The following is a 576,716-nucleotide window of genomic DNA, read 5'->3' as shown; positions in this document are numbered from 1 at the left end:
GTTCCTATGACATAGTATGGGCAGAGGTCATTCTTGGCAACCGGAATAAGATAATAACTGGATCCTTTTACCGACCTCCCAATTCAGATGATACAATTACTGAAAGAAGATGTCAAATTAAATACCTTTCAGCCGTCAATTTTCAACCTTATTTTATTGTCAACCATTTTCAGCGTTGTACTGCCCCATCTTCAGGCCCCTGCAGACGTGTTGAACACAACCGAGGTAGATTCTTACTACACGTCGGTCAATGGCCTGAAGATGGCTTAGTAAAACGCTGAAACTGGTTGCCAAATAAAATAAGGTTGAAAACTGGCGTCTGAAAGGTATTTAATTTGACATCCCCTATCGAATTGCCGAGTCCGGCAACCATTTCTAGAAAGATGGACATACAGAGAATTGCTGGAAGGTTCAAAGAAAACTTGAGTTAATTTCAAACACGTACCCAACTCATGCAATTATAGTTGGTGGTGACTTTACTTTACCCTCGACATGCTGGCGAAAATACAAGTTTAAATCCGGAGGTATGCATAAAACGTCATCTGAAATTGTGCTAAACGCATTCCCTGAAAATTATCTCGAGCAGTTATTTCATGACCCCACGCGAACAGTAAACGGTTCTGAAAGCACCCTTGACCTCATAGCAACAGATAATCCTGAGTAACAACGAGTGAAAACGGATACGTAACGAGACTGAATATTGCAACCTCCAGAAATTAACGAAAAATATACCTTTTCAAAAAAGCAGATAAAAATTCGCTTGATCCCGAGAGGCGAACTCCACTCCAACCATATTGACAGTGTAAGTGTAGGCCAGATGTGAGTTGAATTCAAAGAAATAGTATCGACAGCAATTGAGACAATTATACCAAATGAATTAACAAATGACAGAACTGACCCCTCATGATATACAAACCAGGTCAAACACTGTTGCAGAAACAACGAAAAAAGCATGCTAAATTTAAACGAAAGAAAAATCTCCGAGATCGGCGATCTTTTACAGAAGCTCGAAGTTTAGCGCGGACAGCAATGCGAGGTGCTTATAATAGTTCTCACAATGAAGCTTTATCTCGAAACCTGACAGAAAATCCAAAGAGATTCTGTTCGTATATAAAGTAAGCTAGCGGCAAAACACAGCCAATGCCTTCTCCGCGCAATAGCAGTGGAAATACTATCGATGACAGTACTGTGAAAGCAGAGTTACTAAACACAGCCTATCGAAATTCCTTCACCAAAGAAGACGAAGTAAATATTCCAGAATTCGAACCAAGAAAAGTGTGACTTAGAAGTAGATGTCCTTGGAGAAGCGAAGCAACTTAAATCACTTAACAAAAGCAAGTCTTCTAGTCCAGACTGCATACCAGTTAGGTTCCTTTCAGTGTAAGGTGATGCAGTAGCCCCATACTTAACAATCATATACAACCGCTCGCTCGAAAGATCCTTACCCATAGACTGGGAAGTTGCACAGGTCACACCAATACTCAAGAAATGTAGTAGGAGAAATCCACTAAATTAAAAACTCATATAACTAACGTCGATATGCAGCAGTTGTTGACAAGGGATACAGTGTTGTTGCCAAGGGATTTCAAATTGATTCCGTATTTCTAGATTTCCAATAGGCTTTTGACACTGTACCACATAAGCGGCTTGTAGTGAAATTGCGTGCTTATCGAATATCGTTTTAGTTATGTGACTGGATTCCTGATTTTCTGCCGGAGATGTCATAGCTTCTGGTAATTAACGGAAAGTCATCGAGTAAAGCAGAAGTGATTTCTGACGTCCCCCAAGGTAGTGTTATAGGCCTTCTGCTGTTCCTTATCTATACAAACGATTTAGGAGACATCTGAGCAGCTGTCTTAGGTTGTTTGCAGGTGATGCTGTCGTTTGTTGTCTAGTAACCTCATCAGAAAATGAAAACAAATTGGAAAACGATTTAGAAAAGATATCTGAATGGTGCGGAAATTGGCAGTTGACCATAAATAACGAAAATTGTGAAGCCATCTTCATGAGCGCTAAAAGGAATCCATTAAACTTCGGTTACACGATAAATCAGTCTAATCTAAAGATCGTAATTTCAACTAAATACCGGGGAATTACAATTGTTGTTGTTGTCTGCAGTCCTGAGACTGGTTTGATGCAGCTCTCCATGCTACTCTATCCTGTGCAAGCTTCTTCATCTACCAGTATTTACTGCAACCTACATCCTTCTGAATCTGCTTAGCGTATTGATCTGTTGGTCTCCCTCTACGATTTTTACCCTCCACGCTGCCCTCCAATGCTAAATTTGTGATCCCTTTATGCCTCAGAACTTGTCCTACCAACCGGTCCCTTCTTCTTGTCAAGTTGTGCCACAAACTCCTCTTCTCCCCAATTCTGTTCAATATCTCCTCATTAGTTATGTGATCTACCCATCTAATCTTCAGCATTCTTCTGTAGCACCACATTTCGAAAGCTTCTATTCTCTTCTTGTCTAAACTATTTATCGTCCATGTTTCACTTCCATACATGGCTACACTCCATACAAATACTTTCAGAAACGACTTCCTGACATTTAAATCTATACTCGATGTTAACAAATTTCTCTTCTTCAGAAACGCTTTCCTTGCCATTGCCAGTCTACATATTATATCCTCTCTACTTCGACCATCATCAGTTATTTTGCTCCTTTACTACTTTAAGTGTCTCATTTCCTAATCTAATTCCCTCAGCATCACCCGACGTCATTCGACTACATTCCATTATCCTCGTTTTGCTTTTGTTGATGTTCATCTTATATCCTCCTTTCAAGACACTGTCCATTCCGTTCAACTGCTCTTCCAAGTCCTTTGCTGTCTCTGACAGAATTACAATGTCATCGGCGAACCTCAAAGTTTTTATTTTTTCTCCATGGACTTTAATACCTACTCCGAATTTTTCTTTTGTTTCCTTTACGGCTTGCTCAGTATACAGATTGAATAACATCGGAGATAGGCTGCAACCCTGTCTCACTCCCTTCCCAACCGCTGCTTCCCTTTCATGCCCCTCGACTCTTATAACTGCCATCTGGTTTCCGTACAAATTGTAAATATCCTTTCGCTCCTTGTATTTTACCCCTGCCACCTTTAGAATTTGAAAGAGAGTATTCCAGTCAACATTGTCAAAAGCTTTCTCTAAGTCTAAAAATGCTAGAAATGTAGGTTTGCCTTTGCTTAATCTATTTTCTAAGATAAGTCGTAGGGTCAGTATTGCCTCACGTGTTCCAACATTTCTGCGGAATCCAAACTGATCTTCGCCGAGGTCGGCTTCTACCAGTTTTTCCATTCGTCTGTAAAGAATTCGCATTAGTATTTTGCAGCTGTGACTTACTAAACTGATAGTTCTGTAATTTTCATATCTGTCAACACCTGCTTTCTTTGGGATTGGGATTATTATATTCTTCTTGAAGTCTGAGGGTATTTCGCCTGTCTCATACATCTTGCTCACTAGATGGTAGAGTTTTGTCAGGACTGGCTCTCGAATTACAATTACGAACAACTTAAATTGGAAGGAACACATAGAAATTGTTGTGGGGAAGGCTAACCAAAGACTGCGTTTTATTTGTAGGACACTTAGAAAATGTAACAGATCTACTAAGGAGACTGCTTACACTGCGATTTTCCGTCCTCTTTTGGAGTACTACTGCGCGATCTGGGATCCTTACCAAATATCGTTAACGGAATACATCGAGAAAGTTCTGTATTATCGCGAATTAGGGGAGTGAGTGTCATGGACATGATACTGTAATTGGGATGGACACAATTAAAACAAAGGCGTTTCTTGTTGCGTCGGAATCTCTCACGAAATTTCAATCACCAGCTTTCTCCTCCGAATGTGAAAACATTTTGTTGACGAGGACCTACATAGGGAGAAACGATCATCGTAATAAAGTAAAGGAAATTAGAGTTCGCACGGAAAGATACAGGTGTTCCGTTTCCCATGCGCTGCTCGAGACTGGAATAGTAGAGAATTAGTGTGAAAGTGGTCCTATGAACCCTCTGCCAGGCACTTAAACGTGATTTGCAGAGTATCCGTGTAGATGTAGATGTAGACATGCAGATAGATATTATTCCTGTGGGTGTTTTTTTGATGTCTTTGGTATGTTTTGTTCCTGGTCTGCTGTAAGAGATAGCCTTCAGGTCCTTCTCTGCTTTGGGCTAAATAAGCAATACATGAATAAATAATAAAAATTACTTTGGACAGAATGTAGTGTACGAGTACGGGAGAGTGGAGATCTACTCTGAACAGCACGTTGCAAGGCAGCCCAGATATGCTGAAACGGGAGTGCTTAAACAGAATAGTGTACCTGAAGACACTCTGTATCAGTTCTGGATGTGTGGGGTGTCAAATTGTGTCCTTCCGAGTGGCGGGATGCTTCTCTCGCAAAATTGCGACGCAAGTTGGACGTGCTGCTCCAGTTGTGCAACGATATTCCTATCTGTGGCCATGTGAACATTCTCACACCTGTACACGAGGTTCTGGACGTCCACGCACCACAGACGCCCGCCAGGATCGTCGTACTGTAAGCGCAGCAGTGGCAGATCGTCCAGCCAGCACAGCATAGATAAGAGAGCATGTGAGCCCAGACGTGTCAACACGAGCTGTTGCGAACCGGTTATTAGCAGTGGGACTACGAGCACGCACACAGCTAGCCCGTCTTCGCTATGGTGAGCGCTGTCTCGTGGAGTGCATTCGTCCAAGGCACACGGGCTCCAACCCAGGTCTCATGGTCCGGGGTGCGATAACTACAAACACTCGTTTCTGGAGGGGAGGCTAATCGGCGCTCGAAACGTGCAGAATGTTGTTAGAACAGTTCTTTTGCCGTTCTTGCAACAGGAAAGTGATGTGTTGTTCCAATAAGATAACGCTCGTCCACACACTGCCCGTGAAAATCAACGTGCAGTATGTCCGGTAGCTTCCCCGGCCAGTACGATCTCCGGACTTGTCTACAACCGAGCACGTGTGGGACGAGATACTAAGAGACTCGTCAAACAAGAACTCTTACAGAACTACGAGAACAGATCCACTAGTCAGCGCCTGCATTGTCGCCCGTGGAGGCTACACCGCGCGCGTATAATGGTGTTTCACTATGGGTCGATACCCGGTACCTCAGAACCGCTTATGCTATTGATCTGAAAATGTAATCATTTCATGTACCCCAATGCACTGTTGCAATAATAACTGTTGAGTGTATTGAAAACGTCTAAAAGATTGTTCTAATTTTTCCGGCAGTGCATTTAGGAGTACGTGTTGGTTGATTGGTTGGTTTGCGGGAGGGGACCGAAGACCGAGATTATCGGTCCCTTCGGATTAGGGAAGGATGGGAAAGAAAGTCGGACGTGCCCTTTCAAAGGAACCATCCCGGTATTTGCGCGAAGCGATTTAGAGAAATCACGAAAAAGCTAAATCACGATGGCCGGGCGCGGTATTGAACCGACGTCCTCCCGAGTATGAGTCCAGTGTGCTAACCACTGCGCCACCTCGCTCCGTAAGAAGGCGCCCGGAGCGAGTTGTATAACGGAAGGACTACATAAAATTAATCGCGGGTAAAGCAGGTGCCATACTGAGATTCATTTGAAATGTCCTCAGGAAGTGCAGTCCATAAACGAAGGAAGAAGCTTACCGTTCGACTAATACTTGAATATTGCTCATGGGTCTGGTATCCGTACCAGATAGGTCGGATAGAGGTAGTATAACAGATATCAAGCAGAGCAGCGCGTTTCTTTACGAGTTCATTTAGTACGTGCTGAAGCGCCACGGAGATCCTCAGTCAATTCGTGTGGTATGGGCTGAGAGACAGGCGTCCTACATCACGGTATGGTCTCCGTCAAAATTTCGAAAGCGTACGTTCCTAAAAGAGTCAAAAAAATGGTTCAAATGGCTCTGAGCACTATGGGACTCAACTGCTGTGGTCATCAGTCCCCTATAACTTAGAACTACTTAAACCTAACTAACCTAAGGACATCACACACATCCATGCCCGAGGCAGGATTCGAACCTGCGACCGTAGCAGCCGCACGGTTCCGGACTGCGCGCCTAGAACCGCGAGACCACCGCGGCCGGCTCCTAAAAGAGTCAACCTACATACTACTTCCCTCCACGTATATCTCGAGGATGGACCGTGAAGATAAAATTAGAGAGATTCCAGCTCATACCGAAGCTTACCAGCAATCGTTCTTCTCCCGGACCATTCGTGAGGGAAACAGGAAAACGGGGAAGCCACCGTAAGGGGTACGGATGTAGTAACGGGAACTTTTCTACGGAAGACTCCCGTCAAGGTTGTCTTTAGGCCAGACAGCAACGTCTCTGCAGCGCTCTTCGCTGTTTTATCTTAAATGGGAAACACTGGGAGTTCTCGCCGTACTCGCGGCAGCGCCTTCAGACCAGTCATCCCTGGTAGTTATCTGCAGCGCAGATAAAGCCTTATCAGCAAGGCAGCCCAAGGCCGCGTTCCTCGCTGCTCCCAGGCGTCTCAAGGACCCCTCAATATTTTACGTTCCTCACTGGGAAAGAGTCATTTTAAAATATATAAAAGCACACATTCTCACAGGACTTTTTTGTCCAGTAGTTAATGCCTGCTATTCGCTGTAGCTTCCCATTATATAACTCGTATAAAAGGTTTGTGTCGATATGTTGTAGACATCTCAACAATATGATACAGCTGGGGGGGGGGGGGGGGATGGAGGAAGGAGGGCCGTCGTAGGGGGTGGGGGTGAGGGGGGGGGGGCGATCTAGACATGAATTTAAAGCAGCATTGCGACGTGAAAATATGTGGCTTTGTTTCTTGTTCAGTAGAGAAAAATTTATGTTATCACCGTTCAGTTGCCTTACTACTGAAAAAATGGTTCAAATGGCTCTGAGCACTATGGGACTCAACTGCTGTGGTCATCAGTCCCCTAGAACTTAGAACTACTTAAACCTAACTAACCTAAGGACATTACACACATCCATGCCCGAGGCAGGATTCGAACCTGCGACCGTAGCAGTCGCACGGTTCCGGACTGCGCGCCTAGAACCGCGAGACCACCGCGGCCGGCTACTACTACTGAAAAGATGAGTAATACAAACATCAACGATAGAAGTTTTTAAAAGCAGTTGAAATAATCAAAATTACTCGACTCCTTAACAAAGGCTGGTAGCGTTTGACTCAGAGGTAGCCGGTTCGAATACTGCTGATCGAAAACATTTTTACCATCTGCATTTGGTCGGCAAGGGAAAGAGAAGCAATTGCTGAAAGTTAACAATCACCACACATTGCGCCAATGTCCGGGAATAAATTCCTGCCGGTCGTGGTGGCCGAGCGATTCTAGGCGCTACATTCTGGAACCGCGCGACCGCTACGGTCGCAGGTTCGAATCCTGCCTCGGGCATGGATGGGTGTGATGTCCTTCGGTTAGTTAGGTTTAAGTAGTTCTAAGTTCTAGGGGACTGATGACCTTAGAAGTTAAGTCCCATAGTGCTCAGAGCCATTTGCACCATTTGAATATTTTCCTAATTCTTCAGCAGTGTCTCATGGAGTGAAGACATGTGACACTGTTGATAATGATTCGTCCGTCGAATAGGGACGTTAAGCCCTTCGCCCATTGGTGCCGTTCGAGAGGGGTAGAATATTTCCAACACCGGGTTTCAGACTCTCCCTACTCTCATCATCATACAACAGAAACATGAAGTCACACAATGCATACATGCATTACAGCCACCTATACTCAACACACACACACACTAAAGATACAACTTTCTCACACCGTAAGGAAGAAGCCAAAGGATTTCCGATTAGGCGATTCAGCCTACCTCCCATGATATCCCAGCCAACAGTACCATACGATGCTTACTAACTAATCGCCAGCACTCAGTAATTCCAGTATGCTCGAAAGAGGTACGTTCTCGAAACATACGAATACATTTATTTGACTTCTAGCTTACATGATCCTTAGTAATCAAAATTCACGAATTTCTACCAACATGGTAATGTAACAGTTATTCATCTTGATACGAGTACATCAGGGCGTAATATCAAATTTACTTAGTGTAGTACGTAAATCTAAGGAACTGATGTACTGTCACATCTATTACACACTTAAATAAAAACAAAACTATTAATCCAAAATATGATTCCTAAATCAATTACCCGCTTGAAACTGTTATAGAAATACAATTTTAGTAACAGACATGCGAGATGATTTCAGAAAGTAGCTATTATTGAATGCTGCAATACACTACAAACTGACACAGGTGCAAGACACTATTTTTAAACATAGTAACCAAAGCCTCTCTAAACAAGAGTCGGAACGTTATACCAATACTTCATTTCCTCGATGACAGAAAATCGCTTCTTGGTTAGGGAGCCATTCGAGAAACTCTGTGCGGAAGTCCTGATGTCAATGCAAAATCTCTTTACCCGAGTGTTCATCCGGCGTACCGAAAAGATGGAAATCGATCGCATGGCGCAACGTCTGGACTGGCGGATGCTTACAGACGTCACATCGAAACCGCTAAAGCAAAGCTTACGCTGTGCCCACTGTGTGGAGTGTTGTACTGCCGTGCAGGAGAACAATGCTTTGCTTAATCCTCCACGCCTCTTGTCCTTCGTGGCGTTGCGCAGCGATGTTAGCGTTGCACAGTACGAGTCGGCATTAACGGCTGTGCCCTTTGACACAAACCATTTCTACATAACTCCCTCACAGTCGAAGAAATCGGTGACATGACCAACCCTGCTGATGACGCAACTTTGCATTTCTTCCGGAGTGGTGTGTCTCCATACCGCAGACTCTCTCTTTGTTGCAGGTGTGAAGTGTTGGCCCCATCTCTCATCGGCCGTAATGACGCTGCTTAGGAAATTATTGCCTTCCACGGAGTAACACACGAGAAAGACCAGAGAGAGCACGCAATTAACCTCGCGCCTTTTGTGTGCAGGTAACAGAGATCACGGAAACAAATGTGAACATAATTTCCGATACTGCGGGCGGTATAGGAAGAGATGCTTATTGAGATGCGCATCAGCAGAGTCTTTCTGCGATTGCTTAGAATCTGTTTCTCGATTACTTGACACTGTCGTCTGTAGTCGATGTCAATGGCCTTCCTTCCCAACAATATCACCCACGTCTTTGCGGCCCTGGTCAAACTTGTGGCACCATTTCATCTACATCTACATAGATACTCCGCAAGCCACCATCCGGTGCGTGGCGGAGGGTACCCTTTACCCTTAATAGTCATTTTCTTTCCTGTTCCACTCGCAAATAGACGAGGGGAATAGGGCTGTCTATATGCCTCCGTTGTTGTTGTTGTTGTGGTCTTCAGTCCTGAGACTGGTTTGATGCAGCTCTCCATGCTACTCTATCCTGTGCAAGCTTCTTCATCTCCCAGTACCTACTGCAACCTACATCCTTCTGAATCTGCTTAGTGTATTGATCTCTTGGTCTACCTCTACGATTTTTACCCTCCACGCTGCCCTCCAATGCTAAATTTGTGATCCCTTGACGCCTCAGAACATGCCCTACCAACCGATCCCTTCTTCTGGTCAAGCTGTGCCACAAACTTCTCTTCTCCCCAATCCTATTCAATACCTCCTCATTAGTTACGTGATCTACCCATCTAATCTTCAGCATTCTTCTGTAGCACCACATTTCGAAAGCTTCTATTCTCTTCTTGTCTAAACTATTTATCGTCCATGTTTCACTTCCATACATGGCTACACTCCATAAAAATACTTTCAGAAACGACTTCCTGACACTTAAATCTATACTAGATGTTAACAAATTTCTCTTCTTCAGAAACGCTTTCCTTGCCATTGCCAGCCTACATTTTATATCCTCTCTACTTCGACCATCATCAGTTATTTTACTCCCTAAATAGCAAAACTCCTTTACTACTTTAAGTGTCTCATTTCCTAATCTAATCCCCTCAGCATCACCCGATTTAATTTGACTACATTCCATTATCCTCGTTTTGCTTTTGTTGATGTTCATCTTATATCCTCCTTTCAAGACACTGTCCATTCCGTTCAACTGCTCTTCCAAGTCCTTTGCTGTCTCTGACACAATTACAATGTCATCGGCGAACCTCAAAGCCTTTACTTCTTCTCCATGAATGTTAATACCTACTCCGAACTTTTCTTTTGTTTCCTGTACTGCTTGCTTAATATACAGATTGAATAGCATCGGGGAGAGGCTACAACCCTGTCTCACTCCCTTCCCAAACACTGCTTCTCTTTAATGCTCCCCGACTGTTATAACTGCCATCTGGTTTCTGTACAAATTGTAAATAGCCCTTCGCTCCTTGTATTTTACCCCTGCCACCTTCAGAATTTGAAAGAGAGTATTCCAGTTAACGTTGTCAAAAGCTTTCTCTAAGTCTACAAATGCTAGAAACGTAGGTTTGCCTTTTCTTAATCTTTCTTCTAAGATAAGTCGTAAGGTTAGTATTGCCTCACGTGTTCCAACATTTCTACGGAATCCAAACTGATCTTCCCCGAGGTCCGCTTCTACCAGTTTTTCCATTCGTCTGTAAAGAATTCGCGTTAGTATTTTGCAGCTGTGACTTATTAAACTGATAGTTCGGTAATTTTCACATCTGTCAACACCTGCTTTCTTTGGGATTGTCCTCAAGTACATCGCCCTTGTATAGACTCTCTATATACTCCTTCCACCTTTCTGCCTTCCCTTCTTTGCTTAGAAGTGGGTTTCCATCCGAGCTCTTGATATTCATACAAGTGGTTCTCTTCTCTCCAAAGGTCTTTTTAATTTTCCTGTAGGCAGTATCTATCTTACCCCTAGTGAGACAAGCCACTACATCCTTACATTTGTCCTCTAGCCATCCCTGCTTAGCCATTTTGCACTTCCTGTCGATTTCATTTTTGAGATGTTTGTATTCCTTTTTGCCTGCTTCATTTACTGCATTTTTATATTTTCTCCTTTCATCAATTAAATTCAATATTTCTTCTGTTACCCAAGGATTTCTATTAGCCCTCGTCTTTTTACCTACTTGATCGTCTGCTGCCTTCACTACTTCATCCCTCAGAGCTACCCATTCTTCTTCTACTGTATTTCTTTCCCCCATTCCTGTCAATTGTTCCCTTATACTCTCCCTGAAACTCTCTACAACCTCTGGTTCTTTCAGTTTATCCAGGTTCCATCTCCTTAAATTCCCACCTTTTTGCAGTTTCTTCAGTTTCAATCTGCAGTTCATAACCAATAGATTGTGGTCAGAATCCACATCTGCCCCTGGAAATGTCTTACAATTTAAAACCTGGTTCCTAAATCTCTGTCTTACCATTTTATAATCTATCTGATACCTTTTAGTATCTCCAGGATTCTTCCAGGTATACAACCTTCTTTTATGATTCTTGAACCAAGTGTTAGCTATGATTAAGTTATGCTCTGTGCAAAATTCTACAAGGCGGCTTCCTCTTTCATTTCTTCCCCCCAATCCATAGTCACCTACTATGTTTCCTTCTCTCCCTTTTCCTACTGACGAATTCCAGTCACCCATGACTATTAAATTTTCGTCTCCCTTCACTACCTGAATAATTTCTTTTATCTCGTCATACATTTCATCAATTTCTTCATCATCTGCAGAGCTAGTTGGCATATAAACTTGTACTACTGTAGTAGGCTTGGGCTTTGTGTCTATCTTGGCCTCAATAATGCGTTCACTATGCTGTTTGTAGTAGCTAACCAGCACTCCTATTTTTTTATTCATTATTAAACCTACTCCTGCATTACCCCCATTTGACTTTGTATTTATAACCCTGTAATCACCTGACCAAAAGTCTTGTTCCTCCTGCCACCGAACTTCACTAATTCCCACTATATATAACTTTAACCTATCCATTTCCCTTTTTAAATTTTCTAACCTACCTGCCCGATTAAGGGATCTGACATTCCACGCTCCGATCCGTAGAATGCCAGTTTTCTTTCTCCTGATAACGACGTCCTCTTGAGTAGTCCCCGCCCGGAGATCCGAATAGGGGACTATTTTACCTCCGGAATATTTTACCCAAGAGGACGCCATCACCATTTAATCATACAGTAAAGCTGCATGTCATCGGGAAAAATTACGGCTGTAGTTTCCCCTTGCTTTCAGCCGTTCGCAGTACCAGCACAGCAAGGCCGTTTTGGTTAATGTTACAAGGCCAGATCAGTCAATCATCCAGACTGTTGCCCCTGCAACTACTGAAAAGGCTGCTGCCCCTCTTCAGGAACCACGCGTTTGTCTGGCCTCTCAACAGATACCCCTCCGTTGTGGTTGCACCTACGGTACGGCCATCTGTATCGCTGAGACACGCAAGCCTCCCCACCAACGGCAAGGTCCATGGTTCATGGGGGAAGATGCCTCCGTATGAGCATTAATTTCTCGTATCTTCTCTCCATGGTCCGTACGCACAATGTACACTACTGGCCATCAAATATGCTACACCAAGAAGAAATGCAGATGATAAACGGGTATTCATTGGACAAATATCTTATACTAGAACTGACATGTGATTACATTTTCACGCAATTTGGGTGCATAGATCCTGAGAATCAGTACCCAGAACAACCACCTCTGGCCGTAATAACGGCCTTGATACGCCTGGGCATTGAGTCAAACAGAGCTTGGATGGCGTGTACAGGTACAGCTGCCCATGCAGCTTCAACACAATACCACAGTTCATCAAGAGTAGTAACTGGCGTATTGTGACGAGCCAGTGGCTCGGCCACTATTGAGCAGACGTTTTCAATTGGTGAGAGATCTGGAGAATCTGCTGGCCAGGGCAGCAGTCCAACATCTTCTGTATCCAGAAAGGGCAGTACAGGACCTGAAACATGCGGTCGTGCATTATCTTGCTGAAATATAGGGTTTCGCAGATATCGAATGAAGGGGTCGTAACACATCTGAAATGTAACTAACGTCCATTGTTCAAAGTGCTGTCAGTGCGAACAAGAGGTGACCGAGACGTGTAACCAGTGGCACCCCATACCATCACGCCGGGCGATACGCCAGTATGGCGATGACGAATACACGCTTCCAATGTGCGTTCACTGCGATGACGCTAAACACGGATGCGGCCACCATGATGCTGTAAACAGAACCTGGATCCATCCGAAAAAATAACGTTTTGTCATTCGTGCACCAAGATTCGTCGTTGAGTACACCATCTCAGGCGCTCCTGTCCGTGATGCAGCGTCAAGGATAACCGCAGCCATGGTCTCCTAACTGATAGTCCATGCTGCTGCAAACGTCGTCGAACTGTTCGTGCAGATGGTTGTTGTCTTGCACACGTCCCCATCTGTTGACTCAGAGATCGAGACGTGGCTGCACGATCCGTTACAGCCATACAGATAGGATGCCTGTCATCTCGACTGCTAGTGATACGAGGCCGTTGGGATCCAGCACGGCGTTCCGTATTACCCTCCTGAACCCACCGATTCCATATTCTGCTAACAGTCATTGGATCTCGACCAACGCGAGCAGCAGTGTCGCGATACGATAAACTGTAATTACGATAGGCTACAATCCGACCTTTATCAAAGTCGGAAACGGGATGGTACGCATTTCTCCTCCTTACACGAGGCATCACAACAACGTTTCTAGGCGCTACAGTCTGGAACCGCGCGACCGCTACGGTCGCAGGTTCGAATCCTGCCTCGGGCATGGATGTGTGTGATGTCCTTAGGTTAGTTAGGTTTAAGTAGTTCTAAGTTCTAGGGGACTGATGACCTCAGCAGTTATGTCCCATAGTGCTCAGAGCCATTTGAACCATTTTTTTTTTTTTCCTCTCATGCTCGTTCCATTTCGTTATGGCTTTCCAACGTTACGCCCACATATTTAAACGATGTGACTGTGTGAAGCAGGACAATACTAATGCTGCATCCGAACATTAGGCCGTTTCTTTTTTGTACTCGCCTGCATTAACTTAGGTTATTCTACGTTTAGAGCTAACTGCCATACATCACACCAACTAGAAATTTTGTCTAAGTCGTCTTGTATCTTCCTATAGTACTCAACTTCGACGCCTTACCGTACACCACAGCATAATCAGCAAACAACCGCAGATTGCTGCCCACCCTGTCTGCCAAATCATCTATGTACAGGGTGTTTCAAAAATGACCGGTATATTTGAAACGGCAATAAAAACTAAACGAGCAGCGATAGAAATACACTGTTTGTTGCAATATGCTTGGGACAACAGTACATTTTCAGGCAGACAAACTTTCGAAATTACAGTAGTTACAATTTTCAACAACAGATGGCGCTGCGGTCTGGGAAACTCTATAGTACGATATTTTCCACATATCCACCATGCGTAGCAATAATATGGCGTAGTCTCTGAATGAAATTACCCGAAACCTTTGACAACGTGTCTGGCGGAATGGCTTCACATGCAGATGAGATGTACTGCTTCAGCTGTTCAATTGTTTCTGGATTCTGGCGTTGCACCTGGTCTTTCAAGTGTCCCCGCAGAAAGAAGTCACAGGGGTTCATGTCTGGCGAATAGGGAGGCCAATCCACGCCGCCTCCTGTATGTTTCGGATAGCCCAAAGCAATCACACGATCATCGGAATATTCATTCAGGAAATTAAAGACGTCGGCCGTGCGATGTGGCCGAGCACCATTTTGCATAAACCACGAGGTGTTCGCAGTGTCGTCTAAGGCAGTTTGTACTGCCACAAATTCACGAAGAATGTCCAGATAGCGTGATGCAGTAATCGTTTCGGATCTGAAAAATGGGCCAATGATTCCTTTGGAAGAAATGGCGGCCCAGACCAGTACTTCTTGAGGATGCAGGGACGATGGGACTGCAACATGGGTCTTTTCGGTTCCCCATATGCGCCAGTTCTGTTTATTGACGAAGCCGTCCAGGTAAAAATAAGCTTCGTCAGTAAACCAAATGCTGCCCACATGCATATCGCCGTCATCAATCCTGTGCACTATATCGTTAGCGAATGTCTCTCGTGCAGCAATGGTAGCGGCGCTGAGGGGTTGCCGCGTTTGAATTTTGTATGGATGGAGGTGTAAACTCTGGCGCATGAGACGATACGTGGACGTTGGCGTCATTTGGACCGCAGCTGCAACACGGCGAACGGAAACCCGAGGCCGCTGTTGGATCACCTGCTGCACTAGCTGCGCGTTGCCCTCTGTGGTTGCCGTACGCGGTCGCCCTACCTTTCCAGCACGTTCATCCGTCACGTTCCCAGTCCGTTGAAATTTTTCAAACAGATCCTTTATTGTATCGCTTTTCGGTCCTTTGGTTACATTAAACCTCCGTTGAAAACTTCGTCTTGTTGCAACAACACTGTGTTCTAGGCGGTGGAATTCCAACACCAGAAAAATCCTCTGTTCTAAGGAATAAACCATGTTGTCTACAGCACACTTGCACGTTGTGAACAGCACACGCTTACAGCAGAAAGACGACGTACAGAATAGCGCACCCACAGACTGCGTTGTCTTCTATATCTTTCACATCACTTGCAGCGCCATCTGTTGTTCAAAATTGTAATTACTGTAATTTCGAAAGTTTGTCCGCCTGAAAATGTACTGTTGTCCCAAGCATATTGCAACAAACGGTGTATTTCTAGCGCTGCTCGTTTAGTTTTTATTGCCGTTTCAAATATACCGGTCATTTTTGAAACACCCTGTATATACAGAACTACAGCGGTCCTATTACAGTTCCCTGGGGCAGACCTGATGATACCCTTGTTTCTGATGAACACTCGCTGTCGAGGACAACATACTGGATTCTGTTACTTAAGAAGTCTTCGAACCACTCACATATCTGTGAACTCATTCCGTACGCTCGCACCTTCGTTAACAGCCTGCAATGGGGCACCGTGTCAAATGCTTTCTGGAAATCTAAAAGTATGAAATCTGCCTTTTAGCTTTCATCCATAGTTCACAGTATATTGTGTGAGGAAAGGGCAACCTGAGTTTCGCATGAGCTATGCTTTCTAAAACGATGCTGATTCGTGGTCGCTTCGCGGTTTCAAGAAAGTTTAATATATTGGAGCTGAGAATACGTTCAAGGATTCTGCAGCATACCAAGATTAGGGTTATTGGTCAGTAGCTTTGCGTGTCCGATCTTCTACCCTTCTTATACACTAGAGTCCCATGCGCTTTTTTTCTAGTCGCTTTGTACTTTGTGCTGGGCGAGAGATTCACGATAAATGCAGGCTAGGTAAGGGGCCAATGCCGCAGAGTACTCTTTGTGAAACGGAATTGGGATTCCATCCGGACCTGGTGATTTATTTGCTTTCATATCTTTCAGTTGTTGTCTCTCTATGCCAGGAGTGCTTATTTTCTTGAGATAGTTTTCTCACCAGTTGAAAGAAACAGTTAAAATGTAATTAAAACACCTCTCCGTGGAGCTGCTAGTACATCTGTGTTCTTTTAGTCGTCAATACAGCAATCTAACATAACGGTGTAAGTGGGTATAAACAAAGAAGCGTTGATGGCAAATTTTGTCTTGAATAATACACCATTCAGCCATCTCAAAAGCATCGACAAATGAAAATCGCTCATTGCCCCTTTTCCGCTAATGACGTTGCTAAGTAACGACTATGCGCAAAACTGAGATGACGTGTTTGTGAACGGATGGAAAACTGTTGATAAAGCTGATGTTTTAGAGTACGAACCTACTGAAGCCAAGTTACATTATTTGAAATGTAGCAGCATTAGAGGACACATGGTCAGGTAAAGTACTAGTAACCTGTCTGATGCAGCCGGGTATTAAACTTACTGTATTTTATTGGTGTAGCAAAAGGATTGCTTTAGACTGCGCTGAAATTCATTGTGTATCTAGTGATTTCCAAGAAGCATTGCCTATCGAAGGTGCAGGCTCCGACCGACACATACCGACTGCGTGACTCTCGGGCCGGCAGATATGGATTAGAAAAGGACGAACTTTTTCTAAGTTAACATTAATGACCAAAAAACTAGTAATTTCAGTTACTTTACTCGTCAGCCTAGTCTTCGGAGACTGTTCCGGAAGTAATCCTTGTTCCCCGTAACCCTGGTGCACTTTAGATGTATCTCTGAGGAATATCGGGAGCGTCTCAGAAGGTTGAATTTTCCCGCGTAACAGCCAATTGTGGAGGTAAAGGTACAGGAAGACGTACAGTTCGCCCCTGTCTCCCGGTCGGCCGTCGCTGTTAATCGACAATTTGAATGATTTCCACAAGCACTCTATATTCTGTGTGTGGACAGATGGATCGTCCAAAGAGACAAAATCCACAGTGTGATTTAGAAATTCGTGTTGGAAACATTCTTTCTTCAAGGTATTCTAGGACTTAAAAGCCGTCTCTTATAACTTTGGTCCCTAACAAGGTGAAATGTTTTGTGAGAGACACCAAAGTTTTCTTGCTCCTCAAATATACTCGAACTATGTAGTCGAATTAAACCGGATGATGCTGAGGGAGTTAGATTATGAAATGAGACACTTAAAGTAATAAATGAGTTTTGTTGTCTGGAGAGCAAAACAAGTGATGATGGCCGAAGTAGAGAGGATATAAAATGTAGACTGGCAATGGCAAGAAAAGCGTTACTGAAGAAGATAAATTTGTTAACATCAAGTATAGAATTAAGCATCAGGAATTCGTTTCTGAAAGTATTTGTATGGAGTAGCGGTCGCGCGGTTCCAGACTGTAGCGCCTAGAACCGCTCGGCCACCCCAGCCGGCTGTATGGAGTGTCGCCATGTATGTAAGTGAAACGTGGACGATAAATAGTTTAGACAAGAAGAGAATTGAAGCTTTCGAAATGTGGTGCTACAGAAGAATGCAGAAGATTAGATGGATAGATAGCATAACTAATGAGGAGGTGTTGAATAGAATTTGGGAGAAGAGAAATTTGTGGCACATGTTAAACAGAAGAAGGGATCGGTTGGTAGGACATATTCTGAGGCATCAAGGGCTCACCAATTTAGTACTGGAGGGAAGCGTGGAGGGTAAAAACCGTAGATGGAGACCAAGAGATGAATACACAAAGCAGATTCAGAAGGATGTAGGTTGCAGTAGGTACTGGGAGATGAAGAAGCTTGCACAGGATAGAGTAGCATGGAGAGCTGCATCAAACCAGTCTCTGGACTGAAGACCACTACAACAACATGAAGCACTTCCGAGATTCCCTTTCAGTGCCTCCGAAGATCCATAAGTGTTCAATTTCGCTTCTAGTGGTCGTCTTTTCTTGTATTTCCGAGTGGATATATGCGATTTTTCTATTTCAACTGTTTTATTTTGTTCACCGATTGGAACATTGTCTTTCGTGACTGTCACATACCAGACTTCTCGACAAAATCCGTAGTTATCACATACGGTGGTTGTTGATAGTTCGTTTCGGAAGCGGTCGCTTGTAGCCAACAAAATGCTCTATCCCAGCATCAGCTTACAATTGTCGTATCATGCATTTTTCCTTATCGACAGCCGTTTCCGACTCGTGCGCAGTACAATTAAAATGGGAATTGGGTATTTGATTGCTTTGTAGAAATGGTCTTAAATGATTAATTATGTCATTTTATGCTCCTAACATGCTTTCTTTCCCTCTTGAATTTCAGTATTGTTTAAAAAAAAACGGAAATTGAATTCAAATAATTTGAAAGCCCGCTAAAACGCTCCATTCGAGTCATGTGATGGCTGTGACTTCCCTTGCTAGCTCGCTACTCCCACTGTCGTGATGCTAATTCACACTGATGTCTTGTTTTGGAATTTACGTTTCAGAAAATGGGTTACAAATGCTGTGTGGTACCATACTGTATAAATACATCTATAAAAATTCCTGAAAGTTCTTTCTGAGTATTCCAGAGAATGAGAATATGCGTAAAATGTGGTTGCACCGAACACCAAATTGCCATCACGTCAACGCGCAGGTTCACTAACTTAATTAAAATGTGTTGCACTGTGAGTTAAACATTAACTTGCCTCCGAGATATGCTCTCCCATTGTTACAGCGAAGGATAGTGTCATTCAACGAAATTAAACTCCTAGCGAAGATTGTCGTTTTACCCAACTACACCTGAATTATTGAGTAGCTCAGTTGTTACAATGGTAGACCTTCGAATTTTATAAAAAAAAATGTCCATAGATCGGTGGTTCGAATCTAACGCGAAATAACATTTTAACTTATTTCTAAAACGACTCGACAATCCTGTCACATGAAAACCAAATCACAATTACAAAACTTCATCACAGCGATCAGAAACAGATTACAGTTGCTTTCCTTGCTGTTTACATGCGTTTACATTTGCAATCGCTGTTCACACACGTCACGCCCAAAAAGATATTTTCACTTTTTACTCTATTAGAAACAATGTTTTTTCTTCTTACTGTCCAGCTAGAATCCTTCTTGTTTAAACTTTTGCAGTTTCGTCATCTTTCGTAAAGATGAGTACCTAAAGATGAAATATCTCTTCGTATAATCTCATTGTCGTACACCTTGTTGTACCTCGGGCCCATGGTGATACCTTAACTACTACCAATGCTTTCCAAAAAAGTGAACTGTTTGTTCGCAAAGTAAACACATTTATCCACTGTTGTCTATTTCTGAGACTAAGACTAATGTGAAGCCATATATTAGACATCACATCGAAACAACTGCTACAATCAGTTCTCGCTAATGCTATTTTCGCATTTCGTGTAAAACTTTTAACAGATGTGTGATCCTTACAGGATCCGAACATGTAACCTCTCAGTCTGCACTCAGCCGTTGCGCCACTAAACCCCTGTTGGCACTGCAGGACCTGTACTGAGTGTTTTCTACTAAGGAGGTCAGCACTAAGTTTTACCAATGACAGTTTTATTGTGTTTTGGTCGCAGCTCAGGACTGGCAGTCGACAACCTAGTTACAATACATGCACCCATTTGCAAAAGTTCTTCAGTTACTTAGTTTTGAGCGAGTTAAATGACGTTTCAGGGAGCAGGGAAATGAATGTCCGTCGTTGCACATATCGCTGCTCTAAATAGGTGGAGCATAAACACTTAAGCTCTCGCAAGGCTTCCACTACCACCGTTCATAAAATTTCTTGCTATTGTTACTTAAAAGTTGTAACTGCCTTTTCCATCACTAAATAGCGAAACTGTTTGCATAAAAGTGTGTAAAAACACAGACTCCTAGTCTGTGAGGTCAACAGAGCATCAGCCAATAACAGAGCGTTTTAGACTACGTGACCGGACCTTGATATTTAATGATTTTTAAGCTTTAATGACATATAAATAGCAGATATTTTGTGAGAATATTGGCCGTAAGTGCTATATAAATGTTACAATTAATCAGAGTAACAACAAACCGAACCATATTTTTTAACATAGAAAAGTAATCTTCTCATCATCAGCGCCTTTCTTAAGAAGTTTCACTTATCTGTCACCGTGACAGTTCGCACAATTCCTCAAATCGTCGTTTGATAGCAATCCATATTCCCAACAGAAATCGAAACAAGATTGCACACTACACAGTCGAGGAATTAAGTTTCGTCAGGTAGGAGTATCGGGACTCGGGACTACAATGGCTTCACACACTCCTCTTCACAACGCTAAATGTTGGTTCCTTGACAACGCACTAACACTTTCCGTACGTCCCACCACGAAAGCCGTGCATTCGACGTATTTCGTCGTTCGATATGTCGTCCGGAGCCTGCGCGTTCAATAGGCAACCCTTCTCGGAAATCACCAGTTTACCTCTTTGCGATTTATTTTAGTAGAGACTCGTGTAATCGATTCAATACCTATAAATATAATCCCTCGATAAGTTGTAAACTAAAAGAAATGTGTAATATCTAGGCAATAAAAATTTGTATGTGCTTTAAGTAAAATCTTATACAGAGTGACACCTTTGTGCGTACACGTTAAAAATGGTAAAATTTGGAACAAAGCTCAAATGAGCTACGGAACAAACATGAGTAAGATTAGGAAGAATTATGTGTCTCTCTTCTCACATTCTATTTGCTTATTCTCTGGTTAGTTGTCGTGGGGCCTGCGAGGAGCTATCTGAAAATGTAGACAGCTTAGTGACTTACGACCAGAATTACTGTAAAATTCAGTTATGGTCAGTTGGCTCTGTTAAAAATTTAATTTGCGATTTCCGTTATAAGGTGGTTACAATGTCTGCAGAAATGTATTCATTTATTTCAGTATACAGCTGATAAATAAATAACTAATAAGCTTTATAAGTGCTATTATTGTACTGGGTGTTTTCACCCCCATAATCTGAAAGAGCTTGGTTCCTTCCCACTCGCCAGCAGCATTCCTTCATTCAGTGAGAAAGTTGTGTCTTAGGCGTAACCGTTCGGTGCAGGTGACGACGTGCTAGGTAAATGTGGATTGTAGTTCTGTGTTTATAATGAGGGAAGAGAGCGGAACTCAGAGACAGCACACAGTCCACTAGACTTAGTGACGACAAGCGGAATCGAGCTTATGATTCCGAAAATAATTAACAGCGCCACGTACACTTGAAATGATTTCTCTATTGGTTGTGTGCGAGCTCGATATGCTGGAGCTCAGCAGTGGAGTGTGCGTACTTGTATGTTTTCAACACAGGAACGTTACACAAGGTAGTGCACACATTGTACAACATTAAATCAATATACTGATAATTACAGTAATTGAAATTCTCTGTGCTGTGGTAAGTACGAATGGGAGCCATTGTTAATAATCATTTGTAATGCAAATGAAGTACATTTCCTACCACATAAATAATTATGTTCCTACTGGGACGACTGCCTGCTTTTACAATGGAACGCAGCTACACTGAGAGCACAATTCAGTTATGCAAAATAAATTGAAACAAGAATAACATCCGAAACTGTAGTTTAGTTTTTGGTTTATTTTCTGAAATTTGTATCACATCACAGTTAAATGATTGGCAATTTGTTGTTTGAACAAAAAGTGAATATCTATTCACGTATTTATATCTCAAATGACTGCCTGCTTGAAGTATAAGGAAAATTATAAGACCTCTAAATGAGTGTAACGAATTTAGTTTCGCAGCGGAATATGGGTTTATGTCAACAAAAGTACAATAAACGATTGCTTGAGTGAAGCTCATGCCAGACGAAAATGTATTGTAAATCAATTGGCTGATACCATATTGAAGACTGCTACAGATCTATGGCTGGCTTTACAAATCTGTGAAGTTGGCAAACGCAAATTAAAAGAAGATGGAATATCCAAATAAGTGAAATCAGTGAAGAAGCAACTCAAGTTGCGGAATTTTTCGTCAAACCACCCAATGCAAGATAAGAAGGCATTTTCCAATTTTGCTATCAATCGGGTGCTCAAAATTTCGTTGTGAAAAGACGAACATGATGATGAAAAGGCCATAATAAGGCACATCGCAAAAGTGGATAACTATCCACATGACTTTGGAGATAATATATACTACAAAAAAGTAGCTAATAAATACAAAAAATAAGATGATTCCTTACAATAACATGGCTTCTAAAGAAAACATTAAGTTTGTTAGTTTACGTTACTATGAAAAAATGAGTATAAGGATTGCAACTGTCTTTAGACAGTACACTGTGACAATGTCTTTTGAAGCCATAATAACCTAGGATGTATTTTGAAACATACTGTAGATACAAAGAACCTGTTTCATGCTTCTGGAGTTTATAAAATTGATTGCCCAGACTTTGGGGCCTGTCACATTGGCCAAACGGGAAGGAGGGTGGAAACTAGGTTGGACAAAATAGATGCCCCGAAGAAATCCAGTATGGCTGCTCATTTACTTCCAACAAAGCCGGCCGGAGTGGCCGAGCGGACCTAAGCGCATCAGTCTGGAGCCGCGCGACCGCTACGGTCGCAGGCTCGAATCCTGCCCAGGGCATGGATGTGTGTGATGTCCTTAGGTTAGTTAGGTTTAAGTAGTTCTAAGTTCTAGGGGACTGATGACCACAGATGTTAAGTCCCACAGTGCTCAGAGCCATTTGAACCATTTGAACTTCCAACAAAACAAGTTGCCGACTTTGCCATATAATGTGAGGTTTGTGCATAAGTGTGGAAAGGGGAGGTTCATTGACTTTCTAGAAGAGCTGGAGGTCTGCAACCTGATCATTCGCCCAATTTTTGGAATTGTTTGAAAACTGATTGATAGGAAGCAGTGAAGGATATGGACCAGGAGATACGAAATAGTTCCTGCCGTTTTGTCGATATGCAGCAGCCATTAACATAATACTGTACGAGTACGATGGATATAATATTGAAGCTACAGAAGTTTTTCCATGTTATCTTGGTTTAGATGCACGTGCATTGTTAATAACAGCAATTCAGTATATTGGTTTTATTGTAATTAAAATCTGTTTGAAGTGGCACAGAGATTAGTACTCTCTACACCCGTAATGTAACGGGCTGGCCACACCAACTACCCATTTTGCTGACATTTGGCGCTATCTATGAACTATTCAGTAAATAGGAAGAGCAACGTACAAGGTGACAATTATTGAACTATATGAAAAACCCGTCAATTAGTTACAAACTACGGTGGGCACACACTTTATTCAACATGTAAACGTCATTGCAGATATTCGGATTTAGATTATGACATGTTCGATATGTTTGTCATTATTGGCGATGATGTGCTGAAGAAGAATAGCGAAATTCTGCATGACCCACTTGAGTGTCGGAACATCGATGCTGTCGATGACCTCGTTAATGGCAGTTCTCGGCTCAGCAATCATTTTGGGATTATTGCTGTACACCATCTCTTTAATATAGCCCCACACAAAAGGAGTCGGATGTGTTCACATCCTGAGAATATGGCGGCCAATCGATGCCCATGCCAGTGGCCTCTGGGTACACCAGAGCCAGAATGCGGTCCCCAAAGTGCTCCTCCAGGACATCAAACACTCTCCTGCTTCGATGAGGTCGACCTCCGTCTTCCATGAACCACATCTTGTCGAAATCAAGGTCACTATGGATATGGGGGATGAATTCATTTTCCAAAACTTCCACACACCGTTCGGTAGTCATCGTGCCATCAAAGAATATCGCACCGATTATTCCGAGACTGGACATTGCACACCACACAGTCATCCGTTCAGGGTGAAGAGACTTTTCGATCGTGAAATGCTGATTCTCAGTCCAGCAAATGCGCCAGTTTTGCTCGTGACCAACTCATCCAAATGAAAGTGGGCTATTCACATCAAAGCCCTGTTCGTCAATTCTGTGGACAATAGTGGTCGCGAAACACAACCGCTGTTCCATTGCCCTAGGGCTTAATGGCTGACGGGTTTGAATTTTGTTTGAGGAGAGATGCAAGTCTTCAACAACAATTTGTCGCAGTGTCTCTCTGTTGAGACCCACCTATGGCTCAGCTCGTCTTATCGATTTCCTGGGGCTGGCTTGAAACACAGCGCGTGTCTTCTGGCTGTTTTCAGCCGGCCGTCGTGGCCATGCGGTTCTAGGCGCAGGTTCGAATCCTGCCTCGGCCATGGATGTGTGTGATGTCCTTAGGTTAGTTAGGTTTAAGTAGTTCTAAGTTCTAGGGGACTGATGACCACAGATGTTAAGTCCCATAGTGCTAAGAGCCATTTGAAGCATTTTTTGTCGCTGTTTTCAGGCGTCTTCACCCTTTTTAGGCCATCGACATACCAACACTATAATCACGAACACTACCCGTTCTCCCAAACTTGCGAATCAAATTCTTGATTGTTAGCACACACTTGAATTGGTTGTCTTCACCTTGAACTCGGTCGCAAACTTCCTCTGAACCGCAGTTGAGCTGTTATTGCTCGCATAGTAGGCCTCCACAAGCGCTATACGCTCAGGCACATTTTCATGTACAAATGGCCGACAACAACGTGTGCATACTAATTCCTATCATGCCCCGCGGCCAACCATGCAGTTTGAAAGTCCTAATGCAAATTGTTCAGAAGTCATGACGGTTTTATTTCATATAGTTCAATAGTTGTCATCCTGTACCTCGTCGCTATGACTAAGTAAAGAGAAAAATGTTACAAAAGATAAAATATTTAAATCAAATCAGTTCTAATAGTCACAGCATACATCACGTACCTCCTAGTGTTTTGTAATTTCACGTAAATTTTTACCAATCTGTCGATGTGTTTTAAAGAATAACAGTAAAACTGGCTCACAAGGAATGAACCTGGCATTTTTTACGCTTTCTATGTTTACTGTTAAATGTGGCAGTAAGTCAGACAACAACGTAAATAATTTTACTTGTATTTATTTTGTGATATCCCTATGCAAATTTTAAGTTTTTAGTAGAGACCATAACTGCATTTCTATGAATGTTACGTATTACGTAGTTCATATAGAGGACCCCATAGAACCAACCGATGGATTCTCCGAAAAGGACAGCCGCTGTGACCGAGCGGTTCTAGGCGCTTCAGTCCGGAACCGCGCTGCTGCTACGGTCGCAGGTTCGAATCCTGCCTCGGACATGGATGTGTGTGATGTCCTTAGATTAGTTAGGTTTAAGTAGTTTTAAGTGTAGGGGACTGATGACCTCAGATATTAAGTTCCATAGTGCTTAGAACCATCTGAACCATTTTTTGGTTCACCGCAAAAAAAAAAAATGGGTCAAATGGTTCTGAGCACTATGGGACTTAACATCTGAGGTCATCAGTCGCCTAGAACTTAGAACTACTTAAACCTCACTAACCTAAGGACATCACACACATCCATGCCCGAGGCAGGATTCGAACCTGCGACCGTAGCAGCCGCGCTGTTCCGGACTTTGGTTCTCCGCAAAGCCTACCTTTATTAGGCAGTACCTTTGAACGAATTGTGATATAAGTCCGAACAATAGGGGTCTGACGTACCAGGAAATGTACTGAAATTATGAAATAGTGGTGTGTAATCTAATGTATAAGCGAGATAGGTTATGACACTATCGTCTGACTATGTACTTCTTGTATTTTTTAGGAACTGATAATGGCTAGGCAATAGCCGAAATCTAGATTTGCTTTAATAAAGTCTGAAAGGAAAGGACGATTGATTGCTGTGCTCCATCATTTTGAAAGACTTACTCAAAGTCTGCAGAACTGCAACAGGTGCGAACGGGCATCTTCGTTTCAAATGGCTCAAATGGCTCTGAGCTCTATGGGACTTAACATCTGAGGTCATCAGTGCCCTATGACTTAGAACTACTTAAACCTAACTAACCTAAGGACATCACACACATCCATGCCCGAGGCAAGATTCGAACCTGCGACCGTAGCGGTCGCGCGGTTCCGGACTGAAGCGCCTAGAACCGCTCGGCCATTGCGGCCATCTCCGTTTCGATGTGACCTTTCACCCAGGTGTCTGCACACCTTCTCCGGTCTTCTGTGCGTCCGTCTTCGATCCCAGAAACCGACGGCTTCGAGGGGAGGATTCACAGCTTTCGCCACAGTGATAAACGAGCAAGAATTTCTATGAATACGCCAAAATGCAGGGGAAGCCTGCTAAAACCTCTGCACCATCACTGCCTGTATGTCCATTAACTGACCAGAGGTTGGTACACTGCATTTGCTGTGTTGCGACATTCACCTGATCGGCCAACAACATCTGGAATCTAAGATTCTGAATTTTTCTACACTGGAGACGGTAAAATGGCGGTTTCATGTGTTTGCTTCTGTCTACAGGATACCCAGATCTTCATGCCAGCAATATTCAGGGGACCTGCGCTCGCTACGCTGTAATTTCAAAGGCCGATGCCGACTTGCGGACAACGGAAACTGGCCAGTTTGCGGGCGAACAGTTCTGCGAGCAGGTAGCTCGTTAGGGAGTTGTGAACTGTTGCGTATTCGAAGCGTCAAGACCACGAAAGCTTTTGACAGGACTCCACTCGCCTGTCTCGGGGAAGAGAAACTCGAGAATCTTACTCCAGAAACCACTAGCTATGCACTTCCCTCCTGCAAAGTTAAGAAAATACAGTATAATTTTCTTAATGTCGCAAGGAGATATTTGACTGTCTGTCACATGTTCTGTTCTTGAGACACTCTCGAGGAGTTTCGCATATAGTCCAAAACATTGGCACAAAGTCTCCTGACGAGAAACTTTAAACGATATCTTGTTCCCTTGCGGACCGAACGCTGGTGATGAGCATTTTACGCACCACTAGCATTCGAATCAGAAAACTTAGGGTCGGGCAGAACCGTGCTAGTGTACATTTAGCATCATATACTGACGATCCAATATGCTATGGCCACCCGCTGTGTAGCATATTGGTACACCTTCGGTAAGCAATAAAACAGTGCTTCTACGTGGCATGGATTCGACATATCGTCAGTAGGTTCCTGGAGCTATGCAGCACGAGATTGCTACGCAATCGTACGCGATTGGTGTAAATTTGAAAAGGTTTCCAGATACCGCTACCAGTCACAAAATTTTTTGACTACAAAGTTATTTATTTAGCGGCATGTTTCGAGGTGGAAGTTCATCAGGCTATATTGGCATACAAAAACCTTTAACTTAAGTGTATGCAGATATTAAAGTTCATTCACATGACTGTTGTGAACATCCTGTACAGAGAGAAAGAGAGAGAGAAGGATAACCTAGTGTGAGTCGATGTCACTTCCTGTATTGTGCTGTTGTTCACTCAAAAATATTTATAAAACAATCACTTGCTTTTTTTCTTGTGGTGTGTCATTCTTCTTGTGATGTGCTGAGGTATCGCTGTTTCCATGGCTGTCTTGGATTTCTTCACCATCGTCCACAAACATCGCAATGGTGATTTTATAACACGTTAACACAAAACAGCCAGCCGCTATGGACGAGCGGTTCTAGGCGCTTCAGTCCGGAACCGCCCTGCTGCTACGGTCACAGATTCGAATCCTGCCTCGGGCATGGATGTGTGTGATGTCCTTAGGTTAGATAGATTTAAGTAGTTCTAGGGGACTGATGACCTAAGATGGTAAGTCCCATAGTGCTCAGAGCCATTTGAACCATTTTTTGAATACAAAACAAGTCAGCAATGTGCAGAAAACAAGATAGCGATCAAAATAAGACTACTTTCGATTTGATTATCGATATATCGATACTGGTGTTGTCAGTATCGATGTCTTCTGCATGGTGTAATACTACCCCCACCGGCCTGCGTCGGTGGCGTGATGCATGTTTCTAGCAGCCGTTCCACCAGAATGGCGGCGAATCGGCTCACGACCGTCTATCTGGTGTAACAAGAAGTGCGATTCATCCGACGAGCCAACACATTTCCATCTATCCATAGTGATAACAGCTCCGTTTAGCGCCCGTTAACCAGACCATGCCATTGCCATTGTTCCACAGCGGCGTCAACATGGGAAGACGCAACGGCCGTGTGCCGAGCAGCTCCGTGTTCAGCAATGTGCCCTGAACGATGTGCTCTCGAAAACTTGCGCCTCTATGAGCACTGTATTCTATCGTCAGATCTGCCACACATCGCCAGCTGTCCTGCTTTACAGAGCGGTCAAGCTCTCTACCTCCACATTTTAGGGTTCCCTACCACAGTCGGTAAACGCTTATAGGTACGATTATAGGACAACTTTATTATCTGTCTGTCCCTCTTTTAAGACCTCTTTATCTCCTGTAAGGGGAAAAGTATGAAGTAGAAATTCGTGTCAGGTACTGAGGCCTACGTTCCCTTGCTAGTGAAAAAATTTAAGCTTCTAAGTAGTACGAGGCGTGTTTTTTAAGTAAGGTCCGTTTTGTTGTAGACACTAGTAGTTCGCGCGCATACCGCAACGAGCGAGTGCGTCTTGTACCGGCATGCCTCGGGAACAACTGTGCTCAGTATCAGCTCTGTAGATAAAGAGTACGGTTCTATTCTGTGCTTTCAAAATGTTTAAGACTATCAAGCCGCCCGCCGCGTGTGAGGTACGCTCAGTGATACGGTTTTTGTCAGCAAGGAACCTGTCTGCTGCAGAAATTCATCGACAGATTTGCGAAGTGTGCGGTGATACTCTTATGAGTGAACGAAAAGTGCGTAAGTGGCTACGAGAATTCAAAGATGGCCGTGACAACGTCCAAGATGAGGACCGCTCTGGTGGCCCTTCTTTGATTACGGACGATTTGGTGGCTTCAGTTGAAGCGAAGATTCGTGAGAACAGGCGCTTCACAATAACAGGTATCTCCAACGAATTTCCTGACGTGTGTAGATCAGTGCTTTACAACATTGTTTCTGAACACCTACAGTGTAAGATGCGGGGGGCGCGTGGGTGGGACTGGCAACAAGAAGGCTGAAAAGGAGGAACCGCCTTTGCTGCATCAGATCACATTCAAATTTCATCGAATGGTTTTGAACGGTTCCTAGTGGGTCCGCCCAGAATACTAGAGCAAAAGTTACTGTCGCATTACACTCCAAAGGTGTTTGATGACTTTCAGTGCGGTTGCAGGATCATGATGTCCTTAGAGAAGGGTTGAATCGTCCTGTTGCTCATCATAATGCGAACTGCCGTTTTTGACCGTGAAATGTGTGCGGATCAACGCCCTCAGATAAGGGGTGTTTTCATTGACGTCATTGATGCACCCCTTAAGGCCATTTCGTGTCAATACTGAGCGGCGGTGTGTCAGAAATGTCTTACTCGGCTACCCACAAGAAAACCGTTTGATTTCAACGCTGGTCTTCGCGTATCTGAAATATGGGTAAGAGGAGTGTGATGAAGTTCTCATCGTGTGATACGTCCACGACAGCACTGTGGAGAACTCTAGGGAAATTTCCTGCCAAAGCGACATCACTGACCCACCTTACACCTGACATGAACTTCTGAGTTTTGGCCTTTTTTCGCATGTTTCGACACGTTGTTTGAAGCCTCTCCAAACCCTGAGCCCAGGGTAACGTCGCAGGGGACCATGCGTTTGCACCATTACAGAGGAATGTCAAATCAAACTCCTTTCAGTCGTCTAAATTTTCAAACTGATATTTTATTGGGTTACCAGCTTCTGCGATATATTACGCCATCTTCAGACCCCCTGACCGACGTGAAGGACGATTCCAACCTCGGTTCCGGTCAAAATAGGGACCAGCATTCAAAGACTGGTACCTGTAGATTTTTGAGACAGCGGTCACTTCAAACATCACCTGCCCACCTGGGAGGCATCGAGACGGAGGGATGGAAGCAGGGGAGCTGAAAAGCAGAAACAGCCTTTGCTGCATCAGATCTTGCAACTCCATTGAACGTGTTCTCTCACCTTTAGAGTATAATGCGAAAGTAATTTTTGCTCTAGTATTCTGGGCCGACCCACTAGGGACAGTTCAAAACCATTCGATGTTTGAAATAAACGCTGTCTCAAAAATCTGCAGATGAATGCTGGTCCCTATTGTGACCGGAAACGAGGTTGGAATCTTCCTACACGTTGTCAGAGGGACTGAAGATGGTGTAATATGTTGGCGAAACTGGTAGCTCAGTAAAATAGCAATTTTTAAATTTAGACGGCTGAAAGGTGTTTCATTTGACATTCTGTACTGCACAGTCGAGGTCCCAACCATCTCTGAAAAGATGGACATACAGAGATTACAGAGTAGGGTTGTAGGCACCTTTGAGCCAGATTTCAAATTTCTGCTTCTCGGTGGATTACAGATACGGGTTTTCGGAAAAGTAGTCCTTTAATTGTGTTGCGCAGTGTAGATGCCGCTTGTAAGCAGTTAGTTTATCTCTGGTGTGCAGTAGCACCAATTCGCCGAACGGTGAAGCATTCACCGATATCAGTCTCTCTATTAACTCTGTCTCTGCGCGGCATCTGCAGTTGCAGTTGCTCTTTGAACCACGCTGATGTTTTCATCTCATCTGACGATAAGCCAGCACAGTACAAACACGGTGTGCTTGGTGGAAGGTATTTGCGCTCTGAGAAGACACTATTCACTCATTTACGTCTGCAGGAGACACCTTTCAGTACAACATTCACAGAGTACGTTTCTCGAGGTATTGCTTTAGTAAATAGCCAATAACCGAACTCCCATGTCCGAGGGCCTTTCAGCAATTAAAAAGACAGATTTGTCTGGAGAAAAAAACGTTTATTTTTACAAAACAATACTTTTTCTACATTTCAACATAATCCCCTCGAACATTTATGGACTTGTTCCAACGGGCTACAAGCTTTTTTATCCGGCTGCAAAGAACTTTTTATTTTGATGTTTGTACCAATTTCCCACAAACTTTTTCACGTCCTCTTTCTGCTGGAACCTCTTCCCACGTAGTGACTCCTTCAGTGCACCAAACAAATGGAAATCACTAGGTGCTAAATCAGGACTCTAAGGGGGGATGAGACAATACATCCCAGTCCATTTTATCGATGGTCTGACGGTTTAGTTGAACAATATGAGGACTTGCGTTGTATTGCTGGAGAATCACACTTCTCCTCTGAGTTCCACGACGTATCTCTCTCATGGCTGCCTTCACCTTGTTTAAAAGCAAATCCAAGTAGTATTGGCTGTTCATCGTATTGCTTTTCTATATAATCACAAAAAATTGGACCTTTAGCATCCCAAAACACCGTCAACATGACTTTTGCTGCTGATTCTCGGGTTTTTAATTTTTCCTTGACAGGTGAGTTGGTGTGCTTCCACTCCATACTTTGTCTTTTTAATTCTTGCTCATAATAGTGAACCCAAGTTTCATCACAAGTTAAAATTTTTATTGAGGAAGTGCTCACCTTCTCTTTCATAACGTTCCTTTAGCTCTGTGCACATTCTCAACCTTGTTTCCTTGTGTAGCCGCGTCAACTCCTTTGGGATCCATCTTCCACATGTTTTGCGGTACTTCAGCTCGTTACAGACAATGTTATGAATTTTACCTGGACTAACTTGAACCTTATCAACTGACATTTCCACAGTCACGCGACAGTCGGCACAAATAATGTCATCAATTCGACTTTAAAGTGAGGGAGTTGATAGGCCAGAACGGTGTTCGTCAGTCACTGAGTTGCGACCATTTTTGAACTGCTCTACCCACTTGTAAAAATTTGCACTATTCATACAACCTTCACCATAAACTTTAGACATTCTGCAGTATATATTCAGTGGTTTCTCACCTTCAGCTAGTAAGAAACGAATAATAGAACGTTGTTCAACTAATGTGGTCGTTTCAAGCGGACTCGCCATACTGAATTGTATTTTTGAGGTTATAAACAAAAAAATGTTGATACATCAGCTGATCAGGGCTCATCTCAGTGACGCCAACTTAAAGCCATAAAAGTACTAAATTTGCCCTACTAAAATTTTTTCCCCCAGACCAGTTTGTCCCTGTAATTATTGAAGGATCCGAGTATAAACCAGCTAGTTCTATGACATATCTCCTGAACTGTCCGTCGTACAGTGATGTGGTCTTGCAGGTACATTCAGTGAGTTATGTGGAATGTGTCTGCTGAATGTGCTACGAGTAAAATTAGCAGTAAAGAGTTAATAAATTAAGGCGTCATGCCTGATTGTGGCGTTTCACTGCATGAACAGCGAAAATGTGGTGAGCAATGAACTTCTTATGTTTCGTTATTTTATGGGGATTGTCAACGAGAAAAACTTTCGAAAGGGCTTACAATTATGTGTTCATTTTCTCGAAAGTCGCTAAGTGCTCTGATTCTCAGATACTGGATGAATATAGTCTGAATAATTTGCGCGTATTGGGTTACGCTGCCTCAAGACTCATTCACGATTTCTGACTTTAATGTTTGTTCTGTGGTGTTAAACCTTTAACGTCAGATCATATCTCTCAATGAGTAGTTTATGCACGGCATCCACATTTTTAAATTCAGTCAATAATTACATGAAGTATTTTAAATCAAATTTTTGCTGTCCATGGAAGCCATTAGAGGAGCAACTTGCAGTTGGTATCGGGTTCCATGTCCACTCCTGGTAGCTGAGTGGTCAGATTGACGGAATGTCATACCTAACGGCCCGGGTACGATTTCCGGCTGGGTCAGAGATTTTCTCCGCTCAGGGACTGGGTGTTGTATTGTCCTTATCATCATCTTCATCATCTCATACCCATCGACACGCAGGTCGCCGAAGTGGCGTCAACTCGAAAGACTCGCACCAGGCGAACGGTCTACCCGACGGGAGGCCCTAGCCACACTGCATTTCATATCGGGTTCCGTGACGGTCGTTTAGTAAAGTAGATGCGATGTACAAGCGCGTTCTTAAAAATTCATACCGGGTGGAAAGGCTGAGGTTCTAAAATGCAACGCATAACATACTTCTTATGCATATAGACTAAGACGCAATGATAGAGGGACCTATCTTCCTTTCTCGCTGAATTTCACTCAGTAATCAAAATAAAAACGCAAATATTTCACCCGCAGTGGTTAACGCTTTAGACTCGCACTCGGAAGGAGCCGTCCAGGTTTGGATTTTCCTTGGTTTTCTTAAATCTGCTAACGGAATTCCTCCATTCCAGAAATGCCGTCTCTCCCTCACAGCAGCTGTACAGGGGTTGAACAAAAAATTGGGAACACCGCGAGAAATGCATGCATGAATATAAATGCAGAAGCTAACCATGCCTGCAGGCTGCGTGTTGGATTTTAACACGAACGGCACCTATGCAGTGTGCTCACTAAGCTGCAAGTGTCATTAGTGGTCAGAATAGTACTCTGTGGAGATGTCAGTGCATGATTCTTAAGTGTATTACCCGTTTGAAACTGTTGTAGAAATACAAAAAAAAAATGGTTGAAATGGCTCTGAGCACTATGGGACTTAACTTCTGAGGTCATCAGTCCCCTAGAACTTAGAGCTACCTAAACCTAACGAACCTAAGGACATCACACACACCCATGCCCGAGGCAGAATTCGAACCTGCGACCGTAGCGGTCGCGCGGTTCCAGACTGTATCGCCTAGAACCGCTCGACCACCCCGGCCAGCGCGGGCAAATTGTTGGTGCTCGTATAGTGGGTGCTTCAGTAACCAATGTGGCCGAAGTGTTAAAAGAAGCATCGTATCGAAGTTTTATAACGTATACAGGGAAAGCAGAAAAACATCATTCGCTAAATCACAACGTGGATGGAAATATGTGTTGAGTTATCGTGATGGTTGGTCATTGGTGAACATTGTGACGAAGACTAAGAGGACAACAACTGCAAAAGTTAGTGCAGAACAAAACTTCATAATCGCAAATCCTGTCAACACAAAAACACCTCTAAGGGAGCTCCGTAAACGAGAAAGTGTTCAGCGAGCTGGAATTCCAAAACCAGTCATTAGTGATGCAAATGCACGTAATAGGAAAACGTGGCGCCAAATCTATAAAACCTGGTTCAAATGGCCCTAAGCACTATGGGACTTAACATCTGAGGTAATCACTCCCCTAACTAACCCAAGGACACCACACACATCCATGCCCGATACAGGATTCGAACCTGCGATCGTAGCAGCAGCGCGGTTCCGGACTGAAGCGCATAGAACCGCTCGGCCACAGCGGCCGGCATAAAACCTGGACTATGGCGCAATGGAAGGAAGTCATTTGGTCGGATGTGTCTTGTATCACACTGTTTTCAACATCAGCGCACATCCAAGAGTGAAACACGGTGTGGATTCGGTGATGATTTGGCATAGGTCCCATGGTTACTCTGCAAAATCGCATTACTGGGAAGAATTATGCGACCATTTTGGCTGATCTCGTCCATCCCATGGTACGGTGTTTGGTCCCCAATTTTTACACTGTGTTCAAAGATGACAGTGCCCCTGTTCACACAGCTGGTTTGTGGGCACGAGGATGAACTGTCGTAGCTCCCCTGACTACCATAGTCAAAGTTCTCTATACTATTGAGCCTCTGTGCTCTACTTTGGAGAGAAGAGTGCGTGATCGCTGTTCACCTCCATTATCGTTGCCTATTTTCCAGGAAAATTGTTATACGAGTACCTTGAAAACAGTGCTGCACCCGAACATTCCTGGCAGAATAACAATGCGTGCCAGACCGGGACTCGAATTCGGGAGCTTTGCCTTTCGCGGACAAGTGCTCTACCCACTGAGCTACCCAAACACGACTCATTAGCCGTCGTCGCAGCTTTACTTCTGCCAGTACCTCATCTCCTACCATCCATACTCCACAGAAGCTCTCCTGCGAAACTTGCAATACTAGCCCTCTTGGAAGAAAGGATCTACCGGAATCACGGCTTAGCCACATCCTGGGGAAATGTTTCCAGATTGAAATTTTCACTCTGCAACGGAGTGTGCGCTGATGTGAAACATCCTGGCAGAACCCTAGTAGTATGCGACTATGGCGGCGACCTTGGCAATGGTATCATTGTTGCATCATTTTAGAGAGACATAGTGATGCTGCTCCTGGCGTCACTGTGTGCGGAGACCTCTGATATGACTTTGTAGGTAACGGCTGGTTGTGACAGAGAGAACTCTGATGTCCCATCAGTACATCACTGACATCCTGTCTCCTCAAGTGTTACCTGTGACTCGATAGTATCGTGGTGCCATTTATCGATCGGACAATGCTTGTCCACGCGTAGCACATGCCTCTGTGAACTAATGCTGAGGTGGCCCCCGTGTCCATCAAGATCCACAGATCTCCCCCCCGACAGAACATGTGTGGGACCAACACGGACGTCAAACCAGCTCCAGTGTCCAGTATCTAGGATATCAATATATCAAGAACCAGCTGCAACAGTTGTGAAGCACCTTGCCTCACGAGAGGTTAGAATGACTTTAGGTAACCCGTCCCAACCGAATCAAGGCATATTTCCAGCCCAGTGTGCAACGTTGAACTAAAAAAAAAAATGCAAATGTCGTGTGACTAGGGCCTCCCGTCGGGTGCGAGTCTTTCGAGCTCACGCCACTTCGGCGACTTGCACGTCGGTGGGGATGAAATGATGATGAGGACAACACAACACTCAGCCCCAGCTACTGGGGGCGGACAACGGCGAAATGATTATTGGGCTCACACTACCAAGTTCTTTGTAAATTTGACTCTATGTTGTAATCACTGAAGTAACACTATACACTCTTCCAACCATTGAAGTTTCATTCGATTTCCTCCTCCCGTTGTGGGTGCTTTACTTTTTTTTCTGACTATAATTTGATGAAGAGACATTAAAACACATACAATACGTAGCTGCAAACGCTCATATGACATATGACTTTTCTGTTTTTCTTTAATATCAACGATGTATCCTGTTATAATTAAAGCTGCAATGTTTTTTAGCTTTTTTGTAGACAAAAGGTATGAGTTTCTTTAAGAAACATTCTATGATAACAGTTTTTTGTTTAAGGGTTAGGTAAAATAATAATTGTGTAATTAAAAGAGAAATTATCATCTGTCATTAATGTATTCAGCTGCAGATAGCAGCCATATCAGGGCAGCTGACAGCGCATTGGGAATGATCTAAGCGCGCGAAACAGGTAGCGGTCTGGTGCGAACTGTCTGACCGGGAGGACGCGGAAGGCATAACCTTGAACGCCGCAGCTTTATGCAGACGTGTAATGAAGTCCACTCAGGCATTGGAAGGGCTAGTAATTGGGACAAAAACGGCTCTGTGGACGAACTGGTAACGTTCGTTCGCCGGAAATATTAAGCCAAATACACTCCTGGAAATGGAAAAAAGAACACATTGACACCGGTGTGTCAGACCCACCATACTTGCTCCGGACACTGCGAGAGGGCTGTACAAGCAATGATCACACGCACGGCACAGCGGACACACCAGGAACCGCGGTGTTGGCCGTCGAATGGCGCTAGCTGCGCAGCATTTGTGCACCGCCGCCGTCAGTGTCAGCCAGTTTGCCGTGGCATACGGAGCTCCATCGCAGTCTTTAACACTGATAGCATGCCGCGACAGCGTGGACGTGAACCGTATGTGCAGTTGACGGACTTTGAGCGAGGGCGTATAGTGGGCATGCGGGAGGCCGGGTGGACGTACCGCCGAATTGCTCAACACGTGAGGCGTGAGGTCTCCACAGTACATCGATGTTGTCGCCAGTGGTCGGCGGAAGGTGCACGTGCCCGTCGACCTGGGACCGGACCGCAGCGACGCACGGATGCACGCCAAGACCGTAGGATCCTACGCAGTGCCGTAGGGGACCGCACCGCCACTTCCCAGCAAATTAGGGACACTGTTGCTCCTGGGGTATCGGCGAGGACCATTCGCAACCGTCTCCATGAAGCTGGGCTACGGTCCCGCACACCGTTAGGCCGTCTTCCGCTCACGCCCCAACATCGTGCAGCCCGCCTCCAGTGATGTCGCGACAGGCGTGAATGGAGGTACGAATGGAGACGTGTCGTCTTCAGCGATGAGAGTCGCTTCTGCCTTGGTGCCAATGATGGTCGTATGCGTGTTTGGCGCCGTGCAGGTGAGCGCCACAATCAGGACTGCATACGACCGAGGCACACAGGGCCAACACCCGGCATCATGGTGTGGGGAGCGATCTCCTACACTGGCCGTACACCACTGGTGATCGTCGAGGGGACACTGAATAGTGCACGGTACATCCAAACCGTCATATAACCCATCGTTCTACCATTCCTAGACCGGCAAGGGAACTTGCTGTTCCAACAGGACAATGCACGTCCGCATGTATCCCGTGCCACCCAACGTGCTCTAGAAGGTGTACGTCAACTACCCTGGCCAGCAAGATCTCCGGATCTGTCCCCCATTGAGCATGTTTGGGACTGGATGAAGCGTCGTCTCACGCGGTCTGCACGTCCAGCACGAACGTTAGTCCAACTGAGGCGCCAGGTGGAAATGGCATGGCAAGCCGTTCCACAGGACTACATCCAGCATCTCTACGATCGTCTCCATGGGAGAATAGCAGCCTGCATTGCTGCTAAAGGTGGATATACACTGTACTAGTGCCGACATTGTGCATGCTCTGTTGCCTGTGTCTATGTGCCTGTGGTTCTGTCAGTGTGATCATGTGATGTATCTGACCCCAGGAATGTGTCAATAAAGTTTCCCCTTCCTGGGACAATGAATTCACGGTGTTCTTATTTCAATTTCCAGGAGTGTACTATAATGCATAAGCTTTTTATGAAATAACACGTGGGTAACAGTACCGGCACAAACTCATAACTGCCTACAGTTTGTTTTCGTCACATAAACGTAATATATATGCTTCCATCAGAACTGCCTTTAGACACTGAGCAGTAAATACAATCCGCACACCCCAATCTAAGGAGGAATTGGCTACAAGATGTCATGAGAGGCGGTCCCGCCTGTATGAAAAGAGGCGGGGAATATTGTGATGTCAGTAAAGCAGCAGTAACAACAGAATATGCTGATCAGGAAAAGTCACTGACTTCGATCTTGCACTAGTAATTGGATGTCACATGAGTAACATATCCATCAGGGACATAGCAACCCTTCTAAAGATGCTCAGGGTGAGTGCTGGAGATGTGATCGTAAAGTGGAGATGCGAGTGAACAACCACAGATAAAGGAGGGCCTCAAGTACTGAAGGACAGAACCGTCTAGCATTACGAAAGTGCTTATAAGAAATCTCATGAAACCAACATAAGAAATCACTCGTGAGTTCCACGGCGCTACCAGCAAGCCAGCTAGCACAATGACTCTGCATAAAGAGTTAAAAAGAATGGGGTTCAATGTTCGAGCAGCTCTTCATGAGCCACACATTTCCGTAGTCAGTGGGAAGTGACGCTTCAGACGGAGTAACAGACTGGACTGGATGACTGGAAACGATTGATTTGGAGTAATGAACTACGCTCTACCACGTGCCAATCCACTGGCAGAGTTTGGGTCTGTCGAACGTCTGGAGAGCGTTACCAGACATCATATATAGGACCAATAGCAAATACGGAGGAGGTGACGTTAGGCTACGGGGATGTTTTTCGTGGTTAAGATATGGTCGCCCTACAGCGCTTAGGAAAACGTACAGTATAGGAACAGTTCGGAGGTGATCATTGTATCAGCGTAAAAATGCACTCTGCCATAAAGCAAGATCTGTCAGGCAATCGTCTGCGGACAATAACATTCTTCAAATGGACTGGTCTGCCCATGGACCCTGCTGGAACCCACTGGAAACACTAGTGATGAGTTAGAACGACGATATCACTCCAGACCCCAGCGTGCTTTTATGTTTTCGGCTCTTGGGAAAGAATGGGTGGTCATTCATCTGCAGACACTGGACATCACATTGAAAGTGTTCCCAGAGAAGGTGCAGCCATCTCAAAGGCGAAGGGTGGGCACATCCCACGTTAATGTTCACTAACAGGGGTTCACATGCTTTTCATTAGGTTATGTATGTTGAAGAGTGAATCCTGCAACTCTTCACTGACGCAGAATCACTATAATTTTTTGCATATTGCATCTGCCCTATTAAGTAATGATGCTGCACCATCAAATTATCTAACACACTAAATTTCAATTCGAAGTTTTCAATAGCTCCCAGAAAGACAGTTTGCAAAACCTAATCTCATTTTGTAATCTTTCAGTAATGTATTTAATTTCATTTGGATGATATTTGCTATACAGTTGGGGTACGCTAGTGTTTTTACTAGCCCGTCCACAAATTTGTGTCCTTTACTTTGATTCGGCATGGCAGTGTTGCTTTTTTGATACTACAAGAGAAATAGAAATAACACTGTTTCTGAAGTGCCATGTCGGGTTGACCGTTAATAAGAACAAAGACAGGCAGTGTTTAGCACGAACGATACATCCTGGCGCAAAGTCAGAGACAGTCACAGAGACATACCGAACATAATGACAGGAGCATGGATAGTTTTAATGCCGACGTTCGTATAGATTTTAGTAAGAGCAAAAATATTCTCAGTCTGTGCTACATAATTTCACTCACAAGGGGTAGACAGTACGAAGAGAGGTTTCACTGGCACTAATGACCAAAATCCACTTTTCTCTGTACATCATCATCATGAGAGGGAACGAAATCTGGTACTACTGTTTGAATTCAGATAAGGGAAGGTAATCGCCACAGTCGAAGCACGCAACTGCCTGCATCACATTCAAACGGGCATCCAAGTCGTATTGCATCCGTACTTCAATAGAGCCCAAAGTAATCTTCCACTCCATTGATATTTCTCAGTACCTTTATAGTCGTCATCATCAGAAGTTGACAGAAGTGAACTGTCGTGTCTGTGTGGTATTTTCGTATGTAGTATGCCAAATTATTTCGTGGAGATGTCACGAAGTCAAGGAACGTCCATGTGCTAACAGAGATTACGTCGTCGTCTGTGACGGAGGAACAATAGTAGCGATTTTGATTCCGTTAGGCAGTAGATACTTGGTTTATTTCTCTATATCTCGTTTCCATGCACCACTAACGACATACCTGCTGTGCCAGTTAAGTTGTTGTTACACATTCTCCTCTCTGTGTCTTCTTTGATGACAGAATCCCAGCAGGCTGATGCATGGCATACGATTTCCTCTTTATCAAAGATAATCGTATGGTTTTTTGTGAGGCTGTGTTCGGTAACAGAAGTTTTGTCAAATTCGTGATACTTTATGTGGCGTGTAGAAATGACCTATGTAAATCCTATCGCATTCACAAGGAATTTTATACGATCCTGGAACACTGAAACTATCTCTTACAGGATGTAGTATCTCTTTAATTTTTTTGAATGGTCGAAAAATGGAATGAATACTCTTTCTGCGCAAATAAAACAGGAGTCCTGCGCAAACGAAAATCGTATCCCATGCATTTACCTACGCTTTAACCGACACAGGGGCTAGTATGGCGCAGTATGGAAACTGGCGCTCGAAGCTGGAAGGCTGCAGAGAGATAACCTGTGTTATTTACGATATAACTGGAGCAGCTTGTTGCTCCATCACAGACATCGACATAATCTCTTGTAGCACGTGGAAGTTCCTCGACTTGTGACATCTCCATCACATAATTCGGCCAACTGCATACGAAAGCACCATATGGCTTAAAAGTACGACGTTTCACTCTTGCTGATGACGATAGAAGATGCCTTTTAAAAGCATGCGTATTCAAACAAATCTGATGCGGCAATAAAGTTGACAAACACTCGTCCAAGAACGTCGCCGCGACAAAAATACGTTCTCATATCTTCATAAATGTCGTCAGTAGATCTACGTGACCAACGCACATTACTTTGAAGGCTAGCGAAGGCATCTTATATCTTGAGTTTACTTTGGTTTTTGGTAGTATCGTTTATTATTATCCTTCGCCAGTCTGTATGCCTACGGTCTCTTTTTTGGCAATGGCGCAACAGAAAACATTTCCTCTGAACCTGACGAATGATGTTATTAAATCAGTGCTGTTCTCTTTTCGTCATATGTCGTTTCAGTTTACCACAACTACTGTAAAGACGTATACACTGCCTGGCAAAAAAAGGAAAGCAGCCAGAAGCTAAGGAGGAAGATAATGAGGGAGATAATCTGATGTTATTTCAGTGGTTACACACTTAAGTCAAATTTACAAACAACTTTGCAGTACGAGACCAGTTATCAGATGTTGCACCTGCTTTGGCTTGGCTGCATGCACTTATTCGGTTGGAAACAGTGTCATAAAGCGTTATATCGTATTCTGACGCAATCTGGCCCACAAATGTTGTCTTTGGTCCCTGATATCCTGGTTACTGCCACTGGGAGTGGGATGATGTCCGAGCTGGTACCACTCATGTGCTGTTGGTGACAGATCTCACGATCTTTTTGGCCATGAAAACACCTCAGTATGATGCAGACAGTTGATAGATCCACGTCCCATGTGTGGACGAGCATTGTCCTGTTGAAAAATGGCATCGTTATAATGTAGCATCAGAGGTAACACATGAGGACGTTCGTGGTGTACCATTGTACCGTAACAGTTTCCTCCAACACTACCAGCCGTGACCTGAAGTCATACTCGTTGGCTCCCTCGCCATGACGCCTTTCCGCTGAGCATTTTCAAAATGTTGGAAGAATGGGACCCTCCCCTCACGTCACCGCCATTCTCTCCGACGGTGATCATCTGGAGTACATCAGAACCATGATTCATCACTGAACACGATAAGGCGCCATTCATCAGCAGTCCAAGTTTCCCCGTCGCGGCACCACATCAGACCTGGCAGCCGTCTGCGTTGTGGTGTTAACGGCAGTATACGCTTGAGACAACTGTACCTTAGCCCGGTTGCTGCTCGACTCCGACCAATGATGCGAGATGACGAAGAATGCTGCAGGGAGTCCATTACTTTCTTGGATGGCAGGCACTGACGTGAAGGGGTTACGATGTGCTTGGGGCACAATAGGGCGATTCTCCCGTGGGGTAGGGGGGGGGGGGGGGAGGGGAGAATCAGACGTGGTAGAATGGAAGCTTTACATTGAATGCCTGCCCTCTCCTCACACTCCTATGCAGTCTAGAATCTGGACACAGACTCAGTCGAATGCCGCAGAGATCTGGATAATGCACGATTTGACCATCTGGCCAATGAACCACAATGAGGTTCCTTTCAAACTGTGTCAGGTGCTGAGAACGCTGTCTCACACGAGAACACGGCATGTCCGTGTGCTTCACAATGACCACTCAACATCTGACATTGATCAGGCTCTTTATATACCCTACCAGACCAGGTAACAGCACTAAACACGACCACCACTAGTACATTCCGGTGTCCATTCTACCTGCCACAGAGAACTGCAGCTCTAACCATTCAGATACCCGCCAATAGTGGGTACGTGTACGAAGTAACATTGACATCCGACCATATCTTCAGGGTGTTCCACTTTTTTTGCCAGGCAGTGTATATTTTCTCATTCCGCTTTGTATGCAATATGTTAGTGATTGCTTATCTGCTATAACGGCCACAAAAGTATGTCAGGACAATAAAAAAAAAATCCGGCGTGCACAGTAATCTTGCAGTTTAATATATAGCGACAAGCCAGGAAGCTGCATGTCGTCGGCAATATTTACACGCGCTGCAGTCAGGGGTTGCGTAGGCACGTTGTTCCCAGCGACAGGGCGCTACACCCCTCGGGTGCTGGTTTTAGCGAAGTGGGTGGGGATCGAAGCGATGGGGCGGCAGGCGGGAGGCGGCTACCTGCGCCTGCACAGAATCCATACCACGGAGGGGTGGCCTTCCGGCGGCCGCCCCTGCTTGCCGATTTCATACAGCGCTGCCGGGTGGAGGCGAAAGGAAGAGCATTTCATCATTTCACCGCCGTTCACCTCTCCTGCTTTGGAGCAATATTTTCGTGCGCTGAAGTGGTAATTAAAACAGTTACAGTACTTTCTTTTATTTTCTTCAGACGTGGGTTGCAGGCGTAATTCGAAATGTAGTAACCGGTTTCGACTAGCCAGTGGTCGTTGTCAGACTGTCTTATAGACTAAAAAAAACTGGACGGCCCTTTGAACTCAGCCGGCCGCGGTGGTCTCGCGGTTCTAGGCGCGCAGTCCGGACCCGCGCGACTGCTACGGTCACAGGTTCGAATCCTGCCTCGGGAATGGATGTGTGTAATGTCCTTAGGTTAGTTAGGTTTAACTAGTTCTAAGTTCTAGGGGACTGATGACCTAAGATGTTAAGTCCCATAGTGCTCAGAGCCATTTTTTGAACCTTTGAACTCACCCAAAATTTGACATTATCTCACACTGTCGAAAAACTACTCATGCACACTATCTGATACAATGTATTCGAATTCCCTTATGTAATGCGAAACTGGCCACTGGAACTACGTCTACATCTACATCCGCACAGATACTCCGCAAGCCACCGTACGATGCGTGGTGGAGTCCTTCCTCGAGCATGGATGTGTGTGTTGTCCTTAGTTTAAGTTACATTAAGTAGTATGTAAGCCTAGGGACCGATGACCTCAGCAGTTTGCTCCACGGATCCTCAGTTGATAAACCTAGCGCAGATGGCCACGGCACAACCTCACTGAGTCTGTTCCTGCATGTCTAAAGCGTTATGCGCTGTAAGAGGCAGTTATACGGGCTTTTGACCGATGGTCACGTTAATGTGTTTGGACGGTGTATATTCTTCCATGTAACAGTTACAATCTTGTGGAAACGAGTGAATCTTTTTGAAACGCGTTGTGTTATTATATGGTTAGTTTTGTTGTACGGGCTTTAGGCCTTGAACCAAGACATATTTCCCTTCCTAACGTTTCTACTTTCAGTGCTGGAGACGTCATCAGAGGCTATAACGACTCAAAAAGCATTTACAGTCTCAGGCTCAGCAAGCTGTTTACACGTATCCACACAACAGTCGTTTCGTGATGTCCTCAGACCGCTAGCTAAGAACCCAGAGTAGCGCCGACATGAGCGATGGAGATTGTAGTGGGGACGAGCGGGCGCTGTCTGCGTGAAGACATATAAACAGTTTCACGTGCTGAGCTTGTTTGAGATGGTAACTGCTTTTTGAGTCGTTATAGCCTCTAATGATATCTCCAGCACTGTAGGGCAAAACGTTACACAGAGAAATAGCCAGCCGGTGTGGCCGAGCGATTCTAGGCGCGTCAGTCTGGACCCGCGCGATCGCTACGGTCGCAGGTTCGAATCCTGCCTCGGGGATGGATGTGTGTGATGTCCTTAGGTTAGTTAGGTTTAAGTAGTTCTAAGTTGTAGGGGACTGATGACCTCAGAAGCTAAGTCCCGTAGTGCTCAGAGGCATTTGCATGGGATAACCACGAGGGTGCTCTTGTTGTCATACGAAGCAGCACCCCAGACTATAAGTCCAGGTGTAGGTCCCGTGTGTTTAGCACGCAGACTGCTTGCGGGCCCTCAGCAGGTCTCCTCCTAACACGTGGCCATAACTGGCACCGAGGCAGAACCCGCTTTCATCAAAAAACCGCAACAGACTGCCGTGCTGCCCTCCAATGAGCTCCTGATTGACACCACTGAAGTCGGGAATGGCGGTGGTTTGGAGCCAGCGGAATGCACACTACAGGGCGTCTTGTGACCGTACGTTTTCGTGACCACCGTTGCCAGTAATCACGTACAGTGGCTACTACCTGCCAAGTCTTTCTGCAGTACTTCAGAAGGAACATCCAGCTTCTCGTAGCCCTATTACACGTCCTCGTTCAAGCTCACTGAGATGTTGATAAGTGCGTCTTTGTCGCCTTAAAGGCATCCTTGATTAAAACCAATTCACGGCGACCAGTTTCAAAGATAACTAAAGTTCACGATCTTTACATCAGGTATTTCAAGCAAACATGACTTGCATCCTCATAGTGGCGCTACTAGAGATATTCTTATGCGACTGTTGCAAAATTTGGTTCAAATGGCTCTGAGCACTGTGGGACTTAACTTCTGAGGTCATCAGTCCCCTATAACTTAGAACTACTTAAACCTAACTAACCTAAGGACATCACACACATCCATGCCCGAGGCAGGATTCGAACCTGCGACCGTAGCGGTCGCGCGGTTCCAGCCTGTAGGCCCTAGAACCGCTCGACCACCCCGGCCGGCTGCAAAATTTGAATAGGCATCATCTTCCAGATGTAGAAACACGCCTGCCAGTTTTCGTTTATGTCGCACAGCTCCTTCTTGGTGCTGCAAGTTTTCTCCGTCAGTAATAGGAACTTCTTTCGTCCCTATGTCTGCTATTGGTCTGCTTGTAAAATCAGAGTAAAGGAAGAAGAGGAAGAAGGACTAAAAATAGCTTAGGCTTTATGCTTTATCGTTCCTTCGACGACGTCCTCATTACATACGCAGTATTACCAAATCGATAGGGAATACGTGAAGGAATCGGTCCTACATTGAGTGGGAACTATTTAGAGAAACCGAGGATGATATACCACTGGATGAGCGCAAAAGGATTTGATACCGCTTCTCCTGAATGCGAGTCCAAAATAATTACCACTATGCCATCTCGGTTGGGTAATTAAAGCGAGAATCGTGGGACATTGACCGTAAATTTACCTTGAACCCTTACGTACGATGTTCACTCAGACAACAGTGTTAGTTATTCCAGATTATCAGCGTAAAATCGCTGATAATCTAAAATGATTGTATTTAATGAATCAGTGGAAAATCTCTGGTGGATATAAGTTTTTTTCAAGCAGACGGTGTTGACATGGTGAAGTTACATACCGTTACGCTTACTTTGTCAGAAAATAAGCACGCTAATTTTGCAGTCAGAACAAGGACGGAACTCTATCTTGAGAGACCGTAATTGCTGAAGGCGACGGTGATATAGTAAGCTGGTTGCTATCAAAGCATTTCCTCGAACCTCTCGTTCTTAAAATGGTCTTACCGATAATTCTGTGATGATTGTGTATATCTCTTACTTAGCAACAAGTACATGTCACACCAAGTCGCACCGCGTTGAAATATATGTCCTTCTGTAACCAACTGGATAACACAGTTCAAAGGCTGGAGGAAGGCAATGACATACCATTTCCATTAGAATCATGTACAGCAAATCACCATTATTTTCGGAGAAACCTTCAGGTGGATGGCTGCTTTATCTTTTAAGAAAATAACATTTCTATTGCAAACCAATTCACACCCTAAAAATCATATCCAGATGACAAACAAATAGCGAAGATGAGAAGTGCGTTGGAACAGCTATTGCTAGATTTCATCGTTATCACCATATGAAACGCAGTTCTCGTCTTTGTTTGATTTTTTGAAAACTGTCTTCTTTACATCATTGGTAACTACCACAAATAAATCACACATTAGAAGTCTCTAGACGTGCGAGATTATCAAAACGTATCCAACCGAGGAGACGTACAGCACTTGTTAGCAAGTTGTACTTCGATTTCTCAATCATTGTGAGACATGTAGTCTCTGCTACATATGTTGAATACTTATTGCAAAAGATATGACCCCTGTGAACTACCGTCAAAGCCGACATGCAGAGTATCCGTGGATTCTGTTCATTAGATAGTTATATTGTACGTAGATAATTTGTAGTTCTCGTGGAATTGGTAGGTAAACCGACAATTGAACAGTTATTGGCTTGCCACCATTTGTAGCTCAAATGATGAACTATTCTTTTATTATTCATGTGTCTATCAAAAATTCCCGATTTTTACAATTTACGAAAAGCACTTGGATCAATAACAACTCCATTATCTGTCGATATTCCTCATTCTACCGTTCCCCGAGTCCCAAGGCACAGCGCTCAATTCGTGTGTAGTTCCACTTTACGACCACGTGATGGCTGGAAATGCTATCTCGTTCACGCACTTACGTACGTTTTCGGTTTCTGTTATCTTACTTCTGTCTGACGACATGCGCGCAATACCATTTGCGTTTCCTTCGAAGAACGGTTAAGTGAATATTTCTTTTCGCGTCCGTACTTAATACCTTTTGGTGTGCTTTGTGTATTCTGAAACTGACAATATATTTTTCTTTTAATTTGAATCTTCTTTCGAGGAATTAATTTGCTTAAAGCCTAAAGAGCTTCTATCCTTACCTGCGTTCCTATCTCGATACAACGTTTATGATATAAGAATGAATACGCCTGCAAGTAAGAAATGAAGTATGAAGCTAGGAGCAGAATTTTCTTGCACTTTACACATAAATGGAACAGAGTAGTCAACCACCTATTTGTAACTCAGCTCCAAAAGGAGAACGCCGAAGGAAGACGCCCCTCCTCCCACCCCCACCCCCAACAGTACAATGACGAACTATAGTTCAATTCTTTTATCTTGGCGGCTCGCGCATGCCCGCCTAGACGCGGGAGATTGCTGCGTTGCCAGTTGCACACGACGCACGCGCCAAGAGAAGCAGCGCCATAGTATAGCATAGTTCGCAAGCTAACGTTTAGGGGGGAGCGCGCAGTTCATGAAGTAAAGCCACCACGGCCGCATTAACCCTTTCGCTGCTACAAAGACGTGCTCCCTGCATTCCGCGCTGTGGGCGATTTTGTCACTGCGCTGCTCGCCTGTGCAGACACATTGTGTTCCGACTGCTTTGACACTCTTTTATCATTCGAGTCCACAAAAACTATTTGGCTCAAAAATTTGATTTTTACCTATCTTCTTGACTGATACCTTCCCCCCATAAATGACTTAATTTTGTTTCGATGTTCAACGCAGTTATTATGCAGCATTAAATATAGTAAACCATTGCACGAAATTTTGAAGAGTTTGCATAGGTAAAATCCATAGAGTATACTTTCCGGATGGTCGATTTTAGTTGCCACAATGTTGAGAATGAAATGTGGAAAAGATACCTATATACTTCATTTAATTTAAGTACCACATAAGTGTTGTATGTAATATTGAGAAATATTCCACCTTTTGCGACTGTAACAAAAGTTTTACTTACACTGGGCACGTTTGGCTTTATTTTAAAGCACTTCAATCAATCAAAAGGAAGTAGAGGAAATACATTAAACAAAACTGTGGACTTACAAAAACATTAGGACTTGAATATACCGTCTGTCAGTGAAGTGCTCAGAGCTATGTCAAATATAATTTTGTGTGTGGCACACGCAAACAGCATTTATTTGCTAAAACACTGATGAGCCAACACAAACGTTGGATATTGTGCTACCGCAGCACAAAACTACGAAAGGTGACTTGGCAATGGAGGACACAAAATACAGTCCTCTTATGATGCTTCAAAAGAGAGAAACGCGTCTTGTCTAAATAAGTCGCTTATTACAGTTGCAGAAGAGGGATATATTTCAATACCATTGGTAAAACTGCGACTGTGGAACAAAAACGAGAAATAGAACATGTATACCATTGTGTATGTGCCATACCTTTCACCGATGGAAGTGCTTTAAAATAAAGCCAAACGCGCCCTGTGTAAATAAAACTTTTATTACAGTCGCGAAAGACGGAACATTTCTCAATATTACATACGACACCTATGTGGTACTTGAATTAAATGAGATATTGTTATACAGTAAATATTATATGAAATTTAGGTATCTTGTCCACATTTCATTCTCAACATTGTGGCAACTAAAATCGACCATACGGAAAGTATACGCTATGGACTTTTACCTCTGCAAACTCTTCAAAATTTTTTGCAGTGGTTTACTACATTTAATACTGCACATCAAAACAAAATTAAGTCATTTATGGGGGGAAGGTATCAGTCAAGAAAACGTGTAAAAATCTGATTTTTTGGCCAAATAGTTTTTGTGAAATCGAATGATAAGTGTGTCAAAGCAGTGGGAACACCATGTGTCTGCACAGGCGAGAAGTGCAGTGATGACAAAATCACGCACAGCGCGGAATGCGGGGAGCACGTGTCTGCAGCAGTGAAAAAGTTAATGAAGAGGCAAAGCACTAGAAATTTCATTCAAACGAATAAAATTCGTGAAGTAAGGCACTCCAATATTGTTTTTAAATAAAGAAAATATGAAGCACCACACAAGGTTTGAACTCATAACCTTTCACTTGGCAGCCCAACACCTCAACCATTCCGCTACCTCAACTCATCGAACCGTGTAACTCCATAAGGACTCTTAACACTGACGCAACTACTTATAAACACTGTTGGTATGACTATGAATTACTCACGCTTCGTCGAAGTACAATAGGAAATAAACAATTACCGCTGTTCTTTATTGCGAAAAAGCAGTTCGTGAGATTGAAACAAACACCTTTCCTTGCTATCGCCTGAATTAGGAGTCTTATTGCTTGTTTGGTTTAATTAATTAATAGAATATGAAGCAATTGGTATAAAGAATGCTTTTTCCAAACTTTCTATAAAAGAAAGTCTGCTATCAAGACATTGCTTTTGTTCTATTACTTTCTTTATGACTGAACGTTCTAAAACTGAAGACACTCGTCCGTGCTCTGCACTGCAGTCGAGATCCGGCAACGTCATTCTCTGTTCATTGGCTGACTGTGTTTTGTGACGTCAGATGCGCAGAACGAACCTAAACTCGGCCGCCAAGATATATGACGCGCACTTTAGTTAAATTGAAGCTCCACAGTCTACCAAACGTCCAGTTGCATACAAGGTACTCTCCAAAGTCCTGCTAGGAAGCGTTGAAAAACAGTCTCACTACTTCAGTGGAGAATATCAGGCTGGTTTCCGAAAAGGCAGGTCATGTAAGGAACGGATATACAACCTCGAGAGCATTCTGGAAAAAAAAAAAACTGCAGGAAGAAGCCAGAACAAAGTAAGAAATTTTGTCGAGTTCAGAAGAGTTTACGACTCAATTTAGAGGAAATCGAAATTTATAGAAAAACGAGGGAAACTGTAAAATAAACCCTAACACACACCATTTCGTAACCTAAGTTTCCTGAGTACTGCCGGCCGGAGTGGTCGAACGGTTCTAGGCGCTACAGTCTGGAACCGCGCGACAGCTCCGGTCGCAGGTTCGAATCCTGGCTCGGGCATGGATGTGTGTGATGTCCTTAGGTTAGTTCAGTGTAAGTAGTTCTAAGTTCTAGGGGACTGGTGACCTCAGAAGTTAAGTCCCATAGTGCTCAGAGCCATTTGAACCAAGTTTCCTGAGTACTCCTTGAGTCCTTTGAAACGGAGACAAGGGCCAGGCATGGAGTTGCATTATGCCAAATTCTCTTCAGTACTGTCGTGAATAAAATAATGGAAACATGAAAGAAGCTCTGAAGCTGGAAGAGATCAATGGAATACACATGGGGAAGTAAGGAAACAACTTAGAAATCAGGTGTTTAGTTTTTGCTGATGATCTTGGCCACTTAGCCAGAAACTGAAAGTGAGCACGGAGAATGCTGGAGATCTCGCATGAATTCGCTGGAAACATGGGTCTCTAAGTCTCATGTGGAAAGAAGGAATATATGGCACACAGACACCAGGGGATGAAATAACTGGAGATAAAATATGGGAATATTAAAAGGAGAGATAAATCCAAATATTTAGGAGACTGGATCCAACCCAGTGGACTGGATAATGAAGCAATAAAAGGAAGGGTCAGAAATCTAGAACTTACTTACAAACTAACGAAGAACAGGTACGACAAGCGAGCAATATCTTACAAGGTCAAATCAGGCACCATAATTCCGTTATGAATTCAGAAGCCGGCCGGAGTGGCCGAGCGGTTAAAGGCGCTACAGTCTGGAACCGCAGGACCGCTACGGTTGCGGGTTCGAATCCTGCCTCGGGCATGGATGTGTGTGATGTCCTTAGGTTAGTTAGGTTTAAGTAGTTCTAAGTTCTAGGGGACTTATGACCACAGCTGTTGAGTCCCATAGTGCTCAGAGCCATTTGAACCATTTTTTTGAATTCAGAAGGACTCCTTACAGTGTTGTGACAAAAGTCATAGGACACCTCCTAAATTTGTATCAAACCTACTTTTGCCTGGCGTAGTGCAGCAGATGGAAGTGGTATGGACTCGACAAGTGGGAAGTCCGCTGCAGAAATCTTGAGGCACGCTGCGACTACAACCGTCCGTAACTGTAGAAGTGTTGCTGGTACAGGGTTTTGTGCACCAACTGATCTCTCGGTTATGTTCCATAAATATTCGATGGGATTCATGTCGGGCGAGATGGGTGGCCAGATCATTCGCTCGAAGTGTCCAGAACGTTCTTCAAACCAAACGCGGATAGCTGTAACCCTGTGACGTGACACATTGTCATCCTTGAAATTCGATCGTTGTTTGGGAACATGAAGTTCATGAATGGCTGCAATTGGCCTCCAAGTAGCCGAACATAATCATTTCTAGTAAATGATCCAGAAGATCCAACCCATTCTTTGTAAACACAGTTCACACCATTACGGACTCATCACCAGTTTGCACAGTGCCTTGTTGATAGCTTGAGTCTACAGCTGCGTGGTGTCTGCACCAAGCTCAAACCCTACCAGCAGTTCCCACCAAACGAAATCGGTACTCATCTGACCAGGCCGCGGTCTTCTAGTTGGCTAGGGTCCAACCGAGACGGTCACTAGCCCAGAAGAGGCGCCGCTGGCGACGTCGTGGTGTTAGCAGAGGCACTCGCGTCGGTCGTCTATTGCCATAGCCGATTAACGCCACATTTCGCCGCACTATCCTAACGGATAAGTTCGTCGTACGCCCCACATTGATTTCAAAAATGGCTCTGAGTACTATGGGACTTAACATCTGAGGTCATCAGTCCCCTAGAACCTAGAACACATTGATTTCTGTGGGTGTTTCACGCAGTGTTACTTGTCTGTTAGCAATGACAAAGCTACGCAAATGCTGTTGCTCTCGATCGTTAAGTGAAGGCCGGTAGCCACTGCGTTGTCCGTGGTGAGAGGTAATGCTTGAAATGTGGTATTCTCGGCACACTCTTGGCACTGTGGATCTCGAAATGCTGAATTCCCAGTTATTTCTGAAATGGAATGACCGGAGCATCTATCTCAAAAGCACCATTTCGCGTTCAAAGTCTGTTAATTAATTCCCGTCGTGCGGACATTATCACGGCGTAAACCTTTTCACATGAATCACTTAGCACAAAAGACAGCTCCGCCAATGCCCTGCCCTTTTTATACCTTCCGTGCGCGATGCTTCCGCCATCTGTGTATGGGCATATCGTTATCCAGTGACTTTGTCGTCTCAGTATACCTCATCGCATCTTATTTTAAGTTAAAAGGAACAACTGTAATAACTTGAAAAGAAGGAAAGGAAGATACCCAGGAAATTTCTGTGACCTCAGAAAATTACTAATGTAACTTAAAACAATAGGAAAAACGAGGCGCTCTAAAACTACAACGAAAAAATCAACAACACAGTGCGGAAACAAGTGTTGAAATTTTGAGGACACTTAGCAACAATTGGCGAAAATTGAGTGAGTTAAAAGCTCTTCAGTTACATAACACCATTAAAGTCCACCTCTAAGTGGATAGAAGATGTCAAAAGAGACTCACAAGCTACTGTTATTACACTAGAGATTATCCAAAACAGGGAACAAGAAAAAGGAAGGAAGGTTAGTGTTCAACGTCCCGTCCAGAAAGCGTTCAGTAACGCCAGAGCACAAGCTAAAATTAAGGAAGGATGAGGGAGGAAATCAACCTAGCCCTTTCAAAGGAACCATCCCGACATTTGGTTTGAACGATTTAGGGAAAAACCAAATCACAATGGACGGATGTACATTTGAACCGTCGTGCTCCCGAATGAGAGTGCAGTTGTTGAGCATTACGCCACCTCGAACGATACTAATTCAGAACCGAACTCAACAACATAAAATCATTTGGAGAAACCATTTAAAAGGAGGATCTTACGTTGCATTTCCGAGGAGGAAAGAAACAAATGAAGTGAAAGAAGGAAAGGGATCTGGGAAGACATGAAAAGAAAGACCAAGAAGCTGCTACGAAATCCATAGTTGACCAAAATCGGAAGAAAAAAAAGAAAAGAAAAAAATGTGGCAACAATATTACAGAATTTGATTTTATAAGCGTTCTGGACGCCTACTTACATATGTAGTCCTCAGTTCCTTCCGCACGAAAAGCGGGTATCAACGAACAAATGTGTATAGTTTTGACGGTGGAATAATGAATTTTATCATCAAATGGAACTTCCAATTTCGCTCTGAAATGTTTTAAGACGAGAGGAGGAAGTATGCCAGCAGTATTGGGGGCGGGAGTCCCGAATAGTTTCCAGATATGGGTTTCCCTAAATCTCTTTAGGGGAATGCCGGGATTGTTTCTGTAAGTAGAAGATTGACGATTTCCATACGCAAATGGGTTAGGGCTCCACCCCTAATTACACTAATGTGGGCGATACGTTAAACTGTAACCTTCTTTCTTTCCGAATAACTGCAACAGTTTCTCTGTGCCACGTGTACTGTGCGAACGTCCGATATCGTCAGCAAAGGCCTTTATCGGTCAGCGTACCACCTGTCTTGTTTTAAGTAGCCCGACAAAGCAGACCAAAAGTCATGTTATCGTCGAGAATATCTTAAATTAAAAAGATTATTCTTTTCAATTCCAAAAAATTTTACGTCATCCTTCTCTCTAGTTAGGTCTTGAACCTATATGCTTGGTGGTAAGAGTGTGTGTAGGGTCCTACCACTGACTGCCATTTATCCTGCCACTGATGAGCTCCTAAAGTCGTCAACTTCCGATAAGTAGACTATTGTCCTGTCTCTTACGTATTTCGCACTTGGCACGTTTTGGAATTGACGTGGCCTTACTGAACTAACTTGTTCGAACATAGTATTGTCACAAATAATAGAGCAAACGGCAATCCATCCAAGAGGGAAACAGTTCCACGCATGTGCCAACTAAAAACGCGAAGAATTGTAAGTAACCTAAAAATAACACGAATCAAAACAAAACTGTATCATTCTAGATCCTACTGATGATGCCTTAAAATGCAAAAAGGCGAAACCCGTCTGTGAAATATAAAATACAGTGCAGCAAGATAAGGCGTTTTTATTTTACAAAACAAATATTCCTGTGCTTGCTGCGAAGGATGGCCATGCAGACAAACTAGTTAGTACTACAATTCTTCCATGTTTATTAGATATTCCAGGTAATCCATGAAACTGGACTGAGAAAGTGTTATCAGTGCTCACAAGGGAACCTCCCCATCGCACCCCCCTCAGATTTAGTTATAAGTTGGCACAGTGGATAGGCCTTGAAAAACTGAACACAGATCGATCGAGAAAACATGAAGTAGTTGTGTGGAACTATGAAAAAATTAGCAAAATATACAAACTGCGTAGTCCATGTGCAAGATAGGCAACATTAAGTACACTGTGGGCTCAGTAGCGCCGTGGTCCCGTGGTTAGCGTGAGGAACTGCGGAGGGAAAGGTCCTCGGTTCAAATCGTCCTGCAACTGAAAATTTTTCCTTCCTTTATTTTCGCCAAATTATGATCTGTCCGTTCGTTCATTGACATCTCTGTTCACTGTAATAAGTTTAGTGTCCGTATTTTGCGACCGCACCGCAAAACCGTGCGATTAGTAGACGAAAGGACGTGCCTCTCCAATGGGAACCGAAAACATTTGATCGCAAGGTCATAGGTCAACCGATTCCTCCACAGGAAAACACCTCTGGTATATTCTATACGACACTGGTGACGGCATGTGCGTCACATGACAGGAATACGTTGTCGAGCCACCTAACCTGTACACTTGGCGAATGGGTGAAAAGATTCTTCTACCTTGCCCGACTTAGGTTTTTTTGTGGATGTCATAATCACTCCCAAACAAGTGATGAAAACATAAGAGTTTGTCACATAAACTGCAAAAAATAAATGCAACAGTTTTACAGTCGCTCAGTTTTCCCTGTGCTCTGTCAAAACATTTGTTTTTAACGTTTTCAAATTCTTCCCTGTGTAGACCGTCAAATCCTGCATATGTCCAAGCAAATCTGAACATGTCCTGGAATTTTGGAGAGCGAAGTTGATTATGTGTGAGTACCTGAACTTTGATAATTGTCTCAAAATAAAAAAATTAAACTTTTCACTCGAGGGAAGACTTGAACCAAGGACCTTTCGTTCCGCAGCTGCTCAGGCTAACCACGGGACCACGGCACTACTGAGCTCAGGATATCCTTGATGTTGCATATCTTGCTCATGGACTATTCAGTTTGTATATTTTGCTTATTTTTTTCATAGTTCCACACAACTTCTTCCTGTTTTCTCGATTGATCAGTGTTAAGTTTTTCAAGGCCTATCCACTGTGCCAACTTATAACTAAATCTGAGGGGGGTGCGATGGGGAGGTTCCCTTGTCAGTAACAAGAGGTGCTGATACCTACGTCGTGATGGGTTCCTGTCTCACCCTACTAAAAGAGTGAGCGGGTTTGCCTGGTTCGAAACTGCCCTTTCCATTCTCTAATCAGCATATGAGCATATTATTATAAATAGTGACACTAACATAACTTTTCTATATTACAGTCTGTCCAGTGTGAAATATAAGCGGACGATTTCTTCTTCAAACGTTTCGCTACTTCAGCTTGCTCCTACCCTTCATACGAACAGTAGTTACACTGTCATAGACATATTTGCAACGAAATCCCCAAAACAGAGTAATTCTTACATCTCAAATATCTGTTCAAATGGTTCAAATGGCTCTGAGCACTATGGGACTCAACTTCTGAGGTCATAAGTCCCCTAGAACTTAGAACTACTTAAACCTAACTAACCTAAGGACAACACACACATCCATGCCCGTGGCAGGATTCGAACCTGCGACCGTAGCGGTCCCGCGGTTCCAGACTGTAGCGCCAGAACCGCTCGGCCACCAGCGGCCGGCTCAAACATCTGTACCTGGCAAGTCCGCCCATGACATAATCTTCATGATATAGTCGCTAGAATGTCCTGGAAAGAAATCGCAACTCACTACATACTGAGGCTTCAACAGCATTAATTTATCTGAACTTGCAACTGAGGCGCAGTAAGTAGGGTGGGCGTTATCATCTATTCCATTCTCTGACGATTTCTCGCATGCATGTTTCAACAACTAAGGTACAATATTGCTAAAAGCTATTTCTTCGTGCCCGCTAATCACACACATCGCAGTGATACACAGGCAGAACATCTAACATTCAATACAAATAAACAGAATTTTAAGTTTTGTGTGGGATAATATGAAATATTGATTCGGAAATAAATGAAATTAGTCCAAAACCCTCGATTCCAACCAAGGTTCTTGGAGTGTTCCCTTGGTTGACAGGCCAATCCCGAAACGAGTAAAACTGTCCCGTCAATTCCCAGTTGGGAAATCTTCTGCCTTATTAAGGGATCGCTGATAATTTGCCGGAGAGCATCGCGACCCTACAATGCGTTGATCTAAAACAGCCCACTCTACTCTTTGGAGTGGAACAAAAATTTCTCCTTCGTCTCCTGAAATACCAAGCTAATGAAGACTACAACAGCGATCAGCTTCAACAAAAGATGTAAGACTTGCACCACGCCCCCTTCTTTGGTTATTTATTTCATATTGGTACCATTGTTGTCTGTACACAGGGCCTGAATATGGCGTAGTAAAACGTTGAAACTGGTTTCCGAATAAAATAAGATTGGAAGGTCCACCCATGAAGAAATGTTAGGAAAACTGAGGTCGGGACAGGCTAACAACCTAATCCTGGCAGAGGCTGTAAATATTTATACCAATATGCGTATCTGGCTATCGCTCGTGTTCAGTTGGCGTGATAGATATTTAAATCTTCAGTCAGCACGTCTCTGAAGATGGTGAAAGCTTGGAACGCGTATTGGTGTAAATAAAAATATATGAGAAAGGTCAGTGGTTATTGTAATTCTTAAAGAAGTAAAATGGTTATTTTTTGTTGTTATGAATGAAAATACAAATATTTAGGGATCTTGTGCCGCCGATGTGCACGACACATTTCACTGATCGACACTCACTCCTGTTTACTCTCTTTACGTAAGCAAGATTGTGCCGAGTGGTTATAATTAAAGTGCAGCTACTCACGTAGGTCCATTGTGGGCTGTAATTATCGTATGGCAGCGAAACTTGGTAGATATGCGTTAAGGTGGAACCAGTTTACGTCGAATAAAAATTGGCTCTGTGAATGCAAGAAGGACGTATATAAATGTTTCCATGCGTAATGGATAGGAATGGGATGTGGGCAGAAAAGGTCAAACAAGTGAGAAAGGCATAATGTCGATTTTATTATTGACCACCGTTTACACAGTTTCTTCAATATGAGTACCAGAGACGTCGACGAGATGCTGACAGCGCCAGATATACACCTGGTGGCAATCGGAACTAACTTTTTCCAGCTAAGTCGGTTCCGCAGTAACTCATTAGCTTACCTACTGCGTTTTGCTGCCATACAATAATTACAGCCCACACTGCACATACACTCCTGGAAATGGAAAAAAGAACACATTGACACCGGTGTGTCAGACCCACCATACTTGCTCCGGACACTGCGAGAGGGCTGTACAAGCAATGATCACACGCACGGCACAGCGGACACACCAGGAACCGCGGTGTTGGCCGTCGAATGGCGCTAGCTGCGCAGCATTTGTGCACCGCCGCCGTCAGTGTCAGCCAGTTTGCCGTGGCATACGGAGCTCCATCGCAGTCTTTAACACTGGTAGCATGCCGCGACAGCGTGGACGTGAACCGTATGTGCAGTTGACGGACTTTGAGCGAGGGCGTATAGTGGGCATGCGGGAGGCCGGGTGGACGTACCGCCGAATTGCTCAACACGTGGGGCGTGAGGTCTCCACAGTACATCGATGTTGTCGCCAGTGGTCGGCGGAAGGTGCACGTGCCCGTCGACCTGGGACCGGACCGCAGCGACGCACGGATGCACGCCAAGACCGTAGGATCCTACGCAGTGCCGTAGGGGACCGCACCGCCACTTCCCAGCAAATTAGGGACACTGTTGCTCCTGGGGTATCGGCGAGGACCATTCGCAACCGTCTCCATGAAGCTGGGCTACGGTCCCGCACACCGTTAGGCCGTCTTCCGCTCACGCCCCAACATCGTGCAGCCCGCCTCCAGTGCTGTCGCGACAGGCGTGAATGGAGGGACGAATGGAGACGTGTCGTCTTCAGCGATGAGAGTCGCTTCTGCCTTGGTGCCAATGATGGTCGTATGCGTGTTTGGCGCCGTGCAGGTGAGCGCCACAATCAGGACTGCATACGACCGAGGCACACAGGGCCAACACCCGGCATCATGGTGTGGGGAGCGATCTCCTACACTGGCCGTACACCACTGGTGATCGTCGAGGGGACACTGAATAGTGCACGGTACATCCAAACCGTCATCGAACCCATCGTTCTACCATTCCTAGACCGGCAAGGGAACTTGCTGTTCCAACAGGACAATGCACGTCCGCATGTATCCCGTGCCACCCAACGTGCTCTAGAAGGTGTAAGTCAACTACCCTGGCCAGCAAGATCTCCGGATCTGTCCCCCATTGAGCATGTTTGGGACTGGATGAAGCGTCGTCTCACGCGGTCTGCACGTCCAGCACGAACGCTGGTCCAACTGAGGCGCCAGGTGGAAATGGCATGGCAAGCCGTTCCACAGGACTACATCCAGCATCTCTACGATCGTCTCCATGGGAGAATAGCAGCCTGCATTGCTGCGAAAGGTGGATATACACTGTACTAGTGCCGACATTGTGCATGCTCTGTTGCCTGTGTCTATGTGCCTGTGGTTCTGTCAGTGTGATCATGTGATGTATCTGACCCCAGGAATGTGTCAATAAAGGTTCCCCTTCCTGGGACAATGAATTCACGGTGTTCTTATTTCAATTTCCAGGAGTGTATGTGAGTAGCTGCACCTTAATTATAACCTTATAACCACCCGGTCTTATCCTGCCCGACGCAGATGACTGGTCAGAGCATACGGTGTGCATGTTTTCATACAATTGCGACACTATGTGTCTGCTAGTTCATTCCCACTCTGGGTTGATTGTTCACGTTTCTTTTTGACGATACAACGTCTCTTTCTGACGATATATCTGATCTGACAGTTCTTATTATAGACAGGTTCCAGTGCTTGCTTTGTTTGGTTGTAGCGTTGATACCTCGATACTATAGTTGCCTTCTGTCGTTTTTGTCCTTAGGTTTCAGAGCAGATCCACTAGCAGTCCGAGCCACATTTCCACTTGCGGATTACAGACCCATTTGAATGTGTGCTGGAGCGAGAGAGCGTCACCGGGTGTCCTCTTTCCGAATATTCCTATAGCGTAAGACGCGAGGGACGGACGTCACGGTTCACTTTCGCCGTCGTTATGCTTTATACGTACTAACACAGTAAAATGTCCCTTGACACGCCATGAAAGGCGAAGTGATGTAATTTTAGTGTAATTTTTTCCGTGTTGTACCGATTGATTATTTAAATGCCTAGCAGTGAAGTTTCTCCGATTGCTCTCCTGCGTATGACACTTTCGTTCTGACAAAACGAAACCATCATGAACCGTGCAGCTGTTGTTTCAACCTTGTCTGTCTCATCTGTCCGTACGTGACCACAGTAACGTGAAAAGGAACAGGTTTTCGGAGTGAACGAGAATCTGCACAGCACCCTTGCCGTCTAGAGAACACACATTTACTGAATATGAATAAATGATTCTTGCCACGTCATATTTGTCAGTTCGAACTTTCGACTTACTCCGTCGTCAACGCCGTCGAAAGCTCGGGATACAAATCTAACGAGGAAAGAACTCTGTGAAACATTTATTCGGCAATGACGCAGCGAAAAAGTCCGTGGTTATATACTAATACGTTATGGCAATAGAATATTTGTGCCAGACTGGATTTCTAGTTTTTCACCTCATCAATTACGTTAGCTGAGTATGGACCCAGGCCTCACTCAAACTTTGATCACCGCGAGGGATTAGCCGAGCGGTCTAAGGCGCTGCCGGCCGGTGTGACCGAGCGGTTCTAGGCGCTTCAGTCTGGAACCGCGCGACCGCTACGGTCGCAGGTTCGAATCCTGTCTCGGGCATGGATGTGTGTGATGTCCTTAGGTTAGTTAGGTTTAAGTACTTCTAAGTTCTAGGGGACTGATGATCTCAGATGTTAAGTCCCATAGTGCTCAGAGCCATTTGAACCATTTTTTTCTAAGGCGCTGCAGTCATGGACTGTGCGGCTAGTCCCGGCGGAGGTTCGAGTCCTCCCTCGGGCATGGGTGTGTGTGTTTGTCCTTAGGATAATTTAGGTTAAGTAGTGTGTAAGCTCAGGGACTGATGACCTTAGTAGTTAAGTCACATAAGATTTCACACACATTTGAACATTTTTTTAAACTTTGATCACCGCTGGTACAGTATCTCGTCAGAGGTATCCGGACACATCTATATAACGAGGAATTGGTTATAAGACGTCATGAGAGGCAGACCCGCCGGTTTGAAAGGAGTCGGGAAGTACTGTGTTGCCAGTAGAAAAGCAGCAACTGCAGATTGGGTCGGTCAGGAGTGCTGTGTGACATCGATAGTGGACTCGTCACTGTGTGTGACGTCAGAAACAAATGCCCCACGGACATTTCAATCCTTTTAAAGCTGCACAAGTCGACTGTTGATGACGTGACTGCAAAGTGGGAACGTGAGGTAACAACCACAGCTAAAAGAAGTCCAGGCTGACCTCATCTACTGACTGACAGGGGCCGTTGAGCATTTCGATGGGTGTCTGTAAATAACCGTATGAAATCGACGAAAGGGGTGATTCGTGAGTTGACACAATGTGCATAGGGAGTTAAAAAATAATGAGATACGTTTGTCGAGTAGCTCCTCAGAGGCTTCATACCGGGTGATCAGAAAGTCAGTATAAATTTGAAAACTTAATAAACCACGGAATAATGTAGATAGAGAGGTAAAAATTGACACACATGCTTGGAATGACATGGGGTTTTATGAGAACAAAAAAAACAAAGTTCACAAAATGTCCGACAGATGGCGCTGGACAGCAAAACGTCAGTGACTGCGCATGACAATCGTGTATAAAAGGAACTGTAATGAGAGAGAGAATCAGATGCGCCAGCAATCGCAGCATGTTGACGTTACCTCAAAAGGCGCTTTTAGTGAACCTGTATTATCAGAATGGGGAATGTGCTAGTTCAGCGTTACGATCCTATCGCCATAGGAAGGGGATTCGAACGTTGACAAATGCAGCTGTGGCGAGAATGATTTCGAAGTTCGAAGCCACGAGTTGTTTAGACGATAGACCCCGTAGTGGCCGACCGAGCACAAGGCGTAATGTTGCTGAGACAGTTCAGGAAGAAATGGAGACTGTAGCGGGTTCGTCTATGCACGGGTAAGTCAGCACTCGTGCAGTCGCACGTCGCACCAGCATTCCATACACTACTGTTTGGTTGGCACTTAGGCGTACCCTCCGATGCTATCCGTACAAAATCCGTGGGCATCATGAACTGTTACTTGGCGATTTAGTGAAGCGGAGGGCATTTGCGGTGTGGGCGTTTCAAAAGATGGCGGAAGATGACGATTGGTTGAGTAACGTGTTTTGGACCGATGAAGCTCATTTCACGCTCCGAGGGTCTGTCAACGGCCACAACTGCAGAATTTGGGCTACCGAAAATCCTAGAACTGTCGTGGAAACTCCATTGCACGACGAGAAAGTCACGGTATGGGTTGGATTTACCACATCTACCGTTAGCGGGCCTTTTTTCTTCGAGGAAATGCGCGATTCTGGTTTTGTAACTGCTACCGTGACGGGTGAGAGGTACGCCGATATGTTACAGAATCGCATCATCCCCAGCCTGGCTGATAAACACCTGCTGGAGCGTACGATGTTTATGCAGGATGGCGCTGCACCCCATGTTGCTAGACGCGTGAAAGATCTCTTGGGCGCGTCGTTTGGTGATGATCGTGTGCTCAGCCGCCACTTCCGTCATGCTTGGCTTCCCAGGTCCCCAGATCTCAGTCCGTGCGATTATTGGCTTTGGGGTTACCTGAAGTCGCAAGTGTATCCTGATCGACCGTTATCCCTAGGGATGCTGAAAGACAACATCCGACGCCAATGCCTCACCATAACTCCGGACGCGCTTTACAGTGCTGTTCACATCATTATTCCTCGATTACAGCTATTGTTGAGGAATGATGGTTGACATATTGAGCATTTCCTGTAAAGAACATCATCTTTGCTTTGTCTTACTTTGTTATGCTAATTATTGGTATTCTGATTATATGAAGCGCCATTTGTCGGACATTTTTTGAACTTTTGTATTTGTTTGGTTCTAATAAAACGCCATGTCATTCCAAGCATGTGTGTCAATTTGTATCTCTCTATCTACATTATTCCGTGATTTATTCAGTTTTCAAATTTATACTGACTTTTTGATCACCCGGAATTTCTGTAGTCAGGCTAAGCGACGCTTGAGGTGGTATCTAGAGTGGCGGCACTGGCGGATGACTGCAAAGGAGTGTGTTCGACTGATGGACCACGTTGTACCCTCTGACAGTCCTATGGAAGAGTTTGGGTTTGGCGAATACCTGCCATCATGTATCGTGCCTACGGTGGACTACGGAGGAAGTGGTGATAACAGTACGGGAATGTTATTTGTGGTTATGGTGTGGTCTCCTTATTGCGCATAAGAAACCGCTACATGTGGAAATATGTAAACACATAGTACAGCATTGTGTCCGACGTACGGGAAAAGTTCGGAGACGATGATTGACTGCATCAGCATGTCACAAAGCAGAATCTGTGAGGCAGTGTTCTGCGGACAATAACATTCCTGAATGGACTGGCCTGTCCAGAGTCCCGACCTGAACGCAATGGAATACCTTTGGGATGAGTCAGAACTTCGACTTCGCTCGAGACCCCAGCGTTCTACAGCATCACCTTATCTGGTTTAGCTCTCAGTTGTAATGGGCTGCCATCCCTCCACAGACATTTAGATCTCTCACTGAAAACGGCCCTAGCAAAACCGCAGCCGTCATAAAGGCGAAGGGTGGACTCACTTCATATTAATATCCACTAACGTGACTTTATACACTTTTAATCACGTAGTATATTTCCACCTAATACCACATAATATCTTTTCATCCCAATGCTTCTTCATTGATTTTATCTGCATTGACCCCATATATATTCCATTCCAGAACACTTCACCCGGCAGTGGTGTGTAGAGGTATGGAACATCCTATATGACGAATTTCTGTAATTAATTGCTAGATGGCATGTCACGTTGCTTTGTGGTTCCAGGTAGTTGCTACGAGATGTCAATAGAGTGGTGCAAGGGTGTTTTTCTAGCTTTTGGTGTGAATAGTACTTCCTGAGATGCTGTTAGAACAAGTGTGAGCATGCTGGGGTTTGTGAAACACCTACACACCTCTCTCGTCCCATAAGAAGAAAAAGTCAAGATGGCTATTTCATTGTATTTTTGTGCGTATTTTGTATAAGGCGTGACATTTGACCGTGTAATTAATAGCACATATTGTTATATATGGATTGTTATGGGTCAGAAGGGGAGAAACTGCAACGATTTATTGATAGTGCTCTTGATGAGGGGACAATTAATTCCAATGATGAAGACGAAGAAGATAATGTTATTGTCAGCGATCACTACGCATCATCAGAGTAGAAAAAGTTGAAAACGATGAAGATGAGATGAGTGATACTTATTATCTGGAAAAAGGTGGAAAAAAGAATTTCCACGACCTCATGTTAGTACAACGTCGCACAATATTATTACCCAACTTCCTGGCATCGTCGGTTCAAAAACGGACCTCAGCACTATGGGACTTCACATCTGAGGTCATCAGTCCCCTAGAACTTAAAATTACTTAAACCTAACCAACCTAAGGACATCACACACATCCATGCCTCAGGCAGGATTCGAACCTGCGACCGTAGCGGCCGCGCGGTTCCAGACTGAAGCGCCTAGAGCCACTAGGCCACACCGGACGGCGCATCGTCGGTGATACCATGTGATGCACCATTAGAGTTTTCCAATCTCTTTATATTTCCTGATATTAATGAACAAAACCGATTGGTTTACAAATAAATGCACAGAGAGTCAGAGAGAGAGAGAGAGAGAGAGAGAGAAGTATTCACAAGGAAACGTACTAAAACCTGCAACGAAGCACGAAATGATGGCAATGGACTGCTGTATTTATCAGAAACCTACAAGGCAAGCAGACAGAATTTGGAAGATCTTTGGGCAACTGATGGAAGTGGAATAAAGATTTTTTGGGCTACTACGTTCCTCTAAGGATTCAGATTATCCTCGCGCGTCCTGGTTTTGATGACCAAGACATTCCAGCAGCCAGGAAGGAAGTAGAAACATTACCTCGAATTAGAGATGTTCTTCACCAGTTTCTGACAAACTGTAAGTGTGTGGCCTCAGTTGCCTGAGACTGCAGTCATGTGTGTGTGAGTTGCATTTGCGTGAGGGTGTATGTGTGTGTTTGCCGTCTAATTCTGACGAAGGCCATACTGGAGAAAGCTATACTTGAGACAGTCTTTTTGTTGAGCCTATCTGCGACTCAGCATCTCCTCCATATGGTGAGTGGCAACGTTCCTTTTCACAATATTGTAACTGTAAGAAACATTTTCCTGTCACTGAATATTTTACACTGGATGAGAAATTAGAAGCGTATGACTCAAAATTTGTAGCTGGTATGTGACTAATAATTAATAAATGAAATTCCTATTTATTACTATCACCTTATTTTAATAATATACAACAATATTAATCCACGGTAATAGCTTGCAGTTGATTAAATCACTAATTTCGTTGTTAATATATTCAAAATACTTATAAAAACTGCATGGGATGTACTACATCACACACGCCACTAGTGTCAGAATTCCAGGCACACCACTGCAGGGTTAAATTTAGTCACATTGTCCCTTGTGACAGGGTACTCCATGGCCTTCGACCAATTCTGTTTTCCCAGTGGTTCTATTTGGACATCATAGGAGGATACATAAGCTACTACGAAAGTATGACGAAGGTCTGGAAGTGTGCTCAGATAGCCTAATTCTTCCGTAGAGGATATAAAGTTCTTGAGTCGAGATAATCCGTTTGCTGGTGTCCTGTTCTTTTAAAAACTCATGCTTATAAAAAATACAAAATTGATATGAACATCTTTCATTTATTTTCAAATGTCAAGGCGCAAAGTCACAAGAAAATAGGCTCGCATAACAATTCATTTGTAAGTTACGTTTTTCACAGTGCGCCGGCCGGGGTGGCCGAGCGGTTCTAGGCACTGCAGTCTGGAACCGCGCGACCGCTGCGGTCGCAGGTTCGAATCCTGCCTCGGGCATGGATGTGTGTGATGTCCTTAGGTTAGTTAGGTTTAAGTAGTTCTAAGTTGTAGGGCACTGATGACCTCAGTTGTTAAGTCCCATAGTGCTCAGAGCCATTTTTTCACAGTGCAGCACTGCACGCCTTAAGTCACGCAAGCCATCTTGGACCGACTTTCGGTCATAGACGTTTTCGATGTCACTAAGAAGTGTAAAGAACGCTGGAATGAACATCCACCCCAGAGCGGCCACCAAAGCCAGTTTCCGATCTTCCCCGTCGCGAATGGTCAAAACTCAACCGCATCCGAACGGATCAAGGGAGATGTTGCCACATGTAGAAGAAGTGGGGTTACTGTCAAAGTGCTGTGGGCTGCGGTGTGGGCGACCAGACAGTAGGGCATATTGCGGAGAATTACCAGATCCACTCTGTAAAGGTTGTCTGAAAGATATGCGTGTAGCGACATACTGTGGAGAGCTACCCTACACACTCTTGCAAAGGTGGTCTGAAAGACTTGCATGCAGAGACACCGAGTGCTGCTGGGATCAGGCTGTCCGATTTAAGCTTGAACTTGTAAATTCATCATTGTCTGGAAACTAATAGTTCCCCGATAGGACCTATTACGGCTGTACATGGACAACTTATAACGGAGTTCCCCGGCGTCCAAACTCTAGATACGCACTTGAGGGCAAACACATTGCAACTAGTGTTCCACATAGCCACCCCTCATGTGAAGGCACTCCTCAGTACGTCTCTTTATCGGTGCCCACACAAGTTCAAAATCCCTGGCGGTTCCCGAATGCGTTGAGCACGATCTACAATGCATTTGCAGAGTTCAACGACACTATCGATAGATCTGGAACACACATAATATTTTCAAATACCCCCAAATACATTAAAAAAAAAACAGCTAGTGGACACGTTGGGGGAAACTGGAAGGACACGTGGCTGTCGATACGGCATTCGCCAGTACTTAAGTATTCAGAATGATGATAAAATCAAATGAGGTCAGTTTGTCACTTCGTAATTTACGCCTCAGTTGCTGTATTTCGGAATAAAGTAACCTTAGACGTTAACAGTCGTGTAACATTGGTAGGACTGCACTTCGAGCATACGCCGTTTCGGAGGAACCACTGATTTCCGGACCTATGTTTGTTGAGGTTTCAGTATTTGCATCTTTTATTGCCTTCTGCTCACCCCTCTCGTTTGTACTTCTAACAGACAAACATATGTATATGGTATGCGGAAATTCCCGCCACAGTCTTCTAGGGCGTGTAGAGGGGAGTCAGTTCATAATATTTTGAATAAGAACTCATGTCCGGAAACGTACCGTTACCGTTCTACAACGGTTTCAGTTCAGACGTGTAACGCGTCCCCGTCTGGTGAGGGAACGAGGAAAGTCTCAGAGTCCCTTGTCCTGGCATGCAATAGGGTATACAGGATTGCGTGCACTACGTCAGACGGTTACTTGACTCACTTAAAGTCTGCAAAGTTTAATTTACGAGACTCCTTTAGAGAAAGAGGCTCCTGCTCTAGAAACAAGACATACCATGTGGGATGGAGAGTGTGTACCACAACATGCTTCGCAGGTACAATGTCTGTAACAACGTTGGCGGTTGCAATATCGAGCAACTGTTGTAATGCATCAGTACTGTTCTGTACAGATAGTATGCTGGGTTCTTTTTCGTTTTGGAATAATGTAAACACGTAATGCTTAAGTGTTCATACAAATACATGTGTTTAAGTGATAAATCGATGTTTTGTTATGTTTCCTTTCGAAATGTTACCTAATAACGGTACCGCGTCACGCCTAATTTAATTCCTCAAACAGAAATGAATTGAAACAGTCGTAGAACGGAAACGGTGCGTCTCCAGACATGGATTCCTCTTTAAAATATCATGCACGCATTGCCCTCTACAAGTCCTAGAAGTTTGTGACGGGAATTTACGAACGTGTGTGTGTGTGTGTGTGTGTGTGTGTGTGTGTGCGTGCGTGCTGTGTTACCCCATTGGATGCTACTATCAATAAGTGGACGGTGAAACGATGTATAGCATTTCTATAGCCAGAAACATAAAAAATGTTTCAAAGAAAAACGAAGAGGGTTAACGCGACTGTTCGCAAAAAGCAGGATATACGAAGTCGAGTCTCTTTCAGTTCTCACAGCATATTCACTACGCTGCAAGTTCAGTATTTCTGATCGGCTTTCGGTGGTAGCTCATCATGCTTCATCTTCACTGACATTGTCACACCGATTCCACATTAACTCCATTTCAGTGAGCTTCATGCAATTCAGACTTTTTACTCATTGTAGATTTCTCACGCAGTTCTGAAATTTCTGTGACTGTATTAAACCACAGGTTTAGTGTTTCAAGCGCTATGGAAAATACTGTGCTTTTAGCAGTCACAGCATGCTTTGGGCTTGCTTCGTTGTCAGGCTATTCAAGGGGAATTTTGCGGTTCCTTTGGTGCGGCAGCGGTTTCTGCTCTGTCCTTCACTCAAAACGAGCGCAGACGTTGGCAGAACAGCGCCAAAGTCCAGTCTCCGATGTTTGTCGCTTCGTCATACACGTCCTTATCTGGTAGCAGAGATTAACCGCTCCAACAACGCGCCGAGCGGGACCCGTCGGCAGTTTCCAAGACACCCTCCTCCCCGTTCGTCCGCACAACAAAAGGGTGGCTGGCAGTGAACCTACCTGGCACTCCTTCCCAGCTCCTAGAAGGACGCGCACAGCTTAATAGCCTTTTGTCCGTACACAAACCAGACCTTTGTGTGCCTGCTACGACTAAATGAAGTCCACGATAGAGCACTTACGGAAATCCCGAAGCACATGGCCATTTTATACTGTAGCCGTGCTTTCTACAGGAATCGTTAGCGCTAGAATTTCACCCGGAACAAGTCCCGCCCACTCACCCCAAGTTTTCCCCGTCTTTGTTCGGCGCCTGGGCATCGTTGCAGTTGACCCACGTGGTTTACCGCGTTGAGCTGCACTTGGAGTGAATGTTAAATTAATATCTTGCTACGTTTTAAATTTTGGCAGGTAGTTAAAAGACACGTTACAAAAAACGTGCACAATTGGCCTCAGCTGTGCCAGGTACTTCCACAGCAAACATAAGAGAAAACAATTTAGCACTGAATTCTTTAAACACGAGAACTCAGTATTCAGATGAACAGCCTATGAAGAAACATACTTCTATGTGAGAAAAAGCACCCAAAGTTAAAACAGGAGAAACCAACCCTCAAAGAATAGTTTGCTTGGAGGAAGAGGAACCACAGTATACTTGACAATTAAGTTTCAGAACTCAGACAGTATATGTTCACTGTACTTCCAATGGGCATCAAAATTACTTTGTTCTTGCTAGATCGATCCAAGCTATTTTTGGGTGTGATTAACTAAATAGTTTTGCTGAAAAGTTTTAGGGGTGGAAGAAGAGCTAGCACAGCATGAAGGGCGTTTTACAGCCGTGAAACACTGCAGCATTTATTTCCTCCATAACTGCTCTGTTACAAACATACACATCATCATTATTATTTTTAAAAAATGGGTTGAATGATATTTACGAAATTAATAAATATTTTGGTTATAAAAACAAAGAATAACGACAGATTATTTCCTTGAGACGTTTGCAACAACACTAATCACACAGAAACAGCCACAGTTCTTTGTAACCTCGTTTATAATGCGCAGGTATGGCATTGGAAGAATTTACAAGTTAAAATTCACCCATACTAACAAAATGTGCCATATAAGCAAATATCTTACTGCTTTCATTAGGCATTTCTACTTTATGGCATTCTTATATTCTTTAATTTCCGTGAGCTGCTATGAGGGCCTACATAAACAAAATGACTTTGACTTATTTCTATATAACGTTGAGTTTAGACAACAGAGTTATTCGACTGCATCCGTGGCTTTACTACCGACATGACAGATCCAAGACCATTGTTTTCGCAGTGTATGTTTGCTCTGCTGTTCCCCTCAAATATACGTATTACAATAAGTGAATTAGTTAATGAAAATTTGTCCTTATTGCCCTTAAATAACATCACGTTATTTTTTGTTTTCTATTGCTGGCGATGCTCTCAATTCTCTATAAATATTTTTATTTCTTTAATAATGCACAGTCATATTACTATCCAGAAGAACTTAAATTTCTTATCATAACTGAATTTCATCACAGTGTAACATGTGTTGGACTGTGACGATAACAACTTTGATGTACGTTGATGGTGTTGGGACAGCTACCAGCCACAAATTTACTTTCAGTTCCTTTATTCAAAGGGTACCGTTACCGGTTTCGAATCGTTGTGATTCATCTTGAGACGGTTCACACGCTTTCCTTATGACATGTGGTGTGTTTTTTACAGATTAATTGTAGTGAAATGTCGGTTTGGAGTGTTTGTTTGCATAACATTCGTCCAACAGAAGTGAATACATTCCCACTGCATTCTTATTGTTGCACACGTAATTTTTTCTCACTGGACACTATAGATTTGTCACTGAGAAGAGTTCTACCACGCACCGCATGTCTGCCCATTACACATTACGACCCTCTTCAGCTGTCAGCGGTCTCTGTCAGTCAACAGACGAGGCCGGTCTGTACTCTTTCGTGCTGTACGTGTCCCTTTATGTTTGCACTTCACTATCACATCGGAATCAGTGGACCTACGGATGTTTAGGAGTGTGGAAATCTCGCGTACAGACGTATGACACAAGTGACACCCAATTACCTGACCACGTTCGAACTCCGTTGAGTTCCACGGAGCACCCCATTCTGCTCTTTTACCATGCCTAATAGCCACTGAGGTCGCTGATATGGAGTACCTGGCAGTAGGTGGCAGCACAATGCACCTAATATGAAAAACGTATGTGTACGTGAAAACAGTGAAACGCATTAATTGATATGACCACATGTGATTCATTGTAAGGGACGTTGCCGTTAAGTTAACTTTTTTCAAATTTAATTTCTGTCTCCCCACTTCTGAGTAGTTCTAGTCAATAGTAATTACTAATTCATTATTTTTGTTAGCATTCAACAGAATTTCCTCACTTGTTCCCATTCTATCCATTACTTTTTTCATTAGTTTTCAATGTGAACTTCGTAGTTGTAGCTATTTCACGTTGCAAGATTAAGCGTTACCCGCTCTCACGTCTAACCAAGCTTTCGTAGTGAGTCAACATTTCAGTGTTATAGTGCATGAACTGTATAATATGATGGTATAAACAATAACAAAAACAATAATAGTTGACACAGTAATGAATATGTAGTAACACAGTGGTATCAGACTTATTAACATACGGTTAGGTAAAACGTATAGCGTAATTTTTGAGTGGGTGAAACGCTTGGCAGCAGTCCGTAGGGGAACAAATATGTAGAAGAGGAATTTTTTTCTTTATACCCTACCTTACAGATATATTGCTCGACAAGTGCATGAAAAAGGTGTAATCAATGTATAATAATAAAATCATGCTTAGCTTTTACGTATCAAAGTAATAACTGAAAAATGAGTGAATAACAGACAGTAATTTGGTATACTACAGTTCAGGTTCTGAGGAGAATTCTCCAAAAACTTTTAGATGAAAACAGAATTGGGGCAGGCGGATGAACTGTCACATCCGCCTTTTAACTGCGCCAGGTAGAAGGAGATTAGAGAGTGGAGAAAATTTGATACAAAAGGCATCAAATTCGGAAACCAAAAAGAACCATCTGAACTGCTTGGTACTCACAGGTGAAATTGTCTTGATAGCAGACACACGAGAAAATGCAAAAATACAGTTAGAAGACCTAACCGTTCAAGAAGGAAAAATCGGTTTACAAATTTGTTTCCCAAAGACAGAATTTAAAAATTGCCCTACAAATTACTCATAAATGAAAATAAAATCAAGAAAGGCACTTCATTCCAACATCTAGGCAGGTGGTTAAGCATGAACAACAACGAGGACAGTCTGCAGATAAGAGAAGATAATATGTACATTACATTTCGAAACACCAGAAACATATTCGAGAAGAAGACTTTATCATGACACACCTAAATTAAACAATGTAGTACCGTAGTGAGAACTGATATTCTATATAACGCCGAAACACTTAAACTAGTGCGAAAAGGCGACATAAAGCATTTTAAAAGTAGAAAGATGACTAGTTACAAGCATACTTGGTACAAGAAAGACAGAAACATAATACACAAACAGAATAGGTCGCGAACTAACAAAGAAATCTCTGAACATGTAGAGAAAGTGATACCCATAATGTTCAAAAGAAAAATGGCGTCCTTCGGACACTTGGCTAGAATGGGTTATGATAGACTGACGAAGCAAACATTTATTAAAATTATTAAGTTGAAAGGGCACAAACATCAACATATTGTTGTTGTTGTGGTCTTCAGTTCAGAGACTGGTTTGATGCAGCTCTCCATGCTACTCTATCCTGTGCAAGCTTCTTCATCTCCAAGTACCTACTGCAACCTACATCCTTCTGAATCTGCTTAGTGTATTCATCTCTTGGTCTCCCTCTACGAGTTTTATCCTCCACGCTTCCCTCCAGTACTAAATTGGTGATCCCTTGATGCCTCAGAATGTGTCTTACCGACCGATCCCTTCCTCTAGTCAGGTTGTGCCACAAATTCCTCTTCTCCCCAGTTCTATTCAGTACCCCCTCATTAGTTACGTGATCTACCCATCTAATCTTCAGCATTATTCTGTAGCATCACATTTCGAAAGCTTCAATTCTCTTCCTGTCTGAATTATTTATCGTCCAAGTTTCACTTGCATACATTGCTATGCTCCATACAAATACTTTCCGAAAGGACTTCCTGACACTTAAATATAAACTCGATGTTAATAAATTTCCCTTCTTCAGAAACGCTTTCCTTGCCATTGCCAGTCTACATTTTATATCCTGTCTATTTCGACCATCATCACTTATTTTGCTCCCCAAATAGCAAAACTCCTTTACTACTTTAAGTGTCTCATTTCCTAATCTAATTCCTTCAGCCTCACCAGATTTAATTAGACTACATTCCATTATCCTCGTTTTGCTTTTGTTGATTTTCATCTTATATTCTCCTTTCAAGACACTGTCCATTCCGTTCAACTGCTCTTCCAGGTCCTTTGGTGTCTCAGACAGAATAACAATGTCGTCGGCAAACATCGAGGTTTTTATCTCTTCTCCATGGACTATAATTCCTACTCCAAATATTTCTTTTCTTTCCTTTACTGCTTGCTCAGTATACAAATCGAGTAACATCGGGGATATGTTACTACTCAGTCTCACTCTCTTCTCAATCACGGCTTCCCTTTCGTGCCTCTCGACTCTTATAACTGTCATCTGATTCCTGTACAAATAATAAATAGCCTTTCGCTCTCTGTATTTTACCCCTGCCAGCTTCAGAATTTGAAAGTAAGTCTACAAATGCTAGAAATGTAGGTTTGCCTTTCCTTAACCTATCTTTTAAGATAAGCCGTAAGATCAGTATTGCCTCGCATGTTCCAACGTTTCTAAGGAATCCAAACTACCAGTTTTTCTTCATTCGTCAGTAAGGAATTCGTGTTAGTGTTTTGCAATCATGACGTATTAAACTGACGGTTCGGTGATTTTGAGACTATCATCAACATAATGAACACATACAACATGAATTTATTTATGAACGAAATTTAGAAAGTGGTCTGCAGGGGCGAGCAAGAAAGGAAAAGGAAACAACCTCATAACTTCGAACAGCTCTGGACGCAGAGATCAGAACTTATGAGATGAGTGTGGGCGAAAATGTAGAAGAATGCAAGCAGAAAGAACTGAAATATTGATGTAACGTTCTGTGTAAAAGGGCTATTCGAATAAACACTAACTGGTTTTGTGCCCGCGCTGGGATATCTAATTCTATGGTGATTTTCAAACTCACCGAGTCAGCTGTAACAAGAATACCGATTTCAGAGTCAAACAACCTCCCTCTTTTGCATGAATTTCTTTGAACATCCGTGCGTCTCTCACTACTCTGTGGATTCGATACTGAAAGGAAAAGTATTATTACAACTATTCTAATATTTCGTATAGCTGAATCTCATCGTGTCGTTTGCTGCCGCAGCACTTTATTTGTGATGCCAATTTACTGAAAATAGCTCCATACACAAATCACTATGTATCTGACTTTCGCGACGGACTTGGACTTTTCGACGATGTGGGACAAAAAGTATAAATCAATATGAAAAGAAATGAGCATCAGGGTTTGACATCCCCTGAACGACAAGGTCTGTTGGGTTGGAGCACAGGATCGGACTCGTTGAAAATGATGAACAAATTGGCCGTGTCCATTTGAAAGGTACCATGCTGGTATTTGTCTTAAGCGATTTAGATAATCCACTGAAAACTTCAACCAACTTTTCGCAAAAATATCAGATAAATGAGCTAAAAATAAAAAGCAAGGTAGGCGCTCAGTCAGGAACCGCGCGACTGCTACGGTCGCAGGTTCGAATCCTGCCTCGGGCATGGATGTGTGTGTTGTCCTCAGGTTAGTTAGGTTTAAGTAGTTCTAAGTTCTAGGGGACTTATGACCACAGATGTTGAGTCCCATAGTGCTCAGAGCCATTTGAACCTTTTTTTTTTTTTTTTTTTTTTTTTTTTTTGAAAAGCAAGGCCGCCTGAATCGGTTATCGCGGTGTAAACACAGACAAGCGTGCCAGGCTCCTTCGTTATATGCATTAGGAACACAATAAGTCCTCACTACTACGATAAAACGTGCTTCCTCTTGGTCCTACTTTGTACGACATAGATACAGGATCACCTACGACTGTTGTGAATGGAACTATATGCTGACTTGTAGCTATCAGCTGGAAGATAGTGAAATTATTTTAGATATGTGCGTATCGCGTTTAAGTGAACATTTTTTGTGCAAACAAATAAGCACTCGAAAGGCCTGATACAAGGCAAGCCACACTTGAAAGCACCACCTGGCCGAGTTAACACCGCAGTAGCCGGTTCCAGCTGAGTCGCATTTCAATTATAGCACATTTAATTGGATATTTTTTTGTAAAAAGTTTCAACACCGACATTAACAAGCTCTGTATCACTGTACCCCTGTTTGTTTTCAAGGTATTTCGAATGCTGTTAAAAAGTGCAGCGCTTGCAGAAAGTTTAGGGACAGATTTAAATTTCGTTGCATCCACGTGTGAACCTAAAGTAACAGCATTTTGGTCAATGTTTCACATGATAATATTAGGAAGCTGAATTTCGTGTTTTCAACTACAGTTTCACAGCTCTAACTCAAATACGTTGGAAGAATGAATATATTTATTTTGTTAACATTGCTAAAGAATCCTTGTTTCTCCAACTGTTTATTGCCGTTTTACAACACCATACCAATCATAAAAATGACAATAAAGCCTGGGAAAAAGTTTTACTCATTTCCCCGTCTCTCAAACAAACTTTTTCCCCAGCAAATTCGGTGGCACAATCGGTTAGTTTCGTTCCGTGATAACGTCGGATTGGCAACACTTGGACTAATTCTGACTGCCCAGTTGTTTTCTCCATGTCTTGTTTGTGAAAGCTACATAGGTCCAAATGTTGCCAGTTGGGAGTTATCACGAAAAAAAACTGACCACTTTTGCCACCGAATTCAGCAGAGAAGAAAATTTTGTTTGATAGGCGAGCAAATGAGTAGAAATTTTTTCCTTGGGATGTATTATCATTTTTTATGATTTCTATACAGTAATAAAACAGCAGTAAAAATTTCATAGCCGTAAGACTAGCAATTCGGATAAAGAAAACGTTTTAGGTGAAAAAACACTGATTTTATGGCTGTGTTTACAAAATGGAAAAACATTAAATTTCAAAAAGTATTAGATCTAGAGCAAACAAAGTTTTACTGAAAACCCGTAATTCAGCCGAGTAATAACATCGTGTAAAAAACTGACTCAAATGTTGTTAATTTAGGGACACATGCGAATTGAACTAAATTTAGCCGGCCGGTGTGGCCGAGCGGTTCTAGGCGCTTCAGTCTGGAACCGCGCGACCGCTACGGTCGCAGTTTCGAATCCTGCCTCGGGCATGGATGTGTGTGATGTCCTTAGATTAGTTAGGTTTAAGTAGTTCTAAGTTCTAGGGGACTGATGACCTCCGGTGTTAAGCCCCATAGTGCTCAGAGCCATTTTTTTGAACGAAATTTAGATTTGTCCCTGAACTTCTGGAAGCATTGTATAACACACAGTAGATAAAATTAAGTGCCCCACTGCCTACTATCATTTGCCAAAAAACTCGTTTCTTTATTTTGAGTCGTTCACGGATAAACGGGTGCATTATTCCTATGTATATTGGTGCCTGGGCTGCAATGACCGAATATATCCTCCAGTGACGACAGTCTTTATACAGGGTGAGGAAAAACAATTTGACCAAAGGTGATGGACAGAAAGACAGCATGAACCAAAGGAGGTTGAGTGTAGGAACTAGCGGTCGCAGTTGCATTTTCCGGCGCTACAGGAACGTTAATTGATATCTGACATATGGACGACTTTACTCAGAATCAAGTGTAATTCACAGAAAATGTATACCATAACAAAATGTCTGGACTAACCAGTCGTTAGAAGAGAATAATAACAACTTAAAGCATCACACACAAGTGTATCATATTAGCTGACATACCATACAGCACCTCATTAAAAATGAAAGCAATTACTTGCCTATCTTTCATCCTTCAACATCTCCTAAAAAAGTCAAAGTAAATGAATAATGGGCATGATCTTGTACACAGACTTGCCTCTGCTTAATTAACATAAGTATGTCGTAGCAAATGTTCAAAGTGACGACTTTTAATACTGGCATAGCAGCGTAAATATTCGACTGCGATCTGTAGTTCCTATACTTCGTTTGATGCTGCCTTTCTGTCCTACACTATTGGTCAAATTGTTTTTCCGCACCCTGTATTAGGACTAAAATATCGATACATCGATATTTTTCAAAAAAGAATTATATTTTTTCACCGTTTTCGGTAATTTGAAGTTGTTCTTTTGAGACTGTCGTAGAACATAATTTTTCTTTCACTGCGTGAAGGAGTCTTACCATTTTTTGAGTTTTCATCACATACACTCTATCTCTCTGCCTGTGTGAAGCAAGTATGTGTGGCTCAAGTCCGATTGCACTGGAAGTGGAGGGAGGGGGGGGGGAGTTTTCAATGTGAATAGAATAACAAGATTTCCAATGTAAAGCAATAGCACAATTTTTAACGCAACTAGTGTGCTATTTCTTCATATCGGCATTCTTCAAAAACCTTTGCTGAAAATGATGAACAAAAATCTAAACGGCAAGATTGGTCTTTGCTGTGGTTAGAGTCGTGTGAGGAGAAATGACGGTAACAAAAATCTAAACGGCAAGATTGGTCTTTGCTGTGGTTAGAGTCGTGTGAGGGGAAATGACGGTAATCGGCGGTAGGCGCTACCAACAAAGACTGCAACATTTGGCTTCACCACGCAATTTTGACCCTACAGCTACTAACTAGATCGCTGGCGTTGGCAGACATGAAAAAACAGGAAGTCCACATGAAGTGTTCCACACAAATCCGATATGGGATGAAACCGAACAACGGACGTTCACACTTGGCGATAACCGCTTCGCTAACAATGGCAATGTAAGTGGCACAACAAAGTTCCACTTACATGTAGTTACCATTGTTAGCGAAGCGGTTATCGCCAAGTGTGAACATGCATCAGTTTTCTTTCAGTTCTTCCTCTAAGAGGGACAGGCAGGCTGCTAGCTAGTTGATGTACAGAGTATCTAATAATAAATCAATACTCATATATGCAGCTCTAAAAGGGGCAGTATATTTACAATATGCAGCCTATATTTTTATAGGCCAGTAGGTCGATATTTTATCCGTCGATATATCGATGCTTTTTTCCGATATATCGATGGCCGTAATGGTACTTTTTTAAAATTTCGAAATATCGGAACCCGATATTTTTAAAAATATCAGCAGTCCTACTCTGTGTATATATACGATATGAGTACAATATAATTACTGCATGTGACACTCCCTGTAAAGAAATACAGGATTTTTCTGTCTCTGTGGTATTAAGTTGCTAGTTGGATAACAGTCAGACCACAGTTGTTATCGTTTCTTCCTCTCTGGCAATTATTTTTTAAAGTGAACAACGTCGATATACTACGTTTTTCCAAGTCCATGCTAAACTGTTTATGGCTGTGTGAGTGAGTTCAAAGGTCAGAGGAAGGCAACGGTGTAGCGCCTGCAATACGACCATGTCTATAGTCCGATTAACATTACTTGAGGGTTGACGTCTGAGACATGCCGCTACAGTATGTCCACATCGGCTGCCGGTTACCGCTCGGTTATAGGTGACATAGACACAACGGGTCGCTTCACAAATGCTGTTGGTCCGCGGAGCAATGTTGGAGGTGGTTGCCGTGAGGTATGAAGAAAATGCGAATTGCTCTGTCGACAACTGATATTCAGTGACAAATGACTGAATCGCGGCAGACGACGGGTTTTGTAACCCTGAATTTAAACTCGTACCTAACCTAACCACAATTTCGTGATGGGCAATGCATCCGAGAAGACGGCAATGAACAATCTGCGGCAGGATCGCTTTGTTCACGACCATCAAAGCTAACGTCTACGAGAAAAGTCAAGACAGAAAACTTTCAGTTGCAATGTTAAAAACCAAACTGTAATTTCCGGCAATCATTCATTGGTTACCTGACACTATCCTTACACCGACTGCACGAACTACCGCGTTACGAATTGACGAGCAGTTCTGATTGGCATTCGGTTGTAGATTATAGAAGATACTGGCCGAGTCCAAATTAAAAAAAAAGAATGTTAGGAAGAAAAATAAGGTCAAATAAAAAAGTCAGTATGATGACGAAAATGACACGGTAAAATATTAATTTTTTTTAAAAAACATTAGTTTAAATCAAATAATTGAAAGAATAATAATGAAAGGCTTTTGCTTAGATTTAGAAAAATAAAATTTTTGAATATGCTTCACGAGTCTCGAACCTACGACCTTCAACACGACAGATTTATGCGCTAAGCACTGCGCTACGGCACTACATTTGTAAGTAGGCTGTTTAGGTTTTTATGTTGGTAACGCCGGTTGGAACATTGTTATTGTAGTGTTGGGCAGTTTGATGTGAACAGCGCGTAGCGTTGCGCACAGTGTTGCCAATTTAGCGACTTTGTCGCTAGAAATGGCGACTTTTGCCTTCGTCTTAGCGACAAAAAAAACTTTTTAGCGACAAAAATTATTTAGCGACTTATCTGGCGACTTTTCTAGTACTGACGACTTTTGAAGTACAAATCAAAACTATATTGGGCCAGTATTTTCATTAACAAAACCATGATTTTAACTATAAAATGGGTACTACACTGACTTTGTTCTAGATTTACTAAGTTAAGTTCTTAGCAGATCATGTAGCATTGTTCAGCTTTTAGTAAACCTGAATGTGGGAATTGCCTACAGAGTAAGAAAACCTTGACTATAGAACAATTACCCATTAGCCTGTAATCGTCAACAGCGTATCGATCTATAATTCTTCAACTTTTGAACTCCCTGTATTTTTCGAATTGACAAAGAACATGCGTAATACTAAGTATAATAAAATACATTTCTGTCCAGCAACCTCTAATTTTTCGAAATGTTAACTCGCAGTCAAATTATTACCACATGCACAGTAGTAACGCAAGAACAATTCGGTGGGGGTATCTCAGACATTACTACGTTTTAAACAATGAACAATAGCACTGACATCGAGTTACCGAGTGAGTAGATTGTTTCATGACCTCCAGTACTCCTGATTTCTAATGTATTTTCGGTGACTATAAATTGGTGACATTTATCGTCTGGTGGCTTACATAATGGATTTACCGCAGAAGAAGAAGCAGTACGCTCAAAAATATCGGGATGCGTGGGAAGCAGAAACCAGTCGTTGGAGACTTATCCACGGCAAGATGTCAAGTACGTGCAACAGAGTTTTATGCTAAATTGTGTGATATTGGAAATTATTCGAAAACTATTAAGCATAAACAAAAAATTGATTTAAAAAAAAACACCAACCACCTTACCTGTGAAAATTGTTCCGAAAACTACAGTTGTAATAGCAAGCAGAGCAGAAGGCGCCCTTTCTTTATTTATTGCTGAACATTGTTCTATTTTAGCTGTAGATCATTAAGGAATACTGTGCAAGAAGGTGTTTTCCGGTGATGAGGGCGCTAAAAACATGCAATTACATCGTACAAAGTGCACTAACATTATAACTGAAGTTTTGGCCTATATTTACACAATCATTGGTTGAAGATATAGGTAACCAAAAATACAGTGTACTAATAGATGAATCCACAGATGTATCAATATCTAAAATGCTAGGCATTGTTATACGGTACTATAGTGTAAATAACCAAACCATTAGATCAGCATTTCTCAAACTTGCTGTAGTAGAAACTGCAGATGCAAGAAATCTGGCTGCTGTTCTTGTGAATTCTTTGAAAGATCTCAAACTTCCAATCTCTAATATGGTAGGAATTGGCACAGATAATGCTTCTGCAATGGTTGGAATAAACAATGGGCTTTTCGAACAACTCAAGAGAGAATACGGTTTGAAGCATTTGATATTGATCCGTTGCATATGTCACTCTCTTCAGCTTGCAGTTTCGCACGCCTCAGTGAATACCATACCTAGAAACATAGAGTTTCTTGTATGGGAAACGTACAATTGGTTCTCCATTTCACCCAAAAGACAAGAGGAATATAAAAAGGTTTATGAGACAATAAATGGTGGAAAACAGCCACTAAAAATTTTGAAGGTCTGTGCAACACGTTGGCTTTCAATTGAACGAGCAATGCAAAAAATTCTGGAGCAGTGGGAAGAACTAAAGCTACATTTTTCACTTTCCATGGTTCAGGACAATTGTTACACTGCCTGTCTTTTGTACAAGATGTATTGTGACGACTCAAATCATCTTTACATGTTTTATCTTAAACATGCTTTAAAAGACGTACAAATAGCAATAAAAGCTTCTGTGGGAGACGACAATGACCCCACTAAATTACTAGATACACTTGTATTTCTCATGCAGTCACTCGGACAAAACATAGTTTTTCCAATTGTTGATTTGTTGACAACACCAGTTCCAATTGAATATATGTACGCAAATCCGAACCTTGGCTTTATGTTTGAACAGAAATTGTCTGAATCAAGCTTGTCTGAAGAAAATAAAGTTTATTTGAAGAAGAGATGCATTCAGTTTAGTCTGAAACTCATAAAAGAAATTCAACAAAGATTGCCAAGTAACGTTACGATCCTGAAAAAAATGTCAATGCTGAATGTTGAAGAAACACTAAAAGTGAATAAAAATAATGCTGTAACGGACGTAGCCTAAGAATTGGGTTTTAGTGGCGATTTCATAGACGGTATGCTGCAAGAATGGCATAATATCAACTTCATTAGGTGGAATAACACCACTAACACTGTTCGACTTTGGAGTGAGGTTTTGCAGTATAAAAATGCCGCAGGGGAGAATCCTTTTTCTTTGATTTCACAGGTAGCAATGACTGTTCTATGCCTACCGCATTCAAATGCAGAAGTGGAAAAAATATTCAGTTCTATAAACATTATAAAAACTAAACAACGTAACAGATTATCGTTAAAGACAATTAATGCTTTGATCATACTGAGAGACCAGCTGAAGAAACAAAACAAAGATTGTGCATCTTTTGACATACCGCCAGACGTATTGGAGCATATTGGAACGAACAGAAGTTACTCTTTTGCGACAAAACCAGTCGAACTGCAACATCATCTTTTGAACGACGTTGAACCCTCTACATCAACTACAGTTCTGTCAGAGCATGAAACAGAAGAGTTATTCGATCTTCTGAGTGACGACGATGAATAGCTCACATACCGGTATGTATATATTTTGTAGCCTAATTTGAGTTCTTCCTTTCTTTTGTTACAAATATAGTTGTATATTTCTAGTATATTTGACTACTGTGATTGAAACAACAATTTATATGTTGCGTCAATTATGAAAACATGCTTAATTAAAAGTTAGCGTATTTTATATGTATGTTGTTGGATGCGATGCGTCATTTAATTAAGACAATATAGCAATTACGTTTGAGACAATTTTTATTAATATTTTATTACCCCCCACCTCCCACCCCCCTTTGGCTTATTGCACCATTCGCAGCACGAAATTTTCAGTACACCCCTAGTAAAATCAGTTTTAGCGACTTTCTAGCGACTTTTGATATTGAATCTAGCGATTCGGGTTTTTTAGAGTTCGCAACACTGGTTGCGCAGTTGGAGGTGAGCCGCCAGCAGTGGTGGATGTGGGGAGTGAGATGGCGGAGTTTTGAGAGCGGATGATCTGGACGTGTGTCCGCCAGAAAGAGGAAATTTGTAAGACTGGATGTCATGAACTGATATATATATTATGACTTTTGAACACTATTAAGGTAAATACATTCTTTGTTCTCTATCAAAATCTTTCATTTGCTAAGTATGCCTATCCGTAGTCAGTGCCTTCAGTAGTGTTGGGCAGTTAGATGTGAACACCGCGTAGCGTTGCGCAGTTGGTGGTGAGCCGCCAGCAGTGGTGGATGTGGGGAATGAGATGGCGGAGTTTTGAGAGCGGATGATCTGGACGTGTGTCCATCAGAGACAGTAAATTTGGAAGAGTGGATGTCATGAACTGATATATACACTCCTGGAAATGGAAAAAAGAACACATTGACACCGGTGTGTCAGACCCACCATACTTGCTCCGGACACTGCGAGAGGGCTGTACAAGCAATGATCACACGCACGGCAAAGCGGACACACCAGGAACCGCGGTGTTGGCCGTCGAATGGCGCTAGCTGCGCGGCATTTGTGCACCGCCGCCGTCAGTGTCAGCCAGTTTGCCGTGGTATACGGAGCTCCATCGCAGTCTTTAACACTGGTAGCATGCCGCGACAGCGTGGACGTGAACCGTATGTGCAGTTGACGGACTTTGAGCGAGGGCGTATAGTGGGCATGCGGGAGGCCGGGTGGACGTACCGCCGAATTGCTCAACACGTGGGGCGTGAGGTCTCCACAGTACATCGATGTTGTCGCCAGTGGTCGGCGGAAGGTGCACGTGCCCGTCGACCTGGGACCGGACCGCAGCGACGCACGGATGCACGCCAAGACCGTAGGATCCTACGCAGTGCCGTAGGGGACCGCACCGCCACTTCCCAGCAAATTAGGGACACTGTTGCTCCTGGGGTATCGGCGAGGACCATTCGCAACCGTCTCCATGAAGCTGGGCTACGGTCCCGCACACCGTTAGGCCGTCTTCCGCTCACGCCCCAACATCGTGCAGCCCGCCTCCAGTGCTGTCGCGACAGGCGTGAATGGAGGGACGAATGGAGACGTGTCGTCTTCAGCGATGAGAGTCGCTTCTGCCTTGGTGCCAATGATGGTCGTATGCGTGTTTGGCGCCGTGCAGGTGAGCGCCACAATCAGGACTGCATACGACCGAGGCACACAGGGCCAACACCCGGCATCATGGTGTGGGGAGCGATCTCCTACACTGGCCGTACACCACTGGTGATCGTCGAGGGGACACTGAATAGTGCACGGTACATCCAAACCGTCATCGAACCCATCGTTCTACCATTCCTAGACCGGCAAGGGAACTTGCTGTTCCAACAGGACAATGCACGTCCGCATGTATCCCGTGCCACCCAACGTGCTCTAGAAGGTGTAAGTCAACTACCCTGGCCAGCAAGATCTCCGGATCTGTCCCCCATTGAGCATGTTTGGGACTGGATGAAGCGTCGTCTCACGCGGTCTGCACGTCCAGCACGAACGCTGGTCCAACTGAGGCGCCAGGTGGAAATGGCATGGCAAGCCGTTCCACAGGACTACATCCAGCATCTCTACGATCGTCTCCATGGGAGAATAGCAGCCTGCATTGCTGCGAAAGGTGGATATACACTGTACTAGTGCCGACATTGTGCATGCTCTGTTGCCTGTGTCTATGTGCCTGTGGTTCTGTCAGTGTGATCATGTGATGTATCTGACCCCAGGAATGTGTCAATAAAGTTTCCCCTTCCTGGGACAATGAATTCACGGTGTTCTTATTTCAATTTCCAGGAGTGTATATTATGACTATTGAACACTATTAAGGTAAATACATTCTTTGTTCTCTATCAAAATCTTTCATTTGCTAAGTATGCCTATCCGTAGTTAGTGCCTTCAGTAGCTAGAATCTTTTATTTAGCTGGCAGTACTGGCGCTCACTGTATTGCAGTAGTTCGAGTAATGAAGATTTTTGTGAGGTAAGTGATTCATGAAAGGTATAGGTTATTGTTAGTCAGGGCCATTCTTTTGTAGAGATTATTGAAAGTCAGATTGCGTTGCGCTAAAAATATTGTGTGTCAGTTTAGTGTTGGTCAGAATAAGTAAAGAGAGAAATGTCTGAGTACGTTCAGTTCTGCTCAGCTCTTTGAAAATCAAATAACGTAAGAGGTTTATCAGCGCAGTAATTCACTAATTTTTAAGGGGACGTTTCACATTGAGTAAATTTGTTGCATTTGTGACTCTGATGTACCAGTAGCAACGATGAATTGCAGCCTTCAAAAATTTGCCATCACCTAAAGTCGTACAAGACTTTCTAATGTAAGACGATCTCTGTGATTACAGTAACTGTACATGTGAAGCTGAATCGCGTCTTGTGTGCAACGATCTGGTAGTGTCTGGTTAGTGTTGTGTATGAAACTCCTGTATGTCATTAGCAACGTTGTGTGTTTGTTTGTGTGTGTGTGTCATGTGGGATAAAATACGAAATTAAAGGACCAGATCCAGGATTCGGGATCCAAACGCAACACTAAAGAAAGTCGGAGTAGGTGGGATGACCAACTGTTGTGACAGTTTGACAACGGCGAACGGTTCGGGCGTGACCTTGAGCGTTCTGAGGCGTCGGAGATTCGAGTCCTCCCTCGGGAGTGCTTTACTATAGTAAAGCACTGTGGTGTTCAAGAGAACCCTCGGATTCTGAACAGCTTTATCTTTAACATCTTTTCATCACCGAACCATTATTTGTATCCTTCTATTTGAGCTTTTAATTCTGTGTAAGAGAGTTTTCAGTTCCGCGTCTGCTGTCTATTCTGTACATCATGTGCGTACCTCAGCTGAGCAGTATTACGAGCTGATAGCGGAACGCTACCCACAAGGAGCCATTGCCAACCTGGCAGACAATGGTTGGAGATGCGCGAAACGGACACAGCAGAGCACGCGCAGCGTACGCTGCCAACGTGTGTCTGCGCAACGTCACACAGGTGTCGCCCTACGTCACCCGCCGTGACGTCACAGTGCGGAGGGGCTCGGCGGCTGGGCTGGCGGCGCTGCAGTGTTGCCAACGGTGGGTGGACTCCCAGCACGTGATACAAATTCCCCTGCACCGCTCCCTCGCAGCCAGACTCGTGAAACCTATCGGAAGTACAAAAGCACTGCGCTCTGTTGGTGAAAGATCACCTTGCGATAAGCTGGGATCTTTCTTCACGTGTCGTATTACATAATTATTTACGCATACTTACACAACTTCATGAACATAATAGTAACTTAACCTGTCTGGAGGATAAGTCGGAACTGAATACATACACCAGTCACACTGCTCTTCTTCTCGTGTTTACCGACCTAAAGATCCGACAATATCCAACAACACCATGGCCTTCGGCCTTTCTGAAATGAATGACGCGGACGAGCTACAGAGAAATTGGGAAGACACCGTTTCCCTAGAATTTAACCTTCGTCGCATCACACTTCCTTTCACGTGTTAAGGCGTCTCCAATTAGCACGCGATTTTTATTCTTTTTTTCATATTGCGACACGGCCGAGGCAATGCTTTTTGCTTCGCTGTACAAATCCGTAACTGAACAAACAGTACGAAAGAAGAATGAAGTAGAACACACGTGGAAATAGGCAAGATACTGAACAGATACTGTTGTACAACGAATTAGAATATTCAAGCATTTGTTACATATTTATTCTTTTATTTCTGTCGGCCCGTATGAGACGCAGCTACTCGGTTATGAATCACTACATAAATCACAGCGAACAGTAAAAGAAACTAAAGAGAAATTTGGCACAGGAATTAAAGTTTAAGGGGAAGAAATAAAACGTTTGAGGTTTGCCGATGACATTGTAATTCCGTCATCAACGGCAAAGGACTTGGTATATCATTGCAACTGAATGGAAAAGAGACAGAAAAGAGATTGTAAGATAAATATGGAAGTAAAACAAGAGAAATGGAATGTAGTTGAATTAAATCAGGCTAGATTAGAAAGCAATAGATAAATGTTGTTATTTGGGCAGCAAAATAACTGACGATGACCGAGGTTAAGAGAACAGAAAATGAGTATGGCAAAATCAAGAAAAGCGTTTCTCAAAAAGAGAACTTATTTAACATCGAATATAAATTTAAATTTTAGGAAGTCTTTTCTCTGCGTATTTGTTTGGAGTTTAATCTATTATTGAAAAACAGTCTTAATCGCATTTATTGTTATTATACCGCCAACCGGTTTCAACCAGACGTAGGGGTCATCTTCTGGGTGTTCACATCATTGGTCGATTGCTGGTGGTATCACTCCTGTCTACATAGTTTCCTACCGTTATGTAGACAGGAGTGACACCACCAGCAGCCGACCAATGGTGTAAACTGTAAACGCCCAGAAGATGACCCCTACGTCGGGTTGAAACCGATTGGCGGTATAATAACAATAAATACGATTAAGACTGTTTTTTAATAATTGATTAATCATACTAATCGCTGCTTCATCTCAACAGCCATGTTGTCCAAAAATCAATGTTATGAGTTTAGCCTCGTGTGGAAGTGAAACGTGAACAATAAATATTACAGGCAAGAAGAGGCTAGAAGATTTTGAAATGTGATGTTACAGAAGAATTCATAAAATGTGATGCGTAGATCGCGTAGCTTACGAAGACATAGTGAATCGAATTGGGAGAAAAGAAACTTAATGCACGTCTTGACAGACAGAAGCGATCGATATCTTGAAGCATCAATGAATCGAAAAATTTGGTAATGGTGGGATGGACTGCGTTAAAAGCATTGCAAAAAACAGAGAGATAAAAAATATGAGGAAAAGGTGTCTGCGATGGTACATTCACGTAATTTTACAGAAAAAGACTCAACTACTGCTAGGGTGGCCGGAGGGTGCAACAACGAAGCCTTTCCACTTAGATAAGGAAATCTGTGGTTCCTCACTCACATTTTTCAGCCTTATGCAAATGGTGCGCGCAGAACAGTGTACATCTTTGTGTACCAAATGTACAAGGAACAGTTTTTTTCCGCGCAATGTTCACTGATTGATGCGTTTGCATCAGAAAGCGTTCATGTTATAACTATAGTCTTAGGACAAAACATAGCGACGCACCGGAAATGAATTATCCGAATGGGACAGAAATCGGGAGATGCGATATACATGTACAGACAAACAAATTATTACTATTCTCGAGTCACAAATATACATAACACACAGTCTATACAATTGTTGACAGATCAATACAGTATATATAATATCTTTGCCCAAAATTTGGCCACTTCCAGCGCATTTTCCGTCGCCTGCTTAGGGTCATCTTCTGTGTAGGCAACTGGACACAGTCGACGTTGAAGCATATGTTGAACAGTCCGTTCTTCCCCGCAGTCGCAGTGGGTTTTGTTTTCTTCAATGTATCCCAATTTTGCCAGATTAGCCCGTGATCTGGCCACTCCTGACCTCAGCCTATTCAAGGACTTCCAGACTGGACAGTTCTCGTCATGACCAGGGGGTAAATACTCTGAAAATCTTTTCCAACCAAGAGGGTGAGATGTCTCAACCCTCCATAGTTGCAACCTAGCTTCTTTATCAGTGGTTGATAATTTCTCCGATGTTCTGAGGAAACTTTTCCTTGGCCTTAGTCGTTGTGGGTAGGATTGTTGCCCATGAATTGGATGCGTTTTTCCCTGCTCCAGTTTCGTTCTTTCCCTATTTGTTGGTATTTCTCTTCGAACACAGGTGTTACGATTCCTGCAAGGTTGTACAGCCATTCGATTGGAGTTGGCTTCAGGCAGACTGTTATAATTCTGCATGTGTCGTTTAGCGCAATATCCACCTGTTTGGCATGTGTTTACTTGTATCAGACAGGACAGGCATACAGAATGAGATTTTCACTCTGCAGCGGAGTGTGCGCTGATATGAAACTTCCTGGCAGATTAAAACTGTGTGCCCGACCGAGACTCGAACTCGGGACCTTTGCCTTTCGCGGGCAAGTGCTCTACCATCTGAGCTACCAAAGCACGACTCACGCCCGGTACTCACAGCTTTACTTCTGCCAGTATCTCGTCTCCTACCTTCCAAACTTTACAGAAGCTCTCCTGCGAAGGAGCACTTGCCCGCGAAAGGCAAAGGTCCCGAGTTCGAGTCTCGGTCGGGCACACAGTTTTAATCTGCCAGTAAGTTTCAGGAGAGGCATACTCTGTAGCGGAGTAGCATGATGCCATTGCAGAAGTTCCGATGGTTTCAGCTTGGCTGCCACTCTGTGATCCGGGCAGTTTTCTCAGTAGGTTGTTCTTGGTGGAGACTTTTGATCCGAAATTCATACAGTGTTTCTGAACGTTAGAGATCTATCGAGTGTCATTCCTAGGTATTTTAAGGTGTCACAGTGTTCTAGTTTAACCCCTGACCATTCGTGTCTTTGATGGGGTTGGTTTAAGCTGTATTATTCTGTAGTATTTTGACAGATCTTCAAGAGCACTCTTTTGGGTGATTTTAGGTTTAGACCTTGTTTAATAGTAGCTGGCGGTTGACGGTGTCGTAGCTGCCGTCAAGTCCACTAATACCATTCCTGTCACCTTACAGGCTGCAAAGCCATCTTCTCTTAACTGTGTAAGACTGCGTATTTGTCACGTGCAGGTTTTACTAGGGCGGAATCCAGCTTGCTGATGTATAAACAAGGGGTCAATAACATGTGAGAGAAAGTTTAAGATCATTCTCTCTAATAGTTTGTAAAGGTGACACAGTAGTGCGATCGATCAAAAATTCTTTGGGCTGTTTCTTTCTTTACCAGATTGCAATTACTCGGCTCTTCCGCCATATGCTTGGGATTTGACATCTGTCAGGAGAATCCATTCCGTTCTTGCTAAACCAAAGTGCTTAATTTGCTCAGTTCGTTCATCGCCCTCGCCAGCTGACTTACCAGTTTTTACTCTGTTTAATAGCCTTCTGTAATTCATCCATCGTGAACGGGAGTGAAAAGTTGGTATTGTACTCTTGCTCATTTCTTCATAGTTTTGGTTTTTTGAATTTATGGCTGTGCTTCTCATTTAGCAGTACTTGGTGTGCTATTTGCTTGGCGATGATATTTTGGTTTGTAGTGGTCTTGGTTGGATCATTGCACAGGCGTCACAGAAGTTTCCAAGCCTTATGACTGTCTCTTTTCTGATCTAGGTTTACTATTGTTTTAAACCATTTCCCCCCTTTTGACTCTCTTTAAAAGGAAAATGAGTTTCATGTTTCTATAGTTATTACACTGAAAGATCTCCTCTGACTAAATTGCTATATTCTGTAAATAAGGCTGCCCGACATGATGTGAGCCCAGGGATGTAAGATGTTCGACAGCCGCGAGGGATAGGTACATTGGGACATCTCTTTACGGCCATGGTGAAGGTGTCGTAACGTTCTGGGAAGACACTTCGGCACACAGTAAATCTGCAGGTCTCGACCAGTCAGCCTTTCTAAAGTTAAACCTCCTCCGGAATGGGATTTTTTTAGGTCCAACAGCAGCAAATACTTGGCAGATTATTGGTCTATGTTGTAAATTTGGTATTGCAAAACAAACAGAATTATACACTGTTGGCTACTGCTGTTGTTGGTGAATATGAAGTTGGGATTTATCCTCGCCTCCACCTGCCGCTGTTAAATGATTCAGGTAGTTATGTATAGTGGATTCATTTTGCCCACTCTGGTACTGCTGCCCCATTTTCGCCTTTATTATGATAGCCCCAAATGTTACTATTGGTTGAAATGGCCAATCACAATCTTCACGTGTTTATTTGGGTAATTATAATTTCAGAAAACTGGACGATTAATTGTAGAGAAATAGCTTCATAAACTGAGCACGTCCGTGACGCGTTGGTTGCCTTTGGCCCTTATGCAAGCAGTTATTGGGCATGGCATTGATTGAAATAGTTCTCGTATGTCCTCCTGAGTTATGTCGTGCCAAATTCTTTCCAAGTGGTGCGTTATATCGTCAATATCGCAAGATGCTTGGAGGGTGCTTCCCATAAAGCTCCAAATGTTCTCAATTAGAGACAGATCCAGCTACCTCACTGGCCAAGGTAGGGTTTAGCAAGCACGAAGACAAGCAGCAGAAACTCTCTCCGTGTGCGGGCGGCCATTATCTTGCTGAAATATAAAACCAGGATGGCTTGCCAAGATGGGCAGTAAAACGATGCGTAGAATATCGTCGACCTTTCGCCGTTCTGTAAGGGTGCCACTGTTGACAACGAAAGCGGTAGCACTGTCAAAAAAAAAAAAAATAATGACATGTCAGACCAGTAATCCTGATTATCAGGCAATATGACGGCGACAGTCAGTTGGTTAGGCGTTTCCAGACCGGTCTTCGCCGATCATCAGGACTCAGTTCGAACCGTCATCAGTCCCCTAGAACTTAGAACTACTTAAACCCAACCAACCTAAGGTCATCACGCACATCCATGCCCGAGGCAGGATTCGAACCTGCGATCTTAGCGGTCGCGCGATTCCAGATTGAAGCGCCTAGAATCACTCGGCCACAAATGCCTGCGACTCAGTTCGAAACGGGACTCAACACTAAAGGTAGTTTTACTCCATTCATTGTGAGGTACACCGAAGATGCCCAGGGCAGCGATGAGATAGCTACCCGTATGTCGCCTGCCGTAAGGCCGACAACCAGGAGTGATCGTCCAGTGTGCAATTTCTTTTCTTGCCAGTCCCTACGTCGGTCAGTAATACTACCGGGTCTCTCCCCAATCTGGAACGTTTGGAGCATTAGGGGCAGTGCCCTGTAACAATCTCAGGATTTTTGATGATCTAACGCGCTACTTGGACAGAATTTGGCATGATATACCTCAGGAGGACATACGAAAACTCTGTCAATGAATGTCAAGCCGAGGAACTGCTTGCATAAGGGTCAGGAGGGACCAACGCGTTATTGTCCAAAAATGTTCAAATGTGTGTGAATTCCTAAGGGACCAAACTGCTAAGGTCATAGGTCCCCAGACTTACACACTACTTAAACTAATTTACTCTAAGAACAACACACACACCCATGCCCGAGGGAGGACCCGAACCTCTGGCGGGAGGGGCACCTCAGTCCGTGACAGGACGCCTGAAACCGCGCAGCCACTCCGCGCGACTCGCGTTATTGACTTGCTAAATTTGTGCATCTCTATCTCTTGAATAAAAGACATTTCGACTGGAATCATTTGTTTCTCTGTACATGTACTTTACATCTACCGATGTCCGTCCGATTCGGGTAATTCCTTCGTGGTGCGCCGTTTTCTCTCTCAGAGTGAATAAATATCAAACTAAAGTATACGCACAGGCACATTAGAGTTATAATTCGAATAAGCTTAAACAACGGCCTGTATAATGTTAGCGAACTAACACGGCAAATTGTTCTGGGCACCCTCCTCTGGACAATATGAGTTCATACATCTGCTCAAAAATATTATGCTACCAGAGTCCTGTTACAGGACCCAATCGAAGGAAAAAAATAAGCAATTTTAACTATATTAACGGCATAATTTCAGCAATTTGCCGGCTGCTGTGGCCAAGCAGTTCTAGGCGCTTTACTCCGGAACCGTGACATTAAGAGCGTGGCGACAAAGAAATATTATCTCAACAGAAGATGCAGAAATCTCGCAGATGCTTTGAAAGGCCCTAAAAAGCGGTCTGGAGACATAAATTCCCAGGATCTTGTATTGGAATTGTTGTCTCCTACGCTTCCACAAACAGCCAGGACATGTTTTAGAAGTACTTCACTACATCTTCGAAGAGAAGTTGCAATAAGTTTTCTAAATGTGACAGTTGCGTTAGGAATATTTTTGTGCACACCAGTGTCTGTAACCTCTGTAGAACGGAAGTCTTCTAAGTTATGGATCATTAAAAACTATCTGAGATCTCCAGTGAGCAACGAGCGGCTAAGGGGTCTTACCATAACATCAGTGAAAAGGCAGACTGCACGTTCGCTCGATATGGAAGAATTGGTGAAAGTCTTCGTGGCTCAAAAAGGAAGAAAAGTGAAGATTTAGGTGGGAAATTTATAAAATTAAATTAGTACAGTTTCATAAACTTTTCTCTGTTTTACTCACCGTTAAACAGAATCTGTTTGACTGGATGTCCAATATTGCACGGTTACAGCGGAGCGTGTAGAAGTTTTTACTATCTGGCCAGCCGCGCTTACCTCAGAACCACTGCGAACTTTTACTAAAGTATGCTCAGCAGTAATAAAGGAGCATGTAAACAGAATTTGAGAATTCTTGTAGAGCTAGTTAATTTCTATGACAGCTCTCACCGGCTGCTCCTGTTGGTTGTAAAAACATGTCAACGTACCACATATTCAGGAAATCTAGCGCCGAGCCAGTCACGTTTTGCTTCTTAAAAAGAAAAAGTTACAATGAAACGCTCAACCGTTAGAGCCGTTGTAATATCTGTAGTAACCCGTGTTTCCCACAGGTTATATGAAAGACTGTAAATAAATTTTTAATGCGTTACAGAATCGACATAGTCGTCCTTTCTGTTAAATTTATGACCAAAAGAAAAATACTGGATCTAACTTTATGATTCTGGACGTACTTTTGAAGGATTATTTTGCAAGCGACATTGCAACAATGAACCTCAAACTTTGTTTTTCTTTGAAACTGTTTGAGTTAAGCAAACACACACACATTCCGATATACACACACACACGCACTTTATATGTAGATGTATGTGTATACAGGGCGAACATTAATAAAACCCACAAACTGGGGCCGGCCGCGGTGGTCTCGCGGTTCTAGGCGCGCAGTCCGGAACCGTGCGACTGCTACGGTCGCAGGTTCGAATCCTGCCTCGGGCATGGCTGTGTGTGATGTCCTTAGGTTAGTTAGGTTTCAATAGTTCTAAGTTCTAGGGGACTGATGACCACAGCCGTTGAGTCCCATAGTGCTCAGAGCCATTTTTGAACCCACAAACTGGAGGGACGGATTGCGGGTTGGAAATGGAGGGAAACAGGTCCTATGATCATGTGACCGGAAGTGCATCCTTGCCGCTGTAAATGACGCTGACGAATGAAAAAGCTCTTCTGACCATGTCTTCGGTTCCTCGTGTGTTGCAGGTTGTGTGACTGACGCAGCGTATTGTAAGCGGCAGAACGGTCTGATATTCATGTCGGGAATAAGCCGAGATTTTTGTGTGCGGCCAAGCAGAGGGAAACGATCGTGAGGCAGCACAGCTATACCGAAACAAATACCCTCACAGATACCAACCACATCACGCAACATTTCAAGTCCTTTTTGGGCGTATGTGTGATCGTGGGTCTTCTTAGACAGACGAACGTGCAGGGAGGCGGCAGACTGTGCCTACACCATATTTAGAGGACCAGGTTCTACAGAATATTGAGACGAACCCTAGCACAAGTACCACGCAAACAGCCTGCGAACATGGTGTAAACCAAAGTACGACTATGCGTATCCCGCATGAAGTATGTATGGATGCCTGCATTGCATCCCATGGCCCCCACTTTGAACATCTGTTGTGGCATGGATGTGATGCAGCTCTGTACTGTGTTCCGGGACGATTTGTTGTCGTCTCTCGCACATCGTCCACTTCCGGATACATGTTCATGGGAACTTTTTTCCTCTATTTCCAGTCAAGAATACATCCTTGTAGTTTGTCGGTTTTATTCATGTTCACTCTGTATATTACACGAAAATCATACGAAATCTAGACAAAAAATTGTACCGAAGGGGTAGCGCAGTCGTTGGTACACTGGAGTTGCATTCAGGAGGACGACGGTTTAAACCCGCGTCCGGCCAACCAGATTTAGGTTTCCCGTGATTTCCCCCGAATCGCTTCAGGCAAATGCCGGGATGGTTCCTTTGACAGGGAATGGCCAATTTCCTTCCCTAAACTTCCCTAATCCGAGATTGCGCTCCGTCTCTAGCGACCTCGTTGCCGACGGGACGTTAAACACAAATCTCCCCCTCCTCCTCCTCGAAAAAATTATATTTTTGAAAAAAGTAAGGGGCCAACAAATTACTTAAACACCAACGTATCTACGTTATGTCTACACTGAGATGACAAAAAGTTATGTTCAAATGTGTGTGAAATCTTATGGGACTTAACTGCTAAGGTCATCAGTCCCTAAGCTTACACACTACTTAACCTAAATTATCCTAAGGACAAACACGCACACACCCATGCCCGAGGGAGGACTCGAACCTCCGCCGGGGCTAGTCGCACAGTCCACGACTGCAGCGCCCAAAGACCGCTCGGCTAGTCCCGCGCGGCCACAAAAAGTTATGGGACAGCGATATGTAAGTATACAGATGGCGGTAGTATCGCGTACATGAGGTATAAAAGGGCAGTGCATTGGCTGTGCTGTCATTTGTACTCAGGTGACTCGTGTGAAAAGGTACCCGACGTCATTATGGCCGCACGACGGTAACTAAGAGACTTTGAACGCGGAATGGTAGTTGGACCTAGGCACACGGAGCATTCCATTTCGGAAATCGTTAGGGAATCCAATATTCCGAGAGCCACAGTTTCAAGAGTGTGCCAAGAATTCCAAATTCCAGACATTACCTCTCACCAGGGATAACGCAGTGGCCGACGGACTTCACGTAACGACCGAGAGCAGCGGCGTCTGCGTAGAGTTGTCAGTGCAAACAGACAAGCAACACTGCGTGAAATAACTGCAGAAATCAATCTGGGAGGTACGGCGAACGTATCCGTCAGGACAGTGCGGCGAAATTTGGCGTTAATGGGCTGTGGCAGCAGACGACTGACGCGACTGTCTTTGCTGAGAGCACGACATTGCCTGCAGCGTCGCTGCTGCGCTGGTCAGAAAGTCTGTTGGAGACTGGAAAACGGTGCCTGCTCAGATGAGTCTCGATTTGAGTTGGTAAGAGCTGATGGTGATGTTCGAGTGTGGCGTAGACCTCACCAAGCCATGGACCCAAGTTGTCAATAAGGCGGTGTGCAAACTTGTGGTGGCTCCATGGAGTGTGCTTCATTTACACGGAATGGACTGAATGCTCTGGTGCAACTGAACCGATCATTGAGTGGAAGGGGTAATGTTCGGCTACTTGGAGGCTATTTGCAGCCATTCATGGCTTCATGTTATTTTTTTTAAAAAAAAGATCGAATATCATAGACAGCAAAGCGTTATGTCATTGGGTTACAATTGTTCGCGATTGGTTTGAAGAACCTTCTGAACAGCTGGAGCCAATGATTCGGCCATCTGCGTCTGGCGGACGCGCGGTTCGAGACGCCATGTTACGGATTGCGCGGCCCCTTCCGCCGGAGGTTCGACTCCTCCCTTGGGCTTGGGTGTGTGTGTTGTTCTCAGCATAAGTTAGTTTAAGTAATTTGTTAATCTAGGGACCGATGACCGCATCAGTTTGGTCCCTTAGGAATTCACACACATTTGAACATTTTGATTGGTTCAAATGGCTCTGAGCACTATGTGACTTAGTATCTGAGGTCATCAGTCCCATAGACTTACAACTACTTAAACCTAACTAACCTAAGGACATCACACACATCCATGCCCGAGGCAGGATTCGAACCGGCTCCAGACTAAAGCGGCTAGAACCGCTCGGCGACACGGAACATTTTGATACGGCCACTCAGATCGTCCGACATGAATTCCACCTAACATTTATGGGACGTAATCGAAACGTCAGTTCGTGCACGCAATACTGCACTGCCAACACTTCCACAATTACGGACGGTTATAGAGGTAGCATGCTCAATATTTCTGCAGCGGACTTCTAACGACGTGTAGAGTTCCCGCCACGTCAAGCCGCAGCACTTCGTCGAGCAAAAGGAGGTCCGACACGATATTGGGAGGTATTCTATGACTTTCGTCACCTCATTGTATATCAGCCTCCAAATATTCTACTATGCTACGAGTTCGTCGCTCGGTCTGTTTATATTTACTGTAACTGCCAGCACTTTTCAAAGGATGCTACAGCTCGGCAGCATTTCCACTGTTCTCATGACCTTCTTCATCAGTTTGGAAAGACAAGTCTGTGTGCGGGTCCCCAGCTGATAAGGTATTTGTTTCGTAAACAGAGGTTCTAGCCGCTTCATTCTGGAACCGCGCGACCGCTACAGTCTCAGGTTCGAATCCTGCCTCGGGCATGGATGTGTGTGATGTCCTTAGGTTAGTTAGGTTTAAGTATTTATAAGTTCTAGGGGACTGATGACCTCAGAAGTTAAGACCCATAGTGCTCAGAGCCATTTGAACCATATTTTTGCTACCTAGTGCGGTTTCAGGCTGACGTGGATGCGTCCGAAAATTTTAATGTGTTTCTTTCAGCGGTTTATTCGTTATTTCTCTTTCGTTTGACATTACAAATGTTTCAACAAGCTTTCATTTTTCTACTATCGGGTGGGGGGGGGGGGGAGGAGACTGTGTTTAACGTCCGGTCGACAACGACGTCATTAATTGCGGAGCACAAGCTCGAATTAGGAAAGGAAGGAGAAGGAACGCGACCGTGCCCTTTCGAAGGAACCATCCCGGCATTTGCCTAAAACGATTTAGGAAAATCACAGAAAACCTAAACCAGGATGGCCGGGTGCGGGTTTGAACCGTCTTCCTCCCGAGAGCGAGGCCAGTGTGCTAACCACTGCGCTACCTCGCTCAGTGTCCCCCTATCACCTGTTTCTTCCAAGTAGCGAAAGTTTCATGAAAACCACTTTCTACAGCTCTCTAGCACGGTCCAGGATGTGACAGTGGAAGAATGTGTGGTCTGGAGAACTATATTCTCAGCATGTGCATTCGGGCTCCTGATCGAAGTTCATGCGGTAGCAGTGCCCCGGAAAGGGCCGCCCTGGTCGGGCAGAAAATGGACCATGCCCCGGCTGGAGTCAACATGTCTCCTTCCCATCCGCTTCCGGGTGTCGAGGAAGAAGTTGTGCACTCAGCGTGCCTTATCGCTGGGGTTCTGCTGCCTTTCTCACATATCCGTTTGTTTGCCCTCACCAGTGATTCCTGCCGCCTTGTGTTTACCCTTCTTCACCGAGTACGTCGCAGCTTTGTACTGGGTGGGGACGGCTAACGGATATATTCCGAGCATCTGGTTCAGTGCTTCCATTGACGTCGTCCCGAAAGCCCTTGATACTCCTAACCTTAGCCACTCTCTGTCCGTCGAAACGGTTGTTGGTTGGTTGGTTGGTTTTGGGGAAGGAGACCAGACAGCGAGGTCATCGGTCTCATCGGAGTAGGGGAGGATGGGGAAGGAAGTCGGCCGTGCCCTTTCAAAGGAACCATCCCGGCATTTGCCTGGAGCGATTTAGGGAAATCACGGAAAACCTAAATCAGGATGGCCGGACGCGGGATTGAACCGTCGTCCTCCCGAATGCGAGTCCAGTGTCTAACCACTGCGCCACCTCGCTCGGTGAAACGGTTGTGATGGCGCTCGAGAGAAGGAGACTGTGTCTCCTTATACTGGCCGAAAGCGTACTGTAGACTCGAAAAACACAAAGCGATACGTTTTTAATGTTTTTATAGATACACTATTGGCCACTAAATTGCTACACCGCGAAGATGACGTGCTACACACGCGAAATTTAACCGACAGGAAGAAGATACTGTGATATGCAAATGACTAGCTTTTCAGAGCATTCACACAAGGTTGGCGCCGGTGGTGACACCTACAACGTGCTGACGTGAGGAAAGTTTCCAACTGATTCCTCATACAAAAACCGCAGTTGACCGGCGTTGCCTGGTGAAACGTTCTCGTGATGCCTCGTGTAAGGAGAAGAAATGCGTACCATCACGTTTCCGACTTTGATAAAGGTCGGATTGTAGCCTATCGCGATTGCGGTTTATCGTATCGCGACATTGCTGCTCGCGTTGGTCGAGATCCAGTGACTGTTGGCAGAATATGGAATCGGTGGGTTCAGGAGGGTAATTCGGAACGCCGTGCTGTATCCCAACGGCCTCGTATCACTAGCAGTCGAGATGACAGGCATCTTATCCGCATGGCTGTAACGGATCGTGCAGCCACGTCTCGATCCCTGAGTCAATAGATGGGGACGTTTGCAAGACAACAACCATCTGCACGAACAGTTCGACGACGTTTGCAGCAGCATGGACTATCAGCTCGGAACCATGGCTGCGGGTACCCTTGACGCTGCATCACACAGGACCGCCTGAGATGGTGTACTCAACGACGAACCTGGATGCACGAATGGCAAAACGTCATTTTTTTCGGATGAATCTAGGTTCTGTTTACAGCATCATGATGGTCGCATCCGTGTTTGGCGACATCGCGGTGAACGCACATTGGAAGTGTGTTTTCGTCATCGCCATACTGGCGCATTACCCGGCGTGATGGTATGGGGTGCCATGAGTTACACGTCTCGGTCACCTCCTGTTCGCATTGACGGCACTTTGAACAGTGGACGTTACATTTCAGCTGTGTTACGACCCGTGGCTCTACCCTTCATTCGATCCCTGCGAAACCCTACATTTCAGCAGGATAATACACGACCGCATGTTGCAGGTCCTGTACGGGCCTTTCTGGATACAGAAAATGTTCGACTGCTGCCCTGGCCAGCACATTCTCCAGATCTCTCACCAACTGAAAACGTCTGGTCAATGGTGGCCGAGCAATGGCTCGTCACAATACACCAGTCACTTCTCTTGATGAACTGTGGTATCGTGTTGAAGCTGCATGGGCAGCTGTAGCTGTACCCGCCATCCAAGCTCTGTTTGACTCAATGCCCAAGCGTAGCATGGCCGTTATTGTGGCCAGAGGTGGTTGTTATGGGTATTGATTTGTCAGGATCTATGCACCCAAATTGCGTGAAAATGTAATGACATGTCAGTTCTAGTATAATATATTTGTCCAATGAATACCCGTTTATCATCTCTTCTTGGTGTAGCAATTTTAATGGCCAGTAGTGTAGTTTGTATTTTTCAGTGCTGAAGAAGTAGGTGGAAGATCTGCTAATCTGAGAAGACGCCGCCGTGGTTGCAGTACCGCAGCTTGGTACCTCTGGCAGTGATCAGTACTCTTTCGGCTTCGAACGCCCCCGCAAACCAGGTCACAGCCACTGACAGAAACGTTCTTGTGATCGTGCCGGCTGCCAGATTCCCTTCCGCAGAGTGAGGTAGCGGATGGTAAGATACTGCCGTCCAGATTTAGCTTTCTTCGGGATTTCTCTAATTCGTTAAGGCGAGTACCGGTCACGGCATATAGGGAGCGTTGATATGAGTGAGTGTCCCTTCGACGTCCAGATCTGTAGCGGTAGCGAGCTAACTTCAAATGGAGGAGGCTGGAGAAGGAATTTTGTCGTGACCTTGTTGACAGAACCATCCTAGCAAGCACGAAAAGGTACATGCGAATGATCGGACAGGCGTTTGAATCCCATTCCTACTGAATACGGAAGCTGTGTCTTAAACAATTGCGGTACACACCTTAGCAGCAAACAGAAGTGACAGATTATCGGCAGGGGAGCCCCAGTGGAAAAGTCACAAGACGGAGGCGAGGTACTGGCGGAAGTAAAGCTGTGAGCACGGGTCGTGAGTCGTGCTTTGGTAGCTCAGTCGGTAGAGCAGTTGCCCGCGAAAGGCAAAGGTTCCGAGTTCGAGTCTCGGTCCGGCACACAGTTTTAATCTGCCAGGAAGTTTCATATCAGCGCACACTCCGCTGCAGAGTGAAAATCTCATTCTGGAAGTCACAAGATGTTCATGCACAGCACTAGGCGAAATACTGCACCCTCCCCCTTTAAAACAGCATACTGATTGCTTTGCAGCGCTGTGGATAGTATGAAATTGATACCAGGCGGTCACCTGACCTTCCACTGGTGAAGTAAACCATAATATTAAAGTCGTGTGTGTACTAGTCGTTTGAATGGAATCAGTGCAGTAAGATGAGTCAGTGTGCCAAGCAAGTTAAATATCTGGGGTAACTTTCTACAGCAAATTAATTTTCGAACGTCGCATCCAGTCTAAGAGTGTGCAGTTATTACACCTCCTGCTCCAAATGTACCACCTACTAGCCAGCGTGCAAATGAACGTAAAGACAATATAAGTCAACAGTCCTACCGGCATTACTCTGTATCTGCTTAACGTGGGGGATCACTAGCACCACGAATCTCAAGCACTAAAGGTGACACAGAACAGGTGTTCAAGACTTGTCCATCGTGCCCCCATATGGGCCGAATGAAGGACTTAGTCTACACCAAGAACTCCATTTGCCACCAATCTGCGACCAAATCAGTCCCAAAGCCCAATCTCTACTGAATAAAACTGACGCGCAACTATCTACTACCAGACACATGGAATAGACAGGCTCAGTCGCTCCACAACAAGTAAAAGTGCCTCCCGCAATTGTGGGCGTGCCCCAGTAAAACTACAAACTAACTGCAAAAACCACCATTGTAGTAGGCCCTACAGAACACGATCCGAAGCTCTGCTCATACCTAAATAAATTCAAAATTGAATCATAAACTTCCCTCACCTAAGAAGTCCAGCCTCAGTGGGAGGTAGAGGTAGCACTTTGGGTCCACTCTACCCCTCTCCCCCCTCCCCAAACACACACAAAGGCAATAAGATGACTCAGCGTGAAGACGTGACACAATGACAGAAATGAGCTGTCGGTTTTGGATGTGCTGTGACCACAACATGAATGAAGTTGCCCAATTTGTTGGTGTGTCAACACAGACTGTCCAACGCGCCTAAAATGGATGGTGTGCCTCTTGCTGCCATGTAAACTGGCTTAAGAACAATGGTTGTAAAGTCTTCCTAAAAGACAAGGACCGGACGAGTGTGTCGCATCTCGCCAATGATACCTGATTTTAAATCCGACATAAATTGCTGTTGTCGGTGACTGCGAGTCCACTTAAACCAGTTTCCGAGCGAACATTGTGAAGGGAACTGCTTGCAATGGCCATTTGGAGCCAGGCACCTCGCAAAGGACAACTGCTCACAGCGGTACCATAAAGGTTCTCTTCTTCATTGCCCGAAAAACACTGAAATAGACAGGAGCTGTATGTAGGCGAGTGGTGACGATCGATAATTCGTGGTTTTGCTTGTTTGTAAATGATGCAAGGCGTCGACCACACCGACGGCTGAATAAAGTGTATAACCCACGCAGAGTGGAGGGTATAATTCAGGCCGCAGGTGGTTATGTGATGTTTTCGGAGAGTTTTACTATCATGATTCGGACCCACTCAATCAGGTTACCGTGAAAATGGGCCAATATATACATATTTCAACTTTGTCAGTCACCAAGTGTTGCCCGTTCTTCTAGAGTCTGATGGTGAGTTTGCTCCCTCCTTTCAAGATGACAACAGTTGTGACCATCGGACTGCAGCGAGTAGCAACATGAATAGATTCCTCATTTGACGAACACTTAGACAGACTATTGCACTACGAGTGACCTCTTACTGTTCTTTAATAGCACATGCTCCGTACGACCTCAATTATGTGTTCGATGTATTCCAATCTCTGTCTTTTCCTGCAATTTTTACCCTCTGGAGCTCCCTCATGTATCATGGAAGTTATTCCTTTGATCACTATATTCTGTATGTTCCTTTCTTCACCGGTTTTTCAGAGAAATTCCTCATTCTTATCAGTCACCTAACTATCAACACCCTTCACTGATCAATAGCACCACATCTCAATAGCTTCGATTTTCTTCCGGTGTTCCCACAGCCCATGATTTATTACCATACAATGTTGTCCTCCAAACGTACCTTCTCAAAAAGTTCTTCCTCAGATTGAGGTCTTTGTTACATACTAGTAGACACCTTCAACCAGGAATGGTCCATCTGCCTGAGATAATCAGTTTCTTATGTCTTCCTTCCTTCATCTGTCTTGTGGCTTTTGGTTCAAGGCAGCAGAATCCCTTACTTTCATCTGCTTGGTTATCACCAATTCTGATGTTAAGTTCCTCGCTGTTCTCATTTCTGCCGCTTCTCATTGCTTTCGTCTTTCTTTGATTTACTCTTAATCTGCAGTCTGTACTCAGACTATTCATCGCATTCAACAAATCCTGTAATTCATCCTCACTTCCATCGCTGATAGTAATATCATCAGCAAATCTTATCATTTATATTGCCTCATTTTGAATTTTAATCCCACTCTTTCCTTCCCGGCATTGCTTCTTCGATATATTGATTTAACCGTAGGGACGAGATACTACATCCCTGTCTTACATTGTTTTTAATCCGAGCACTTTGTCCTTGGTCTTCCAATCTCTTTAAGTCTTATTATTTCCCCTTGGCTGTTTGTCATACTGTACATTATCCGTCTTTCTATACAGTTTACTCAGATTTCTCTCAGAATTTCGAACATGTTGCACCGATTTACATTGTCGAACACTTTTTCCAAGTCGACACATCCTCTGAACACCTCCTGATTTTTCCTAACTCTTGCTTTCAATCTCAATTTTAAAGTTAGAACTGCCTCTCTGTTGCCTTTACCAATCCTGAAGTCAAATTGATCGTCTAACAGATCGCCAATTTTCTTTTCCGTTCTTCTGTATATTGTTATTGTCAGTATCTTTGGTAAATTAGGTTTTGAGCTGATTGTGCGGTAATATTATGCTTATCTGCCTTTGCTGTGTTCGGCATTGTGTGAATGATATTTTTTCGAAAGTCTAATACTATGTCTCCAGTGTCATAGACTACATACTAAATTGAACGCTCGTTTGGCTGTCGCTCCACCCATTGATCTTAGAAATTCATCTCTACGTTAAATGAAACAACAAGTTTACCAGTCACCGTTTTATTTATTTCCACAACGCGTTTAATGTTTAAACCTCCTTCATCGGGTGGATTTACATTAGTTAGTATGACATTTGTGTGTGTGTTATGTTATGATTTTTTGGAGGAACGTGTGGCACTGCCTAGTGGAGAAACAAGACACTATTTCAGAACATGGTACTGGATTTCTTCTGACAAAAAATTAAACTGATATCTAATGGTAAACATAAGATAAGTAAAATAGAGTACCTCCAGTGGTCACAGGTTCCTTTCACTGCCGTAACACATCACATGTATACTGTCACATTTGTAAACAAATATGGCGTCTGGAATCTGCTGGGTGCAAGGTTCGTATAGCAGAAGAGAAGACATAATCGCAAAGTACAAAGAATATACATCGTAACAACATTATTACAGAATAATTATTTAAAGGATTTGGAGGTGTTTGTTTTGAGGTGTCGAATATGTATGCGTGTACTTCAGGTGGCATATAAATCCAATTTTGACAAGTTAAAACAGCTTAACCTTCGTACTCGTTTATACAATCAGGTGAAATGTTAAAATGGCTTAATCTTCATACTTATTAATAACGATCAGGTGAAAATTAATTACATTAATCGTATTGGCTACAGCAATAGCATTATACATAGATGACAATACGTGATTGGGACTATAGACAGATGTGAGAGGCTGGAGGCAGAAGGAGAGGAAGATAGAGATTTAATGTCAATAACAGTCACGGTAAAGCCTAACCTAAAATGTTCGCATTTAAAGTTGCTCTCTACGTTATTTGATTGTAAATCTTCCAAAGCTCTGCTAAACTTTAACTGTGATGCTGCATCCTCTATGACTTTCATACGACCTCAATTTCCTTCTCAGTCACGTCAACAGACCTGTCCTGCCACTCGTAGAGACCTTCAGCGTATTCCTTCCATTTATCCCTCTTACCCACTTCTCTTAACAGTGGAGCTCCAGTTGCGCTCTTAATATACACTGAAGAGCCAAAAATACTGCCTATGCCGTGTAGGGCCCCCGCGAGCACACAGAAGTGCCGCAACACGACGTGGCATGGACTCGACTAATGTCTGAAGTAACGCTGGCAGGAATTGGCACCATGAATTCTGCAGGTCTGTCCATAAATCCGTAAGGATAGAAGCAACACTTTGCAAGGCATCCCAGATATGCTCAATACTGTTCATGTCTGGGGAGTTTGGTGGCCAACGGAAGTGTTTAAACACAGAAGAGTGTCCCTGGAGCCGCTCTGTAGCAATTCTGGGAGTGTCCTGCTGGAACTGCCCACGTCCGTCGGAACGCACAATTGACATGAATGGGTGCAGGTGATCAGACAGGACGCTTACGTACGTGTCACCGTATCTAGGCGTATCAGGGGTCCCATGTCACTCCAAATGCACACGCCCCACACCATTACAGAGCCTCCATCAGCTTGAACAGTCCCCTGCTGACATGCAAGGTCCATGGATACAAGAGATTTTCTCCATACCTGTACACCTACATTCGTTCGATACAATCTGAAACGAGACTCGCCCGACCATAAAACATGTTTCCAGTATTCAACAGTACAATGTCGGTTTTGACGGGCCCCGGCGAGGCGTAAGGCTTTGTCTCGTGCAGTCATCAAGGGTACACGAGTGAGCCTTCGGCTCCGAAAGCCCATATCGAAGATGTTTCGTTCAACGGCTCGGACACTGACACCTGTTGATGGTCCAGCATTGAGATCTGCAGCAGTTGACGGTTGCACTTCTCTCACGTTGAACGATTCTCTTTAGTCGTGGTTGGTCCCAATCTTGACGCAGAGATGTCCGAGATTTGACGTTTTACCGGATTCCTGATATTCACAGTACACTCGTGAAATGGTCGTACGGCAAAATCCGCACTTTGTTCTACCTCGAAGAAGCTGTGTCCCATCGCTCGTGCGCCGACTATAAAACCACGTTCAAATTCACTTTAATCTTGACAAGCTGCCATTGTAGCAGCAGTAACCGATCTAATAACTGCGCCAGACACTTGTTGCCTGATATAGGCGTTGCCGATCGCAGCGCCGTATTCTGCCTTTTTACTTATCTCTGTATATGACTACGCATCCCTATACCAGTTTCTTTGGAGCTTCAGTGTAAGTGCCCTTCTTTTCATTATCGCCATAGGTTTTTTTCTGTCTGCAGAATCAGCCCTTCCGACGACAAACTGTGTTACCTTTCATCCAGTCTCAAGCCCATAGAAAATGCGTGGGCATATTTGGAAGAGTGGGTGGAACGTAACAGTCTACAACTCCGTAACTTGGTAGATCGTCGGTATCGAATCAGCGACAGGCTTCAGAGTGATATAGCACATCTGAATAAAGTTGTGGATCTTCTTATTAGTTGAACAGACAGCATGTCACAGCTAGAGCGGTGCAGCTCGATGTTAGCGTAATGTTTCCTGCGGGGTGAATAATTATGTGGCCTGTGTGACTACGAACACCTAAAGGGAAAGGAAGGTCTGCCAGGAAGGCTGTGGCCGAATTTCGAAGCCCGAGAGGGAGCACCTTGCGCAAGGGAGACGAGACTGGCCGAGTCGGCGACGTTCCCACAGAAATTCCGCTAATCGGCTGTCGTAACGGGGCCTTGTGGCTCCGGTGCGACTGCGAGCGCGCGCCACTCTGCCGGCCTTGGCCAACTGTGTCGTTCACTGCCACGAGGAAGAGGCGCAAGACGCGCTAGAAACGAAACACCCCATTCCTACTTTTCCCTATATACTTTCACTGCACTTGAAAAATGCAAGTGTGTATTCAACATCACGCCTTCTCAGTAATCTTTCCCATTGCCCGAAAGAGGTGGTGCAGACTAGACTCGCATTTGGGAAGACGACGGTTGAAATCCGCGTCCTGCCATCCGGATTTACGTTTCCCTTGACTTCCCTAAATCGCTCCAGGAAAATGCTGGCATGGTTACCTTGGAAGGACACCGCCGATTTTCCTCCGTCCTTCGCACAGTCCTAGCTTGTGCTTCATCTAGATATCGACGTCGATGGGACGTCAGACCCTAATCTTTCTTTCTCTCTTCCTTTTTCCACTGCATTTTCTCTCTGAGCGTCTGACATCCATTATTAGCTTGTCCTCAGCTCTACAACATCGTTCCAAATCTTACGCGCACGTTCTGTACCATGTCACCGTCCTGTTCTGCTCCTAATTCTGTTATGCGTTGTGAAAAATGACATGGACGTAGTCTTTTCGACGGAGTCCTAGAGTGACAGCTCCTGTTTTATATTCACATTTATTAGCTAACTAATTCCCAAGAATATGGGGTTTCGTGTTTCAGGAGGCACTGCATCGAAGATTTATACCGCAAGCAGGGAAAGCGGAAAAAACATCATACTGTAAGTCATAACGTGGGAGGAAGTATGTGTTGACTGATCGTGATAGGGGGTCATTGAAGAGGACTGTGAAGAAAAATCAGAGGACGACAACTGAAAAGTCAGTGCGAAACTGAATGTAGCACTCGCGAACCATGACAGCAACACGAAGGGAGCTCCGTCAGATGGAAAATGCAGGGCTAACTCGAATTCCAAAACCACTCCTTAACAAGAAAACGTGACGCAGAAGCGATGGAAGAATGAGTCTTGCAACTTCTGACCGAGTTTACGTACCGAAAGTGAAACACGATTAGGGTTCTGTGGTGATTTGGGTAGCGATATCGTAGTTTTCCATGGGCCCCACGGTTGCTCTGCAAGGCTGCATTACTGCCAAGGATTATGTGATCATTTTGGCTGATTATGTCATCCCATGTACAACGTTTGTTTCCCAACGGTGTTGCTATGTTCCAAGACGGCAGCGCCACTTTTCACACAGCTCGGATCATCCAAGACAAGCTCTCTGAACAAGAGGATGAATTGTCGTATCTCTCTTGGTCACTAGAATCACAAGGTGTAAGTATTATTGAGCCTTGTACGGTCTACTTTGATCGCCATTGACTTCCATCGTCGTTCTCTGAACTCGCCACCTTTGCACAGAAATAATGCTAAAATGGTCCCTTGAAAAACGTACATGACCTGTCTTTGTCCATTCCGAGACGACTGTAATCTGCTTTGAATGCCAACAAGTTTTCTACGCCGTATTAGGCATGGTTATGTGTTGTAGGCCATTTTCGATGTTTCCATATTTTTTTCCACCCCTGTATATGTCCAGGTTCGGTTAAAATAGCTGGTGACCACAGCTACATTAATTTTAACATTCCAACCCGTCCAGACTCCCTCTCCTTCCGTGTGTGTTCCACAGAGTTCTTACTCCACATAGATGCAGATTCCTCCCCCCCCCCCCTCCCCCACCAACACCCCTCCCCCATCCAAGTCTAAGCTTTAGCGGCGCGTAACATATAATTACACATAATAACTCAAATTTGGTTTAAACTGCTCCACATCTTCGAGAGCTAAACTCTTTATTTCCTTCTATTTATACATTCCCCAGCGCTGTCTCGCTGGGGATGTTATTTGTATCTTATCCGGAAATTGTTTTTTTTTTCTTTCAAATGGTAAATTATCTGTGTATCTAGTTTGGTACTAATTACTTCGGGCAGTCTATAGCTACTCTGGAACAAACACATCAATTTAAGAATATGTGATGACCTTAATACAGTCTGAAACTAAGGTGAAGAATATTGGAAGTAACCTTGCCTCAAATCCATCCAAAAATTGAATCACTGTCAACGAGACAGTAATGATTGGGATTTCCAGCGTAGACTGATCAGAAAGATCTTCGGTGCAGTTCGCGGTATCTATATCTAAATCTATGTATATATCCTGGAAGCCCCTGTGCAGTGTGTGGCGGAGAGAACTTCCTAACAATATTAGCTACTACATGTCCTGTTCCATTCGGATACCGAGCGAAGGAAAATTAAGATGTGGGGATGCCTCTGTGGGCAACCTAATCTTATTTTATTCTCGAGATATTTCAACGCAATATATACGACTGTTACATCAGAACTGTCGTATAATCTTCCTTGGTACTAGTTTTCTAAATTTACCCAACTGTTCGAAAACGTTGCCTTTCTACCAGAGATTCCCATTTACGTTCCCTAAACTTCTCTCTTATATTTTCTTTTGGGCTACACCGACTTGCATGATCCGAACAGCACGTCCTTGAATTCGATGTCTATTTTCATGCCTAATTAATGAGGACTCCAGACTCTGGAACAATATTGTAGAACTGGCTGTACTAACGTCTGCCTTTAAATGCACACTGCTCTAGAACACTTTAAAAGCATGTAACTGTTCCAATCACATGCCCTAATACTGGTTTTACATGATCGTCCCTCTTCATACCGCTTCTTCTCACTACTCTTAAATATTTAAACGATGTGCCGTAGTCCATAAGTCCATACATAATCTTTTAATAGGATACTATCGGGTTCTTACTCTTAGTTATAGTCACCACGTTACATTTATCCACATTTAAGGAGAGCAGCCATTTATTACACTGATTGCCGCGGAAGATGGCCGGCCAGATTGACCGAGCGGTTCTAGGCGCTACAGTCTGGAACCGCGCGACCGCTATGGTCACAGGTTCGAATCCTGCCTCGGGCATGGATGTGTGTGATGTCCTTAGGTTAGTTAGGTTCAAGTAGTTCTAAGTTCGAGGAGACTGATGAGCTCAGAAGTTAAGTCCCATAGTGCTCAGAGCCCTTTGAACGATTTTTGAACCGGGGAGGATGGAGGAATCAGGAACTCTTCGTAAATGGTTTAAGAACTTAAGATTTTCCACAATATGAAGACGAGAAGACTTCAGTTGGCAGGACAAATGGCTCGGTGTCCGAACATCTTCGTGCCAAGACTGTGACAAACGGAAGGTCGAGGGATTTGAGGGGGTAACGGGTGAATGAAGTTTTAAAAGTACTGTTTGGATTAGATTAGATTAGTTATTCGTTCCATATATCTGTGCTGAGGAGATCCTCGTGGATGTGGAACATGTAAATTTTTTTAAGCTGAAATAACAATACTAATATGAATATATAAAATACATCCTTTGTTTCTATTAAAAAATTCGTCAGTGCAGTAGAAGGAGTTGGCCACTAGTAAGTCTTTCAGGCTCCTTTCAAACTGATCTTTATTTGTAACTAAATTTTTTATGTTTGCTGGCAAATTATTGATGATGAGTCTTCCTGAGTAGTGGACTCCTTTTTGAACTAAAGTAAGTGCTTTTAAGTCCTTGTGCAGATCATTGTTGTTCCTGGTATCGTATGAATGAACTGAGATGTTTGTTGGAAAAAGAGATATATTATTTAGGACAAATTTCATTAAGGAGTAGATATACTCAGAGGCAGTAGTTAGTATACCCAGTTCTTTGAAGAGGTTTCTACAGGACGTCCGTGAATTTACTCCACAAATAACACGTATTACACGCTTTTGGACTCTCAAAACTTTTGTTTGACTTGAAGGGTTACCCCAAAATATTATACCATATGACATTATGGAATGAAAGCCTTGGGGTCATACAGTCTAGAACCGCGCGACCGCAACGTCGCAGGTTCGAATCCTGCCTCGGGCATGGATGTGTGTGATGTCCTTAGGTTAGTTAAGTTTATGTAGTTCTAAGTCCTAGGGGATTGATGACCTCAGCCATTTGAACCATTTGAACCTTGGGGTCAAATGTAACAACAAGGAACAAGCTCAACGACACAGTTACTAGAAGCACAATGTCAGGTGACATCAGCTTCAAGACCCATAAACGCTGTAAAGTGTTCAAGTATTTAGTTACCAATATCTCGAACCTTGTCGCTTAAATCAAACTTCCAGTAATTACAGATGTTATGCAGCGTAGCGTTCATAAAATGAGTGCGTAAATGCCTGGCGTATCAGGTAGTTGCCAAGGAAAGGCACTCCCAAGGCTAATGAATATCACACATCAGCTGTAAGTGGGATTTGTGTGCGTCCAGATAACGCAGGAGACTCATGCAATCAACCATACGATATATGTTCAGAATAAGACCGACAATATTCTCTGAAAAGGAATAACCGAACTGGATAATTACAAGGGGCAGTCAAATGTGAACGAAGCAGATGGAAAAAAGTACTTAAGTAAAATGTTTGCTATTTTAAAAGTAATCTCCATAACTGTTAATACATTTATCTCGCGGTGAGACAAGATGAGCCAACATGTTGCCACGGTTGCCTCGACTACGTTGCAGACGTTTGGTCATGAAGCCCTTACATGCCCTCCACACAGACCTAATCTCTCCCCACGCGAATTCCGTATTTTCGGAACCCTGAAGAAAAACATTCGAGGCCGCCGATTTGCTTCGGACGAAGAAGTGGACGCCTGGGCACAACCGTGGTTCCGTAGGAAACCCAGAACAATTTTTCATGAAGGCACTGATCGTCTCACAGTGGGATAAATGTATTAATATTTACAGCAATTAGTAGTGAAACAATAAACATTTTACTTACTTGTTTCTCCGTCTGTCTCATATTCATTTCATACACTCTTTTATTAATTAATTTTTTTAGATTATTTTTACAAAAAGCAACTGAATGCAGTTTATCAGTGGAACTATTTGAAGACGACCAATGACATTAGTATTTTTGTAAATTTTGGAAAGTTAGTTGTTAATTGCCCATTATACGAGGGGCGTTTGAAAAGTCCTTGCAAAAATAAAAACTACTTACTTGTTTGGGGTAAACCTTTTTCATTTTTCGACATAGCCTCCTTTTAGACTTACACATTTCGTCCAACGCTGTTCTAATTTGTTGATCCTTTCCGAATAATAGGAATTGTCCAAGTCTGCAAAATAGTTATTAGTTGCTGCAATCACCTCCTCGTTTGAATAAAATCTTTATCCCACCAGCCATTTCTTCGAATTGGGGAACAAATAGTAGTCCGAGGGGGCCAAGTCTGGAGAATAGGGGGGACGTGAAACGAGTTGGAATCCTATTTCCATTAATATTGCGACCACAACTGATGAGGTGTGTGCTTGTGCATTGTCGTGATGGGAAAGGACTTTTTTGGGGTCCAATCGCCGGCGTTTTTCTTGAGCTGGGTTTTCAAACGGTCCAATAACGATGAATAATATGCACCTGTAATAATTTTAACCTTTTCCAGATAGTCGATGAGGATTATCCCTTGCGAATCCCAGAAGACAGTCGCCATAACCTTTCCGGCCGAAGGAATGGTCTTCGCCTGTTTTGGTGCAGATTCTCCCTTGGTAACCCATTGTTTAGATTGTTGTTGGGTCTCAGGAGTATAGTAATGTATCCATGTTTCTTCCACAGTGACGAAACGACGCTGAAATTCCTGCGGTTTCTTTCCGAACAGCTGCAAACCATCCTTACAACACTTCACAGGATTCCGTTTTTGGTCAAGCGTGAGCAATCGCGGAACCCATCTTGCGGATAACTTTCTCATGCTCAAATGTTTAAGCAAAATATTATGTACCCATTCATTCTAGATGCCCACAGCACTAGAAATCTCACGTACCTTAACTCTTCTGTCATCCATCACATGGATTTTATCAATGATTTTGGGAGTCCAGAACGTTCAGCATCACTTGCGCCCATATGGCCACTCTGAAAATTTTGAAACCCCTTATAAACTACTCTCATCGAAGGTGCAGAGTCACCATAATGTTTATCAAGCTTCTCTTTAGTCTCCTGGGTCGTTTTACCTTTCATAAAGTAATGTTTAATCACCACACGAAATTCTTTTTCGTCCAGTTTTTGACAGTCACTCCACTTCCTTGACTCACACGAATGCCAAACACAAAGAAATAGGCCAATATGGCTGAAACTTGATGAGCGTACTTTCCAAAGATGCTACTAACTACACATGACCTCGATACGCGCCGGTGGTGCCATCTCTCGAACTTTGCACGGACTTTTCAAACGCCCCTCGTAGAACAGAAAGTAATAGTACAACAGACTTGTAAGATTCCTAGAAATCTAGTTCCCGAAGTCTTTGTCACACCAGAAAAGTAACGCTGAGATGATGAAAGTCATGCGATAGCGATATGCATAATACGCAGATGGCGCTAGTATCGTGTACACAATGTATAAAAGGGCAGCGTACTGGCGAAGCTGTCATTTGTACACAGGTGATTCATGTGAAAAGGTTTTCGACGTGATTATGGTCGCACGGTGGGCATTAACAGACTTCGAACGTGGGATGGTAGTTGGTGCTGGACGCATGGAATATTCCATTTCGGAAATCGTTAAAGAATTCAGTATTCCGAGATTAAAAGTGTCAAGAGTGTCCCGACAATACCAAATTTCAGGCATTGCCTCTCACCATGGACAGCGCAGCGGCCGACATGCAAAACTTAACCACTGAGAGCAGCGGCGTTTGCGCAGAGTTGTGAGTGCTAAAAGAGAGGCAACGCTGCGTGAAATAACTGCAGGCATCAATGTGGGGCGTACGACGAACGTATCTGTTAGAACAGTGCGGCGAAATGTGGCGTTTATGGCGTTTATGGATGACAGCAGACGACCGACGCGAGTGCCTTTGCTAACAGCAAACAGCCTCTCCTGGGCTCTTGACCATATCAGTTGGACCCTAGACGGGCTGAAAAAAATGCGGCCTGGTCAGATGAGACCCGATTTCGGTTGGTAAGAGCTGACGGTAGGATTCGAGTATGGCGCAGATCCTAAGAATCCATGGACCCAACTTGTCAACAAGGCACTGTGCAAGCTGGTGGTGGCGCCATAATGGTGTGGGCTGCGTTTACATGGAATGGACTGAGTACTCTGGCGCAACTGAACCGATCATGGAATGGAAGTGGTTATGTTCGGCTACTTGGAGACTATTTGCAGCCATTCATGTTCCCAGACAACGATGGAATTTTTATGGATGACAATGCGCCATGGTCCTGGCGGAGGTTCGAGTCCTCCCTCGGGCATGGGTGTGTGTGTTTGTCCATAGGATAATTTAGGTTAAGTAGTGTGTAAGCTTAGGGACTGATGACCTTAGCAGTTAAGTCCCATAAGATTTCACACACATTTGAACATTTTTGAACAATGCGCCATGTCACGGGGCCACAGTTCCTCGCAATTGCTTGGTGGAACATTCTGGACAATTCGAGGGACTGATCTGGTCAACTATCGAACATTTATGAGACATAATCTAGATGTAGCACTGAAAGACCTAAGTCGAAACAAGGCCCCGGGAGTAGACAACATTCCATTAGAACTACTGACAGCCTTGGGACAGCCAGGCCTAACAAAACTCTACCATCTGGTGAGCAAGTTGTATGAGACAGGGGAAATACCCTCAGACTTCAAGAAGAATATAATAATTCCAGTCCCAAAGAAAGCAGGTGTTGACAGATGTGAAAATTCCGAACAATCAGTTTAATAAGTCACGGATGCAAAATATTAAAGCGAATTCTTTACAGACGAATGGAAAAACTGGTAGAAGCCGACTTCGGGGAAGATCAGTTTGGATTCCGTAGAAATATTGGAACACGCGAGGCAATACTGACCCTACGACTTATCTTAGAATCTACATTAAGGAAAGGCAAACCTACGTTTCTAGCATTTGTAGACTTAGAGAAAGCTTTTGACAATGTTGACTCGAATACTCCCTTTCAAATTCTGAAGGTGGCAGGGGTAAAATACAGGGAGCGAAAGGCTATTTACAATTTATACAGAAACCAGATGGCAGTTATAAGAGTCGAGGGACATGAAAGGGAAGCAGTGGTTGGGAAGGGAGTGAGACAGGGTTGTAGCCTCTCCCCAATGTTATTCAATCTGTATATTGAGCAAGCAGTAAAGGAAACAAAAGAAAAATTCGGAGTAGGTATTAAAATCCATGGAGAAGAAATAAAAACTTTGAGATTTGCCGACGACATTATAATTCTATCAGAGACAGCAAAGGACTTGGGAAGAGCAGTAGAACGGAATGGACAGTGTCTTGAAAGGAGGATATAAGATGAACATCAACAAAGCAAAACGAGGATAATGGAATGTAGTGGAATTAAGTCAGGTGATGCTGAGGGAATTAGGTTGGGAAATGAGACACTTAAAGCAGTAAAGGAGTTTTGTTATTTGGGGAGCAAAATAACTGATGATGGTCGAAGTAGAGAGGATATAAAATGTAGACTGGCAATGGCAAGGAAATCGTTTCTGAAGAAGAGAAATTTGTTAACATCGAGTATAGATTTATTATCAGGAAGTCGTTTCTGAAAGTATTTGTATGGAGTGTAGCCATGTATGGAAGTGAAACATGGACGATAAATAGTTCGACAGGAGGAGAATAGAAGCTTTCGAAATGTGGTGCTACAGAAGAATGCTGAAGATTAGATGGGTAGATCACATAACTAATGAGGAGATATTGAATAGAACTGGGGAGAAGAGGAGTTTGTGGCACAACTTGACAAGAAGAAGGGACCGGTTGGTAGGACATGTTCTGAGGCATCAAGTGATCACAAATTTAGTACTGGAGGGCAGCGTGGAGGGTAAAAATCGTAGAGGGAGACCGAGAGAGGAATACACTAAGCAGATTCAGAAGGATGTAGATTGCAGTAGGTACTGGGAGATGAAGAAGCTTGCACAGGATAGAGTAGCACGGAGAGCTGCATCAAACCAGTCTCAGGACTGAAGGCCACAACAACAACAATCTAGATGTCTTTTCCTGCGCTAGATCCTCCACAGGCAACACTTCAACAATTATGACGGATGTAGAGGCAGCATGAATTAGTATTTTTGCAGCGGACTTCCATCGACTTGTTGAGTTCATGCCACGTCGACTTGTTACACTACGTTAGGCTAAAGGATGTCCGACACTATATTAGGAGGTATTCCATGACTTTCGTCACCTCGTTGTGTATTTTTACACGGCTGCTACGTATAACGTGCACACCTCCATTACACAGAACGCTCTGCTGGTATTTTATAGAAAGAAAATAGCTGCAGCCGCGTACCCTCACGTGTCCTCCTCACAAAATGGTTGAGTTAAAGGCTTGCCTACGATCATGTATCCATCACCAGGGAAGGATAGCGAAGTAATAAGCTACCGACTCAACAGAACACTAGTTAACTCAACAAGTAACATCCATAGTATATTTTCAGACCACGTCCACTGCACATGTAACTTCTGCATTGGTGTTCATTCTGTAGCTCAATAGTTTTACGGCTGAAGAACATGTTTGCTAGGTGTCTGCCGTACGTTTCGTTGATTTTGTACTTATCTACACGCTGACTTCTCTTAGCGAAGTATATTTATAACCAACATTGTTGTACTTAATAATGGCCTGAGGTTAAAATCATGATAGTAATGAAAAGTAAAGAAGTCTTATAGTAAAATGGTAGTGGCGCAAAAATATGAAAAAATAATTAGTTATACCTGAAATGATATGACTGCAGAGGGCTTAGGTAGCAGCCAAGCTTGTACAATACTGCACAGATTTTACGTACAGACACGTAAACCCGGCGAGTCGAGAGAGAATAGAAACAGAGAAACGACATCAAATATCAAGAACTTTGTTTCGCAGCGAAGTGGCAAAGTAATCGCACTCGAGCGTATAATTTATCATTGACGTACAAGCAGATATTTCGGCATCGACTTTACATAATTCCCCTAATTGAAACTGTAGTTTGTTCGAGCATCGCCGTACGTTACATGGCATAATCGCACTGAATGTTGTGTACTATTGTCTCCCAGTCTCACTTTGTCCGGAAGTTTCAGTATCTTAACAAGTGCGCTACCTTGCTCGTCCTTAATGTCGAGTCGACCACTGACAGGAAAATAGCTGTTCTCTAATACTGAAATGTTATAAAGAGAAACGTTTCGGTCTGTTTACTACGCTCTTAAGTACAGTGTGTTTCTAATTAAACTTTCGCTACTTGAACCATTGTACACAGAAGACTATGTACTCTATGGGTACCCAACTTCATAGGAATGATGTTCAGACTGTGCTGGTTTATTTGTGATTTCTATTCCGCATATCCTTACAAATGTTTCCACAAAGTTACATTGCCTTACATCACTCGTTTTTCATGTGGACTCTCTCAAGAAGCGAAAGTTTTATTATAACTACACTGCATCTGAGTACAAACGGTTTCTCTCCTTGGCTGGTACATGTCCAAAAGAACAGATACCATCCTCATATATGCATCCATTCATGTCCATTGTGCATTTCGACGGACTTTGGCAATTCCAGCAGGATAATGCGACACCCACACTCCCAGAATTGCTACAGAGTAGCCCCAGGAACACTCTTCTGAGTTTGAACACTTCCACCAAACTCCCCAGACAGGAAAATAAGCACATCTGGGATGCTTTGCAATGTGCTTTTCAGAAGAGATCTCCATCCCCTCCTACTCTTACGCTTTTTTAGAACAGCGCTTCAGGATTCATGGTGTCAATTCCCTCCAGCACTACTTCAGACATTACTCCAGTCAATGCAATTTCGTGTTGCGACACTTCTGCGCGCTCGCGGGGACCCTTCACGATATTAGGCAGGTGTGCCAGTTTCTTTGGCTCCTCAGTTCAAATGGTTCAAATGGCTCTGAGCACTATGGGACTTAACTTCTGAGGTCATGAGTCCCCTAGAACTTACTACTACTTAAACCTAACTAACCTAAGGACACCACACACAACGATGCCCGAGGCAAGATTCGAACCTGCGACCTTCGCGGTTGCGCGGTTCCAGACTGTAGCGCCTAGAACCGCTCGGCCACTTCGGCCGGCGGCTCTTCAGTTTCTGTCTGTCAGAGACACAGAATTCATACCGCGTAACGAGTCGGTCCACGTAATAGCTTACGCACTCACTGTAGGTTTGATCTACAAAGGCCTCCTTTCAAAATTTTTTGTTAGTTGGAGCTGTACACAAGTGCCGATTGCACGCACAAAGGCAGGAGGGCAGCTGGTGACCTTTGAGTATGAACTTTGGCTCTGAGCACTATGGGACTTAACTTCTGAGGTCATCAGTCCCATAGACCTTAGAACTACTTAAACCTAACTAACCTAAGGACATCACACACATCCATGCCCGAGGTAGGATTCGAACCTGCGACCGTAGCGGTCACGCGGTTCCAGACTGTAGAGCCTAGAACCGCTCGGCCAATCCGGCCGGCAGTATGAACTTTATTTATTTAAGCTGCTAATGTTTTTATACGAATGATTAAAATTTAAATGTGTGTGGTGGTAGTTGTGGTCACTGTTGTCACTTCATTTGATCGGCACTCTATCCATTAAGAGACTACAGCCATTTCAAACGGAAAAAAAATACGTTTTACGATTCATTGTTAGCGGAGGTAGCTCACAGAAAGACTGAAGTTATGCCATGCACAATACTTCGCAACACTCCCTCGTAAAAAGGAGATAAACAAAGTAAAATAATAATGTAGTAAAGAAGTGTCAAAACACGTCCTTCGTCTGTGACGGGAGCATTTCTTGCCCTCTCGGCCCCTGCGGTTTATTGTCGTGCGCGCAGTTTGTTAAGTCTCTGCCGCCGCCTTGTAAACATAGTGGCGGCAAACAAGTCGGCGGAAGTGGCTACCGTCGCAGACGTCGCGGTCCGCGCAGTCAAGGTACGGTCGATACGAGGTGGTGTGTCTCCTCTGATCCCATCTGCTATGCACGACAAGGAGGGCCGGGGGAGGGGGGGGGGGGCAGCCCCGGTGCTTAACCGGATATATTAAACAACGAGAAACACAATGAGGTGACAGAAGTCGTGGGACACCTCCTAATATCGTGTCGGAACCCCTTTTTCCCGTCGTAGTGTAGTCCATTCCATGTAAACGTATCCAAGTCCATTATGGAACTACCACCAGCTTGTTTACATCCTGCGTCCACGGCAAAACTCGAACCCTACCATCAGCTCTTACCTACTATAATCCGGACTCATTGCACCAGGCCACAGTTTTCCAGTCGTCTTGGGTTCAACCGATATGGTGACGAGTCCAGGAGAGGCGGTGCAGACGATACCGCGCTGTTAGCAAAGGCACTCGCATCGACCGTATGCTGCCATAGCCCATTAACGCCAGATTTCGCTACACGGTACTAACGGGTACGCTCGTTGAACGTCCCATCATGATTTCTGCGGATCTTTCACGCACTGTTGTTTATCTGTTAACACGACAACTCTATGCAAACGCCGCTGCTCTCGGTCGTTAAGTACCGGCTGTGGTGGCCGAGCGGCTCTAGGCGCTTCAGTCTGGAACCGTGCGACCGCTACGGTCGCAGGTTCGAATCCTGCCTCGGGCATGGATGCGTGTGATGTCCTTAGGTTAGTTAGGTTTAAGTAGTTCTGAGTTCTAGGGGACTGATGACCTCAGATGTTAAGTGCTATAGTGCTCAGAGCCATTTGAACCATTTCGCATGGTAATTAATAATATTACATAGGACTGAGGATTTCTTGATGATGTTGCAATGTAATAAAAGACTCCTGTAACAATGATTGGCAGATTATTTATACTGCGACAAATGATTAAGATAAAAAATGATGACATTGTTTGATCAATAAAAATACGAGTATATTTGAGTATTCCGTCTTGAGTAAACCATAATTACTTTTTATTTGTTGTTTACTAAACATAATTTAGTGCTGTCGGTTCCCCTTCTGTTTCCTCCGGCGGATACGTAATGTTGAATAAACTTGTGGAGCTATGGTCATCGTCTTCAATTTCTTTTTAAAATTTTTCTCTAAGTACAGACAAAGATGTACGCAACAAGCTATAACTGGGAGGTTAAGAAAGATTTAGAAATATCATCATCATCTTCGTTTCCCATCTATCCAACATCTATCTGGTCGGGTTGGGGTATCAATGGTCTTTCGCCACTTTACTTGATCTTCCCACGATTCTTCTTCCACAATTTGGTTCCATAGCAGGTTTCTCCTCCTTTAACTCATCTTACATCAATACATCTTGCTCTCGGTCTTCCTCTTGGTCTCTTGCCCTCAATCTTGAACTCCATCGTTCTTCTTGGTATGCTTCCCTCTCCCATCCTTTTCACATGCCCAAACCATTTTAATCTATTCTTTTCAATTTCCTCAGTCAACTTCTTCACTCCAATTTCCTTCCTAACAGCTTCATTTTTCACTCTGTCTCTCCTCGTCTTCCCTAGCATACTTCTCAGAAACTTCATTTCACTGGATTGTATCCCACTCTCCTTTCTTCTAGTCACAGTCCAAGTCTCTGAGATGTAAATTAATATGGGTGTGAAGTAAGTCTTGTATAGCATCAGCTTGCACCTCGTTAGTACTTCCCTTCCCCACACCAAGCCCCTCACACACTGGTAAAACGTACTACTCTGTTGTATTCTTTTGCTAATTTCTGTCTCCAAACGAGCATTCCCCATTAATACATTTCCCAAATATTTAAAGTTGTCCACTATTCCAATATCCCATCCCTTAATATGAATTTGTCCCTTGCCCTCGCTAACCCCTCTAGTTACCACCATGGTCTTGCTTTTCTCCACACTAAATTTCATTCCATATTTCTCGACCTTATCATTTAGGATATCTATTGGTATTTGTACCTCCTTACTGCTTGTTCCCCACACCACAATATCATCATCAAATAGTAATAGCTTCATCCCCCTTCCTCTATAGGTTTTTTCGTCTCTTTGACTATTTCATCCATCACCATTATAAATAGTAGTGGTGTTATCACACTTCCTTGTCTTAGTCCTGTAACATTCTTAAACCATTCAGTTTTTCCAACTGGTGTCTGCAGACAACTAGAGCTTTTTTCATACATTGCCTGGATGACTTCAAGTGTCTGCTTTCCAACTCCCTCTTCGAGGTTGCCCATACCTTTTCCCTGGGAACACTGTCATACGCTTTCACTAGGTCGAGAAATGTCATCACCAGATCTTTCCCATACTCCCAATGTTTTTCCATCAACTGTCTCATACTAAAGATTGGGTCCACTGTTGATCTACCATGAAGAAAGCCATACTGCTCCTCTTCTAACTGACCTTCTACTTTTTCTCTCGCTCTTCTTTCCAGTATCCTCTCCATTAGTTTTGCTACTTGGGATACGAGTGTGATCCCTTGATAGTTGTCACATACTTTCCTGTCACCCTTCTTGAAAACTGGGATTATTATTCCCTTTCCCCATTCTTCAGGTACACATTTTTGTGTCCAAATGCATCTTATTAGTCTATATAGCCACTTTAGCCCAACTGGTGCAGCTGCCTTTATCATCTCCACAATAATTTCATCTATCCCAGGTGCCTTTCCTGTTTTCATTTTTCTCAGAACTAGTTCCACTACTAACATCGTTATATCCTCCTCTTCTTCCAGACCCCTTCCCCCCTGCAGTACTTCTATTCCATCTGCATTGCCGTTCTTCACATTTAGTAATTTATCAAAGTACTGTTTCCATCTTTTCCTTATCTCCTCTGGTTGCATTAGTAGCTCTCCGCTTTCCCCTTTCACCAACTTTGTGTATGTTTTTTCCTTCATCATAGTCTTTGTAATTCCACATATCATCCTCTTACCACTAGTTAACATCTTTTCCCAACTCTCGGGTGAATTTCTCCCAGCTTTTCCTCTTTTCTTCTGCTGCCATTTCCGTACACTTATTTTTACCTTCCTGGTATTTCCTTTTACTTGTTCGGTCTCTGTTCCATTCATACCAGGCTTTCTTTTTTTCTTTTACTGCCTCCTTCACCCTCTCATTCCACCATGGTGTCTCCTTTTTCTTTACCCTTCCGGACACTCTACCACAGGGCTTCTCAGCAGAGCTTACAAAAGCTTCTTTGAACTTACCCCATTCCTCTTCCACATTGCCATACTCAGTGTTAGGGATTTTATGCTTAAGTAGGTCCCTAAACTTTTCTTGTACCATGCCATCCTTTAGTTTCCACACTTTTATTTTCCTTTCCATTTTTCCTTTATGTCTTTCAATTCATCGAATCTCATCTTTGCCACAACCACTCGATGGTCTCCATCAAAAGCCCCTCCTGGGAGTGCAGTTACATCCGTCAACTGTCAACTTGGAAATAGAAGAAGAAACATCACAATGACACTGTCGAAATTAAATTTTGTAAAAGTCTTAGAACCTGGGGTGTAATGTGGACTGATAAAAGAAAACTATAACTTTTATAATATAGATAAGATAATGAAAGAAAATAAAATGACACGAAGACCTGAAATCGATATATAGACCTAACAAGGGCGAAATAGAAAGGACTAAAATTTCATTTGAAATTTAGTTAAAGAACAGACAATCAATATCATTTCTTTCTCATGATACATCTGTCTTTCCTAAGGTTAATTATGAGGAATGGCACATGGCAGAAATGTTGTATCCATACTTTAGTAGTGTAACTTTATTTTTGTGGTCTTCAGGACGGAAACTTGTTTGATGCAACACTCTTATCTCTGCATAACTACTGTAACCTAAATCCGACTGGAAGTTTTACTATAGCCACATCTTAGCTTGTCTCCCTAGAGTTTAATTTTGACACCTCCCTCCCCCTCCCCCTCTCTCTGCCACACACACAGTTCCCTTCATTACCAAATGAACTGTTCTCGATGCCTCGGGATATGTCTTACCGACTTATTGCTTCTCTTGGTCAAGTTGTACCATAAATATCTTTTTTCCTCGATTTGATTCAGTACCCCCTCATCAAGTTATCCGACATACCCATCTAATCATAAGCATTATTCTGCAACATCACATTCGAATAGTTTCTCTTTTCCTCTTGTCTGAAAGGCATATCGTCCACATTTCACTTCCGTTTTAGGCTTCACTCCAGGTAAGTACTTTCAGAAACGTGTTTTATTAAATCATGGAATCGAGCAAAGACCTTTCTTCAGCCATCAACTATCCCTTCGTCTAGCTACATGCCGCACACACATTCATTTAATGTTTCTTACGGTCATAACTGCGTCTTCGGCTACAGTTTCTAACCCATTTATTTGTGATTTGATCCAATATAAATGGTTTTTGAAAGCTTGCGACTGTAGATACAATAGGTTTGTTTATAAATAAATAAATCTTCTGCTACCAGTCACGATTTTTTATTCTACTATTCGCACGACGCGTTTCGAGAAATAATTCCCATTTTCAAGTGCGTTTTTTTGATGTGTGTTAAGCCATTTCTTTTGATGTTGTCAGTGTGTGTGAGTCTGCTTCATTTTGTTGACTTTTACTGTAATACATAAGAAAAGCGATTTTTGGTTGGGTATCAATTCTTTCTGTGAGGTTAGTGGCTAAAGTTTGAGAACAATTTGTACTTACAGTTTTCTAATGGTCCATTTGTGTAGAGTCTCACACACACTTAACATCACACACAACTTGTACACTTTACACATCGAAAATATCTTATATAAACAAAAAAGTTACAAAGATCTTCTTACAGGTAGTTCACAGAGATAACATTATAGGTCGAAACATCTGAAGAAATTCACTGATTCACTTTCAAGTTTTTCATTTAATATTTTATCTTCATATTTTCTGTAATGTGAATATATCTCCAGTTCTTCAAGCAAATCCATTTTATGTCCTTTATTTAGTCGGTGGAGTACTTTGACATTTTGCTCTATTTTTCCAAATGGGTGTCCTGTATTATGTATGAGTGTTGCTATTGCTGATGTAGTGTGTTTGTTGTGTGTGTATGCTCTAATGTGCTCTGTGTACCTGGTGTTGATATTTCGGCCTGTTTGTCCTACGTAGAACTTGGAGCATTCCTGGCATGTCACCTTGTATATTCCAGAGTCTGAATATGGATCATGATTACACTTTATATTATGTATTAGTTTTTGGTGTAGTTTATTGGATGTAGAAAACAGAATTTTTACTCTGTGATTTTTGAAAATATTTGCAATCTTCTGTGATACATTGCCTATGTATGGAATGCTAGATATATATTTGTTTTTCTCTTTTTCTTCTGTGGTGCAGTTTGTACCTGGGTTTCTCTTCACTTTGTCTAAGATTGTGTCAACCATGGAAGCATTGTAAGCATTGGCAACTGCAATCATCTTCACTGTGTTTATTTCTTGTTGCATATTTTCCTGGTTCATTGGTATTTTTTTGTTGCCCTATGCAGCATTGACCTGTATGCTGCCTGTTTATGGATATTTGGGTGACATGAGGTTGCAGGGATTGTGGTGTCAGTCATTGTGTTTTTCCTATAAATTTTGAATGTGCATGTATTGTTGTGTCTTGTAATATTTAGTTCCAGAAAGTTGATACTTTTATTTTGCTCATGTTCCACTGTAAATTTGATTTTCTCATTTAGATTATTGAAATGATTAAGAATGTCTGTGATGTCTTTGGTATCTCCTTTCACTAACAGTAGTGTGTCATCTACATATCTCCTATAAAATTCTATTTTCCATAGGCAAGGTTCTTGGCTGTCAAATAATTTTTGTTCTAAGTGATTTATGTATATGTCAGCTATGGTACCGGATATACATGATCCCATTGCTAGGCCATCTGGTTGCTTATAAATGTTGTCATTAAAGGTAAAGTAGTTGTAACTTAGGGTTAGCTGAAGGAGTTCCATAAATTCGACAATCTCTGTGTATGAAAGTTTCTTGTGTTGCATAAGGTTCTTTTGTATTACTGTTAGAGCTTCTTGTATGGGTATGTTTGAATAAAGGTTGGTGATGTCAAGTGATATAAACTGTGCATCTTGGGGGAGCTTTCTGGTTCTTAGTTCTTTGGCTAGAATCATGCTGTTTTTTATGGAATATGTTGTTTCATATGTATAATTCAGACCGATGACAGCGTTTGTTGAGATGACCATCGACGTAGTGTGGCAAAAATGTGATTCACCCGAAGAGACGGCACGTTTCCATTGATTGACGGTCGAATCCTGCTGGTCGCATGTCCACTGCAGCCGCAACTGACGATGTCGTTGGGTTAACACGTGCACACGTAGGCGTGGTCTGCTGCGGAGCTGCGTGTTCTACAGTGTTCGATGAACTGTTTGCTTCGAAGCACTTGTGCGTGCACCGGCATTGTGCTCTTTCGGCAGAGGTGCCACGGATCACCATCTATCCTACTTTACAGAGCAGACAACCCTGCGAACCCCACGTTCTGTGAAGAGTTGTGGATGTCCAACGATTTAGCGCCGAGTGGTAGTTTCAATGTCCGTCTACCTCTTTCCGCACATACCCACAACAGTAGCACGTGAACATTCTACCATCTTTTTCATTTTCGAGATACTCGTTCACAGGCTCTGTGTAATAATAATATGCCGTCTTTCAAAGTCACTTATCTCAATAGATTTCCCCATCTGCAGCCCATATCTTCGCTAGGGTGATCCCACGTCCGTGTCGGCTCTGCTTACATACTTTTGTTACCGGGTCACGCGTCCATAACGCCACCAGAGGGTATCCAACGTCGCGGTGGGCAGTGGTTATAATGTTTTGGCTTATCAGTGTGTGTCATTAAATTTCTGTGATGAAATTGGGTTGCTGAAATGTGTGTCGAGCGAAACAGCAAGTATCAGAAAATCTTATGTGACAGCAATTGGAAAGGAGCAAGCTTCCACAACGCTTGTCTTGACTGAGCATTGGTTTTTACGAAATGTTTACTAATGCTGGCCGTTCTCTTGTTGCCCGCATCTCGTGGTCGTGCGGTAGCGTTCTCGCTTCCCACGCCCGGGTTCCCGGGTTCGATTCCCGGCGGGGTCAGGGATTTTCTCTGCCTCGTGATGGCTGGGTGTTGTGTGATGTCCTTAGGTTAGTTAGGTTTAAGTAGTTCTAAGTTCTAGGGGACTGATGACCATAGCTGTTAAGTCCCATAGTGCTCAGAGCCATTTGAACCATTTGAACCATTCTCTTGTTTTCCTTAGAGAGCAACTTTCGTGACCGTCAAGGTCAGTTCATAGCGACAAGGGATGACACCTGAGGGTGTTTGTGGTTTGCGTTCCAGACCCTCCTACAGACGGCGTGACTCATAGTATTCAGTTAGCCGTGTCATCCAGGTGAGTCACGAAAATGTTATTGCTTAACACCGCAGTGTCTACATAGTGCAGTGCTGTTGAGATCACCAAAAGCGACAAGATAAACGGCTACTTTTGGCGTTTGCCGTGTATCTGTTCACGCCAGTACTAAAGTTGAAACATGATTTAGACACGACCAACATGTCACAGATCTCCACCGCAAGAATGGATTGAAATATGTGGTGAAAAACGCAACAGTAAATAACTTTTCTTTTCCTTGTAGAAACAAAAATTTATTTCTCAACATAAACTCCGTTGTTATCCATACATGTGGTGTAACGAAATTCCTTTCCTTTTAGTCCTTTGGAAAACATAGTTGTTGCCAGCTCTGCTTAATACTCGTTTCTGACGCTGATAACATCCTCTTTCGACAAAATTTTGGGTCAACAAAATGTTTTTTTCTTTTAAATTGTGCAGTTTTTGTTTTGAGATTTATAACAGCGAATAGTCACCTTCAGTCATATTTTCAGTCATGGTAGGTGGCGGCTGATTTCGAAGTTCAGTCGCCAGTTTCGGTGACTGTACGGTGCATTACTCCGAAACTAGAGCACTACGCTTCCCATGATCTTGGTCACTTCTGCATCAACCAGTTGTGCAAACGTTGTGTTCTAGGTATTAATCAGTGTTCCACTTTCCAGTCAATCATTCATTATAGGGAGTGAACCAGAACCCTGCTGACCCTTCCGACAAACTATCTGAGTTGGTAGTATGGGCCAAAATGAAAAGAAAAAACTAGTACACATGGACTCTTAAAATGCATACCTCAAGGTCTATGGGCATATGTTCAGCTTCTCTACTGTGGTACAAATTTCTTCTTCTGATAACTCTTTGCTTTCCATATTCTGAGAGCTAGTAGCATGGGCCAAAACAAGAAAAAAAGTCTAGTAAATACTGGATCTAAAATACAAGCTTTCAGAGATATAAGCACTTCTTCATCTTCGCTGCTGTAAAACAAATCTCTTCTACTGAACATAGCTCTTAAGGCACGCACATGTTTGCTGGACATTTTCATTTTGTTTTCGTCCACAGAGCTACCTCCTCCAAAGACTTTGCAGAGGAAGAAATGTGTTTTATAGTACTGAAGATGAAGCTCATAGTTCTTCAGGTATGCATGTTAGAGCCCAGGGTTACCAGAATTTATTTTCTTGTTTTAGTTCACACCACTACCTCTGACAGTTCGTCGGTGAAGATCTGGTTCACCCTCTACAGCCTGTGAGTCACAAAATAACATTCACAGTCAATTTTCCTTTCGACGAAAGGGGTAACATTTTCGTTTCCAGTTTGTAATTTAGGATCCTCCTTTAAATTATATTAACATAAAGATACGAGAAATTCACAGTTTCCAAACACGTTTTGAAGTATCCTTCCCCGAGCAGTTTTGGTCTAGAGTAAAGAACGTGACCGCTCAGACTATACACTACCATCTCAACAGTTGTATGAATCTGTCTTCCATCAGAATGACATGAATTTTATTTGTAATTCCTTCACAACAAAACCTCTTCCAGGTGTCCGAAATTGGTAAGATCGAAAGGAATTCACCAAATAAATATATGGAGTGTCAGATAAACGATTGCCGGCCGGGGTGGCCGTGCGGTTCTAGGCGCTACAGTCTGGAACCGCGTGACCGCTACGGTCGCAGGTTCGAATCCTGCCTCGGGCATGGATGTGTGTGATCTCCTTAGGTTAGTTAGGTTTAAGTAGTTCTAAGTTCTAGGGGCTGCTGACCTTAGAAGTTAAGTCCCATAGTGCTCAGAGCCATTTGAACCATTTGAAGATAAATGATTAATGAGACTTCTCTCGCGAAATTCGTTGCAGAACTGAACAGGCAAGAAATTCTTTTTAGAAAATGAATAAAGTACTCACTAACTGTAACATAAACCTTAGACTTAGCGGTCGACTACTTCGATGTTACGTATTCAGTTTCCTACTCTATGGAGCTGAGTCATGGACATTTACCGCAGTATTTGGTGAGAAATTTGAGGTATTTGAGACGTGAGCGTATCTATCAAGGATATCACAGACATATAAAGTAATCAGTGAGGCAGTACTGCAACGTATGAACAAAGTTTTAGAAATTTTCAACATCATCAATAGAAGAAAACTCGAATACTTTGGTTACATAATGCGCAACAACAAATACCACAGGTTGCAATTAATAGGAAAGATTGATAGCAGACGTGATCTAGGATGTAGAAGCTCATCCTGGCTGTAAAACCTTTGGGTTTAGCACAGAATCACAGTTCAGAATATCAAGAGACAAACAGCGTATATTGCTACTGATTGCCAATGGTCTTGGAGGACAAGGCACCTAAGAAGAAGTAATAAACGGTCTCAAAAGCTAGTTTCAGAGTTCCCGTTTTACCTGTCTCTCAGTCGCTAGAAAAACAGTTTATCACTACACGAAAACTGCATTTATCTACTGCTTTGAAATATGGCACATAGTCACATAAGACAGTTGCCAAAAAAAGAAGATGCGCTTTCTTTTTTGGCAATCTTAGACTCACCGCTGTCGTTATGATCGCCATCGTCACCATCATCATCATCAGTCATTGGACATGGACCTGCTAGACAGAGGCATCCTCTAGAATTTTCCACGCTTCAACGTTTCTCCTATGTGTTTCTTAATGTCACAGTCCACCTTCCTTCATGTCGTGGTCTCGGCCTTGTCTTAGGTCTTACAGTCCAGTAAAGAACTTCGTCGACCAGTCTACCGTCCGTAAGCCTGGAGTCATCTGCTGCCCTTCTTCACATCATTTTTATTACAACCATAATTACGTCGTCAACTGCATTCTGTGCGTTGAACCATTCATTTATTTTTCTATTTCTCCACGTACTTTCTAACATGCATATCTCCACTGACCGCTGAGCAAATTTTGTTTTTCTCCATTATTATTGATTCGTCTCTCTCGATCCATATTGGCAGGGGACGCGCTGCCAGCGGTATAGCGTTCTGCTCCTCAGCCGACAGCTTTTAAAAATACAAAGACGAAACAAATAATACAAGTTGATAAATTTACAGGAGGTTCTATACACTTTAAAAAAGAAAGAATTGCTTTAGGTGCTTACTTACAAAATAAGAAGACTGTTGATTTTTCTATAATTAAAATGGAATGACTAAAAGATATAAAAAACAGATATGTATATATTTAAAAATACATCGCCGAAATGGTGACATTCTTTTAAAACACAGCACTGCACTTTCATTTAAAATCTGAAGGACCTGCACTGGCAGAATAGGATTTTGGGTGGGAGAAAATAAAAGGTGTACTGTAGGGTTTAGGGGTGTGAATGGAAAAAAATGTGTGAGTCCGTTTGATAGGAATTGTGGAAATGAAGGTAGATTTTAGGGTGACTGGTGAGAAGATAGATGGGGAGAAGTTGAGCGTGTGAGCGGGGCCGTGGATCAGGAGAAGAACGGATCAGGAGTGATTGAGAGGGAAAAGGAACAGGGAGACCAGACACGGAGTGAGTTAGGCGAGAAAGAGTTACAGTTGGTACAATGGATAAATAATGGGACAAATTTATTGTCTGGGAGAGTGTCGGCTGAAGTTGCGGCTGGTATGGGATATGGAGTGGGTGTAGGTGTGGGGACGATGGGATGTGTTTGTAAAGGCGCAGCAACATACGAAGGGTTGGTGGCCACAGGGAAAACAATGGGGTTACTGGAATCTAGTTTGAGGATAGAATAAGATATGCGGAGCTGTTAGATGCGGGTGAGGAGGGATGGGTATTTGATGAGGTCGTAGTGCTTCCACGTGGGAGACGGTATACGAATCCAGAAAGCAAGGCCGAGTGCATAGCGTTCAGGGATTTGGAGAGACTTCTAGAGATTTGGTGCGACAGATATCCATATAATATTTGCATAGGAGAGAATGGGACGGGCCAAGGTTTTGTAGGTGCGGAGAACAGTGGAGAGGTGCAGATAGGCCAGTCAGTTGTTTCAGTGTATTGTAGGGATTCTGTTGGATCGTTAGCAGATGAGGTTCTCGTGTTAATTGCCGATCGAGGTTTAGTTAATGGTATTTTAGTGTACTAGTTAACTGAACACGATGGTAGTAAATGGTAAGGTGAAAGTTATGGAGACGGAAGATGCGGGTGCTTCGTACAATAATTATTGTCTTGGTTTTCGAGGGTTAGAACTTGAGGAACCATTGGTTGCACCAGGAGGTTAACTGAATGAAGTGGATTTGGAGAGATCGTTGGGATTTTAGGAGTGTAGGGTAGAGAGCGAGGAAAGCGGTGTCCGTCAGCTTACTGGAGAAGGTGAACTGGTGGAGGTGGATTGTGTATACCGACAGCGGAGAGGACATAAAAGAGAGGAAAGAGGACGAAGCCTTGGTGAACATCTGCAGTGGGATGGAAGGTACGGGTATTGGTATTGTGAGCAATCGTCAGCTGTCGGAATGTTTTCACATTTATAGTCCATGGCTCATTGCTATACATCCTAACTGGTAATACACACTGACTGGAAATTCAGCCCAACTTGACCCGATTTTTAGATAAATCAGAAACTTAGTTTTCAGAACTCGTTTCAGCTTGAACAATAAGTGTGTTCCCAAAAATGTTGTTTCACAAAACTTCCTGCTATTGCGAGAAAATGTATCGTAGTTTTTAATCCAACCTGGTATAGATGTCGCTGTCCTCGCAATATTAATCAGAAACTGGTATACTGAATATGTTTTATAAACTATCTGACTCAAAATAGGAAATCCCTGTAACTTGCTTTACGTCTCTTTACTGGTACGTGAGAATTTAAGGCCCGGATCTCTTTGTTATCTCATCATAGGTTACTCCTTCCTTCCTTATTTCGATTATGGTGAACACCAGATTAAAAAGAAAGAACTGCAGATTGTTCGCAATGTCTCCTAGAAATCGGCATGCACGCCCCACTTCGTATTTTCTGAAAAGGGCGCTTTGTATAGAAGCCAATAGTTCATCAAGACTATTGTCGAAGAGGCGGCCGTACACGAACTGAGCAACATAAATGGGGTACAGTTTAGGCCTCAGTTATCCCCGCAAACGAGCTGAGCAACTTTCCCTTCAGGTAGAAGAGCGCAGACCTGGGGCTTCCCACCTAAAAGGTGCGACCAGCAGCGCCTCCCTAGACCCAGTACGCTTGTTTCTGCTGCTTTGTTCGCGTCCGCCCGTGAACAGTACGTAGTGGCGAGTTTCAGCATAAAGTTTTGTCAAACGCGTAGGAGAGTTATGCTGAATATGGAGGCAAAAGTAAAGACATTGTTTAGTGAAAGGGATCAATTCCTTGTTTACAAAAATTTCACCTTTAGACGCTGTTGTTGTTGTTGTGGTCTTCAGTCCTGAGATTGGTTTGATGCAGCTCTCCATGCTACCCTACCCTGTGCAAGTTTCTTCATCTCCCAGTACCTACTGCAATCTACGTCCTCCTGAATCTGCTTAGTGTATTCATCTCTCGGTCTCCCTCTACGATTTTTATCCTCCACGCTGCCCTCCTGTACTAAATTTGTGATCACTTGATGCCTCAGAACATGTCCTACCAACCGATCCCTTCTTCTTGTCAAGTTGTGCCACAGACTCCTCTTCTCCCCAGTTCTATTCAATATCTCCTCATCAGTTATGTGATCTACCCATCTAATCTTCAGCATTCTTCTGTAGCACCACTTTTCGAAAGCTTCTATTCTCCTCCTGTCCGAACTATTTATCGTCCATATTTCACTTCCATACATGGCTACACTCCATACAAATACTTTCAGAAACGACTTCCTGACACTTCAATCTACACTCGATGTTAACAAATTTCTCTTCTTCAGAACCTCTTTCCTTGCCATTGCCAGTCTACATTTTATACCTTCTCGACTTCGACCATCATCAGTTATTTTACTCCCCAAATAGCAAAACTCCTTTACTACTTTAAGTGTCTCATTTCCTAATCTAATTCCCTCAGCATCACCCAACTTAATTCGACTACATTCCATGATCCTCGTTTTGCTTTTGTTGATGTTCATCATATATTCTCCTTTCAAGACACTGTCCATTCCGTTCAACTGCTCTTCCAAGTCCTTTGCTGTCTCTGACAGAATTACAACGTCATCGGCGAACCTCGAAAGTTTTTATTTATTTTCCATGGATTTTAATACCTACTCCGAATTTTTCTTTTGTTTCCTTTACTGCTTGCTCAATATACAGACTGAATAACATTGGGGAGAGGCTACAACCCTGTCTCACTCCCTTCCCAACCACTGCTTCCCTTTCATGCCCCTCGACTCTTATAACTGCCATCCGGTTTCTGTACAAATTGGAAATAGCCTTTCGCTCCCTGTAATTTACCCCTGCCACCTTTAGAATTTGGAAGAGACTATTCCAGTCAACATTGTGAAAAGCTTTCTCTAAGTCTAAAAATGCTAGAAACGTAGGTTTGCCTTTCCTTAATCTAGATTCTAAGATAAGTCGTAAGGCCAGTATTGCCTCGCGTGTTCCAATATTTCTACGGAATCCAAACTGATCTTCCCCGATGTTGGCTTCTACCAGTTTTTCCATTCGTCTGTAAAGAATTCGCGTAAGTATTTTGCAGCTGTGACTTATTCAACTGATAGTTCGGTAATTTTCACATCTGTCAACACCTGCTTTCTTTGGGATTGGAATTATTATATTCTTCTTGAAGTCTAGGGAGGCGAAATCGACTGGCGAGCACGACTGGAGACGCTCTAAGAATAACTCCAATGCAAAAATTTTTACATTATTGAATGATAATGTTTTGTCGAGATGCTACGGAAATCGTAGTCACGATCCATATTTAGTGCAAAACTTAGAAAGAAAATCAGTGTCGAATTCAATAAAATCGAAAACTGCATGTGATACTGACGAGCGACAGGCAAAACTCATTAATAAGGAGGTGGAGCAGTGAAGCCATTTGGTCAACATCTTGACTCATCGAGATGTAACATACGTAAAGAAACAATGTTGTCAGTACAAGGTTTAAGTGCCATCCGAAATTGCCAAAATCAACAGAGGAGGCACACTTGGCGGTCATTTCTATTAACAAGAAGACAATAAAAGGTGAGGAATTTGTATTGAAAAATGATTCTGACTCATGTTTGATAATTTTTTCAACGGAGTCAAATCTTCGTTATTTGTGTGAAAAGGACATAGTTCTGATGGATGGCACATTTGATTATGCTCCAAAATTTTTCTTGCAATTGTTTACGATATATGAGTACAGCTGTGGGATGTATATTCCACTGGTTTTCTGTATTTTGAAAGATAAAGAGACGGCAACGTACGTCAGTGCTCTGGATTATGTTAAACAGGAATGCTTAAACAAAAGAATGTGCTTCGAACCAAAAATTTTCGTGGTTGATTTTGAGGCAGCAATCCACGGAGCTGTTAATTCAGTCTTTCCCGAGAATGAAATAGTTGGCTGCGGGTTTCATCTGTCCCAAGCTGCCGGCCATAGTGGCCGAGCGGTTATAGGCGCTACAGTCTGGAACCGCGCGACCGCTACGGTCGCAGGTTCGAATCCTGCCTCGGGCATGGATGTGTGTGATGTCCTTAGGTTAGTTAGGTTTAAGTAGTTCTAAGTTCTAGGGGACTGATGACTTCAGATGTTAAGTCCCATAGTGCTCAGAGCCATTTTTTTGACCCAAGCTTGGTAAGTTTTCTTTCTTTTTCCATCTTTTTTTTTTTAAATATTATACTAACACAGTGTAGTTTCGCTTGGGACTCTAGGCAGTGTTTACTGTTTTTCTTCCTGTAAAGACCACCGATTATTCACAGACGTTACACATAGTTGTCTACAGTGTTTTATCCAATGATTATTTAAGGATATTTACCAAATCGCAGAAAACTGAATGATTGAGTTTATTTCTTTGTTAACTGTGTACCATAGAATTGTAGCAACAAATCTGAAAAACGGGCCCATTCATCTTATTAAAAAATACTGTATAATATTGGATTTACATTCGACTTTAGTTACATGACACTAATAAAACCCATTAGTTCTGTATCTGTTTACAAATACTGATTGCCTGCGTTAGTAAATATTATAATACGCTGATTAGAAAATATTACGAGAAGTTTGTTGGTATTTATGGATGGCATTAAATACTTCATCAGTTTTCAAATGAATACCGTCTAGTGATAAATTATAACAGTTGTTTTTTTCATAAAACTTCTTTGCTCACGAAATTATGTGAATGAGTAAAAAGTTACATCTGAAATAGGCATTCATTGGTGCTAATTAGTAGCGAACCAGTTGTTAGAATTTTTTACCCCTCAGTAGTATTGAAAATTGTAGGTATTGAAATCTTTTTTCCTTCTTTCTTTAACAGGTGGCGTAAAATTCAGGCACGTGGAGTTGGCACAGTTTACAAGGATAAAGAGTGTAAAAAAGGGAAATGGCTTCACTATTGCTTCTCTTTAATGTACGTAAAACATGAAGAGTAGGAAATGCGTTTTGTGATCTTATGAGTATCATGCCAGAAGATTCATTACTGACGCAGTTCTCCGACTATCTATTAGAAGATTATATTGACGAGGATATTGCATCTTTCTCGCCTTCTATTTGGGCAGACGAATCCACTGCACTTTGGAGAACGACGAACGCGAGAGCTATCATTCTCGTTTTAATTCATTTTTTGAATTAACTCATCCTAACATTTATAATTTTGTGAGCACTTTGAGAAGAGTGCAAACAGACGCTTACGTTCGACTGAATAGTGTTGGCTGTAGTTTCTCACCAAAAACGGACAAGAGAACCTGAGAGAGACAAATATTCATCGATAGAAAAATTATGCAATCGAGAAATGGCGAAATTGACTGTTTGCACTTTTTAAAGTGTATTTCCTACAAAATTTAATTGTTTTTCTATAAGTTCAATAAAATTTCCCGAATAAAAGTATTTGCAACATGTGTATTTGTTTCCATAAGTTCAATAAATTCCCTTGCCCTGAATAAAAGTATTTGCAGAGGTACCTGCAGGTGTGCAGTTGAAAGTTGCTCAGTTCGTGTGTTGCTCAGTTCATGTATTGGCGGTCAGGACCGTTTGGGACAAGTTGCTCAATTCGTGTGTTGAGCAGGTAAAAGTTGCTCAGTTCGTGTGAGCTGGAAAAGGTGGTCTACGGTCGAACTCAGTCTCTTTCTGCAAGAATCTTATCATTACGCTACCATCCCTGTTTAACCCTTACAGACCCTCTGGCTACAGTTGTGTACATTAACTTTTACGGTGTCTTAGCTGCAACAGAAACATCTTTCCCAATGGAATCCTGAGGTACACACTTGTGAATGTTCAGCCTTTTCATCATGCGCAAGTGCTGCCAACTTTTGGCCATCACTATGAAAATATCAGAAAGTGAGCGTAGCAGTGCGCAGCAACTCGTGAGCACCAGAATACAGTCCAATGCATAGCTGAATACTGGTGTTGTTTTTGGGTAGTAATCATTGAATGATCATTTTAATATTGATTACTATAGAAAATACTTTGTAATTAGTTATTTTTGTCCATAAAATGAAACCGATTGTACAAAGTATGTTTTGATACAGGTACATATTTTTGTATAAACCTTGCATCTACAATCATTATAAAACCACCTACGAACATTATCACATGTAGAAAAATTTTCTTTCCTCCAGAAAAAAATTCAAGTCCGAAAGGGTTAAATGCAGATGCTTACAAAAGTGCCACCTACTTTTCCTCAGTCATTGTCCATTCCTCAAAAAAAATACTGTACCAGAAACATCAAGTAAATTAGTAATGAACGCAGCACGTTCTGTAAATAAATCCACAGCACTGTCGTTAGTTCTTCTTTTTCTAGTCTTACATCCGTACTTCACTTCGACTAAGTATACTGCGGCTTCCCTCTAACAGTTATGTGCATACTGACTTTCATAGCTTAGGCTGCTAAACAGTAGCCATTCGGAAGGGTAGCTACATGTTAATGTGCTGTTGTCGTCTACATCGTTAGGGACAGAACAACAGTTTTGTCGTCATGGAAAACGAAGGAATCCATCCGCAGTTTTGTTGTAGCAGCCGGCCGTAGTGGCCGAGCGGTTCTGCCGGCACAGTAGCTCAGCGTGTTCGGTCAGAGGGTTAGCTACCCTCTGTAATAAAAAAAAAATAAAAAAAAATAAAACTGAGTGAACGGATCAACGAACGACCTGAGCGGGTGTCATGAGACGTCCGCCCCGAACATATACAACGAACAAAATGAGATCTACAAAGAATTAAATTTTTTTTAAAAAAACGGTTCTAGGCGCTACAGTTTGGAGCCGCGCGACAGCTACGGTCGCAGGTTCGAATCCTGCCTCGGGCATGGATGTGTGTGATATTCTTAGGTTAGTTAGGTTTATAGTTCAAAGTTCTAGGGGACTTATGACCTCAGAAGTGGAGTCCCACAGTGCTAAGAGCCATTTGAACCTTTTTTTTTTTTTTTTGTAACAACATTTACGTCATTTACCGGAAGTGTGTTCCTTGAATACGAAATGTCTAAAGTAGGATACGTTCCGCTATGTCTCTAGATCTCACTTTTTCGGAATACGTGTCCAGTTAAAACAAGATCGAAACACACTGAGGGAAAAAAGGAATGCAATGGTTTAACGTCCCGTCGACCTCAAGGTGATTAGCTCAGGCTCTGACTGGGGATGTATATGATAGGAAAATCGCCGTGACATTTTAAAGGAACCACCCGGGATTTTCATTAAGTGAAAGCATGGGAAATGTAATATTAACAACCTTCCTCCCGAATGACCCTAGCACCTTACCCTTGCACAACCTCACTGAACAAAGTACATAGACGCAGTACAGTAAGTACTCAAACTATTTTATTTTATTTTATTATAAAAATGAGTTTTTGAAACTGTTAAGAATAAAAAGTTCATCTTTCACTTGCTTACGCCACTTGAGCAGTATTCTCAAACCGGCGTTGAAAATTAATTTTGATGTAGGTCATAGACGGCCAATTGATTTTCAGAACGGTAGCCTTTTCTTTCGTTCGTACATGCTCCTTACTAGACTAGAAATTAAAACAGAATGGAATACTCTTCCATCTACACGGCGTACTTCTGAAGTATCCAACGAGGCATTGTGCGTGCCCAATACCATCCCACCACTTAACGATGCGTGAATTATCGTAGTAGGCAGTTTTTCCAAACGTCTGCCTGCGTATTTAGATGGTTTTCCGTTATATCCATAAAGTAAAGGTGATGACTGGGATGACGAAGCTGGCTCTCGAATGAGCATTGTCGAAACATTTGGTGCCTATCTCGCACAATGAGTACAGGCAGTTTTATTGTACAGTGAAAATTTACCTGTTTAAAATTGTTACAATATAGGAGAAGAGATCAGCGTGATAAAAGGGCACGTCAGTTGCGAAACTGTTGCCCAAACAGTATGTCCAGAACGCTTTATCAAGTGAGCATTTTCAAATGGACTTGAACAATAATCTACTGCAGTTCGTCGTTACTTCCGTACTACCGCGTCGCAATATCAATATCCCCCTGTGCCAGTTGTTGTGTTATCAGAAAATTGTACCGCCCATGTGAATGACAAACAAACGAAGCGCACGAGAAATCCACAGAGTGCAGGGAAGGATTCTGATTATTTTTGCCTACAGTAACAGCTGTTAACAATACTTAAGCGGACTGAGCTGTGGATTTCCTCTACATCTTCAATTTATGTCTCTGCAGGCAGCAAATAAAAGCTGACAGAGCGTGCGCGGCAGGAGCAGACGCCACCAACTCGACTGTTATTTACACGCTAGGTTTTTGCTGCGACAAGGTTGGCGACGCTGAAGAGTCGTGGTGGGGGCAGCTATGGCGTCCGGTAGTGGGGGAGGCCGGCGCTTGCCACTGCGCATGCGCAGTGTGCCGCCCTTTCGCAAGCTGTCGTGAGCGAACAGCTGATCGAGTGCTGGACTCTGATTAGTCGCTAGCCGTCCGCTGAGACGACAACACGTGCAGCGTGAGCGCTAGCGTCCGCTACTTCCTTGTTGACAACAGCGACAGCTGTGGAGTTACAAAAGTCGTTTTACGAGTAACAAAAAGAACGCCATCTGTGCCTCTCACCTACAACGCCGTCTTGGATTACAGTGGTTTTTTTGTTCTGTTTGCAGATTGTGATTATTAGTGAAGTTTCGTTTCGTTTACGATTTTTGTTCATCGCGCTACGGAACTGCGTATCATTCTGACCTGTGTTTTTGTGTGCCACTCACAGATCGTAAGAAGTGGTTCTGTGACCTGAAAAGTGATACTTTGCAGTTAAAGAAGAAAGTTTTGGATCCAGTGGATGGGAGTTTATTTCTTGCCTCGTTAAAAAGGACAAGTGCGGAAAGGATTATTGTTTTTTGTGTGTTCCCAGGATAGTGTTCGCTTGGATATTTTCGCTTCTGTATTGAAACTGTGGTTTCAGCAGTTTTGAAGTTCTGAGATTTGATTTGTTTCGTGCGACTCCGCTGGCGGAAGTTCTTGACCTACATACTGAAGACTGATTCTCAGAGCCGGAGCGATCTGATTTTCTCCACCCGACGAGTGAGACAAAATATTTTTGCTAGTTGTGTACTGTTACACAGTCGCTTGTGGCACATTTCTCGTGCTATTGTGGAACTTCCGATGGCAGGCTGTTTGATACTTAGTGCTGTGATTTGATCTTTTTGTGTTTGTAAATCAGTGGTCGAGAGGTGCCGAACTGTGACTTGCGAAACTGTGACTTTGTGAAAGAGCTCGGCACTGGACTGTTTGACTTCGTACCGCAGTTCGTACGCTAGTGATTTCTGAGCCAGGGCAGTCCCATTAGTCAAGCTGGCCTGCGCCAAAGTACAGAGCTATGCGGGCAGTGCTCCTCGCACACATAGAGTTGACTCGCGAACTTCGCCACTTTGCGTGACTTGTGACTGCCGTCGTATGCCTGTGACGGTTGACACTGCTGCTGCGACGGCGGCGGAGAGTGGCTGTTCGTCCTCTGCCGCCATGGGTGTTCACAAGAACACAGAGCACGAGAGTGGTTACTTTGAGGACGAGGAGATAGACGACGACACGGAGGCCGCGATTCGCGAACGCATAGGCCGCTTCCTGAGTGCGACGAGGGACGAGGACGAAACGCCGCTGCCTGGGTCGCGGGCCGACGCTTCCGCCGCGGGCAACGGCGTCGGCCACACCAGGACCAACGTGTCTAACGGTAAGTTCCCGCACGTGTCCTTGCTTATCTTTACGTGCTGTTAGGAATGTGTCTGCACGCCTATTGCACAACCGTCGGTGTGACTCTTGAGCCTGCTCGCTAGACAAGCGACTGCGTAGATAGTGTCCGCGTGGCGCAGTGATTAAAATTACTGAACTCTTTACGTACAATGAGTACGGTTCGCAGCCTCTTCCGATGCCCCGGTCTACTGACTGGTACATGGAGTTGCTATAGGTTAATTCTGGGAGTTACGGATGGTGTGCTCCATGTGGTTCCCAACTTGTGCAGCCACCGTGAACAATAAAATTACCAAACAAGCAGCAACCAGTCGCAAAATCATGTGTTGTTTATTCCCTTTTGCAAATCGATTTCAACTAACAGCAATCACTGGTGCTTTCAACAAATATGTGCCCTGAGTAGTAAAACTCCCTTAAGCAGAGGTCAAGACAGTTTTCCTACTCGGGGCACATATTCGTTGAAAGCACCGATGATGGCTGTTACTCAGTTGAAATCGATTTGCAAAAGTGAGTAAACAAAACGTGATTTTGGGACTGGTTGCTGCTTATTTGGTAATTTTAATTCTGGGAGTGTTCCTACAAGGAAGCAAAGACACATTGCTCCATTTTGGCTAGGGTCTGATATACTGCTTGGGGAGGTGTAGGTTGATGACCAATGAATGTGAATTCCAAGTAACTGTTGTGTAGTAACAGTATGATGTGCAGCGTGGCGTAAAGTTTACGTGCATGTCGTGTGTCGCACTGTTCCCGATTAAATCTGCAAAGAAAATTCACAAAACTTGTATAACGGACAAGTTTTGGACAAGACTTTTTATGCTCATTATGTGCATATATTGCATACAAGCTACAAGAAAATCATGATTTTTTTTTTAGGGAGGGGAGTGGAGTTGACTTTCACCTTTCCTTTCCTTCCCTTCCCTTCCCTTCATGTGGTTACCGCAGTCGTGGAAAGTTCGTGAAATGGTGGCATTTTTAAATTTTGTACCGATATAAGTGAGACAATTATCATAACCTTATTTTGTCTGCGAATTGGAAAGAGCGTTCAATGGTAATTTTCGTCGACAGGCTTAAATCACTTACTTTATTCCTCTATAGATTTCGAATCGCGGTTTCTTAATGGGTTTGGCCCCCACATGGCGATGGGAACGTGTACTTGTAAATGCCGAAGTGAGGTAATAAGAAACAGCACAGCATTAGATACACATTGATATCGTAATGGATTTCCCGTGTCGACGCTGCAGATGTAACTGCTCTTCCAAATGTATCGTACCGGAATTTACAGTTTACTTTTCGTTTTGACTCTCGTGCTTTGTTATAATAATGTTGTATGCGGCCATATTTTGTCGAATACTAAAGTGTGGACATTAAGTCTGTTTGTGTCCGGTACCAAAACGACTATCACTTTCCGTAGACAACCGACAGCAAATCCTTTGCTTTTGGCTTGAGAATGTCACGTGTTACCTTTTGGTAGCATTTTAGTATCGCCTGTGCTGAGACGTGAGTCTCGTTACATAAAATTTCACTCGTAGTAATATTTTTATTTGTATCTCGTTGTGCTGTATTTGGCACAACGCAATCGTTCTTCCATTTTGACATTTTAGGGTGGGCTAGTTTTTTTTTTTTTTTTTTTTTTTTTTTTCTTCCGGAGATTGCGTGACTGATAACCAGCAAGTTCTTACGTGTGAAACTGTGTGCAGTGCACAGATTCTGGGGGCAGGACTTGACCATACGATAAATCATATATCATTAAGATTTGAAGCCGATAGTCTGAGCTATTTAATAAGTTAGAATCGGGGCCCGGGTCTTTAAAATAAGACGTCCAGGATTTAACTCAAGCGTGAATGTTCGATGCGTCTCGCAACGTATGTACGCCTGCGCGTGACTGAAAGACCATTGTAAAACCGTGGTATAAATTGTGTACCGTTGTATTTTGAGTGTAGATTCTCCGAATCATACCTTTCATTTGCTGTGAGGAAAGATTGCTTTTGCCACCCTACAGTACAGCTGTTCAGGCGTTATGCATTAGTGATCCCTAACCACAACTATAATAGGCGAGGCGATTAGGCATTTCACTCAAATTCGCTGTGTCGGCTACAACTAATTTGTCCATCCGCCCTGTCCTCTGTTTACAGTTCGGGCTGCTCCACCTTCCATAGTTACAGCATTCTTCTTATAAACTTGATAGAGAGAGATGAGGGGTTAGTGACATCTACATTCCAGTTAGGTAGTAAGTGTTTGGTTCCTCTTTCACCTGCTGCTTGTTTGCCTCCGTTAATCAGCGCCTCGGGAGAATTTTGTGTGTTCTGTGCTATCCAAGTAGTTCGCCACGTTATATCAGATTTATGAACCGCTTTTTCTTTCCAATTTCGTTTATAGGCTGTCCGTTGCACCCAAGCGACAAGGCCTTAATAGTAGTGGCGAACTTTTAGCTTGTCGCTGAGAATGAGCAAGGAACGAGAAACCGATCGATGTGCTGCTGCTCTGTGGGATTTCCTGGCTTTTGTTATTGTCGAAAATTTTTCTGAAGCTTCAGTTGACACCCATATCTGGTCATTACATAACATTGCCTCCATGTTCTATTTTGTGGGCCCATCGTTCTGTGCGTATATCAGTGTCAGTGTGACAATTTCGTAACTCAGATATTTCGCTGGGTGTTTCAAAGTAAAATGAAGTTCCGACTCAGCATTTAGTTCTGCAAGCATGGAAGTTAAAATCAGGAGGAAAGCTACGTCTGCGTTGTAATTTGTTCACCCTCTTGTTCTGTTTTACTATTTTGGGTTCAAGTCCCATATTAAAAGTGGGAAAGGGTGCAGGATTCTCCATCTGTAGAGGTGGTTTTACGATAAGATAGTATAATTAGAGTCCAAGCTTTTATGTTCTAAAGTTTTTCTTTTTTAACGCAATATTAGCTAATTTATCTTGTTTGGTAGATTCCTTGACAATGACCCGGTAACAACACCCCCCCCCCTCCCCTCGAAAGTATAGAAACTCGACTGTTGTGCTAAAAATATGATTTGTCATTACTCATTTAGCGTATCGAAGTTAATTTCAGTTTCTGTGTGGAATGAATAAGTTAGCACTATGATTTTTTTGATTTGATCCATTATTATGATTTTTAAATAAATTGTCGCGTAAATGTTGCTACTTCCAACCAAACAGGTGTGAAGGGCACTCATGCTGACGTGTGTAATCTGTGTTGCACTTAACTGGACTACAGTAGCAATCATCGTGAGAGCGCTGTTACATAAATTTAAATGTGTGTGTGTGTGGGGGGGGGGGGGGGGAGTCGTTCACACGTTAAACCACGCAGCGCCGACCTTCCCGATGTTGTCGAGCACGTCGCTCCTCTGAAACCACGTTTGCCTGTTGCGCGTCGTGCGTCAGCTGCGATACGACGAGGAGCAAAGCATCAAGACAAAGTGGTCCGCGAAATAAAAAAGAAAGGGTGGGGGGACGTGAAGAGGCAAGCCTTCTACGTTCCGTTTCCTCAGAGTGCGTGAGAAGCCAGCGGCTCGAGTGTCCTCTATAGTATTGTTATCGCGTGGGCAACATGCCCTCGGTTCGTCTGGGCTGCGGCCTTAGGTCAGCCAACACACAGTTGTGCTGGGTAATAGATTAACAGGGCGACAACTGCTCGGAACTAATTTGCTGCATGGGTATTGATTGCACGCTAACCGGCGCGTAGCACGTTTCGCCCTGTGTCAGCAGGCGCTGGCGTAATGACAGGGGTGCCCCTCGCCATGGGAGTCCGATGGCATTACACTTCCCACTTAGTCCTCCCCTCCCACCTCACCGCTCCTCTCTCTCTCTGCTTTACGATCTCAAAACTATTACGTTAGTCGTATTCCATGCATCCCAGGAGAGTGGTCTTTGCGATGTGTCTATTAAGTGCAGTACAGTGCTAATTCCAATTATTCTTTAACGTAAAACATTAAATTTACTAGTTACCTTGAAGATACTCTGAGAAGTTGCCTAATAGAAAGCTCTTTAATTTAAACTCCACTACGTTATGTACGTACCATTTAATGAGCCCTGGTGGCTTGTTGAATACCTGCGCACCCATGTCTCTGACTCCATTCTGTACCTTGCGGACTTTCTAGAGGTTGCTTTTGGTCCTAGATTGACATTAATTCTTTTCGTTAGCTTTCACTGCTTTTTTGTGAAGAGAGAATTATTGAATACGACAAAGGGCATTAATGGATATTCTGAAGTTGTCGCCAAATATCATTGATGTTAGAACATATTACGCGAATGCTATCTCCGTAACATGAATTCTCCCAGAAAACGGTTCTGTACCCCATGAGTGAACAGAAATATTCAGGATGAACTAGTTTCTTTATTTTTACTTTGCCAATGGCAATAATCATACTTACTGTAATCATAGCTATATTAAAGTTCTTCATTAACTGTAGACAGTGGGTTTGAGTTGAGATGTACCTGTAATCTCGAAGATTTACCTAACACATTCTACTTCCTGTATTTCATTGTTTGAGGAACTTATTTTTGGAGATTTTGAGTTAAGTGGGAAGCGCGGAACTGTGTGTACTGAATCTTGCCAGATTCCATGATGATCCACTTCCCGTGAGATGTCCGCTTTCGAATATTTCATTTCGTGCCTTTTCAATAAGAGGACGGGTGCTCTTTTTTTCTTTTTTTTTAATTCCTAAACCGTGTTAACGGAAGCGTCCAATTCCACCCTATGCTTTGACTAATGACGTCACTAATATGGCGGAAACGACCATTCACAACTACTACCATATCGCGATTATGACGTCAGGACGTATACATGGCAACAAAACACAAAAATAGATCGAAAAACCATCAAACACACATTCTTCCAATAATATAATGAAACTAACGGCACAAACGGGGGAACTTGGCAGTTTTTGGGTGGGGACAAACTAAAAATAAACAGACGCCACTAAACCAGACGACAAAAATGATAAAACGACCACAACTTTCCCAAAATCAACCAAAAACAATATCCACTGTAATCGAACATTTCCCTTGATCTGTATAGGTCTACACAAACTACCGATACCAAATCATCAGATACAAGACGGCTCGAAATGGAACCTTGATGGCATGACAATCTGATTGGAACCTCCTGGCCGCAGGGTGAAAATTTCATTGTGGCAAAACACTGATTGCTTCCAATTGTTAGTGCCTATCGTTATTCATTTGACATGGAACTGATACACATTGCTTTCTGCAATTCACATAAGATAAAAATCATAAACCTGGTGGATTTTGCCCACTGTTCCTTAATGCTTTAACTTTTGCAGTAGGATACCCTGAGTTCAAATGGTTCAAATGGCTCTGAGCACTATGGGACTCAACTGCTGTGGTCATAAGTCCCCTAGAACTTAGAACTACTTAAACCTAACTAACCTAAGGACAGCACACAACACCCAGCCATCACGAGGCAGAGAAAATCCCTGACCCCGCCGGGAATCGAACCCGGGAACCCGGGCGTGGGAAGCGAGAACGCTACCGCACGACCACGGAAACCCTGAGTCATACAGTCAAAAGTCTTGGGCAAGTGGAAGCAATCAGCATATCAAAGGGTGCCATCGAGACGTCTGTAAAATGAATAAAAGACATACGATACGTCGGACGTGGTTCCTCAACAGTCAGCAACTGGAACCACCAAAAAAGGGGTACAGGACAAGATCAAGGGTCATGTCGCTACTTCCAATTAGTCCGTTTCGTGTCTAAGAGAGCAGTGTGCGCTAATCACGCTGTGATGGGGAAGCATGTTTAAAATGCAACTCCTCGGTGTGGATGATTGGGAAAACTAGGAGTATAAGGAATAGGCCTTACTGCACCATTTCCTTAGTACTGTGGTGCTGAAATCTCAAAGTAGATAACTTTATCTGTGAGGAAGCACATTTTGTTTCGCAGCAGTGGTCCGCAGCTCGTGGTCGTGCGGTAGCGTTCTCGCTTCCGGCCCCCGGGTTCGATTCCCGGCGGGGTCAGGAATTTTCTCTGCCTCGTGATGACTGGGTGTTGTGTGATGTCCTTAGGTTAGTTAGGTTTAAGTAGTTCTAAGTTCTAGGGGACTGATGACCATCGATGTTAAGTCCCATAGTGCTCAGAGCCATTTGAACCATTTTTTCGGAGCAGTGTGATGGTATCGTGGCGCATTTAAGCCTTATAGGTTGTCATGTTCGTAAGCAAAATATAGCTACGTGATTTCTCACGTTTGTGTGCAGAAACAAGTCGTGTAATAACTTCTGTTGTTGATTGTGGACCTGCCATGGAACGGTCGTATTTGACAGTGTGTCCCCGATGAGCGTGACTTGATTTTTTTTAGGCAGAAACAGTACGACCACCTTGTAGCTTGAGTCGAAATATCACAGTTCGAACTTGAAAATTACCGAGATCTCTTAGTTCATATATTATATCTGTGTGTATGTAAGCATTGGATTCCGATTTTCCGCAATTAATTGTTGTCGACGCCGGCTCATTCGCACAAATTGATTGGATCAAGTCTTCGCTTGTGCGGTTTGTTGTGCTGTGGCAACAGTGTCTCAAACTGGACAGCAATGTTTTTGGATGTGTAGCGCAACTGAACATCGCATGTCTGGACTTACTGAACGAACGTTGCTACGAACGACCTGTATCTCAATAGACGTAACTCGCCGACAATAGCATCGACGTAAACGAACAGCGGGCACAACTTTGATTGGTACGCCGGCAAATACCGATGTGAATTTAAGTCAGATGCTGTTTTTTCCTCGGTGTATTTACTTCGTTTCTTCGTCGAGCACTCTGACAAAATGCATTAGTAGTATTTAACAGGAGTTTCTGTGACATTTCTCCCCTCCGGTTAGTTTTAACAGTTTTATTCTCTTTGCGGTGATTTTAAAATGGTACTTTCCGCTGAATCAAACGCTTCGCCAACCTCAGTGTGTCGGCGATATTGTCTAACTACTGGTTCCATAGCCAATCACTGGCCCATTGATTAGTTTACTCTTCGTGCTGCGAATAGTAATTAGGTGATTGTCAGCGTCCATTATCATGAACCCCTATGTAGTTAGCGGCCCAATACATGTAACCAGCGAGTTGCGGGGCAAAATCACCCGACTGATTTCAGAAGTATTTGATCGCTTATTTACATCTGTCAACGTTGGATCTGTTCGTCCACGCAGTTTCTTGAGGTGCTCTACCGAAAGCAGGCGACACATTTTACATACTAGAGTTCTGGCTTCAGAAACTTTCAAGAAATTCTTAGGGATAGATTTCTGGTACCATAGAACCAAATGACTAACCTGACGTTTAATGAAACAAGATTAACAAGAGTGGCCCTTTGAAAGTCATCTGCTAGAGCCTGCTTGTCTCTTACACAATAGACAATTATTACCTCCCTTGGTAGTCTGGAGTATTTATAAGCGTTTTGCGACGACTTTTTCCACGATCGTACTAATCCTCAATGATCTGGGCTGTTTTATTGTCTTTGTGACAGTGATTGGACTGTGCTCTATGACAGCAACCTTGGCCTCCGTTTGTGAAGCTTCCCCCTACAAGCTCTGCCTGGCCTTGTCTTCGTAAATTATTTTCAGGAGCTCTCAGTTTTAAATATGTGAATGTGTATCGTCCTCACAGCAAAACACTTACTTAAGGCAGTAGAAGAGACTAGCGGATGTACTCGGGAGGAAGTCAACAGTATAACAAAAGTAATTTAGAGTTCATCTGGGAATTTAAATTGTAAACTGAAAAGTAAACAAGCATAGAATTGTCTTGTACTGCCAGTTCTGGTCTGTAATAGTGAGTAACTGTCTGTACACGCTCAATGTACCTATAGTTTTAGTTATATGTTCACCTGAACATACGGCTTTTAGTGCCACGAAACCGGTAGTGATCTAAAAAGCACAGGACTAAATAAAGCTACAGCGTTTTAGTTGTGCCCAAGATGTTAACTCAAAGCTGTGGTCGCCCTACTTAAAAATTTGTATGCAGTCAGACGGGAATCGCTGAAGAGAAGACAGTCTTTTAGCGAGGGACTACAGCGGAAGTTTAGAAAACCGGCATTTGAGGGTGACTGCAGATCTATTCTACTGCCGCCAACGTTTATTTCGCGCAAAGAACACGAACATAAGATGAAGGAAATAAGGGCCAGTACAGAGGATTGCAAGCGGACTGTCGTTTTTTCCTCGCTGTGTTCGTCAATGGAACAGGAAAGGAAATGACTAGTAGTGGTACGCGATACCCTACATCATTCACCATACGGTGGCTTGCGGAGTACGTGTGTAGATCCAGAATGAGACTTTCACTCTGCAGCGGAGTGTGCGCTGATATGAAACTTTCCTGGCAGATTAAAACTGTGTGCCCGACCGAGACTCGAACTCGGGACCTTTGCCTTTCGTGTGAGTACCGGGCGTGAGTCGTGCTTCGGTAGCTCAGTTGGTAGAGCACTTGCCCGCGGAAGGCAAAGGTCCCGAGTTCGAGTCTCGGTCGGGCACACAGTTTTAATCTGCCAGGAAAGTTACGTGTGTAGATGTTCACGTACACTGAAGCTCCAAAGAAACTGGTATAGACATGCGTGTTCAAATACAGTGGTATGTAAACAGGCAGAATACGGTGTTGCGGTCGGGCCTATATAAGAAAACAAATGTCCGGCGCAGTTGTTATATCGGTTACTGCTGCTACAATGCCAGGTTATCAAGATTTAAGTGAGTTTCAACGTAGTGTTATAGTCAGCGCGCGAGCGATTCGGACACAGCATCTCCGTGGTAGCGATGAAGAAGGGATTTTCACGATTGTTCAGTGAATGTCAGGAATCCGGTAAAATATCATGTCTCCGACATCGCTGCGGCCGGAAAACGAACCTGCAAGAACGGGACCAACGAGTCCAGAAGAGAATCGCTGAACGTCAAACAAATGCAGCTCTTTCTCAAATTTCCGCAGATTTCGATGCTGGGCCATCAACATGTCAGAGTACGAACCATTCAACTAAACATCATCGATATGGGCTTTCAGAGCCGAAGGCACACTCGTGTACCCTTGTGTACAGAAAGCTTTACGCCTCATCTGGGCCCATAGACAATGGACTCTTGACGACTGGAAACATACTGACTGGTCGGACGAATCTCGTTTCAAATTGTATTGAGCGGATGGACGTGTACGGGTATGGACACAACCTCATGAATCCATGTACGCTGCATGTCACCAGGAGACTGTTCAAGCAGGTGGGGTGTGTGTGTGCAGTTGGAGTGGTATGGCACCCTTGATTTGTCTAGATATGACTCTGACAGGTGACACGTACGTAAGCATCACTGTCAGATCACCTGCATCAATTCATGTCCACTGTTCATTCCGACCGACTTGGGCAATTCCATCTGGTCAGTGCGACACCCCACACGCCCAGAATTGCTACAGAAGGGCTCCAGGAACGCTATTCTCAGCTGAAATACTTCCGCTGGCCACCAGACTCGGCGGACATGTACATTCTCAGTATATCTGGGATGCATTGCAACGTGCTGTTCAGAAGAGATCTCCACTCCATCGTACTCTTACGGTTTTGTGGATAGCCCTGCAGGATTCATGGTGTCAATTCCCTCAAGCACTACTTAAGAGCCGGCCGTTGTGACCTAGTGGTTCCAGGCGCTTCGGTCCGGAACGGCGCGATCGCTACGCAGCTGTAAGATGCTGCCTCCGCTTACAATGAATCGCAAAACATATTTTTTTCCGTTTGAAATGGCTGTAGTCTCTTAACGAATAGAATGCCGATCAAATGAAGTGACAACGGTGACCACAACTACCACGACACACATTTAAATTTTAAGCATTCGTATAAAAACATTAGCAGCTCAAATAAATAAAGTTCATACTGCCGGCCGGAGTGGCCGAGGGGTTCTAGGCGCTACAGTCTGAACCGCGCGACCGCTACTGTCGCAGTTTCGAATCCTGCCTCGGGCATGGATGTGTATGATGTCCTTAGGTTAGTTATGTTTAAGTAGTTCTAAGTTCTAGGGGACTGATGACCTCAGATTCTAAGTCTCATAGTGCTCAGAGCCATTTGAACTACTTCAGACATTAGTCGAGTGCATGTCACGTTGTGTTGCGGCACTTACGCACGCCTGCGGGGACGCGACACGATATTAGGCAAGTGTACCACTCTGTTTGGCTCTTCAGTGTAGATCTCTCAAATGGCTCTTTTGCCGAACCGTGTTTACTGGAAACGTTTTTGCTTCTCCTATATTGTACATTCACTTGCGTCAGTTTCCGCTGTTGGCATACTCTCTGTAGAGCAGCATAGGGAAGGCACCGGACGACTTTTATGACGCGCTGGAGACTACGCTTCACCTTTTCCCCCGTAACGACGCGCGGGTGAAGCAAAACAGTGTTCCGAAAACACTGCGCTGTGGAACAAGCGGCAGCCGGCCGCCAGCTGGCGGCATGTCAGTGTCGGACGCGTCTCCCAGGAATAGCAGGATAGCATTGGCGTCCGCTGCGGACAGTCTCGAGACCGCCGCCGCCCCGCCCGTATCTCGCGTCGCCGCCGCCGCCCCCGACCGGCCGCGTATCAATGGGGGGCGTGACCCCGCCCCACCTGCAGAAGCCGGCACCCGCCCCCGCTGTGCGTACACGGCGCTTCAACCCCGCTATGGCTAGAAGCCGGATGATCCACGCAATGCGCCGCCTTACTTCGCTGCCGCTCTAGTGACTGCTGCATGACACTTCAGACGCACTGCAGTGAAGGTAACTGCCTGCTGCTAGTTACTGCGTGTTTCGTCGTCAAGAAATAGTCCGCCTCCACTATGTTGTTGTTGTTGTTGTGGTCTTCAGTCCTGAGACTGGTTTGATGCAGCTTTCCATGCTACTCTATCCTGTGCAAGTTTCTTCATCTCCCAGTACTTACTGCAACCTACAGCCTTCTGAATCTGCTTAGTGTATTCATCTCTTGGTCTCCCTCTACGATTTTTACCCTCCACGCTGCCCTCCAATACTAAACTGGTGATCCCTTGATGCCTCAAAACATGTCCTACCAACCGATCCCTTCTTCTAGTCAAGTTGTGCCACAAACTTCTATTCTCCCCAATCCTATTCAATACCTCCTCATTAGTTACGTGATCTACCCACCTTATCTTCAGCATTCTTCTGTAGCACCACATTTCGAAAGCTTCTATTCTCTTCTTGTCCAAACTATTTATCGCCCATGGTTTCACTTCCATACATGGCTACACTCCATACAAATACTTTCAGAAACGACTTCCTGACACTTAAAATCTATACTCGATGTTAACAAATTTCTCTTCCTAAGAAACGCTTTCCTTTCCATTGCCAGTCTACATTTTATATCCTCTCTACTTCGACCATCATCAGTTATTTTGCTCCCTAAATGGCAGAACTCATTTACCACTTTAAGCGTTTCATTTCCTAATCTAATTCCCTCAGCATCACCCAACTTAATTCGACTACATTCCATTATCCTCGTTTTGCTTTTGTTGATGTTCATCATATATCCTCCTTTCAAGACACTGTCCATTCCGTTCAACTGCTCTTCCAAGTCCTTTGCTGTCTCTGACAGAATTACAACGTCATCGGCGAACCTCAAAGTTTTTATTTCTTTTCCATGGATTTTAATACCTACTCCGAACTTTTCTTTTGTTTCCTTTACTGCTTGCTTAATATACAGATTGAATAGCATCGGGGAGAGGCTACAACCCTGTCTCACTCCCTTCCCAACCACTGCTTCTCTCTCATGCCCCTCGACTCTTATAACTGCCATCTGGTTTCTGTACAAATTGTAAATAGCCTTTCGCTCCCTGTATTTTACCCCTGCCACCTTCAGAATTTGAAAGAGAGTATTCCAATCAACATTGTCAAAAGCTTTCTCTAAGTCTACAAATGCTATAAACGTAGGTTTGCCTTTCCTTAATGTTTCTTCTAAGATAAGTCGTAAGCTCAATATTGCCTCACCTGTTCCAACATTTCTACGGAATCCAAACTGATCTTGCCCGAGGTCGGCTTCTACTAGTTTTTCCATTCGTCTATAATGAATTCGCATTAGTATTTTGCAGATGTGACTTATTAAACTGATAGTTCGGTAATTTTCACGTCTGCTTTCTTTGGGATTGGAATTCTTATATTCTTATATTCTTCTTGAAGTCTGAGGTTATTTCGCCTGTCTCATACATCTTGCCCACCAGATGGTAGAGTTTTGTCATGGCTGGCTCTCCCAAGGCCGTCATACATTTTTAAAATACGCTATGTTTTCGAACTGCTGTTTTTAGCGTCCAACAGGAGCGTGTACGTTATATCTGACTCGGATTGGGTGGCGCTCCCTTTTGTGTCTGTGGCCTCCCCATTCACGGACGGTAGGCATTTGGGAGAGAGGGCGAATTCTTTTTGTCCTGCCCTTTCAGTGCCACCACATTGAATGGCCCTCTATTCTGTCCGACCTTGAAAGCCACTACTGGGCGACGTGACCCAGCAGCTGTTTGCTGTGCTCGGGTCAGAGGACAGACGTATCACCACGTGTTATTTGAAGGCCTAGTCCGTGCACTCTGGTGCATCCGGTGTTCTTGCATTGAACCTGCGTAACGTAAGTAAATCACAGTTTCCAGAGGATATCTTACAGCCAGCCTCCGTAGCCGAATGCTAAAAAATAAAAAATAAAAAAAAGTGGTTAGCGTCGCTGCCTTCGGTGTGGAAGGACTCTGGTTCTATTCCGGTACACTCTGATTTTTTTCAGAGCTATGGAGGTCTCGAACGGGTCCAGTCATCCTCGTAATACCGAATAAGGAATTGTTTGAATAAGGAAGCAGCGGCCTCATTTGGATTTTCCTACTGGTAATAAACACTGTAGGGATTGGTGACATGCCCGTCACATGTCACGTGATCGTATCTCCTTGTAGGCAGCAGTCGGAACAGGCCTAACTAGTGTCAAAGGTTAGCTTTCTTCTTCCGACAGTACACGCCGTTTCACTACATTGTGGTAGTTAAATCCGTGTGTATTGCCAGGACTCGTTACTGGACATTTGACTTCCGCAAGCAGTCCTTTTGACAAGTGAGGCATCCGAAATGCCACATGGACCAAGTACATCCTTCGGTTTATCTTTCGCTCTTCACACTGTATACGGGCTCACTACTGAATGATGAACAGGAAACGGCTGACCGCAACAAGTGTGCTCCTTCCAAGCGACGCGTTGCAGTAACTATGTTCAGCTAAACCACAAAAACGAATAATTATCAAAGTGCAATAGTTGACACTCGGTGTCCACCCAACTTGCGTATCCAAGAACTTTATAAAGTGACTGATGTAAACTTTGGCTACCGCTAGTATAAGCTGCTTCCCAACTACTTGCTGCCTACTCATAAGGGACGCACTTGCTTTGTATCTCTGGTCTCCCTGTACATGTTTGGCGATATTTGGGGCAGACAACGAATTCTTGCCTAGATCTGCTGACCTTTATGGAGAAAGGAAAGGCAGTTTGGGTTGTTAATATGCGTTACCTGATGCTCTGAAGTATCCTCTCGACAAGCAGGATGGAGAGGTACGAGCGAACTGTTTCTCTGTATATTCTTTACTAATCCGTAAACTTGTCCCCTCTCCATAAAGTCGTATCACATCTACATCTGCACATGCATACATACTCCCTAACCGTATGGTGCGTGGGGCAGGGTATCCTGTACAGCTATTAGCCATATCCTTTCCTGTTCCACTCGCAAACAGGACGAAGGAAGAACCACTGTCTATATAACTCTGTACGTGGCCCCAGTCTCTCTAACCTTATCTTCATGGTCCTTATGCGAAATGTACGTTGGCGGCGGTAGAACCGTTCCGCAATCACCGTCTAAATTTTACCAGTAGGACTACTCGAAAAAAAAAGTCTCCTTCTGTCAAGGCATTCCGGAAGCTTCTCCGTAATACCCGCATGTTATTCTAACCAAACGGTAACAAATCTAGCAACCCGCCGCTGATTTGATTCGATGTCCTCCTTTAATCCGACCTGGTACGGATCCCAAATACTCGGAGTAGTACTCTAGAGTGGGTCGTACTAGGGTCCTATATGCTGTTTCCTCTACAGACGGACTTTGCTGAAATTCTCCCAATGAGTCGAAGTCGATCATTCACGTTGCCTTTTCCAATCCTTATACGCTCATTCTATAGCACTTCACTTTGCAACGTTACGCCTAGATATTCAGTCGGCGTGTCTGTCAAGCAGAACACCACTGATGCTGTACTCGAACGTAATTGGTTTTTCTTCCTCGCCTGCGTAAACCTACATTTTTCTACACTTGGAGCTAGCTGCTATGCTTCATACCACCTAGAAAATTTTTCTACGTCATCTTGTATCCTCCTATAGTCATTCAAATTCAACACATTCCCGTATACCACATCATCATGAGTGAACAGCTGCAGACTGCTGCTTCCTCTGTCTGACACATCATGCATGTTTGTTGTTGTGGTCTTCAGTCCAGAAACTGGTTTGATGCAGCTCTCCATGCTACTCTATCCTGTGCAACCTTCATCATCTCCCAGTACCTACTGCAACCTACATTCTTCTGAATCTGTTTAGTGTATTCATCTCTTGGTCTCCCTCTACGATTTTTACCCTCCACACTGCCCTCCAATACTAAACTGGTGATCCCTTGATGTCTCAGAACATGTCCTACTAACCGATCCCTTCTTCTAGTCAAGTTGTGCCACAAACTCCTCTTCTCCCCAATCCTATTCAATAACTCCTCATTAGTTATGTGACCTACCCATCTAATTTTCAGTATTCTTCTGTAGCACCACATTTCGAAAGCTTCTATTCTCTTCTTGTCTAAAATATTTATCGTCCACGTTTCACTTCCATACATGGCTACACTCCATACAAATACTTTCAGAAGCGACTTCCTGGCACTTAAATCTATACTCGATGTTAACAAATTTTTCTTCTTCAGAAACTCCTTCCTTGCCATTGCCAGTCTACATTTTATATCCTCTCTACTTCGACCATCAGTTATTTTGCTCCCCAAATAGCAAAACTCATTTACTACTTTAAGTGTCTCACTTCGTAATCTAATTCCGGCAGCATCACCCAACTTAATTCGACTACATTCCATTATCCTTGTTTCGCTTTTGTTGATGTTCATGCATGTACATGTGCTCTGGGGCACTCCCAACAGTAGCTTTGTCTCTGAACACTCGCCGCTAGGAGGACGCGAAAAAAGTGGCTCATTTCATTTTCATATCAACAGTGGACTGCATCATTCTTTTCAGATTCCTGCACTTGTTTCTGCGGAAAGAGCTTCTTAAGAATTAATACTCAGCTAATCTGTTGGAGCAACTGCCTCATAGTTTCCAATGTCCCGCCGTTCGCAAAACCAGAGGCGTACTTTGTCTCGTGTGGCGAGCAGTGTCCCAGCAGTGTTAGGAGCAACTGCCGTTTCCTTCTAGGGTGAGTACACTTGTTCGGGCTTTGGCGGTCGGAGACGCGAGCTTCACGGTCTGCGGAAGGCCCCGAGAAGCGGTGAGTTCGCAAAGCGTAGGACACTTCCTCGGCCTCCGGAATGCGCTGGCCACGCTACGCTCGCCCTACGCAACGCCGTGGCTGCGGTGTCGTCAGGGCTGCCGGCTGCCAACCCACTTTCTATTTCCGCCAGCCACGCGGGTGGCGGCCTGGCGAAATTTCTGCTCGTCCTCACTCTTGTTTTGTTTTCCGCGTTCTGCCTTTGTGTAATCGTGTGTACCCGCTTCATCTCCGCGGGACTTCGGTTACTGAGCTTCAAGGCAATAAATGAACCCGCCAATTTCCGTTGGTCTGTCATTCACTGAGGTGATCAAAAGTCAAGGGACAACGACATGCGCGTACACATATGGCTGTAGTATCGGGTAAACGAGGTACGAAAGGGCAGTGCATTAGCAAAGTTATTTGTACTAAAAATGGTTCAAATGGCTCTGAGCACTATGGGACTTAACTTCTGAGGCCATCAGTCCCCTAGAACTTAGAAATACTTAAACCTAACCAACCTAAGGACATCACGCACATCCATGCCCGAGGCAGGATTCGAACCTGCGACCGTAGCGGTCGCGCGGTTCCCGACTGTAGCGCCTAGAACCGCTCTGCCACTCCGGCCGGCTTATTTGTACTCATCCTATTCACGTGAAGAGGTTTCAGAGTGATTATGGACGCACGACAGAAGACTTTGAACGCGGAATGGTACTTGGAGCTAGACGCATGGGACATTCCATTTCGGAAATCGTTACGGAATTCAGTATTTTGGTGTCCACAGTGACAAGAGCTTGCCGAGAGCAGCAAATTGCAGACAGTACCCTGACCACGGAAAACACAGTGGTCAACGGCCTTCACTTAATGACAGAGAGCAGCGGCGTTTGCTTAGAGTTGTCAGTGCTAACACACAAGCAACACTACATGAAATAACCGCAGACATCACTCTGAGCCGTACAACCAGCGTATCTATTACGTCAGTGCAGCGAAATTTGATGTTAATGGGCTATGGCAGCAGACGACCGACGCAAGTGCCTTTGCTAACAGCACGACATCGCCTGCCGCGCATCTCCTGGACTCGTGACCATATCGGTTGGACGCTAGGCGACTGGAAAACAGTAGCCTGGTCAGATGAATCCTGATTTCAGATGGTAAGAGGGCATGGTAATATTCTAGTGGCGGGGGAGCGGGGGGAGGGCAGGTCCCACGAAGGAATGGAGCCGGATTTTGTGGTTGAACGGTTGTAGACGCTTCAGTCCGCAACCGCGCTGCTGCTTCGGCCGCAGGTTCGAATCCTGCCTCGGGCATGGATGTGTGTGATGTTCTTAGGTTAGTTAGGTTTAAGTAGTTCTAAGTTCTATGGGACTGATCACCTCAGATGTTAAGTCCCATAGCACTTAGACACACTTGAACTTGAACACTTGAAGAAATGAACCCATGTTGTCAGCAAGGCACTGTGCAAGCTTGTGGTGTCTCCATAATGGTATGGGCTGTGTTAACATGGAATGGACTGGGTCCGCTGGTCGAACAGAATCGATCACCGACTGGAGATGTTGAAGTTTAGCTACATGGAGAGCATTTGCTGCCATGCGCCGTGCCACCGGGCCACAATTGCTCGCGATTGATTTGAACGAAATACTGTACAATTCGAGCGAATGATACGGCCACCCAGATCGCCCGACATAAATCTCATCGAGCATTTATGGGACATAATCGAGAAGTCAGTTCGTGCACAGTGTCCTGCTACGGCAACACTTTCGCAATTATGGCCGGCATGGCTCAATATTTTTTCAGCTGACTTCCAGCGACTTGCTGAAACCATGCCACGTCGAGATGCTACACAGTGCCGAGCAAAATGAGGTTCAATACATTAGGAAATATCCCGTGACTTCTGTCACCTCAGTATATGGTGGTACAGCTACAAACATAAGAGTCAGTGGCATTTCATAATAGATGTTCTGCCTACACCATTAATTCGCTTGAGAGCGAGTCTTAATTATACACGAAACACAAGCCTTACATACGAAGCACGTCGGTAATCCTATTTGCTGTCATTGCTACAAAGTTGTTTTCCAGAGTATCTAGTATTATTTCAGTTGTGAATAGCAGTAGCCTTCTTTTAAAGCATCCCAAGATCTGTTATGAAAAGATAACTAGCTTCACAAATAGCCTCGTCCGACACCATAATTTTGTGAAGCTCAAGGGCCACGTGATGCAAATCCTTTCACTGGACACCACTTCAGCATCTTGTGTGTCCCTCAACAATTGGGAAAAGGGGACGTACAGTTTAACGTTGAATCCAAATAATATGTCGTTTCTGTCAAGTTTTCGCATGTTTGAGAAGGGAAGACTAGTTTTAAAACAGAATGAAAATGTTCCGTGGTCCAAACGAGATGCAGTCTCGGGACATCTCTGTTTACTTGAACACTCTTTTATCTTTCGATCTGGTTCTTCTTCGTTTTTCATAAATGGCTCTCTGCAGATGTCGCATGACATCTTTAAGATTCCTTTGATGAGAAATTGCCTCATGTTTTTTTAGTACAGTGTGTGGCCAGTCCCCAGAACGAACACACTGAGCTACCGTGCCGACGAAGGAATAAGTGAAATCGAATTCGCTACTCTGCGTTTACAGCCCTATACCAACGGGTTCAGTGCCGTATCCGCTACTGACAGGCCTTACTTCTGCCTGTAGAAGATCCAGTTTACTTGATTTAAGTGATAATAGGGTATGTATAGAAATCTGTGGAAATCAATTTTATCTCGTTACTCACCTGTATTCGGAGTAGTCTCTCTCTCTCTCTCTCTCTCTCTCTCTCTCTCTCTCTCTCTCTCTCTCTCTCTCTCTCTCTCTCTCTCTCTCTCTCTCTCTCTCTCCCCCCACCCTCCCTCCCTCCCCTTCCCTCCCTCCTTCACCTCCCTCAGGCTATGTGCCGATCTTGTACTTTCCGTGTTTGTGCTATTACACACAGGCAAGATGTGTGTGTGCGTGTGGCTGGGGGTGGGGGGGGGGGGGGGGGGGCTGTGAAGCGAGAGAACTTACTAATCACTCGGTGTCGCTGTAGGCAAGGCTGTTGCTGTAGTTCTAATCTCCTCTGCAGGAAGACTTAATTCATTGCCAAGCACTGGAGAAGATTAACATATTGGTGTGAGATATCAGTGCTAATATTCGGCATTTACACTTTGCACTTCATTCACGAGGTTGCTGTGTGTCGGGAGAGGGGCTGGAATAGCTTTACGTAATAAACTTCATCACACTAACCTTCGCCGTGTTGCACGTTACTCCACTTGTTAAATCGGGTTTTTGGCAACACCATGTATCTTCTCCTCGTACGCGGATGGAAATCGAACGCGAGTTCAGGCAGTCGTATTTTGAGAGACCTGATCGGATGTCTTCCCTTCTTAATGCATAATTTGCTTCGTTTTTCATTGGGACCTGTTTGTTAAAGGCTTATGTCGTGCAGTTGTCAGCTGTCACAATCATGGCTTCTTAAGAGAAACTGGCCACGCCTTTGACTTCACACAAGGTGTACTATACATCACATACCGATTTTTTTTACATTCCGTCATCTGAGGAAGTTCATTTAGAACGAAGCTGGTTGTGGCGCAATAAACGGACATATAACAGCAGCTGTCCTTTTTTTATTAATATTTACATTATTCAGCTGTCGAAACACAAAATGGTGCCGGCCTGGGTGGCCGAGCGGTTCTACGCGCTACAGTCTGGAACCGCGCGACCGGTACGGTCGCAGGTTCAAATCCTGCCACGGGCATGGATGTGTGTGATGTGCTTAGGTTAGTTAGGTTTAAGTAGTTCTAAGTTGTACGGGACTGATGACCTCAGAAGTTAAGTCCCATAGTGCTGAGAGCCATTTGAACCACAAAATGGTAAAGATAATTGACAGGACGTTGCTACGGGTGACCTGCATATCACTGTATGTATTTCTTCTGCAGTACTCTCGAAGCATACTAATAGCAGGAAGAGCTATGTTCGGTATGATGACAAATGTCAATATGAATTAAAAGTAGATAATGTGCATTCCTCGAAGTATTTATTTCGTTTCCTCACTCAGAACTCTGACAAAGGGTACTGACACAATTTAACAAGTATTTCTATGACATTACTAAGTGTTGATTAGTTTTAACAATTTTACTGTCTCTGCGATGATTTTAACTGAGTATTTCCCCATAATTTAAACACTTCGCTAACCTCAAGGTGTTGGCGATTATTGTAGGCCTTTCGTTGGACACGTGGTGCGCAGCGCTACCTTATTTCACAGAGGGTAGATGGTCGTAACATTGTTCCACCATAAAGTTGACAATGTGCTCGGAACAGGGCGATTGGTTTTTTACGCAGAGAACTAGATGCTTTTTGACACATTCCGAAATGAGAATGCACTTGGCATCCCGTGTTGGCCACGGTCCCATAGGCCGAAGCAGTGAAATCGACGAATGGCGGTTCGCCAGTGGCCAAGTGTGATGTGTGTTATCTGTGTCCTCGCAAGTGTTTGTTACTTCGCGTTCACATGGCCTCCTCATACCGCGCTGAACATTGCTAATGACGTTGCAGAAGTGACGACGTACGAAATGAGCAGTAACTGGCGCACATTTAGTTCGCATGTATGCAGTCAGTCTTTGAAAATTTCCACGATCAACTCATTAGCTTGGTGGCACTCCAATGCGTGCGTTAACGGCAGTGCTAATTAGTCATTTTGTAGTCGAAAATATATGAATACGTCCTGCAAGAAAGGCGTTGGTGACAGTTTAGACGAACGCGTTCAACACGCCGTATTTCAAGGAATAATAATCAGAAATAAGTCATAACTTTTTTTTGTCATGTAAATTCCTAGCGATTTGTATATTGTCGCCTAGAGAACGTGTCAGTTTAAGTAATTGTTTTTGATGCCAGCTGTTAATAAAATTTTCTTGAACGTGAATAGAGGTCAGTTTTAGTACCTTAATTTATTTCGCTTATGTTCTAGAAGCTAACCATTGTATTATAACCCCCAGCCTCTTCTACCCAATGATTTTTGTATGTAATAAAATCGAAAATCATTTCCGGTCAAAACATTATAATGCAGTGCTTAGCGTTGTTGTTCCGTTGGGTGGAAATGACAAATCATTTGCTCTGTATGATGGATAAATGTGTGTTCGTTCCTCCGGAGGCAGAACAGAAAAGTAACTTTTTTTTCTGAAAGTGGGTCGGTTTTATTCAAGATTCCAATACACCATATTAGTCCTCACTTTTTTGGCTACAAACCCCTATTTCCCAATATAATGTCCAGCCAATGAGACGGCCTTAACGCCACAATACTGGGAGGAACTGTATGCCCGCATGGCACCACTCTGCCGATCGGCGCCGGAGCCAGCGTCTCGTAGCGTCGTCAGTAACCTCCGCATCATCGTCGCACTGCTTCCCGAAGAGCGCATCCTTCATTGGGCCAAATAAACGGAGGCCGGAAGGTGGGAGTGGATAAGAATGAGGATTTTGTGTGCTCCTCTCGGGCGCGCAGACTTGGCTGAGGACTTGGATTTTTGTGGTGACGCGCACGCTGTAGTCGTTCTCCAGCTTCCTGAAGGTAGCGCAATGAAGTTCAAAGTTAATCGTTGCACCATGAGGCACGACATCAAACACAAGAATCCATTCACAGCCCCAGAATACCGTCGCTATGATTTCACCGGCTGAGGGTACGGTTTTGAACTTCGGTGCTACTCATTGTTTTGTTTCCGGTTCGAAGTGATGATACATGTTTCATCGCCTGTGACGATGTTCAGCAAAAATTTGCTCGACCAGCTCTGTAATACGCAAGCAACTCCGCACGGATGGTCTGTAAGTACCCGTAAATGGTGGACGTGTTTGTCAGCACTACCAACGGAGATGCCCAGTTGAGCAGCGAGGAGCTTGATTGTAAACCGTCTGTTACCTCGAATGAGAGTGTCCGCACGTTGGGACACTGCAGGAGACAGAGTTGCGTGCGGCCGTCCTGCACGCGGGAGACCGGACAAATTTTGCGCGATCTTGTTCGACTATGACATGCGCTTCGCCCAACGGCTCACCGTGCTGTTGTTCACCGCCAGGTCTCTGTAGATATTACCAAGGAGCCTATGAGTATCTGCGGCGCTCTGGTTTTCCGCCGAGAGAAACTCGATGACAGCTCTCTGCTTGGAATGCCTTTTGGAATGCCCTTTTGAATGCTCTCTACAGCGACGCCACCATGGAAACTTCACGAAACTATAAAGGCTGAAGCAGGAATATTCCACCATATCCCACAACAAAGTAAGCACTTTGTCAGTCGAAACTGACCTTGAAAAAACTGCTACATTACTTATTGAACGCCCCCCCCCCTTCCCCGGAAAATAGTGTTCCATGGGGTAAACACTACTACAGCTCTTGAAACGAGTGCGGAGTTAAGACATGTTAATAGTTCTCTTTCTTTCTGTGTATTTTTTCCTAGGAGGGCAGAAAAAGCGTGGGCGAAGTGAACCGGCAAAATTCAGCAAACGGAGTAGACCAAATAGACGGTAAATCTGCGCTGTGCCAGTGTGCTAGTAAATTCACTGTCACATCAGATACTCAGATATAATAATTAATAATGTACAAAGTTTACGAATGGCAATAGGTGGAATAATGGAATAAAATTTTCCCTGCGCTACATTACCCAACTCACTTCCTGAGCCGGCTGCCTATCCTGCTCTGAGTGTCTGCCTGAAACACGGCGGTGACCGGCCCGTCATTACCGTTGGCGTGCCGCTTTGGACTAAGCAGGCCATTACGGCGACTTGTTTTTCAGGCCCGCGGCGCTGTGTTACACACACAGGCTGTACGCTAAACAATAGTCTAGTAGGAAGGACCGACCTTGGGTTTAAGAATATTGAAAGGCGGCTCGGGGCAGCTGTGGGGAAGCCTTGGGGCTGCTATGTGGGCAGCAGAGAAGGCCGCCGTAGCGCGGGGGGGGGGGGGGGGGGGGGGAGGGGGAGGGGAAGTGGCAGATGGCGTGCAGGTAGCGGGCGGCCATTGTCTGCCGGCGCGTGTTCAGCTGACTGAGGACTCGGTCAGCTGAGAGGCAGACAACACCTGGCCGCCTCCGCGTGCCTTCCCCCACCCCACCAGCCAAGCTGTGGCTCTCTGCGTCAGACGCTCAACTCAAATACCGCTTTATCTCGGACCGAGCCAATGTCCTCGTCACTCACCGGAAACAAACGAAGAAACTGTTGTTGCACTCTTCAGTCCGGAGATTGCTTCAATGCTGCGCTCCAAACTAGGCTATCCTGTGCAGTATCTTCAAATAACTACGGCCACCGCCATCCATGTCAACGAGCCTCGTTCGCCCCGTACAATTACCCACAACATTTCCCTCTGTCTCTGTTTAACAGTGACTCGATCGACTTGAGGTAATTCTGGTAATTAGTTATACGGCTATCGACATCTAGTTCACTAGCCTTTTATTCTTCTCAAGTCGTAACTCGCTGAAGGTCGTTAAACGCTGCCTAAGGTTATTAACTAGCAGTTCATTAAAGACTGTTGTATTGATCCGTTAATGTACTCACAGTGAACTGCGAAAAAATACATTAAAGAAATCTTATTTGATAGCAGTTTGTGTTGGTAGGACACGCTGCTCGGTATCTTGTAGCGCTGAAAATATTAGCAAGACGGTCGGCATGGAATTCTTTACCCTCCACTCCGCTGCTACTGCTATTTCTTGTGGTGCTTCAGTGGAGCACGTCAGATAGGTTGAAGTTTACCATGCACTGTAGCTCTCTTCATGGAGAAATGATCACTGGTCTGCAAAGGAGACAATTTATATTTGGTGTAACAACTTTAACGGAGAAAATTCTTCCGTATATAAAACCGCACCGTAAGCAGGTTCGAACCAAGATCTTGCATTACGGGTTCCGTCTGTCGGTAGCGGTAATTATATCGACAGGATTTGTCGAATGAAAATATTTTACGTTATTAAATATCTTGGATTTATTCGCGGAAAACAGTCTGCTAGGTAAGTCAACACTTTTACACCTATGGAACGCCGTAGCCCAATCTGGAACACACGTAAAATCATAAGCTATTCTTCTCGTTATGTACAATGAATCAGAGACAATCGAGTAATGCAACACTCGTAAGAGTTTATATACTGCCATGGCTGTTTGCTATTAATTCAGTTAGAAAAAACTTTCATTTACAATTCTTGCGCGAAAGACGCCGCAAATCACATCTCTCTCTGGAACTCGACCTGTATTAATACTGCGTCGTGTCAGCACACTTTAACTTACGAGACAGTAATACACGCACCTCGCGTCATTATATTTGTTCCGTTATAGCCGTTTCCTTGTTGCATTACAGTGTATCACATTCGTCACTGCTATTTACAAATGTTTCCATTCTCCAGTCGTTAGACTTGCGAGCTGCTAAGGCGGAGGTACCCGGTTCGATTCTCTGTATTCACTTCAGATTTTCCTGTGGTAGGCCGATCTATAGCGGAGTCCATCAGCCCACTGAAGGTAAAATAAGAAACAGCTTGCATAAATAAGTGGCGGCACTGACACGCTATCTGAGAAATTGGTGTACAGAGGAAATGGCTTCCACTGAGCCAAATGCCATACATAATTTTTATTTTTTGTCTTTCATAGTACTGGGTTAGTGACTGTGCGCATGCTTGCCAATGCGCGGTAATCTGTTATCTTGATCCCTGCGAGAGATGCAGGCGGGTTAGTTGCAAAGTACGCAATGAATATTGGTTCTTTAAGTTCGCCCCAGAATATCCTCCCCTTCCTTTGAACGGTTTCTATTTAAAGTCCTCAGCATCGACAGTAACGAATTCGTTGCAGCGACTATATTATTCTAGTTGTGAGTCTCTTAGCTTTTTCGACTGTAGGAGAATCTGGGACAATTTTAATGTGTGCGGAAGCTGCATTTCAATGCACACTTCACTGTAAAGTAAACGATTCATTCTTGAAACAATCTCACAGCTGTGGTTAAGGTATTTCTCCAATATATCGTACAATATGTGTAAGGCAAGTATCTGAGCAAAAGTCCTGATCAAAGTATACAATTCCAACGGTTCAGGTAGTTTTATTTACCAGTCATGATTAATCTTGGTATTTGAATAAATGCCAACATGTATTGACACAGTCTTATAAATGCATTGCATACATATGGTGGCTTCACGCTATGTACGTCCTACGACTACCGTAATGCAATCACCATCGTTAATCCTGGTTATCCATAAGAGATTATAGCCTAAATGGCTTTGGCACATCTTTCACCCTTAAAAATAGCTACGTCAAGGAAATCAAGAAAAGAGTAAACACGGCCAGGAGTTCCTTCCGTAATAGGAACAATTTGCTATTGAAGCAGCACATTAGCTTCCACACTATGAAAAATATTTGTAAAGACTTTTGTGTAGAGTGTCCTGACACACACATTTGATACGCGGACGTTAGCAAAGCAGGAGAAAGTTCGCCTCGAGTTGGCGGAAATGTGTTTCTAGAGGAGAATTAAAAGAACTAGCTAGACTGACGGAAAAACGAATTAGCTGATTCTACAGGAAATACGAGAAAAGAACGAAGTACTGAAATATTATAGGCAAATGCAAAGCAAACATGTTGGACACTTAATCGGACATGATATTCTGCTACAAAACGTTTTTGAAGGCGAGATCGTAGGAAGGAAATCGAGAGATCGAACGAGAACACCTATATAAAAAAAAGTGATCAATGATATAGGGTATTCTTCATACACGGAGAATACTGCTGAAGAGAGTAAACTGTGGCTGCAGAGACAAGGCTTAGCGAAGAAGAAGAAGAAGAAGAAGAAGAAGAAGAAGAAGAAGAAGAAGAAGAAGAAGAAACCACTAATCGTGCACCGAGTAACAGCACGAAAAAATGCTAGACGGCATCATGAAGATTGGCGCTTTGTCATTCTGTATTAAAGTTTATGTTCTCTCTCCTCATAGTGTCCTCGATCAAATGGTTCTCACGCTGGAGAATACTATAACATCTAGTAAAGCACTGGCTATTCAAACCAGGCATCACTTCGCCGACTATGTAGCTTTCACAAAGTCGCATGACGACGACCGTGCAGTCGGCATGGTAGTAAGACGCCGCTGCAGTATTCGATTAGACGACCCTGAAAAGAAGGCACACAGCTACTCTTTCCTTCTGTGCTGCTAGCTGGTACTGGTAGACAAGCCTTGACTGTCATCTGTCATATTTGCTGTTTGACCTTAGATGGACTTCGTCCTCAGCGGAACTACTGACATTTTGGGTGCGTAAACAACGCTGATGGTCACCTCAGTTTTCCACATATGGCAGTGCCGTTATGAGCCGCCGACGCTCGGATACAACAGGTTCGTTACCTTCTGCAAGCGATCACTGGCGCGACCAGTCTCGGTTGCAAAATGAGCCGGACCTGCCGTGTGAGTCAACGCGCAGCTGCCGTTTCTGTTACGCCAGGCGGCGACGTAGCGTCGTTGTTTTGTTTTGGGTTCGATGCTAAATTTCAGTAAGGTCTGGGAAATCATTCGGATAATAGTTTCTAGATGCTACAGGAATTATTAATTCCTGGGTCCAGTGCATATTTATCGGTAGTCACCGCGCCATTAAGGAATATCGCACCGATTATTCTGGGACTGGACATTGCACACCACACAGTCACCAGTCCAGGGTGAAGAGATTTCTCGATCGCGGAATGCAGGTTCCCAGCCGCCCAAATGCGCTCTTGGTGATGAGAAACAGAATGATTTTCGCATCTCGGTAACAGCAAGGAGTTCGTATACATGAAACTGTAACTGGTATTTTTTATCTTGATGCTCTAGAACCGTGGTTCTACCCTCAATTGGAAGAAACTGAACCACAGAACTTCCTTTGTGAGGAAGATGGTGCGCCGCCTCACTGGCTTAACTCGGTATGCGATTGCTTGAACGATTGTTTTGCATTACCTCCACGTACACACAAGACATGACGCCAAGTACTTCTTACATTTGGAGGTTCATAAAGGACCGTGTGTACGTGACTCCACTACCAGCTGATCTATGAGACTTTAGAACCAGCACTGTTGCAACAATTACTCCCGTCACACTCAAAGGGTTTGGGAAGAACTCGCCTATCGACTCGATATGTGCCCAATGGTGCTTAAATTGAACACTTGCAAGAAAACCTGAGTTGCACTTTCAATTGAAGTATTATATTTAACTGTAAAATTTATGAACCTCCAAATGTAAAAAGTACTTGGCGTGAGGTCGTGTGTGTACGTGGACGTAATGCAAAACAAGATTTGTCATCCAGTCCCTTGCGACCAATCGTTCAAGCAATCGCGTACCGAGTTAAGCCAGTGAGGCGGCGCACCATCTTACTTGACAAACGAAGTTCTGTGGTTCAGTTTCTTCCAATTTAGGGTAAAGCCACGGTTCTAGAGCATAAAAATAAAAAATACCAATTACAGTTTCTTCACCGTAAGAGAACGATCCATAAACTTTCCGTCAGGATATGGCACAAAAAACCCTCAATTAAGGGGGTCTCGTCTTAGATCTACTATCTCAGGGGCACATAATGCGTGTTGACATTTCCACTTAGGTGAAATGCCGAGTCGTCTCTGAAGACGGCACGAACCAAAAAAAAATCTTCGTCATGCAGCAACAGTTAGTTTGCAAAGTTGGCACGTAAACCCTAGTGTGTAAACTTTAGAGCTTGTAAAATAGCAAACGGTAAGGAGGTAGTTGGTAGCGTAGACTTAAGTCTCCATGTAGACGTCACTGGAATTCCTAAAACTCACAGCCAGCCTTCTCAAGTGATTTTTTGGGGCTAAGCTTGAAAGTCTCTCACTCGTTCAACACATTTTTCAGTCATTCTTGATCGTTCCATAGTCTTGTCTTTGCGCACAGGTATACAAACCAAACTGTTTGAGTTGCGCTTTCGTTTGATGGATTATTTATAATTGTAAATTGTAAGTGATAAATATTACGAAGACTTAAAACCGGTATATTCATTTTGAAAATGACCACAGGTTCAAACTGGCCTCAAATGATGTAATGGATACTTGATGCTATAAAGGTTATCCTATATAATAGAAGTCGACAGATTGCTGAGGTTACTTATAATGGTTTTTCATTCAGCTATTGGCGTACCTTGCTTCTTTATATAAGTCCTTCGTTTTATAGTTTTAACCAGTCGTTCATTATGCGACTTGTATGTGACAAGACGTAATTTTATTAATGAGCTTTCCCGTCTTCTAATCTCTTCCTCAGGATTTCGTTGACGTTTCTACTACAGTATTAATAATGACGCATCTCTTCTTTATTCCGACATTTTGAAAGCGAGTCTATTGGATGAGGGTTTTTCGAAGCGCCCTGTTTCCTAATTATTTTTGAATTCAATAAGACAGCCTCGTTGACAGAAACAATTTAGCTGCTTCTCTCCTCTTTTAATTATCACATGGAAAAAATAAAATTACGAAATTGATTTTTTGTTCGCTTGCAGGTCCGCGTCTGCAGTACTGGTACACAACGAACTGCCCGTGCCACAGTATCAAACACATCACTATAACGCACAAGACATAATAGCGCATCCCTTCTTCAGTTTTGTCAGTGGACTGCGCTATTCTGTTTTGGATGCCGTAGCAGTGTGCTACGATACTGTATCACGGAAATTTCAGTGTGTACCAGAACTGCATACGTTGACATGCCGTCAAACAAAAATTGTCCTAATTTATTTTCTGGAGGTGCTGATAAAAACTTTTGTTACCCTCGCAGATGTTTAAGGTGTGTGATTCTTCGACGACGGCGTAATCAAACAACACCGGCTCATTGCGACTAGTTGTCATCAGCTATATTAAGGTATTTTGACAATCAGGTGCCCGTATTTGCACCAAGCGTTGGTCTTCTACAGGGCACCCAGTATTTCACAGTAATTTTCCAACTACGCTACTTTAATGTGCAGAGGTTCCTCCTGCATGAATAGCACCAGAATTGGGGACTGATGACCTCAGATGTTAAGTCGCATAGTGCTCAGAGCCAGCACCAGAACTACTAACCAGACCTTCCCAGAATGTGAAACACTTGTTTCGTCAGTTTGTCAGGATGCCTCACCTGCTCGAAGGAAACTGCAGGTAAACACCTACTCGCCAGTAATGTATTCGCGTGCTAACTTGGCACCTCTTAGGCTTGGCGGAGCACAATACATTCCGTAGACGTGTGCACTTTGCAGACCACGTCCGGCGTAGAAAGGGAGTAACCGCTTTCAGTAAGAAATAACACAGCAACCTGCATAAGGGGCGCCACAGTCCCAAACGCATTCTACTCGACCCTCGCGGCTGCGGCTGACATTCCGTTGCAAGGCAAGTGTAAACTCGGCTGTCAGTGACAGCGACGCCACGAGGGAAAGAGCGAACGCCGGCCAGCAGGTGTGGAAGCGGCGAGTGTGTCAAGGGGCGCCTAGCCTCTCTCTTAGTCGCCGCACGTCTCGGCGGAACACTTTCTCCCGCTGTGCGAGCTTCCCAGAAGCCGACCCCCATTCGCGCAGTCTAACGCAACATAGGCATCGTCGTGTCCTGTTTCCGGCACCACTACCCTTCTTCACCGTAGCAATTTGAACAAAATCATTCGCAACAACTCCAGTTTCCAAACTTTACGGAAAGATCATCGCAACAATAATCCGGGCAAGCACTGTTTTGTTCATGTATGCGGCAGGGTTAGGTCCATGCAATACTCTTTCATTTCGTCGTACATTCTTCATAAGGCTAGAAGCTGGAGCAATGGATTTAAATTTGTGCCACGGCTCGGACTTGAACGTGGGACTCCTAGTTAATAGGCAGATATGCTAACCACAGCTGCACGGACCATCTTAGTCCAGTGCCCTCGGTAACACAAACTTCAATTCACACCTTCAGCCCATTTTCCCCTTGTTAAATCGTCAGTATAATGGAGACTCTCCGGCATTGGAGGGTTCGACGGGAGTAATCCATGCAGCTATGGTAGCTTTAGTGCTTACAGTAGTGTAGTGGTTAGCTCATCTGTCTAGTAAACAGGAAACTTGGGTTCGTACCCCGACTATGGCACAAATTCAGCTTCTGTCCTTACCGATGATAAAGTTGATATTCATTTATCTCCAGGAAAATGTAATTACATTCTTCACATTCCTTCATTAAATTCATTATGACATACGGTACGTTTAGTATGAATCAAACATGTAGAAATGGTAAAGACAAGAGGTCGTAGTAGAAAAAAATTGTTTATAAAATGAGAAATAGTAAGTATGCAGGCAGCTGGGTCTCGGTTGTGGGCTGTGGTAACGACAGACGGGTGGGGAAAATAGGTCGGCAGGGAGTGGGCAATTGGGCGTAGGGCACAGAGCCAGTGAGAGAGCGGAACGTGGAGAGTAGTAGAATATAAATGATGGAGAGGGGAGAAGTAACAAAGACGGGGCTCAAAAACAGAAGACAAGAAATGGTACCTGGGAAGAGTGCGCGTCGTGTACACAGTTTGATGGATAGCAACGGCCATTTTTTGTTGAGGTGAGGGAGGGAAGGGTGGAAAGAGACTTGCGTGACACGTGGAAGGTCTTCATATTCATCTTAAATGCAAATCGTATTAAACTGTCCGTATAGTGCATAACAACCTGTTCGGGAGTTGGTCTGCAAAATGGTTCAAATGGCTCTGAGCACTATGGGACTTACAATCTGTGGTCATCAGTCCCCTAGAACTTAGGACTACTTACACCTAACTAACCTAAGGACATCCCACACATCCATGCCCGAGACAGGATTCGATCCCGCGACCGTCGCGGTCACGCGGTCCCAGACTGTAGCGCCTAAAACCCCACGGCCTCATCGGCCGGCAGTTGGTCTGCAACAGTGGTGAAGAAAGTTCTAGAATGTTTTGTTACATTGATACATACAGATACGATTGTGGAGATCTGGGGGGCGGGGGGGGGGGGGGGATGAGTTGAGGACGACGAGGAGAAACCGATTAATAACTAGCTGTAATTAGTGGCAGTCACGTAACACAGTTGTTCCATATGATGTTACCACTGTATTAAGAGATATAGGAACAACTCATTAAAATCTGCACAAGAGATGTCTTTTTAGGTTTCGGGTTTATCATCATAATCTCGACAACTATCTTCAACATGGAACAACCCAGTATATGGAGTGGCCAGCTAGATGTATCGCCCTGTGTCGTATAGAGCACGTTCGGAATCAGTCCTTTCCACACCGTTGCCGAATGAGACTTAACTTTCCCGAAGAATAGAATTAGTTCCGTACAGAGCACGCAGACACCGTGATCAACAACATGCCTGTTCGCCTAATTGAATACGGTAATTAAGGCGTGACAAATCTGATACAGAAAGAAAACAGCAATCAGGAAATGTTTTAATTTATTACACCGTCATGTCGTAACCATACTGAAGTCAAAATTCGAAAGCAGGGTATCCAACGAAGTAGAAACTTCGCACTGGAAGCATGTTTACTATGAAAACCAACGTACATCCGGCCGGAAGAGAACTGAAATCCTGGGCGGAGAGTTCAGCTATTTAACAAACGTCGAATATTCCAGAACATACAAAAATAAGGAACTTCTAGAACCTTTCAGATAAATGTAAAGTAAGAAATAATTGTTGTTGTTCCGGTTTGAATAGGCGATCCGCTGCCGCTATCTACAGACGTTAAGCGCTACGCCACCTACAGCTCAGCTTTTGGAAGTATTTTAAAAATGCTTGTTAGGAAGATTAGTGACTGTAAATACTTGCGAATGTAACGATAAATTTTTGATCTACATTGCCTCATATTGCCGGCACTGGTAGTGGCCGATATACAGACAGTAGATTCCTCCTGTCTTCCGTGCAGTCGTAGCTTGTTGCTCCGATATCGTTACTTTCTCAATACTGTCCCGAAATAACTGTCCTTTGAGGAAACCGAGGCGGTCTTCAAGAGACGGATCTTTCTGGTCCGATGCTTAGCTGTGCTGTCCCCTAACGATCGCAGAAGACGAATGGCGGCGTTACATCACAAAGCCGGCCGTCCCTGTGGAGGGCTTAAATGAGGACGTGGTCGCAGCAGGCCGGTACAGACCCGGGCGAGCCGCGGCTAATGGCGAGCTCCCACTAGAGGCCGGCCGGGGAGGGACGAGCCCGCATTACGGTCGCCGATACACCCCGCATGCGCCACGGCAGAGGAAAGCGCGTTGCACAACGCACCGTCGCTGCAGGGCCTCCACGGGCGGTCCCGTCGGTGAAACCTGCTGCTCGTGCCTGCGCGCGGCACGTACCCTCCTTCCTCCCTACGACATTCGGTCGGAGGAAACACACTACAGCAGAGTTACAGGGATGTCGTCCGTAACACACTGGGTGTGCCGCAGTACACTCCCTCCCTCCCAGGCGGCCGCGGTGGTCTAGCGGTTCTAGGCGCTCAGTCCGGAACCGCGCGACTGCTACGGTCGCAGGTTCGAATCCTGCCTCGGGCATGGATGTGTGTGATGTCCTTAGGTGAGTTAGGTTTAAGTAGTTCTAAGTTCTAGGGGACTGATGACCGCAGATGTTAAGTCCCATAGTGCTCAGAGCCATTTGAACCATTTGAACCTCCCTCCCAAAATCAGCGCTGTATAGGTACAGACCCCGATTATGGGGGTGGGGGGCAGGGGTCGCTCACACCGTTACCGTCTCTCCTCTCCTCATCCCCTTTCCCAAATACAGAGTAATTCGAAGTCCTTACATCAAATGCCTGGGGTCGGTAGATGACGTCATGTAGAGCAATTTTCCTTAGATACAAAACGTTTGCTGTCTCCAGAATGAGATTTTGACTCTGCAACGTAGTGTGCGCTGATATGAAACTTCCTGGCAGATTAAAACTGTGTGCCGGACCGACATTCGAACTCCAGACATTTGCCTTTCGCGGGCAAGTGCTCTACCAACTGAGCTACCCAAGCACGACTCACGCCCCGTCCTCACAGCTTTAGTTCTGCCAGTATATTAATTATATTACAAATCAATTACTATATTTATCTGCCAGTACTGGCAGAAGTAAAGCTGTGAGGACGGGGCGTGACTCGTGCTTGGGTAGCTCAGTTGGTAGAGCACTTGTCCGCGAAAGGCAAAGGTGTCGAGTTCGAGTCTCGGTCCGGCACACAGTTTTAATCTGCCAGGAAGTTTCATCCAACAGAATGATTTCGCCTGCCTGTCGGAAATGTTCTACACACACACACACACACACACACACACACACACACGAGGGAGGCTGTTGCCCAGCGCAGCACCTCGTTGTCGACGGGACGTTAAACATAAATCTCCTTCTCCTCCGAGTCAAGTGCTACCCCTCAGGCGTGCATTACGGACCTAGACCACGGAGACTGATTGGCAATACACCGTCTACATCTACATTTATACTCCGCAAGCCACCCAACGGTGTGTGCCGGAGGGCACTTTACGTGCCACTGTCATTACCTCCCTTTCCTGTTGCAGTCGCGTATGGTTCACGGGAAGAACGACTGCCGGAAAGCCTCCGTGCGCGCTCGAATCTCTCTAATTTTACATTCGTGATCTCCTCGGGAGGTATAAGTAGAGGGAAACAATTTATTCGAAACCTCATCCAGAAACGCACCATCTCGAAACCTGGCGAGCAAGCTACACCGCGATGCAGAGCGCCTCTCTTGCAGAGTCTGCCACTTGAGTTTCCTAAACATCTCCGTAACGCTATCACGGTAACCAAATAACCCTGTGACGAAACGAGCCGCTTTTCTTCGGATCTTCTCTACCTGGTATGGATCGCACACTGATGAGTAATACTCAAGTATAGGTCGAACGAATATTTTATAAGCCATCTCCTTTGTTGATGGACCCATTCTCTAAGGACTCTCCCAATGAATCTCAACCTGGCACCCGCGTTACCAACAATTAAGTATATATGATCATTCCACTTCAAATCGTTCCGCACGCATACTCCCAGATATTTTACAGAAGTAACTGCTACCAGTGTTTGTTCCGCTATCATATAATCATACAATAAACGATCCTTCTTTCGCAATACATTACATTTGTCTATGTTAAGGGTCAGTTACCACTCCCTGCACCAAGTACCTATCCGCTGTAGATGTTCCTGCATTTCGCTGCAATTTTCTAATGCTGCAACTTCTCTGTATACTACAGCATCATCCGCGAAAAGCCGCATGGAACTTCCGACACCATCTACTAGGTCATTTATATACAGGGTGATTCAAAAAGAATACCACAACTTTAAAAATGTGTATTTAATGAAAGAAATATAATATAACCTTCTGTTATACATCATTACAAAGAGTATTTAAAAAGGTTTTTTTCACTCAAAAACAAGTTCAGAGATGTTCAATATGGCCCCCTCCAGACACTCGAGCAATATCAACCCGATACTCCAACTCGTACCACACTCTCTGTAGCATATCAGGCGTAACAGTTTGGATAGCTGCTGTTATTTCTCGTTTCAAATCATCAATGGTGGCTGTGAGAGGTGGCCGAAACACCATATCCTTAACATACCCCCATAAGAAAAAATCGCAGGGGGTAAGATCAGGGCTTCTTGGAGGCCAGTGATGAAGTGCTCTGTCACGGGCTGCCTGGCGGACGATCCATCGCCTCGGGTAGTTGACGTTCAGGTAGTTACGGACAGATAAGTGCCAATGTGTTGGCGCTCCATCCTGCTGAAATATGAATTGTTGTGCTTCTTGTTCGAGCTGAGGGAACAGCCAATTCTCTAGCATCTCCAGATACTGTAGTGCAGTTACTGCTTGCTGGATGCGTGCTACATTTTCATCACTCGTTCTCGGCCGTCCAGAACTTTTCCCTTTGCACAAACACCCATTCTCTGTAAACTGTTTATACCAACGTTTAATACAACAGCTATCAGGAGGTTTAACACCATACTTCGTTCGAAATGCACGTTGAACAACTGTCGTCGATTCACTTCTGTCGTACTCAATAACACAAAAAGCTTTCTGTTGAGCGGTCGCCATCTTAGCATCGACTGACGCTGACGCCTAGTCAGCAGCGCCTCAAGCAAACAAATGTACAACTAAATGAAACTTTGTAGCTCCCTTAATTCGCCGACAGATAGTGCTTAGCTCTGCCTTTTGTCGTTGCAAAATTCCTAAAGTTGTGGTATTCTTTTTGAATCACCCTGTATATTGTGAAAAGCAATGGCCCCATAACATTCCCCTGTGGCACGCCAGAGGTTACTTTAACGCCTGCAGACATCTCTTCATTGATAACAACATGCTGTGTTCTGTTTGCTAAAAACTCTTCAATCCAGCCACACAGCTGGTCTGGTATTCCGTAGGCTCTTACTTTATCAGGCGACAGTACGGAACTGTATCGAACGCATTCCGGAAGTCAAGGAAAATAGCATCTACCTGGGAGCCTGTATCTAATATTTTCTGGGTCTCATGAACAAATAAAGCGAGTTGGGTCTCACACAATCGCTGTTTCCGGAATCTAAGTTGATTCCTACAGAGTAGATTCTGGGTTTCCAGAAACGACACGATACGCGAGCAAAAAACATGTTCTAAAATTCTACAACAGATCGACGTCAGAGATATAGATCTATGGTTTTGCGCATCTGCTCGACGACCCTTCTTGAAGACTGGGACTACCTGTGCTCGTTTCGAATCATTTGGAACCTTCCGTTCCTCTAGAGACTTGCGATACACGGCTGGTAGAAGGCGGTGCCGAGCAGCACTGACTGAAATGAAGTAAAGAGAAAGAAAGTGCGCGTTCTCTCTCTCTCTCTCTCTCTCTCTCTCTACAACACCCACACCCACACACACTGCCAAAACGTTACGAGAAAGGCAGGCACGCAGGTGGGCGGCGATATCGCGGGAGATTGCCGGCTGGTGCCGCAACCGCGCGTGGCAACTGGGTCACAGCCCACTTGCAAGTGGGACGGCGCGGCGTGGCGCTGGGCGCGCGTGCGGGCCCCGGCTACTCCACGCCACGCCACGGTACTCTGGCCGCCGGCCATCGATCGCAATCTGCCCGTTCGCCGCATCATTTGCGGGCACCTCTGTCCGTCGGCACCGCCAATCGCGTCGCCGTCACCAGAATTGTCAGACCAGCTCATCGTTTTCACTGAGCGACAACTAGCCAGGGCGCTCGGTTGTGAAACTGTTCCGGGTCCGCCCTGTTTCGGCAGTAGAAGGAGACCGAAATGGACTGTTATTCCAGAGAATGTTTGTTCAAACTCCGGACGACTATTCGTGCTTACGATTGCCGTTTCTGCAAAATTCATTTCAAGTGAATGCAGGGCGTCCTTAAACTTCATTCACCGGTCTTCGTTGATCCATTATCCATTGAGTCTGTGTCGTCTGGCCACCAAGAGCTGTTGCAGGACGATTGATTCACGGATCCAGTTATATGGCTCCTTCCGTGTATAGCGATTTTACGACTATGACTAGTGGGGCCTGAAGATGGCATCAATGTAATGCCGAAACTGGTAGCACATAGAAGTTCATAAAATAAAATAAACTTTTACAAGTCATACGGCTGTTGGTAAATTATTGCATCAAGAAAGTCATTCACTGGTGTCTGCACTAGGGCTGTTGCTATTTTTAAAAATATCAAGAATCTGATACCTCCATATTTAAAAGCTGCTCTCGATATATCGAAAAGTATCGATGCATCGACGAAAAAAATCCTCTTACGTGCCTATAAAAATATCGGCTGCACATTGTCATCTACTTCTCTCATTTAGATTTTTGTTCATTTTCAGCAGCTGTTTTTTAAGAAGCCCGATGTGAAGAAATAGCAGACTGGTTGCGTTAAAAATTGTTTTTCATGTAACTGGTGTGCTATTTCTTCACATCGGAAAACTTATCCTGTTCACACTGCCACCCCACAGTGCAGTCAGACAACTTCTTTTGTGCCACACATACTGGCTTCACGCAGTCAAAAACAAATATTTGACGTGATGAAAGATCAGAAAGTAATAAAACTTCTTCGTTCAATGAAAGTAAAATTATGTTCTATTACAATTTCAAAAGAACAACTTGAAATATTTACCGAGCATTGTGGATAATATAAAAACATCGTTCTCAAGTAATTATCCTGTAACACACACACACACACACACACACACACACACACACACACACACACACACACACACACACACTATCATTCATCCTTCATCATTTTAAAAATAAAAGCGATCCAAGCAAAGTCTTTCATGCCACAGTTCAGTTAGGTGCTAAAGTTGTTGTTAAAAGTGGTGGAGGAGGGAGGGGCAACAGATGGGAGGGCGGGGGAGGGGGGACGAAGTCACTACTTAATTTCTGATTGCACTCAGGAGTAATGGTCTAAGAAGGATTGGGAACCACTGGTCAAGATGTTGTTCTTCCTGAAGGTTTTGTCAGTGTGTTGCAGTTAATCCCCTGTTTGTAGTGCGTCTTTATCAATAAATATGGAGTTTTGAAATCAATCTTTTCGGAACACCCTGTTTATTGCAGGACAGGAATTGAAACCATGCTCCTGTCGAGAGTGAGCTGCTGCACTGTACTCGTAATCGGAGGGACGGGGTTGGAATTTCCGTCCTGTCAGGAATATCAAGAATTTCTGTCCTTTCCATAAATCGATTAAGGTGGATGCCAGGATGATCACCTTTGAAAAGAACTTGTCTATTGTCATTTCTTATCCTTGTGCTATCAGAGTCTGACATCCGTCTCTAATGAACTCATTATCAACAGGACGCTAAACCCTAATGTACCCGGTTTCCTGGTTAGACTGCGAATAGCCTGACTCTACGACGTCGATAGGGAGTTACATGAATATTCCAGCTCCCTCACTCCTCACCATCCACCGGAAGCTGCCGGAGGAAGAAAAATGAAAAACACGTATTGCAATCCATCGAAATATCATCGCATCATGTTTCTAAACACGGAGGCACCTATGTAATTCAAGCATTCTGCAATAACTTACTTCTGTTTGTTACAAAGGAAAGCAATCAACTTACCATATTTACGGGTGGTCGTTATGACAATAATAATTGCTTCGTGGCCAGTTTCGGTTGCCATCATTCATCGTAAGATCTGTGCAGTAATCAGCAGGTGAAACCGTACCATGTAGGCTATCCTGCCTTTTACGCGAACTACGAGATGTGCGACTGTGGGTATATGAATCATTAAGCTGTGAGACAGTTAGGTTTGTGATATATGGAAAGCTGGGGCTGTCCAGGGTGCGTGCCCGGATAGCCTAAGTGGTAAGGCGACCGCTCGCGATAAACGAGAAATCCGAATTAGTGTCTCAGCCCGGGACGAATTTTCGTATTTCATCTTACGAAGTACGCCTATACTTATTACAGTTAAGTTGAATTTCGGGAATAAGTTTGTTTTTGAAACCCAGTTCCTTAAATAAATATGACGAAAACGGTCATAAAGTTGTTATTGCGACCCAAACTATACGTAATTTGAGAATACAGTTGCAGAAAGGTACAACTTTCTTTTTGCGTTTCATAACGTTAACGTCACTCGCAGATCATGTCTTAGGCTTGGACCGGCTGCCTGTAAGGCAGTACGTGGAGCGATCTATGATCGTGGAACATGTGATCGGCGTGTCGCCAGTCCGTCCAGCCACAGTTGCAAGTAGATCAATCCTGAGAATATTGCTGCTTCTTAATTCACGCAGCTCCTCATTTGACCTCACAAGTGATGAGAGGTCTGTGTACCAGACGTTCCTACTCAGGAAAAAGTCGGAGGAAGGTGTGGAAAAGGAACCCGGCCTTCCAGATGGGCTGAAACTTGTTCATGAACCCGGGTCTTCCCGCACCGAAGGCAGCGACGATAACTATTCAGCACGGAGGCGATCTATTACATATTTTATTACACAACTTACAATTTAATTTTTTTCCAAAATTATTCTTGCTTTTGACACGAAAGATAAGATACCGGAATATTAACGATTTGATGGTAAATTTTGTTTTATAACGAATGCTAAACAAAATAGTTCCTTAAACAAACGTCTGCTCTGTATCTTCCTTTCAAATGTAAAGTTTGTGCTGGGGCAGGAGCTCGAACCTGGCCCCTTGGCCAGCGTTTTAACCAGCTTAGCTATCGGGGTATTCCTCACAGTCCGACACACAGACTTTCTGGTTGTACCACTCTCGTGCCGTCCTCCTAGTGTAGGGTCGACGCAGCAGTCCCTTTGAGACGTCTGGCCCTTTGTACTGCATTTTCGTGGGAAGAGAACGGTTCTTATGTGACGGAGAAAGGACAATTGGAGCAATCCAGCAAATAAGGGCCCTATCTTCTCAGCACCGAAGGACGACCGAAAATAATCTCCTGGTTGAAGCTACCTCCTCTTCAATAGAGCAGCCTTCGGACGGCCGACTCACACACACCCAACCTGTTTAATGCTTTCCAGATGGGCTGCAACCTGTTCATGGCCATGGGTTGCGTCATCTTCTGCAGTAATACAATGTTGCTGAGGAATTTTATTCTCCGTACTGTCACCCCTTGTATCTCACGGCTATTGACGGTGAGACCGTGGACATTAGAAAACTGTCTGGACTTCACTTTCTAAACACTTTGCGAGGGGAAGGTGGGCCTCGTCTGCTATTTTGCTGGCTAAGGATCCCTGTTTAACTCAAACCTCAGGACTGTTTGGAGAATGAAACAGCTCAAGTGAAAGCTAGATTGTACGGTTACTTTCGAAAGTAGTGTTTAAGCGGATTACTTCAGCAGCAGTGGGTCTTTTGGAAAGCTGGAAATTTCTAAACGGATGTCCTTTTCTAAAATGTAATTAGGCAAAATTTTGCCTCTTCGGGGATGCTCGTGAATTCTGTAGAAGTCGGCGAAACTCGTAGCTTTGTAGTCTCCACAGAACGATGCGACCAGTATGACCTCGGGTAGGTGCAGCGTGAGTAGTCGGATTCTTGCGAAGTGAGCTTCGCTTCGACTCGCCAACTCGTGTTGCATGGCGGATATTGCGGTCACGGCCGCTACCCAGTTCTCTGCAAAAGCGTGCCTCACCTTGGTACCACTGACACGCCGGGGGCAGTGTTTGTTCGTACAGTAAGCAACACAACACGACACTTGCTGCCGTTTCACTCTTCTGTAACATAATGAGATTTTCACTCTGCAGCGGAGTGTGCGCTGATATGAAACTTCCTGGCAGATTAAAACTGTGTGCCCGACCGAGACTCGAACTCGGGACATTTGCCTTTCGCGGGCAAGTGCTCTACCAACTGAGCTACCGAAGCTCGACCCACGCCCGGTACTCACAGCTTTACTTCTGCCAGTACCTCGTCTCCTACCTTCCAAACTTTACAGAAGCTCTCCTGCGAACCTTGCAGAACTAGCACTCCTGAAAGAAAGGAGTGCTAGTTCTGCAAGGTTCGCAGGAGAGCTTCTGTAAAGTTTGGAAGGTAGGAGACGAGGTACTGGCAGAAGTAAAGCTGTGAGTACCGGGCGTGAGTCGTGCTTCGGTAGCTCAGTTGGTAGAGCACTTGCCCGCGAAAGGCAAATGTCCCGAGTTCGAGTCTCGGTCGGGCACACAGTTTTAATCTGCCAGGAAGTTTCACTTCTGTAACATGTTTGCAACTGTGGTTGTGGCGTCACAGGAGACATTCGCCTACCTGCTCGCTGAACTTAAGGACATGCGTTTAAGGCACTCTCCGAACGTGTGTAACTGTGGTTTGCATCCGGATTTCACTTTCTTCACAAGCGTAATTGTGGTCCAGAGATGAGTTAAGGTGTCAGCCAAATAAGGCATATATGCAAGCATGGTTATTAGAGGAGGGAGAGAGAGAGAGATAGATAGATAGATAGATAGAGAGAGAGAGAGAGAGAGAGAGAGAGAGAGAGAGACGCTACTATAACTGCGTTGTCAATGCAGCATGTTACTTCCAACCAAACATACCTTTTATTACGGATCTAATACGTAATGGTTTCACGTGGCACAAAGGGTCAGTGAATGACAAATATTTTACGAATAAACGACAGCGACTAGACAGTATTTCTGTCTTGTAGGTGTTTATTTCCAGTAAATAACACGACATTCAACTTATATCGGTTTATTACGCTTTTATTTCCTATATGCGTTATGGAGCAACCGAGCGAGATGGCGCAGTGGCTAGCACACTGGACTCGCATTCGGGAGGACGACGGTTCAGCCCTGCGTCCGGCCATCCTGATTTAGGTTTTCCGTGATTTCCCTAAATCGCTTCAGGCGAATTCCGGGATGGTTCCTTTCACAGGGCACGGCCGACTTCCTTCCGCATCCTTCCATAATCCGACGACACTGATGACCTCGCTGTTTGGTCTCTTCCCCCAAATCAACGCAATCGCTTACGGAGCGAAAGCTCCACCGTCAGCGTTTTCGTGCTGCGATGGTTTTATGAAGCAGTCGGAACGTGCGAGAGATAATTCGTAAACAGAAAACACTTGTTTATTGTGAGACGTCTTAGCAGGTCATGACTGAAAATACCAGTGAATGTTGTTAACCTTGACGACGAAACTTTCGCTCCGAAACACATATCGGAAATAAAAGCGTAATAAGCAGATATAAGTGGAATGTCTCTTATTCACAAAATATATAAAAAATGTTTTCATTTAAACATACTTGCTTTGACGATATTTTACTGCATTGGCAGACAGAGCACACGATATTAACCTGCATAGATTGCAATTTGGCGTTGTGAACGACACTGCGTACGTAATATTGGCTTATGTCCATCAAATGCGGACCTTGCAAAGAGGGTTGACACCAGAAATAGCGGGAAACCTAATGTGAGCACCTATTCCGTTCTGCTGCATACTATAGCATCAGGTACATTGTGTAATATACAGGAAGAGATAAGCATATCTTTTTAAGAAGCACAACGCGCGCAAAACTTTACTGTGCAACCACCTGCCTACAGAAAGAGATGATTGTTGAACGACCTTTGTTTCTACTGTAGGTACAGTCACATCTAGGAGCCTGCAGTTATCGCAGTTACTATCGATAGAGGATCCAAAGTAGGTATTAACCTCGTTGCTGCTTGAAGGACAGCATGATCTTGGAGTAAAAATGTCTTTCCTTCCTTTCATTTTCACATTTTACAACGTATTTTAACAGACGCTTTTTTTAGCTTACACCTGAATTTTTCTTTTTGGTTATGCTACCCACGATCTTACTATTCCACTGCGTTCAGAATTGCGGTTTTTGTAGCAACGCAGTCTTTAAATGCAGTAAGCTCTGATATAAGTTCGTTTTAGCCATAGTGATGATGTTGGTTCGTGCATCGATCAATAGTGGTTAATTCGCCTCACGAATCCCATCCGGGTCTGATCCACTCTCGTCTCGCAAGCTAATGATTTACGGACTTGTCTTCTTGTACGCAAGGACTTGAAAACATCATAGAGATACACACTCCATTCCTGTTTCTAGTTTAATGGCTCAAATGAAAGGCTAGTAATTACAGTACTGCTTAACTTAGATCCGTTAAAATATTACAGGTAGATCACACTTTGGTTTCTTAACATAAAAATGAATTCTTCCTTCTGTTTCGCCACATCTGTCGCGCAAGTCACCTTGCTAATCTCTTTGTGGAAAGTACTTTTTCCAATTTAATTCTTCAGTTTGTCAATTTTGGTTTTTGGTCGTGTCATTGAATGAAGTATTTATGCATATAGGGGGCAGGTGCCGAAATGAAATGCGATGTTAGTTCTCGGAAGATGAGGCGGCAACGTTAAACTGACAAAACTGACAAAGCTACTTTCCGTGGAGCAAGAAGTGCCTTATTGTGTGTGTGTGTGTGTGTGTGTGTGTGTGTGTGTGGGGGGGGGGGGGGGAGAGAGAGAGAGAGAGAGAGAGAGAGAGAGAGAGAGAGAGACTGACTGCAGATGATTGTTTTAGACTCCATTGCCGCATTCGCCGAATCCAGATCTACCTCTTCATTTAGATATGACAGCGCAACACGAGAAAGAGTCCCCAAACTGTGAATTACGTGAGGAGGGTAGAATTCAGTTCTGTTCGTAGTAAACAAGTATGGTTCGAATGCTGGCTCTGGCGCGCAGAGAAAGCGAATTGACGTAGCTGCTTGTTTGCGGTGAGAAGTGACAACTTCATACACAAGCGGGACGGGCCAAAGATAGCCAGCGCTAAAAGTAGTGACGGGGCGGTACTCGTGCGATGAGCACTGTCGTCGCTTTCAAGGTTCGATCTGTTGTTTAGCTTGGAGACACACGTTACACTGTGTGTCTGGACCTGGAAATAACTCTGCCGGCAGGACGTTCTCATACGTGACATGATACCGATGTAGACAGGCCTTTCTTTAAATAGCTGGTGTATTCGTATTATCGCTAACGTGCTCTGGATACACGCTCGTAGGGTAGTGGCATTAAAGCGTTTGATTTACGTGTAATGGCTTTGCATTTGGGAAAGAATATTGTCACTCCGTCTTGCTATAAATGAAATTCCCGAAATACTGCTGAATATCTCCGGACATTTAGTGTTTATTCATCTTCAACAACTGTAGTTGTACATATCGAAATAATCAGCAACCAGATGCGATAAAAGAAAGTTGATTTCTTAACCGGTTTCAGGCACTTAGTGCCCTTGTTCAGGAGGTTATAACTACCGCATTACTTGAGAGTGTGAACAATAACGTACATACAGCATTTTGCTGTGGACGTGTTGTTCTTAGAGCCTGTACAAAGATGCTATAAAGAAGCCAAACGACAAGTGCGGACATCATGACAAACTGGAGCTAATCACCCACATGACCACATCAAAATGCTGCATGTACCTTATTGTTGACACTCGAAAATAATGCGATAGTTACAACCTTCTGAAGAAGGGAACCAAGTGCCTGAAACGGGTTAAGAAATCAAATTTCTTTTGACTGATCTGGTTGCTGATTTTCTTTTCTGCATCTGCTTGCCGATTATTTAAATTTCTGGATATATTGAAGGGAAAAAATATACCTCTCTGACATCTCTGATTGGCTGATGCCGACAGCTCGATGTATCACCGAAATTTTCTCGTACAATCTCATTTGCTTTCCTATGTGCTATGGGTAACAGGTGTAACAGCCTTGGAAAATGTTAAAAAGAAAAATCAGGGCAACTATACATTTACAAAATGTAGCCTATTTTGTCCTCTCTCTAACCAATGTCGACACGATACAGCTAATCTATATAGATACACCGCAAGCCACTGTACATTGCATGGCGGAGAGTAAAACTTAGAATATTGTCGATTTAAAATCCTACTCCATTTGCGATTTGAGAGAGGGAAATAATCACTGCTCGTACGCCTCAATACGACCGCTAATCCCTCACATCTTACCGTTTCGACGACCAAGGCCGCTTTTAAGTGATATGAGCGTCTTGGTGCACTCAGTTTGTATACCTTTACGAGCTAGGCTGATAATCACTGAAAATGCCTTAGTGACAACGTATTTCACATCATGCAGTGAGTAATACCATATTTAAGAAATACTGGAAGAACTTCTTGTAGCTTATTAATGTATTTCAAGCACGGAGCCACCGAGTCACTTGCATTTCTTGTATTACTGTTTTCTGAAGGAGATTAATATTGATGTTTGTCCTAACTTACTTTACCGAGCGAGGTGGCGCAGTGGTTAGCACACTGGACTCGCATTCGGGAGGACGACGGTTCAATCCCGTCTCCGGCCATCCTGATTTAGGTTTTCCGTGATTTCCCTAAATAATTTCAGGCAAATGCCGGGATGGTTCCTTTGAAAGGGCACGGCCGATTTCCTTCCCAATCCTTCCCTAACCCGAGCTTACGCTCCGTCTCTAATGACCTCGTTGTCGACGGGACGTTAAACACTAACCACCGCCACCACCACCACCACCAACAACAACAACTTACTGTGCATTACCGCGAAAACCAGAAAGTCGATTTATATTTTATGAATAATTCTCCAACGACTATGTCTTCCGATTTTTGGATTTTTATTTGCAATACGTATTTCGGAGAGAAAGTGCCATCATTTTAGTTTTTAACATTGACATGAGGCTTCCAGCCTTGAGCTGGTGAAGCAGTCGAGCCTGCATATTGTTGTGTAACAGGTTCACTCTAGGTACCTGGAGAAATTCCTGGAGTTTATTTCCCATTTATTCTGCACATACAGTCACAAACATTAATAGGAAATACTGAAATTAAACATTCTCTGCAAAAAAGCTGTTTCTTACAATTGTTAAGAATGTCATATTATTAATTAATTGTTCGACAAAAGCTGCTTTGTAGTAAAATTTCGGGCGTTACTCATTAGTGGTATCTGACATGTGATATTCTGTAGGGTATCCCATTGACAATATTTCGTAATGCTTATATATACATGCAAGTAATCTGCGTAAGTAATTTTCAACTTAATATGTGCTTCACCACTTCAAGACGGAAAGCCTCTCAAGAATGTCGAAAACTCTGACGATGGAACTTTCGCTTTAAAAATAAGAGTCGGAAATACGTATCTTAAAATCGAAACGTAGACGATGGACTGTTATTCATAAAATATATAGAGGAAAGTCCTCAAAACCGGACCCTCACTATTTGAATTTTTAAAACAGAAAATAGTACGAAATGGTTTTAGAAGCAAGTAATATTTACTTTATTATGTTATGGACCATTTACATTTTACTCTTAGAAAAGATGATTAAAAGTTATTAACACAAATATTTCAAAAACCTTACTTCACGAGACTGAAAAAAGTTGCCGGAATAGGATACCCGTGTAAAAATAATCGAATTAACTGTAATCAAAATTTTATAAAATATTAAATCAGAGAAAACATAATACAGCATCTTCTAGAAGCTCATAGAATTTCTCACTATTTCCTTTGCTGTAAGCATGAGCCCGACTGTAGGATCTCCCTGTAAGCTTGCTTTCTCGTAATTTCGTTTTTTAGCGTTTAATAATTAGCCTAACCAACTTTCCCCCACTAATGTCGTCTTTGAAAGGGTGTTGAGTGTTTTTTCATTCTGCCAGTTGCGCGGCCATTCTGCACAAGTCATTAAGAGTAACCCAAAGGAAAAGGAAAGCAAAACAGTACTCAAGCAGCTCTTAAAGATATTTACCCAAAATTTTAGATCACCCTCTGTTTCTGCTCCTTCCTCTGGTCCACCTTATTTAATGTTGGACAATCTCGTAAGTGTCGCTTTATTGTTTACTGCCCTCCTTTTACCTGTATTTCCTCAACTGCATCAATCGCGTTTGTCCTTTTAGACGAACTCCACTGTCTTCGATCGAATTTCTCCATTATCCTCCTGCAGTGTACAGGAGAATTCAAAGAGAATAAGAGCTTTCACTAACACAGGCAAGTTTCAAACATGTAAAAAGAAGGTACCCGGTTTAAGCAACTGAGTAGTTCCATTTTACACGACCAGAGTCAACGTATAGTTGTTGTTGTTGTTGTTGTTGTTGTTGCCTTCAGTCCTGAGATTGGTTTGATGCAGTTCTCCATGCTACTCTATCCTGTGCAAGCTTCTTCATCTCCCAGTACTTACTGCAACCTACAGCCTTCTGAATCTGCTTAGTGTATTCATGCCTTGGTCTCCCTTTGCGATATTTACCCTCGTATATTTACCCCAATAAATCTTTAGCCAAGAGTCTAAATGAAGCGGTTTGATCATAAACATTAACCTTAAATCTTAATATTAAAAACACATATAGGAGAAATAACGAAAAATGTAGCGCAATGTAAAACCATTTCCCATTGTCAAAGCATCCTATGGCGAACTGATAAGTAACAAGTGAAGTGGGCGGCTTCTGCACTCCGCTACACAGTACCTACAGAGCCTAAACTAATATTTGCGCTTGATACCACAGGAGTTCAGCAGAACTCAGAACTGAGCGACAAGCGGTCCAGGTTAGGGCACTTTTCATCTGTCTTTCATTGTCTTAATGCGGCCACGTGAAATCATGGATTCGTCAAAAAACGAAAGTCGATTAGAGTATCGCATTAGCTATTGCAGGCAACTTGGGCGCTGTGTGCTCCGTTGCGACCTACTTTGCGCCTGTCTGCTGTTTTCACCGTGTGATTAGGAGCGATAACTGCACGAGTGTAACTACAGTGGCTACACCAGCACCGTTAGGCAAGAGGCTGGGTGTTGTGAAAGCGCGCACGGGCGCGCGTTTGCCGGCGCCAAAATTTCGACAGCGCGCCAGCCCGGCTGGCAACAGGGCGAGAAACAGCGGCAGCGGCCTTGCTGGCTGGGTCCGCCACGGCCGGCGGTCGCGGGTTCACATCCTGCCAAGGGCGCTGCTACAGCCGCCGAGGCTCGACTAGGCCCGTGGCGGGCGCCAAGGACGCGCGGGAGCCTTGGCTACGCCCACCTGCGCCGACTGCCCGGCCTTTAAACCCGCCGTAGCGTACGCGCAGCCACCTGCCACGCTCACCTCGCTGCGTCTCCGTACACACCTGTACCCGCCAAGGCGGAGGGTGCGTTATGTATGCACGTGCGCGCGGAATGTCCCAGCAGGTGTCCGATTGGATTATGTAGTCGTCGTCGTCGTCGTTGTTGTTGTTGTTGTTGTTGTGGTGGTGGTCTTCAGTCCGGAGACTGGTTTGATGCAGCTCTCCATGCTACTCTATCCTGTGCAAGGTTCTTCATCTCCCAGTACCTAGTGCAACATACATCCTTCTGAATCTGCTTAGTGTATTCATCTCTTGGTGTCCCTCTGCGATTTTTACCCTCCACGCTGCCCTCCAATACTAAATTGGTGATCTCTTGATACCTCAGAACATGTCCTACCAACCGATCCCTTCTTCTTGTCAAGTTGTGCCACAAACTCCTCTCCAATTCTATTCAATACCTCATTAGTTATGTGATCTACCCACCTAACCTTCAGCATTCTTCTGTAGCACCACATTTCGAAAGCTTCTATTCTCTTCTTGTCCAAACTATTATCGTCCATGTTTCACTTCCATACATGGCTACACTCCATACAAATACTTTCAGAAATGACTTTCTGACACTTAAATCTATATTCGATGTTAACAAATTTCTCTTCTTCAGAAACGCTTTCCTTGCCATTGCCAGTCTACATTTTATATCCTCTCTACTTCGACCATCATCAGTTATTTTACTCCCCAAATAGCAAAACTCATTTACTGCTTTAAGCGTCTCATTTCCTAATCTAACTCCCTCAGCATCACCCGACTTAATTCGACTACATTCCATTATCCTCGTTTTGATATTGTTAATGTTCATCTTATATCCTCCATTCAAGACACTATCCATTCCGTTCAGCTACTCTTCCAGGTCCTTTGCTGTCTCTGATAGAATTACAATGTGATCGGCGAACCTCAATGTTTTTATTTCTTCATGGATTTTAATTCCTACCCCAGATTTTTCTTTTGTTTCCTTTACTGCTTGCTCAATATACAGATTGAATAACATTGGGGAGAGGCTACAACCCTGTCTCACTCCTTTCCCAACCACTGCTTCCCTTTCATACCCCTCGACTCTTATAACTGCCATCTGGTTTCTGTACAAATTGTAAATAGCCTTTCGCTCCTTGTATTTTACCCCTGCCACCTTCAGAATTTGAAAGAGAGTATTCCAGTTAACGTTGTCAAAAGCTTTCTCTAAGTCTACAAATGCTAGAAACGTACGTTTGCCTTTTCTTAATCTTTCTTCTAAGATAAGTCGTAAGGATAATATTGCCTCACGTGTTCCAACATTTCTACGGAATCCAAACTGATCTTCCCCGAGGTCCGCTTCTACCAGTTTTTCCATTAGTCTGTAAAGAATTCGCGTTAGTATTTTGCAGCTGTGACTTATTAAACTGATAGTTCGGTAATTTTCACATCTGTCAACACCTGCTTTCTTTGGGATTGTAATTATTATATTCTTCTTGTAGTCTGAGGGTATTTCGCCTGTCTCATACATCTTGCTCACCAGATGGTAGAGTTTTGTCAGGACTGGCTCTCCCAAGGCTGTCAGTAGTTCTAATGGAAAGTTGTATACTCCCGGGGCCTTGTTTCGACTTAGGTCTTTCAGTGCTCTGTCAAACTCTTCACGCAATATCATATCTCCCATTTCATCTTCATCTACATTCTCTTCCATTGATGTAATATTGTCCTTAAGAACATCCCTCTCGCATAGACCCTCTATATACTCGTTAGTTGTCCGAATTCCGTATGGCTCTCTTTGTGAGCACCACGAGTGTCTTAGTAACACTACAAATGCAATCGGCTGTTTACAGTACACAAAGGTGAAAAGAAGTGCAGATGGAATATGCTACATGATGGTTTGCCTCAAGGCACTGTTCTTGGCCCGATGTTATTAAGTCCATACATAACGCACCAGCCGAACTTGGCGTGTCGGAAATTTCAATATACACCTCGCAATTTCGTATCAGAGTGAAGATATTTATGAATATTGATAACATCAAGCAAACAGTCACTAAAATTTATGAATAGTATAAGACACGGCAAATAAACATAAGTATGCCTTTCCCACCCCCTCTAATCGTCTGACATCAGCAAAGATAGTCCACAGCTTGGTCCTCTTGGCATAGTCAAATACAACGATATGCAAAAATACCTTTGTGCTACATTAGGCAGAACGCTGACATACCATAAATACCTTTCCGACACAGATAACAAGGCACAAACACGGGTGAACGTCGTGAGAAAGCTGGCAGGTAAAGCCGCCCGGTGTGGCCGAGCGGTTCTAGGCGCTTCAGTCTGGAACCGTGCGACAGCTACGGTCACAGGTTCGAATCCTGCCTCGGGCATGGGTGTGTGTGATGTCTTAGGTTAGTTAGGTTTAAGTAGTTCTAAGTTCTAGGGGACTGATGACCTCAGATGTTAAGTCCCGTAGTGCTCAGAGCCATTTGAACCATTTTTTTGAAAACTGGCAGGTAAACCAATGTCGCAAATGCAACAGTTCTTTGCGGAGCACCGAGCGATGTGGTGCAGTGGTTAGCACACTGGACTCGCATTCGGGAGCGCGACGGTTCAATCCCGCGTCAGGCCATCCCGATATAGGTTTTCCCCGATTTCCCTAAATGGCTCAAGGCAAATGCCGGGATGGTTCCTTTGAAAGGGCACGGCCGACTTCCTTCCCCTTCCTTCCCTAATCTAATGAGCCCGTAGAGTTAGCTGTTTGGTCTCTTCCCCCAAACAACCCAAACCCTCTCTGCGGAGCCACCCTTGCCTTGGTATATTCTTCAGTAGTACACTGCGTACCGTTTCGGCTTTGCAACGCTCATGTGAAGAAGGTTGACGTCCGTGTAAATGCTGCTAAGAGAAGCATTACTGGCGGAGTCACACGGACACCTACATGCTGGCTACCACACTACCTAAGATCTGTTCTGCTAACCTTTGTCGAAAGGTGTTTCTCTAGAAACATTGCTGGACACTGTCCAAAAATTAAGTCCCTCTTCTCGTAGATGTACTCTAGCTGCCTAGAAACATCAGTTCCTAAAGACCAGCGTATGATGCAGTCCAAATGCTCTCCGCTGGGTCCTACCGGGACGCAGAGTGGCAAAGTGAGTGGCAAACCAAGGAAACCTGGAACCACGAAGGTATTCATACTCCAACGACTTAAGTTTAGGGCTTTCGCCATCTTAGGGAGGTGTGATCACTGCTCAGCATAGTCCAGACTGGGAATGGTCTGTACGAATAAAACCTGCACAAATGGGGCTTTTGCACCGGCAGTACAATTCGTGTGACTGTGGGGACATTCAGACGATTAGCCAAACTATAATTGAGTGTCCAAACAGACGTTTCCCTGTTGGTATGAAGAGTCAACATGATCTGACGAGGCGCTCCTGTGGATTGACTCTTTCGACATTTGTGTATAGTCATGGTGATTGAAGTTTTACATAGTATAAATAACTGCACGTATATACTTCGAACATTTTGGTTAAATATGATAATCTTGATACTCTGAAAATTACTGTGAAGCGGATGGCGGAGAGTACTTGCCGTTGTACCACTTACTGGGCTTCCTACCCTTGCATTCGCGGAAGAAGTGCGAGAATAATGACTATTTAAGTGTGTGTGTGTGTGTGTGTGTGTGTGTGTGTGTGTGTGTGTGTGTGTGTGTGCGCCTGCCTACTTCTGTGAAAATCCTAAGGAAACGGAAACTTAATCACAATTTTCGTGTCTTTCACACTAACAAAAGATTGCAAAATGGAAGAAAAGATGAAACGATCTGAGGATGATTTGGCTCCGGTCAGTGGCAAGATAATCACTGACGGAACGCTGGCCCTAGTGGGACAAGGATGAGGAAGTACATCGGCCGTGTTCTTTCCCAAAGCAACGAGCCTGGCTTCCGCGGTGATGTATTTAGGGAAACCAAGGGCAATCTAAATGTGGGTGGCCATGCCAGTATTGGAAACTCGCTACATCTTCCTGGCACCTTTCAAATTACTGATTTCGCTATTCCTTACATCCTTTCTTTTACGCGGTGATTTAGAACGTGACAGATGTTCGTTACTTGTCCTACTCATTAGAATTTTCCAATCTACCCTCCCTCCTCCCTCCTCCCTCCCTGCCGCTCAAAATTACCTTAACTACATGCCCCACTAACTTCTCTTGCTGCTATTTATTCAGTAAGATCATATTTCTGTGATAAAGATGTCATTCTACGAATGCACAGTATATTCAGCAAATACATTTTTGCCTTTCTTTGTAGTGGTATCAATCTGCCTTGACTCCAGTTAGTCACAGCTGCAAAATCCATGCTAGAGAATGGGTTTCTGCGTTTCTTTTATTAAGAAATCAGTTCGTTGGCGTAGCGTGCAGAGACCTGTTTGCCACTGTCTTGTTGACATTACTATGTCAGTGAAATGTATGTGTGAAATTTCTTATTAATACGTAAAAAGTGAGTGTGGCGTTCAGTGGGAAGACAGCTCCATAATTTTCGACTGCCTGTGTTGGTGTACTTAGCGACCATTCAAACGTACAGTATCCTCCGCAGTAAGCTTTCAGTGGAATGTGAAAGAGAGGCGAACCGATACAGACCAGTAACGTGAAAGCATCAGCGGACAGACCAGATGGGCGAGACTGAACAGTTAGGCCTGCGGCCGGTTCCAGTTCCGGCTGCTGGAACCGGACTGGCTGCCGACTGGACCACAATTCAGCCCGCCCTTCCCCAACGGCGCGTGTAGTGCGCCCACACTGGAGCTTCACCTCGTCTACACCGCACCGTTAGCACGGTACACCCCGAGCAGCACAACTGGCGTGCGCCTATTAAATAGAGCTCTATAATTTCTTAACGTCTTCGCAACTCCGTTTATCTACCATGCAATCGTCCTCGTCGTTCGGTTGTTTTTCTTCCTCCTTTCCCTTTGGTCTGATAAACTGTATTACGATATTTAATAAAAATAATGAAAGAGCTTCTAATTTTCTCTAGCACTGTTGCTCCTACCTCCCTCCCTCCCTCCCCCGTCCTTCTCAAAGAAGGCTGACGATTTCGCGTCGGGATTGTGAGAAACGAGAAGGCCAAACAACTGGCAAAGAATGCAGCAAAGCGTCGAAAAAAAAGAGTGATCCATTCCAGCAGTTAATTCAGTTGCCGTAGTCAGAGACATAGTCAAAAACGAAAGGAACAAGGAGTGGGAGACCGACTTTGCACTCGTCTGTACTGTCAGATTGGAATTCAATCACCACTGCTTCCGACGACACCTCCATAATACTAACGTTCAACCATCATAACGCTGTGGCTATTGCGAGACCCAGGAAGTAAATAAACACAGCTTTTGACTGCTCTAAGTACAGAAAGAAATCAGAATTGTGTGTGTGTGTGTGTGTGTGTGAGAGAGAGAGAGAGAGAGAGAGAGAGAGAGAGAGAGAGAGAGAAAGAAATTAGTGTTTTGAATTACTCAGAAAATGTGGAACAGAAAGGTTGTCTATTGTCTTCATTGGAAAGGCAGCTCTGCGAGTTTGAACAGACTATATTGGTGTTCCCAAACGCCGATTAAAAAATAGTCAACAACTGCTCCGGCTATGTTAGAGCTGATAGCAAGATTGCTACGTGTGCTCGGTGTCCAATAAATTAGCTACGACTACTATCGGAAAAAACTGTGCAAAAAGATGAAATGTGTAGACCATTTAGATGAGAGGAAATGTGTAGACTGGCATAGTTTTTACCAGAATGTCATTCTAAAACGGTAATTTATTAAGCACTACATTCTTCAAATTTATGGATGGTGTGGTGCATATTCAGGAGTCAAACTGATTTGTTCTTACCATACCGTGCACCCGATGATAGGTACAAAATTTCTGGTATTCGGTTAGGTTCATTTCCGAGTTTCTAATCCAGATAGACGTACGGAGTAAACCGACAACAGGAAAGTGAAAGAAACTCCGTATAACGTGTAACTTATTTTCCCTTTCGTAGGGAATGATCACACACTAGAAAGATAAACATTACACGTGAACCCTGAGGTACCCGCGGAGATATCCGGGCACAAACCACATTTAAGCTTCCATTTTCGACCAGAGCAATGCCCGCGAAAGCTATTGGTCTGGGTCCGAATCAGCGTCCCGCATAAAACTGTAATACGTTTGGATGTGTGGCAACATCTTACACACAACTGTAGTATGAAGAGTTAATTTTGGTTACGCGTGCTTCGCCAAAGTCCGCAGTGGTGCTTACCTGAGGAGTAGCAATGGAGGCGCAAATGGTTAACTTTCACAAACATTTGCGACATGACACTGGACTGCAAACGTCCTTGTGGCAGCGTTTCGGAATTCGTATAAGTTACTGGTTTACAACTACGCGACATATGAAACACGAAAGAATAAATGTCTTTCCTTGCGCTCATAGTTCATTGAAATTGTCGTGACATTAGTGTGTGGTTCAGAAAGTGTTCAACACACAAAATGTAATCTCTGTTCGGCACCCGACCCCACGCGTGCGGATCGTCGATAGTTTGGGAGACAGTTTGAGACTTTAACAAGCCAGTTAACGCCGGTCTCTGGTGTCAGCCCAGAGGGAGTGTTTGCGTGGTGATGAATGCTCGAAATAGCAGCTTTGCCCGAGCACTGCGCTAACGGGACCCAGGCGACTAACGGCGCGCTGGGGTGCGGTTACTCGCAGCAGGCAAGCGGGCGTTCAAACTAATAACTACGTACGTTATGTGCTGAACTTTATTCGTATCGATATGATGTTCAGAAATAACTTCAGAGGGAAAGTTCAGACTTTTTTCAGCAGTCTTAGGACTGGTTTGGCGCTGTCTCCTGATTCCCTATAATTTGTGTGCCACTCTTTATGATAATGAAATGAGAAAATTATATGATATTTGTATTCATGGCAAACCTAGGGCCAATGAAGTGCAGATGAGGTACACAAAAAAACCTGTCATCAAGCGCTTTCATAACACGTATCTGATTATTTTGCCGAATAATTTTTTTTCACACTTCCATCGACCCGTAAATACATTTTAAGTGCGCCTGAGTTTCGGAAGACTACCATAATCACAACTGTGGTTTTAGGAAGAAGCTATCGAGCCAAAGTGATCGGATATTCATTTATGTTGAATGAGACCCCAGCGTGAACTCGACACCGAGACTGAAGCGCATATCGTTTACCAAGAAAAAAAGTTAGTGTACTTCTTTACCTTCATTGTAAGCAATTTTTGGAACTCTAAAATGGTAAAGAAACGAAAGTGTGGTTGGGAGAATGTAACCCATGAAACTGAGGAGAGTGCTCAGATGCTCAAAACTATTTGTTCACCTCGCGCAACTGAACGTCGGAAGATCACGTAGTATCGTATTTTTGAAAGTATTCGGTGACTACTCTGATTCACTCTCGAAATCAACTCTCTTCGCCATTTTCGACGTATGGTGCTGCAAATACTCCCTTCCCCATCTCTGCATCAGTCCCTATTTGCAAAATCGGCCAACTGACATACGGAAACAAGCTCTAAAAATCACGTCATCAAAGTCTGATCCTGTAAACTGCAAAACAGCCCGCACTTCAATTTCGTTTCAGGGGGTGTGATCCCTGTGGATCCGAGTGAAGTCTTACAGTATGCGAAAAAATTAAGCTAACGCAGTCCACATAAACCAATTTTACCAGAGGGTCGACACCAGTGGTTCACAACCCGTAGGTAATTACACACTGAGGGGTAAAATGAAATGTTCTGAGGAGTAAAAACTAAACCATTCGATTCTATTTCAGTTGCGATACTAAATTATTTTCAAAAGAAAATTACTATTGTCACTATTTTCTAAGACTCTAATACTAATAATTGAAGTTACCAATCACTTTTTCTCAGGTAGTAGCATTATTACGGTGGAGGTTATAGGTTCCTCACATAGTCCACACACATGTTGCACTTTGTTCCGCACATTGGTGATGATAAAAGTGAGGCATATAAATAACAGATGCTAAATATCTCAAGAAAACGTCGTCTTCAAGTTGTAGATAGTACCTGCAGTAGTTCAGAAATTGCTTCATTACTCGCTTCGAAGAAGACAAATGAATTAATTGACGGCATGACTCAGCAGTAACTGCATAAGAGCCACTATAGAGCTGTACACGTTGTTGTTGTTGTTGTTGTTGTTGGAGTGGTTAGACACAGCATTAACAGTCTGAAGTCGCCCAATTTCTGGCAGTTCAGGAGTAAGGAGTGCAGGAATGAAGTGTTTTATACACAGCAAGTATAGTGTACACATCTGAACTTGTCTGATTTCTAAATGTGGTGAGTAATGCAGGGGAAGTATGTTTCGTAACGAGTGGCTACCCTCGCTGTGGATAGTTAGCTTTCTTACCCAAGAACAACTTGTGGCTAACACTTGGGGTAAACCTCGAATGGCTTCATCATTCATTCTATAAAACACACACACACACACACACACACACACACACACACACACACACACACACACACACACACACACACACACTAAATATCATTCATCTTTCACCATTTTAAAAATAAAAATGTTCCAAGAAATGTTTTTCATTCTGCAGTTCAGTTAGGTGCTAAAGTTGGATGTAGTATGGGGGGCATCAGGCAGCGGACAGGGGGGGGGGGGGGAGAGATTCCTAGCTAATGTCTAACAGTAGCACTCAGGGGTAATGGTCTAAGAAAGTTTGGGAACCACTGGTGTAGATGTAATTAGGAACGTAATAGAGAACTGAATTCCACTGCCGGTAGATGAAAACCATATTTAAGCAAATTTTTCTGCGTGCAAATGAGACATGGTTGAGAAAAATAAACCCAATATTTCATCTACTATAACAGTCAGCTTACATGACTGTGATCGCTTCTGTTGTTTCATTCCATGTGTAATACGTACGTGGCGGCCAGCCCTCCAATTACGACGTAACACTATCATATTGATTCTGTAATTAATGAATTCGGGGAAATGGGTGCCATGACGATTCTGTCACGTGGAAAACTGATAGATAGGGGTTCAGCACTGCTCACAAAATTGGGAAAGTACACCGCAAACACTACAGCGTTGAGTTCGCTTCCAGTGTTCAAATCTCTCATTTCTATTAGACATAAAGACAAGGTGATATATCCATAAGGTAGAACGTAATGTCACCATAACGTGCAGTTCTTTAATTTGGCGGAGCTGTGAGAACCTAGTTCGACATCACAACGCCAGGAAAATCCGCGACTCTTATCGATAATTGAACCGAATGCCTCCGTGTCAGTTGTTGCTGGTGCTCATCACTAGACCGGTGAGACACGTTTTTGTCACAAAACTCATTGATAAAGCTGTGTCACCCCCCTTGTTATTAAGTCAGCACCAATCTTGGACAATATGTCATGGCCAGTGAACGTTAAATGTCTTTCTTCTATCACTTCACGATCTGATTGAAAATTAAAACTCGATTTTTTCTTTGATGACCTATAAGTAAAACTTTCTGATATTCTAACAGAAATGTACGCCCCTCACCTCCGTGCCACCATTCCCACCTTCCAGTTCTGAAGGATCCGTTATATTGTCACACTAACGTAACGGTTGCCGCAACTTCTAATTCGGATCTTGCAGAGAATATTTTTCCGTGCTTTGTAGATGAGTATAAAGAATGACCTGTTTCTTGGTGTCAACTGTGACTGAGTCAGGATACTAAATTCCCGCTACGAGAAGAAATTAGAAGGAATTTGTAGCAGAGGAGTTGGATGAGCAAAGGGAAATATTTTCTTTAATTCGTGTTCACGATCGCTGTGCCACGAAATTTTGTGACAGAGTCCAGCTCGCGCGTCAGTACGTTTTCGCGATAAACGTCGCGATCGTACGATGTTTACTTCCGAGAGTTTTCGCGGTAATCAGCGGATGACGAGTCTACTGCTGCTGACACCACCACCTTCCGTAACGGTTCTCAAGATTCCTCTGAAACCGCTAGAGACTGGTGAGCCGGCCCGGGCACGCCATGTACGGCAAGCAACACCCGCTTTCTCCACCTGCATCTCATTACATTGCTAACCTATTTCCTTATACGGCACCAGCTTACACATTGAGTCTCTATTTTGGAGTGACTTGTTCAGTCACAAGTTTCCTTCCCAGATAATAGGAGCGGTTTGGCTTTGATTTTCCCTCTTAAACACCGGACAGCGATTGTTCATTCAGCGCAGTGGTCCCAACCTGGCGGTAATTACCCCCTGAAGGGCAAATGTAACTTTCTGAGGGATAAAAAAAGGATTCAGTATTGATGGGCATGTAACTAAATTTCATCACTATTACCTCTATTTCGTTATACTGTAATACAGATTACATAATTTACGGATAATTGCATTTTTGAAGTACTTTCATTGTGTTACCCTGTGGTGGATGTTACAGGTTGTGAAACAAACGTATCATCATCACATAGTCCACCTACTACACACATACTTTGTACTTTGTATTTATGACAGTATAACTGACACACACACACACACACACACACACACACACACACACACACACACACACAGCATAAAAATGCCTTCTCCAAATTGTACGTATTTCCCATACGAGAAATTGCTTCTGTTCGCTTCGAAACAATAGATGAATTAATTACAGCGCAGTAAAACAGGAACTATGTAATGGCTTCTACACTGCTGTAGGGCCCACACATTATTATTATTATTATTATTAGTAGTAGTAGTAGTAGTAGTAGTAGTAGTAGTAGAAGAAGAAGAAGAAGAAGAAGAAGAAGAAGAAATAGCAGTGGCAGCACCAATGTTCGAATACAGAGTGCTGAGAGCCTTGAAGTCTTGAAATGTCTACTAATTCAGAAGTAAGACTTCAGCAGTCAAGTGATTTACAAACAGTAAGCCTACATACAGTGAACACATTTCAATTTGGTTGGCTATAGATAGAGGTGCAGGGTGTTCGTGAAGCTATTGTACCTAGGGAGGGGAGTGTCGCAGAGGAAACACGTTTTGTATCAATGTTTCATCGTTTTATAAAACAAAGTTTTATCATCAGTACCAACTGTCTCGTTGAGTCACTATTTCATTGTTTATTAAAACACCTACGGAAACTAAATATCTTTCGTCATTCAAAAAGGTGTAATTAGAATTTTTTTTTTTCATTCTGAACTTTCGTTAGCCGCTAATGTTGATGGTGGTGGGCAATAGTGTTTATTAGCTGAAGTCTGATTGCACTCAGGGGTAATTCTCTTCAGGCAGGTTAGGAACCATTGATCTAGGGTCTAGGTTTAATACGACACTACAATAACGTTCCCAACGTACTGTAAAATAGGCGTACTCGTAAATGGATGGGATAAACAATGTGCGTTACCAATCACCGGACGATTTATTTAGTCTCTGAAATGTCTATACTTGGATCAGGATAACAAAGTTGAGCATGAGCATGAAATTAGATGATGTCGGTTCACTGTTAGGCAGAAGCGCAATATAGTTCCTGTAGCAGTAATTGCACGTTTCCATGCAGAGTACGTGCGTACGTTTCCCTTCGACCTGTACTATTGCGTTTGTTTTGCAGTATCTTAATCGTCTCATCACTTCCCTAACAAATTTCCCATTTATCTTCACGCATACCGTAAAAGAAAGATACAACACAGAGAAACGAAGCACGTAAGAACAAATGACTAAGTGGCAGATCGCAATATTGACGTGCACAGTTTGCTGGTAATCGGGCAACTGAGGCTGCAGTGTGATATGACAACTGCGTCCTGGACAGTGGACAGAGGGTGCGACGAAACTCGTGCTCTGGTTTGCTGTTGCTATGGTGTCGATCCTGTCTGTCCTGTAAACAACTAGCTGCCAGTCAACTGTTATTCTGATCCAGGTATATTCATCTAATGGCGTGTATGGCAAGAGACAGCCTGCTTACACAGTAGTAATTGTGCCTGCAGGAGAATGTAGCCACGCTGGGTTCTGCGAGTCATAAAAAACGTTCAATCGCGAACAAGTTTTGCAATCTTTCATAAGTACCTCGATAAGGCGGTTTAGGAATAAGCTTTGTTCGCCGTTATCAGGCAGCGTTCGGTACAGATAACAGCTCTCGCGTTACAGGCCCATGTGGGCCATTCATTGCCTTTTGGTAATACAGACGCCAACCTTACAGTATGTAAACCAGAGCAAGGTTAAAAATTCTAGTTATCCACATGGCGCTGATGCAGCAGCCAAAGTTCGAGAGTCACATGTTTGGCCCTAATCCCCAAACTTACCTTGACAGGCCGGCCGGAGTGGCCGAGCGGTTCCAGGCGCTACAGTCTGGAACCGCGCCTGGAACCGCGCCTGGAACCGCGCGACCGCTACGGTCGCATGTTCGAATCCTGCTTCGGGTATGGATGTGTGTGATGTCCTTAGGTGAGTTAGGTTTAAGTAGTTCTAAGTTCTAGGGGACTGATGACCTCAGAAGTCCCATAGTGCTCAGAGCCATTTTGAATATCTTGCTATCACTCTCTCTCTCTCTCTCTCTCTCTCTCTCTCTCTCTCTCTCTCTCTCTCTCTCTTACACACTGAAGCACCAAAGAAACTGGTATAGGCATGCGTTTTCAAATACAAAGATACGCAAAAAGGCGCCTACATGACAACAAGTGTGTGGCGTAGTTATTAGATCGGTTACTGCTGCTACAATCGGAGGTTATCAAGATTTAAATGAGTTTGGACGTGGTGTTACAGTGTGCGCGCGAGCGACGGGACACAGCACATCCGAGATAGCGATAAAGTGGGGATCTTCCCGTACGACCATTTTACGAGTGTACTGTGTATATCAGGAATCCAGTAAAACATCAAATCTCTGACATTGCTGCAGCAGGAAAAAGATCGTGCAAGTGACCAACGATGACTGAAGACAATCGCTCAAGGTGACATAAGTGCAACCCTTCCGCAAATTGCTGCAGATCTCAATGCTGGACCATGCCCAGTGTCAGCTTGCGAACCATTCAACAAAACATCGATATGGGCTTTCGGAGCTGATGGTCAAATCGTGTACCCTTGATGACTAAGACACAAAGCCTTACGCCTCACCGGGGCCCATCAGCACCGACATTGGACTGTTGATGAGTGGAAACATGCTGCCTGGTCGGACGAGTCTCGTTTCAAATTTTATCGAGCGTGTGGACGTGCACGAGCATGAAGATAACCTCATTAATCCATGGACCTTGCATGTCAGCAGGGGACTGTTCGAGCTGGTGGGGGCTGTGTAATGACGTGGGACGTGTGTAGTTGGAGTGGTATGGGACCCCTGATACATATGTATACGACTCTAACAGGTGAAACGTGCGTAAGCATTCTGTATGATCCCATGCATCCATTCAGGTCCATTGTGCATTCCGACGGACTTACGCAATTCCAGCAGGGTTCGTATTTCTGTATACTGGCCTTCAGATCGGGCAGAGATCGAAAGAGCCCATGGTAAACGCGTTCTTTTAGATATCTCCAGAGCCAAAAGTCACATGGATTTACATCATTGATCTTCCGGGCCATGCATCGGGAAAGCTTTGCAGATAGCACATTCGTGGATATTGCATGAAGCAGATCTCTTCTGTGCTAGCGACACGAAGCGTTGTCCCATCTTTCATGAAAACAGTTATTTCCACATAGGTGAGTTCTTCCAATGGAAGAAGCACATGTTGTACAAGGTGGTCTGATAGCGTACAGACGTCACGGTACATCTGACACACCCTTTCGATGTGTACTCTTCAAAGAAGAACGGACCGAGAATAAGGTACTTGTGACTCCATATCACAACCACATACGGCAACTGCAATGGCTCCTCGTGGACGATACGAGGTTTAACAGTATCCATAATTCGGCAGTTCTGTGTATTCACTGCATCCTGTAGTGTAAAATGTGCCTCATCACTCCATAGAATATTGCTCGGCCACCTCATGAACTTCGATCTGTGCCAGAAATGGAGGAACATATTCAGAACATTACTACGATTGATGGGGTTTCAGCTGCTGCGCCGTATGTCTTGCACGGGTACCCGTGTAATACAGACAACAAAAATTTCCATACTGTTGACCACAGGATGGACAATTCTCGTGACACCGCACGTGCTGGATGGTCAGTTACAGTAACAGCAATCTCGCCAATAACTTCCACTTCGTTTAATGACAACGGACCTGTGCTCAGACCTTCCAGTCGGCGATACTCTCAAAGCAGCACTGTATTGCTACCGTTGACCTAAAACAGTTTCACTATAACAGTGCACGATCTGTCTTACCGACAGCCATACTGTTCTCACGCTATGGCTTATCAGATGACAGTGTGGCTGTCATACTGGCATACAGACAGTGTACAGCGACAGATTTGCACCTGGTGACCACAACTGTGACTGACGTGGTACCCTCGTCGCCACTGTTGAATCTTGTGCCGTAGTAAACAAGGGAGAGGACGTTATGGGTGGCCGCTATCATCTTTCTGCAACACAAATGCACTCGTGGATTAACGGGGTTCTTCATTTACATAAACAGGAAGCTACTTACCTTGAATAGAGTCGATGTGTTGTGGTACAAGCTCTTCCGCAATAGTCCTCTTGCAGACAACGTCGGTACTCTTCCTATGGTCAAAATTTGGACGCTGTGTAGTAGCGTATCCTGTACTGAACTATGCCGCTCCGGTAGTGAATGACAGACTCCGACCTGGCGTAGTCAGTCAGTGACTAAGTGACTGACCTAGTGACTGAATAAGTTGGTGAATGAGGCCCTCCAGTCAGCGGCGGCGATCTCAGTACTTGCTGTCGAGAGGGCGTTGGCGGCGTGGTGCTCGCGAGTCTGTCTTTGGCCTCTCCTGATATTACGCCAGCACAGATTTTTTCCAACATAAATCGCTTCCACATTAGCACATCAGCGTATTTACAAAGTGTTGAGGATTGGCAGAAGAGCCAACCCGTATGAATAGAGGAAGCCTAAAGGCATGCGTTTAGCTCACGCAGGCTGGCGTGAGGTCTGGAACAGGACAAGGATATTAGAACTTAGAAAAAAAGGAGGTAACTGGTTGAATACTTAATTTTAATCCATTAATGTTGAACGTAGCTCTTGTCTGTACATTATTTACAATATCAATAGCAACTGATAATGGCGCCTTGCTAGGTCGTAGCAAATGACGTAGCTGAACGCTATGCTAACTATCGTCTCGGCAAATGAGAGCGTATTTTGTCAGTGAACCATCGCTAGCAAAGTCGGCTGTACAACTGGGGCGAGTGCTAGGAAGTGTCTCTAGACCTGCCGTGTGGCGGCGCTCGGTCTGCAATTACTGATAGTGGCGACACGCGGGTCCGACGTATACTAACGGACCGCGGCCGATTTAAAGGCTACCACCTAGCAAGTGTGGTGTCTGGCGGTGACTCCACACAAAGTTTCGTTGCCATACGATAACTGCAGCCCACTCTTGACCTCCTTGAGTAGGTGCGCTTTAATTATAACCATCCTGTAATCGTATTAAAAGATTTTGTAAGTGCTGGTGCTGTACGACGTAGCCTACTTGCTGATATATTATGAAATCACTGCGCTTTGGTTATTTTCTCTGGTATTAAGCATCTGGTGTTTCCTCACACTTTATTGTAAATGTACAGAGTAGCACTTCTTTTCTTAGCATTGCATAATAATTTGCTGTTGGTTTCTTCTTCCTGTGTTTCCAACAATAATATCAGGTTGGTTGTACACCCATGAGCTCCGTCCTTCGCTGATGTTAGATGTTGTGGCAGCGTTACACCCCTGGGAGCAGATCAAGGACTGTAGTGGCAGCGGGGGGGGGGGGGGGGGGGATGAGGAAGGGAAGAGAGGAGGGAGAGGAAAGAACAGAACAGGCTAGGGTCCCAGTGTTGGCCGGTGTGGTCCGCAGCCTTGGATGGTGATAGCAGCGGCTGTGCTGACGTGACTCGCACGTCATCAGTCGGGGCCCGGCCATCCAGCCTGTTCCCTATTTACAGCGAGTTGTGGTCTCTCCCTGCGTGGAAGTTCAGGCCACGGTGGCAGTGGCGCTCAGCCGCTATTAAAGAATTTACAAGATACTGCCCTCTATATTTCTGCCCACGTAGGACTACATTGGTAATTTGCTAAATTAGTGCTGGGACTAAAACCCATTTACTTCTGTTTGACACCATGCTTCTCACTAAAGTAATACGAAGATTGCTCACATATAAACTCAAAACTTCAGCTTGTTATTCGCCTATGTCCTTTGCTTCAATGTGCACAGAAAAACTCCCTTCATGTGATGTGCCTAATGCTGCCGAGTCAGCTTCATAACAGTTACCAATACGTAGACATAGTAAAGTACTTCTCCACACTGTTACCATTCTCTCCGAATTTACTGGTCACAGAAGCACGCGAAACACTTCAGATGAAGTAGTAGGAAGTTGGGAGTTTGAGTCAGTTGTTATATGGATGACTGTGCTGGATTCGGAGGAAGGAACAACACCAGAATGTAAGAAGCATGCCACATGTACAGGGCTATTACAAATGATTGAAGCGATTTCATAAATTCACTGTAGCTCCATTCATTGACATATGGTCACGGCACACTACAGATACGTAGAAAAATTCATAAAGTTTTGTTCAGCTGAAGCCGCACTTCAGGTTTCTGCCGCCAGAGTGCTCGAGAGCTCAGTGAGACAAAATGGGAACAGGAGCCGAGAAAGCGTATGTCGTGCTTGAAATGCACTCACATCAGTCAGTCATAACAGTGCAACGACACTTCCGGACGAAGTTCAACAAAGATCCACCAACTGCTAACTCCATTCGGCAATGGTATGCGCAGTTTAAAGCTTCTGGATGCCTCTGTAAGGGGAAATCAACGGGTCGGCCTGCAGTGAGCGAAGAAACAGTTGAACGCGTGCGGGCAAGTTTCACGCGTAGCCCGCGGAAGTCGACGAATAAAGCAAGCAGGGAGCTAAACGTACCACAGCCAACGCTTTGGAAAATCTTACGGAAAAGGCTAAAGCAGAAGCCTTACTGTTTACAATTGCTACAAGCCCTGACACCCGATGACAAAGTCAAACGCTTTGAGTTTTCGGCGCGGTGGAGATCATGATCAGCAATTCATGTCATGGCCTCCACGCTCTCCCGACTTAACCGAATGTGATTTCTTTCTGTGGGGTTATGTGGAAGATTGTGTTTAAACCTCCTCTACCAAGAAACGTGCCAGAACTGCGAGCTCGCATCAACGATGCTTTCGAACTCATTGATGGGGACATGCTGCGCCGAGTGTGGGAGGAACTTGATTATCGGCCTGATGTCTGCCGAATCACTAAAGGGGCACATATCGAACATTTGTGAATGCCTAAAAAAACTTTTTGAGTTTTTGTATGCGTGTGCAAAGCATTGAGAAAATATCTCAAATAATAAAGTTATTGTAGAGCTGTGAAATCGCTTCAATCATTTGTAATAACCCTGTAGTTCATCATATCGATAAGGCCCTCCAGGGAAACATCACCTTATCGAAGGCACTTTCAGTGCCGCGCGGGATGGTTTGCACACCACAGTAATTCTGAGCAAGGGCTAGTGGTAGGGCCATCCAAGCCAGACAGGCCTTAGCAGAGAGGGCTTCACAGACTATCTGACATGGCATGTGCTGTGGCGGAAAGGTGACATTGACACCAAAGCAGTCTGGGACGGTTGGCTGACAACCTCATCCCGTAACAACATTGTTAAATAAATTTGAATATAAAAGCAGTACGGTGAAAAGGTTCACAATATTGGGACCTGAAATGGAATTGGACGCTGTACGACAGTGGGGAGAGAAGCAACGGAAGCAGGAAAAAAGCGGGAGAGACGAAGGCAGTGGCACAAAGCCAACTCTGTTGGCGATGCTTCGTCAAAGCCCTACATTTTAACGACTAGAAATAACACATCAATAAAGTTCGATCGGTTAACAGGTTGCAGCGTATTGGGTACGGAAATTGATTCAGAGGCGGTGCTACTGAGTTGACGAATTACATAGAACAAAAGAAATTGGGTACAACACATTCTGCGAATGCGGGAGACCAGGGGTCCTTCGTAACTTCCGCTTTATAACCATTCAGAGAGAAGATCACTAGGAAGACAGAACAATGTTGTGAAACCGGGACGGCTTGATCCATCTTTAAGTCTGACAAAACCAGAAAAAAGAAAGGAAGATCACTTATCTGAAGCTAAGTTCTCTTGCAGTTTCGCATACTGTACATAACTGTTTTTGTACAGTTACTATTAAACAAATTTCATATATTATAAGCTCCCAAGAAAAGTGTTCACTTTTTGGGGGTAAAATTTAAATGTCGTGTGACTAGGGCCACCCGTCGGGTAGACCGTTCGCCGGGTGCAAGTCTAGATTTGTCGTCACTTCGGCGACTTGCGCGTCGATGGGGATGAAATGATGGTGATTAGACAACACAACACCCGGTCCCTGAGCGGAGAAAATCTCCGACCCAGCCGGGAATCGAACCCAGGCCCCGAGGATTGACATTATGCCACGCTGACCACTCAGGTTGCACCGTTTTTATTACAAGCTGCACGCAGATTTGAAAAATCGTTTCTCGAGAAGGGCCTGTTTAAGGATTAGGGAAAACTTTGTGTGTGTTAGTAGTTTGCGTAAAAACCACATGTTGTTACGTATTTTTGACGTCGCTATACACAAATCTGAAGTTGGCTTATCCAATATGGCGGACCGAAATTATGTTTTGACCAATTTTGACCAAAATTTGACAAAAAAGGTATTTTTGTTATGTTTCGTCTGCAGTTCCAGTACTGTGTATCAATCCTTTCTCTAACTCGAGTGGTTCCTGGAGAGCGATTGCCTCGTTCTTCTCGGAGAGAAACGCCGATGTGGCTGAGCTGGGTATGCTGCGCTCGGCAGCCTGCACACGTTGTTCGTCAGCTTTTTCGGCGACACAAATCATTTTACGAACGTGCGTCACGACATGACAAGTTTTCTACCTGAGCCGGGCGTCTCCGGTTCAGAGCGTACCACGCCGACGGTGACACTGTTTCGAACAATGGGCTGTACAAACTTTTGTAACGTTCGGATTAAAAAACATTTCGTCTTAACACACTACTGGACATTAAAATTGCTACACCACGAAGATGACGTTCTACGGATGCGAAATTTAACCGACAGGCAGCAGATGCTGTGAAATGATTAGCTTTTCAGACCATTCACAAGAGGTTGGCGCCGGTGGTGACACCTACAACGTGCTGACATGAGGAAAGTTTCCAACCGATTTCTCATATACAAACAGCAGTTGACCGGCGTTGCCTGGTGAAACGTTGTTGTGATGCCTCGTGTAAGGAGGAGAAGTGCGTACAATCACGTTTCCGACTTTCATAAAGGTCGGATTGTAGCCTACCGCGATTGCGGTTTATCGTATCGCGACATTGTTGCTCGCGTTGGTCGAGATCCAATGACTGTTAGCATAATATGGAATCGGTGGGTTCAGGAGGGTTATACGGAACGTCGTGCTGGATACCAACGGTCTCGTATCACTAGCAGTCGAGATGACAGGCATCTTATCCGCATTGCTGTATCGGATCGTGCAGCCACGTCTAGATACCTGTGTCACCAGATGGGGACATTTGAAAGACAACAACCATCTGCACGAACAGCTCGACGACGTTTGCAGCAGCATTGACTATCAGCTCGGAGACCATGGCTGCGGTTACCCTTGACGCTGTATCACAGACAGGAGCGCCTGTGATGGTGTACTCAACGACGAAACTGGGTTCACGAATGGCAAAGCGTCATTTTTTCGGATGAATCCAGATTCTGCTTACATAATATGATGGTCGCATCCGTGTTTGGCGACATCGCGGTGAGCGCACATTGGAAGCGTGTATTCGTCATCGCCATACTGGCGTAACACCCGGCGTGATGGTATGGGGTGCCATTGGCTACACGTCTCGGTCACCTTTTGTTCACATTGACGGCACTTTGAACAGTGGATGTTACATTTCAGATGTGTTACGACCCGTGGCTCTACCCTTCATTCGATCCCTGTGAAACCCTACATTTCAGCAGGATAACGCACGACCGCATGTTGCAAGTCCTCTACGTGCTTTTCCGGATACAGAAAATGTTCGACTGCTGCCCTGGCCAGCACATTCTCCAGATCTGTCACCAACGTCTGGTCAATGGTGGCCGAGCAACTGGCTTGTCACAATACGCCAGTCACTACTCTTGATGAACTGTGGTATCGTGTTGAAGCTGCATGGGCAGCTGTACTTGTACACGCCATCCAAGCTCTGTTTGACTCAATGCGCAGGCGTATCAAGGCCGTTATTACGGCCAGAGATAGTTGTTCTGGGTACTGATTTCTCAGGATCTATGCACCCAAATTGCGTGAAAATTTAATCACATGTCAGTTCTTGTGTAATATATTTGTCCAAAGAATACCCGTTTATCACCTGCATTTCTTCTTGGTGTAACAATTGTAATGGCCAGTAGTGTATTTTAGACACATATACCTTTCAAAAATGCGATAAAAATATTAGATTATTTTGAATGAGAACCTGGCCTTAGGAGCGCGTGTCAACAGTAGTCGCGTACACAACGAGCAGCGCCAGAAGCCATCGTCCGCGAGGCCGCCTTCGAGTTGCCGCGGAGCAGGCACCAGCGACAGGGACGATGGCTCCTGTCGCATCGATTGGACAAAAAGCGGGTCAGATCGGCTGCCGAGGGCCGTACCATGTGGTGGCGGCCAGCTCCGTCCCCTCCGCGTCATCGCGGCGGCGCCACGCCACGCGCTAGGGGCCCGGATCCCGGGTCCCGTCAGATACAGTCGGCATCCACGAGCGGGGCTCTGTGGTGGGAGGCACACCGAAGCGCCGACGCCGCTCCGGCCTGCGTCAGTTCTTCATGGTTCTCTAGCACAAAGGCATTTGGATATCAGCGTTTCGGAAATGGAAATAGCGGCCCCCTCCCCCGTAGCTGATAAAGGTATACCTTATCTTACAAGGAAAGACTCGATACAGCCACGGATTTTGGCCCTTGTCTACAAAGGAATAGACGCACACACTGATTTCTTTTAAAGTGCTTTGTTGTGAATCTTCCTGGAAAAATTGCAGCAGACACTCGAAGCTGATGCTCTGAGATAGTACTACAGTAAAGGACGTTACGCAAAGAACGCAGCTTTCGAAATGAGTCCCGCTTCTGTTCTAATAAGTTGAGAGCACTGAATGTTTCAAGATCTTCATTTGTTTGCTTTGCGGTTGGTACATCTACATCTACATTTATACTCCGCAAGCCACCCAACGGTGTGTGGCGGAGGGCACTTTACGTGCCACTGTCATTATCTCCGTTTCCTGTTCCAGTCGCGTAAGGTTCGCGGGATGAGCGACTACCGGAAAGCCTCCGTGCGCGCTCGAATCTCTCTAATTTTACTTTCGTGATCTCCTCGGGAGGTATAAGTAGAGGGAAGCAATATATTCGGTACCTCATCCAGAAACGCACCCTCTCGAAACCTGGACAGCAAGCTACACGACGATGCAGAGCGCCCCTCTTGCAGTCTGCCACTTGAGTTTGCTAAACATCTCCGTAACGCTATCACGCTTACCAATTAAACCCGTGACGAAACGCGCGCTCTTCTTTGGATCTTCTCTATCTCCTCTGTCAACCCGACCTGGTACGGATCACACAGATGAGTAATACTCAAGTATAGGTCGAACGAATATTTTATAAGCCATCTCCTTTGTTGATGGACTCATTCTCTAAGGACTCTCCCAATGAATCTCAACCTGGCACCCGCCTTACCAACAATTAAGTATATATGATCATTCCACTTCAAATCGTTCCGCACGCATACTCCCAGATATTTTACAGAAGTAACTGCTATTAGTGTTTGTTCCGCTATCATATAATCATACAATAAACGATCCTTCTTTCGCAATACATTACATTTGTCTATGTTAAGGGACAGTTACCACTCCCTGCACCAAGTGCCTATCCGCTGCAGATCTTCCTGCATTTTGCTGCAATTTTCTAATGCTGCAACTTCTCTGTATACTACAGCATCATCCGCGAAAAGCCGCATGGAACTTCCGACACTATCTACTAGATCATTTATATATTTTGTGAAAAGCAATGGTCCCATAACACTCCCCTGTGGCACGCCAGAGGTTACTTTAACGTCTGTAGACGTCTCTCCATTGATAACAACATGCTGTGTTCTGTTTGCTAAAAACTCTTCAATCCAGCCATACAGCTGGTCTGATATTCCCTAGGCTCTTACTTTATCAGGCGACAGTGCGGAACTGTATCGAACGCCTTCCGGAAGTCAAGGAAAATGGCATCTACAACGGAACAGCGGAATAGCACTTTCTTTTTTTTTTTCCACAATTCGTTGCGTGCTGCTTCTGGGAATACTCAGTTGTTGTGAACGTCGGCGAATGGATTTCACCATACTTACAGCGGCAGTATCACTCTTGATAGCCCGCCCGGTTGGCCGTGCGGCCTAACGCACGGCTTTTCGGGCGGAAAGGAGCGCCTGGTCCCCGGCACCAATCTCCCCGGCGGATCTGTGTCGAGGTCCGGTGAGCCGGCCAGTCTGTGGATGGTTTTTGGGCTGTTTTCCACCTGCCTCGGCGAATGTGGGCTGCTTCCCCTTATTCTGCCTCAGTTACACTATGTCGGCGACTGCTGCGCAAACAACTTCTCCACGTACGCGTACACCACCGTTACTGTACCACGCAGACATAGGGGTTACACTCGTCTGGTGTGAGACGTTCCCTGGGTGGTCCACCGGGGGCCGAACCGCACAATAACTCTGGGTTCGGTGTGGGGCGGCGGAGGGATGAAGTGGACAGCGGTAGTCGTCGTGGGGTTGTGGACCACTGCGGCTGCGGAGGGGACGGAGCCTCTCCGTCGTTTCTAGGTCCCGCTTAATATACGATAGAATACAATACAATCACTCTTGACAGCTATTTTTCCGGAGAATGTGTAAGATAATTCAACTGATACAATAAATGTAGCCAAAATACCGCGTAAAGCGCAGGGCATTTGCCCGTATCGTACTTGCGAAACAAAGAACGGGCAATAATTTCTTTAAGAAAATAATGTTCATTGATGAGCCGCATTTTCGTGAACAAACAAAATTTCAGGATTTGCGATATAGGAAACATTCGATAGATTAAACCCATTACCTCCACAACGAGTGACTGTGGAGTGCTGAGAGCCTAAATGGGCCGTAGTGCTTCAAAGGTAGTGTCAGAAATCTATTAATAGTGAACGGTGAAAGCTAGCGCTGTGCGTTACGGTAGTTTTGTGGTGCGAACTGGATCGTGTGAATGCTGAAGAGTTATTGTTTCAACAAGGTGCTACAGTCTGTCACATATCGATTGCAACAATGGACTTGCTACGAGAGAGAGTTTGCCTGGCGGATGATTTTTCTCAGCGCTGACGTGAATTGGCCACCTAGATCTCGTTATTCGACACCATGTGATTTTCTTTCCATGGGAGTAATTCAAATCTTGTGTGTACGCTAAGAAATCACTTCTAGAGCTCAAGGCCGAGATTCAGCGTGCAATTTGAGAACTACAGTTGCAAGTACGCCGAAAAGTCACTGAAAATGTCATTAAAAGAACGGCAATGTGCTTGCAGAGTCGTGGAGGGCATTTGAGTAATATCACGTTTCATACATAACCAGACGCAGCTATAGGGGATCTACTTACAAGGGAACCTCCCCATCGCACCCCTCTCAGATTTAGTTATAAGTTGGCCCAGTCGATAGGCCTTGAAAAACTGAACACAGATCAATCGAGAAAACAGGAAGAAGTTGTGTGGAACTATGAAAAAAATAAGCAAAATATACAAACTGAGTAGTCCATGTGCAAGATAGGCAACATCAAGGACAGTGTGAGCAAAGGAGCGCCGTGGTCCCGTGGTTAGCGTGAGCAGTTGCGGAACGAGAGGTCCTTGGTTCAAGTCTTCCCGCGAGTGAAAATTTTACCTTATTTATTTTCCCAAAGTTATGATCTGTCCGTTCGTTCATTGACGTCACTGTTCACTGTAATAAGTTTACTGTCTGTGCTCTGCGACCGCACCGCAAAAACGTGCGACCGTGCGATTAGTAGACGAAAGGACGTGCCTCTCCAATGGGAATCGAAAACATTTGATCGCAAGGTCATATGTCAACCGATTCCTCCACAGGAAAGCACGTCTCATACATTCTATACGACACTGGTGACGGCATGTGCGTCACATGACAGGAATATGTTGTCGTCCCACCTGACTTGTACACTTAGGCCGGCCGCGGTGGTCTCGCGGTTCTAGGCGCACCGTCCGGAACCGCGCGACTGATACGGTCGCAGGTTCGAATCCTGCCTCGGGCATGGATGTGTGTGATGTCCTTAGGTTAGTTAGGTTTAAATAGTTCTAAGTTATAGGGGACTGATGACCTAAGATGTTAAGTCCCATAGTGCTTAGAGCCATTTGAACCATTTGTACACTTGGCGAATGGGTAAAAAGATTCTTCTACCTTGCCCGATTTATGTTTTCTTGTGGATGTGATTATCACTCCCAAAAAGTGATGAAAACATAAGAGTTTGCCACATAAACTGAAAATGAAGAATTAAACTTTTCACTTGAGGGAAGACTTGAACCAAGGACCTCTCGTTCCGCAACTTCTCACGCTAACCACGGGACCACGGCGTTCCTTGGCTTAGCGAGTCTTTGATGTTGCCTATCATAGATATGGACTACTCAGTTTGTATATTTTGCTTATTTTTTTCATAGTTCCACACAACTTCTTCCTGTTTTCTCGGTTGATCTGTGTTCAGTTTTTCAAGGCCTATCCACTGTGCCAACTTACTCGTATAACTAAATCTGAGGGGGGGTGCGATGGGGAGGTTCCCTTCTTAGATTCACCGATAAATTTGTATGTTGTTGTGCCGCCAAAATTTCGTTCTCAGTGGGATACCCTTGACGTACCTGGCTCTGAGCAGGTTCGGGTATCCAGTGTGCTTCAGAAAGATTCATCTGATTTCAAAAGACTTTCTTCTACATGAATTAAGAAAGAAATTTGGGGTGTATTGTAATTTATGCACAGGACGAGAAAGGTTTCTTTCCGTACAGAACCATCCGATTTTGCAGTGGTATGTTTATTACATACAAGCGCAAACGACTTTGAAATAATTCTTACAACTGCGTTTAAGATGAAATTTTTCAATCACCTTTTAGAAATGTTTGTGTTTTTCACCAGCTCACGGCACTCGTCCGAACTATAATCAGTCATTTCCTACTTTTGCGAGCATGTCTGAAGTTAATGCGTTCACTTCTTGTTGCTGTGCGGCTCCACAGTTAAGTCTCGTTGGAAGCGTTTCTTAAACCCCGCCATTGGTGTAATGCGAGATCCAAACACCCCTTATGCTCAACCCATTTTTGCGGCAGCTCATAGTTACGAAATGCTCTTGCTTGTGGGTACCAGCGTGGTGATATCTTTGTCTAGCTGAAAACTGAAATGTACTTGTCTCGGCGCTCATTGGGTAATGAACGAGCAAGATAGATCCCCCAAGGAGATCCCTATCGGCAATCACGTGAAGCGGCGAGTTAAAACTGGCGTCAAGGTAAACTTTGTTTCATTCAACGTTGTAAACCGGTATGAGAATTCGGATTTTGCGACTATATAAGCCAGTGTAGCTGCTATGATTATGACGGTCGTCGGATGACGCAAAGTGAACTGCGTTAAATGTTAATTTCTATATGGTGGTGCTTTCACGTATGCATCATAGCTTCAGTGTGAACAGTGTTGCTGTCCAGTTTTGACTCTTAAAAACAAGTCGATACGGAATAACACAGGCTGTTTTTCTGTATCATCGCTAATTGTGATGTCATATTTCTGCAATATTAAACCACAACTATGTGGTTATGATCCTGAGCAAGGATAAACCATCACAGCTTTGGAATCCGTTGGTTATCACAAACAAAAAACGTCATGTGGTTCCATCTGTCGCTCGGTAATATTGCTAGAAGCGTAAATACATACATCGTTCAGAAAATGTGCAATTATTATTCAGGTCGCGAAATACGAGTACCACATTTTGATGACAATGGGAACGCGCACAGCATTTTAACCCAGGTCCGGCGACGGAGTACATTAACTGATGCTAGTGCTCCCAAAGATCAGCCCTTCATTATATACTCATTAGACTCTCGTTAGGCAACGGAATTAATGAACATCCATTGTGTACGTATATTTGTGCTCACTTCTTCCCTATAGCCTCTTCTCTCGAGATTGCTAAGGAAGCGGTCCTCTCCCGCGTTCTGCGGTCCCACGACAGGCCGGACCGTTATTTTCACTTTATAGGTGGCTCAAGAAACTTCATGAGGAAGCGACGGCCTTCTAGAATTAGCAGTAATTCAACAAGCCATCTTATCTGCTTGAATTCTCCAGACCTGTCCAGCGACTCCAAATCCCTAAGAGGCTCAGTATTTAATTTCCTCGAGCAAAAAATGGGTGGCTCCAGTCTATCCCTTTCATGACTCTGGTCTCATAAACCATACAGCAACACTAACGAAACGGCAGAATTCTAAAATGGTCTGACCGTATCAAGGGATCGAGAGCTGGTGGAAAAGTGTCGTAAGTGCTGGTAAATATCGTGTCTTAGGGAACAAGATTTTTTTATTAGTTCGTTAATAAATAGGTATTTTGATCACAGAATGAGATTTTCGCTCTGCAGCGGAGTGTGCGCTGATATAAAACTTCCTGGCAGATTACAACTGTAACTGTGTGCTTTACTGTGAGGACCGGGCGTGTGTCGTGCTTCGGTAGCTCAGATGGTAGAGCACTTCCCCGCGAAAGGCAAAGGTCCCGACTTCGAGTCTCGGTCGGGCACATAGTTTTAATCTGCCAGGAAGTTTCAGGTATTTTGATTATTGCATTCAAATGTGTAAGTTGATACTGTAGGGACTGCTACAGTTCTGGGGTAATTCAGTCGTTAGGGCAGCTACTGAAAACAGTGGCAGCTGGTATCTCGGAATGCTTTTCGGTTGCTTAAGGCAATGAGTAGTCATCATCAGTTAGTGAATTTCCCTAAACCAAAAATTGTTCTGTTTGTTGAAGAATTACAGTCTTAGTGTGGTCCTGCAGGAATGTCTGCACCATCCTAAACGCCAGAGATTTTTCGTTGACGTCAATACCAACTTTCCGTATCGTTTACGAAGCAATGATGATCCAGAAAGATCGTGGTTAGAGAAGTAACTAGGTTGTTTCACCATCGAGAAAGTTCGTTACTGAAGCAGACACCAGTCACTCTAACCGCAGTGGTTACTGGAAGAAAGGCTGCCTGTTGCACCCTTTTTGGGAAGCTCTCAGGACTCGATGGTTTGTTAGTGTCTGACATGGTAGTTTGGTAGTTAGGTCGAGCATGAAGGGCAATTGACAGTATTACGCTAGTATGATTCAAAGTAACCAGTGAATTACGGCATAATTACGAGGAGCAGGGATGCTAAGAAGGGCTTACGCGAGGTTTACCTGAAGAGTACACAACCTTACGAGAGCAACCTCCGGACGTTTGCTGTGGAAATGTGCGGAACTGTTACTTTCAGACGGCAACAGTGTAGTACATTTTCTCTCTGAAATGAAGTTGAACTCATTTGCTCTCGGGTACGGGTTCCCAAACTTTTCCTCCGATGGAACACTTTTAGAAATCTGGTACTGTGATGGAACACTTTATTTTGGTTAATAAAATTTTTTAAAAAATAGAAAAACCAATCAGGGAGTTCTAAAATTTTAAATCGTAACTAATAACACAAAAAGTATAATAAAGTTTTAAAAAAATTAGTGATGTCAGAAACATACAGATTATTAATAGTTTTTCGCGGAGCGCTTATTCACTTCCCGAAGAACACAGTTTGGGAAACACTGCTCTGGGGAACGAACACCAGTGTGTGCTAAGTGTATCTGATGATGTACGTGACTTGAACGCGACTGGAAACGGAGCCTGTGATGTTTGGTGACACTGCCATAGGTTACATCAAAGTTGCATATACAGTACGTGTGTGTTACTGACATAAATCCACCTGATGATGGACGTTAAAATCCGTGATATGTGTAGTGAGCGAAAAAGAGTACGACTTGTTACAGTAACATATGATTTCAATTTATGTTCATAGCATCACGGTAAAGCCTAAATTAAACGGCTCGCATTGAAAGTCGAACGCACTGTTGTCAGAACAATAAAAAACACAAGGAAACTCAGCAGACGGTTTAAAGTTAGGAAACAAGTGGAGAATAAAATAGCGGTCCCTAAGAGGACGCCGGATGGGCGAAACAAATTTTAAAAGTAGTCCCACTTCCTGTACGACACAGTGCGACATTAACGGACGTCACTCGTTATTAAAAAAAATGGTTCAAATGGCTCTGAGCACTATGGGACTCAACTGCTGTGGTCATAAGTCCCCTAGACTTAGAACTACTTAAACCTAACTAACCTAAGGACATCACACACATCCATGCCCGAGGCAGGATTCGAACCTGCGACCGTAGCGGCCGTGCGGTTCCACGCTGTAGCGCCTTTAACCGCGCGGCCACTCCGGCCGGCACTCGTTATTCCCCACGTAGACACACTACTTGTCTTTTACCGCTGTACATGGATATCAAAAAGACAGTTTTTCTGTAACGAACCTCTTTATCCTTAAAGCATTTCTGCACTATAATATACAGCACTTACGCTACACGAATGTAACATAAAATGAGTTTGACCAAAAATGGACCTAACCCTTTTTTACCTGCGGTCTTCATTTCTAATCACAATTGGAGAAAATATCTCTGTCGCGAATTCCTAGTACGTCAGCCAGTGTGTGTGTGTGTGTGTGTGTGTGTGTGTGTGTGTCGTAGAACTCGCAGTGTGTCAACGCGGCGGCAGGGTTTGGCGAGTGGAAGGCTCGGCTCTGTTCGGCTACGCTCGGTGCGGGCTCGTGTTCTCACACGCGGCGCGCCGGAACAATAGCTGGCGCAACATCCGGTGTGCGCAGGCGCGGCCTAGGCGCGCCCCGCTGCGGGTCGCAGGTTCGCATCGCCAACACTCCCGCCAGCCTTTGTTCCCCTGGCAACGCGTGGCATCATGACATCACTGTTAGCACAGGAACGAGCTGTAAAATAAGCAACAAAGGAAAGCTAGCCGCGCTGACTTGGGGCGTACAAAGGCTTTCTCAGTAAGGTGCGGCTAGGAAAAATGGGTAATTGACACTAGATGGGGCGAAGGTGATTACGGTGACTTCTTGCGGTGCTCGAGCTGGCTTCGGCTTGATCGTCTATTGTCTTACTCTGCACGTTCGATCGCAGGGCGGGGCTCTCCCTCTCGGGAAGACTGTCGTAGCTTACTTGGGCGCCAGAAACATTCGAATTTTCGGGCAGCCTAAGTGTGGTTTCTGAGCGGTTATTCATTTCGAGGAAAAATACATGACCAGTCGCTTTCTTCCAAGATTTATTAGGTCAACCTGTTTCGGAATTGGCGTCTGTACCACTGCACTGACATAACTACTTTCGGCTATAGCTTGATATGTATGTAGCTTAACTTTGATTTTCCGATGCACCACCTGTGAAATAAGGTGCAGTCTGCATGGTATATACGCCGAACGCCAGTAAAAATTTTTACAAAGCTCCTTCAAACTGCTGCTACTTAAGAGCAGAAATTTCACTGAAGTAAATCTCTGCGTGTGAAACCTGAAAAAGCCTGAGAAGATGAAGACTACTGATTCTAGAGCTTTCAGCAGTACCACTTCTGTATCTCGTCGGGGTAAGAAAGCGACATATCCTTCCTCTCCAACTCCGAGGTCATTAAAGACGAAGGGCAAAACATCACACGTGATCTTGCTGAATCAATCATGATTATGCGCAGAAAATTTATGAAAAGAATGATGTAGACGAATTGGAGCAATGACCCTCGGGAATGCTTGCCGAGTGGCTTTATCACACCATCGTTATTCGCTAAGCTCCACACAGTTAAAATAGCGCGCAGTAGTTTGAACTCCATGAAGTGCTAATTACGACCCTCTTCAGGATGGAATGCCATTACCTTTCTCTAACTTCATAACCTACTCACCTAGTTGTAGGAAGAACTGCATTTCCACTTTTTATCAAAAAGACATTACGACCAGACGTAATAAAACACACATTTGAACGGATTAATGTCTCACAGGACCATCCGCTGGTAGTACATCGAATGTTTCAATCTTAGTGTGCCATAAAATCGAGCAGAAAAATATTAGTTGCTTCGTAATCCGTCACTGATTTACCAAGACGGACACCAATAAAATACTTCCGGGTAGGCTTACCTTAACGAATGACGTCAGAATTCAATCGCACGTCTGATTTATTCATAGTAGCACACGCACTGCTTGCCCTTGACTGTAGGTGCACGGTAGTAGGAGAGGTGTGACGTAATCGAAATAAAATTCTGAGTTATGTGACGTGGTTACAGCTTTGAATTCTTTATTTTTTCCAAATTGTAGCCATTCAGATTTAGTATTACTGTTGCTTCTAGCACTCGATGTCAGTTTGTGCCCCGTACAGCGTTCCTAGCAAGCTAAGGCAAACTTTCTGTAAGAATACCAGGTAGCAGAGCAGGGCAGCCACCGTTGTTTGTCTGGCCTGGTGTGCAGCAGGTGACTGCGTGTGGGGGTGGGAGAGAGCACCTGGCAGCCGCAGCTGCCCGCCCTGCGAGGGTTGTTCACCGTGCGGGACTCCGCCCCCACCGCACAGTGCGCTACTGTCGGGTACCAGTTCGGAATGCCTGTGAAGCCGCCTGTAGCTGGGCGTGTGGCTACACAGAGGGGCTCTTTCTGTGTCCAAACAACGTACTGGCCTCCATTTACACGCTTCTCAATAATGATTTCACTATTGGGTTGCACAGTGATACGCAACTGGTCATTAGTTCGTTCCGTTTCCATAAGTATTCGCAGGATGTATTGACGAATAATCCTTCTCCTATGATCTGTAGAGTTCTATAACACAGGATTAATACGACGTTGGTGCCGTCACACAGAGGTAATTAACATTTAGCCGCTTGGTTACGGAGGTGAATGGGAATTAATACGGATTTCGAATAATGGGAACACTACAATGAATGCGATGAGTAAGGCACTGCATTCTGCAACTGTGGAAAAGCAAAAGAGCATATATCTATGCTCGGAATTTTCGGAATTTAACTGTCCATTTATGTGCGAAAATATCCCAGTCAGCTGGAACTTTACATCAATTTTTGCACATTGCAAGCTGAAATCTTCACACCACAGACGTCATACTGGTTCAGATTTCACTTTCGGGATAAGCTTGGTTCAAGTCCCTACTCAGCCATCCTAATTTAATTTTCCATTAGTTGCCCAAATGTACTTCGTGCGTGTTCCGCACAGTACACGTCTAACACTTTCCCATTCCTTCTCTTCCTTTCAACTGATGATACGTTTGCTCTGACTTCCTCTTCTGCCTTGTATCCACGTGCCTTCCTGGTTATGCACGTCTTCAGGGATGACGATAGCATTACTTAACTACTGTAAACCGCTTCGCACTCCCTCTCAGGGATACTTCCATGTTCGGTAATACGTCAACAACCCTAAGCGTAAAATTCCTTTGAACGCCTGCCATTCACAAGCCTGGCAACTGATTGGCTGCAAGGTAATGATGAAAGTCACATTTCTCTCCTAACCCTTTAAGTCCCAACAATGTAACTAAATTAATTTTAAAATTCTCACAAAAGTGATACTTATCATCATGGAAAATAAAGAATAGAAGAAGAAATTGGCAGAAATTAAACAATCAACTGCTTTAAAGCTGAGAGTTTACTTTGGAACCACCGGAACATACTGTTCTCACCACACTCCTTGCTCGCGATGATCGATAATTTGCTGGATTGACCGCGCCATTTGGACCTTCGCACTAAATATGCCTTCCCACATTCCTAGTCTCGGGTATTAGAGGACGACCCTCGCGTGGTTATGTCTGGCCTCGAATTTTCCTCTGGAATTTGAATTCCTCAGTGTAGGCGTTGGTTATGGAGACCTTGACCTTACCTCCACACCGGCCAGGCTCTGCCCGCCTTTTCCCTACATTTTGTCTGATCTGTTGTGCTGTTTTGTTTCCACTTCTCTTGTCTTTTCCCCCTGGCGTTGTCCCCTTTGTATCGTGATAGTGGTACGGAGTGGCTGTCGGCGTGGGTCGGTGGCGGTGCTGGTGACCCACCGTGGGTAGCGTTTCTGGGGCATCCCTGCTCTCCCCATTTCCACCCAACCCCCTGCTGTTCTTTCCTCTTCCTGCTGCCACCATCTTTTCTCTCTTTGTTTGCACGTCATCCCTTCCCCATGACTGGACTGTGCTGACTGTGCTGACTGTGCTGTCTGTGCTGTCTGTGCTGTCTGTGTTGTTCCTCCCCTGATTTCTGCCATCCTAGATCATGGGACTGCTGACCTCGCTGTTTGGTCTCCTATCGACTTGCCCCCCCCCCCCCCCCCAATAAACCAACCAATAAACGACCGGCATTTCACAAGATATATTTGAAACCAGTTTCGCATTTTCTCACACACAGTGCCCCATCTCGAAACTGAAATAAAATCGCAAAGCCTAGAACAAAAAGTCCGAAATAACATGCAAAAATGACCTCAAATATAAGAAATTTACATCAAAAGTGCGTAATGTTCGAATGGTGTCCTTTCGAAACCACTCATAACAGAAGTAATACAAACTCCAGTTAACGTTACAATAGTTTCAGAAATACTTACTTCCACTGTCAATAATATCAGCAAGGTGATCAATATAAAAAAAATCATATGTCACAGTTTCCTCAATACGCAGGTCATTATCCGTGCCGAATGTTGCTTTGAACACTGTGACTGCTAAAACGCTCTACTTTCGTAGACGTACTTCGGCTTACCACTAGATGTCTCGGTCGTGCAGTACCATCGCTGGTTTCATAGTTACTTAAATAAAAAAAAAGTTTGTTTGAGACGGAGATCAGTGTTACTCAGTGTTAAATGGTCACGATGACATTTCGTGCTTACAGGACTACTAACGGAAATCACTGAAGACGCCACTCTGAAGAAAACGTTTTATTGTATCTGAAGTACCATGGCAGCTCATCTGACAATGACAGCAAATTTTCGAAGCTTAACTGACGAGTGAAATGCACAAGGATAGAATTTGGGAAATGTAAACGAGTTGTCAGTGCACGTAAACTATTTTAATTTTTATTCGTGTGATGTAGCCCGTGGTTAAATATCCAATGCCAATTCATTTCTCATGAAGGGAACATATTTTCCTGAGACACAGCGTTTTTACAGTTATTGAGTAGTAGGCCTACCAAAAGTAGTAGTATTTGTTGTCGTTGTATAAAACGCTCTTGTAGATTCCGGAGTCTCGACATTAATTAAAAAACTGACGTTTATTTGTCTTTGCCAGTTCAGCAGTGGCCTTCAGTTTGTATGAAAAAATATTTACCCCCGAAAATAAGACCGCTGGTGAGATAAACAGTGCTTATCACCACCTCCGCGGGACCTTGTGCACTGCTTTTGCAGCCTACGCGAACTTTGGACAGTGTATGGACGCGTGGAATCGGCAAGGTCTCGGCGGTGATGCGATTACGAGGCGTCACTGCCGGTTGCCGCAGGTCAAGGACTGGGGCGCCGCTCTGCGCGAGTGTGTTTTTGTTGCCGGAGTGCCGGCGTCGAGACGTGCAGGAGTCTGCGGAAAGGCAACAAACCCGCGCGCTCGTCTCTGCAAACAAATCCCCGCCGCGGGCCGTGGGTGGCGGCCTCCGCTTACAGCAGCAGCTCTGTGTACTCGGGGCGCATCTGCAGCGAGCATTCAGCAAGTGCTACGTATTATGCGCTGAAACGTGTTGTCGTGCTGCTCGTCTCTGCTGTACGTCTGGCTCCTTGTAGGTACGAATACTCGCCCACCGATGTTAACAGAGTATGTTGTCCTCGACGACGAGTGTTCGTCAGAGGCAAGGATATCGTCAGGAGGGCCCCAGGGAAGTGTTTCAGGATCGCTCTTTTTCTCTATGTACGTAAGTGATTGGCCGGAGAGGGTGTGCAGCAATACGCGGTCGTTAGCTGATCATGCTATGGTGTACGGAAAGGTGTCTAAGATGAGGATACAGGATGACGTACACAAAATTTCTGGTTAGTGTGATGAATGGTAGCTAGCTCCAAATGTAGAAAAACAACTCGTAATGTTCGAATACAGCATCAGAAGAGTCCCACTTGGCACAGTCACGTCGTTTAAATGTCTGGGAGTAACTGTGCAAAACGATATGAAGTGCAACGAGCATGTTAGGATTGTGGTAGGGAAGGCAAATGGTAGACTTTGCTTTATGGGGAGAATTTTAGCAAAGAGTGGTTCACCTGTATAGGGGACCGCATATGCACTATGTGATCAGAAGTATCCGGACACCTAGCTGAAAATGACTTAAAAGTTCGTGGCGCCCTCCATTGGTAATGCTGGAATCAATATGGTGTTGGCCCCCCTTAGCCTTCATAACAGCTTCTGCTCTCGCAGGCATACCTTCAATCAGGTGCTGGAAGGTTTCTTGGGGAATGGCAGCGCATTCTTCAAATGGGTCAAATGGCTCTGAGCACTATGCGACTTAACTTCTGAGGTCATCAGTCGCCTTGAACTTAGAACTAATTAAACCTAACTAACCTAAGGACATCACACGCACACACATCCATGCCCGAGGCAGGATTCGAACCTGCAACCGTAGCGGTCGCTCGGCTCTAGACTGTAGCGCCTATAACCGCACGGCCACTACGGCCTGCCATTCTTCAAGGAGTGCTGCACTGAGGAGAGGTATCGACGTCATCGGTGAGGCCTGGCACGAAGTGTGCGTTCGAAACCATCCCAGAGGTGTTCTATAGTATTCAGGTCAGGACTCTGTGCTGGCCAATCCATTACAGGGATGTTATTGTCGTATAACCACTCCGCTACAGGCCGTGCATTATGAACAGGTGCTCGATCGTGTTGAAAGATGCTATCACCATCCCCGAATTGCTCTTCAACAATGAGAAGTAACAAGGTGCTTAAAACATCAATGTAGGTCTTTGCTGTGATAGTGCCACCCAAAATAACAACGGGTGCAAGCCCCTCCATGAAAAACACGACCATCTAATGAAGAACTGCTCGTAACATTTCTGGTGCGGTTCGGGGTTCTGGTGCGGTTGGGAATTATTGGAGGAAGGGTGTGATATGTAAAACGACCGATATTGATGTCGTATGAATAGCTGATTGTAACAATCCCGACAAATTGAAGTTCGGCTTTCACTTTTAGAGCGTTTGGGTAGGAAAAAAAAAGAAATTTTCATCTGGAATTACTTCGTCGCTTCAACTCAAATGACATTTGTTACTAAATTTAATATTCAATCTGAAATACTTACACCTTACGGTGTGTGATGCGAAGGGTACTATACAGTGCTACTGTATCTTCCCCTTCTCTTGTTGCAGTCGCCATTGATACGCGAGAAGGGTGGACTTTCCGCGCCGGCCGGAATGACTAGACGGTTCTAGGCGCTACAGTCTGGAACCGAGCGACCGCTATGGTGTGATGTCCTTAGGTTAGTTAGGTTTAAGTAGTTCTAAGTTCTAGGGGACTGATGACCTCAGATGTTAAGTCCCATAGTGCTCAGAGTCATTTGAACCATTTGGACTTTCCGCATGCCTGCGAGGAAGGAAGCAAAGTAGTGCTTATTCATTCTCCTGAGACCGTACACTCCGTGAGTTTTAGTGATACACACTCTTGTAGCGTCTACCGCCGGAGGTAGATGAACATATTGTGACGTCTTTGCTCATATTAAACGAACCCATTACGAAACGCGCTGCTCTTCTTTGAGTCTTCCCTGTTTCGTGTATGAATCTTAACCCCAACAAATGCTTATAAAGTAAAACGTTTATCTAGGAAAGTAGACAGTTGGGCAAGGGTAGAAGTAAACAACCACATCCTCGGACAGTAATATCTCTCGTGTTTAATCTGACCTGCTAACAACCAGGGGAAATTCGGAGCTCTTCTGTGAATGCTGCTCTGAATATAGAGATGTCATTCTTTTCTTCTGCTTTGAAAGGAGTTACATCCACTTGCTCCTACGACGGCTGGTGTGGGTCGTACATTGTGTGTTGGCGGCTGAGGGCTGATAGGAGAGGGGGGGGGGGGTGCGGCTGACGGCAAACAGTTCGCTAAAAGGTCCGTGTTTTATTGAGACGCCGGAGGCGCCGGTTGCGTACACTGGGGACAGAACTCAGGGGCTGGGAGCGTGCGTCCGCTTTTTCCCGGTTGTTCTGGGGAGGTGGCTGGCCGCCGAGTAATTATGCGCGACTGTGCGTGTCGGGGGCGGACTCGTTAATTACCGCGGGGGCGGAATGCTGCCGCTGGCCGCCCGGCGTCCATCCCACGCGTGGGACACGTGTCTGTAGGCGCTGTTCCGTCCCGAATTTTTTTTCTGATATCATCGTCACAGAGATATGTCTGAATGGGAGTGTCAGACACTCTCGCTTCACAAGTGTCTCTAGTAGACACACTGCTCCGTGGACTGTGCAGGCTTTGAAATGAAACAAGTCGTCTGTGTACATAACCGTCATTCTCAACTTTCTACCTGCTTATCTGTTTATTCAGTCTCATTGCAAGTATCACTTCGCTACTGGAATATGTAACAGAACAATTAAAATATTTTAGCCTTTGACATCTGGGCACGGGGAAAGCAATACGGCAACATTGCTGCTGTCTCGAGATCGTATGCATAGTATTAGAATGGAAGAAGTCGCAAAGAGAGCTTGTTATGTGCAGCCTTCAGGTTACTTACATGGTAGTCTGCTTTCACTTTCTCTTAATTTTTTAAATTAATACTGCCATCGATGTCACTATTGATTGCCGCCGTTGCCTCGGTTGGTCGATTGGTTGCCATCATTGCCTCGGTTGACCGATGAGTTGTTGTTGTTGTTGTTGTTGTTGTTTTTGTTGTTCTCAACTGATGGATTGAGCGCCGTCATTGCGTCAACTGGTGAACTAATTGCTGTCGTTCCCTCAAGATATCGATAGACTCTCACCGTCATTACGACTGACCGCATGTGATTGTTACGATCGATACTTAGCCTTCTTCATTAAGATACATCAGTCACCTTAGTCACGAATAGTACGATCATGGTCGCCATTGCAATCTATGGAACAACGTGTCGCCTTTAAATCGATTGATCGCTAAACCGGTTACCTTAACCTATCATTCGATTTATCGACTAAGACAAATGTAATAGTATATAGATGGATAGAAAGGTGAATCGGATTGAATGCGATTGATCCATCATAACCGTAGAAGTTACTGCAGATTGATGGGTTTCCGGCGATGCTACTATCGATCAAATTATTACCTTGGTGTCATGGTCGTTGTATATATTACAACCGTTCTCAGTACCGAACGGTAGATTGCTGTCGCTGTCACGACAGATCAATCGATTGCCACTTCTGTAGCTTATTATTGTTGCCATTATTATAATGATCGTATTCCTCATAGTTTCAATACAATTTTCCTTCGTTCCGACCACACCCTAGGAGATACGGGGCACACAGCAGTTGTTAGGGACTGCCGATAAAAATAATTCTCACCAACCCTGAAGTCCAGACGACGATGGTTAATCTGTTTTCTGGACGGAAGTAACTCCTACCAGGACACAATTTCTCCTACATAGAGAAATACCTGGTGACGGGTTCACTGAGAACTCAACTGCGAACGAAATAGGGCCCTGAACAGAACGGAAATTCCATGCCCTAGGGACTCTTTGGTCCACAAGTAGGGTCACAACAAAAAAACGACCTTTTAAATTTGAAATGCTGACATTAAGGCTCACTGGCTAGTACCCCGTTACTGTGCACAAGTTTTTAAATGTCAGTGATACGATCAATTTATTGAGATAAGTAGCTTTCCTTTGCTTGTAATTAAGATGATTCTAATTATTATTTTGGAACAATGATCTCATAAATGTAATGTGTGAAGCTAGATGCTGCTGAGCTTCCCCGCCTGGTGCAATACGACGCCTAATTTCATTTTGGTGTTTCTTTTGTTTCAGTGAACCTAACGGGCACGACAGGCCGCGTGGACATGTCGCACTTCGAGCTGCTCAAGGTGTTGGGAACGGGAGGTGAGTGCGCATTCACTTTGTCTTCACTCTGTATAGACGCCATTCCCATAGTCTTCCGTCAAAGCACTGCAAAACCTAAATAGTGTCTGGCTGCTGCAAGTCTCCTCGTCAGTGTACTACATTTCTTTTGGAGTACAGCAATTCATTTTGGGGAAAATAAGGCTTCCGAGAAGATTTCTACCACACATCATCTCGGTGACAAATCTAAAGTGTTCAGTGAGAAAAATTTACGTGTGCATCAATAAGAATGCAGTGTGGATGTATTCGCATCTGTTGGACGAATGTTATGAAAACAAACACTCCAAACCGACATTTCACGACAATTAATATATAAAAAAACGCACCACATGTACTAAGGAAAGCGCGTAAACCGTCTGAAGATGAATCACAACGATTCGAAACAAGTAACGGTACCCTTTGAATAAAGGAACTGAAAGTAAATTAGTGGCTGGTTGCTGTCCTAACGCCATCAACATATTTAATACGTTCTTTCATTTCATAAAAAATGTATGTTGTGACAGTCAAGCTGATCAAAACATTTCGTGTTTATTTTGATAGCGGTTTCAACCCGTGTGTATTTTTCAGCAGTAGTAATAATTTCAAAAGAATCTTCACGTTCTTTATTATCTAATATTCTATGAGCGTAACTGTTTTCTTTATTTTACACCCGAAGATGGAGAAGCATTGCAGAAATAAAAACAGTTCTTAGAATGCAAATGTCAGTAGACAAGTCTCCTCGGGTTATCACCTGAAAGGCAGCGTGGAACTGATGCCGCGTACTGGCAAGTTCCCTGCTTACCTTGATCAAAAGGTGTACGAAACGTGTCGAAAAATTTCAAGACAACGCTATTACTTTTTTAATAACCCAGAAAGATTTCAGTGCGACAGGTTGCTGTTCTCGAAATATCATTCATTTAGACTAAACTCACATTACACTGTAATATTAATTTTGAACAAGACAAGCTTTCGTAACAAAATGTTAGTCATCCCCTTAGGCTTTTCAGCCCAATTGGTTTGTACCGCAACCCACCATTTTACTCATATCGTTTTTAAGTATCAGTGCGTTTAGCATGAAACCATCTATGCTCTGTAAACCTTGAATCATGGCCTTCGTAGCATCGATAGTTTCATGCTTGAGGCACTGGTATTTCGAAACATAATACATAAAATGGTGGGTTGCGATAGAAACCACTGGAGCTGGAAGGGTTAAAATAGCTCTCTCGTAGCTTTCGACTACTGTAGATAGCGTAGAACTGGTTCTCATTTGACGCTCCACCGCTGGCTGATGTCAACCACGCGTATCGCATTATTTTACCTAAAATTTGCAATGTAATTTGTTTTGATGGAGTCTTCTCGGCATGTATTTCCTTCTTATCTCGCAATGAGAAAAGAACAGATTTGAAGCTTTTCGATCAAGTTCTTTACCTGACGATAAAAACAGACATCATAAGGCTGCACTAGCAAGTGCATTTGGCGGGGCGAGGGGGAATTGCTTGAATGCTACATGACGGCAATCCAGCATCTTGAAAAATCTCGCCGTATGATTGTGGATTCGTTTGTCCTCCCCACAAGTCAATTGCCGAAATAAATTTTTTGTTCTGCGTGTTGGCCTCCATCACATCGAATAAATTTTGTTTCGCGGCTCCTCCCCGTCGGAGGTTAGAGTCCTCCCTCGGGTGTGTGTGTGTGTGTGTGTGTGTGTGTGTGTGTGTGTGTGTGTGTGTGTGTGTGTGTGTGTGTTGTACTTAGGGTAAGTTAGTTTAAGTTAGATTAAGTAGTGTGTAAGCTTAGCGACCGATGACCTCAGCAGTTTCGTCCCTTAAGGTCTTTCCACAAATTTCCAAATTCTGTTTGTTTGTTCTAAATTCGCCAGATTTTGCTGAAGTAACTACATTTTTATATTTTGAATCTGTCATCCACCAAACTTTTCTTCGCTTTTCTTTTTATGCCACCTACGAAAATATTCATAAATACAACATATTGAGCATATTTTCGGTTAGCCGGCCGCTGTGGCCGAGTGGGTCTAGGGTCTTCAGTCCGGAACAACGCTGCTGTTATTGTCGCAGGTTCGAATCCTGCCTCGGGCATGGATGTATGTGATGTCCTTAAGTTAGTTAGGTTTAAGTACTTCCAAGTCTAGGGGACTGATGACCTCACATGTTAAGTGCCACAGTGCTTAGAGCCATTATTTCGGTTAATTTGCAGTGTAGGTAAGTTGAAAATAAAGTTTTCGCGTAGGAACACGATCCCACGAGACTTTGAATACCGTTCTGTTCTCCTTTCGCTGTGGAAACCGCTGTCTGGAAACCACGCTAGCACAAGATGCTCGACACACGTCAAAAATATTTTTTCTAAGCTTTTGGCCATCTGGAGCTCCGAATTCTCTCTCCCTTTTTATTTCCGGCTAAGCCCTGCATATAACATAAGTAAAATCGGTTATGAGTACGCGCGTTGTTTTAATTTTTACCTCCCCTGATACCTCATTGCACTTCACTAGCTTCGTAATGCAAGTGGTAAGCGACGAATCAAAGTACGGCAGCGGGATCGGTGCGCACTGTGTACTTTAAATCTGATGGGGCTCTGTTGGTGATGAGAGGAAGTGTCCTGGAGGCTTGTTTGTCGCGCTCGGGTCAGGGGTCGTTGACTGGATGAGATTATGGCCGTGCGACGGTCGCTGGGCGCCGCTTTCCGAACCGATACTCCGTGCTCTGCGGCGTAGCGCGGAACTTTGACCTGGCGCCGGCATTGTGTGCAAATTCCGCTAATAAGCTCGCCTCGCACTCTGAACTACCGCCGGGGCGGCGGTAACTACTGCGGTCGACCCACCAACATTATTGGACGTTCTCCTAGCGCAAAGATAGTAATCGAGCGCACGTTGAAACTCGGTGTGCGCTTGAAAAGCTTTTTCCGCTAATGCCGGCCCGTGTTAGAATCGGCAAGTCGTTTTGAACCAACTAAGGACAGCGTTTATGCGGATCATAGCATGGCGCCTGCAGCTGCTGTTGGCGTGGATGAACCAAAATTCAGCTTCAGCGTAACTTACTTTGCACGGCACTGCCTAGAAAGGCATTACCTTCCGTGTAATTGATAAGTTCGGTAAAAGATCTCCATCTGCATATATACTACTCACGCCAGCTAACGGTGGGTGGCGGAGAATATTTCTTGTACCACAGCAAATTTTGCTCGTTCCATGTTAGTCACTATTACTGCGATGGGAGAACAGCTGTACATAAACGACCATTTGATCTCTCTCTCTCTCTCTCTCTCTCTCTCTCTCTCTCTCTCTCTCTCTCGCGCGCGCGCGCTCTCTCTCTCTCTCTCTCTCTCTATTTCGCGACGCAGTCGCAACGTACGCTCTCGGAATTCAAACAGCAAATCTCTGCATGATGCACAACGCCACTTCTAGCTTCTGCTATTGGAGGTCGTTGAATATCGCAGTAACGATCTCGCGGTTGTTAAACGATCCCGTGATGGAACAAGCCGCTCTTCTTCTAATTCAGCATGATAAAGACCATCCTAGACCGATGAGTAATACTCCACCCCCAATCGAACGAGTGCTTCGTAAGCCACTTCCTACGTGCATGAAGTACAAATCCCTAAGATTCTTAGAGTGTGCATCAACATGTATACTTCTCTAGCCACCTTCCGGTGTGTGGCGGAGGGTAATTTGTGTATCAATATCACGTCATATGTTTCAGTTATGAATGGTTCGCGGGAAGTAAGATTGGTGGTAATCCTCTGTGTGGGCTCGAATCTTTCTAATTTTTTCCTACGTGGTCTTTCCGCGTGATATACGTAGGCGGAATCAATCTATTGGTTGACTCTTCGAAAAAGATACGCTCTTTGGATTTTAAAGGTAAAACTCGCAGTGATGCAGGAGCAACTCCGTGACACTGCCAGACTTACTAAATGCATATGAAACGAAACTTGATGTTCTTCTTCGAATCTTACCTATTTCTCCTACCAGTCCGATTTGGAATGGATCCCTGACTGACGAGCAGTATTCAAGGATTGGTCGACCGAATGTCTCATAAGCTAGTTCCTTTTTTGATGGACTAAATTTCCTTCTGCTTGTTCTAATTAATCTCAGTTTGATATATGTCTCAACCGCGATTAATTTTACGTTGTTGTTCCATTTCAAATCGCTCCGTACGCAAAGTACTAGGTATTTTATGGAAGTAATTGCTTCCAGTGATTGTTCTGAAATCCTGTAATAATACAGTACCCTAATTTTCTGTCTATATGTACGAAATGTCTTGCATTTATGTTGAGCGTCAGCAGTCACTCCCTGCACATTTCTGTGCTTTACTATAGTATTGTGTTGTTGCAACCTTCTTGCTGACAACAGCACCGCTGCAAATCGCCTAACAGACCATCCGACTTTATTCACCAAACCATTTATATACTATAAATAAACTGTAAGCGGCAGCGGCCCTATGACACTGTTGTGGGGGCACTCCTGGACCTAGCTTCACGTCCGTCTATTTTGTTCCGTTAAGAGCGACAGATCTGTTTCGATAATTCGAAAAGCTCATATTGTGGTCACAAAACGACAGTACGTTCTTGTATCGAATGCCTTCTGCAACCTGGGTGCCTTAAGTCTACGACACTCTGGATTTCATGGACAAACAGAGAAAACGTGTTTCGCAAGATCTCTGTGTGTTGAATTCTTTGACTTTTTATAGAGGAGATTTTTATTCTCCAGAAAAAAACAATGAAATATTGAGATGCATCCGGCAGAAGGCTAAAGTCAGAGACAAAACGTCAACAAATAGTATTTTCAGGCTATCCGCAATGACTGGCAACGACTGCGGTACAATACTGTCGGAATTATGTAAGATAATTTCGCTCTAGAGTAGAGTAAAAAAATTATATATCTTTGCTGACTACCTGCTCTCATGTCGGCAGCAGACAGGTATCATATAAGGCGTTATATCGCACAAATATGAGAATCACAGATGGTGCTTTGTGGATCGCCGTATGGACCCGATACGTTGTTTGTTTTTGAGAGCGCTAGTTATGGAATTGCGTTATAATGCTATGCGCATGCCATTTACATTCATTACCCTGTTTCCGCTTGGGCCACGCGGCTGCGGCATGCACACACATGCTTTCGCTGCACGTTGTCACTGTTCGCTGTGTCCCAACAGACATGACGATTCCTTAATAATGATCCAAACTACGGCAGGCAAAGTGCAACTTGAGGCAGCGACTGCTGTGTCGGGACCCGCAAACAATTAAAATCGCAGTTTAAAAGTATCCACGTAAAAAGTGTGACAGGTCTGCAAATTTTTTGTTTCCCACCAGTTTTCAGCACATAAACACATTTAGTTTCCGTCGCTTTCGACAGAACTACTGATTACGCTTTCTAAAATTTTTCGAGGTTTCCCACAGATTCTTCTGAGCCTTATTAGATCGTACAGGACACAAATAAAGAAGGAAACATTTATTGGGCCTTAGTGTTCCATAGTCATTTGTTCATGACGAAGGCGACAATCCCTTATTACTGTCACGGTCTGGGCCTTATCAACAGCTGTTGTAACATTGCATTTCATTCCTATAGAGATGCGAGTTGTGTAATTGTACCCTGTTGGCTATTGTGGTGCTTTTGTAGCGTTGAAAGTTTGTTTTGGAGTATCGAGTTTGGAATGAAAAGGAGGAAGGTCTTGAGGACGTCATCCTGACAATGGCTTTCGAAACGCAGAAAGAGTGTTATCGAGCGGTGTGAGTGTATATCCGACGGATACAACATGCCTCCGATCCATAAGACACACTACGGCTACTGAAATAAAACTCAGAACTCTTGCTCTCATTCTGATCAGTTGCTATATCTTCCCAGGTCTGCTCGAATCTCTGCCCATTGTGGCGGTCAGTAGGTGTTCCACACATACCATTCGAACATGTCCCTAAATGGTTGTGGGTTGCTGTAGTTACTAGAAGAGAAAGCTTGCATAGTATAGATACCGTGAACTACATAAAGTCAGGCTTCTCACTAAACACCACCACCACCACCAACAACAACAACAACAACAGCAACAACAAAGCTACAGGCTTTCATGTTCCGTACGTCACTACTTTCTGTTGGAATTACTGAAATAGATTTTGCGAAGATTTCTGCTAACGTTTCTGCAACCTTTCGAAGCCAAAGACGTTTCGCAAATAGTATTGACACATTGCACATGGTCAAAAATAAATGATACGGTTCATTTATCAAATATACATTAATTAACAATGATGTTGAATGCCATCATAATAAAACTAGCCAGAAATATCGGGAATCCCTACAATCTTTAGTGCTAAATGGGGTAAATATCATCGTCTCTCCCTCAGCAGTGTGTCCAGGAGCACGTAACTGCAGTGTCCAAGAAGGCGTCAGCATCTCCCTATGCCCTACAAAAATATAAAAAGTTCTTACGTCTTGGCCTGAAAAAGAATCTTGTACAAACACTCATACTTCGAATTATTGATTACAGCGATATTATCCTGCTAGGCCTTCCTCAGGAGTGCTCACTGTGCCTGGAGCTGGTTATGAATGTCTGTGTTTGTTACATCTGTGAAGTTCGACACTCGGCTCATACTACACCATCATATGCACAGCTACCTCGGCTGCATGCAGACAAGCGCAGAGATGATCATACCTCTTGCCTTCTGTACTGTATTACCAACGCACAGTGTCCCCTCACCTCTCTCCACGATCTTAACCCTCTCGTCTAAAAAACATGGAAGAAACACCTGTTCCCATCAGAGCAAAACCCTTTCTGCCCCACTCCATCGTTCAGCCACTTTCTCGAAATCCTTCTCAGAACCAAGATCCCGACTACGGAATAACGTCCCGCATTATATTAGAGACCTGGATAACATTTCCAGCTTCAGAAAACAGCTAATGACACATCAACTAATAACATATCTACTGAAGCAACAATAATGACTCTCATTGTCCTTGTCCGTACATTCTTCTTTCCAACCAGACCTTCCTCGTTTGCTAGTATTCGTAGCTGATGCAAACTCCTTAAATTTTCTTTCCCAGTATCCGCTACATCAGAAGACAACTATTTTGTACACTTAAAAATTATTTTTATATCGCCACTATCATGTTGTTATCATCACTGAGTGGCGGCAGCAGCAGCAGCAGCAGTAGCAGTAGTAGTAGTAGTAGTAGAAGTAGAACGAGCACCACCAGTATTATCTTAATTAGTAGATAGTCAGTGTTATTTACTCACAACGTCTGTGTACACACTCAAATCATTTTAGTACCATTTGTCAAATTGAAATTATTTCTTAGGTAACTAAGATGTAAAGAAGATACTGTGTGGGTGAAACTCTGGTCCGATGTAAGAGATAGCCTGATGCCCCATATCAGCTCAGGTTAAATACATCTAAATCTACATACATTCTCCGTAAGCTACCGTATGGTGCATGGCGGAGGGTACCATATACCAGTACTACTTGTTTCCTTTCCTGTTCCACTCGCAAATACAGGGTGAGAAAAAAGACTGCTTCCCTATGAGCCCTAATTTCTCGTATCTTATCTTCATGCTCCTTAGCGCAGTGTATGCTGCCGGCTGTAGAATGGTTTGGCAGTCAGCTTCAAATGCCGGTTCTCTAAATTTTCTCATGTTTGTCTCAAGGACGTCACCTTCCCTTCAGGAATTCCCATTTTTCACAAGCATCTCCGAAAACTTCGGTGTTGTTCGAGCCTACCGGAAACAAATCTAGCAGGCCGTCTCTGAATTGCTTCGCCGTCTTCCTTCAGTCCGATCTGGTACTGATCCCAAACACTGCAGCAGTACTCAAGGACAGGTCGCACGAGCGTCTTATATGCGGTCTCCTTTACAGGTGAACCACTCTTTCTTGAAATTGTCCCAATAAACCGAAGTGGACCGTTCGCCTTCCCTACCCCAATCCTCAAACGCTCCTTTCATTTCATATCGTTTTGCACCATTACTCCCCGATACTACAGCGACGTGACTCTGTTCAAATGGCTCTGAGCACTATGGGACTTAATTTCTGAGGTCATCAGTCCCCTAGAACTTAGAACTGCTTAAACCTAACTAACCTAAAGGCATCACACACATCCATGCCCGAGGCAGGATTTGAACCTGCGACCGTAGCGGTCGCGCGGTTCCAGACTGTAGCGCCTAGAACCGCTCGGCCACACCGGCCGGCCGTGAGTGTGCCAGGCAGGACACTACTGATGCTGTATCCGACCATTACGGGTTTGTTTTTCAGTTCTGTCTACAGTTGGAGCCAGCTGCCATTCATCACACCAACCAGAACATTAGTGTAAGTTACCTTGTATGCTCCTATAGTCACGCATCTTCGACACCTTTCCGTACATCATAGCATCATAAGCAAACGACCTCAGATTGCCGCCACCCCCCCCCCCCCCACCCCCCTCCGCAGCATCCGCCAGTTTTTGTACGTGTATAGTGAATAACAGCGGCTCTGTCGCACTTCCCTGGGGCATTCCTAACCATACCCTTGTCTACGACAGACATTCGCCTTGGAGGACAGCGTACTCTAAGGAGCTGCAGTCATGGACTGTGCGGCTGGTCCCGGCGGAGGATCGGGTCCTCCCTCGGGCATGGGTGTGTCTCTTTCTCCTTAGGATAATTTAGGTTAAGTAGTGTGTAAGCTTAGGGCTGATGATCTTAGCAGTTAAGTCACGTAAGATTTCACACACATTTGAACATTTTTTGACAGCGTACTGGTTTCTATTATCACATAACTAATGAGGAGGTACTGAATAGGATTGGGGAGAAGAGGAGTTTGTGGCACAACTTGACCAGAAGAAGGGATCGGTTGGTAGGACATACTCTGAGACATCAAGGGATCACCAATTTAGTATTGGAGGGCATCGTGGAGGGTAAAAATCGTAGGGGGAGACCAAGAGATGAATACACTAAGCAGATTCAGAAGGATGTAGGTTGCAGTAGGTACTGGGAGATGAAGCAGCTTGCACAGGATAGAGTAGCATGGAGAGCTGCATCAAACCAGTCTCCGGACTGAAGACCACAACAACAACAACAACAACAACAACAACTGGTCTATTACTGAAGAAGTCATCGAGCCACTCGCATATCTGGGAACCTATTCCATATGCTCTACCGTCGTTAACACTCGATAGAGTGGCACCGTGTCGAATGCTTCGTGGAAAAACCTATAAATATGGAATAGTTCGCAGAATATCGTGAGAAAAGGGCAACGTGAGCTGATAAATAAATTACATAACACAAATCACAGGTCTCACGCAAATATTTAGGTGTTCATTATTCGCTCCAGCTGTTCCAGAGTGAAACTGTCGAGAAATGATCTGAAAGCGGTCCTGTAAACCCTCTGCCATGCACTTGGATGTGAGCTGCAGGGTAGTGTCGCAGACGTGCCCCCTGCAGCACCGGCCTGTCGCCCGTGTTCTCGGCGTTTTTGCTTTCTATTTTCCGGCCCGCGCCGCCCCTTAACGCCGCGTCGTAATTCTGCTAGCGCGGCGGCTCAGAATTTGCCGCACCAGACGTGCCCGGATCGGGAGCGTCATAAATATCTGAGCAGGCGCTGCGCCGCGATAGCCGCCGGCCCCGGCGGACGGCATTATCTGCGCCACGGGCGCCGCTTTGCATTTTAAACGCCGCCGCCATAATTAATAAACAGCGCGCGCCGTGCGCCGGTCCCGGCTGCGGAACGCCCGGCTGGCCCCCACCGATCCTGATTGGCACTATCCGAAAGCAGGGCCGCCACCTCTGCGAGTCTACGGTACGTCCGAACTGAGACGGCCCGTCTCCAGTGCTGCTGGTACTTGAGATTGTTAACGCGACACGAGTGAACCTGAGATCTAGCGAAAACATAGGCCAAGAACCGACACCGCGTCACGAAAACGAGGCAGTGGCGAGGCGAACATAACACTGAGTCTCATGTCAGTGTGCGGTGAAACTTGAAGGATGGCTGTGGGTGCCAGATGGCTGGCGGCGGAATGGTTCAAATGGCTCTGAGCACTATGGGACTTAACTTCTATGGTCATCAGTCCCCTAGAACTTAGAACTACTTAAACCTAACTAACCTAAGGACATCACACAACACCCAGTCATCACGAGGCAGAGAAAATCCCTGACCCCGCCGGGAATCGAACCCGGGCGCGGGAAGCGAGAACGCTACCGCACGACCTCGAGCTGCGGACGGCGGAATGGTGTCTGGCGCCGCGACTGGACGATGTAGCCAAGATCCAGTTGGTGCTCCCCGGCGGGCTTCCAGAGTCGCCAGGTCGGAATACCAGAAAGCGCATCGGCACTCCTCCATACACGCGTAGTCGTCATTCAAGATAGCTGTTCCTGACCGCGCCTGTCTGCTATTGGTGGTCGTTACTGTGAACCCCAGCGCTGCTTTTCCTGTTTCAGGGGACGGGGATAATTCTTCAGCCCGGAGATAATGTTCAAAATGCTCAGATGTGTGTGAAATCTTATGGGAGTTAACTGCTAAGGGCACTAGTCCCTAAGCGTAAACACTACTTAACCTAAATTATCCTAAGGACAAACACACCCATGCCCGAGGGAGGACTCGAACCTCCGCCGGGATCAGCCGCACAGTCCATGACTGTAGCGCCCAAGACCGCTCCGCTAATCCCGCGCGGCTGGAGATAATGGGCCAGCTGTAATATTTATGGCTAGTGTTGTAAAACTACCGTAGGCTATCGCAAGCTAAGTGTAGAATACGGCAGTTTTCTTAGTAGCTTTGTCCAGTTAAGTTCGTAGCCGCGCTACGTCCACATTAGGCGTTGTATACCTATTTGTAGCTATTGAGAGCTTTGCTTCCGTGTGTGATACGTGTCTTAATAGATTCACATAAAAACAGGAAGCGGTAAGCTTCCTAGAAACTAATATGTTAAGGGCCGCGTAAGCTACGGAATATCTTTGTTCTGCGTAGTTATTCTCCAGTCTCTTACTTAAAAATAAACAATATTTATAGTTAAATTGATATTGTCATGGTTTAACTTAGATTTTATTCGAAAATCGTTGATGTGTAACTTGAAACAGGATGTTGTAGTCAAAATAAAAAAAAAAAACACAAATTTATCATGTAGCGCTAGAAAACGTAATTTTCTGAAAACGGTAAAATTAAAAAAAAAGAAAGGCAAAAACATATCAAACATCGCTTCAATACTTCTTCGAGCTTATACAAACATTTTTTTCTGTTATTCATAAACAACGTTCAGCAACCGGGCGGCCGCTACGGTCGCAGGTTCGAATCCTGCCTCGGGCATGGATGTGTGTATCTCCTTAGGTTCAAATGGTTCAAATGGCTCTGAGCACTATGGGACTCAACTGCTATGGTCATTAGTCCCCTAGAACTTAGAACTACTTAAACCTAACTAACCTAAGGACATCACACACATCCATGCCCGAGGCAGGATTCGAACCTGCGACCGTAGCAGTCGCACGGTTCCGGACTGCGCGCCTAGAACCGCGAGACCACCGCGGCCGGCATCTCCTTAGGTAAGTTAGGTTTAAGTAGTTCTAAGTTAAAGGGGACTGATGACCTCAGAACTTAAGTCCCATAGTGCTCAGAGCCATTTGAACCGTTTTGAAGTAATAACAGCAAACTTTTGCGTTTGACCATGACGAAGAACGTCATATTGAATCCAAAAAAACTGCAGTATTAATATAGATTTTTTTTGTTTTCGCGTGTAACCTGTATTTACGTCAGAAGTAATTGTTTTGATTATATAAAAAAGCAGAGATTATGCGATCAACCAATGTTTATTACTTACAAAATGCTGTGTATTTTTTAAGGATATAGAATACACAGTGGGCTAACATTGAACGATGTGCGGTTGTAATTATGTGCAAAACAAACGAAAAAGAAATAAGTCCTCGTTTCCCAGTTTCTCATACATTTTTTTTTCTATACCAATGCTACCAGTACTACCGGTAACCCTATCTCTTACTAAATCATTTATGTATCGTACCAAAACAACGGAGCATAGCTTTGGTAGAGCGCAACTCTATTTATGGTTAACTGACCTGCTGCAGCTTATAATGTATGTTGGATGGTATGTTAACCGGGGACCTAGAAACGACGGAGAGGCTCCGTCCCCGCCGCAGCCGCAGTGGTCCACAACCCCACTACGACTACCGCAGTCCACTTCACCCCTCCTCCGCCCCACACTGAACCCAGGGTTATTGTGCGGTTCGGCCCCCAGTGGTCGGATCTAAGGGTTTTTGAAAGTAGTTAGATTGCTACAAGGTGTTGCTTAGTGGTATACAAGTGGCTGTTTTAATCCTCCCTCACGGGTCAAAGCTATGCTGCCGTCCCCCCTCCACATTTAGCTTGATAGGGCTTGTGTAGCAATGCATACCGCAAAGATGGCATGGTCATTGACCGCAACCACCAGTTGGACTTCGCCCCACGCTGCGGAAGCTCTGAGAGTACAACAAGAAGGAACGTTTGAGGCACTCAAAATCGAAGTATTCTTGCTGGTGGAAAAAAAAAAATCATAAGCAGGATTTGGTCAAGTCGGACAAAGAGAGAAGTGGGGAAGCAGATTTTCTGACCACCACACTATGCGTCAAGCCCTCTGGTGAAATGCCAGACCTCTCCTACAGCGTCCTGTGGAGTCATACCGTATCGCGCTGCTGACTGGTTGTGCTCCCTTTGGCTGGAGACAATCACTACGGCTCGTGCGGAGTCATTCTGGACGAGTCACAGAGTTAGTGTCGCACACTTTTCGTGATCACATGTAACCTAGGAACGACGGGTTATCACTGTACAGATCTGTACGTTCTGACCCGCAGATATACTGCCTTGACGCTTCGCTGACGACAATAATAGCAGATCACATCCACTAGGACCTTGCCTAGAAAGCATTGCTGAAGTTGGGCCGAGAGTTCATCATTCAGTATTAGTGCTTGACTTTCGACTCGAATAATAAGACTATTATGGATGTCGAGTGGACACCGACCAATAAGGACGTGTGTATGTGCCTTGCAGTTTAGACAGTAGTGTTATGAGCGTATTGCATCTAAATGTGCTAGCTGGGCTCATAGACAAGAAGGTTGCTTGATTAGGCTCTAATTTTTAGTGCTGAGACCACCTTTAAAAAGCCTCTGCAAATCAAACCGCGACAAAGTATTTGAACGTTAGCACTCCTGCGACATGTCAGTATCGTTTCTCCGATGTCTAAATACAGTGCCACATGAAAGAGAGAATACACAGAGCAGAAAAAACCTGATTGTGTGTGCCAGCAGTATTTACGCAGCCTGTAAATACCGTGTGGACAGATCTCGCAGTATGTTGTTAAAGAAAGTACCCAAACAGGAACAGCGACTTAAAAACATAAGAAAGCTCTGCGATGAACTAGAAATCAAGTGTGGGATTAGAAGAGACTCATGTTCGACACATAAAATAACCAATGGCCGTATGTAGTTGCAGATGTTGGTTTCGTAAAAAAAAAGAAATAAAAAAAAACTCCTGTATTGTGAGTTGCATTTCACGCTCAGCTGAGAAAGTACCATACCAGCAGTAATTTTTTCAGGCTTACTCTGTGCGTGCTTCCACAAGTTGCGTAGTACATAAATCTTGACTGTGGAAGTTACAGGGAACTGAGCTTCATGCGATAACAGAACGCGTGTTTGCGATGGTGGAGTAACAGCCAACACTGTTGGTTAGCCAGTGGTGTGAAGGAGTGCGGAGAAAGTCCACGCAGAGGCGGCGACGGCGATGGCTGCTAGCTTTCTACTGCGCACTCTTTGCACCGCCACGTCGTGGATCTCCCGTTACTTTGCACAGGCAGTGCCATTCCCTAATAATGATCGCTCGCCTTGAACGAATTGTTGCAGTGGTAGGGTGACAGAGGAATGGTGATGGTGGGTAGGGGGGAGGGGAGAGAGAGAGAGAGAGAGAGAGAGAGAGAGAGAGAGAGAGAGAGAGAGGGGGGGGGGGGGGGGGTTGGCAGGGAAGAAGAATTTGAAGAAAGGTTGTTAAATTATCAGCGGAGGAAAAGAGGGAGAACGCTTCGTTGGTTGGTTGGTTGGTTGGTTGGGAGGCGAGAGAGGTTTTATTAAACTCGTGTCGGAAGCCAAATGAGATGGCATTGTTTCAAAATTGAGCCACACCTAGGCCTGTATAGTTTGCAGCCATGAGGTAGTGCGTTGTACAGATAAATTGATACAACGGCCACTGGCGCAGATGTTCCTGTTACTTGTTCTGCTCACTCGCACTTCTTATCCTCCGAAGTGGAACTCCATAGTTTAAAGGACGACCTCACCCTACCGACACCAGTTGTTGAGCGGTTTGGGGGACTCTCAAAAACACTAATTGTCGTTTTAGCCGGCCGGAAGATTTTTCTCGCTGTTCCACCCAATCTTGTACTGATTTCCATCGAAAAAGTCTCGTCTCATCTCGAGGGAATTTAAAATGTTCTGCTCTTCGAACGACACTTCCTCTTGGTCTTAGCCTAGGCTGAGTTAGTTCCTGGGCAAACAGCCGGTGAGCTTCAACGTTCTCAGCCTTCAGTTTTCATGATTGGCGGCAACTTTTCCACGAATATCTGGAGGAGGGATACCGCCAGAAAAGTAGATGTTCTCAACAGGCGTGTGTTTTAAGCACCCTGTAACCAGCCTGCAAGCATCGTTCAAAGCAAGATCTACAGTTTCGGTCCAGAGAGGTTAATAGTTACTTAAGGAAACAGTATGGGACGATGAGAGGTTGACATATATGGGGGAAAAGTATGTAGGGGTGGGGATTTTAGGGAGGTAGACAGAAGTTAGTGCAAAGGTATATGGGTTGGTAAGTAGGCGCTTAGAAGGGTGTGTAGATGAAAGTTAGGACAAACATACCAAGGTGTAGCTAACTCAGTACATAGATATAATAAAATACAGTTACATATATGATGGAGGATCTGTAAGGTCAGGTCAGGATAATAAAAGCGCTCTATTAATCGTGTAACGCTCGGCGTTTTATTTATCTTCTGTTAATGTACCTTGAATAACGGACAAAACCACACTCGATTTAGCTTCGTAATCGACGACAAAAATCACTGTTGCCACAGTTGACATAAATTACAAAAATATGAATTCTTGCGATATGTCATACCCAGAGATGATAAATAACTAGGAGAAACTGTTCAAAGCGATGACCTCTCTGAACGTGTATGACAACAGTGCATGAAACTGTGCCTATATCGCAGAGGGGTTATGTTTGCCAATAACATGGCCTTCTGAGATGCGATTCATGTTTCACACTAGGAGCTGCAGCAGTGACCTAGGAAAGGAATCGAGAGGACTGGCACCGCAAATCACACTGGCCGCTAGAGAAGGGGCTGCCTCTTGCAGTTAGACTACTACGAGAGAGGATGTTCAAAGAACGGTGACCTTCAACTGCGAAATGGCCAGCGACCGTACGCTGTACGCGTGCTCACATGTCAGCGACATGTTTTTTAATGTTTCGGCGGGAAACTTGTCAGGTACTGTTGTTCATTCTAGCGAACCGTCTGATGGTAAGATACTCAGGGGCTTAACTGAATACAGCCGACCTTTTGGGTCGGTCTAAGAAACAAGAAACCAGCTGTGATTCTTGAGTTTCTCCCGGCGTATTTGATAATCAAAATATCCACGGGTGTACTGCCGGTCTACAGTGTCCAACGGGCACAATATTTCGGCTATCATACATGTCGCCATCATCAGGTGAACTGACGGACTGAGTCCTGGGAACGTGCCGGCACGGAGATCCGTACGCTATGGCTGCTCAGAGGGAACTGCTGCTTTGCCAGAGGAACACATTACGAATCAGAACGCTGGAGCTTACGGCAGAGATTCACTCTCGCTTCCGCTAATTTTGGCTCTGAGCGCTACTCTTATTTGCGCTGTGAATTTTACCCCACCGCGTACTTTTTAATAAAAACTCTTGTATATAGTCGCTGCATAACACCAGTGTGCTCTTCGCACTGCAACCCGGCAGCTAGCTTCCGATGTGGAAATTGGAATGCTCGGAACGTAAGGTTTCAGCGCTGGGCGCAGCGAAAATCCGAGGGCCGTCCGCCGCATCGGGACGAAAAGAAGGCCGAAGGAGTGATGGGAAGGGGGGGGGGGGGGCGGCAGAGGGGGTGGGAATGCGGGGGCGTCGAGTGCAGCGGCGGCGGCGTCGGCGGCCGACTGTGGCCTGATTGTTGGCGCCGCGGCGCGGGGGCGGACTGCGGCGAGGCTGCGCCCTCCCCGCGAATCCGGGAATAATCACGGTCGCCGCCTGCGAAGAATAACAGCCCAGCGAAAATAAAGCTCACAGCGGCAGCTTCCGGGCTCATCTTGTAAGGAAGAGAGTGAACGTCTAGATTTCTGTCCTCCGCTGTGCGAAACAGCCGCGCTGGAGGAAAAGCGCACACACCACGCGCATTATTAGGATGTTATGTTCTTGCGCTTGTTGACACATTTCCAACTATTATGCTGTATTCAATGAATTTCTGTGGGAATCCAATGTTTCGTCCCCGTCTTCAAGGGCGTTTCAGCTTCTAAGAAGGTCTTATTCACATCCTACCTCGTCACTAAGCCTGTTTGTGAATCATACCTTTATAGAAGCTGAACCCCCTCTGAAGATGTTTGGAGAGGGTGTAATATCTCTTTATATTCGATGAATTATTCCTATACAACTTTACCCTTGAATGACTTTTACTAATTTTCTATCTTCATACTCGCAGAATCCATGCGCAAAGTAGTTTCATACAATAGCTATGCCATGAGCGCATAATTATTCTTTGTAGTACTCTCTCTGGTGGTTGTTAGAATAAAGCTTCCGAAATTGTCTTCTTGCCGATTAGCCTGAGCATTCTTTGAAGAATTGTAATCTGAATATTGAGATTTATGACAAAAGATAACTGATACGAAATTGTACGATTAAAAGGGATATATATAATCTCCTTCATACAAAAGGTGTGTAACAATTTACATTATTCGACATTTGGGAATTAATGATATTCATCGATATATTGCGTAGTTGTTAATCAGAAGGGAACTTCCGAAAGACTGGATACGAACCTGCATTTAATGATCCAAGAGCTCCATTACTTCTTCGGAAGGTTAAACTTCATTAAAGCGAAATATCTGCTTGATCTGAGGTTTCCCGACTGATTATACAACGCTCCCAAAAATACGAGGCATTTTATTTGTACAGATTAGCAGACTGCCGCAAAGCACGAGCCTGCAGAGAAGAAGAATCATCGCTCGATTTCATTCTAACAAGTAAAATTTCTCAATCATTTTGAGTGACTGAGTTATGACTGTGTTTCCTATTATCAATGATTGATTGCTCGAACGAATTGAGAACTATATGACTACATAATTACATAGGAGGAAAAATTACAAGGGGATGACAACGTGTTTTCTAAGAAATACAGTTGACCACGGTGAAATCACTCGTACCATTTTAACAAGTGCGACCGTTCCGGATGTCAAAAATTTGCATCTTACATAGTTTTCTTAACAGGGGTTTTGTTGCTGAAATGGAATGTTAATCTACGAAATCTGCCTCTGGCATAAGTGCATGTACTGTGATCGTTGCTACCTTAAAATGTACCCACTTCGGTGTGTGTGTGACACTTTCTGCAGGACAGTGCTCTAGCATGTACAGTGCAAGCTGTTACTGATTTGTTTGACTGATGGGGCTGCTAAGTGCTACACCACCTACTGCACTCCCTTACTTAAGCCGACGTGAGTTCAACTAGATTTCTAAACTGATGCAAACACTTCACGGCATTCGCTTCAGAACTGCAACAAATTCGTCGGGCAGTAGACCGCCCCGCTCGAACTGTCAACACAACTGGCACTGCTAAGAGTATCCTGCGACTTCCACATCGCTAGCAACGGGTTATACACAATGCTGGTGACTACTCTGAAGGTCATTAAAACTTCGAAACACGTACCTATTTTGTACGAGCTGTAAGTAAATAGTTGACACTATTAAAGTTCCAACCTTGGTACATACGTTGTGTGGAGTACATGGGCGCAGCAAAATGTCTTTGTTGAAGCGATGAAATTTCGTTCATGTCTACACGAAGTTTAAATTATATTCGCGTTTTACTTTACCGAATTTTGAACGAGAAATATTTTGCTTATCTTAGCGCACAAAAACTAATAACTACTACAGTACGGGACCGATGACCTCTGCAGTTTGGTCCCTTTAATCCTTAAACCAACCTACTACAGTACGAGGTCCCAGCAGGAAAGCAAGAAAATCTGTAAGAGGCATCTGAAGATGGATTTTTAAGAATTCCGAAACCGGTAATGGTTTGATTTCAATAAAGTTTTTAAACAGCACTAAATGCTGGATGCTGTTTATAATTAGAAGTTGCGGTTTCGGAAGGCGACTGCGCAAAAACAAGACATACAGCAAATGTACCCATACCAGTGGATAGGGCGTATCTAGAAGTTCTTAAATACGGTTACAGGTGTTCATCAGGGGCACCATTCCTGATGCGGCAAGTGTCGGCTCGTGCGTGCGGACGCAACGACAGCAGCCTGCTTTAGGTATCTGTTGATCGGGTTGCATATCCGCAGGTGGGAACTAATTGCACGAACAATATGGAGTGGGTGATTTGTCCAAGTGTTCTGAAACTCCCGTCCCGTAGTGCAACTAATCCACGGTGCATATTGCGAAACGCTGATGTGTGTGTCAGTCTTCTGAACGTATTGTAGCTTTCGCGCAGTCATCGTCTGAAACCCAGGAAGTGTTTATGCATAAACCTCTGGCCTTCCGCACACGGAGCGATTCAAAAGCAACTCGTCGCGAGGTTGGTTGCTAACGGGTCGGCAGCGAATCACTTCGTGTGTAGTTGAGTAGGGCAACGCAGACGGCGCAACTGCACAATGACTCCCCAGTGAGTTGCTTGCAACGCGTTACCGACCAGTTGCCAGCAACTCGGTGTGCGCGTTGCAGAGCGATCTGAGTTGCGTCGTGTTCTTCGACACAGCTCTGTGTCGTTTCAATTTGAAAATGAACGAGTGGGTTGTGAACATTAGCTTTGAACTGGGAGTGGAATCCATTTTATGCAACGACAACTTCCAGGCTACTGCAGCAGAGATTTGACACAGAAAAAAGGCTGTGAAGTCAGAAAAGAATTTCTTATTACGTTTATAGTGTACTGTACATATATTATTTAAAATAAAAGTACTGGTACGTCAGTGGAATAGTGCAAAAAATTGTAAATCATACCGATAGTATTCTTTTGTGTGACGGTCATTCGGTAAAATTACGTTGTCAAGTGGAAGCGAACGATGAAAACCCACAAATTTCCGGTACGTGTAAATACAGTGGTGTTCACACAGAAATAATTTAACGAGCATAAGCCACCTTCATGAAATTTCCGTATATATAAATCTTAACAAACTTGGGGTTTTGAAAATGAAAGTAACGCTGTGTTACGGAGGGAAAAAAATCAACTGCGTCGAATGACTGTACCACTGTTTAGTCATTCTATAAAAAGCTACGAATTTCGAATCTGTCTGTTCCCGATGTTCGGCTGCTACGTACAGCCTGCATTTTTTTTTATTTCTGTGGATGTACCGCTGAATTCAGAATTTTATTCGTCTGTAGTAGTAGTAGTAGTAGTAAGAAAGGATGAAGGGGGTTTATCGACATAAAAAATCTACATTATGGACAGGTAGACAATTTAAGAAAATTCTTTATAGAACGAGCAGAAACTAGCAAAATAGACAAAGCAATCACTCATATAAATACATCGGCTACACCACTGCAATTTCATAACCACTTCTACTACCCTTCAGATCACATATCATCAACAGATACGAAGAAAGTAAATTGGAAAAAGAAAACACTACATGGCAAGCACCCGTATCATCTAACACAGCCACACATCGATCAATACGCATCCAACATATGGCTAAGAAAAGGCAATATATACAGTGAGACGAAAGGATTCGTGATTGCAATACAGGATCAAACAATAAACACCAGATATTACAGCAAGCATATTATTAAAGATCCCAATACCACAACAGATAAATGCAGACTTTGCAAACAACAAGTAAAAACAGTAAATCACATCACAAGCGAATATACAATACTAGCAAATGCAGAATACACCAGAAGACATGACAATGTAGCAAAAATAATACATCAACAACTTGCCATACAACATAAACTAATAAAACAACACGTTCCCCCATGCAAGTATGCACCACAAAATGTACTGGAGAATGATGAATACAAATTATACTGGAACAGATCCATTATAACAGATAAAACACCACCACATAACAAATCTGACATCATACTCACCAATAAAAAGAAGAAACTAACACAACTAATCGAAATATCCATACCAAATACAACAAATATACGGAAGATAACAAGAGAGAAAATTGAAAAATACATCCAACTGGCTGAGGAAGTCAAGCACATGTGGCATCAGGATAAAGTTGACATTATACCAATTACACTATCAACTACAGGAGTCAAACCACACAATATCCACCAGTACATCAACGCAATACAGCTACATCCAAACGTATATACACAACTACAGAAATCCTTAATTATTGATACACGTTCAATTACCCGAAAGTTCCTAAGTGCAGTGTAATATATACCGTACAGTTAAAAGGAAGTCACGCTTGATCAAGGTCCGCGTCACTTTTCATTTTTAACCAGACAGAACGTCTGAGAAAGGAAAGAAATAATAATAATAATAATAATCATTATTACTATAAGAGAACCACATCTTCCTCTGCGCTTGAAACTGTGTTCGACGTGCCGCGTGTAACCAAAAGATGCTGGTGTGACAAATACCACTGCCTCCCTCCCCGCTCGCACACAACTGCAATTTCTCATTCCTAACTTGCCCCGTGTGCGGAATTGCGTTGCCAGCTAGTCTGAAACCAGTTGCCCATTGTAGGTCGCCCTGCGGACGATCTTACTCGAGCCACGCTTCTCGTAATGGCAATTTCGGACAAAAGAGTACTCCTGGGCACTGCTCTGTCCACTGCGACACCCGTTACAACGCCTCGCACGGTGAAGAGAACAACGGAGTCAGTGGAATGGAGGATGCCGGCGACAGCTTTCCAGCGACAGCTCTGCTCCAGTGTAGGCCCTGGAGGCGAGTGTTCACCCCGGGGGTCGCGCGGGGGCGGCGGCGCCTCGCAGGGCGAACGAACTCGCGGTCGTCGGCACCTTCACCCTCACCCTCACCCTTTAAGTCAACCTGCTGTTCGGCGCTTAAAGCGGCTAGAGGGAGGCCCCGTCTTTGCCGATCGCTGCAACTGCCGATAATTTTGCAAAGAGTTCCAGGCCCCACATCGAGTGCTAAATTATGACAGGTAACTAACTATGCGTGCGCTTCTTTACAATTCTTTCATGGTTTCCTGCATAGCTTACTCAGTGCGCAAATAGTAATCGGAGACGACCTGCAACTTTCTTACACTCCCATTTCAGTTACTGCTTCCTATTCATGTCAGACTCGTATAACTGCAGTCTTATTTCTGTACAAGCTGTAATTAACATCGCATTCCCAACATTTTATCCATCTGCTTTCAGAACTCTGAAATTCCAGTCAAAAAGCTTTCTCGAAAAATAAAGCTATATATAAGTAGTGGCACAAACTGTAATTTGTTCTAATAGTTCAGCGTAGGAGTATACTACAGGGTGATCAAAAAGTCAGTATAAATTTGAAAACTTAATAAACCACGGAATAATGTAGATAGAGAGGTAAAAATTGACACATGCTTGAAATGACATGGGGTTTTATTAGAACCAAAAAAACACCCCATATTGCTAGACGCGTGAAAGATCTGTTGCGCGCGTCGTTTGGTGATGATCGTGTGCTCAGCCGCCACTTTCGTCATGCTTGGCCTCCCAGGTCCCCAGACCTCAGCCCGTGCGATTATTGGCTTTGGGGTTACCTGAAGTCGCAAGTGTATCATGATCGACCGACATCTCTAGGGATGCTGAAAGACAACATCCGACGCCAATGCCTTTACAGTGCTGTTCACAACATTATTCCTCGACTACAGCTATTGTTGAGGAATGACTTTGGACATATTGAGCATTTCCTGTAAAGAACATAATCTTTGCTTTGTCTTAGTTGGTTATGCTAATTATTGCTATTCTGATCAGATGAAGCGCCATCTGTCGGACTTTTTTGAACGTTCGTATTTTTTTGGTTCTAATAAAATCCCATGTCATTCCAAGCATGTGTGTCAATTTGTACCTCTCTATCTACATTATTCCTTGATTTATTCAGTTTTCAAATTTATACTGACTTTTTGATCACCCGGTACTTTAACTTAAAAGATAAGGTAAGTAGTAGGGTCGATATGGCCTTGTGTTCGTATATTTCTCTGGAACGGAAACTAATCGTCCACAAGATTGATTTCTACCAATTTTTCAATTCTTCTGTAAGTAATTCTTGTCACTATTTTGCAACAGTTATTTATTAAACTTACAGTTTGGTAGAATTCACACCTGAACGTAGGTTCTCATAAAGGGTCAGGGTATTTCCTTTGTCTGATACAGCTCGTATACCCGATGGAATACTTTAATCTTGGCTAGCCCTCCTAAGAATCCCCTTAATTCTTAGGAATATTTTATACTCCATGTACGTTGTTTCTACTTATCGCAGTAGGTTAAATTAGTTATAATTACAGAAAAAATTCCTAGGACAGACGTTGTTCAGCGATGTCAAATTTTTTTGGTGATATCATACCTTCGATCTTATTTTCATCTACTTCCTCTTCTAGAATGAAATTTTCACTCTACAGCGGAGTGTGCGCTGATATGAAACTTCCTGACAGATTAAAACTGTGTACCGGACCGAGACTCGAACTCGGGGACCTTTGCCTTTCGCGGTCAAGTGCTGTACAAATCTAGACCACTTGCCCGCGAAAGGCAAAGGTCCCGAGTTCGAGTCTCGGTCCGGCACACAGTTTTAATCTGAGAGGAAGTCTTACTTTCTCTCCTGTTTCTAGAATTTTCAATCATCCCAAATTTTCCCAATTGCCCTCACTGCTTCATCCCTAAACAGCTGTGATATTTGCCTGAAAACAAAGTTCTACAAAAGAACGCCCAACAGTCGTGGGTGGGGAATAAAAGATAAGAAAAGAAAACGTCAAAACGTCATTGCCGTTTATTGAGACTGACAGGCGCCACCATAGAGTGACTGCCCCCCACCCCTCCATGGTAAACAGTTGCAGACGAGTGGACAGTTGCAACAAGTGTGGGGAAACTGCCAGGAAAGCTGTTGTTCCCACCGTTTCCGCAGCAGTAGGCCAGAGTAACGCGTGACGGCGACCAGGTTGGTTGTGATGGGGCCGCAAACAGCCAGCCAGGTATGCGCAGGTAGCTTTCAGCGCGCCACAGTTTGCAGCCCTGCTCGCCGCCTCCCCCGCTGGACATCCGGTCGGCGTTCTCTCCTCTCCTCTCTCCGCTCCCTCCCACACCTCCGCCCTTATCTCGCTCCCCTTGTTTCCACCGTGCAGTTGCGTGAGGGCGCTTTTTAACCCTTCCGACGTCTATCCGCACTCCCCCGCCTCGTGTCCGGCGTTTCCGCCGGTGCCAGAAGCTCTTCACGCCGGCCTCGACAGCTGGGGAGGTCCGCTACCGGAAGCTTGCCAACTCCCACCGACGCCACACCACGCCGGCTCCGGCCACGCGTGATACATTGTTCCAGTTTGGCGAGGGGGAACACTTCCACACTCGACGGTATCCATTTTTTAAATTGTTATGATTATATATACAGGACGTGGCACCAAATAACTGTACCTGTACAGTTTTATTCCTGTTCCCAGCCAGACACAGGGCATACAAAATCCGGAATGATCTGAATGGTCGCGAAACATTAAGGACGTGATTACAGGCGACCATGTTCATTTTTTACCCACGTATGTTTGAATATTCTGTGGCTTAGTCCGTCTCTGGGAAAAGTTTCTGTGGTTGGCTTCGTATGGGAAAGGTAAATCTGCCCGAAGATTTGTACGAACGCTGCGGTGCTTTAGTAATCGTGGTCTTCATCATGGTGGTATGCCAACTAATTTACCCAACCGTTCGTGGTGGAACCTACAGTTTAAAAGTGGGCTCCGAACCGCTCTGTAACTAACCCACATTCACAATAACAAATATTTCAGTAAGTTAAATTAGTGATAATGTCTCTACATAAAAGTTAATGTCCTAACTGACTGACCCATTATCTGGACGATGATAGAAACTTTAAATCTGGAGAAGGTGTGGATCTTACAGTTTAGGCATCGTTTAGGTAGGGATTTTTGGAGTTGCAACTCTAAGGTTGGTTTGATTTGGGGGAAGAGACCAAACTGCGAGGTAATCGGATTAGGGAAAGATGGGGAAGGAAGTCGGCCGTGCCCTTTCAAAGGAACCATCCCGGCATTTGCCTGAAGCGATTTAGGGAAATCACGGAAAACCTAAATCAGGATGGCCAGACGCGGGATTGAACCGTCGTCCTCCCGAATGCGAGTCCAGTGGGATAACCACTGTGGCAACCCTAAGGGGGTGAAATAGCATGTGAAGGTTTTTTTTTTCACTGTTAAGGCAATCTGTAAATTTAAGAAAGTTGCTGACAGATATTTTTGAACATTAGTAATTACTTCAGAGCTACTAAAGGATTTTTAAGGCTACTTGTATGACTTCTCGGTTAGCAATAAAATAAAGGACGTGTTTCAGTGTGTGTGGAAATTCAGCTCCTAAGGAAGTGCAATAGGGAAAGAAAATTTTTAACAAAATATTTCGTTAAATTACAAAAATTTATAGGTAAATTTATGAAAATTGGTATTTCACTTCTCGGTTAGATGTAAAGAAGTATTTGTTTGGGGATGAGAGTTGCTATGGAATTTTTCCACAAGAACGCAAAAGGCATGGTTGACAAAAACTTCGGACTGCAGCTACAATAATCGCATTTGGTCGGAAGTACATTCGGAAATGGCCACGTTTAGATGGCCTCAATTAGCTTGAAAAGCTTAGCAGGTTGTTCCAATTTGTGAACAACATAAAAATTCAATTAAATAAAAACAAAGAAATCTCTATGGGCAATGCAGCTTACGCGAGCGAACTGGGGGCGCTAAGATAGTGGCAGATAAAATTCTTGGGACAGACAGGCCATCGAAACGAAGACCTTAGAATCCGAAGTATGGCACTTTCCTACTGAGCTCTAGAGCCCTGAAGCAAGACATTCGTGACCGTCGATTTGTTTCGGACGAAGACGTGCACGCCGGGGTAAGATGATGGGCCCGTAGAGAATTGCAAACATTTTTGCATGAAGACATTAGCCGTCTTGTCTTACAGTGTTATAACCGGTATGGCGATTACTTTTGAAACAAACAGTTCATAGAATGAAGGCTTTCACGACCGGATGACATAGCTGCTGGTGGATGTGAGGTCGTGGTCCAAGAAACTCTACCGTTCTTGACGTTTCGTCCAGGACTGCGCTGGATATCTTCAGAGGTTGACTCGGCAAGACTCACCGGAGCAGAGTCTCTTTAGATGGGGATCGAAAGCCGCACCTGTAGATTTGTAGTGCTCCCCATTGCACCACCGAGACAGTTAACAGAATCTGAAATGTTTTCCCAGCGCTGTCGTACATGCAGTGAATAACGTTTTTGTGAGTTCATTGTGCTAATAATCACTCTATATGCTAATAGACAACTTGAGTCCAGTGCTGACATTAGAAAAGAACCAGAAGAATCGTAGTCTGTATTCTAGTATCTAAGAAATATGTATCGGGTGATCAAAAAGTCAGTATAAATTTGAAAACTGAATAAATCACGGAATAATGTAGATAGAGAGGCACAAATTGACATACGTGCTTGGAATGACATGGGATTTCATTAGAACCAAAAAAATACAAACTTTCAAAAAATGTCAGACAGATGGCGCCTCATCTGATCAGAATAGCAATAATCAGCATAACAAAGTAAGACAAATCAAAAAGATGACGTTCTTTACAGGAAATTCTCTTTATGTCCATCATCATTCCTCAACAATAGCTGCAGTCGAGGAATAATGTTGTGAACAGCACTGAAAGCACGTCCGGAGTTATGGTGAGGCATTGGCGTCGGATGTTGTCTTTCAGCATCTCTACAGATTTCGGTCGATCACGATACACTTGCGACTTCAGGTAACCCCAAAGCCAATAATCGCACGGACTGAGGTCTGGGGACCTGGGAGGCCAAGCATGACGGAAGTGGCGGCTGCGTACACGATCATCACCAAACGACGCGCGCAAGAGATCTTTCACACGTATAGCAATATGGGGTGTTTTTTTTTTTTGTTTCTAATAAAACCCCATGTCCTTCCATGCATGTGTGTTAATTTTTACCCCTCTATCCACATTATTCCGTGGTTTATAAGTTTTCAAACGTATACTGACTTTTTGATCACTCGGTATTTCGACTGATAGTCAAAAGTTTCGGTTACACCTACCTATAATACTCGCATTCAAATTCTTCCATTCGGAACGTTGTTAGTGCTTCAAACCCCACTGCCAAGAAATAAGTTGTCTAAAAGTAAATATGAATTGCCGTATATTTTTTGCAACTCCCGGACTGAAACACGCGTTATGTCCAGCGATCAATGGGGACGTCCAGGAACGGCATTCTTTCTTTCTTTCTTCCTGCCTGCCCTGATGATGCTGTGAACATCTCGAACCGAAATACCTGTTGCATCCGTGACTGCCGTTGCCTCCTCGAGACATGGGCAGCATGCTTGCGTACCCGTTACCTGCTAGTTCCCGCCCCCGCCGTAGCAGTCCTGTGGCGCGTAGCGCCCGGCCAAGACCCTAGAGGCCAGCGTACGGCTAATGTCTTATCGAATATTCATCGAATGTAGAGCGCTTTTGCGTCGTAAATTCACTAAGCGGGCAGCGTTAGCTCCGTGTTCAGTGCGTGTTAACGCCCCGGGGAAATCCGTGCCACCGGCTAACAGGTGGCCCCGTAAAACAATCTCGCGTTTATGCGTGCGGGAGTACTTAGTTGCAAACTTATCGACGTCTGCTGCCGCTCGCGTAGTGATGTTCTTCCGAAGTAGATTGTCAAAGCCTGACTTGGATCTACATCTACATCCATATCCGCAAGCTACCTGACCGTGTGTGGCGGAGGGTACCTTGAGTACCTCTATCGGTTCTCCATTCTATTCCAGTCTCGTATTGTTCGTGGAAAGAAGGATTGTCGGTATGCGTCTGTGTGGGCTCTCATCTCTCTGATTTTATCCTCATGGTCTCTTCTCGAGATATACCTAGGAGGGAGCAATATACTGCTTGACTCCTCGGTGAAGGTATGTTCTCGAAACTTCAACAGAAGCCCGTATCGAGCGTCTCTCCTGCAGAGTCTTCCACTGGAGTTTATCTATCATCTCCGTAACGCTTTCGCGATAACTAAATAATCCTGTAACGAAGCGCGCTGCTCTCCGTTGGATCTTCTCTCTCTCTCTTCTATCAACCCTATCTGGTACGGATCCCACACTGCTGAGCAGTGTTCAAGCAGTGGGCGAACAAGCATACTGTAACCTACTTCCTTTGTTTTCGGATTGCATTTCCTTAGGATTCTTCCAATGAATCTGTCTGGCATCTGCTTTACCGACGATCAACTTTATATGATCATTCCATTTTAAATCACTCCTAAGGCCTACTCCCAGATATTTTATGGAATTAACTGCTTCCAGTTGCTCACCTGCTATATTGTAGCTGAATGATAAGGTATCTTTCTATGTATTCGCATCACATTACACTTGTCTATATTGAGATTCAATTGCCATTCCCTGCATCATGTGTCAATTCGCTGCATATCCTCCTGCATTTCAGTACAATTTTCCATTGTTACAACCTATCGATATACCAGAGCATCATCCGCAAAAAGCCAGAGTGAACTTCCGATGTCGTCCACAAGGTCATTTCCCGTCACGCAAACGGCGCACACCTACGTCGCTAACAACTTGCTGTAGCAGTAAAGACGAAGAAAACGTATGAAGTGATAAATCGAACGATTTATGTGCGTTTACCATTCCGATAGTTTACCATGAGAAATTGATGATGTTCAGATACACTGAACAACCAAAGAACCTGGTACACCTGCCTATTATCGTGTAGGGCCCCCACGTGTCGCAACACCACGTAGCATGGACTCCACTAATGTTTGAAGTAGTGCTGGAGAGAAATGACACTATGAATCCGTAAGAGTAAAGAAGAGATCTCTTCTGAACAGCGCGTTGTAAGACACTTCAGATATGCTCAATAATGTTTTTGTCGGCGGAGTTGGGTTGCCAGCGCAAGTATTTAAACTCGGAAGAGAGTTCCTGGAGCCACTCTGTAGCAGTTCTGGACGTGTGTGATGTCGCACTGTCCGCTGAAATTGCCCAAGTCCGTCGGAATGCACAATGGGCATGAATGGATGCAAGTGATCAGACAGGATGCTTGCGTACGTGTCATCTGTGAGAGTCGTATCAGGACGTATCAGGGGTCCCACGTCACTCCAACTGTACATGACCCACACCATTACAGAGCCTCCACCAGTTTGAACAGTCCCCTGCTGACTTCCACGGACAAGGATTAATGAAGTTGTCTCCATCCGCTCGATACAATTTGAAACTAGACTCGTCCGAACAGGCAACATGTTTGCAGTCATCAACTGTTCAATGTTGTGGTTGATGGGCCCAGGTGAGGCGTAAAGCTTTGTGTCGTGCAGTCATAAAGGGTACACGAGTGGGCCTTCGACTCTGGAAGTCCATATCGATGATGTTTCGTTGAATGTTTTGCACACTGACACTTGTTGATGGCCCAGAATTGAAATCTGCAGCCATTTGCGGAAGGGTTGCACTTCTGTCAAGTTGAACGATTCTCTTCAGTCGTCGTTGGTCCCGTTCTTGCAGGATCTTTTCCCGGCGGCAGCGATGTCGGAGATTTGATGTTTTACCGGATTCCTGATAAGCACGGTGCACTCGCGAAATGAAATGGTCGTACGGCAAAATCCCCACTTCATCGCTACCTCGGAGATGCTGTGTCCCATCGCTTGTGCGCCGTCTTACACGATGTTCAAGCCCATTGAATCTCGCTAACTGCAGCAGCAGTAACTGATCTAAAAACTGCGCCAGACAGTTGTCTTACATAGGCGTTGCCACCGTATTCTACCTGTTCGCATATCTCTTTATTTGAAAACGACTGCCTATACCAGTTTCTTTGGCGGTTGAGTGTATATGGCAATTGTACAAATCAGAAATATAAGGATGAATTAGAAATAGCGTTTGGCACCGGAAAAATGCTTCTCCGTTATTTAAAGGAACAATACTGAATGAGACAGGACAGTTGAGAACAAGAACAACAGTTACATGGGTGAGACAGTAATGTTACATCTTCCGGTTGATATTTATTTTCCCTTCAGGTTGGAAGTAATGAGGCCGTGCAGGATATAATAAAGATAACTGACAGGTATTAGAAGCAGAAGGCGGAATTCTAACAAGGGAACCTCCCCATCGCACTCCCCTCAGATTTAGTTATAAGTTGGCACAGTGGATAGGCCTTGAAAAACTGAACACAGATCAATCGAGAAAACAGGAAGAAGTTGTGTGGAACTAAGAAAAAAATAAGCAAAATATACAAACTGAGTAGTCCATGCACAGGATATGCAACATCAAGGAGAACATCAGCACAGGAGCGCCGTGGTCCCATGGTTAGCGTGAGCAGCTGCAGAACGAGAGGTCTTTCGTTCAAGTCTTCCGTGGAGTGAAAAGTTTATTTTCAGACAATTATTATCTGTCCGCCCGTCCGTCCGATGCTATCACTTTTTTGGGAGTGATTATCACATCCACAAGAAAACCTAAATCGGGCAAGGTAGAAGAATCTTTTTACCCATTCGCCTAGTCTACAAGTTAGGTGGGTCGACAACATATTCCTGTCATGTGACGCACATGCCGTCACCAGTGTCGTATAGAACATATCAGACGTGTTTTCCTGTGGAGGAATCGGTTGACATATGACCTTGCGATCAAATGTTTTCGGTTCCGATTGGAGAGGCACGTCCTTTCGTCTACTAATCGCACGGTTTTGCGGTGCGGTCGCAAAACACAGACACTAAACTTATTACAGTGAACAGAGACGTCAATGAACAAACGGACAGATCATAACTTTGCGAAAATAAAGAAAATTAACTTTCCACTCGAGGGACGACTTGAACCAAGGACCTCTCGTTCCGCAGCTGCTCACGCTAACCACGGGACCACTACGCGTCTGTGTATACCTTTTCCTTGATGTTGCTCATCTTTCACAAGGACTATTCAGTTTGTATATTTTGCTTACTTTTTTCAAAGTTACAATTTCTTCCTGTTTTCTCGATTGATCTGTGTTCAGTTTTTCAAGGCCTACCCGCTGTGCCAACTTATAACTAAATGTGAGGGGGGTGCGATGGGGAGGTTCCCTTGTAAGGAGAACTTTAACACAGTTGAAGCCTGACTTGCGGAAACTGCACAGCTGAAGTAAAAAACCATTAGCCCACGTAAAGACAGCCTTATAGGATGTTGCAGTGCATGCATGGCCGAAAAAACATCGCATCGTTCTTCTTAACAAGAGGCATAGCAGTATCTCTTCTTTATCCCCTCGTACCAGACAGCTACTTCAATTCCCCTTGTACGGGAAACAAGTAATGTGTGTACGAGTACAGGCTGTGACTCAGGAACGACATATGGAAGTTTGGGTCTGGCCATGTGTTGTGTGCCGAGAGCCAAACCAGTTAAGGGGACCGCTCGAGGAAAGCTGGAAATCCGGGTTAGAGTTACGGCCCCGCACAAATATTCATTATCGTCATTCCCTTATACAGCCCTCGGTTATTCGTATTCGCAACCGCGAATACATTTCATAAAAGACAGCTTTCATACAGTAAGGAAGTGTATTCGTGACACTAATGTTAGACAGTAGACTTTCCGTGTTAATGTTTTGACGACAACATTGCATAGAACTGAAAACCGCACATTGTGGAAACCGAAGAAAGGGAAATAATGAGAGAAAAATGTATTGGAAAGATGTGCAGTAAACATGCAGATGGAGAAAGGAACGGTTGGCGGAGAAAATAGCAAGGAATGCAAGACACGCTAATACTGTATCGTATGGCCTAATGGAGTTCAAATGTTATAGCGCAAATATTGCAAATTACTGTGAATTGTGAGCGTAGCACATACATAGAGATGAAGCAACTGACAAGAAAGAAAAAGAAACGAACTATATCAATCACCTGCCAAAAAATCCTGAAATAGTGATGTCATTGAAAAAGTACCACTTACATTATGTGATCAAAAGTATCCGGACGCTTGGCTGAAAATGACTTAAAAGTTCGTGGCGCCTTCCATTGGTAACGCTGGAATTCAGTATGGTGTTGGCCCACCCTTAGCCTTGATGACAGCTTCCACTCTCGCAGACATACGTTCAATCAGGTGCTGGAAGGTTTCTTGGGGAATGGCAGCCCATTCTTCACGGAGTGCTGCACTGAGAAGCGGTATAGATGTCGGTCGGTGAGGCCTGGCACGAAGTGTGCGTTCCAAACCATCCCAAAGTTGTTCTATCGGATGCACGTCAGGACTCTGTGCAGACCAGTCCATTACAGGGATGTTTCTGTTGTGTAACCACTCCGCCGAAGGCCGTGCATTATGAACAGGTGCTCGATCGTGTCAAAAGATACAGTCGCCATCCACGAATTGCTCTTAAACAGTGGGAAGCAAGAAGGTGCTTAAAACATCAATGTAGGCCTGTACTGTGATAGTGTCACGCAAAATAAGTAGGGGTCAAGCCCCCTCCATGTAAAACGTGACCACACCATAACACCGTCGCTCCGAATTTTACTGTTGGCACTACAGACTCTGGCAGATGACGTTCACCGGGCATTCGCCATACCCACACCCCGCCATCGGATCGCCACATTGTATACCCTCTTTCGTCACTCTGCACAACGTTTTCTCAATGTTAAAGTGTCCAATGATTACGCTCCTTACACCAAGGGAGGCATCGTTTGGCATTTACCGGCGTGACGTGTGGCTTACGAGCAGCCGCTCGACCATGAAATCCAAGTTTTCTCACCTCCCGCCTAAGTGTTACAGTACTTGCAGTGAATCCTGATGCAGTTTGGAATTCCTGTGTGATGGTCTCCATAGATGTCTACCCTCTTCAATTGTCGGTGGTCTCTGACAGTCAACAGAAGAGGTCGGCCTGTACGCTTTTGTACTGTACGTGTCTCTTCACGTTTCCACTTCATTATCACATTGGAAACAATGGCCCTACGGACGTTTTGGAGTGTGGAAATCTCGCGTACAGACGTATGACACAAGTGACACACAATCACCTGACCACGTTCGAAGTCCGTGAGTTCCGCGGAGCGCCCCATTCTGCTCTCTCACGATGTCTAATGACTACCGGGGTCGCTGATATGGAGAACCTGGTAGTAGGTGGCAGCACAATGCACCTAATATGAAAAACTTACTTTTTTGGGGAGTCCGGATACTTTTGATTATACAGTGTACATTTATTTCTTAAGAAAATTAGTTTTTCCTTATTTTTGTTAAAGTAATATTCCAAGCATTAGTCGATAGAAATTCAGCAAAATTAACGGAAAAATCGTGTATTACGGACTAAAATTCGAAGTCCGATGTAATCAGTCGTTTATTTCGAGTCCTCTTCATCTCGGTCAGCAATAAAATGTGCTGTTCCAGAAAGCTCAGTTTCTAAACAGAAAATCACTTAAGTGGACTTTCTTATTTATTTCTATGCTATTTCAAGCTGTAGTTGCTCGCGCCCGAGAGGCGAGAGAAGCTTTCGCAACGGGGATCCGATGATAAACCCACGTCTTGCAGACACTGTGCGGTGTTTATAAAGAGGAACTGGGGCACAATATGCAGCATAGCAAGACCCGTCTCTCTCTCTCTCTCTCTCTCTCTCTCTCTCTCTCACACACACACACACACACACACACACACTATTTATTATTCCCCGCTGGCGGCGAGCCTATGTGCGCTGCTCGGTTGCAGTCAACCATTCCAGCTGGCGGTTGTTCACCTGGAATATCAATTCGGATGTCGGCGCCGGTTTAATATTTAAACCCACTCCACCGCCGCTGCTGGCTGGGCTACGTAGCAGTATTTGTACCCGCATTCTCTGACTGGCTGGCTGGTTGGCTGCGCGTGCGAAATTTGTACTCGTTTAGCCAGTAAACTCTAAGGTTTTTGCCTGCGGACCGAGTAGTAGAATTAATAATCGAAAGACTGCACTGATTATATATATATATATATATATATATATATATATATATAGTGTGTGTGTGTGTGAGAGAGAGAGAGAGAGAGAGAGAGAGAGAGAGAGAGAGAGAGAGATTGTCTTCAGGTCATACTTCTCAGAATTCCCAAGTATTTTGTACTACGTTTCCCGAAAGGAGAACATTATACTTTTATTGTCTACACGGAAGTTTGTTTTAACACCATAGTGCTTGGTTGGAAACGAACCTACTGGATGGTATGCCTCTGTCTTCCTCCGACAGTGGGACTAATTTTCGCAGGGGAGTTTTTGTAGGGACCTACAGTTTAACGTGTTGTCTTAACTATGATGCTGTTTGGCAAAAAGAACTGCTCTATAACTGCTCATTTGCACTTTGTTGTACGTATATGTTTATGTTGACATGGTTCTTGTATTTTTGGAAACCCCATTTTGACTATCTGGATGATCTGAAAATGGGTCCCGACCCAAAACTTGTCGATAAGTAAATAAGTGAAATTTGTAATTTTGGCTGGTTTTTCTTTTTATTGGATAACGCAAGCTGCTGCCTTGCAATTACTCTAGCAGGCTGGAAGTTCGTAAAATAAATAAATCAACAAACATCCTGACAGGTTTGAAACGACGCGTCGTAGTATCCTTTCCTTTGCTGTTCTCTTCATAGTAGCATCTACACCCAAAGTCCTCAATTACTTGTGGAATATGTTCTAATCTCTGTCTTCCTGTGCCACATTTACCCTGATATCTTGGCACGCCTAACGTTCAGTCTCTTCTTCTAAGAGGGAATTTCAAAAAGTAAGTTACCCGTTATGATAACAGACGAAGTAACTGCTGTACGCTTCAAAGTAACACAGACACATAACACTAGTTTCAACATAATCACCAACTCTATGTTAAGAGCAGTCGGAACGTTCCATCAGTCTTTCAATTCATCGCCGGTAAACCGGTGTGTGAATGTCCCCATCGGCGGAAAATATCCCTCCAAACGTTCTTTCAGGTTGTCGAAAAGATGGAAACAGCGTCGTGCGAGTTCTGCACTTCCCGACCACTACCACCCACATCTGTCCGGCCTTGGTCAAAGTGCTCGCAACATTTCATTACGGTTGATGGCGACATTGCATTTGGGCAACACAGTTTGACGGTGTATCTGTGAGCATTGCCCACAAGAATCGTACTATCCCGTGTACTTCAGCTCTGAAGTACTTTTCCAGTTGTCACCCGTTTCGGTCTAACAGTGCGATGCTTTATTATCTATACCGCAACGTAATTGTATTTTTTTATGTCGCTGAGCAAAAGTCATCCAATAATTTTTAAATGAACACGCCACCATCTGACCGTATTGTTGTTTATTTAATTACGACCCAGGTTTCGGCCTTTTATGCCAAACTGACACTTGAAAATGGCATAAAAGACCCAAACCTGGGTCGTAATTAAATAAACAACAGTACAATCAAATGGCGGTGTGTTCATTAAAAAGACTATTTGCAGGAAAGTCGGAACGTGTGCCCTCTTTTGACAATGCGCCGCTCTGGTTGCGCAGTGATCTTAGCGTCGGACTACAAGTGCACCTTGTTGTCTGAAGTCTTTACGGAGATACCGTTTCAAATTTTGTTCAGCAAGCTTGATGTGTGATATGTTTGAATATCCATCTAAATTGTGTTACTATTATTAGGGGTATATAGATGAAGAGGAAGAAATGCTTAAATATATTCTGTAATTTTATGTTTGTTTAATTTTTTCAACATGAAAGAAAGAACTCCACAATTTGTACACCAGATTAACTTTTTAGGCCCAAAATAACTAGATCTTGACGAGATGAACTTTCTGAAACTTCATTTATACAACTAAAGGCAGGTCTTCTCGAAATATTTCAATTTTTCCTCACGTTACTAAGTTTTCCTTAATTGCCCTTGTTACTTTCAAGCAATTAAATCTTCCTTTGCAATAATAAGCTGCCTCATTTGTCTATTTCTCATTCCTCGTTTGGTTACTAAATTTCGGACGAAAGTCCAGAGTGCAATTTCTAGGGAGCTGTTTTCTTCGTTCCGCTGAGTCATTGGACCGAAAATACCAGGATCCACTAAGGAGCTAACCAGAACTCTTACAACAGTAATAGTTCGTCACTTAGCACAGGACGCAGATCTTAATTATTTAATCATTGGGATTAGGATGAACGTTTCACTGCACACTGCAGGTGTCAAATATAGAGTTCTATTGGACGCCTGCCAATATATTTTAGTATGTTGACAACTCCTATGGATTGTGTGTCCTTTGATTCTCCGGCGGATTTTGACGATGGTTTCATCCAATCGTACGTGGAGTGTCATGTGCTGCCCGGGCTGTTCTTTTGACAGAGTTTTGGAGATGTTTTATTAATCATGCATGGTTCGGATCGGATGTCCACCAGACGTTTCATAAAAGATTTTGCTGAGCAGTGACAGGTTTTTATGCGCACTTGCACCTTGGAAGTCGTGGCACACAAAGTATAGTTTTGTGTGGCCTAAAGATATACTTCCAGGGTAGGAAACAGGTCCTCGTACGGTGAAAACACAATAAACAGCTATTGCAGATTTGAACTCTCGCTCAGTTTAATACAGACTATTTTACCATCTCTGATTTTAAATTGTTCGGCTGTCCTCCACATTATGTAGAGAGAAACGTGTGGGAAAGGCCGAGATACAGTTGCCAATGCCGGTCAGGAGTACAACTGTAATCGTCAAGGGAGATTCATTTTAGTGTAGACTTCGTAGAAACTCCTCTCGGTGAGAAAAGAGCTGCAAATGTGGGGAAATGGAGTTCCCTCAACGATACGGCTGAATGGTTTGTGCGCGGACCCACTGGGGGATGGCGGTGCGTCCCGGAGGCGAAGTATTCCTCCCCCCTCCCACAAGTACCCCATTCCCCCTACCCCCCCCCCCCCTCACCTCCATTTCCGTCGCAGCCACAGCACCAGATTTATCGTCGATCTTGGTACCCGCTCCTCAGAAGTACTCGCACTGCTCTCCGAGCTCGGGACCGCGCTGTTCTAATTTGTTTCTGCGAGATAAAGTGACGGCGCCGGAGAGGACGAACAAAAGGATCTCGGCACTGCTGGAGAAATTTCAAAAAGGAGATTAAACTGCCGTGAAGAATTCCACTCTGGGGAGATTTCTGTGGCTTTGTGCGCGCCCGGTACCATCGCCATTCACCGGCGTCCGCCTACTTAATTAGAAACGCTTCTCTCCCAAGTCCCTCTGTTGTTCTACGGCTTGCAACAGTTCGCTGCTAATGGTAATTAACAGTGAACGAGAGGTCAGCGCCGGTAAGTGAGACGTAAACGCAGCAGCTGCTTGTAGTCAGGTTCCAGATTCGAACTGCGCTGACATCACTGCTGTTTCGTGGGGTCCCGTTCTTCCAAACGTGAAGCTGTTTCCGCCGTGTACTCATTACTCATACTGTGACAGAATAACATGAGGGGAGTGGCTCGGTAAATTGGTCACACACTGAATTTAGCTTTTGGACAGGTAACTATGTTGTAGTTTCAGCTGATGCCTCAAAAATTGTAGCAGAGGAGGCGATGTTACCTGTGAAAATAATGGAGGTTTTGGCCAGTTTACGAGGTCTCATTCCGGCGAGTTACTCGCACAATCTGTGTATGTAGCTTTCCGAGTGTGTAATTGGAACATGAATTGTTGTTGGATTATATGTGATACGGCAGCAGAAGACTTTTGTTATTTGGGCAGCAGAATAACTGATGACCGAATTAGAGAGGATACAAAATGTCTACTGGGAATGGCAAAAAAAAAGTGTTTCCGAAGAAAGGAAATTTGTTAACATCGGATTTAGATTCAAATGTCAGGAACTTTCTTCTGAAAGTATTTGTATTGAATGTAACCATGCACGGAGGTGAAGCGTGGACGATGTACAGTTTAGACAAGAAGAGAATAGAAGCTTTTGAAATGTGGTGCTACAGAAGAACGCTGAAGATTAGATGGGTAAATCACCTACCTAATAAGGAAGTACTGAATAGAACAGGAAAGAAGATAAATTTGTGGCACAACCTGACTAGACGAAGGTATCGGTTGATAACATTCTGAGACATCAAGGGACCACCAATTTAGTGCTGGAGGGAAGTGTGTGTGTGTGTGGGGGGGGGGGGGAGGGTAAAACCTGTAGAGGGAGGCCAAGAGCTGAACACAACAAGCAAGTCAGGAAGATATAAGTTGCAGTAGTTATTTGGAAATGAAAGGGCTTGCGCAGGATAGAGTAGCCGGCCGTTGTGGCCGAGCGGTTCTAGACGCTTCAGTCCAGAACCGCGCTGCTGCTACGGTCTCAGGTTCGAATCCTGCCTCGGGCATGGGTGTGTGTGTGTGTGTGTGAGGTGCTTAGGTTAGTTAGGTTTAAGTTGTTCTAAGTGTGGTGGACTGATGTTAAGTCCCATAGTGCTCAGAGCAGTAAGAATGATAGGCCAATGTAATCTTCACCGGCAGTCATCTTGTAGGTATCTCTTTAAGGAGACACGACGACAACCATCACCACCGCCATGTGACAAGGCCATGTGCAGTGTAGGGATTCGAACCGGGGTTCTTGCGTTCCGCGGATAAAGCGCTAAAATTTCCCCCATCGGAACACATCTCATGAATAGACTTGAAGCTTCAACTGTTCCTCGGTTATGCAGTGAACAAAGTCGTTTGAAATGTCTGTTGGGCTTTCGCATTAGTTCCAAATGAGAGCACCAGGAATAGTGTAGAATGTGATTTTCCTTCGTAAATGTACTGTGACTGTGTTCGCTGTCACAGGAGAAAATTATTAAAAAAGAGCATATGGTTGCAGAGTTGGAAGTTATCCATCGAGAAGAGCTTGATGTTAGTTCCGTGTTGGATAAGCGACTATACCCTACAAGCGACAGCTTCTGAAACACGGATGACTACGAACAGCTTGTGCGTCTGCTAGGGATTCTGCCGAGAAGTCTGTTACGTGATAGTTACGGAGAGCATTCCAATCGGTGGCCAAAACTAGCTTGTCGAAATATACGAATAGCACATAGCTTGTAGGAAATACCAAACAGGACGACCGTTGAAAAATGAAGTTGAACATATTTGGGTATTTGGCGGCATTGAAAGAAAATCCCGTAAGTACTTTATAGTTTGACTTTATTCAAGGGGGAAGAAAACTTCAGTCTCTCTGAAAAAGTATTTTATATTGCCAGGTACCCCGGTGACAGCAGACGGCTTTGTCGTACAGCACCTTACAGAAAGAAGGCTTTGGATATGAATTTTTTTGAGCATGCTGTTGAAATGGTCGCTAGACGATGTATTTGTTCACCCACCGAACGTCGATCGCTTGTGGAAATCTCAGAATCTTAGATGAAAAGAGGTGCGTCCAGGAGATAGAGACGAACTCTTCCTCTTCCAATACCTATATTTCCACAACATGAGGTTGGTTGGAAAAATTGACCCTCCTGATATCCTTCCAATGTTCCTGACTGTCGTAGGAAGACTGTGTCCGGGTTACGGGAAAAAAGGATTGCTGCTTGCGGCTAATACAACACGAAAAACAGTGCGTGAACAAGATGTTGAAACGTCCCCTTAGAAAAATTCTTGAAATATTGTGCTGATAAACATCTTACATTATTTGATTTTCAAACAGCTGAGCAAAACTGAACGTACTCAGACATATCTCTTTACTTATTCTGATCAACGCTAAACTGATACACAATATTTTTAGCGCAATGCAATCTGACTTTCAATAATCCCTAGAAAAGAATGGCCCTGACTAACAATAACCTATACCTTTCATGAATCACTTACCTCACAAAACTCTTCGTTACTCGAATTACTGCAATACAGCGAGCGCCAATACTGCCAGCTAAATAAAATATTCAAACTACTGAAGGCACAAACTACTGCTAGGCATAGCAAATGAAAGATTTTGATAGAGAACAGACAATTTATTTACCTTAATAGTGTTCAAAAGTTTATATATATAATCAGTTCATGACATCCAGTCTTACAAATTTACTGTCTCTGATGGACACACGTCCAGATCATCCGCTCTTAAGACTCCATCTCTCCCCCCCACATCCACCACCGCTGGCGGGTCACCTCCAACTGCGCCACGCTACGCGCTGTTCACATCCAACTGCCCAACACTACCATAGCATATACTCCAACATTGCAAACCAACCACAGCCGTCACACAGCACAGTCAGCGATTTTCATATAGAGTGCTATGTGGCGTTACCAACATAAAAACCTGAACAGCCTACTTACAATGAGTCTGACGAGTAAGTTGCTACTTTAATTTGTAATTAATTGTAACTTAGTAACCGTCTTTTATCGTCGCTCTAGTGAATGCTGTAAAATTGCCCGTAACTCGCGCCACCAGAGTAGTGTGGTCGATATGGGGTCGCACATTCGGTGGATATCGTTAGCGGTCGCGCATTCAGTGGGCAATCGTTCTTGGAAACTACCCAAATCAGTTGTACGTAAAGCCATCAATTCCATAGAGCTTACGGTTCTCCGAAGAGTAAAACATTTTCTACGCAGTCAGAAGTCTTGGAAATAACACGAAGGATACGCCCCCTCCCCCCCCCCCCCCACCGCCACACCACACCACACCACACCACACGCACACAGGAGGGAGGGAGGAAGGGAGGGGAGAGAGAGAGAGAGAGAGAGAGAGAGAGAGAGAGAGAGAGACGCTCACGACTGCTAGCAGCCCTTTAGCGCAAAGAGGCGAGGCGGTTGGTGCAACAGTGTAGCTGTGGGCGGAAGTTGTTGGCAGCAATGTGGCCAGCCACTTCACACGCTCCACGCCTCCGTACGTTAGGCTGGGGCGCGCGTGCCAACTGCGGCGGCAGCTAGCTGCTAGTGGGTCCACTGACCTGCCCCCTGGGACCTAGCAGGGCGCGCTCCGATATGTACAGTGTCAAGATGTGCGGCAGCTGCACAGCGCCGCGGCGGCATCTGCTGCGGGCGCGCCGTGTGTACAGTTAGCCCACCGCTAGGCGCCTCCGACTGTGTCGGTAATTGCGCCACTTCAGTCGCCCAGCCCGTCGCCATGCAGCCTCTGCGAGGCTCCGGTGCCGCCTCTGCTGAGACACGTCGGGCCCTCGAGCTGGCTGGGATCGCCCATCGCAGCTGTTATTACAGCCGTGCCCGCAGCCTGCCGGGATCCACTTATTACTTGTTTCTGTCACGCAAAGAGTGCCCCCTCCTCGGCACGACACGGCACGCCTCCTCGGTTTCTGCCTCCGTGCAACTCCAGAGCTTCCGGGATGTCTGCTCGATGTCTCTGATACTACTGATAACTCGTGCCGCGCTCGTCAACCGCTTCCTTGTGGTACCTCATTAGCAGACTAATTTCCTGTCCAGAACTCATCCTTTCTTTGCATCACATTTTCATACCCTGGGGTGATTTAAACCCGCAAACCGCCCACCAAAGCGTAGTTTCATAATGTATCAGCATTATCCTTAATTTATGAGCATGAGTGTAGTAAGACACCGATCGCATATGCAAACAAAACGATCGAAATTAGGTAACGCCTGACAGGTATGCAACACGCTTCACATTCACGTAGTGCGGCTACTGTCTTAACTGACCAATACTACTAGGAAAACTAAATGAGTCTACGCTTACTTTAGGTAGCCTTCTGTGGCTTTACAATTCTACACCGGTGTAACAAATACACCAGAGACATTTCGACTTTATAAACCTAAGTCAACGGCTGATATGACTCGAGATGCGAAGGAACAACCACAGATAAACCAACAAAAAAAATGGCTCTGAGCACTATGGGACTCAACTGCTGAGGTCATTAGTCCCCTAGAACTTAGAACTAGTTAAACCTAACTAACCTAAGGACATCACACACATCCATGCCCGAGGCAGGATTCGAACCTGCGACCGGAGCGGTCTCGCGGTTCCAGACTGCAGCGCCAGAACCGCGCGGCCACTTCGGCCGGCGATAAACCAACACCAAGCAGGCCTAATCTCGGGAAATGCGGAGGTTGGTTGTAAAAATAATCGCAACACACAAATGGAAAAAACCACTCGTGAGTTCAAAAGTGCTACCAGCAGTCTAGATAGCAAAATAATGGGATACAATGGTGGAGCAGGTCCTCATAAGCCACACATTACTGTAGTCAGTGTTAAGCGACGCTTGGGATGACGTAAAAGGCGACGCCGTTGGGCTGTGGATGACTGAAAACGAGTTATATGGAGTAATGAATCACGCTATAGCCTGTGGCAATTCGAAAAAAGTATTTGCGTTTGGCGAATCCATCTAGAACGTAGCCTGCCATCATGCGTAGTACCAAGAGAGTTCTATGGAGAAATTGTGTTATGATACGGTAGTTTTTCCGTGGCTGGAGTGTGGTCTCCTTATTGCACTTAAGGAAAACTCTAAATGCGGGAAGATATAAACACTTTTTACAACGCTGTTTACTGCATACAACAGAGAACGCTTCAGAGCCAATGACTGCATCTGTACCATGTCATAAAGCAGCATTTTTGAGGCAATGGTGTATGGGTAGTAGCATTCCTGAAATTGGCTAGTCAGCCCATAATGCCAACATGATCCCAATGATACACCTTTGGTATGAGTTAGAACGTAGATTTCACTCCAGATCCCTAGTGTCCAATATTACTACCTCCTCTGGTTTCCGCTCTTGATGTATAATGGGCTGTCATTCTCCATACACTTTGACACCTCACGGACAATGTCCCATTTACGTTTCAAGCTGTCATACAGGCGGAGGGTGGTCACACGTTGTGTTAATGTACACTAGTAAATGTGTTCGGATACTTTCCACCTGGTAATGTACATGGCATATCCAAATTTATAACGAAAAATTGACACGGGTCAATGACTACGATAACAAAAACAAAAACTTTCCAGTTAATTTGGATACATAAGCATGCCGTTTGCGATATAATTGTGAATGTGAGGCACGGGTCAACACCACGTATTGTCTATTTAGTAAAAATGTGTTTGAGATTTAAACTTTGGGATTGTCACCATGTGTACGATAAATTTACTTTCAAATATCACCCGTTGTACATTGTTGGGTTGTGTGGTACATCGGTGATGGAGCACCGGCACATTTTGCTGCTGATTTCATATGACACGTGGTGCGCTCACATGGTCCAAAATGGACTGGTTTTCAGGGCTTGTATCTTGTACTCCAATGTGACGCGACTGCAATACACTCTATCTTTGTGACTTGGGCACCCCAAATTTGAAGTGTGGGCCACTTTGTTGGTTCGAATGAAGAACTGGAACAGTTAAAAGTTTTACGATAAGTTCCAGTAGCGTTTGAAAAAAAAATATTTAGTTCATTACAGAGACTACTGTAGAACTGCATGTGGATCGTCTCCTTTAATAAGTACGAATGTACAGTTAACCACTCAATGCGCTGAAGTACTAATGTATTCTGTGTTGAGGTTGTGCGTGGGAAAAATGAGCCAAATTAAATGGGGACGTAAGTAAAAAGTTAGCATTTCAAACACATTGGTTCTAAATCCTAGGACAGTATTTCATATTGAAGACTGTAGCGCCTCATACCCACTCTCGTAAAATCATATATTCAAGGGAAAGAGCCGGCCGCTGTGGCCGAGCGGCTCTAGGCCCTTCAGTCCGGAACCGCGCTGCTGCTACGATCGCAGGTTCGAATCCTGCCTCGGGCGTGGATGCATGTGATGTCCTTAGGATAGTTAGGTTTAAGTAGTTCTAAGTCTAGGGGACGACTAATGACCTCGGATGTTACGTCCCATAGTGCTCAGACCCATTTGAACCATCTGAAAGGAAAGAAAAGGTCGTAGTCTCCCAGCTGGTGTAAGCCCTTCCCTTTGATGACAAACATGCATTTGTTCAAGTAATAGGGGCGATTTTCCGTATCTATCAACCCGCCGTCGTTATCATACGATATAAATCATGTACGCTATTTTTGACATACACTCCTGGAAATGGAAAAAAGAACACATTGACACCGGTGTGTCAGACCCACCATACTTGCTCCGGACACTGCGAGAGGGCTGTACAAGCAATGATCACACGCACGGCACAGCGGACACACCAGGAACCGCGGTGTTGGCCGTCGAATGGCGCTAGCTGCGCAGCATTTGTGCACCGCCGCCGTCAGTGTCAGCCAGTTTGCCGTGGCATACGGAGCTCCATCGCAGTCTTTAACACTGGTAGCATGCCGCGACAGCGTGGACGTGAACCGTATGTGCAGTTGACGGACTTTGAGCGAGGGCGTATAGTGGGCATGCGGGAGGCCGGGTGGACGTACCGCCGAATTGCTCAACACGTGGGGCGTGAGGTCTCCACAGTACATCGATGTTGTCGCCAGTGGTCGGCGGAAGGTGCACGTGCCCGTCGACCTGGGACCGGACCGCAGCGACGCACGGATGCACGCCAAGACCGTAGGATCCTACGCAGTGCCGTAGGGGACCGCACCGCCACTTCCCAGCAAATTAGAGACACTGTTGCTCCTGGGGTATCGGCGAGGACCATTCGCAACCGTCTCCATGAAGCTGGGCTACGGTCCCGCACACCGTTAGGCCGTCTTCCGCTCACGCCCCAACATCGTGCAACCCGCCTCCAGTGGTGTCGCGACAGGCGTGAATGGAGGGACGAATGGAGACGTGTCGTCTTCAGCGATGAGAGTCGCTTCTGCCTTGGTGCCAATGATGGTCGTATGCGTGTTTGGCGCCGTGCAGGTGAGCGCCACAATCAGGACTGCATACGACCGAGGCACACAGGGCCAACACCCGGCATCATGGTGTGGGGAGCGATCTCCTACACTGGCCGTACACCACTGGTGATCGTCGAGGGGACACTGAATAGTGCACGGTACATCCAAACCGTCATCGAACCCATCGTTCTACCATTCCTAGACCGGCAAGGGAACTTGCTGTTCCAACAGGACAATGCACGTCCGCATGTATCCCGTGCCACCCAACGTGCTCTAGAAGGTGTAAGTCAACTACCCTGGCCAGCAAGATCTCCGGATCTGTCCCCCATTGAGCATGTTTGGGACTGGATGAAGCGTCGTCTCACGCGGTCTGCACGTCCAGCACGAACGCTGGTCCAACTGAGGCGCCAGGTGGAAATGGCATGGCAAGCCATTCCACAGGACTACATCCAGCATCTCTACGATCGTCTCCATGGGAGAATAGCAGCCTGCATTGCTGCGAAAGGTACTGTACTAGTGCCGACATTGTGCATGCTCTGTTGCCTGTGTCTATGTGCCTGTGGTTCTGTCAGTGTGATCATGTGATGTATCTGACCCCAGGAATGTGTCAATAAAGTTTCCCCTTCCTGGGACAATGAATTCACGGTGTTCTTATTTCAATTTCCAGGAGTGCAGTATAAACCGAACAGATTCCTTAACAACCTGAAGGACGTGACGGGACACAGTATTCGTGACGGGCGACTAAAACCATTCTTCCTGCTGTTCCCGTTGCATGTTCTGATAACCCTCGATACAGCATGGAATAAGATTGACTAGTTTGACTGGGATACTTGAAATTTACTGCAAATACCTCTGTGCGTCGCTCGTACTATTTTCTCTCACAGATGCTTTCGGCTATAACCGACGTCCGCCTTAACTGCTTTGCCTGGTCAACGTATCTAAGGGACGCGCGTTGGATGACGTGTGTTCAGTTTACTCAACCTTCACAAAGTTTTCCGATCATTAATGTCAGGCCGGTGAATCTGCTTAACAAGTAAACAGCCTGCGTTAGTGACGTAAGAGCACGCTACAGTATCAGGAAAGACAGCATGTAGGCGGACGTGGTCGCCACGCAGCTGTCACACGGGTACTGGGTGGCCCAGCGGGAAACGAGCACCGTGTCTGCAAATTGGGGGGGGGGGGGGGTGTTTGGAAGAGGGGCGGGCGGTGCGAGGGTGGATGCGCAGCTCGGGTTACAGACGCGTCCGCGCCACACTTGCCAACCACTACAGTGGCTCAAGCCCTTAACGACTGTCCCCTCTCCGCGAGAACCGATCACGATACGAGCTCAGCTGTTGGCGACCCTAGAAGAGTTGCTCGCCGAGTGCCCAAATTCTCAGTTCCGAAGGAGAGCGCCACAAGATCATCTTCTTTTGTTTACATAGCGGAAAGGCGCTGTGTTTCCAGTGAAAACTTAAATTATACCGAATTCCATGGGTCTGTTGTGCGTTACACATGAGCCTACCGGTCGAAGTTTCATACTGTACCTAAGGGTTCCCTGTTGGAGGGGCCCGAAGTTAATACTAGTCTCTTTTTCTACTTATTTCACGCACGCATTGCAAAATACATGCTTACATACTCACAAGGGAACCTCCCCATCGCACCCCCCTCCCCTTCCCTCAGATTTAGTTATAAGTTGGCACAGTGGATAGGCCTTGAGAAACTGACCACAGATCAATCGAGAAAACAGGAAGTTGTGTGGAACTATGAAAAAAATAAGCAAAATATACGAAGTGAGTAGACCATGTGCAAGATATGCAACATCAAGGATAGTGTAAGCTCAGGAGCGCCGTGGTCCCGTGGTTAGCGTGAGCAGCTGCGGAACGAGAGGTCCTTTGTTCAAGTCTTCCATCGAATGAAAAGTTCAATTTTTTATTTTCAGACAATTACCAAAGTTCAGGCACTCACACATAATCAGCTTCGCTCTCCAAAATTCCAGGACATGTTCAGATTTGCTTGGACATATGCAGGATTTGACGGTCTACACACGGAAAAATTTGAAAACGTTAAGAACATATGTTTTGACAGATCACAGGGAAAACTGTGCGACTGTGAAACTGTTGCATTCATTTGTTGCAGTTTATGTGACAAACTATTATGTTTTCATCACTTTTTTGGGAGTGATTATCACATCCACAAGAAAACCTAAATCGGGCAAGGTAGAAGAATCTTTTTACCCATTCGCCAAGTGTACAAGTTAGGTGGGTCGACAACATATTCCTGTCATGTGACGCACATGCCGTCAGCAGTGTTGTATAGAATATATCAGACGTGTTTTCCTGTGGAGGAATCGGTTGACCTATGACCTTACGATCAAATTTTTTCGGTTCCGATTGGAGAGGCACGTCCTTTCGTCTACTAATCGCACGGTTTTGCGGTGCGGTCGCAAAACACACACACTAAACTTATTACAGTGAACAGAGACGTCAATGAACGAACGGACAGATCATAACTTTGTGAAACTAAAGAAAGTAAACTCTTCAGTTGAGGGAAGACTTGAACCAAGGACCTCCGTTCCGCAGCTGCTCACGCTAACCACGGGACCACGGCGCTCCTAAGCTCACACTATCCTTGATGTCGCTTATGTTGCGCATGGACTACACAGTTTGTATATTCTGCTTATTTTTTCATAGTTCCACACAACTTCTTCCTGTTTTCTCGACTGATCTGTGTTCAGTTTTTCAAGGCCTATCCACTGTTCCAACTTATAACTAAATCTGAGGGGGGGGGGGGGGGTACGATATGGAGGTTCCCTTGTCAGTACGCGCTCTAAACTCCCTTCCCTAGCTCTTAAGATGCTAGCGCATGGTACACGACGCAGCTAACAAAAGCTGTCCGGAATGTGAAACTTCATGGCGGCTTAAAACTGTACGCTGTACCGGGATTCGAACCTGGGACTGTGGCTTTTCGCGGGTAAGTGCTCTGCCTGCTGTGCTTTCCGAGAACATATCACAACCGTCCTTCACAGTTTTACTTCCGCAATTGCTTCAGTCCCAGATTAGAGTCCCGCTCTGGCAGACCATTTTAATTTACCAGGAAGTTTCAAATCGACGCGAAGTCCACTGCATAGTGAATATCCATTCCAGCTAGAACGTGTTCACATATCTGCGTTGCAGTCAGTTTTGTCTTTGACATGACATCGATGTGTGTGTTTGGGGGGGGGGGGTTGTTGTTGTTGTTGTTGTTGTTGTTTTCTCAAAAGCTTCTGTGGATAAATGAGGTGCGTGTCTGGAAGGAATGCTTGTTGAAGCTCTTGCTAGGAAAGTTGCGCAACTTCGTGCATCGTATCACCAACGCTGATCTTGAAAACACAGTTCTGCATTGCTATCACAGGTAATATTCAGTCCTAGAATAGGTCACTGTTTCTAGCACTTTAGTACGCTATAACTTACTACTAAGGGCTGCTGCAAAGTGCCTACCGCGTGCATCGTACGCACTAGCGACCTTCTCTCTGACTATGAAGCAGTCTACGGAGGCGGAAAGCGAAACGTGTTGAATAAAAAATAACACCGTAAATGTTCGCTGCCTGTCTGTTCTTGGCTGACAGCGTTGTGATCACCATGGATAATAAAAGTACGCCCTAATTTCAAAACAATCCCGTTCGCTAAATGTTCTAATTTTTCTAGTAAAAAACTCTCTGAAGCGAAACGATGCCGTTAATGCGTGATGCTCCATTTGACTATGAAAAGGAAGAAGTGCAAGATATCAGCGTGAGATTTCGTAAACGGTATCCTCTTAATCTTTGCCCTAGTCTCCTGCAGTTCCAAATTTTACATTTAACTCCGCATATTTCATTAAGATTCCACTAAGTTGTGTAACTCTCACAGTGGATGTAGAAAATGTGATACTTTGCGGGCACCGCCTAAACACTAGGTAATCTAGAAAAAGGTACATGTTCCCACTGATCTTCTTTAAAACCCATAAATTGATGGAATATCATCATGAAAAAGTTTCCTACAACACACAGTTCGGGTCGTACATACATCGTTGTGCAATACTTTCTGGAAAAGTTGAAGAAGAGCATTCGATTGCTACATGTTGCACCGCTATATGTCAAAGCAGTATTTGCGTGAGGCTTGTAGTGCACCTCTTTCTCCGGGGGCCAAATATTAATAATTATCAGAAAGCTAAAAATTATCATTTTAAACCTGTGTGGTCTCCCTGGTGTGCCTATTCGACCACAAGTCCCCGTCACGCTGTTCACTCTAACAACAGAGTACATACAGGGTTGAAGACATGGAGAAAGAAAGGTATCATCACAATTTGAATTTAGAGTAATATAACTTTCCTACCTTTATTGGTCGTTGTTGCACGCTCGTGGTCCAGTGATGAATCTCGCCATCCGCTGTTTGTTAAATCAATATGAGGTCCAGGGTGTGTGTTCTGCTGCGTAAGAACTGACACGTATTTAAACTTCCAACTTTTATTTTATAAATGCTGATCGTGACGATATTCAATAATTTTCAATGTAACAGCTTTTCCTATTAACAGTTTTGTAACAAAATAATAATTCAGTTTATGTTTACTTAATTAAAGTTCACTTGCTCCTTCAAGTTGATTGACAGCACCGCACACCTCGCCAGCCGGTGGTATCGGTAGTTTCAGTAGTCCGTTACATTACAGGCTGATATATATTTCCTGAGAAATAAGTCCGCGTGCCTGTTCAGAGACTGTGCTTGTGCACGGCTTTCGTTCGTTGAATATACGATTCAGTGAAAAAGTGAAAGGGAGATGCGGTCGGAAGCTGCGCAGCAGTTTTTCGCCGCCTCGTGAAATGTTGCGAAATCACTCTCTTTCTACGAGGAGCAGGAATTTTAGAGCTCCAAATGATGGAATTTTAGAGCTCCAAATGATGGCACGGAATTTACACACAAAATGAGGTAACCTGGCGACGTGAAGCGCTCGTGTGAGCGCCACTGTAGCGTGTTTCTCGCGACGTTAGGGAGGTATTGGGAAAGTTTCCCGGCGTCAGCTGCCAGCCTTCGTGGAGGAGGGCTGGTGCGTCGTCCTCAACCCTTCCGGACCTGCTGGCAGCTTTGTTCGCGCACCCTCCGTTGGGCCCAGAATCATTCACCGCTCCACACCGCACCAGCTGCCCCCGAGGCCGTTCTTCATCGCTTCCAGCTGGCCCTCCAGGCAACGCAGGCCAGCCCGGTGGCGGTCGGAAAAAACAGTTGAAGTCTTCGGGTGCTCGCCTCTGCTTCCACACACTGCCGATTCAAAACAGTTCCACCCTTATGTGCGGCTTACACATCCTCTACCATCCGTTACGTCTTAGGCAAACTAGAACGGAGTCCTTTACACAGCGGTATTGCAAAATATTTGTTTTTCACAGTTGTATGCGGTACTTCAGACAGCGACTGTAGTTTTAAAGTTTCGTTTCACGTAAATTTCGTGATTATAGTCCGCTCTGCCGTAAAACTAAAATATCATATACAGGGTGTTCCAAAAACGTACGGTCAAACTTTCAGGAAACATTCCTCACACACAAATAAAGAAAAGATGTTATGTGGACATGTGCCCGGAAACGCTTTATTTCCATGTTAGAGCTCATTTTAGTTTCTTCCACCTACGCTCAATGGAGCACGTTATCATGATTTCATACGGGATCTGTATCGGTGCTGCTAGAACATGTGCCTTTACAAGTACGACACAACATGTGGTTCACGCACGATGGAGCTCCTGCACATTTCAGTCGAAGTGTTCGTACGTTTCTCAACAACAGATTCGGTGACCGATGGATTGGTGGGGGCGGACCAATTCCATGGCCTCCACGCTCTCCTGACCTCAACCCTCTTGACTGTCATTTATGGGGGCATTTGAAAGCTCTTGTCTACGCAACCCCGGTACCAAATGTAGAGACTCTTCGTGCTTGTATTGTGGACGGCTGTGATACAATACGCCATTCTCCAGGGCTGCATCAGCGCATCAGGGATTCCATGCGACGGAGGGTGGATGAATGTATCCTCGGTAATGGAGGACATTTTGAACATTTCCTGTAACAAAGTGTTTGAAGTCACGCTGGTACGTTCTGTTTCTGTGTGTTTCCGTTCCATGATTAATGTGATTTGAAGAGAGGTAATAAAATGAGCTCTAACAATGAAAGTAAGCGTTTCCGGACACATGTCCACATAACATATTTTCTTTCTTTGTGTTTGAGGAATGTTTCCTGAAAGTTTGGCCGTACCTTTTTGTAACACCCTATAGATCCGAACATTCTGTACGTGATGCATAAATCATAGGCACATGAAAGTCAGAATTAAAACCTCTTAACATGTAACTCGGAATAATCATTTGTTACAGGTTATAGATACTAGCTAATTCGCTGTTTACGAGGCAGAAACATAGAAAGGTACAAACCTGTAGAAAGAAGTTGCTCAGGTGCATGAAAGGAAACGGCAAGCAGGAAATTACAGAAATAGTTGAAAAAGGGGAGTAAGTGTGGAATAAAAACAGGAAGAAAACACTACAGAGCAAAATTAAATGGAAAGAATACGTTCTGCGAATGCTGGAAACTTAGAACTGGAAGCGAATCCTTCATTAGCCTGATGACGTAGATATTGGACAGTTGTAAGGAAAGGCGACTGTTTATGACAATAGAAGTTCAAATAAAACAATTACCTGCGTCAGTCACTCTTTATATTTCTTCCCATGATGCGTTTCGAGAGTTTACACTTTCATCTTCAGGTGGAATAATGATATTGTGTTACATATTTTCTAGCTGGCTGCAGCAATTCGTTTGTTGTGGTTTCATTTTGCTACAACAACGCATAACAGGCACTTGTTAGAGTTATAAGGCACTAAGTTTATAAATTTTGAACAGTGATGGTTGCTTACAATCTGCTCCAGTCCACAGAACACTACGGTTCGTCATAAATATAAGTTTGTAACTCAATTTTCGTTTATTGTGGTTGTTCCATGTATCTATGGTCCACAGTGAAAGATAGTAATGAATGATCTCTGAGGCAAGGCACTGTATTTTCACTTTGTTATAATCCTTGCTTTGTTTATGTTATTAGTTTGTGTTCTGTAAGAAATTTAGTTAAACTGTGTCTGGAACCGAGCGACCGCTACGGTCGCAGGTTCGAATCCTGCCTCGGGCATGGATGTGTGTGATGTCCTTAGGTTAGTTAGGTTTAATTAGTTATAAGTTCTAGGCGACTGATGACCTCAGAAGTTAAGTCGCATAGTGCTCAGAGCCATTTGAACCATTTGTACGCCTTTCTCGCTTACGTACAACGCGACTGCTAAAGGCCCTGTAATGTGTTCTGTAAGCTAGCAAGATAGCTTTGTACATCTTTTTATGGCTGTCGATTTTTCATTAAAACACTGGGTATTATGGGAGTGGACTAGGGATAATAAGGGACCGTCTGACTAATGTAAGGGCTCAAGCTCGACTTCCCCCACCACACACGCAACACACAAAACCTCGGTTGCACGCAAGCGACTGCCGTAAGCGTACTGAAAAACACAGATGGTAAGGTCTGAAGACTGGACCTCGTGCAGCCGATAAACCAGAGTTCTTAAAACGCCGGAAGAACAGCAGGCGCGCTACACCTCGGCCCTGTCCGATGAGTAGCAGTATCGCGACTCGATGAATCCGTTGCGCGGTATCGAGGACAGCCATCAATTACGGCAGCGGCTGAGTAACGGCGTGATCCCCGCGTCGCAGCGCCCTAAACAAGTGGTCCACGCCATGGCCGGCATGGCATTCCGGCGCACGTCCGGCCCTAGTTAAGAGGTCGGGCCCTGCCACCTCGCCATGGCTGACTCAGCCAGACCGGGCGAGAGCGAGGAACGAATGCTCTACGCGTCACCGGCAACCTCCTTTACGGGCTTCAACCAGGGTTTCACTGCTAACCCTTTATTCTAATTGTTTGGCTTGGTAAGGAAGGTATTACTGTAGTTGGAACGGTAGAAATTTTCCGAACTGAAACTGGAATTTGAGACGGAGTTTGCTAGCACTTTGTCCTCACTTTCTCGGATTACTACTTGATCACCAGCATAACGAAGGGAAGTCGCAGCTATATTCTGTAATGTACGATCATCATCTCGACTGGGATGGTCTTCGCCAACGCGATCGTGATCGTCGCTCTTCACCACAGCAATCGCGATCGTCGATTGCCGCTATTGCGACGGTGTTAATAATAGGAGCATCCATTTGACATCCACTGTTGGGAAAATGCCACCTCAGCACCCTTCCTTGCATTTCAGTCTTAATTATACGCGTCATGGTGTTTCCGAGTCTTTCCCAACGTCATTTCCCCCCGTTCCATCAGGCAGCCATCTCATTCTTTACTTATTTCTTCGAAGAGGGCAAAGAAGTTGGATAGTACGTTTGCCATCCATTTGCCTGGGTTAACTTCATGCCCTCCTGCATTAAATTTTTATTGCAGTCATTGTTACGTCTCGCATTCTGGCCTATGCCCTTACTGGTTTGTTTTCTTTCCCCTAATTTTCAGTGTGCATAGTTCTCTTGTTCGCTGGCGAATCCGCAGTTTCTGAATGACTTTTGCATTGAAAATAAGTGCCTCGTTGATGAAAGTGAAAACTGATGATAAAAATAGATTGTAATCTCTCATTACGCCGCTTAGTTCTGAAATGGCTGTTCACCGTACCGGGACAATTTAACCATTATTGTGGATAAGATTTTCGCGCTTTTGATAAGCGACTATGGCTGCTGACTGGCAGCTTGAGGTTCACTACGTGCAGAGCCCAATAACTAACTACTATTTGTCGAATTTTTGTTGATAACTGGGCCGCGAAGTTCAGAATCCGTAAACGTTGGTAGTGGTTTTAATGAATTTCACTCGTCAGTTCGTTATTCGGCTAATATTAACTAAAAACTCTGTATAGTATTGATGTAGCCATTACAGTAAACTTACAACTTCATGTTACGCTGTGCAGTTGGGTTTATATCAAAATGTGTGACGAAAAAATGTGGCGTCGTTCACGAATGTTACTCCAGACTCCTCGACAATTGTCGACATAGCTGAATACTAAATTTAACATCTTATAAGGAATTTATAGCTAAAAATAGCATCCAAAACGAACATGTCAAGAAACACGCAAGCGAATGGGTAGTGTGGCTTTCTCTTGACACCTGGCACCCTGTACGAAACGTAACACGTGTTGTTCGAGCACTGCGTGAGGAAGCGGACGCGGCCCCCCTCCCTCCCCCAGCTACCTCACCCCGCCGCCCTCGTCCTCTGCCCCTCTCCGTTTCTTCCAGTGGCAGTTAGTGTGCCATGTCGAGCTTGTTACATCCGCCATCCGCCGCAGTCCCCTCTGTGAGCGATCCAGAAGATTTTGACAAACAGTTGTTGAAGTTCAAACTCGTCGGCGACTGCCGGTAGTAAGGATGAGCTGACGAGTGCACGGCGGAAGCCTCCCCCCTGTTGACACCGCCTGTGTACTCGTGGCAACTCATTACAGCTTATCTGTCTACCTCCCTCCCTCCCTCCTGTCCGCAGCGCCAGAGCAAGCCGTGTCAGGCACGCGCGCTGCCGATACCTTCCAGCCGTCTGGCGCGCCATATTGTCTCCAGCTGAGCCGGCAGCCCGCGGGGCACTTTTTCTCCTTGCTTCCATTCTTTACTTTATTCGACTTTACCTCTTCTTTTTATGTCAGAGCCAGCCACGCCGCGCTGCCGCCTGCGTAGCCCGCATGTGCGCTCGTGATAAAAGGGGGAAGCGGTGAGGGAGGGGAAAGAAGTGGGGCGGGGAGGGGAGGGGAGAAGGCGCGTGTTGCGTGTCGCGCAGCTGCGGCAGTGCGTGCCTGGCCGCCGGACTCGGCTCTCCGTGGTCGGCTGAGTACGCACAAAAAGCTGCAGCCGGGGCTACGCGTGGAGCAGGGGTTGGAGAGGAAGGGGTTGTTGGACGGGGGGTGGGAGGGAAAGGGGGGGGGAGAGCGTGCGGAGGCGAGACCCAAACACCGCCAGGTGGCGGCTGCGCTGCGGGTCGTTGCACCGGCTTGCGCGCTCGCTCGCGACGCATGCGGGCGCCAACAAGTCTCTTCTTCTCCACAGAAATTCGTTGGAGTATGCAGTTCTGAAGAGGCGGTCACGGGACTGCCTATCTAGATTTCATTGGTCTCCGCATGAGGAGGGACTGGGTAGTTCGATCTACCGACTGACTGAGGAGGTTAGAGTCACCAGGTTTCAGACTACAGCCGGACATGACTGCCTTCTTGAGGTCGTATCCGGCCAAACATACAAAATACGATATTGCAGTTCCTGTGTTGTTCCGAATTACGATGTAAAGTTCCTTGGGACATGCATGGATGTCCGAAGGAACAGACACTGCGGCGACTAGAGCCGTTATGAAAGACTTAAACGGGAAGTCCGGGTTCGAGTCTCGTCCCAGCACAAATTTTCACTGTCATTCCGTTATACAGCTGATAGTAGTCCATATTTGCAGTTGCGAATGCGTTTCATGTCAGGCATACAAAAGTCTGGCCTCTCCGACTTTCGTTAGGCTTATCAACGATGATGTAGACAAAACACAACTAAGGGCCTTAGCAAGCTAATGACGCAAGTGCGGGGAATAAGTATGAGGAGAAGAAAGGAGATACAACCTGACAATTCATAGACATACCAACCAATGCTGTTCTAGAAAAAAAAGCATAAAATTAGCTGACAGAAAAAGTTTTGATCAGTGGTAAAGTTTCATGAACTTCACGAACAAAAAAATAGAGGACTCTGCGTTTAAGAAGGTTTTTGGCGTATGAAAAGGGGACATTTTATTTCAAATCGCATCACAATGAAGAATTTTACTTTTAATTATTGCAACTGCCAGAATATTACTTTGCAATTCCAGGCTATTATGCCAATTTCGATAGGGCCTTTTCTATCACAAACGGTCAATGGGCAGAGGAACTTACACAAATATCTTGTTGTTATTGTGTAATTTAAAAGTACACTTTCAACCGTTCGACGATATAAATTCCAAGAAAAATAACGTTCTTGATAAAGTTGGTAAAACAAGAAGTACTAATACCTCGCTAGACTTATTTTCTCATAACTGTAATTAAGACGACTAAAGTTTCTGAAACTTTTTGTTTTCTGTTGCAGAAGAATAGGTAATTGTTTTTTGTTAGTGAAGAATTTCTGGTTTATTTTGAAATCAGATCATATTAGGAAGAAGACTGAGTAATTGAGAATGAGCAGTTATTTCCTATGATAACTGCCAAATTACAAGGTTGTTTATTCATCGTTTTTTAGCTGAAGCACGTTTGAGGCAGATATCACCAAAAATTGTTACTGATTATTAATACACGACTGAAAATACCGAACTGCGTAATTCTGTTCAAAGTCTGTAGCCCAGCTTTAAGGGTAAACTGTCGAAGTAAATATAACGCTTAGTCCGGATTTTCTGTTTTTGGATCTTGCAACCCTACATCAGGCACCTCGCTTTTACAACAAGCATGCTAAGTCTAAGGGAACAAACATCCAGCTGCCTACTGGAAACCATTTGGCTACTGGAAACCACTTGATAAGACAGTTATACGAGGGTTGCCCAGAAAGTATGCACCGCATTTTTTCTTCAACAATTCTTTATTGAACATAATTAGAATTACACACATGAAAGAATGGTGTTTTATCTACACACCCATTTTTTCCACGTGATCTCCATCTCGTTTTTGTGTGGCCTTCCTCCAGCGCGAAACAAGGGCGTGTATGCCTTTTCGGTACCAGTCCTTGTCCTGGTGTTGGAGCCATTGCTTTACTGTGTGAATCACCTCATGGCCCTCAAAAGTCTTCAACGAATAGCCTCCTTTAATGGCGAATGGCAGCATCAGCTGGCTGCAACCTGTCAGGTGTGACAGCCGTGGATGGTCTCCCCCGACCGCTGCAAATCGTGGAGCTCCACCCAACCGCCTTCTGATGACCTCACCCTCCGTGCCCAGCGACTAAGTGTACTTCCGTCGACAACAGATGCTCCATAGACTTTGCACAGGCGTTTGTGAATATTCCCCACCGTTTCTTTCCTTGCACCGAGAAATTCAATGACGGCACGTTGCTTGTAACGTACCTCACCTACAGATGCCATTTTGAAACTGTCCTGCAGCTACGCTATCTGTCGGAAGTGATGGAAACTTAGCGCTCTCGCTCAAGAGATTTCAGATAACACAGACGTAACGTTTCGCATTGGTAGCATTGTTTTCGGCTCAGAAAAAAAATGATGCGCATTACTTTCTGGGCAATCCCTGTACTTTTGCTACTTCACGTAACCACTGGACGAATCTCATGTAGGCGAAACGGCCGGTTTCATTGTTACACACGCTCACTGCAGAATGTGTCACCCTCTTAAAACAGCACATTCGTCTTTTTAGAGCACAGTAGACGGTGTTTAGTTGGTATCAGGCAGTCATGTGGTTCTTCACCACTGACGTAAAGTCACGCTGTTTGAATTGGTATGTATGTGACAGTCCGTTTTATGGAATTAGCGCAGTAAGATTATTAGACGTGACAGAGCGGCAGATAGGAACTGTAGTGTTCAGACGTGCCCGTAGCCACACAGTGAATGAACTGCCCGATTTATTGGTGAATCAACGCTGACACTCCAACGTGTCTACAAGAAAGAGTCCACCATTTGCAGCCATGTAACATGGCGTAAGAACGGTGGTAAAAAGATGCTAACTGACAGCGATAGGAGACGATTGTCAGTGATAGGTTTCTAACTGGACAGCAATTTTTTTAAGTCACATGTTCGCCGTCGGCTGTATTATTTTTCACGGTTTTCGCTATTGCAATTTCTACCTTAGATCATTATCAAGTGGTCAGGTGCTGAAAACGAGCATCTGTCAAAATTAATGAGTGAAACGGATGTGAGCTTCTACGGCTCCTGTCAGCATTCGTCAGATACTCCATACTTATAAAAGATATAATACAGCAATCGTTACGAAAACGTGGCAGAAAATGAACAACGAAATATAGCACTCTTAACTAACTTCATCGGCATCTGCATACATAGTCTGCAAATCATCGTATGATACGTGGCGGAGGGTACCTTGTTCCACTACAAGCAACTTCCTTTCCTCTTCCACTCGCAAATGGATCTACGGAAGAGACACTGCCTATACGCTTCCGTACGAACCTTGATTTCTTACCTTCGTGGTCCTTTTTTCTTAAAAAAAAGAAATCTTTATTACAAACCATAATAATTATACAATGTTCGTGGTCCTTATGCAAAATCAACATTGGCGGCAGTAGAATCGTTACGCAGTTAGTAACATCAAGGAGAGCTGCATCAAACCAGTCTTCAGACACATCACAACCTAGCGTCAACATTAGTGGTGGCGTTACATTGAAATAGCATGAGGTCTGTTAACGTGACAAAATTTTTGTGCGGTCTGCTAACCGCTTAAGCGCAAAGCGATTAAAAGACACGATCATACAGTAGTGGTTTGATTAAGCCAAAATGAGTCAGGAATCGGGGTAAACGTAATTTTAATGGCCAAGGTGATGTGTACGTGAAAGCAGGTGAAGCAAGGAAATCGTGCGACAAGATTGGTTCTTCGTTGAGGAAAAGGTAACAGCGGCCGTTGTTCGAGGCAGAATATTCGTTATCACAGGTATAATGACTAACTGCTGGTCAAGCGTCAGAGTCAGCACTACCAGACCGTTTTTCGTAGTATAGAACGGTTCACTTCCTTGCTCTCGTGCGCTGAATATTATTGAACTTGTCGCGATCGGGACACAGTGTCTAACTGGGGTGATAGTATGCTTGCAAGAGTGTGTAATATGGTAGAGATAACTGCTATCAGCACCGTTGAACAGATAAGAACAGTATTAACAAAGGTCGGCGATGAAACTGCAGATAAAGCACAACATATGTCTGTTGCTGACGTCCTTCGAACACAGTGCCAGCCTCTAGAGAATTACGCGACACAGAGAAAACTGTTAAGTTCGGAACTGTTAAGTTCGGAACTGGTGGCGAAACTTCACTGCTGAATTTTTTTTCTTGAATTTCTCACAAAAATGTTAAATGTGTAGCACCACTTTCGAGAGGAATAGACATTTGCAACAGTAACTGGCATCTAGTTCCGTTTCACTAATCGGAAAGAATCTATAATTCGCCAATTTTGGCACCCATCGTGTGGAAAAGACTTGGCTGAAGCAAAAGCGTTTGGTTTATAGGATTGTGTTCAGTGCATGTGGAGTGTAGAGGCGTTTTGTATTTCTGAAGTCTTGCTCCAACACACAGCCTGCTCCTCTCCAGTAGCAATAAAGCGGGGGCGCTGACATTAATGTTCCCATAGAACAGTCTGATTGGAATCTAAATGCCTTGATTCTTCATCCATCAGACGCGACGAAGTTGTTTGGCCACTCGCTCACAAGCTAGCTGTTGGTAAATGGAAGCGACCTTCTCTCCTGCTGCTGGCCAAATTCTAATTGCAAACACTTGTTCCTATACATGGTCTTGAACGGACAGTACGCGCACTGCTTCGCGTTAGCGAACTCTCAAACGAAGTCTGGACAACATAGACACAAGTATGCTTCATGGATATCACCAATGACCGGAAACGGAAGCAGGCAGTGACATTCACGTCCCACATCAACATAAATTCTCTGTTACGATACTGTGTGACGCAGGAGACTTCATATGCGACTAAGATTTCCCATCCTTTACCGCCATGTTCAGGCGATGTATACGTGCGAGGAAGTGGTAAGTTGCTTCGTCAGTCTTCCGACGTATCTCCTCGAAATCCACCGCTAAAACTTGTCTGTGATGCACAATGCTACTCTTATCGAAGTTGCCTTTTTAGTTCGGTGAATATATCCGTGATGCTATCGTTCTTACTAAACGAGGCCGTGATGGAACTTGATGCTATACTTCAGATGATGTCTGTCTCTTGTATCAAACCAACTGGACTAGTGTCCCAGGCTGACGACCAATACTCAAAGAAGGTCGAATGAGGCTATTCCAGTCCGCGTTTCAAGGGTGAATTAAATGTCATTAGAAATTTTCCAATGAATCTCTAGCATCTCTTTCTCCTATGACTAGTTCTGTGTGATCCTTCCTATTGAAACTGTTCAGGACGCATAATCCTACATATTACCAGTGCTTCTAGTGACTCTTCGCCAATCAAGTAATAAAACAGTAACCTTGTTATATGTATTTGTAAGTGTGTTAAGTGTAAACTGCCGTTCCTTGCCCCAAGCATCATTCCCCTACAGGTACAGGTATTTAGCATTTCGCTACTTACAGTTTATAATGTAACTGTGGTATCGCTTGAAGTTGAAATATATTCAATATTCTCTGTACCGAGCGAGGTGGAACAATGGTTATGACCCTGGAATCGCTTCTGCAGGACGCTGGTCAAGATTCCCGTCCGGCCACGCGTATTTAATTTCCCCATGATTTCCTCAAATCGCCCAGGGCAAACGTCGGGTCGATTCATTCGGATAAGACACAACCAGTTCCCCTGCTCAGCCTTCGTCCCCCCCCCCCCCTTTCAGTGAGTAGTACATGACGTCATGACGATGACGACTGGCTCAAGAGGTAGGCTGGTGCGAAAAATGCTGATAGCTCTGGCTGAAATACAACAGACATCTCAAATGGACGTCACCGAAGGAAGAAGAACTGTAGCAGAGAGGTGCTACAGGACCGATGAAGTAGTGCTACGGCTACAGAACTGTGATGAGCGACTGCCCTGTTGTCTTTGGAGCCGCGAACTCTGCTGCGAAGGTCGGCCTCTTTACGTAACGGAGAGGCGTTCTCCGCGCTTATGCAACTGCCACTCGGCCCCGCCCGCTAGTGAGCTCCGGCCCCGCTTTGATCTTCTCGGCTGCTCGCTGCAGTTCCTGCGTCTATTTGCTTACCTCCGCTGCACTCGACTCGCGGCTCAACTGTGTGTATCCCCGCCCAGAAGCTGATTTACCGCCCCCTTATGACGAACTAGTTCCCTGCAATGACATGCGCTGCCAGCGTCTGCCTGGATACTTGTTCATTTGTATAGATGGCTTTGAATTTCTCTTTCCTCCTCCTCCTCCTCCTCCTTCTCCTCTTTCCTCCTCCTCCTCCTCCTCTTTCCTCCTCCTCCTCCTCTTTCCTCCTCCTCCTCCTCCTCTTTCCTCCTCCTCCTCCTCTTTCCTCATCCTCCTCCTCTTTCCTCCTCCTCCTCTTCTTCCCCCCCTCCTCCTCCTCCTCCTCCTCCTCCTCCTCCTCTTCTTCTTCTTCTTCTTCTTCTTCTTCTTCTTCCTCTTCTTCCTCCTCCTCCTCCTCTTCTTTCCTCCTCCTCCTCTTCTTTCCTCCTCCTCCTCTTCTTTCCTCCTCCTCCTCCTCTTCTTTCCTCCTCCTCCTCCTCTTCTTTCCTCCTCCTCCTCCTCTTCTTTCCTCCTCCTCCTCCTCTTCTTTCCTCCTCCTCCTCCTCTTCTTTCCTCCTCCTCCTCCTCTTCTTTCCTCCTCCTCCTCCTCTTCTTTCCTCCTCCTCCTCCTCTTCTTTCCTCCTCCTCCTCCTCTTCTTTCCTCCTCCTCCTCCTCTTCTTTCCTCCTCCTCCTCTTCTTTCCTCCTCCTCCTCCCCTTTCTCTTTCCTCCTATTTCCTGCCAAGCCAGATGATGCAGTGGTTAACATACTGAACTCACATTCGGGAGGACAGCAGTTTAAATCTGCATCTTACCATTCGAGGCGATTTAATTTCCCATACTTGAAACAATCAGAGCTTGTGATCCATTTCTAACGACATCTATCCATGGGATGTTAAGCCTTAATCTTCCTTCCTTTTTTTCCTATTCCCTCCTTTTGCTCATCTTACTCCATTGCTCATCTTACCATTTCTACTGATTTGTTTTGCATTGTGATCTTCACTTTGTGAGTTTCGATTGTATTACAGTTAGTATGCATAAGATAGTATCTAAATGGTTTACAATAATTATTATACGTTCTCGTTCAACACTGCATAAGAACAGCATATCTAAAATGTAAACTCTAAGCAGTTAAATGGATTAGCGCAGGTAAATAAGTAAATCAATAAATAAGTTACCTGGGGGAAATTTGTATATTCCCCACAACCTAGGCCCACACCTGGCTAGGCAGGCATGAGGTAAACAGTGTATATATACTGTTGGTCAGAATCAGAATACGAGATATGTCATTAGCTCGCAGTTACTGTGCCAGTTGTCTCCCTTCTTCTCCACTGTACGATATCACAGACACAGAAATAGCTGTGCGCCAGAGGAGCAAACACACAGCGTAACCTGCGTCTCGCTCGCGAAAGGCTTCCGACGCCCGCGCGTGCCGACGTTTCCCTCGCCACCTGGCGGCGCACGCTCAGTGGCTAGCCGCACCTCGGCTTCGCCGCTGCCACGGTGTCGGGCCGGCACTAAAGACGCTTTACAGCCGCCGTATTTCTCGCTCGTTACGCGGGCCAGCCTGGCTTTCTTTGGCCGTAACGAAGAAGCGAATGTGCTTGTGGGGCGATCCGATCGCCTAGGGTCGACATTGATGATCGTGAGGGGGTCGTACGTGTCTCTTAATACCGGCAACTTGTACATCTGCGTCTAATACTCTAGCAAAGACGCCGCGATGTCACAGGAACGCTAAGTCTAACCTCCCGTCGAACGTGAAGGCGTTGGGACTGTAGCAGAGGGCACGTGCGCGTTGAAAGACAGCCCCCGCGCGTGAGTGTTGTAGGCAACCCTGCAAAGCATGCGTAGCTTGCGGTCACCGAATCAGGGGGGTTCGGGGTCGCGGATGTTACCCGGCACATTTACATAGATTAAAAGTTCTAGGTTCTGTACGTTGTGATGAGGACCAAACTGACTGGCAGATGGCTATGATGTAATACTGGCATGCGCTAAGGGTAAGGAATCACTGTACAGGGAACAGGTTGCAAGGATTTTTCCCCTACCTGGAAGTGTTACCTCCTTAATGAGCCGCTACGATGTAAATAAGTAATATTTGATAGAAAAATACTTAAAGGAAGCTGATAAACAGGCTATAAATCCTCGTGCGTCAAGTACCCTTCTGGAGACGGCGCAGTTAGAATGATGCGTTGTGTATATACTCTAGATATGCATTAATGCTCATATTAACGTACCTCTCTTCATTTTTTAAATTGCGGTATGGTATTTGTATATGAAGACTCAAACTTTCTTAGATGAGAGAATCAATATGGAAAACTTGTAGGAGTATATTTGCACCTAATATAAAGTCCATAGCGTATTCGTTCTCCAAAATTAAAGTTACTCTGTCATTCTACTTTGAGTTAAAGCTTCATGTTACCTCTGTACTGTTATTATTGAACTGTTGCCGGTTGTGAGGTCATTGTTGCCTAAAGCCAAAACGTATAATGAAATAGACAACAGCAAACCATAAAATATATTATGCAGAAATATCTAAAAGGAATTATATTGGTTTATTCGTAGGATGATGAAACATGGGCACACGTACTAGATGAAATGAAGACTGCAACAAAGGAATCGACTCTTTCAGAATGAATTTTCACTCTGGAGCGGAGTGTGGGGTTATGTGAAACCTCCTGGCAGACGAAAACTTTCTGCTCACCTGGAACTCAAATCTGGGAACTTTGATTTTTCGCTGACAAGTGCTCTACCGACTGAACTATCTAAGCGCGACTCACTACCAGCCCCCACAACTCTACAATTCGCCAAGCTGTGCCTGTGCCATTTCCACGATATCCTATCCTCCAGGAGTGCTAGGCCCACACTGTGTGGGGGAGAATTTCGGTGGAGTTCGGAAGATGGGACATGAAGCACTGGCGGAAGCAGAGCTGTGAGGGCGAGTCGTCACAGTGCTGGAGCACTTCCCCGCGAAAGGCAAGGTTCTCAGGTTAGAGTCCCGAACGGCCACTCAGTTTTTGTCTGTCATCGAGTAGACACTCGACTCAAAACCTGTAATATTTACCGTTTTTTGACGTTTGCATTTTTTTACTGTGTCACCACTGAACGTTTGTGAGAGAGGCTTTTATAATCACGTACCTACCCACAAACCAAATCACATTCAATAGGCATTCTGTCTAATGGAGAAACAGTGAGCGCCTTGTTTGCACGCAGCTACAAATAGTATTTGACTCAGGGCATAAGTGTCACCTTTTGCTGTTACGCGTTGCACCTTCTCAGTCCCGTTCGTGTGACTTACGTGACCAGGAAAGTATTCTCGTTCTTAACGAGTACGCAAGGCTTCTGTAAGTTCATTTGTTCATTATTTTACTAAACAGTTACTAATGCTATAATTTTCACCATAGTTTTCCTCTGAATGGTTAGGCGCAAGATTGTTTTTATTTTATTCGATGCCACACTAAGAACGTTACAGTATGGGCTTTTGTAAATACGTTTATGATATCTGAAAGTAGCCTCAAGATCGAAACCGGTAATTAACAATTACTTTATCGGCAGCTCTTGGCACTGGTTAAATGCGACTCTTTCTTCAGTTAATTTTGTTGGTGCTCTTTGGTCCAAGAGCTTGCTTGATGCAACACTCCACGCTGATCGTGGTAGTCTCTTCCTTTCTATATAACGATCTCCACTTGAACATGCTCAGTGTGATCAAGCCTTGGTATCCGTGTAAAATTTTGAACTCTAACCAACCTACCTCCCTCCCTCCCCTCCCCCCCCCCCCGCCCCCCCCCCTCCCCACACACACACACATAGCGAGTATTAAAAATGGTTGTTTCTACTGGCAGCTGTCAAACACTTCGTTAGAGTACACTATCGAATGTTGCTAAACAAGGTGGAAGTTTCAAATACGGTTATTCTCAAGGGCATAAATAAGGTCGCTAGTCCAAAAGTTACGAGAATACGGAAGGACTTCAGGCCGTTACACGCACAAATGATCACAAAACAAGATAAAAACTACAACAGTAACTTCGTTGGATATCGGTTCTACCTTTTATACAACACGCTGGTTTTCTTGTTACCCAAACATGTTTCAGCACCTCTGTGCCATCGCCAGTGGGTTTTGTTTATTGGAAAACTTGATTTTACATTATATGGTTTTGCAGAACTGTCTGTATGGTTTTTGTATGTCCGTCCTTTAGACAGGTCGCCTTGAGAACCACAGCCGTTTACTATTGCAAGAAAATAAAACGCATACTGCCACCCTTACGATTTTATTTTATGGCTATCAGTTTCGTCGCTTCAATGCTCCGTGTTCAGGCCGTAGTTGACGCTGAAGGGGTTGACACGATCCCTGTATATTCTGCATCAGTGGCCAACATAAGTCGTTGCGGAAGCCGTGGTTTCAGCACTCCAACCATCGACTCTGTATAGTGTCTTGCATCGATAGTCCTGCAAAACCATATAATATAAAATCAAGTTGTCCAATAAACAAAACCCACTGATTATGGCACAGCGGTACTGAAACAAGTTTGGGTAACAAGAAAAACAGCGTGTTCCACAAAATGTGGAACCTATATCCAACAATTTTAACTGCAAACATGTAAGAAATAAAAGAGCTGCAAATCCAAAAGATTAATACACAACAGTAACATCTATCACGTTCGTATAGTCCCGTATGATGTTTGCCGGTGTGTATATTTTTGAGACTCCAGTGTGAAGATGATGAGCATTAGTCTAAATAGCAATCGCAGTAAATAAAAAATAAATTGCAAGTCGTAAGCGAGAAAAATTGTGTTCAAGAATTATAAGCGTGCTTCAAAAAGTATGATACAGATCATTGTTGTAGGTCAAGTAGTTTTTGTGGTATGCTGCCCACCACGTCAAAGTGATGCACATACATGACACAATTTTTGAACATAGTCACGACCTTTATAAAAAACGTTCTACCAGTCGTTAAATTTCTCGACGATATGAATCCACCCCTTAGTCACGTAGTCATTCGAAAACGGCTGTGTGAACGTCCACATCATTGGGAAAACTCTTTATCTCCCAGATGTTGTTTCAACTTGCCGAAAATATAGAGACAACATGGTGCAAGATTCGGACTTGCCGATTAGCATCACCCATGTTAGTGCACCCGTACTGTCGAATTGTTGGCACCATTCTATTACAGCTGGTCGCGACAATGCATTTAGTCCAATACTGCCAGAATTTCACGGTCTCTCTGTGCAGTTCAGACGTTTCGTCCACAAGAAACGTATTGTCTCGCGTACTTTTCCAGTTGCCGCGTCGTTTTAGTCTCACGCTGTGATGAACCTGTTACCTCTATGACAACAGCACGGTGTCTGCAGGAAACCGGGAAGAAATAGTCTCTTCTGACAAAGCGCCAAGCGCCACTGTAGTTGTTCAATGGTCTTAGCGTAGGACGAAACGTGTAACTTGTTTCTGCCCCCCCACCCCCAACATACACGTAATATCCAATTGTAAGAGAGAGACTTGAGTGATGGAGTGAAAGTAGCGGACTTCAAGGAAGCCAGTGAGGGCGAGTCATTGTACTTTAGGAGCACGCAGCATGTAAATGACCGGTGGGGCGACCAGCTTGGCGTATTGATTTCAGCAGACGGGGGAGGCATCGTATCTCTCCGGTACCCACTCCCACTTCCTGCTGGCCGCCGCCTAAGGTTTCAGCCTTCACGTTTCACTCCGCGCGTGGGGGCGCGGGCCGGACGGCGCACGCACGCAGGCAGACACGCACACGTGTGTACGCGAGTGCGGGGGAGGCGGGCCAATGACCCCTCTCCCAAGACGCCGTCTGGAGGCTGGCGGCTGGCGGCGCCACAGCTGGGCGCCGTCGTCTCTCTGACCGACGCAACAGACGAAGGTGGGCGTCACGCCGAAACGTAAACACTCCTTCGCTGGTGGTCGGTAAACGGTATTCAGGAAGGACGACGGCGGTTTCTCCGGGATGATTGGCGCGAAGTTGTACCTTTGGGGCATCCAGGCGCCAATTTTTAATTTCATGGTGCGGTAGCAGCTGAACTACTGGCTACGTATATCAGAAGTGGCTAGCGGATCATGCTGGATACATAATGTGCGCGCAGTGTGTCTAGATTGGGAGTGCAAAGATTACACTCGAGCTCTCTCTATGGTTGATGTGTACGGAGAAATCAGTTATGATGCTGCAGGTTAACATATGCATCATACTCCGCAGTTCACCCAGTGGTGTGTGGTGGATACTTCTTGTATCACTCGAGAAACCTGTTGGGTTCGGTTAAGGACGACCTTGGCCTGAGGTAACGTGGTGTGTACAAGATTCCTTGTCAATACGGGGCAGCGTATATAGGCCAGACATGCACAGTACAAGAACGCTGCGATGAACATCAGCGTCATACACGCCTTCGTCGACCGGAAAAATCGGCAATTGCGGAACACTGTCTGAATGCAGGAAAGCCGGCCGGGGTGGCCGAGCGGTTCTAGGCGCTACAGTCTAGAACCGCGCGACCGCTACGGTCGCAGGTTCGAATCCTGCCTCGGGCATGGATGTGTGTGATGTCCTTAGGTTAGTTAGGTTTAAGTAGGTCTAAGTTCTAGGGGACTGTTGACCTCAGCAGTTAAGTCCCATAGTGCTCAGAGCCAGCCTATTCAGGACATCGGATGATTTATGAAAAGACGGAAGTTTTATTCCAGGCATCATCTTTATGGACTTGCGCCATTAAGGAAGCAATACATATTCGTACAGCCGATAATCTCATCAACAAGGATACAGGATTTCAAGTGAGCACGGCCTGGAACCCCGCATTGGCTGCTATTAAATCACGACGCGAAAATCCAAATTCTTCGATACCAGGCCCGTCATAACATTGGTCTGGTACGGCCGTTGGGAGTAACGTCAGGCCGCACTGTTGGCAAACGCAGCGTACAGCGCACGCGCAGGAGAGCCGCTCTGCGATTTTCGGCAGAGGGCGTTAGAATATGGCACCATCTATCTGCAAATCATTGCGCATGCGCGATTTCCGCCCCTGCGCATTCTTCGCACGCGTGTTCTAGAAACGGTGTGTCGACGTGCGGAGACCGTCAATCGTACCTAGCCACCAGCAAGGTTGAACCACCTGAAGATGTCGGACAGTTACTCCGAGGAAATATTGTGAAATTTGCACAACGTGATCCGGCGGCAGACTCGTGAAGATTATTTACAACACATCCGCCGGGAAAGCTTGAAGAGTCACATCTGCCAATAGTGTTTGTCGAGCATCTCCGTAACGCTCTCGTGGCGACTAAACGCTCCCGTGACGAAACGTGCCAGTCTTCGTTGGATCTTACCTATCTCTTTATCAGTCCTATCTAGTAGGGATCTCAGATAAACAACACTCAAGAATGGTGTGAACAAGCACCTTACAAGCAACTTCCTTCATGAATAAGTTACATTTCGGTAAGATTCTTCCTATGAATCTGAGTCTGGCATCTGCTTTCCCTACTTTTTTTATGTGGTCACTCCACTTAAGGCCGCTCCATAAATATTTTACGGCAGATACTGTTTCCAGAGGTTTGTCATCAATATCGTAGCTTACAGTAGTAGTGTATTTCTTTTCCTATGTATGCGCAATTAATAATAACTTTGCAATCATCTAAGTACCAGATTTTATTAAAACCGTCCACCTTCGTAGCTGAGTGCTCAAAATGTCTGATAGTTGCGCGGAACACCATGATTTGATTATCAAGACTGAATTTTGGTAGGACTTGAACGGACTGCACACAGGGGTCGTGTGGACAATGGAGCACCGTGTTATTACAACGAACAATCTCCGCAAAAGTGTCTGTTGCATCCGGATTTTCTGACGTTCGTTAATTAGTAAACATCGAGATCACCCTAACACGCTTCTACACCTACCTGAGACTTCCATTGTCGTTGATGTTTCCACTCATGATTGCCGAACCGTGTACCGAACGTTTCCCCACGGAATTTAATCAGTGAGTGTAATCCAGTTCACATATGTAAATATGTAATCGTTACACAAGTAACCATAATTAATTAATGCTATCTTTTTTTGCAGGTGAGTCTCTGTACAACACGTGTAACTAGTTCTTGATCGTGGTGAGTACTGCTGCCATCTGTCCAGATATTATACAATTTTACATAATATACTTTGGAGTATAACTTCAGTGAAATGTCTTTTCCATCACTCAACTAACATTTGCAGTTACATGATTCTATGTCTTTTACATTTACATAGGAGAAATAAAAAAATAGTTATCGATAAAATGCACAATAAATTATCTTAGTTGGATACGAATCACTGTGTGTCCAAACTTACTCTGTAAATTGGTTAACAAATATATCTTGCGAAGGATATTCTTTTTTGTTTTGCAAAGTTTACTGTGAAATGTTCAGGCTAATCTTCACCTGGAGTGCTATTTGTGAGAAACTCTGCGTAAGCGGAACTCTGGCTATGGGAGAGACCTGAGCCCAGTAAATTTGTGCGGAGAAGTCGTGCTTGACAAAGCTCGACACCTTGGTATGTGTTAGCACGGTTATCTCAGGGACGTCAAATGGCTGTTAAATGGCCATAATGGAAGACGGGCCAGCGATATTTTCTTCAAGGATACGAGGACGATGAACTTCGTGGGTCCGTGTCATCCGTTCCGGAACAAACAGTCAGTACTTTCTAATGGGAGCCGAGTGCTTGTCTGCTTTGCTAGCTGAGTTTGGTTACTGCGAGTACATTGAGAGATACGTCATGGAATGTAGAAGAAATTTGTCATACTATAAAATAGGGAAAGTCAACCGGATACCAAAACACCTTCACCAGGATGCACACTTTTCCTACTGTAGATTCTTCTTATTTAAGAAGCACGCGCAGAGGTCACGTGATGATAATACATTGTCAGAATTTTTTGGAGCGATGTTCCTCTAGTGTGTTACAGGCAGGTTAGATCGGAAAGACAAGCCGTTCATCCCGTATAATCTACAGGACCTACGTAGAAGGTGATAACTAACGTAAACTGATTACAGATTTGCACGACATTGCCCAGACACCTAACAGACATACATAAGGGACATTATGAAACTTCCTGACAGATTAAAACTGTGTGCCCGACCGAGACTCGAACTCGGAACCTTTGCCTTTCTCGGGCAAGTGCTCTACCAACTGAGTTACCGAAGCACGACTCACGCCCGGCCCTCACAGCTTTACTTCTACCGGTATCTCGTCTCCTACCTTCCAAACTTTACAGAAGCTCTCCTGCGAACCTTGCTGAACTAGTACTCCTGAAAGAAAGGATACTGCGGAGACATGGCTTAGCCACAGCCTGGGGGATGTTTCCAGAATGAGACTTTCACTCTGCAGCGGAGTGTGCGCTGATATGAAACTTCCTGGCAGATGAAAACTGTGTGCCCGACCAAGACTCGAACTCGGGACCTTTGCCTTTCGCGGGCAAGTGCTCTACCGCAGTATCCTTTCTTTCAGGAGTGCTAGTTCTACAAGGTTCGCAGGAGAGCTTCTGTAAAGTTTGGAAGGTAGGAGACGAGATACTGGTAGAAGTAAAGCTGTGAGGGCCGGGCGTGAGTCGTGCTTCGGTAGCTCAGTTGGTAGAGCACTTGCCCGAGAAAGGCAAAGGTCCCGAGTTCGAGACTCGGTCGGGCACACAGTTTTCATCTGCCAGGAAGTTTCATATCAGCGCACACTCCGCTGCAGAGTGAAAATCTCATTCTGATAAGGGACATTAGCCCACGAAGGACAGGAACAAATGAACTAGATACTTTAGGAGCTATAATATGATTGTTAGATTAATTCTACAAGATTTATTACACCATTAAGATGCACTAAAATACAATGATGCACAAGGGGTCAAATTTTCGTTCTAGCATTGTTACTGAAGTCGTGAAGTGTCATGTACTGCTGCAACTAAATACTAACGGTAAGGTCAACTGAAAATACCTACAGCAAAGTTAGTATTTATTAGATTTATGTGACCGAAAACGATAATATATCACTACTTAACCCATACTACACCAGTAAAAGCAGTGCGTTCCAAAAACGTTCGCGTCGCCGCCGCGAGGAGTGGTTCCATGCAGTTGTCAGTGTTGGCATATCGCAAGTGTCCTTGTTTGCGCTTAACTATTCAAACATACATTCATTTGAACCCGCTCGCTCTAGTCAAACCTTTGTCTCCCACGATGTTTTAAATTCCCCTCCTCAACACGCTCTACATTGCCGAACGAACTGTTCCTTGATGCCTCACAGTATGACAAAACCCTCCTTTTAGTTACGTCGTGCCACAAATTTTTTTCTCCTCGGTCGGTTCGTTGCCGGATCTATCCTTGTAATCTTGAGCGTTCTGCTTCATCAAAACATTAAACTCCTTTTATGTTTTTATCTGTTATTAAAAGAAAGGTAACGCTTACATCAGCCCAAAGGCTCGTTTTAAACCACACTGCTTCAGTAGCTATAGTCGTACCGAAACTGGTATGCCATTCCCTCTCTGCGACCCTTGTACCGATTTACCCACCCGGTTGCTGGACCTTCAGTTTAACGTGGACTTCAAAACATGGCGCATCTTACGAATATTCACAGTTTAAAAACAGCACCAGAGAAGAAAGAAGTGATAACTGACAGATAACAATCCTAGACGTGATCGGGGATCGAATCATAGACGTTTGGGTCGGCAATCTGGCGCTCAGCCAGTGGACCAACTTCCATATCGTGCGATATAGCCTAGACACATTTAAAGCCACCTTTAATATCCATGTAAGACTCCACTTCAGACAAATATTATCGGAAATGTATATTTTACGTAAACATATTTCTCTTTTTGCGAAAGCTTTTCGTGCTGTTGTCTGTCTGCAGTAAGTGTATCACGCTAAGTTAACATCGTTGGGCCCTGAGGATGCAAGTACGCCGGAAACGCGTCGTTCCAACTTATTTTGGCAAATGATAAGTGAGTGGAACATGAGAAACCTGGCGAAACAAAACGCTTAAGGCAGTTCTGACTTGTTTACTTTGTACATCGAAAGAAGCGGGCCGACAGCTTGCAACACTGTTGCCAGCTATCAACTGCGAAACTCACTGTTGCTGGAGAAAACAATAGCTGCGATAACAATGAGACGCTGCGACAGCGACATTTAAGAAATCGTCATACCTGGTTGGTTGTGTGGTTATGCGCGAAGCAGCGGAGGCAAGACACTTTTGTCCCGGCCCCGCCCTTCGCCGTAATGGCAACAGTCCGATTAAAATTGCTTCCTAGTCTGTCACTTGCCGCTACAGTGTTGCCCCTTCGGCTGCCGCTCGGTTAGAGGCGACACGCAAAAACAGGCGGGTCACTGCACAAGAGCTGTTACGTGTAAGGCGGAGCAGTGTTCGAAGCGGTTGCCATCAGGTATGACCGGAACCCCACATTGCTTATCCACAGCTGATTCTAAGTGTCCAACGACTGAAGTGCAGCAAACGACATGTTTGTAGCCCTAAATCTACGCCCTTGTCCTTACCTAATCACATCCTCGTGACATGTAACGTATCCGTGAAAACGGTGGTCAACAACAATCTGCGGCAGAGCTGTTGATCACGCTCGCTTCGTTCACTGTGATTAAAACTGACCTCTACGAGCAAACTAGGAGCAAAAAAAAGTTTCAGCAATAAAAGCAAACTTTAATTTCTCACTTCGATTGGTTACCAGAAACTATCGTCACACGGGCGCTCGAGTTGACGCGATACCAACCGATGAGCAGTCCTGGTTGGCTATGGGTTACAGGTGATACAGGCTGATTCCAAAAGAAAAAAAATACGAAGAATAAAGAATAAAAATAAAAAGCATAAAATGAAACAAATCACAGTTAAACCAATTAACTGAGTAGAAATAATAATCGTTTTGATTAACATTTAAATAATAAAAATTTTCGTGAACAGTCGACATTGGAACACACGATCTTTTGCATGTGACGTCAGCTGGCCTACTTACACACTACGCTACAGCACCAATTATTGTTAGTGCTTTATATTTATTCCTCTACAGATCCAGTCGCAACGATGCTCAGCTGCCTTAAAAAAGTTCGGCCTCATGCAGATAAACTTCAATCCAATGTGGGCCGATCTCAGTGACGATTTGGTGATAATGATTTGATGATGGTGGTGGTTTGATGGTGGTGGTTTGATGGTGGTGGTGGTGGTGGTGGTGGTGGTGGTGGTGGTGGTGGTGGTGGTGGTGGTGCTTTGATGACGATGGTGATCGTTTGTATGATGTGATGGTGATCGTTTGTATGATGTGATGGTGATCGTTTGTATGATGTGATGGTGATCGTTTGTATGATGTGATGGTGATCGTTTGTATGATGTGATGGTGATCGTTTGTATGATGTGATGGTGATCGTTTGTATGATGTGATGGTGATCGTTTGTATGATGTGATGGTGATCGATTGTATGATGTGATGGTGATCGATTGTATGATGTGATGGTGATCGATTGTATGATGTGATGGTGATCGATTGTATGGTGTGATGGTGATCGATTGTATGATGTGATGGTGATCGATTGTATGATGTGATGGTGATCGATTGTATGATGTGATGGTGATTGATTGTATGATGTGATGGTGATAGTATGATGGTGATTTGAATATGATCCAGTAGTGTTTGGATAGTGCTGTGTATGAAACGTGCGTATTTCATTACCACCGTTGTTGCTTTTGGTGTGGTTTATCATGTGCGATGAAATACGGAATAAAAGGGTCAGACCCAGAATTTGGGATCCAAACAAACCAAGAAAGAAAGCCGGACAAGCAATTGGAAGAGGACTGACAATTTGTTGTGGCATTTCGGCAATGGCGAACATTTCGGGCAATACGTAAAGCGCTCTGATTGGAGGAAAAGAGCTCCAACGCGTGAAATGTTGACTGGAAAGTAATTTTAATCATACTGTAGTGTTACCGCTCCAGGAAAAGTCGCAGCAGCGAATAGGCGTACAGTTGGAGCCGACGCTACAGCAGGAAGTAAGAAAATTGGCCCACTTAAAACACTAAACAGCGAGCGTACTGGTCCTTCGCGCTAAGACTTCCCTTCTCACAATGTGCATGCGCAAAGAGCAGTTTTCATAAAACATTCCCCTCGCTCCTCTGACAGCGAACTTCTCGTGATGCGACCGTTGTACAATTTACCATCTCATCAAAAGTATCAGGAAGCCTCTGTGTAATGCGGAGTTGGCCACTAGATATCGCGAGAGTGTCATTATAAAATGAGCAGGGGAGTATTGTGATATCAACAGAGGAGCAGTGACAACCAAAAGCGTTCGTCCTCAAAGATCAGTTATTTCGGACGTGGACTAGTCATTGGATGTCATCTGAGTAACAAATTCATCAGACACATTTTACCACTTCTAATGGTGATGTGATTGTGAAGTGGAATCGTGAAGGAACAGCCACAGCTAGACCAACACCAGGCAGAGCCCATGTATTGATGGACAGGGCCCGTCGAGCGTTGTGGAAGATGGTTGTACAAAACACTCACTCATGAGCTCTAAAGTGCTAATGGCAGCACAGTTAGCACAATGGCTGTGCATAGGGAGGTAAAAAGAGAATGGATAAAATGGTGAAACAACCTATCGTAAGCCACAGATATCTGTAACAAGTGCTAAGCGACGCTTGAGGTGATGTAAAGAGCGACGCCAGTAGGCAGTGGATAATTGGAAAAGAATGGAGTTATCACTAGTTACACTAAAATCTGTGGCAGTCTGATGGAACGCCTTGGGTTTGGTGAACGCCTGGAGAACGTTATCCGAAATCGTGTGTAGTGCGAACAATGAGGTACAGAAGACGTGCTGTTACGTTATGGGTGTGTTTCTCGAGATCAGTATGATTCCTTCGTTGCGTTTAAGAAAACGCAAAGTGCGGAAGGATATGAACACATTATTTACTGTGTGCTCTAGAGCAGGAGTTCCCAACAAAATTTTCTCGAGGGCCCCTCATCGAGCATGATTGGTACCTTGACATATCACAGTATCAAGTACCTAAAAAAAAAAACCAAATGAGTCTTTTTATACCTTTTGTATTTTTGGTACTTAGAAAAAGCTTTGACATATTCATTATTGAAAAAAATATTCAGCTTAAAAGTTTTTCAGTTTAGCCATCATTGTTATTAACTATTTGCCTCTATCTAATTCTAGTTTTGCGCTAGTGTGTGCTAGTGTCGGTTGGCTCTAGGAAGACGCTAGACGCAGAAGTTAGCTCTGCTCATGCAGGAAGCGGCCAAAACAAAAAAAACATCTTATCATACGAAATATATTTAATATATTCTTTATTGCAATAGCATCTTGCGGACCCCAGGGGGTCCGCAGACCACCTGTTGGGAACTACTGCTGTAGAGGATCAGTGCGGAGACGATGGTTGTTAACGTCGATCTCGCTCCAGACGCTAGCGTCCAACATCGCTAGCTTCTGTGGTTTCGACTCTTGAGGTAGCCATTCACACGCCCCAGTGATATTGTCCGCAGCACAGGTCAGGTCGTCGTGAAGGCAGAGTGGAAACACCACAAATGGGTGTCCGAGTACCGTACCTTTGATCAGATAATGTACACTTCTGGAAATTGAAATAAGAACACCGTGAATTCATTGTCCCACGAAGGGGAAACTTTATTGACACATTCCTGGGGTCAGATACATCACATGATCACACCGACAGAACCACAGGCACATAGACACAGGCAACAGAGCATGCACAATGTCGGCACTAGTACAGTGTATATCCACCTTTCGCAGCAATGCAGGCTGCTATTCTCCCATGGAGACGATCGTGGAGATGCTGGATGTAGTCCTGTGGAATGGCTTGCCATGCCATTTCCACCTGGCGCCTCAGTTGGACCAGCGTTCCTGCTGGACGTGCAGACCGCGTGAGACGACGCTTCATCCAGTCCCAAACATGCTCAATGGGGGACAGATCCGGAGATCTTGCTGGCCAGGGTAGTTGACTTACACCTTCTAGAGCACGTTGGGTGGCACGGGATACATGCGGACGTGCATTGTCCTGTTGGAACAGCAAGTTCCCTTGCCGGTCTAGGAATGGTAGAACGATGGGTTCGATGACGGTTTGGATGTACCGTGCACTATTCAGTGTCCCCTCGACGATCACCAGTGGTGTACGGCCAGTGTAGGAGATCGCTCCCCACACCATGATGCCGGGTGTTGGCCCTGTGTGCCTCGGTCGTATGCAGTCCTGATTGTGGCGCTCACCTGCACGGCGCCAAACACGCATACGACCATCATTGGCACCAAGGCAGAAGCGACTCTCATCGCTGAAGACGACACGTCTCCATTCGTCCCTCCATTCACGCCTGTCGCGACACCACTGGAGGCGGGTTGCACGATGTTGGGGCGTGAGCGGAAGACGGCCTAACGGTGTGCGGGACCGTAGCCCAGCTTCATGGAGACGGTTGCGAATGGTCCTCGCCGATACCCCAGGAGCAACAGTGTCCCTAATTTGCTGGGAAGTGGCGGTGCGGTCCCCTACGGCACTGCGTAGGATCCTACGGTCTTGGCGTGCATCCGTGCGTCGCTGCGGTCCGGTCCCAGGTCGACGGGCACGTGCACCTTCCGCCGACCACTGGCGACAACATCGATGTACTGTGGAGACCTCACGCCCCACGTGTTGAGCAATCCGGTGGTACGTCCACCCGGCCTCCCGCATGCCCACTATACGCCCTCGCTCGAAGCCCGTCAACTGCACATACGGTTCACGTCCACGCTGTCGCGGCATGCTACCAGTGTTAAAGACTGTGATGGAGCTCCGTATGCCACGGCAAACTGGCTGACACTGACGGCGGCGGTGCACAAATGCTGCGCAGCTAGCGCCATTCGACGGCCAACACCGCGGTTCCTGGTGTGTCCGCTGTGCCGTGCGTGTGATCATTACTTGTACAGCCCTCTCGCAGTGTCCGGAGCAAGTATGGTGGGTCTGACACACCGGTGTCAATGTGTTCTTTTTTCCATTTCCAGGAGTGTATTTTAATTCCACTCATTAAAGTGAGACAGCAAAAAGAAAATTGGCTCTGAGCACTATGGGACTTAACAGCTGAGGTCATCAGTCCCCTAGAACTTAGAACTACTTAAACCTACCTAACCTAAGGACATCACGCACATCCTTGCCCGAGGCAGGATTCGAACCTGCGACCGTAGCTGTCGCACGGTTCCAGACTGTAGCGCCTAGAACGGCGGAGACAGCAAGCCGAATATTACACAGCAGTTACACGATTACGAGTACCGATATAGACCATCCGCACTTCCTCTGCTGCTTGGTAGGCAAGTCGTCTTCTTGCTACCGCTCCGTTGCGGAAGGGACCTGTGCCTGCGCGTGCCAGCGGGTGGTCAGTAAGCAGCGCGGCTGAGCCCTCCAGAGCGGGTTAATTGGCCGCTCGCCTTAGCAGCAGCAGCCTAGGCGCCTGGGAGGCGAGGCGGCTTGCAGCTGGCCGGCGTGGTGTGGCGTGGTGAGACGCGTGCCCGGGCCAGAATGGCGCCCCCCCCACCCCCTCTCCCACTCCTCCGCTCTCCTCTCGGCTAGTCTATTTTTAGCCGCAGCCTATTCGCGGCGCACCGCGGCTCAGCGAGGAATGAGAATAATTCCGAGGAGCTGAGCGGTGCCACGGCGCCGAGGCTCGGCTGCCAGGCCCGTCCTTGGCGAAGTGGGCGGGGCCAACGGCTGCTGCGCTCCTCTGGAGGCCGCAGGTGTTTCCGCGGTCGCGGCCGCAGCGCGCTGCCTCGCGCACAGCGCTACGTGAATGGCCGTTCCCACGGAGGGCAGGTAGCTTAGTTGCTACCTCAGAAGGCTACTCTGAGCGTAGTGCTTGATTCTCCCACTACGCTGCTGGTTACGGAGCAGTGGCAAAACTCGAGACACGCGATTTATACAAGATGTCTCTGGAACTGCACCTGATGATCGACTTCAGAATCCGAAACGGATGCGATAAAATCCAGTGACTTCCAATGTTGCTCTTCATGTTTCATCATAATGAATTAAGGCAATTGGCGGAATTCATCATCATCATCATCATCATCATCATCATCATCTTCCTCCTCCTCCTCCTCCTCCTCCCCCCTCCCCCTCCCCCCTCCCCCTCCTCCCCCTCTTACTACTGCAACTACTACTACTACCACTACTACTACTACTACTACTACTACTACCGCTGCTACCACCACTACTGCCACCACCTCCACCACCACCACTACTACTACTACTACTACTACTACTACTACTACTACTACCTGCTAATCTCATGCCTCACCCTCCTCCTCCCACTACTACTACTACTACTACTACTTATTTTCTCTCTCTCTCTCTATCTCTCTCCAGTAAAGAACAACGCCTTTTGATTCGTTTCGGTTCTGTAATAGAATGCTCAGTTCAAGTTTTTATGCAGGACTGCAACTGAATGCTATTCAGTGACACCTGTTCTTTGAGTTGGACATTTAAGCTCATTACACAGTTGTATTACTTAATTTAATGTTTGTGTATCGGTATTTATCCATCTGTCATATCTTAACACGCTGCAGTTTACAAATGGGATGAAACAAACAATTTTCCTTTCACACCGCAAAAAGGTTACATGAATCATACATTCGGTGTGTTGGGGAAATAAAACACATACACACAGTGCTTCGAGTCGAGGACATACGGGGTCTGTATAAAGAGCAGAACAGCGAATACCTCACCCTGTGACGGCCGAACTGTGGTTTTATGTTATCTTGTTACGGTATGATTCTGCTCTTGTTATGTCGTCGAATTTTTCTCTCAAGCATTTTCCAGTCCTACAGAAAACATCATCAGTAGTTTTCTGCTATATTATCAGATCCTTTGCATCTTCAATTCCTGCGATCCATTGCTTCCTTCTTAACTTTGCTGCATGTGTTGCTGTTCATCAAATCATCGAGGATCTGAAACTTATTCCTCCCTCGTCTCCTTTTTTCTTCCTCATTTTGCCGCGCGGGATAGCCGTGCGGTCAGGGGGCGCCTTGCCACGGTTCGCGCAGCTCCCCCCGTTGGAGGTTCGAGTCCTCCCTTGGTCAAGGGTGTGTGTGTGTGTGTGTGTGTGTGTTGTCCTTTGTGTAAGTTAGTTAGATTAAGTAGTGTGTAAGCCTAGCGACCGATGGCCTCAGCAGTTTGCTCCCATAGAACTTACCACAAATTTCCAATTTTTTTCCTCATATCCAGCTAAATTTCCAAAAAAAAAGTCATTATAGTAATTCGGCACCTACAAATGTTAAAAGCTACTTGCGTTCGCGAGGAAATTGCTGCGTGGTTCGCTATAGCTTAACGAAACTCTGACCTGTTGTGGTTTGGGCGGCCTGTCTTCTCACACACCGTGTAGTCAGTCAGTCACACCAATGATATTTTGACGTCAGATACGGCATTAATCAAGGAACCGCCATAGAAAATACTTGTGAAACGACAACGGTGCAGTGAAAGCGAAAGAATTCAGAAAATAAAAAGCTAAATGTCTCATCTGACAAACCATTGGATGTAAAAATGGGAAACTGACCATCGAAGACGCGGAGTTTGGGAGCTGAGGTACCAATCGCTTGCCGAGAGCGGTAGCAGCGATGAGTATGGGACACGAGAATGACTATTTACTACAATATTACCCCGAAATTAAGACTGCCTTCGTATGCAACGGCTATTGATAACCAGTAACTTTGTGGTAACAACTTATAGGTATCCAATAATTGCGCTTAGATTCCAGTTATTGTCTACACTGCTTTGAAAATGAAGGTGTTTGACGCATCCCCTCGCTCAACATTAAAAATTTCTGTGTGAACAAAAAAAAAATCCTGAGAAATAAAATGCCCTAGATAGTGATGGGCAACTTTCAGTTAGCTGTGTTCTATACTGGGTTACTTTTAGATTCTTACGCAACCGTTGCCAACTTCCCCACATACCAGCATATAAGCAGAATTTACCGACGAAAATTCCTCTTCCGATTTTTGTTTGGCTGACGGTGCAGTTGTTAATTAATTCGAAGTTTTTCGGCCATAAGAACGTCGGTTGAAAACCCCTTTGATTAGAACAGGTAGACATACTTAAATATTTGCAAGACGCTGTCGTGCACCAGCCTACCTGGCTCGTCTTGATAAGCCACGGTGGGTACACAGAAGATCGAGTGCGCCACATTCGGTCAACGACATTCTCCAAGTAACTCTGCCAGCCAAGCTCAGTGTTTCCAAAGATATGACCATTTGGTGTATTTTACCACCAAAGAGCATCCTTTAGGTGAAGCAGCTCCATGAAATGTTTGTAACCTGATCATTTTACGTATGAATTTTTAGGTATACGTTCTTCCGACATGTTCTGTTTCAGCTATGGAATAGTAGCGATAGCTCGGTAAATATTTTAAGCTGTTAAAAATTTTCGATCCTTTTCAGCATTAACTGCATTTATTTAAAAAGAATGGTTCAAATGGCTCTGAGCACTATGGGACTTAACTTCTGAGGTCATCAGACCCCTATACCTTAGAACTACTTAAACCTAACTAACCTAAGGACATCACACACATCCATGCCCGAGGCAGGATTCTAACCTGCGACCGTAGAGGTCACGCGGTTCCAGATTGTAGCACCTAGAACCGCATGGCCTCCCCGGCCGGCCATTTATTTCACCCTATATTTAATATAACCTGGTTGCTGTGAGGTTTCGTGTTGCACTGTCAGCTATGTCGTCTTCTAGTAGAAGTTGTTAGCGCTACTTGATTATTTCGTGAAAAGCAACCTTGAGGCACTGAAGATGCAACTTCCACTAAGTGGTATGTTTGCACATGCTGCTCACATAGGCATAGCAAAGTACACTTAATTGGCGTGGACGTCGAACTTCTTAGGCGCGGCTGTGGTCGTCTTGCTGTCGGCTCGCTGCTACCTGCAGCGCCGGTAATTGATCCGGGCAATTACCTCGCCCAATCCCCAGACCCCCGAGTAATGTACTTAGCTACAGCTTCCGCACGCGACTACGCCATCGCCGGTCCAATACTGCGGCGACTCGCGCCGCCATTAAACGAATAGGCTGAAGCTTAACCTCGGTACCGCCTCGCGGCGTCCGTGCCGTAACAGGTGGCAGAACGCATTTCAGAATTACCGACCTTTGACATAGTACAGCGTAGTATAAAGTCGTATAGTTGCTCTCTTACTTTGATGGCCCCAACAAACGCAGTTTATCTAATGCAACCATCTAGTGAGAAGCTTTCGCGGCTTGGAGAAAAGTACTACGGACCATGGGCTGGATATATAGAATGCCATGAGCGTTGAAGCGGAGATACGTATGTCTATAGCTGGCACAGTGCAACTATTTCACGAAAATCATATCAGACCATCTCCTCAGTTTCGAGAATATCTGAAGAGACGAATAATTTTATTTCCTTCTATTTTATAGATATTGTATTCTAACATTATTACACTGTCCGTCCGCGGTAGCTGAGTGGTCAGCGGGACAGAATATCAATGCTAAGGGCCCGGGGTGTTGTGTTGTCATCATCATCATCATCATCATCATCATTTCATCCCCACCGACACGCAGGTCGCCGGAGTGGCGTCAAATCGAAAGCCTTGCACCGGGTGAACGGTCTAGCCGACGGGAGGCCATCTATTATTATTATTATTATTATTATTATTATTATGCTCCTCAGTAATGCTACTAGTTTGTCCGTAATTTGTAGTTAGTGGTTAGTGTGACATATATGCTACTGCATCTCGAAGATGCCAAGGAATTGGTTTTGTTGATTGGCTAACGTTCATGACATCATAGTGCAAGTCGATACAACCACGAAATTCGATATGAGTCGGGTGCCATATTGGAATTCTTCATGTTTCGTTGTGTTTGTATTAGAAGTTGCAATGTGTGACAGCATGGTGTTTCCAGGGTATGGCGCTTTGAAGTTATATGACAAACACTTCACTCTTGGTACAATTTGTTAAAATACATACCTGTTAACGACATATAGGCGGTAAAAGCTTTCAGGACATCGTAAGAACAAAGATATTGTTTAAAGCTGCATCAGTTCACCATACCGTAGTGAATAGACGCAAAGGGTTACGGAACTGCAATACTTTTTTTCTTCATCTTCGCATTTGTAACAGTTCTGGGAATTTCTTATTACTGTAATACGAATATGTTCTGCATTATTCCATGTTATTTACACATAGGAGTGCGCTCTCTCAGGAATTAAGTTCTCCTTTCTTGTAACCTCATTTTTCTAAAAAGTCACCTTAAATGCCAGGAGAGCTCCTTACACCAAAAGACACCAGACTTTGTCTTTCTTATGGCTCCATGAACGCTAGCCAGACAGCAACCTGTTCTCTAGCACCCGCGAGAGGCAGGTCGTGTATTCTCCACCAAAAATCATAGAATGTAAAAAAAAAAAAATGCTTTGGTGTGTTATACGTAAAAGCAATCTTCAAATTTTGTCTTCAAAATTTGTATGCGCAGAATCTTTTTTTAAGTATCTTGGTACCAAGTTGAAACAGGAGATGTAAGCTGGCACGAAAGCAGAAAACAAGAGAATTACTTCAGAAAATATACCCCGACTATAAACTGTACGAACAGCGTTTTGGATTAAAGCTACTACTGGGTGAACAGCGAGGCGGGCTACTGCTCGCTAACCAAATGGAGTAAGCTAATTGAATACCGCAGAAGTTTCGCAGGAGACGTAAACACGACGTGCTCTGATGGACACATTCAATGACAGACGCTAAAGCCACAGCACCTGCAGACTCGGCAGTGCCATCAAGCAAACGAAACAGCCTTTGTCCGCCACAAATGAGAATTTCCTTTGTTCTACGGGAGGCCGGCAACTCCTGTGATAACCTTAATGGTCGTTTCCAAGTAAAGTCCGTCACTTGGCCTTGATTTGTTTCTTCACGCCCTCTGCTACGGCCCCACGGCCGTTGCTGAAAAACAGAATTAACTTGTTTATCATTGCTGTTAGTTCGATGAGGTTATGCAACCACATCTCGTTAAGAAGGGAATTTGGTGGTCTGATAAACTACTATTGGTCTACGGAACAGAAGGCTTATGTAAAACGTATAGCCTAATTTTTCCAGATACTATACGAGTGGATGTAATGGTTATCGGGATGGATTAGCAAGGATATCGAGCTCATAAAAGATAGCTTGTCGTAGGTTCATCTGACTCGCCAGCGAGCCTCAGAGATTTTGAACAACATGTAGTGCTAGACGCTAGTGCGGGGATAGAATAAAAAATGAGCAAATTGGCCTGTGTCAATCATCGTTGGCCACACTTCGCACTCATAGGTCTCTAGTCCGATACCCAGTCAGACCTAGTAATTTTATCTCGTACTTATCATTTCTTTCACCTCTGGAAATAGTATTAATGTGAATAATGCAGAATTGTACCGTGGTTCGAAGTCCACGTCCAACTTCAGGATCGTTTATAAGTAGCTGGATGGTCAATCATCTCGAAGTTCGGAATAAGGCAAAATCATGCCACTTGACATAGGGACATTTATAGAAAAGCTTTGTGGTGTACAAACCAAAATTGACGACAGTTACACTTTTTATAGTACTCCTAGTAGACAGCAACAGATATTTGCCGCACCAGCACAAACCAGGTCTCGAATAACATTTTCTACTCTGAAAAGGTTGTTGGTAGGTTAGTTGCGTTTTCATTATAATAGCAGAAAGAACGTTAATGGAAGGTGAATTAAAATGAGGATGGGAAGTGTAGATAATGAGTTCGAAGCATTAAATCAGAAGCATTAAGATACAGTTGGACAGTGAAATCACTCTTTGACGTTGTGGCTTAATCACATTTGTAACCAAAGCATCCTAAAAATAATTTAAAAAATTGGAAAAAATATCGCGTAGAAAAGAGTGTACAATTCTGTACCTGGAGTAAAGTAACTTATTCAATAAACTAGCACGTTCATTCCTCTTCCATTTTCAGATGTTCTCGGATTTTTAGTTGGATACGAAATGCGAAAGACAGGATTTCGCTGTGTCAGTCATTACTCCATCTTTATTTTTCCGCTCGGCACTGCGCTTCCATTAGGTGATTATACATTGAACTCTGTTCTCTTGCTGTCTTTTTCTGGAACCATTTGCTGCTTGCTAAATGTTATGAATGGGTACAGAAAGGGCTACCACGTGAACATAATGTAACATAATTCAGAGCCGCCTGATGGAAATGTGCAAGCGAAACTGAGTGCCCATTAGAAAGGTAAAAATGAAATAGTCAATCACGCAATAAAACATTTTGGTTCCGTATAATATGAGCCATGGACTTCAAAATCATAGTAGAGATAAAAGTTCTTTGAAATGTTTTGAAGTATGAAAGTTCATCTTCCCTTAATTTTTACAAATATTGTTGGTTTCATTACTGTGTATTTTATTAAGTATTCACGTCTTACCAGGATAAAGTTTGTTAGTGCTGCTATACACTTCAAAAATAGACAGTGCTCGGCCTTTCTCTCCCGTTAATTGAGGATGGCAACAGATGAAGACAAGAGAAATATGATCTTTTAACGTGTGTAAACAAGAAAACAGTACCGAAATTGACATCTGCGTTGCAACTTACAGAGAGAGATGATAGTTAAATTCCCAGAGGTATGGGGGACTGTAAAAGGGTGGTCAGAATTTAGGAGCAGGAGGCTCGAACTTCCTGCAGGAAACCTGTCTCGTTTAGCGACTAATTATTTTCCTTAAAGCGAAGTCGGATGTTGACTGAGCGAGGTAAATTGCTTACACGGCCTTGGCAGGGTAATTAACCCGTAGGCTTTAGCGGCACGCCGTTCACACCCTGGCCAAGAAGTCTGACAACTTTACAGTAAAGATGAAATCGGTTCCTCTGCTCTAAGCTATTTCGATTAACAGTGATTATTTACTGGTTGTCTGTGTAGCTGATACCAGCGGAGATTGCTAACGAATGCTGCAACTGGAAATTCGTGTTGTTTCCCGTCTGCTGGAAGCTAGAGAGCCGTCGAGGCTAAATCCTTGATCACGCCAGCTGTGGTCGACTTCACCGGAGTTGCCGACCTTGGCGCGACGGGATTTCTGTCCTAGAGCTGTCAAAACTGCTGAACACTGAAGAAATCAAATCTGGTAGGAACTGCGACACTTCTTCTTGGTCTTATTTTTACAGTTTGGCTACAAAGACACGGACATAACAGGATTTAGACGCCAGAATAGGGCCGAAACAGCACTAAATTCCACAGAGATGAATTTCCGTTTTATATTAGTTTATTGAAATGTTAACCGTTACATATGTTCCACCAGCGTTTTTCAGTCGCCGTGTGGCGAGACACTGGTGTGCCCTGGATGCAAGACAGGTATGCCGCGACACTTTTGTGTTCTTGCTTAAGAGTAATAAGTTTCTTTTATTGCATACCTTACGTTTATATTTATATTTTTCTATTAAAGAGTCTTACGGAATAAATTTGTAAAATTTGTGGCTCATAGTCGTTACGTTAGGGAGGTTATAAAAGTAGATGGGAAATGGCAGGAAAGGAATTGTGGGGAAGAAAAATTTGTTAGCATCAAATATAGATTTATGTTTTAGGAAGTCTTTTCTGAAGTATTTGTCTGCAGTGTAGCCATGTATGGAAGTGAAACATGGACGATAAACAGTTTAGATAAAAAGAGAATAGAAGCTTCCGAAACGGAGTGCTACAGAAGAAAGCTGAAGATTAGACAGGTTGAAACGTCACATTAGAAAAATTATACATGACTGTCCTTAAACTAACACACAGTTCTTTTAGCGCAACGCAATCTGACTTTCAATAATCCCTACAAAAGAATGGCCCTGACTAACAATAACCTATACCTTTCATGAATCACTTACCTCACAAAAATCTTCGTTACTCGAACTACTGCAATACAGCGAGCGCCATTACTGTCAGCTAAATAAAAGATTCAAACTACTGAAGGCACAAACTACTGCTAGGCATAGCAAATGAAAGATTTTGATAGAGAACAGACAATCTATTTACCTTAATAGTGTTCAAAAGTCATAATATATATATAATCAGTTCATGACATCCAGTCTTACAAATTTACTGTCTCTGATGGACACACGTCCAGATCGTCCGCTCTCAAAATTCTGCCATCTCTCTCCCCACATCCACGACTGCTGGCGGCTCACCTCCAACTGCGCAACGCTACGTGCCGTTAACATCCAGCTGCCCAACACTACAATAGCAAACAAAATGCAAACCAGCCACAGACTGCACACAGCACAGCCAGTGATTTTCATATAGAGCGCTACATGGCGTTACCAACATAAAACCTAAACAGCCTACTTACAAGGTCGATCATATAACTAATGAGGAAGTACTGAATAGAATCGGGGAGACAAGAAATTTGTGGCACAGCTTAACTAAAGGAGGGATTGATTGATAGGACACGCTCTCAGACATCAAGGGATCACCAATTTATTATTGCAGGAAACTGGGGAGTGAGGGGGGGGGGGGGGGGGATTGTAGAGCGAGACAGAGATGAATACAGTAGCCAGATTAAGAAAAATGCAGGTTGCAGTAGTTAATCAGACATTGAGACTCGCACAAGATATAGTAGCATGGAGAGCTGCATTAAACCAGTCTTCCGACTGTAAACAACAGCAACAACCGTAATAAAAATGTGTTTTATGTACTGTAAGTTTTTGCTTTCTTGCATCTAGGGAAAAAAATCATATTTGGGGGGGGGGGGGGGGGGGGTCACGAAAGTCTGAAACGTACTTTGGTGTGACTCAAAGGAAAGAAAGTTCGAGAAACGCGACGTTAAACTGGTAGAAGACTCGGGTCCAGAATGAATTTTCACTCTGCAGCGGAGTGTGCTCTGATTTGAAACTTCTGAGGTTGGAATGCTCCTTGCTACTAACTACGAAGCTATTTTCACATATTGTTAAAGACGTAAAATGGGTAGGTTTCAGAAACCGGCAGCGATATTCCTCGTGCCTCGGCCGTAGCTGGTTGCAGTGAGGCCACGCGGCGGCAGCGCCCTGCGTTGTTTTGGTGGGCGCCGCGGACTTTGAACTCTAGCCGGCGGTGCTCGGCCAACGGGACCGGCGCGGCTCGGCTCGCCACGTGGTGCGCTGCTGGCCACGCGCCACTGTGCGTCGCTTGGCCCAGGCAGCCGTAGCAGACGCGCGCTCTGCGTCCCCGCAGTTTCTTTTGGAACAGCCACGGGGTTTGTTCCACGGCACAGTTTCCTCGTTTGGCTGTCACAAGGTAGCGACGCATTGGATTACGGGGTTTGTTCCACGGCACAGTTTCCTCGTTTGGCTGTCACAAGGTAGCGACGCATTGGATTTCTAATGCTACGTTCCCACGGGGTTTTGATACGGAAGCATGCCATGATCTCGTGCTAGCTTCCGTGTAACAGTGAGTGGCCGCAGAAGTCGTGGGTCACGAGTGGTTCGGCACTCACTGAAGAACGTATGGGGAGAGGACTCAGTTGATTGCAAATAGCCGATCTTGAACGAGCACCACATATTAGGTTATTACCTGCAGTCGTCCAGAACTGCGCTGCACATCGTCAGAAGTGTTCCTGGTTTCGCTGAGTCTTCCCGGTTGAAGGATCTGACGTCGGAGAGCGACATAAAAACTGTGAAAAAGCGAAGCCACGAATTCCTCTGAAGATCTCCAGCCCATCTTTGGATGAAACGTTTAGGAACGAAAAATTTTCATGGACCATGACCATACTATCCCGAACAGCTACGACGGAAAAGAGTTTCTGATGTCGGTAGTGTTATGTGTCTGTTTTTGCTACACCACATACTCCATCTGTGATCTCAGTCTTGTCAACTAGCAACGCTGAGGTCTGGTCAACAAGGGAGCACGGTCTACAAGAGAGAGACGGGGAGGAGGGAGATTTATGTACTCGGAAAAGTGCTGCTATAATCTCTTAATATAGAGTACTTCTTATTTCTGCTTGCGCACCTCAATCTAATTCTGCCACGTAACACATCAAGAATAACACAAAACGGAAAATATATCATTCAGTACTGAAGCTGTAGCTAATGCTGCACTAGTGGTGTCTCATTGTAGAAGCCTGCAGGCACGTTCGGCACAACGCAGTGCACCGTATGTAACAGCTCAGTACGTCCTTGTTTCGCTGGCACTGGTCTACAACGATCTAACCGGATATTGTATAAACCGTTTAACAGGAAGCCATAACTCGTCCGTGTGGTGTTTACAGCACTGCAGTCTTTGTTCAGGCCTATAAATCATGGATTTTGATGAGTTTGTATCTACAAGTATGTTTTAGATGGACCTGTCCCGAGTACTTTGCTAAGGGCTTTTCATACGATGGCACCTGGTTCCCAAGCAAATTGATGTTGATGTTTGAGCCGGACCTCCGACCAGGGAGCATATCATAGAGGCTATAGCCAAAAGTTTTTTTCTTCAAATACGTATTCCTTTTGCTACGGCAGAGATTTACCTCTATTAAATCATTGACTCTGATGAGTCTTCTTTCGGCCAGCAGAAATGAATTAGGGGAAATCGTGCTCAGAGGTGTATTTGTAAGAAAGTTCAAACAGTCTTTCGGTGTCCAGAATGAAATTTTCAGTCTGTAGCTTCCTGGCAGATTAAACTGTGTGCCGGACCGAGACTCTAACTCGGGACCGTTGCCTTTCACGGACAAGTGCTCTACCATATGAGCTACCCCGTGTATCTGAATCGCGTTAGTGGTTTCGCTCTTCGACTACTACTCGCACTGCTCTACTTCTAATGTACGTTATTGTGGCTGTTCTTCAGTAGAAACACTTGCTTCTACCATTTCACTGAACTCTTTCGGCGCAAAATGCGCTGACGACGCATTGCGAAAAAACTGGTGCTGTCGGTTTATAGGGCCTGGAAATTCCTTAATGGTTCATGAGGGAGAGGGGACAAGAGGCGAGGTCACGTCTAAGAAATGCAGGAAGCGAACGTTGTCCAAATATTGGGACTAGAAACGGAATAAACATTTAAAGAAATTTTGCTGTAATGATTGATTTATTAATGAAATTGCTAAGGCGAAATGACTATTTATGAATATTTGCATGGCACGTAGTATTTAATGATTTCCTAGACGACGATGATACTGAAAAAAAAAACTAGATGGGTAGGATCTGAACACAGTCGTGGTTAGCCGCTGCACATACTCGGTGGTCCAAACATGAGTAACATGAGTAACATTACGTGTATGTATAGGAGGTACTCTTAACACCTGAACATCGACTTTGTCGGAAACGTGGGGCTGCTAGCCAGGTACTCAGGACATGTCCCTCTACAGCATGAGCAAGATCCATCAAAATCCGTGATTAACAAGTCTGAGAAGGTCGCGGTACAAAATCGTAAATAGGCGGTTTTTCGTAATTCTCCTTCATAGACTAAACGGAATGTCTGGTTGGCTGATATCAAAAGCATGCGTCAGATTTCTTTCCCCACACTTGGTCTAGAAGAGATAGTAATCCCTCATAAAGAGACCTCTTAGCCCACATCGGTCCACCAGCACGAAGGACAAATCCTGTTTGTCTTGTAAGGACTAAGGCGTTAGATTTGCGTGGCAGTAACGTCACCGCAGGTATCCGCGACGGATGTACCGGAGTATGGCTTGTACACGTTGAGAGCTCGTCAGCTGCCCGCGGCGCGCCAGGTGGAGGAGGAGCTATTTCTTGCCGCGCTGGTAGGGAGCGACGACTTGCCCCGCCTCATTGGCCGCATGCAGTCCGGCAGCCGCGATTAATCTGGGCCGTTAGCCCGCGCCACGCCGCGCCTAATTAAGTGGCCCGGCTAAACGGGACTGCGGCGGTTGCTGCTGTTGTCCCAGCCGATCATCTCCTGACGTCGCTGCACGGTCCACCAGCGTGGCCGCCCGAGGCGGTAATAGCCGCTGCAGTCTCCACGGTGCTGTAAAAGTTAACGTCTGTGCCGCTACACACAGGTCAAGTACAAACAAGCGGTCCAGCAGCCGTACAACTTCAAATGTAACCAATGGAAACGGCAAGATGCTGGATGTTTTCAGGGGCAGTGTACCTTCTCTGTGAGATAGACGGTTTACAAAGCATTTGTGTCTAGGCGCACATACACGCGCACACGCCTGCTTGGAAAGACAATGACATATTCAGAACTGCTAGATTCATGTGAGGGCCTGAAATGATATCTAAATGACAAAACAATTTTAAATGTCCGCTGTAGGCTGCCAAATCGTTCATGCAGGATTATCTTTATAGCATCACTAGCCTTGTAGCCGCAACTTCGCTCTCACAAATGTACGGCACCAATACTGCACACACGGCACTAATACTGCACACACTACCACCTCCTGTCTCCTGCTCTAGCTCCTACTTCCCGTCTATCTCCTCCTCCCACCCTCTTTCTGCTCAGCCATGCCCATCCGCACATATACGCCCCTGCAATGCATTCAGATACTACTTGCACAACATATCAGTTGTACAGGGCAGCCAAGGTGTCAGGTGTTTCCAAACTTTTTTCACCTTCTCTCCAACCCCTGTGGGAGTCAGGTGGTTCTTACCGTAATTCTATCGAGACAATGAGTAGTATGCATGTCAGATTTGGTTGAAACAGGTCCAGTGGTGAGAAGTGGAACATACATACATACATACATACATACATACATACAGATGTATTGCATTACATTATTGGCCAGTTTCTGCCTGTCACAATTTTTAAATGCCAAAAATAGCAACATCAACATAGCAAAAAAGTAAACTATTATTTGGACGTCATTACACTTTGCAGGTTACCATTTATAGCTGTGTCAGTAGTATGTTTGCAATATTTAGAAACTATTCAATGCTATGTTGCAGCGCGCGCGCGCGCGCACACACACACACACACACACACACACACACACACACACACACACACACACACACACACACACACACACACACACACCTGTAGCTCAGTGTATACAGTATTGCACATCATGCACTGCATGCAGGAACACATTTCGTAGCATATCATACAACTGAACTGCTGTTGACAAACGGCTTCTTTGCCCTTGCATCACGTACCTAGCAGCATAATGTGTACTTTCGTTTCCACGGTCGTAAACACAGTTGTTACAAACACATGGGAGCAGGCGACGCTCAAAGAATGTCGGGAAAGTGAGATTCTACACAATGTACACTAGCATAGAGACTAGCAGTCGTCTGACTACGCTATGACATTCATTAACTGTCTTGATATTATTCTTGAGGAAGGAAAAAAAATTATTCCACAGTGTAAGCTAACATTGCTAGTACAATTAGTTACGCACGTTACTGCTGTAAAAGAAACTTCGTGGATTTGTATAAAATTTATGCCAGTGGTAAAAGTGGTTTTCTCATGTTCATTAGTTCCTATAACACTTGAAATATTCGCAGTAATGTTATTAGTTTAAAAAATTACTGAGGTCATTACTACATGAAGCTAATATAGTTACGTAACATTGCCGTATGTTGTGATGGCAAAAAGCAGTCCCTGGCGTCCGTCAGTTCGTGTAATACCTAAAATATGGCTACAGTTGCTCAAAACCTATGTTACTCAAATCTGTTGAACTTGAGTACAATAATGGTACAAATACAATCAGGTATATTCCTTAATGAAGCATAAAATACAGTTTCCTTTGTGTGTGTGGGGGGGGGGGGAGGGGAACAAGTAAGTCTCTCGTCCCACCTAGTACTGTATAGTTTTAAAATGACACACACGTCACAGACATGGCTATAAGTAGTTTAACAACAATTATAATAAGCAAAGTGTGACGACGTCAGAAAGAGTAGTTTATCTTTTTACTGTGTTGGCATTGTTATTAGAGGCATTTGATAATGACCACGCGTTGGAACTGACCAGTGATCTAATGTAATTTATGATGCAATAAAGGTAATCTCGTATAAATAATTTAACTGCTCACAGTGGATATTAAAATGGTTTTATAGTTAGAAAGAGCTGCTACCATTGCTGAATGTGTAAGGTGTCCTTGTTCCTTCTATTTAGTTACACTTTCAGCTTAAAAATTTCTCTTTTATTCTTCGTGCATTTGCAATACTTTTTCAGTTTGTTTCAGTCGCTCTCTCGGTAGACAGCACTGCTCATGTAGTGACCCATGGTACAGTCAGACTTGTAAGCCGGATACTTGGCGAGCTGGGATTTCGGCAAACGGAGTTCCTATTAGCAGTAGTTCGGAGGGTATTTCCAGTACAGTCATTTATTTTGCAATCAAAGGAACCTCCCAAAAACCTTGGTCTGAAATAGAGATGGGGACACTTTAATTCTAGGGCGATATATTGCAACAAAAAATACTTAAAACTAATGTATATGCAAGTGTATTTGTAGATGTATGTAGAAAGTCGATGACGTGGTAGGCAGGTGATGTGTACCTTAGTGGTGTCAACACACTTCACCTTTCCACTCTATATGTCACAGTTCGGTATGAAGCATGCTAAAATTTGAGATAGTCATTCCGTTATTTCCCTCCTCAAATTTCATTGGATTGCGATTTCACTGGATTAATCGTCCCTCTTGGTTTTTTCCTGTGGTTCTAACATATCATCCACCCGCAAAGACGTTCGTTCCTCCTGACTAGATCTCCAACGATAGACACCTTAAGCGTTCTTTCAGATTTGGCCACAAACATCTCGCTTTCTAGAACAGTTGGTAATCCGGGCAAAGAACATCCAAAGTCCCTCATACATCAAAACACGCCAGTCGTAGAAAAAGCAATCTTGCACCCAGCAGCGGGTATATCTTCAGACCCCATTTTTCGATTCATGCACCAGATCAGCAGATTTATTTCTGTTTATTTCAGTGATGGCAAGTAGTCAAGCCGGTGCAGAGGGGTTGTTAGTTGGGTGTCCACTAAACGTTACTGAGATTAGTGGGTCAGGCATGCTGAATTGGATCATCACAAGCTACAAGCTTTCTGATAGTCTGGTTTATTGTCCCGATGTACAATCCGCACTCTGGAACCTGTTACTTCTCAGTTTAGAAAAAATGAGAGATTGTCTAGTCTGTTAATAATTTTCCAGCGACGACTTAATACTTGAAATTTTACTGTTTCGTCACTGTTACGGAATTTGTGGAATTGGAGACGATACAGTTGTACTGAATGATAGCTCGTAAGAGCAGTTAACACTTGTGGAGTTGAGATTATATGCAGCTCATCGATGGAGGATTTGAGAAGATCGGAACATTACAGTCTAGTGAACTGGAGCTTGAAGTCGGTTCATGTAACACTAGGACAACATAAGAGGGACAGAAGGCGAAGTGGAGACGGACCACAAGGCGGAAGAGACATCGGGGAGCTGGCGATAAGATAAGCGCCACGTGAGGCAAGGTGAAGTTCGTTTCCTGAACAAAGCGTTGCTGGTCCAGTCATTGCCCTTCGCACTCCGACTCGCGACGTTTACCTTCAGGAAGTACAGTCTGTGTCACATTGCTGGCTCTTACAGCCTGATTCAGCCTCGAAAGAATTCAGTGAATTTTGCATCTGGTCTTGGGGGACCACTTCCTTATTTTTAATCGTTCGGAAAGAGGAGTAATTCTCGCAGTGACATGTTTTGCTCTGGGTTCAGTTTTTCATTTGCCCTGCGTCCATGTGTGTTCCATCAGACCTACAACGTTATGCCAGAAAAAATTTGCTGCAAAACAAGCTGCCTCAAAACTTCGCGCAACCCCTTCTATTTGTTTATTTTCTTTTTTTTGCGGTATGAATTGAAAATATTAAATACTTAATTATGTGCAGTGAAGTCCCAAATGACGATAGTTAAAGGAGGAAGAAAAGCATCAGACTATCAGCTATATTGAATGAGGGTAGCTTGTCGATAGATTAAGTCAGTGTTGTTCTCCAGTAACTAAACTGAAAGTCTTGAATAATGTTCAAAACGCAAGAAATTCGTGTTGACCTACGCCAGATCGAATCGAACGCGAGGAGAATTGACGACCGCAGTTCTGGTAGACTGGCCAGCGTTTGTGTTGGTTTCTCAGGTGGTTTTCCACAGTCGTGCAGGCAAATGTTTTGTTGGTGCAAATCCAGGTATCGGTTATGGCGGAGGGAGGGGTCACGTCTTCTACTTATTCCCTCCCCTCAAATAAAACAGGTTGAGACCAGCGTCTGGCCATCAAGATTTAGGTTTCCAGTGATTTCCCTAAATCGCTCCAGGCAAATGTCGAGACGCTCCCTTTTAAAGGGCACGGCCGATTTCGTTCCCGATCCTCGACACAATCCGAGCTTGTGTTCCGTCTCTAATGACATCTGTGTCGACGGACGGGACGTAAAACCCAATCTTCCTTCCTTCAAATAAAAAATGGTTAGTACAGTGCTTCTGTTTGTTTCTTTTTTATTTTTTGTTAAAGAGAGCAGGAGTCATCATGCCCCCCGCCCCCTCAACCCTCACCCCCCCCCCTAGCTCCGCCCCGCTTATCCCCTTGGATCTGCACTTGTAATTTTTGGACTGGTCCGTAATTTCCGCCTCAGAAAATAAAACAAACAATAGTGAAAATACGTGAGACAAAGAACAAAATTTATACGATTCACAGATAGACTGTACACACGACCACCCTCCCCTGTGGTACATAAAGATTGTGGCGATACAAGGGGCATAAGGGCACGAAGTTAAACTAAAAATAACAGATTTTCCAAGTCATGAAAACATGAGCCCATACGTACGTATACAGGGTGTTGCAAAAAGGTACGGCCAAACTTTCAGGAAACATTCCTCGCACACAAAGAAAGAAAATGTTATGTGGACATGTGTCCGGAAACGCTTACTTTCCATGTTAAACTCATTTTATTACTTCTCTTCAAACCACATTAATCATAGAATGGAAACACACAGCAACAGAACGTACCAGCGTGACTTCAAACACTTTGTTACAGGAAATGTTCCAAATGTCCTCCGTTAGCGAGGATACATGCATCCACCCTCCGTCGCATGGAATCCCTGATGCGCTGATGCAGCCCTGGAGAATGGCGTATCGTATCACAGCCGTCCACAATACGAGCACGAAGAGTCTCTACATTTGGTGCCGGGGTTGCGTAGACAACAGCTTTCAAATGCCCCCATAAATGAACGTCAAGAGGGTTGAGGTCAGGAGAGGGTGGAGGCCATGGAATTGGTCCGCCTCTACCAATCCATCGGTCACCGAATCTGTTGTTGAGAAGCGTACGAACACTTAGACTGAAATGTGCAGGAGCTCGATCGTGCATTAACCACATGTTGTGTCGTACTTGTAAAGGCACATGTTCTAGCAGCACAGGTAGAGTATCCCGTATGAAATCATGATAACGTGCTCCATTGAGCGTAGGTGGAAGAACATACTGACGAAACTAAAATGAGCTCTAACATGGAAATTCAGCGTTTCCGGACACATGTCCACATAACATCTTTTCTTTATTTGTGTGTGAGGAATGTTCCCTGAAAGTTTGGCCGTACCTTTTTGTAACACCATATATATATAAAATGTGTGTGTGTGTGTGTGTGTGTGTGTGTGTGTGTGTGTGTGTGTGTGTGTGTGTGTGTGAGAGAGAGAGAGAGAGAGTAGGGGAATAAACGTTTCCGTGACGTGGAGGGCATTGGAGACTGAGCATGTCAGCTGGAGAACAAAACAACAGGAAGTATGAACCAATGTGGCCGCACGAGATCTTGAACGCAATAGCTATCAAATAGGAATCCCGTGTCCAACCTCTGAGACACTTCGCTCTGTAAAACAGCTGCAGCTAAAACTTACGCTGATTCCTTCCTAAATCAGTGTTTACTTATTTTCCCACCGTCTTTGTTTAATCAGAACTAAGGGACTCACCTAATAAGAGTATGTTCTGTCAGAAACATGATGACTAAGTCAGTGGACAGTGAAGTGTGGTGTGCGACGCTTGTCGGAGGGGCTCATTGCGCTTAAAGTTACGACTCTTTATTCACTTGCGAAGGCCTCTGGGTTTGCCAGCATGTTCGTGAAGCAGCACAGCGACTGAATGCGTGCCGCGACATGGAAATGTCCGTTTGAGAAACATGTCTGCGCGGGAGCGCCTTGCGGCTCTCTAGTCCTCGCTGTTGGGCCCCCGTGCTTCCGGTCGGTCGCTGGTTGTTCACCTCGCAGCGCCGGCGGAACGAGTTTGCCATTGGCCCTGTATCCGCCCGCACACCGTTTTCTCCAGCACTGCCAGGTACTACGAGCAGCTCTAAATTCTACGCAAACTATGGGGAGATATACCCTATAACGGGACCGCCTTTCAGAGCTGACGTCGTGGAATACCATTCTGCAAGTTGCGATACGCTAGTTGTGATTTACTTTAGCGTTATCAGCGCCTCCTATCGCTGTTAATAATATGCTGCATTCTTATATTGTTACTGATATCCAAAGTCTCACATGATAGTCCACACTCACGCTAGTTGTTTTGTGAATAAAGCCTTCTAACTTACTTCGTATACACTGAAACTGGTACAACGGTCTCATACCGTGCGGCGCCACAGCGAGCACGCAGAAGTGCCGAAACACGACGTGGCATGGACACTCCTAATGTATGAAGCAGTTATAGAGGGAACTGACACCATGAATCCTTCAGGACTGTCCATAAATCCGTAAGAGTACGAGGGAGTGGAGATCACTTCTGAACAGCACGTTGCACGGCATCCCAGATATGCTCAATAATGTTCATGTCTGAGGAGGTTGGTGGCCAGTGGAAGTGTTTAAGCTCAGAAAAATGTTCCTGGTGCTTCTTTGTAGCAATTCTGGAAGTGTGGGGTGTCGCATTGTACTGCTGGAATCGCCAAAGACCGTCAGAATACACAATGGACATTAATGGATGCAGGTGATCAGATAGGATGCTTACTTACGTGTCACTTGTCAGAATCGTATCTAGACATATCAGAGGTCTCATATCAGTTCAACTGCACACGCCCCACACCATTACAGAGTCTCCACCAGCTTGGACAGTCCACAGCTAACATGCAGGGTCTATGAATTGAATTCACGGGTCCCAGCCGAGGCGTAAAGCTTTGTGCTGTGCAGTCATCGAGGGTACACGAGAGGGCCTTCGGCTCGGAAAGCACATATCGATGATATTTCGTTGAATGGTTCGCACGCTGACACTTGTTGATGGCGCAGCATTGAAATCTGCAGTAATTTGCGAGAGGGTTGCACTTCCGTCACGTTGAACGATTCTCTTCAGTCGTCGTTAGTTCCGTTCTTGCAGGATCTTTTTGCGGCGGCAGCGATGTCGGAAATCTGATGTTTTACTGGATTCCTGATATTCATGGTGCACTCGTGAAATGGTCGTACGGGAAAACACAAGTTCATCGCTACCTCGGAGATGCTGTGTCCCATAGGTCGTGCACCGACTACAACACCACGTTCAAACTCACTTAAATCTTGATAACCTACCATTTTAGGTGCAGTAACCGATCTAATAACTGCACCAGACACTGGTCTTATATAGGCGTTGCCGACCGCAGCTCCGTATTCTGCCTGTTTAAATACCTCTGTATTTGAATACGCATGCCTGTACCAGTTTTTTTGGCGCTTCAGTGTAGCTTGCTTGATATATTTCAATATTTACAATGTAGTTTCAGCTACTGACGTCATTATATGTCTAATTAAAATTAAAGCAAGATAAGAGTGAGAGATATTGAAACATTATATATATATATATATATATCAATGAAATTCGTCACAAATAATCCATATCCATAACAAATCAAAAACAGTGATGTCCACACCTACAGCATTAGAGGAAAATGTGACCTTTATTACCCATTATTAAAGCTGTAAATGGCTCAGAAAGGACTTCGATAAACAGCAACACAAATTTTTGATAATTTGCGCAGTCGCATAAATTGTTCGACGCTTAGCTAAGTAAGTTTTCAGTCTAATCAAAAATCATTTATTCTATCCAACTCCTTCTAATCCATCGACAAATTTCTATTTAAAAGCTGGTAGCATGCAAAAAATTGTTTATAGGTGTAATTGCATGAGTAGAACTAAAAATGTGTTCATTAACATTAACCATAAATACATAAGTTGTAAACTGATTCATTCTACATCATTTACATAAAAATAATCGTTCAAATGATACAAGGACCACATAACTAACTTATTAAATGTGTTGCCAGGCTACTTAAGGTAAAAAATTTCAATGTTACTGAATTTTTAAAAAATTCAGTCACCGAAACTTGGGACTTAAACCAACGTTCACTACCAGTGTCAATAAGATCTGAACTTAAGTCGAGCATCAACTTTCAGATCGCTGCAATAAATCTTGAAAGATACAGGGGCTAGCTGTGAGGTGGTGTTGGGGGAGAAGTTGCCTCCGTCTCTCTTTTTCCCGGGTCCTACTTATAATGTGGCAGATTTTAAAATTGCATCAAAGTTAAATTAGAAACACGCTTTAAATTGATACAGTTGGACATTAATAAAATTAGCTTTACGGATGGCAGCAATAAGTTCGTGTAGCCGGCCGGAGTGGCCATGCGGTTCTAGGCGCTACAGTCTGGAGCCGAGCGAGCGCTACGGTCGCAGGTTCGAATCCTGTCTCGGGCATGGATGTGTGTGATGTCCTTAGGTTAGTTAGGTTTAATTAGTTCTAAGTTCTATGGTACTGATGACCTCAGAAGTTAAGTCGCATAGTGCTCAGAGCCAAGTTCGTGTAGAGTTAACATAAATATGTTTGCCAAACTTGGTGACGCATATCCACAATGATTGCAGGCTGTCAGGAAATTTATTTCTGTTGTTATTATCATGTTAATTGTATCCGCTTCCAGAATCTCATGATTTTACGTACTTAGGTTTTACATACAGGGTCGGGCAAATAAGTGACACAGACTAGTGGATACTGTTGGACGTGAATGTATACCTTTAATCACACCGCGTGACGCGCACACTCACAGTGGAGCAGCAGGTGTTCGGTGTGGAAAGTTATGTGACAACAAAGTCGTGGAAACGGTTTGTTGAGAAGTGTCAGCAAAGAGTGGCAGGCAACGCTTAGTCCGAAAATGGCGTCAGACAGGATCTGTTCTGAACAAGTCAAAAAACGTTCCGAACCAGGGCCCAGAAGTGCCAAGAGATGATTGGTGATCACTTTCAACATCTGCTATAGTCAGGTTAGTGCTGTATTTCCTTTCCTCTGCTGTGTTTCTTTGTACCTTGGAATTCTGTTTTTTCCTGGCTTTCGGTAATGACCCTAGGACTCTGGAATGGTTTCTGAAATAATACCGCTACCAATTTCCTTCGCTTTCATCTGTGTGGAAAATATGGACGCTTTATGTCGAAAAGATTCAACAAAGGCGAAGGATCACGAAGTAGTACAGCTATATGGATGGCTCAGATTTAAAATCTAGAATACTGGGTATGTTATACTGACTGCCATGGCTGCATTCAAATATGTCGACATCACAGAAGCTTAACATTTCAAGAATCTAGCTGAAATTACTGGCAACACCAGGAACAAAAGAGTAGCTAACACAACACGTGCAGATAAATTACACAACGCCTACACGTTTAACTGGAATATCTACAAGAAAACACTGACCATCAGAGCCAAACTTACGTCACCATCACACAGTCATTCTTACGGAAGCGCTCTACGCTGCGGAGACGTCATCAGTAATTACCAATGTAAAAGACCTCGAGAAAATGAAAACACACATACTGAGAAAAACATTTGGATCAAAATTCAAGGTGGTATCTAGACGTGCAAAAAGCTCAGAAGAACTGAAGTCACTGATAGAGCGGTTCACCTCACTTGCAGGCACATCTGGGCGATTCTCGCTTGACCAATATTTCTGCCACATTATCAACGGTACCCGACAGTCCAAAATACGTTGGCTGGTTGATACCAAAAGTGACCTCACAGAAAGTAGTATCGACCGCATTGTCAAGTACACGGACAGAAAATCAATACACATCATCACACACAAGAACCCAACAGGCAGTAATTTGAAACTCAAAAAGGCATGGACGCAAGAAAGGAGGCAAGCCAAAGTAAAAGGATGATGAAGTTTCGCGAAGATGAGAACAAGAAGAAAGCCAGTGCTAAGTAATGGCTTCACGTGCTCCTTAGAGGGCGAAACGAAATAATATTTTTCATGTGGATTACCCGCGCATAACTGCTGTATTACAATATATGACCCCTTTACTCATGTAGATATCTTTTGGGGGGGGGGGGGGGGGGGAATCGTAATTACTAGTGTAATGGATATCTAGCGTGAGCAGTCAAAATGGAAGAATGCTTTTGTTCACAACTAGCGCCAGGCAGAACTAACATGCTCAACTGGGATGAGGAAAAACGCAGAGATCATGAGGCGCAGCACGTACTGGGAAGGAGACGAGGAAGAAGATAGCGTGCCGGGAGCGCAGTTTTCCTGTTTATGCGGATGTAAACTGGCGCGCCACAGCCGTGACAGTGAATAACCTTCTCTCTCTCTCTCTCTCTCTCTCTCTCTCTCTCTCGCACACCCCCTCCCCCCCCTCTCTCTCTCTTCTTTCTTTACCACTCTGTCTCTCAGGCTACGTACGTATCTCATACTCCATCTTCCTGTTGTGTATTTGCTATTCCCCACTCACGGCAAAGTGTGTGTGTGTGTGTGTGTGTGTGTGTGTGTGTGTGTCTGTGTCTGAGAGAGAGAGAGAGAGAGAGAGAGAGAGAGAGAGAGAGAGAGAGAGAATAAAGGGATGACTGAACAATATCGGAACTGCGAATTTCAGTACAGAACAGCGTCTCTCTCGCAAAGGCGTTATCGCGACACAGTATACAGCAACTACAGATAGACTGTTTTTTCACGCTCAAGGATTCTAGAAAACCTGAGTACAGCAGCAGCTGCTACTAACACAACCAGAAATAACACACATCAGAATGAGCAGTACACAACTGAAATCAGACCGAAAGTGGCAAAAGGTTGTTCTCAGTGCAAAATACGGGAAGTCTGTGGAAAGTTTTCTTTACGAACAATGACACATCGTAGTTTCACTAAATCGATTCTCTCTCTCTCTCTCTCTCTCTCTCTCTCTCTCACACACACACACACACACACACACACACCATTGTACCTGTCATTTAATAATTACTTTTATTAGGAACGACGTAATGGCTTCAAAGCATCTTGTGCAAGTATAGTTTCTTTGCAATTTCTCGTATGTGATTATGTGAAGTAAGAGTGTATTTGGTTTTACCGTGAATGTGGTAGGAATGCCCAAGAGCAGTCATACAATGGAAGGTTCCGTAAGCCACGGCTCGTATGGCTCAAATGGCTCTGAGTACTATGGGACTTAACTTCTGAGGTCATCGGTGCCCTACGGCTCGTATGACAACAGAAGACAATAAGAATCTGTTAAGAGCTGTTACCAATAGTTATTAATCTGAAATGAAGAAAAATAGTTACTTTCGAAACGATGCAAGAAAGGGTTAGAACTTAAATTTTTGTGTATCTTGAAGCTATTTAGACATGTACTGCGACTGAAGCTGTTGGACACATTTAAATATGTTTGCTTTCGGAATTTGATGCGATACAAGCACATTCTCCTCGGGCATAAAAGTGTATCAAGGAGACGATTCTGCAATCAGTGCGGACTGGCTTCGTATGGATTACTGTCCCATATTAACCAGACCCGCTTTTTGTTGCGTAATTGGGTCTCTTGTGTCTGCTGTCTGGCGTAGAACGGGAAGTACATAGTTCACAGTACGATCTGATAATCACCGCCGTAAAGGGTTTTATTTGCTGAGGTAATTCTACCGCTGTTCCAACAACTGCTTGCACGTGTATAGTGGGACTGTGTGCCACTGTGTTTCGGGCACAACTAAGTCTGCAGTAGTTTTTGCCCTTGAGTATCTTTTTCGCTTCACGTGTGCAGCTGCCGTTCGATGGTATGGCTGTCAAAAGAACGTACTCTATGAAGATAATTTTCGCATGCCGAAGTGCATGTAGTGAAGTAATCAGTTTAGATTACACAAAGACGTTATAACGATTATTAAATTCATTATAGTAATAATGCATGTACGTAATGTTCTTCTCAGGGGAATCAAGAAGTTTCTATTTTACGAAAGAAAATGAGGTTACTTCAAAAAAACATTTATTGCGGAAGTAGAGGAGGGAAACTTTGTTGCGCTGCTGAGTTCACTGTGGAGGGGGCGGGGGGACATTAATAAGATACTTCAAAATAATGAAATCGTATATTGTTAAAGAAAAAATAGCATTGTTACTAAATTGTGTCGCATGAAATGATACACATTATGAACAATCAGAGGAAATTTTCTTAGTTTTGGTGTTCCTATATGGATTACACGTTTTTGTTGTAGCTTGTAACAGGCAACTATAAATTGTGATGATTCGATGCGAGTAAAACATGCGAGGTAAATACTACACTACGTCCATGTTCTCACACAATATAAATTTATTATATGCGCATAAGTGAGTTACAATGAAATTCAGTGTCAAAACTGTATTACAATAGAAAGTCACTAATGTGAAATTGAAATTACGTAAAATTTCAGAAATAATACACAAACAGCTCAGCTGGAACAGTATGTACCAAAAAGTATTTAGACGCACATTTAACCGATATGCTAATCAGTAAGAGTCGGTAAGTGGTATGAAGCAATAGTAAGAGACAGTTCTGCAGCCCAACTCTGTGAAGTCACAGTTTTATTTGTTCAAATCGTTATAGCAAAACGGTACTTCAGCACTTTTCAGATATTGTAATCCAGCAACCTTTAAGAACCCGCAGCAAAAAAGAGTGAATGCAATATGAACTTCAACAATCGTTAGAGAGATAAGGAAAGTTTATTTGCACTTACAATATTCACGCAAATTCAAATGTTCACTTGTAAAAACTGATCTGATTGTGGCTAAACACAAACACCCATACGTTAAAGCGTTACCAAAAATGGCTCGGAGCACTATGGGACTTAACTTCTGAGGTCATCAGTCGCCTAGAACTTAGAACTACTTAAACCTAACTAACCTAAGGACATCACACACATCCATGCCCGAGGCAGGATTCGAACCTGCGACCGTAGCAGTCGCACGGTTCCGGACTGCGCGCCTAGAACCGCGAGACCACCGCGGCCGGCAAAGCGTTACCTCATGCATCTTTCACTGGACAAGTTGGTCACTTTTGCGGAGCTATTAACCTTTGGAATCTCAATTTGTAGCGTGGGCGGTGCTACGTGAATATCATTGTGACCTTTCCTAAACTGGTAAAGGTATAGAAACAAGGCTTGTGTTCAGTGACACGACGCCTATGGGGAGACAGGATGGGTATTTTTAACGTCTTGATATACAGATCCTACTAAATTTCATTTAATGTAGTGATAGGCTTTTTCAAAAAATCGAAAATAACAGCTGTCTGAAGTTAAAATATTTACCAAAAATATTTGGTAGACGTAGTAAATGTGAGGTCAAGAACTGCCGGCACAGTGCAGTTAGACTTCGACTGCTGGTACAAACAAACGAAAAAGCGAAGCTTTTACGGACGTCGATGCTCCTTAAATGTGTAAGACGCGAATTTTTCTCCAACTGACCAAAAGACGACCTTGAGTCCTTGCTGCACGTAGGAGCCTCGTGACTGACGCAGCAGGGGGATTGAAGGAAAAGTTTGAAAAGTCTGGATAAAAATTAACGACATCAGAACGGGAACAGGACAACACAGCAATGCGATGGTACAATGTTTACGTAATGACAGCTCCTGTGTAACTATGGATGGGCCCTGATAGAGGTAAAAATTATTGGAGTCAAAGTTATTGGTTTCAATAGAGACCTGGGGGATTTGATGAGTTTGCCTTGTGCTGCTGTTGAGTGAGTGGCCGGAGAAAATCACCAGATCTGACTTTCCTCAATTACTTTAGTCAGCTACAAAAAAAAAAAGAGAGAGAGAGAGAGAGAGAGAGAGAGAGAGAGAGAGAGAGGGAGAAAAAATGATTACTACCTACTGCATGTAAGTAAACTCATTTCACACAAGTCAAGACATGCGATGCTAGAGCGATCAGGCTTCACGTCACACAAACGAAAATTATAGGATTTGCCTAGGCCAAGCCTGCGCATGTAGGTGGTCTTCAAAAGGATGACGATATAGATTAGTATACAGAAAGGAATAAAAGTTAAATTTTAACGTCTCGTCGAAAACGAGGCCATTAGGCGTGGTACGCCAGTTCAGATTGGACAAGACTGGAGATAAGATTGGGCATGTCTTTTTGAAAGGAATTATCCAATAATTGGTTTTAATCGGGTTTAGGGTAAACATTGGGAACCAAGTCCGGATGGTTGGACGGGAATTGGAACCCAGCTCCGTTCGAACTCCACTACAGTTCCTATACAAGTGTGCCATCTCACTTAGTCGCAGTAAATCGACGCAGAGACGTCATTATATCAGTTTTTATTGTCCATAGTCGTTTATAATACGTGTTATTGGAAAGGGTGCCTCATGTCGAACGAGCAAATAAAAATCCAATAGAGGATGAATTTACTTATATGCATATTTTAGTAAAAATTCTCTGGCGCACCAGTATCGTGGTAAGTGTATTAATACGTTTGGGAGAGGCAGAGCGGTTTCCGTGCGATCAGCACTCCGCTATGGTCCTTGGCGATATTACTTGCAAAGTGCCTTTTCAATTAACAAGGCGACCGCCGGCTGCCTAGACAAAGCAGCTGATCACGAGGTAGGAGCCGTTAGCTGCCGGCGAGGTCCGCAGACGGTAGTCACTCGGCGTTCCAGCGATTTTCTTGCGACACGGCCGGCCGTTCACCCGCACAGCCTTACAAGGTCCTTCCGTCCACCGGAATCGGCCGACACCGCACTCTTTCCCTGCTCTCGCGTCTCACAGAAAGAACTCTACTGTAGGGTGTTTCTTCGCCCCACTGAAGCCAGTTTGGCGTCAGAGTTATAGCACATGTATTGAGCTCGCGTCTTTGATATTCTTGGAGAGCAAACAACTCCTTTATAACAACGCGAGGGGTTGTTCTAAGGTTTTAAACATCGCCTCTAAAACATAGGTACTTAATTATTGTTTTGTTTATGGTTACAGGTTCGCAGACCTAGTGCCTACTGACATCCCCAAGCGAGATTAGCGTAGCACACCGGTGGGGGAGGGGGGGGGGGGGGAGCGCGGGGAAAAAAAATACGCAGTCCAACCATGTTGCCAGTAGGCTGTGCCATTGGGTTTTGGCTGCTGTTTTCTCGAGTAATGAACTGTAGATTTGTTAAATTGTTTGTAAGTCATTCATATTCATTCTGTTCTCAGGAGTGTGGATAATGTATCTTTGCCAAGAACAGTCACTGTGAAATTTAATAAGCTCAACTAGAATCGCTTCTTTCTACAGTATGTTACTATATTCCGGTTTCGCAGGAAAGAGTATGGTCCATCATAACGTCACTTACACCGTTCAGGTGCCTCACTGCACATCAGACTGTTCTAAAAAAAAAAAAACACACACAAAAACAGGCGCGGACATGTAAACAGAAACGACCAGTCGGAACAAGAGAATCAAAACGAAGCAACACCAACTTCACCTCAAACTTTAATGAGAAAGATGTGCGCTTGAAAGATACCAGCCCTAACAATCGACCTCCGCGAAAATTTGGGCCGTGGTTGTTGGCAGTACTTAGTTACGAGCTTCGGGAAGTCCAGCTTCTAAACTTTCGCATGCACAGGTTGTTCGTCACTCACCCCTCCCATTGCGATCGCCTAATGCCGGAGCGCGAAGTACTGTACACTGGAGAAAGAGGTTTGTGAAATACTATTTTCACACTGGTAACATGCTTTGTTCGTTGTTTCAAAGAGCGTGGTTTATCAAATGCAGCTGGTGGCAGAGACGTCTTTGCTTCGAATAGTTTTATGTTGCTGTTCACAAATGCAGTGTGAATGAATGAGACGAATTAGTAAGTCGTTAAAGAATTATTAACATTGTTGTTGCGCTTTGTTTTCTTCCGACTTCAAAGCTGGAAATCTGAAACTTCAATATATTTGCAGGATATGATGTATTGCAGTATTGTAATACGCAAATTATTAATTTCACTGCGTAGTAATTCTCAAGTTGCTTAGGTTTATTCATTTCGATTTTGAGGCATAAAGATATCAACAGAATGTTAATACAAGAATATTCATAATATTACGTTGGACGTACACACACACACACACACCTCTGAAATAAAGGAAATAATGGCCGTGCGAATGACAAACCAGGGAGGCGGCGGGGAAATTTAAATGCTGTTCTTTCAGATCATAATAACTGCGTAATGTCAGAATTATGGCCCAAATTTTCGCGCTGGTCCGATTGCTGGGGCTGGTATCGCACAAGTGTGCTGTTTTTCTTTTTTCATGTAATACGAAGTCAAGTAGGTGATGTTCGTCACCACATGACTAAAAAGTCAGGGGCAATGTAGAAGACCCACTTGCCACCACTAGTAGACTGAGGAAAGAAAGTAGTCCGTGTAAAAGAGGCTTTATGGCTGCGCGTCCGCATCGCCAAACGCAATCTCATAGCTTGGCAGTCTTGCGGAAGAGGCACTACCCAGTCCTTTTACCCAGTCGTTTTTGCGGCTGTGACTGTTCTGCAGGGGTATGCGGCGACCACGGAGGGACAGCAATTGTCAGCAGTCAGCCTCAAGCAAAGGCGAGGGGTGTGTGTGTGTGTGTGTGTGTGTGTGTGTGTGTGTGTGTGTGTGTGTGTGTGTGTGTAGAACATTCCCGGCGTGCCTTGCGGCTTGGTCAGCTGACGGTGCACCTGCGAAGCGCGGATGTAACGGAACCCGCCACGTGCAGCCGGCCTTGAACTGCGCCAGGGCTCTCGCACACAAGTATGATGCTGTGACTCACGCGCGTTGCCAATACACTGTGCCCATCTACGCCACGGGAGGGGAGCAGAGGTTAGTGGGTGGTTCTGTTAAAAGATTCAGTAGAATTGCTGGCCAGCTGCATATTGCATCTATTAGTTTCTCAGTAACGAATGTTCCACGAGACTCGAAGTACAGTTTTGTTACTGCCAGAGACGTTTAGTAGTCGCTCGTCTTCTTTCTGACATGCGTGTCGTATTCGCCTCGGGCGGAGGCGGCAGTATTCATAACGCCGATATTACACTATCGTATTTCTACACTATCACATTTCTTTGTCAAATATTCACGCCAAACAAATTTGATGGTTTAAAACGGCACTTTGTTAAATCTCGCCTGTCATCAAATAAATATGATCAAATCTAGAGCCTCGCCGTAGATTTGATAATAAAAGCCTTTCGTCTTCTGTTCACTGCAATGTGAAATGCAACCACTTGGAGCGCTGGCTTCGTTACAGCTATTTGACGTCTCTGTTGCGTGTCCATAAACTTGGCTTCAAAGTTGAACGTGTTTCGACTAGGGTTGGGGGCGGGGGGGGGGGGGGGGGTTGAGCAATGCTGCTTTTCAGCAAGCCGAAATAGAAGATTGTGGTCACACTCTAAAATAAATTCTTTCTTAGCTTTCCATTCTACTTTGTCCATTTACGAACTCCGGATGCCACAAGTTAAAAAGCGCTTCATCTGTTTCGTACTTATTAATTTTGTAGTAGCCGGACACTAATTCCATTAATTAAATTATTCAAAAATGAAAATATTTTTTTTTTTTTGCTCATACAGTGTACGAAACATTTATTTACCTTCACGTATTCAATCGTTAGTGCTCTATAAATCGCTTCACACCTTTCTGCAAATATTTTGGTTCATGTGCAGTGTTGTAAACTGTGCTGTGTTGTAAACTAGAGTAACTCTCTCATGTGTCAAGAAATCCCAGTGTAACAGTTTGCCTGTCTTCCGAACATATAGCATTTCTCAAGAGAGTATTCTGTCTTGTAATATGACCAGCCACTTAACTGAGCAAATACTGAAATACACTCTCATCCATTCGTAAGTAATTTATGTATAAGAATTGACGTTCTCCACCAGCAGCTCTCGAAACAAGTTTTGCTGAATGCTTTTACTGTCTCGACGTAATACGTATGTCTTCATCCAAGTGTGTTTCCTGTTTTCGGCCGCTTTTCTTCCAAATACGCAGTGCAATTATGGTACTAGCAAGTGCACGTTCTTCGCCATCTTGCAATTTGACGAAAATATGACGACAGTATAATACCCCTTTTTCAGCACCACATCAAAAATCTTTAGCAAAGAAATTTGATGAATATTAGATCATATTTCTGTGTCAAAGAAATATGATAGTGTAATATCGGCCTAAGTCTCAAATACCTTACTCCCAGACACATTTCGTTAGTGCTGGGAATTCAAAAGACGTGCCCGAGCAATGGAAGGCGTGAGTAACTTGTTTGTCTCTGATACCAATAATATCAATCTACCTACATTTGTTGAAGTTTTATTTTACGAGGACTCGCTGTACTATTCACATGTGCTCACTCTGACGATAGTTTAAACTCTATCGCTGAGTTGCGCAATCATCATTTACCTGAAAAGAAGCACACTGTTGGATTTTATTTTTCGGAGGAGGACCAGGAAGTGTAGCAAACTCCCATTGTGTCGAGAATCATTTTCAGTCACAGAAGTGTCCAGAACAAACTTCAAAAAACATTTCTACTCAGTGACATTCAGTAACTAAAGTACCGAGCAACTGATACTCTGTAATGGGTCTGGGTCTCGACAATACTGAAAACATACGGTACAAATATTTAGTAGTTCCTTTACGCAAGTACCGCTGATACTGATCTTAATGGTCGTGTTGAACAGTCGCAGAAACATAAATGTGAGTACTGTGTCCCCGTGGAAACAGTGTCTTGGGAGTCGTCTGTTTTTGCAGTTTCTTCATCTGTTTGAGCTGCTCGGATTAGCCGGCGCAAATAGGGGGAAGAGCTCTTAAGAGTTCTTGTTGTCTTAGTCAAGCTGATAACACACCATGATTTACGCTGAAGGAAACTAGTACAACAGTTGCGTTATCACGAGAAATTCATTCTGCCAGCAACGTTCTTGCTGTCTGGTGTACAGGAAACGTTTTCTATCTAATTATTGCATCTTTGAACCATTACAAACGGAAAGGAAAACCAGATGAAAGGATCGACAGTTCGTTGTCAGAAGCGCCCAATCAGTTAAGGTGTGAATGAGCGAAGCTGTGATTCTAAAATAGTATCTTGTTTGTCAGTCCAACATAAGCTTTGCTACCAAAGGTAGTGTTCCCACATGAGTGTTAAGCAAAAAGCTGGTTTGCCTGCTGACAAACAAGTACAACGCTTTATTTCTCCAATCTTCTATTTCCCTGCGTAACTACTACTTCTGTGATCTGATGCTGACAGACTGCAGTTTGTTAGTGTAAGATTTCTGAACGGGCAAAAACTGTCTACCTCTTGTAAAGACAGCCAGTGGACAACGTTTTAAAGGCAGCATGTTTGGAACAGTGGCATACAAACTGTATCAGAAACCAGCCAGTACCAACCAAGCCATATAGCACCATAAACACAGAAGTGTTACGTAACGAAAATATTCTCTTATGTTGTCAATCTTCTCACCACCTACAAATCTTACCAAGCTTTGGCTCAATATTTGTGTAACTTGTTTCAGATACTGCTTCATTACAGATAAATACATCATCTGCGAAACGTCTTGGGTTGTTGTTTTGCTTGCAAGGTCGTTAATATAGAAAACGGACATCAAGTGTCCCAACACATTTCTCTGTGCAGTAAAATGAAAAAAGTATCAACACCATGGTTTCCCAAACTGTGTTCAGCGGGAAGTGAAGAAGTGCTCCTCGTAAAACCAAAAAAAAAGAACATGGCGTTTTTCGACATTTCTTTTTTAATTTTATTGTGGTTTCTATGCTATTTGTTATGATTGAAAATTGGAGTAATCAGAGAATAACAAAAATTTCTGATTTTGAAAAGTTTGAATAATTGTTTTAACCTTCAAAACAAATAAGGTGTGCCATCAAAGTCCCAGGATTTTCAAAGTGCTCCGTCAGCGGAAAGATTTGGGAATCCCTGACCTATACGTTAGAACTGGTCATCGTGCCCTGTGGCCTTGTTTTTCTCATTTTGCAGAGCTAATGTGGAAATAGTTCACGGGTGAACGGCCGGATGTCTACAAAATTGTTAAGGCTTTCGTGGCCACTTGTTGACAAACTGCCTGTTGGCTTCTTTCTCGAGTTCTTCGGCCGAAATCCGTCTGATGATTTTTCTGATGATGTTTCGCCAGCACGAGTGGCTGGCATTGTTAAAGTTTCCACTATCAGCAGTGGAGAGTTAAACTTCGACAATGCCTGCCACTCGTTCTGGTGAAAGTCAGAAAATCATCAGACGAACGTCGGCCGAAGAACTCCGGGCAGAAGCGAACAGGTAGTTTGCCGGATGTCTGTGTCCAACGGGCACAAGATTTCCGCAAGCGACTACCTTCTCATCAAGTGCGTTGATGAATTGACTGCTTGCCGAAATATTACGGTCACTGGCCCCTGACATACTCGTTCGCCCGATAACTGTTTCTTCATTAATTACGCTGGGAGATGTTGAAGAATCAACTGAAGGCGCACTTTGTTACTTTATCACTGACGATTCCGTAAGTTAACCGAAACAGTTCCGATAAGAAAATTACCGGCGTTGCTTACGTAGGCGGACGCGTAACACCCACAGCATTTCAGAGACGTCTGATCGGGAAAGTTTTGGAAACGCTGCTAGTCAGAAGTTATGGGGACATCTGCATCTACATAGATACTCCGCAAGCAATCTTACGTTTACGCTGTACCACTGGCCATTTTCTATCATGTTCAACTCGCAAACAGAGCGAAAGAAAAACGATTGTCTATATGCCTCGGTATGAGCCCTAATTTCTCGTATCTTATGTTAGTGGTCCTTACTCGTAATCTATGGTGGAGGCACTAAAGTCTTTCTGCAGTCGACTTCAAATGCTGCTTCTCTAAATTTTCTCAATAGTGTTCCTCTAAAAGAACGTCGACTTCCCTCCAGGGACTCCCATTTGAGTTTCCAAAGCATCTCCGTCACACTTGCATGTTATTCGAACTCACCGGTAACAAATATCCCAGCCCGCGCCTGAATTGCTTCAGTGTCTACCTTTATCCGACCTGGTATGGATTCCAAATTTTCAAACAGTACTCAAGAATAAGTGGCACTATCGTCCTATATGGGTCTCCTTTATAAATGAACCACACTTTACCTAAATCCTCCCAATAAACCGAAGTCGACCATACGCTTTCCCTACCACATTCTTGACATGCTCGCTCCATTTCACATCGTTTTGCAGCTTTACTCCCTGATATTTAAACGACGTGACTGTGTCAAGCAGGGCACTGCTACTGCTGTATCCGAACATCACGAGTTTTTTTCCCCCTACTCATCTGCTTCAACTTATATTTTTCAACATTTAGGTCTAGCAGCAGCCTTTGGGAACACTAACTAGAAATTTTGTCAGTCGTCTTGTATCCTCCGACAGTCAATCATCTTCGACACCTTACCGTACACCACAGCATCATTAACAAAAAATCGCAGATTGCGGCCGACCGTATCAAAAAAATGTTCAAATGTGTGTGAAATCTTATGGGACTGCTAAGGTCATCAGTCCCTAAGCTTACACACTACTTAACCTAAATTATCCTAAGGACAAACACACACACCCCCATGCCCGAGGGAGAACTCGAACCTCCGCTGGGACCAGCCGCACAGTCCATGACTGCAGCGCCTAGACCGCTCGGCTAATCCCGCGCGGCCGACCGTATCCGCCAATCATTTTTGAATATAGTGAACAATAGCGGCCTTATCATACCTCTCTGCAGCCCTTCTGTCGACACCCTTGTCTCTGATGAACGATCGCAACATACTGGGTTGTCTAAATTAAGAAGTCCTCAAGCTACTCAAGTATCTGTGAACCTATTCCATACTCATTGTTCGCAGTATTTCATGTGAGATCGAGCTGAGCTGCACGGGGGATGCTTTCTACAACCATGCTGATTGGAGGACATAAGCTCCTCGGACTCAGGAAAATTTATTATATTCTAACTGAGAACACGTTAAAGGATTCTGCATGAAACCAATGTTATGGATATTGGTGTGTAATTTTGCGGGTCCGTTCTTCAGCACGTCGTATATACAGGAGCCACCTGCGCTTGCAGTGAGCCACTGGGCAGGCAGGCAGAACTGCTGCGGGCATCAGCCAGTGCCGGCTGCTCATTAGAGGTGTGACAGGCACGTGCTGCGCGCTCGGCGCGTGGCTACGGCAGCGGCGGCCGCGACCTTGAACTGGTAGCCGTCGTTCGGGCAGGACAGCGCCGCGCCACGCCACGCGGTGGCACGGCTCGTGGCGCCCCTCCCCCTTTGTGAGGGGGGCGGGGGAGGGGGAAGTAGCGGGCGGTGCCGTGGCGCTCGGCCGTCCTCGACCCGCGGCCGCTGGGGTTATCCACCCGCGGGCCGTTCACCCCGCCAAGCACAGCCAAGCCTCCTGCCGGCTGGCTGCGCAGAACCGCTCGTAACGGGATCCGCTGCGGAGCGAGCTGCGCAGCGTCGTAAGTCGTCACCCGCTGGCCCATTCATCCCGGCCGCAAGAGGCGTTTCGCCACCTCGGGGACCACACGTCATCAGGTGGCACATCGATTGGGGCGTGAAACTTGACAGCTGAGGGCGACGGCATGTGACTAAAAATATCGTGCAAGCGGTAGTGATGCTACTGGACGACCTTAAACGTGTTGCATTGTTAGCTGGGAAGTCCAATGGAATGGTAATGACATGGCCCTGGTGGCTGATGACACGACGCGACGCTGGTGGCTGATGACATGTCGATCTACGTCATACTCCACAAGCCATGTAATGTAATGGTGATGACACGATGATGATGGTTGACGACGTGATGGTCATGATAGAAGAAAGATTGCGAAACCTGGTTCCGCCAAATAGTCTACTCCTCTCGAAGAACACCAAGGGGCAGCCGAATATAACAATCTTCTTCGGGCGGATGGATCACTATCAATAGCGTCACACACCCTCGCTTCGAAATGCGGCGGAGAGTTATGGAATCTACTCCATGACACTGGTGCAAAGACAGGTAATCAGTAACTAGTAGCCCCAACTCCTCCTCCAACTACTGGCAGTTAAAATATTCCACACTCGTATTGGTACTGGCACAGGTGTGCGTTGGCGAACTAGGTTACGCAGGCGGGTGGGCGACATTAATTAGTCAAGTCACAGGACACTGGTTGAGGTATGGTGAAAGATGAATTTTATGTACGATACTTTTACTGCTCTAGAATGTAGCATCAGAGACAAGAGGAACGTCAGGACTACCTAAGAAAAGTGTGACAGCACCGTTCCTGCTGTCCTACACGTACTTCAGTCAGATGGAGTAGGCAGCAATGTGATACTAGTTACTTACGACGCTGTTTCGTACGGAAAGGGTGCCGTCCTGAAGTGCCTATCGACGGACTGGGGGAGGGGAGGAGGGGGGGGGTGAACTATGACATAATTTGGATGCGCTGCGATGAATGACATTCTTCTTTGCGCCTCCGTAGACACGGTCACTAACGATCGCCTGTGGGTGACGCTTGACTCGGCGGTAAGCCGGTTTGAAACTTTTAATCCTGGTGCTGGATGAAGTTTTTACTGCCTGTATTTAGTCGACAAGAGGAATGGAGGTGATAGCTTGTAGCTCCTGAGCACTATGACTTCCCTATCCTGCTACAAGTTGGTATTTCCCTCCCCTGCCCCCTTTTTTGTAGTATTTGAGCGAGGTGCAGTCATCTTCGTGGCCACCACTGAGTACACCGAGTTGATTTGATTCACCTGTATGAGGACTGGCTTTGTAATTCGAGAAACGTAAGTTAATTCTTCTAGAAAAGTATGCCCTCGTATCAACGAGTCTGACAAAATATAGATGTATATACATTTCTTCTCCAGCATTTTTTTTTTCTTCTGACTGGCGGACCGCGAAGTGCTGCTAAACCTGTGGCCGCAAGAAGTCACCACACCGACCCCCCCCCCTTTCAAAAAAACTAAATCAGTAGAGAGTAATCGCTGACGGTACTGTCGTACTAATTCGTGTAAGGCGTGATGACGTAGTGTGTCTATTACGAGCGCTGTGTTCGAATTCTCGACTGGAGCTAGCATGTGCCCTCACGCCTGATGCGAGTTCAGAACTACAAATTCCGTTTTGTTTGAAGAGAACAAGCATGCACAGGATACTTGTTCTCGACGATCTCGAAGAAGTCGCAAGTGCTCAGCTAGTGTCTCCAGGCTTGCAGTCTCAGCTTTGCAGTATCCTTATATAAGGCATTAAATTGCCATAAAAATAAAAGCCGGCCGTGAGTTACGGTAATCTTCATACTTCGTATAAGCTCGCTGGTTCACATGTTTTTCAGCATCATAAGAGTTGCAACGTAAGCCATAACATTGCGCAACACTGTAACATCAGCAGGGTTTACACAATTCGTGTGCCTTCTAGCGCATCTGCCAAGCCTTTCCTTTCCAGGTTGTCAGTGCTAAACACGGCACACTTGTTACAAAGTCAGTGTGACGTTTACACTGCAACCTCTTACTGCAGGTCACTAATAATCGTTTAGAATTATGTTGAGCATTAAACAGATCGAGCAAATTTTAATGCAATATATCTACTTCTTTCGTATGATCAATAGCTATAAAATTGTAACTAGGCCTCCTTGTTTTTCAACAGATAGAATAATTTGATCTTAACTGTTTTTGTTATACTCTTGGAACCAAATCACATTTTACCGTTGATTCTTCTCTGAACAGGCTGTACGTAATGTTTGTGTTCCATAAATGTAAACAAGTTATGAGGTTAGAGCAGGTAATTCTGAGAACTGTTCTAGAATTTCGCTTTAAGGTGCAAATAAGTTTTCCGGTCATTGTCGAAGTCAGTCAAGCATTAGCCACACTGAAATTGCTTCTCAGTATATTGTGATTACCCGTGTTTGACTCGCAAAGACGGTCATTATTACTGTTAGTCAGGAACCTCTATTTTTCTTTATTAATCCGCCAGAATCGACATTGAACGCTATAAAATTATGTAAGTATAAATGCCGAAGATAGTGTACTGCGACGTGTGTTCCTTGGTGCACACGTTTCATTTACTGATATTTTAACGAGTGAAATTCCAGTGAACTGCCTGATACACGACCATATTAAGAATTGCAGTATCCGATACATGTTCTAAAACGTTTTAAGGACAGTCATGGAAGATGTAGTGGGCGTCTCAAGCTTTGAGGTGAACTTTATCCGGATGTCTCAGTTAAGTTTTCTTCAACAGTTAAAAAGATAGAGGGTTCAATCCCCTGTTAAAGAAACAGACTTAATGTTACTCGATTAGAATTAATTCACCCACGTAGTACTGGCATTTAACATACAGTGTGTTCGGAAATTCCCGTAACAAAGTTAAAAAAAAAAGCTCCTGAGATCATCGGTCTCTAGACTCACACATTACTTAAGGGGCTCCGGAACGCCCTATACTTGCAATGTTAAAATAACGCTTATAAATTACATCTTTCCTCACAAAGTATTTGAGGTAGGAAGTTGAACTTTTACAGATTATTTATTGGAATATGGGCTACAACTTAACACAGGGATTTTACAAAATTTTAGTTCAGTTATTAAAAATGATTTTTTTTTCAATTGTAATGAAAATTCACATTTTTTCAATTTTTTATTTATATATTCAAAAATATACAGTTTTTTTGGAAAAAGGCTCTGTTAAATTATGCAGAAGGTACTGTGTAACATTTACTGAAAGTTTGAAACAAATATGTTTGGAAGATCCTTAGAAAACATGTAAGTAGTATGAGAAAATAAAAGTTTTGAGAATCGAGCGACAAAGATTGGATTAACTTTTTAGTGCATTCCAGGTCCATAGGATGGATTATCTTCATCCTCTGCAAACTCCTCCTCCAGCTTCCTCTTGTTCCTCCTCCTCTTTACTCTTGCTTGTATTTCTAGACTCTTTACAGCCCTGTCTGCAGCCCGAAGGCGTTCCTTGTCTAAAGCAAGCATCGCTCGTACCATGTTAGAACCTATCTTCATTCCCATATTTCTAAATACCTTTGGCTTTCCAACATTTCTCCATTTCTTAAAAGCCTTCAGAGGATTTCTAATAACTTTACTTTTACTCATTATTATACTTCAACAAAACAGAGACTCAAGAAACAGAATTAATTACGAATATTTTCGAGATAACGACAGAGTAAATAAACATGAAACAATCGACAATCACACCAGCGATATATATTGAACCATCACAGGTTAGCCACAACACATACTTTATCTCACACCACTAAAATGTACCTGATGAACACGGACGTTAATAATAACACCATTTGACAGCAGTTTAACAGCGCCACAGTGGGTCACGCCCATGTAGAACACATTTCAAAAAAAATTTAAAAATAGTTGTAGTCTTCGGAATTGAATAAATTATATATCTATTAAAAGGTAATAGTCTGCAGATTCAGAAAACGCAAAAAAGTAAAAATTGAGCTTTTCATGATTTTGAGCCTTTCCGGAGCCCCTTAAACTAATTTAAATTAAGAACAACATACACACCCATGCCCGAGGGAGGATTCGAACCTTCGGCGGGATAGGCCGCTCAATCCGTGACATGGGGCCTCAAACCGCGCGGCCACTCTGCACGGCTAACAAAGTTCTAGGACTTGCCGAGGGGAGTGAGTAGATGATGTTTTGAATTGAAACCCAATGTCCGTAAACGTACCGTTTCCGTACTACAACCATTGGAAAACATGTTGGTAAGGTGATCACTTATACAAGCAATTGATCAGGCGTGAGGCAGTACATCACTTGTTTTACAGTCCACTCATTAATAGGCAGAGAAGTTGCTTGTGTACTTTTTGACGGGTTCTCTTGCACGTGCGTCCTGCAGTTTTCGTGGGCGGCGTCTCCTTGGAGCGTCACACTCACGTCTTGTGAGGGTGGAGGTACCCTTTCTCGAAGCCGTTGCAGAATTGTGGCGAAAAGGGTTTGCGATGGTGCCGGACCTTGTGGAGAACAATATTGAAAAATACCACTAGAAGCTTTTTCATTACAGTAAGCGTCGCCATTCAGAAGGATCATATTGGTGTATTCCGCAAACGTTTACTCGACCATGTTGCTCTAAGACTCACAGACGCGCGAATGAAGTTCGAACCAGGTCAAAGAGGTAGGATAGACGTCAAATGACATCAGCAGATCCGCCGTAACCACCCCCATCATGACTACCGTGCTGCATATCTACCTAGCAAACATGTTTACAAACGGCTGTAGCAAGGAAATGCTACCTTTCCAGACTGGGTTACTATTCAAAATATTACATATTCACTCCCCTCTACGAGTCGTGGAAGGTCTCAAAGGGAATTTCCGAACACACTGTACATTGAAACTTCCTGGCAGATTAAAACTGTGTGCCGGACCGAGACTCGATCTCGGGACCTTTGCCTTTCGCGGGCAGGTGCTCTACCAACTGAGCTATCCAAGCACGACTCACGCCACGTCCTCACAGCTTTGCTTCTGCCAGTATCTCGTCTCCTACCTTCCAAACTTTACAGAAGCTGTCCTGCGAACCTTTCAGAACTAGTAAAGCTGTGAGGACGGGGCGTGAGTCGTGCTTGGGTAGCTCAGTTGGTAAAGCACTTGCCCGCGAAAGGCAAAGGTCCCGAGTTCGAGTCTCGGTCCGGCACACAGTTTTAATCTGCCAGGAAGTTTCATATCAGCGCACACTCCGCTGCAGAGTGAAAATCTCATTCTGGACATTGTAGATTGTCTCTGAAGGTAATGCACGCAGTTTGAGGCACTTTGTTCTGAAAGGGAAGCACGTAAAGGTATGCTCTCTTCTGAAAGGATTCTCTGGCACTGGTGCTTCAGCTGACAAGATCTTTCAATTTTGTGGTGTATTGTAAGACGCATTGGCAACGAATGTTAAGAAAACTCCACAGCCAAGTGTACTGTATTTTGCAGCTTTTCCAGAGAGATGTTGCGTTGCAGCTGAGCTACGTCTACATTTCTCTGTAATGTGCATACCAGCAATTTCAGAAAACTCTTGGGAACCTGTGGAAGACATAGCGTGTGTTTATATGGTGAATTTACTTCGGAACAGCCATCTTTCTTGTCCTTCCACGGTTGCGGATCTGACTTGGCTGTTTCGTTATTTATTTTGACGCTGGTGCTCTCTGCGCCGCCACAGCAGCAGAGGACTGGGTCAGGCGGCAGAGCGCAGGCGGTGACCCCGTTCCAGGGCGCTCAGCTGTGGGCCGGCCGGCCTGTGGCGCGCGGCCTTCAGCGGCCGGAATGCGGCAGTGGGGCCCGCGACCCACTTCGCCGCTCCCCCCCCCCCCCCCCCCCACGCACAACTCCAAGTGCGGCTCTCACTGCCGACGCCCACCGCACGCACCTGTGCCGCTGCTGCCGGCGCAAGTGCAAGCGACAGACTTGCCTGGCCGCCGCCACATAGGAGTAGCTTCACCTTCACGCGTACGGACGAAATCGAGTTGAACTGTGTGCCTCCGCAGTACAAGCAATCCACCGTTTCCCTCTGGACGCCTAGTCACGTCGGCGTTCCAGGTAATGGAACTGGCTGACAAACTAACCAAAGAAGCAGCGGGGACGAAAAACTCAAACTATATTCTGATTAAAATTACGTGATAATTGACGTCTGTCACTTGCAGCTACAGTGTTGCCACGTCCGCTGCTACGCGATGCGACGCACGATCATGCCGGGTCCCACAGCAAATGCTGATAATACACCACTGGCCATTAAAATTGCTACACCAAGAAGAAATGCAGATGATAAACGGGTATTCATTGGACAAATATTTTACACTAGAACTGACATGTGATTACATTTTCACGCAACTTGGGTGCGTAGATCCTGAGAAACCAGTACCCAGAACAACCACCTATGGCCTTGATACGCCTGGGCATAAGGTCAAACAGAGCTTGGATGGCGTGTACAGGTACAGCTGCCCATGCAGCTTCAACACGATACCACAGTTCATCAAGAGTAGTGACTGGCGTATTGTGACGAGCCAGTTGCTCGGCCACCATTGATCAGAAGTTTTCAATTGGTGAGAGATCTGGAGAATGTACTGACCCGGGCAGCAGACGAACATTTCCTGTATCCAGAAAGGCCCGTACAGGACCTGCAACATCCGTTCGTGCATTATCCTGCTGAAATGCGGGGTCTCGCAGGGATCGAATGAAGGGTAGAGCTACGGGTCGTAACACACCTGAAACGTAACGTTCACTGTTCAAAGTGCCGTGAATGCGAACAAGAGGTGACCGAGACGTGTAACCAATGGCACACCATACCATCACGCCGGGTGATACGCTGGTATGGCGATGACGAATACACGCTTCAAATGTGCGTTCACTGCGATGTCGACAAACACGGATGCGACCATCATGATGCTGTAAACAGAACCTGGATTCATCCATAAAATGACGTTTTGCCATTCTTACACCCAGATTCGTCGTTGAGTACACCATCGCAGGCGCTCCTGTCTGTGATGCAGCGTCAAGGGTAACCGCAGCCACGGTCTCTGAGCTGCTAGTCCCTCCTGCTGCAAACGTCGTCGAACTGTTCATGCAGATGGTTGTTGTCTTGCAAACGTCCCCATCTGTTGACTCAGGGATCGAGACGTGGTTGCACGATCCGTTACAGCGATACGGATAAGATACCTGTCATCTCGACTGCTAGTGATACGAGGCCGTTGGGATCCAGCACGGCGTTCCGTATTACCCTCCTGAACCCACCGATTCCATATTCTGCTAACAGTCACTGGATCTCGACCAACGCGAGCAGCAGTGTTGCGATACGATAAACTGCAACCACGATAGGCTACAATCCGACCTTTATCAAAGTCGAAAACGTTATGGTACGCATTTCTCCTCCTTACACGAGGCATCACAACAACGTTTCACCAGGCAACGCCGGTCAACTGCTGTTTGTATATGAGAAATCGGTTGGAAACTTCCCTCGTGTCAGCGTGTTGTAGGTGTCGCCAACGGCGCCAACCTTGTGTGAATGCTCTGAAAAGCTAATCATTTGCATATCACATCTTCTTCCTGTCGTTTAAATTTCGCATCTGTAGCACGTCATCTTCGTGGTGTAGCAGTTTATTGGCCAGTAGTGTAAGTTGCGGGGAGCAATGTTGGAAGCGGCCGCCGCAAGGCGTGACGGAAATGAGAGGGGACATACTCTGTCGACAATTGATTTTAAGTGACGAATGACTAAACTGCCGCACAACACGGGTTTTGTAGCCCTGAATTTAAGCTCATGTCCTAAGCTGATCACAACCTCGTGATGAGCAATGTATCCGAGAAAACGGCGATCAACAATTTGCGGCAGAACTAAAATCAAGATCGCTTTGTTCAGGGCGTTGAAAGCTAGCCTCTACAAATAAACTCAAGACAGAAAAATTTCGTAATACGTTTATTTGCATAGCCATCTTTCGCAGCAAATCTTCAGTTTTAGCGGTAAAAGAAAATCGTTATTTCTCGCTGTCATTGGGTACCTGAAAGTATCCTCAAATTGGCTACACGGGATGCTGCGTTACCAACCGAGGAGCAGTGCTGGCTGGCACTTGGTTGCATACATAGGCGACACTAGCATATATAAGGGAATGATGGGACGAAAAAGAGCAAAAAACTCAGCACAGTGATGAATATGACGCGGCAACGTATTAGAAACAAAAATACACATCTAATTTGAGAAATCGATTAATTTGCAAAAATAAAGGAAAATTCACTACATTTGAGGAGATGCGAGCCTTCGACCTTTTGCGCATGAGGTTTACACGCTAACGTCTATGCTACGACAATACACAGCTGAAAGCTGTTTTGTTTATGACTGGTATCCTTGTATTTATGACTCTCGTGTCCGAGTCGCAACGGTTAATTGACAGCCTTCGAAAAGTCTGCTTCACGCAATATCCTGCAAGGCTATCTAATGTAAGCCGATCTCCATGCTTATAATAACTGTATCAGTGACGCTCAATCGTGTCTTGTATGGAAGGGTCCAGTAGTGTTTAGTTAGCGGTGTCCTTAAAACCAAATCTAGGCCTCATGCTGCACCAAAAAACAGTCATTCACGACAACCAAATAACCATTTCATCTGAACACCAGCTGTACCATACTCATTTTACTGACTCATGGCAGAGATGAGTAAGGGCGAGATTCGAAGCATAGGAACTGTATGAATGTCTGTAACCTTACAAAGTGGAAATAGAATTTTTGAAATTGAATGAGTTGGTAAGTGGCTGGATAATGAGTTCACGGGTGGATGGATGAGTTCACGGGTGGATGGATGAGTTCACGGGTGGATGGCTTTATAATCCCATACTTAGGATGATACAAAGTTTTTAACATCTGGCTAGGAACAGTTGTCCTCTGACTCCGTTAAGGTACGAGGGCAGTTCAATAAGTAATGCAACGCATTTTTTTTCTCGGCCAATTTTGGTTGAAAAAACCGGAAATTTCTTGTGGAATATTTTCAAACATTCCCGCTTCGTCTCGTATAGTTTCATTGACTTCCGACAGGTGGCAGCGCTGTACGGAGCTGTTAAAATGGCGTCTGTAACGGATGTGCGTTGCAAACAACGGGCAGTGATCGAGTTTCTTTTGGCGGAAAACCAGGGCATCTCAGATATTCATAGGCGCTTGCAGAATGTCTACGGTGATCTGGCAGTGGACAAAAGCACGGTGAGTCGTTGGGCAAAGCGTGTGTCATCATCGCCGCAAGGTCAAGCAAGACTGTCTGATCTCCCGCGTGCGGGCCGGCCGTGCACAGCTGTGACTCCTGCAATGGCGGAGCGTGCGAACACACTCGTTCGAGATGATCGACGGATCACCATCAAAAAATTCAGTGCTCAACTTGACATCTCTGTTGGTAGTGCTGTCACAATTGTTCACCAGTTGGGATATTCAAAGGTTTGTTCCCGCTGGGTCCCTCGTTGTCTAACCGACCACCATAAACAGCAAAGGAGAACCATCTGTGCGGAATTGCTTGCTCGTCATGTGGCTGAGGGTGACAATTTCTTGTCAAAGATTGTTACAGGCGATGAAACATGGGTTCATCACTTCGAACCTGAAACAAAACGGCAATCAATGGAGTGGCGCCACACCCACTCCCCTACCAAGAAAAAGTTTAAAGCCATACCCTCAGCCGGTAAAGTCATGGTTACAGTCTTCTGGGACGCTGAAGGGGTTATTCTGTTTGATGTCCTTCCCCATGGTCAAACGATCAACTCTGAAGTGTATTGTGCTACTCTTCAGAAACTGAAGAAACGACTTCAGCGTGTTCGTAGGCACAAAAATCAGAACGAACTTCTCCTTCTTCATGACAACGCAAGACCTCACACAAGTCTTCGCACCCGAGAGGAGCTCACAAAACTTCAGTGGACTGTTCTTCCTCATGCACCCTACAGCCCCGATCTCGCACCGTCGGATTTCCATATGTTTGGCCCAATGAAGGACGCAATCCGTGGGACGCACTAAGCGGATGATGAAGAAGTTATTGATGCAGTACGACGTTGGCTCCGACATCGACCAGTGGAATGGTACCGTGCAGGCATACAGGCCCTCATTTCAAGGTGGCGTAAGGCCGTAGCATTGAATGGAGATTACGTTGAAAAATAGTGTTGTGTAGCTAAAAGATTGGGGAATAACCTGGTGTATTTCAATGCTGAATAAAACAACCCCTGTTTCAGAAAAAAAATGTGTTGCATTACTTATTGAACCGCCCTCGTATATTCTTAATCCATTGCAGAGTTTCGGACTTACCTAGTGGCTCTTTGTTAGAATCCCTAGCCCAACTGTTTTATGTGGAACCTGTATGCGGGCGACATACGAAGTAAAGCTACTATCGCGGTCCTCGAGTTCCTTCCCGAAGTGTGAGAGGCCGCGTAGCGTGCCGGAGCGCGGCGGTCAGCTGTTTGCGCGGCGCCGCGCGGCCGCGACTCGTAAAGCGCGTTTACTGCCCGTGGGGGCGGACGCGGGCGTTCGCGCTGACATTTACAGCCACGGGCGCTCTCTTAATGCTGCGGTAGCAGAGGCAGCGCGGCCCGGCCCAGACCGCTGCTGCGTGGGTGAAAGGTCGCCGCCACCGGGCCTAGCGCCGATCGTCGTGGCAATCTGGTCACGACTAGGTCACCTCTGACCCCTACTTGGAGCCGGAATGACGTGTGAGCGATCCGATATCGAGGGAGATGAGCGAATGTGAGGGGGGAGGAGACGTGAATAATGTGGGGAAGCTGCTTTTCTTGTGTCACTGCTCTGTATCAACGTGGGGCTAATACTTCGCTATCTCCAGTTTTGCAACGAAGGGAAAGAGGGTTAAGAGAGATTAGATTAGATTAGATTAGTTTTTCGTTCCATAGATCCGTGCTGAGGAGATCCTCGTGGATGTGGAACATGTCAATTTTTATTTTTAAGCTGAAATAACAATACTAATAGTATGAATATATACAATACGTAATTTGTCTCTATTAAAAAATTCGTCAATGGAGTAGGAGGAGTTGGCCACTAGTAAGTCTTTCAGGCTCCTTTTAAAATGATCTTTATTTGTAACAAAATTTTTTATGTTTACTGGCAAATTATTCAAGATGAGTGTTCCTGAGTAGTGGACCCCTTTTTGAACTAAAGTAAGTGCTTTTAAGTCCTTGTGCGGATCATTTTTGTTCCTGGTATTGTACGTATGAACTGAGCTGTTTGTTGGAAAAAGAGATACATTATTTAGGACAAATTTCATTAATGAGTAAATATACTGAGAGGCAGTAGTTAGTATACCCAGTTCTTTGAAGAGGTTTCTACAGGACGTCCGTGAATTTACTCCACAAATAATACGTATTACACGCTTTTGGACTCTGAAAACTTTTGTTTGACTTGAAGAGTTACCCCAAAATATTATACCATATGACATTATGGAATGAAAGTATGCAAAGTATGCAAGCGTTTTCATTTTTATGTCGCCTATGTCTGCTAACACTCGAATTGCAAATACAGATTTGTTAAGGCGTTTCTGCAGTTCTGTGGTGTGCTCTTCCCAACTGAATTTATTATCAAGTTGTAATCCCAGGAATTTAAGACTGTCAACCTCTTCTATCTGCTCTTCTTCGTATTTTATGCATATGCTGGGTGGAAACCTCTTACAGGTTCTGAATTGCATATAGTGAGTCTTATCGAAGTTTAATGTCAGTGAGTTGGCTTTAAACCATTTATTAATATCCATGAAAATATCATTAGCAGATCTTTCTAGAACTATACTTGACATACTGTTTATTGCAATACTTGTGTCATCTGCAAACAAAACTAAATCTGCTTCTGGCAGTGTAACTGATGAGAGATCATTAATGTACACAAGAAAAAGCAATGGCCCTAAGATGGATCCTTGTGGGACACCACATGTAATTTCTTCCCATTCTGATGATGACTGATGACTTAATTCACTAGTCCCTTGCACTGACACCCTTTGTTTCCTGTTAGTGAGGTATGACTTGAACCATTTTGCAGCACTGCCTATGACACCATAGAATTCTAATTTACTTAAAAGGATGTTGTGGTTCACACAATCAAATGCCTTTGACAAATCACAGAAAATACTTGCTGCTTGTAATTTGTTATTTAATGAATTAAGTACATTTTCACTATAGGTGTAAATAGCCTTCTCGATATCAGAACCCTTCAGAAATCCAAACTGTGTTCTTGATAATGTTATTTGTGGTCAGATGGTTGAGCAGCTGCCTGTACATTACTTTTTCTAAAATTTTTGAGAATGCTGGCAAAAGTGAAATCGGTCTGTAGTTTGATAGTATCTCTTTATCCCCTTTCTTGAATAGAGGCTTAACATCTGCATATTTTAGCCAGTCAGGAAGTGTCCCAGTTATAATTGACTGGTTACACAAGTAACTTAGAATTGTACTAAACTCACAAGAACATGGCTTAATTAACTTTGTTGATATTTCATCGTACCCACTAGAATGCTTTGTTTTTAAAGATTTTATTATGGAAGTTATTTCTTTTGGTGAAGTGAGTGATATATTCATGTACTTGAAGCTATTTGTGAAGGCTAGTTTCAGATATTCAAGGGCATTATTTACTGATCCTGAAATTCCCATTCTATCAGTAACGGATATAAAGTACTTTTTAAATAGATTTGCCACACTATGTCCATCAGTTACTAATGTGTCATCTACCCTTAGTGCTATTTGCTCCTGTTCCTTTCTAGTTCTACCAGTCTGCTCTTTCACTATATCCCATATTGTTTTTATTTTGTTCCCTGACATTGCTATCTTCTCGTAGTGCATTTGTTTAGACGTCTGAAATACTTTTTTAATGTTTTACAGTATTCGTTGTATTTAGCTAAATCATCAGCATTGGAGCTATTCTTGGTCGACAGATACATTTTCCTTTTTGTCTTACAGGAAATCTTTATTCCTTATGTAATCCATGGTTTTATTATAGACTTCTGTTTAATTTGAGTAACTTTTAGAGGAAAACAGTTTTCAAACATGGTACTGACATTGTTCATGAATGTGTTATATTTTTCATTCATGTCATGATCACTATAAACATCTTTCCAGTTCATATCTTTGAGCAGTTTTCTAAAACACTCTGGATTCGTATGAATTACTCGAAGAATCACTTGGGCTACAACTCTTATCGACCAAGAGATTTACTCTATCGCATCTCGAACTTCAGAATTTACTCCTCCCGTACCTGTTTAAATACACCCGTGTGGCAGTCCCCCCCCCCCCACTCCCCCCCCCCACCCCATCCCCTCCCTCAAGATTCCAAGAGTAGCAATCTTCGCGTGGAAAACACAATTGGTTAACATCTGATATAATTTCCACCATTTTTCTTCCTCTGCTCAGTCTCGATTGTGCAAGACAGACTAGAGTTCTTTAATCCCGAACATCTTCGGCCCGAAGCTTCGGCTCATTGCTAATCTAGTGACTACGTCCGATTTCACTCTGCGCTCAACTGAGAGCGTATCGTTGAAGTGTTTTATGCTATGTTGGGATCAAAGACTCTTAAGAATTCGAGTGAAAAAACTATGATTGGGAAAAATGTGTGTGTTAACACATTGTAGTTTTAAAAATAACTGGTAAATAATGCCAAATTGAAGAATAACTCTCTTGTTTGTTCAATAAGTTTCAGCGTTAATGTACTCATTTATTAAATCATTTGTTACTGTACCAAGCCATTTGTTGGCCCTTATGCCCACTACGGGCAGAATACACAGTGTGTCCCATTTCTGTTAGGACTGCTTTTGTGAAACTCCGAACTACAATGCTATCTCGTGGCCATGTGAGCCATTACGATCTTAGAAGTTTCAACGACAGCCGTATGGAAGGTCGCAGTGCAACAGGCATTCTGATCGCCAGTGTAACATTACGTGTCTGACAACTGTCGAAAACATGGCGGTGGGGCAGCTAGACGACATGAAGTGTTCCGAGTCCTCCGTCGCTTGTGGGCGAGAACTCATCGAATTCGACCTGAACATAGAAAGGCAGGTTCCTGGTCGCTCATCCACGACAGTGATCCAGCCTACAAAGGGAAGAGATATTGGGCAGCAAATGGATCACAGTCCTGGATCACTCGCAGTACTACTTGTTTCTGCTGAACCCCCCCCCCCCCCCCCACAACTGTTGACATCACATCCACCTCCCATAGTGCATTCCCTAGCCTGCTATGACTTTACCTGTCTCTGTGACTGCATATTTACAAGAAAGCTCTTCCTCATGTCGTCACTCCTAGACACTGAAAAGCGCCTAAAAAATCTCAAACTCAATAGTCGTCTCCGGTTTGAAGGTGGGAGGGAGTAAGCAAAAGTGAGTCTCAAGCGAAAATGACCGAAAACGACGAAGTGATCTGACGAGCTTCAGACGATACTTGTGCTGCAAGCAAAAAGTTTCGACTTGGTTCCTGCATGCGAGGAATTCCCTCACGTGCTGCGAACTGAAAACAACACGTAGTATTATATGAAGCGTGACATTAAGGGGACCATACCCCGCCTATCTAACCCATGTTAATTTAGGCAAGTATTTGACCCATTTCTGAAAAAACTATTTGATGCAGGACCTTAATATTTTTAATCTACTTTATCCATTTTATAGTTTTTGAGAAATACGTTTTAAATTTATTAAAAAATATTAAGTTGTTTCTGCAGAAAATAGGGGAATATTAATGAATGTAGTACCAGAGGTGGCTTTTTATGTTATGCAGAGTCTCTGAAAATTTCATTCATTTATCTATGTTGTTTCTGATATAATGGGGCATATGTACTGAAAATTTTAGTTTGCAGGAAATTGACTTTAAAGAAAAAACTTTTGAAATTTGTTACTTACAGTTAATTACAACTGTCCTGCTGCATATGATGGCCCTTCTTTGGCCTCTTGCAGGTCTTCCAGCTTCTTTTTCACCTTCCTGGATGTTTGTCTTGCTTTCTTGGCCATATTAGATGCAGCACTGTCTGCATCGGCTATCCTAATCTTATCGCAATGTTGCAGCCCAGTGATCATATTTTCACCAGGATTAATTCCCAGCTTTTGCAGTACCCAACACTTTCCAGTATTACCACAACTGAATGTAATAACAGTATCATGAACTCCTAGTTTCATTTTTGCATGCCTACAAATACAGTTTTAGGAAGGCGGTTCCAAATTATGCTGTTAAAACATTCATTTGGGTTCGGTGTCTGCCCATGGAGACATTACCTTAGAAGGTCAGGATGAGCCAAGTCTCTGAAAATAGGTTTAATTGCTGTAATAACAGCAGCAGGAAGAGAATGCTGGTGAGAATGGTTCTCCAATTGCCTGAACCCTATTGTATTTGCACCACGAATTTTCTCCTGATGGACACAATCCATGACATAGCTTATCATCAGTACAGTACTTACGGAAGAATATGGCCCAAACATCTCTCTTCATTGCCTCCAGATTTTCTTTATTTCTCCTAATTGCCTGCCCATAGTATACCTGCAAGTTTTCTGTAATAACTACTCACAATCACGCTTGAACAAAACTAACCGCATGTTTGAAAGCGTGTTGTTTATAAACAGCAGAAACAAAAGAATACCGACCGTTGCGTTCCAAGGATAGCCAACACATTCGGGAGTGAAAAAAAAAACCCCTAACGTGCAATGTAGGGGATATGAAGATCTAAAATATACGCAGTGCTCTTTAAATGCTCGAAAAAATGTTTTTCAGCGAAATCCTTTTCAGAGTACTTAAATGAAACCTTAATCTATCGAAATATGATGAAAACCGAAAATAGATTTTTTTCGACCTGAACCACGGTGTGGTCCCCTAAAGCTCACTCTGTATTATCACATGTTCTCCTCCCAGAGTACTGAGATAGTGTCGATCACCTATCCGCTTCGAAAAAGGGAGAGGAAAGCTTCGCGGTGTGAGTAGCAGCGCATACGTAAGGTCTGAGAACAGCACAGAACGTAGCGCAGCGTGGGCAGCTTGTGTGTCGTGAGGCGCTTAGCCCACTTAAGGCTTCCGGTTGGCTGCCGCTGGCGCTGCCGTGATTCACCCAGCAACACAGCCAGCGGCCGGCGTTCCACTGCGCCCTTCACCTGCCGGATGCGAGCGTTGGCAGCCACTCCTGAGGGATGTAGCTCGCACCAGGGTGGTCGACGACGGCGCTTCTCTTGTTTAATCCGTAATCGTGACAGGCTTCAGCTGAGCACGACAGGGAGTGAGGAATGGGATGTGTTTAATCAAGTAGTTCACTGCGGCTCACATGAACTCCGCAACTTGTCCAAAGCTGCCCTAACCGCCTGTATTCGAACTACCGGGTGATCAAAAAGTCAGTATAAATTTGAAAACTGGATAAATCACGGAATAATGTAGGTAGAGAGGTACAAATTGACACACATGCTTGGAATGACATGGGGTTTTATTAGAACCAATAAAATACAAACGTTCAAAAAATGTCCGACAGATGGCGCTTCATCTGATCAGAATAGCAATAATTAGCATAACGAAGTAAGACAAAGCAAAGATGATGTTCTTTAATGGAAATGCTCAATATGTCCACCATCATTCCTGAACAATAGCTGTAGTCGAGGAATAAATGTTATGAACAGCACTGTAAAGCATGTCCGGAGTTATGGTGAGGCATTGGCGTCGGATGTTGTCTTTCAGCATCCCTAGAGATGTCGGTCGATCACGATACACTTGCGACTTCAGGTAATCCCAAAGCCAATAATGGCACGGACTGAGGTCTGGGGACCTGGAAGGCCAAGCATGACGAAAGTGGCGGCTGAGCACACGATCGTCACCAAACGACGCGCGCAAGAGATCTTTCACGCGTCTAGCAATATGGGGTGTTATTTTTTGGTTCTAATAAAACCCCATGTCATTCCAAGCATGTGTGTCAATTTTTACCCCTCTATCTACATTTCTTCCGTGGTTTATTAAGTTTTCAAATTTATACTGACTTTTTGATCACCCGGTATATAAATGGTAGAAGTCCTTTGATTTTACCCCTGGCCACTTACCGCTATACGTCAGAAACGATACTGTAGGTGTGTAGAGGAGGCCAGCTAATTATCATTTTCAATTGGCTAGCTGACAGAAAGATGACGGAGAACGTTTAAAGAAAAAAAGGATACACCGTGTGTTAAAAAAGTTCTGACGCAGATGTTATCCCTGGCGTATAAGTGATATCGGTGCAGTAATTACGCTGACAGCTTGAACTAACAACAGCAAACAACATATCTGCATTCGACCGACCAGTTGGGGGCAGGCAATGTTAAGTAGTGCATGTGCGAGCGTAGTGTATCAACGTTGTTGTGTAGCAAATAGCAATGGAACAAGAGCTCTAAATCAAGGGTTCAAGACATTCTCTTTTGAAGAACAGAAAACTGTGTCCAAAGCTTGTCCCGTATACCTTGACTACCGCACAAAGACGACGACGTATGGGCGCCTGCAGCGAGTAGATTGAAATTGAGCTTGCCGTTGTGGCCAAGCGGTTCTAGACGCTTCAGTCCGGAACCGTGCGACTGCTACGGTCGCAGGTTCGAATCCTGCCTCGGCCATGGATGTGTGAGATGTCCTCAGGTTAGTTAGGTTTAAGTACTTCTAAGTTCTAGGGGACTGATGACCTCAGATGTTAAGTCCCATAGTGCTCAGGGCCATTTGAACCATTTGATTGAAATTGAAAAGTGAACAGTTCTTTTTCTGGAAAAATCTTCAGGGGCGATGAGACTGGTATTATTAATACGAACCAACCACAAAACGACGAAGTACAGAACTGGTCTGTAATGGCTCTCAAAGACCGACGAAGGTCCAAACGTGTCGCGCGAGTTAAACAACATCCCAAAGACTGACTTTCCTGAGTTTCACATGGTTGTCAAGTGCGTTGCAGTCAAGTAGAGGGACGCTATGAAGGATACCTGAAGCACGAAGACCACCATCTTCATTTTTCTGTTTTTTTCTTTATTAATCCATTCTTGAATCTTTTGTGACTGACGGGATATAACATCGAGCTTCAATTGCAGAAAATATTTTTAAACTAACGGAAAACATTTAAGCATCGTACGGAACACACTTCAATAAGTACTGTGGGCCCACTTCTTCATTTTTCCATAGCACATTTCTGTTTTGGTTTAATATGTCTGCACTGTGCTCAGTGATGGAACTTCTTCCACTTTATGTTGTTCATTAACTACTGTACAACGAAGCGACAGGGAAAAGGTCGCGTATCCTATTTCGACAATGTCCTGAAAAGTTCACATCCGCTAAGGGTGCTAAACAACGCCGAAACGGTTGACAAAGAAAACTGCAAGATTCCGCGTGAATAGCCTTGACGGCCAAACAATCTAGAATTTACGTGTTGCGGATTTCAGATCCCAGTCCACCCATTTTCATTAGGTTTTCCATGATTTCTTTAAATCAACTCAGGCGAACACAGGGATGGTTCTTGCAGAAGGAAAAAAATGGTTCAAATGGCTCTAAGCACTATGGGACTTACCATCTGAGGTCATCAGTCCCCTAGACTTAGAACTACTTAAACCTAACTAACCTAAGGACATCACACACATCCATGCCCTAGGCAGGATTCGAACCTGCGACCGTAGCAGCAGCGCGGTTCCGGACTGTAGTCTTGCAGAAGAGCATAGTCTGCTATTCAATTAGTACTCGGTTCAACGAACACACGAGCTGTCGCCATCTAGGTACTACACATCAACCTGTACGAGCAGATCATGCGCTGACGCCTGGAAATACCGAATACTAATCTCCAAAACAGATTTTTTGTCAGCGTTGAATCAGTACTACATACAATTTTACACAAAAGCTACAGAAGTTCATAAACGTGACCACAACCACAACAGGAAATGCGAGATTCAAATTACGTAAGTTGTAAAGCTTAGCGTGAAATAAATAATGGCAAGTCACCCGCCGCACAGCTGCAGGAGACATCTTAGCTCGAGTTCTGTCTCCGACAGCCTCCTAAGTCACGACGATGTGCTGGTTGTCCGCATACGAATAAGGGACTCAGCTGTTCTTATTAGCAACGCTTATGAAGTTCGCCTTTTTCTATGCAGAATCACGCCTATCGTCACATTGTTTTGGTGATGTCTCAAGTGTCTTCAAAGAATGTGTGCCGTACCACCGTTTAAGACTCACAGCCCCATGGCATCAGGGATGGCAGAAGTGTTTATTGAGCCCTCTATATCAGTTTCTTGGCTGAGACTCTTCAAGCCCATGAGGAGATCGCGTGCTACAGCTGTTGATTAGAGGTCGGACTTCCTGAGATAGCAGACAGCTGCGATAGAGATCGATAAGTGACAAAGACTGCCTCCTCGGCGTCGCTCGCAGCTTGCGTGACGAACAGATGACCCCGCCAGGTACAAAGAACCAAACACACAGAGCCGTGTCTTCCTGCGGCCGTGTCCGCCAAGGCCGGCCATGCACGACACGGGTGCTCCTTCGCAGCGCGTTTCCAGTTACGACCGCGGTTCCAGCATTGGGAACAGGAACTTCTCGCGTGTTCTCTGTGTCATGTCGGCACATCGGGTTAACTCTAGAACACACACGCTTGTCAGAAGACTGCCTGAAGATCTCGTCGAGTCACAGCAGATAACATCAAACTGAACTCCGATCTGTGCGTTATCGATGTTAGCGTGCGGATAAATCGCAATCCTTGTGTCTCTCTAAGAAGAGAAGTGGCGCAATTTCAGACTTGTGCTAGTCTTCGTTTAATGGACTCCTTAGAGATCGTGTGTGAAATAGTAAATACGTTGTGGGCTGTACGTCAGTTGTCTCTAGGAGTTAGAGGCATATTCTGTGTTGTTATGTGAGACACACAGACTAGATAGTTAACTACACAACAGCACATATTTGTTTTGCAAACACGGTGGAAACAGTATCATACTTACAGTGGTGTTCGTGATTCGTTTGTGGAACGTTTTACAAATTCCATCACAAGGTAATCGCAAATTACATTTAATATTTGAAGACACTGCGTCGGTAGCGGAGCTTCCTCAGTCATAGGTCAAAATCTGTTACTACAGAAAGGAATCCTAATGTTGTCGCCCATTTTCTTTTGTCCAATCACCCACGAAATCTCAAAGAAAAGCGTCCAAGTTGTACGGAGCACCAAGAAAAAGCCTATGAACGACAAAGCCTAAACGAAGATCATGCGGACAGACGTATGGGTTTCCGCAAGTTGCATATAACCCGACAAGAAGACAATTCAAAAGTTTGCAAAAGCATTCTCTGGGACGACGAAGCGACTTTTAGTGTGGGTAGCAGAGTGAACAGGCGTAACTGTGTGTACTGGGATTCGACGAATCCCCATGTGGCGATGGAGACAGAGTTAAACTCTACTGGCTTGAGTGTATAGGCAGGGATATTAATTGGACTAATCCGGATTTATTTTTTTAACTGTACTGTCAGCTCTGTAAACTGGGAATATATGCTGCAAGAAATGCTTTTAGGGCTGGAAAACAGTCCACTTTTTGAATATCTACAGTCGCTTAAGGGAAAGATTATACGGAAACAACGTGGAGCACCCAGGGATTATGGAGTTAAAGGATTTCGTAAATGAACCCGGGTGATTTCCGAAATAATTTGTAAATCAGTGTTGAAAAGTTGTAGTGTTTCTTAGAACAGCATGGAAACCACTTCGAGCATCTTTCATAGGTTAAGTGAACTCTACATTTAATTTTGTCTTCATAAAAAATTTATATTTTTCTTTTTTAAAATATTACAGCATCAAATCCATTTTTGACAACTGGCTTATGCCATGTACATCTTCGTGAATTCCCTCTGGTGTTGTGAAATGGATTTGGCAGTGGCCAGATGCCGAAAGATAAATGTGAAACGTGCCTGTGATGCTAAAAGAAAAGTGGCTCAAGATAGTTTACACTCCAAGAAAGATTATCTTTAACGAAAGCGTTTATTCGTGGACTTGTCATTCAGACGCACTTATAACCCCAAGCACCGAAATACATTTCAAGGACGACGACGCTACATTTTGGGTCTACTTGATGAGATACAGCATGCTTCTAGCGTCTTTGTTCCGTGACCTTTTGTTCTCTTCCCAGAGACAAGAATAACTCGACTGCAAAAGGTTTTACTCGCTGTTTTTTTTTTTTTATTTGACCCGAGTACGCGAATAGTTTCACCGATCGATCCAGAACCGCGGTTAAGTAAGTACCTAAATGTAACTGAATTCCAGATTTTTAAACTTTTGTTCACGGCATAACGGAACATCTGATCACTAAAATAAACATTACAAAAGATGGAAGGAATATTTGAGACCTTACCAAACGAAGTGCACGACGTATTTTCGTTTGGCGAAAAGACCAGCTACGAGGTTAACACCAGAATCTGCTGAGATGAATAAGCAGCTTTACTGATACTCAAGCCGCTTAGGGCTGTGAGCCACGCTGCTAGATTTATTTTCTTGCTGAGAAGCTTCCAACTTGTCCTATTTTCGGTAATTTTACCTCCCTATTGTGGAGCACAGTCTCTGAAGCGACAGCGACAAAAACCTGTAACTGATAAACGCGGTGGACTACTCAGAATAGAAATCAATCAAGCAGCTTACTTCAAAAGGCTGTCTCTCTTCTCTGAAGCCGCTTTTCTCTCCATTTCTTGATAATTGACAGTTAGTTGCATCTAACAGATATTTCACAATCTTTTGCCTCCAATACTTTCTCCTTCCGAAATATTGTCCTTGAAATATATTTGTTAAAAACTTGTTACGGCTGCTTAATTGTCCAAAATATTTTCTATGAATACTTGCTATCAATTTTCTTCACGTGTTTTTCTTTCAAAATATCTTCTCGTAAGCCATTTCTAAAAAGACTTAATCATCCGTTGCAAGCAGTTTGTTTCACCAACAGTGTTCAGGTTTCGCAGCTGTACGGGATTCAGAAGAGAGCAACAGAAACATCGTTTAGTTTTGTTACGTGAAGCTGATGAATGCCTTTTTGTATAATGGACTTCAGGTGCCGGCACATGCAATTTAGTCCACTATCAGCATTGGTCCCCTCGAATCACTTACGTGAAACGATCTCCTTGAGGACTATTGTTTGGGAGGCGGCAAGGTGCTTTCAATATCAGCAGCATCAGTTAAGTCTTCGGAACAAGTGTAGTGTGATTTAAATTAGTTGGCGTCTGCTGATTGAAGCCTGAAGTTGAGACAGTGTCGACAGAAATACTGTATACAAGCAGCCACTGAAACCCTCCGCGGTCATAGAATATCGCTTTATAGTCTACATTTTTTACAGAAACCGCATAAAAGTTCTGAAACTCACACGTCATCTATTCCTATAGTGTTTATCAGATAGCAGTCAGACAGCAGGCTCGGAGAGTTCATACCTTGTTCACCAACATCAGGCAACGGTTAGAAAATGAGACACATCGGTACCAGCGGAGGCGGTGTCCTCTCACAGACTGAACATTTCTCTTACCCACTGCATTTATATCGCAGACATGTCAGTGAACGGGAAGGACGTACTGGTGAGGGGAGATGTTCCCCAGAGCACTGCACAGTCCTTACACATGACAGACGGCTCCTGCATACATACGAGGACTCACACAGTGCTATTACAGACGGAACTGAGTAAAAAGAAATAGATAGCAGGGCAGACTAGATTTCAGACGCCATGCACTAGCAGTACATAAAAGAACAACAGAATACACTAGAGGTGAGACCGAGGAGATCACAAACGATCAACATGCCAGACATCTCAGAGCAAGACAGCGAAAGTGATCGAAACAACAATACAGATCACTATCAAAACTTCCTTGACCAAATCACCTAGTACATAAGCTGTGACAGGTTACTGTGCCGGCAGCCGAGTAAAACATGTATAGTATAAGTAGGCACAAAGATTAGTCATCACACGAGCCCACAGTGCGTTCTTGGCTCGATGTCCTTTCGATGTGTGTCGCCTCCTGTAGGACTCTGGTGATGGGAATCTACAACTCGTTTTAAATCTTCCCTATCATGTTTAAACTTCCTTCAGCTTGAATAAATTACTAAATTTCTAACTTAACATCCTCCGTTTCGGGTAGCTAATTAATTTTTATTTGTAAGTTATTATTTCGTAACTGATGTCATGTATCACAACTTTTATTTACCGGCAAACGGTTTCAGTCTAAGTTGCTGATTATCTTCAGGTGTAGGTTTGAACAAAAAGCAATAACCATTATGATTTGACGGCTCTTGGGCAGTAGAAATAACAGCGTATTACGAACTCTCATATAGCTGGCGCCACAAATTGTAGTTCGTCAACGTTGTGTGAAACTAACATAAAAACAAGGATGTGGTGGGAAAAAATTTTCGTATAGTCGCGTAACATGTCAGTCATAGATGAATACACTAAAACAGTGTAAAACTGTATCTCCATATACAAATGAAAGAATTAAGAGTAACTCAGACTTGTAGGACACGTTAATTTACTACATTTCAGGGTGAATGTTGCGCTACGTAATATCAGATTTAGAAAAAGGCAATACTGACTGAACACTGTGCACCGTACATTTTCGTTCTTGTTTGCATACTGTATTTTAAAGAACCAGTGCAAAATTACCGAACATATATACAGCTTGAAGAAATTTGCCTTGATTTTAATGAAAAACAAGGAGGACCTTCGTTGTAAGTTGAAGAAAGCGGAAGAAAAATGAACCTAGTTACGTAACTTTATAGACTCATTTTTCTTCCCGTTTTTTAAACTTACAGTAAGAGTCCTCAGTGTATTACTGTTTTAGTTCATTAAAATGGAATCAAATTTCTTAGTCTCAGATATAATTCGGTAATTTTTCACTAGCTTTTTAAAATATTTAAACAAGAACGAAAATGTAAAATTCTACCATTAGTTTTTGTCTATTACCTACTCCTTTAAATGTGAATTTTTATTACTTTTTTATTTCATTAATATAGTAAACTAGTTTTACACTGTTCTAATGTACTCATCTATGACTTACGGACATGTCACGTGGCTACACGAAACAAAATTCCGCATCACAACCTTGTTGTTTATGTTACACTTTCACACGACGTTGGCAAACTATACATCGCGGCGCCAGGAATGTGAGGGTTCGTAATATTTTGTCATTTCTCCTACCTGTGAGACAAGTGTTTGTAATATCACACGTCTGTAAAATCATTATTCTTATTGCACCTTCGCTCTAGCCTAGATCTGAAGTCGATTTGCAACGCGGATTGAAATCGGCTATCGGTAAATAAAAAGTTGTGATCCGGAAGGTGTTTTATTATTATTATTAGTAGTAGTAGTAGTACTTTGATTTTTATTGTTGAAAACTTCATTTGCGTGTGATATGGAAGAGTTTATCCTATCACATGAAAAAATTTGTAACTTTAACATCCTAGGCAAAAGGACTTTAAATTGTTCGCTAAATGAAATGAAAAAAAGTGTTACAGGATGTCAGAAATTCGTTCTTAATTTCATATAGTCGGAGTTCGGTCACCGTCTCCCCCCCCCCCCCCCCCCCCGCCCCACTCCCTTGGAGCAGACGATAATTTTGCGTATGGAAAACTTTCCTTCTGGGTAACTAGCAGGTACAGCACTTCGCACAATAAAAATGGCAACAGAGAGTAGGAACCGACAACGGCTATCTGCCATTGGTGCTCTGGTGGCGACAGCAGCCCATCCCGCTCGCTGTTAAATAATTAAGTAACTTGTAGTGCTGAGTATTAACTTTTTCTCCTAAAGATTATGAAATGGTTTTCTTATGTGTGGACTTGTACAGCTTTCTCAGTGAAATGACGGCGTTCTCTCCCTTGCGCCTGTTGCAGCGTACGGCAAAGTGTTCCTGGTGCGGAAACGCGGCGGTCCCGACGACGGCAGGTTGTACGCGATGAAGGTGCTGAAGAAGGCGACCATCATCCAGAAGAAGAAGACGACGGAGCACACGCGCACCGAGCGCCAGGTGCTGGAGGCGGTGCGCCAGTCGCCCTTCCTCGTCACGCTGCACTACGCCTTCCAGACCGAGGCCAAGCTGCACCTCATACTAGGTGAGTGCCGCTGACGCTCTCGGCCGCAGACCGTCCCTGCTTTGTCCGTCGGCTTAACGTCGATTCTACGATCTCCACTGTGGAGGTCACGTGAACAGGATACGCCTGCGAGATAACAAGGATATTTGGGACAGCATTTGTGTTCTGACAGTGTGTATGTTCTCCTGAAAGCTCATATCGGAATGTTCAACAATTGGTCGTAATTGTATTGTCGATGTTGGAAATTATACAGGGCAATCAAATGAAAAAAAGGCAGATGGAAAAGGTTCATTATTTCAAAAGTGATCGTCATAACTGTTACTGCATTTATCCCAGTGTGAGACAACACGGTCAATGCCTTCATGGAAAAATGTTTGCGGTTGCCCTACGGAACTTCGATTGTACCCAAGCGTGTACCTCTTTCTGCAAACGGCCACAAATGTCTCTCTTCAGGGGCCGGCCGGTGTACCCGAGCGGTTCTAGGCGCTTCAGTCTGGAACCGCGCGACCGCTACGGTCGCAGGTTCGAATCCTGCCTCGGGCATGGATGTGTGTGATGTCCTTAGGTTAGTTAGGTTTAAGTAGTTCTAAGTTCTAGGGGACTGATGACCTCAGAAGTGAAGTCCCATAGTGCTCAGAGCCATTTGAACCATTTTTTTGAACCTCTCTACAGGGTTCCAAAAATACGGAAATCGCATGGCCAAAGATCGCAAATGAATGGAGGATGTGTTAGGGCTTCTCAGCGGAATCGCTGCAGCTTACCAAACAATCTTTGGCAACATTTGGGAGGCCCTTACCCATCCTTCATACTGTTTCCATCCCTCTCCATGCGACTTCTATATTTTTGTAGTAGTAGTAGTAGTTGTTGTTGTTGTTGTGGTCTTCAGTCCAGAGACTGGTTTGTTGCAGCTCTCCATGCTACTCTATCCTGTCCAAGGTTCTTCATCTCCCAGTACCAACTGCAACCTACATCCTTCTGAATATGCTTAGTGTATTCATCTGTTGGTCTCCCTCTGCAATTTTTACCCCCCACGCTGCCTGCCAATACTAAATTGGTGAGCCATTGATGTCTCAGAACATGCCCTACCAACTGATCCCTTCTTCTATTCAAGTTGTGCCACAAATTTTCTCTTCTCTCCAATTCTATTCAATACCTCCTCATTAGTTATGTGATATACCCATCTAATCTTCAACATTTTTCTGTAGCACCCTAAAGCTTCTATTCTCTTCTTGTCCAAACTATTTATCGTCCATGTTTCACTTCCGTACATGTCTACACTCCATACAAATACATTCAGAAACGGCTTTCTGACACTTCAATCTATACTCGATGTTAAAAAATTTCTCTATTTCAGAAATGCTTTCCTTTCCATTGCCAGTCTACATTTTATATCCTCTCTATTTCGACCATGATCAGTTATTTTGCTCCACAAATAGCAATACTCATTTACTACTTTAAGCGTCTCATTTCCTAATCTAATTCCCACAGCATTACCCAATTTAATTCGACTATATTCCATTATTCTCGTTTTGGAGTACGTAGATTTGCTTCGGACGGGGAGGTTCGCGCCTGGGTACTATCATGGCTGCAATCGCAACCATTTTTGCATGAAGGCATTCAGCGTCTCCCCTCACAGTGCGATAAATGTATTAACAGCTATGACCATAATTTTTGAAGTGATAAACAGTATACTTTCTTGTTTCCCATCTGCCTCGTTTTCGTTTGACTGCCCTTTCGTAGTTTCCCACTTCGGGACGAAGATTTCTTAGAGTTGCCTGTAATATGATACTTTTCTCAATGAGACTGCGAATGTAAACAAACAACTATTTACCGTTTTCGACTATATAGCTGTTTTCAGGCGGACAGGTCCATCAATATATCTTTTAACACCCGAGAAACAAGCAGGCCGTCTAATCGAGGGGGATGTATCACATAGTCAGTAAACAAGTAAACATGAATCCTGCAAAACTGAGCGTAATTCGTGTGGAATTTGTCACGCTCCTCGATAACAATTAAATTACCTTGGCCTGATAGTTTCAGTAAGTTATTTCAATCTCCATATCGGTCAGTTTAAGTGAAATTATACAGGGTAAACCAGAACTGCATCGACAGATTTCCACGAGTGATAGTATGGACGAAAACAAGAGAAAAGTCTCCAACAAACAATGACTGCAAAGTGCGTACCGTAAGGGCGTATGAGCACTTGCTCAGTACAAGAGATGTTTTTCACAGTGGTGAAGATGAAAAAGTACTCAGAGCCCACAATGTATGCGTTTTATAACCCTCGTTCACTGCGTACTTTCTTTCTTTTTTCCATACTAATACCTTTGGAACTGGAGTTTTGGTTCACCTTATTTACATAAATTGTTCAGCCAAAAATAGCCGTTTCAGATAATGTAAAACTAGATAAAATATAAAAGAAACAACTACGTGGTCTTTTTACCTGAATTTTAAACCACGGTAGTTCGCGCTCTTTTTTTTATTATGAAGTAGCCGAACCGTGATTTTGTTTTAAATTTTGCATTATTAGTCACAACACTACTTCTTAAATGCCATTTTCATCACTTCAGTATTTATTTTGGAAACAAAAGTTCCTCAGATACACACCGTTTATATTTCAGATATTTAAATTTAATTTTTCGAGAGTAGTTTCCCCGTTCGCTAGTGCTGATTTATGTGTAGAGCCTAGCAGCCCAGCTGCTGAAAATGGCACTGTAACCACGAAAATAGGCGCAAAAAATAAGAATATATTAAATGTAAACAGTGTATGCAACGTCTGTTAAAGAACAAATCCTTTCTCAGCTGAAAAACCGTAATACAAATCTCCGACAAAAATAGTGGCGAAGATAAATCTTCAGTACTTACTTCTAATCTTACACGGTCTTTCTATTCCTTCGTACATCGGACGTGCATTCACGTAGACCAGATGTGCCATTGTCACAACGTAAGGGTATAGCGATCGGATGTTCGAAAATGTATGTTTTATGGTTCTTGTTTGGAAGGAGCCTATTAAGGAACTAACGACTCAACAAAGGATTGAGCGATCGAGGAGTACGGTTTAACGTTCCGTTGACGAAGGCGCCCTTACGAACAGAATATGAACTGGGACTGGAGGTTCAATGGGAAAGGGAATTCTGGTGTCCTTTCGGAAGGAACCATCCGGGAATACGTGTCAAGTGATTTAGGAAAACCACAGAAAATCTGAATTTGAATAGCCGGTAGGATTTTGAACAGCCATAATCCAGAATGTGAATAAAGTGTGTCAACCACTGTGCTACCTGGACGTACAGGACGTAAGACAGACAAAATATAGTATAATTCCACGTGGGCAAAACATTCAGCTACCCGAATATTAACGCGTGAGCGATTAATCTCTAGAGTTTGCAAATCGAATGCAGCAAAACAGCGTTCAACGCTCGACTGAGTAAGTTAATTAACGAACAGGTTACGGAACGCTAGTTCTGCCGGAAGGCAAAACACAGAAGCTGTTGAAATCGCGCCTTGTCCCCCCCAAAGAGTGACGTGATTAACGCAACAACTGTTTCAACCGCGACGGCGTCATCAGTACTGGCAAAACTGAATGCAAGCAGCATTTTCCAGGTCTCGGTCTATGATTTTATTGAGTCGCGGACAGCTTGATTTACAGCCTGGTGGCTCGATAATGCAATCTGTCGGTGCACCACGAGTTTCATGCATTTTAATCGCTTCAGACGTAAATCAAAAGCCGGGAGCTCGTTTCGGTGTCATTTCCGGCGGCAGTGTCGTCCACCGGTCCACGGTCCACGGCTCCCTTGTTTCTTTCCGTTTGTCCGGACACGGTAATTAAAAACAGCGCCGCACTGTCCCTATTGATATTCCTCTCCCACCCCCCACCCCCCTCTCATACTTTGGCCAACCCATATGAACAGAGAAGTACAAATATTTCTATCGCTGCAGTCGAGTTACTCATGGTTCTGAAAAATAATTTACCTTCCAAAGTTTCTTCGTGTTACAGCATGTTAGCTTCTACTCTTTAGAAGCGGATATTGAAGGAATGTGTACGTAGTAGTGTAGGCATACCCTTCGGCTGGCCTTACGCAACACACGATTTGTTTCTATCCTGTATCAATTTCGTCTACTCTATGCTGATTTTACATGCGGCGTAGTAAGCAATAGTCTATACATACACCAGGCTCTACGTGCCTTCATTTTTATCCACTTATTTCCTCTCTACTCAGGTTTGTTCTATCATGGATCACTCAAATTTCCGCATCTTTTCTAGTTCCACCTTAGTTTGCACATTACTTATCGAATAAGTTTTGTAATCATTGCTAGTCAACAATTTTCATGTGTTTACATTTACCAAATATGCACTGTACGTGTTCTATCTACCGCTGCGTTTTATTACTGTCCAAAGCGTATCATTCGTCATTTTTATGATGCCATCTTTTCCAAACACGTTGACAATTACACTTGTATCAGATTACTGCGAATCTGTACTAACTAAATGGTCTGAAAATAATAGCCACCAGTTTAACAGGAATTTAGTAAAAATTTATCACCGACCGTCTTGACTAGAGTTGTTACCGGGAGATTGATAACAAGTAAAAGATTTCATGAAAAACAATTGTCACAAATTTTACCAGATAATCTTAAGCCATCCTACAACACTCTCTTCAGATGTAGTTAAATAGTTGGAAGACATGCACTGGCTGCTACTGCATATATATTGTAGTGACATGTATAACTTAAGTTTTGCTGAAGCATTGTTATGGTTACCCAGTAACAACTCTGAGTAAGCCCAGAGCTCGTAGAATCCATTAGACGTCATCAGGAAGGAGCGAAGGAGGACACGTTGGTCGACTAAGTTCCCTGCCGAGAAACGTAACTACATTATGTACGGACCTTTTTGGGCTGGGCAAGGCAGATTATCTGGAACGTCTAAAGGAATCGTCGGTAAGGATCAGCAAGCACCAGACTGTTATGTCACGATAGCAGAAACGCTAGAGATCATGAAGAGTGACTTCACGTGTGAAACATACACCAGTTCAGTGGTCAACAACAGACGCTATTGATTGGGGCGTGACGCTGATAATTCGCGCCCACACTCACACACTCACACTGGGACGTGAGTGAACAACATGTACGCCGTCAGTCATGGTCAGTGATATCATCATTAGTAGAACTTCACCAATTCTCGACGACTGTAACGTTGTCATTATATGACATTAAAGTATAACGTCTCTTCAAGTAGCAAATTCTGCTCCTTGTATGTCCACGGTCATGGCCAGTTCTTCGTTCACCTAGAGGTCGTTAGACAATGCGCAACGAAAACACTCCAGCTGTAGTCTTGGCGGCCCAAGATGCCCCCTCTCTCTGTGATCTACCAGTCGCCGAATACATCTCCAGGACGTTGGCAACTAACCAGTAGGATACTCCCATCCTTGCTCCGAAACAGGGTAGTGAGTACCGAAACTAGTTTGCCTTACAATGGAACCTCCCCATCGCACCCCCCTCAGGTTTAGTTATAAGTTGGCACAGTGGATAGGCCTTGAAAAACTGAAAACAGATCAATTGAGAAAACAAGTTGTGTGGAACTGTGAAAAAATAAGCAAAATATACAAACTGAGTAGTTCATGGGAAGACAGGCAACGTCAAGGGCACTGGGAACGCAGGAGCGCTGTGGTCTCGTGGTAACGTGAGCAGCTGCGGAACGAAAGGTCCTTGGTTCAAATCTTCCATCGAGTGAAAAGTTTGATTTTTTAATTTTCAGTTTATGTGACAAACTCTTATGTATTCATCACTTTTTTGGGAGTGATTATCACATCCACAAGAAAACCTAAATCGGGCAAGGTAGAAGAATCTTTTTACCCCTTCGCCAAGTGTACAAGTTAGGTGGGTCGAGAACATATTCCTGTCATGTGACGCACATGCCGTCACCAGTGTCGTATAGAATATATCAGATGTGTTTTCCTGTCGAGGAATCGGTTGGCCTATGACCTTGCGATCAAATGTTTTCGGTTCCCATTGGAAAGGCACGTCCTTTCGTCTACTAATCGCACGGTTTTGCGATGCGGTCGTTAAACACAGACACTAAACTTATTACAGTGAACAAAGACGTCAATGAACGAACGGACAGATAATAACTGTGCAAAAATAAAGAAAATAAAATTTTCACTCGACGGACGACTTGAACCAAGGACCTCTCGTTCAGCAGCTGCTCACGCTACCACGAGACCACGACGCTCCTGAGCTCACTTTGTCCATGATGTTGCCTATGCAACCCGTGGACTACTCAGTTTGAATATTTTGCTTATTTTTTCACAGTTCCACACAACTTCTTCCTGTTTTCTCAATTGATCTGTGTTCAGTTTATCAAGGCCAACTTATAACTAAATCTGAGGGGGCTGCGATGGGGAGGTTCCCTTGTTAGAAGTTAAGGAATAGACACCCCTGTGGGGAAATACTGAGCTGACCGATACCACCCGTCAGCTTTGATCCATAGCGGCGTCACCACGGGGAACGTAACTCACGCGTAGATATGCCATAAGCGTCAAACATTCGCTATCACATGTATGTATTGTGTATTGAACTGGGCAACTAGAAACGACCGAGAGGCTTCGTCCCGCCGTAGCCCCCAGTGGTTCACAACCCCACAACAGGCCACAGCAGTTCACCCACCCCTCCGCCGCCCCACGCGCAGCCCGCATTCGCCGAGGCAGATGGAAAACCGCCTTAAAAACCATCCACAGGGGACCGGATTCGTGCCGGGGACCGGTACGCCTTCCCGCTCGGGAAGCAGCGCGTTAGACCGCGCGGCTAGCTGGGCGAGCCACTTTAACATGAATTACTTTCATGACATCACGTTCCTCGCTTTAGCGAACCCATGGATACACTGCCGCCCTTAGTCTGAAATTGATGTTACATTACGCTGTAGACGGAACATAAATATTGTTGGTGTTCGCTTCCTTGTTTACGCACGTATCACGTCATATACCAATCAGATACGTCATGAGTCAAAACGACGACCGTTATCGGCGGGCTCAATCCAACCATCGTATTTTTTCATCGTATTTAATAATGAAACCATAGTCTGAGGTTTTGCCAGGACCCTACAAATAAAAGACGAAATGGCAGCACGTAGAGTGCGTGGATAACCAAGAAGGAAGTTTGTTGACAAATACGCATGCTATAAGTGGGCCCATTACGGGAGGAGCTAGGCGATTTCGGCAAGGGAGGAATTGGTGACGAGCGTCCAGCGCGCGGCAGTGGGGCCATCTGTCGTGAGAAGGCCGGCCAACTGCGTGGGCGGAAGGCCGCTCGTTAGGGGGCGGCGGGGCGGTGGCGGTGGCGGTGGCAGCACCTGTGGCTGTTGGCGCGGTACTTCCGCCTCCGGCTTGCTGCAGACCCGCCGCCAGTCATCGCGGCAGATTAGGCCGTCATCTGGCATGGCGCGACTAGCACTCGTTGCTGTGTTCATTGTGTGTCGTTCCTCCTCTTCTTGGGCCACCTCCAGATGCGGCATCTGCTTCGCCGTGGACCCTCTGCTGATAGCATACACGCAATTCATTGTGACGTTTTATGTTAGACTGGACTTCCGGGAAAGCCCCGACACTGTTGGGCGCAATTGATCAATAAACAAAACACGCACGTACTGAATATAGGACCAGCTACACGGTTATATGACACGAACGGATAGGCGTGCGCGTTAAAACGCTCGCTTCCGGACGGGGAGGCGCGCCGGTCCTGGTTCGAATCGGCTTGGTGCATATTAACACGTTGGGCACTGCTGCTCGCCGGCGGCGTCGTAGCAGTCAACGTGTTGACGACGTAGGTGGTGCGCTGGCCAGTCTGAAAGTAGTTTTAGGCGGTTTGCCACATGCCCCTACGTGAATACCGGGCTGGTACCCACGTCCCGCCTCAGATACACGCTACGCAACGATTCAGAGAGCATTATCGCACTTGCACACATAATTTATTCCAGTCGAAGACAGATGAGGTTCGCCGTCCGCGGTGGATGAGCGGTTCTGGGCGCTTCAGTCCGGAACCGCGCGACTGCTACGCACGCAAGTTCGAATCCCGCCTCGGGCATGGATGTGTATGGAGATACCGTCAGAGGGTAAGTAATATGATGTGCGTATCAAAATAAAAGTACCATTAGGATAGTTGTCAACTGACTGCAGTTGACTGCACAGCAGCAAGGAGAGCTCCACCTACCAACCCAAGGGAGCCAATGGGTCTGATGATGGTTTTATAGAGAAAACCGAAACCGGTTACTCATTAAAACAGACATAACGTGATAAAGACTGAACTTTAATCAAAATATAACAATTAATTGATCACTGTATTCCAAAAATGTTTACCAAAATTGTACAAATATGGAACACCAATATGTAAAACAAAAATCCTAAAAACGTTCGCACTAACCTAATATATACAACTGTATGGCATGTCTCGCATATCGTTGACATTGATGATCAGTTATAAGAGACACATATTTAAAGGTATTTTTTCGGAGTGATTAAAGGTGGAACAACCGCATTTATCTCGTTACCGTGAAGGCTGATGCCACACTTAGATTCCCTGGAAGAATTTTAAGTAAGGTACTTCCACAATATCTACTCCATACACATCGTATGGTGACTTCTTACACTAATTAAACATTGCTCTGTACGCACAGTTTCGACGTAAATGGCAGTATTCCAGCGTTTCAAGGTCAAACTTAAAGACAGTATTTACATATTTTTACACTTACGGACGTTGTCGTCGTTGTTGTTGTTGTTGTTGTTGTTGTTGTCTTCAGTCCTGAGACTGGTTTGATGCAGCTCTCCATGCTACTCTATCCTGTGCAAGCTTCTTCATCTCCCAGTACCTACTGCAACCTACATCCTTCTGAATCTGCTTAGTGTATTCATCTCTTGGTTCTCCTCTACGATTTTTACCCTCCACGCTGCCCTCCAATACTAAATTGGTGATCCCTTGATGCCTCAGAACATGTCCTACCAACCGATCCCTTATTCTAGTCAAGTTGTGCCACAAACTTCTACCCAATTCTATTCAGTACTTCCTCATTGGTTATGTGATCTACCCATCTAATCTCCAGCCTCGATACCTGCTCGTAGGGAAACTAAGCGTCCAAAATTTGTGTGTAAAAAGTAGAAACTAGATTCTGCCAAAGACACATTGATAGTTTCGTGTAATAGGAGGGGTTTTAGTTTCACTGGGAAGGTTCTTACTAGAAAAACGTTCAGATTGAGGTAGAGTAAGATCGATCATAAAATGTTAGGACCGCAAAAATATTTCTGGACTACACAGTAAAGTGATGCATAGGTTTAAAAAGCTCCGAACGGTCGAGACGCTAGAAGGTAATGCCGGTGTAACAAAGAACATTTTTCTAAATTAAATATGAGAACAGTAGGAAGCTTTCAACGGTCTTGGCAGAGGAATATTAGAAATACTTCCAGAAATCGCCTATAACTACATACGTTCAGAGGGTACGGACAATTTTCGTTCCTGTGTACCATTCTCAAACTGAATAAGAAGGGGGAAGGTGATAACGTTGTACTAAGTTGCCACCACTACATAACGTGTAGTGTCCTTCATAGTACAGGTGCAGGGAAGCTGTGCCTGATCGAATTCAGCATTGCGGAACAGGAAACCAAATCCAACTCTTGTCCTGTAGGAATCCAGTAACTTAACGTATGCTTCACCTCTGTTTGTCACGGCGGTTGTATACGGAATTCAAACACCACCCGGTCATACTGTTTTCCTTAAATGACGTTATCTGAAGCCACAGATGATTAATTCAACAAAAGTACAGTGGCTTCACCACTGATGGTAATTTTGTGTATGGAAGATCCAATGAAGGAAGTAACGAACTAATGACGTAGGAGTTGCCACGGAAACAAAATGTGCGTTGTACGGTTTGTTGATGAAGTAGGAGTAGTTGCCGAAGGTGAACGACAGTTGTGGGACGGCTGGTTAATGAAATGGAGCGATTGCTAACTGAAGGCTGTAATACGCAAATAAGCAAACGGAAAACCAAGGTAATGGTTTTGTGCAGCAGGTGGACATGCTGCGCGTCTAAACTTTAAACCTGGAGTAGACTATCTTGCAGCAGTGAACGAATTTTTCACTCTCTGAAGCAGAATAGATAAAGAAAGAAGATGCAAATAAAGCTTGCTATGAGAAGAAACAGCGACTTACATTAAAAAATATAAACTTTGAGCAGGCAAAGGCTCATAAAAATCTGTACGGTTCTGTATGGGTGCAAAGCATGGACAGTGGTGAAAGACAGTAAGGAAAAGATAAAAAGTTTTTGACATGGAGGGTGTTTCAGAAGATTTCTTGTACATAAGACGCACTGATCGAATAAGAAATTAAGACGCCCTGCCCCGAGTCTACGAACGAAAATACACTGAAGCGCCAAAGAAATTGGTATAGGCATGCCCGTTCAAATACAGAGTTACGTAAACAGGCTGCGATCCGCAACACATATATAAGACAACAAGTGTCCGGCGCAGTTGTTAGATCGGTTACTGTTGCTACAATGGCAGATTATCAAGATTTAAGTGAGTTCGAACGTGGTGTTGTTGTCGGCGCACCAGCGATGGGACACAGCTTCTCCGAGGTAGCGATGAAGTGGGGATTTTCCCGTACGACCATTTCACAAGAGTACAGCGAATATCAGGAATCCGGCAAAACATTAAATCCCAGACATCACAGCGGTTGGAAAAAGATCCTGCAAGGACGGGACCAAGAGACTCGTTCAACGTGATATAAGGGCAACCCTTCAGCAAATTGCTGCATATTTGAGTGCTGGGTCATCAACAAATGTCAGCGTGCGAGCGATTCAAACAAACGTCATCAATACGAGCTTTCGGAGTCGAAGGCCCAGTCGTGCATCCTTGTTGACTACACGACACAAATCTTCACGACTCGCCTGGGCCCGTCAACACAGACATTGGACTGTTGATGGCTGGAAAAATCTTGCCTGGTCGGACGAGTCTCGTTTCAAATTGTATCGAGCGGATCGACGTGTACGGCTATGGAGACAAACTCATGCACAGCAGCAGGGGACTGTTGAAGCTAGCGGAAGTTCCGTAATGGTGTGACGCACGTGCAGTTGGAGTGATACATGTGCAGTTGGAGTGATATGTGATACGTCTACATAACTCTGACAGGTGACACGTACGTAAGCATCCTGTCTGATCACCTGCATCCATTCATGCCCATTGTGCATTCCGATGGACTTGGGCAATTAAAGCAGGATAATGCGACACCCCACACGCCGAGAATTGCTACAGAGTGGCTGCAGGAACACACTTCCGAGCTTAAACTCCTCCACTGTCCACCAAATTCCCCAGACATGAACAATATTGAGTATATGTGGGATACCTTGCAACGTCTGTTCAAAAATTTTCAAATGTGTGTGAATTCCTAAGGGAACAAACAGCGTAGGTTCAAGAAATGGGTCAAATGGCTCTGAGCACTATGGGACGTAACATCTGAGGTCCTAGTAGTTCTGAAACCTAAGTAACCTAAGGACATCACACACATGGATGCCCGAGGTAGGATTCGAACTTACGACCGTAGCAGTCGCGCGGTTGCAGACTGTAACGCCTGGAACCGCTCGGCCACCCTGGCCGGCAAACTGCGTAGGTCATCGGTCCCTAGACTTACACACTACTTAAACTAACTTGTGCTAAGAACAAAACACACACCCATGGCAGAGGGAGGACTCGAACCTCCGGTGGGAGGGGCCGCGCAATCCGTGACATAACGCCTCTGACCGCACGGTAACTCCCCGCGGCGTCTGTTCGGAAGAGATCTTCATTCCCTTGTACCCTTAGCGATTTAGGGACATCTCTGCAGGATTAATGGTGTCAATTCCCTCCAGCACTAAGCACTACTTCAGACAATAGTAGAGCCCGTGCCCCGTCGTGTTGCGGTACTTTTGCGAGCTCGCGCGGGCCATACACGATATTAGGCTGGTGTACCAGTTTCTTTGGCTTCTTTGGCTCTTCAGTGAATCTACTATAAACATGATGAAACAGAGGGGGGGGAGGGGTAGGAAGAGCGAGCTAGAGCAAGAGATAGGGGAGGGGGGGGGGGAGAGTGGAATGAGAATGGTTGGACATATATTGTGACAAGTCGTGACTGGTAACTGTAGTTGAAGGAATCAAAGAGGGAAAGAAACGCAGGAGCAGGACATGGTAAAACATGAGGCAGACAGTTGACGATGAGGGCTGCATCGGTTAGGCTGGTACAAGGATAGCTAGTAACAGACAACAGTGGACATCTGTGGGAACCCAGCCTTACGGTTGATGACCAAAACAACACAACAGCTCCATCCCAGCCAAACACAGCTAGTGCCCACCGTGTTACGAACTCCATCCAATAGACACTAAGTACTCTTGCAGCCTGATCGCTGAAGTGCGTCGACTACGCACGTATTTGATGTGACAAATACTGCGGAAGTTAGGCACTGGGGCCGTAATGGGATTTAGACCGACGCGACCCCGTCAGAGGACATTAGCGCGCGCGGTGGCTGGCGAACCGCCCCGTCGATTCCGCCAACGGCGGGGCGGTCGGGCGAAATGGCGGCCCCGGCAGCAGGGAAAGTAGATTTTCGTGTTGTTTTTGCACGCCGGCCGCGAGCGCCGCCAAGCGCCCCGCCTGGCCGCTGGCAGTCCGGGCCCAGCGGGGGGAAAGTGGGACAGCGAGAGCGGACGTAGCAGCGGCGGGCCCGTACAGCAACGGCGCCAGCGGCTGGCTGTTCCGTCGCGCAGGCGGCGACAGCGGTGGGGCTCGAGTTGCGACACGGGAGGGCGGAAACGGCGCTCAGGAACTGGGCACCACGACAGGTGATCCACAGGGCGGCGGTGTACTCAGCCGTGGTTGGCAGCACAGTCCCACCCAGTCTACATCTACATCCATAAGCCACCTGACGGTGTGTGGCGGAGGGTACCTTGAGTACCTCTATCGGTTCTCCCTTCTATTCCAGTCTCGTATTATTCGTGGAAAGAAGGATTGTCGGTATGCTTCTGTGTGGGCTCTAATCTCTCTGATTTTATCCTCATGGTCTCTTCGCGAGATATACGTAGCAGGGAGCAATATATTGCTTGACTCTTCGGTGAAGGTATGTTCTCGAAACTTTAACAAAAGCCCGTACCGAGCTACTGAGCGTCTCTCCTGCACAGTCTTCCACTGGAGTTTATCTATCATCTCCGTAACGTTTTCGCGATTACTAAATGATCCCGTAACGAAGCGCGCTGCTTTCCGTTGGATCTTCTCTCTCTCTTCTATCAACCCTATCTGGTACGGATCCCACACTGCTGAGCAGTATTCAAGCAGTGGGCGAACAAGCGTACTGTAACCTACTTCCTTTGTTTTCGGATTGCATTTCCTTAGGATTCTTCCAATGAATCTGTCTGGCATCTGCTTTACAGACGATCAACTTTATATGATCATTCCATTTTAAATCACTCCTAATGCCTACTCCCAGATAATTTATGGAATTAACTGCTTCCAGTTGCTCACCTGCTATATTGTAGCTAAGTGATATGGGATCTTTCTTTCTATGTCTTCGCAGTACATTACACATGTCTACATTGAGATTCAGTTGCCATTCCCTGCACCATGCGTCAATTCGCTGCAGATCCTCCTGAATTTCAGTACGACTTTCCACTGTTACAACCTCTCAATATACCACAGCATCATCCGCAAAAAGCCTCAGTGAACTTCCGATGTCGTCCACAAGGTCATTTATGTATATTGTGAATAGCAACGGTCCTACGACACTCCCCTGCGGCACACCTGAAATCACTCTTACTTCAGAAGACTTCTCTCCATTGAGAATGACATGCTGTGTGCTGTTATCTAGGAACTCTTCAATCCAGTCACACAACTGATCTGATAGTGCATATGCTCTTACTTTGTTCATTAAACGACTGTGGGGAACTGTATCGAACGCCTTGCGGAAGTCAAGAAACACGGCATCTACCTGTGAACCCGTGTCTATGGCCCTCTGAGTCTCGTGGACGAATAGCGCGAGCTGGGTTTCACACGACCGTCTTTTTCGAAACCCATGCTAATTCCTACAGAGTAGATTTGTAGTCTCCAGAAAAGTCATTATACTCGAACATAATACCTGTTTCAAAATTCTACAACTGATCGACTTTAGAGATATACGTCTATAGTTCTGCACATCTGTTCGACGTCCCTTCTTGAAAACGGGGATGACCTGTGCCCTTTTCCAATCCTTTGGAACGCTACGCTCTTCTAGAGACCTACGGTACACCGCTGCAAGAAGGGGGGGGGGGGGGGGCGGGCAAGTTCCTTCGCGTACTCTCTGTAAAATTGAACTGGTATCCCATCAGGTCCAGCGGCCTTTCCTCTTTTGAGCGATTTTAATTGTTTCTCTATCCCTCTGTCGTCTATTTCGACATCTTCCATTTTGTCATGTGTGCGACAATCTAGAGAAGGAACTACAGTGCAGTCTTCCTCTGTGAAACAGCTTTGGAAAACGACATTTAGTATTTCGGCCTTTAGTCTGTCATCCTCTGTTTCAGTACGATTTTGGTCACAGAGTGTCGGAACATTTTGTTTTGATCCACCTACCCCTTTGACATAAGACCAAAATTTCTTAGGATTTTCTGCCAAGTCAGTACATAGAACTTTACTTTCGAATTCATTGAACGCCTGTCGTGTTTCCCACTGAGGCGATGCGACATAGAGGCAAGAATGAGCTCATTCGTAACGCCACTGCGTTCAATTGATACACAACACTTCTCGAGTCACCAAAAGCTGTCAATAAATCCACGAAATCCAGCCTCATCTTTCTGTAAAACACTCCAACTGCTACACGAATGATAAAATGCTTACCGGTGTTCGGCCGACCATTGTTCCTCCACACTCCGTATTAGCATGTGATGCTGTCTCGATGTGAGCCAGAGCAGGACTGAGCTCGCCAGAGACAGTCTGGACATAGAAGCAACCCGCATTGGTGGAGCGCGTAGAAATATACGAGGGTTATTATGTCGGTATTACGCTGCCATATTTCTATGTCTGAGTTGATAAGTCAAATATTTTAAAAAAAAAATCTTTATTCAATCCAATAATATCATACATAACAACCCACCACCTTATACATTAGTGGGACTTGAAATCTACAATACGATTCAATGATGTTAGCAGCATTTTCTAATTCTAGTTTTAGTCTACTTACATGCTACAGGAAATGATGAGTTCGTTACTTAATGGGTAAGATCTAGTCTCTACTCTATTCTAGAAGCTTCTTCCTGCAGCGTTACAGGCGTGCCATGTTGTATAAACCTACTATGTGGCCGTGCCCACCGAGCTAATCCCAGTGGACATGCCCCTGGCACCGACCTGGCCCTTAGAAGATCGCTGCAGGTTCTACTTGGAGATGTCCTTTCTGCTTCCTACTGAGAATTATCTATCTACTACGTCGCTATCGGTGTGCAATTGTCAAGTTCGTGTGTTAGCGCACCTTCCCCCTGTTCCAGGACGTGGCGGATTCCTACCGTCACGGCGATTGGCCAATCCTCGCCCTGGCGGAATGGGATAGGTCGCATTGAGTCATGTCGTGATCAATAGTTCATGTGTTTTCCCTAAGATATTCTCGCAGGACCTTTGCCGATACCTCGCTGGCAAGGCGGTTTATGATGTCAAATGTGGTTAGGTTTTTGATTAAGTGATAGGTGTCATTGTTTGGTAGCTAGTTTCTTAGGTCGCTGGCTACGTCATCGAAGATAGGGCACTCGTAGATCACGTGATCCGGAGTACCCTGTTCGGCTCCGAAGTCACACGAGGGGGTAGCCCTTTTCCCGAACCGGCAAAGATACGGCGGGTACGGTCCATGACCTGTAAGGAAGTCCAGCAGTCCCTTACTTGGTTGGAAATTCGAGAGTTGGAGTCAAATATTTATGTCAAGGAAACGTAAGAGTGTAATAGGGAACTTTGTCAAAATCTCACCTTTCGACAAAAAAAATTATGATCAAATATAGAGCCTCGCCGTTCACTGCAGTGTGAAATGTAACCGCTTGGAGCGCTGGCATCGCTACAGCTATTTGACGTCTCTGTAGCCTGTTCGTAAACATGGCGTCAGAGTTGAGACCAGTGATGGTTAGGACTCTGTTTCAAAAAAACCTTGCCTCGACTGAGGTGGGGGAGGGGAGTTAGCAAGGGGCACAATGCATGATATTACTCCTGTGCTGATGGGCAGGTATACACACAACCGCAGCTATAGCTATCCACCGCTACATCTGGAAACAGCCAAGCAGTTTTTCAGTAAGCCGAAATAGAGGAGGTGGTCACACTTATAAATAAAAAATTCTTCTCTCTCCATTTTACTTTCTCTTTTTTTTGAAGGGTGGATGCCACAAGTTACAAAGCTTTTTATTAATTTTGTAATTGTTGGAACACTAAATCTATCAATTAAATCATTCAAAAATAAAAATTGTTCATACTGCCCATATAGTATACTAAACATTTCTTTACCGTCTCATATTCCCCTTCATTGCTTTATAAATCGCTTGACACGTTTCTGGAATTAATGTGGTTAGTGTGCAGTGTGGTATTACATTGTTACTAGAGTAACCCTCTCCCGTATCACGAAATCTTAGGGTCACTGTGAACCTGTCTTCTGCACATATAGCATTTCTCAAGTGAGTATTTTATTTTGTAATACGAGAAGCCACTTTAAGGAGCAAATACTGAAATGCACTCTCATCCATTTGTAAGTGATTTATGTAAGCTAGGAAATGTTTCCTCTACTTGGAGCTCTCGTAACAAATTTTGCTGAATGCTTTTACTATCTCTACGTAATACCCATGGCTGCACCCAAGTATCCTTCCTTTTCTCCGTCGCTTTATTCACAAATGCGCATACAATGCAATTGTGGTACAAGCAACTGCAGCGTGTAATAACAAGTATTTGTGGTCCGCCATCTTGAAATTTGACGAAAAATGTGACGACAGTAAATACTCCAAATAGCACCACGCCAGAGATCTTTGTCAAATATTTCTTCGTGAAAGAAATACGATAGTGTGTAATACCGGCCTTAGCAATGCAAAGAACGTTTCGTTTTGTCACGTGACCGGTTCCCCCGACGCACACACCCACCCAACCAATCACCAACCACAACAACCACCACCACCACAACCACAAACACCACCACCACCACCAAATTTTAAGTCTTCTTATGCGCCTAAAAAAACTGAGTTGATGTCACAAAGCTACATCCGTTTCTCTTTGTAATTTCTCACTAAAACTTTTACTTTTCGCATAAAAAATTGAAAACCATTGTTTTGAGGTTAATGCGTGCTATCTCCGTTATACAAGCCTTCACATTCGATTTTGAGAAAACACCCCAGAGGTCGCCCAATAACATCGATCGACAGCTTGGCCACAATGCGTCTCATCACGTTCGTCAATTTTTAGTAGGAAGGATGCACAACCCGCCAGGGTAGCCGAGAACGCTAAAGCGCTGCTTCCTGGACTCGGGTAGGCGCGCTGGCCGCGGATGGAACCCGCCCGGCGGATTAACGACGAAGGCCGGTGTACCAACCAGCCTTTATGTGGTTTTTAGGCGCTTTTCCACATCCCACTAGGTGAATACCGGGCTGGTCCCCACGTTGCGCCTCAGTTACACGGATCGCAGACATCTGACCACATTCGCACTATTCCATGGATTATACTAGATGCAGACAGTTGGGGTACACTAACACCTTCCTGGAGGGGGGAGGGGGGGGTACGAGGTGGCGACAGGAAGAGCATCCGGTCACCCCTTACAAATTAACATGCCACATCCGATTAACCAGCAGACCCTGCCAGTCGGGATAAATGTTTAGAAAGAGAGAGAGAGATAGATAGAGAGAGAGAGAGAGAGAGAGAGAGAGAGAGAAGGAACTATGCCATGAGTCTTAACTACGGTTTTTTATATTAAATCGACACCTCATGCATGTAAATGAGCTACATGTGGGCCTAAAAGAATGTGGAATACATAAACCCTATCGTTAGTTATTGGAAGAACCAGGCAGGTTTAACGAATATTTGAAAATAAAGAGAAAACGTTCTTCTATGTGCTCGATATGATACGTGGTGCATTGAAAAGCAGTCCTACTGCAGAAAAATTCGTTTTAGTTGAAGACAGGCTATTCGTAAATACACTGTCTTTTCTTTCTTATTAATTCTATTCAATACCTTGTTCAGAAAATTGGGGTTGCTGCACCATATCTGCTACTAACTCCAACTCTACTAAGGTAATATAATGGGGAGAATACCATTTTCTAACTAAGTGTGCTCGCAAATCCACGTTTCATATGTAAGAACGTCGCTTCCAGTCAAACTTCGTATGCCTGAGAGTTAGTGCCAGGAGATAAATAACGTGGGGATAAGGCACCCTTTAATTAGGGTTGAGGGTGAGAAAATGACATGCAGTCTTAATTCTGGAGTGCATGGAGGTATTTCAACCAACCTTGATACGATAACGACTTACTAGTTAGAAAAAAATTCTGTGGGGGTTAGGAAGTAGTAGGGTGAAAAGGAGACGCCATGTTGAAATAATTGCGCGTGTGTACATAAGCGGAGGCACTAAAGAGGGCGCCACTGTGCAGCCAGATCGACTGTTGTTGCTGTCGGGGTCAAGGAGCGGCGTAAGATAGCCTGTGAGAGTTGTTGCTTTCCACTTCGGCCTGACGAAGCGCTTCTGACCTAAACATAACAAGACGATGACCCTTTGCTGCTGAAAACCACAACCGGCTGCAACAGTGGAACGCTGTATGCTCTGAGAGAGAAATTCTGAATTCTGCGTATTTTTCACGATAAACACGTGGCGGCTTTACTACAAGTACAGGCACTATTGAACTGACGCACATATAGGACAACTTATTCTATTTACGAGAAATTTAAGGTATACTAACAGGAAAGCGATCTATAAATGCTATACGCGCAGTTTAGAAGGCATGAGACTGTCTGAAAACGCAGAACGACACTGTTGACCAATGCGTATAGAATTTCTGTTCCTTCTCTGCATCTCCCCTCATCTCCATCCGCGTTAGTACATCCACAGCCAGCACTCTTCACGACTGCGGAATTATTACACCAGTAATGTCTCTCCAGATCGCATCTGCGTGTCTGATGTTACTGTTTTCCATCGAAAATATATTGCGACTTCTCGGCCTGTAATCGCTTTGATGTTGGCAGCTAGTGCAGCTTAATCGGCGCCGGGCACTGCCAGAGGCTATATTTTCCGCGAGACGGACGTTCAGTGCACAGTAGCAACAGAACAGAACGTAGAGACGCACTCCATGTTGGGGCAGGTCCTTCAGCTGTCGCACGTACTCACCAAACGTGCGAAGGTGTGAGAACGACGCTGTCACGTAGCAGGTTAGTTCAGTGCTGAAGACGGTGAGCTGAGCTGGTGCCGGGGATGGCAGATTGGCGGCGAGGCGGTAGCGGTGCGCGAGACAGCACCCGGTGTTGGGCGCCGGCGGGGGGGGGGGGGGGGGGAGGGTTGAGTGGAGGGGAGGGGGGATCAGGGGGGGGGAGCGGCTGGAAGCTCAGCTCATCTGCGGACAGGCGCTGTCGGCCTTCCACTGTGCGCCATTAATAGCTGCCAGCCAATTGGCTGCCTCACTGACCGCCCGGACCTTCCTGTAACCGACTCCCTCTTGTCACGAGGCAGCCAGCACCCTGCTGTGACAGGCGCATCTGTGTCCGTGGCAGGAGTCGCACTGACCGACATCCACCTCAAACGTAGTCGCGGTACGTTCCCGCAGGCGCGAATCTGGATCTACAATTTGGAGGACATTAAGTTTCTTACTCTCTGCTCACCCTCAAATACAGTTTCGCATCGTCCCCACTTTTGATGTGCCACAAAGCCTGAGATTTTAATAATAATAACAATAATAAATGCAACAAAATGTTGCAATGTAATGATAAATCGAAACCTCCTGGCACATTAAAACTGTGAGGTGTAAAAGGACTCGAACATGTACACCGATACTCCGCATAGCGGAGAGTACCCTGTACCACTGCCGCGCGTAGTGGCCGCGTGGTCTTAGACGCCTTGCCACGGTTCGCGAAGCTGCCCCCGTCGGAGATTAGAGTCCTCCCTCGGACATGGGTGAGTGTATTGCCCTTAGTGTAAGTTAGTTTAAGTTAGATTGAGTAGTGTGTAAGCGTAGGGATCGAAGACTTCAGCAATTCGGTCCCATAGGAACTTACCACAACCCTGTACCGCTCGTCGTCGTTCCCTTTCCTGTTCCAATCGCAGATAGAGCGAGGGAAAGGACTGTGTATTTGCCTCCGTATGACCCCCTACTTTTTCGTATCTCATCTTCATGGCCCTTTCGCAAAACATGTGTTGGGGACAGTAGGATCGTTCTGCAGTCAGCTTCAAATGCCGGTTCTCTAAATTTTCTCAATAGTGTTCCTCGAAAAGAACGTCGCCTTCTCGCCAGGGATTTTTATTTGACTTCCCGAAGCATCTCTGAACTCTCACGTGTTGTTCGAACCTACCAGTATCGAATCTAGCAACCCGCCTCTGAACTGCTTCGATGCCTTCCTTTAATTCGAGCTGGTACGGACCCCAAACACTCGAGCAGCACTCAAGAATAGGTCGCACTGGCGTCCTGCATGCGGTCTCTTTTACAGATGAATCACGCTTTGCCACAATTCTCCCAATAAACCGAAATCGCCCATTCCACTCCATATCGCTTTGTAACTTTATGCCCAGATATTGGAAAGACGTGACTCTGTCATGCAGAACGCTACTAATGCTGAACCCGACCATTACTGGTTTATTTTTCCTAGTCATCCCCATTATCTTATATTTTTCCACTTCTAGAGCTAGCCATCATTTGTAACACCAATTAGAAATTTTGTCTTAGTCACCTTGTATCCTCTTACAGTCACTTAACTTCGATATCATACCGTACGGTCCAACATCATTGGAAATTTGTGGTAAGGACTATGGGACCAAACTGCTGAGGTCATCGGTCCCTAGGCTTTCGGCACTGCTTAATCTAACTGACGCTAAGAACAAAACACACAAACACACACACACACACACACACACACACACACACACACACACACACACACACACACACACAGCCCGAGGGTGCACTCGAACCCGAAGGGGCGGAGGGGGGGGGGGGGGGGGGGGAGACCGCGCGAACTGTGACAAGACGCCTAGACCTCACGGCTACCCCGTGCGGCACAGCATCATCAGCAAACAACCGCAGATTGCTGCCCACCCCGTCAGCCAAATCATTATATATATATATATTCATAACACGTCCACACAGCTTTATTTACTCTAGTGTCTCATCTGCGATCTTGCAAATAATGAATAGTCTAAATACAATAAAATATGCAAGGTGTTGTGAAACAATAACAATAGTTGATTCACATCTGTGTTTAGGCTGTTCAGTAAGGAATGGCCACTTTTTCTGTCATAATTTCTCGAGCTAGAATTTAATCTTGAGTACTAACAGTTTAGCTATTGGCACTCCTAGCTTCCGCCTGTGAAAGGCAGGCAAACTGAAACAAGAACCGCAGGAACGGGGCTGACGCGCGATGAACAACATACAGCCTTGCATTTCTTTTTCATCTCTACAAGTCTTCAACTGAGGCCTATGAAATGTTGCAGGAGGCCTATTGGGAGTGTGTGTTCTTCCCTACAGCAAAGCTAGAAGATAGCTAAGTTGTTTAATGAGAGGAGACATTCAGTTCCAAAAAATGCTGGACTTGGCATTCCAGTTCTTGGTCTTACGGGAGAAAAGATCAACATTGCTGTTGTCATCGTGAGAGAGGATCGAGGAGTAACCTTACGAACACTTTCTGAAATAGTCAAAATTTCATTGGGTGCCACGCACAAGTTGGTGACAGAAAATTTACACGTTAGACGTGTTTGTGTGTGATGGATTTCTCATCATACCACCAACAACAACAACAACATGATACCATAATAATAATACCATCATCATGATCCTTTTGACATTTGCTTTTTTGATATTCTTCTCTATACTTGGAGTGCACTCTTCAGAGATGACCTGCATTCTTTCTAACCTATTGCACTCCAGTTCTGTTAAGGAGTCATCTTGGTCTTCCCGTATTTCTTATAATCCAGCAAAGAGCTTCCTTTTCCCTGTTGCCAGCCATCTGCTTCCTTACGTGTTCTATACAATTATTTTTCATTTTTCTCTCTCTCTCTCTCTCTCTCTCTCTCAGCAATTCCCAACACGCATCTCTCGGGTGTTTGGTGAGCGACACTTATCTAGAAAATAAAAAGCTTCGTAAGTTATTTCCAAAGAAAAAGTTTGATGGTCAAAGTTAAATTACAGATTACTTTTTTCGTCGTCATTTAAATGGCACATTTGGCCGCTAAAGGGATGAAGTTAATCTGCTTCCTTGTTGTCATGTGAAAAGTCAGTTATTTCCCTTTATTTCGATGTTTCCATAGTTTCAGCCACGTTGAACGTGCAATAGGGAGAAAGGGCTCCAGTGCCTTCTTTTAATCCACAGCAGTTGGTGAAACATCCACAAGTAAGAGATTTGAAAGTTTTTCAGTCTCTTAAGTTAAACGAGTAATCTGTGATAAATTAAATCTTCGATGAGTGAAGCAATACAGCGTCGACAATTCAGACGGATGTCATTTCCTCGTTTTCATTCTGTAATACAATAAGTAATTCACTAAATTAATAAATCTATAGTGTATAATCTGCGAAATTGATCATCGTTGTTTCATCTTCTCACTTTTTGCTTTGTCCACTTACGTGAACTACAGTACCCCATTGAATTCATTTCCTTGCGCAGAATTTCCTGATTCTCTCAGGAACAGGTGTCGGATATGTATTCTGGTTGTTTTCGTTAGAACTCAGCACTTCTCCGTAGCCAGTGAGGTGTTACGCGGAAAGTGAACGGAGAGAACTACCCGTGGAAAATTTCTCCGTACAGCTGTGCTGGACGAGAAGGTGCAGGGGGGGAGGGGGCAGGCACGCGTTCGGCGAATGTTTGTGCCCGCGCTGCGGCCTCACTTGTTACCGCGAACTGGCGGCGCGCACTGTGTGGTTCGGCCAGCTGCCACTCCGCGGCGCCACCGTCTGCGCTCTCGCAAGACCTCTCTTCTGCTTCTGAATGGACAGCCCTGCAGCCACGTGTAAGCGATGCGACTGCGCAAAATTCGTGCCGGCCTGTCGGTTGTCGCAACTCGGCTCTTGTTTGCTTGCTCTGCTGTCTCGCCAGAGATTCCACACGAAAGCTCTTATATCAGCGTTCTACTAGGCGCGTGACCAGATACAGGCGGCTAGTGCCACTTCGTGCTTACATTATCTGCCGAGCTACCGCCAACTGCCATAGTACGTGCCAGCATTTCATTCTATAGTTTCCAGCCAGTATTTGTAATAGCTAGCATTCAACAAGTTCAGGATTTCTCGTTGAATGATGCGAGACACACAATTCTATGCAGGACACCAAAATACGAAATTGGGTTCATAAACTGAGAAATGAACTGCCAAGTGAATCCCATTGTGAGATGCGTTGAGTAAGTCGCTGCGAACCAGCAGAGGGCGGTTTGCGCAGCCTTGACTTTATTTGTGTCGCGCTGAAAGAAGTAAACAGAGGATTACGCAACATTTGTTTTGTGATGCAGAAGTTGTGGTACACTTAAGACGGAAAAGAAACAAGGACCTTTCCCAAGCGTGCATTAGAAATACTGATATTCGTGTAATTAGGTGCTGACTTGGTAAACGACATGCGTCCACTTAAAGCGTGCTATTCAACAGAACAGCCTGTAGTATTTTTCTACGCTTCAAATCTCCTTCAATTTTCTTTGCATTATATATCTGCTTAAGTTGTTTTTGATGACGCATGAAAAGTTGTGTGTAGGAAGAAAAACAGTTTTCTACAGTCATGGTTTCAAGGCAGTTTCGACAAGAAGAACGAGCACACTCCTGTTCACAGAGAAACTAACAACAACAAAGTAGTTAAAGTGCTTTTCCACTATAGTTAACCAGGTGCAGTTTTCAACTTTAAAACGGTAAACAGAGTATACAATACGGTTAATTTGATTGTTTCAGCTATCTTATGTCGTATCAGCATTATTAATTTGTCGCACGATGTAGGACACACCCAAAATAGTTGACATCGTCAAAAACTGTTCAAATGTGTGTGAAATCTTATGCGACTTACATGCGAAGGTTATCAGCCCCTAAGCTTACACACTACTTAATCTAAGTTATCCTAAGGACAAACACACCCACCCATGCCCGAGGGAGGACTCGAACCTCCGCCGGGACCAGCCGCACAGTCCATCACTGCAGCCCCTAAGACCGCTCGGCTAATCCCGCACGGCTGTCATCGTCATTCAAGTGCGAGCATCTTCTTTCACACAGTACATAGATATGCGACAACTCGCGCTTTTTTTCTGTCATTCTTGGGGTCATTTCTTCTTTTCAGTTCTTTTTGTAGTTTCTTGCCAGCCATAGGGAACAAAATTGAGGTAGACACTTTCTTTTGGGTGTTAGACATCTAAACCTCATGTACTCTGGTTGCCAGCTGACGAAGTTGCCGATATAGTTAGTTTTGTGAGGAACGTTTCAGTATATTGAAGGTTTGACAAACTGCACGGTCCAATCCCATTAATGCGACCACCGCCTATATGATGCGACGTCAAGGTGCAATAACGACTCACAAAACGACAGGTGGCACCACTAGCAGTGGAGGGCATGGAAAGCGTGTTAGGGGTGGTGGGACGCGGAAAACAGCGCAGTCGTTGTCGTAAAGTGGAAACGGAACGATTTATCTGACGTCCAAAAGGGCACGATCGTTGGCTTTCGGGCTAATGGTGGCAGCATTTCGGAAACGGCCAACTTTGTAAACTGTTGTCTTGCCGCCGTGGATAAACTGCGGTATCCTTTAACCGACAACGAGGTATCCGTGGTGGACAATGCGCCATAAATAACAGGAGCAAATTACGTCGGCGGACATGCGTACAGGCGAATAGTTAAAGTGCTGAGCAATTAGCTGCCCATAAGAACCAAAGGGATACCAAGACTGTACTCTCAACGTACGTTCAACGAACTTTGCTGCCTATGGACCTCTGCACAAGGCGCCTAAGATGTTTAAAACAGTCTTCACGTTGACAGTAGTATATCTTTTTACCTCTTACGTTTATCTTGATTTAATCTAAAAAAAACTCTGGTTATTGTTAGTTCGCGAACTCAAAATACGGTACAGGCCGTGTAGTAAGATGTCGTCAGAACGCACATATTTGACGTTATATCCTCTTTTGGAATATTTTTTAATGATCCTACGAAACGGGAGATGTATGAGTTTTAATTAAGTGTGAAACAAATGTGCGATCAAGACGCATCATATAAATTATTGCCAGTACTCGAAACGCAGAGAGCACCTCCGCTGCGCACGCGCAGTCGTTCGCTACTTGACGACAGGTAACAGTCGCTGCCCATCGCTCACGCGGGACTTCCCCCCTTCGCGTCACGTCACACCGCGCCACGCCGCTGATGCGCAACTTTCGCCGCGGCGTGGCGCGGCCGGCGCAAACACTTGGCGGATCGGCGCTGAGGCGGCTGCTCTGGCTGCTCGAGGCGCAGAGCTAACGGGCCGCGCCGTGTAGCAGACCGAGCGCCCCCGCGGCGACATGTCGCTGCTGCTGCGCCTTCGCCTAACGGCGCGGCCCATTTCCGCGCTACAGCTGCTGCCGCTGCGTAGCCCGGAGCTGCTGCTGGATTCCTGCCACGCCGGCGCAAATGCGGTCACCGCTCATCTCCACTCAACTCTGCACGGGCCGTGGGAATCGCCGCCCAGTCGCGGTTCGCACACGTGCTCGCGCGCTGCCCCAGCCACCGCTGTTGGCTGTTTTTTGACCAGTACTCAGTGGCTGTCGTCTCTCCAAGCTGCTTCAGTAACGATCGCGAAGCGCCCCATGAATTTTCTACTTGGCAGCTGCCTCAAAATGAAAGCTCCGAACCCTCGTACCAAAACACACACACACACACACACACACACACACACACACACACACACACGATATATACAAACAACTAATTTTTGTCTGAGACAATGAGACAATAGAGATTATTCTCCCATATATAAATTAAAGCAATCCATGGTCCCAAACAAGGTCTTCAGGGGGCTTCCTTTGGTTGTCATATACCGGAACTGGTAATCCCGTCGCATTTATTACGAATTGGAGACCCTCCCTGCCGCACAACCAGCTTACTTAATTACGGGCTGAAAAGAGCAGCCACGCTATACAGGGCCGGATCTGAAGCAGCCCACTCAACTCGTTAAGGCTAAGTGTAAAAAATTCTGAAACGGCAGAGTAGCAGGATTTTCAGTCAGGCCGTAACTGTGCGCCTCTCAGTTAAATGGTTGGCGCTCCAGCAGTTGGATGGACATAGTTTGTTCAATGCTTTGGACAGTACGCTTAGCAACTTTTATCTACAAAGAAGAGCTTTAGCCTATACATAATATTAATAAAAAGTTGCATAGTGCTACTTTGTTTTCTTGCTCACAGTTGGTTTTTATAGACAACAGGAATGTGGTATTCATGGCATATCAAACTGATTCAAATGGCTCTGAGCACAATGGGACTTAACTGCTGTGGTCATCAGCCCCTAGAACTTAGAACTAATTAAACCTAACTAACCTAAGGACATCACACACATCCATGCTCCAGGCAGGATTCGAACCTGCGACCGTATTGGTCGCGCGGTTCCAGACTGTAGCGCCTAGAACCGCTCGGCCATGGCATATCAGATTGTGATCACAGTACTACTACGGAATCTGAATAGTCCGAAACTTTGTAATCCTACTAGTTTGTATGGTAAAAGTGTGGGAAATATTTTAATTGAAACTACTATACTCACAAATGCTGCAGCAGGAGAGGTCTCTCACAGTCCGTATACCAGTGATCCAAAGAGATTTTCACATTTATTTCAAGCGGTTTCATTTACCAATCGATAAGGCAATAACAACATACAAGGCTGGAAGTTATATATATATATATATATATATATATATATGTGTGTGTGTGTGTGTGTGTGTGTGTGTGTGTGTGTGTGTGTGTGTGAGAGAGAGAGAGAGAGAGAGAGAGAGAGAGAGAGAGAGAGAGAGAGAGTGAGGGGAGCTATGGGACTCAGGGGTGAGTTGCGTGTTAAAACCACAGCGAATGTTTTATTTAAACATGAGCATATTCGCCTTTTTTATGCTGCGTTAGGAGAATTTTTCTGCTGGTTGTAAGTTATCCACCTTCTCTCATAGCTTGCACTTATTTTCCTAACAATTTCGAACACCGTGCACCATTCTACATTGCCGAACGCTTTTTGTAGGTCGAGAAATGCTCTGAATCCGGGGTTTTCTTAAGTCTTCCTCGTACTGTCAAGAGCTAAGTTAGGTAGCTAATGTGCTTTGATTATTGAGTGTGGAATAGAGAGAAACTTTACCCTGTCTCGCCGGTCAAGACGAGGCTGGTGATCCTTATGTAGTTTGCTTTAAATAGTGTACTGGTGCTGAGAATTAATCCGGCTCCGCTATTAAATGTTTCCGGGTAAATACGCGGAACAGTTTGTCTCGTAATTAGTCTCGCGCACCGCACGCCACTAAGGGTGCGTGGATTCTCGGGGAGGCAGCCAGGAGAGCTCAGAAGCGCAGAGTAAAGGCACGTTTCACCTGCACTGTAGAAGCTCGTGTTGTAAATCGAAACACACACAACCACAATGGGTAATGTGGAAGTGAAAGAAACTTGGTATGAGTGGAATTACGTAGGTGATGTTGATTTATTGTTTCGTCACCGTGCTCCTTTCTCAACGCGTTTGCAGCGACACGCCCTGTTAGAATTGCGACGGGGAAAAAACGTCGCCCCTCTTAGTGTTGCCATCACTCTTTCATCGCGGTTCGCCCAGTCGGAAGGCTAGCGGACGCGGCGTGATGCGGTGCGGTGCGGCGGCGCCCATGAAGCGATAACGCGCTACAGAGTCCGCTTTTAGCCGGCGATTCGCTTTTAGCGCCCGTCCGCGGCTGGGCTGCCAGGACACACACACACACACACACACACACACACACACACACACACACACACACACACACGCCTTACTTGTCGCCTTTAGTTATGCTAGGCGAATTCGTATCGTTTTTCGGTATACCTCTCCAAAGCCGTGTCGAAATTTTAACTGTTCGTCTGCAGTCCGTCGGGTATGTGTCGTTCGTTACGTCTCCGGAACAAAAAAAAAAATGGTTCAAATGGCTCTAAGCACTATGGGACTTAACATCTGAGGTCATCAGTCCCCTAGACTTAGTAGACTTAGAACTACTTAAACCTAACTAACCTAAGGACATCACACACATCAATGGCCGAGGCAGGATTCGAACCAGCGACCGTAGCAGCAGCGCGGTTCCCGATTGAAGCGCCTAGAACCACTCGGTCACAGAGGCCGGCCACCTTCGGAACATACACAGTCAAGTCACATTATTGTGACATTATTGTTCCACGACAATGAACAATAAACTCTCAGATGGCAGCACTGTTAGTGGAGGATACACGCTGAAGCGCCAAAGAAACTGGTATAGGTATACACCAGTTTCAAATACGGGGATATGTAAACAGGGAGAATACGGCGCTGCGGTCGGCATAGCCTATATGCCGCAAGACAACAAGTGTCTGGCTGCTACAATGGTAGGTTATCAAGATTTGAGTTTTAACGTGATGGTATAGGCGGCGCACGAACGATGAGGACACAGCAGTAGCGGTGAAGTGGGGATTTTCCCGCACCACCATTTCACCAGTGTACCGTGTATATCAGGAATCCGGTGAAACACCATATCCCCGACATCGTTGCGGTTGGAAAAAGATCTTGCAAGAGCGGGACCAACGACGACCGAAGAGAATCGTTTAGCGTGACAGAAGCGCAGCCCTTCCGCCAATTGCCGCAGATTTCAATGCTGGGTCATCAACAAGTGTCAGTGCGTGAACCAGTCAACGAAACATCATCGATATGTGCTGTCGGAGCCGGAGGCACACTCGTCTACCCTTGATGATAGCACGACAAAAAGCTTTACGCCTCGTGTGGGCCCTTCAACACAGACATTTGGCTGTTGATGCGTGGAAACATGTTGCCTGGTCGGACGAGTCTCGTTTCAAATTGTATATAGTGGGTGGACGTGTACAGGTATGGAGAGAACCTCATGAATCCATGGATCCTGCCTGACAGCAGAGGCTGTTCAAGCTGGTGGAGGCTCTGTCATGGTGTGGGGCGTGTAGAGTTCGAATGATGTGAGTCTCCTGATATGGCTCTGACAGGTGACACGTGCGTAAGCACCCTGTCTGATCACCTGCATTCGTTCATATCCATTGTGCATTTCGAAGTACCTCGGCAATTAGATCAGGACAGTGCGACACCCACACGTCCATAATTGCTACAGAATGGCTCCAGGAACACAGTTTCTGAGTTTCGACACTTCCACTGGCCACCAAACTCCCCAGAGATGAACATTATTGAGCATAGCTAGGATACCTTGCAACGTGCTGTTCTTAAGACATCTCCACGCCCTCGTACTCTTACGGATTTATCTAAATCTACATTTATATTCCTCAAGCCACCCAGCGGTGTGTGGCGGAGGGCACTTTACGTGCCACTGTCATTACCTCCCTTTCCTGTTCCAGTCGCGTATGGTACGCGGGAAGAACGACTGCCGGAAAGCCTCCGTGCGCGCTCGAATCACTCTAATTTTACATTCGTGATCTCCTCTGGAGGTATAAGTAGGGGGAAGCAATATATTCGATACCTCATCCAGAAACGCACCCTCTCGAAACCTGGACAGCAAGCTACACCGCGATGCAGAGCGCCTCTCTTGCAGAGTCTGCCACTTGAGTTTGCTAGACATCTCCGTAACGCTATCACGCTTACCAATTAAACCCGTGACGAAACGCGCCGCTCTTCTTTGGATCTTCTCTATCTCCTCTGTCAACCCGACCTGGTACGGATCGCACACTGATGAGTAATACTCAAGTATAGGTCGAACGAGTGTTTTGTAAGCCACCTCTGCAGCATTCATGGTGTCATTTCCCTCCGGCACAACTTCAGATATTCGTCGAGTCCTTGTCACGTCGTGTTGCGGCACTTCTGCATGCTCGGGGAGGGGGGTGGTTCTTACGCGATATTAGGCAGGCGTATCAGCTTCTTTGGCTCTTCACTGTATAAAGCATCTACGGAAGGACTCGGCAAACGCCGGCCGGTGTGGCCGTGCGGTTCTAGGCGCTTTAGTCTGGAACCGCGAGACCGCTACGGTCGCAGGTTCGAATCCTGCCTCGGGCATGGATGTGTGTGCTGTCCTTATGTTAGTTAGGTTTAAGTAGTTCTAGGGGATTGATGACCTCAGATGTTAAGTCCCATAGTGCTCAGAGCCCTTTGAACCATTTTTGAACTCGGAAAACAGTGTAGTCGTTATCGTAATGCGGTAAGGGCGCGATCAAAAGGGCATCAGCATTCGCTTCCCGGCGAAAGGCGGAAGCATTTCCGAAACGGTTAAGTTTGTAAATTGTTCGCGTGCCGCAATGTTCAAAGTACATCGCGCATGGCATAACGGCGCTAACTAAAACCGACTCTGAGGCAACTGTGGTGCATAATGAGCTACAGATTACATGGGTGAAAGACTGCTGCGGATATGCGTACGGGCAAATAGACGTGCAACTCTTTAGCAACTGACCCGTCAGATGAACCAAGAGGGCTATCAACAGTGTCTCTTCAATGCCGTTCGGGTAATTTTGAACTTACTGGCCTCCCTAGAAAGCGCGTGGTTCATTCATCCGTGCTGACCGCTGCTTGTCGGCGACGAAGGCTGGAATTGGTATGCCACTACTGCAAATGGAGGTTCACTGAGTGGCGACAGGTGTCCTTTTCAGACGCATCACTTTTTATGCTCCATCGGACAGATGGCTCTTGGTATGTACGGCCTTGGAACAATCTTCGGGAGGGTCAGGCCGGAGAATGGAGTGTTACCGTTTTGGGAATGTTTTCGTGGCATTTCCTGGGTGATAACGTCTTTCAGGAAGGCACAGTGGCCCAATGGATCGACCCAAGTATGCATCTATTCTTGGGGACATCTCGATTTGCCTGCTCGCACCATGGATCATCAACCGAGAAACTTAGCGTTTCTGGTCATAGTACAGGAGTTGGCATGACTCCACATACCTGTCGGTACATTCCAGAACCACACAGACACTCTTCCTGCGCGTCTTCCAGCGGCCCGCGCTGCAAACGGTGGTTACTAAGGCTTCTGGCAAATGATCACATTAATGTGACTGGACCGTGTACATTCTGCCTCTGTACGTAACGTTATTTTTGCAAGGTAATAATTAAAACTTTGATTTCCTCTCGGACTCATTCGTATAACACCTGAGGCTCCTAAGTTAATTTTATCGCTTAGTGTCACGAAAACTGTATTGTCTGTTTGAGGGAGGTAGGAGATGGGAGGAGGGGGGTTGGAGGTTGGGTTTACTCGTATTACTCAACCGCCCAGTCCCGTGTGTGCTTCGGCACACACTGAGTCGTGGTGAGTACTTAACGATGCTGCAGTGTCTACCGGCGCTTTTGTTAGCCGCTGTTCTCAGAACGAGGACCGTGAAAAGCCGATGGCCAAACTCGACCAACCCACAGTTACGGCTACCAGTATCCTGGCCACAGAGTCAAGTTCCGCCACGGCGGGCTGGCTTGCGCGGAAGTTGCCGTGCAGTTCCGTGTCTCCCCCGCCGTAGTTGTTGCCCTTCCCTACTCACTTACCCCTACCACCCCCACCCCCCCGCTTTCGTCTGTACCCCCACCACAGCTCATCGCCCACCCGGGGCCGCCACCTCGCTCTTTCGTGATTCAGCTCTCCGCCAGACGTAGTGCGGTCTGCATAACTGCGAGGGAAGATGGCGCCTGCCCGCCTCTCTATTAAGTCTCGGTAGTTACTACGAAGGGGGCATTGTTAGCGAGCGCGGCTTGTAGTGCTAATACCGATACCGCGACGCACTCGGACCTCGTCTATAGCTATTTGACTCAACATCCAAAATTATTCAGAACGACAGCTGCTAGTGGAAAATAGTGATATGTATAAATGTGCCGAGAAACTCAAAACGTACGGACAGTGGCAATTGGCAGCCTTCAGGAGAAGTTTCGCGTGGAATTCCGTCAAGTTTTCCCAGTTAATTAATAATTTCCTATCATGACTGCTACGAATTAGTTGAGGTTAATTAGTGCTAATTCAGATGTTGCCACTTCAACTGAGTACTCCTCAGCTCATATTTGGAGACCTTTCGATGTACTGAGTAACGCTGCTACAAATTTCAGAGAAAAAACTGAGGAAACAAAAAAAATCACTTAATATGTCGAACGAATCGTCTGGACATTAGCAGCGTGTAGGGAAATCACTCTAAACCAAAATGAAGATGCTCAGATCTGAACTTCGCTTGTACTAACTGACGTAGGAAGGTAATAACGGTGAAGCTCCTGTGGTGTCTCGCGGAAACCAACACGCTGATATCTTCTGAGCAGTGGAAGGACCGAATGTATCCAAGTGGCGACTATCACCACCTGAAGATGTGAAAACACGTCCAAACAATTTGCAGCCTCGCTATAGCTTGAACCAGAAATCGTATACATTGTCTGATGAGACTTAAAGAACCACCTGTAGCAAGCTGTTCTGCTCGTATATGGTGACTGAACTCGTGGATTTCCGTGAAACTTGTCATTTCTTAAAGGGCTCAGTCAAGTCGAAAGGAACTGCGTCCGAATTTGCAACGACTAAATAGTTTGCCAGTAATGCGAACAGTGTCATTTTGTGGTACAGTAACAGACAATTTCAATGGCCAAAATGTTAGTGTCCGCTCCACCCACCCCTCACTCTCTCTCTCTCTCTCTCTCTCTCTCTCTCTCACTCTCACTCTCACTCTCAAGCACACTTAAGACATGCTGGTCGCTTTGGAGCACTGTCGGTGGCGTAGAACCGGTACCAGCCGCTCTTGTGTTTTTCCATTACTGACTTAAGTCTTGGCAGTGGTGTGTGTGTGTGTGTGTGTGTGTGTGTGTGTGTGTGTGTGTGTGTGTGTGTGTGTGTGTGTGTGTGTGTGTGTAGGCGAGGGAGTAGAGGGGGCGCCAGTATGCTTCGAAGTGGAGACACGACAGGAAGACGGAAAGGAGCAATTGTGTTTACACGTGCCCATGACCAAACCGTGGCTGAATTGCCCCAGTTATTAGTGCACCAACATGCACGTGTATACGAGTGTATGGAGGGCTTTCTTCAGTCTCGAGGTGGTTCTGGAATGTTTGGGGGGGGGGGGGGGAAGAATTCATTTCGTACCATGAATCGGGTCCATTTACTCAGCTGGCCGTGTACATGAACCACAACGTGTACTTCAACATTATCGGTGAGCACGTGACGCCACTCCGTCTACAGCTCCATGATGAGTATGATGTCAGTACATAACAGGATTCCACTCAAACGTTCCAGGACCAACAAACACTGAGGAAGCCTATCGTACTTACACAGGTCCGCTGTATCACCCTACCCTAATCCCACTAAAAAGGACTGGAACTGTTTGGAACAGCAGGTGCAATATCTTCGCAGTTCCTTAGCTCTACGGGATATAAATATCAGTGGGTGGCTTCAGGTGCATATGAATTACCTCAATAAACTAGTGGACTCTTCCTCACCGAATTGGTACCCTTATCAAGTCTAGAGGTTTTGTTAGGCTGTGTTGACGTGTTGCATCTGGAACTCCATTTTATACCCGATGTGCTTGTAACGGAAGCGAGGACTAAAGTGTGGAGGTGACTTGATTCTTCGAGGCATGTGCTAAAAACATTTTGTAATGGGAAAAAAACCAGGGCTGAATGACATAATTGTCAGGTATTACTTGTAATATGAAGGTACTATGCCGATCATTCCTAAGCTGTTTTTAAAACTTCAATTGCATCATTTTTTCCAGTTTGTTCGGCCTCGTAGCTGAGTGGCTACGATGGCTGACTGCCATCCGGAAGAACCGGGTTCGATTCTCGTGGATTTTTTCTTTGTGGGAGTACTGGAGTGGGGTGCACTGTGCCTCGTGATGCCAACTATTTGACGACTAGTAGACTAGTAGCGGTTCCTGGTCACGAAACTGACAACGGCCGGGAGAACGCTGTGCTGACCCCACTCCTCTCCATACGGCATCCAGTGACAACATTGGCGGAGGATGACACGATGGTCGGTCGGTACCGATGGGCCCGCCAAGACCTGTGGACGGAGACTTTTTCCAGTTTACTACGTTTCCTCCATCTTAAGCTGGCGCCGTTCAGAAGCTACGCAATTAGCAATTGCCGACAGCTGTGCTCGAGTTGAAAACTCACTACTGGGAGAGGATGAGGTTCCCTTTGCTATTGATTCCTGCAGTAGCTTTCATGCTGCCCGCTGGTATGGATGGCCTTGGTGGGGACACCGGCTGCGCACCTGCTCGCCATATTTCTGGGAGCTTAGGAATGGAGTACGAGGCACTACTGTTCTCAAGGTGATCCGCCACTTCCACAAAGAGCTGTTCCCGGTAATGGGATAAGGACTCGGCCTTTTCTCCCACATTGGCGATCGGTTTGCTGAAATAAGGAGTGTTTGTTTCGCGATCTGCTCGCTTCCATCGCTGGCTGAACCCGAAAGGACACGCGCACCGCCTGCTTGATTGCCCTTTATGGCTACAACGCAGGATGTAGTACTTGTTATGTTGAAACTACCTTGATTCGCTATTCTGTCCTTAGACACTGGAGACGGTAGCGCTTAGCCCTGAAACGGTACGCAGCACCACCAGAAGAATGATCTTGAAATATCTGAGATAGATTCAAAAACACTGAGATTTTTTCAAAGTATTACTCGTTGGTTCTACCGTAGAGAGCAACAAAATTGTTACGAAATTTAAAACTTACCAAAAATCGTATTGTGCCGGCATCACCTGCATTGAAAAACCTTTGTTATTGATATCAGTGTGGAGTATCAAAAATAGTCATTAAACAAAGGAAGTTTTTCAGTAACGTTATTTGTGTACGTGCGTACTTACATTTTTCAGGTAACTGTTCGCTCATTAAGAATATTCTAATCCCATAATAGGTCGGCCAGATTGAGGTTCTGTGTCAGTTCGCGAACTTCGTGTAAGACATTATTCAGTTGGCTCGGAATTCCTGGTCTGTACGCCTAGTCCATAATTGGGTGGCTTGTTGGCAGTAGTGATTCATCCATAAGACCGCAACGTTCACCCAGTGAACGCTAGGCGGAAAAATGATATGCAGATGGGTAACAAAACTTTAAGCAATATGGAGAAAACTGTGCGCTATTCAGTAGGTTTCATTTTCAGTAGGCTCCCACCACAAGCAAGGGAAAAAAAGTGATAGACATCAGGCATTCAAATCCAAGATTACAGGGTAACTTGGGACACCCTCAATTCGTCTTGTACGGAAGGCCCTCGCAGTAGCTGAGAACGTTTCTCTGTAGTGTGTTTTTATTCGTATCCCGTATTTAGTTTTATTAACTATTTTGTTCATAAATTTTCTGCTCAGTATTCCGTGAACTAATTACTGCCTCGTTCCATGATTGAGTACCTCTGGCCCGCTTGGTCCCACAGAACTGAGAAGCAAAATAAAACTGAAGAACCTCCTGTGTCTAGTGACGATAATTTTTGATAATCCGAACTGGTATGAATAATAAAGGATTGCAATAGCACATGGTTGTGGTACAATACTATCTTAGATAAGTACGTATCTAAAAGCTGCTGTATGCTATCTACAGAAAAAGTAAACGTGATACATCTTAATGATACAGCAAAAAAGGCGTCTGAAGACGAACGACGATATTTCACATTCTTCTCCATTGTTTCAGAAGGAAAATTTAGTTTGAGTATGTAATTGATAAATTATGTTTCTGGAAATAGCAGTTCTACAGGAACATCTAATTGTTTTTGCTTCGGAATGGGGATGTACCCAAATCTAGTTGCAAAGAATGAAAATAAACAAATAAAAAAATAAAATAAAAATCAAGTATAGACAATAAAAGCTCTATTACCAGAAAAAGAGTAAAAAAAAATTTGAATCAAAAATTAGTTGCCTTATGTCGTCGTAACTTAGTTAAAATAAACGTTAGGTTACGCACTTTCCCCACTACCACGTTTTGTTCCATATGCCTGCTGTTTCCGACCTCTGCTGATGTAGATAAATATTTAATTTACTTAATAACTAGCGACCTCATCTGGCCTCTCTCGAAGTAGCACGCAGTATGTACGGCCGACTAGGGTGTCGTAGCAGTAAGTTTATTTACTGACCACTGATATTGCCATGGTTAAAATTCAAAAAACAACGTTAGGTGACTCAGCATCAACTCTTTTTCTTAACCTAAACAATTTAACAAGTGTACGACAGGAAATTTCTCGGGAGGCACAAATATTGCCTGTTACACCTTTAATTGGCGTTTGAAGTGACATCTCATGACATTGGTGGCAGCTGCGAGCTATCCTCCAAGCAGTCCCACCTGCTCGACTACAGCACCAGTGGAGCACAGCTCACCTCCATGCAATGGAGTTCGGGGACACTCCTTAAACTTTAACTCTATACCAGAAAATCTATTCTCACTAGCTTAACACCCACTACATCTTATGCCACAGGTTGTTTAAAAAGTTGGCGGTAGCTCGCGCCATCCTCCCGGTAGCGGTATCTTATGCCGGTCTGGTGCAGCAGTTGTGAGGCCAATAAGTATGGATGATTCCAAGGAATTTTGTCGTCCACCGCTAGATGTCAATGGCGTCGTTTTCGCAGCCACGGGGAACTTAAATTCATAATATTTTTGCCAACTTGCATGAACTATTTATAAATTACATATACGAATCTTCCTAGTGAATCAATCTGTTCATTAGTTTAAACAGTGTCAGAATCCCTAGAGGTAGTTTCTGAGATTACCCCAAACATACAGACACAAACGCGGTAGAGGACTTAAATTTACATATGTCTAAATAGAAAAAGATGGATTAATAGAGCGTTACAAAAATTGAATAAATAAACACGAAAGTTACTGCTCGTTCTGGTTACCTAATACAGTGGCCTATGGATGAAAGAGTGACAAAGTTAACATCAAAGGAAAAGCAAGAAACTTCCTGGCATATAAAAACTGTGTGCCAGACCTTTGCCTTTCTCGGGCAAGTGCTCTACCAACTCAGCTATCCAAGCGCGACTTTGAACCCCCCTCACAGTTCATCTTCCGCCAATACCTCGTCTCCTACCTTCCAGACTTCACAGAAGTTCTGCGAAACTTGAGGGACTAGCACTTCTGGAAGAAAGGATATTGCGGAGAAGCGGCTTAACCCTAGCGTGGTAGATGTTTCCAGAATGGATCTGCCACGAAGTTTCGTAACAGTGGACACTACACTTCAGAGTGAAAATTTCATTAAAAGAAAAGCAGTTGCAGGTAACAATGGACGACTAGGACTACCACGAGGAGGAGGAGGAGGAGGAAATTAGTGTTTTAACGTCCCGTCGACAACTAGGTTATCAGAGGCGGAGCACAAGCTCGGATTAGGGAAGGATGGGAAAGAAAATCGTTCGTGCCCTTTCAGAGGAACTAGCCCAGCATTTGCCCAAAGCGATCTAGGGAAATAATAGAAAACCTACATCGCGATGTCTGGAAAAAGAGTTTGAACAGCCATCCTCCCGAATGCGAGTCCAGTGTGCTAACCACTACCCACCCCGCTCGATAGGTTGACTCGGCACCTAGATGCTTGCATAAGGTCATGTGTCTCACAAGTTCTCATGGGAGGATACTAGTAATAGCATTGCGCAACTGCAATACAATACTAGACTGTTCGGCTACGACGACCTGCAACATCTACTTGCCAGAAGCAAAAACGAAATAAAAAAATAAGTGTGTCAAGCAAATGATGTTCACCTACCTGGGGACATCAACCAGCATGATGACTGCCTTTCTTTAGACTTTGTTCGTTATGGTTAAAATGGCTCTGAGCACTATGGGACTTAACATCTGAGTTCATCAGTCCCCTAGAACTTAGAACTACTTACACCTAACTAACCTAAGGACATCACACACATCAATACCCGAGGCAGGTGTTCGTTATGAAGATATCAACAGTAATATATCTTTAAGTAGCACTCTGTATTGCCTGTTTGGTAATCTAGTTCCTCTACTGAAGGTGGTTTCAGAAACGTACCACAGTGCACATTCACATAAACGTGGTATTAAAAACGTAACACAAAACTGAATTTAACCCTCCTGTACCAGTAGACAGAGGAAGGGCCCAGGGAAACGTAGCTCGTCTACTTGCTGGATATGACCGTAAACAAACGGAAACAAAAGGAAAATGCACGCTGGTTATTCAGTCAATGGTTTTCAGTTGAAGGTTTGAGTACAATGTATAACAACGACGAGATGACAGAAATACTGCTCATCTATGGGGAATGTAAGCAAACAGAACAGTAATTATTGTAATGTTTTCTTCTGCCGGCCGCGGTGGCCGAGCGGTTCTAGGCGCTACAGTCCGGAACCACGCGGCTGCTACGGTCACAGATTCGAATCCTGCCTCGGGCATGGACGTGCTTTATGTCTTTAAGTTAGGTTTAAGTAGTTCTAAGTTTAGGGGACTGATGACCTCAGATGTTAAGTCCTTAGAGCCATCTGAACCATTTTGTTTTCTTCTTTCTGGTACAGATCCATATAGTGACAGTCCTGTGTACAGTAAAGGCAGTCCTTGGCCACAGACGTACTGCTGTTCATATCTTCGTAACGAACAGATATACAGGAAAGGCAGTCTCGATTGCTATTGTCCCCCAGGTAGCTGAACAAAATTTGCTTGACACATTCTTTATTTTGCTTCAGGACAAAACGTTACTTAGCCTGGTCAAGTTAAATGACATCCCGTTTATGTAATGAACTAAATTTGACAATTATAGAAGACAGCAATACTGTCGACGTGAGCCGTACGTAGATGTCAGAAGCGGCCGAGTTTTGTACTTGCACTGCAGTCATTGAATTTGTTTGCGCTGAGCTCCCAAGTTGACGAAGGGCGACGCGTATGTATGTGTGTGTGTGTGTGTGTGTGTGTGTGTGTGTGTGTGTGTGTATGTGTGTGGGGGGGGGGGGGGCCGCTGGCTGGCTGATTAGCAGGGGTGGCGCGACGGCGCGGCAGGCGCCGACACAGGGGCGCCGGCGTTGCGACCCTCCCCTCCCCTCCCCTCCCCTCCCCTCCCCTCCCCTCCCCTCCTTCACCCTACCACCCTGGTAACCGTCGGTAATCAGCATGCGTCGTCACACGGGAAGCCAGCCCTCACACACAGGAGACAACGGCCACGCTAGCCTTGTTTCCCCATAAAAACCACGCAAGGCGCTCCTCGCTGCAGTTAAGACCAGCCGTTCCACACGTCTCCCCGCACTAAAGCGAAATTTATGGTCTCCGACAACAGCTCGTGACCTAATGAGCTAGTGGGAAATGACACAGCTATCGAATACTACGTTAATTTACTCTGCTATAAGCTGCAGTTCCGTCAAATTAAAGACATTTTTTCCGTTACCAATGTGGGGCATTAACTCTTAGTTAACCGTCGACATACATTTCTGGTACAAATTGAATATTGTTTCTCCTTTGTTGTTAAACTACAAAAGCAGTTCAGTTATAAAACACTAATATTCCTTTTTAAGTTTTGGTGCTCTCTAGGTACCAACCACGTCATTGAGACATTAGGTAAAGCGCTCTGACGACGACACCCAAATGCCGAAACATTTTGTAGTGATGTATGAAGATAGTAACTGTTCTCGAAAGAACAGATACCATTGATGACCGTGCAGCTTCTCTAGAATAAATGATAATTGATTGAAACCCTCAGCTGCCGACAGGTGTTGTTGATATGCCTGTGCGAATGCGCACAGGTTGCCCGAACACTCAACGGGAATCGTCACCTTAGTGTGCGCGAGAAATGAGTGGATGGGCAAATATCTGTTAGACACATTACATATGTAGACTGTGGACAGTTGGGAATGTTGGTCTCACGGGTTCAGTCCCTGCAGTCGCGCTATTCATCTGTGTCCTCGGTGGCTCACAGCCAGTACGGTAGCTCAGCGTGTTCGGTCGGAGGGCTCCGTGCCCTCTGTAATAAAACAGAGTCAAGGCATCATCGATCAACTTGAACGGATGTCTTGTGACGTCCGCCCACACCAAACGCAACGAACTATATCGAACAAAATGAAAAAAAAAGAAAAAATGGATAGAGCGTCTGCCATGTAAACAGGAGATCCCGGGTTCGAGTCCCGGTCGGGGCACACATTTTCAGCTGTCCCCATCGAGGTATATCAACAACACCTGTCGGCAACTGAGGGTTTCAATTAATTATCATTTTGTAGCGAGGCCGTAAAGCAGAAACTTGCCCCCAATTTTTTAGAATAGGTGGCTCACATTCTTATAACTATCAATCCACCTGTTTAATTTTCCTTTATTAACCACGAGACATAATTACTCGTCTTAAGAACCTGCGATGGAAGGAAAATGATCAATGTTTTGTTACACATCTACAGGAAACACGAAAAACTTTTTAAAATGGAAAAAAGATGTTCACTTCCGAGGTGTCATGAAATTGCTAATTTTTGTTTCAACGTTTTCCAGAAATCACGACAGAAATTGAACTGCACAGTCAATCAATCGGCAGATTTACAAACAAATAAAGATGAAATAGAGTTAGTTCAGTGTATGTATTTGCCATAGTCTGTATAGTTAGATCTAGATGTCTTTGACATCCATGTCTGAAGGAACACACACAGTTGACGATCTATAACGCATAGCCGTATTGAATTACGAAATGTATTCACAAACTGCGAATACGATATTACACCACCTGTATGGCTACTACAGACACATGAAAGTTTGTGCCGGACCGGTACTCGAACCTGTATTTCCTGCGTATCGGAAGCTGTCGGCTATCCGTGCACGTCTCCTTGACCGGGCTATAACATGGAAGTTAGAATCAGTCCGGGAGGCGTACACGGTTAGCCGAAGTTGTGTAAGGCGACCGACCGCGATAAGCGGGAAATCCGGGTTGAAGTACCGGTCCGACACAAATTTTGATATGTCTATAGTAAACCATAACGCTCATGTAATATCGTATTTGCAGTTTACGAATATACACTCCTGGAAATTGAAATAAGAACACCGTGAATTCATTGTCCCAGGAAGGGGAAACTTTATTGACACATTCCTGGGGTCAGATACATCACATGATCACACTGACAGAACCACAGGCACATAGACACAGGCAACAGAGCATGCACAATGTCGGCACTAGTACAGTGTATATCCACCTTTCGCAGCAATGCAGACTGCTATTCTCCCATGGAGACGATCGTAGAGATGCTGGATGTAGTCCTGTGGAACGGCTTGCCATGCCATTTCCACCTGGCGCCTCAGTTGGACCAGCGTTCGTGCTGGACGTGCAGACCGCGTGAGACGACGCTTCATCCAGTCCCAAACATGCTCAATGGGGGACAGATCCGGAGATCTTGCTGGCCAGGGTAGTTGACTTACACCTTCTAGAGCACGTTGGGTGGCACGGGATACATGCGGACGTGCATTGTCCTGTTGGAACAGCAAGTTCCCTTGCCGGTCTAGGAATGGTAGAACGATGGGTTCGATGACGGTTTGGATGTACCGTGCACTATTCAGTGTCCCCTCGACGATCACCAGTGGTGTACGGCCAGTGTAGGAGATCGCTCCCCACACCATGATGCCGGGTGTTGGCCCTGTGTGCCTCGGTCGTATGCAGTCCTGATTGTGGCGCTCACCTGCACGGCGCCAAACACGCATACGACCATCATTGGCACCAAGACAGAAGCGACTCTCATCGCTGAAGACGACAAGTCTCCATTCGTCCCTCCATTCACGCCTGCCGCGACACCACTGGAGGCGGGCTGCACGATGTTGGGGCGTGAGCGGAAGACGGCCTAACGGTGTGCGGGACCGTAGCCCAGCTTCATGGAGACGGTTGCGAATGGTCCTCGCCGATACCCCAGGAGCAGCAGTGTCCCTAATTTGCTGGGAAGTGGCGGTGCGGTCCCCTACGGCACTGCGTAGGATCCTACGGTCTTGGCGTGCATCCATGCGTCGCTGCGGTCCGGTCCCAGGTCGACGGGCACGTGCACCTTCCGCCGACCACTGGCGACAACATCGATGTACTGTGGAGACCTCCCGCCCCACGTGTTGAGCAATTCGGCGGTACGTCCACCCGGCCTCCCGCATGCCCACTATACGCCCTCGCTCAAAGTCCGTCAACTGCACATACGGTTCACGTCCACGCTGTCGCGGCATGCTACCAGTGTTAAAGACTGCGATGGAGCTCCGTATGCCACGGCAAACTGGCTGACACTGACGGCGGCGGTGCACAAATGCTGCGCAGCTAGCGCCATTCGACGGCCAACACCGCGGTTCCTGGTGTGTCCGCTGTGCCGTGCGCGTGATCATTGCTTGTACAGCCCTCTCGCAGTGTCCGGAGCAAGTATGGTGGGTCTGACACACCGGTGTCAATGTGTTCTTTTTTCCATTTCCAGGAGTGTATTTAACAAAATGTTGCTGTATCTTGCTCTTGTTATACCCAGTGAACGGCATTTTATGATAAAATAAGGTTAGTTTAAGCAGTACCGTTTGCAATTACGGAACATTTTACAACACCATTTAAATATTTGTTTACGCTTAAAGAGGAATTTATAAGATTTTTTTGGCTACGAATTGTTACAATCGACAATACAGGTAAATGTCAAAAGTTCCAACGCAGCATGTGTTTAGGTCCTGAATATTCTGCGTTTTAGACATCAGAATGTTTTCAGTATCCCAGGTAACCATTCGAGAAATAGATTAGTATTTAAACCGTTATACTTTATCACCATAACTTATCGACTCCGTTGTCCACCCCCAGATAGCTGAATGGTCAGCGTGACGGATTGTCAATCCTCTGGGTCCGGGTTCGATTCCCGGCTGGGTCGGGGAATTTTCTCCGCCCAGGGACTGGGTATTGTGCTCTCCTTACGATCATCCTATCATCCTCATCGACTGCAGGTCGCCGAAGTGGCGTCAGATTGAGAGACCAGCACCCGGCCAACGGTCTGCCCGACGGAGAGCTCTAGCCATACGATTAAATAAAAATCGACTCCGTGTTCACATACGCAGTTTAATGAACAAAATATTAAGTCTGAATAAATACATGAATCATCGCAGTGGATAATCGTAATCAGACTAACCTCGAAGATTCCACCCCAACACGGACTGTATTGCAGTCTGTATTACAATCGATGTAATAAACTGTCTTTCAGACGTATCTCTGGTTTCACAGTATCAACATTAGATTTCCGTGCACTTCAAAAATACTTCGCAGCCACATTAACCACTGCACTAAATTTTTGTTACGGTCAGTGGATGTCAAGAGTGGATCGATATACAACGGACATTCACTCAAAGCTATAATAATTATATAATTTTATTATAAGCAGCAAACAAACGACAGAAAACATAGAAACAAGTTAATTTCATACGAATTTTTCAAATAATTTGTTGTTATCCGGATGGCACTTTTTGTTTTTATCCCGATGGTTACGAGCTGGAAAGTTCTGCGTAATTCTGACAATTGATTGCCTGTAACGGTCTAAGGCGCTGCAGTCATGAACTGTACGGCTGGTCCCGGCGGAGGTTCGATCCTCCCCCGGGCGTGTGTGTGTGTGTGTGTGTGTGTGTGTGTGTGTGTGTGTGTGTGTGTGTCCTTAGGATAATTTAGGTTAAGTAGTGTGTGAGCTTAGGGATTTATGACCTTAGCAGTTAAGTCCCGTAAGATTTCACACACATTTGACTGTCTGTAAGGTTGTGACTGGAGGTGGACTGCAGTTACTAAAGGGGAAATATAGTAAATAATTATGACTTCCGGTCATAATTCGTTTATCACCTTAAAGTTATTGTACTTTCTAGATTACCTCTTCCTGTGTCTTTACACATGTTGTAACGAAACTCAGGAGCATTTCCACTCGTAAAACTAATGTAGTTTAATTCTGTTTTGTTTCAGGTAAGACACGTTCGTACTGCAACTGAGTTACCACAGCGCTGCACACAAGGTAACTTGTTCTGCTTTTCTTTCCGCCTGTCTGTTCCCATCGTAACTGATCACAGCTTGCTGAGAAAGAACGCATTACCCGCAAAGTAGACAGTGGATCGATCCGGCAATGGCAGTATCAGACAGGCCGGCTTCCTGCGGCCCTCTGCAGTGCTGGCCGCGGTCCAAGCGGGCCAGCAGGGCGTTCGGAAACCTTACATCGCTCACCGCCGAGCGTCGTTCTTTTGCTCCGCATGTTATCCTTCTGCCAGCCCTAGCACTCCACTGCTGCAGAGCATTCTGCATTCCGTGTATAAGCTCTACAGGCTACGACGAAAGAAACGTATTTCTCCACCGATTGAGAAATCGTCCCAAAGAAGTGAATTAGCTCAGAAGACTCTGCGATGGTTTTTCACGGAAACTGTTACTTATGCTGTCGACGTAGCCGAAAGGTAACATTTTCTACTGCAAATTACTTGCAAAGAGATGTATGGCCACATGGTTTGCAGGAACATGTCACGTTGGTGAACACTAAATTTAATTCATTTTCTCTTTTTTAAAACTCTTTCTGTGATTCGTCCGCTTTGTTCATTCAGTTCTGATTGTCTCTCTAGCTATAGCAGCATCGGGAACAGACTTTTAAACGCACAGTAACTTCATATTAACTACTAACTTACTTTGTGGTGTACGCGGCTCGTGGTCTTGCGGTAGCGTTCTCGCTTCCCGCGCACGGGGTCCCGGGTTCGATTCCCGGCTTGGTCACGGATTTTCTCTGCCTCGAGATGACTGGGTGTTGTGTGTGTTTATCATCATTTCATCCTCATTCACTCGCAAGTCGCCGTAGTGGCGTTAAGGAACTTGTGGAGCGGCGGCTGAACCACCAATGCCATACGCTCATTATTACTTTGTTGTCAAACCACCGGAATCAATGCTAAGTGCGACTAAATACGGCCCTAACAATTATCCTTTCAACATTCAGTCGCCTTAAAGTTGACGCTTTATTTCACGGTGGTGGAAAAAAAAGGTTGTCACACTATCTTTTATACAATTCCTTAATGACTTAAGGTGAAGGTTTATAACACATTAAGCCTCTTCCGAGTGTCTTTAATTTCGTTCTATAAATATAAAGAGGAAAATTTTCTGAAACACATGAGAATTGTTCGTTTCCTCATTCCAATATCAGCAACTGTCCACATACAGACTGAAGGGACAATAACTGTTCGTGTTGTTACAAGGCCTAATCACTTTGTTACGTCAGTCTCATTGTCACTAAGTGCTATATAAACTAGACGCAACAGAATTAATGCACGATTATCCTCAAATACTGATTTCATATATTTTTTCTAACAAGACTTTGGGAAAAGATCGCCTTCCTTCTACAGAATCCCACTTAAGTCAATTGATCACCTCTGTTACTCCTCGCTATCTGTTGATAGCAACGTGTTAAGTTTCCAGCTGGTCGTCACTGAATTAGTTCACTATCTGCTGTTTCGTATACATGATGCTCTTGTTCCGTTCACCAAATACTCTTGGCGTCAAGCACAAATGTGGCAGGAAGAGAACCCCCTACCATCTAAAGTAATGACCTGTTAGGAGCAGAAACTATGGCAGCACCGGTTAGTACCAATTCACAATAACTTACTGACATAAAATACACATTACGTGAGTGTGAAGAGAATGCGTGGCAGTGTTGTTAAAAATTTTACTTCCAGTGATATTTGAACACTGGACCAGTCATGAACCCAGTGAACGATGACAAATAGAAGTACAATTTTGGATCTAAGATCCACTTGTTATGCAAAACACCGTTTTTTCCAAGTTCCCAAACATTTTTCAGCACCTCTGTGCCATCATCAGTGGGTTTCTGTTTTATTTAATTTTTACACTCGGTTTGCATGGTTTTTCAAGACCACTTGTGTATTGTTTATTACAGGTAGCTTATGTCATGTTTTTGTTTGGCAAGCCCGTCTATTCACAGCATCATGGTGAGGTGTTGTGAAGCACACGTAAATATAACACGTATTTTCACAAATAAGGTGGTAAAAGCACTTTGCACGTCACCAAAACACAACCACCACAGTTACAGTACGTTTTTCCCTCTGAACCACCAAGACCTTGGCGCTATCTGCTTTTTTACGTATACTGAGTACATTGTGGTCCTATCACGTTTGAGTACTCTCCCGACATTATATTCATTTCCGTCGAACATTCGTCTTCCAGTATATCGTACTGGTTTCTGTTAAGACAAAAATTCATCGAAATAATCCTACATTTGAGAAGAAACTTTTTAGAAGCATATCTTAGTTATCGATTACGTGATTTAGTGTCAAAAGATTTTCATAAATATAGGAAGATAGAAGTGTCTTCACAGGAGCTAGCTGTTTTTCACGCTCGTGGTTGTTACTGAAACGTGATCACGAAAGACTGCGTAACGCCGCTCACGTCTGTACTCGGCGAGTGTAAGTGCGGCGGCGCTATGTTCTTACTGTAGGTGGTGTTTAAACTACACTAGTGGGAACTGGAGCGTCGGAGCGCCGCGGCTGCTGGAGGAATTTCCAGTGGTTTCCAAGTCCCACTTTCTCCAGCAGTAGCTGCTCCTCTCCTCGCGCCATCCGGTCTGCCTAGCGAGGAGAAAGGGAAACAAGAGTGCCTAACTGCTACCTGCTACTTAGGCGCACAGCTCGCCGGCTTTCCACGACCAGACAATTGCTTGTTTCCCAGGTACTGTCAACGCTGTGGCACTGAGATTTCTGTTTACGTGATTCGGCGTAAGAACCGACTATTCTCCATTCTTTCCGGTGCGTTTAAATTTTGACAGTACTGTAAATGCAACGAATTCAGAACGTAGCTAAAATCTTGTTAACACTAGCAACTATTATTCCTCACTTGCTATTTCAGTTACGTTTATCATACAGATAAGACAGGTGTAATAGTCTAACGGGAAAACGCGTAACTTTTCAATCTGCCTACAATGTAACCTTTACCTCTCAATGATGTGAGATGTTAGCAGGAACTACACTTGATTCGGATTGCACTTTAAACTGTAGGACCGCCGAAATGGTTTTCAGTTGCGCCCCTTGCAATTATAGGGATGAGAATAAATATTAAGTTTTCTTTGCAACTGAATGCTTATTACGTTTTCAGCGAAACATGATTCAGGAGTTTGGATTAGGTACCATCGGTGATCAATAAAATAATAGATCAGCTATACGTATTTTGGTATGAGACTTACAGTGTTTCCTGGCAGCACATTGAGGTCATCTTACTGTTTACAGTAATAGGACTGTGATAAACAGAAAAGTGATTAATACGTATCTACATGATTTAACATAATGAGCAGCAAAATTATTTAAGTTACAATATTCTGCAGACGACGTGCGTAGTTCGGCTAAGGACGCGTCGGCTGAGTACTCTTCTGGTTGTCGGATTTGCAACTAAAACAAGAGGATTGTATATAATTTTTAAACGGATATTAATATAATGGATGCGCTTGCTTTTGAGATAGTGTTTATCAAAACTGGCTGATGTCAGGTGTCTGTCGATGTTAATTAAAGCAAACAAACTTCTGAGAGTAACCAGTGTGTATACAGGAGCAAGTTCCACTGAAATATGTTCTGAAAAAGAAGCATCCAGCCTATTAAATTGTGGATGTGGTTTCCAAATGAAATTGGTTTCAAATGGTTCAGCATCATTACATTCTGTGCTATACGAGGGCTAGTCATAGTATTTCGATTAGTACCTCAAACAAAGTTATGTAATTCATTTTTTAGTTTGCTGGTGCATGTTTGCAGGTACAGTACACACCTCGCCTTTCTGCCGTAGAAGGGAACTGGAGGTGGTAAAACAAAATAGTGTAACTCATTGCTGAAGTGGAGACAGGCTCTTCAGTTTTGTTGCAGCTGCTGTAGTGGTCTGCTGCGGCACTTCGTCGAGGAGATTTGAATGTGTACTAGATCTACAGACATGCACATGCAAACAAACTAAAAAAAATGCCCAAACAAACTAAAAAATTGATTACATAACTTCATTTTTTCGAGGTGGTAATTAAAGCACTGTGACTAGGCCCCATATTGTGCTTGCTTCTGTTAACTGGTGGCTTCATAAAACGCCTCTAATATTCTTACTTCTTATCTAATTGATGAAATTGTTAGTACATACTTAAAATTAAGATCAATATAGGAAATCGACAAGCAACAACTACAAAAAAATAAAATGTTACTTCTTTATTAGAGAAAACATGCTTCTAATTTTAAATGTGCAAAACGACGTTGTTTGTGATTCTAAACACCTTAAGATACGGAATTTATCATTCACAGTTTTGGTAGTCATCAGTTTTACACGTGAATAGCGTTGGGATGTAGTCGGAAAACAGGAATTCAGAAAAATGTTTGAACAACAAAGTCACTTCCAAACATGCGAAGTAAATAAAGGCTTGTAAGAGAAAAACGGAGTGGAGAGGGGATGTGGAGGATGGGGAGGTGCAGATAGAAATATTTTGAGAACCTCTTCTGTGGCTGTTACGCACTAGCGAGAGCGGATCCACTCACTCATCCCGACCAGAAAACCCCTGCAATGCCGGCAACCCGCCGCGCAAACGTGCTCCACAGCGCAACAGGCCCGTTTGTCCTAGCTCTCGTTAGCAAAACAAGCATTATCGCGCGACTGCCTCACGTTGCAACTTTGTATCTGCTACAGTAGCTTACGGCGTGCGTGTATACACGCAGTCAGTTAGTACACAATTTGCCGAGGCAGCGCAAAACAAGATCGGTACCTCTTACGTGATTGACAGTGCGGTAATATCCAAAAAAATAAAGAGTATTTGCTGAAAGTAGGCAGTGCCGACGTTCTGCGTTTGGGAAGCCACAGTGGACGGTGGGTGCTATCTTATGCTGCCTGCTACGTAATCCTGAGGACGGTCGACGGTTGAAAGGTTATACAGTCGCCGAATCTTCATTTGCGCGCTCTAGTTACCACTCTAAGGGATGCTGTGGGGGGACACCAACGGGATATATGAACGGTATATCGCATCGATTACAGTCTAATTATACTCAAAATCAATCGGTACCGTCGTTGTTAGTCGTTACTATACGATTCCGGACTATATTACTAACTGAACTATTATGAAGCCTTATGTGAACTATTATAGCGTCTTATTTGAATATGGAAAAGCAACAGAGCAATGTCAAACTTCACTGTGAAAGTGAATCTAAATTTACATGCTAATGTGAACATGATTGCGTCTGGCCGCCGTTAGGAAGTGTGTTACTTGCGAACTTAATACAAGAAATAATGATACGAACTGTTATCCTTTCGAAGCAACATTTTTCGCTTTCAATTGAGAAATTTGAATATTTGTAAAGTAAAGACAGAGGCTTCCGCTTTAGGCAACACCATCTAGTTTCGTACGAAGCGTCTTCTCTGGTAAGCATCCCTCCTTGCCCGTGCCCGATTGCCTCAAAGAAAACTTTCAGTTAAGAGTCAGCAAAAAAAGAACAGTAATTCGAGAAGATAGCATTTGTTCTCCATGTGGCACTTCTCCCGCCGAGAGATTGTTAGGGAGTGAAATTACAAGTCTCTTGGATCCTACATTCGCGTTCCTTAGCGTTTTTGGACCTACTTAAGTCTTTGGTTCAGGTGAGAACTCCGGTAATAGGGGCCTGATACTCGTATTCAAATCCCCTCCAGACCGAAGGCCTTAAATAATAATAATTGTTGAAGTCCACCCAAAAGTCTGAATTCTGTCAGATTCTAGCATTTCCAAAGTATAAAAATTATCCAGTGTTCGTAATCACTTTTCCCACAATGAAATGATCCAGAAAAAACTATATTTTTACAACCGAGACTGTTAGTACTTCTCAACATAATCCCCATCATACTAGGATACTTGTCCCAAAGATGAACTTTTTGATTATACCTGAAACAAAGAATACTTCATCTTGATGTTCGAGCCACTTTCTCACAAATTCTTTGTCCTCCTCGTTCTTGCTGAAATTTTTCCGCGTTATGCCTCATCGAGTGGTCCAAACAAACGGATATCCGAGGGAGCCAAATGTTGACTGTAGGGGCGATGAGGTAGCATATCCCAACCCATTTTTTCAATGGTTTGTAGGTTTAACTGGGCGGTTTGACGCATATCATTGTGGTGTAGCAACATCACGTCTTTTCTGTGAGATCCACGACGTATTTCTCTCAATTGGTGGCTTTACTTTGTTAGACAGCATGTCTTAGTAGTAGGCACTGTTTATTGTACGCTGATCTTCCAAATAATCACAAAAAATTACACTCTGAACATTCCAAAAGAGGTCAACATTCCTTTTCCCTCCGACGCTAGCGTTCTGAACTTCTTTTCGGAGAGGTGACTTGGTGAGCTTGCATTCCGTGCTTTGTCTTTTGGACTCGGGTTCGAAATGGTGAATTCAAGTTTCATCTCACGTCATAATCCCATTTTAAAAAAGGGCATCTTCTCTTTCATAGCATTCTGTCAAGCCCGTATACACTTAGTCTTCTTTCCTTTTGTTGTTGCATTAACTATCTGTGGACGCACCTTGCACTTGTATTGCTGTTCTTGCGCTTGTTACTGATAACATTATGAACTGTGCCAACACTTATTGCAACTGTTTTTGCTACATGTTCAAATGCAATTCGTCGGTCTTCACGCATAACGTCGTCAGTGCGGCTTTAAAGCCGAGCACTTGACATTTCAACTGTCGGGCCGGGGCGTTGCTCGTCATTCAATAAAGTTCGCCAGTTTCTGAACTGTTCTGTAATTTACGCGGTTCATACTACATTCAACATACTGTCAAATCATTTGAGAAAAATTTTACACGGTTTCTCATCTCCAGAAGGCAAAAACGGCTCACTGAACGTTGTTCAGCTGAGGCAGAAAGTTCACGCGGATACACAGCTGTTAAATGCAACATTGTTATATTAAAAAAAAATTATCCGTTAGCCGTTCTTAGCTCATCCCAGTGATGCCAACCTGAAGACATGAAAGTACAAAACTGCTAATACGAACAGTTTCATTTCTCTATCCGCAGCTCGTGGTCTCGCGGTCGCGTTCTCGCTTCCCGAGCACGGGGTCCCGTGTTCGATTCCCAGCGGGGTCAGGGATTTTCACCTGCCTCGAGATGACTGGGTGTTTGTGTTGTCCGCATCATTTCATCATAACTCATGAAAGTGGCGAGTTTGGACTGAGCAAAGGTTGGGAATTAGTACGGACGCTGATAACCGCGCAGTTAAGTGCCCCACAAAGCAAAACATCATCACACATCATCATTTCTCTACCCATTTGTCTCTCTAATTATTCCTCGTATTTTACGGCTGACGTCCCCAATTTTCAGCTCTACGAATGCAACAAGCTATCCAGACATCGTCGCGGAGTAGTATCGTAGAATATAAACGTTAAATCCGTTTCGCGTTCTGCGTGTGCATAGTTACTGGTCGAGCGATAAACAGTTGGCAGTGATAGAGTGCAGCCGACGATCTGCTGTGTGCGGAGGCGGCTGTGTGCTTACAGCAGGTGCCTGGGCAGCGCGTGGCGTTTCTTCAGCGCGCAACCTGGCCTCTCCCCTCGGTTCCGGGCACCACGCACTTAATTAGCGCGTCGTAATGAACGTTTAATGAGAGCCCGCGACGTCTCGCCGCGCCGCACGCACGCCCACGCGCATGCGCAGTGGCGGGCCATCCAGCCGGTGCTGGGCGCCGCTCCACGCCGGTCGCTTAGCGTTCACAGCGGCGCAACTTGGCGACTTCTTGCGACGCCGTGTAGTCGTCTGGTGGGGGCGCGCTCTTCTGGCGGAAACACTCCCGAGCAGAAATCCCACCGTCCCGCCCCGGGGCCAAGTTCCGCCGTAAACTAGTTGTTAACGCCGCCCGAGGAGGGGTGACTATTCGAGGGGGCGTACGGCGGCAAATTCTCTACGCCGGAAATTGCGTATTTCGGCAATATAAACTGTTAGCGACAAACTTGTTTCAGCTGGGGGCCACTCCACTAAGCGGCAACTGATGGGCACGCGCTACAGTGTGTGCTGTCCCTCCGCCTCCAAGCACAATATCCGTTTCAAAATAAAACACTTTACTGTGTCAGTCACTTGTTTATTTTCCCACTACGTGTTCTAGTGGTTGTTACCATGATCTCCTGTTGTTACATTTCTGGTCTTAGTGTAGGGCACAAACGCCTTTCCACAGTAGCAGCTTATGTGCAAAAGTGGGTTATGTTTCTATGGTACCACGATTCGACACCACTGGCGTTCTACAGTTGGTAACGGATTTGCGAGTTTCCGTTGGACGGCAATAGCGGTCGCGCAGATCTGGCGGACCCAATGGTGCGCGTCCACTAAGCCATGCCTCCGATGGCTCTTGACTAGGAGCGTGATGTAGGATGGCCGCCGGCAGCGGCTCATCTCATTCGCGCTCGGAACCACTTCGCAACGTGTTGCTATGCAGATGCCTCCTAGCTATAGCTTCATCATTCGTGCTTAGTACAGAAACGCACATCTGTCACAACCAACTGGATTCAGTTTCCTGCTGAATTGTTTGCAGCGAGACTTTGTACGCTTGGAGAAATAAAAGTTAAGTAAATCTTCTGCCCAGTGTCTTATCTTGTTCGCTAATCATTTCTGCAGATGTCCAACTTTCCTGCGACGACAGTTGCCTCGCAGTACCACACCTCTCCGTACCATTGTGTATCAAGTTAAACACAACAGTTTCTACTTCCTAAGTGAAGTATGACCGAAAAGGTGATGCATACTGCTACTTCTTGCATTTGCTCTCCACTTTACATTATGTTCGCACTTTCACTTCACACATAGATGACATACATTCGACATAAAAGTTTTCTTCTGGTTCCCAGAAAAAGGCCGCTGCAACCGCGGCCGAAACGTTGGTTTTTCTCCAGCAGCAGCAGCAGTAGTTTTATACATTATGACGCGGTACTATACCCAGAAAACTTTTATGTCGACTGACTCTGGCCGCGGAAGCCTATGCAATTATATGATATACATTCCTTTATGTGTCAACATAATGTACAGAGCAGAGCACATGCAACAAGTAGCAGTATGCAGCACCTTTTCGATTGTATTTCACTTCTAAAGACAAGACATAACTTGCTTTGCACTTAGTCTGTTGCTGTGGGAAAGCGTCGGTGCCGTTCACTAATACCAGGAAACTATCAACAAAAGTCCCCATTTGGAGATGGTGAAAAACATCGAAACGCCTAGTAGGAAAATGCACAAGTGCCTGATGCAACAAACTGTATTATTTATATTTGTCAGCAGTCACAGCCCTCATGATAGTTCTTTATGGACGAAGTATTCACAATATCCCTTCATTTACACCGGCGTCTGTCACGAGAAAAGTCGCAATATCATTATTATTAAGCAGTAGTAAAAAAGAAGGCTCTTCGCATCAGAGTAGACGATTTCGACAAATACTTTTCAAGACTATATCTTAAATTTTCCAAATCGCTTTCAATAGTGTCAAGGTATCTTTTACGTGGTGGTGGTGGTGGTAAGTTCCTACGGGACCAAACTGCTGAGGTCATCGGTCCCTAAGCTTACATACTACTTAATCTAACTTAAACTAAGGACAACACACACACACACACACACACACACACACACACACACACACATATATATATATATATATATATATATATATATATACAGGGTGTTTCAAAAATGACCGGTATATTTGAAACGGCAATAGAAACTAAACGAGCAGCAATAGAAATACACAGTTTGTTGCAATATGCTTGGGACAACAGTACATTTTCAGGCAGACAAACTTTCGAAATTACAGTAGTTACAATTTTCAACAACAGATGGCGCTGCGGTCTGGGAAACTCTATAGTACGATAGTTTCCACATATCCACCATGCGTAGCAATAATATGGCGTAGTCTCTGAATGAAATTACCCGAAACCTTTGATAACGTGTCTGGCGGAATGGCTTCACGTGCAGATGAGATGTACTGTTTCAGCTGTTCAATTGTTTCTGGATTCTGGCGGTACACCTGGTCTTTCACGTGTCCCCACAGAAAGAAGTCACAGGGGTTCATGTCTGGCGAATAGGGAGGCCAATCCACGCCGCCTCCTGTATGTTTCGGATAGCCCAAAGCAATCACACGATCATCGAAATATTCATTCAGGAAATTAAAGACGTCGGCCGTGCGATGTGGCCGGGCACCATCTTGCATAAACCACGAGGTGTTCGCAGTGTCGTCTAAGGCAGTTTGTACCGCCACAAATTCACGAAGAATGTCCAGATAGCGTGATGCAGTAATCGTTTCGGATCTGAAAAATGGGCCAATGATTCCTTTGGAAGAAATGGCGGCCCAGACCAGTACTTTTTGAGGATGCAAGGACGATGGGACTGCAACATGGGGCTTTTCGGTTCCTCATATGCGCCAGTTCTGTTTATTGACGAAGCCGTCCAGGTAAAAATAAGCTTCGTCAGTAAACCAAATGCTGCCCACATGCATATCGCCGTCATCAATCCTGTGCACTATATCGTTAGCGAATGTCTCTCGTGCAGCAATGGTAGCGGCGCTGAGGGGTTGCCGCGTTTGAATTTTGTATGGATAGAGGTGTAAACTCTGGCGCATGAGACGATACGTGGACGTTGGCGTCATTTGGACCGCAGCTGCAACACGGCGAACGGAAACCCGAGGCCGCTGTTGGATCACCTGCTGCACTAGCTGCGCGTTGCCCTCTGTGGTTGCAGTACGTGGTTGCCCTACCTTTCCAGCACGTTCATCCGTCACGTTCCCAGTCCGTTGAAATTTTTCAAACAGATCCTTTATTGTATCGCTTTTCGGTCCTTTGGTTACATTAAACCTCCGTTGAAAACTTCGTCTTGTTGCAACAACACTGTGTTCTAGGCGGTGGAATTCCAACACCAGAAAAATCCTCTGTTCTAAGGAATAAACCATGTTGTCTACAGCACACTTGCACGTTGTGAACAGCACACGCTTACAGCAGAAAGACGACGTACAGAATGGCGCACCCACAGACTGCGTTGTCTTCTATATCTTTCACATCACTTGCAGCGCCATCTGTTGTTGAAAATTGTAACTACTGTAATTTCGAAAGTTTGTCCGCCTGAAAATGTACTGTTGTCCCAATCATATTGCAACAAACGGTGTATTTCTATCGCTGCTCGTTTAGTTTTTATTACCGTTTCAAATATACCGGTCATTTTTGAAACACCCTATATATATAGGGAGGACTCGAACTCCATCGCGGACAGCCGCGCGAACCGTGGCAAGGCGCCTCATACCACACACCCTTACGTCTATATACTGAAAACCAACGTGAAATGCTTGGGAGAGAGTGCTTCCCATTGTACCACGTATTTCTGTTTTATTTCTTCTCATTAGCGTATGGAGGGCGGGAAGAATCACGGCTTAAGTGCCTGTACGCCCGCTGTAATTACTCTAATGTTGTCTTTGCGGTCGCGATGGGAGCGATACGTATGGGGCTGTAGTATATTCCTAGATTTCTCGTTACACTTCAAACTTTGCAAGTAGAGGTTCGTGGGATAGAAGATGTCTTCATGTAAGTGCTCCTCAGTTTGTTTATCAATATCTTCGTGATGCTTCCTTGTGAATAAAACAGACTTGTGACCGTTCGTGCTGACCACCTTGTATACATCCAATCTCGTCTGTTCTTCCTGTTAGGTATGGATCGCATACACTTGCGTAATAACCCCCGGTAGGTCCCACAAGTGTTTTGTAAGGAATCTCCTTTGTAGTATGATAACATTTTCGTAGCATTCTACTAATAAACCGAAGTCTGCCACCAGACTTACCTATAGCTGAGCCTATGCTATCAATCCATTTTATATCCCTACAAAATACAATACCCAGGTGTTTTTATGAACCGACCGATTCCAAGAGCGTCTGGTAACTATAGTCATTGGATACTACAATCTTTTGCTCTGTGAAGTGCATATTTCTAAATTTCTGAACATTTAGTGCAGGTTGCCATGCTTCACACCACTTTGAAATCTTATCAAGATCTCACTGAATATCTTTCTTGACTTAGTACTTTGTTGTAGATATCACCATGACGTGCAGAAAATTTCAAGTTACCATTACTGTTGGTCTGTTTCAACGTGGGTACGAAGGACTTACCCTTTTGTCCAGTTTTCCTCAACCTATCCCGTAGCTACTTCGAATTTCGCTTCTTGAAAGTGAGTTATGACTAAGTAGTACCAGAAAAACATCAAGTGTACTGTGTATGTATGTATGTGTGTGTATGTATGTGTGTGTATGTATGTATGTATGTGTGTATGTGTGTGTGTGTGTGTGTGTGTGTGTGTGTGTGTGTGTGTGTGTGTGTGTGTGTGTGTTGCGTAATTTCGATGATTGTCAGTAAGAAAGAAAGAGAGATTTGTTGGTAAGGATGAAGATGATGATCAGACCGGTCGGAGAGGCAGGAAAGTTGGCTGGTTGGTTCATAGACGTAGGAGGAGACGGGTTGGGCGATGTGCAAGGAAATATGAGACGAAGAGTGATTAGGAAGTATGTATTTTTAACCTATGAAGTATACTAGCGAGGTGAGCCTCGTATTAAAAGCGTTTTATCGGAAACTTGTTTCTCGGTTCAGTGATTTCACGGATGGGTTCCTATGAAAGCAGTGTAGCGAAATCAGCGACGGAGCAGCCCGGAAACGGTCCCCAACAGCAGGCGTTTTTAGCCGCGGTACGGTAGCTCGTGGGGGCTTCAGCCCTTTAAAAAATAATGAAAACAAAGAGGGCTGCTAGCGCACGCACAGGCGCGAGTGTTGCGTGCGATTCGCCGGTCCCCCGTATCCCACGGTCCCCGCGCGGCGTTGTGAGGGGGACCGCCGGCAGGGGAGACCCAACGCCTGCGCTGGCGCCGGCTGCCGGCTGCTCTGCTCTACACTACACTGTGCGCTGTGTGAGGGAGCAGAGCTGGCCGCCGCAGATACGCCCCACGCAAGTAGCAGTCGTGCTCACCACACACACACACACACACACACACACACACACACACACACACACAGACAGAGAGAGAGAGAGAGAGAGAGAGAGAGAGAGCGTGCTGAGGCATATGCAAGGTAGTAAACCTCAGTATATGTGTCTCAGAATGTCCACGGGTCTACAGAAGATAACACAGGAGCTGTACATACACTCTGAACTTGATTTTTCTCCTGAGAATGCAGGGAAAAGATAAACCTTTCTTGGATTAAAAGCTCGTGTGAGGTAACTTCTTTGCTGACAGGAATAATATACAGAAGAATGGAAAATAAAATTGAAGATTAGCCAGATGACGATCAATTTGGCTATAGGAAAGGTAAAGGCACCAGAGAGGTAATGCTGACGTTGCGGTTGATAAAGGAAGCAAGACTAAAGAAAAATCAAGACACATCCAAAGGATTTGTCGGCCTTGAAAAAGCGTTCGACAATGTAAAATGGTGCAAAATGTTCGAAATTCTGAGAAAAAGAGGGGTAAGCTATAGGGAGCGACTCGTAATACACAATATGTAAAAGAGCCGAGAAGGAATAATAGGAGTAGACGACCAGGAACGAAGTGCTCGGATTAAAAAGGTGTAAGACAGGGATGTGGTCTTTCGCCCCTACTGTTCAGTCTGTGCATCGTAGAAGCAATTATGGAAATAAGAGAAAGGTTCAGGAGTGGAATTAAAATTCGAGGTGAGAGTGTATCAGTGATAAGATTCGCTGATGACGTAGCTATGCTGAGTGAAAGTGAAGAAGAACTACATGATCTGCTGAATGGAATGGACATTCTAATGAATACAGAGTATGGATAGAGAGTAAATCGCGGAAATACAAAAGTAATGAGAAGTAGCACAAACGAGAAAAACGAGAGATTTAACATCAGGATTGACGGTCACGAAGTAGACAAGTTAAGGAATTCTGCTACCTAGGCAGCAAAATAACCAATGACGAACGGAGCAAGGAAGACATCAAAAGCGGGCTAGCACTGGCAAAACGGGCATTCCTGGCCAAGAGAAGTCTACTAGTATAAAAATACATACGCCTTGAGGAAGAAATTGATGAGAATATTCGTTTGGAGAACAGCATTGTATGGTAGTGAAACATGGACTGCGGCTAAACCGGAACAGAAGAGAATCGAAGCATTTGACTTGTGGTGCTACAGACTAATGTTGAAAATTAGGTGAACTGATAGGGTAAGAAATGAGGTGGTCCCGCGTAGAATCGGAGAGGAATATGTGGAAAACACTGATAAGGAGAAGGGACAGGATGATACGACATCTGTTAAGACATCAGGGACTTCCATCGTACTAGAGGGAGCTGTAGAGGGCAAGAACTGGAGAGGAAGACAGAGATTGGAATACATCCAGCAAATAATTGAAGACATAGGTTGCAAGTGCTACTCCCAGATAAAGAGGTTTTGTACGGAAGATAGATTCGTCGCGTGCCGTATCAAACCAGTCAGAAGACTGTCACAAAAAAAGTAATGTGACCCCTGCGCAGAAACACATTCTCGTTCTGAGCCTTGGGTGAGCCCACCCTTCTATAATAAAGGGCCAGGCCCCTCAGTAAGTTGTCGGCTACTCAGCAGCACGCCTCGTCTGTTTACTAACGAAACGCTCTCTGCCCGCCTCGGCTACACTACGGGAACGGAGGCGTGTGTACCCTGCCCGCATTGCAACATTTCTCAAACCATTTCAAAGAAATGTTGTTTCTCTCACTTCTCATAGCGTAATTCCTCAGTTTCACGATAAACTACCTACCTTTTTGTGGATGGTCACAGTCTGATATTTCTGTATTAAGTAGGTACTGCGCGAAATTTGAATAGTTTGCAATAAAAAATTGAGGTCACTATGATTTTGTGTTTCGCTGGTATTAGTTCATACATTACCGTGTAAGAAATGTAGAGAACATTGAAGTTTTATTTCGACTTGAGACGGGATCTGTATTTGTTTCCAGTGCGGAGAAAAAGCATTTTATGTCGGGGACTCGCTTCCGATCGTACACACAAGCAATGGTGAGAGTGAAATATTCGTAACATCCCGTGTATCTCACAAACGGTTCAAGGTGTCAAAGCAAGTTTGTAGCTGATGGTAGCTCACAAATCGGAGAGCATTTTGTCACATAGTCAACTAGTGAAACTTTCTTATGTACTGTGATATACAAGTAATTACAGATTTCTTCAGTGAAATAATGTAATTTTCTTTGATAGCTGGTAAAAGGAGACTTAGTATTCATTTGTAGTAACAGAAGTGCAGGAATCACACCTTCATTTTTATGCCGAACATGAGCTTTCCTTATACTGTTAAACTGATTTGTCCTCAGCTGTTTGCTCAATAATACTTTTTCAGGATTCTGTCGCAATTGCAGCTTCATAAGCATGTTAATGAAGTGAAATTGTGTAAACTCCCGATATGGTGCTGCGAAAGAACGTAATTGTAACGTGGCAACAAGAGAAATAAAAAAAGATTTACAATACAGAGGAAACTAAATCGCTTCTTCGGTTGCGGTTTCAGCGTAATCCTGTAACCCTTGTGTTTTTAATAATAAACGGTTGACTTGCCGAATTGTTGGTCGTCCTTGGGATAACCTGTTAAAACGACCCTTCGGAGACTAGCCAGCTGTAGTTTAAATGTCCTGTGAGATAGGCATCTGTGTGAAGGCTTAAAGTAAAAAAAAAATTTTTAAATAAAAACACTATTTTGAAAGACGCCTACCAACGCCAGAAAACAACAGTGAACATTTTGTCTCTAACAAGTTGTTCTTTATGGTGTGATCGGTCACGGTAGATGTTTGATGCAGAGAATTAGAAACCCATTGAGTATAATGTGTTTCATTACGTAATATGGAATTACGTTGTTATCGGGTTCCTGCTTGCTGAAATATATACGCAACAACTATGCAAAAAAGAATGTGGTACAGTGTTTTAATGCGTGATTCTTTGGACCAGTGTGCACAGGGATGAGAAGAGCAACATAGAGCGTGATATTCGAGAACGACCGCGCACAAATTTTAATATTCCACGCCTGTTGGAGACAGACTGTACCTCTGGCGATATCTTTCTTCCAAAGAAGTATTTTTCGTAATGCATTTAAGTACTATATTGTAACAAATAAGCCCTCGGTTGCAGCCTTTGTTTACAGTACGAGCAGCCCTTAGCGGCTCGCCATCTCACAAGTGTTCATGACGTCGCCTTTCCGGCTTAGATCTTTTTTAATATGTGACTTGTAAGTACTGCATCTTTTAGAGTCAGTACAAACTTTAATTTTATTAATGTACTATATACCTAATGTTTTAGTACAGTTAGTCTAATTCTGAAGACGACGCTCGTAGTAGCGTCGAAACCAGGTCAATTTTGACTTAATATTTGTGACCGAGGGCTTATTTGTTACAATATAATTCTGACACGGGCACTGAACCTTAGCAGCCATGTTCAAAGTTTTGCATTTAAGTACGCCGTATTTAACTTTTTTAATGGTTTGACTCGTAGAAGTAACTTTGTGAACGATTAACTGCATAAATGGTGGGCAACGCAAGAGGATATGAAGGGGCCGAGTGTAGACTCTTTGGAGAAACGAAATACCGCACGGTACTTCTAGTTATGAGGCGGAGATAAGCGACGGATGCAGCACGGAAATGTAACTTCACAGGCTGGCGACTCGGCGAGCACCCTTCAGCGAAAGCTGTGGCGCGTACTTCGCACTTCAGAAGCCGTAAAAGGAGGCAGTGTATCTTTCTCGCGAGGGCGTCGCCATCACGTAACGGTAACAAGGGATAGCACGGGACGCCGGCAGGACGGCTGAAGTAGCGGTGAGTGGGAGAGGAATCTCTTGTGACGCCCGGAAATCTCGCCAAGAGGAGGAACGGCCAAAAGGAAAGAGGGGGTGGGTGCCGGCCCGGAGAGAGGGAGCGAAATGGAGCTACAGCGCTGCCGACGGTCTTCCGACGACGTGCTTTACGTCATCACGTCACAGAGGGCGGGCGCGACGTCCGCAGAACAAATTTCGCAGCGTACCGATGATCCGCAACTCTTCGTGGAACAGAAATCTCTTACAAGCCCGCTCTACCTGATGTCGGCTTCTTTCTGATGATTTCAGCGTGGTGTCCATTATAAAAGTAACTCGGAACGCAGTTATCAGAGACTGGGCTAGTATGGTGCAGGAAATCGGCCTTGGGCTTTGGGAGTAACCATCGTGGTATTCAACAGAAGTGGTTTCTCTAAAACACAGAGAACCTTAATCAAGTTGCTACCTATCGAATAAGAGTCAACCACGTTTATCAGTGCCCCATTTGTTCCGGTGCTAGACCTCTCTTTGACGGTGGTCCACATTTTGTTGGCCTGTCCACTTTTAAGTGTGCTCAGGCAGACGTTTGCGCTGCCTGATACGCTCCCTGCCCTTTTAACTGATGACTCTGCTATGGCGGGCTTAGTTTTGCGTTTTATTCGGGCAGGGGCTTTTATCGCTTAATGTGTTTGTCTTTTTGTGTTGATTCTGGCCTATGGCCTACGATTTTAGTCTGATTTTTTAGTGTGTTTCTCGGTGGTTGGCTTTTCCTTTTTTGTCACTATGGTCGGCCAACCACTGTCACACTCTGTGTGCTTTTAATTCCTTTTGTCTGGTATCTGTCTAAGTCTTTCTTGTCTTGTGTCGTCTGTCGTCTTTTCCACTGTTCCTTTTTATTCTGTGTGGGTGTTTGAAATTTTGGAACAAGGGACCGATGACCGTAGCAGTCTGGTACCTTTAATCCCCCAAACCAACCAACCAACCAGACCTCTTTCGGCGGAGTCCGTTCGAATTCATTGTGTACGCGAAGACTGGAAGTAAAGATGACCCAACTCCAAAAGACGAAGAGACTCTCGGCGCCATTATCAGAAGACCCTGGCGATAGAATTATGCAGTATTTCTGTTGCCTCCATTTTTGGTTCGGCATCTCTGGGTTTGTGCTAGTCTTCTCTGTGTTTGATACTAAAATATATCTGAATAGTATAAACACGATAATTCAGTTCACAATGGAGGAGGAAGTAGACGCCAAATTACATTTCCTCAATGTGCTGGTTTTTAGAAACGAAAATGGTAGTTTGGGCCACTCAGTATACCACAAATCCACGCACACTGACCGTTATTTGCACCGGGATTCGAACCACCACCCACAACAGAAGCGGGGTGTTATCAAGACGTTAGCGGACAGAGCTAGAAATATTTGTGAACCTGAGTTGCTCGACGAGGAGATGGAACATCTCCACAATGCACTAATGAAGAACGGATATTCGTCCGCCGAAATAAAACTTGCGTTGAGACAACCACGCAGAAATCATAGTGACGTACAGGCTACTGCAAAATCTAAGGTTTTCCTGCCGTTTGTTAAAAATGTAACGGAAAGAATAGGGAGGATCTTGACGAAGCGGAATATTACCGTAATTTACAAGCCCGCCAGGAAGATACAGGAATACCTTAAGCCTGCCAAGGACGCTCGCAAACCATTGGAGAAAGCTGGAGTGTACAGGATCCCATGCAGCTGTGGAGATGTTTATGTGGGTACTACTAAAAGAACTGTTTGTAAACGTTTGGAAGAGCACAAGGGCAATTGTAGAAGAGGAGAAACGGAACGATCAGCTGTTGCGGAGCATGCTTTCCAGCCAGGGAACCACCATATTCGTTTCGAGGAGAAGCAAGTACTAGCTGCCACAAGCGAATATTACGAAAGGCTCTACAGGGAGGCAATCGAAAGGAGGAGGGCGTGAAATTAAACGGTATATGGATGCCGGCGTTACAGAAGATGTGTACCACCCGTCCACAACTGGGTGATGGCAACGGCGATCGACGGCAGCGGACAGCGGCCAATTGCACCGACGTTTTCAAAACACGTGACGTCACGCCGCGGCGCGGGAGCGCGCGGACACGAAATTTAGCGGCAGTCTGTAGCGAGCCAGCGGGTGTGTTGGACCTTCCATCGAGCTACAGACCCCCTTGAAGATGTCTCCCGCAGACGGGGACGAAACGTTGGGAAGTGAGACAAAATTCATCAACCGACCACGGCATAACAGCCCGGATAATCATATGGACATTCTCTGGGTTTGTCCTATCCTCTATTCTGCTAGCCTCCTCTAGGTTTCCTCTAGTCTGTCTACCTTTTACTCGTGGTGACTTCCTTCTGTTCTCTGCCGTATTTCCTCCCCTTTCTCTTCTCATCTCTGTTCTATTACCTCCAGCCTTGCACAGTGGGAGTACAACAGAGACAGGTAGACAGATAGGAGAAGGGGGTAGGGAGAGTTACAGTCCAGACATCAAGGTGCAAAACCTGCTCTTCGCAGACACCATGTGAAACTCAGTAAACGCCAGGAACGCGCGTTGACGCGACAGGGCGGAATATGGAGGCGCGAGTTTGCAAGTTGCTCAACTTGTGCTTAAGCTGTCGCTGGCGGCGTGTTAATAAGCAGTTTGGACGGCAGCACTCAGGCACCACTCGCAGGCTGTGGCGCGTTTGCTTGACGCATCCTCGTGCGGAGCTTTGCAGTGATGAAGAAAGCACTCGTTTTCCTGTACTTGTTTTCCGCTCGTTTACGCTCCGCTTTCTTTCTAGTAAAAGAAAGTCACATTGTGCACAGCGTCTATTAATGCGGGCAAGGAGACCAGTGGTCTTGGTGATATGCAAATGCTTGTAGAATTGCAGTTGGGTGGCAAGCCTTGAGGGAGCAGGGGACCCTAAAATATGGACGAATTGCGTCCTTTTGTTCGTGTTTCTCCTGTACAGGTAGTGCGCTATGCCTACGTTCGTTTTAGTCATCAAAGCTATCCCCAGAGTTGCAGGTATGATCCATCACTGTCGAACAGAAAAGATTAAGTATAATATCGGAAAAGAAGTCCCTCGTTCTTCTACGGGAACGACAGACCCATGTTCTCATCAGGTAAACAAAGCGTCTCTCTGAGTACCCCTGTTGACCACCTAAACGCATGCGATGGTAACCTAAACCTTATTGGAGACTAGTTCTGATGGTCACATTTTAGCCGTATGTTATATCAAGTCGATCGCATCGTCTGAATCAGATTAAAAAGGCAAAGTACTCTTAGGCATTACAACGCAAACTTCGTTGTTTCTCTTTCTCGCGACCTCCTCAAAGCCTTTACGGTTAATAGCTTTCGGCAGCATGCGTCTAAGATGTCGAAAGTGTAATTTTTTCGTGTAGAGTATCGTGGTGGATGTATGTAAACGGGTGGTGGTGGTGGTGGCGGCGGCGGCGGAGAGGACGAAAACCAGCCTTCTCTCTAATAGCACTCATGAAAGCTGACCTTGAGGTCCCGTCTGACAGATGACTCACCTTGGAACCCTCATTCCATTTATCACTGCACAGGTTCGGGAATTAACCACCTTGCAAGTGCAATATCACAGATACCAAAAGAGTGATACATTGTTGGTAACTCCGAATTACTAAAGGCGATGTGAATGGTAAAGCAATCTCACGCTAAACTCGTATAAGTTTGCAAGGTGTCGCAGAGTTTTTGAAACGCAATTCGTTTTCAAATGGAAAGAGGTTCAAATCCTTTCCCATAAGCCCTGACTTAAGTTTTCCTTCAATTCCGTACATCACATTTGACGAACGGTCCTCCCCTAATATCCTTTTGCCAGTTTCGTGCCTCATGCTTGTGTAACTTAGCTATGTTCAATCTTAAATGAATGCTAACGTGACATTAAACTTCAACCTTTCATCTCTCCTGTAAATTTCCGTGGCTTCACTTAAGTGCAAAAAAAAAGTTACGCCATGTAATGGAGTACGCGTTAATTTGTAGGTCTTGCTGAAAGTGAATGACGGGCCAGTCTCCACTCGAAGGAAGGTGACAAATCTTTGACACTTCCAACAAGACGTTCTTCGTCAAGCATTGTGCTGTTGCAGCTAACTACCTTCATTCTGATGACCGCTCTGCTTTATAAGTATTTACATTTTTTACGTATCTGTTACATTATTAACCCCTCTGGGAGGACTATGCGGACTCTTACAGATTTCCTAAACAATAACTACTCTTTAAATTTGTTATTTTGTGGTTTATTTTATTAGATTGTTATGCGCTGCATGTTTTTAATCAGCACCACGAGTAGACTCCGTATGATGCGGATGTGGCCGTTCTACTGTTTGCAGAAATCATTTTTTACAAAATTAATGATTTTACGCACGTAACTACAGCGTCTTCTGCATACCACTGTACATTTACAAAAACTATTTACAGATTTTGGAGGTGTGATGACAGTCTTAAATTGACTTCTTCGCTGACTACCCCTGTCCTTTCTTTCGATAGGTAGGAGTATCGCCACATGTTGAGCTCAGCCTCCTACACCTCGGTCGCTAAGCTCCTGCGCCTACCCACCGGGACCGGCCACATCACAAGTAGCTCACGCCTTTCTTTGTGGCTACGCGCGTTGTTTTCATGGCCGGTAGAGTTTCTGTATTAGACGCCTCCATGTTGCCGCCTTACTCCGATGCATGGGGGCTTTTCTCACCTACCTAGCTTTCAGTTCTGGTTTTGTCTGACATACTCTAGTTGACCCTTCGACGTTTTACCCTACGTTTTTATAGAGATGTTTGCCTTAGATCTATCAAGGATTATTTCCTGTGTTTTCATTGTGCCTAAAATATGCCTCTGCTATGCACCGAGGCGCCTCTCTCTCTCTCTCTCTCTCTCTCTCTCTCTCTCTGATCCCGGCGGAGGTTCGAGTCCTCCCTCGGGCATGTGTGTGTGTGTGTGTGTGTGTGTGTGTGTGTGTGTGTGTGTGTGTGTGTGTGTGTGTGTGTGTGTGTGTGTGTGTGTGTGTGTGTGTGTGTGTTGTCCTTAGGATAATTTAGGTTAAGTAGTGTGTAAGCTTAGGGACTGATGACCTTAGCAGTTAAGTCCCATAAGATTTCACACACGTTTGAACAGACACACTGGGGACCAACCTTAATAACTGCCTGCCAGTTTCTGATGTTCCCCATATCATCTGTGAAGGATTATCAGATCAAAAGCAGCCTGACACCTATTAGTGGGCATTAAAATGTGAGACGAGCACCCTTCGGCCTTATGAATGCTTTAATTCTATTGGGGAAAGGCAGTCTGTTGTTCCTCAAGCCCAGAAACCAGAGAAGGTATTGATGTTGGACGTTAAGGTCTAGAGCGAAGCTGTCGCTCTGTCACATTCCAAAGTGGTTCAGTGCGGCTCAGGTCTGGACTCAGGACACGCCAGTCCATTTCAAGAATATTACTGTGCATACACCGCTGCTTCTCAGATGCTGCCTTGACAGGGCGCATTGCCATACTGATGCAATCAATGAAGTCCGAACTGTTCCCCTGCTGAAACTTCCTGGCAGATTAAAACTGTGTGCCGGACCGAGACTCGAACTCGGGACCTGTGCCTTTCGCGGGCAAGTGCTCTACCATCTGAGCTTCCCAAGCTAATCCATGTCTCCGCAACATCCTTTCTTCGAGGAGCGTCAGTTCTGCAAGGTTCGCAGAAGAGCTTCTATGAAGTTAGGAAGGTAGGAGACGAGGTACTGGTAGATTTGAAGCTGTGAGGACGGGTCGTGAGTCGTGCTTGGGTAGCTGGTAGAGCACTTGCCCGCGAAAGCACAGGTCCCGAGTCCGAGTCTCGATCCGACACACAGTTTTAATCTGCCAGGAAGTTTCGTATCAGCGCACACTCCGCTGTAGAGTCAAAATCTCATTCTGTTCCCCTGCTGTACGCATTACAGAATGCTGTAAAATTTATGTACTTCCGCATTTTTCGTTCTCTTAAGCACAATAAGTGGGCCACATACTAACCACGAAAAACACTCTCGTATCATACCACCACTTCCTCCTTACTTCAATGTTGTCATTACACATGATGGCAGGTAAAGTTCTCCAAGCGTTTGCCAAACCCAAACCACTCCACGGGATTGCCCCAAAGTACAGCATAAGTCGTCATTGCAAATCACTCGTTTCAAGTCATCCGCTGTCCATTGGCGTCGCTTTGAAGTATCACTTGGAGTTGACTACAGATCATCAGGAAATCTCCACGATTGTTCTTCATTCTTTAACTGTCTATGCACAATAACCGTGTTAGTAAGATTGCTGGTAGCGCTCTGGCACTCTCGAGTGAGCACTTACACTGATTTCATGAGATTTTTTTGCAGCCACCCTCCGCTATGTTCGACAGTCGTTGTACGTCAGTACGTGAAGCCTGCCTGGTCGCGGTTTGGCTGTTGTCGTTCCTTCACATTTTCATTTCACAATCATCGCCAGGATAAAGAGACTGGGAGTATGGTGGTGTCAGCAGAGTAGCAGCAGAATGGGTCGCTCAGTAGAGCTCCGTGACTTCGAACATGGCTTAGTCATTGTATGTCACCTGAGTAATAAATCCATCAGCGACGTTTCAACCCTTCCTAAGCTGGCCAAGTAGGCAGCGCTGAAAGGATTGAAACGTCGCTGATGGATTTGTTACTCAGGTGACAACCAATGACTAAGCCATGTTCGAAGTCGCTGAGCTCCACTGACCGACCCGCTCTGCTTTTACTACTCCTCTACTGACGTCGCTGCTGATGCTTCTTTCGCGAGCTTTCCTTGTTCAGCAGTGTAAGCATCTCTTCCTGTGGGGAAGAAAAGAGATACCTTACCTATCGAATTGGCCTTGGGTGATTTGGTTATGATTTGCTGTGCCTGGCAAACGCGTGGTTGGCCTATGATGTGGTTGGTGACCCAGTTTACGGACGAGTCGGTTGCGAGATTGCCCCACTTTCTCGTAGAGGGACCTTGCGATGATCCTGAATCTGTCCTGCAGGAGGGGGATGCCTGTCTCTTCGTGTAGTAGACGAGTGGAGTATTCCCTCGGAAGACGTAGAGCGGTCTTCAGAGCTCGGTTATGGATCCTCTGCAACATTGCGATGGGTGAATCTGCAGCGTTTCCCCACACCACAGCTGCGTACTGTTAACACCGGGGCCGGCCGCTGTGGCTGAGCGTTTCTAGGCGCTTCAGTCCGGAACCGCGCTGCTGCTGCTGCTGCAGAAGCAGGTTCGAATCCTCCCTCGGGCATGGATGTGTGTGATGTCCTGAAGTTAATTAGGTTTAAGTAGTTCTAAGTTCTAGCGGAGTGATGACCTCATATGTTAAGTCTCATAGTGCTCAGAGCCATTTGAACCATTTTTGTTAACACTGGTCGGACGAATGTTAAGGTACAGCGTGATGGCGTGTTGTGGTGAGAACGTCGACTGCGTGTTGAGCAGCGGCTACAGAGCACGAAGGCGCCCTATGGCTCTGCTTCTAAAGCCGCAGATGTGAGGCGCCCAGGAGAGTCTTGGTCTAGGGTGACCCCTACTAGGTACTTCACTGTCTTGGTCCGTGGGACGTGTGCTCCCAGATTTTGACAGGCGGGAGATCTGACGGCAGCAATCTTCGGGTGAAAATCATTGCCTGTCCATTTGTTGCGTTACATTTCAGCCGTCGTATCGTTGACTGTGAACCCAAAGCGTCTCATTCGAGTTGGAGACGGTATCGCATCGTGTGCGCGTTCATGCTACGGGCATACAACACAGTGTCATCGGCGAAGAGCGCAAATTCGACATGTACCTTCCGCGGTACATCGGCAGTGTACAGTGAGCAGCAAGGGGAGCGGAGTACCGATCCCTTCGGCACTCCTGCACTTATCTGCCCGTCTGTTGACGCACCATAGTCTGCCCTAACTAGTTAGGTTCACTCCGGTACGTACAATGAGAGGAGGACCGCGTGTGACGTCAGAAGCCCGGATGCAAATAGCTTGAACACTAGGCCGTCGTGGCAGATGGAATCGAAGGTTCTGGATACGACCACTCCACCGTGCTCCATACCTCTTTTTATACTGGTGGTTCTTCCCTGGTGACATCTACAGGCCAATTCCGCATTAAGTACGGGTGTCCGGTTACTTCTGATCAAATAGTGAACATCGACTGTAATGTCTCCTCTGTGGTAGCTGTTCAGCGTGGAGCGTCCAGGCAGACGCGTCGGCTTTAACTCGGCCGGCGCAACCTTTAAAGGTGACACGCCGCGCCTTGCGGCACCTCACCACTGCTTTGGTAGTGGACTGGGCTGGACTGGACTGCGGATCAGCAGCCAGCGGCCTCCAGGCTCTGAGCGCCGCTGGAAAAGAAAAGGGGGGGGGATGGCGGCGGGGGTGAAGAGGGGGAGCGGGAAGGTGTACGCTGAAGCGCCGCTCTCATCGGTCACCCGCCCTGCAATTAAAACTTTCTCCCCCGCTTTTTTGCCACACAACCAACATAGCACTACTTCCCGATACCATCGCATTAAAGAGTCTCCTCCTAGGAGCAATAAGTCACACTCTAGGTTACCGTATCTTCGGAAATCAGTTATCTCTCATTTCTCTAATTCCTGATTAATAAAAAAATATACGAAGCCGTGCTGAAAAGTAGTGTCTCCGAATTTTTTATTTAAAAACACGTAAAGCTTTTTAAAGAAGACAACATTCTGAATTTGTGCTCTTCGTGTCGATATCTCGGCAGCCCTCTGCCGCGGGTGGGCTCCGAATTGCAGCGTCTAGCATGGCGACGTGTGACGTAACTACGTAGGTGCGTGAGAAACAGCGTTCTGTAATCGAATTTCGAATTCGAACAGTTCGTCCACAAACGGAGCGCCCTCTCCTTCAGCATAACAGTGCCATACTGCACAAGAGTGCCGCGACGTCTGCAACAATCCGATGCTTTGCACTCACACTCACTGATCATCTTCCTACGGTCCCGACTTGGCCCCATCCGATTCCCATCTGTTTCCAAAACTTACAGAACACTTCGAGAACTTCACTTTGACAGTGAAGAAGTGGGGCAAGCAGAGGTGAGGTTGTGGCTTCGTCAACAGATTTAAACATTCTACATCTACATTTATACTCCGCAAGCCACCCAACGGTGTGTGGCACAGGGCACTTTACGTGCCACTGTCATTACCTCCTTTTCCTGTTCCAGTTGCGTATGGTTCGCAGGAAGAACGACTGTCTGAAAGCCTCCGTGCGCGCTCTAATCTCTCTAATTTTACATTCGTGATCTCCTCGGGAGGTATAAGTAGGGTGAAGCAATATATTCGATACCTCATCCAGAAACGCACCCTCTCGAAACCTGGCGAGCAAGCTACACCGCGATGCAGAGCGCCTCTCTTGCAGAGTCTGCCACTTGAGTTTGCTAAACATCTCCGTAACGCTATCGCGCTTACCAAATAACCCTGTGACGAAACGAGCCGCTCTTCTTTGTATCTTCTCTATCTCCTCCGTCAACCCGATCTGGTACGGATCCCACACTGATGAGCAATACTCAAGTATAGGTCGAACGAGTGTTTTGTAAGCCACCTCCTTTGTTGATGGACTACATATTCTAAGCACTCTCCCAACGAATCTCAACCTGGTACCCGCCTTACCAACAATTAATTTTATATGATCATTCCACTTCAAATCGTTCCGCACGCATACTCCCAGATATTTTACAGAAGTAACCGCTACCAGTGTTTGTTCTGCTATCATATAATCATACAATAAAGGATCCTTCTTTCTATGTATTCGCAATACATCACATTTGTCTATGTTAAGGGACAGTTGCCACTCCCTGCACCAAGTGCCTATCCGCTGCAGATCTTCCTGCATTTCGCTACAATTTTCTAATGCTGCAACTTCTCTGTATACTACAGCATCATCCGCGAAAAGCCGCATGGAACTTCCGACACTATCTACTAGGTCATTTATATATATTGTGAAAAGCAATGGTCCCATAACACTCCCCTGTGGCACGCCAGAGGTTACTTTAACGTCTCTAGACGTCTCTCCATTGATAACAACATGCTGTGTTCTGTTTGCTAAAAACTCTTCAATCCAGTCACACAGCTGGTCTGATATTCCGTAGGCTGTTACTTTGTTTATCAGGCGACAGTGCGGAACTGTATCGAACGCCTTCCGGAAGTCAAGAAAAATAGCATCTACCTGGGAGCCTGTATCTAATATTCTCTGGGTCTCATGAACAAATAAAGCGAGTTGGGTCTCACACGATCGCTGTTTCCGGAATCCATGTTGATTCTTACATAGTAGATTCTGGGTTTCCAAAAACGACATGATACTCGAGAAAAAAACATGTTCTAAAATTCTACAACAGATCGACGTCAGAGATATAGGTCTATAGTTTTGCGCATCTGCTCGACGACCCTTCTTGAAGACTGGGACTACCTGTGCTCTTTTCCAATCATTTGGAACCCTCCGTTCCTCTAGAGACTTGCGGTACACGGCTGTTAGAAGGGGGGCAAGTTGTGACGGTGTCAACAAACGTGTCCCCGTTTGGAGAAATGTGTTGGTCGTCAGGGTGACTGTGTTGAGAAATAAATATGTAGAGGTGTAGAGTAAAGATGTAGAATCTTAAAGTTTTATTTAGAAAGCTTTAAGAGTTTTCACCAAAAAAATTCGGGGCATTACTTTTCACGACGCCCTCTTAGAATAGGTAAAGAAATCCACCCGGAACTCAGCCCCACTTCTATATATAGAAATTTATACCTTTTGACGCAAGTTAGGAGGACAGATAGCGCAGTCGGCAGCAAGCCGATCACGCGACATAAGGTAGCGAAAAGGCGAGGGAAGCGGACGCCACAGGTGCGTCAGTTGCAGGGTGGATGAGGAAGTAGCGAGCAGCCCCAGTCATCGAAAGGGTTCTTATACGAAAGTGAATTCGGCGAAGGACATAAGACTGATGTAATACTGAGATACGTGACAGTTTTGGAAAGGATACTGATAGCATAAGGAGAAACGAGTCAATAAGGAAATCAGTGAACATCATTTATTTTTACATAGTGCTGAACAGGATGAACCAATGTGACACTACCCATGGTAAGAGTGTATGATAATGGTTGGTGCCGAAAATAACAAACGGAAAATAATAAATGAGAAATCAAAACAAAAGAATTGTGAGCCCTATTGTTTAGTTGAATAGCTTACATACAAATAACTTCAAGAAGAGATCGACGTACGTAAGCTGAGCTAACAAACATCGTAAAGATGACACAAAGCGGTAATAACGCATGTGCAGCAGAGTAATTCTTTAGCAGGCATATAACATCGTGGTAAAATATCTAAAAACCTGTTGCCCCTGTAAAAATTAAAGAATCGACGACTAAAGTGCATAAACAAATCAGTAAAGTAACGTCCCATTGTACAGGCTAGCACTGGAACGAACACAAACAGTAAAGATAGTGCACCATAGAAAAAGGGTGTGTAATAAATGACCAGCCTGGCAGGATAATAAGAAAAAACATGCTTCATAACACAGTACAGAATTATTAAGTCTAATTCCATTTTAGGTCATTGTGTAGTGGCGTAATACGTTTTTGTATGAGGAACCGAAATAGAGTACGGAGACGTCAATATCTTTGGCATTGAATTTCCTATCTCAAAAAAGTCAAAAAGTAAGCTGGATTAAGTTTACAGTGTAAAGCCAGCACCGAAGTCTTAGGGAGTTAACTGTTGTATCCATTGGACATAAGTAGGACTAGGAATCCGCCATGGCCATGTCGAGGAAACAAGATACATTCACCTAAAGTGATTCCCCGAAACCATGGAACAGCTGGTTAAATTTCGAGCGAAATCATCGAACGCACTGTGTAGGGCAAGCGTGTGTTTCACTAGTAATTCACATAGTATTTCATGATCACTGTAAATGGCCAAGGGTAAAAATTTGGAAAGTAGTCAAAGGAAGTACTTCAACAACAGCAACACTTACAGAACGTTCGCTGCTCATTCTGGAAGGAATGCTCGCTGGATTGTGCGCTAAAGATCAACATAAATATGCTTTGATACGAGTGTCGAATGCGCATAATTATGTTTTTCCCAACTATATCTAAACGAATGAGTTATCTGGGCACAAAAGTTTGAATGTGGAGGGTATGGGGGAGGCAAAGGCGGGGGGGGGGGGGGGGGGGAGGGGGGAGGCGCCGGCTCACAGAGAGAGAAATGGGGGACTGGGAGGGGTAAGTAAGGTACGGGGCGGACATAAGACTGGGAAGAGGAATGAAGGGAGAAGCAGCAACAATAGAATGGAGGCAAAGTGAATGGGGTGGAGATATTTGGAGAGCACAAGAATTGGAAGGGGAAGTGAAGGAGAAGACAGATGAAACTACTTTCGCAAACGTTGGTGTATCAACATACAGCAGAAGACGAGGAGAAAATCCAAGCCATAAGGGGCTATTCAGAAACCAACACTGGGGCACAATGAAGTGCAAGGAATGGTATTGGACTTGTAGGTCACTATTACAGTTCTACCCCTATCTATATTTGCCCTTGAAGTTTTTATTTCCCCTATCGCTGACAAATGCATCTACGACCAAGATAATTTTTTTACTGGATGATTTTTATCTATTCTTTCCATATTCTTTCCCTCTGCAGTATACATTTGAGGTATTGCGATTTTGTCTGCCTTTGCAGTAGCCTTTAATTTCGTCAGTATTGGGCTGTTGTTATGTTACGGGACGTGGTTTGAGATCGAGCTGCGCTCGGGTAGAAACAAACTAAGGACAGTAATGGAAGGAGGAGGATATCTCATGCATCTTAATACAGGCAATCAAAAACTGATATGAAGATTCCTAAATAATCATAACACAACCAGCTCAAAAAAAGGAAATAACAATAAATCAAGGTATGAGACAGGGGTTTAGCGTGTGAGGTACCCTCTTCACGTCTGTAATAAGGATCTCATAAGGAAATGGATCAAGGATGAATGAAGTAGATGAAGGTATCCAGCTGAAAGCAGAAAGGAAAAAACAACTGTGAGTAGGACGCACGCCGAGGATTCCGTAAAAATATTTCATCTTTATACGTCTATCGAGTGCGGCGCGGAATCCTAAAAACATTTCAATGCTGTACAGTAAGTAGATGTATTCTTAAATTTATAACATTTGGTGTGCAGATTACATGAACCAGGAAGACAATCATACAGTCTGAAAATATCCGTCTAAAGCTTAAGTTATGGCTAATTATTGAAGAGAATTTCCATTTTTAGACGCTCAGGGTGCGGTATCAACTTGAATAATGATAATGGTGTACCGAGCAAAATCAATAAATTTCATCACATTTGTGGAACTAAAAGTAAAACGTTAAAAGAACAAGACGAGGAAAGACATAAAATTAGAATTGTACAAAGCGGTGGCTTTGCGTGTCTTGCTCTGTGGCACTGAATCTTGGACAGAAAAGAAGAAATATAAAAGCAGTAGACAGACAGCTGAAATGAGATTTTTAATGTTCTTCAATGGTTGATTAAGAAAGGATCTCATCAGAAATCAGAATACACGAGAAGAATTCGGAGCATTTAACTCAAACGACAAAGTACAAGAATATACTGAGAGAAATGCGGGCAACATCTTAAACGTACAGATGAAGACCTAATTCCAGACATTGTTGGTAAGTACATGACCGGGGGAAAAGGCACATTAGAAGACGGAGAAAAAGCTCGCCTTAAAAATATGAAGTAGGGACAGGTATGTTGGCTAAACCATGATGATGATGATTAGGAGGAGGAGGAGAAGCCAAGATTTTCGAAAGGTAGGTGTGTGTGTGTGTGTGTGTGTGTGTAACATCACAACAAATTATTTCGAGATTTATTTTAAAATGCGTTACCTGGGCGAGATTTCTTTTTACGGGCTGGGAAACCCCTTTCTGGCTTCTACCTAACTGATTTGACAATATCGCCCCACCAGCGCATCACGTAAACAGTTAAAGTGGTAGAGCAGGTAGTAGAGTGTAGACACGATACATTGCGTGGACCACCATCTTCCTTTTGGATTAAAGTTAATGGTGTCAGAACGGCCATTCGACCACAGGATCAAGAGCCAGCTACGCGATGAGTACAATCATCAGACTCGCTATGTGCTTACATTGCGATGAAAGCGGTATAACGCCCTGTTCGAGTGAGACTTAGACCTTTATAGTGGGTTCAGCTGTAGGCCTGTTTCCTAGTAGGCCGTCCTGATTGTATGAAATACGAGGAGTCCTCGTAATGAAAGTGCGCATATAGTGATAGCTGGTGAAAGATAGCGGCGGCCGAGTCGACTGTAGCTCAGCCAGGCGCCAAGTGTCGGCCGCGCGGCCGCGGCGACGCGGCGTGACGAGTGAAGGACCGCGGCAAGGCCGGCAGCCGGCAGCCGGCGGCCGAATGCCAAACTCCGCCAAGGCGGCGCGCCCGCTCGATACGTGCATCTGCAGCCAGCACGTGACCCCTGGTCGTCGTCTGGTCTCGCACTTGCAACACCACATAGTATTATTGCAGGTGCACCACACTAAAGATATTTCGGAGTGAAATTTTCGCCAGTGGTCCCGAAGTACATACTGCGGACTTGATTCTGTAGTTCCGTTTCACCGACCCTACAGGCCTAGCTTCTGATATTTTGTCAAGTTCCCCCCCCCCCCCTCTCTCTCTCTCTCTTACTAATGACCTCGTCGACGGGATATAAATCTCAACCTTACTTCTTTCTTCTAGCCGTAGGGCTTAGCTTGTCGAGTCATCTCACTCTCTGAAACATAATGCCACATTTTCTTTGAAGTCTCTTCTTACCTCTTACACACTCCTATACAATGAGAAAAGTAAACGATATAGTGTAAAAGCTTTGTTTCTATTTTATTTATTTTAACCTTTGGTCTTAGTCTTGACTCTTGAGTGTAGATTGCGAATTTCATGAGCATAATTAAAGAAACAAAGTTGTAAAACTCAATAGCTGGCTTTATGTGACACTATTACTATCATTACTACTGAAGAAGTTGAAGTACTTGCATAGTATGGTAGCATGCGGTAGTGTGCTAAACTGCCCGTGTTCGCTATTTTTAACCATGCTATTAAAAAAATGTTCGAATGTGTGTGAAATCTTATGGGACTTAACTGCTAAGGTCATCAGTACCTAAGCTTACACACTACTTAACCTAAATTATCCTAAGGACAAACACACACACCCATGCCCGAGGGAGGACTCGAAACTTCGCCGGTACCAGCCTAACCATGCTAAGAAACTGGTTATGTATTGGTTAGAACGTAATTTCAAGTCCATTATTATTTACTTTACTGTGCCTTCGAAAATCTCCAGGTAAATTCTTCGAGACGTTTGAGAGATGGGCTGGTACTGTTTCAATATGTTGGCATTGACAGTATGAAAAAAAATACGACGACCTGATACAAAGCTCTGCACTATTTTTAGATGTCTTAAATATTCACACTAAATTCTTTCCAGAACAAAGCAAAAAATTTTATTATCAACGTCGGAATGACATTCCGTATTCTGAACCCACTTTATCAGTATGTAGAAATGAGTGAGTGAGCGAATAGATACCATAGCTGCGTACTACGCTAACGTTGTAACACTGACCAACAAGCGTGCAGTCTATTTTGCAGGTACGTGCTTACTGGCTGTTCCTACAGTTGGCAGGATACAGAACTGAGAATTCTATTATACGAGACCAGAGCTGAGATGCAGTCAAGTGGCAGTGTGTGCATTCTGCATTTATTAGCTTGCTCATATGCAATAAGAACCTGGTATGTTTCGGATCGCATATATCTCAAGGAACAAGAGCACTCGGAGAATTTCCTTGAATTTGCGAAATATCTCTGGTATCTCGTTGCGACCAACCTTCCCGATAACGATTTTGGCTGCTGTGGGTGATAAGGGTCAACCAGTAAGTTAATACATTGGAAACGTGCTCTATGAAGCATTTAATGTAACCCAATTTTGCAATGATACCGATGATTTTTCATACCTTGCCCTTACAGATATCTAATCCATTTGAAGCCAGAGTTCGTGTCTAGAGCAAATTCCTCTCGGTTCCTTCAAGCCGCTTGAAGCTCCGCAGTTTTCCCATAGCAAAACAAAGACGTGAGAGGGCCGCTAGTAAATAATGCTGAGAAACTTCGAGACATTCGCAGCGAGGAATGTTTAGCGAAGAAGGGTGTAAACTGCTAGAGGAAGCCGTGCTGAAGCACCCCTCTCACTTAACAGGGGGGCAAGTTTCCAGTTCCTTCGAGAGAAGGGAGGAGGTAAGACAAAGGAAACGATGCACGTTACCCCACGGCCGTAGCTCGGCGAAAATTATACTTCTTGCAACAGCAGACGCCGGAATCGGAGTCCTTGTAAACTAATAAGCGTAACCAGCCTTAGATGAACTTACTGTGATAACAGTGGTCGAGGTTAAAGCGCTTCGGGCAGATTCAGCCTGAGATGCGAGCCAAGGAAGTTGTCTACAAGTAAATAATCTGCTGCATTCCTCGCTAACAGTTTGCTGCGGGTTTCAATAAAAGCTCTGCGGCAAGTGACAAGAAATGGACCAGAGGCCTGAGAAAAAAAACTTACGTCGCTTGTTTACTTACGATAAAAGGAGTTAACAGTTTGAGCAGTTAAAATTTGGCAGTAGCTCGTACATTTACCTTTCTTGTGCGTGTTTATGAAAGACAACTATCATGGAATAGTCCTATTTTGAAAAAGGAAAAAACAACAAAAAGTAGTTTCTTAATTACTTCATGGTTTATCCCGAAGCAGGGCACCATAAACTCAACGCTTATACCACAGTTTTTTTATACAAAGAGGTAAAAAAGGAGAAACAGTAGACCAAATTCCGATAGTACTTAAAACTCGAGTAGTAGTCGAGTGAGAATCAGTACAGCTACCAGTTACAACATATGACGAAATAACAGGAAAATCATGTGAGAAATGTTCGGAAAATGGTGTGATCCACGGTCCCATTTGATCCCGTAGCAACGTTTGTATCACAGTGCCACCTCTTTAAGGATTTGTGAGCAGTGACGTCAGAAATGATATATAAATTACTTAATTGTGGGTACGTATGCTCTGAAATCTGCAGCAGTTAATTAATCCCATTTTCAGCTACAATCTATCAACTGAAAAAGTCGTTGTCATGCTTGTAGCACGTTCTGATCCACAAAGCAGTCTAGAAATATGAAGTTACGATGGCCATGATAGTAATCCAGCACGGCTGTAGCTCATACGGACAACTGGCATAAATTTGGAGTACGATATGTAGAACGAAAACCGTACCACCAGTTTCACTATATATGATGATGGTGTCTCGTACCTTGATTATTAGAGAAAGTGGGTAAAGCGATTGGTGCTACTTGAAGTACAACGCCGACAGTTAGAAACAAGCAAAAAAAGACATGGCATAAGAATCGGAACAGCATTCCTGAGACGTTACTGCGCCTGTTACCGGGTGGCGTGAGGTATATAAGCAGAAGAAATGGTAAATCGATTGATAAAACTATAATATTATTGACATGCTATAAAATTGAGTCAACTGAGCCCTTAACTTCGTGGCTGCTTCAGTGAGAAAAAAATTGATGCCATCCAAAAGTGATGATGTAGGGATGTCATCAACTTGTGTCCTTTCACTCACGCCGTGTCTGTCACCTCCACCTCCGCCACCTCTGCTGGAGGCAATGAGACTAATTTCCGCCACAGCCTCAACTCCCTGTCCATCAAAATTTTTTTCCCCTTCACTTTCATCAGAATTTTTCAGTCTTTATCGAAGTCTACATTTATTCCCGGAAATAACAGTAAGAAACCGAAAATCTGTTAATTCAGAAACCGGTTATTTTGAGAGGTTTTAACGAGCAAGTTATTTCGATAACCGCCATCTGTAGTTTCTGTCCACCCAGCCTACGGCTTAGTCAGGGTTGGAGTATCAGGTTTGCGACTGGTAAATAATGGCAGCGCTTGATGCGCCGACTTGATGGCGCAGAGTACACGCGTAGGGCATTAGCTCGCGGGACAGGTAGACAGCCCGCCACGAGCCAGGTCGAATGCGCGATTCGGGTTAATGACCGCAGGTCGCGGGTACCGCTGTCGCCTGTCGTATGTAACGGATCTGAAAGGGCAACCTAAGGCACAAAAACAATTAAAAATAAGAGCGCACTGAATGGTTTTTCCGTGATACCCATTAGTGCCCAGCGTTACATTAACTTTGCGCTTGACAGGATTGGACAACAATCAATTTCTATAATCCTGTTCAGCTTATCAATGAGTTATCAGTGATGTCTGTTCTTTCATTGGGTTGTTGGTAATAGTGAGCATATCAATGATTGTTGAATGTTTGTTCTTTGATTGTTGTATCAGTAATAGAGGGAAGCGCCCGCCCGGTTAGCCGTGCGGTCTAACGCACGGTTTTCCGGACTGGGAAGGAACGCCTGGTTCCCGGCACGAATCCACCCGGCGGATCTCTGTCGAGGTCCGGTGAGCCGGCCAGTCTGTGGATGGTTTTTAGGCGGTTTTCCATCTGCCTCGACGAATGCGGGTTGGTTCCCCTTATTCCGCCTCAGCTACACAATGTCGGCGACTGCTGCTCAAACAAGTTCTCCACGTACGCGTACACCACCATTACTCTACCACGCAAACATAGGGGCTACACTCGTCTGGTGTGAGACGTTCCATGGGTGGGGGGGGGGGGGGTTCACTGGGGGCCGAACCGCACAATAACCCTGGATTCGGTGTGGGGCGGCGGAGGGGTGAAGCGGACTGCGGTAGTCGTCGTGGGGTTGTGGACCACTGCGGCTGCGGCGGGGACGGAGCCTCTGTCGTTTCTAGGTCCCCGGTTAACATACAATACAATAGTGGGAAGCAGTCCACGACTAGGAACAATTATTGGCAACCGAATTTAAACATTTCTTTTTACAACCAGAATTTGATCATTCAGAGTAAGTATAACAGTAAAAATATATTATCATTTACCTTCAACAGCTGTAAATAGTTCCTTAATACAGCAACAATGACATGTCATTTATTTAAATTTACATTTTTAGAGTTACATGAAAGTAAGGTTAAGCACTAACGCGAGAATTTTAATAATTTTTCCGCGTTTTCTATTATGCCTTTTGTGTCGTATTGTTGTATTTTGGGGGTAGTAGGAATGAGAGAGTAAATCGTATTCCCCAAAAATAAGGCAAATAGGGAAAGGATTAACGAGGTAAACAGAGGAAGGATTAAAGACATACTGTTCATTCTGCCCTACGAGAGGAAAATGGCCTGTTTCTGTGTGAATGGCATAAGTCTGTTGGTTCTGCAGCATAAAATACAACTGGTGTGAACCCAGTAACCACCGTCCAGATATTCTCAGCTATCGAGGAAGCACGTTGAAATCCTTGACCCTCCATCTTGATAGAGTACGGCAAGCACTAATCCAATGGATCAAAACCTCAAGCAGTAAACGATCAATATCCGTAACGGGAAATGGTATTGGGCGCTTCTCAGTTCGTTATTGGGTGTTCGTCAACGCAGCATCAGGATGCTCTACCGCCCAAGTAGAACACAATCTCTCATGTAAATTATCTGAGAGAAATAATTATGTCGGTATATTCGAGGTAGTATGCGCGCCACCGAAAGAATCTGGGCGAACCTCCCACTGCAGTACAATAGCAGACGAGTTCCGATATGATGTAATGAACCACCTGATTGTCAAAATACAGCACTTCAAAACAGAAGGCGATGTGCTGGAATAAATAGTAAGACGTAAGCACGTACTCGCTCCAAGAAACGTAATATGGGACTGTGTGTTAAATAGCTTGTCGCTTCCCATACCAAGTAATTTATTGTTCTTGATTTGCAATGTACACTCAAGTTTGTTTGCTTCAGTACAAAAGTGTGCAACCTTTTCATGTAATTGTAATGTAAAGAAAGGTATATTTGTGATCGTTACATTTTCAATATTTTTTTTTATTCTCTTGTATTAGATAATTTTATACGGCTTCATAAATCATATTAACGGGATCGACTACGAACGGAAATTCAACATTTTTTTTTTTGTTACAAGTACAATTGGAATTCGAAATAATGACAAAGTACCATAGACGTTGGTAAGGAATTTAGTGGTACGGGTAGGTAATTTTGTGATGGACGTCAGGTAATTTCGTGAGGATTGGTAGAGCGCAGCTAAGTCGTCATCTGCCAATAATGATGTCCCTAGAAGCCATAAGCTGAAATGGCGTGTTATCCCTTCAGCAGATGTGATCGGAGTGAGTTAAAAAATCACAAAATTATATACGACGGTAGCATCTGTTCACGAAAGAACAGTTACCGTAGATGAGCATGCAGCTTTGTTAGAATGAAATGATAATTAAATGGACACCCTAACTGCAACCAGGCGTTGATATACTTCATTGGGGACGTGTTTGAAATGTGTGCCCCGACCGTGACTCGAACCCGGGATCTCCTGCTTACATGGCAGACGCTCTATCCATCGGAGCCACCGAGGGCACAGAGAATAGTGCGCCTACAGGGACTTATCCTTTGCTCGCTCCCCGTGAAATTATCATTTCATTCTAGCAAAGTTGCATGGTTATCTACGGTAACTGTTCTTTCGGGAACAGATACTATCGTCATATATAGTTAAAATATGGCTTCCCGGCCATTGACCTTCTTGTGTGAACGCACACGCTATGCCAGAACTCGTACGGGACGGTAGATTAATCTGCCACGAGTAATGAGTATGATGGGCAAACATCTATTAGGCGCACTACGAATGTAGTGGTGTGGACATGTTGGGAATGTGGGTCCCACGGGGAGCGTGCAAGGGATAAGTCCCTGCAGGCGCACTATTCTCTGTGCCCTCGGTGGCTCAGATGGATAGAGCGTCTGCCATGTAAGCAGGAGATCCCGGGTTCGAGTCCCGGTCGGGGCGCACATTTTCAACATGTCCCCAATGAAGTATATCAACGCCTGTTTGCAGCTAGGGTGTCCGTTTAATTATCATTTCACAAAATTATCTATGTGACGAACAATACCCTTCTTTACCATACGTTTTGCACTCAGTTTAAAACTGCCTTTTCACTTTAAATGTTCCTTTTTATGTGTAGTAAACAAAGTAAAAAAATTAAAATAATCCTGGCACTAATGGGTTAATGGGTGTCATCTTGCACTGGTTAACGTGACAAAATACAGTTAGGCAGAAATCCTTTTGTGAGGTAGATGCATGTGAGGCACATTGCGAACAAAGTGATGACAACGTAAATATGCTCCCTACCGCGCTGCAAGGCACCACGGTCAGCGCTCGTAGAACAGCGCGTCACAAGTGGCTCGCGCGCGCTCTCCGTGAGAGAGGGCGACCCTCGGAGTCGGCGCTCACGGTATCGCGGCGGTTAGGTAACAATGCAGTGGCGCCTGTTTTGTTTGCGGACAGCCGGCGCCGCCCCCAGGTGGGGCAGGGAGGCGGTGGTGAGGGCGGCGCCTGATCAATACCTCCTCCTATCACCTGCCCTCCCTCCCTCCCTCCCTCCCAACCACGTGGCACACGTGCCAGTCAGATTGGTGCAACGTGTGCCATAGCTGACAGCACCCCTCTGCGCCACCTGACAGGTAATAAAACCTTTTACTACACGGTACAGCGCAATATCTCCGGTTTAAAAAAATATATATTTCGCCACGAGTTTTTTTTTTTTTTTTCAAAATACATTAAATTTATTGAATTGTACACGTACCAATATCCACAAGATGCAGTTACAACTAAATCGTATGAATGAAACGTAGTTAATACTTAAACCGTTACATACAAAGTCATGAAAGCTGCGAAGGCACTAATCAGCATAAGTAGAACAACTTCGCAGAAAGTAACCAATCTGTCTCTAGCGTGAGTATCCAGACTGTCGGAAACAAGCTGAAACACAGCTCGATGTTAGTTCAGGCAGTTGTCGATAACTGCCTAACACGAAGCTTGTATATACAGGATCTTTATTGTCCTGTTCCCTGAATACACAGTTCGTGGATGGCAGGCGCTGTCCCACACGCAATGATACGGGGGTTGGAAGTAATGTTCACGGTGACGAGTCGACTCAATAAACATCCGCAACGTTCTGGTTACCATTTTCGAATGTGTTGCACATCCACACAATTATTAGTCACCGGAAACTAGGCCATTTACATTAATTAACGCAATGGCAATCCACTTCTGTTGATTTTTTTGTTTCTTTTTGATTTTCATCCCTAGAATCTCCTTTGTTGATGACACGTCCGTGTACAGGGCGTAACGAGTATAAGTACAGATAATTTTATATGACATCAGGGTGACAGTTATTTACCCTCTGTGTCGGAAAGTCTTCCCACAAACACACTACATAATTTACCACCCGATGTTTCCTGCGCGGTCCTAACTGCGCCACCAACTGGACTACGCCTCTCAGTATAGACTAACCGTTTTGCGTCCACGTGTCCACGCTTCAACATACGACCTTCTGTCCAGGGGCAGCTCTTGTTCCATGTACCTGGAGGTACTAACTAACCTAAAAACAAGCGGCTTGCAATAGCTGCAATTATTAGTCTGCAAATGGCGTAAATACTGGCGTCCTCAGTCACCAATAGAAATGTCTAACCCTACACCTCTTTACGCCATGTGTATACAGGGTGTATACCGAAACTGATTTCAATATACCACAGTGGTGCAGGTGAAGTCGAGGCGAACAACTTGATAAAGGTCACTTGTAGTCTAAGAGCCGGGAACAACCTCAAATTGGCCTACAAATGCTACCTAAGATACAGCGCTTGTGTGCTCCGCGACAATTTGGCTAATATTAAAACAATGAATATTAAAAACTTCTTACTCTCACAAAAGGTGAAACTAACGATTGTGTACATATTACCTCAAAATACTGAGGATTTCAACAGCATAAAATAAACATTAAGTAGTTGTGTTTGTCCGAACTCCGAAACTACCATGCTTGTGAGGGTTTAGTTAAAATCGAATTGTAATCTTAGTTTTTACATATTTGCCAGAGTCTCTTTTTAGTTAAATACCCTCATAGCAAAGTTGAAACGAATGATGTTAACGAAATAGCCGACAAAAGCCGATGGCGTAAGAGAGCGAGAGGGTATTGAAAAAGTCGCACGACGCGCATGAGCTGTGGTCTGTGTGACGTTTGCAGGCCTGGTTGACGTTGCTTCCCGGCTGATAGACCGTAAGTGTTCTTTATCAAATTGTTCATCTTGACTTCCCATGCGCCACTGTAGTTCGTACAAGAGAGAGGACCTTTTTTTTCCTCGGTGGCAGGGGGGAGAGTTAATTTGCGTTTCTCCGTCTTGTGCTAAAGAGAATGGCATTATTAACTTTTGGAAACCTTCAACGTTCTGTAAACCTTCTAAAACTATCGGTGTAACAGCTATGGCATGACTGTATTGGCAGCAGATGTGCTGGCTAGCTCACAGGTACATCCACGTCTACAGTGTGTGTAGTTCTACATATTCCAATGGAATTTTCTTGTACTGGATGTTGTGCGTGTATCTGAGAAGCAACTACTACTAACATCCTTTCCCTATTAGCCGCAGTGTTTTGGAGCACATGTTTGGGATGCACCCTCTACGCCACGTTGCGAGAGATGAGCGAAAAGTAGCGAGACAGTCGCGGGTGTGAAATGCAGCCCGGTGGCTGTTCCGAGCGAGAACCTGAGGACAGCGGTTTTCTGTTTCTTAGGACGGTACGTCGCTCCGGATTCCTGCGGTAGGCCGCAGAGCCCTCTTCGCGAGGCACGTTTCGTACCCTCTTTCGTGCTGCTGGTGAATTTCTCTTGGAATGAGAGAAAGTGCTGAACGGTGAAGAAAACAACTGCACGCTGCTTCACGGGAGAGGGCGGGAGAAGAGACTACTGGATACGGCGGGAAGGGGAGAGTATGCGAAAACAATGAGAGCACTAGAGTTAACCTCTCATCGCTGTAGTGGAGCCACTTGCGCAAATTCACCTGCAACGTCATCAAATTTACTGCTCTGCCATCCGTAGAAAGTGAGGCAAAAGGAGAGATCTTCTGATGCTGTGAAATATACTGTCGCAGAGTGCGCCATTGGAATTTAACTAACGTGAATGGTTCCCTGCTTTGTTCCCTGGTTCTGATGCCTGCCTCGAGGTGAACAGGAGCCATTCATTTCTCGCAATTTCCAGCAATGGCTCTACGTAAGGATACCGTAAATACATACATACACGCATTTTATCGTTATAGCATTTCGGGTAAAGGCTTACGACTACATACGAAATTCAAATGATATGATTGTTGTTAACAATATTGAGTCACATTGGACTTGGTGCATTTGCAATCCCTGTGCGGCCTTGTACATTTGGAAGCAAAGATGCTTTCGTTTAGGAGATCGCAAATGCTCGCCAATGTGGTGGTGTTTGTTCCAGAGACGTTCAGTACGAAACTAAATGGCAAAGAAACATTTTATTTATGTATATGAAGACGGTATCTGTTCTTTCGGACATGTCCGAAAAACAGATACCATCTTCATATACATAGTTAAGGCTCACCCGCCATTTGACCATCTTCTGTGCGGATGCATAAACTGTGCCCGATCTCTTACGGGAATCGGCAAAAAGCCGCGAGCAATGAGTATAATGGGCAGGGGCACTATGAATATAGTGCGTGACAGTAAGTTGGGAATGTGGGTCTTACGGGAGGCGTGCCAGAGATAATTCCCTGCAGTCGCACTATCCTCTATGTCCTCGTTGGCTCAGATGGATAGAGCGTTTGCCATGTAAGCAGGAGATCCCGGGCTCGTGTCCCGGTCGGGGCACACATTTTCGACTGTCCCCGTTGACCTATATCAACGACTGTATGCAGCTAGGGGTATTCATTTCATTTAAAAGTGAAACATTTTATTGCCAGTATTTTGTCAGCTGCGATTGTTTGTTAAACGCCAGAACTGACTCCCTGTCCATCTGAGCTATCTTTAATGACCATCAATCGATGGGGGTCCATCGTCAAGCACATACAATCACTGTGATCGTCGTGTTCATGCACGTGGTGATTGTCATTGTAGTCGTCGTATTCGTTGTCGTCGTGCAGTGTGTCGCCTCCTCCTCCTCCTCCTCCTCCTCCTCCTCCTCATCATCATGTCGTCATAGCATCATCCATCATCATGATGTCGTCATAGCATCATCCATCATCATCATAATCGTCGGCATTATGTCGTTAAATCGTCGTCATCGTGTAGTCATTTCACCACCACCACGTAGTCATCGTGATCGTGATATATTCAATCGTTATCATTATGCACTTTATGCTAATCATCGCCATGATGGTCATCCATTCTCTAGTCGAAAGAATCCGCCATACGTTTGTTGTCCCTGAAATGATCAAAACTTCGACTAAGCAACTCGGTAGAGTTTAGCAGCAACTAACTATTTAAGCAGTCTGCTCGTGTTTAAGACATGTTAAGCAGTTTCACAGCGTTTTTTCTCGCCTAATTTATAACACCATTCTCAGACCATCTGGTTTTCCGCCGGAAGGGGGAGCCATTAGTATCCCGCACACAGACCTACCAGGAATAATTCCGTACCGAAAGGCGACGGCCGACGTTTCCGAGCCGGGCATGACATCGTGAAAACGTTATCGCCAGCCTAAAAGCTGCGCTTTTCAAACGGTCGGGCCACGGTGACAGCCGCTGTTTCACCTGCGCCTCCCTCCGCCCATTATCGCGTGGTTCCTTAATGAGACGCTAACTTCGGCTCCGTTACGACTACCGTCCCGATTACAGCCGGCTTCAGTGGAGCGTTGATTTTGCAGATGGCCGCGATGTGGCCATCCGTTAGTTCCTGCAGTGTGAGTTGAGGTCGCCGACACGACGCATAGCGTTAACTACGTGAGGAATAGGCCGGCAAAACATAGAAGTTCCAAATAAATTTCCGAGTCAATTCATTTCAGATATCGAACGTACGGGACCCGAAAACCCGTCAATTGGAATCTGTTTCATTAAGGAAGTGCTTTACAAAACTTGCGGAACTGTGAAATGTAGTGTGAATATAACGGCGCGAATAAACATGCAGGATAGTATCAGATTTATTCTATCTTTAAAGAACACTCATACAGTTAAAAGATTACGTAGTGGAATTGCAAATTCCTATTGAAGTTTTTTAAAGCATTTAGGAGGCGCTCTGAATACCTCAAGTTTTGGCTGAGGAAGGACGAAGACTTGAATGATAGTAATAAAACGAAATTAATCGGTGTTTGAATCTCCCATCTCTTATACACTCCTGGAAATTGAAATAAGAACACCGTGAATTCATTGTCCCAGGAAGGGGAAACTTTATTGACACATTCCTGGGGTCAGATACATCACATGATCACACTGACAGAACCACAGGCACATAGACACAGGCAACAGAGCATGCACAATGTCGGCACTAGTACAGTGTATATCCACCTTTCGCAGCAATGCAGCCTGCTATTCTCCCATGGAGACGATCGTAGAGATGCTGGATGTAGTCTTGTGGAACGGCTTGCCATGCCATTTCCACCTGGCGCCTCAGTTGGACCAGCGTTCGTGCTGGACGTGCAGACCGCGTGAGACGACGCTTCATCCAGTCCCAAACATGCTCAATGGGGGACACATCCGGAGATCTTGCTGGCCAGGGTAGTTGACTTACACCTTCTAGAGCACGTTGGGTGGCACGGGAAACATGCGGACGTGCATTGTCCTGTTGGAACAGCAAGTTCCCTTGCCGGTCTAGGAATGGTAGAACGATGGGTTCGATGACGGTTTGGATGTACCGTGCACTATTCAGTGTCCCCTCGACGATCACCAGTGGTGTACGGCCAGTGTAGGAGATCGCTCCCCACACCATGATGCCGGGTGTTGGCCCTGTGTGCCTCGGTCGTATGCAGTCCTGATTGTGGCGCTCACCTGCACGGCGCCAAACACGCATACGACCATCATTGGCACCAAGGCAGAAGCGACTCTCATCGCTGAAGACGACACGTCTCCATTCGTCCCTCCATTCACGCCTGTCGCGACACCACTGGAGGCGGGCTGCACGATGTTGGGGCGTGAGCGGAAGACGGCCTAACGGTGTGCGGGACCGTAGCCCAGCTTCATGGAGACGGTTGCGAATGGTCCTCGCCGATACCCCAGGAGCAACAGTGTCCCTAATTTGCTGGGAAGTGGCGGTGCGGTCCCCTACGGCACTGCGTAGGATCCTACGGTCTTGGCGTGCATCCGTGCGTCGCTGCGGTCCGGTCCCAGGTCGACGGGCACGTGCACCTTCCGCCGACCACTGGCGACAACATCGATGTACTGTGGAGACCTCACGCCCCACGTGCTGAGCAATTCGGCGGTACGTCCACCCGGCCTCCCGCATGCCCACTATACGCCCTCGCTCAAAGACCGTCAACTGCACATACGGTTCACGTCCACACTGTCGCGGCATGCTACCAGTGTTAAAGACTGCGATGGAGCTCCGTATGCCACGGCAAACTGGCTGACACTGACGGCGGCGGTGCACAAATGCTGCGCAGCTAGCGCCATTCGACGGCCAACACCGCGGTTCCTGGTGTGTCCGCTGTGCCGTGCGTGTGATCATTGCTTGTACAGCCCTCTCACAGTGTGCGGAGCAAGTATGGTGGGTCTGACACACCGGTGTCAGTGTGTTCTTTTTTCCATTTCCAGGAGTGTACATTCGCACACAGATTCTGTCGTCAGCAAACACGCCAGTGTTTCCACCTCCATCATACGGTGACGAAATTATAGGCTTCAACTGCATGCTATTTATTATGCAAGTAGTAGGTACAGAACTCGCACCGTACTGTGGCTAGCGGAGTATCTATGTAGACGCCTAGATCAATAGTATATCCCGTACGTGATCACGTATATCCAACGCGCATCTGTTGTTTTATCATATTCAAAGCTCAAGAAACGAACAAGTTTCCAGACTTTGCTGACAGTAGAATAATTACGTAAATCTGTATCTTTGTGTATAGGAGCTCACATGTTACGTGACTTTACAGTTTCTATGTCTTTCGAACGTGCAAAAGTTACTTTGGAATAATTCTCATTTTCGTAAAATTTTAACGAGCACAATTTATTGGTCTATCGTGCTTTTTCGACATTGGTCGGAGTAGGTGCACAGAAGTTGTATAAAGTTAAAACGCCCAGTCCGGATGTAGTTTTAAGTAAGCAATTGTCTCAGTATCGTTACGAAGTCAGCAAGGAAACTTAAGAAAATATGTGGTTGGCCACTCACTGATGAGAACTACTACTCTGGTAAATTTTACCAAGTGCAAGGTTTTCTGTTTGGCGTATATAAACGTACTGGCTGAACTAGAAGGAACGGGACTTAAGGATGAGTAGGAAGTGAACAGTAACCAGCTGTTATATAAAAAAAAAACTACAGTCATTGCGCAGGACATATCAGCGACATTGCATTATGTAATACCAACAGTGGAACCAGTCTTTCAAAAAAATATATTCCTCTTCTTGTAATTGCGCCACGAGTCTTGGGTAAAGTTTATATGCGTCTGGTTGCCAGTTGGCTTGCAGCCATCTATTTAACCCAACCGTGCTCCAACCGGTATAGCGATACAAACGCAAGACATTTTCATGCAGTGCGGAAGAGCTGAGCGTCGCATTGGAAATGAGTCCTTACAGTGGTCAGCATACGGAAGAAGCGGACTGTCTGATCTCTAGCCTAGATGCTCTGTGCTGACCTGACAGAGCTGCATATTTGATGTATGTAGCCTACATGTGCTCGCTCCTAGATAACGCCAAGCTGTCTGCTTGCACATTCATCAGGATGTCACTCTGCGCTGATACATTGATTGCATTTAAGGTCAGGGATGGAAATAGCTCTTTGTTGTCTTTGTTGAGACACAGTGGTCGTGTAGTCGGGACGATGCTATTTCCGTGTCCGGCACGGTTGCCGTAATTGCAGTTCACACGTAATTTCCGCACTCCGAAGCCCAATTGCAGAATTGTAGCTGAGCGGTAGCGGACCACAATCGACGGATTTGGAGCCATGTAGTATGAATGTGCAGGAGATGCTGCGAAACGGAAGAGCATCGTTGAACGTTTTTGCAGTAAGCCTCATCCTTTAAAGTGGTGGCATAGACTGGTGCTTTGAACGTAACGACGGTTGATCCTTTTAAGTGGTCCACGTTCAGCATCGAAATATTTTCTGATCACGACGAATGTTTAACAACCTACCAGGCGTCATTGCTTCGTCCTTTCTTTGGGACAAACTTTTGGAAAGCAAAGTCGACGTTTCATTCTGAAAACAAGAACATACACTTGAACATATGCTCTGACATCATCTGAAGCCTCCCCCCTCCCCCCCACTCTCTCTCTCTCTCTCTCTCTCTCTCTCTCTCTCTCTCTCTCTCTCTCTCTCTCTCCAACCCTACAGCAGCAGGAGCACTACTACCAGCTCTTACAACAGTAAACCAACGGTTACCACGACTAAAAGATTCATTATTAACAGTACTAAAATTAAAGCCAAAAAATACACAACGACCATGAAGGATAGAGATATTGACAACAACACCTTTCAATTTATTCTTGCGACACAAACTCTAGAGCCACTTTTAGTTCCTATATTGATAATGCTTGAAAGGTATGTATACAGGGTAAAGTTTTGTAAGAAAATTTTATATTGAACCAGAGTTGGCCAAATGTAGTATCAACCGTGTAGTATCGTCGTTGCTTCAATGTATTAAGGGTAATGTGTTAGAGTAAGTTTAGATAGACAGATTTATGGGGGACAGTCAAGTATAAAGACGTGCTAGTTGGAGTAACTTCTGTCAGATATGTACGTAGAGGACTCTCGAGCGTAAAGACGTGTTGTATCTGGTGTGTGCTACATGTACACTTATTCGCTACTGGCAATAATGACTTTTTATTTGCAAGATACCATACTGTAAATAATTAAGGTACAGAAAGTTTTGTTACCAGTGCAGTGCGCGTATTCATAAGTGATGATCGAGACAATGTATAGCACTCACATCCAGTGATTTTGTGAAGCTAATTGTAAATGTACAATCAGTTTATTGTGTTAATTGTGAGCATTATTAATTTTCAAAGAGTGAAAATACAAGTTCTAAAGATAGTGCCATATTGTCACTTACCACAAGTGAAAACCATTTCCCAGATCCATGTCGTCTTTCATTAACTATTTTGCTCAAGAAGTTATTCTGTCATATTCAGTTTAATTAAGATGTATGCTAATCAACAGCCTTGCACAATAGCTGCATGCTAACTGTACAATTTTAAGCACTAACAGACAGCAGTGCGAAGGGCGTACCATTGCGCAGATAAAGGTAAGAAATTTTATTATTTCAGGGATAGCATTCATAAAGCACACGGGCCATAATTTTTAATTTGATCAAGTTTTATTTCACTATCAGGGCCAATTTCAAATCAATAGTGTTGCATCAGATTCAGTTTTTGTGTTGTGTAACTTCATGCAGTTTAGGTTTGGTTTAAAGTCACAGACAGTTTACATCCTCGCAGTGAGGAAAGTTCAGTACGGGGCAGAGCGCCTAAGCAACGAGATAAGATACACGTTCGCGTGCCATTCTCATTTTAACAGATATGTTGCAGGCTACTGTCAGTTACGTTATTTCAAACTGTAAGTAGGCTGTTTAGGTTTTTATGTTGGTAATGCCACGTAGCGCTCTGTATGAAAATCGCTGACTGCGCTGTGTGAAGTCTGTGGCTGGTTGGACTCATTCTTCGAATATACGCTTGTCTAGTGTTGGGCAGTTGCGTGTGAACAGCGCGTAGCGTTGCGCAGTTGAAGGTGAGCCGCCAGCAGTGGTGGATGTGGGGAGAGAGAGATGCGGAGTTTTGAGAGCTGTTCGATCTGCACGTGTGTCCGCCAGAAAAAAGGAAATTTGTAAATATGGATGTCGTTCGTTCTCTATCAAAATCTTTCATTTGCTAACTATGACTATCAGTAGTTAATGCCTTCAGTAGGTAGAATCTTTTGTTTAGCTGGCAGTATTGGCGCTCGCTGTATTGCAGTAGTTAGAGTAACGAAGATTTTTTAAGGTGATTTATGAAAGGTATAGGTTATTGTTAGTCAGGGCTATTCTTTTGTAGGGATTGTTGAAAGTCAGATTGCGTTGCGCTAAAAATATTCTCTCTTCATTGATCCATTATGAATCGCGGGACGACGGCTGGCATGAACTACTTGATGCAATAATTTACCAACAGCAGTATGTATTGTAGAATTTTTTTTATTTTGTGAACTTCTATGTGCTACCAGTTTCGGCGTTACCTTGATGCCATCTTCAGTTTAGTGATGACCAGAATAAGTAAAGAGAGAAATGTCTGAGTACGTTCAGTTTTCCTCAGCTGTTCGAAAATCAAATAACGTAAGAGGTTTTCCAGCACTGTCATTTTTAACGTACATGTTTCATGCTGTTGAAAACAGTAGCGCGATGACGCGCACGTCGACGCGACAGTTACGAAGTGCCTATGGTAGAGACTTGACTTTTGTGGGGTTGCGTTGAGGATAGTGTCCAGTTCATCAATTGGTGATGTACAAACTCTTAAGGCACGAATACGAGATGCTGTAGAGGTAATGCCGAAAGATATTTTGGCAAAGACATGCAGAGAAGTTGAGTAACGCCTAGAGCTCACGCGTGTAACAAACGGAGCACACGTGGAAGCGTTGTCACACGTTCTTGTCTCGAGGGAGTGCTAATTTAACATCACTTGACGTTGAGTGTAATCGAACGTTAAAGTGACTGCCTTGTCCTGCTCGTAAAGATAACACGAAAGTGCTTACAGAATCTGTTCACTTCCAAAATCCCAAGAACTGTAAGCACGTGAATTCTGTTTCCGATATCTGCCTTGCCAAGGCTTATTTCCAGTGCCTCAATAGCTGCGGCGACACCGCAGTATTTCCCTTGTGTTTCATTGGCGAGAACAATCACCCGTACAAGGGTAGCTAGTTAACTGTTAAAATGACACCGTTTTTTGCTCTACTGTGCTCGGTTAAGCATGCCACCGTGATGAAGCTTATCGCACGCCGTAGAAGCGTAAAGAAATTTGACAAACAGGTTTATCACGCTTTGCGGAAGTCGATTGGGAGCCAGTATGTGCGCAGATGTTGTTACGGATAAATTCGTTTATTAATCGCTAGGAATTGTATTACGCGGGCAACGGCAGTAGTTAATCTTGTTACTGAAAGGACCAGTCCGGGGAATAAATGCGATGCTCTGCCGCTTTAAATCTAGTACACGGCTTAATCTTTCGTATCTCAAGTTATGTTATCTAACAGCGTATAGAGACATTCGGTTTATAACACAGGGAAAGTAAATTACAATTAATTTGAGAATGTATTTTTTAAGGCCTGTTTTATGGGTGCTGCTGTTAAATTACAGGAGCAGAATTTCTGTGTATGAGGTCATCTGTAACGACAATTTTTCTCTTTTCCATCCGCGAATGACGAGTAGAAAGAACGACTTGTCGATAAATTACCATTATGAGCTCCAATTTTTTAAAATTTCAACGACGCTGTCATTAAGATGTGACAGTAAGTAATATGTTGACCGACTCTTCTTCGAACGTACGATTTCTCTTTCAGAGACTGCCACTGGAGCCTGTGTAGTATTTTTGTAACGATGTCACGCCTACTAAACGCCCTCTTGACGAAACTTACCTTTTATCGCTGGATCTTCTTCGTCTCCTCTGTTGATCCTCCTAGGTAAGAGTCCAGACTGATGGACAAGAATCGGTAGAACAAGAGTTACTTTATAAGCTGCTTTTCTCGTGGATGAATTAAATTTTCTTAAGGTTGTTCCGACGAATCTCAGCCTGGCATCTGCTTCTTCTGTAATTAGGTTCATGTCGTCATTCCTGTTAGATCTTTGCGGTTGGCTACTCCCAGGTATTTTACAGTTGTTACTGTTTTCAGTTATTTTTCACCAATAACATAACTGAACAATAATAGATACCTTCGCTTATTTACACGCAGTGTGTTACAACTAATGTTGCAGTTCATAATCTCAGTGGGTGACGTTAAATAACGTTTCTCAAAATAGCGGAACTCTACATTTTAGGGTTCTGTACCTCAGTCTGTAAAAACGAAACCATTATAGGATAGCTTCGTTGTCTGTCTGACTCTTAAGAACTCATTCCCTCAGGAACGGGTACACGTATCAAGTACAAATTTAGTGTGTCGACATATTAAGGTATATGATCCAGCGGACGTCGAAAAATTTAAAGCTTCTACGTCACTTCAGTCGAATGATATGACCATTTATGTCACATATTTTGATTCTCGAAATTCACCCGTTCCCCTAGAATCATGAAATTCGGCAAGAAGAAAGGTTTCTCACTACAACTAAGGTAAAAAACCTAAAAATATCGTATAAAAAATATCTTTTGCCAGTGGAACATGCACCACATTTATCGTCCATGAAAAGCATAATAGGCGAACATTACTGCAAGCAAACATGAAACGTAAGTTGTAGTCTTGTTTTAGTAAGTAAACGAACGTTATAGCAAACCTTCTATAAAAACTTCTTTTTGTATGTCCAGGCTAGTCTGAGGAACTACCGTAGAGATTTTGATACGGCCCTGAAATTCCAGGGTTCAGTATCTTGCCAGTATCGATATCGATAACAGGCAAAAATCTTTGAGATTCTAATTCGCAGGATTGCTCAAAGGTATATATAAAAGTTTTTGTGGAACCGTCAGTGCGCGAGCCCTAGTTGCACTAGCACAATTTTTCCATGTATTTGCTAATTTTCCTGTCGCCTAACATTGGCCATAAAAATTTGCCTTCGACAATTAGCGCTTGTTGCCTTTATATTTTGTGCTGCACTGCTTCGTTTCGTATTTCCATTCGTTCATATGTCTGTTACCACAATATTTTGCTATTTCAATCAAAAACTCTATCCATAAATAAATATAAGTGGAAGTTTTCTAAATGGAAGTACGTGCGCTGTGTGCATTGTCAGTGCTGTCTTTTAATATGTCACGCTTGGACTATTTTTCGTTATCCGATGCTGCAACCATTACGCTAATGGGGAAGAACCCCCTTTACAAACTCGTTAGTATACCGACGAGAACTAATTCTGGCAGAGAAAATGATGCAGCGTTGCATCTATTCTGCCTCCATCTCGCTCCCTATTATTTCTATCCACCCCTCTAACCCAAACCTTAACCTCCCTGCCTCCCTCCCTCCCGTCGACGTCTACATATAAATGGATATGCAATTAAGTGGAGCTGCGGCGTACACAGACTGCCCTTCAGGAGATGGCTTAGCCGCAGTCCCGGCGCGGTGCTGTTATGGTGGTTTCTGGGTATCCGTTGGCGAGTGCTGGCCAGCACCTGGTGGTGGCGCGTTAGCAGGAAGACAGGGTCTCGGTTCCGGGAAGCCCGCCGCGCCAGTAATTGGCGTCGCTTCCTCGCCGCGTTTCACAAGAAACCGCGGGGACCTTCAGTCTGCGGCCGCTGGCAAACACGTTGGCTGTTAACGCCAGCTTCATCATGGCTCACGGCGACTTACTGTACGTTGTTGGATACGAAGCGGGGGGTATGATACAGAGGCTGAGCTGTGGGTAAAACCAGTACGCGACGCGGGATTCTTTCCGAGGATACCTCGGAACTGCAGTTTCAGTGAGAAACAGACCGTCACTAATACCAATATCGGATAGTTACAATTAAAGTAAAGCTACTCGCGGAGGCCCAGTGTGAGCCGTAACTATCGTATAGTAGTGAAACTTGGTACATATGCTAATGCGTTAATGCGGAAGAGATTTACGCTGGAAAACAAATTAGTTCCAGTTTTGGCCACCAGGGGCAAATCTGGCGCTGTACATCGTTTGTATAGGCCCTCTGCTGTTCCTTATCTATATAAACTATTTAGGAGACAATCTGATCAGTCGTCTTAGGTTGTTTGCAAGATGATGCTGTCGTTTGTCGTCTAATAAAGTTATCAGAACATCATACTTCAAAATGATTTAGAAAAGATATCTGAATGGTACGAAAATTGGCAATTGACCCTAAATAATGAAGAGTGTGAGGTCATCCATATGAGTGCTAAAAGGAACCCATTGAACTTAGATTACTTGATAAATCAGTCAAATCTAAAGCCCGTAAATTCAACTAAATAGCTAGGAATTACCATTACGAACAACTTAACACACAGAAAATGGTGTGGGGAGGGCAAACCGAAGACTGTGCGCTTCACTGGCAGAAAACTAAGAGCCGCGCGGGATTAGCCGAGCGGTCTTAGGCGCTGCAGTCATGGACTGTGCGGCTGGTCCGGTGGGGGTTCGAGTCCTCCCTCGGGCATGGGTGTGTGTGTTCGTCCTTAGGATAATTTAGGTTAAGTAGTGTGTAAGCTTAGGGACTGATGACCTTAGCAGTTAAGTCCCATAAGATTTCAGACACATTCGAACATTTTTGAGAAAACTAAGAAAATATAACAGATCTACTAAAGAGACTGCATACACTACGCTTGTCCATCCATTTTGGAGTACTGCTGCGCAGTGTGTGATCATTACGAGATAGGAGTAGCGAGGTGCATTGAGAGATTTCAAAGAAGAGCAGCACGTTTTGTATTTTGAGAAATAGGGGAGAGAGCGTCACCGACATAATACAGGATTTGGGATGGGCATCATTAAAAGTAAGGCCTTTCTCGTTGTGGTGCGATCTTCTCAATCACCAACTTTCCGATTACGAAAATATTTTGTTGACGCCGATCTACATAGGAACAAACGACCATCAGAATAAGGGAAATCAGAGGTCGCACGGAAATATATAGGTGTTGATTTTTTTTTCCACGCGCTGTTCGATAGTGGAATATTAGAGAAATACTGTCAAGGTGGTTTGGGAACCCTGTGCCAGATACTTAAGTGTGATTTGATAGTATAGATGTAGATTGACTGTCAACTGATAAGTCTTAACGTAAAGAACAGTATAGCTATCGAGATGACAGTTGGTTGTTAGTGAACCTTATTTTTGTGAACTGCAGCAGTTACAGTGCTGCGTTGAGAGAGTATCACAGACTGAAAAGTGTGAGGACAGGCTCGACGTCATTAAATGGTGTAAAGATGATGATGATGATGATGATGAAATTCGAAAACACATGTGAGCTTGGTGTGGCACGTGGGAGAGAAAGGGGCCCTATCCAGGCTGAATTTATTGTCGAGGTTGCTGTTAGTGTAACACCCTGCAGCGCGTGCCATGGGAAGTGATAGTGTTCGCGCAGTTTCACGAGAATTGTCCGATCCATGGTGAACACTATGGAGAGTTGGGCGGTCTATTTTACACTGGTACCCGTGCAAGATCCAGAGCAGCAACTGAAACTTCATAATTCCGCAGCAACGTTCTGAATTTGCTCTTCAGTTTGTGGCACGGATAGAGGTTCTTGAATTGTGTCCAGTCAACATTCTGTGGAGTGACGAGCCACATTTTACACTACGGCTGTCAGTGAATATACACAACTGCCGAATCTAAGGTACTGTTAAACCGCGAGTTATGCGCGAAGGGCCATTCCATTCCGTTGTCGATTCACGAACACTTTATTCTCGATCCCTTTCTTGTCAGGTGTAACGTGACGTCTGCACGTTATCGAGGCCTCCTTATACAGCATGTGATTCCTGTTTCGGAAGAAGAAATGCTGAGGAAACGGCTGTTCCCATGAGATATAGGGCAATACATCATGTCGTTCTCGCCCACTGAAAGATATGCTTAATGCACCATTCCGCGAACGTGTTATCTCCAGAGATTTTCCAGGGGCACTACCTGCAAGGTCAACTGGGCTGAATCCATGTGACTGTAGGCTCTGCTGATTAAAAAAAAAATGCGTTTGCCAGGGACACGTTCGGTCTCTACTTGATCTGAAGGTAACGGTGCTCACATTACACCGGGGGTACTGCGAGTAAGGATGCAGAACCTAGTCGACATCTCCGGTGCTAATATTGAACAAACTACATAAGCGGCGGGTAATAATAAATCAACATTACGTCTTTCTTACTTGTCTGACATTTTCTGCCCACGTCGCGCTCCTAATCTATTACGTATGGGAGCATTTCTGTACAACTTTCTTGCATTCACAGCGACATATTTGCCCCTGGTGGCCAAAACTGGATCTAATTTTTTTCCAGGGTAAATCGGTTCCGCATTAATTCATTAGAATATCTACCAGGTTTTGCTGCCATACGATAATTACAACCCACACTGGACCTCTATGAATAGCTGCACTGCAATTATGACCTCTCGGTATATTTGAATGTTTCTGTAGTAGCCATTTTTTGCTTGCACGCTATAGATTCCTGGCTGTTTCTCCGGTACTCATCGGTGATAAATTGTCCCTCGCTGGTTCATTATCTAACGGCGTTCTGTGAAACAGCTACACTCTAGTTATTTCCGGAATATTAGCGTGCTAATGTTCTCCGGAGGAAGAGATTATTTTCGAGCACAGTACTCTTTTCTCACCGGGGTCTAGTTCTCGGGGCAGTATTTCCGAGAAGGAAAAAAGAGTTTAAAGGAAAAAAATTGCTAGACGGAGAAATTGTTACCCACTATGGGAGATCTTCTACAGCTACGGTTGCAACGAAAATGCATTTTACCGATTTCGATCTCTGTATAAGGAGTGTTCATATGAAATGTACGAAACATTGTAATAACCAAACCGGTTGAAATTTCCTTATGCCGCTTTGGGATAACTTAGACATCGAGATGAAGGCAGCATGCGTCACCACCTCGCCCTAAAAATTTCAAAGCTGTGACCTCGGCAGACAAGGTGATTCTCACCGTCTGCTTCGGCGTCCGAGGTCGGATACTCTTCGAATTCCTCGAGGATGGAAAAACATGTAACAGTGGCGCTTACTGTGACATCCTCCGTAGCCTACACAATCCATCAAGAGCAAACGGCCTGGGCTGCTGATGGTTCCCGTCCACGATAACGCGCCTGCACACGTCTCCGATGTCACACAAAGCGTAATAGCCAAGTTTAAAAGAGAGACGCAGCACCATCCGTCCTACAGCCCAGACACGTTGCCCTGCAGATTCCATGTGTGCAGTCCGCTAAACAAACATCTCAGACGGGACCACTTGAACTGTGACGACGAACTTGAGAACAGAGTGGAGGATAGGCTTCAGTCACAGCCTCAGGAATTCTAGGAACAGGGAATCATTCGGCTCGTAAACAGTGGAATAGTTGTGCTCAGGCCTCTGGTGATCACTTTTGAATAGAGACTTCAACTACACCCAAAGTGTTGCTTCGTACCTTTTCTTTTGAACACCCCTCATATGTAACACAGTGTTCCATAGTTCCCGTCGTGTACATGTACGCATCACATTTGTAGGACTCGTGGTTGTCTAATTTATTCACTTCCACATCCCTCAACAAAACAAACGAACAGAGTGCCTCTGTGTATGCCATGTTTCGAACTGCAGAAAATTAATACTGTTTCAGCGCTCGATTACTTGGCTTGGCTTGGCATTGCAGCACCGTCGGCGTCGGTAAGTGAAACTAACGATGAAGACAACGGTAGATACTGCCCTGCAATACGGAATATTTTCCACCCATGGCGCACAACACCGGGGAATTCCGCGATATACCAGGTGATCAACAAGTCAGTATAAATTTGAAAACTTAATAAACCAAGGAATAATGTAGATAGAGGGGTAAATATTGACACACATGCTTGGAATGACATGGGGGTTTATTAGAACAAAGAAACCACCCCATATTGCTAGACGCGTGAAAGATCTCTTGGGCGCGTCGTTCGGTGACGATCGTGTGCTCAGCCGCCACTTTCGTCATGCTTGGCCTCCCAGATCCCCAGACCTCAGTACGTGCGATTATTGGCTTTGGGGTTACCTGAAGTCGCAAGTGTATCGTGATCGACCGACATCTCTAGATGAGAGACAACAGCCGACGCCAATGCCTCACCATAACTCTGGACATGCTTTACAGTGCTGTTCATAACATTATTCGTCGACTACAGCCATTGTTGAGGAATGATGGTGGACATATTGAGCATTTCCTGTGAAGAACCTAATCTTTGATTTGTCTTACTTTGTTATGCTAATTATTGCTATTGTGATCAGATGAAATGCCATCTGTCGCACAGTTCTTGAACTTTTGTATTTTTTGGTTCTAATAAAACCCCATGTCATTCCAAGCATATGTGTCAATTTGTACCTCTCGGTGTAAATTATTCCGTGATTTATTCAGTTTTCAAATTTATACAGACTTTTTGATCACCCGGTACTACCCGGGCGTTCCGCGATACATTACCCGGGTATTCAGTGTTGCCTGGGCATTGAAACAACATTGTAGCAATGTTGAAAACAACGTTGTTGTGGCCGTAAAATATGGTCCTCGTGAATGGGCTTTTAATTGTAAGTCCACCGCGGCGTCGCGGGTAGGGTTCGGTGCACGGTGGTGACATGTCGCCTGAGGACGCGGCGGTGGCGGCGGAACGGCGGCGGCCGCTCCAGTTGCCAGACGGGCCGTGGGCGGCTGCCAACCGTATTTTTGTGCCGACGGCGCTCCGTGGGCCGCCGTCCATTAGCACGGTCGGCGGCCTCACACGCTGTCAACTGGCGTACGGCGAAAACACTACGTGTGTAGCTGTCCATTGGAAATCCCAGCTGTATGGCCGAAGCCGAGTAAGGCGTGTGTTGGGAAAACTAGCACAGTATCTTCCACCAGCTGTGTAGAACTGTCCAAATCCTTGGTCTACATATTGATGATGAAAGTTTGAGCTGAAAGAACCACACACTACCTGATCAAAAGTATCTGGGTGCCAGTTAGTGGACATTAATAAGGGCTTTCTTCTCCCATCACCTTTCTGACGGCTTGAACTCTGCTGAGGATACTGTCAGTAAGGCGCCGAAATGTCTGTGGAGGAACGGCAACACTTTATTTCTGAAGAGACGAAATCAGTGAAAGTAGTCGTGCTGGACGCTGGCGTCTGGAGCGAAATCGACGTTGTAGCTCATTCGAAAGATGTTGTATCGGGTTCAGGTCAGGACTCCGAGCAGCCAGTCCATTTCACGAGCTCAATTCACAAAGAATTGCCTCGCTATGCTGCTTTATGACAAAGGGCATTTTCATACTCAAACACTACTGTCCATTAAAATTGCTACACCAAGAAGAAATGCAGATGATAAACGGATATTCATTGGACAAATATATTATACTAGAACTGACATGTGATTACATTTTCACGCAATTTGGGTGCATAGATCCTGAGAAATCAGTACCCAGAACAACCACCTCTGGCAGTAATAACGGCCTTGATACGCCTGGGCATTGACGCAAACAGAGCTTGGATGGCGTGTACAGGTACAGCTGCCCATGCAGCTTCAACACGATACCACAGTTCATCAAGAGTAGTGACTGGCGTATTGTGACGAGCCAGTTGCTCGGCCACCATTGACCAGACGTTTTCAGTTGGTGAGAGATCTGGAGAATTTGCTGGCCAGGGCAGCAGTCGAACATTCTATATCCAGAAAGGCCCGTACAGGACCTGCAACATGCGGTCATGCATTAGCCTGCTGAAATGTAAGGTTTCGCCGGGATCGAGTGAAGGGTAGAGCCACGGGTGGTAACACATCTGTAATATAACGTCCACTATTCAAAGTGCCGTCAATGCGAACAAGAGGTGACCGAGACGTGTAACTAATGGCACCCCATACCATCACGCCGGGCAATACTCCAGTATGGCGATGACGAATACACGCTTCCAATGTGCATTAACCGCGATGTCGCCAAACACGGATGCGACCATCATGATGCTGTAAACAGAACCTGGATTCATCCGAAAAAATGACGTTTTGCTATTCGTGCACCCAGGTTCGTCGTTGAGTACACCATCGCAGGCGCTCCTGTCTGTGATGCAGCGTCAAGGGTAACCGCAGCCATAGTCTCCGAGCTGATAGTCCATGCTGCTGCAAACGTCGTCGAACTGTATGTGCAGATGGTTGCTGTCTTGTAAACGTCCCCATCTGTTGACTCGGGGATCGACACGTGGGTGCACGATCCGTTACAGCCATGCGGATAAGATGCCTGTCATCTCGACTGCTAGTGATAGGAGGCCGTTGGGATCCAGAACGGCGTTCCGTATTACCCTCCTGAACCCACAGACTCCATATTCTGCTAACAGCGATTGGATCTCGACCAACGCGAGCAGTAATGTCGCGATGCGATAAACCGCAATCGCGATAGGCTACAATCAGACCTCTATCAAAGTCGGATACGTGATGGTACGCATTTCTCCTCCTTATATGAGGCATCACTACAACGTTTCACCAAGCGACGCCGGTCAACTGCTGTTTGTGTATGAGAAGTCGGTTGGAAACTTTCCTCATGTCAGCACCTTGTAGGTGTCGCCACCGGCGCCAACCTTGTGTGAATATTCTGAAAAGCATATCACAGCATCGTCTTCCTGTCTGTTAAATTTCGCGTCTGTAGCACATCTTCGTGGTGTAGCAATTTTAATGGCCAGTAGTGTACAGTCATGGTCTCCAAACTGTTCCTCTACTGGACATAGTACACAATGCTGTGAAACTTATTCATATCCTTTTGCATTTAGTTTTTTCTTACGCTCAATAAAGGTACCACACCATAACTACCAGAAAACAACCCATACCATTACGCCATTTCCTTCCTACTTCACTGTTAGCACTACATGTGGTGGGCGGTGAAGTTCTCCAAACATTCTCCAAGCCAAAATCTTTGCATCGGATTGCCACAGGCTACAGCGTGAATCATCACTCCTTTTCATTCTGCCACTGTCCGTTGGCATCGCATCTCAAGCGTCGCTTATGAGGAGCTGCTCGACCGCTCTATCCCAGTCTTTTTAGCTGCTAGCTGGACTGCTGGTAGCGCTTTGGAATCAGGAGTGATTTCTTTCGCTGATTTCATTCGATTTTTACAGTCACTCTCCGCAATATACAACGGTCCCTCTCTGTTAATGCGTGAGGTGTGCCTGGTCATGTTTTAGCTGTGGTTATTCCGTCGCGATTCCACTTCAGAGTCACATCATCGTACTATCGACTTCGGCAGCTTTAGAAGGTTTAAAATGTCCATGATGTATATGTTACCCTGGTGACATCCAATGACTGGTCCACATACGAAGTCACTGAACTGTCGTGACTGACCCGTTCTGCAGTGACTGCTTTTTTTACTCACAACACAGGAGTCCCGCCTCCTTTTTTATCGCCGTGTCCGCCTCTCCTGACATCTGTTGGCCATTTCCACAATACATAGGCGTGTCTGGATACTTTCGTTCATACAGTTCATAACCCTTGAGTGACGCCAGTTCTGTTTTATACAAATGCTTTTACAATTAAGTCTTTATCAAATATTAAAATGAGCCTCATGATGCTTTCACTCAAGAGCATTGTTTGAATCGAATTACAATTTTAGTATTTTGAGTCATTTTGTGTTCTTTTGCACAGACAGAACTGCATTCTGGCGAGAATACCTCTACCACTGCTGTTAATTTGAAACGGATGTATGGGTCTGTCTCAGCACATCTCTCGATCTTCTCCTACCAGCTGATACCAATATAACCACCAGCGATTCTTTGTTGTGGGGATCTGAAGTCTAGAAACTTAATCTTCCAGTGAATGTGAGTGTGGGCGATCCCCTTCAAGACTTTACTGCCTTAACCATTGTACCATCTCGCTCGAAATCCTCATCCAGATTTCAGTCGTCACAAAAGTCTATCGTTTATTTGCATACTCCAGTTTTATTTCGCTATTTTTGACACTGATCCAGTGCGCTCAGCCATTCTCGCTGTTCTTCCCCGCGTGAAGAGGGGATCCCGTAGTTCTTGTCAGAGTTGTAAGTGAACCTTAACGATACGAGCGGTGACGAAATGCTAAATCGCAGTTGTACGCGGAAAGCGCTATCAGCATACAATGGCGCCAACATTAGCAGAGCTTTGCCACGGCCGCTGATAGCGGGCAGCGGCTGGGGAAGGCCGGTGCGCTGTGGCGACTGGGGAGTCCGTGACTCAGTGCGCCGTTCGCTCGCCCTCAGCAGGTAAGGGCGCGCCTGCTGACTCACCGTGGAGCCACGACTGCTCTGACGTCACTCTGCACCGGAATTCCAGACACCGAAGTCGCTTCTTTATACGGTATCCGAATCCGTGCAATAATTTCTGAGAAATCGGCACAGCGGAACACGACAAGTTATATTGCGACGTGTTCAGACACGTGCGACCACAACAGCACGGCAATGACATACGACAAAGGATAAGACAGCCGGATGATTGTTTAGAACTAAACACTATCACAAACAAAATTTCATAAGCACTCCACACAGTATACGGGCAGGGAGGACCACACATGAGGTAGACAGTAGGGTATCACCCTACAAGATAACACAACACATGCAACGATTCCGACGACAAACTCAGAACAAGACAACGTGAATATACAGAACAATGTGAAAGTAAATAATAGAACAATGAAAAATTAGAAGTAGCCTACATATGGAACATCGGCCAACGATAGAAAATGTATAAGGATTGTAACTATAGATAAGTAACACATAAATAATTGATAAGTTTAATTTCATAATGGCTTAAATTACAGAAATACATTGAACTAAAACTTCCTGGGGAGGCGAGGCTCGACAAACTTCCGAGACCTCCCTTCTACAGGAAAAGTCGTCTCATTAACAGCAATTATTCAAGATGTCGTACTACTATCAAATGCCATCTAACAAGGGGAGGCCGCCAATTGTGAAATTCAGATTAGATTCATACTGCGCATAATAAAAGCTCATGGCCAGAGGTGTAATGTGGCAAAGCACCAAGATGCACTTCTCAGCCGTTGTCGAGAAAATCTAGTTAAAAGAAACCGTTGCGGTGAAATACTCTCTACGGTTAATAATTTTCTACAGCGTCGTGGCGCAGCGGTAAGCGCTCGATCCAAAGGTCACCGGATCGAATCTCGCGCCATGCAACCTTTTTTTAGTATTTGTTTTTTGTAATTCCAATGTGTATACTAATATTCCCGGCAATCAGTTGCAACAATTATGCATATCATAAGTTGTTGAAAGTCGTTTGTCGTGGAAAAACTGGCGACTTCGAACATCATTATGTTTTCCTCAACAAAGTTGTATTTCACAAATGTTATTGTCTTCATAATGTTAACCATGTATAGTTAACGGAAGACATAGAAACGATATTCCGAAACGAATACGTATAGCGTAAGTCAAACGTTCGAATTAGAATAGAGACCCCACGAACACAAATTTCCTGTAGCAGGTATGAAATATAAACTCCGTTACTCGCTCGTCACACTTGAAGGACAGATGTTGAATGGGCCGAAACGAGCCGCCGCATAACAGCGTAGTTGCCTGCTGACTTCGAAAGAAGGTAGATGCGGTCCCTAGCGCAACTTGTAACATCGTCGAAAATCAGTGCGGACATGAGAGCTTTGGTACACCCTGTTAAACAAACGGAAAAATGGAGGCGGTACAATTGGAGAGCGATCCGCCTTCACTAACATGCATAAGCAATTCATTAATAGTATTATATATATATATATATATATATATATATATATATATATATATATATAAATTACAAAAACCTAATAATAAAAAAAATTGTATGGCGCGAGATTCGATCCGGGGACCTTTGGATTACAAACCCGAGCGCTTACCGCTGCGCCACGACGCTGTAGAAAATCATTATTCGTAGAGAGTATTTCACAGCAACGGTTTCCTTTAACTGTCGATTTTCTCGACGACGGTTGAGAAGTGCATCTTGGTGCTTTGCCACATTACACCTCTGGCCATGAGCTTTTATTATGCGCAGTATGAATCGAATCTGAATTTCACAATTGGCGGCCTCCCCTTGTAAGCTGTAAATTTCCCATAACAGATCATTTTCCATAATACATTAGTAGAAATTGTACTGTAAAAATAAAATTAATGTAATAAATGTATATTAATTTATTATATATAATGAAAAATTGTAAATAACTTTATTCAGTATAATTTGTGCTAAGATCTAAGCAAATTGCTACTCCATCTGGGACTGGTTCTAATTTGTTCCCGTGCCCTCCCACATGGAAAACCAGGTAGTGGGACACCACCTTCTATTAAAAACGTCTCCTATCATCTGTAAGCCTCTTCTTAAATAAAGAAATTGTTCAGTTTTCTTTTCCTCAAATTTTGTTTAGAAATGTGGAATAATGCATCGTAACATGTAAAACTGTAAAATGTACCACGTGCTTTTTATAATAGACAACAGGTTTAGAAATACACAGTAAATGAAAAGTTCGCTCAGGAGCCAAATTCTTTGTAGGGTTGCAGAGTACAGTGCTTTCATATACTTATGTATTGCTTACAGAATGTGGGAGAGATGACTGATGTGATAGAAGGTGGACGATTAGCTGTGTTTTGGAGTTTGGACGGAATTTAATTTCTGTGGTATACTGAGGAAGTTTGTTCCGAAGTCGGATTCGTGATAGCCGGCCGGAGTGGCCGAGCGGTTCTAGGCGCTACAGTCTGGAACTGCGCGACCGCTACGGTCCAGGTTAGAATCCTGCCTCGGGCATGAATGTGTGTGATGTCCTTAGGTTAGTTAGGTTTAACTAGTTCTAAGTTCTAGGGGACTGATGACCTCAGCAGTTAAGTCCCATAGTGCTCAGAGCCATTTTTTCTCGGGTTCCTGATACACAAATTGATTGGGAACTGGCAGTGTTGTGTGATTGTTCAGAGAGAAGTTAACTTTGTTGAGAACTAGTATTTCTGCCGTGCTATTCAGATGGTAGAGTAAGCGTTGAAGACAAATAGGAGGGAATGCAGTGATTGAGAAGACGGTACAGCAAACATACAGAATAGTATCTACGCTTATCGGCACGTAGACATGGTCATTTTTCGTAGGCTGATGTGACATGGTCGCTAAAGCGAACGTCAAAAATGTATCGTACACAAGCATTCATCTCCAGTTCCAGCCTGTGTGTGCTATCTACGAAAATCCGTGGAGAATGGCATCACCGTAGTCGAGTATGGGGCGTGTAGTGTGTCTAGGAGCTTCTTACTAACCTCGAAAGGAGATACTTCTTTATATTTCTGTGCCTTTGGCGGACTTCAGCGGAAGTACTACATATGGTAACCAAGCAGTCCTTATAAAAGATAAATTAAAATAGTCATCTGCGTCGGACACTTCTTATTTTCTCTCTCATCTTCAGGTGAATCAGTGGATTATATTACATTTCTGTTTTCTGATGTAGTCAGTTGTTTGATTTGAGTTTCATTTCCCTAAAATAACATGGTAGTCTTTATTGTTTAAAATTTACAATCCTAGTGCTATATTACATTAGCGACTGGTGGTTATTACCTTATCTTTAGCTGCATGAAAGTAAAAACAGACCCCTGGCTACATGCAGCAAACAAAATTGTAATGTATTCCACTGGCATACCGGAATATGACTAGAAATGCGTCATGGGAGAAAATAAAAAGTGTTTGACAGATAATTGTTTTATCTTTTATGTCGTAAACAATAGCATTTTCCAAACCACTGTTCCACATGGACAACATAAGATTAAGTGCTGTTTACTGGCGAATCGCTTGTTCGGGCATTTCTTGGTCGTGGACTGTTGCTTCCAACACTACGTGCTAAGAATGGATGTCGCTCGCTGGAAGGTGGTTTACCCCAAACTGCTCACGGAAGTGAAACCTAAGCAAATACAGAGGGTGCCTCGTGAATGTAGAAGGCTCGGGAAATTTAGCGTGCATACGGAGGCTTACTGACAGTTGTTCATCCCGCGTACCGTTCATGAAAAGAACGACAAAAAGTGGAGGAGATGGCACTAAAAGTACCCTCCGCCAAACGCCGTAAGGTGGCTTGTATATGTAGGAGGAAAAAACTGTAGAGTTTAACGTCATGTTGACAACGAGGTCGTCAAACACAAAGTTTACATGCGGCGCAACTTCCAGAAGGCGAAAACAGAATTTCAGAAACTGTTTTTCGCTGTCGTGTTTACAGGTCAAGGCTTGAAACGGTTTTGCTAGACCGGTCAAATATGGTGTCTGGAAATCGGCTGTTCCTGTTTCTGATTTAGTGAGCGCAATGGCTGTTTCTCTTCAATTAAATATTAGAGGTAGACAACGTCATGTCCAGTAAGCAACTGCGTACGAATGAAATGTTTAATTAGTACCCTTTAAGTTTAGAATTATATTCAGCGTGTAATTTTTAGTGTTCAGACAGTTGGATTTATAGGTTTTCTGCCTGTCGGAGCTTCGGAGTTTTTCGGTAGTGGTATCATGTAATTTTCTTCCTCCTGCCGGTGAAAGGAAAAAATATCAATGAAGTCGACGTCCGGAAAGTGCTGCAAGTCTACTGGACAACGAAATTATCAAATTGTCGTGACCCATATTCCGTTAAATCTAGCAATCACGTTGTTAAGTGGCCCCATTCGTGCATAAATTCTTCCGGGACATACCTCTAGAGGGTAAAATTAAGGACTTCAAATGAAAACGAAAGAATTTGATGTCACGATGGATTGTGTTCCAACTTTGTCAGACGCGGCGTATCACTGCGCAAGCGACATTAACTGACAGTCGATAGTTGTAGTATTACGAACTCTTCCAACTGCAATCAACTACGTTATGTAACAATTCTCATACAGGTGCATTAATTCACTTGACGGGCATGCATGAATGTATCAACAAGAAGTAGAGCAACCACACCCATTAGATTTCCCTCTCTTCCATATCTTTTTCTTCCTTCAAAAAGTAGTTACTAACGTGAGAATAAAGTTTAACGCCGATTTGTATATCATCAAATTGCTGCCTGAAACATGGCGACATATCAGACTAAAACAGCTTTATCTGCTACTCGGAGGCAGTGTCCCGGTGTTAGAAATTATTCTCACGTACGCAGCCCCGGGCCACTGTTGCTTCGATGGCGCTTTCTCCCCCTTACGCCATACTTTCTCTAGCCTTAATTCTGATCAGATATGCAGTAGGAAGTGTTCGGCTGGTGGGTACTCCAGTTAGGGCGTTATTAACTATCCTGCAATTTGTGATTTACAAATAAACATATCAATGAAATAATGCACTTCCGTTGTAATTTAAGAAGCAAGTGTGCATCACAAATGAATGTCTTAGTAGTGAGGAAAGAAGTGACTAATTACATCTCGTACCATGCACAAACTATTTCGATGTGACTATTCTAAATTTGTACACATTCGTATCTCGCTTGTCTTACAGGTATTTCGGTGGTCCCAGTTTGTTGCTAAATATGTAAATGCCTTTCGCTGCAGTTCGTATAATACCTCTTATCAAGGTAAATAAGTGTCGGGGACTTTAAATGAAGAACATAATGAAATATCGTTAATGATTTCTGAGTGTAGTTTTATCAAAATTGTTATGACAATAGATAATGTTAATTATCTTCAGAGGTTACACTCACGTACGAAATCCATCGCTGATGGTTTTCTCAAACGGATGATCCTGCAATCGCGCTGCATTTTCTGACCTGTCTCTCCCGAATGTATCACACCTGCTGTTATACTCTATAACTTCAACCGTGTCTCTTATGACAATTTCTCGGCTCTTTAATGTAAAATGGAAACAGAAGGACCCTCAATGAATGCGCATTTCTTCAGAAGTGGACTTTCTGTGTCAGCCCGAGAGAGGACATTGGTGACGATTTTCGACTAACCGACTTCTTGTGAAAACTTCTCATTAAACAATTGGAACTCAACTTGGAGCCAGACGACGTTTATATACTAATGTATCTTCCACAAATTAATTCTTATGTCATCCAAGCTCGTACTTTCCTAACTATTGTCCTGAAGCGGCACGAACTACCCACTAACAGAGCTTCTTTGCGACAGTGGTACACTTTCGTGTTGAACAGGACAAGCTTTGCGATTATTGCAAATGCTGTATTCTTCTTGGATTCGTAGTTCACTTTTTGACAGTGTTTTCTTTCAGGTAAATAGATCATGAAAGGACTTCGGCGTGGAGCAAAGTCAGTTTTCCTCTTTTTGCTCCATATGTGTTTCAGCGAAGTTTCACCATCGTCAGACAGTTAATTTTATTTCCTTAATACCAGTTACTGATATTTATGTACCCGCCTACAGTACAGCTGGTATTTCTACACAGTCTGTCATCTGCAATTTTTGTGGTTCCCTCGTATCATCATTTAATGGAAGATATACTCGCAAACACGCACTGTGTCACTTTTTAAAAGATGTTGAATGAAACGAACCCACTGACTATGGCAAAACTTCATCCGAACACGTATGGGTGAAAGAGAAGAAAATTGATTGTTTAGCGCAGAATCAATTTCAAAACCTATTTATTCAAAATTTTATATCTGCCGATATACCACCAAGTGTTCTGTGACAGAGCACTCAGAGATGAAGTGCTCGTAAACAAAGATTCATCTCGCGAAAAAGGCAGTTCACATGTTTACGCATCATAGTAATTTTGTCATCAAGACTATTAAGTATTCATAACCTTTCATGAACTACCAAAGAACGACAGTGTCGTTGCTCCCTTGACTGTTGAACTCTTTCTCTACTTCAGTTGCATGTTTAACACTTTTGACGTATATTACTCGTAAATGAAGCACACAAACCATATATAAAAGGAACCTGTACAGCCTGAACGTCACCATAGGGTGGAAACAAAGCGAGATGAAGCATGGATTAATGCACTGGAATCGAATCCTGGCCCTTCGTAACGGAAGCCCCTTCTCGGCCACCCGGGTTTGTATATCCCAGTGCTAGTAAAAATCATCCAGGTTAATACTGGTGCGTCTCATGTGAACTTTCTACAGCCTCCTCCCTGGCCAGTCATATCTTGTCTGTAATAACTTTAAATCGTAATTTCTGTTTCTTCTCTAGGATGGAGTTTACAAACCAAAAAATCTTGTGATACAGCAACTCAAGAAATAACAATGTTTTACCTCTCTTTATCACATTTGTGATCGAAAATAAATAAGTTCGTATGTAGGCGAAGTCCGTTGACGTGGTCCTCTACAGATTCTGGCCACTTGCCGGAGCCGCAGTTTGGGCGTCTCTGGCGGAGGCGGCGTTTATTGCCGGGTGTGCGTTTGGCTGGAGCGCACGCCAGCTAGCAGCGTTATTCGCGTCAGACAACTTTCACTTTGCCGGCTCCATATCGCGTGGCAAATTGCTTACACATGCCACATTACTGCGAACATCTCTCTACCGTGACGGGCGATGGTCTCGAAGCCGTTAAAAAAGGCGGTGTAGTTAAACGTGTGGGACATGACGACCAGAGACGCGGTAAACAGTTTTAACGCGGTATCAGTGGTGGTTCAGATGCATGGCGGGCTGTGCTGGTATGATGCCCGGTACGTAATCTGAGTCATACCAGATTGCTATGCAGGAGTAAAACTTTCAAAAGGGTCTTAACATTCAGGCAGAAGAAACTTCAAAGAGCTCCCTTTAGGTTTACGGGATCAGGCGCAATGGATTGTCCTTCTCCACTGTCATTTTACGTTGCTGCCATCCCTCCCCATCTACGGTTGACCGTTGCAGGTCTTCATGGAGGCCATCCCTCCATCTCCTCTTCGGTCTTTCCGGTGGTCTCCTACTTCTGGCGATGAGATAAAGGAGCTTCCGTGGCCACCAGTTGTCTTCCAACAGACCCACATCTCCAGTCCACTGTAGTCGCTTGCATCTTATCATTCCTACTTCATGCGTACCTCGGTACGGTTCATCTGGCTCATGGTTGTATCTGATCCTCCGTTCGTCAGCGTTTGCGTCCACTGCCGGACCAAAGATCTTCCGCAGCACTTTTCTCTCAAGTACGAGACGTTTATCAAAGTCTCGCTTTCTGCTACTCCACGTCTCACACCCATATAGTACCACGGATTGGGCCAGGATTTTATATATCTAAATCTTGAACACCCTCGAGAAGCACCTGGACCGAAGCAGCTATGTTAGGCTGTAGAAGGATCGGTTTCGTGCCTATCATCCCTGCTTCGTATGACGAGTTCTTCAGCGCTCCCAGGTACTTAAATTCGTGGAGTCTCTAGTAGGACTGGTCTCCCACCCGCAGTGACTTCGAAGATCAGCTGAATGGAATAGATAATGTTGTGAAAAGAGGATATAAAATGAACATCAACGAAACTGAAAGAAAGGTAATAGAGTGCAGCCCCGGTAAATCAAGCGATGCTGAGGGAATTAGACTAGGAAAAGACAGACCAAACGTGCCACACAATTTTTTGCTATTCGAGCAGTAAGACTGACAGTGGGAAAAGTGGAGACGATATAACGTGAAAACCGGCAGTACTAATAAAACTATTTCGAAAAGAAGAGAGGCACTCTAACATCTAATAAATCGAATTTTAGAGTTAGTTAATATTTCCGAAGATCTTTGTGTGTAGTGTAGCATTAGATGGAAGTAAACAGTTTGGACTAGAACAGAATAGAAACTTTTGAAATGTGATGCTACAGGAAAATGTTGAAAATTACGTGGTTAGGTCGGATTACTAATCTAGACGACTGGAGAGAAAAGGAATTCATACCAGAACTTGACTAAAAGAAGGGATCACGTGATAGGACTCGTCCTGAGACCTCAGGGAACAGTGAGTATTGTGGAGGATAGAAATTGTAGAGGTAGGTGAAGGTTTGAATACAGTAAGCAGGTTGCAGCGGGTGTATGTTGCAGTAGTTATGCACAGATAAACAAGGTTGCTCAAGACAGTCTTAACATGGAAAGCGGCATCGAACCAGTCTTCACACTGAAGAAGAAGACTTTGACTACAACGAACATACAAAACTGAACGAAGTGGCACGTAAATGGGCTCGCTTTGAGTAGGAGCGAAGGCCAGACGTCTATCTTGTCATTCAGACAACAGTTCTGTTTTTTCCCTAAATCACGTGACTCAATATCCTGCATAGCGGCGGGACAGTGGAGCCTAAACTGTCTCCTTTGTATCCTTGTATCGGAAGTGCGTGTAAGCGGACTCATTTCAGGGAAGAATATTACGTTTCTGCCAGTGGAAACTTTAACATTTTTATAGTTCTTAACCGAACCTGTGTCAAGCTATTTTAGTATGGTCACTGAATATGAAGATGCCTAGCGCCGAAAACAACACATATCAAATCATCAGCGAGTGTCAGTGGCTGTATGGCGTAGCGTTGTCTCGCATCGCATTATGACGCGGTATTACACGCAATAGGACTTTAATTAAGACTAAAGCAACGCATTGTCTTAAATTAAGCACCGCACTGTAAACTTTTAATGTTCCACGCGATTTGGACGCTGGCGGTTGCAGTCTCCCAGGAAGTATCACGAAATATCTGTGTGTACTGCGAGAACAGATGTCTGCGACAGGTTCGCAGGAACGACGCAATTACTGCTCTCACTGAGTAAGTATTTTCTGTTCCTGGCCTCGCGTCGGAGCGGGTGGCAAATAACAGCCTACAGAGAACAGTTTCCTGCAGTCCCCGCGCGTCAACTTTGCTGGAAATTCGCCAAAGGAATTTTGTTTGCATCATTTAGAATAACTTACGCCATTAGCAGGGATTTTTTGAGTGTATTGTTCTGTTATACGTGGTGCATCGTATTTCGCTACCTAGGAATGTATGAACAGTGCAGAGGTGTCCATAAGCAGGAAAAATCAAGAAACGCCGTAAATGTATACCAGTATGATTTGAAGGCAGCTCTCTGGCGTTTCCGCTTTTTAGCTCTTGCGAGTGATGTTATGTAAAGCGCGAAATCCAATTCTTGTCCGACGGCATTTCCGCAAGCGCTAATGCGGATGGAGCAGTGGTCAGCCAGTCTCTACCTACTGCGTCCCTCCCGTCAGTGGCTGGAAATTACCACATACAGTGGATCTATGTCACGAGCGTGTTCAGGTACTTATATTATGCCGTACCTTGTAGTATATGAAATAAAAAAATAAAAGTAAAAGCTTTTAATGTCTAGTGCGCAAAAATTACAATTAAAGTATGATAACTAGTTTTTGTTGCTCTCAGCAACCATGTTCAGATCTGTAAACAAATGAAAGAAAAAGTAGCCTAAGTAAATTTTGTACAATCGAGTAGGTTATAAAAACACTGTGTAAAATCTCACCAAAAGTATAATTGTATGCATTTTCCAATAGTAAAGGTGAACATTTGACAAATCCACTTAATACTACTATACAAAGTGTGTTAATGCTTATAATGTAAAAAGGGGACATTTTGCATTGGAAAGCATGACATGTGTCTGTAAATACCGAGACAGTGACAGCGAGCATGCCAGGTTGCAGACATGCCCAAAGAATTTTAGTCCAGAAATCGTAAAAAGCTTCAGTTACTTTTAAAATTATAAAGATAAGAATAGCATGAAGTCAGAATTACAAGACAGGGTTACTTCGTTAACTGACAACATTCGGAGGTAAATCCTACGTAACTGTCAATAATTCAAGAATAAAATCCAACAAATTGTACTAGAGTCCAAATAATTTCAGAACTATGAAAACAGTAGGGAAATGAAGTTAAAAATTACAAGACTGGGAAGCTGCCTTCTACAGCTAACTGTCAACGTGATGTATGTAAAGAACAGATCATACATGACAGTTAAATGATAAAGAAAAACATTAAAGTACAGTGTACCGCTGAAAATGTGAATAACATACAGTAATATCGCAGGGTGACGATAGGATACTTTCTCTCCATTTTTTGTTTAGAGATCTGAATATGGTTGTAGGTAGTAACCGAAACTAGTTGCCCTACTGTAACTATAACAGGAAAATTGCAATCTAGGGATTAAAAGTTCTTTACTTTAAACATTTTTACTTAATATACCTCATTAAGACCGCCGTCTCTACACTGACAATGACGGACTTCACGCGAACTTATGGCGTTAACAATACGGCACAGCAGCCGATGTGCGGTTTTCGATACATTGATCAGATTTAGACCCGGAAAGTGTCCTCGTCAGTTCCGGCGTCATATTTCGAATAATACACCAAAACATTGTGAAGCGATGCATGAATTATTAACCGGTCATTTGCGCGTATAATCTCGCTCTAAAAGACCTTTAATAGCTCGACCAGCGTGAGGTCAGTTTAAAGCATCCTGTTAACTCTTCGACAGATACCTTCGACGATGAACATTTATGTGCACACCTTCGCGAATACATGGAAAAGAAATTTTTCAGTAGTACATTATAAACACAATTGTTTGTTTTCCTTTATAACAGAAAATTGGCGAAATGAATACCCAGACAACACCGAGTTTGGTTTCATGTAAGGAAACAGTAGTTTTTCAGCAAATTACACTGGTCCTTTTTTTAACCTCTTCGCACCTGTGTTCAGAATGGAGTAGTTAGCGACATTTCGCTATTAATACGGCGTATAGATTTAGTTTCTTATTGCTGCCTTTCTTTGTTAATGTATGCCTAGAATCATTTCCCATTTCTGAAGGTTCGCTTAGATAACAAAATCTTTTGGTAAGAAAAAAGATGCTAGTTACAAGTAACGGCTGAGCTGAGTATCGACATAATGTTCTGTTTCTGCCTGATAGATCTGTGAAATACATTTTACGGTCTAAGTTTGTGAAGGCGGAGACACGAGTGCGATCGGCCACATGCGGCCTTGAGACTTTGCGACGGCGTGGCATTGGAGTTCCACCAGCAGCGTTTGCTATGATAAGAGCAGCCTACTTGAAACTCGAGCAGGCACTCTGGCGTTGCACCGTAAAAAGAATTCCCTATAAGATGTCGCGTTTTGGCTATTGTGAACGTTGTCACAGTGGGTCTCAGCTGTTACGTAAAGCTCACGAGTTTAGGGCGACGCCCATGCCGAGAAAGAATTGCCAAGCGGCCACCGAGGGCAGAACATGTATTTAAGCGGGAACGCGTCACGATTTCCGTCGGGTGGACCGCGGAAACTCCGCTCGCAGCGGCGTAACCTCGACACTTGGCTCTTTCGTGACTGCCGTGGAGCCAGAGCCGTAACTTAGCTTAATGCCTCTCGAGAGACTCGTAAGCCGACAGCAACAATCCTCACAATATTTTCATCATTTTTGGTGGTAGAAAGAACAGTAATACATCCATTGCTGACTGAGATAAATTGCTCGTTCGAATCACTCATCCTCGTCGGTAAACACTACAGGGTACCCATTAACTCCCGTTATCACTTAAAGAAATTACTACTTGGGATCTATTCGATATAGAGAACTGCTGTTTGTTAAAGAATACTTTTGTGAACCCGCCAGGGTAGCCGATGGCGCTAACGCGCTGCTTCCTGGACTCTGTTAGGCGCGCCGGCCCCGGATCGAATCTGCACGGCGGACTAACGACGAGGGCCGGTGTGCCGGCCAGCCTAGATGTGGTCTTTAGGCGGTTTTCCGCATCCCGCTTGGTGAATACCGGGCTGGTCACCGCGTTCCGCCTCAGTTACATGCGTCGCAGACATTTGAAACGTGTCCGCACTATTTCACGATTTGCACTCGACGTAGACAGTTGGGGTACACTGATTCCGTGCTGGGGGTACGGGGTGGTGGCAGGAAGGGCATCCGGCCATCCCTAGAACTAATATTGCCAAATCCGTTGTAACCACGCCGACCCTGTGATCGCTGCGGGACTATGGCGTAAACGAAAGAAGAAGGAAAGAAATTTTTGTGACAAGATTCGTGGGATAGCGATATGCACATACGCAGATGGCGGTAGCATAGCATACACAAGGTATAAAAGGTTAGTGCATTACCGGAGCTGTCATTTGCAGTAAGGTGATTCATGTGAGCAGATGTGATTATGGCTGCACGACGGGTATTAATAGACTTCGAACGCGGAATAGTAGCTGGAGCTAGACGGATGGGACATTCCATTTCGAAAACTGTTAGGGAACTAGGTATTCCGAGATCTACAGTGTCAAGAGTGTGCCGAGAATACCGGATTTCAGGCATTAACTGTCATCACACACAACGCAGTGGCCGAGGGACTCCCCTTCAGCAGCGGCGTTTGGGTAGAGTTGTTAGTGCTAACAGACAAGCAGCACTGGGTGAAATAACAGCAGAAATCAACGTGGGACGTATCCGTTAGGATAGAGTGGAGAAATGTGGCGTTAGTGGACTACGGCAGCAGACGACCGACGCGAGTGCCTTTGCTAATAGCACGATATCGCTAGCAGTGCCTCTCCTGCGCTTGTGACCATATCGATTGAACGCTAGACTGCTGGGAAACCATGGCATGGTCATAAATCCCTATTTCAGTTGGTAAGAGTTGACGATATGTTCAGAGTGTGGCGCAGACCCCACGAAGCCATGGACCCAAGTTGCCAACCAAGCACTGTGCAAGCTGGTAGTTCCACAATGGTGTGGCCTGTCTTCACATTGAATAGCTTGGGTCCAACTGAACCAATAATTGACTGGAAATTGCTGTTTTCGGCTTCTTTGAGGTGATTTGCAGTCATTCGTGGACTTCGTGTTCCCAAACAACGATGTAATTTTTACGGATGACAGCGCGCCATTTCACCGGGCCACAGTTTATCGCGATTGGTTTGAAGAAGATTTTGGACGGCTCGAGCGAATGATTTGGCCTCCCAGATCGCCCGAATTGAATCCCACAGAACATTTATGGAACATAATTGAGAGGTCAGTCCCTGCACAAAATCCTACACCGGCAACACTTTCGCAATTATGGACGGTTATAAAGGCATGGCTCAGTATTTCTGGAGGGGACTTCCAACGACTTGTTGAGTCCATGGCATTACTGCATGACGCTGGGCAAAAAAAGGTCCGACACGGTATTAGGAGGTGTCGCACTTCTTTCACCACCTCAGTGTATGATATCTGGAATGCAGAATTTAAATTTCTGACAACGGTGCTGCGGAATTATTGACGCCAGTATGAAGTGCACCACCGACAAAAAGCAGCTTAATGAGATGGTTCAAAAACCGTTAGAGAGACAGGCAGTGTCAAAGATTTATCATGAAGTGGCTGTCCCCCTGCGTCTCAAGGATGTGCTGACAGAGAGCAAGCTGCATTTCATCGAAATCCTTAGAAGTCGGTTCGTCGCGGAGCACGCGAGCTGTAAGAAGCAAGATCTGCCTTCCATGAAGTGTTACGTAAGCGCTTACGGCGTTCTGTGTGCAAAGAGCAATCGATCCACGCCTTGCAACCAAACGATCGTATTCTGTGGTATGTACACGTGTATTCCATGCTGTCCACTACAGTGACTACCTGAAAAAGTGTTCTTCCAGATGCAACAACGCCCGACACGTTTCTGGACACGTGAATCACCACAACTTCAGGCTCCACCCTTCGAAGACCACAAAACGCACTTAAACCCATCCGCGGTGGTCCGAAGCTTAATATTGGGTATGACCTAATGGACAATAGGGTGATACTCCCACTTTCCTTCGCAGAGAAAACCATAACGGGAAGTGGATACGCTCATACAGCTCATGATACCGCAAATGGAAGAGCTACAACCGTCCACCATCTCCCAGCACGACAGCACATCCCCACATTGGGGATTGAACGAGCAGAATGTGCTGAAAGACGTATTTCATTATATCTGGATGGGGCGTGATTGTTCCACCGCATGAGCATCAAGCCGATGTCACGCCATTAGACTATTATTTTGAGGTTACGTCAAGGGTCGCATGTACGCAACACTAGTCAATGACGTGTTACCCTTCTTGGACGAATCAATGAAGTTCTCAGAACTGTCGACGGAGCAGTGCTACTGACCCGTACACGGCCGAACTCGAATACCGCCTTCATGTTCAATGAGCGACGAGTGGGACACACTCTGAAATTCTGACATAACAGAAAAAAACTTTGAGAGCTGCAACACGTTTTACAACAAACCACAATGCCCGAATAGTTTCGAAGCTACGATTTCTTGAAATGATACCGCTATTGTACTTGCGTTGCTGTGACAAGAAGTAAAAGAAATGTATTTCACAGTAGCGAGTATGAAAAAGTGCCCATAGCTCTTAAGGCATGCGTTTTAGAGTCCATGTTTACTACACTTTTTTTGCTTCGAACGATCGCTCCTGTCATATCTCTTAATATTGACCATTCCTCTTGGGACACCCTGTATACTTGTATTCAAGGAAATTCAAGATTAATATAGGTATTACAAACGGGGCCGTGTAGAGATACATCGATGAGAATTACAAACAATTTAAAAGTTTAGAAATTCGTGGCGCAAGAGCATTGAATCGGAAACCGGCGCATGCCCGTTGATGCCTTTGTGAGTTCAATATCATAAGAGGAAATGATGATACTGTATTGGAAAGCCTTGTGCGTGTTACAATTTAACAATTATCGTTCCTTCAGCACAGCGCAGAGGTGATTTCGTCATCGATACAATCAAGCAACTCCAAATTGAGGTACGAACATTTTTAAATAAACATCTTCTGAACTGTGTTGGATCGGTCGCACTGGATATTTCGATACTGTGATCTGCTCATGGCCACCTACATCTCCGGATCTGACACTCATAGATTTCCTTTTAATGGATTTTGTGAGAGACCTTGTACGAGTGCCTCCCTTTGGTGAAAACATGTCCAGAACTCAGTGATCATATCTCGTGCGTTCACGCAGGGGACTCCACAAATGCTTCAGAATTGATGGCTGTAATGTATAAACGAATATATCTTGTCCGCGTGACCGAGGGGAGTCATGTAGAACTAGAACCTACAAAGCATGTGAAAAATGTAGCTTTCTTTACATTCTCTGTAATTTTCATTGATGTATAGCTATGCGTTAAATAATTACAGCCATTCCTTTCTTTTTCGTGGTCGTATCTCGTGTATCTCGAGGTCAGTATGTTCTTCTGTGTTTGGCAATGGATTCTGTATGTATCATAAATACATTAAAAATAGCTATCATGGAGATCCCAGTACGCAGGTGTATCTTCAAGCCATTCTGTTGTCATGCAATTACCTGTTCGACTACATTATGCAGTATATATCTCTTGATAATCCGAATGAGTCAACCTCTCTGTTAATGTCATGTCTTTCTATTCTGGATGTAGCTGTAGATGAGTTTGAATACATTGATGATTGATGTTTACAACAAATAACTTCTTGAATCACTCTGTTTACTAAGATAATATTTTAGTATATTTATGGCACATGCAGAATCGTAAATTACAGGAGAGTGAGTCTGAAAAACACACACACACACACACACACACACACACACACACACACACACACACACACACACACACACACACACACACACACACACTGTGAGCATCTTTTCTTTGCAGTAGCGTTTTACCAGGGTCCAAGTGTCTCCTACGATATTGTATCGAATCTGAGACTGCAGCTGCCGTAATGCTATGTCTTTGCCTTCGTAATATCTTTGCCTTCGTAATATCTTTGCCTTCATAATATCTTTGCCTTCGTAATATCTTTGCCTTCGTAATATCTTTGCCTTCGTAATATCTTTGCCTTCGTAATATCTTTGCCTTCGTAATATCTTTGCCTTCGTAATATCTTTGGAATTTGTGTGACCTTGCTCAAGTTATTACTCTACCGTTGCTGCGGGAAAGAAAGTGTTGCCGTGTGCTTCAACTATTTAGACGCGCTTTTCAGGAAATTAGGTCAGGGTCGGGTGGTGCTTCATATTTTGATGTCCCCCAACCCAGCCTTCACTCTTGGACCTTAGTGTGTGCACTGCATCTATCTGCGTCTAGTGTTATCCCATGTGAAAGAGTGAGAAAATTTTTCGAAATATTAGCGAATCGTGTATCTGAGTTGGATCGTGAGTACCATCATGGTATTCACCTAATCGGAAGTGGGGAAACCACCCAAAAACCATATTCAGGCCGGCCAATAAACCGGCCCTCGTCGTTATTGCACCGCCGCGCCTCCCCGACTCCCTGGAAACCACGTGTTAACGCGTGCGACTATCTGGTCGGCTATTCGTATCGTTTCGTAATAGCTATATTCATTGTGAACCGCCCGGTAGGCTGTGAACGGTAATGGTACCGTAACATTCACTTCGTTCATTTCGCCCACGCGAGCCCTAAGTACACAGCTATCGAATTTTTGAAGCTTTATTGCTACCAGTTCGAGGTATTGGAACTTGGGGCCACTCGGAGCGACGATAAAAACGTGTTACGCAACGTTGATAATGCGCTCTGGGCTGTTGCCAGGGCAACGGGCGTTTGTCCTGGGGCATTTCAGTCTGTACCGGTGAATCACTCCGCACGCTTCGCAGAAGGCGGATGTCACAGCGCCGGTCCGGGTGGCAGTTAACGCGTCTGACTGGTCCAGGCAGTCCCGAGCAGGAAAACTACGTGCCCCGTCTCGTCAAACAGCAGACCCACTGCGTCCAGTGCTGGGGCTTCCTTCATAACGCCCTAGACCTCGTCTGCACAAATACAGGGTGTATCTGAGCATACTCCTAAACACTGCTTCGGGTAGATAAATAACAAGAATACGTAAATCTTTCGTCAAGAAAACAATTATTATAAAATGTTTATTGACACGTTTAGGGCGTGGTCAGTCATCACAATGTCTGTCAAAAAAATCATAGTCGTCATACAGTCAGTAAGTGCATGTGATATAGTAAGTGCAAACCTAACTCAGAGTCGATGATGATCTGTTTACTTGCTTCCACAGTCGTGCAGTATTTCGAAACGACGCCATGTTCCACTTCGACTTTTACCTAACGTATTAACTCACCAAGATCGCGATTTCAGCTACTGTGCAATTATAAAATAACAGTTCACTATGATGTGCGTCGATGCATAATCGTTCCTTCCGAAAGGACTCTTTCTTCGAATAAACAGTATTTACGTGTTTCATATGCACAGTGTCCGTCCCCCCCCCCCCCCCCCTCCGGTAGCTGAGTAGTCAGCGCGACACACAGTCAATCCTAATGGCCCGGGTTCGATTCCCGGCTGGGTCGGAAATTATCTCCGTTCAGGGACTGGGTGTTGTGTTGTCGTCGTCGTCATTTCATGCCCATCGACGCGCAAGTCGCCGAAGTGGTGTCAAATCAAAAGACTTGCACCCAGCGAACGGTCTACCCGACGGGAGGCCCTATTCACAAGACATTTATATATGTACAGTAAAATAGGCAACTTGAAAGGAATAAGTGGGATAGGAAGAAAAGAAACAACTTGGAAATCAGGTGTCCAGCTTTTACCGATGACCTTGCCCTCCAGCCAGAAAACCGGAAGGCTACACAGAGAATGCCTGAGATCTTGCATGAAATCGTTAGAAAAACCGATATCAAAGTGTCGGATGAAAAGCGAGGATAAATGGTGCACAGACACCAAGGAGCGAAATAATTGGAGGTAAAATATGGGAAGATTAAAAGGTCAGATGAATTCGAATACTAAACAGAATAAATCCAACCTTGTTGGCTGGATAAACACAGTCAAAAGAAGAGCCAAAAAATTAGACCTCGCTTACAAATTAACACAGAACGGGAACAACAAGCGAGCCATATCCTAAAAGACCAAAATCAGGTACCATGATTCAGTAATAAGACCGGAAGGAACGTATTCGTCAACAGCATGTCATCAGCTCCGATACTGCTCATGAATATTCAAGTGTTCAGCCAAAGTGTTCAACCAAATACTAAGCAAACACTGTGTCCCCCCCTCCCCCCCCCCCCACACACACGAACCAACTATCTTCTTCCTTTTTTTTTTTTTTTTTTTTTTAATCGAAGAATGTGTGTCTGAGGTCCAATACGTTAATAATAGAAAAATGCTTCGTTTCTAAGAGTGGATTTATTATTCAGGGACTTCAGGACAAATTGTTTTAAGGTGGATCTTTCTTTCAATAACTGGTAATGGAATTTTGAGAAAACATGGTAGAACCATCACATTGCTTGCTATAGACACTCGCACATGTGCGTAGTTTGCAGTTCAGGGCATTATAATAACAAAAAGTCAAGGGTAGGGGAAACACATTTGCGCAGTATGAGTTGCTGAATTAACTTAGAACTGATGTCATTAAGAGGTTATTTCCAACATAAATTTACGTTAGATACAATTACATAGTCAGTCACAGAAGAAAAACACACTAAAAATATTTCTTGTTAGGCTGTGTCTGCCTGGGATGTTGATTCTGGTCTCTGTTTATTTCGTTCTACAGTACCTACTACGATGTTAAGTAGTTCTTTCTATAGCAGTGAGATTATTTTTTTCCTATTTCTGACTGTTGAGAGATCCATGTTGTGTTTAGTTCCAGTGGAACAACACAAGGAAAATTTATAGGAATTGTTTGCTAGCTGGCTCCAGTTGCTCATTTAGTCTTCACTGAAAGTGGGAGTATGAATGTATATTTCTAGTTCGTCAAGGAGATCCATTTCCTTGTTTTGCTAATGGTATTTAAATGGTCAAGTTAACCATCTGAAGATCGGCATGATGGTCGGAAAATAGAGTGGCATAAAATAAAGCATTTGTGGCTCATTCACTGACAGTCCTTAATGGCCGTGGAGTTAAACAACATCCAATAAAGATAAAATAAATTTAATCCTTTTCACAACGAGAAAGCTGGAAATGATTAGCATAATATTAACAGCGACACCATGCGGATTGACAAGTCAACAACATTAAAGATGCTAGAATGTTACGTTTACGCGAGTGGGTTGCAGCTTTCCCTTTCCCTATTCAGGAGGTCATAAAGCAAGGACATAATTCCGAATTTCACAGGCTTCCCTCTTGTAGGCGCAGATCACGGGTGCTAAGGGGGAGAGAGAGTTGCAGAAAGACGCCTGGCGAGGGGAAGTGAAGTCAGCGGGTGGTATTCCTCGGTAAATAAAGCAGGCGGCGGTCGTGTCGGTGAACTGAGCTGAACGGCCACGCGGCCGCCGCGATCAATACCTGTCTCGGCGGAGACGCCGCCACAGTCGATAAAAAGCGAATCCGCGGAGGCGTCGCCGGGCGTCGACCTGAGGACCGCATGGGTGGGTGCCCCGCCTTCCCTGTCTAACAGGCGGCGCCGAATGAATCGGTGTGGCTGCTGAGGCACGGGAGAAAAGAGGAGTAGGTGGGACGGGGGGGGGGGGGGGGGGTTCATCATTGTCCGTCCGTCCCTCACTAAACGATCCTTTGTTCCTCCTAAATCTCCTGATGGGGAGGGCCATAGTTAATAAGGTACAGATCTGAACTGCATGTACAAAGGTGAAAAGCAATATTTAAGTGGACACTTACAGTAAGAAACACAGGATTAGTATATCGTCTCAAACAATTTTTAAATTTTTTGTCGCCGTTTCATGAAAAGCCGTAACTGAAATTCTGATCAAGTAAAGAATTCGAAAATTTTATTTTAGGATCCTGAGGGGGTTAAAAGATCGCTGAATTATAGTCATTAACTTATGTATAAGCTTTTGTTATGTATCAAGCTTTCAGTTTTGCACAGTCAAAATGAAGTAGTTTTTTTTCCTAACATGTAATCGTATAAATGAGACTGCAACTATAGGATATTACATTTATTCAGTTCCAGAGAGATAGCTACGCATTTTGAACAGCTACTGAAAATTTCGAAGCTTTAGTTCACGTACATTTTTGATAAGACATCCAGTAATGCAAAAATATGAAAAACACACAAATTAAATGTAAACGTAAGCTTCCGTGGCCGTTGTCACAGTCAATAAAACTCTTCTGGGTTTGAGACCACATGGTCATCTGTAAAATACCGACGTTTCGGCGACTGTTGCAAGACGCCTTCCTCAGGATGTATTGCTAACTGATGGTGACCATGCGGTCTCACACCCAGAAGAGTTTTATTGACTGCCACAAAATAAAGTTTCAAGGCTTCCTAATTTTTCAGTATGTAATAGCCTTATCTGTCTTTAAATGTCCTCCGTACTGATACTCCTAATCCTATAGGCTTCTCTTCCTCCTCCCCCTCTCCTTCTAATCCATTTGACCTCTCTTTGTAGATCAAGCAGTGCTGCGTAAGCTCCCTTGATCCCACGCTGATCGATGACGTCCAATGTTTATACAATAACCATTCCCGGATTTACACCAACTCTCTTCAGTACTTCAATCGTGCCAATATTTCCCAATTAAAGTACTTAAGCTTTCACATGCTTAGTTGACCGGAGTTTGCAAAACACATCAATGGGGCTTAGCTGTCTTCCTAACAAATTCTGATAGTGACTAATTACGTGAATAAGTTTCATTTCTTGTGTTCTACTTAAATCTACAGTCTTTCGGGCACAGATTAAGTATTGGCGTTTAGCCGATTTATAGTTCATGAAAATAAACTGCACACTCAGCCGCCTCCCCCTTCTCTTCCCCCCTCCCCCCCCTCCCCGCCCTAGCTTCTAAATCGTTAATATTTCTCTAATAGCTTTCCCATAAAATATATGAAGAGATTCAATTTACTAAAGAGTAAGCCTGCCTTTTCCCTCCTAGTGGTTTTCTATCATCAAGCGCTTGGCCAGTCTTCTGCTTTAGCAAGCGACGAAGCCTACCACAAACCTTCTCTGGATGTGGCAAAAACATTGTAACCTTTGTATATGAGTACTGCATACTTTATTATCTATTACGAACCTCGAAAGAAGAGGAGTCTCCATCAACGTTTCCCAAACATCTGAAGAGGTGAGCGTTGCTGTGGGTGCAGAGTTAAACATTTTAATATTTTAAGGGCAGTTAAAATGCTGCTATCAAAATAAGCCTTCTATACAACACATACTAAACTCTTTAGATTAACAAAAAATATTTCTCAAAATTCTATTTTTCGAACCCAAAGCCGTGACCTTCCCACTTTCGACGAATGCAGGGGGGTGAGGAGGGGGGCGGGGTAGTACCCTTGAAAGGCCGTAGACGATCTCTTGTCCTGTACATTTTCAGTCCGAGCATTGCCAACTCTCCAATGACCTCTTCGACTAGAGCATGCAATGAAAGAAATAGGTGTGAATTGACATCTAGCTAATATCAAGTATGTTCTGCATGAGACGGGCAAAACAGAAAAGATGGGCGCACAACAGCAAGCATCGTCGACAAATCCGCTGCGTTTGAGAGGTTGACAAGAAGTCCTTGTGCATTGCCGATAACACGTGAAAACCTGCTGAAACTACGAAGCAGAAGTTTAGAAACATTGTGTCCGAAACTACAGAGACATCTGTGGAAATGAGTGATGGTTCTTTCGTAGGCATGAGTCACACATAGCTATCAGTCAGTTGTGAAGAGTCAACACGAGATAGTACTGGTTATGCGCTACTTCCTCACCGAATTGATGTACGCCGCTCTTTAAACTAATCGTTAAGAGAGATGTATTGTTTCCTAGAACTATGCATACCGTCCGAGTGTAAACAATAAAAATTACGTACATAACAAATACTTGTGATAGCGAACAGTGCTTATCAACGGCCTTTAACAGCGCGTGACAGAATGAAAAACACGTTTTTGTATGGATATCAGGAAAGAATTGCGTTAGTGTATGTGGGGGCTCCTAGCTACTGAGAAGAAAGCAGTGGAATACTTTCACTTTTAATTGAATAAGGAGATGTGCTTAGAGACATTTCGTAGAGCACCTCTTCAGAGACAATCTGCAAAGACCATTCCATGTATTAGTCTCCTTTTTAAGAATACGTTATTTCCTAGCACAAGGACAGATAGAAATAACGCACTGCTATTTTGCTGTCAGGTCTGCGCGTAAACGAAAAGATCAGTGATTTAATTTTATAGCACCGTAAACCAGTTCCAATACAGCAGATGATTAACTGAATGCGCTTTGCTTTGCATGGTTCAGACCTGCTAATAATGCAGGGCGTGTTCCAGAAAGGAGTACTGTTAAAAGCTTGTGATATTGTTGTTGGCACGACCCGAGTTTCCGATTGATTGTGTTCGTGGAATGCAAATACTGTCAGTGTGTATTGGCAAACGAACACGTGGAAGGCTCCACTCATTCTTGTAAGGGCAACTGAAGAGCTATTTGAAAAAAAAAGTAATTTCTAGAATCGTTGTTAGCGGTCGGTTAACGAGTTTTGATTTCATAGCCTTCGGTTACTGGCTCCCAATAATGACGATGAAGTAGCAGGTCAGATGGCACTTAAATGTCCTGGTGGACGACAGGAAGAAGAGCTTTTATTCCAATAACTCTTCTTGTCGTAACTCATTACGAACACAAAAGTTAAAATAGCGATATGAAATTCATGAAGCAACATCTGTCCAAAAACACAATACCCTATACAAGAATGAACCTGTAAATCTGCAGAGAGTGAGTGTAACTTCGAAACTTGCTGGCAGTTTAAAACCGTGTGTCAGACCAGTAATTGAACTCGAAACCTCCTTTCGCGGTCAGTATTATTACAAATTGAGCTATTTAGGCACTGATCATCACCCGACCTCACATCTTCACTTATGCCAGTATCTCTCAATACTACGTTCTGGCACACAGTTTTAATCCGACAGGTAGTTAAATACTTTACATTTAAAATTTAAAACAATGTCTTCGAACTATTTACGCATAGAACTGAAACGGACTGTGATACTTACTTTGGCTAATGCAGCTTAGCTATGCAACAAAGAATTCAATTGAAGATTTGATGTCACAATCCGCCCACAGCCATTCCTACGTCGGTTACTCGTCATTTGCAGAAAGCTTACGTAAAGGCCACAGCTCACCGCTTTCCTGATATTTATTAATTTGACATTGTTTACGAAAAGGGAAAGGGGCGGTAGGGTTTCGAATTTCGAAACCGTTTCCAACCAAGGCACTAAATTATATGGCAGGACCAATATTTGGCTTAGGCTCTCTAAAACTGATAAAAAATTAGAACTCCATCCTCAATTTGTTCATTGGTTCATGATAATACCAAGTGCGTGCGTGTGGTGCGTATAGCGAAAGATGGGATTCGGATAGCCGGCCGGAGTGGCCGAGCGGTTCTAGGCGCTACAGTCGCAGGTTCTAGGCGCTGCGGTCGCAGGTTCGAATCCTGCCTCCGGCATGGATGTGTGTGATGTCCTTAGGTTAGTTAGGTTTAAGTAGTTCTAAGTTCTAGGGCACTGATTACCTCAGAAGTTAAGTCCCATACTGCTCAGAGCAATTTTTTTGGGATTCGGATACAGAGATAGGGCTGAAAGGGAAGTTGGGAATCTTTAACTGGCTTCTCATAAATTTTTTCGTATCCTAAATTCACCTTTCAATGAAGTAATAAACTATCTCTGCACGACATCGAGATGCTAAGCTGTAATATTTTACTTCCTTCCTCCTTCTTCCTTTTCTTTCCTCCCTCCCTCCTCCTCTTTCTTTCCTGCCCCCATCTCCTCCTCTTTCTTTCCTCCCCTCATCTCCTCCTCTTTCTTTCCTCCCCCCATCTCCTCCTCTTTCTTTCCTCCCCCCCATCTCCTCCTCTTTCTTTCCTCCCCCCATCTCCTCCTCTTTCTTTCCTCCCCCCATCTCCTCCTCTTTCTTTCCTCCCCCCATCTCCTCCTCTTTCTTTCCTCCCCCCATCTCCTCCTCTTTTTTCCTCCCCCCATCTCTTCCTCTTTTTTTCCTCCCCCCATCTCTTCCTCTTTTTTTCCTCACCCCCCATCTCTTCCTCTTTTTTTCCTCACCCCCCATCTCTTCCTCTTTTTTTCCTCACCCCCCATCTCTTCCTTTTTTTCCTCACCCCCCATCTCTTCCTCTTTTTTTCCTCACCCCCCCATCTCTTCCTCTTTTTTTCCTCACCCCCCCATCTCTTCCTCTTTTTTTCCTCACCCCCCCCATCTCTTCCTCTTTCTTTCCTCACCCCCCCATCTCTTCCTCTTTCTTTCCTCCCCCCCTCATCTCTTCCTCTTTCTTTCCTCCCCCCCATCTCTTCCTCTTTCTTTCCTCCCTCCGTCTCTTACTCTTCCTTTCCTCCCTCCGTCTCTTCCTCTTCCTTTCCTCCCTCCGTCTCTTCCTCTTCCTTTCCTCCCTCCGTCTCTTCCTTCTCTTTCTCTTTCATCCCTCCTCCACTTTCTGTTTCTCTTCCATCCCCCCTCCTCCTCCTCCTCCTCTTTCTCTTTCCTCCCTCCTCCTCTTTCTCTTTCTCTTTCCTCCCTCCTCCTCTTTCTCTTTCCTCCCTCCTCCTCTTTCTCTTTCCTCCCTCCTCCTCCTTCTCTTTCCTCCCTCCTCCTCCTTCTCTTTCCTCCCTCCTCCTCCTTCTCTTTCCTCCCTCCTCCTCCTTCTCTTTCCTCCCTCCTCCTCCTTCTCTTTCCTCCCTCCTCCTCCTTCTCTTTCCTCCCTCCTCCATCCTGCTAGAAGCAGCAGCAGCAGTAGTAGTAGTAGTAGTACGTAGGTGAGGACATGTAACATTTAAATAGACATGCGCTGTTTCATAATTCTATCTCGCACCATTAGAAACAACCCGAGTAGCAACGTTGTTCAGTGCGCTGTGGTTCAGGACAATGCCGTGAGCCGTGTACGAGTGGCACTACGCCCCAATTATCTTCCCATGGTGCGCGTGCTTACGCGCCAATGACGGCCTTGGCATTTGGTCTCCTGGCCGAACCGCTCGTTCGCCTTCGCCAAGCGCCTTTTGTATCGGTTGTCCTGCGGCGCGGTACCACGCTGGCAGCTCATCTTTGCATAATAGAGTCCCGTGCTGTGCTTGAATATCAAATATCAGTTTCTAAAACGTAAAATGACAAACACCACACTCGTGAACAGCATTAAGCACGATTTAGCTTTTTATAATACATTTCTCCGTCGTGTATTTCGTCAGAGTTATTGGTATGTAGATTGTAGAAATGAAATATACGTGCGCTAATGGGCTATGTTTGGTTCTTTTCTTGTAATTGTGAGAATAGTTTTGCGGAATATGACTTATGGTTCGCAGCACCTGCACGCTCATTTCGGTTTCTGGTATTCTCATTTGTTAATCATAACGGGCTGGCAGGACAGCACTGCTCCCCTTCTTGGTCTTTATAAGTTGAGCTTCCGGTAACGATATTTGCGAGGTAACATTGCTGATCTGGCTCTTACATTATAAATGAATAGCGGACTTCTTTATAGTTCCAAAATAAATAGCTGAACCTTGCAAATGTTACTGATGCGGATGCGCTTTCACTTGCAGCATATAATTTGTGAGAATACAAGGTCGCATCGAGATTTCGATTTCACGTTACACTACTCATGACTTGAAGGTTGCTAGTAACAAATCGGGAGTCAGCAAGGGCATAGCGCATGCAAGGGACCCATATATGTGAAGAGTAAATCACCATTGTAGGCAAAACAATGTTTGAGTTTGCTTTCTAACATAATCATCTTCGTAGTTGAGCTTTCCTTATTTCAGAATTGTTAAAGACTTGTGTGCTCTATTCCCACGAGCTTCTCGTTGTTACATCCGTTTCATAAACTACTCTTAGAAATTTATCATCAACGCCGTAGGGTCTGAGTATAACTGCTCTAGCAGAAAGATAAGATTCTGTAAATTCGTTTTTATGTACGATTTGAACGTAGAAACCGCGGACGGAAATTACAGATTTTGTATGCGCTACAGACCGTATGCTTCACGCCTCTTCTCAGAGAGCTCTAGACAGCCAGCAACTTTCATATCCCTTCGCTTGTTTTACCCCTTTCTTCTGCCTCGAAATGTTGGTAATAATATTTATGTGCCTTGCAATGCAGTCCCTACGTCCCTCACTCGCTCTCCCCCCTCGGCACCCGCTGCTTGTAGCAGAGACAGACAGAGACAGATGGTGGTTACGTAGCGCCCGCCTGTTGCAGACACTCGACAAGGCCATCCCTGACATGCACGTCCTCCCAGCGCCCACACGCTGTGTCACCCTGATGGTGGACGTTGCACATACTGTTTAACGAACAGCATTCAGTTGCACAACCACAGCCGGCGCTGCGGGATTATTCCTCGTTAACCAAGTGCATGTCGAGAAAGCAAAGACCGAATAAAATGAGAAAAACACTGCGCTCAATGCAGTAGTAAGTAATCGTATGTTAGATCGTCCGCCTACCACAGACAGCGATGTCGATTTACGGTCCAATAAACAACAGACAAAATGCTGTATCACTCTAAAACCAGAAATATTGAACCTCTCCGAACCACATCTATATACTTTGACCCATGGCACCATTTAAATGATAGACATACACTGAAATCCAATATGAGTAAAATAGGTGCCATAGCAAGAATTGTAGTTCCTCTCACGAATCCCATTGGAGTCATATTAAAACACAACTTACACGTCGGGATACGCTACAGAGCAGTCTGTTACAATAACCTACATTGCAGTAAATAATATAGAATCAAATAAATATCGCGCAGGCTTCCATGGCCAGTATTAACTGGAATTAAATCTCACTGAAGAGGACCGCTGTGAAGCCGATCGAAACAACGATGTTACACTGTTTCGTAATGAAGCGGCTCAGAGCCCTAAACCGTGTATCGTTTCTCTTTAGCACACGTATGTCACGTGTCAAGTAACATTAATTGACGAATTCAAACTCGGTAACGGGAGTTCTACCACCCACAAAATCCATTTGTCAATATATTACAGTGCTTCAGTGTTCTCAACGCGTGCGACTGAACATGGGATATATTCGGAATACAGAGGCCTGGTGCTGGGTTCGTAATTAGCAGATCCAGTAATTACGCGAATGTTAGGGAGATGCTTCGCGTCTTACAGAGTAGAAATGTTGTGGGATATCTTGAAATACTTTTTTGTCAATTCCATAAAAAGATCCTGCAACCACAGATGTATATGTCGAGGAAAGACTTTAGAAGGCGACAGGAAGCAGAACAACATTCAAATGGATGGCATGCAGTCGTTCATCCCAGATTCACTCACAAGCTGTACAGAAAACGGAGAGAGAGAGAGAGAGAGAGAGAGAGAGAGAGAGAGAGAGAGAGAGGGGGGGGGGGGGCTTTCACTGTGCTGCAGCTCAGGCATTGTGTGTTTAGGTCTACATCTACATACTGTGCAAGCCAACTTACGGTGTGTGGCGGAGGGTACTTGGTCTATCAATATAATTTCTCCCTTTTTTCTTTACCAGTTGCCGTTGCTGGTAAGCCTCCGGGGGGAGTTGGAACCGTTCTGATTTTATCCTCATGGTCTTTTCTCGAGATACACGTAGCACGAAGCTGTATGTATATTGGTTGACTCCTAACATAACGTATGCTCTAGAAATTTCAACAGTAAACCACGCCGTGATGTACGACGCCTCTCTTGTAGCGTCTGCCAGAGGAACTGGCTGACATTACCCGCGACGCTTTCGAGCTTACTGTATCAACCTGTTACTGAACGCGCCTTTTCTACCATTAGCTTTGTGTGTCATTGTGTCCGTCGGTTAACGATGTGCATGAACACCGTATACAAAACACTGTAGAATGAGCAAAACATCCTTGCCCCCCATCCCCCCTCCTCTCTCTCTCTCTCTCTCTCTCTCTCTCTCTCTCTCTCTCTCTCCCCCCCCCCTCTCTCTCCCCCCCCTCTCTCTCTCCCCCCCTCTCTCTCTCCCCCCCCCTCTCTCTCTCCCCCCCTCTCTCTCTCCCACTAGTAGTGGTTCTCAATTCTGCGTTCCACACGATCAGTTTTTGGAAACCATGCTGATTCCAAGAGAGGCAATTTTCGTTCTCCATAGATATTGTAATAGACGAACATAAACGTGTTCCAAAAATCTCCAGCAGACCAACGTCAAAGTTTTGTGCGTCTTTTCGACAACCTTTCTTGAAAACAAGAATGACCTGTGCTTTCTTCCAATCACTAAGAACGTCTCGCTAGTCCAGCTAAAAGAGGAACTACTACTTTCGCATGCTGTGTTTTAGAATCGTCTTGATATCCCATCAATTACACTGGCCTCAGCTCTGTTGGGTGATTTCAGTAGCTTTTCTGTGCTATGTTCACTTATTTCGATACGTCATGTTGACGCTCGTGCGACGATTTAAAGGAAGAACTACTGTATGACCTTCCTCAGTGAAACAGTTTTGGAAAAAGACGTTTAGTTTTTGTCTTTCTGTCTCTCGTTTTCCATTTCGATGCCGTAATGCTCACAGCGTGTGTGGATACATGGGTTCTATCCGCTTACTAATTGAACATAGGACCGAAACTACTTAGGATTTCTGAGAGATCGATAGATATAATTTAGAATTCGTTGAACTCTTCACGTGTGGCTCTCCTGACGCTCATTTTGTCTTCGTTCTGGTTCTGTTTGTGTTTGAGGTTCCGGTTACGTTTAAATTGCTTTGGGAGCAGCTTTCTCTCACGGATATCAAACCACGGCAGATCTTTCCAATCACTCCCAATTCTGCTCGACACATACTTGTCCAAGCGTATTGTACAATACGCCTTCAACTTTCTCCATTTACGCTCAACAGTTGCAGTCGTGGAGACGAATGTTTCATCTTGAACGCTCAAGTGGTGGAAAATTGTGTTAGAGTTCATTGGAAAAGGGAGAACTTCCTGGATGGTAACTTCTCTGGTGTTCTAGTCACAGGCAAGTGTTAAGCGGTGTAACTGCTCCGTGAAGCAGCTGCAACAATTCCCGCAGAGGAAATCTTCCGCCGCGCGTCATTACTCGATCCGAGAACGGAAATAGCTGCGTTCTCCTGGAGCGCCTTGCGCAACGCAGCTGCACATGAGCTGGAAGGAGGGGGGCGGAGGGGGACGACTGAGCGATCCACCTGGGCGACGTGGTCGGCCTTGACCGTCAATCGATGTCGAGGCGCCAAGAGGCCGGCGTGGCCGGTGCCACTTGTTGCCAGTCGGCGGGCCGCGTCGCGGCGGTTCGACTCCGGGACGCGGGAACCACACCTATGACGCGTGCGCGCGGGAACCCCGCCTCTGTAACCTCCGCTGCTGCACTGCGAGTTATTTCTCGCACTTCTGAGTGTTCCCTGATAGTGCTCAGTGTTTCAGTCCTCTCGTGGTCCACCACCAGGTCACTGCTGGCAGCTGCTAGAATAGTTAGATGTAGCAGATGACGTTCGGCTCGACATGGTGAGCATTTTAAAGTGCGTACGTCACCCCCCCCCACCCCCACCCCCCTGCCCAACACTGCGCGTCACACACAACTTGTTGCTGAAAGGACAGCAGATACCAAACAACCAGCTCAGCACTTCAGGGATAGAGTTACATACTGCTACAGCCGTCTAGAGCTATATGCTGAGATGTTTTTCGTCCTCTGTACACATAGCAGTATTCGAAGTATATGAAATGGTAGAGGAGCGTCGAAACATCATATGCACCATTTGTAAGCTAACTGCTGTTACACACAAGGGTTTTCCCATTGGGTATGATGATGATTTTATTTCGTCAGGTAGAATTATCTATACAGTGTGTTTAAAAGAAAGTGTCACAGACTCCCACATGAGAAAGTATTAACCAAAACTAAAAAGTTCGTAAAATTATACATGTGTTCGGAAATCAATGCCTGTTGTGATATATGCAATTTTACTCGTGACGAGTAATGTACAGTATTCTGTGGCTAGGTCGTCACAAGAGATGGCTTAGTAAATGGCCACAATGCGCTCGTTACAGCATACGCACATCTTCCAGCAGTCTACATCTACGTGATTACTCTGCTATTCACAATAAAGTGCCTGGCAGGGGGTTCAATGAACCACCTTCAAACTGTCTCTCTACCGTTCCACTCTCGAACGGCACGCGGGAAAAACGAGCGCTTAAATTTTTCTGTGCGTGCCCTGATTTCTCTTATTTTATCGTGATCATTTCTCCCTATGTAGGTGGATGCCAACAGAATGTTTTCGCAATCGGAGGTGAAAACTGGTGGTTGAAATTTCATGAGAAGATCCCGTCGCAACGAAAAGCGCCTTTGTTTTAATGATTGCCACTCCATTTCACGTATCATGTCTGTGACACTATCTCCCCTATTTCGCGATAGTACAAAACGAGCTGCACTTCTCCATACTTCTTCGATGTCGTCCGTCAGTCCCACCTGATGCGGATCCCACACCGCACAACAGTACTCCAGAATAGGGCGGACAAGCGTCGTGTAAGCAGTCTCTTTGGTAGACCTGTTGCACCTTCTAAGTGTTCTGCCAATGAATCGCAGTCTTTGGTTTGCTCTACCCACAATATTATCTCTGTGATCGTTCCAATTTAGGTTATTTGTAATTGTAACCCTTAAGCATTTAGCCTTCAGATTTGTGACACTTATGGCGTAATCGAAATTTAGCTGATTTCTTTTAGTACTCATGTGAATAACTTCACACTTTCCGTTATTCAGGGTCAATTGCCACTTTCGCACCATACAGATATCTTATCTAAATCATTTTGCAAGTCGTTTTGATCATCTGCTGACTTTACAAGACGGAAAATGACAGTATCATCTGCAAACAATCTAAGACGGCTACTCAGATTGTCTCCGATGTCCTGAATATAGATCAGGAACAATAGAGGGTCTATAACTATTCATTGGGGAAGAAATCTTAAATTGTGGGTGTGCTTACTACAGATAAACAAATTTACCAAACACTACAGAGTACTAGTACCACAGATAGAATAGCTTACTTACCATGTGACGAAAGTACTGCTCTCTACCTGCAGCTTGATGGTCGCGTAATCTACTATCCAGCTGATGACGAGACACGTCGTGGGAAAATCAGCCTTGGTGTGGTGCTCGCCACAGCATCCCTTTTCTGTTGGCTGTGTTACAAGAGACGCGTTGAGCATTCCCCCTCTTCCCTCTAACTCAGAATAGGAACTAACTCAACTGTAGTGTGTTTTAAGGGCACTTTACTGTAGAACGGGCTACACAATTCTTATAGCTGTTATTTAGATATAGGCTTAAATATCTTGCATTCTTTAAAGTCTCACTTCTCCCAGATTTGTCGGCATAAAACTTCTGGCTCACAGCTTTTTTAGAAAACTTGTGAAAAATTTACATCTGCTAGACTGTACATAGGGATTTAGCTGAAGTAAAGTAGCCTAAGACAGAACGATTTAGCACACGCTGAGTAAGACGCTGGACTCGCCTTCGAGAGTCGTGAATCACCACAATGTATCCGCCGGTCTTTCTGGAAAATGGCTGTACAACAATTGCTGGAATGATCTCGAATTTCGAAATACTTGATGCGTCGCTTTTTACTGGATACAACATTCGCCAACAAAACAAATAGTAAGAGGAAGGTTAGTTGGTGAGAAACAGCGCCGGTCGGCGAACACTTTTATCGCTTCAGTGACTCGTCACACGGAAGCACCGCCTGCAAAGCTCATGCGACTGATTTATGTTCCCACAGTACATTTATACGGCCAGAGTGGATGGAAAGGTTGCGGAACGCTCGCGCGCTGTGGAACACGTCGTCATAGCAACGCTACTGCGGACCACCTACTACGCACATTACTGCTTCCGTAAATCGTAATTTAATTTGCATACCACCCTCTTCAAAAACAGAAATCCGTCAGCGCCTGTGATGAGATACAGTAAATTCAGGAATCTGAAAATAGTAACAGTGTTGTGAGCTCGAACCATGTTTCTTGTTAATTATTACGCTTGTTATTTAGCTATTACGGGAAGTACGCTAAAACGAAAGTAGAAATATAAAATTGGCAAAATCATTTCGATTCGGACGTGATTTATACGTTACTTCAGAGGACTAATAATGGTTAATAAATATGAGTCGTTCGTTGTGTGTGGAGTGCGCAGTTGAGGTCGGAGGTGTTCTGTTAGATTATTATTATTTTTTTTTGGGGGGGGGGTCTGTCTTTCATACTATCATGCTGCTGATGCCGAGCATTAAGGACTCTGTGACCAGGTGTCGCTTTTTTTCCTTTCTTTTTTTCTTTTTCTTCCTTTCTTTTTTTTCTTTTTTTTTTTTCCTCCTCTACATCTTTTGCGCTCACTCCCAGTTTCCAAGATGAGAACAAGTTTGTTCACAAGGCTGCTTGCATACGTTAGCACTTGACGACCACTTGGGCACCAATTCTGAGCTTGACTGATTCGCTAAACCACCTGATCTTAATCCCATAGAAAATGTTGGTATCTATTTGCGACAGCGCGTGAAACATAACAATCAACAATCTCGCAATTTGGCAGCTGTGCAGGATGTAATCACGAATGAGTGCCTTCAGGCTGAAGATAGCACACCTGATTAAACTTGATCACTATCTCCATCACCGAATTAATGACACTACAAGGCTAAATGTGGTGTTAAAAGGTATCAGCGTGATGTGTTCCGGCAATAAATTACTTTTTGTTTGGTGTGTCTAGTTGCTTAGTAACGTAAGCACACTAGTTTCTTTGCTTTCGAGTAGTACAGAAGAGCTTCATTTTAAAGTTTTCGGAACTGTTGTTCAGTGTTACCCCTGTGACAAAACAACGTTCCGTTATCTCATGTTATCACAGACTCCAAATTAAGACATCGAAAGTGTGATATACATAACCTGGCAACGGATAGATACTGATTTAACAAAGCGCGTGCGGGGAACTTGTTTTATAGCGAATAATTGTTGTTGTTGTTGTTGTTGTTGTTGTCAGTCCTGAGACTGGTTTGATGCAGCTCTCCATGCTACTCTATCATGTGCAAGCTGCTTCATCTTCCAGTACGTACTGCAGCCTACATCCTTCTGAATCTGCTTAGTGTATTCATCTCTTGGTCTTCCGCTACGATTTGTACCCTCCACGCTGCCCTCCAATACTAAACTGGTGATCCCTTGATGCCTCAGAACATGTCCTACCAACCGATCCCTTCTTCTAGCCAAGTTGTGCCACAAACCCCTCTTCTCCCCAATTCTATTCAATACCTCCTCATTAGTCATGTGATCTACCCATCTAGTCTTCAGCATTCTTCTGCAGCACCACATTTCGAAAGCTTCAATTCTCTTCTTGTCCAAACTATTTATCGTCCACGTTTCACTTCCATACATGGCTACACTCCATACAAATACTTTCAGAAATGACTTCCTGACACTTAAATCTATACTCAATGTTAACAAATTTCTCTTCTTCAGAAATGCTTTCCTTGCCATTGCCAGTGTACATTTTATATCCTCTCTACTTCGACCATCATCAGTTATTTTGCTCTCCAAATAGCAAAACTCCTTTACTACTTTGTCTCATTTCCTAATCTAATTCCCTCAGCATCACCCGAGTTAACTCGACTACATTCCATTATCCTCGTTTTGCTTTTGATGATGTTTATTTTATACCCTCCTTTCAAGACACTGTCCATTCCGTTCAACTGCTCTTCCAAGTCCTTTGCTGTGTCTGACAGAATTGCAATGTCATCGGCGAACCTCAAAGTTTTTATTTCTTCTCCATGGATTTTAATACCTACTCCGAATTTTTCTTTAGTTTCCTTTAATGTTTGCTCAATATACAGATCGAATAATTAGTGAATCGCAAAGACCTAGCGTGATGTGAGAGTTTGACTTCGTAAGTGTTACAGGGTTACGTGTAAGCCAGAGTAACCTTCTGCCATATTTGTATCCAGTATTACTGTCGAGGGATTATCTGTCTTCGACAGACGACGACTGACTCGGACAGTTCTTCTGGGATGTCCAGGAAGAGGAAGTTCAGGAACGGTTCGTTGGGCACGATAGACATACAGAGCGTGATGCACGACAAATGCAAATTGACGAGTCCGTGCACGTTACGAACGGCTGGCAGCAGCTTGCAAATCATCTTGCGTCGCGGAAGAACTGTAGCAGGTTGGGCCGCGTGCTAGTCAGCCGGTCTGCGCCACTTCTGAATGTCAAGGACGCCGGCTCGTGGACCGTAGCGTAGCGTGGCGAAGCGCACACAGGCGCGGACCGCATCTCGCGTGCGAAGTACGCCGCCCTCACCTGTGACGGTTTGTTGACGTCTTCGGCAGGTTGCTGCGAAAGGTGTCCAACTGTAGGGAACAAATATGACAAAGTAGTACTTACTACGACTGGCGCAAGAGATTCCAGCGCTTCTTACTGCTAACTCTTATTTGGATAAACGAGTGGGTACGACGAGTTCCGCCATCATGCTCCCATACTCTGGTACTCCCGTTTGAAGGTTATACTAAGTTTGAAAGTAGCTAACTTAATGAAATATTAGGGTGCTTACATGCTACGGAACGCTTTGTGATACACTAAATAGCAGAAGTGACTGAAACGAGGAAAATCTTCTTATCCTCGTAAAAAGAAAACTCGGGCCTCTTCATTTCATTTTCTGAAATTCACAGCAACAGTGTTGTAGGTATTTCTGCGGAAGAGGCATTGTATTACACATTCGTCCGCCTTAAGCGCGCACCTAAGACGGGAAAGGGGTGGGAGTCAAGGGTGGCATGACTAGCTCCTAAAAGTGAAAGCACTGTTCTAGCTACTAGTATAAACAAATTATCTTTATCATAAAATATTGTATTGTGTGGTTACCTGCCATTCAGAAGTCTGTTGCACTCAGCGACTGTTACATTGACATGTAAATATGGATTTCAGTTATCAGTCGTCCTTTTTAAATTTTATTGGCAGATCTAGATTTCAGCTAGAAACTAGCCATTCTCAATGCACTATTATTTTTGATCAATGCATGTAATGACTGTTCGTCGGGCTTCATCCACAGTTCGTGATAGTACATTGAGAATGGCTAGCTTCTAGCTGGAATCTAGATCTGCCAATAAAACTTAAAAAGGACGACTGATAGCTGAAATATAGTATTGTTGTTATTATTAAAATTCTGGGCATCTGTAATCATGTTAAGTATAAAGGTGATGGCTATTAAATTATGTGTGCGGGGAGGGGGTGGGGGAGGGGAAAGACCGAATTGCCCCCATCCTAGAACCGATCCCGGGATCAGCGCCTGGTCCGCCTCTACGCAGAGTTATTGGCCGTGTTTTGTGACTCGTCTTACAGGAATGTCGCCTGTACTGCAGCTACTTTTTCGTGTATTGTCCATGCTCTACGATATGGATCAGAGAAAAGAATTAAAGAAAGAATATTCGGGTATCTCGACAGAAGTCTTAATACACCAACAGTATCTTGCTACTGAGGCGGTGCTGCAGTGGTCAACGCACTGATTTCGCATCCAGAAAACGCAGGTTTCAAATCCCCGTCTATCTGTCCAGACTTGGCTTGCCCGTGATTGCTCAGTTAACATGAGGCGAGTGCTGATCTCCTGCCTCATCACTGTCGAATCCGAGCTTGTGGTTGGGCCCTAGTTTACTCTCACTCGACGGTACATCAGCATTTTGGTCTTAATCCTTCCTTAATATTTCAGAGCATCTAACAAAGAAACTGTCATCAGGCTCGACGACGCCGTCCGACGAGACATTCCAGGAAATGGTTCCTTCAAAGCGTACGCCGGGAAATCATTCTTACGGAATGAAAGGAATGTTGGTATTGCGTGCATTCGAAAAAGATCTTTTTGAATATTAAACTGAATATGTGCCCGTGAATTACGCCCATGAGCAATTTACTGACGATTACACTTTAAAAAATACAAAATAAAGTTTCCGTGGCATATATTGTTGCTGTTTTGGAAGTTTTGGAAACGACAGGCTGGAAAGAAATTTTCAGTATGGATCGAAGTTCGCTGCATAGACGTAACTTTTCTTCCTTGTCCTTCGCGCTGTATAATCTATGTTACCTTTCGTCAGTATATTGTGATATATTTTATTACTAATAGGATTTGTAAAAGTGTTCATCATGTAAAGAACATCAGTGCTCGGAACGGAAACGACACACACTTCGTGGCTATAGAGTTATTTCCAAAAGCGGAAATTTAATTAACTACTTCTAGCGGGTTTGAGTCCATTTTTCTTTAATCCCACTACTTGCAGACGAATGAAATTCTGCCACTAAATATTATACACATATTAATATGTTAAAAGAGGACAGCATAGTAAAGCAAAGGTGGTTAGTAAGATATCTTTAAAAATCTAGGAAGGAGACTGTAATATCTGAGTAACTCTTAGTGCTATTTCGTTGTTGACATAAAAACATACCTATGGTTGGACTTACTTCTCCTATTCGCTGTTTTCAAATGTTTAGTTTTGTAATGTAATCTCCTTTTCCGGCTGTGTGCTTGATTCATGGGTCTCTAACAAAGCCGACCGGAGTGGCGGAGCGGTTCTAGGCGCTACATCTGGAACCACGCGACCGCTACGGCCGCAGGTTCGAATCCTGCCTCGGGCATGCATGTTTGTGATGTCCTTAGGTTAGTTAGGGGTAAGTAGTTGTAAGTTCTAGGGGACTGATGACCTCAGAAGTTAAGTCCCATAGTGCTCAGAGCCATTTGAACAATTTTTTCTAACAAACTGGAAACCGGTCTCCATTCGTTCCCATTTGTTCGTGGCGTTCTAAGGAACGTTGTTGAATGGAAGTCTTCAGGGTATATGGGCCAATATCACACGAATAGTAATGATGTTAGTGAATTTTGCGGCCTTTGCAGTTAGGCTCAGCACCTGAGTCCTATTGCATGGGTATTGAGATAATTCAGATACCATTAGATATTTTTCGTATGTAGTATCTTTGTTGACTGAGAAAATTACATGATAGAAACTTTGGAAACGTTTAATTTGGGGGGAGGGGGGGCGAGGGTATGGTTATTATTGTACCACGACTGTTTATTCGAAAATGAAGAAGAATGGCTGTGATTGTGAGGGCAATGTTAAAAAAAAAAGCGCTGGCAGCGGCCATCAGCCACTCCACCAAGGACCAGACAGAGGCGTTCCTCAGCGATGACGAAAGACAGACCCCGCTGAAGCGCGACATCAGGCTAGCGGACCGGAGCAGCGGTCTCGTAACACTCGGGCAGAGAAATAGCAGAAGGTGATCAAATTTAGGTCAGCACTAGGAAACAATTATTTTTCAACTCATTGTTCTCTGTCGTGACTGGTCTTAATACACTATTGTACTGGCGTGGCAGAGAGCGGGCGAAATTGTTCCAGTAATATGACGCAAGTAAAGTTCCTCCGCGGCTCTGGTTCGCATAGTCGCAAGCCTGGCGTTTCGGTAGCGCTCAAAGGTCGCACGAAGAGGAAACCGTGTCAAGTATATACCAGAACTCCAGGAGATACGGGCCAACCGAGCGAAGGCCGCTGTCGAAAGCGCGATTTCATTTCTGCCGAAGAAAGAATTACTGCAAACGGAATGCCTTTGTTGTTCGCCTTTTGCCTCGGACTCTGTACACGTAACTCTCAATGATACTGATAACTGACATTTTTGAGATAAAATGATGGATGCTACCTTACCTTAAACACGGTTTTCTGTATCCAGTAGTAAGAGGGGTTATGTTGAACGCTAAATCCTTGAGAGATTATTTCGCAGCTGCGACCTTCACTGTTTGGCAGCGTTCCCATTTGTCACTGAAGTCACGGGCACTCAGTCCGGAAACAGCCAATGAAACTTGGCTAGTCTAAACGGCAAGCTGTTGGTACGCTTATTGTTCCTCTCACAACTACTACGATGTGTGTAGAGGACGCTGGGAACAGACTAGTTTAAACAAGGACCTATATTCGGAGTCTTAATAGTTCCTACGTCATAAGAAGGAAAAAACGACACGTTTTAATCTCCCACGTCTCGTTGTAGTAAAAGTGGTAGTAATTTACTGTGTCGGTGATATTTGCTACGTTTGTAAACAACTAAATAATTTCTTAAAAATGGCCAGTTGAAACCGGTGTTGATGTACTAAAACGACCACCTAATCGACTACTACTACTGCTACTACTACTACTACTAATAATAATAATAATAATAATAATAATAATAATAATAATAATCCCCGTGGAGGCCCGGGAAAAGAATAGGCCTCCGGTATGTTCTGCCAGTCGTAAAAGGCGACGAAAAGAACAAACCACTAATAGGGCTAACCCCCCTTTTAGTGTGATTAATTGGTTCAGGACAGAACTAAAGAAGCCTCGGACAAGCGCCGTCATGGTCGGGGACGGCGCTTGAACCCTATGCCCGCCCACAATGGTAATGACACTGCTAGCCAACTGGAAAATGATTTAAATCCAAATAGAGGTGTTTTGCAGGATATGCTTCCTGCAACCACCCTAGAAGGAAAACAAAGACAGAGGATGAGATGGTCAGATGAAGTTAATCGACACCTCATGTTCTGTTATTACCAAGCAACAAACCTAGGAACCAACACAACTGGATACAGATCACAAGTATACACAACATTTATTACCAGATACCCAGAATTAAAATTTTTAACAGAACAACGTCTAGCTGATCAGATTCGTGTAATAATAAAAAATAACAGGATACCCCAGTCAGAATTAGAAAACATCAAACAACAAGTACAACAAATACTGGAACAAAATAATGTGCAATTAGAAGAAGAAGAAAATACACTAATTTACTCAAACATCCCAGAGCAAACAAACAAAGAACAACACGCATCAATTAAACAATCAGAGGAAAATGAAATTTTAAGACAGCCACCAGCACAAGCACAAATAGAACACGAAGTGACACACATGTTAGATATAGAAGAAAAATTTCAGTTGACATATATAGAATACAAAGACACAAATACAGACATTAGACCATTCTTGCATAGACCACCAAATAGCCCACAAGTCGAAACAACAATAAAAACTATCAACACAATCATACACAACAAAATAAATGAATACACAACTATGGAAGAGTTACAACTACTGGTTTATGTAGGAGCACTCACTACACTAAATATACACACTAGGCAGATATCAGAACCAACCAACACACAGAAGAAACCCACAAAACCAGCATGGCAACACAGGCTACAGATCAGAATAGAAAAACTGAGAAAAGACATCGGACAGTTAACACAATTGATAAGAAATGAAATATCAGACAAAAAACGAAAAAGGTTAGGTAAAATCTCACAACAAGAAGCAATAGAGCAATTAGATGAAAAGAAGCAAAAATTACAAGCTTTGGCGAAACGACTTAGAAGATACAAAAAAAGTGAAAATAGAAGGAAACAAAACCAAACATTCAACACAAACCAAAAGAAATTTTACCAGACAATAGATAACACACACATTAAAATAAACAATCCACCAAACATAACAGACATGGAACACTTCTGGAGCAACATATGGTCTAACCCGGTACAACATAACAGGCATGCACGGTGGATACAAGCAGAAACAGACACATACAAGATGATACCACAAATGCCTGAAGTGATAATTTTGCAACATGAAGTCACCCAAGCAATTAATTCTACACACAATTGGAAAGCCGCTGGAAATGATAAAATAGCAAATTTCTGGTTAAAGAAGTTCACCTCAACACATTCACATCTAACTAAATTATTTAACAGTTACATTGCAGACCCATACACATTCCCTGATACACTTACACATGGAATAACTTATCTGAAACCTAAAGATCAAGCAGACACAGCGAACCCAGCTAAATATCGCCCCATAACATGCCTACCAACAATATATAAAATATTAACTTCAATCATTAAGCAGAAATTAATGACACATACAACACAGAACAAAATTATAAATGAAGAACAAAAAGGCTGTTGCAAAGGAGCACGAGGATGTAAAGAGCAACTGATAATAGATGCAGAGGTGACATATCAAGCTAAAACTAAACAAAGGTCGCTACACTACGCATACATTGATTACCAAAAAGCTTTTGATAGTGTACCCCACTCATGGTTACTACAAATATTGGAAATATACAAAATAGATCCTAAATTGATACAGTTCCTAAACATAGTAATGAAAAATTGGAAAACCACACTTAATATCCAAACAAATGCAAATAATATCACATCACAGCCAATACAGATTAAGCGTGGAATATACCAAGGAGACTCATTAAGTCCTTTCTGGTTCTGCCTTGCTCTGAACCCACTATCCAACATGCTAAATAATACAAATTATGGATACAATATTACTGGAACATACCCACACAAAATCACACATTTGCTATACATGGATGATCTAAAACTACTGGCAGCAACCAATCAACAACTCAACCAATTATTAAAGATAACAGAAGTATTCAGCAATGATATAAATATGGCTTTTGGAACAGACAAATGTAAGAAAAATAGCATAGTCAAGGGAAAACACACTAAACAAGAAGATTACATATTGGTTAACCACAGCGACTGCATAGAAGCGATGGAAAAAACAGATATCTATAAATATCTAGGATACAGACAAAAAATAGGAATAGATAATACAAATATTAAAGAAGAACTAAAAGAAAAATATAGACAAAGACTAACAAAAATACTGAAAACAGAATTGACAGCAAGAAACAAGACCAAAGCTATAAATACTTATGCCATACCAATATTGACCTACTCATTTGGAGTAGTGAAATGGAGTAACACAGATCTAGAAGCACTCAATACACTTACACGATCACAATGCCATAAATATAGAATACATCACATACATTCAGCAACAGAAAGATTCACATTAAGCAGAAAGGAAGGAGGAAGGGGATTTATCGATATAAAAAACCTACATTATGGACAGGTAGACAATTTAAGAAAATTCTTTATAGAACGAGCAGAAACTAGCAAAATACACAAAGCAATCACTCATATAAATACATCGGCTACACCACTACAATTTCATAACCACCTCTACAACCCTTTGGACCACATAAAATCAACAGATACGAAGAAAGTAAATTGGAAAAAGAAAACACTACATGGCAAGCACCCGTATCATCTAACACAGCCACACATAGATCAAGACGCATCCAACACATGGCTAAGAAAAGGCAATATATACAGTGAGACAGAAGGATTCATGATTGCAATACAGGATCAAACAATAAACACCAGGTATTACAGCAAGCATATTATTAAAGATACCAATACCACAACAGATAAATGCAGACTTTGGAAACAACAAATAGAAACAGTAGATCACATCACAAGCGGATGTACAATACTAGCAAATACAGAATACCCCAGAAGACATGACAATGTCGCAAAAATAATACATCAACAGCTTGCCTTACAACATAAACTTTTAAAACAACAAGTTCCTACATACAAGTATGCACCACAAAATGTACTGGAGAATGATGAATACAAATTATACTGGAAGGGAACCATTATAACAGATAAAACAACGCCACATAACAAACCTGACATCATACTCACCAATAAAAACAAGAAATTAACACAACTAATCGAAATATCCATACCCAATACAACAAATATACAAAAGAAAACAGGAGAAAAAATTGAAAAATACATCCAACTGGCTGAGGAAGTCAAAGACATGTGGCATCAGGATAAAGTTGACATCATACTAATTATAGTATCAACTACAGGAGTCATACCACACAATATCCACCAGTACATCAATGCAATACAGCTACATCCAAACACATATATACAACTACAGAAATCCGTAATTATTGATACATGTTCAATTACCCGAAAGTTCCTAAATGCAATATAACACATACCGTACAGTTAATAGGAAGTGACGCTTGATCAAGGTCCGCGTCACTTTCCATTCTCAACCAGACTTAACGTCTGAGAAAGTAAAGAAATAATAATAATAATAATGCTTTTTTAAAAAATAGAATCGATATTTAGCTGCAAGACTGGTGCCTAGCTAATGCTCCTACTTGTTTAGCAGCGAGCCTATTTAAGACAGCCAAGCGCGTCAGTTCGTCTGAATGTTATTTATATAAACCACCAACGTGCGACGAGTCTTTCCGGCGTAATACTTGAGCGACAAGCAGCCCTTCAGAATCCTGTAGCATCAGCGCCCGACCCGAAATAGGAGTCGGGGCGTGCTGCATTTTTTGCTGATGGGTTATGCCGCTGCAGAGTACGTATTAATAAACGTCTAAGTTTAGCCTGCTGTTCTGTCGCCAGTTCTGAAAACAGCTAAAAATGGCCCAGCCGATAAATGAATTAACTACACCGCTTCACAATGTGACGCGTTCTGTCGTCCTTCCTCCACGACAGCTAGTCCTAAAATTAATCGCAGCTACGTCTTGTCTTAGGATCAGCAGTCAGTGCGTTTAAAGTATGTGCAATTTTTGTTGGGTTTCCTCTGTGTATCAGTTGGGAACAGTAAATAAGACCACATCCCTACGTACGTATACCATACTTTAAAAAATTCGGTGGTCAGTATGTGGCAGTTGGAATGTACAAGCTTTCCAACCGTGATATCATTTGTATGCTGTTTCCCACTGATTTCTTTGTATGAAGCGATAGCTGTTACGCATCTAAGAGACGTGATGATGAGCTGGTGTCCAAGATTCTTAAGCTCAAGATGAGCTTAAAGTACGAAACCCACAGTGGCTACTGAATAGTTAGCATACAGCGGTGACTGAGCGTTTCTGTTGCCTCAACAGAACGGTGTTATAGCCGCCGCCGCCGCCGCCGCCGCCGCCGCCGCCCTTGTTGAATTTATTACTGATGCTGTGCATGATGTCACTTTTTTGATTGGCTCTAACTTGACTATAAAATAGTTTCTTTACGCCGGATGACAAGGAATGAATCATGATTTGTTGCAGAAAAAATGCACACAGAGCTGTATGCAGACTCAGATTTAAAATATATCGTTGATTTATTGTTCTGTAAGTATGTAGATACAATCTATGCCTCTTCTTGTTTGGTTGATGATCAGGATGCTTTATTTTCCAAAGACAGTCGAACTGCTTAGACACATTCACTTGAACGACTTCATTGTGTTGTTTCCAATGGCTGACGATATAGCAAGTGTTTAAACATAGGAACAATGAACTAATAATTGGCCACGAAGGTGATATGTGGACTGCAAAGTCGCCACAACCCTGATAAGATGGAAAAAACAGCGACATGTCGAAAGGACACTAAACTAATTTGTATGTAAAACATCACAAATATTTTCCGGAGATCCTTCGTTTAAACGAAGGAAGTCGTCTACACAAGGCATGAAAAGTTTCTATTTCAGTAGTGTAGCAACACTGTGTTTTCTGTGGGATTGTTTGGTAGAGGTACTTACTGAATGTCTTAGACTGAATATGACACACATTTCATTGTGTCTTTATTGTTTAGTTTACAGCGTGGATAGACTAGCCATAATAAACACTTACACAATTTAGCCATCAACAGTTACACAATTTGGCCTTGAACAATTACAGGAACAAACTGATTTTTGAAACATATAAATGTACACATCGCTTTAAAGTGACAAAACAGTATTTTGGCACTATTAGAAAAACATTAGCTTCTTAATTTGTGAATATAAAGTAGTAATTTTTTGTGTATAACAGTTGTTTACAGACTGACTGGTACAGTCGAAACTCTTTGAGCTACAAAAGAATTATTTTAATTCTAGTATGTTAGTTGTAAATCAATACAATTCAAGAAAGTTCTGTTAATCACTAAAAAGTTGATAGTAACTTCTTGAACGTCCGTGGTCAGATTTTAAAATAGCTAACTAAAACAAATCCTAGCAGACATCTAAGAGTTGCCTCACCATTCCGTAGTGAGACCAGTAAAGCTTGTTGGGAATGATAGTCACAGCTTTTTCAATTCTGCCGGGAATTGTTATATATGTTGCTGGGAATTGGGACAAGCAAAGATTAAATGATTAATATCTCCTGCATCTGAATCGCTGCACTCATAACTTTGTGAATTTCTGAGTTGCGGGCGATATAAATAGGAAGGAAAACTGCCGTCTGTGAAGGTTGTCGGCGTGATTGTAGCGATAGCTCTGTTGTATACTGACAGTTTATGAAATCGAAGTAAGCACGATATGTCGCATTGAGACCACATTTTCATTTATTTACAGTTCATGTTTGCCGTTCCGCTTGTGTCTGTCTGTGGCATACTGTCAACTCGGACGAGGAAGTCTGCCACCCGGCTGCTTATTCCGATATCAGCAGACAGCTGCCATTGCCAGGTCTCGCCGCAGTCAATATCCGAAGACCTGTTCTACAATCAAATAAAAAAATGGCGTTAATTAATTAGTATGAAGAAAGACATACACCGCCTATTTACGTTCATTCGGATTACCTGATTCGCCCTTCATTACGAATGAAATTCTGATCCATATATAATTATTGTGAATTGCAGTTCGTCATTATGTTGAAAGTGGCCGTGGTGCTCTCAGACTTGATTTCTTCAGTTATGAAACTGACCAAACCCTTGGCCAAACAAGAAATAAAAAATGGAAGACGGCTGGTTTAGGCAAAATTCGCCAGTTCCGAACCTTTGCATAGAATTGCCAGACGGAAGCCTATAGCGTCATTCATCACTACAAATCACTCTTTTTCCAGTCATCGACTGTCTGGTGGCGCAGGTCTTTGCACCATTTCAAGCGTCTCTTAACAATGACCATAGAAATGCGTGGCTTGTGAAGAGCTGCCCGACCAGTGTTCCCCACTCTTTTAACTCCCTATGCACGGTCACTGTGCTAACTAGACTGCTGGCAGCACTTTGAAACTCAAGAGTGATTCCTTCCGGTGATTGCACGCGATTTTTTTACAACCACCATCCGTAATACTGGACGAACCGTCTCTTTCATTACATGAGGTCCGCCTGATCTTGGCTTAGCTGCGGATGTCCCTTCGCTTTTCCACTTCACTATCACATCACCGAACACTCTACCTGGGCAGCTTTAGAAGTTACTATAATAGCCAGCTACACTTACGCAAATTGTTTACATTTTGTATCATTTACGATGAGCCCATTTCGGCATATTACCACCGTCTGTAAATACATAAGCAAGTGATGGTTTTAATATAATGGTCTTGTAACTATGATCTGAAAGGCTCTATAGGTGTTTTTTACCTTACATGTCTATAGAATTGATACTTTCTTCTAGGTGTCCACTGGAGATTTATATCGGCATTTACTGGGTTTCTATGTATGCCACCTTTCTGACAGTTTGGATGACAGTGGATTAGCGATACTACATGTTTCTATAGTTACCATTATAAATAAGTGATGTGTGAAATTCAGTTGTTTTTTATTATTTTCATATGTTTGTTTCTAATTACGTTTTTGCCTTGAGTTTTAGTCTTGAGATTTTATTTTGCATTTTTAATTTGTTTTTCGTAATAATTGTTGTTGTCTATGATTTATGTTGGTGTTATGTTGTATTTTACTCTTCATGTTGTTATCGCTGCTGCTATGGATACGTGTTATTCAGTGTCTCTGATTTTATTTTCCCAACTTCTTTATTTATAATCTGAATAAAATTTTTATATACTTTTTGTGCTTTAGGTCGGTTTTTTTTGTTCAGTAAATTTGTCGAGTTGCTGAATGCATGTGACTATATCTCTGTATGCTCGAAGATTTTCATGACTGTTCACTTATGCCTAATATGGAGGATTTCTAGTGCTTCGTTTATAGATTTTATGTCGTTTTTCTGCTTGTAAATGCTGAAAAAAAGTGGATGGGTTGTTTTCACTTTCTCGGGTGTGCTCTTCATGTTTAATTTTGAAGTTTCTACGAGTTAGCCCTATGTAGACTTTGTGGCACGTGTTACAGCAAATTATGTAAACGCCAGGGTGGTTGTGTATGGGAATTTCCGAGCTGCCTTTGTGAATTTTGTGTTTGAGGCTGCAAAAAGTAAAAACACCTAATAATATATCTTTTCAGATCAGGGTTAAAAGACCATTATATTAAGACGATCGCTTCCTTATGTATTAACAGAGAACGTGACGATGGCAATATGCCAAAATGGACTCATAACGAACGATATGAAATATAAAAAAAATTTACACAGCAGTGTAGCTGGCTACTATTCATAATACTCATATCATTAAAAGACATATTTTGCACTGTCTTGAGATTTTATTTTACATTTTTAATTTGTTTTTCGTAAGCTTTAGAGGTGTTGAAATGTGTGTGATAGATTTGTTACTCACGTGACATGCAAAGACTATTTCCCGTTCGAAGTCACTGAGTTCTCGTGACCGACCCCATTCTCTGTTACTGCTTCTGTGCTGACAACGCAATACGCCCTACCTCTTTCTGTGCTGGCGGGTCCGCCCCTCGTGACATCTAGTGGTCAATTTCGCATTACTCAGGAGCGTCCGGATACTTTTGATGAAGATGGTGCATCTCGTAATTTGCCCACAAAGTAGATGCTCATTCCGCCGGCTTGCATTCGCCGGCAGCGGGCGTGGAGACGCTGTCGCCCCTTACCACCCCTCGCGTCGCCCGCCGCACTCCCTCCCGCCTCCCTCCCTCCCACGCCGGCGCACAGTCTTTTGTTCGCCGCAGACTCGCGAGTGATTCTGGCGCTGAGCCGTGCCGCCCCGCCTCAACAGCGAGGCCCCCCCCCCCCCCCTGTCCACAACAAAAAAAGTCGCTCTCTCTCTTTCCCCGATTTTCCGCAGACTGCACCTGGAGTTTGGAGCGCAGATAAAGGAACGTATACATCTTCTCTGGCGAGCTGTGCGGCGCCTCCTCCCCCGCATCTCACAAAATGCGTTGGTAATTTTAAGTCGCCGTTCTTACTGACGTTAACTGAATTGTCTTGTCTAAAGCGGTAGCTGTTTCAGCCACTTCAGCCAGACACGGTTGCATTTGTCCTCCTCTCCAGACAGTCGTCTCACCCCGACGTTTAACTCTACATTTTCTTTCTTGTTACACCTAAATAGAGAGGCACATCAATTAATTGTTTCCGCTCTCTTAATTGTACTGCAGTTCAAGAGTGGGTTACACTACACGTGTTTTTCTTTCTGTTTACAAAGCTTGATCAATGGTCCTGTAAATAAATTGAAGAGCCAAAGAAACTGGTGCAACTGCCTAATATCGTGTACGGACCCCGCGTGCACGCGGAAGTGCCGCAACACGACGCGGCATGGACTCGACTAATCTCAGTAGTAGTGCTGGCTAGAGGGAATTGAGACCATCAATCCTGCAGGGCTGACCATAAACCCGTAAGAGTAAGAGGGGATGGAGATCTATTCTGAACAGCGCGTTGCAAGGTATCCCAAATACGCTCAATAATGTTCATGTCTGGGGAGTTCGGTGGCCAGCGGAAGTGTTTAAACTCAGAAGACTGTTCCTGGAGCCACTCTGTAGCAATTTTGGACGTGTGGGTGTCGCATTGTCCTGCTGGAATTGCCCAATTCGGAATGCACAATGGACATGAATGAATGGATACAGGTGATCAGACAGGATGCCTACGTACGTGTCACCTGTCAGAGTCGTATCTAGACGTATCAGAGGTTCTCGTATCACTCGAACTGCTCACGCCCCACAACATTACAGACCCTCCACCAGCTTGAACAGTCCCCTGCTGACATGTCTGACTTTGTCGCTACCTCGGAGATGCTGTGTCCCATCGCTCGTGCGGCGACTATAACACCACGTTCAAACTCACTTAAATCTTGATAACATGCCATTGTAGCAGCAGTAACCGATCTAACAACTGCACTAGACACTTGTTGTCTAGGCGTTGCCGACCACAGCGCCATATTCTGTCTGTTTAAATATCTCTGTGTTTGAAAACGCATGCCTATACCATTTCCTTTGCGCTTAAGTGTATATCGAACATCACACGCTTCTACATTTTTATGCTTACAGATTGAAAACTTTTTTTCGCTGCAAATTTTATGTACGACATGTCCTGGAGAACTAAATTAGAGAGTATTATGGAAGATCGTCAGCAGATGGTGGTCTTGCGGTTAAACATTTCTGACACTCGATCACGGAGCCCCGGGCTAGCTTCCCGGCCGGATCGGTTGATTTTTTCCGCTCTGAGGTTGAATGTGTGTATTGTCCTCGTCATCATTCCATCGTCACTGAAGCGTAGGTCGCCGAAGCGGCGTTAGATCAAGACTTGAACCAGGTCTCCGAACTCGGAAGAGGGCTCAAGGTCAAAAATGCATTCCGTACATTTAATTTTTATGACAGGTCAAATAACTTTCGTTGGATGCTGCACTACGCTTCACAGTGACACACAGAGGGCTACACGACACTGCTGTTCATTGCATGACACTGCTATTCAGTACAGTTACCAGTTCTCTATAAACAACGGTCGGAATGTTCTGTCAGTTGCTCAGTTCTTCGACGATAGAATTCCGCTCCTTTATCAGGAACACACTTGGAGATTACCTGGACATTGTCCTGTGTGGTCGATGTCAATGACCTTCCCCTCCCGGTAACCATCACTTCTGTCTGTGCGGCCTTGGTCAAATTGTTCAGACCAGCCGCCCGGTGTGGCCGAGCGGTTCGAGGCGCTTCAGTCTAAAACCGCGCGACCGCTACGGTCGCAGGTTCTAATCCTGACTCGGGCATGGAAGTGTGTGATGTCCTTAGGTTAGTTAGGTTTAAGTAGTTCTAAGTTCTAGGGGACTGATGACCTCAGATGTTAAGTCCGACAGTGCTCAGAGCCATTTGAAACACTTTTTTTGTTGATACCATTTCAGCACTGCTGAGGCCAACATTTCATTTGGTCCATACACCGCCAGAATTTCATTGTGCATCTGTGTACAGTTTAGAAGTTCTGTCCACTGGAGTCATACTATCGCGCGTGTATCAACTCTGGAGCGCTTTTGCAGTTGCCTCGCCATTTCACTCCCACAGTGTGATGCACCTGTTAAACGCACTGCAGCAGGGAACTCGGAACATTTACTCTTTTCTGACAACGCGGCACTGGTTCGCAATGGTCTTAGCGTGGGACGACATGTGTAACTTAGTTTTTAACTCTCTTCGTACAATTTATTTCCAGCGTTTATCATTCCTTTTTACGTGTTTTGTACTCGCCAGGTTTTTCCCTGTTGCTATCAGATGCTTAAGTCGAAAAAAAAAAACTTGGTTGCGCTTTCACCTTTCGCGGTCGTTTCCCTTTTTCTTTTCCTGCGTTTGCGTGCTTTGCACTCCACCTTTCCGTGGTTTGCAAAAGTTTTCATAGAAATTTTACTGTCGGTTCTCCTCTTTTGTAATCAGTACTGTTTTTTATTTTCTCCTTTACTTTTAGAGTTTGACTAATGCCAACATCTAGAATGCAGTGATTTTTATGCAGAACTATCACTGATAATGCTTTGTAAATAACGAAACTCCTTCGTGTAACGGTCTGCTAAATTACCGTACGCTTAAGGCAGAGAAAACATAATAATTGCTGCCAAAGACGGAATCGAAAATACATATTAAGGCAGGTACATACTTACGATGACAAAAGACACTGTCTCGATCGCTTGCTATCTGTTTAATCGGATAACTGGTTTCTGTCTGAGATGTAGGTCACCTTCAGATTCAAACAGTTAGGGGAAGAATAAAGAGGGGTGATAATACAAAAAATATTAGTGTGAAATCTTATTTTTGTGTTATCACTCAGTCTTTTTTCAGTTATTTCGATCTGAAGATGACCTGCATAACGGCTCGCGGTCAGTTACTCGAACAATAAAAATGTAACCCAGACAGAGTCTCCCTTTTCCACTGAACGACGTTCTCAAAAGGCGTTCTCTTCAGTTATGAGTGGCATATTGACCACACATGTCCTGGGTCTCCCAGTAGAATTCCGTTTCGACTTTCATTCCTTGCAGAAACTGTCGTTTATGGCAGCGCTTCTTTACCAGCTTGTCAGGTGGAAGTCAGAATGCGCAGATAACTTAAAGCAGCGAAAATGAGCCATTTGCAATTGGTATCAATCGGATTTAGATTCCTGTCAGTAATTTTTTATTTTTCGTTTGGTTTCTATATATTGTCTCTTATGAATGCTAGAATGACTAAACAACGCCGTGCGTTTCAAAATTAAGATGCAGCCGTAAGCAACGTTTCATCGTAGCACAAAATCTGAGTAATAATTATTAATTTAGTGTTTGATTTTTGTTGCCATAATGGTTTTGCAGTAGGTAGATTCAATTTCCGTGCGCGCATTTCCTTCTATGTACCTTCGACTACAGCTACTATTAGTACAATTACTTGTACTACTGTTTCTATTCCCACTGTATTTTATGCGTCCACTTATCATCCAGTTCTTCTGCGTTTCATGGGATACAAATGACTCACGAAAGTAATATACTGTTTTGAGCATTGGGATCTCTGTACTCCATATCTAGCACATATCTAGCGACAAGATTTATGAACCTGGAGAAAAACTCTTGAGACCATGGGGGGTGAATATATGGATGACTGTGAGCAGTCAAATGAGGTGGCGTTTGTTTATAGCTGGCATAGTTCGTCTGTTGCACGAAAATCAGATCACATCACCATCTTCTCTTTTCTTAGGACGGCTGAAGTGACAAATTGTGTTTTCTTCTACGTCCCAGACATTGTTTTGTAACATTACTGTATTTCTCAGTAATTTTGCTGGTCTGTGCGTAATTTTTGTTCAGTGGAATGTATATACCCCAGCAAACTCCATAGAACGTAGAAATCAATACTGTGTGATTGTCAAAGCCATCTCGAAATTTTATGCTGAAAACGAGTTTGACATTTCGTATTTTTAACAATTTAGAGATTAAATGTGTTTTGGTAATAATTTGTGCTACTTTTTTGCATATTTGCCGTCCTGATGAAAAAGCCCTACGAACAAGAAACATAACTTTGCTAATACTAGGTTCACATTAAAACATGGACCTAGTTTTAGGGTCGTGTCCCCACCTCACCGATTTTCAGAATAGGTCATCTTAATTTTTTTTCTTGTGTTGTGAAATCGTGTTTTTGATCATAACGGAATACAATTTTTTAAATTTTATTGTTCAGATATAAGTAAAATAAATTTTAAAAGGTAACTGATAGATTTTACAGTTACGTTACTTGGTTTTGTTTTGCAGTGCGTCCCCTGGCATTTGCATTGCACTGATTCATGCAGAGGGGAAAAGGCGCAAGTGACGCAGCGTTAGCTGTTTTATGCGAGTCTTCGTATTGGAAATTCAATGCACTACGGCGCAAGTGCAAATCGATCATTACAGACCTTTTACAGACATCTTACCATTAATTTTCAGGTATATTGTTTATTAACGCTACCGGCTGTCAAAAAAAAAATGGTTCAAATGGCTCTGAGCACTATGGGACTTAACGTCTGAGGTCATCAGTGCCCTAGAACTTAGAACTACTTAAACCTAACTAACCTAAGGACATCACACACATCCCTGCGCGAGGCAGGATTCGAACCTGCGGCCGTAGCAGTCGCGCGGTTCCACACTGTAGCGCCTAGAACCGCTCGGCCACCCTTGCTGGCGTACCGGTTGTAAAGCAGCTATTATACATATTGGTACTCCAATAGCTCTGTTGCAGCGGTACAACAAAGTGTGAGAGCTACAGGCGCTTCGAGGGAACGGGAGACTTTATTTTCATTTGAAGGTAAAAGAACGATGTGAAAAGAGAAAAAGGAAAGTCTTCTAAATACTTTCTCGCGTGTAAGAACTGTCGCCGTGTGTAGGTTCATCCAGCAAATACGTGAATGATGAAAAGTACCCACGTGTCTTCAGCTACTTCCTGCGCGGAGTATAACGTTTTCAGTTGCCTCGCCGACAGCTCTATCGGTAAACACGTAAATTACACTCTTTACTAATAAGCTATCGCCTCACCACCGCTGTGTTTACAAACAAATGGTCGGTGGCAGCTGGCCACGTGATTGCCCGAGACGCGCCACTGCCCCTCTGTTTGTGCCAAGGAGCAGCCGCGACGGAATTGGAACCGCCGAGAGACGCAGCGCTCCACTTTGTTTTGGTCGTAGATAACTCTAATCTTAATGTTTGTATTATCTCGTCAACGGCACGTGGGAAGAGAGGATAACGACTGTTGTTGAAGCCGAGCGGGCAGACATTCTTCTCCGGAGCTAATTCCTCTCGAACACGGATAGATACTTGGACTGTGTCCGAATCCTTCACGAACAGTGATTTTACAGACTGGGGCATCAGAGTCCACCGTTAGGATCTGAATCGGCAGGTACTACTGCCCAAGTTCTCGAAACGTCTCTTTTGCTGGATTCGACTTGCAGGTGAAAAGCATATGATATGTAACAGAGATTAGTGAAGTAAGAGACTTGCATTACCCAGCAACGCGAACTGAAGACCTGCCTAGGGTGACAGCGCCGTCGTTTTACACCAGAGAACCTGTCACGGCCAACACATCTATACACCAGTGCCCTGCGTAGCACAACAACTAAACACCGGTACTTCCGTTCGACGCGACTGCTACGGTCACAGGTTCGAATCCTGCCTCGGGCATGGATGTGTGTGATGTCCTTAGGTTAGTTAGGTTTAAGTAGTTGTAAGTTCTAGGGGACTGATGACCGCAGCAGTTGAGTCCCATAGTGCTCAGAGTCATTTGAATCAATTTTTTGAACTTCTGTTCGATAACGCTGCAACTTAGTTCAAACGTACTCATACGAAAGCTTACCAGTAATAATAGCTACTCCCTTGTCGTAAAACGTGAAACTCTTACACTGAGATGACAAAAGTCGTCGGATACCTTCTAAGATCATGTCGGACCTCTTTCTTCCCGGCGTAATGCAGCGATTCGACGTGGCGTGGACTCGACAAGCCGCTGGAAGTCCCCCCGCAAAAAAAGTAATAATAACAATAATAATAATAATAATCCCCGTGGAGGCCCGGGAAAAGAAAAGGCCTCCAGTATGTTCTACCAGTCGTAAAAGGCGACGAAAAGAACAAACCACTAATAGGGCTAACCCCCCTTTTAGTGTGATTAATTGGTTCGGGACAGAACTAAAGAAGCCTCGGACAAGCGCCGTCATGGTCGGGGACGACGCTTGAACCCTATGCCCGCCCACAATGGTTACGACACTGCTAGCCAACTGGAAAATGATTTAAATCCAAATAGAGGTGTTTTGCAGGATATGCTTCCTGCAACCACCCTAGAAGGAAAACAAAGACAGAGGATGAGATTGTCAGATAAAGTTAATCGACACCTCATGTTCTGTTATTACCAAGCAACAAACCTAGGAACCAACACAACTGGATACAGATCACAAGTACACACAATATTTATTACCAGATACCCAGAATTAAAAATTTTAACAGAACGACTAGCTGATCAGATCCGTGTAATAATAAAAAATAACAGGATACCCCAGTCAGAATTAGAAAACATCAAACAACATGTACAACAAATACTGGAACAAAATAATGTGCAATCAGAAGAAGAAGAAAATACACTAATGGACTCAAACATCCCAGAGCAAACAAACAAAGAACAACACGCATCAATTAAACAATCAGAGGAAAACGAAATCTTAAGACAGCCACCAGAACAAGCACAAATAGAACACGAAATGACACACATGTTAGATATAGAAGAAAAATTTCAGCTGACATATATAGAATACAAAGACACAAATACAGACATTAGACCATTCTTGCATAGACTGCCAAATAACCCACAAGTCGAAACAACAATAAAAACTATCAACACAATCATACACAACAAAATAAATGAAAACACAACTATGGAAGAGTTACAACTACTGGTTTATATAGGAGCACTCACTACACTAAATATACACACTAGGCAGAGATCAGAACTAACCAACACACAGAAGAAACCCACAAAACCAGCATGGAAACACAGGCTACAGATCAGAATAGAAAAACTGAGAAAAGACATCGAACAGCTAACACAATTTATAAGAAATGAAATGTCAGAAAAAAAAACGAAAAAGGTTAGCTAAAATCTCACAACAAGAAGCGATAGAGCAATTAGATGAAAAGAAGCAGAAATTACAAGCATTGGCCAAACGACTTAGAAGATACAAAAAAAGTGAAAATAGAAGGAAACAAAACCAAACATTCAACACAAACCAAAAGAAATTTTACCAGACAACAGATAACACACACATTAAAATAGACAATCCACCAAACATAACAGACATGGAAGACTTCTGGAGCAATATATGGTCAAACCCAGTAAACATTAACAGGCATGCACGGTGGATACAAGCAGAAACAGACACATACAAGATGAAACCACAAATACCTGAAGTGATAATTTTGCAACATGAAGTCACCCAAGCCATTAATTCTACTCAGAATTGGAAAGCCCCTGGAAAAGATAAAATAGTAAATTTCTGGTTAAAGAAGTTCACCTCAACACATACACATCTAACTAAATTATTTAACAGTTACATTGCAGACCCATACACATTCCCTGATACACTTACACTAGGAATAGCTTATCTAAAACCTAAAGATCAAGCAGACACAGCAAACCCAGCTAAATATCGCCTCATAACATGCATACCAACAATATACAAAATATTAACTTCAGTCATTACACAGAAATTAATGACACATACAACACACAACAAAATTATAAATGAAGAACAAAAAAAAGGCTGTTGCAAAGGAGCACGAGGATGTAAAGAGCAACTGATAATAGATGCAGAGGTGACGTATTAAGCTAAAACTAAACAAAGGTCGCTACACTACGCATACGTTGATAACCAAAAAGCTTTTGATAGCGTACCCCACTCATGGTTACTACAAATATTGGAAATATACAAAGTAGATCCTAAATTGATACAGTTCCTAAAGATAGTAATGAAAAATTGGAAAACCACACTTAATATCCAAACAAATTCATATAATATCACATCACAGCCAATACAGATTAAGCGTGGAATATACCAAGGAGACTCATGAAGTCCTTTTTGGTTCTGCCTTGCTCTGAACCCACTATCCAACATCCTAAATAATACAAATTATGGATACAATATTACTGGAACATACCCACACAAAATCACTCATTTGCTATACATGGATGATCTAAAACTACTGGCAGCAACAAATCAACAACTCAACCAATTACTAAAGATAACAGAAGTATTCAGCAATGATATAAATATGGCTTTTGGAACAGACAAATGTAAGAAAAATAGCATTGTCAAGGGAAAACACAGTAAACAAGAAGATTACATATTGGATAACCACAGCAACTGCATAGAAGCTATGGAAAAAACAGATGCCTATAAATATCTAGGATACAGACAAAAAATAGGAATAGATAATACAAATATTAAAGAAGAACTAAAAGAAAATATAGACAAAGACTAACAAAAATACTGAAAACAGAATTGACAGCAAGAAACAAGACAAAAGCTATAAATACTTATGCTATACCAATATTGACCTACTCATTTGGAGTAGTGAAATGGAGTAACACAGACCTAGAAGCACTCAATACACTTACACGATCACAATGCCACAAATATAGAATACATCACATACATTCAGCAACAGAAAGATTCACATTAACCAGAAAGGAAGGAGGAAGGGGATTTATCGACATAAAAAACGTACATAATGGACAGGTAGACAATTTAAGAAAATTCTTTATAGAACGAGCAGAAACTAGCAAAATACACAAAGCAATCACTCATATAAATACATCGGCTACACCACTGCAATTTCATAACCACTTCTACAACCCTTTAGATCACATAACATCAACAGATACGAAGAAAGTAAATTGGAAAAAGAAAACACTTCATAGCAAGCACCCGTATCATCTAACACAGCCACACATCGATCAAGACGCATCCAACACATGGCTAAGAAAAGGCAATATATACAGTGAGACAGAAGGATTCATGATTGCAATACAGGATCAAACAATAAACACCAGGTATTACAGAAAGCATATTATTAAAGATCCCAATACCACAACAGATAAATGCAGACTTTGTAAACAACAAATAGAAACAGTAGATCACATCACAAGCGGATGTACAATACTAGCAAATACAGAATACCCCAGAAGACATGACAATGTCGCAAAAATAATACATCAACAGCTTGCCTTACAACATACACTTATAAAACAACATGTTCCCACATACAAGTATGCACCACAAAATGTACTGGAGAACGATGAATACAAATTATACTGGAACAGAACCATTATAACAGATAAAACAACACCACATAACAAACCTGACATCATACTCACCAATAAAAAGAAGAAATTAACACAACTAATCGAAATATCCATACCCAATACAACAAATATACAAAAGAAAACAGGAGAAAAAATTGAAAAATACATCCAACTGGCTGAGGAAGTCAAGGACATGTGGCATCAGGATAAAGTTGACATTATACCAATTATACTATCAACTACAGGAGTTATACCACACAATATCCACCAGTACATCAATGCAATAGAGCTACATCCAAACTTATATATACAACTACAGAAATCTGTAATTATTGACACTTGTTCAATTACCCGAAAGTTCCTAAATGCAATGTAACATATACCGTACAGTTAAAAGGAAGTCACGCTAGATCAAGATCCGCGTCACCTTCCATTTTTAACCAGACGTAACGTCTGAGACAAGAAAGAAATAATAATAATAATAGAGCCATGCCGCCTCTATAGTCGTCCATAATTGCGGAAGTGTTGCCGTTGCAGGATTTTGTGGACGAACTGACCTCTCGATTATGTCCCATAAATGTTCGACGGAATTCGCGTCGGGCGATCTGGGTGGCCAAATCATTCGCTCGAACTGTCCAGAATCGTCTTCAGACCAATCGCGAACAAATGTGGCCAGGTGACATGGCGCATTGTCATGAAGTCCATGAAAGACTTCAAATGGTAACAAAGTAGCCGAACGTAGCCATTTCCAGTCAATGAACTGTTTAGTTGCATCAGAGGACAGTCGCCGGCCGTTGTGGTCGAGCGCTTCCAGGCGCTTCAGTCCGGAACCGCGTCACTACTACGGGCGCAGGTTCGAATCCTGCTTCGGGCATAGATGTGTGTGCTGTCCTTAGGTTAGTTAGGTTTAAGTAGTTCTAAGTTCTAGGGGACTGATGACCTCAGATGTTACGTCCCATGGTGCTCACAAGGGAACCTCCCCATCGCACCCCCCTCAGATTTAGTTATAAGTTGGCACAGTGGATAGGCCTTTAAAAACTGAACACAGATCGATCGAGAAAACAGGAAGTAGTTGCGTGGAACTATGAAAAAATTAGCAAAATATACAAACTGAGTAGTCCATGTGCAAGATAGGCAACATCAAGGACAGTGTGAGCTCAGGAGCGCCGTGGTCCCGTGGTTAGCGTGACCAGATGCGGAACGAGAAGTCCTTGCCCCTTGGTTCAAGTCTTCCCTCGAGTGAAAAGTTTAACTTTCTATTTACAGTTTATGTGACAAACTCTTATTTTTTCATCACTTCTTTGGGAGTGATTATCACATCCACAAGAAAAACCTAAATTGGGCAAGGTAGAAGAATCTTTTTACCCATCCACCAAGTGTACTAGTTAGGTGGGTCGACAACATATTCCTGTCATGTGACGCACATGCTGTCACCAGTGTCTTATAGAATATATCAGACGTGTTTTCCTGTGGAGGAATCGGTTGACCTATGACCTTGCGATCAAATGTTTTCGGTTCCCATTGGAGAGGCACGTCCTTTCGTCTACTAATCGCACGGTTTTGCGGTGCGACTAAACTTATTACAGTGAACAGAGACGTCTATGAACGAACGGACAGAACATAACTTTGCGAAAAGAAAGACAGTAAAATTTTCAGTCGAGGGAAGGTTTGAACCACAGACCCCTCGTTCCGCAGCTGCTAACTCTAACCACGGGACCACGGCGCTCCTGATCTCATACTGTCCTTAATCTTGCCTATCTGCACATGGACTACTCAATTTGTATATTTTGTTTATTTTTTCATAGTTCCACACAACTTCTTCCTGTTTTCTCGATTGATCTGTGTTCAGTTTTTCGAGGCCTATCCACTTTGCCAACTTATAACTAAATCTGAGGGGGGTGCGATGGGGATGTTCCCTTGTCAGAGCCATTTGAACCATTTGAAGAGGACTCAGTCCATTCCATTAAACACAGCCCACACCATTATGGAGCCACCAACCAGCTTGCACAGTGCCTTGTTGACAACTTGGGTCCATGTTTACGTGGGGTCTGCGCCACACTCGAACCCCCTGACATCAGCTCTTACCAACTGAAATCGGAACTCATCTAACCAGGCAACAGTTCTCCAGTCGTCTAGGGTCCAACCGCTGTGGTCACGAGCCCAACAGGGGCGCTGCAGGCGATGTCGTGCTTTTAACAGAGGCACTCGCGTCGGTCGTCTGCTGCCACAGTCCATCAACGCCAAATTTCGCTGCACTGTCCTAACGGATACGTTTGTCGTACATCACACATTGATTTCTGCTGTTATTTCACGCAGTGTTGCTTGTCTGTTAGCACTGACGAAGCCACGCAAACACCGCTGCTCTCGGTCGTTAAGTGAAGGCCGTCAGGCGCTGCGTTGTCCCTGGTGAGAGAGATCGCATACTCTCGCCTTCTTGGCACTATGAATCTGTAAGTACTGAATTCGCTAACAATTTCCGAAATGGAATGCCCCACACGTCCAGCTGCAACCACCACTCCGCACTAAGAGTCCGTTGATTCCCACTGTGCGGTCACAGTCACGTCGGAGACCTCACATGAATCACTTCAGTACAAATCACAGCTCCGCCAGTACACTGCCGTTAGTATATGTATATGTGCGTATTGCTATCCCATGACTTTTCTCACCCCCAATGTATATTGAAAAATATGCTGTGAAACCATTGTGTGTGGGACTTACAATCCGTAACATCTCTTTCAACAGAAATGGCCTCGCAATACGAAATTCTGTATGCTAAACCCTCTTCTTCTTCTTCTTCTTGTGCCTCCGTGACGCATCTGCGCAGGCCGGCACGGTTATTACCGATTTAGAATTGCTAATTTAAGAGGTGACTGGATACCCTTGCTGTTGCCACCCCCTTGTAAACAATTTTTCACAGAAGTGTAACGGCTCGCTGTACGGAGATACTGCGAGCGCTTAGTTAAACAAAGGATGTGGTCGCTACGACGTCTCGCTGCAAACTTTATGCTATAGTTGTGCTACAGTGCAGCTTGCTAGGTGATAGTTCTGTCAATAGGTCAGCAAGCACAGATGATAAACGGCAGCAGTTCAGTACTACTACTACTAAAACTAAGCTCAACTCCTTCCGAAGGGGTAATGAAGGCCTAACGGTACTGAACGGCCGCCGTGTCAACTTCAGCTCATAGGCGTCACTGGATGCAGATATGGAGGGGTCATGTGGTCAGCACACCGCACTCCCGGCCGTATGTCAGTTGCCGGGACTGGAGCTGCTACTTCTCAGTCAACTATCTCCTCAGTTTGCCTCACAAGGACTGAGTGAACCCCGCTTGCCAACAGCGCACGCCAGACCGGATGGTCACCCATCCAAGTGCTAGCCCAGCCCGACAGCGCTTAACTTCGGTGCTCTGACGGGAGCCGGTGTTGCCAGTGCGGCAAGGCCGTTGGCAGTTCACTATTACGCCGCTCCATAACGCAGAGAGAGATTCTGTAAGCAAGAAAGGAGGTTTATCCTTTAGCAAATACGGCGACCTGTAAGGTGGAAGATTTCCCATTGCCTGAATTTGTCAGTAGGTTGTGTCCTCACGAGAAGAACGGGAGATGTACACGAAGTGTTTTGTGTTGCCACAAATCGACGACAAAAACGACAAGAGCTTCACCTGACAAAACGAACTTTCTCATATCCCGAAATAATTGTCAAAGCGCGAATTTTACACGTAATTAACCTTCTCGGAGTGCGTAATGTAGATTATAACTATCTATGTGGTCGAGCGTCAGTGTGTCATCATAAGTAATCAATACCTGCTAGTTGTACGAATCCAGTTGTTACAGTTTCAAGTGGGATACTGATGATATACAAACAATAGTGTGCACAGATTTTCTGATATCCTTCGTCCTATACACTTTTGGTAGGTTGGTCAACTAGTGTTCGTATCCTCAATTCAGCTGCGTTTTCAGTAATGGAAACAGTATTGTCCAGGAGCGATTGTAGCAGACTCATGGACTGGAAAAGGCGATACATTAGACAAACGGACGATGGCGTCCCGTTTTGACGTTATAGAATTGTCACTTGGACGCATCCGGTATGGATTCCTTCATGACGTCCGCAGTAAAAAAAGAAAAAAAACCACTAACGTGTTTTGCCTATTTCGTTGTAGCAACGACATACAACTAACGCGTCCTCAGGGCTTCAGGAGCACTCCATTGAAGAGTTCTCATCCCGAGCAGATATGGGATACAGCTTTCAACTTCTCCTTTGAAACTGACTTCTTGGGCCAACTTTAACTTTCACAACTCCCGGAAGTCCGTCAGTTTTTCATTTCTCTAGACTTCTGCAATTTGACAGGGCAGAAGTCCCAAGAACAGGCTTGACATAAGGAAAAATGTATCATGCTATGTTTCCTCTAGTTTCCAACAACCCGTGGATCGCCCATAATTATTACTTGAAGCTACTGCAGTGGTGGATTTAGAGGACGACTGAAGGTCAGGCTAGGCTCGTTTTTGCGTGAGAGGGAGAGCGAGCGCAACAACTGGGTCCTGATTACTGCAGAGGATTCCAGTGAGCGCTTACGTGAAGTCCTCAGCACGGCCGCGCGGATTCTTGGGACGCCGGTGGGAGCAGAGGTAGAGGAAGGAAGCCGCGGCCGACGGCGCATGCGCATAGCGCGCAGCCGCTAGCCTAGCGGGCCAGCGCGCCGCGTGCCACTTGTCCCCACTGACCCACTTGCGGACCGGCCGCCAGGCGGCAGCACCGGCCGGCGCCAACCGCCGGTTGCGGCAACTGACTTTGCCAACACGGCTGACAGCGCAGCTTGAAGCCCGCCGTCCTGTTGCCGTGCAACAAGACTTGCACAACACGAAGAAAGCCGCCCGCCGCTCTTTCTGCGCGCGCCTCTGTCCTGCTCGATAACGCTCTCGTATCACGCGGGAATAAGTATTCCACTGGTTTCACAACTCAAGGTGGTACGGAACAACAGCAGGTGATCACATTTTAGTAGCGTAGTGTCAACCCTCTTACATCAAACCCACGAATGGCGACTTTGATTTGCATGCACTGGGGAGTTTTATTGTTAGTTCTTTTTTTTTATAGCAAAACCTCCAATGAGTTGCCTTGGCAGTGCAGAAAAAAAATGCGAGGTCCATTGTCATCAAATGAGCTTGCTTAGTAACGCCGAAACGACCAATTGCCACGTTCGTGAATTTGGCGCTCACTTAACAGCACTTCGTGCATTGTGCAGACATGAGTGTGCTGCTTACTCTGATTATGTAAATTTCCAAATTTTTTAACGTGCGATAACAATGAAGGTTTTTGTCATTATTTTCCTAACTTTGCCTGTATCACTGCTACTAATAACTTGTCAGTTGTTCATTTAAGAGCTCAGTGAGTTATACTCAGCTCTATTGTTGGAAAAAAGTTTTAAAAGTGCAGCATGGGCTAGGATTGTGCATTACTTGCTATTCTTTCGAGGTGAGGAGTGACTTTGAATGATAGAAGTGGAAAATTAATCTGCTGGTCAGGATAAGAAATTTACGTTTGTGTATGTCTGTCTGTCTATGTCTCTCTTTCGTGCAAGGGCCATTCAGTTTTACAGTCAAAACAGTTCACATAGAAATTCCGAGATGGAGAGGAAAAGTACGTGCGCGCCAGTGTACCTCTCTGGTGGATGGGCACGAATCATTCGAAGAGGCAGTCTTCTGCGATGTGCGCAATGAAAATTGTTTGCCTACTCCACCATGAAAGAAAATTCTTTAAGTGTTCTACAAGACTTAATTTGAAAGGGCCTACAATGAAATAAACTTGAAAAGCAAGAGACGCTCTTCGGCATTAGTCTGTTCCAAGACATACACGGAAAAAACTTCCGATAGCAGCGGCAAAACTTAGGGGTCCGCTCAGAATGTGTGTAACAGCAGATTGGGAGGAAATATCATGCAAATTACCGCAGTTGAGCGATGGTATTCTACGTGACACACTGCATGAATATGCTGAATAGGACTCCGATGCAAATTATAGGTGTCTGTCGATTAGATTGCCTTTTTGCAGTTTTATTGTTGGTTCAATTTTTTGTTTCTAGCTTCCCTTGTTTATTTTTAAGCAATAAAACTGGAATTGGCATCGGATATGTCTGATTCACTTTTAGTTCGTATGCGAAAATTCAGTATATTGCGCAAATATATTTCTTAAATTGTAAGGCACATACGTTGATTTGGCGCAAAGGGGACGTTATACAGGGTGAAGCGAAATTGCGCACTCGGACTTCGCAGCGTAACTCCTCACATGCCAGCGATAAAAAAATGTATCTCACAAAATTTCATCCGGCGCCTGGCACCTTAATCGTATTTAAACAGCGATTGCAGCGGGTTCTCTAGAAAACACTTGCACTTACATACTACAATCGCAGAAATGGAAGACTGGTCAGCTTTGAAAGAAGCCCTTATCATGTCATGGAATTTCAGTTACCTCATTCACTAGATGCGAAAACTGTTTTATTTGCATCCTCCTCTAATGGTCCCAGAGATTAGTAGCAACTATTATTCTTATCTTGTTCAGGTCCATGCACTTCGTTAGCGCCTTACGTTACCAATAGGACTACCAATGTGCTTTGCAAATAATGTCCAAACTCGGTTACTATTTGTATGTGTTATCACCAGGGTCCTATGCCTTTCAACAATGAGTCTGGCAATCGCATGCTGTTTAGCATGTATTTCAATGCATTATTATTATTGTTATTATTATTCTGCCGATGGGACTGTGGAAACATCACGTCTATTACTGTTAGAGACACAGTGTAATTCGAAACAGAACATTTCACAATTAGCGATGTCTGTATGAATCGTGCAGAACAATATCAGTCAGAGGGGTAATGCGCATTACGTGGAACAGGTGGATCTTTAGCATCTCGAAACTGATATTGTTTTTGTAGTTATTCTGTCCTATCACAGGTCTTTTGCTTCAACTGCCTATTTCTTATCTGTCTAACGACGTATTTGTTACGTTCAGAGCCGGCCTTAGTGGCCGAGCGGTTCTAGGCGCTACAGTCTGGAACCGCGCGACCGCTACGGTCGCAGGTTCGAATCCTGCGTCGGGCATGGATGTGTGTGATGTCCTTAGGTTAGTTAGGTTTAAGTAGTTGTAAGTTCTAGGGGACTGAGGACCTCAGAAGTTAAGTCCCATAGTGCTCAGAGCCATTGGAACTATGTGATTCAGATGTTGAACATAAACACAAAAATTACGAGCTGTCTGTGGTACCATTAGCAGAAATTTGTGAAAGAGACCGCCATGAAATTGTATTATCCTGTGGAAGCCAAAGCTGTGATACCACAAAAGAAAAGTCGGGCAGCAGTGAGATGAGATTACTGAGGAGTGCAAAGGACTGCACAAGAAGAGACGTGATTAGAAAAAAAGACATTAAAACAGAAATAAATATTATCAACAAGGATGAACAATTTCAGAAATGTCGTGAAAATGGGACAAAACACCGGATGAGAGTGCCAAGTCATACAGTTGTCTAGAACATCCTGAACTGCAAGCCGACAGGGAAAGAGGTGTTGGAAGACTTCGGAAAAGATGGGAACAGTTTTGTTTGTGAGATCGGAACAAGGAGTCGCTTAATCTTTAAAGAAAGGTGACGACGACAAGCAGCTAGAAGTTGATCAGGGACAGCCCACGAGTTAATATCTATTAATAACGGCAGTCACTATATCATACAAAAACCTGGTAGTAACGTAGCGTGCGATTTGGGTGTTGAGCAGGTAAAAGTTGCAGAGTTCGTGTTATCAGGTCTGTTTCGGAGGTACATGCACGCCGACAACGCTGCCCCCACCAGTCGTCATAGTTATTTTGTTCGAGCTATAGTATGAGTATCTTGGATTCCACGAGAAGTACTTGACATCCTTGAGTCGGCGGTAGGCATATTTGGACAATTCCTAGCTTTGGTCAGCACACATAGTGTAACAGATGCTTCTGTCGCAGCATCTTTCGTTTGTGTGTGTGTTCTCACGGCAGCGATCGGTAGTTTTTCAACTGGTCGGTCAAAAAAGCTTCTGCCCCACAGAAGGCCCTCTAACAGGGTAATTTTTCTTAGGTAGTTTCTGAGGCAGTGTGTGGAATTGTTGATATTAGGTCACTCCCATCCCAAGATTTGAGTATCGACAGACAGATTGGTGGACAAGTAACGAGAGATACTCTTCGACTACGGAATGTTTAGTTAGAAGGTACAGCTTCGGACGAACAAAGGCGTTATTCATCGAATTCATGATAAACATAATTGCTGATCCCACATTTCTTTATCACAAGTTTCTTGTGTGAGCAAATGAGTTTGACGGAGGAGCGATAGTTCACTGTCTTCTAGCAGGCAGCTCCAAATTGCTTTCTAGGGAAACTGCTCTGGGAGGTGCGGCCATGTAGTGGTCTACTTCCTGCTGCACTAAAGCTGACCACTGTGTCCTAGCTCACTTGGCAGTCTCACGCCGGTGCGCCTTCTTGTGCTGCTAACTGCAGCCGCCCCCGGTTTGCTTTCCCACGGATAACCTCTATTTTTACCCGCTAGCTTCGCTGCACTTCGTAGCGAATAGCTCCGTTAACCGCCGAGAAAGCGGCTACCGCTGGAAAACGCTTTCGTCCCCGTTGCCACTGTTAAGCTGTTGCGTGTCTCTGTGCTTCCAAGCGGAGACAGTCTTTTGTCTCTTCAACGAGTAGACTGCACGCTGCCTTGGACACGGATTTTCTGCGCTCTGACGGGCCTTTTTTTGTATACTGATTAAGGACTCGCGTTCCGCTCTGCAAGGTGTCGACGTGTGGAACTAACGCGACGCCCCTTCTTCGCGAAAACTTCCATTGGGGTCTCATCACAACACAGTTCAAACGACGAGGAGTCATTGTCTAATGTAAAGTTTCTGGACCATAGTAAGAGACGGATCCTGTATCCCTTTACACGATAAATTCCTAAGCAGTTAAATGTATTCCATCCTCTAATATCCCGCTGTACGTGCAAGTGGTCACATATTTGGTGTCATCGGTTCTTGCGTGGCTCTAGTAACGCGATAGGAAGAGAGAGAATATATGTGTACGCAGAGCGCTCTCACACATTTCAGTTGGTAAATGTTTGCTCTGTGCATGGCACGCAGTTGTAGACCACTGGTCACTAAAAACCACATAGGACAGTTATATGGCGATTTTATGGTTGCACACTATTTGAGATTCGAAAACAAAGAAATCGGGTTATCGTCAACATTTTAATTGCAACAATTTACTGCTACTAACAGAATGTACGTTTTTGTTTACACTCTATGGAGTTTGGAAAATAATAACCCTTTCTTGCAGTTAAGTGGTATTATAGAATTTACAGGAAAGTGACTTAGTTTCATGGAAGCAATGAACTGAACTATGCCAGAACAGGCCATAAGGGCCAACCGGTACCGACCGACCGCCGTGTCATCCTCAGACCACAGGCGTCAATCAAGTAGCTCCTCAGTTTGCCTCACACGGAGGTGAGTGCACCCCGCTTGCCAACAGCGCTTGGCAGACCGGATGGTCACCCATCCAAGTGCTAGCCCAGGCCAACAGCGGCTAACTTCGTTGATGTGACGGAACCGGTGTTACCACTGCGTCAAGGCCGCTTCGTGGAAGCAATACAAATAATTAATCTATGCAGTCCCCGTTTGTCGCATTGCCTGTGTTTCGTGTGCTACCATCATTAGATAAGGCTTCGTGTTCCTTATAAAACTTTAGACGAAACATATCGTCAAGTTTGTATGTATCTGTTCTGTGTGTGACAGAACATCGGAATAACGCACAGAACTTTTTTTCATTTTCTTGCTAGTTGGCCAGATTTTACGTTTCTGTACGTGACTCATTCATCTAATTGATATTTTATTTTGTACAGACACTGTTTACTTCATGGAATCATGTCTCCGTTGTATGAGTCACTGTAAATTATTTTGGAAATATAACGAAAGATGGCTAAACGAGTAACTCTGTCATTATACTCGGAGAATTCTGGCATGAAATATTGATTTTTATAGAACAATGATCCAGTGCTGTGTTTTGTGGAGCGTGAAAGTGTCTGAAAAATAAATTGAAGTTTCCTTAAACAAGTCGTATTTACTGTGTGAAACGAGGTAATAACTTGTTTCATAATGAGGAAAATAACTCTTGCACTGTTTTTAACAACACTCCAGGAATAGTAAATAAAAGTCTTGACGTCTGATGAGTTTGTGAGGCAGCTGAGACTACCTAAAGCAGGGCTTAATAACTGGCCGGTTTTGAGCGCGAGTACTCGCGCCTGCTCAGGCGCGTGCTCGCGAGCAGCTGCAAGGTCGCCGAGTAGGGAGGGAGGGGAGGGAGGGGAAATGCGCGCGCACGTTTGGATAGGGCTGCAGCGTGCCTATTGAATTCGCGCCGACTGTGTAACGTTTAAAGTACTACGATCAGCTCTAACAGTCACTTCGCTGGTTAAGAATCTGGACGACGAAGAAAAATCAACTGAGGCAGCTATCAGATTGAGTTACAAAATTGCTTTGCTTTTAGCAAAATCCCTGCTCCCCATCACTGATGGCGATTTAATAAAAGAATGTTTGGTAGTTGCCGCGGAACATTTGTGTCCATCTCAAGTTGAACAGTTTCGGATTGTGCCATTATCTAACACGACCATTATGCGTCGCATACAGGACATGGCAGACGACGTCCAGAGCTAGCTTGCAAATATCCTTAAAGATTTTATGGCGTATTCTCTATCTCTGGACGAAAGTGTTGATATCACAGGAACAGCGCAGCTTACCATATTTATTAGAGGTGTTAATAGAGATCTTCAGGTGAGGGAGGAGCTCCTCGATGTAGTAGCCATGAAGAACACTGCAACTGGAGGTGATATTTTAAGTGGTGTTGAAGAAAGTGTTGAAAATACAGGATTGTCTTGGAATTCTTTAGTTTCAGTGTCTACAGACGGTGCACCAGCGATGACAGGGAAAAAATCAGGTTTCGTCGCGCTGTTGAAGGAGAAAATGCAAAAACTGACCGTGCCGAATGAAACAAGGGGCGTTCACTGGCTGATCCACCAGGAAAACGTATGTGCAAAGAGTATCACTCTAAAAAATGTGATGAGTGTTGTTTTTCGTACAACCGATTATATAAGGAAGCATGGGCTACAACACAGGCAATTTAAAAGCTTTCTTGAGTATGTAGAAATCCATTATGGTAGCCTGCCTTATGACAGCGACGTCCGCTGGCTTAGTCGTGGCGAATTATTAAATCGATATTTTTGCCTATTAGATGAGATAAATATGTTCATGGAAATAAATAATATGCGTGTTCCTGAATTGAAAGAGCCTTAATGGAAACGTGATCTCGCGTTCTTAGCAGATTTAATTAGCCATCTGAATGAAACTTCCTGGCAGATTAAAACTGTGTGCCCGACCGAGACTCGAACCCGAGTTCGAGTCTCGGTCGGGCGCACAGTTTTAATCTGCCAGGAAGTTTCATATCAGCGCACACTCCGCTGCAGAGTGAAAATCTCATTCTGGAGCCATCTGAATGCTTTGAACATTTGACTACAAGGTAAAGATCTACTAATTACTCATTTCATAGATCGAATACGAGCTTTTAAAATGAAATTGACACTTCGGGTGAGTCAGCTGGAAACAGGAAATGTAGCTCATTTTCCTACATTATCATCCATGCAAGACGTTCACAAAGACTGTGAACTTTATTCACATAGTTTAGTTGCCCTTAAGGAAGAATTTGATCAACACTTTCAAGATCTGACAGCACTAGACAGTGATTTTGATCTGTTCTCCTCTCCATATTCAGCGAATATTGAAGAGATTCGTCCTGAGCTGCAGCAAGAAATTATTGACCTGCAGTGTGACAGAGAATACAGAGACAAATTTCAGAACAAGAAAAACATTTTGGAATTCTACAGAGGCTTCCCTCAGGATAGATTTCCTCGTTTGCACAAACTGGCGGCTACAATAATATCAATGATCGGTTCCACGTATGTTTGTGAACAACTGTTCTCTGCAATGAAATGTAACAAGACGCGCCTGAGAAACGCATTGTCTGATCGAAATTTAAACGGCACGCTGCACCTACAATGCACAAGAACAATTACTCCGAACATAGACGCAATTGTAAAGGGCAAAAAGTACAAGTTAACCGAGAACCCCACACTTCAGTGACACCTTTTATTGTGTAACAGTTCACAAAGTAATACGAATGTAGAGGCATACACTAAGCTAATAAAATTATCTGGCACGTGTACGTTCTCCTTTATTTGTTTCACTTGTCGCAGTAATAATTCGTGAGTGATATCCCTGCAGGTGGCCGCGGTTTACATTGACTGGCGGCAGCTGTTGTGCGCCCCACGTGACTCTCCCCACTCTCCGCTCTGGTCCGGTAGTGGGGGTAGCGTGCTCGCGCTGCTCCGTGCTCGCGCCTTGCTGCTCACAGCTTGCTCCGCGAGCACGTATGTTGTGAAGCCCTGACCTAAAGGTTACACGACTGAGGGAGGAAAGATCACAAGGAATTCCGGCGACGAGTTAAGTGTTTGATGTTTACCGACTACTCATAGCTTGAGATGGGATTATTGTTCCTGTAAATAAGGGTACACGGTGATTTTCTTTGATGACAAAGTCGCCCATGTAATCGAAAGTGGAGAAGAAAATAAAAGCTCCAAAAGATGAAGCAGCTGTGTTTTCATTAAGTGAAACACACGGAGCTCGTTCAGACGTTTTAAGTAGCCATACAGAGTGATTTGCTTCCTCGCTGAACGGCCAGAAGAAAGACGCAGGAATGAGTCGGCAGCAGGGCGCAGTGCCGGCCAGATCGTTTTGCGGGTTGCCTGCGGCGCCGGTGCAGGCGTTAGCAGGTCAGCGCGCAATACGGCGATTCGGATGTCGGCCAAGGTTTGCAGGCCGCGTTCTGCGCTACTGGCCGCGCTCGCCAGTACTGCACCGCGGCGGATAATGGGGCCAAACACTTGTTGTGCCACACAACTTACTGCAAGATACGTTTAACGTTGCCCACAGAGAAACTGCGTAATCGTCTTCGCGACGTAATTCCATTACATTACATCGCATGTTAACTGTTTTCTTACATTCTGTGCACTATATGTCCTGTTCATCAATAGTGTATGGAAGAAGCTACTCCTGGAAGTGTAGATGGGTTTCTAGTTGAGGCGCTTTCGAGACTTTGTTGTTTTGTTTATTTATTTAATGTGAAACAGCGTACATAATATGATTAACAATAATTGTAATCGACGTAGTTATTTCGTCGTTGCTGTATTTCTTAACACCTGGACATTCTTCAAGGGTACTAGAGCTTGTATTTTATGAAGTGTGTGTGTGTGTGTGTGTGTGTGTGTGTGTGTGTGTGTGTGTGTGTGTGTGTGTGTGAGGAGGAGGTAAAAGTGGTGAGCATACTTTTCATCAGAGTTATTGCGGATTAAATTTCTATCAATGATCAAACGTTGATCATCACTTTCATTCCGCAACACTGCTCACATACGGTCCGTTTAGGACCCCTTTGTGAGTGCTTCGCAGGTATGCTTTATTGTTGGGGCTTTATCGTGCTACCGTGGAACCTGTCAACGTCACAAAGATAAAAGACAACATCTGAAAACAACTTTCATTGCATTTAAAATTTATTTCTGTTTGATAAAAGTTGTACAATGTTCGCGGACACAGACGATCGCACATTTAATGACGCAAATAAGATGATACACGTGGAGAACTTCAGTTTTACCCAGTGTGGTTCATTAAGTTACTTCTGTAAAATATGGGCGAAAAAAAGCATTGTGATAAATTCTACGATTTGTGACTGAAGAAAGATGATGATCTTTCGATATTTTAGGAAACGAATGTGCTTGTGCATAGTGTCTATAAAGAATATATCCTTAAAGTATCAGCCAAAAATCTAAAATTACGACTCGCAAAGCAAAAGAACCCATAAGATAGCTAAATTTTTGTCAATAATGATGTGTTAGAAAATACCGAAGGAGTTAATTATCTAGTGTGAGATACTACCTGTGAATATGAAAAGAATACAGCAAAACTAGCAAAATGATCAGATAAATCTCGGACAATAATTATATCACGGAAAAAACGAAACACGATTGAAATTTTTTAAAAGACGAAGCTGTTCCTACATTAATTTAGGCATCAGAAAAGAGTTTTCCTAGAGTTATGAGAGGACGTAGTTTACTGTACAGAATTAAGAATGTCGACATTGGAAATGAATCCATCAAAACTATACATGTTCCTCATTGAGGAGTGTCCGCGATCTTCATTTGTACAAAAATGTCCAATTCCATTCTGCAGATTGCATTTCTTTATTTTCAGACAACAGGTTTCGGACCAGTTGTGCATCTCGAGACAATTTCTTACAGTTACGGAGTAACTTCTCGGTGCAGGACTTCCATAACTCAATTACAACTGAGTTATCACAGCAAACTTGCAGTTCTGTATCGACAAGTTAAGGAGTAACTGTAACAAATGCTCTCAAGATGGTAACTGGCCCGAAACCGGTCATTTGAAAGAAAAGGAAAGTGATCTGCAGACCGAATAATTTACCATCTCGAGATAAGGAAAAAATGTACTGAATGCATTAATATTATGAGGACTTCTAAATCTGTAGTGTGTAGGCTATATTGAAGTGCATGCTAAAAATTATTTCCAGTTCTACCGCTTATTAGGCCTTCTTCGCTTTTCATTCGGGTATGGAACTCGGAAGAACGACAGCTGTAACGCCTCTGTGCGCGCTGTAATTAGGCTAATATTGTCTTAGCTGATTCTGCGGTAGTGATACGTAGGTGGTTGCAGTACATAACTGGATTCTTCCTTTAGTGGTTGCTGTTGAAACTTTGTGTTAAGCTTTCACCGGGCAGTTAGTGTCTGGTTTCAAGCGTGCGCCAGTTCAGCTTTCTTAGGCTCACCGGGACACTTGGCCGTGGGCAAACAAACCTATCACAAGCTGTGCTGCCCTTGCTTGCATACGTGCAGTATCCTTTGACGTTGCTGTTTGCTGTAGGGAATATTCTAGGACAGGTCGCACGAGAGTTCTATAGATAATCTTCCTAAACAGACTAATCGCATTTCCCGAGTATGCTATCAGTGAACTTTCAGGGTACCCCTTAAAATAACAAGATACAAACAGGAAGAAAGGAAGGAGTGGAGGAAGATAAGAGGAAACAAGGGTGACACAAGGAGACATTGGCTAATTAGTGAGGAATAGGGGTAGGTGAAAGATGAAGTTCAAACGTGCTTTAAAATACAGCTTTGTCTTTTGGAGTGAAGAGCATCCCTCCACTCACTTGAATAAAGACTGTAACTATCCCACGAAAGCCTACATAAGTTTCACGACGAAGTGTGTGTATGTGTGTGTGTGTGTGTGTGTGTGAGAGAGAGAGAGAGAGAGAGAGAGAGAGAGAGAGAGAGAGAGGGGGGGGGGTGGTATTGGGTTGAGCGTAGTATTGATCCCTGAGGTACCCCAGCCTCGGCTTGTTGAACGTCACAGACATTGCCATCCCTTTAGGAACGATTCGGTCATGACGATAGATGAGACCGGTTTTAATCATATACTAAGAGGACATGGGTGCGACCTTACCATGTCTATAAAAATATTGTGATCATGTGATTGGCTACTGATCAGGTGCAGCTGGGCCAAGTATCAGCGACCGGCCCGTATTGATCGCTGGTGTCGCGAGGCCAGTGGCGGCGCGTCATACTAATTGCCTTAAGCGGCGACCTGAGACGGGGTGCGCGGCTCGTGTGTACTCAAGGCTGGCTGTGGCTGCCGCCAAGCGCTCGTTGCACCCCCAGGCGCTCTGTCTAATTAAATGTGTCCCAAACTGACCTGGGGCTGGGCTGCTAGGCGTGAACCCAGCAGGGTGGCGCCGTTGTTGTCTCTAGTCCGAAGGCTGGTTTGATACAACTCTCCACGCTGGTCTATCCTTGCAAGCCTCGTAATGCATGCATAACTACTGTAACGCATAGCCACTTCAACTTGTTTATTATAGTCAAGCTCTGTTCTCCCTCCAGAGGTTTAATCAAACGCTCTCCCCCCCCCTCCCCTTTCGTCACATTCTGTCCTATATTACTACAAAATCAAACTGGCGGCTCAGGACACATCCTATCAGTCTCTCCCTTCATTTATTTAACTGTCACCATACATCTCTTTCTCCCCTGATAATTTCATTGTCTCCCTCATTATTTACACGATCCATCCATCTAATATCCAGCATTCTTCTGCAGCACTACACTTGGAAACCTTGTTTGTATTTTCTTCTGCCGTCCGGAGTGGCCGAGCGGTTCTAGGCGCGTCAGTCTGGAACCGCGCGACCGCTACGGTCGCAGGTTCGAATCCTGCCTTGGGCATGGATGTGTGTGGTGTCCTTAGGTTAGTTAGGTTTAAGTAGTTCTAAGTTATAGGGGACTGATGACCTCAGATGTTATGTCCCATAGTGTTCAGAGCCATTTGAACCATTTTTGTATTTTCTTCTTATCTGTACTGTTCATCGTCCACATTTCGATTCCAAGCAAATCTACATCCCAGACATATACTTTCAGAAATACTTCATATTTATATTTATGTTCTGTTTTAACATATTTCTCTTTGTCAGGAACGCTTCCCTTTCTAGGTCCATTCTGCATTTTATATCCTCTCTGCTTCGGCCATCGTCACTTTTCTGTCCACGTAATAATAAACAATTACTTGTAGATTTGATTTCATCTAGTAATTCCCTCAGCATCGCCTGATTTAATTCCACTCCACTGCACTTGTTTTACGTTTATGTGCATCTAACAACTCATTTTCACGACACTATCCACTCCGTTCAAATCGTTCTGAGCACTATGGGACTTAACATCTGTGGTCATCAGTCCCTTAGAACTTAGAATTACTTAAACCTAATTAACCTAAGGACATCACACACATCCATGCCCAAGGCTGGATTCGAACTTGCGACCGTAGCGGTCACGTAGTTCCAGACTGATGCGCCTAGAACCGCACGGCCACACCGGACGGCCCACTCCGTTCAACTGACCTCCCAACTCCTCCTTCGTCTCTCAGATAATTAAAATGACATCGTCAAGTCTCAAAACGTCTTCCTCCTCCTTCCTACCCTTCAATTTCCTTTTCCATTTCGGACTACACTTAGCGGCGAATTTCACTTGAAATGCGGAAGTATACAAACATACCCTGTATAATGGAATGACGATAATGAAAATTTGTGCCGGACGCGGAGTCGAACTCTGATTTCCTGCTTTACGCGAGCGGTCGCCTTCTCAGTTTCGGCTATCCGTGCACGATTTACTACCAGACCCACACTTCCATACGTCGTTGTCCAAAAGACACAACCTGCACTCTTACGTTACGCATATTCCCATCCAGGAAGGACATATTTATTGAAAGTCGAGGGCCTAGCATTGGCCAATAAATACGAAATAGCAGTGCCAGTGTTTTTACGAAATACGATGCAGTGTTTCTTCGGACAGGCATGCATGCATGCGAAGGAACATTGCGCCGTACTCCTTAATAACACAGGCAGTGACATTTCGTATATGCCATAATCAATTTAATTGACACTGGAATGTCTGCAAACAGCTGCTTGTGCGGAATTGCTCACACACTGCTGCCAATCTCCTTGGGATTCCTCGCTAATAGTGCCCTTTCCGTTGTTGCAGACTACGTGAGCGGAGGCGAGCTGTTTACGCACCTGTACCAGCGGGAGCACTTCAGCGAGAGCGAGGTCCGCATCTACATCGGCGAGATCATCCTGGCGCTGGAGCACCTGCACAAGGTCGGTACTGCTGACTCCGTGTAGAAATAACGCCGGCCTAGCTTTAATACAGGAGTAAGTGCCCACGTTGAGACCAGCTGTCGAGTGTATGAGGGCTGTTCAAAAAGTATCTGACCTTCCTTTTAATGGTTGAAACCGAGAATGGTATCGGGGTGCGCTTGCTCTCTCTTTGTAGCCATGCGTAGTGTACAAGTGAACGCAAGTAAGTGGTTGTCGTCGTATTTTGTGTTGTGGGAAACATGACAGAAAATGTAGAACAACCTTATTGCCTCGAACTTTGTTTTAAGCTCGGAGAGTCTCACGTTGGAACAATCCGCGAGATCAACAAGTGTTTGGATACGACGCAATAGGTACCACACAGATAAGGGAGTGGTACAATGAACACGTGGTCTAGGGGCAGCCGGCACGGTAACTCAGCGTGTTCGGTCAGAGGGTTAGTTGCCCTCTGTAATAAAAAAAACTGAGATAATGGATCAACTACGAACTGAAACGGGTGCGAACTGAAACGGGTGTCTTGCGACGTCCGCACCGAGCAGATACAACGAACGAAAACGAACAAAATGAGACTACAAAAAAAAAGGGTAGCGTCTTTGATTCATAATCAAAAAGTCTTCGGTCCCGGGTTCGATCCCCGCCACTGCCTAATTTTTGATAAATAATCAGCATTGGCGGCCGAAGACTTCCGGCATAAGAAGTCAGCCTCATTCTGCCAACGGCCTTGTCAAAGAGGGCGGAGGAGCGGATAGAGGTTCAGGGCACTCTCTTGTCCTAGGGGTGGGAAATTGCCCCTAAAGGCAGAAGAATCAGCAATGATCAACGACATGAGGATGCAGAAGGCAATGGAAACCACTGCATTAAAGACACGTAACGTGTATCCATAGGACATGTGGCCTGTAGTTGAAGAAGTGTCATGATGATCTCTCCATTGGCAAAAGATTCCGGAATAGTCCCCCGTTCGGATCTCCGGGAGGGGACTGCCAAGGGGGAGGTTACCATGAGAAAAAGATTGAATAATCAACGAAAGGATAACGTTCTACGAGTCGGGGCGTGGAATGTCAGAAGCTTGAACGTGGTAGGGAAACTAGAAAATCTGAAAAGGGAAATGCAAAGGCTCAATCTAGATATAGTAGGGGTCAGTGAAGTGAAGTGGAAGGAAGACAAAGATTTCTGGTCAGATGAGTATCGGGTAATATCAACAGCAGCAGAAAATGGTATAACAGGTGTAGGATTCGTTATGAATAGGAAGGTAGGGCAGAGGGTGTGTTACTGTGAACAGATCAGTGACCGGGTTGTTCTAATCAGAATCGACAGCAGACCAACACCGACAACGATAGTTCAGGTATACATGCCGACGTCGCAAGCTGAAGATGAACAGATAGAGAAAGTGTATGAGGATATTGAAAGGGTAATGCAGTATGTAAAGGGGGACGAAAATCTAATAGTCATGGGCGACTGGAATGCAGTTGTAGGGGAAGGAGTAGAAGAAAAGGCTACAGGAGAATATGGGCTTGGGACAAGGAATGAAAGAGGAGAAAGACTAATTGAGTTCTGTAACAAGTTTCAGCTAGTAATAGCGAATACCCTGTTCAAGAATCACAAGAGGAGGAGGTGTACTTGGAAAAGGCCGGGAGATACGGGAAGATTTCAATTAGATTACATCATGGTCAGACAGAGATTCCGAAATCAGATACTGGATTGTAAGGCGTACCCAGGAGCAGATATAGACTCAGATCACAATATAGTAGTGATGAAGAGTAGGCTGAAGTACAAGACATCAATCAGGAAGAATCAATACGCAAAGAAGTGGAATACGGAGGTACTGAGGAATGACGAGATACGTTTGAAGTTCTCTGACGCTGTAGATACAGCAATAATGAATAGCGAAGTAGGCAGTACAGTTGAAGAGGAATGGACATCTCTAAAAAGGGCCATCACAGAAGTTGGGAAGGAAAACATAGATACAAAGAAGGTAGCTGCGAAGAAACCATGGGTAACAGAAGAAATACTTCAGTTGATTGATGAAAGGAGGAAGTACAAACATGTTCCGGGAAAATCAGGAGTACAGAAATACAAGTCGCTGAGGAATGAAATAAATAGGAAGTGCAGGGAAGCTAAGGCGAAATGGCTGCAGGAAAAATGTAAAGACATCGAAAAAGATACGATTGTCGGAAGGACAGACTCAGCATACAGGAAAGTCAAAATAACCTTTGGTGACATTAAAAGCAACGGTGGTAATATTAAGAGAGCAACGGGAATTCCACTGTTAAATGCAGAGGGGAGAGCCTCTATGAAGGTGAAGATTTGATGTGATAGAAGAAGAAACAGGAGTCGATTTAGAAAAGATAGGGGATCCAGTATTAGAATCGGAATTTAAAAGAGCTTTGGAGGACTTACGGTCAAATAAGGCAGAAGGGATAGATAACATTCCACCAGAATTTCTAAAATCATTGGGGGAAGTGGCAACAAAACGAATATTCACGTTGGTGTGTAGAATATATGAGTCTGGCGACATACCATGTGACTTTCGGAAAAGCATCATCCACACAATTCGGAAGACGGCAAGAGCTGACAAGCGCGAGAATTATCGCACAATCAGCTTAACAGCTCATGCATCGAAGCTGCTTACAAGAATAATATACAGAAGAATGGAAAAGAAAATTGAGAATGCGCTAGGTGACGATCAGTTTGGCTTTAGGAAAAGTAAAGGGACGAGAGAGGCAATTCTGACGTTACGGCTAATAATGGAAGCAAGGCTAAAGAAAAATCAAGACACTTTCATAGGATTTGTCGACCTGGAAAAAGCGTTCGACAATATAAAATGGTGCAAGCTGTTAGAGATTCTGAAAAAAGTAGGTGTAAGCTATAGGGAGAGACGGGTCATATACAACATGTACAACAACCAAGAGGGAATAATAAGAGTGGACGATCAAGAACGAAGTGCTCGTATTAAGAAGGGTGTAAGACAAGGCTGTAGCCTTTCGCCCCTACTCTTCAATCTGTACATCGAGGAAGCAATGATGGAAATAAAAGAAAGGTTCAGGAGTGGAATTAAAATACAAGGTGAAAGGATATCAATGATACGATTCGCTGATGACATTGCTATCCTGAGTGAAAGTGAAGAAAAAGTAAATGATCTGCTGAACGGAATGAACAGTCTAATGAGTACACAGTATGGTTTGAGAGTAAATCGGAGAAAGATGAAGGTAATGAGAAGTAGTAGAAATGAGAACAGCGAGAAACTTATCATCAGGATTGATGGTCACGAAGTCAATGAAGTTAAGGAATTCTGCTACCTAGGCAGTAAAATAACCAATGACGGACGGAGCAAGGAGGACATCAAAAGCAGACTCGCTATGGCAAAAAAGGCATTTCTGGCCAAGAGAAGTCTACTAATATCAAATACCGGCCTTAGTTTGAGGAAGAAATTTCTGAGGATGTACGTCTGGAGTACAGCATTGTATGGTAGTGAACCATGGACTGTGGGAAAACCGGAACAGAAGAGAATCGAAGCATTTGAGATGTGGTGCTACAGACGAATGTTGAAAATTAGGTGGACTGATAAGGTAAGGAATGAGGAGGTTCTACGCAGAATCGGAGAGGAAAGGAATATGTGGAAAACACTGATAACGAGAAGGGACAGTATGATAGGACATCTGCTAAGACATGAGGGAATGACTTCCATGGTACTAGAGGGAGCTGTAGAGGGCAAAAACTGTAGAGGAAGACAGAGATTGGAATACGTCAAGCAAATAATTGAGGACGTAGGTTGCAAGTGCTACTCTGAGATGTAGAGGTTAGCACAGGAAAGGAATTCGTGGCGGGCCGCATCAAACCAGTCAGTAGACTGATGACAAAAAAAAAAAATAATCGCTTCAAAGATGGTCGCTTAATCAGCGAAGAGTGAAGCACGTTGAGGTAGGCACTCATCATCCGGAAGTGAGATTGTTCTTGATCACGTAAGGACCCTGGTGATGAAGGATATATGAATCACGATCAGAGAACTTGCAGCAGGGTATACAATTAGTATTGAATTCATTCTCTGTATTTTAACAAAAGATTTGGCCCTCAGGAGGAACTTAGCGAAAGTTTTGCCAAAGTTGCTAACAACTGATCAGAAGCAACTTCGTTCGGAGATCGCACAGGACATATTGGATACTGTGAACAACAATCCCAACTTCCGTAAGAGAGTGATCACTGGTGATGAGTCCTCGGTTTATGGGTACGCCCCAGAAACAAAGTTCCAGTCATCGCAATAGAATCATCCATCATCCCCGAGACCCAAAAAGGCGAGGCAGGTCTCAGCAATGTGGAAATCATATCGACCGTCTCTTTTTGACTCCATTGGTGCGCTTCATTGCGAGTACACCTCAGAAGGTACTAACGTCAACAAGGACAACCAAGAGGTTCTGCGTCGCCTTCGTGAAGCAGTGAGACGCAACGGCCGGACATGTGAGCAGTGGACAATTGGCACCCTTACCAAGTTATGCGCCCATTCTTAGTCCTCGATTAATTCAGAGTTTTTGGTCTAACACAGCACGGCTGTGGTTTCTCAGCCTTCCTATTCCCTTGACCTGACACCGAGTGACTTCTTGCTTTTCCCTAACCTGAGAAAGACTCTGAAAAAGGCTCCGAAAGGGGCCAGTTTTCAGAATAGGGAAGACATTAGGCCTACGCAGAATTAGACAGAGCAGCTACACACCATACAAAAACAGACTTTTCAGTTACGCTTCCAGCAGTTGCTGCAGCGTTGGGAGAGGTATGTAGAAGCTGAAGGGGACTGCCTTGAAGGTAACTAGCGTCAAACAACTGCATCTGAATAAAGAACGATTTTATAAATAAAAATCGGATATTTTCTGAAGAGCCCTCGCATTCGTTGGGACATTGAAACTACAGTTTACCCGTCCCGAGGATGATTATCCACAGCCGGCCGAAAAGTCTGATTTCATTTTACAGTATGACGCGAAGTGTATGGTGTTCAATATTTCTTCATCTTTAAATTTATATTCCGTTTTAACAAACTGGGCATGAAACCAGTCGGTTAAGGTGCGAGACTGTTCTGACATTGAGGTCGGACTCACGTGAACGGCCTTTAAATAAACGTCACTGCTGTTATTTCCACAGACGAATTCTTACAGTTGTGATAACGGAGGTCTTTATCGATTAGCTACTTGTTGTCTCGAACTGATGTCATAGAGAGATACTTGGTCAGATTTATTCTAAGATCGTTTACATTCCCCATTCGCTCTCTGATGGCTCTTTAGAAGAAGTCATTCCCTTCATGAATCACCGCTTACTTTGATCCTTCAAGCAAAAGACGGGTCAGATGAAAGGTTAAACATAGCGTGATCTCAACACAATACCCGTAACATTATACCATTCGTCTGTCCACAAACAACGTATTGCGTTCTCCTTCAGTCTCTGCCCCCTGTCAGGAACAAAATTCTCAATTTCATTTTCGTCTGTTAATAAATCTCATAGGTAAATTATAATGAAAAGAAAGAAGTGAACAAATACCTCATCTTGATTCTCGAAATACCTCATCTTGATTCACCCCGCCATAGATAATGCAGATGTGTTGTGTAGCTAGTAAGAATACTTCTCATTGTAAAATTTTCAAGGTTAGAATCTGCGTTTGGCAGTGCATGTAATGTGTGAATACAAACTATAAAAAGAAGAAAACAACAGAAAATATTATGGTTTGGAATATATCTTCATTTTTATAACACAGTGAGAAGCCACGAAGTATGGGGAAGCCATGAAGCGATTAATCATTCCTATGTGCGGTTTTATTTCGAGCACAGCTATCATTTCTTCTCAGGTATGGTGATAAACACGTCCTTTCTTGGCCCCCTACGTTTCATGCCCTTCGATGACGCACTATGTACTAATCAGCGTCTCTGGCATACGGGTAACACTCTGAGCATAAAAGGGTCGGCGTCTGTCCCTGGTTTTGTTGTTCCACCAGCAGTGTGGGGGCGCGTGGAGCATTCGCCAAATAATTCAGTTCATGTAATAAATAAGTCCTTCGCTTCTAGACGCTTTTCCTTTCACGGGAAATACTTTGTCATCTGATGCATCCGAGCGCACCAGTCGCCCTGATTCGGAGCTTCAAACCGAGCGACGTGGCGCAGTGCTGAGACACTGGACCCGTATTCAGGAGGACTACGGTTCGAATCCACTTTCGGCCATACAGATAACTGCTTACGACGCTAGGCCGGCATGGCCCCTTCGAAAAGGATAAGGCCGATTTCTTTCCCCGTGTTTTCCCAATCCGAGCTTGTGCTCCATCTCTAATGACCTCGTCGTCGACTGGATGTTACAACCTAATCTACCTTGTTTCAAAGAGTCAGTCCGCCAATACCTGCGTCCCACTTTCCAGTCACTTGGTAAGCTCACCTGCTTGCTGGGAGAAAGGATACCTCGGGTAATGGCTTGGTCACAGTCTAGGGGTGGTTCTCGGAACGAAACTTTCACTGCGCAGCGGAGAATACGTTCTGATCTTTACTGCTCAAAGTCTCCTGCCCAGCATATACCTGCATGACGGTTTCGCTTTCGACTTCTTCCGCCACAATGAAAGAGAGAATTTTTATCATCACACCAGCATCTAGCCTTTCCCTTGCGTTTATCAAGGAAGGAAAGATGCAGTAAAAAGTAACGAGACAAGCCAAGACGAGAACGCTCTCTGTTTCGAAACTCAACTCTAAAGGTACCTCGTCTTCTGTAACCATGAAATTACTACTCATACCACGTATACACTACGTGTTGTCGAAAATGTCAGTATTAAAACGTCTATATCCAATCGGAAGGAACTCTGCACATCAGCCTTTCGGGTATGACAATTCAAAAAAATCAGAAAGCTACGTTTTCGCTTTCGTGTGCAGGAATATTTTAAAACGCTTGTGACGTTTAAGATGTGAAGAGGAAGGAAAGCTTGACATAAATTATATGTTCAGACTATTGTTTTCGGCCTGTGTTGGGTAATAACAGAGTTAACAAACTGCACGGAACGGTCGGCATGTTAACTGTGGCGAAGTTTTACCCTTGATTCTCTTCTTCTTATTGTTATTGTCGTCATCATCATCATCATCATCATCATCATCATCATCATCATCATCATCATCATCATCATCATCATCATTTGAAGTCAGTCACGCAGAACTAACAGACAATACTTTCTGCCATTTGACTAGTTTTTTATTTCCTTGTAGATAAAACTGTAGCAATTTCAGCTATTTAGCGTTTTTTTTAATAAAATGATGCATTATTGTCCTTCGAAATTAGAACACGGTAAGGCATACCATGTTGTTGTTGTTGTTGTTGTTGTTGTTGTTGTTGTTGTTGTTGATGTGGTCTTCAGTTCAGAGACTGGTTTGATGCAGCTCTCCATGCTACTCTATCCTGTGCAAGCTTCTTCATCTCCCAGTACTTACTGCAACCTACATCCTTCGGAATCTGATTAGTGTATACACCTCTTGGTCTCCCTCTATGATTTTTACCCTCCACGCTGCCCTCCAATGCTAAATATGTGATCCCCTGATGCCTCAAAACATGTCCTACCAACCGGTCCCTTCCTTTTGTCCAGTTGTGCCACAAACTCCTCTTCTCCCCAATTCTATTCAATAACTCCCCATTAGTTATGTGATCTACCCATCTGATCTTCAGCATTCTTCTGTAGCACCACATTTTGAAAGCTTCTATTCTCTTCTTGTCTAAATTATTTATCGTCCACGTTTCACTTCCATACATGGCTACACTCCATACAAATACATTTAGAAACGACTTCCTGACATTTAAATCTATACTCGATGTTAACAAATTTATTTTCTTCAGAAACGCTTTCTTTGCCATTGCCAGTCTACATTTTATATCCTCTCTACTTCGACCAGCATCAATTACTTTGCTCCCCAAATAGCAAAACTCATTTACTACTTTAAGCGCTCATGTCCTAATCTAATTCCCATAGCATCATCCGATTTGATTCGACTACATTCCATTATGCTTGTTTTGCTTTTTTTTATGTTCATCTTATATCCTCTTTTCAACCCACTGTCCATTACGTTCAGCTGCTCTTCAAGGTCCTTTGCTGTCTCTGACAGAATTACAATGTCATTAGCGAACCTCAAAATTTTTATTTCTTCTCCATGGATTTCATGGATTTTAATTCCTACTCAGATTTATTTCTTTTTTTTTTTTTTTTTTTTTTTTTTTACTGCTTGCTCAATATACAGATTGAATAACATCGGGGATAGGCTACAACCCTGTCTCTCTCCCTTCCCTTTCATGCCCCTCGACTCTTATAACTGCCTTCCGGTTTCAATACAAATTGTAAATAGCATTTTGCTCTCTGTATTTTACCCCTGCCACCTTCAGAATTTGAAAGAGTGTCTTCCAGTCAACATCGTCAAAAGCTTTCTCTGAGTCTACGCATACCATATAAGAAGCATTAATATGATGATTCCGTATGGCCATATAATGAATATGATATTCTTTTCATGCTCTACGACCTGCAATGTAAGTAATTTCGAAAGAGCAGTAAAGAATAATTTGAAATTGGCAACATAGCTGTAATTACAGTAGCGTAGCCAGAAGGAAATCGAAGAAGTCAGATGGTGAAAGCATTATCATTTATCTATTTTTAACCAATGGCCAGTACGAATCTTGCTAATGGTAACCCGCGGGTTGAACATCAAAGAACACTTTAAAAAATGTAAAAGTTTAAATTTTTTCCTGTTCCCTTTCAGATACAACGTATATTAATTGCTATCCAAACTATTATACGTGCAAGCTAAGTGGACACTCGGAGCGGTGGTTGATGGGGGCGACTGTAAAGGCATTTCCCATTTACGATCGCTCCCAACAGCCACCGCACCGAGGGTGAACATTGTTTGCGCGAATGTTACCTGCACGAACGCAGCGAGAAAACTCCCTACAAGCATTTTCAGAGTAATGATGTACATTATGAATAACGTTCAAAAGAGGTACCACCAGCAGCAGCAGGTTTTTTTTATTTAAAATTATATTTTAGCAGTGCGTGTGAAACTGCTGTACTGTAGCGAGACATTTTCAAGCTTCGACAACTCTGGGTGACAGATTGCACTACAGAAGATGCCAACTACGCATGTTCCATCGAATGCTTCTTATAAAATCTGTCTGCGCCTTTGTCTCTTGCGATATGCGCAGCGCAAGATAAAGAGTCTAACTTTATTTTCAGGATACACATTGTAATACACCTGCTGGCGTGCCTGTAACGGCGAAAACAGTAATAGTAGCACAGACATGTCGGCTTAGTGGAAAACTTATGTTTTGACAAAACAACGTACAAGAGACATATTGTGTGTCCTAATAGGAGTGATTTCCCAGGTTAATAACTAGTGTGAGCTTCAATTACTTTAACATCAACTTTACTTTCACAAATGCGAGTGATCATCCCTGTATGCCAGCTAGACAGCAACCACACAGTGCGTCTCAATATAGGAATGTGGGGTACTGGGAAACATCGGTTCTGATTTCGATTTTATTATCAATCTCTAAACTTCGATGGTCGATGATAATCGATCCTAGATGTCGGTCAGATGGTGACTGTATAGGTCGGCTCCAAGAGCAACATAGAAATGTATCCAGTGTCATATTTATTAGTCAATAAGGACAAAAGTAATTAAAATTGTGTGTCTCACAAGTGTCTACACAACGTAATGCAATTTTATTATCTGTTGGTAATTCTGTAATGATCAAGGTGAAAACTGCTCACACTCCACATTTAACACAGCACGGACTTCTCGATCTTCGTACCGCGTTTCGAAACAACATTGGAGTTACAAAATAACGTATTAACAGTCGCTGACTACATTTGTTTGCAAATACGGCGTTCTATATTATTTCGTAATCGTGTTTAATGTTATCACAGACGATGTGAAAATCAGTACTGAAAGTGTTTAATAATGTCTTTCAAAGTAACAAACGAAAACAGTAAAATCATTCGAGGGGGACGGAAAAAAATTCTGGAAACCTTTAATTGTGGATATGTTGGTTTGGATCAGATGTAATCTTATCATAAACGGAAAAGGTACCTACGTACTTATCACTTTCAGCAGTTAAAAAAGGTTAGAAAACGCATTCCGAACAATACTGGTACTACTACTAGATACCACTAAAGCATGACCTAAATGAACAGCGAAAAGCATTATTTCATGTTTAACTACAACGATAGCCAATATACAGGGTGGAGCAAATAAGTGACTTGGACAAGTGGATATGATTCGACGTGACTGTATGCATACAATGATACCCGTGACGTGCACACCACTTGGACGCCCGCCCAGCGATTCACACTGGTTAAGAGCGCAATGTGGGCTGTCACTGCGGGTGGAACATTCCAAAGGGGATGATGGTGCTTGGAGTGGAGCAGCGGGTGTTGGTTGTGGAATGTTAGGTGACTACAGAGCCGTGGAAACGGTACGGGCAATTGTTTACTGAGATGTTCAATGGTGTCAAAGTGCCAGCAAAAGCGAGCAGTGCAACACTTGATCCGAAAATTGCTACAGACAGGATCTGTTTTGAACACGTTCATCAGCAAATGCTTGAGTCCTACCACAGCAACCTGTCGCCTGTCGCAAGAGACTGGCAAATCACGTCGATCGCGTAGACGAATATCCTACGTGGACCTGCACTTGCATCCCTACCGAGTGTGTGTTCTCTTTACATCTGGTGAACCCTGGTTTCACTGTGCGAGGTGGCGCAGCGGTCAGCACACTGGACTCGCATTAGGGAGGACGACGGTTCAAGCCCGCGTCCGGCCATCCTGATTTAGGTTTTCCGTGATTTCCCTAAATCGCTCCAGGAAAATGCCGGGATTATTCCTTTGAAAAGGGACGTACGACTTCTTTCCCCATCCTTCCATGGGATCGATAATCTCGCTGTTTGGCCCCCTCCCCCAAATCAACCAACCAACCAACCCTGGTTTCATCTAAGTGGTTATGTCAACTCACAGATTCCGGGCAGCGGAGAATCCGCATAACTTCCACAAAATACCATTGCATGATCAGAAGCTTGTGGTTTGGTGTGCAGCGTCTATGTGCCGCAGTATTGGTCCCATCTGTTTTCATCAGACGCTGATGACGGCGTGTTACATTGCCAACATTCTGAAACCATTTGTGACAGCATTAACGGAGCAGGAAAAGACATAGTTACTTCCAGCAGGATGGAGCAACTGCCAATACAGCTGCCCGAACCTTGGAGTACGTTTACACAATCTTCACCCCTGATAGAGTTGTTAGCAAAGGTCAGTCTGGACGCGTCCCAAGCTGGCCACCCATATCACTTCCTCTGTCAGTGTGCGATTACTTTGCGTTGGGAGCCCTAAAGTCTAAGGTATATCGTGACAACCCTCATAGTATTACAGAACTGCAGCAGAACATTTCGGATGAAATATTAGAAATTTCGGCAATCTGGCTTCTATCTGCGTTCAGCAACTTTCTGACGAGGGCCCAAAACTGCCAAGAGATGGATGATGGCCACTTTCAACGTCTGCTATGGTGAGGTTAGAACTGTATCTCCTTTCCTCTGCTGTTTTTCTTCGTATCCTGGAACCTTGTTCCCTGGACCACTTCTGTTTGCCCCACTCTGTACCTGACTTCGTTAAAATTTGTTGTCAAGCCAAGCTGTATCCCTCCCCCCCTCCTCCCCCAATTACGTTTGACAAGTCACGAAAGTCTCGCATTGGTGTCGTTATAAGACATGTTCACGAAACTATTCAGTTGGAGTACTAAAAAAAATCATTCACAACAGTAAATACCATGAGTCGATGTTGCGATGTTTCAAAGGCTTCATTGTTTGTGGGGTTGTAGAAAATATCCGCTGCCAGTCACAATAAAAGGTTGTTTATTCGTCACACGACCGGTGTCGGGCTTGCGCCCATCTTCAGGTGTTTATACATTCATTTACATGTGTGTACTGTTGGAGATAAAAAAAAAGATGAAGCACCATTATTACAGTCATGCTGTGATGATAGTTTTGCCACTTAGTTACACACTTATGGTCATTTTCACGTCCATATATCAGGTATAGCTCCATATGACACTATTATGATGTGCACTCGTGAAATGCACTATGTTGTAATAGCTTTGAGTAATTTCATATATATAACAACATTGTACTTCCTAGATCTAAGTGTTCCGTCAAAAATGTGAACCAAAAAATTTCATAATGTGTATCAAGAAACGTCGCAGTCTATAATAGCTTTTTAAATTTCTATATATGCCACACCTTTGCACTTACTGTGGCTAAGTTCTTTGACCAGAACCTACGAGTTTCTGTGTGAGCAACATCTTTACATCTGCTTTCTGCTACATCTAAGTCTTTGACCACAGCCCACATGTTTCTATGTAAACAATTAAACAGTGTATTTCACGAGTTCACATCATAATAGTGTAATATGGAGCTATACCTGATATACGGGCGTGAAAATGACCATAAGTGTGTAACTAAGTGGCAAAACTATCATGACAGCATGACTGTAATAATGGTGCTTCATCTTTTTTTTATTTCCAACAGTACACACATGTAAATGAATGTATAAACACCTGAACATGGGCGCAAGCCCGAAACCGGTCGTGTGACGAATAAACAACCTTTTATTGTGACTGGTAGCGGATACTTTTCTACAACCCCATAAAGGAACAGTCACGGAGTTCGACAGCATCCACTATGGATAAAATTAATTCATTATTCGTGCTGAAACTTACAGAATACTTACGATCATCGAACATCCCTACTCGATACTCGTCCAGAGTGCACCCTGCGCAGCCATCGCTTTTGCACTATAACAGCGGCTATAAGCGGATATGGATTTCGCTGCTGTTCAGTGTTGTTATGCCTGTGCATCATTAAAAAGCCGTACAGAAGTAAAGAAACAAATAAAACAATAAATAACTGCTACTGTGAGCACGGTAGAAGTACTCGTCGAATATCTTACCCGTCTAAATTGCCTCTGTTATCTACCTAGCTCCATCAAGCAGAGCAAATATTTGGGGCAGTCCACATTTAGAGTAAAGATTGCGTGTTCCTGATCGACAGCTTGGATGGGCTGTACAACAGTTCTCGGTGCGGGGTGAAGCGGAGGCCGTAACGTCTAGGAGCTTTCTCTATCCCTGGCTTGGCTTCGCGCCACTTTTCACTGTTCTTTCTGTTGGCTACACCTCTCACCTGCAGGCGGGTAGGCCGGATTCAGCGTTTCAGGCTGGGCAGTGAAAGACAAATCAGGGCTGCCCCAGTGTGTCACACACAAGATACAGCCAGCTCTGAATCTACGATATTTCCGAGCAGGGGCTATACTTGTTGGAGCCCCCACCCCCATCTACCTTTCCTCGAACGTTTCAGATAGGACGTCAAAAATTTTTAATAGTCGATTTTTCAAAAATATGTTCATTTTTTAGCGCACATTTTCTGAAGAGTTAGTTACATAAAACACACATCTTCGAGGGAATGTAAGACATGTTATTTCGTCTCAAGCGTGCAAAAGTGCAGTAACACACCTCTTCACACAGCATTCTTCTATTGCGTGTGACTATGTTTCGCTCTATGGAATTCAAAAGTGTATATTTTGCAATGAAAGCCATCAAACCTATATTCAGGACAGTGTAAATGAAAATGTCGTGTGGTGACTCTCCTGCTCCCAGTCGGCCGGTTTCACATCATACATTCCTTTAAAAAAATCCTCACAGTTAAAACTGCGCGGTGATTACTTGTGACCTAGTGAGTAAGAACTCTTTAGAAAATCTGCACTCTTTACTGCCTATTAACTTATAACTTTCTCTTCTGTGACGTAAAATTAAATATAGGGAACACAAAACCAGTAAAGACAAGAGAAAAGCAATACAGTACACATTAATTCAGTCCTTAGGTCCCAGAATTTTTCTTCTCTGTAATCTTCCTATAGCTTTACACGGCGTGCTTTCTTTTCTGCGAAAGAATCTACTACCTCATCAAAGTTTGTCAAAAGTTTTGCTACACGAAAAATCAAAATATCGTTGCCTAGTACTGAAAAAGCTGTTAATACGAATAGTACCCAAGACTGGTGCGGTTTCTCGACCTGATTACGTCTGTTTTGTCACTGGCTACTAGATAAAACGAAATAGGCCTTTCTACTATTGTAGCAGTTGTAACACGCCAAATAATTGATACTGTTTTGGCACAAATGGTCATTTTTATATGCCTCATTTACATAAATAACACGACAGAGTGTAATTCACGAAGTACCAATATCAAATGCCTATCAGGGCTACTATAAGCAAAAAGTTTTTTTATGTTAGGAAATACTTCCCCAAGTAACAGACACTGACCTTTTAAGAGAGGAGCTGAAAACTTTACAATAGAACAGAATTACTCGTGCTGCAGAGTGTTTTGTCTTACTCTGTGACATCTGTTTATAAACCAATGATGACTGCTCGTAAATACATCTCCCATTTTCTTAAAAGTTTATTGCTGATTATGTCCATTTGCTAGCTTTACTATTAACTCATTTAAATTTGTTTTTTCTTCATTTTAGCTGGGCATCATCTACCGTGACATAAAGTTGGAGAACATCCTCCTAGACAGCCAAGGGCATGTTGTTCTGACGGACTTCGGCCTCAGCAAAGAATTCCTGCCTCATGAGAAGGTACACAGTTATTTTTACATTCATCAGCTCCAACAGTACCACTGTACAATATTTCCTTACCTTAATGAAATTTTCACTCTGCAGTGGAGTGTACGCTGATATGAAACTTCCTAGAAGGTTAAAACTGTGTGCTGGACCAAGACTCGAACTCGTGATCTTTGCCTTTTTCAAGTGTGGGTCATATTTGTGTAGCTCAGTCCGCGAAATGCAAAGGTCCCGAGTTCGAGTCTCGGTCTTTCTTTTTTCTTTTGTTTTTCTTTTTCTTTTTAATGCTTCATTCACAGTAACTAAAAAGCTATAGAATTCTTGTGAATGTAATTGCTTCATACTTCAGTTACCTGTCTGATTTCATACTCCAGACATCAATGTAGCATACGAAATTGTTGATAATTTTGTTCTTTTTCTCCCTCATTTGCAGGAACACAGAGCTTACTCCTTCTGTGGAACGATCGAATACATGGCACCTGAAGTCGTCAGAGGTGGCAACACTGGCCATGATATTGTAAGTGAAGTTTTATGATATCCTCAGTGCAACCATACACACCTCTATGAATTAACCATTACTTCATGTATCGAAATAATATACTCTTTAGTGGAGCTATACGTATCCAGCAACAAATTGAAATAGGCCTAATAATCTACAAATCGGATCTGAACAAAGTTTTATGTCAAGAATAGATTTCATTATTTAGGCTAAGCTGCTTGTCTTTTGTATATATGCAAGCCCACTGTTTTGGGTATGTCTACCAACTCCTGAGAGCCTTTTTGCACAATGTGAAATAAAGCTCCAATTCTTTATCATTTCCACAGGCTGTTGATTGGTGGAGTGTTGGAGTGCTTACATACGAGCTGCTCACAGGTGCTTCACCTTTCACTGTCGAAGGAGAGAAAAATACCCAACAGGAGATTTCAAGGTCAGTAAAATAGTCACACTGGAAACCACATAAACAGTTTCCTCATACTGGTGGCAGCAACAATTTTTAATTCATTGTTCATTCATATGCACGACTACAAACAACATTCTAAATATCAGAAAAACAAGATGTAAATACAGGCAAACAGGATGAGTATGGAATATGAAATAAAGTTTGAAATGATCTTACATCTAAATTCCCATCACTCCTTGATACTTATATTGGCAGAGTTCTAACAAGTGGACCCTTACTCAGAAGTAGTGGGTTTTTGGATCTTAGAATGACACCTCAAAATATTTCAACGTGGCTGACAACTTATGAATAACAGAAGGCAGGTGCGTGACAACACTTTCAGAAGGTGCATCAGTCTCCCAGTTACCAGCTTAAAGTCAAGACAGGATATTCAAAAGACATTAGGAAAAAAGAAAAACCAAAAGACCCAAACAATGGGCTACAACAATTTTTTAATGCACTGTAGTAAATGCCACGAGGTGCTCTATTTTTGTACCAAAACTCAGTTATGATGAGCCGCTTTTGAGCTAGACCATTTCCCCATAACAATTAGGTGATGGTCATTTTTGAACAAAGTAAATTAGCAGTAGTCTAAAAGCAGCATTGAGGTAAGTGGTATTAGGTGGTGGTCTTAAATATCTTTTCCAGCACTGTACATAAAAGTTGTTTTATGACATAATTGTAAACTTTGTCCAGCACTAATATCATTAGTCACCACATGTATTCAGCTGTATCCCGTATAGACTTACATTCTTTCTTGTGTATTGTTAACTTATTTCATATTGTACTTGAATACCTATTTGGAGCTAAAAACTTGGAAACAATTTTCTACTAGGCAAGGTCAGAGTAAGCTCAGGTTATGTTTCAATTCCTGAAAATAAAGTACTAGACACATTCTTATTCTGTAATGAAAATTATAATTTCATCAAGCTTAGTGCAGATACATGAGTAGTTTTGACAAAAACGTTTACTGTTACTTTTCAGACGAATTCTCAAGACAAATCCACCAATACCTGATCATCTTTCGCCAGAAGTGTCTGACTTCATCTCGAAGCTGCTGGTGAAAGATCCACGAAAGCGCCTGGGTGGTGGAGAGGAAGATGCAGAAGAACTGAAGAGACATCCTTTCTTCAAAGTAAACTGCTCTACAAAAAGTCTTACAAAATCTGCATAGTCTAGACTGAAGTAGTCAAGCAGATGTTTATGATGTGCTGTAAAATTGAAATGTTTTAAACTTTGTGTTACAGGGTACAAATTGGGCAGATCTGGCTCAGAAAAACATTCCAGCACCCTTTGTTCCAAAAATTACCAATGAGCTGGATACGAGTAACTTCTCAGATGAATTCACTAAGATGACACCAACTGACTCACCTGCTATTGTCCCCCCTAATTTCGATAAAATTTTCAAGGTAAGTTGGGTGGGATAGATTTTTCACTTAGTATAATGTATTGATAATAGAAAGAATAATTCTTTCAATATGATTACTTGTTTTCAGGGTTACTCATATGTGGCACCATCTGTTCTGTTCAGTGAAAATGTTATAAGTGATGAAATATTCCAAGCTAACACAGATAAAAAGCCAAACAGTGCAACCATCATGTCTTGTAAAATAAAGGTAACATACTAACACTGTATTTACTCATGAACAAGTAGATATAATACACAGAACATTATCTATATTTCATTGTTTTTTCTTCCACAGGAGTCTCCATTTTTTGAAAATTATGAAATTAACTTGACAGAAGGCATTCTTGGAGATGGAAGCTTTTCTGTCTGTCGAAAATGCTGCCATAAGAAGACAGGACAAGAGTATGCTGTAAAGATTGTCAGCCGGAAAATTGACTGTACACGGGAAATAAATTTGCTAAGGGCATGCCAGGGACACCCAAACATAGTCACTTTGCATGAGGTGTATCACGATGAGGTAATCATTTTTGAAAGACACAGTGCATTCTAAATATAATCAGAAAATACAATGCATATATAATTGCTAAATGTCTGGCATGTTGCAGGCACATACATATCTAGTTCTGGAACTGCTAAGAGGGGGTGAGCTGCTTGAAAGGATAAGAAAGAAAATACATTTCACTGAAAGTGAGGCAAGTCAGATAATGCGCAAGTTAGTCTCAGCAGTACACTTCATGCATTCCAGAGGTGTTGTTCATAGGGACCTCAAACCAGAGGTACTTTTGAGTTATTCAGTAACCAGGCATTTCTGTTTTCACTGGTAATTCAACTGCAGTACAGTCCTTCACATTACATTATACAAATTTTATTGCAGAATCTGCTCTTCACTGATGACTCTGATATGGCAGAAATCAAAATAGTGGACTTTGGGTTTGCACGACTGAAACAAGAAAAGGAACCTATGCATACACCATGTTTCACTTTACATTATGCAGCACCAGAAGTTCTCAAACAGGCATTTAATCAAGGTGCTGATGGGTATGATGAAAACTGTGATCTATGGAGTTTAGGAGTAATTTTGGTAAGTTTCCTTTTTCAAACTTATTTTTCTAATTTTGAAATACTTACATGAAAAACCTGCAAAATTTGATGCATTAAAATAAAACAACTTGTCTTTACAGTACACAATGTTATCTGGGAAAGCACCGTTCCACGCCAGATCAAGGGATGATAGTGCAGCTGCTGTTATGGCGCGGATAAAAGGAGGAGAGTTTAACTTTAATGCTGATGCTTGGGCACATGTTTCTTCACAAGCAAAATACCTTACCAAAGGTATGCAGAAGTAATTTTATGCTCATAGGAAAAACAATTTTTGTTTAACATCTTACTTTCCCCAGTTGTCATGGTGCTTATTTTTTTTAGACACACTGTACAGTATTGATCAAACATATTATACCAACTACCTGACCCATTTACCAGTTTCCTTTCAAGATTAATGTTTGGTTAGTAAAAGATAGCAACTGTCCAATAACAAAGCTGTGAATATGATTGCTTAGTGTTAATGCAAAAGCAAGGTAAAAAGTACAACACTTGACAAGGAATGGTCACTTTTTAGATGAAAAAATGCACCAACTTCATGATATAACTGTTACTATGATGTACATGTTTTGTTGAACATTTCAAGGATTCCTTCCCAGAAGTTCGATTGTAAAATGTACAAAATATACTTCAGCAATTGGTTCTTCATTGAACTCGTATGTTTTCTAACCCAAAATTCTTAATACTTGGAAGTATGTGGAATTCAGTGGGTGCTTAATCAGGTGAATAGTATAGCAGTAAAAGGTTAGTTTTTTAGATTTCATGTTGCCAAAGCACCTTTGTGGGCAGAAGCATCTACCTGACTATTTTCTTGTGCAGTTCATGCCATCCTTCATGTATTGTTTTGTCCATTTTATCCAGAAGACTGGTATAGTATTTGCCAGTTACTATTTTATGATTTTCAAGGTAATTAATAAGAAGAACCTTTGTTTGCATCCCAGAAAACATTAGTCAAAAATTTTTGACCATGAGAGACACTTTTTGTTTTTAGGTGACTGGCATCTGGCTCCCACACAATGTTTTGTTTGATGCTGCATTTCTCACATGATGCCTCGTTGACATTAATGTCAATCATTGTCAAAACAATTCAGTTATTTGTCTTAGGATTTCATTTTCTGATTGGCATTAAAGGAAATGAAGCTACCATCTTGCACAAAGCTTTCCTATAGTTAATCTTTATGTAAAATAAACCATATTTCCTCTGTTGATATGCTTATTGAATCATGAATTTCTTGCCCTTTTTGTTGGTTATTGTTTAATACCATATTATGTACTCTTGTAATGTCTTCGAGGATGTTGTTGAGACAGCAACGAGCCACAAATTTATTTTAAGTTCCTTTATTGAAAAGGTACCGTTACAGGTTTTGAATCTTTACAATTCATCATCAGACGGCTTTCGTGCTTTCATTAGAACATGTGGGGCATTTTTTACTGATTAGTTGTCCTAAAATATAATGCATAATTATAAGCACATCACACAGATGGTTGTGTTACAGTTTTGCATTGGGATGTGACTCATGTGAAATGCCGGTTTGCTATACTTGTTTTCATAGTCTTCATCCAGCACATGGCGTTCATAGTTTTCGACACATTCTCATCATTGCACACATAAACCTGTATAACTGAGCGCTTCAGATTTGTCACTGAGTACATTTCCACCACATTCCTACCATTGCACACGTAAATTTTTATCACTGACCACTTCATATTAGTCACAGGACAAACTTTTAACATGCACTGCATGTTTGGATAGATACAAAGTGTTTACAAACATATGAGTGCCATAGATGCTATGATATATCGTAACATTATACAGATGCCCCATGATTGGAAAAAGATCATATATTCACTTATGTAACTGAAACGCCTTTTACACCAGTACAGAGAGACATTTATTTTGTGAATATTAGAGTGAATACTGCTACACTAATTATAAAGATGTTCCATGTCAAAGATTTTTGTTAATTTTATATATATAGGTGTAAGAGGCAGGGCGGAAAATAATTTTTGGAAATTTTTCAGGAAAGGGGTGTTAGCCAACTCAGGTTGTTCATCAAGGATATAGTCTGGGGTGCTGTTTTTTTTTTTTTTTTTTTTGTTTTGTGTGTGTGTGTGTGTGTGTGTGTGTGTGTGTGTGTGTGTGTGTGTGTTTCTATTTCTTCCAGTATATTCATAGTGGCTCCCTTTTCTGTTAGATGTAAAATTTTTAAATTGTTCTCAGTGTTTCTCACTGAATGATTTTCTTCAGCGATATGGGCTGCAAATGCAGATTTGTTCAAGTTGCCAAGCCTTAAAGCATCAATCTGTTCCTTGTATCTAAATTCAAACTGCTGCCTGTGTGTCCAATGTCGAATTTTGGTCATGAATGTTGGGCATTTGAGCTTGTATATTCCTGACTTGGGGATCTTGGTGGTGTTTACGTCATGGATTACTTTTTGTTGTAATTTATTATTTGTGGAAAAGCTGATTGTGATATTTTTCTTTTTAAATAAGTTTGCTATTTGGTATGATCCACAACAAAATGCAAACAAAAACCACAGATCCACTTAGCAGCAATCCACACAACATGCACTCCAGACCAAATCAGTGTGACACAGAAGCCAAACCTAAATATGCTGCTCTCCCATACATAGGCCCACTATCGCACCAAATCAAATTTTTAAAAAATCTTTAACATGAACATCTTTATAATTAGTGTAGCAGTATTCGTTCTAACATTCACAAAATCAGTGTGTCTCTGTACTGGCGTAAAAAGCATTTCCGTTACGTAAGTGAATATATGATCTTTTTCCAATCATGGGGCATCTTTATAATGTTACAATATACCATAGCATCTATGGCACTCATATGTTTGTAAACACTTTGTATCTATCCAAACATGCAGTGCATGTTAAAAGTTTGTCCTGTGACTAATATGAAGTGGTCAGTGATAAAAATTTACGTGTGCAACGGTAGGAATGTGGTGGAAATGTACTCAGTGACAAATCTGAAGCGCTCAGTTATACAGGTTTATGTGTGCAATGATGAGAATGTGTCAAAAACTATGAACGCCATGTGCTGGATGAAAACTATGAAAACAAGTACTGCAAACCGGCATTTCACATGAGTCACATCCCAATGCAAAACTGTTAACACAACCATCTGTGTGACATGCTCATAATTATGTATTATATTTTAGAACAACTAATCAGTAAAAAATGCACCACATGTTCTAATGAAAGCATGAAAGCCATCTGACGATGAATTGTAATGATTCAAAACTGGTAAAAGGTACCTTTTGAATAAAGGAAATTAAAATAAATTTGGGGCTGGTTGGTGTCACAACACCATCAACGTTTGTCTTTAAATAACAGCCACGGTCTCCAACCATGTCATTATATGACAAAATTGCAATGTCTTCAGTTGTGATTCAAATTTTGGGACCCCCTCCCCTCCACCTCATCCCCTACAAAGTACTGTTTCAGACATTAAATTCCGAGGCTGGGATAGAGAGAAGCAAAGGAAAGAATTAAGGGGGGGGGGGGGGGGGGGAGAGAAAATCTGAAAATACTTGTGATTTGCAATAAAGTTCTTCAGCCCATTTTCACATCTTTAATTTTAGCTTACTTTCGGTTCTGCAATATCATTGCATCAAATTAATAGTTGCTATGCTTACTCTTATACTCTTCATAGATGCAAATCTGCGTACTTTCTCTGTAAATGACAACCATTGTCATAAGAGAATAAATAGACTTAATGCACCATCCATTCTGTTCATGAATGAAGAACTGACTTAATGACCATTTATTGCTGTAATTGAGGCACTCTGGCCTTCACAGCCTTTAAATAAGTATATCTAGACTCTAAAGGATTTTCTTAGGTTTCTAGTTAGAAACAGGTGCTAATGTTCTTGTAAGTTACTTTACCTGAGATAACGTGTATTGCTTCAGGTACTGACCGTTGAGGCTACTCTCTCTCTGCAGTTGTTCCTTCCCATAGCAGCCAAACCACTGAACATCCATTCTGATCTTCACGATAAAATTTTAATAACATTACTTTGTCGAACCTACTGTGGATCATACATACTTGAACAGTACACTAGGATGGTTCACAGAAGCAGAGTGGAAGCAGTATCTTGTGCCGTAGTGATACCCACCCTGTGAAGTGAGGTGCTCCACTTACTCACACCTCAACCTTTGTTGTCGTTCAGTTCTTTATTTGCCAACTCACTGTTATCACAAGATGTTTGTCTGACTCGATTGGTTCCAGTTGTAGCTTGCTACTCTTATGGGTAACAGCCTCTCACATTTACATGTCATTTAGTTATGTAATCACTAACATTCATCTGTAGATGATAATATGATTTCATCAGATTTTTATGTCATTGTAAATGTATGCTCCTGTCACATACCAACTAAAATATACGATGTCAGTTTGGATCACATTGGAATTTACTAGCATATTGAAAATAACACATAACTGGTGCTGTTGCATTAATCATTCACTAAATGCGAATTTACGGGGGAGATACCTCAGTGTCAGAGTTGCCAAATTTAGTGAACTTTTGCTATGCAAGGCATGTTCTTGATTAGGCAATAAAAATAGCTCTCAATTTAATATTTATCTAGCAATCAATTTATCTGTATTCTTTACACTTCTTTCAAAACCTCAGATTTAGATGTCCAAGTGAATTATTATGGTGCCACTTGTAACAGAAAATACTGATCATCATTGAAAGTAAATGATAAATATTAACTGTCACACTACTTGTTCTTTGTCATGTAAATATGAAAAGTGTTCTACTACATAGCAGAAACTTTTTTTAGATAGCTCATTAATGAAGATATGAACAGTTATCTAACAAAATATTATTAACATTACAGGTCTGCTGACTGTTGATCCAAAAAAGAGACTACGAATGAGTGACTTGCGTTCAAATGAATGGCTTAAGGGCAGCAATACAAGACTGTACCCATCAACTCCCTTAATGACACCTGATGTTCTCACAGCTGGGTCTTCAGCACGTTCTGCAGAGATAGGAGTTAAGCAGACATTTGATGCCTTCTACCAGGCACAAAAAGAAGGTTTCAGACTGCAGGTGAGTAATTTATTTGGTTCTATAGCTTGTGGATGTGGTGAAACAGAAGTGTCAAATTATGACCAGATTTCAACAGATCATTAAAAAGTGTTTTGACAACGTACTTTTTTAATCACCCAAGGTTCATACCTATTTTAAAAAAATGTTATTTAAAATGTATGTTTTACATTCAATGTCTGTTTCAGGATGTGGTAAATGCAAAATTAGCCCAGCGCAGACGTATGAAGAAATCCTCAACTGATGCTCGAAGTTGTTCAACATCGAGTAGCTTTTCAACTTCGAGCTCTTCAGGTGAGCTTTTTTCCACTTAATATTTCATCGTGTTATTGTTTTTTTATCTGAGCACTTTCTGTTACTGGCTAATTCAACAACGTGAGCAATAGGTAGTATACTCACTAATGATAAAACTGTCATATGTCTGCATATCTACTTTTACTCTCATGTACAATAAAATTTACCGTGCTTTGTCTTGTAAATCCTGTTGCGATATTTTCTTTGGGCTTTGTAATGTTCTTTAGTACAATTTCTTTTTCGTTTGCATCAAATGATGAATGTAATTAATCATAAAATATTTTTAGCTGTGCATCATATATATTTTATTTCACACTGAATGTAATGCCTCATATAACTGCTTAAAATTATCAATAATCATTTATACCTTTCTTTCTAACCTTCTGACTTCATAGTAATGCTAACTGGTAACATGTGTTGGACACTTTAAGGTGCACTGAACAAAGCTCAGTAATGGAGTATATAGTTCCCCTCCCCGGCAACCACCTTAATCATAATTGCTGTCCATAGCCTTAATCAGACCTTTTAATCTTCCCAGTGATCAACATGTTTCTCTTTCATACTTGCAAACATTCCTAAAAGTAGTAGTTTCTGAAGTAATACTCAGATTTTCAACATCTCTTCAGCTATTTATTATTAACTTTGCTTCATGTATGCTGATATAAGAGAATACCATAAAACCAAACCCTCTTTCTGCAAGATTATTTAAGAACATTTGTCTTCAAAAGAAAAAAAGCTAATGATGCACTAAATATCTGTACTCACCATGTACCTATAGAAATTTAGTCAACAGTGATACATGTAAAAATGTTGCACATAGTTCCAAATTTTGGTATTCTAATTCTGTTTGTTATCATTCAGTTCCTTCTGTGTCATTCAGTCAACAGCATTACAGTTCTTGCAATCTTTTTTTCTAGGAACTTCATCAATTCAGACTCCAGTAAAAGTCAGTCAGTCTGGGTCCACTCATTCTACTGGGAGTGGAAGTGTCAAACGAGCTAGCAGCAGCCAAGAGGATGGCAACAAGGTGTTCAATTTTGGAGAAGCAAGAGTGAGGGAGTATCTTTCCAGTCTTTCTTCTGATGAATCCAGCTGCTCCTCAAGCTCCAACAGTGGACAGAGTGGAGTGAAACGACACAGTGATTTTGTGCTATCTCCTGTAAGGAAAAAGTGGAAGAAGTCAGTCTCAGATTCAGAAGTACTGATCACTGAGCATCGTACGACTGATATATCAGGAATGAAAGTGTCACAAAGTTTAGGAGAAATTAGCAACCGGCTACCAGCACCTACGGAGAGACGTGTTCCATCCGAAACGAGTATTTCAGTACAAGGACAAGAAGCACAGTTATCAGTGCCAAGTGGTTCTCCTGCAGTAGCAACATCATCACACAGGGCATTACATCAAGATGTGGGCCCTGGACCTTCTCGGGAACAACTTGGAAGAAATACCACAGGTCCTTTGACTAGATCTCAAAAGCGACGTTTAGACAACAGTTCCAGTTCTGGATCAGCATCTCAGAAGCGTCGACTAGACGACAGTTCAAGCTCTGGATCATCCTCACGCATGACTACCCCTGAAATGCCTGTTAAAACTGAGACATCAACAGCTTATAAGAGGCACCACAAAAGGCATCACAGACAGAGACACCATGGTGCAGAAAAGAAGTCAAAGAGGATGCCAACTATTACAGTTGAGTAAGCATTTTAGTCAGGTGGGAAGAATTATGTAATAAACAATACTGAATACAGGAGTCATAGATGGAAAAGTGTGACTAACTACATAGTTCTTAAGCCTAGTCTCCTGTGACAGTGCTTGAAGACTCTGCATATAGATACTTTCTTGCAAATGGAAAAGTGGTTATCCCACTTTGAGAAACATTAATTACACATATTATATGGCTTTTTGTAAGGTGCAATTGAATTGCACAAGCTGATGCAAAAGGTGTTGTTGAAATATGTTGTTTACACAAAGGGACTTAATAATATATTTTTGTTTTCTTTTAGAAAATTTATGTCATTGTTACTTGCTACATGAAGAAATGTTATGTACTTGTTGAAAAGACAATTGTTTATTTTGCAGAATGTATATGGTGTGTATCTATATTGTGACAGTTGCTATAAATATGAAAGGGAACAGAAGATGAGAGCTATACACAGTTACTGCAGAGTTGAAACTACGGTGCTTTAATAATGTGCCGTTAACATTAGAGTATTTTTAAAAAAGAAACTGATGTTAACTTCTTAAGTCATCACATGTATATCCTTTTGTACCTGTTGTAGTGTGACGATATATTGGTAACAAATATTTTTTGTAAGAGACTAGTCGAAACGCACAGTAGCTGAGTATTTCAAAAGAGTACTGCATTGTGAATTTAGAATAAACTGTACTGCAATATAGGTCATGCTTCTAGGTAAAAATCTGACTAAAATTTTGTGTAGTTGTTTGACCTCTGAAATGTTTGTTATTTTTGAAGGGGGCAGGTTTTGTATGGTGAGGCTGCATGTGAGAGCTACATATCCATTTAATATTTTTAATTTCATTTGCCATTGCAGATGAGTGGATGATTTTACAAGATCTTGATTAAATGTTTATCTTGCATTTGGTGGCTGTTGAGAGGAGGGTAATGTACATTAGCTTCCACAAAGTTACTTACATGGCAATGATTTTATTACCTCCTCATTGTAATGTGTGAATCAGTGACTACTGTGCGTGAGTAAATGTGTTACAAACTTAAATAAGAAGCAAGCTAGACTTTCAAAGGTTTTACCTATGGATTTATCAGAAACATTTGTTTGTTTCTGGTATATAAGCACTGTTGTTCCTGTGTGTCTAATTATAATTACTCACAAGGTGAAAGTACAAGGAGTATGTGTTTTCTCCTTGTAATTGATGAAGTATTACCTTTCCTGTATATCAAGTATGATTATTTAATTCAAAGTGTGTATGCAAACAAAAATTGAATAGCTGCAGCCACTGACAGTGATGAATTTGTTCACTCTCAGAATTGTCTTTTTTTTTTTTTTTTTTTTTTTCAATTGAGACTGAAAATGTATTTTAGGCCTTTGTGTCAGTGTTAGTACCCTTTGGTGTAACACAGACATGGTAATTAGTTATCTACATCTTAAAAGCAAGCATGTCATAACTTAGTTTCAGTTATGTTGTGAAACTGTTGATTTAAATTGTCACAAGTGAGTTTATATTTGTCATTGCTGGAAAACAAACTTTCATAATTGCTCGCCAAAGAGAAATACAGATGAGTTGCAGGATGTGTGTGTTGCACTTGATTGGTTTGTACGTGTATGTAGTCCAACATTAAGTTGGATTGTATGATTTTTTCTTGAAATGATAAACTTTGTGTCTTTGGAAGGTGATGTATTTTTATTAAATTCTGTTAGAGATTTGCTTGCTCATTTTGTTTCAAACACTGTATGAATTTCTTCTCTACACAATGGTACACATCAGAAGAAAAAAATTTAGTGTTTTTTCATTAGAGTGAACTGTATACACTCCAACAATAATGCATAACTCAAGTAATTCCTTTTTGTGTTAATTTAGTTTAATAGCATTGATACTGAAGGGGCATTTGTTTTGAAATGAATGGTGTGATCACTTTTTTATATTAGTATATCTGCAAATTATATTTAGTGATTGTAGCTGTGCTAAGATATATTATTAATAATATCAGTTGTTATTTTTAGGATTATTCTAAAAAAATGTCTGATTCCAGTCTTAGAGAATGCAGTTTGGTTATTCAGCTAGAAATAAGAATTTATTAATGATTGACTGTGATTTGAGGCGGGTACAAATTATGACCATGGTTTGTCTTTGTCCCTGATGATCATTTATATTATATATATATCTATATGTCCTTTGTGACAATGTAAAATTATACCAAAAATGTGCAATGGCTTGTGATAATGATTAAAATTGTGAAATTGTTTCATTTTGACTTGCACTCATAAATTAACCATCTCAGTTGTTGAGGGACATGTTGACTTATCGTCATTGTTAGCTGGTTGTTTATGAAACTATTGGCAAAAGATTATTGTTGATATATTAATAAATGAATACCATCACCAAATTCCTAAAATCACAGAAAAGTTTTTCTGTGAAGTGAGTTTGTAATCCTTTCCATGAAAGTAGTTCCGATGTCATAGAACAATGATTTCAGCCACTGATTTAAATACTTACTGATTCTCCTGGAGAGAGATGAGCTTTACTTAACACTGATCCATCCATTAATTTTTTGACTGATGCTTCTGTGTGTTTGAACAGTCTCAGGTTGCTATGAAAAAATTATTTATAATGTATCTACATAATTGTGTTTTCATAAGCTGTCATAATAATAAATGAACATAATGTGCTTACTTCACATTGTTTCATGCCATAATTTGTACTAAATCATGTTACTACAGAAAATAAGGTTATACTATGTTTGTTTTGTATTCAGAAAGTGATCTGTTCTCCCACTTTCATTAATTGTTCAGTATTTTATCCTCGAAAATAAAAATTTCTGTAGCAAGAATGGCAAGGAAGCTTGTATTAAAGTTAACTGCCTATTTTCTGAATGGTTAACACAAAATATTTATTTATGTGGTCTCTCTCACCATCAATGCTCTTTATTGGATGTAGATTCACCAGGCATGCCATCAATTGATTTTACACATGAATATATTTTTATAAGTCCAGAATATTCATCAAAAGATGTTATTCTCAGAAAGTGGAATCTTTCTGTGAACTGTTGCTTATGATACAGTTGTAGCACTCATTTGCTTACTGAAATCTACACGGTATTTATTTCTAAATATGTTAATATTTCTGTTTATATGTGTATATACCATACTGAATTTGGGATTTAAATAAAGATATCTATAGAATTTATATTAAAAATTCTCCTGTAGTAGTTGGTCATGAATATGTTATACCTACATATATTACCTATCCTCCCAAAATTGTTGGACTTCTTATTGAACTTGAAGAAGAAGAAGAAGAAGAAGAAGAAGAAGAAGAAGAAGAATGTAATGTACATTTGTATGCAAAAGACAAAGAAGTACATAAGAATTCAGTTAAATGTTACAGTAAATAGCTGTTTTAATTCATCCAGATATAGTGAAAGAAAAATTGTTAAGTCAAGAACAGGAACGAGCAAAACATAGAGATGTACAAAAATCGGTAAAGGAGAATAAAAGGCTACACTCTAAATAGCAGTAGTGCCCAAACCTATATTCCCATCTTGCCATGGCCCAGGGAGTGAAGTAATCTTACCCTCCCACACATCACTATTAAACTCGTTGTCATAGTATCTTCACTATTTCCAAAAGTTTTCAGAGGTGTAAGACAGACAAAATAATAACTTTTAACTTATTTTCATTCTCTCGTTGTTGTTGTTGTTGTTGTCAGTGGCTCAAAGTATTGTTGTGTCTAGGAGTACATTCTTGCTGCTGAAAATTTTGATTTAACATTGCAAGTTCCTGTTGCACTAAATAACTGATAAAGATTTGCCTGTTGCTATAAATATCTTTTTATTTTATCCCATTCTTCTATACCACGGTAACTTCACTATATCCATTTTTATCACACCACAGATTAAATTATTAGAGACAAGATTACCAAAATCTGAGGTATGCCCACCACTACTCACATTCTGCGGTACTAACAATACTGCAAAAAGTTTACAAAGAAAGAGAGATTACAAACAAAAGATGAATTATCACTAAAATATATCATTATTTTATAAATTAATCCAGAAATGAATTAAATAATTCACATTAGATTGTGCAATTAATAATATGAATTTTAAATATGACAAAAGTTTTGTAATTTCAATTATTTTCAAATGAAGAGTACATACAGAGTGTAACAAATTAATTTCATTGTATATATCTTGCCTGAAATATAATATAATACATACAAAATCATATAAATTCTTTTAGCGAAACAGCTGAGATAATTTTAACCTATGCAGGAATCGATAGTATAAATGGTATCGGGTATTTCTGTCAGATGTTCCTGTGCTCCATTCACTAATGTGCTGTGGGTGATTGGTTACCTGCCCCTTATTTCACATATTTCTCTGAGAAAAGTTTTTCTCAGCAAGCTAGAATATTAAAAGTGTGAAGTAAAATAGCAGGTGTGTATAAAGAGGCGATTGAAATTAGGTTGACTGATAATTTAATCAACAGAGACAATGGGTTTCCTCTTAGCAAAACGTGGAATCCTGTATTATCTCACATCAAAACTGAACGTTCTTCGGTTGCGGCCTTGATTGCGATATATTGTTGCCAGCAGTGTTTCACTAAGGGCGATGCCACCTCCCTATTTCGGAAGGCAGAAACCGTGATGGGCGGCACATGCACCGTGTACTGAACGGTGGCCTATATACAACGTCGATTTGCAACCTGGTGTCAGTTCTCAGTGGGACTCATCAGCATAAGCAGCATTTTCCTGAAGATGGCGAACAGTTGGATCACCGAAATATCGAGTCAAGTTGATTTTAGGATCCGGCAGCAAACCCGAAGAGACTTTCAAGACTTATTACGCCAGGAAAGCCTACGTAATCGCAGCAGGTTCCAAATTTGAAAGAAACTTGTGGCATTGTATTTAATTAAGACCTTGAAATTACAGTTCATTTTTCAATCCACCATAAACAGCTAATATGCAGTGCATTGTGTCACCGGATGGGACCAACCTTTAGTCTTCCATGTCCTTGAAATTAGTATTAACTTGTTGTGTTAAATTCTTGTGCAGGCAGAAGCAATGTTTAATCACAAGGGTTTCTACATTTAAAACATGTTGATACAATAATAATTCATTATTTGCTATTCCTTAGTTAAGCAGTAAGGCATGGCTGCGAATTATTGTAATTGCAGACATGTTTTTGCACATTCGTGTACTCTGGAAGAGGGTGTAGGCAACCTGGCAATTTCACTTTTCAAGAGATTTTGGTTTAGCCTGAGAGAACAACTGTACCAATGATTGCCAAATATAGAAATTTTGCACGAGTTAAATAAAAGACGCAACAATATAAAGTGTGCTAACACTATTTATTTAGAAACGGTTCAACAAAGAGAATGTCGTAAGTCACTGGAGCTTCATACAGGCTCTAAACTGTACTTGTGACTCAAAGCTAGGATATAAGTATAAAAAATATTTACATTAATTCTGGGAAGTGGAATAAAGAACTTTCATTCCATTCAATTCCACATTTTCAGAGCCATAATAACATTAACCTGAGCACCAATTTTTTTAAATTCTATTTAATGATGAAAGATATAGCCATGAATATAACATAAAGGTATCAAAACTGATACCACATTGTCATTAAATTGTTTTCTAAGTATCAAACTTGCTGTCTTTATAGTGCCAGAGATGATAAAATAATTGTGCTTTGAATGCAAGAAAGACATATAAAAATGTTTCCATATGTAACACATTGGGAACAGGATGTGGGCAAATTTCTTGATAACATGAGTAAAAAATGTGCTGGATCAAATTGTAGGAGGGTCTACTACTGGATGAGAACATCACAAACTTGTGATAATGCTGAATTTCTCAGACATTAAAATCTACCTCTGTACTTCACATATCACTATACATTGTGATGTATTAGATATAGAATATTTGTAGATTTAATCTTGAAGTTTGGTTCTTGGAATCCCCTGAGAAGTAGTATTTTCTCAGTAATGGATAGAAGAATCACTATATTGAAAAAACGATCGTATTAGAATGTCAGCAACCAGCACAAAAGGACCAATTTTGAGTACTTATGGCTTATCCTCAGATGATTTACTCTGTTTCCATGTTTCGTGCAGACAGGACACTTCTGTCACAGTACATGCTAAAATCAAATAGAAAGGTATTTAACAAGAGACCATAACCTAACTGGGTTCAGGCTTACTATGAGTGATGATAAAAGAAGGCTGTGTACCAGATGGTGAAATTAAAGTGCAGCTACATACAGAGGTCCATTGTGGGCACTATTTATCAAACGGTAGTGAAACTTAGTAGATATACCAATGCATTAATGTGGAAATGATTTACATTGGAAAACATTAATTCCAATTTTGGCTACCAGGTGCCAATCTGGCATTGCACAGCATCTCATCAATGTCTCTGGTGTTCATACTGAACAAATTTTGTAAGCCATGGTTAATAAGAAAATCAACATTATGGCTTTCTCACTTGTTTGACCTTTCCTGCCCACATCCTTTCCCTAATCTGATACATATGGAAACATTTCGGTATGTCTTTTTTGCATTCACAGCACGTGATTTGTGCCTGGTGGACAAAATTGGATTCAATTTTTTTTCCAGCTTACATCAGTTCCACATTAACACATTAGAACATCCACCAAATTTCACTACCATATGATAATGTCCATATTGGACCTTTGTGAGAAGCTGCACTTTAGGTATAATCACCCAGCAGGTACCCTATTTCATCTATAGCTGCATCAAATTATTACCCCCTCCTCAGCACTTGCACATATACACTTTATCAATTTATTTTTCTCCATTTTTATAAAGGTATTTTGTAACACTACAAAATGGTACATAGGCTTGCAACACAAGAAGGTGGACCAGCCACCAGCTGAATCCCATGCTAGTTAACAATGCTGATCAGACACACTGGCAGTCTGAATGTAGTGCTTAGGTGTAACTCTTCAGGTTTTCTCAGTGATCTGTCTTTATCTTGAGGTGCATGGACGCCACTGTTTTATCTGACATGTCAAGATATCAGTGCTTAGGTGGTGTATCACATTTATCTAGTCACATCTGAGGCCAGTCCCTCATTTCCAACCCTAAAACAAGACACATGATACAAATAAACACAGAATGAAATATACAGATAGATTATGCACAAAGCTTTTCACCCTTGGGCTATCTAATGTTTGGGGAGACAGGAACGACATGTAGCCGTAGAAATAAAATGAAAATAATTGCCGAGTCATTAGCCACCATTACCAAACTCTACCACAGACAGGATAAATACCAAAGAAGAGAAAAAATAAAATATTATGATTTTTGGTTAGTGTTATCTACATACTTGTGCATTGAGAAGAATTCTCCCTTATGAAGAAGACAGAGTTGTAATGGCTGTTAGAGAAGCTGTTGTTTCTTAAAAATATTTGCAGTGTCTGCTCAGTTCATCCTGATGTGCCCATGTAGGACTGTTGTTTTAGTTGCTTAATTCCAACATTCATAATACTGTTTGTAGAGTTCTACAAAATTTCCCCTCATTTTGCTACAAGATACTCGGAGCTTAGTCAGCAGTTACTGTTCCCCTCCTTACCTGTTTCAATTTCTGTTCCTGTAATTTTAACACCACCTCAAATTGCAGTACTGACAGTGTTGCATTTGTGAGAATAAGAAGTTTTAACTACTAAAGCTCTAACAGCAGGAATAAGAGGTAAGTACATTTGAATAAAAAGGCTGCTTGTGGTAAACATGTTTCATAAAGAGGAGTCAGATCATTAGCTGTGCCAGTATTTGCCCTTTAATCATACTAATACACTCTAGGTTAAATCTTTCATCCCCCAACCTCACTCTTATTACCCATCATTCTCACTAGTCAGTAGACACTGTTATAAATCAATCTTATAAACACCATGTTTTGAAGCTAGGGGTCCTTCAGCAGGAAAGAGTGAGAGAATTATAAAAAAAGACCAATCAAGAATTTAATATGAAACCTACTCAGGACTATAGATCCTTGGAGAACATATCTATGGAGTCACGGCAGGACAGAAACCCAATCTTATCTTCACCAGAGTGTTCGTTTATCTGGCAGTGGATGTGGGTATGTGTTTCCTTCACTGGAACATCTATTTCTTACACTTGTTATGAACAAGATCTTACACAAAAATGGTGGTACTAATTTTGACTGTGTTTCTGAGAAATAATTTATCCATTGATACAATTTTTTTCTGAATTTGGATCTATGGAGTATCCTTGCAGGGTACCCAACAGTAACATCAAGACACCATATGTAGTGAGTGCAGTTTAAATTGCTACATTTATCCATGTCACCACTGCCCTCATCTCTTTGCATCCTAGGTGTCCCATGACCAAGTAACTTCACTTTTATACAAGTCACACTTCCATTGCATTATCAAACAATGGAAAATCCTTGTAGGAGTATTAGCAATGCAGGAAAATACAGATTGCTACTTACCGTAAAGAAGACATATCAAGTTGCAGACAGGCATGATCAGAAGACACTTACATGTAGCTTTCGGCCACAGCCTTCATCAGTAAAGAGAGGACACACACACACACACACACACACACACACACACACACACGACTGCCAACTACAGTATCTCGAGCTGGAATGAAACATCACTTGGGATGCAAACAGCAATATGGGAGGGGGGGGGGGGCAGGAAAAGGGATAGTAGTGTGTGGATGGGGGTGGAGAGGGAGAGGGAGAGAAATGCTGTCTGGTGGAGTGTGCAGGGACTAGACTCCAACAGGGTAGGGAGTTTTGGGGGATGTGGCTATCCAACGGCCTCACCTTTAGCTCTACACTCATATGTAACAATGATGGACTTGTCAAAGACCTACTCTCCTTCTCCCAGTCTCTTCAATGGAAGCATTCTTTGTTGTCAATCCATCCAACTGAAACCAATCTAATTCCAACATTGAACCCTGCCTCTTCCAGCTCATACCACCATCCAACTGTGATCTCCTCCCCCTCTCCCACCTAACCACCTGCTGGTCACGTTCCAGGAATTCCTTACCTCCAACTTAGCCTCACTATCCTCCCCCAGATCCCTTCCTCAGAACACCAGTCTTTCAGTAGAAGAAAGAACAGACATACACAACGGCAAAGCAAATCCTGACCTAATCATCCTACCTGCAGACACTGCACTATTCTGATGAATTGTAGTGACTGTCTGGAAGAAGGTCTCCGCCAGTCATCTACTTGCTCTGCTGCAATCATTGCACAGATTTTTTTACTGGTATTACTAACAACCAGCTGTCCATGAGGATAAATGGCCACCGCCAAACTGTGGCTAAAAGAAAAGTAGACCACCCTGTGGCACAGCATGCAGCTGAACATAGCACACTTGACTTCAATGGTTGCTTCACTACCTGAGACACCTGGATCCTTCCCTCCACCACCAGCTTTTCTGAACTGGGCAGATGGGAGTTATCCTTACAACACAGTCTCTACTCCCATAATTATCCTGGCCTCAACCTACAGTAATAAGATAACATACTGTCCCAACACCCTCCACCCAACAGCCTCCACCCCCCTATGTCCTATCACCCGTCCCCCCCCCCCCCCCCGCCCCCCCAATTCTCATTTCACACGCAGTTTATTTGCCAACGCATCCACCCATCTTTCCCCGCTCCACCTCCCAGGCCCACAACCTCCTGATACTGTGCCTGTGATGAAGGCTGTGGCTGAAAGTTACATATGAGTGTCTTTTAATCATGCCTGTCTGCAACCTGACATGACTTCTTTGCGATAAGTAGCAGTCTATCTTTTCTATTGTTATGTTGCATTGTTAATGGTAATGGCATGACTAAGTCAATGTCTTCATTCTTCTGGTTTAATGTTTATAAAAATTAAATAACAACTGCTGAGTAGGCTTGATTCTGTGTTTTGGCATAATTTTACATTTCAAACTTAGAAAACCAATGCTCTGTTTCAGTTTGGTCTTGATCCCATTTTCCAGGTTTTGTTATAGTCTTATCACTAATCTATGCACTGTCTTTTTCATTCACTCATTCACACACGATTTCTAAAAACCCCATTATGAATGTGAACTGTGTCAAGTTATATAACAGCCATGAGTAGCCACTGCAGACTACTTATGTCACAAGAAATTGACCAGTGATAATTGAATTATACTGACAACTGTGAGAATTACTTCTAACAATGAGAAGTCCAGGATGGAATAATAATAATAATAATAAATGTATTTATATGAGTGATTGCAAAATACACAAAGCAATCACTCATATAAATACATCGGCTACACCACTGCAATTTCATAACCACTTCTACAACCCTTTAGATCACATAACATCAACAGATACCAAGAAAGTAAATTGGAAAAAGAAAACACTACATGGCAAGCACCTGTATCATCGAACACAGCCACACATCGATCAAGACGCGTCCAACACATGGCTAAGAAAAGGCAATATATACAGTGAGACGGAAGGATTCATGATTGCAATACAGGATCAAACAATAAACACCAGATATTACAGCAAGCATATTATTAAAGATCCCAATACCACAGCAGATAAATGCAGACTTTGTAAACAACAAATAGAAACAGTAGATCACATCACAATCAGATGTACAATACTAGCAAATACAGAATACACCAGAAGACATGACAATGTAGCAAAAATAATACATCAACAACTTGCCATACAACATAAACTAATAAAACAACACGTTCCCACATACAAGTATGCACCACAAAATGTACTGGAGAATGGTGAATACAAATTATACTGGAACAGAACCATTATAACAGATAAAACGACACCACATAACAAACCTGACATCATACTCACCAATAAAAAGAAGAAATTAACACAACTAATTGAAATATCCATACCCAATACAACAAATATACAGAAGAAAACAGGAGAAAAAATTGAAAAATACATCCAACTGGCGGAGGAAGTCAAGGACATGTGGCATCAGGATAAAGTTGACATTATACTAATTATACTATCAACTACAGGAGTCATACCACACAATACGCAATACAGCTACATCCAAACTTATATATACAACTGCATAAATCTGTAATTATTGATACATGTTCAATTACCTGAAAGTTCCTAAATGCAATGTAACATATACCGTACATTTAAAATGAAGTTGATCAAGGTCCGCGTCACTTTCCATTTTTGACCAGACATAATGTCTGAGAAAAGAAATAATAATAATAATAAGAAGAAGAAGAAGAAGAAGAAGAAAAGTATAGACTGCTACTCACCATGTAGAGGAGATGGTGAGTTGCAGACACAGGACTTGGCAGATGAATCTGCCACATCTATTAGGCACACTATGAATTTAGTTGTGTGGACATTTTGGGAATATGGGTCTCGCGGGAGGCGTGCAAGGGATAAGTCCCTGCAGTCATGCTATCCTCTGTGCCCTCGGTGGCTCAGATGGCTAGAGTGTCTGCCATGTAAGCAGGAGATCCTGGGTTCGAGTCCCAGTTGGGGCACACATTTTCAACATGTCCCCAATGATGTACATCAATGTCTGTTTACAGCTAGGGTGTCGATTTAATTATCAATTCATTCTAGAGAAGCTGCACGGTCATCAGTGGTATCTGGTCTTTCGGGAACAGATGCTACCTTCATATACAGTTGATAGACTGCTATACATTGAAGCTTCCAGCCAAAACACACACACACACACACACACACACACACACACACACACACACACACACACAGAGAGAGAGAGAGAGAGAGAGAGAGAGAGAGAGAGAGAGAGAGGTAAGTACCCTCTCCGGCTGCTGTGGCTGGACTGCAAACTGAAAGTATGCCTGATGGGAGCGGCAATCTGCCATGGGAGGTGGGATAAGGAAGTTGCATGGGGTGGGGGGAGGGGGGGGGGTGTTGGAGGGATAGCAGGGATAGCAGGTTAGGGGTGGGGCAAAAGTGTAGTACTGCTTGTGGAAGCATGCCGTGACATTGTGGGTATACAGAATACGGCTGCTAGGTGCAGTCAGGAGGTTTATGGCATGGGGAAAAGGGGTGAGGGTTGGGGGGGGGGGGAAGTGAAAATTGGAAGAGGAGAGAGGTATAAAAAGGGGAAAAAGACTATTGGATGCATTGAGGTCAGGGTGGTTATAGGAATGTAGGATATATTGATGGAGAGCTCCCACTTGTGCAAAGTGTGTGTTTTCTACTTCACCTTTAGTCTAAAAGTTTAAATGTATAACAAACAATCTTATCATTGTGCTTGTCTGTGATTGAACATCTCCTCTAACAGATGGGTCACAGTCTATCCTTTTCATAATACTGTTGTTAAGAATGGAAATGAAAAGTGGACAATAACTAGTTTAGACAAGAAGAGAAGAGAAGCTTTCAAAATGTGTTGCTACAGAAGAATGCTGAAGATTAGATGGGTATATCATATAACTAATGAGGAGGTATTGAACAGAATTGGGGAGAAGAGAAATTTGTGGCACAACGTGACTATAAGAAGGGATCGGTTGGCAGGACACATTCTGAGACATCAAGGGATCACCAATTTAGTATTGGCAGGCAGTGTGGAGGGTAAAAATTGCAGAGGGAGACCAACAGATGAATACACTAAGCAGATTCAGAAGGATGTGGGTTGCAGTTGGTACTTGTAGATGAAGAAGCTTGCACAGGATAGAGTAACATAGAGAGTTGCATCAAACTCTTTCTGTGGACTGAAAATCACAACAAGAATTACTATGAATTACATTTAAAGCAAGTTGCCACTCATAGTACCACTGTGAAACATTGTTAAGATTTGGCTGAATCTTTGTGCAGATTCAGTCAGTTTTACTTCATTGTAGATAACTGCATCATCTGCAAAAAATCTGATGTTACTATTAATTTTGTTTCCAAGGTCATTAATGTACAACATGATCAGCAAGACTCCCAATACACCTCCCTTGGGCACACATGAATCTACGTCCATGTCTGTCAGTAAGTCTCCAGCCAAGATAACATGCTGCATCCTCCCTACCAAAAATAATCATCATTCCAGTCACAAATTTCACTTAATGACCCATAGAATCGCACCTTTGGTAATAAGCATAGACATTTATGTAAGTGTAAGCAGATAGATGTCATCATTCTGTATGTTGGCAGAGTCAAGAACTGTTTATATTAAACACTAGAGTTACATAGAATTTTTATGCTGTGTCTAAATATTCTGATAATAAATCGTAAGAGTAGTGGGTAATCTAAGATTATTGGGATTTTCAGTTTCCTGTCTGATACATGCTGGTAACCCGTAAGAGATATTGCACCAGAAAATGATACTTCCTAGATAGAGAGGCATAGTCACCATCTGAGTGGTTTTTATTTCTCATACCGCTATTGTCAGTTGCACAGTTCAACCTAAACTCACCCTTGTTACTATCATGAATATCACATTGGCATATAAGCTAGGGGTCCATAGGCTCCTGAAGAGGCTTCTGAAAGATGTTCAGTCATCAGTTTTTTTTTATATTCTCACTGCATACTCCTGTAGAATAAACACTTTTTTGATCTTAGTTTCATTGCCCCTTGAGGACCATGCCACAGGACAGTATTCAGTAAAAGTATGCTAGCAATCCCACCTGTGGGTCTACATGATAAGAAAACTTTCTAAGTGCAAAGCAAGTGGAACTGATCTTTTTAGTTAACTTATCCATATGCTAGTGCCCCCTCAATTTATTATTCATGTTAATGATTAGAAATTTCACTTGTGGAGCCTCATCCAGTGTGAATGTAATTATTTCTGGTGCCATTACTTGTATTTCACATTTTTTGTTGCATAAAACAAGTCTTCATAAAATAAGGGTTAAGTTATTTGTTGTGAAACAGTTGTAAGCCTGTTCTATTATTCTTCTGACTGCCTGGTTTGAATGCGTTGGGGACCCTTTATCAGTAGACTCGTGTCATCAGCATAATTACAGTTTTTTCAAGAGTTGAAGAACCTGTTTTATATTGTCAAGGTACACCATATATACCGACAGAAAGTCTTAGAGCACTATACCATTTTAGTTTCTCTGGTAGGATTTTATGATCTACAGAATGAAAAGCACTGGCAAGAATACAGAAAATGCCTTGTTTAGTTCTAACAGAACTGAGTTTGTGAGATAATATATTGCTTACTTGGTAGAAGATCATTCACAGAGATCAAACTGGGCAGCTGTTAAAATGTTACTTTCAGAGAGAGAGGTCATACTGTATGGATGAGGATTGTATAACATTCTGTATCTGAAGCGGATAAGTTTATGTATCTGCAATAGCTCCCTATTACACTTTGAGATTACATTATTTTCTTTTTTCAGTGCATATGTATCATAGTTAAGATGTGATTTGTTTTATACTACTCATATTGCTTTTCTCCATTCAGTTCAGTTTTGTTAGTCTTTCAAAGCATTTTTTCATGTTCAGTGAGCAATATTTCAGTTGAACTATCACACATGAATGTCGTACAAAAGTAGACCCTTTTGATTTGAATGATTGTTCCTGTTATATCCCTGAATATTGAAAATTCCTCTTGCAACACAGTGTATATGGTTTTCATGATGTCTTTCTGCTAACATGCCAAACCTGTAACTTTAAACTTTTCTTATAGCAACAATTGGCAGTGTTACAGAGAAATGTGTTGTTTCACCCCAATGATCTGGATACTGAAAAAGGGCAGGTGAGAAGATTGTCATACTGTCTAATACATTTCAGACACAATTGGCAGGCTTCAGGAGGTGGCATGTATAATACTGATATTAAACAACAGCAAACACACTACCTAGTTTTAGAATAAAGAGTTCCTTCCTTGGAAATGAGAGAGGGACAGATTGGAGATGAATAAGAAAGAAGGAAGGTTAGATCACTCATACCCCAAAATGAGAGGACAGGGTGGACAAATTTTTAAAAAAAGTCTACCAATTGGAAATTTAGTAGCATCACTGCAGTGTCTGGCGATCCTGTCACAAAATGAGTTACAAAAATATAGACCATATATGTAATGAAATTACTCTCTCTTATTGTTTTACAGAAATTATGGCATTTCATATTCTCAACTTG

General features: G+C 43.9%; 1 protein-coding gene and 2 non-coding genes across 4 annotated transcripts; all 3 read left to right on the top strand.

The window, feature by feature from the left end:
• Positions 1 to 136,084: 136,084 nt before the first annotated feature.
• On the top strand, positions 136,085 to 564,813 carry LOC126236206 (ribosomal protein S6 kinase alpha-5-like). Of its 2 annotated transcripts, none has more exons than XM_049945320.1 (17): positions 136,085 to 137,310; positions 222,105 to 222,176; positions 358,098 to 358,316; positions 536,384 to 536,499; positions 551,042 to 551,152; positions 551,571 to 551,654; positions 551,963 to 552,066; positions 553,063 to 553,213; positions 553,326 to 553,487; positions 553,575 to 553,694; positions 553,782 to 554,003; positions 554,092 to 554,262; positions 554,361 to 554,567; positions 554,668 to 554,818; positions 559,447 to 559,661; positions 559,847 to 559,952; positions 560,870 to 564,813. In XM_049945320.1, the coding sequence occupies exons 1-17, from the start codon at positions 137,037 to 137,039 to the stop codon at positions 561,649 to 561,651; spliced, it is 3,267 nt and encodes a 1,088-aa protein (XP_049801277.1). In that variant the 5' UTR covers positions 136,085 to 137,036; the 3' UTR covers positions 561,652 to 564,813. The 2 variants fall into 2 exon arrangements, with proteins under 2 accessions (XP_049801277.1, XP_049801278.1); XM_049945321.1 differs by lacking the exon at positions 136,085 to 137,310 and adding an exon at positions 147,932 to 148,031.
• Positions 145,718 to 145,792, top strand: Trnap-cgg (transfer RNA proline (anticodon CGG)). Its single transcript has one exon. It is a non-coding gene; the product is annotated as a tRNA-Pro (tRNA).
• On the top strand, positions 440,018 to 440,092 carry Trnat-ugu (transfer RNA threonine (anticodon UGU)). The gene has a single exon. It is a non-coding gene; the product is annotated as a tRNA-Thr (tRNA).
• Positions 564,814 to 576,716: the final 11,903 nt, after the last annotated feature.

The sequence above is a fragment of the Schistocerca nitens genome, chromosome 2, assembly GCF_023898315.1.
Source record: "Schistocerca nitens isolate TAMUIC-IGC-003100 chromosome 2, iqSchNite1.1, whole genome shotgun sequence".
In the NCBI taxonomy this organism is placed as follows: Eukaryota; Metazoa; Arthropoda; class Insecta; order Orthoptera; family Acrididae; genus Schistocerca; species Schistocerca nitens.
This window is presented reverse-complemented; position numbering and strand designations above follow the sequence as displayed.

Coding starts and splice junctions, on each gene's coding strand:
- LOC126236206 (XM_049945320.1), top strand. CDS start 137,037: ATGCCTGTGACGGTTGACACTGCTGCTGCGACGGCGGCGGAGAGTGGC. Junction 358,317..536,383: donor CAAGCTGCACCTCATACTAG/GTGAGTGCCGCT, acceptor CCGTTGTTGCAG/ACTACGTGAGCGGAGGCGAG. Junction 551,655..551,962: donor GCAACACTGGCCATGATATT/GTAAGTGAAGTT, acceptor TCATTTCCACAG/GCTGTTGATTGGTGGAGTGT.